We start from the raw sequence: 576716 nt of genomic DNA on the forward strand, positions 1-576716 counted from the left end.
GATAGATAGATAGATTTTATGAAATCTCTTCTCTTTTTTCATGATTGCACCTCACAACAGTACGGTAGAATGAATGTAAAACTGCCCTTTCTGTGCCAATTCTCTGCCTAATCTCATGCTCCATTGTCCCCTCACTTGTGAACAAGACCCTGAGGTAATTGAACGCCTAAAATTGGGGCAAGACCGCATTCCCGACCTAGAGTAGTAGGGATGGGAATCATTCAACAAATCACGATTCAATTTGATTCAGATTCTTGGGGTGATGATTCGATTCAGAATCGATTTTCGATTCAAAGAGCTCTGAGAAATAGTTATATTACTTAAAAATGTTTATGTTTAAGAAAATGCAGCTTTACAATGTTAATCAAGTGATTCTAGATGTAAATTTACTTATCTGCTTTGCTCGTTCGGAGTTGGCTGGCAGTTTAGCGAAGCGCTGGTCAGTAGTCGGCAGATAACGCTGCTCTCCTCTTTTAGCTCCAGGTGATGGCGTAGCATGTGGGCTTGGGGATTTGAAGTGTTTCCGAAGTACTTGACTTTCATTTTGCCGATTTTGCACACTGCATACGTGATGTCAAGCTCCTTCTTACGCAGCAAATAATAAAATCCAAAATGCGCCTAAACTTCTTACGCAGCAAATAATAAAATCCAAAATGCGCCTAAACATTTGCCTTCAGCAAAGACGGTGCTGGCTGAATTAGCGTTTTGTCCGTCATGCTAAGCTACAGCCACTGAACTCTGAAGCTAACGAGTGTTTGAAGCACGCCGGAACACCCCCCCCCCCCCCCCCCCCCCCCCCTTCGCGGGGACGCTGTAGTACGGAAGCCGTTGCCTGACAAACAGTACACACAGCGAGTAAGCAAGAAAATGTTTAAAAATGCTTTTTAAAAATCGATTCTTGGACATTTTGGATCTATTCAGAATCATAATAAATAAGAATCGTGATTTGGACGTGAATCGATTTTTTTCCGACACCCCTATAGAGTAGGCAATCCACTGGTTTCCTGCTGAGAACCATGGACTCGGATTTAGAGGTGCTGATCCATATCCCAGCCACTTAACACTCAGCTGCAAACTGATTCAGTGAGTGTTGGAGGTCACAGGCCGATGAAGCCATCAGGACCACATCATCTGCAAAAAGCAGCGTTGAGACCCTGAGCTCATCAAACTGGAAACTTTCCTTCCCCTGACTACACCTCACTATCCTGTCCATGAATATCACAAACAGGACTGGTGATGAGGCAGAGGCAAACCCCCACCAGAAATCAGTCTTACTTATGGCCGAGCACCCGAACACAGCTCTCACTTTGTGAGAACAGAGATTGAATGGCCCTGAGAAGGGACCCCCTCACTCCATACTTCCACAGCACCTCCCAAAAGTATCTCCTGGGGTACCCGATCATACGCTTTCTCCAAGTCCACAAAACACATGTAGACTGGATGGCCATACTCCCAGGCACCCTCCAGGATCCTTACGAGAGTGAAGAGCTAGTCAGTTGCTTATGACCAGGACAGAACCGGCATTGTTCCTCTTCAATCATAGGTTCGACTATCGGCCGAACCCTCCTTTCCAGACTTTACCAGGGAGGCTGAGTAGTGTGATTCCCCTGTAATTGGTGCACACTCTCTGGTCCCCTTTATTAAATATGGGGACCACCACCCCAGTTTGTCACTCCTTGGGCACTGTTCCAGACCTCAACACAATGTTGAAGAGACGTCTCATCCATAGACAGTCCCTCCACACCCAGAGCCTTCAGCATTTCTGGACAAATCTCATCAACCCCCAGGGCATTGCCACTGTAGAGTTGTTTGATCACCTCATTGACTTCCACCAGGGAAATTAATGATATTACTCCATCAGCTTCCATCTCTGCCCCAACTATAGAGGGTGTTCCTGTCTGATGCAGGAGTGCCTCAAAGTGTTCCTTCCAGCGGCGGATTACATTCTCAGTTGAGGTCAACAGAGTCCCATCCTTACTGCAGTCAGCTTGGATCGTTCCCCGCTTTCCCCTCCTGAGGTGCCTCACAGTCCGCCAGAAGCACCTCAGTGCTGACCAAAAGTCCTTCTTCATGGTTGCTTTGAACTCCTCCCACAGCAGAGGCTGCTGTTGTTAGGAAGTAACTGATAGGAATTGTTGTTACTGCCCCCTGGAGGTTCGAGAATGTTATTAGAATGTTCACTTGTATGGAGGTCTCGACATGCTTCAGTAAAGCTTCGAGTCAACTTAATGTGTAGCCTGCTTCTGTTCCACTAATCATCAGTCTGCATGAGGTAACATAACATGGTGTCAGAAGTGTGTTAGAGATGGACCGTGACAATTCGGTCAACTTTTAAAAAGATTGTGAGGAGAAAGGAGCGCTGGGGCAGCGTGCGAACTAGCCTGAGAAGAACCAACCAGCCTGTTAGCGGTGGAGGAGAGGAGCAAACATGGAATGGCTACAGATTCCCCCGCCACCAAAATTTTATGTCTCGAAACCAGAAGAATGGCCAAAGTGGAGGAAAGAAAGATACAGGATAGCATCACGGCTTGATGAACAGCCGGAGGAGAACCAGGTAAATACTTTAATTTACACTATGGGAGAGGACATCAAGGATGTCATAATGTCCTTAGCTCTAACAGAGGAAGAGCAGGAAGATTATGCTGAGGTAATTAACCGACTTGAACGACACTTCGTAGTGAGAAGGAATGTGATATTCGAACGTGCAAAGTTCAACCAAAGACACCAAGAAAGCGGAGAGACAGTAGATAATTTTATCACTGCACTTTACTGTTTAGCAGAACACTGTGGCTATGGCGCCTTACATGATGAGATGATACGGGACAGACTCGTTGTGGGGCTGCGAGACAAAAAGCTATCCGAGCAACTTCAGATAGACGCTGAGCTAACGCTAGAAAGAGCAGTGACGCATGCTCTGCAACGTGAGCAAATCAAAAAAGAGCAGGAGCTCATGAAATCGAACTTCAAAGCTGAAAATGGTGCAAACATAGACAGTGTCCGGTTCTACCAGAAATCATACCCAAAAAACCAAGACAGGCCGCGCATGCAGTTTAAAAACAAAACCATTCCTCCAAAGCAACAGCTTGCAATGGAGAACAATGCATGCTACCGTTGCATGAGAGTACCTGCCCATAGCAAACAACAGTGTCCAGCGCGTTAAGAAAATTGCAGCAATTGTCACAAGAGAGGGCACTTCGCAAGGGTGTGCAAGAGCAGAGCAGTGAGTGAAATAGAAACCGTGCCTGACGATGCAACTAACGAAGAGGACACAGCATATTTGGGCTTAGTCAACTCAAAAAACTCAGAAAATGAATGGCTTATGGAAGTAAAAATCAATGATCATAGCACACAGCTAAAAACAGACACGGGAGCAGACGTCACAATCATTCTGGAAGCAGAGTACACCGCATATAAAGCCTTTCCACCATTACAGAGGGCTATCAAAGTGTTATATGGAGCAGGTATGAACCGTCTCTCAGTTAAGGGGAAATTCACCGCCACACTGACAGGTAGCCACCACAACAACATTAGCCTGCAAGATGTGTATGTTGTGTCAGGATTGAAGTCATGATTACTGGTGTAGTACTGGGACTTGTAGCCAGAATTGACGCCACGTTTTGCCCAAAAACTGTTACTGAACAGTTCCCACAGTTGTTCAGCGGTCTGGGAAGAATGGAGGGGGAATACAAAATTGAGCTCAAACCAGACGCGAAGCCATACTCCCTCTCAACACCAAGACGCATACCACTACCACTCATGTCTAAAGTCAAGAAAGAGTTGAAGTGCATGGAAGACCTAGGCGTCATTTCCAGAGTGGAACAACCTACTGACTGGTGTGCAGGTATGGTTCCAGTCCCGAAGGCGAACAATGAGGTCTGCATATGTGCAGACCTGACAAAGCTGAACCAGTCTGTGCAGAGAGAAAAACAGATGGTACCCTCGGTAGAACACAACCTTAGGTCAGGCTGCTGACCACGTTCATTACGCCATTCGGGCGGTACTGTTATAACCGTCTTTGTTTTGGCATTTCATCTGCACAAGAACACTATCAGCGCAGGATGTCTCTCATAGTGGAAGGCTTGGAGGGCATGGTATGTCAGATGGATGATGTTCTTGTGGATGGAGAGACACAGGAATGCCATGATGAACGCCTGTGGAAGGTGCTGAAGAGACTTGAGGAGAATGGGGTCACATTGAAAGCAGAAAAATGTGAGTCCTCCAGGGACTCAGTTAAATTCCTAGGCCAAATCATTGACGCTGAGGGAGTTCGAGAAGACCCAAACAAGGTTAAAGCTGTGACTGCCATGGAGGAGCCAAGAGATGTCAGTGGGGTGAGACGTTTCCTAGGTATGGCAAATCACCTTGGGAAATACAAACCTCAGTTAACAGCGAAGACACAGCCACTGCGAGATCTTCTGTGGGAGAGAAACACATGGACATGGGGACACGCCCAGCAGCAGGCCTTTGACAGCATTAAAAGTGAGTTGAGCACCACACCTGTTATGGCACTGTACAACACACAAGCACATACAGTCGTGTCTGCAGATTCATCCTCTTATGCACTGGGAGCAGTCCTATTACAGCAGCAAGAGGATGACACACTGAAGCCAGTGGCGTATGCTTCACGCGCCCTAAGCGACACAGAAAGAAGATATGCCCAGATCGAAAAGGAGGCGCTAGCTACGACATGGGCATGCGAACGCTTCTCCGACTTTCTGGAGGCATAGAGTTCCATATTGAAACCAGTTACAAACCACTTGTTCCCCTGTTGGGGTCGAAAGACTTAAACGAACTACCTCCAAGAATACAAAGACTACGCATGAGACTAATGCAATACAGATACACAATTTGTCATGTACCCGTGAAAAACATGGCCACGGCAGACGTCCTGTCGAGAGCACCTCAGAAAGAAATGAAAGACACCAAACTTGAGACAGAGTTGAACTTGTACGTCAACATGGTGATGGATAGCTTGCCTGCCACAGAGAAGAGGCTGCAGGAAATAAAAGAACATCAAGACAGAGACGAAATACTGAGACAGGTAAAGAAATACTGTCACGAAGGTTGGCCTCACAAGTTTGCACTGGATGGGAGATGCCACCAGTATGCGCCCTTCACTGGAGAGTTAACTGTGGAAAAAGGTCTGCTACTCGGAAATAAAAGACTGGTCATACCCAAAACACTGCAACATGAGATACTGGAGAAACTGCATGTGGGCCATCTCGGCATCGTGAAGTGTCGCGAGAGAGCCAGACATGCCGTCTGGTGGCCATGACTAAGCACTCAGCTCAAAAACCTTGTGGATTCGTGTGACACCTGTGCACGAGAGAGAAGCCACCACAAAGAGCCACTGATTCCCTCTGACTTCCCAGAGAGACCGTGGGAGGTCCTACGAACAGATCTGTTCAAGTGAAATAACCATCAGTACCTCTTAGTGGTTGACTATTTTTCCCCATTATGTGGAAGAGGCTAAACTGTCTAATACGAGGTCTGTGACAAGTGTCCGACCTTTTTATTTTATGCAAAAAATATATGGATTTGATTCATATGTTTTTACGTCAGCCAAGCTTGAACCTTCGTGCGCATGCGTGAGTTTTTTCACACCTGTCGGTTGCATCATTCACCTGTGGGCAGGCTTTGAGTGAGCACTGGTCCACCCCTCTCGTTGTTTTTTCATTGCGAGGAAATGGCGGAATGATTTGGGCTTTGTTCCATCAGAATTTTTTCAGAAACTGTTAGAGACAGGCAACTGGACACCATTCAGAAAATTCACATGGCTTTCGGTGAAAATTTTATGGGCTTCACAGAGATTATGAAGTGTTACTACCGCTTTAAGAATGGCCCACAATGGCGCACGACGCGCCGCACTCCGAGCTGCAGGCAGAAACCACCATTTAATTTCTAAACGGATGGCTGTGTCGATCCTGGACCTTCGTGTGCAATTTCTCTGGTTATCACAAGAGCTGGACATCAGCCATTTTCCGGCAGATTTCACTTTTAACAAGAGATTTTGTCATGGAAAGCCGCGTGGAGGCTTCGCACGTCACGACGGAGCCGCTGATGGAGCGAGACAAAGAACACCTCTGTTTTGGACATGCCCAGCTCTCCACAATTTCTCTCATACTCACTCGACTGGTAAGCCACTGAAAGCCGAGATAGGCATGTCCCAACTTGTCCTCTGACACTCCAAAACGGAGCCAGCCACAAACATTTGGAACGTGTGTAAATACTTAAAGGAGTTGATAAAATGTTCTTTCAGCTATTTCTGTATGACAATGTTGCTTTTTGTCCCACAAATGGACGAGTCAGCAGCGATGCAAGGATGTTACGTGCAGGTCGTTGGAACTTTAGTTATTGATCCGTTCACATATCGTCAACGTTCGTGCAAGACGTCGGACTTGGGAGGTTGGACGACAGTCAGACAGAACGGTGACGTTACAGAAACCATGAAAATGATGAGGAATCGTCAAGTCAGACAACAAAATGGAATACAGACAAACTGAGGTTGTCATCGAGATTTGTTCACATTTTTCAAAATCCTGACAAAGCGTCAGCTGCAGGAATGAAGCTGGACGACGGTTAAACGATGCTTCAGAAAGTTAAGGTAAACGCAGATTTCTTGTTTCATTTGGGCTTCGGTGTCCTTTGTTGGTGTCGTGTGACAGAGGGTTTAGTTGACTAAAATATTAGTGCATTATGAAACCGGGTCCTGCTGTACATTTCCACTTAATCAGTTCCATCAGTGCAATAACGTACTGCCATCAGGTCAAACTCACCACTCTGATACTTTAAATGTTAGAACAACACTCATTAAAATATTGTTAATTTGTTTTTTTTACAGACATGCAGTCGTTGTTGGTGATTAAAGAAGAAACTCTCCCTGAACACCAAGAATGGAATCTGAGTGTTGACCAGGAGTACATTAAAGAAGAAGAGAAGCTGTGGATAAGTCAGCAGGGAGAGCAGCTTCAGCAGCTGGAGGAGGCAGATCTCACCAAGTTTGGTTTCACTGCCGTCCCTGTGAAGAGTGAAAATGATGATGAAAAACCATCACAGCTTCATCAAAGCCCAAGTGATGAGAGCACAGAGGCTGAACCTGTAGCCAGAAGCTCATCTGCACACAGAACACTGACAGCAGAAGCTGATGGAGAGGACGATGGAGGACCACAACCAGCCAGCAACTCAGGTCCAAACAGTCATTTACAACCAGATACCAGTGGCAGGAGTTCAGACAGTTCTGGAACTGAGACTGGCGATAGTTATGACTGGAAACAGACCAGAGGACTTCAGTCAAGTTTTAACTGTCAAAAAAATATCAGTATTGTTAGTTCAAGCAGATGCAACATTGCTGATGCAGAATTTATGTATTCTCAAGCATCTGGACCCATGAACAGTTCAGAGCAATACAAGGGGAGGCAAGCAAGCGTGAAACCATTGAGCTGTTGTGATTGGAGTAAAACACAGAAACAGAAGACAATTCAGACAGGAAAGAAACCATTTAACTGTTCTAAATGTGGTCGCAGATTTGGGCAAAAGGGCGACCTTAACAGACACATGATCATTCACACAGGACACAAACAATTTGGCTGTTCTGAATGTGGTCGAAGATTTGGACAACGGTCCGACCTGAAAAGACACATGATAATTCACACAGGACACAAACAATTTGTGTGTTCTGAATGTGGTCAGAGATTTGGACAAAGGGGAGACCTGCAAAAACACATAATTCACACAGGACACAAACAATTTGTCTGTTCTGAATGTGGTCGCAGATTTGGACGAAAGGGCACCCTGAAAAGACACATGATAATTCACACAGGACACAAACAATTTGGCTGTTCTGAATGTGGTCGAATATTTGGACGAAAGGGCACCCTGAAAAGACACATGATAATTCACACAGGACACAAACAGTTTGGCTGTTCTGAATGTGGTCGAAGATTTGGAGAAAAGGGCACCCTGAAAAGACACTTGATAATTCACACAGGACACAAACAGTTTGGCTGTTCTGAATGTGGTCAAAGATTTGGACGAAAGGGCACCCTGAAAAGACACTTGATAACTCACACAGGACAAAAACAATTTGGCTGTTCTGAATGTGGTCGCAGATTTGGAGATAAGCGCTCCCTGAAAAGACACATGATAATTCACACAGGACAAAAACAATTTGGCTGTTCTGAATGTGGTCACAGATTTGGACACAAGGACAGCCTGAAACAACACATGATAATTCACTCAGGACACAAACAGTTTGTCTGTTCAGAATGTGGTCGCAGATTTGGACAAAAGGGCAACCTGAAAAGACACATGATAATTCACACAGGACAAAAACAATTTGGCTGTTCTGAATGTGGTCGCAGATTTGGAGATAAGCGCACCCTGGAAAGACACATGATAATTCACACAGGACAAAAACAATTTGGCTGTTCTGAATGTGGTTGCAAATTTGGAGATAAGCGCACCCTGAAAAGACACATGATAATTCACACAGGACAAAAACAGTTTGGCTGTTCTGAATGTGGTCACATATTTGGACACAAGGGCAACCTGAAAAAACACATGGTAATTCACACAGGACACAAACAATTTGTCTGTTCTGAATGTGGTTGCAGATTTGGACAAAAGGGCAACCTGAAAAGACACATGATAATTCATACAGGACAAAATCAATTTGTCTGTTCTGAATGTGGTTGCAGATTTGGAAAAAAGGGCACCCTGGAAAGACACATGATAATTCATACAGGTCCAAAAGACCAAGGAAACACAGCTTCCCAACAGGTACAGACCCATCTGCTGCCGAACGACAACATACAAATGGCTGACAGGAATCATAGCTGATGACATTTATGAACAGCTTGACACTGGTGGCCTTGGTGGAGGAGAAACCTCAGCATGGCTTGGATTGATTACAAAAAGTCATTTGACAGTGTGCCACACTCCTGGATCATGAGGTGCTTAGAGCTCTACAACATCAATGAGGAAATAAGCCTTAGTGAAAGCTTGTGCTGAACAAATTAGGAACAAAGACAAGAAAATACAAGCAAAACAGATAAACAAGCAATTTGCAAAAAAAAACCCAGACTAGTGTACAGGAAGTTGGCAAACGACACAATAGAAGTACAACAGCCACCTGAGAGAGAGGAAATTGAAAAATTTTGGAGACCACTCTCTGAAGACCCAAAACAACACCAAGAGGCTGAGTGGATTGAAAAAATAAGAGAAAAACAAAGACAAACAGCAAATGCCAGCAATTGTAATCACTGAAGAGGAGATCATAAAGAAAATAAGTGAATACAGTAACTTCAAGGCACCTGGCATCGACAAAATCCCAAATTTTTGGCTGAAAAGACTGACAGCATTACACCAACATTATGCTGAGGCTTGCACAAAAATATTGAATGGAGAAGAGGACACACCAGACTGGCTAACAACAGGGAACACAAGCCTAATTCCAAAGACCAAGAAAACACAGCTTCCCAACAAGTACAGACCCATCTGCTGCCTAACAACAGCGTACAAATGGCTGACAGGAATCATAGCTGATGGCTAGTTTGGAGCTGGTTAGCATAGCAGCTAAACAGATCAGAGTTAACTTTATTTCTGTTTTCTAAATGTATGAATTGTTTCTAATATAATAACTGCAGTGACTCGTGACCATAAAGTCAGCAGTCAAACGTGCTTTAAAGAAAACAGTCCTTGAATCGGAAAAATAGAAGGAAAACAATAACAAACAAACGAACAGAACACAAGGCCACAAAAAAGTCGCTGTATCAGTTATAAATTGAGATATACAAGAAAAAAAAAAAACCTTCCTTATAGAGAAGGCGTCAGCATTTTTCTTTTTTTTTTTTTTGTATTCAACACAATTGTTCGTTTTCGCTTCACACCTTTACATTTGTAACCTTTTGTGCATTTGCATACTGCACTGTATAATGCATTTACATAGCTGAACAAAAATTTGCCAGGGTTGAAAAAGTGAAGTAGAAAAAACAACGATCCAAAGGTTTCTCTTTAACCAATGAAAAAAAAGCCACCACAAGGAGGTCGCAGCTTTAATTATATACACCCGCACGTAACATACAACTCTGTGGATCACACGACCTCCCAAAAATAAAATGAAGAAAAAAAAAAAATCCACAAACACAATATCAGCCCATCCATAACAATTTGAGAGCACATATATATGTATGTGTGTGTGTGTGTGTGTGTGTGTTTGTAATGTAAGAATTAGATTACATAGCACTAATCCTGGAAAGAGGATTTTACAGGACTGATGGGAACATCAGCAAAACCGATTTATACATTTAAAGGATCACGTTGATCCTTTTTTTCATGAAGCAACCAATGAAATTGTTTCTCCATTAACCCTGTGTGTGTGTGTGTGTGTGTGTGTGTGTGTGTGTGTGTGTGTGTGTGTGTGTGTGTGTGTGTGTGTGTGTGTGTGTGTGTGTGTGTGTGTGTGTGTGTTCCTGAGAGAACACAGCAACAATGAAATCGTTTCTCCACATACTTTGTGTGTGTGTGCGCATGCATGTGCATGCGTGCGCGCGCGTGTGCCTAAGAACACTCAAATTGTGTTCATTCAAATCATCTCCAAAGGAAACAGCAAAATGGTTTCATTTCTGTTTTGATCACATTGATCCTTTTTTTTTTCATGAAGCAAACAATGAAATCGTTTCTCCACATAATCTGTGTTTGTGTGTGTGTGCGTGTGCCTGAGAACACTCAAATTGTGTTTCATTCAAATCATTTCCAAAAAGAACAGCAAAATGGTTTCATTTCTGTTTTGACCACATTGATCCATTTTTTTCACGAAGCAACAATGAAATTGTTTCTCCACATACCCTGTGTGTGTGTTTGTGTGTGTGTGCCTGAGAACACTCAAATTGTTTCATTTAAATCTTTCCAAAGAACAGCAAAATGGTTTCATTTCTGTTTTGATCACATTAATCCTTTTTTTCCCATGAAGGTCAAGGTCAGGTTTATTTATAAAGCACATTTACAAACAGTCAACACTGCCCCAAAGTGCTGTACAATAAAAGGATTTAAAATTATATTGTTAAATACAAGAACAAAATAAATCAACAAGACAGTAAAAGATGTGGCAGTGTTCAGCTCATCTTGTATTAAAAGCCAGTGCAAAAAGATATGTCTTTAAAAGAGTCTTAAGAGTCAACTGAAGGAGCCAGTCGGACATTCAATGGCAAAGAGTTCCAGAGCTTGGGCCCCGCAACAGCAAAGGCTCTGTCTCCCTTGGTCCTTAGCTTAGATCTGGGACAGACCAGTCCCAGAAAGCAAACAATGAAATTGTTTCTCCACATACTGTGTGTGTGTGTGTGTGTGTGTGTGTGTGTGTGTGTGTGTGTGTGTGTGTGTGTGTGTGTGTGTGTGTGTGTGTGTGTGTGTGTGTGTGTGTGTGTGTGTGTGAATACTCATATTGCTTTTTCATCCAAATAATTTCAACAGAGAACAGTTAAATGGTTTCATTTGTTTTTGTTTCTGTTTTTATAACCCTGTGTCCTTTGATCCATGTTTTTTCACAAAGCAAACAGTGAAATGTTTTCTCCATTAAATATATGTGTGTGTGTGTGTGTGTGTGTGTGTGTGTGTGTGTGTGTGTGTGTGTGTGTGCCTGAGAAGACTCAAATTGTTTCATTCAAATAATTTCCAAAAAGAACAGCAAAATGGTTTAATTTCTGTTTTGATCACATTGATCCATTTTTTCATGAAGCAAACAATGAAATTGTTTCTCCACATACTGTGTGTGCGTGTGTGTGTGTGTGCGCGTGTGTGTGTTTGTGCCTGAGAACACTCAAATTGTTTCATTCAAATCACTTCCAAAGAGAACAGCAACATGGTTTAATTTCTGTTTTGATCACACTGATCCATTTTTTTTCATAAAGCAAACAAACAAATTAACGATGTGTGTGTGTGAGTGAATACTCATATTGCTTTTTCATCCAAATAATTTCAACAGAGAACAGTTAAATGGTTTCATTTGTTTTTGTTTCTGTTTTTATAACCCTGCGTCCTTTGATCCATGTTTTTTCACAAAGCAAATAGTGAAATGTTTTCTCCATTAAATGTGTGTGTGTGTGTTTCATTCAAATTATTTCCAAAGAGAACAGCAAAATGGTTTCATTTCTGTTTTGATCACATTGATCCTTTTTTTCATGAAGCAACCAATGAAATGGTTTCTCCATTAACTGTGTGTGTGTGTGTGTGTGTGTGTGTGTGTGTGTGTGTGTGTGTGTGTGTGTGTGTGTGTGTGTGTGTGTGTGTGTGTGTGTGTGTGTGTGTGTGTGTGTGTGTGTGTGTACCTGAGAACACTCAAAATGTTTCATTCAAATCACTTCCAAAGAGAACAGCAAAATGGTTTCATTTCTGTTTTGATCACATTGATTTTTTTTCGTGAAGCAAATAGTGAAATGATTTCTCCACATACTGTGTGTGTGTGTATACATATATACGCAAATTGATGCAGTTTTTCCTGAACCAAACAATGAAATGGTTTCTAAATTAACTTTGTGAGAGAGACAGAGAATATGGAAATTGCCTTTTAATCCAAATAATTTCAAAAGAGAACAGCTAATGCTGCAAATTCAAATTGATGCAACTTTTCCATGAAGCAAACAATGAAATGGTTCCTTCAGAGTGCGCGGCCCGTCAGAGGCCTAAGCCACGACCATGGACATCAGTGGACACCAACAACTCATAGCTCGCCAGCCAGGACTGTGACTGGCTCGACGGAGATTGCCATCAGCCCGCAGCTCGTGGGAGACCCCAACCAGGACTTGTCTAAATCTGCAGAGTACCCCAATGAGAGTATTGATTAAGTCTGGGTCTGGGAGTACGTGGTCATTTAGTGAGGTGTTTTCACATTCAGCAGAGCAGTCAAACATGACTTATTTTCTCTGGCTTTCTGGGATGGTACACCCCATGGTGATGTAACCCACGGAAAAAAAAAGCAACATTTATTTTAAATGCCTCCGCCCTGCCTGGCGGGTTGTTCGTCAGCAGTTGTCTCATCACTCTCCCAGCTCTATCTCCGCACAAGGTTTCAGTGGTCATTTCCCACAAGTCTGAGCGAGACGCCTACATTCCACCGCACAGTGTCATTGCAGATCTCACTACTGTATCTTATCTGAACAGCGTGTGACCCATTCATCGGTTACAAAAACACCATCTAGTTTGAATTTCAACTTTGGTGAATCTCCATTGCCACTTGAATGGAAGAAGAGGGTCACAGAAAAGTTGAATGATATTTCAGAGGTCTTTTCCCATCATGACCTGGACTTTGGATGCACAATGGCTGTTAAACACCATATCCCACTTTATGACAATACACCATTCAAACAACGCGCCCGGCCAATCCATCCACAAGACATTGAAGCTGTCCTACGTCATTTTCGTGAGCTTCTGGAAGCTGGAGTAATAAGGGAAACGTCATCTCCCTTTACCTCTCCTGTTGTGGTGGTGAGAAAGAAAAATGGTGAAGTCCGACTGTGCATCGATTATCGCAAATTAAATCTCCAGACAATTAAAGATGCCTACCCGTTACCCAACTTGGAAGAATCATTTTCAGCTCTAACTGGTTCAAAGTGGTTTTCAGTACTTGACCTGAAGTCTGGCTATTACCAGATCCAGATGGAAGAGGAGGATAAGCCAAAGACCGCCTTTGTCACTCCCCTTGGCTTCTGGGAGTTTAACCTGATGCCCCAGGGTGTTATCAATGCATCAAGCACATTTCAGCGTTTGATGGAACGTTGTATGCGCGACCTCCATCTGAAGGAAGTACTGGTGTTCCTCGATGATTTAATATTTTTTTCTAAGACATTGGAGGAGCATGAGCAAAGGCTGCTGAGAGTCCTCAACCGCTTGAGAAAGTATGGGCTAAAGTTGTCCCCAGCGAAATGCTGTTTCTTTCAAACATCCGTTTGTTATTTGGGCCACATTGTCTCGGAAAAAGCAATGCAAACAGATCCAGAGAAAATAAACAATCAAAACCTGGCCAATTCCACAAACATTGAAGCAACTCCGATCATTCTTGGGATTTGCAGGAAATTATCGCTGTTTTATCAAGGACTATTCCATTATAGCTAAACCACTGAATGATCTGACTCGTGGTTATCCATCTGTTGGATTTGCACCCTGTTTTAAAGAAATGAGAGGCACACACACTGTAAAGAAACCAGTCAGAGAGAGACAAATATATTTTATGCTCTGCGCAGAGGAGGAGGATGGGCAGTAGCAGCTTGTAAGTGCTCAGCTCCAAAGCTCTCCTAAAATCCCCTCCTCTGGCTCGGCTTTTTATTTAGTTCACCAACATGAGAAAAAACAAACAAGGACAGTCAGGGAGAGGTTACATATGAGTCATGTCTGCATGAGGGAGATAGCAAAGCAAGGTGGCAGCTGAAACCTTCCATTCCTGCGACATGAGCCTTGTGGCTCGTCAAAGCAGGATGAGGCACTTATGCAAAATGAAAAATAGTTTGCTCAATCATGAAGAATGCAGGCAACAAGTCTTTCTTTTTAAAACCTCCTCTTCTCACAAAGAGGAAAAGTACACGTAGTCATAAAAGGAAATAAATGATAATATAAGCATGAACTATATAAAATCCTTGACATAATCCTCCCTGTTTATCATTTATTTACATAAGTTTGTCATGTCCAAAACACACTTCAATAGAAAATTTGTCCACTTTAACCATTTTCAGCTAAAGCTTCATAGGCTAAGTATGTGTTAACTCATCACGTCAACAGTTCAAGCTTGAACTGGAGTTGTGAGCTTTTCAATATCATCATAATTCTCAACACAGTCATTATAGTTTTCTCCACTAAGGTCTGACTGTTTCAATGCTTGATATTTTGGCATAGTTTGTTGGAAAGCCAGATTACATTGCACAAATATATTTGAAACCATTTTGCCAACCATTGTTTTGATACAAGGGATCACACAACACATGCGAAGTCCAATCAGAATTAGGACTACAATAACTGGTGTCATTATTTTCAATAGTAACTGCCACCATGGTCCTGAAGTCAACCAGGACCAGGGATTCCACCGGTTCACGGCTAGGGTGTCTTTATGCATTGCATCATGAAGTTTATTCAGCTCTTCCAATGCGTCCTGCACATCCACTGAATGAATGGAGTCTGGGATGAAAGTACAGCATGTTGTTTTCAGCAGAACACAAACTCCTCCCTGTGAACCAGTAAGCAAGTCTAAAACCATGCGATTTTGCATCACCATGGTACGTAAAGCATCTATTTCAGTATTTTGAGCTGCTACTATTTTCTTAGTTACATTCATGAACAGACCCAATCGATAATTCAGAGTTTCAATCATTAATGAATTTTTTACCACTCCTATCCAGGAGAACAGTGAATGTGCTATTTTATCTCCTACAGACCACAATTTTTGGTCCTTTGGTACATCCGAGCCCCACATGTGATCATGTGGCAACACATCTGGGTATATCGATCTCCTCCGTCTGGTGCTGCCATTCTTCTCTGTGGAGGTCCTTGGCACTACCACATATGTATGGTCAGTCACCTGGGTAGGTGCACACACACCACCCCAATTTGGTGGGAGACTCATGTACAGTCTGGAACCACAAAGCCAATAGATATCATCATACACCGGAGTACCATTTACAGGTGGTAGCAAAAACTTACTAACATAAGCACATAATTCATCCGTTCCACATGGACAGGAGCCTGTATGATTACATCCACGTCCAATGTGGTGAAGATAAGTACCATCCACATAATATGTTTTGGTTAGGCTTAAATCATTTGATAAAACATAAGTTTGAGTACACAGACATTTCTTAATTTTACCTACAGTTTTATTCCCTGTCCCGTAAAAGCAAATCGGGAATGGCCGTTGTGATGACAATTTAACGTGTGATGATATTTTTGCGTTTCCCTTCAGTCTAGTCAATGGAGCAGCACTTGGGCACGCTTGTACATCGTCTGTTGAAGTCCCTATCATAAAAGTGGTTGCACTGAGGCAAGTGGTGTTACGTCTTGTCAGATTTGCTGAGAACTGTTGCCCCCGAAATACAGTTTGATTATACATCCGTATGATAAGACATTCTGTCACCCTAGCAGGGTACGGTTTAGCCGTCAGAGCTGGGTGTGTTGAGGATATAGGCATATGTGAACAAACATAACAATTAGCAACATGTAATTCCATAGCCAATAAATGAACATATCTGTACCACATATTAGTATGGTATATATGAGGGTGTCCATCTGTCTCATTCACATTATGAATAAACCTCTTCTGACGTTGCTTCCATTGTTCTCTGGCTCAGTCCACAGTGAGCTTCAATTCTTGGGTCAACCACCAGGCCAGGAATCCGAGGAGCACGAAACACACTAAGGTCACAGCGCAACCGGCTGCCCTACCAACAGTCCGGCAGCGGCGGCACTGAGCACGCCGCTCCGGGGTCTGCTGTAGTTCAGTCATGATTGCTAGGATACAGTGCTGTTGACCAACCTCACCTAATAGTGCAAGGATCTCCCTGCTTCACTGGCGTTGAGACTCCCTTTGTAGCCAGACTTCCCCTTACACTGTGGAGGCAGCCAACACACGCTGTATCTTACAGTGACTTAGATGTATCCACATTGATCTCTCCGCTATCTTTACTGCAGTTGGTGTTGTTAACAGCACTTGGTATGGACCTTCCCAACGAGGACTGGACCAGTTCTTCCTCTTAATCACTCTGATGAACACCCAGTCTCCTGGTTGGACTACTGGAAGGCCGTCCTGTGGAAGATCAGAATTATCCGGCAGTAAATGTGTTTAAGTTATCTCTTTCTGTGTTAATGTCTTTTTCATAAAATCTGCTAATGTTTGTTCTTCATCTGCTGTTTTAGTATCCATATCAAAAACTGGTAGACGATATGGTCGTCCATGAAGTATCTCAAATGGTGTTAAACCTGATGGTGTTGGTGTTATTCTCATATACAATTTTACTAGGTCCAAACATTCAATCCAGGTTCGTTTTGTCTCTTCCATACATTTCCTTAGTCTTGTTTTTATTGTGCCATTTGTCATTTCCACTAATCCTGCACTTTGTGGGTGGTAAGCACAATGATGTTTTAACTTAATTTTCATGTGTTCTGCTACTCTTTGTACAACTTCATTTACAAAATGTGTTCCATTATCACTGTACAATGTCTCTGGTATTCCATAATATGGAATAATTGTCTTACACAGTGCTTTTGCTACTGTTAAAGCATCTGCTTTTTGTGATGGAACAATTTCTACCCATTTTGAAAAAGCATCAATTAATACTAAACAGTATTGATAAGGTCCACATCGATTTAGTTCAATAAAGTCCATATGAACAATTTGAAAAGGATACTGTGGTTTTGGGAATTGCCCTCTCCGGGGTCTTATATTTCCCTGTGGGTTGTGTTTCAATCAGGTAACACAAGCTTTACAAAAATTTTTTGAGTATAAATTAAATCCATAGGTAGTAAAGTGTTGGTCTACCATATATACCATCCCCCCTATCGACACGTGTTGATCCATGTGTCGCAATTGCAGCTGCTTTGAATAAGCTTTTGGGTAGGACGGGTTTGTTATGTACACAATAAAGTCTTTTGGGGTTTGGAGTTGCCCCATTTTTCAACCACAGATTTCGTTCCTGTGTTGTTGCTTGTTTTTGCATATCCAGTAAAAGGTCAGAGTCTATTAATGGTTCATTGTCTGTCTGAGCTGTGTAAATAGAAGAAGTGCCATATCGACCAGCTGCTGCTTCTTTTGCTATTTTGTCTGTGAGACAGTTTCCTCTGGAGACAAAATCTGTGCCTCTGGTGTGGGCTGCGCATTTACATAATGCCAGGTGTGATGGTAATGTCACTGCTTCTAGCAAATTTGTGAGTAAGCCTGCATGTGTCACTGGTTTCCCTGTAGAGGTTATCATACCTCTTTGTTGCCATTGTTTTGCAAAGAACCAAACTGTTGAAAATTCATATTGACTATCTGTATAGACTGTCAGTTTCTGTCCTTTAGCCAAGATACAAGCTCTGGTTAATGCAATGAGTTCTGCAGTTTGGGCTGATTTAAAATGATCGATCTGTTTTGCTTCAATAACAGTATTTGGTAATTGAACAACAGCATAGCCTGTTAATGTCTGTCCTTTCTGATCTTTGAAACATGAGCCATCCACAAAGTAATGTAGTCCATCTGTAAATGGTTCGTCTGTTAAGTCTGGTCGAGGTAATTGTTGTTTCTGTGTGTCTGCCAAACAATCATGCGGTTCACCGTCTGTCTCAGTAGGTAGGAGCGTGGCGGGATTCAAGGTGTTGCATCTTTCAATGGTAATGTGTGGCTGAGACAATAGCATTGCTGTATATGCTATCTGTCTAGCAGGCGATAAGAATGTCATCTTTGTTTGCAGGAGTAACACACTGACTGTGTGTGTTACTTTAACAGTCAATGGGTGGAACAAAACAACATCCGCTGTACTTTCCACTGCCATTGCTACTCCGCATACTGCTTGGACACAGGGAGGTAGGCCCTGTGCCACTGGATCCAAACGTTTGGAATAATAGCCAACTGGTTTATTTTTATTACCATGTTGTTGTAGCAAGACTGCACACATGAATCCCTGTTTTGTGTCCACCATGAGAGTGAATGGCTTGGCATAATTGGGCAGAGATAATACTGTGGAACTCACAAGTTCTTGTTTAAGAGCTGTAAAATGTTCTTCAGCTTCTTTATTCCACTGTATTTTGTCACTCATAGCCATTGGTATAGAGTGTATTAAATCCTGCAATTTCTGCACCTTCTCTACATAACATGGAATCCAGGCTCTGCAATAATTACAGATACCTAAGAAAGTCATCATTTCCTTTTTTGTTGACGGTTTAGGCGCTTTGAGAATAGCATGCTTTTGATCGTCTTGTATTCGTTTCCCCTCAGCTGATAGGACGTGGCCTAAATAAGTCACTTGTGGTTGCACAAACTGCAACTTTTGCTTTTTAATTTTACTTCCTGTTTCTGCCAAATGTTGCAAAAGCATCATAGTACATTTTGTACAGCTGTCTTTTGTCTTTCCTGCCACCAAAATGTCATCTACATACACCAAGATTTGTGAATCTTCTGGTGGAGTAAATGAAGATAAGCAACAATTTATTGCTTGTGTAAAAATGGACTGTCAGCAAAACCTTGAGGGAGTCTTGTATATGTATATCTTTTCCCTTTGAATGTAAAAGAAAACCAAAATTGAGAGTCTGGATGAACAGGTACTGAGAAAAATGCATTACTGATGTCTATGACAGAGAAGTACGTTTCCAGGACTTAATCTATTTAGCAGCGTATGTGGGTCTGGGACCAGAGGGGCACTAGTTTCTACTGCAGCATTTACTGCACGTAGGTCTTGTACCATTCACCAATTCTGATTGTCTGCTTTTTTCACAGGATATATTGGAGTGTTACAGGATGCATCTAAACATTCCCTGATGACTCCTGCTTCCAATAATTCTGCAATAACCGGTTCAATTCCTTTTTCTGCTTCAGGTTTTAACGGATATTGTTTGATCTGTGGTCTCCAATCAGATCGTGGCTTAATTTTGACTGGCGGAATATTTTTCAACAGTCCTACATCTGTGGGTGCATTCACCCAGAGATGAGGAGGCAGTTTGGCCAATAAAGTCTCATCTTCCTGTGTCAACAACACAGATGTTGTTAAATTTCAATCGTCCAGATCTACTTCATGTATCACCGGTGTCGTCCAAGCACTTACAAACATGTATTTCCGATACAAGCCTGTGGATGGACTGAAATCCCACACCGACACTGCATCTGCTTCGTGCCAATCAGTCGCTTCCTCAGCTATTTTAGCAATTCCTCCAAGGTCCTTCCAGGACTGAGTGTCTGCCCTTGTCAGTGAAATATGCGGCACAGCCTCAGGTTTTCCTCTGTACCATTTGTCTGCACTTTGGGTCAGCACTACACTACACACAGAGGTGGTTTTTCTGTCTGTGTATAGGTGTGCTACTGTCTGTAATTCTGATGGAATTTTCAGAAATCCTGCTCCATACCTTTCATCCTTTCGTGGAGTGAATAGCATAGTTATGTGTAGATCTTTTGGTGACATCATTACTACGTGTTCTCTGTTTTCACAGGTCATCAGACCTTCCTCCAATAATTGTTCAGTTTGTCTCAACTCCAACAGATCCAAAGAGTACTGCCAGGCCTGGGCCAAATTTGTATATACAGTAGCAGGCTGTCTCACAGCTCTCATACCACCTACTGTTGGTGTGACTCCTATAGATAAGGCAGTCATCAAATGTCATCCCAGTAAATTTACTGGACAATGGGGCAAATAAACCACAGAGACACAAGCAGTTTGGTCCGTTTCAGGATCTTCAAAATTGACAAACTTCAATATTTTCTCTGAATTCACCTGTCCATTTGCAGATTTTACCCAAATGACTTCTTTTGCAAATTTAGTTCCGGGAGGTCTGTCTGTTATCACTGTCCTACATGCTCCTGTGTCACAGAGAAAATCCATGTCCTGTCCATTTACCTTTAGAGTCACCACAGGTCTTTCTTTCAGGAGTGGTAATGACCATGCTCCATGAATATCCACTGTGATTGTTATCTGTTTTTCTGGTAACTCATCAATGCTGTCACATATTGGTGTGTTTGTTGTTACGTCCAGTTCAGTCACTCTGACTTTTTCTCCATTTTCACCTTCCTCTAGTCATTGTGACTGAGGAGGGGCTGATGGTCTCAACACTTTAGGCGGACCTTGGTGGGGACAGTCCCTTTGCCAATGGCCAAATTCTCCACACTTCCAACAGGTACTCTCCTGTGGACCTGATTTGGGACGACCACGCCCTCCACCTCGAAAACCTCCTCGACCACGGCCGCGTCCACGACCCCGGCCCCTAAAGCCTCCCATTTGATGGAAGATTTCAGAAAAATCTTCAGTCACAAAGACAGAAGTTTTGGGTTTTGTCTGTCCGGTCACTTTTGCTGCATGTCTTGCCCAATCCAGTATCTTAATCATATCATCTGAGTCAGTGGTCACATTGTGCTTTTTGATCCATGCACTAATTTCTGGCTTCAAACCATTCAGGAGGGCTTGTTTCAGCTGATTTTGATATGCTCCTGCTTGATCATCACTATGCGGTATACCGCTGTTTGCACAGAAAACTGTCCCTAAACGCTGATTATAATCATCCTCATCTGCCTTTTCTTTACACGCATTTATTTTACCATAGTCTGCTTTCTGTTTAAACTTGTTTTTAACTCTGGTCATTAAATTGGTTATTTGAGCCTGTAACGCCGCTGCCGGATCCTCCTCATTCCCATACGGCAGGACCATGCTGTTTGCAGCACGTCCTGTAAATGTCCCTCTCACGTGGGCCCAGTTTCGGCCCAGAGCCAATTGTAGGGCCTGTCCTACTTCATAGCCATTCAACCTATACGCTTTTATAATGTCCTCCATTCCTTTTACCCACTCTTCCACATCAGCCTGTGGGTCTGGTAGGCCAGACACGGCCTTTGCTGCCTCTTCTGGTGTCCACGGACGGAACACATGAAGGAATGGCGGCTGTCCTTGAGCTATATTTGGGTTTGGGACCTGAAAGAGAGAATACTGAGAGACCTTATGTCAAAAACTGATTTATGGCCCTGTCAGCCAATCAGAATCGACTACGTCACTAAGCCCCGCCCCCTCATGATGTCACAGCCCATCAGAATCGATTTTGTCACTATGCCCCGCCCCTAACCCCTCCCCTACTCCCGCCCCCTTATGACATCACAGCCAATCAGAATTGATTACGTCACTATGTCCCGCCCCCTAGCCATGCCCATAGCCCCTCCCCTAGTCCTGCCTCCAAACCCCGCCCCTGGCTCCTCCCCTAACCCTGCCCCCAAGCTCCACCCCTAACCCCGCCCCTAGCACCTCCCCTAACCCCGCCCCCAGCTCCGCCTCCAAGCACTACCTCCCCTCCCACCCAGGTCTAATATTTTAATGTCATTTTATTTCATGAATTAAAGAACGATTAAAAAAATACCTAGATCTTTTTTAATGTATTAAAGAATTAAATAATTCTGAAATAATTAAACATAAATCAGTGTCTAATATTTAATACCCCTTTAATATTTTTTTAATTCTTAAATTAAAGCGCATCCTTTTATGGTTTTAATGCCTCAATTAAAGAAGGATTTAAAAAATACCCGTATCTTTTACACAATTATGGGAGGTTTTCTTCAATTTAGTGATTAAACACGAATATTTTAATACCCCTTTAATATTTTTTAATTCTTAAATTAATGCATCTCCTTTTATGGTTTTTAATTCTTAAATTAAAGAAAGGTTAAAAATAACCGTCTCTCGGCTGTAACGGCTGTAAGTCTTTGCAGCAAGACGGTCAAATACCCACGCATAGAGCTCCTCGTTCACTGGGCTTGTTTGAAGATGGAAAAACAAAGCTTATTCTTAGTCACGATAGATGCAGTTTCTTTTAAGATATTACCCGGTCGATCAGGGACTGCGGGACACCCGCTGATCGGAGATGCCGCCCGAGGTGATGAAGACGGAAAAAACAGTTTCTTCCCCGTCACTCCCGGCAGGGTGGCTGGGTGTCAGGCCAGATGGTATTTTTAGAGCAAAAGGTGCCAGTAAGTGTTTTTCACAAAAACCTTGTTTGAAAAACAATTTACCCTTTTCAACAATATTATAGGAAAGAACACAGGCTGTATAAGGTTTAGAATATGTGCTTTATTACATTTATTAAAGTCACACACAGAGAAAAAAGCAATTGTTCATGTTTATTAAACACAGCATACGTGAAGGAAAACATTAAGAAAAAAGTATTTGGTCCACTTACATGAAGAAAAAAAGTATACGTTCATGTTTATTAAACACAGGATACGTTAAGAAAAAAGGTATTTGGTCCACTTACATGAAGAAAAAAGCATATACGTTCATGTTTATTAAAGGGTAACCATCAGGCTGTCGTGGTAAATTAGCTGATAGATGATTATTATGTCTCTAGCTGTGTATAATAAACTCAACTCCCCTATGGTGAGTCTGCTCAAAGCCACTTTTTTAAGGCAACAAGTTCGCATATTTTTTTTGTAAAGTCAACTTATTATATTTTACACATTTTGGGATTCAAACATCAAATCCTTATCTCAACACTTCACGGTAACGTTCACATGCCAGCAGCTTGGATGTTAAGTCCTAAATCTAAACATTTTCTTTGCTCACTTGTATTGCTGCAAGTTCCTGCTTTACCACCTCATTCTGACCAAGAAACATCTGAAGTGGGTCAAAAAATAACTGAAACTGTTCTTGAAAGCAGCTTTCTCCTGGTTAGTTTTTAATACACCCTGAAGACATCAAGATTCTCTGATCAGATTTCTTGGGAGACTTTCCAAAAGGGAGACATCTATTCTTTTAATATGAAAATCAGCCGTCAGCATTTTATGTCAAGTGTTCCCTGAAAATCACAGATAACTGAATGATGGAGAACTGAAGCAACAACTTTGAAGTTTCAAATAAAACAGGGTTCATCAGCATTTTCTGGTTTATCAGAATCTGAATCAGAACAGCTTTTAATGGCCAAGTATCCACAGAATACATGGAATTTGGTTTGAGCCGCACTCTCTCTGTACACTGTAAATGCATGCAAACATACAAACAAATTAAGTTAACCAGACTCAGTTTTCAAGCTGTAGCTTCAAGAAAATTAAGTTGACCTGAATATGATGAATGAACAAAACTATTTTGAGAATTAAGCCGTCACTTGCTGGATGCTCACAGTAAATACATTACTGTAATTTAATTTTTTCAGTACAGCAAAATAAACAAGTTACTGTAATCTAGATTTATTTTTTTCAGTACAGCAAAATAAACAAGTTACTGTAATCTAGATTTTAAGTGTATTTGAGTACTGCACACTCGCAATAATTAAGGTAATCAAATCTGCTTCAAGACAACATAAATTACTTTGTAAGGCAGCAAGTTTGCATTTTTAGTAAAGTCAACTTATTATATTTTACAGTGTAAGGCATGTAGAAATACCCTAAACAGCGAATAATCCGCAGTAAAAATTGTACGTGTTTTTAAAAAACGCTTGTAATTATGAACAAACTAGTTTAGCTAACAACTGCTACAGAAAGGTGAACATTTATTAAAATGAATCTGAAATACACGAGTTGACCAACATCAGGAGGGTAAGAGTTCTAATGTTAAAACTCACTGTTGTTACTCCGCTGTTTTATTTGTAAAAAGCTGCACCAGGCACTTGAAAATTGCACATTTCCGACCAATTCTGTCAAAAAACATTAACAGCCTGTGAGCCGACACACTGCTGTCAGTGTGACAAGAGGAAAGTGTGTCATGTAGAATCTGTGCATTTGTTCAGAGCGTATAATTATAAATCTCAAGTCGTTTTAACGTGGATAAAGATTTAAATGCGGTTGTTTTGCAGAAGTTCCACTGAAAACACACAGAAGCTGTAATTTTTACAATTCACACGCCGTATCTTTGATAGAAACAGTCGGTGGACATTTATTGAGAAATCTAACTGGCGGAGGGTTTTACGCTTTAAACGCTTATTTGGTTGTGAAAAGTTCCACAAAAACTTATACTTTTCGAGCTGATGCTGACTGTTTGCATAAATTTTTGGCTGAGTGGGGAAACGTCTGACATTATATAGCCAATATGTTTTTTTTCTTACTTTACGGACCTTTAAAAACTTTAGTCATATTACTAAATCATTGTTTTTCTTTTTTTCTTACCTCATGAAGGCGACTCTCTCTCCGGCTCCCCGTGTCGTCTAATAACCCTCTGGGCTTAATTTGTCTTCTTCTTCTCGTTAAACCAGAATAAACTTTTTATGCATCGCAATTATTCTCTCTCAAAAACATTCATTAATACCAGTCCAAAATATCCTCGAACCTCCGGGCATCTTGCAGGAGCGACGGTCACGTCTCGCCACAAACTGAAAGAAAAGATGCGACTTATTAAATATTTAGCCTACACTTTAAAAAAAACGTCATGATATGATTTTTTCTTCTTACCGTGTAACACGAGTCCGTCCCCGCGGCGCCCTGTTGACGGTTCGACAGACCTCCGTCGGTTATAACACACCAGCTCCGCGTTATTAACCTGTATTTTTAATATAAATGAGATTTCAGAGGGTTTACTATCTCTGCTGCTGTGTCTGGGGGAAAAACCTTGATTAAACAGCGTTAAATAAACTCCTAACAGAATATCCACAAACTGTAACACAGATCATACTTATTAATGAAATATTTACACTTTAAAAAGTTATGAGCTGATTTTCTTACGTCATAAAGGAGAGTCTGTCCCTGGCGCGTCGTGTCGTCTAAATGATCCTCTGGGGTTAATTTGTCAGGCCAATTTGTTCTGCTCCATCAGAATAAACTTTTCTCATAGTGGGGCTCTATATCTAACAAAAAACATCATTTAAAAAAATGTTTTTACCGCTGAGGATCTTTAAAAAAAAAAAACAGAAGCATTTCTATCAAAAGATTACTTAAATCACTTGCCGTGAAAGACTTACGCACTCTGAAGAAAAAGAAAACTTCATTCCGAGAGAATGAACGTCTGCTCCGGTCAGCGGCTGGAATGAAGGAAAAACACTGCAGCAGGAGGCGGGACAGAAAACTGGACCAGCCTCCAAAACAAGCTCATTACCCACAGGTATCAGGTTTTATGGTGGACCCAAAAAACACACGTAATCATCGATCAGGGGATTTAGCCTGACACCTCGGACCGAGGGACACAACAGGACCTCATAAAAATATTGCTTCAACCGGGATCTGTGACGCTGGTCCGGTTTGTCAAAAGAGGTGCGACCTTTTGCGCTAAACACCCCAAATACACACACACACACTTTTAAGACGCAAATATCCCCAGACCCGCGCGTGTAGTGGTCCCATATTATGAACAAAAGTGGATGGATAGCAAAGTCATGACGGATAATACAGAAATAGTGGACCTTTTAATAGTTGCACTAAAAGAATAAAACGCTACTCACAGGAGAATTAGTTTTCCCAGCTTCAGCCTGTCTTATTGCAGACATGTCAGAAACCACATGAACAAAACATCTACATATCTTTAACACCAAAGAGATTTAAATATATCCGTACATACATATGTATATACTCATATTTTTTCCCATTTCTATTTCCATGTTTCCTTTTTGTGAATATTTACAAATAAAATAAAGGTCACTGCGTGTATTAAATATATATCAGCGCCACCGGGGTGTTGTACCAAGATGTGCTGTCTTTATACACCGAAAATACTATCGCAAACGATGATTTGGTTTCTGATTTTGTGAAAAGATATCGTAATTGCCTTAAGAAAAGGGGCAATACCTCCTGTATCCAGCTACCAGGACCTTCACACACTTTTAAATGCTGTGACAGCTTGTGTTAACCTTTGAGAGAGAATACTGAGACCTTATGTTCAAAACTGATTTATGGCCCTGTCAGCCAATCAGAATCGACTACGTCACTAAGCCCCGCCCCTAATCCAGCCCCTTATGATGTCACAGCCAATCAGAATCGATTGTGTCACTATGTCCCGCCCTTAAGTCCCGCCCCTAACCCCTCCCCTAGCCCCGCCCCTGGCTCCTCTCCTAGCCCCGCTCCCAAGCTCCTCCCCTAATCCCGCCCCAAGCCCCATTTTATTTCATGAATTAAAGAACGATTAAAAAAATACCTAGATCTTTTTAATGTATTAAAGAATTAACTAATTCTGAAATAATTAAACATAAATCAGTGTCTAATATTTAATACCCCTTTAATATTTTTAATTCTTAAATTAAAGCGCGTCCTTTTATGGTTTTTAATGCCTCAATTAAAGAAGGAATAAAAAATACCGTATCTTATGCATAATTATGGGAGGTTTTCTTCAATTTAGTGATTAAACACGAATACTTTAATACGCCTTTAATATTTTTTAATTCTTAAATTAATGCGTCTCCTTTTCTGTTTTTTAATTCTTAAATTAAAGAAAGGTTAAAAATAACCGTCTCTCGGCTGTAACAGCTGTAAGTCTTTGCAGCAAGACGGTCAAATACCCACGCATAGAGCTCCTCACGGAAACATGACCCCACGGCTGTAATACCTGTTGCAGACGCTAACTGTGTGTTTCGGAGGTGTGTGTGTGTGTGCGTGTGTGTTTCGGAGGTGTGTGTGTGTACGTGTGTGTTTCGGAGGTGTGTGTGTGTGCGTGTGTGTTTCGGAGGTGTGTGTGTGTGTGCGCGTGTTTCGGAGGTGTGTGTGTGTGTGTGTGCGCGTGTTTCGGAGGTGTGTGTGTGTGTGTGTGCGCGTGTTTCGGAGGTGTGTGTGTGTGTGTGTGTGCGCGTGTTTCGGAGGTGTGTGTGTGTGTGTGCGCGTGTTTCGGAGGTGTGTGTGTGTGTGTGCGCGTGTGTTTCGGAGGTGTGCGTGTGTTTCGGAGGTGTGTGTGTGTGTGTGTGTGTGTGTGTGTGACCTGCGCAGCGGGGGTGTCACGCCGGATGGTCTTTCATAACATAGTAGAGAAGCTTGAATCTTTGGTTGAAGCTTGAATGTTTTATTACATCCGATTTCCTGATGACGGGGTCGTTCGCTGGGCTTGTTTGAAGATGGAAAAACAAAGCTTATTCTTAGTCACGGTAGATGCAGTTTCTTTTAAGATATTACCTGGTCGATCAGGGGCTGCGGGACACCCGCTGATCGGAGATGCCGCCCGAGGTGATGAAGCCGGAAAAAAACAAAGTTTCTTCTCAGTCACGTCCCCCTGTGGGAAGGAGTCAGCGCTCATTTCCACTACGACCGGTGAAGAGTGAAGGCGCCTGGACCCCGCGATGGGTATAAAATAGAATTAATTTGCAGTAAAAAAAAAAAAAAAAAAAATCCTGAAAAACCATGTTTAATTAAGTTTTCTCGTCTTCGATCAGATGCGAAAACCGCATCAGCTTTCAGGGTAAGTGATTTAAGTAATCTTTTTTGATAGAAATGAGTGTTTTTAAATGATGCACGCGGTCTGAAACTGTGTCTTTTTTTAGACAAAACCACGCAGACGCTCCAGAGTGCATTCGGACCCGGCCTCGGTAATATATTTGAAATATTACAGAATAGCTGCTTGCGAGGGTGCTGCTTTTTATTTATTTATTTATTTTAATTCTAGAAATCAAGTCAGAGCCCCCTGAAGAAGTTCGAAGGCTGGAAGCCCCGACTTCACCACGCAGATGTAAGTACACCGAAATTAAATCACGGTTAAAACTCTGGAATAACCCGATTTTTTTCTGTTACAGCCCGTGGAGAAGCGGGTCAGCGGCAGAGAACCGTAAAACGATTCACGGATTTACACGGTAAGGAGTCGGAGTTTATGTATGTATTTATTTTAAATATTTAATAACTACCGTTTTTCTCTTTTTTTCAGCACGCGGTGGAGGGAGACCGTCTATTTTCCACCGAGACGCAAGGCTCGAAGATATTCTGAGCTGGGATTAACCTCATCTCGCAACTTTTTTGAAAATGTGTATTCTGTTTTTTTTCTTATTCCGATGGAACGGGAGAATTCATTTTGAAGAGGAATATTAATTCATTTTGAAGAGGAATATTAATTCATTTTGAAGAAGTATATTAATTGATTTTCTTGAGGTAGATTCATCCTGGTACAGATTTTAAAAGATGGAAGGAGAGAATTCAGGTCGGGAAAATAACTTCGGACGTGTATTGGATTTAAACGCTTCAATAATCGACTCAGCGGGGAGCGCTCCTGGAACAGATGGTCCATTACCCGAGGCGTTAAATTTGCCGCCTCGAAATAATATCAAGTCCGGAGAGAGACTTTTAAGCCGTGTTCGTTTAACACCACTAAATGATGCTCTTATCAATTTGGCGGCTGAACAAGAATCGGAAGAAATTAACCCCTACATCATTTCTGCAATTAACACTATAAATTCGACGGTCCAGTCTGATACTGAAGAGCCCCCTGACCCCCCGCACACCCCGCCTCCAGACGAGTCCGGTCCCGTGGCGTTGAACCAGGTACGTCTGACTCCTCTAAATAACGCCGTAAACCTCCTTGCGTGTGAAGTTAATCCTCACGTCCAATCCGCGGTGGATGAATTAAATCAAACGCCTAACGACGCGCGCGTTTTTTCACCTTTAAGAAGTCCCTCCCCGCGCAATGCGCACGGGGAAGAGATTTTAAACGGAGCTCATTTAACCCCGATAAACGCAGTAATCTCTGTTTTGATGGAAGGCGGGGATGATGCACGACCAGGGTCCAGCCGACACTCTCCCATGACGGGCGGTGGGGCTGCTAACGTCATCAGGAGACCGGCTTTTAACAATATCAAAATCAGGCAGCCTCTAAATTTCCACCGCGTCGACGAAATTCCCGACTACGCGGAATTTTATCGTAACGTCATTGGGACTCTTCAGAACTCGGTCGAAAAGGCTTTAACACATGCCAGGGCCGGGGACTTTATCCAGATGGAGATTCGTGGGGACTCAGTCTACAACGAGGCCGCTTTGATCAGCTCATATAACGACGCGGGCGATGTGACAGGCTTCCAAAATCTGCTAGAACGATTGATACAATCGAATTCCAACGTTTTAGCCGACGAGACTGGAATTAGTGGTCCAAGTCATCCGCAACCAGAACGGCGGGGGGAAACGCAGAATAGATGACCTCCTCCATCACGAGGTTCTGAGGAAAAAATCCAAATGCCTTAATATCGTGTATAATCCTGACAACAGTTTATGTTTCGCGATAAACCTCGTTCAATTATTGAATCCTCATCTGACTACGCACGAGGCGGAGCAGCGCGGGCTGGCGTTACAAATTAGCGTCGGATTAACGGCTGCTACGCCGGTATCTTTAGAGCAGGTGGGAAAATTTGAAAATGTTCTGGGTTGTAAAATTGTGGTGTTTTTCAGAGCTGAAGGGGAGAGAAAGCTGACAAAATTCCAGACAGGAATACCGGCGCTGCAGAAAACTCTTCGTTTTTCTGTTTAATAATCATTTTTACGGAATCACCGATTTAAAGAGATTTTTGGGAGTGAAATATGTATGTGAGTTTTGCTTTGAGGGGTACAATAACTCCGCCTCCCATAATTGTCCGTCATATTGTAAAATTACGAGAAAAATAACCCGGTATTCTGCAGCGAATGTAACAAGAAGTGTCGCTCGCCCGCCTGTTACAGCCTGCATAAACAACCGAAGTATCGTCCTTCCGCCGCTAAGTTCGTTAATGTGTGTGATAACAGAAAAAAATGCCCTTGATGTAAACGCGAGTATTACATAGCGTTTTCTAAAAACAGCGCTCCGCACGTGTGTAAGCAGAAGAGGTGTCATATATGCGGCGAGGCTCTCCAGGAGCCGAGCGAGGGTCACCTCTGCTATATAACGTCGGTCAAAGCTGAAGAGATGCATTCAGACAAATACGTTTTTTATGACTTTGAAACGTATGTCGATAATAACGGGGAACACGTGCCGTTTTACGTCAGCGCTGTAACAAAGACGGGTGATTTTTGGAGAGCACGGGGGACAGACTGCGTAGCCCGCTTCTTTAAACATTTTAGAACGAGAAAATTCAAGGAATACGTGTTCATCGCTCACAACTCAAAAGCTTTTGACGGCTATCTGCTTCTAAAGTATTTAGTCCAGCAGGGTGTAACCCCCGCTGTGATTATGACCGGGAGTAAACTATTACTCATGACAGACGCCGCCTTTAAACAGAAATATATAGATTCGTTATCTTTCCTTACAATGCGCTTATCTCAGATGCCTAAAGCCCTGGGAATCCGGCTGAAAGACGAAATTGTCCGCAAAGGTTACTTTCCGCACCTGTTCAGTTCAGAAAAAAATCTGAACTATGTCGGGCCGTACCATGACTCTGCGGCTTACGGGGTCGCAAATATGTCAGAGGGAGAAAGAGAGGAATTTAACGCGTGGTACGTGAGCAAAAAAAACGCAATTTTAGATTTTAAAGCCGAGGCCGCTATGTATTGTGATAACGATACAAAAATCCTGGCTACAGCCTGCTCCAAATTTATATCTGAATTCATCGCTGAAACATGCGTGGATCCTTTTAGCTGCGTTACAATCGCCTCGGCGTGTATGAAAGTCTTCCAAACTAACTTTCTCGCTCCAAAACGCTGGCGATCCCCTCCGCCGACAATTATAGAACGAAGCATAAAAAATATTCGGACGTGGCCGTGCAGTGGTTAGAATGGGTTGCTGAGACGCAAAACATTATCATCGATCACGCTCTAAACAGGGGCGAGAAAAAAATAGGAGGTTATTATGTTGATGGGTATGCTCAGATTGACGGGCGGATAAAAGTGTGGGAGTTTCTCGGGTATTTTTACCGCGGGTGTGCAATGTGTTTTACACAGCACGAAATAAACCCTCTCACAAACACCTCATTTGGAGAGCTCCACGCAGCGTGTCAGAAAAAAATAGCCTTTCTGCGGGCTATGCCGGGCGTCACCCTCAGCGTAATTTGGGAACATCAGTGGCTTGAAATGAGGCTGAGGGATGAGAGTGTTCGCCGTTTCCTCAGCCGCAGGGGGTTACCGCCGCCCCTCGAACCTCGCAACGCTTTATACGGCGGTCGGACTTGCGCGTCCCGTCTGAGGTACACGGCTAAGCAAGATGAGAGGGTCTATTACGTCGACGTGACCTCGCTGTATCCTTACGTTAACGTAAATTTCACATATCCCACGGGGCATCCGGAAATTATCGAGAGAAATTTCTGAGACCCCAGGACTTATTTTGGGCTCATCAAAGCCGTCGTGGGGCTAAAATTCCCCGTCCTCCCACACAGAACTCCTCACGGTAAACTGGTGCTTACTCTGTGTCGCACCTGCGCTGATGAAAATAATCAAGCAGGAGCGTGCACACACAGTCAGCAGCAGAGAGCTCTGTCTGGGACTTGGACGACCCCGGAATTCCACAAAGCTCTGGATACAGGCTACGTTGTAGCTAAGATTTTTGAAGTCTGGCATTTTGAGGAAAAAAGTGATAAAATCTTTGAGGGTTACATAAACACCTTCTTAAAACACAAGCAGGAAGCCTCCGGTTTCCCTCCCGAATTTGATAAAGACCCCGAGAGCAGAGAAAAATATATCACGGACTACTGGCTGAATCAGAAGATTCGTTTAGACCCAGAAAAAATCAGTCACAATCCGGCAAAACGACAGATGGCTAAGATCTGCCTCAACTCCTTCTGGGGGAAATTCGCCCAGAGGTCAAATCTGACGCAGACGGCGCTCGTTAAAAACGCTGCCGATCTGTTCAGGTATCTGTTTTCTGAAGAGTACGAGGTCACATATCTAACATTCCTCAGCAGTCAAGAGGCTATGGTTCAATGGAGGTACGGCCTGCGGTACGTCAGCCGACCGGGTAAAGCCGTCAATATTTTCCCGCACGAGTGGCCCACAGTTTATTTACAGAAAGATAAACGGATATGAGCTCTCTTTTAAAAAGGAACGCCCCCACTCTTAAAGCGCTAATCAGAGCCGGGGCGAGAGAGCGTCACCACAGCCTGAAGACCTGCAGGCCGGAGCTTCTGAAAACTTTATCCGAGATCGTTTTGAATATATTAAAGGGGAATATCGCCTTGAGCGACTCTCAATTCCGTGCCTTGAAAAAACGAAAAAGAGTTTTACGTCTTCTGGCCGACAGAAAAACCAGTTACAAAAGGAAGCGGGGAGCGCTGATTCAGACGGGCGGCTTTCTCCTGCCTCTGCTCGCCGCGGCCCTGCCCGTTATAACGAGTCTAATAGTACCCAGAGGATAATGGCGTTCAAAGCGGCGCAAAAGATGTTTTTACTGACTCCTCAACAGATGCTTCAACTCGGACATACCGTTCCGCCGAGCGGAAATAACATCAGACAAACGGCGGAAAATGATTTAGACTCGCGAATGCGGGCCGTGCTGGAGGAACGTACTCACTCCCCTTATGAAAAAATGAAAACGTATGAGGCTCTGCTGCAGCGCTATTTAACCCTGATTAAACAGGGGGAACTCGAATCACTATTTTTTATGTGCGTTTTTTGTGAAAAAATGCTTCAGGTGTGTTGAGAACGCTCTCCCAATCATAACTTTAAAGTTTTACCGCGTTTGGACGTGTTTAAAAATTGTCACGGCTCGTGTTAATCTTTGATCCTAAACTTTTTTAATGTTTTTTTTTTTTTGCATGAAAATGGACCGGATGTGTTGAGAGCAGCCTCCCGATCATACCTTTAAAGTTTTACCGCATTTGGACGTGTTTAAAAATTGTCACGGCTCGTGTTAATCTTTGATCCTAAAATTTTTTTAATGTTTTTTTTTTTTGCATGAAAACGGACCGGATGTGTTGAGAGCGGCCTCCCGATCATACCTTTAAAGTTTTACCACATTTGGACGTGTTTAAAAATTGTCACGGCTCGTGTTAATCTTTGATCCTAAAATTTTTTAATGTTTTTTTTTTTTGCATGAAAACGGACCATGACTCAACACAATATGTCATATATGGTACCATCAGAGAATGATATAAAGTAAGTAACCCTTCTTGCGGCAGTAGGTCTTTGGCTTTATACAAAATGGCTATAGTTTTTGACAATTTTGATTTCACATAATTTATATGTGGTTTCCAGCTAAGTTTATTATCAATTATAACACCTAAAAATTTATTCTCTGTTACTAACTCAATTTCCTTATTGTTTATAGTTAAATTTTTACATTTGGGTGCCTGTTTATTTCCAAATATAATACATTTCGTTTTCCCAAGGTTGAGTGACAACTTATTAGCGTCAAACCAAACCTTAAATTTTTCCAGTTCTTTCTCCACTATGTCCAGAAGCTGTTCAAGATTTTCACCGCTACAGAACACAGTTGTATCATCCGCAAAAAGGACACATCTCAGTGAACTCGACACCCAACTTATATCATTTATATAGATTATCAACAACAAAGGACCCAGAACTGAGCCCTGCGGCACCCCACATGTGACATCCCTGAGTTCAGAATTTGTATTATTGAATTGAACATACTGAAATCTGCCTTGTAAATAACTAGCTATCCATTCATATGCCAGACCTCTGATTCCATATTTCTGCAGTTTAATTAATAGTATTCCATGGTTAATTGTGTCAAACGCTTTCTGTAAATCAAAAAAAAAAAAACAAAAAAAACAAAACACCTATTGTGTATTGTTTATTGTCAATTGCAGTTGCTATACTTTCCACAAAGTCCATCAAAGCATGTGATGTAGTTCGAGACCTTCTGAATCCATATTGTTCTTCACAAATGATGTTATGCTTCAGTAAATAATCATTTAATCTTTTAGCAAATATTTTTTCCAAAATTTTGGAAAATTGTGGCAGGAGTGATATAGGTCTATAATTAGAAAATGTGTGTTTGTCACCAGTTTTAAACAGAGGAATTACTTTGGCTATTTTCATTTGAGAAGGAAATTTACCAGTACTTAGTGACATATTGCAAATATAATTGAACGGTTTTACTATACAATCAATAACTTTTTTTAATAAAGCCATATCCAAATTATTAAAATCAGTCGATTTCTTACTTTTTGAACCATGAACCAGATCAAGTATTTCCCTTTCATGAGTACCACCAATGAACATTGAAACAGATTTGTTAAACGTTGAATTATTTACCCAGAAGTTATTAGTTGATGAGTCAATTTTACTGGCAAGATTTTTACCCACATTAACGAAGTATTCATTAAAGTGTTCAGCAATAGACTCGTCGTTATCAATCGTGATGTAGTTGTTACTCTGAAAAAATGAAGGATAATCTCAAGTTACTCTATTCTTTTTTACTATTTCATTTAATATGTTCCATGTGTTTTTGATGTTATTTCTATTTTTGAGAAGTAACTCATTATAATATATTTTTTTACTGAGTCTCATGATATTGATTAACTTATTCTTATATGTTTTATACTTACTTTCAGCTTCCTTAGTTCGTAGTTTTATGAAATGTTTATATAGTACGTTTTTCTTTTTACATGCCCTCTGAAGCCCCTTAGTTATCCATGGTTTGTTGCTATATTGATTTCTATATATTTTGTCAACAAATGGACAGTGTTTATTATACAAACTGGAAAAAATGGAGATGAAAGCATCATATGACCTGTCAACATCATCAACAAAAACATCTGACCAATTCTGACTTGATAAATCCTCCCTTAAATTATCAATTGTTTCAGGTGTTACTTTTCTACTCATGAATTTGATATTGCTTCGATACATACAACAACCCTCCAATGCAAAGACTGAGAAAACTGGCAAGTGATCATTGATATCACTGACCAGTAGTCCCCCACTAAGATTACCGGATATAACGTTAGTTAAAATATTGTCAATGAGAGTTGTTGAGTCCATAGTTATTCTGCTAGGATGAATGATGGTTGGAAACAGTCCTAAACAATACAAGGTGTTTATAAATGAAGTGATTTGTGGATGATTGTGAGGGTTTAAAAAAATCTATATTGAAATCTCCACAGACAAATAAATGCTTATTTATGTTGATTTTGTTGTACATTCCTAAGATAATGTCTTCAAAGGTGTCAATATTTGTCCCAGGAGCTCTGTAAATACAACTAACACCTATGTTTTTGGAGTTTATAGATGTAATTTCTATGGTAACACATTCCATGATGTTGTCCACTGTAAATGACGTGTTGTTAATGAGTTTACAGTTATAATCTGACCTTACAAACAATGCAACACCTCCGCCCCTTCTCGTCTGCCTATTAACCAGGAACAATTCATAACCATCAAGATATACCAGATCTTTATTATCCTCATTTAACCATGTTTCTGAAATTGCAATAACTGAAAAACGTTTTTTGGATGTTTTCAAACAATCACTAATAGTGGACAGATTACGAGAAAGACTTCTGCTGTTGAAATGTATAATTGAAAAATCTTCATCATTGATTTTATAATTTTTGAATTGTTCTTCTGTAAAATATTTGCACTGTCTCACAATATTCTCACTGAAAAAGGTATCAGGATCATTTTCAGATTTGAAGGGGTGGTTAGCAGAGTTATTATAATTAAATGTATCTAGACAGAGCTCCTGGGCAGAAATAAACGGATCATTATCCTTAGTCATTATGTCTCTCTTGTCTCCGGGTGTAGATGATGTGGATGAGTGGGTTGCTCCAGTCTGCATCATGGTGCTGTGATGTGTTTGAGTCCTCATACCTATTGTTCATATTTGTCCAGCTCCTCGATGTTCCTTATTGCCATAACTTTTGCTTGATGATCCGTTCAGTTTAATGAATATTTTACAGTTTGAAGTCCATGTGTGCTGGATTTTTCCCTGTTTCTTTAAGAAGCGTGCTTTCCTGGCGATGTCGGCATTCCGTTTGGTCAGATGTTCATTGATGAATACGTTTGTCCCTTTCAGTTTTCTTCCTTGTTTTAACAGTGTTTTGTGTTTTCTGTTGATGAATCTCATGATCACCGTCATTTCTCCGGGGCAGAGGGTGGCACGCTTCAATGTTATTTAAATCCATTTCTATACCTTTAGATAGGAGGAAATCAGCAACCTGTTTTTCCACAGAGCTGGCCTCCTGTTCACTGGGCTCCCCTCCGCTCTCATCTGTTACCGCCCGTGCGTACGACCGTGGTTTGATGTGAAGACCTGTGATGATGACGTCGTTGATTCTGGTGTACTGCTCCAATTCAGCCACTCTATTTTCCAGCTGCACCAGACGCCGGTCTTTCTCAGCGTTCTGGAGCCATAGTGCCTTCACCTCCTCCACCAGATCCATGATTGATTTCTGTTGCTGCTTCACAACAGAAATCTCCTCTGATAGAAAGTCCAGAGATTTTTTAATATCGTCACCTTCCTCCGCTGTCAGAACCTTCTTAGGCCCCATGGTCGGCTTATGGGCAGCTTGACGATCGCCGATGTTAACAGCCTGCGTTGTTTGTCACCGGGATGGATCTGCACTGCGCTGGTGCCGTGCGGCCTCGGCTGAGCTGGGCACAAGATGATGTTCCATTAATTCTTTCCTGAGCATGTTCCCAAATGTATCCAGGAATTTCAGAGCCAAGTTCTTCAGACCATGCAGTTCTAAGCCCATCTAATGTCGTTTCCTGAAGAAAGGTAATTATATTTGAGATATCTGCAATATGCCTCCTGAAATGCATAGGGTTACGCAAAATCTTCTCAAGTCCTGAGTCAGCTGGAGAAGCAGGAAATGTTGGACTTTGACTTTGAACAAAATGACGGACCCGAAAATATCTGAATAGGTCAGATTTTTGTAAGTGGAATTTGGCAGAGAGGTCCGTAAAATTGGCAAAAATGCCATCTATATAGAGGCGGTTACATGCATCCAAACCATTCCTCCTCCATAAAGTGAAGGTATGGTCTATTCTGGCAGCAGGGAAAAGGTGATTATTACAAATAGGGCTGTATATAGAAAAATCTTTTAGTTTGAAATGTTGTCTGAATTGTATCCATATCCTCAGAGTAGAAGATACCACAGGGTTAGAAGTGAATTTAGAGGGTGAGAGTGGTAAACCGGCAGTGAGCAAAGCAGAAAGTGAGGTAGAGGTACAGGAGTTTGCCTCAATCTTACACCAATCTAACTGAGGACTCTGGTACCAATATATAATTTTTTTTTGTATATTAGATGCCCAGTAGTAGTTTCTCATATTAGGTAGTGCCAGGCCACCCTTATCCCTAGGCCTTTGTAAAAACTCTCTTCGGATTCTAGCATTTTTATTTGCCCAAAGACAAGAGGAGATTAATTTATTTAAAGATTGGAAAAAAGACTTAGACAAAAATATTGGGAGACATTGAAACAAGTATAAGAAATAGGGTAAGACGTTCATTTTTATACAACTAACTACCTGGAAGAGATAAGTAAAGACCAGACCATCCCTTAAAATCAGCTTCCAATTTCAGCAAGAGGGGTTTAAAGTTCTTTTCATAGAGATCAGAGAGAGCACGGGTGATGTATATGCCTAAATATTTAAATCCAGACTTTGATATATAGAAAGAGAATGCATTGTCTGGTAGCTGAAGAGCCAAATTATTAACTGGAAAGCATTCACTCTTACAGAAGTTTAATTTGTAACCAGAGAAAAGCCCAAAGTCGTTAAGGACATTGACAATATTCGGAATACATGATAGTGGGTCAGAAATATACAGAAGTAAGTTGTCAGCATATAAAGAGATTTTATGTTCGGTTTTGAACCTACGAATACCAAAGATATTAGGGGTTGTCCTGAATTTGATTGATAAAGGTTCGATAGCTAATGCAAATAAAAGTGGACTAAGAGGGCAGCCCTGGTGTGTACCTCTTGAGAGAGAAAATAGTTGGGAAGATATCTTGTTTGTAATTACTGATGCTTTAGGAGATGTATATAATAAACATATCCAGGATATGAAGTTTGAGCCAAAACCAAATTTCTCCAGTACAGTAAATAAGTAACTGAATTCCACTCTGTCAAATGCTTTTTCCGCGTCCAGGGAGACAACAACTTCAGGAGTCTCCCTGGACGCAGGAGAGTAAATAACATTTAAAAGTTTACGGATATTTGTGAAGGACTGACGGCCCTTTATCAATCAATCAATCAATTTTATTTATATAGCTCCAAATCACAACAAACAGTTGCCCCAAGGCGCTTTATATTGTAAGGCAAGGCCATACAATAATTACGTAAAAACCCCAACGGTCAAAACGACCCCCTGTGAGCAAGCACTTGGCAACAGTGGGAAGGAAAAACTCCCTTTTAACAGGAAGAAACCTCCAGCAGAACCAGGCTCAGGGAGGGGCAGTCTTCTGCTGGGACTGGTTGGGGCTGAGGGAGAGAACCAGGAAAAAGACATGCTGTGGAGGGGAGCAGAGATCAATCACTAATGATTAAATGCAGAGTGGTGCATACAGAGCAAAAAGAGAAAGAAACACTCAGTGAAACCAGTTTGTTCCGTTGAGATGATATTGGTGGTAACATTCTCTAGTCTTGAAGCTAACAGTTTGGCTAAAATTTTAACATCAACGTTAAGCAAGGATATAGGTCGATATGACCCACAATCATTTGAGTCCTTGTCTGGCTTTAAAAGAAGTGAAATGGAAGCCTCTGTTAAAGTTTGTGGTAAATGGCTCTGACTGAAGGAGTGGTTAAACATTTCAAGTAGCAGGGGAGCGAGTTGAGGAGAAAACTTTTTATAAAACTCAACAGTATAGCCGTCCGGCCCAGGTAATTTGCCACTTTGCATTTTATGAATGGAGTCAACAATCTCCTGTAACTTTATGGTTTTTTCAAGGCTGTCTTTGGCCTCTGTGTCTACTTGTGGGATATCAATGTTGTCTAAGAAAGTCATCATATTTGATTTATCTTGTGGGGAAGAAGATGTGTATAGTTTGGAGTAAAAATCTCTAAAAGTGTTGTTTATCTCTATTGGGTCTACAGTCAAGGATTGTGATATGTTACGTATCTGAGGTATTAAGCGAGACGCAGATTTACACTTAAGCTGGTAGGCCAGAAGACGACCTGCTTTATCCCCATGTTCATAATAATGTTATTTTAACCAAAGCTGACGTTTTTCTGTTCTTTCTGTTGACAATAGGTCATATTGGGTTATCAGTGCAACCCTTTCTTTATATAACTCAGGTGTTGGGGTGGTAGAATATTGTTGGTCAATGTGTCTTATTGATTCCTGGAGTTTTTTCTTTTTGTTTTCTCTCCTTACTACGTGAAATAGAATAAGAAATAATCTTCCCTCTTATAACGACTTTAAGCATTTCCCATAATGTAGATGGGGATATGGAGTCAGACCTGTTAAAGTATATGAACTCATCTATTGCTTCACCAATGAAATCACAGAAGTGACTGTCTGATAGTAGGGATGTGTCTTATCTCCAGACTCTTGGCTGTGTGACATTTTGGGAAAATGAAATATCCAAGGAAACTGGCACATGATCAGATTCGACAATTGCAGTATAGTCAGTTTTCTTTATAAAAGGGAGAAGTGTCTTTTCAATGAGGAAAAAATCAATCCGACTATATGTGTGATGAACGTGTGAAAAGTAGGAAAATTCCTTTTTGTGAGGATTAAAAAACCTCCAAGGGTCAACACAGCCGGCTTTGTCAGCAAACTCACCAAGAGCAAGAGACATTTTAGAGCGTGCCAAAGTTCTAGGGCTGGAGCGGTCCATAGCTGGGTCCATAACCGTGTTAAAGTCACCAGATAGAATAGGACTGTCTGTTTAAGTTTGGGAAAAGAGAGGTGAGTTTATGTATAAAGCTAACATCATCCCAGTTTGGAGCATAAACACTTTCTAATATTACTGGAGTGCTGAATAGCAGCCCAGATACTATCACAAATCGCCCTTGGGGGTCTGAGATGGTTTGGGATGGTGTAAACAATATTTTTTTATGGATCAGGATGGCTGCCCCCCGTGCCTTATTATTGAAGTTAGAATGGAAGCTCTGTCCAATCCAGTTCTTCCTAAGCCTGATATTATTTCTGCGTTGAACCTCTTTAAATGAGAAAATATCTTGGCTCTCTTATTAGGCCCATTCATTCCTTTCACATTCCAGGTAATGAAACGTGTTGATGTTAGACCTACATCCGCCCTGACATTATTTATGTCATGCGACATATGACATGATTAGAAATGAAAAGCAGGTTGTGCACCCCAAGGCATCTGTCAGTAACAAACAAAAATATACTAAATAATATAAAAAAAAAAAGCAGCATAAAATCTCCGCTCAGTAGAAAAAAAAAACAATAACACTTTCATAGGGATGAACCCCCCTTTAACCCCAAACATAACATATCCTATGCCCGCCCCCGGAACATGGGCAGACTGCAGGCTCTCTTCTAACTCCTGGACATTCTGATACATCCTCTCCTTCTAAACTGTGAAGAGCCTATGACCATTTAGCAGTGATGGCTTATATTAGTTGAAACCATTTCCATGTTAAAATTTAAATGAAAAGCACACAGTTAAATATGCTGCTGATGGTCCTCCAGTCACTTCCGACACGCTCAATGAATAAACAAAAGGGAGCAGGAAAAAAAAAAAAATCCGACCACCATCAAACATTAGCAGAGCAGCAGCCAGCAGGTAGGCTATCAGTCGACCATTATCTCAAAGAGAGAGAGAGAGAAAAAAACAACACAGGTAAAGGCACTTACCAAGGGAAGGTGAGAAAAGAAAAAAAAAAAAAGGGGGGGGGGGGGGAATGATCCGTTAGACCAAAGTAGACGTTGACGAGAGTTCGAATTCACAAACATGTCAAAACGTCCTCCAAGCAGTGAGACGGTAAAATGGCTTCCTTCCATCCAGTATGCATAAACTGTCCAGGTCATATCAATCTTCTTTGCCAGCCACCTGTTGATCATAGTAACCCCGTGCTTCCTCCGGTGTGTTGAAATTGTAGGTCTTTCCCTTGTGGAAGACTTATAAGACAGCTGGATAGCGCAAGTGGAATTTTATACTCTTCTTGTAAAGTGCTTGTTTAATACCGTTAAACCCAGCGCGTTTCCTCGACAGGGCAGCACTATAATCTGGATATATTCTCAGTGTGACGCCCTGGTAGGTAATAGTGTTCTGCCTTGCCCATTGCAGTAATCATTCCTTCTCCTGGTGCCTTTGAAAACTCACCACAAAGGGACGTGGGGGGTGATCAGCATCGTTGGGTTTTCTGCCCACTCTGTACGCTTGCTCCAGCACTGGAGTAGAGCCAAACAGTGCATTGCCGCCGGTGATCTCCATAAACATGTTCGCCACGAAGTTAACAGTATTCTCAACACCCTCGCTGCCTTCTGGAACATTTATAATCCTCAAGTTATTGCGGCATGACCTGTTTTCTAAATCTTCGATACGGTCTGAGAGTGCCGCATTTTGGGCTTTCAGAGCTTCAACGGCAGATTTGGTTGCACATATCTTCTCAAAATTATCACCTGCAAGTGATTCTGCCAAAGTCAGCCGTTGCTGCACAGAGTCCACCGTTTCTGTCAAAGCATTCACTGAAGTTTGTAACGGCACAAGTGATTCTTGAATGAGGGTAGAGATGTCTTCTTTTAAACTTTCTCGCTGCTTGGTTAGTTCTTGCACCAGCTGTGTCATGGTTATTCCGTCGCTTTTGGAGGGGCTAGCGTCAGCGGCCATGATAGATAGCTTACTAGCAACGGTGTTTCCCCGTGGTCATCAAAGAAGTTTGTTTTTGTTTAGAGGTAGCCATTAGCTGTTCAAGGTCGTATAACATTGTAGCGTGCGTAAATTACACCAGTCCTATGGTAAAGGTATTAAATTTGGTCACATATGTTACTAGTTAAGTCGGAGCTCTTCACATGCTCTGCCTACTCCTTCATGACCCAAACCGGAAGTCCCGGTCTAAGAATATTTAAAAAAAAATGTATTTTTTGCCCATGACAAGGTGCTCTGATTGTTTATTCAGCTGTGTCTCCACAGCGAACATGTGTTAAGCTCTGAAATGTCACATATATACTCCATACAGTACCATTTAAAATGGTATATTACATATTTCAAGGTACTTCATTTTCTACACTATGGTGGCCAGAATCTGTACATGTTCCCACGCCACGAGCCCTTGTTATTAAGTTATATTATTATTTGCCAAAGGTTATTGGTGAAAATTCAGCTTAATTTACAGGGTGAAGCCCACCTCACACCCTCTGACTGCTGGGATAGGCTCCAGCCCCCCACCACTTCATTGGAATAAACAAGTCCCGAAAACAGATGGATGAAAGAATTTGAGAAATAAGGCAGCTAGCCTCAGCTGAGCAATTTTATTTACGCAGAATTTTCATTTTCAGCAACACAGATTCGTTAAAGTGTAGGTGACACCAAAAAATGTGCACAATCACTAAAAATGATGAAATGCTGATATTTAAAAAAAAATCCTGAACAATAAAAGTCGATTAAGTGTACGGGTGAAGGATAAACTACAGCTGTCTGAAGCCTGCACCCTATTTCAGCCGCGTTCAGCCCTCAGCCGTGGCCATATTGTTGCTCAACAGCACCTACTGATTCAAGCCCAAATCAATTGTAAACACAGCAGAGGTCGAGCTGTTTTCAGACAAATTTTTTTTTTCTAGTGTGGAGCTTTTTTAAGTCCAGTCTGGAGGATGATTTTTTTTTTTTTTTTTTTTTTTTTTTTTTTTTTTTTAAGTCGTCTGAAGGTGTTTCTGAAGCAGCTGTGGGGACAGAATTTACAGTTTACAGCCTTAATTATATGACGATAAACTTTGGAGGAAAACCTTCACCATTCTGTGTTCTGAACTCTGCCAATATCGTCACTGTTGTCAGACTGATTATAAAAAAAATAATAATAATAATCAAGGTGATTGCGGCATGGGTGGAGGTGATAAACTTTTTTTTCCTTAGAAACAATTTTAAATCTGAAAAATGTCAACTGAAAATATCAGCTGTTTTTAAAATAAATATTGCTTTCCTTCTTAAATTATTAAATATTAAAACCATTCACACAAGAAGTAAATATATAGTCTTACCTAGAGCCCAACCGATATGGATTTTTTGAGGCCGACGCCAATAACGATATTTGGATGGAAAAAATGCAGATAATCGATAAATTGGCTGATTTGCCGATAGATCAGCCGATATTATATATATATATATATATATATATTTTTTTTTTTTTAATGAATAAAATGTTCTTTTTTGGACCCTTAACAAAAAAGGTATGAGCTAAAAGCTGAAGCTTTGCCCTCATATTGATTAACTTTATAACAGAGAAGAATTTTCAAGTTCAAAAAATGCAATCAAGAATTAAACCTTTGTGAAATTAGCAAATACATATCCTTAAAAATACATATCCTTAAAAAGAGTTGTGAAATACATCTGATCTTGTACCTCTTGTTGCTGCAACTTAGATAATAGGGTATATTACAGGTAGAAAAACTTTTTCAGTTGCAGATAAGTAACACTAAGGAAATATTATTTTCACAAGACTCCTTTATTTTTCTATTCTGCAACTTTCAAGAACAAAAAACTTTCAAACAACCTTAGTGCAAACAGAGGTTGGTTTTAGTGCTGGTAGAACATTTTAACAATAAAACATGGATCCTGATACAACATGTGAGGAAACTATCATATAACAGTAAAATAAGATTCTTTTCACAAGACCCTGTAGTATGTTTGTGCAATTTTCAAGAACAGTAACAAAGAACTGGAAAAAACACCTCAACTCTACAAAAGTTATTAAACAAATCTTGAAACATTCGCCCTTCATTCTTGGTCCCTTTGGGTGGAAATCAAAAACCTATTTTTATACTCTGTTATGAGTAGTTTTTGTTTTATGTATCTATTAGATATTTGAATTTTTTTTTAATTTATTTTAATTTTTTATGTTGAACTGTTCTGTGTGAGGCACCTTGAGACGGCTTTTGTTGTAATTTGGCGCTTTATAAGCTGATCACATTGAAATTGAACAACATTTTATTGAGTATTAAAGTAAATAAATATGAAATTGGTTACTGGATCCTTAAACTCTGGACATAAACAGAAATAAAATCTGTTAGTTTTTGTCAAAAGCATTTCCTTTCAGACATTATTAGTGGCATGAATGTCTAGACGTCTCATTTTGGGAGGAAAAAAACATTTTAGTCAATTGTAGTTTATTGTCTGTATTGCAACGCTTGTAAGAGGTATCATTTTATTTAAAGCGGCGATTCGTTTTGAAGTTATTCATTCCGAGCGGACTCTCAGCAGAGAGCCGCGCAGCGTTTGAATCTGTGACAAAGGAACGGAGAACGATTTTCGTTTGTTGACTGCAACAAGACAAGAGTCCCAGTTAATGACTTTAATACACACAAAAATGACTCACGATATTTTAATGGCCTTGAGAGCGGTTAAGAAGCGGACTTACCGCTTCTGAAGAGCAGCGAATCAAAGAGCCACGAGCCATTGGATCGAAGCATTGCTTCAGTGATTCACGCTTCAAACTGGAGTCGCGCTGCAGAAACGGTTGATTACACGGTCCAAAATTATATCGTAACGGGCCATAACGCTTGCTTCAACCTCTTAGCAGTAAATGAATGATTTTCATGGTAGAAATAAGGTCTACACAACGTGGGCTTAATAAAAAGTGTGACCGACACAATGAAGCACATTTGACAAATTACTACATAAACTGAGTTAATCAAACTGAGTTGAACTGAAACGGGATAAATGTGGGGTGAATGTAATCGCAAAGTTATTACAAACAACATCCTTATAAACTTACTTGGATGCTTTTGTAAAGCCGATTAGTTCAGCGGGCGAGACGAACACATTTAAGCAGGGGTGTAAAGCAGCTCTCAGCTGAATGGAGTCAGTGCTCCATCTACTGGACAAACGGTGCAAGGACATTTTACATGGCCGACACAAACATTTCAGTAACTGTTCTGTTTATGAGAAATCTTCGGCGTTTTATCGGCAAAATTTCGGCCGATGGTGAGTACTTTGAAAACGGCTTATATCGGCCAGGCTCTAGTCTTACCTGTCCGTTTCAGTAAGATCACCTTTAAACTTATCCACCTTCACAAAACCACATCTGAAAAATAATTTAATTCCTTCTGTTCTGGTTGTAGAAAACTCATTTGTCAAACCGGACTTTGGTGCCAGGTTCCAGCACCATGTGTAATCAGTTACTGCGGTTGATCGATCCAGTCTGTGTTGTTAACAAGCCACTTTGCGCAAAGCCGCTCTGTTAACAAGCCGCTTTGTGTTGCAAGAAAAAGACTCGGAGCGCCTGGATCAGCGCTGATCAGAAAACAATAAAATAAATTGAAAATCTCAGTTTTGTCTCACTGTGGAGTGGAGAAGCCAGAGATTCCATGCAAGTGTCTACTTGTCAATTTAAGTGTTCCACCTGCCATTCTGCCGGCAAAAAGTAAGCGTTCTGACACCGAAAACATGGTGCAACTCCGACCCGAACCACATGGCTGTCAGTAGCCTGTAAAATTACATAAAGTGACAATTAAGATGATGGTTCCGGAGCTGACGCTGCTTACGCCTCCTTGTCCAATGTCGGCACGCTGGGAAGTTCCTGGTTTTCAGTTCAAAATCTGAATATTTATCTCTTCAAGAACTGCACACCAGGAAGGGATGACTTTCAAACTGTTGTTTAATTTTCGTCTTAAATATTCATGACTAGGGATGGGTACTGATAAGATTTTATCGATAGATGCTATTATCATTTCTGCTTATCTATCTGATTCCTTATCGATTCCCTTATCGATACCTCTTGTGAATTTTGTACTAAAAGTAGGCTTTACAGGTTTTCTATGTATTTCATTGAGTCTTAAAGTAAATAAATATGAAATTGGTCACTGTATCCTTGATCTCTGGACATAAAAAAAATAAACAAAACAGTGTTTCACTTTGAAGTAATTAATTCCGACTGGACTCTATCATTCTAACTTGACTCGACAGAGAGCAGCGCAGTGTTTGGAGCTGTGTGAACAGAATGGAGGACAATTCTCATTTCTTTCTCACAACAAGACAGGAGTCCCAGTTAGTAACTTTAATCTGCACAAAAGTGACTCACGATTGACATATTCAGGGATGAAAGTGGTGAAAAACAAAAAAAGCTGAAACCCAAAATTACCCCCAAACACCACCTGCATGAAAATGTATGAATTCTAGAAGCTCTGAAATGCAAAAAAAAAAACAAAAAAAAAAAACACAACAACTTTCCTTATTCAAATTCATTCCAGTAGTGTTCTGATCTTACTAGGATGTAGCAGTTTTCCAGCTTGGCAGATAGTTCTGGAGGAAATCACTGAAGAAATTAACACACTGAAAATATGGTTTGACCGAAACTGTCATTAAACTTAAATAAGACAGGGATGAAATGGAGGTGTAAGAGTCACTAGGTGTTCACAGGAAACACTTATTTATTTCTATATGTATGTCTGTATTTATTTATTTATGTTCATTGTTAGTTGGTTTGATATTTTCTGTTGTGTTTCTATTCAGGTTCTTTTTGTCTCTTTCTCTAAAATTGTATATAATAACTAATCATAAGATTATTAATATATAAACAAAAACTTTTTTTAAATATTACAATTTGTAATACATTTGACTCTTTTACGACAACACTTATTATACAGAAAACAAATGCACCCAAACGTGATGACAGCTGCAACTGCTTAATGCTAACTTTAACATTGGAAATGCCATAGACATGCTAACGCATTAGCATCGGTCCCGTTCTTAAGTTATAAAATACATCTATGAACTGTTTCAGAAGACCATAACAGGTCGGTTTAACATAAAAAGGCAAATAATACTCACCGACGTATGCTCTTTAGGGTTTTAGCAGGGGAAAATTAAGGTAAAGCGAAAGAAAAAAAATGAACAAATGAAGCAATAGATCGAAGCACTGCTTCAATCTGTGAACCACTGCTTCGATTGGTTCAAAGTTCAAAGCAAAGCCGCGCTGCAGAAATGTTGATTACGGACCCGCTGCAGAGAAATGAAATGCAGAGAAATGATCATTTTCCTGACAAACACCCCCAAAAACAATGGCCACTCTGAAGGACCGATAAGGGAATCGTTAAGCAAAAAGCTTATTGATGTCGGTGGATCGAATCATTTTTTAACGATACCCGAAAGGAACCGGTTCTCGATACCCATCCCTATTCATGACAACATGGCATTACATGTCACTTACACTTTAAGCCAAAGAAATATTAAATATCAGTTATTTGTGCAAGTATTGTACAAATAAATGTTAACTTTGTTCATAGATTTACATTTGTTCATGTTCCTTTTTTTCTAGAGGTAAAAAGTAAGTAAGACCCTTTGGCTGCTCCCTTGTTTGCACTCGGGGTCACCACAGCAAACCCAAGGTGGATCTGCATGTTTATTTGGCACAAGTTTTACACCGGATGCCCTTCCTGATGCCACTCCACATTACATGGATAAATGTGGCAGTGGCGGGGATTGAACTGGGAACCTTCCGTACTAAAATCACTTGGACACCACCCCTGCAGGCTTTTTCCCCACTTAAGTCCTTTTTTACAGTCTTCCCGAATGTCCGAGGGTTCTGCACGCGCCATACGGGCACAGTCAGTCGGGGTCGCGCGTCTCTGTGAACGCGCTTCCTTTTGTCCCTTTGAATAATATTCTTGCGATTAAAGGACTGTTTTCTTTAAAGCGCGTTTTGCTGCTGACTTTACGGCAACGAGCCACTGCAGTGAACACACTAGAAGCAGTTCATACATTTAGAAAACAGAAATAAAGTTAATTTTGATGTGTTTAGCTGCAATACTAACCAGCTCCAAACTAGCCCTGCTGCTAACGTCTATTAATGAGTCCTAAGCATCTATTGGCGTCCTTTGGCTCATGTACAAATAAAGTGTGTTACCTGCTGAAAAGCTCCGCTCCACGGACTCGGATAAATGAGGAGAATAAAAGATTAATTTGAAATGTTGGAGAAGAACAGAGAAGGTCAGCAAGCAGACTGTCACCTTCGTCCAAGCAGCACAGTGATTGGCTCAGACACATCAGCCAATCAGAACGTCGCGTCTTGGAGGAGTCCAACACAGTCAACATTTTTCTGTTGAAAAGATGAAAATACTCCAAAGTGTGTTTTTTGTCACCGTCTATTTGTAGACGTTGATTAAATGTTGGTCTTTCGACCATGTGTAACCCTGATGTTATATTTAGACTTTTGACTGACTGACCCCAGCTAACAGCGCATTGGGGCTGCCCAGATCGATGCCTGACCTAAATAACAAAACACAGATTTTTTTTTCTCAAAACTTTATTTCAACAAATGCAATAACAAACAGTAAACGAACAAAAAGCAAGGCCACAATAACGTTCTCAGTATCATCATGAGAAAGAGATAAAAAAAACACGCGGAGTGAGCCCCGCTGTGTCCCTCAGTGGTCGGTGGGTCTGTGTGAGTGAAAGCTGGAAGTCGCCCTGTGCTCCTCCCTGGACATTCATCCGGGAGCACTTCAGGGGGAAAATCCACACTTTGTGTTTGATTATAATGTGTTATCATCGGCTGAGCTCAGCTCACGTCTGTGCTGAGGGACTGGAAGTACGGAAGTATATACATAAAACTATTTAGAGACCTGATCTTTTCTCATAATTACGAGAAAAGATCTCGTAATTATGAGATATTTTCTCATAATTACGAGATCAAGATCTCTTAACTACGAGATCAGGATCTCATAATTATGAGATCAGTGGTCAAAAATGTTTTTAGCCTCTGAATGCAGTACGCTTCCGTAGTTTACAAGGCACTGGTAACTTAAAAGAAGAAAAGAAGAGAGAGACACACACACACACACACACACACACAGAAGAATATACATCTATATACAAACATTAGATGTCAGCAAAAAGTTGTAGATCTTCTATGGCTTCCATCAGAGATAGTGCATTTTTACATTCATCTGTTTAAGGGATTTTACAGTTATCCTGCATTTGTTTTTTAAAGACAGTGAAAATGGGCTTTACTTTCTTACATTTACATGTATGTATAAAATATTTTGCTAACAATAAGGTATTGTTCAGCACAATTCCTGTTTCAGTCTCTTGAAGAAATACCAAAAACAATATCATCCCATTTCAGATCACTTTGTAGCTGGATTCTTGAAGATAGCCAGTTCCACAAGTCATCCCAAAATGTCCTGGAATATATGCACTGGTAAAATAAATGTTCGGTTGTTTCAATGTCGTGATCACAGGATATACATTTGTTTTGTTCAATATTAAATCTTTTTCTAAGCAGTTTCCTGGATGGATAAATTTCAATTAAAAATTTTATGGTGTGTTTCTTCTGTTTTGGGACTAATGGGAAATTTTAGATATTTAGTTCTATTTTTTTTTTTTGTTTGTTTTTTTTTTCACCTTTAGAAAATTTTTGGATGATTGAGTTTCTATTTGGTTTTATGGGGAATAATTGATTATTTAGACATTTTCTGAGAGTTTTGTTGGGTATATTTGTTTCTAAAAAATTTTGTTCATAGATTTGCAGGTTTGGGAGGTTAGGAGCAGGCAGAATGTTCAGTTCCCTGCTCTCTATTAGGCGTTTGAGAGCTTGAGGGATTGCTTTGGAGATTTTTTTTAAATTCTGCCCTTCGACATGTAATATTGTGAAGGGTAGATTTTCTATTGCAAAGTACATATCTGTTGTTCCATATTGGGGATTGATGTGGAGTAAAATTGTGGTTGTACATAAGTTTCCAGCTTAACAGGACTTGTTTATGAAAGGATGATAGTTTAACTGGTAATTTATCAACATTAAAATCACATCTAAGGATGAATTCAATACCTCCCATTTTATCAAATAGGCCAGGGGTGGCCAAGTTCGGTCCTCAAGAGCCACCTTCCTGACACTCTTAGTTGTCTCCCTGCTCCAACACACCTGAATCCAATGAGACTCATTAGCAGACTTTTAATGAGCCTTTCATTGGATTCAGGTGCGTTGGAGCAGGGAGACAACTAAGAGTGTCAAGAATGTGGCTCTCGAGGACCGAACTTGGCCACCCCTGAAATAGGCCTTTGGAGAGGCAGAACCAAGTGCTATTTTTTTCAGTTACGAAAGATTTTAACCATTTTATTTTTAGTACAGTATTTAAACACTCAAAGTCAATGACTTGAAGTCCACATTCTTCATATTCTTTTATTGTTTCAGATTTTTTTAATATAGTGAACTTTGTTTTTCAAGACAAAGTTAAAGTTGAGCTTGTTTATGGCTTTTATTGATTTGTCCAGGATCGCCATACAGTAGGCTGGATAAATACATCTAGCTAGAAATTCCATTTTAGTTAAATGTTCTTCCAAAAACTGTTAGGTCTCGTTGTAGCCAAGAATTCAACTTAGATTTACACTGATTAATTTTTGGGTGTATATTTAATGAGTCACTTGCAGCTGTATCCTTAGTTAGGCTAATGCCCAGATATTTTACACAAGTTTTTATTGGAATATTATATGCTTCTAAAAGGTTACAATCGTGTATGGCCATAAGTTCACATTTATTACGATTAAGTGTCAAATCAGATGCTTCAGAGAAGAGGTCAATTAAGTTTAATACCACAGGAATTTGTTCTAAATTTTTGAGGAAGATAGTTGTGTGGTCAGCAAGTTGACTAATAACAAGCTGTTTACTAAAAATGTTCAGTTTATCTATACTTGAATTTTTAAGCATAATGGCCAGCATTTCAACTGCCATTATGAATAGGAATGGTGAAATATTGCATCCTTGTTTTACTCCTGTTTAAAGAGAAGCGTGGTGTGGTACCAGTTGGAAGTGTCACTGTACTAGTAGTATCTCTATAGAATGTTTCAATTACATTACTCATACTCATAAGTTGTGCTCAATACTCATTGAGCACAACTGTGGATGCTGTAGCTCCTATGAAAAAGAGAGCCTTAAATCAGAAGTGCCTGACTCCATGGTATAACCCACAAACTTGCAGCTTAAAGCAGATGACCCGTAAGCTGGAGAGGAAATGGCGTCTCACTCATTTAGAAGATCTTCATTTAGCCTGGAAAAAGAGTCTGTTGCTCTATAATAAAGCCCTCCGTAAAGCTAGGACATCTTACTACTCATCACTAATTGAAGAAAATAAGAACAACCCCAGGTTTCTTTTCAGCACTGTAGCCAGGCTGACAAAGAGTCAGAGCTCTATTGAGCCAAGTATTCCTTTAACTTTAACTAGTAATGACTTCATGACTTTCTTTGCTAATAAAATTTTAACTATTAGAGAAACAAAATTACTCATAACCATCCCAAAGACATATTGTTCTCTTTGGCTGCATTCAGTGATGCCGGTATTTGGTTAGACTCTTTCTCTCCGATTGTTCTGAGTTATTTTCATTAGTTACTTCATCCAAACCATCAACATGTCTATTAGACCCCATTCCTACCAGGCTGCTCAAGGAAGCCCTACCATTAATTAATGCTTCGGTCTTAAATATGATCAATCTATCTTTATTAGTTGGCTATGTACCACAGGCTTTTAAGGTGGCAGTAATTAAACCATTACTTAAAAAGCCATCACTTGACCCAGCTATCTTGGCTAATTATAGGCCAATCTCCAACCTTCCTTTTCTCTCAAAAATTCTTGAAAGGGTAGTTGTAAAACAGCTAACTGATCATCTGCAGGGGAATGGTCTATTTGAAGAGTTTCAGTCAGGTTTCAGAATTCATCATAGTACAGAAACAGCATTAGTGAAGGTTACAAATGATCTTCTTATGGCCTCAGTGGACTCATCTCTGTGCTTGTCCTGTTAGACCTCAGTGCAGCTTTTGATACTGTTGACCATAAAATTTTATTACAGAGATTAGAGCATGCCATAGGTATTAAAGCAGAGGTGGCCAAGTTCGGTCCTCGAGAGCCACCTTCCTGACACTCTTAGTTGTCTCCCTGCTCCAACACACCTGAATCCAATGAAAGGCTCATTAAAAGTCTGCTAACGAGTCTCATTGGATTCAGGTGTGTTGGAGCAGGGAGACAAGTAAGAGTGTCAGGAAGGTGGCTCTCGAGGACCGAACTTGGCCACCCCTGTATTAAAGGCACTGCACTGCAGTGGTTTGAATCATATTTATCTAATAGATTACAATTTGTTCATGTAAATGGGGAGTCTTCACAGACTAAGGTTAATTATGGAGTTCCACAAGGTTCTGTGCTAGGACCAATTTTATTCACTTTATACATGCTTCCCTTAGGCAGTATTATTAGAAAGCATTGCTTAAATTTTCATTGTTACGCAGATGATACCCAGCTTTATCTATCCATGAAGCCAGAGGACACACACCAATTAGTTAAACTGCAGGAATGTCTTTCAGACATAAAGACATGGATGACCTCTAATTTCTGTTGGGAAAGTGTAAGTACACGGACCCACAACAGGGGGCGCAAATGAACGGACAATGGAATAGGTCAAATAACAACACTTTACTGTTGCGAACGTGCACAACAAACACAACAGATTACACAATAGTTCAGAGGTCAAATTACAAGGTGTCGTGTGGGCAGGCTCGAAGATAGGAGACGCCTGTCCAAAGCAGAACCGGAACCACACGATTTCCTCCGCCACCAGACCCCGGGAATACTGGAGCCGCCAAGTCCCGAACTCCCAGGTGGCCACTGCCTCCGCGTGTCGGACCTGGTACTGCTGGCGAGGAACAAAAACACAATTAAACGTGGGTGCGTCTGCACCCAGCAATCTGCACGGCAGGGAAGCTACCTCCACCTCTCGTTGGAGAAAAAGTCTGTTATCACTCACAAAAATCACAAAAAGGGCTTTCTATCAAGCAGTCAGGCTGAGGATATTACCTTTCAGGTAGAACGATATCTCGGCAAAGAGGTGGAGATGACGTCTTGCTGATATACCGATGCAGATCAGATGAGTGGTGACAGCTGTCACAGGTGATGAGTGTCAGCTGTCACCCCGGCTGCTCCTGTGAGGCGGCAGCGCCCTCTGGTGCCTGGAGCCCGCACTCCAGGCAGGGTGCCCTCTGGTGGTGGTGGGCCAGCAGTACCTCCTCTTCAGCGGCCCACACAACAGGACCCCCCCCTCAACGGGCGCCTCCTGGCGCCCGACCAGGCTTGTCCGGGTGGCGGCGGTAGAAATCGGCCAGGAGGGCCGGGTCCAGAATGAAGCTCCTCTTCACCCAGGAGCGTTCTTCAGGTCCGTACCCCTCCCAGTCCACCAAATACTGGAAGCCCCGGCCCATCCTACGGACATCCAAAAGCCGGCGCACAGTCCAAGCCGGCTCGCCATCGATGATCCGGGCAGGAGGCGGTGCCGGACCCGGAGTACAGAGGGGTGAGGTGTGATGTGGTTTGATTCGGGACACGTGAAATACAGGATGGATCCGCAGTGAGGCCGGCAGCTGAAGCCTCACTGCGGCTGGACTGATGACCTTCTGGATTTTGAAGGGACCGATGTAACGGTCCTGTAACTTGGGGGAGTCCACTTTGAGGGGGATGTCCTTTGTCGACAACCACACCTCCTGCCCTGGCCGATACGCAGGGGCCGGGGTCCGCCGACGGTCTGCATGGGCCTTTGACCTCATCCGGGCCCTCAGCAAGGCAGAACGGGCGGCACGCCACACCCGACGGCACTTCCGTAGGTGGGCCTGGACCGAGGGCACACCGACCTCTCCCTCAACCACTGGAAACAAAGGCGGTTGGTACCCCAGACATACCTCGAAAGGGGAGAGGCCGGTGGCTGACGACACCTGGCTGTTATGGGCATACTCGATCCAGGCCAGATGGGTACTCCAGGCCGTCGGGTGCGCGGCTGTCACGCAACGCAGGGCCCGCTCCATCTCCTGATTGGCCCGTTCTGCTTGCCCGTTGGTCTGGGGATGGTACCCGGATGAGAGACTCACCGTGGCCCCCAGTTCCCGGCAGAAGCTCCTCCAGACGTGCGAGGAGAACTGGGGACCGCGATCTGAGACAATGTCTGTTGGGATCCCATGCAGCCGGACGACGTGGTGAACCAGGAGGTCCGCTGTCTCCTGGGCCGTCGGGAGCTTCGGGAGGGCCACGAAGTGGGCCGCCTTGGAGAATCGGTCCACTATCGTGGGACGGCGGGAGACCCGTGACAAAATCCAGGCCGATGTGGGACCAGGGGCGATGGGGCACGGGCAGCGGCTGGAGCAGACCCGAAGCCCTACGATGGTCAGCCTTGCCCCTGGCGCAGGTGGTGCAGGCCTGGATATAATCCCGGACGTCGGCCTCTAGGGACGCCCACCAGAAGCGCTGCCGGACAACTGCCACGGTTCTTCGCACCCCTGGATTACAGGAGAGCTTAGAGCCGTGACAGAAGTCCAGGACTGCAGCCCTAGCTTCTGGTGGGACGTAAAGTCTGTTCTTCGGCCCAGTTCCAGGGTCCGGGCTTCGTGCCAGGGCCTCCCGGACGGTTCTCTCTACGTCCCAGGTGAGGGTGGCCACGATAGTGGACTCCGGGATGATGGGTTCCGGTGGATCCGACAACTCCGTTTTGACTTCATCTTCATGTACCCGGGACAAGGCATCCGATCTCTGGTTCTTGGTCCCGGGACGGTAGGTGATCCGGAAGTCAAAACGGCCGAAGAACAGTGACCAGCGGGCTTGCCTGGGATTCAGCCGCTTGGCGGTCCTGATATACTCCAGGTTCCGGTGGTCAGTGAAAACCGTGAATGGCACGGACGTTCCCTCCAACAGATGTCTCCACTCTTCAAGAGCCTCTTTCACCGCAAGGAGTTCTCGATTGCCGACGTCATAGTTCCGTTCGGCCGGGGTCAACCTGCGGGAAAAATAGGCACACGGGTGAAGGACCTTATCGGTCTTCCCGCTCTGGGAAAGCACAGCTCCTATCCCTGAGTCCGAGGCGTCCACTTCAACCACTAACTGGCGACTAGGATCGGGCTGCACCAGAACGGGTGCAGACGAGAAGCGCCGTTTCAACTCCTTGAACGCGGCATCGCAACGATCCGACCAGGTGAAGGGAACTTTTGGTGAGGTCAGGGCTGTCAGGGGGCTAACTACCTGACTGTAGCCCTTAATGAACCTCCTGTAGAAATTAGCAAAGCCGAGGAACTGTTGCAGCTTCCTACGGCTAGTGGGTTGGGGCCAGTCTCTCACCGCCGCAACCTTGGCCGGATCAGGGGCGACGGAGTTGGGGGAGATGATAAACCCCAGGAAGGACAAAGAGGTGCGGTGGAACTCACACTTCTCGCCCTTCACAAACAGCCGGTTCTCCAACAACCGCTGCAGGACCTGACGTACATGCCGGACATGAGTCTCAGGATCCGGAGAAAAGATGAGTATATCGTCTAGATATACGAAGACGAATCGGTGCAGGAAATCCCGCAAGACATCATTAACTAATGCTTGGAACGTCGCGGGGGCGTTTGTGAGGCCGAACGGCATGACCAGGTACTCAAAGTGACCTAATGGGGTGTTGAATGCCGTCTTCCATTCGTCTCCCTTCCGGATCCGAACCAGGTGATACGCATTTCTAAGATCCAGTTTAGTAAAGATTTTGGCTCCATGCAGGGGGGTGAACACGGAATCTAATAATGGCAACGGGTATTGGTTGCGAACCGTAATCTCATTCAGCCCCCTGTAATCAATACATGGACGAAGTCCGCCATCTTTCTTGCCCACAAAAAAGAAACCTGCCCCCATCGGGGAGGTGGAGTTCCGGATCAGCCCAGCAGCTAATGAGTCCCGGATGTAGGTCTCCATTGATTCGCGCTCAGGTCGTGAGAGGTTGTACAGCCTGCTGGACGGGAACTCAGCGCCTGGAACCAAATCAATGGCACAATCGTACGGACGGTGCGGGGGAAGGGTGAGTGCCAGATCCTTGCTGAAGACGTCAGCAAGATCGTGGTACTCAACTGGCACTGCCGTCAGATTGGGCAGGACTTTGACCTCCTCCTTAGCCTGGGAACCGGGAGGAACCGAGGATCCTAAACACACCCGATGGCAGGTTTCGCTCCACTGAACCACCACCCCAGACGGCCAATCGATCCGGGGATTGTGTTTTAACATCCATGGGATGCCCAAAATCACGCGGGAGGTGGCAGGAGTTACAAAAAACTCAATCTCCTCCCGGTGGTTTCCAGACACCACCAGAGTTACTGGTGGTGTCTTGTGTGTGAGTAAAGGGAGGAGGGTGCCATCTAGTGCCCGCACCTGCAATGGCGTAGGAAGCGCCACCAGAGGGAGCCCTACCTCCTTTGCCCATCTGCTGTCTAGCAGATTCCCTTCTGACCCCGTGTCCACCAGTGCTCGGGCTTGAAGGGTTAAATCCCCGCTCAGGATTGTGACTGGGAGTCGTGTGGCAATTTGTGTGTGTCTCACTTGAATGTCTTGACCCCCCCTTAGCCCAGTCTCTAAGGGCGAGTGTTGACGTTTTGGCCGTTTGGGGCAGTCTCTCTGTGTGTGCTCTGTTGAGCTGCAGAGAAAACACTCTCCACGGATCAGCCTTCCCATTTTGGCCCTGTGCGTCTCCCTAACAACGTCAACAGGGGGAGCTGTTGCCCCACAAAGCGCTGCGGCTGTGGAGCGTGGGGAGGGCGGCCCCTTTTCGAACCCGGAAGGGAGAGGGGCGGCGCGTATCCGGTCACGTCCTTCGCCTCGCTCCCGACGGCGTTCCTCTAACCGATTGTCTAATCGTATAACGAGATCAATAAGCCCGTCTAAATCCCGCGGTTCGTCCTTAGCCACCAGGAGCTCCTTTAGGACCAACGACAGTCCGTTTACGAAGGCGGCGCGGAGGGCAGTGTTATTCCAGCCGGACCTCGCAGCCGCGATGCGGAAGTCGACTGCATAAGCAGCTGCGCTCCGGCGCCCCTGTCTCATTGACAGCAGCACGGCTGAAGCGGTCTCTCCTCTATTTGGGTGATCGAACACTGTTCTGAACTCCCTCACAAACCCATCATATGTCAGAAGGAGCCGTGAATTTTGCTCCCAAAGCGCTGTAGCCCAAGCGCGTGCCTTGCCGCGAAGCAGATTAATTACATAAGCTATCTTGCTAGAATCAGTCGCGTACATGACAGGACGTTGTGCGAAGACGAGCGAACACTGCATAAGGAAGTCCGCGCACGTCTCCACACAACCTCCGTACGGCTCTGGAGGGCTTATGTATGCTTCCGGGGAAGGTGGGAGGGGTCGTTGAACGACCAGTGGAACGTCACTGTTACGCACAGGGTCGACAGGAGGGAGAGCCGCAGCAGCGCCCTGAGGGCGCTCCTCCACCTGCGCGGCGAGAGCCTCCACCCTGCGGTTAAGAAGGACGTTCTGCTCGGTCATTAAATCCAACCGAGCCGTGAAAACGGTGAGGATCCGCTGCAACTCACCGATCATTCCTCCTGCGGGCGCCTGTGCACCCTGTTCTTCCATTGGCCGTTCAACAGCCGGTTGACGCCCCTCGGGATCCATGACGTTGGCCGAGATATCCTGTTGGGAAAGTGTAAGTACACGGACCCACAACAGGGGGCGCAAATGAACGGACAATGGAATAGGTCAAATAACAACACTTTACTGTTGCGAACGTGCACAACAAACACAACAGATTACACAATAGTTCAGAGGTCAAATTACAAGGTGTCGTGTGGGCAGGCTCGAAGATAGGAGACGCCTGTCCAAAGCAGAACCGGAACCACACGATTTCCTCCGCCACCAGACCCCGGGAATACTGGAGCCGCCAAGTCCCGAACTCCCAGGTGGCCACTGCCTCTGCGTGTCGGACCTGGTACTGCTGGCGAGGAAAAAAAAAAACAATTAAACGTGGGTGCGTCTGCACCCAGCAATCTGCACGGCAGGGAAGCTACCTCCACCTCTCGTTGGAGAAAAAGTCTGTTATCACTCACAAAAATCACAAAAAGGGCTTTCTATCAAGCAGTCAGGCTGAGGATATTACCTTTCAGGTAGAACGATATCTCGGCAAAGAGGTGGAGATGACGTCTTGCTGATATACCGATGCAGATCAGATGAGTGGTGACAGCTGTCACAGGTGATGAGTGTCAGCTGTCACCCCGGCTGCTCCTGTGAGGCGGCAGCGCCCTCTGGTGCCTGGAGCCCGCACTCCAGGCAGGGTGCCCTCTGGTGGTGGTGGGCCAGCAGTACCTCCTCTTCAGCGGCCCACACAACAATTTCTTGCTTTTAAATTCAGATAAAACTGAAGTTATTGTACTTGGCCCCACAAATCTTAGAAACATGGTGTCTAACCAGATCCTTACTCTGGATGGCATTACCCTGACCTCTAGTAATACTGTGAGAAATCTTGGAGTCATTTTTGATCAGGATATGTCCTTCAATGCGAATATTAAGCAAATATGTAAGACTGCTTTTTTACATTTGCACAATATCTGTAAAATTAGAAAGGTCTTGTCTCAGAGTGATGCTGAAAAACTAATTCATGCATTTATTTCCTCTAGGCTGGACTATTGTAATTCATTATTATCAGGTTGTCCTAAAAGTTCCCTGAAGAGCCTTCAGTTAATTCAAAATGCTGCAGCTAGAGTACTAACGGGGACTAGAAGGAGAGAGCATATTTCACCCATATTGGCTTCTCTTCATTGGCTTCCTGTTAATTCTAGAAAAGAATTTAAAATTCTTCTTCTTATAAGGTTTTGAATAATCAGGTCCCATCTTATCTTAGGGACCTCATAGTACCATATCACCCCAATAGAGCGCTTTGCTCTCAGACTGCAGGCTTACTTGTAGTTCCTAGGGTTTTTAAGAGTAGAATGGGAGGCAGAGCCTTCAGCTTTCAGGCTCCTCTCCTCTGGAACCAGCTCCCAATTCGGATCAGGGAGACAGACACCCTCTCTACTTTTAAGATTAGGCTTAAAACTTTCCTTTTTGCTAAAGCTTATAGTTAGGGCTGGATCAGGTGACCCTGAACCATCCCTTAGTTATGCTGCTATAGACGTAGACTGCTGGGGGGTTCCCATGATGCACTGTTTCTTTCTCTTTTTGCTCTGTATGCACCACTCTGCATTTAATCATTAGTGATTGATCTCTGCTCTCTTCCACAGCATGTCTTTTTCCTGATTCTCTCCCCTCAGCCCCAACCAGTCCCAGCAGAAGACTGCCCCTCCCTGAGCCTGGTTCTGCTGGAGGTTTCTTCCTGTTAAAAGGGAGTTTTTCCTTCCCACTGTTGCTATGTGCTGGTTGCTCATAGGGGGTCATTTTGACCGTTGGGGTTTTTCTGTAATTATTGTATGGCTTTTGCCTTGCAATATAAAGCGCCTTTGGGCAACTGTTGTTGTGATTTGGCGCTATATAAATAAAATTGATTTGATGAACTTGAAAAATCGCTTTATGGTCCCAAACAGTCCGGGCGGAACCGGAACAGAGTTTTGCATGATTGCTGAACTGAGAACGGGTTCACACAAAACCCAGCCGACCACTGTGTTTATGCCAAAGAGTCAAATGACGAGAAGATGGTCATAATCATATGGGTAGATGTCTTGATTATGGCAGCCAGCCATGAGAAGGTTTTGAGAGGTGAAAGAGATGCTTACAGGAAAGTTTAAAATGAGAGATCTAGGCAGACTCAAGCATTTCCTGGGTATCGATTTCAACCAATCAGATGGATGTGTAACAATGTCACAGGAAAAATACATTAACAAGGTGTTACAGCGTTTTAAGCTGGAAAACTGTCGAATCAGAGAAACACCATGTGATCAGAAGCTTGAATATACTGAGGATGCAGTAAAGATGAGTGATGTCAGAATGTACAGGGAGGCTGTCGGAAGCCTCATATACCTATCCACTTGTACCAGGCCAGACTTAAGCTTTGTGGTCAGCAGGTTGTCACAGTATTTTGCTGAGCCTACAGAGGAGCAGTGGGTTACTGTGAAACACGTACTAAGGTACCTCAAAGGCACTTCTGACAAAGGTTTATGCTTCAGAAGGAACAACAGTGATAAGCTCAGTGTCCAGGCCTACAGTAATGCTGACTGGACGTCTGTCAGCGATAGGCGCAGTTCCACAGGATACTGTGTAAGTCTCAGTAAAAACAGTTCACTCGTTTCATGGAAAACTAGGAAACAGCCTACGGTTGCACTCTCTACCTGTGAGGTGGAGTACATAGCACTGGCTTCTACCATACCAGAGTGTCTATACTTGGAGAACTTTCTTGAGGGGATAGATAACCATAAGTACACACAACCTATTGTGCATGAGGATAATCAGGGAACAATTGCTCTTGACAAAAACCCTGTTAACAGACAGAGAGCTAAGTATGGAGACATAAAGTACCATTTTATCAGGTCAACTGTAAAGGCCTGGTCCTCTGGCATTTAGGAAGTTTTGCGTATGGAATGCGCACAAAACTGGCTCATATTCGCTAAACATCTGCAATACCCGTGAAACATGCTTGTATGAGTTGGCCGACATCCGCACACGTCCGCAATTATCCGCAGAGGCACGTTTTTCTGTTGCCAGGATTTTTGAGCTGCACAAAATGTTTGTTGCGGATGACATCCGTCTTACATATTCAATACATACTGAAGCTATGCGCTGTATATCCGCTGATATCCACAACTGAAGGGGATTTGCGGCTTGGCAGCGGACTGGGACAGTGTGTAAAACGCATATATAGCGTGCCTATCATGTCCACATCACAGACAAAATACGTTGTAGTGACTGCATAGTGGCCACAGATAAAGCGTTTGGATTACATCTGCTTTGCAGCTGATTTACGGACAATTTGCGAATGCATAACAAACACGTCACGTAAACCCAAAGTACTATATGTGGCAGAAATCGACATACCTGCCAGTCAGTGCCAGTCCAGCTGTGGCGACGTACAGATGTAGGTATGGATCCCTAATGACGTAATAGCTGCTGCCATCCAACAACATACTTTAAGTCCCCAGCTGCAGAGAAGTCAGCCGTGGACCTCGGTTCTCTTACAGAATGTTTATTTAACTCCAACAAAAGGAAGAGTTGCTGTTACAGCCGCAACTCACGCTGAACTCTCTTTTCATGACACACTAAAAAAAAAAAACACCATCTCACAACCCCGAGTGCCTTCCCCCCTCCAGCTCCCCAAAATCATGAACAGTTAGCCCTTGCATGACAACATGAACATCAACACTATGATCATTACAATACCAATCAACTTGTCTAGCAGTTGCTCCACAGGCTGTGGTGTTGGTGTGAATAATGATGCCGAACGGCCCGAGTGCGCTTCCTTTATGATCGCAATGCAGATGCTGCGCACGCGCAACACGTGCACGAAGTATCCACAATACATCCGTAATACTGCCGTGATAATCACAATATGTCCGATCCATTTCCTCAATACATGCATTATACATCCATGATTGTTTATCATATATTCATTAAACATTATTAATATATCCGTAATTTATACTGGGACATTTGTCATTTTTGGCCAGTTTTGTTGCGGACAACAATGAACGCCCGTAATTTGTATACTCAATTCATGCAGAATTAATCCTCTCCCCAGTGGGACCGGGCCTTAAGTGAGGGAAGAGTAACCTTGGTTTACTGTCCTACCGATGACATGGTCGCTGATATAATGACCAAACCTGTAAATAAGTTCAAACTGAAGAAGTTCGAAGCTGCTGTTTTTGGAGTTTGAAATGTGTAAAACAGGGTCCACATTCACTCTCTTTATTATTTACTCTTATTTTGATTACAAGAATCTGTGAACAAGTGGGGGTGTTAAATATCACTGACAGCATACGGCCTCAGTTCTATGTAACATGTACTGTTCTGTGCCTACTGTTGAAGTATAGGGTTATGCTACTTCAGACAACTTTACTGATCCTAACAAGGGCAATTACGTTTACACTTCAATTACCTCAGACAAGATACAGCAATTAATCACAATTATTGTTTACCATAATAATGGCACACATCAAAATTAAAGACAACACATATACGAGGTCTGTTAGAAAAGTATCCGACCTTTTTATTTTTTTCAAAAACCATATGGATTTGAATCACGTGTGATTGCATCAGCCAAGCTTGAACCTTCATGCGCATGCGTGAGTTTTTTCATGCCTGTCGGTTGTGTCATTCGCCTGTGAGCAGGCTTTGTGTGAGCAGTGGTCCACCCCCTCGTCGGATTTTTATTGCGACTAAATGTCTGAACGATTTGGAGCTTTGCTGTATCAATTTTTTTCCAGAAACTGCGAGAGACCTCCAGGTGGACGCCATTCGGAAAATTCAGATGGCTTTGAGGGATGATTTTATGGGGATTACACAGATTAAGGAGTGATCCAGCCGGTTTAAAGACCGCCCACAGCATCTGAGAGAGCGCCGCGCTTCGAGCGCAGATCGACAGGCTGAATCAACCAGATCATTTCCAACGTGAAGGCTTTGTTGATCCAGGACGTCGTCTGACTTACACAAAAATGGCAGGAGACGTGGACATCAGTACTTTTTCGGCACATTCCACTGTTACAGGAGTTTTTTTTTTCATGGAAAGAAGCGGACGGATGCGCCACGGAGCCGTTCAGGGCGCGGCACAAAACCACCTCCGTGTTGGTCTCACAGGACGGATTTGAGATGGCTTTCAGGCGGCTTTCAGTGGTTTTTCAGTCGTGTGACTATCAGAAAAATTGTGGACATGCCAGAACATGTCCTGTGAGGCTTCATCACGGCGTTGCTTTGCGCCATGTGGCACCGACGCGCGGAATTGTCTGCTCCTCTTTCCATGACAAAAACTCCTGTAACAGTGGAATGTGCCGTTCATTTCCAAACTGGATGCTGTGTTTTATCCGGGACATCGTCTGACTAGCACAGGAATTGCGGAAGACATGGACATCAGCACTTTTTCAGCACAATGAGACAGACGTGCGGAGGAATTCTGCGCGTCGTCAAAGCGATCTGAATTTTCCGAATGGTGTCCACCTGGAGGTCCCTCACAGTTTAGGAAAAAATTGATGCAGCAAAGCTCCAAATCGTTTAGACATTTATTCGCAATAAAAATCCGACGAGAGGGGTGGACCACTGCTCACACAAAGCCTGCTCACAGGCGAATGACACAACCGACAGGCGTGAAAAAAACTCACGCATGCGCACAAAGGTTCAAGCTTGGCTGATGCAATCACACGTGATTCAAATCCATATGGTTTTTGAAAAAAATAAAAAGGTTGGATACTTTTCTAACAGACCTCGTACATTTGACATTGTTTATGTGTTCTAAACTTGAAGCAGTCCGTCATCCGAAATGAGGCAAAGTGAGTGAAGGCCACAGCAGGAGGGGCTATAGTGCCACGCTTTCCCCCCCTTTTTTTTTCTTCCTGAGAGCTGTGGTTACACTATAAGTCCTGCGCTGTATCTCACTAATAAATATGCCATGCTTGGCTGATTTCTCTCTCCATCGCCATTTTCACCCGAATGCAACGTGCTGCAAAGAAGAGTAACTCAACAGGGGGGAACTGATCATTATATATGGGGGGCCAAACCCCTCCACTTGTGAAAGTCCTCACAGCAAAGCGCAGAGGCGTGAGACGCCCACACCAAACAATATTATCAAATGAAAATAAAGATTAAAAGAATGAACAAACAGTCTGTATGTCAGTGAGAAAATGTTTAAAAAGGAAAAAAAAAAAAACACAAGCTGTCAAACATGTTGGGAGAAAAAGACTCAGATGAAGGAGAAATATGGAAAAATTAGACAGGTGTCAAGTGCACTATAATTAACTAAACATACATCTTGTGTTACGCCTTTAAATTATTTTATTGATTTGGAAATCACACAAAATCACATTACTTTGGAACTGGAAATGTCCACAACAAACAACAAAAACCAACAACTTTGGGTCCTCTTCGTTGACCATATGTTCCTCTTCTCATGAAACATTAAAAAAAAGAAATACACAGTTCAGTTTCATTCACTGTTTACAAATGACACAAGTGAAAGGCTCTGACTTCTTCATTGTCTTCACATGTCCACAGCACCAGTGACACCATCTGTGTCAGGAGTCACATTCCACCCAGTTTGAATGTCCTGTAGGATTCTCACAGAATGACAAATCACACACATCAAATTTTGTGGATTCTACTAGGAGTCGATGCAGAACATAGTTCCTGAAAGTCACAGCATGTGTCTTCTTCATCACACATGGACGACCACCTGCAAGGAGGACCTCAGCATTCTGCAAATGCATAAAACAATATTATTGCATACAATACTTCACAATTTTTTTTTAACTGTAATTAAAAAAAATTAAACTATTAGATTATTAAACAAACAAAATGCAACCTTTAGTCAGGTTATTAAATAATCATAACCATTTGCTCATTCTTTCTATGCAAATAATCTATCAGAACATATATTTTAAGTCACATGTATTGCTAAATCCAAAAATTATAAAAAACTAAACTAACTAAAACTTTCTTGGAACTCTAATAAGTTGAGCAGTCCTTCACAAAATCCTCTAAAATGTCATTAATTCTTCAGAAGCCATGTTCCTGGAGTAAGATGAAAAAAAATTTTCAACCATGAGGAATTTGTCAATCCTCGTTCAAGGATCTGGACATAATTCTGAGTCGAGTGAAGGATGGGATATATATTTTTTTCCAAACTATATATGTCCACAAAATGCACATATTTATTAATAAACACACCATCAGAACAAAAATGCCACAGCTGTTTGCATCATTCTGCCTTGAAGAGTTGTAATGGATTTCCTGCCATGGGATGGACTTTTTCTTCATGGTCTGGTCACACTCTTCTGTGAAATTGCCGAAAGCAGAAAAAAAAAAACATTTGACTGTTATGAATGTGATAAACAATTTGGAGAAAAGTGATGTTTGAACAGACAGATGAAAATTCATACAGGAGCATGAACCAGCACCAGTCTCATCCAACGGAAAAGTAACTGTCTTCTACGACAGAGATCTCAGCAGGAAGACATATGGAAGAAGGTGCAATCAAACCTGATATTGTCATCTGGAACAAGCAAGAGAAAACAGCCAAAATCATTGATGTGACAGTCCCCAATGACTACGGCCTGAATCAAGCTGAAAGGGGGGGAAGATCACAAAATATCAAGACCTGAAAAATGACCTACAAACAACATGGTCATTGAAAGACATCGATATCATCCCAGTTGTTGTTGGGCAACAGGCCTGATGGAGAAGAACCTCAAGAAATACCTTGAGGCAATCCCCGGTGACCCAAGTGCAAACGAGGTGCAGCTGTCTGCAATTAAGGGAACGATCACCATCTTGAAGAGAGCCCTCAGATACAATGCCAGCTATGGTTAGGGTAACTATAGATCCTAGGTGCAACTTTAGACCCCAGGTCTGGGGCCCACTACATTGAATTAAAAAGAAATCAAAGGCAAGTTCCTACTGGACACAAGCCTCGAGTGTCCTCGGTCCCACTGTGAAGGGGTTTGCCAGGAGAGATCTTGGTATGAGGATGTTTCAAAGAAAACGAACCCCAGCTAAAAACTCCACAAAGTGTTAGGGACCAGGGTGTGTGAAGAAAGCAATGGTGCAACTTCTGCCAGTGCTGCAGGGAGAAATCCACCAGTTCAGCTGGGTCATCCACCAGATAGTTCTGATCCTGGATCCCAGCAACAACACCATCAAAGGGCCAAAAGAATCCAGTGAATCTACATCATTGTAAATTGGTCCATTGGGGAGAAGAAAAAAATCTCTCGCTGCTTCACTTACTCAAACATGAGAAGTGGAGCAGGAGATCAAAGGCAGTATTTGAGGAGACGAAAGGTCACCATCTTGAAGAGAGCCCTCGGATACAATGTCAGTAATATTAAGGGTGCAACTTTAGACCCCGGGTCTGGGTCCCACCGCACTCTATTAGAAGGAAATTCAAGACAAATGAAAAACAAAAGAAAAAAATAAAATCTGATATTGTCATTTGGAACTAACGAGAAAACAGCCAAAATCACTGATGTAACATTCCCCAATGACTACGGCCTGAACCGAGCTGAAGGGGGAAAGATCACAAAATTGCAAGACCTTAAAAATGACCTACAAACAACACGGTCATTGAAAGAAATAGATATAATATCAGTTGTGGTGGGGGCAACAGAGCTTATGAAGAAGAACCTGAAGAAGTACCTCTCGGTAAACCCTGGTCAAAGTGCCCATGAGGTGCAGTTATCAGCAATTAAGGAAACGGTCACCATCTCTCAGAGAGTCCTCGGATACAATGGCAGCAATGTTTAGGGCAACTATAGACCCCGAGTCTGGGCCCTTTACATTCTGTTAAAAAGAATTTCAAGAGAAATTTAAAAAGAAAAAGTGTCCTTCAGTGTGTCAGAAGATTTGGACTAAAAGGTGGTGTGAAGGTGTGATGTGTTTGGATGTTCATGGTGTTTAACCTGTCAACAAGGTGTTGCAGTATCGAGGTGTGAGACGGCGTCTGTGTCAGGAGTCCTGCTGCATGCTGGGAAACGTTATGATTCTCTGAATGTTGAAATAGTAAAAAGCAATTTACTCTGCCAAGATAGAGTCCGGCCGGAATTAATAACTTCTAAATGAATTGCTGCTTTAAATAAAATGACACGTCTTTCCAAATGTTGTAATACAGACAATAAACTACAATCGACTTAAAACGTTTTTTTTTCCTCCCAGAATGACATGCAGTACAGTCAGCTGCAAGAGCTGAGCTCAGAGGTACGGAGTGACATTCATGCCAATATTGTTTGAAAGTAAATGCTTTTGACAAAAACTACAGATTTTTGTTCATTTCTATTTATGTCCAGAGATCAAAGATCCAACATGTAGAGTTTATTATGTCCAAAGTTTAAGGATCCAGTGACCAATTTCATATTTATTTACTTAAAGACTCAATAAAATGTTGTTGACATAGAAAACCTATAAAGCCTCAAGAGGTATTGATAAGGGAATCAGATCGATAAGCACAATCGATAATGGTATCAATCGATAAAATCTTAATACCCATCCCTATTGTTTATAAATGTAACTATTAAGTGATTTCAAACATTTTTTTAACATTTAAATTCTTTCTAAACATTTTAATTGTTGACATCATCATCATCATTATTATAATAGTATGAAAAATGTCTTCAAAAGTGGACCTTTAATCCACGTGTTGGGGGGCCACACCCCCTTTCCATCTGGATTTGTCCCTGAATTGGCATTTGAGCAGGAAGAATTGGAAACGTGTATTTATGAAGAAAGCATGACCAGATTGACAGGTAGGAAAGTTTTATCAGCGTTTCTTATGTTGTTCTCAGAAAAAGACTTTAGGTGCATTTGGGTGGAAAAAAAGAGCATTATTATTAGTTGGTGATGCATCGCGGGTCTTAAACTGTTTTAGCGACGACACACACAGCGCACAAGTTTTAAAGAAAAAAGTGTAAAAATGTCTTTGTAAAGCTCAGTGCAGATGTGCTGCCGTCACTGTGCTTACAGAGACAACTGTTTTTCAACTCGGAGCTCCTACACAAAACCGCAGATGGAAAAGCTCACAGCTCACTGAAAGAGGGAGAAGTGGGCAGTTCAGCTGAACCCCGACCTCTCCCTGTCCACAGGAGTTTTAATGCTAAGATCGACCCACAATGCAAAAATAACATGAATGCACAGTGATTTGGAGAAGTAATTTTAATCTGATTACTGATTTGGAAAGATAAACGTGAGATTACTTGTTAATGAAAAAAGCGTTCAGATTAGAGTCGACCTTTTCACGCTAACTTCACCTTACTAAGTAACGCGTTACCGGCATCACTGGTCATCACTGAACCTGAGCAAAAAGAGAGAAGCTGATGAACTTATGGTTATTTTTCTTATCCAGTCTCCTGTTCTTCATGTCGACTTGTATCTCTGTTTATCTGTGCAGTTGGAACATCAGTGGGTTCCTTCAGGATAAATTAAGTTTTCTGATTCTAACTGGTTATCAGGGTGCTGCGTTTTGAAGCTCAGTGTTTCTACAACAAACTGAAAACTTTGATAAATGATTTTATGTGCAGAGGTTTGTGTAACTGATTTAGAATCTTTGAGTGAAACCATGGTGTTGTTCTCACAGTCAGGGGCGGTCCTGCCGGTGCGGCATCGCGGGGGGTGGGCGGGGAGGGCACGAGCGTGCGGGGAAAAAAAAAAAAAAAAACGGGGTGGTGGTGGTGGTGGGGGGGTTGTCTTGACGGGGGAGTTTATGGTTACGTTACGGCAGAGCCACCCCCCCATCTCACCTCTCGCGTTAGGTGAGCAACGCTGCACAGTGCAGAGTTTGTGCAGGGCCCAGGTGCAGGGGGGAATCATTCAATGTTTGTACGAGGAGGTGGTCGAAACGGAGTAGGACATAATCATGGATAGGAAACGATCAAAGCCATCAGGTGCCCAATTTCGAAAGAAAAAGAAAGAAGAAGAGGAGAAACGAGCAAAGGAAAAAGGTATGTATTGATTTACGTATTCTCACAGCTTCACAGTGCTTTAAACAGTGTGGAAGCTGAACGTCCACAGAGTTCAATAGCGAAAGACTGCAGCGAAACGAGACGAGTCACTGGATAAATGCTGGGCTTTGTCCCGCCCATCGGATGCTCAGCGTGTCTGGGGGTCTATGGGGCAGTGGGCTGGCCTCGGCTGGCCCGAACGCTCAGCTTCTGCATGATGATTGGATGATCTGTCTGAGGCTGAAACCCTTTTTGATTGACAGCGAAATGAGCGAATCAGCGATCTTTTGGTGTAAACATCCGTGGGAGCATTTTTTAATTTTCATTCTGTTCTGTTGAACCGGCGACTTTCCTAGTCCTCTTAGCGGTATTTTCTTTGTTAAAAACGACTAGCGACAAATCGAGCTTCTATTTCTGGTGTTTTTTTTGTAGCTGCTTGTGTTTGGAGACTGACTTCTATCACTCTTTCTGAATTCTATCACAGTTTCTGTCCCTACCGAGCAGCAGGTGCTGCTGAGCTCCTCCACCATCACAAAGCGCTCACAGGCGGACACACTTCACACTAGCCTCGCGCCAGTCCCAGCTAGTGAGCTAGCTAGGTAGCAAGCTGCACATAATGGCAGACAATTTGAATGTTGTGGATCGGATTTTGGCGAAGCCATTTGATAGTCTTCCTTACGAAGAAGCCATGGCTGCTGTCATGGCATCAGCTCGCAATGGTTTACAGGCCAAAGTTAAAGCAACAGCCCCCAGGTCAATGTTTGTGCATTGCTATGCACACAGACTGAATCTGCTTCTGTCTCAGGGGGCTAAATGCTTATCTGAGTGCAGAATATTTTTTGCATCACTCTCTGGGTTTGCCACATTTTTCTCAAAATCCACAAAGGGGATGTCTTTTCTTGAGTCTGCAGGCTGCTCAAGGTTGCCCAGGATGGAATTTCACATCACGGATAGTGAGCACTGTGGCAAACAATTATGATGCCTCCTGCAAACTTTTGTATATAGACTGTTTTCCTCTTACTTCTTTTGCACTTGTTGTTATTTATGACAAATTATTGTGGTTTGCAATTTTTGCCTTTAAAGAGTGTTAACTTCTTCACTTGTTGCTTCCTGTTACTTATGATACACAATAGTGTTTGTTATTTCTTCTTATGTGTACAGTAACGGGTATAGAATTTACCTCTGTCGTTAGTTCATTTATTTATGATACATGATTGTGCTTTGCCATTTTTGCCACTTTAATGTATAGGGTTTTTTTTTTTTACATTTTTTTGTCACTTCATGGTATTCTGTAATATACAGATTAACCTTTTTGTTATTTATATGGTGTGACTTTAATGGAGGTTTAAGTCTTGTTCATTATGGTGAATGGTACTCTATGATAATGCAAAGTGCACTCTGTTGGTAAAACTGAATGACGTGCAATATTTTGACCAGCGGGTGGTGCTGTAGTGCAGTTGTGCTTTCTTAAATACCTGTACTGTACATAGTTGTAATGTGAAGTCACTGAGTCTTTTGTTTTTTTTATGTTCAAAAACTTTATTGAAGTAATTATTGTTTATTTTTGTGTTTGTTATTGCAGTAGTCATTAAAACCATAAATTTGTTCTTGAAAATAGCTGTTGTGAGTTAATTTGTGGGATTGTGGGTGTTCTGGACGAAGTTAGTGTTTTCATGGGGGGTGGGGAGGAGGTGGTGGCCACGTTAGTGTGAGCGCAGGGGGGGTACACGCAGGGGGTTTCGCCCGGGGAGTAAATCACTCTAGGACCGCCACTGCTCACAGTTCAGCAGTTTGGAGTCATGAGCTTCAGATTTTATGAATTGTGCGCATAGTTACATTTTTGTGTGTATAAAATGAGGAAAAACTGTAATCAATAGTATTAATTGATCGGCTTCATCAGTCCATCACCAAGCTGAACTGTCCATTTATCATCATAAGTCACAGTTTGCCACAAACCTGCTGTGGATCAGCAAACTTCAGGCTTGAAAACAGCATCCAGCACATTGACTAGTTTCTTCTCTTCTTTAAATCCACTTGTTTCTTCTTGCTGCTCTGCGATCTGTTTGTTTCTACCAACTCAAATATCTCGACTTCATTAGCAGCAGTTAGCCGCTGTTTCAACAACCTTCTCAGCTCTTCCACTTTTTCGCGCTAACTTCGCCTTTTCTTCTTCTTCCGGTTTACTGTTGACCTTTGTGCTTCTGGAGCTCTTCAAAAAACATATTCGAGGATCACAGAGTGAAGTTTGATCTGTTCACAGAAGAGTTTCCAGCATCTCCAGCTAACTAGCTTTAGCCTCTCGCACCTAAAGAAAGTTCTTCTTCATTGGATTTTTATTCTTCTACTGAGTTTTGATGGCTTACACATCAACACAGTGCATTACCGCCACCAACTGTTAGGATGTGAAGCATGAATGGATTCTGATGGTATACACATAATGAATGTTTATGAGTTCAATGGTACGAATATTTCATGAGGCGAAAGCTGGAACATACCGTTCAATGAGGCGAAATATTCGTACCATTGAAAGAATGTAAAAACATTCATTATTTGTTTTATATAATGGCTAAAATAGATCCTTGTCATTTTATATTTTATTAATTTAAAAATAACAGAAAAGGGACTTACATTTTGGTGTTCCACTGTGACACGTAGTCCAGTGATGCTGTGCACTGACTTCAGACTTTCATTTAAAAAAAAAGACTTTGTGTCATTCCTCAGTCCAGCCAAAAATCACATCAGTGTTAGCAGCTCTTCCTGCATCCAGAGGCTTACAGCGGAGTGGATTTTGTGTGTGTGTGTGTGTATCTTACAAGAATTAGCAGTGTCGGTTAGCTCAAATTACGTCTCAGGAGAGTCTGAATCCAATGCAACACAAATGGGATGAATTAATCAATGTCATGTGACATACAAAGCACCAATCAAATGACAATGTTTATTTCTAATGAAAATCCCAAAATCAGGATCTCAAAAAAGTAGAATATTATATAATAATATAGAAGTGTTGGCCAGCTGAAAAGTATGAACATGAAAAGTATGAACATGTCCAGCCCTCAATACGTAGTTGTGGCTCCTTTCGCCTAAAATACTGCAGCACTGCGGCGTGGCGTGGAGTCCATCAGTCTGTGGCACTGCTCAGGTGGTATGAGAGTCCAGGTTGCTCTGATAGTGGCCTTCAGCTCTTCTGCATTGTTGGGTCTGGTGTGTCCCATCTTCCTTTTCACAATACCCCATAGATTTTCTTTGGGGTTAAGGTCAGGAGAGTTTGCTGGCCAATTAACAGGGATACCATGGTCCTTAAACCAGGTACTGGTAACTTGGGCACTGTGTGCAGGTGCCAAGTCCTGTTGGAAAATGAAATCTGCATCTCCATAAAGATGGTCAGCAGCAGGAAGCATGAAGTGCTCTACAACTTCCTGGTAGATGGCTGTGTTGACCTTGGACCTCAGAAAACACAGTGGACACCAGCAGATGACATGGCCCCAAACCATCACTGACTGTGGAAACTTTACATTGGACCTCAAGCAACGTGGATTCTGTGCCTCTCCTCTGTTCCTCCAGACTCTGGGACCTTGATTTCCAAAGGAAATGCAAAATGTACTTTGATCAGGGGAACATAACTTTGGAGCACTCAGCAGCAGTCCAGAGTCCGTTTTGTCTTTAGCCCAGACAAGACATCAAGTCAGCAGTCTTCCCCATGATTGTGTAACCTACAGAACTAGACTGAGAGACCAGTTAAAGACCTTTGCAGGTGTTTGGAGTTAATTAGCTGATTAGAGTCTGACACCAGGTGTCTCTGACGGTGGCGCATGCTCGTTGTGGGGACATGGTCGGGTGCACGTCTTGTTTGTAGTTGTGTGTGTTCGTTTTGTTTGATTAAAGTTTGTGTTTTAAATATCGCGAATTAAGTGTAGATATTGGCAGTAACACAAGATGGGACAATCATCGCAGTGTTTCTTCTTGTAGTTTTAATTTTTTGCCTCTTGGACGACACGGTGCTGGTGACAGGGCTTTCCGAGGGTCTTCAATTTAAAATCACCTACAGCCGAGAGGCTCTGCTGAACATCAGGGAAGTGGTTCCCTCTCTCCCCCGAGATCAATCAATCAATCAATCAATTTTATTTATATAGCGCCAAATCACAAACAGTTGCCCCAAGGCGCTTTATATTGTAAGGCAAGGCCATACAATAATTACATAAGAACCCCAACGGTCAAAACGACCCCCTGTGAGCAAGCACTTGGCGACAGTGGGAAGGAAAAACTCCCTTTTAACAGGAAGAAACCTCCAGCAGAACCAGGCTCAGGGAGGGGCAGTCTTCTGCTGGGACTGGTTGGGGCTGAGGGAGAGAACCAGGAAAAAGACATGCTGTGGAGGGGAGCAGAGATCAATCACTAATGATTAAATGCAGAGTGGTGCATACAGAGCAAAAAGAGAAAGAAACAGTGCATCATGGGAACCCCCCAGCAGTCTAAGTCTATAGCAGCATAACTAAGGGATGGTTCAGGGTCACCTGATCCAGCCCTAACTATAAGCTTTACCAAAAAGGAAAGTTTTAAGCCTAATCTTAAAAGTAGAGAGGGTGTCTGGCTCCCTGATCCGAATTGGGAGCTGGTTCCACAGGAGAGGAGACTGAAAGCTGAAGGCTCTGCCTCCCATTCTACTCTTACAAACCCTAGGAACTACAAGTAAGCCTGCAGTCAGAGCGAAGCGCTCTATTGGGGTGATATGGTACTATGAGGTCCCTAAGATAAGATGGGACCTGATTATTCAAAACCTTATAAGTTAGAAGAAGAATTTTAAATTCTATTCTAGAATTAACAGGAAGCCAATGAAGAGGCCAATATGGGTGAGATATGCTCTCTCCTTCTAGTCCCCGTTAGTACTCTAGCTGCAGCATTTTGAATTAACTGAAGGCTTTTCAGGGAACTTTTAGGACAACCTGATAATAATGAATTACAATAGTCCAGTTTAATTACTGCCACCTTAAAAGCCTGTGGTACATAGCCAACTAATAAAGATAGATTGATCATATTTAAGATCAAAGCATTAAATAATGGTAGGGCTTCCTTGAGCAGCCTGGTAGGAATGGGGTCTAATAGACATGTTGATGGTTTGGATGAAGTAACTAATAAAAATAACTCAGACAGAACAATCGGAGAGAAAGAGTCTAACCAAATACCGGCATCACTGAAAGCAGCCAAAGATAACGATACGTCTTTGGGATGTTTATGAGTATTTTTTTCTCTAACAGTTAAAATTTTATTAGCAAAGAAAGTCATGAAGTCATTACCAATTGAAGTTAAAGGAATACTCGGCTCAATAGAGCTCTGACTGTTTGTCAGCCTGGCTATAGTGCTGAAAAGAAACCTGGGGTTGTTCTTATTTTCTTCAATTAGTGATGAGTAGTAAGACGTCCTAGCTTTACGGAGTAAATGTAAATGTTATTAAGAAATGATCAGACAGAAGGGAGTTTTCAGGGAATACTGCTAAGTCTTCAATTTCCATACCATAAGTCAGAACAAGATCTAAGATATGATTAAAGTGGTGGGTGGACTCATTTACATTTTGAGCAAAGCCAATTGAGCCTAATAATAGAGTAAATGCAGTGTTGAGGCCGTCATTCTCAGCATCTGTGTGGATGTTAAAATCGCCCACTATAATTATCTTATCTGAGCTAAGCACTAAGTCAGAAAGGTCTGAAAATTCACAGAGAAACTCACAGTAACGACCAGGTGGACGATAGATAATAACAAATAAAACTGGTTTTTGGGACTTCCAATTTGGATGGACAAGACTAATTAAAGCTCTGTCTGGGTTTTTAATTAATTAATAAGCTGGAATGGAAGATTGCTGCTAATCCTCCGCCACGGCCCGTGCTACGAGCATTCTGGCAGTTAGTGTGACTCAGGGGTGTTGACTCATTTAAACTAACATATTCATCCTGCTGTAACCAGGTTTCTGTAAGGCAGAATAAATCAATATGTTGATCAATTATTATATCATTTACTAACAGGGACTTAGAAGAGAGAGACCTAATGTTTAATAGACCACATTTAACTGTTTTAGTCTGTGGTGCAGTTGAAGGTGCTATATTATTTTTTCTTTTTGAATTTTTATGCTTAAATAGATTTTTGCTGGTTATTGGTGGTCTGGGAGCAGGCACCGTCTCTACGGGGATGGGGTAATGAGGGGATGGCAGGGGGAGAGAAGCTGCAGAGAGGTGTGTAAGACTACAACTCTGCTTCCTGGTCCCAACCCTGGATAGTCACGGTTTGGAGGATTTAAGAAAATTGGCCAGATTTCTAGAAATGAGAGCTGCTCCATCCAAAGTTGGATGGATGCCGTCTCTCCTAACAAGACCAGGTTTTCCCCAGAAGCTTTGCCAATTATCTATGAAGCCCACCTCATTTTTTGGACACCACTCAGACAGCCAGCAATTCAAGGAGAACATGCGGCTAAACATGTCACTCCCGGTCCGATTGGGGAGGGGCCCAGAGAAAACTACAGAGTCCGACATTGTTTTTGCAAAGTTACACACCGATTCAATGTTAATTTTAGTGACCTCCGATTGGCGTAACCGGGTGTCATTACTGCCGACGTGAATTACAATCTTACCAAATTTACGCTTAGCCTTAGCCAGCAGTTTCAAATTTCCTTCAATGTCGCCTGCTCTGGCCCCCGGAAGACAATTGACTATGGTTGCTGGTGTCGCGAACTTCACATTTCTCAAAACAGAGTCGCCAATAACCAGAGTTTGATCCTCGGCGGGTGTGTCGTCGAGTGGGGAAAAACGGTTAGAAATGTGAACGGGTTGGCTGTGTACACGGGGCTTCTGTTTAGAACTACGCTTCCTCCTCACAGTCACCCAGTCGGCCTGCTTTCCCGGCTGCTCGGGATCTGCTGGAAGGGAACTAACGGCGGCTAAGCTACCTTGGTCCGCACCGACTACAGGGGCCTGGCTAGCTGTAGAATTTTCCACGGTGCGGAGCCGAGTCTCCAATTCGCCCAGCCTGGCCTCCAAAGCTACGAATAAGCTACACTTATTACAAGTACCATTACTGCTAAAGGAGGCCGAGGAATAACTAAACATTTCACACCCAGAGCAGAAAAGTGCGGGAGAGACAGGAGAAGCCGCCATGCTAAATCGGCTAAGAGCTAGTAGCTACGCTAAGCTAGCGGATTCCTAAAAACACGCAAAGTGAATAATGTGTAAATAATTTAGAGGTGATTCAGCAGAAGGAGTGCTTTAGTTAAGGCACGTAAAGATTACACTGGGAAACAAATCGTAATCTAGATAACTAGATCAATCTAACTGCGCAGATTAAACAGCTAACAGATACAGAAAAACACCACTGTGCTCCGGAACAGGAAGTGATACAATACCGCAGTGAGAGCCAACCACCAGTAGAGGCAAGCAAGCTCTGAATGATACTATGATACAGCTAACACGATAATACAGCTACTGTGACACAGCTAACAAGATAATACAGCTACTATGATACAGCTAACAAGATAATACAGCTACTATGATACAGCTAACACGATAATACAGCTACTATAATACAGCTAACATGATAATACAGCCAGTATGATACAGCTAACATGATAGTACAGCCAACATGATAATACAGCTACGGCGATACAGCTAACATGATAATACAGCTACTGTAATACAGCTACCATGATAATACAGCAACTATGATGCAGCAACCATGATAATACAGCTACTGTGATACAGCTAACAATAATACAGCTACTGTGATACAGCTAACATGATGATACAGCTACTATGATACAGCTAACGATTATTCAGCTATTATGATTCAGCTAACATGATAATACAGCTTCTATGATACAGCTACCATGATAATACAGCTACTATGATACAGCTAACATAATAACAGAGCTACAATGATACAGCTAACATGATGATACAGCTACTTGGATACATCTATCAATCAATCAATCAATTTTTTTTTATATAATGCCAAATCACAACAAACAGTTGCCCCAAGGCGCTTTATATTGTAAGGTAAGGCCATCCAATAATTATGTAAAACCCCAACGGTCAAAACGACCCCCTGTGAGCAAGCACTTGGCTACAGTGGGAAGGAAAAACTCCCTTTAACAGGAAGAAACCTCCAGCAGAACCAGATCAGTCACTAATGATTAAATGCAGAGTGGTGCATACAGAGCAAAAAGAGAAAGAAACAGTGCATCATGGGAACCCCCCAGCAGTCTATGTCTATAGCAGGATAACTAAGGGATGGTTCAGGGTCACCTGATCCAGCGCTAACTATAAGCTTTAGCAAAAAGGAAAGTTTTAAGCCTAATCTTAAAAGTAGAGAGTAGATAATACTTCTACTATGATACAGCTAACATGATAATACATCCAGTATGATACAGCCAACATGATAATACAGCTACTATGATAATACAGCTACGGTGAAATAGCTAACATGATAATACAGATACTATGATACAGCTACCATGATAATACAGCTACTATGATGCAGCTACCATGATAATACAGCTACTGTGATACAGCTAACATGATAATACAGCTACTGTGATACAGCTACCATGATAATACAGCTACTATGATGCAGCTACCATGATAATACAGCTACTGTGATACAGCTACCATGATAATACAGCTACTATGATGCAGCTACCATGATAATACAGCTATTGTGAAACAGCTAACATGATAATACAGCTACTTGGATACATCTATCAATCAATCAATCAATTTTTTTTTATATAACGCCAAATCACAACAAACAGTTGCCCCAAGGCGCCTTATATTGTAAGGCAAGGCCATCCAATAATTATGTAAAACCCCAACGGTCAAAACGACCCCCTGTGAGCAAGCACTTGGCTACAGTGGGAAGGAAAAACTCCCTTTTAACAGGAAGAAACCTCCAGCAGAACCAGATCAGTCACTAATGATTAAATGCAGAGTGGTGCATACAGAGCAAAAAGAGAAAGAAACAGTGCATCATGGGAACCCCCCAGCAGTCTATGTCTATAGCAGCATAACTAAGGGATGGTTCAGGGTCACCTGATCCAGCGCTAACTATAAGCTTTAGCAAAAAGGAAAGTTTTAAGCCTAATCTTAAAAGTAGAGAGTAGATAATACTTCTACTATGATACAGCTAACATGATAATACATCCAGTATGATACAGCCAACATGATAATACAGCTACTATGATAATACAGCTACGGTGAAATAGCTAACATGATAATACAGATACTATGATACAGCTACCATGATAATACAGCTACTATGATGCAGCTACCATGATAATACAGCTACTGTGATACAGCTAACGATAATACAGCTACTATGATACAGCTAACAATAATTCAGCTACTGTGATACAGCTACCATGGTAATACAGCTTTTATGATACAGCTACCATGATAATACAGCTACTATGATACAGCTACCATGATAATACAGTTACAATGATACAGCTAACATGATAATACAGATACTATGATACAGCTACCATGATAATACAGCTACTGTGATAGAGCTACCATGGTAATACAGCTACTGTGATACAACTACCATGGTAATACAGCTACTATGATACAGCTAACATGATAATACAGCTACTATGATACACCTAACATGATGTTAATGCTACCATGATAATACAGCTACAATGATACAGCTAACATGATAATACAGCAACTGTGATACAGCTTCCATGATAATACAGCTACGGTGACACAGCTAACAAGATAATACAGCTACTATGATACAGCTAACAAGATAATACAGCTACTATGATACAGCTACCATGGTAATACAGCTACTATGTTACAGCTAACATGATAATACAGCTACTGTGATACAGCTAACAAGATAATACAGCTACTATGATACAGCTAACATGATGATACAGCTACTATGATACAGCTAACGATAATTCAGATACTATGATACAGCTACCATGATAATACAGCAACTATGATGCAGCAACCATGATAATACAGCTACTGTGATACAGCTAACAACAATACAGCTACTGTGATACAGCTAACATGAAAATACATCTACTATGATACAGCTAACATGATAATACAGCCAGTATGATACAGCTAACATGATAGTACAGCCAACATGATTATACAGCAAGGGCGATACAGCTACCATGATAATACAGCTAACGATAATACAGCTACTGTGATACAGCTACCATGATCATACAGCTACTATGATACAGCTACCATAATAATACAGCTACTGTGATACAGCTAATGATAATACAGCTACTGTAATACAGCTAACAGGATAATACAGCTACAATGATACAGCTAACATGATAATACAGCAACTGTGATACAGCTTCCATGATAATACAGCTACGGTGACACAGCTAACAAGATAATACAGCTACTATGATACAGCTAACAAGATAATACAGCTACTATGATACAGCTACCATGGTAATACAGCTACTATGTTACAGCTAACATGATAATACAGCTACTGTGATACAGCTAACAACAATACAGCTACTGTGATACAGCTAACATGAAAATACATCTACTATGATACAGCTAACATGATAATACAGCCAGTATGATACAGCTAACATGATAGTACAGCCAACATGATTATACAGCAAGGGCGATACAGCTACCATGATAATACAGCTAACGATAATACAGCTACTGTGATACAGCTACCATGATCATACAGCTACTATGATACAGCTACCATAATAATACAGCTACTGTGATACAGCTAATGATAATACAGCTACTGTAATACAGCTAACAGGATAATACAGCTACTATGATACAGCTAACGATAATTCAGATACTATGATACAGCTACCATGATAATACAGAAACTGTGATGCAGCAACCATGATAATATAGCTACTGTGATACAGCTAACAATAATAAAGCTACTGTGATACAGCTAACATGATAATACATCTACTATGATACAGCTAACATGATAATACAGCTAACATGATAATACAGCCAACATGATAATACAGCTACTGTGATACAGCTAATGATAATACATCTACTGTGATATAGCTAACAAGATAATACAGCTACTATGATACAGCTGACATGATGATTCAGCTACTATGATACAGCTAACGATAATTCAGATACTATGATACAGCTACCATGATAATACAGCTACTACTGGATGTGGTTGTGTTTTTATCTGTATTGTTTGTTTTCTCTTTTCTTGTAAGGCACCTAGCATGAGTCCAAGACAAATTTCCCTGAGGGGACAATAAAGTGTATTGTATCGTATCGTATCGTACTATGATACAGCTACCATGATAATACAGCTACCGTGATACAGCTAATGATAATACAGCTACTGTGATACAGCTAACAAGATAATACAGCTACTATGATACAGCTAATGATAATTCAGATACTATGATACAGCTACCATGATAATACAGAAACCATGATGCAGCAACCATGATAATACAGCTACTGTGATACAGCTAACAATAATAAAGCTACTGTGATACAGCTAACATGATAATACAGCCAACATGATAATACAGCTACTGTGATACAGCTACCATGGTATTACAGCTTTTATGATACAGCTACCATGATAATACAGCTACTATGATACAGCTACCATGATAATAGTTACAATGATACAGCTAACATGATAATACAGATACTATGAAACAGCTACCATGATAATACAGCTACTGTGATACAACTACCATGGTAATACAGCTACTATGATACAGCTAACATGATAATACAGCTACTATGATACACCTAACATGATGTTATAGCTACCATGATAATACAGCTACAATGATACAGCTAACATGATAATACAGCAACTGTGATACAGCTTCCATGATAATACAGCTACGGTGACACAGCTAACAAGATAATACAGCTACTATGATACAGCTAACAAGATAATACAGCTACTATGATACAGCTACCATGGTAATACAGCTACTATGTTACAGCTAACAAGATAATACAGCTACTATGATACAGCTAACATGATGATACAGCTACTATGATACAGCTAACGATAATTCAGATACTATGATACAGCTACCATGATAATACAGCAACTATGATGCAGCAACCATGATAATACAGCTACTGTGATACAGCTAACAACAATACAGCTACTGTGATACAGCTAACATGAAAATACATCTACTATGATACAGCTAACATGATAATACAGCCAGTATGATACAGCTAACATGATAGTACAGCCAACATGATTATACAGCAAGGGCGATACAGCTAACATGATAATACAGCTAACGATAATACAGCTACTGTGATACAGCTACCATGATCATACAGCTACTATGATACAGCTACCATGATAATACAGCTACTGTGATACAGCTAATGATAATACAGCTACTGTAATACAGCTAACAGGATAATACAGCTACTATGATACAGCTAACGATAATTCAGATACTATGATACAGCTACCATGATAATACAGAAACTGTGATGCAGCAACCATGATAATATAGCTACTGTGATACAGCTAACAATAATAAAGCTACTGTGATACAGCTAACATGATAATACATCTACTATGATACAGCTAACATGATAATACAGCTAACATGATAATACAGCCAACATGATAATACAGCTACTGTGATACAGCTAATGATAATACATCTACTGTGATATAGCTAACAAGATAATACAGCTACTATGATACAGCTGACATGATGATTCAGCTACTATGATACAGCTAACGATAATTCAGATACTATGATACAGCTACCATGATAATACAGCTACTACTGGATGTGGTTGTGTTTTTATCTGTATTGTTTGTTTTCTCTTTTCTTGTAAGGCACCTAGCATGAGTCCAAGACAAATTTCCCTGAGGGGACAATAAAGTGTATCGTATCGTATCGTATCGTACTATGATACAGCTACCATGATAATACAGCTACCGTGATACAGCTAATGATAATACAGCTACTGTGATACAGCTAACAAGATAATACAGCTACTATGATACAGCTAATGATAATTCAGATACTATGATACAGCTACCATGATAATACAGAAACCATGATGCAGCAACCATGATAATACAGCTACTGTGATACAGCTAACAATAATAAAGCTACTGTGATACAGCTAACATGATAATACAGCCAACATGATAATACAGCTACTGTGATACAGCTACCATGGTATTACAGCTTTTATGATACAGCTACCATGATAATACAGCTACTATGATACAGCTACCATGATAATACAGTTACAATGATACAGCTAACATGATAATACAGATACTATGATACAGCTACCATGATAATACAGCTACTGTGATAGAGCTACCATGGTAATACAGCTACTGTGATACAGCTACCATGATAATACAGCTACCGTGATACAGGTAATGATAATACAGCTACTGTGATACAGCTAACAAGATAATACAGCTAACGATAATACAGCTACTATGATACAGCTAACATGATAACACAGCTACTGTGATACAGCTAACGATAATACAGCTACTATGATACAGCTAACATGATAATACAGCAACTGTGATACAGCTACCATGATAATACAGCTACTGTGATACAGCTAACATGATAATACAGCTACTGTGATACAGCTAACATGATAGTACAGCTACTATGATACAGCTAACATGATGATACAGCTACTATGAAACAGATACCATGATAATACAGCTACAGTGATGCAGCTACCATGATAATACAGCTACTGTGATACAGCTAACGATAATACATCTACTGTGATACAGCTAACATGATAATACATCTACTATGATACAACTAAAATGATTATACAGCCAGTTTGATACCGCTAACATGATAGTACAGCTAACATAATTATACAGCTACTATGATACAGCTAACATGATAATACAGCTAACATGATAGTACAGCTAACATGATGATACAGCTACTGTGATACAGCTAACAAGATAATACAGCTACTTTGATACAGCTAACATGATGATACAGCTATTATGATACAGCTAACGATAATTCAGCTACTATGATACAGCTATCATGATAATACAGCTACTATGATGCAGCTACCATGATAATACAGCTACTGTGATACAGCTAACATGATAATAAATCTACTATGATACAGCTAACATGATAATACAGCCAGTATGATACAGCTAACATGATGATACAGCTACTATGATACAGCTAAAATAATAATACAGCTAACATGATAATACAACCAACATGATAATACAGATATTATGATAATACAGCTACTGTGATACAGCTACCATGATAATACAGCTACTATGATACAGCTACCATGACAGTACAGCTACTGTAATACAGCTAACATGATAATACAGCTACTATGATAATACAGCTACTGTGATACAGCTAACATGATAATACAGCTACTGTGATACAGCTAACATAGTAAGACAGCGACTTGGATACAGCTAACGATAATTCAGCTACTATGATACAGCTAACATGATTATACATCTACTATGATACAGCAAACATGATAATACAGCTACTGTGATACAGCTACCATGATCATACAGCTAATATGATACAGCTACTATGATAATACAGCTACTGTGATACAGCTAATGATAATACAGCTACTGTGATACAGCTAACAAGATAATACAGCTACTATGATACAGCTAACGATAATTCAGATACTCTGATACAGCTACCATGATAATACAGCAACTATGATGCAGTAACCATGATAATACAACTACTATGATACAGCTAACAATAATACAGCTACTGTGATACAGCTAACATGATAATACATCTACTATGATACAGCTAACATGATAATACAGCTAACATGATGATACAGCTACTGTGATACAGCTAACAAGATAATACAGCTACTTTGATACAGCTAACATGATGCTACAGCTACTATGATACAGCTAACGATAATTCAGCTACTATGATACAGCTACCATGATAATACAGCTACTATGATGCAGCTACCATGATAATACAGCTACTGTGATACTGCTAACATGCTAATAAATCTACTATGATACAGCTAACATGATAATACAGCCAGTATGATACAGCTAACATGATTGTGCAGCTAACATGATGATACAGCTACTATGATACAGCTAAAATAATAATACAGCTAACATGATAATGCAGCCAACATGATAATACAGCTACTATGATAATACAGCTACGGAGATACAGCTAACATGATAATACAGTTACTGTGATACAGCTACCATGATAATACAGCTACTATGATAATACAGCTACTATGTAATACAGCTACTATGATACAGCTACCATGATAATACAGCTACTGTGATACAGCTAACGATAATATAGCTACTGTGATACAGCTAACGATAATACAGCTACTATGATACAGTTAACACGATGTCACAGCTACTATGATACAGCTAACATGATAATACAGCTACTGTGATACAGCTAACATGATAATGTTAGCTCAGTGCTGCTTTTGATACTGCTGACCATAAAATTTTATTACAGAGATTAGAGCATGCCATAGGTATTAAAGGCACTGCGCTGTGGTGGTTTGAATCATATTTATCTAATAGATTACAATTTGTTCATGTAAATGGGGAATCTTCTTCACAGGCTAAGGTTAATTATGGAGTTCCACAAGGTTCTGTGCTAGGACCAATTTTATTCACTTTATACATGCTTCCCTTAGGCAGTATTATTAGAGGGCATTGCTTAAATTTTCATTGTTACGCAGATGATACCCAGCTTTATCTATCCATGAAGCCAGAGGACACACACCAGTTAGCTAAACTGCAGGATTGTCTTACAGACATAAAGACATGGATGACCTCTAATTTCCTGCTTTTAAATTCAGATAAAACTGAAGTTATTGTGCTTGGCCCCACAAATCTTAGAAACATGGTGTCTAAGCAGATCCTTACTCTGGATGGCATTACCCTGACCTCTAGTAATACTGTGAGAAATCTTGGAGTCATTTTTGATCAGGATATGTCATTCAATGCGCATATTAAACAAATATGTAGGACTACTTTTTTGCATTTACGCAATATCTCTAAATTTAGAAAGGTCTTGTCTCAGAGTGATGCTGAAAAACTAATTCATGCATTTATTTCCTCTAGGCTGGACTATTGTAATTCATTATTATCAGGTTGTCCTAAAAGTTCCCTAAAAAGCCTTCAGTTAATTCAAAATGCTGCAGCTAGAGTACTGACAGGGACTAGAAGGAGAGAGCATATCTCACCCATATTGGCCTCTCTTCATTGGCTTCCTGTTAATTCTAGAATAGAATTTAAAATTATTCTTCTTACTTATAAGGTTTTGAATAATCAGGTCCCATCTTAAGGACCTCGTAGTACCATATCACCCCAATAGAGCACTTCGCTCTCAGACAGCAGGCTTACTTGGATTTCCTAGGGTTTGTAAGAGTAGAATGGGAGGCAGAGCCTTCAGCTTTTAGGCTCCTCTCCTGTGGAACCAGCTCCCAATTCAGATCAGGGAGACAGACACCCTCTCTACTTTTAAGATTAGGCTTAAAACTTTCCTTTTTGGTAAAGCTTATAGTTAGGGCTGGATCAGGTGACCCTGAACCATCCCTTAGTTATGCTGCTATAGACGTAGACTGCTGGGGGGTTCCCATGATGCACTGAGTGTTTCTTTCACTTTTTGCTCTGTATGCACCACTCTGCATTTAATCATTAGTGATCGATCTCTGCTCCCCTCCACAGCATGTCTTTCTCCTGGTTCTCTCCCTCAGCCCCAACCAGTCCCAGCAGAAGACTGCCCCTCCCTGAGCCTGGTTCTGCTGGAGGTTTCTTCCTGTTAAAAGGGAGTTTTTCCTTCCCACTGTCGCCAAGTGCTTGCTCACAGGGGGTCGTTTTGACGGTTGGGGTTCTGAAAAACTGAGTGACTGTGCAAGAAGGAGAAGAGTAAGGAAAGCCACCAAGACACCCAGAGGAAGTTATAGGCTTCTCTATCTGATTGGAGAAATTGTGCACAGTGCATGTTTTTGTATTGTATTTTGTATCATCAGTTATACAGCTTCATGATGAAGGTACAGAGGAGGATTTTCTTTCACCAAAACATCAAATCTAGGCTTCATCTCAGATGGACCTTCTGGCAAACTGTAGCTGAACTTTCAGGTCTTTTTAAAAACAAAATCCCGGCTGCCTCAAGGCTTCTTCCTCCTGGATTTATATTAGATCAACAAGACATAAATATGACACACATATGTGAAATACATGACAGAACACTGTGGAAATGAAGACGTATAAAAGTGTCTTCAAACATGATATTGGAAACATTCTGAGAAATGGCATCAAGCACACGTTCAGTCCACTTTGTGAGGGGTTGAACAATCTGGGGAGAGACTCGGCTCAGCTCTTTTCTCTCTGTTGGATTTCAACAGGAAATACAGGATTTCAGTGATTTTGACTATAAAAAATGATCAAAACTCTTTTGTGCAGCCACATGGAAACTGCATTTAAAACATCCTCATGTGAAGCTCCTTGAAGAAGATCTGTTGTGGTGAAGGGGGAGGGGTCATAGTCAGAGAAACAGTGGGGGCTGTTGTTGTGAGCAGGCTGTAGTGGGGGCTGCAGATTGGACTCAAAGACAAAACTGTCTTCAGCAGGGATGGTTGGGGGGGTGTAGGTTTGGTCTCCCTTTTCTCCTCCTGCCTGGTGGCTCCATCCTCAGCATCCTTCTCTCTATACGTATACTCTGGGTCCCTCCTCTGCACATGTCCAGACCATCTCATTCTCACCTCTCTGACTCTGTCTCCAAACCGTCCCCCCTGAGTTGTCCCTCTGATGTGTTCATTCCTAATCCTGTCCATTCTCGTCATTCCCAAATAGAATCCCAACATCTTCAGCTCTGCCTCCTGTCTTTTTGTTGGTGCCACCGTCTCTCAGTGATACAACATAGCTGGTCTCACTGATGTCTTGGAAAAACAACGGGACACAATAATTTACACATTATTAAAACTGTATTTGCAGTATATTTTTAAATAAAGTCTAAGTTATCAGTAAAACTGTTGACCATCAGGGAAAAAAGATGTTGTTTGACCCCTGTATGGCAGCACCTTGACATCGGGGTGAATGTGAGGCATAATTGTAAAGCGATTTGAGCGTCTAATGCAGATGGAAAAGCGCTATATAAATGCAGTCCATTTACCATTTACCTATTTTTAAAATCATTTTTTTTTCTGCAGGATTTTGTTTGTAGATCAAGGATCTCCTGAGCACCAGTAGAAGAAAAGGATGTTGCCCCAAAGGATCCAACCGAGGGGACAAACAAGGACAAGGCACTAGATGTAGAATTAATGCTGTGGTTTTCTGAATTGAATTTAAATGAAGAAATGAGGTCGTCTCGGGTGGATTTTTGTCCCAGAATCACACCATGTAAACAGCTCCATCTGATTAGATTCGCCCAATCTGATCGAAATGACCGATTGACGGACGTACGTTGGCAGCACAGAATTGTTGTGTCCAGAGTCAGCAGAGCAAATTAAAAACCGCTGGGAAGCAACGAGCGCTTTGTACAAGGAGAAAGTTAAAACAGCAGAGCAGAAGCTGCGCAGCTCCAACCAGTGTTATGTGTCGGACGAAGCTCGGAGAACCGACCAGCGTTTGAAGGACCCAGTATGAAATAAGCAGAGCATGGTACAAAGGCTAACTGAATTTAATACATAACAGTGATAATATAACAACAAAAGGTGCGGCCTGGCGTGGTGCGCTCCCAGCAGCGCTAACGGTCCGGAGCCAGAAGTTGTTTCGGACCCAAGGACCCCGCCGACACCCCCCAGGTGGCCGCAACAACCGAGTCTGTGAAAGAAGGAACCATTATGTGAGTCCACACTCTACACACAGAACACTTAAAGGTGTACAAACAGCAAACACTTCCTGGCTTGATTACTGATCAGCTTCCCAACCTGCAGGCATGGAACATCCAGTTCACAAAACTCCACCGCAGTGGAAGCTGATACATGACTAACATACAGCTCAATACAATAAGGTGTGAGGGACACCACATTTACTGACTGTATAACTGTTAGTCACAAAATCTAACGTACCTCAGGAAGTGTGCTGACGAGCGTGAGACCTCACCCCCTCCTCTTTCACAGACTGTGCATCAAACCTGGACGTTCTCAGCATCCGCTGCTGATGAGATGGCTCCCAAGACGACGATCTCACCCGTCTGGTCACAAGGTCGAGTCTCTGGCAAATACACACTGTGCACTCCAGTCTTAAATGCCAACATGTTCCAATCCATCCAGATGCACCACAGCTGTGAGTCCTGACGAGTCGCAGGTGATCAGGGTGAGGTCCTGACAGCCTCAGCAACACAGCCACTCAGTCCCAAATGCACGCCACCTGGGAGGAAAACCAAAAGACAGAAACAAACCGGCAGCCAGGCCCCCCCAGCCATATAACAACCAGCTTCATTTATTATGAATTAATGGAGTAATAACTGGAGGTCGACTGCTCTCCAAGGACACTGGAGTACAAGTCAGTTTTGAATTGAATTGAATTATTTATTTCGACACACATGGTTGAATAAAAAATAAATACAATATTTACAAACACAAAACAAAACAACAATACAGCAAAACAGAAAACAAAATACAATAATCCAAAACTGACCAAAATCAAAACCCATGTGACCGAAAGGGGTAGGTAGAAGCATAACTTATCAAGACCCACCCCTTATTCCATGAAATCAATAAATACACTCACTAGTAATTAGATTCACGCACACACATGTATGCAAATATATATACATACACACACACACCTATGCAAACACATATATATACACACACACACACCCATACATAAATATACATACACACATATATATCTATACACACATATATAGACACACAAATACTTGTACAATACATATACCATCACATACGCTTCCCAGTCATGTTACAGGTCGTACCCACATATACCTAAGCATACATACTTACACACAAGCAAACATTACATACTTGACACAGTCACTTCACAACGATCCCACTACAATATTTTGAAACAATTACTTTTTTGCAGAGTTGCTTAAAACATGCCAGAGTACCACACGTTTTGATCTCAATAGGAGACTCATTCCACATCCTCACCCCTGTCACAGATACACAAAAACCTTTGACATTAGTGCAAATGAATGGTTTCTTAAATAATACACAGCCACAAAACTATACTCAAACCCTCATTTCGAACAGCCTCTGGACATGTCTCAGTAAGGCTTGGTTTTTTGCTTTAAACAAAATCTGTAGTGTAATGTACTCCACCATGTCTCTAAATTTTATTACGTTCAAAGAAATAAATAGGGAATGAGTTGGTTCACGAAAATGTTTATTGCAGATGATACGTATGGCTCGTTTTTGTAGAAGGAATATTTGATTAGTGTTTGATTTGTAAGTATTTCCCCACAACTCAATGCAATATGTCATGTATGGTGCTATTAATGAATAGTATAAAGTAAGTAACCCTTCCCCTGATAGTGTGTCTTTGGCTTTATACAAGATGGCGATAGATTTGTACATTTTTAATTTAATATAATTTATATGTACTTTCCAACTTAGTTTATTGTCAATTATAACACCAAGGAATTTATTCTCTGTTACTACCTCAATTTCTGTATTGTTTATAGTCAAATTTTTAAATTTAGGTAATTGTTTATTTCCAAATATAATATTTAGTTTTCCCAAAGTGGAGTGACAATTTATTAGCATCAAACCAAGCCTTGAACTTTCCCAATTCGTTCTCCACCATGTCCAGAAGCTGTTCGACATTATCACCACTGCAAAACACAGTTGTGTCATCAGCAAAAAGGACACACCTCAGTGATCTCGACACTCAGCTTATACGAGGTCTGTCAATAAAGTAACGGTCCTTTTTATTTTTTTCAAAAACTATATGGATTTCATTCATATGTTTTTACGTCAGACATGCTTGAACCCTCGTGCGCATGCGTGAGTTTTTCCACGCCTGTCGGTGACGTCATTCGCCTGTGAGCACTCCTTGTGGGAGGAGTCGTCCAGCCCCTCATCGGAATTCCTTTGTCTGAGAAGTTGCTGAGAGACTGGCGCTTTGTTTGATCAAAATTTTTTCTAAACCTGTGAGACACATCGAAGTGGACACGGTTCGAAAAATTAAGCTGGTTTTCAGTGAAAATTTTAACAGCTGATGAGAGATTTTGAGGTGACACTGTCGCTTTAAGGACTTCCCACAGTGCGAGACGTCGCTCAGCGCTCTCAGGCGCCGTCATCAGCCTGTTTCAAGCTGAAAACCTCCACATTTCAGGCTCTATTGATCCAGGACGTCGTGAGAGAACAGAGAAGTTTCAGAAGAAGTCGGTTTCAGCTTTTTATCCGGATATTCCACTGTTAAAGGAGATTTTTTTAATGAAAGACGTGCGGACGGGTCCGCGCGTCGGGACGCAGCCGACGCGGTGCGGCAGCACAGGAAAAACACCTCCGTGTTGATAACCATTTGTAAAATCCAGGCGGCTTTTGATGGCTTTCAGTGGAGTGAGTATATGAGAAATTGTTTAACAGGCAGGACATGTTCCAACTTGTCCTTAAGGCTTCCAACAGAGGTGTTTTTCCTGTGGCGGAGCGTCGCAGCGGCTGCGTCCCGACGCGCGGACCCGTCCGCACGTCTTTCATTAAAAAAATCTCCTTTAACAGTGGAATATCCGGATAAAATGCTGAAACCGACTTCTTCTGAAACTTCTCTGTTCTCTCACGACGTCCTGGATCAATAGAACCTGAAATGTGGAGGTTTTCAGCTTGAAACAGGCTGATGACGCTGCCTGAGAGCGCTGCGCGACATCTCGCACCATGAAAAGTCCTTAAAGCGACAGAATCACCTCAAAATCTCTCATCAGCTGTTAAAAGTTTCACTGAAAACCAGCTTAATTTTTCGAACCGTGTCCACTTCGATGTGCCTCACAGGTTTAGAAAAAATTTTGATCAAACAAAGCGCCAGTCTCTCAGCAACTTCTCAGACAAAGGAATTCCGACGAGGGGCTGGATGACTCCTCCCACAAGGAGTGCTCACAGGCGAATGACGTCACCGACAGGCGTGGAAAAACTCACGCATGCGCACGAGGGTTCAAGCATGTCTGACGTAAAAACATATGAATGAAATCCATATAGTTTTTGAAAAAAATAAAAAGGACCGTTACTTTGACAGCCCTCGTATAATTAATATATAAAAATAACAATGGACCCAATACTGATCCCTGCGGCACACCGCACGTAATTTCCCGGAATTCAGAATCGATATTGTTAAAGTGAACATACTGAAATCTGCCATGTAAATAACTATTAATCCAATCATATGCAAGACATCTGATTCCATATTGCTGCAATTTAGATAATAGTATTCCATGATTAACTGTATCAAATGCTCTTTAAATCGAAGAAAATGCTTACTGTGTATTGTTTATTATCAATTGCAGTCGCTATATTTTCCACCAAATCCATCACAGCAAGTGATGTACTCCGAGACTTTCTGAATCCATATTGTTCTTCGCAGAGTATATCGTATTTTGATAAATAGTCCTGCAGTCTCTTAGCAAAAATTTTTTCTAAAATTTTGGAAAATTGTGGCAAAAGTGAAATGGGTCTATAATTAGAAAAGGTGTGTTTATCGCCGGATTTAAACAGAGGTATTCCTTTGGCTATTTTCATTTGAGAGGGAAATGTACCAGTGCTCAGTCACAAATTGCAAATGTAATTGAAAGGTTTTACTACACAATCAATAATTTTTTTCAATAAAGCCATATCCAAACTGTTAAAATCAGTCGATTTCTTACTTTTGGAACCATGCACCAAATCAATTATTTCTCTCTCATCAGTGCCACCAATAAACATTGACATAGATTTATTAAATGATGTATTATTGACCCAGAAGTTGTTATTCGATGAGTCAATACTACTAGCAAGATTTTTCCCAACATTAACAAAATATTCATTAAAGTGGTTAGCAATAGACTTGTCATTAATCATATTGTTACTATTTAAATGAAAAAATGAAGCATAATCACTAACATTTTTACTCTTATTTCATTTATAATATTCCATGTGTTTTTGATGTTGTTTCTATTTATACCCAGTAACTCACTATAATATCTTAGAAAATCTCATAATATTAATTAATTTATTCTTATATATTTTGTATTTAGTTTCAGCTTCCTTTGTTCTTAATTTTATAAATTGTTTATACAAGTTTTCCACCGGAGGAAAGTTCACCCGAGACACTGGAAAGCCTGGAGGTAAGTCCTGATAAAATCAACAAGAACGTATCATTCCTCTTTTTTATACGAGACGTACTTTTAGCCAAATGTGTGTATTTAGTTCCAAGTTAATGTTGGTGATTCATGTCAAGTTATCCCATAATAAGTTTATTAGTGGAGTAAAGTGTATGAACACAGTCTGTCATGGAGTTCACCGACACTCTATCCTCGTTCACTTTAGTGCATCATGTTCAGTGGCGGTCCTAGAGTGATTTACTCCCCGGGCGAAACCCCCTGCGTGACCCCCCCCCGTGCACACTAACGTTGCCACCACCTCCGCCCCACCACCCATGAAAACACTAACTTCGTCCAGAACACCCACAATCCCACAAATTAACTCACAACAGCTATTTTCAAGAACAAATTTCCAGTTTTAATGACTACTGCAATAACAAACACAAAGAAATTGGCACAGTCTAATGTGTCATCATCCATGGACTTATCTGCAATGATCATCTCAAAAGTTTGCAGGAGGGCATCATAATTGTTTGCCACAGTGCTCACTATCCGTGATGTGAAATTCCATCCTGGGCAACCTTGAGCAGCCTGCAGACTCAAGAAAAGACATCCTCTTTGTGGATTTTGAGAAAAATGTGGCAAACCCAGAGAGTGATGCAAAAAATATTCTGCACTCAGATAAGCATTTAGCCCCCTGAGACAGAAGCAGATTCAGTCTGTGTGCATAGCAATGCACAAACATTGACCTGGGGGCTGTTGCTTTAACTTTGGCCTGTAAACCATTGCGAGCTGATGCCATGACAGCAGCCACGGCTTCTTTGTAAGGAAGACTATCAAATGGCTTCGCCAAAATCCGATCCACAACATTCAAATTGTCTGCCATTATGTGCAGCTTGCTACCTAGCTAGCTCGCTAGCTGGGACTGGCGCGAGGCTAGTGTGAAGTGTGTCCACCTGTGAGCGCTTTGTGACGGTGGAGGAGCTCAGCAGCACCTGCTGCTCGGTAGGGACAGAAACTGATAGAAGTCAGAAAGAGTGATAGAAGTCAGTCTCCAAACACAAGCAGCTACAAAAAAACCCACCAGAAATAGAAGCTCGATTTGTCGCTAGTCGTTTTTAACAAAGAAAATACCGCTAAGAGGACTAGGAAAGTCGCCGGTTCAACAGAACAATGAAAATGAAAAAATGCTCCCACGGGTGTTTACACCAAAAGATCGCTGATTCGCTCATTTCGCTGTCAATCAAAAAGGGATTCAGCCTCAGACAGATCATCCAATCATCATGCAGAAGCTGAGCGTCCGGGCCAGCCGAGGCCAGCCCACTGCCCCATAGACCCCCAGACACGCTGAGCGTCCAATGGGCGGGACAAAGCCCAGCATTTATCCAATGACTCGTCTCGTTTCACTGCAGTCTTTGCTTTACTACTGTTTATAGCACTGTGAAGCTGTGGGAATAAGTGAGAGGAAAGCTGCCATGGGACGGGAAGGTGGGGACGCCATTCTGCCGCAACGTAACATAACCACAACCCCCCCCACCCTGTTTTTTTTCCCCGAACGGTCGTGCCCCCCCCCGCGATGCCGCCCCTGGTGTAAAGGTGAAGTGAAAATCTCTTCAGTATCACCCTCCACCTCGACTCCAAAATCCCTAAAGTGTTTTCTTCTGTCACACAGACTGAGCCGAGGTTCACATGAACAGATTTCTCCTCTGGGGTCAGATGTGTAGAATTTATGAATCCTTTCAGCAGCCAGTCAAGGAGTGGCTCTGCAGGAACTGATTTGTAGTCGTACGTCTTCTCCCTCAGTGTTTTTCACACCCTAAAACAGAAAATGGTTGTTTTAAAAAATTCTTATGTCTAATGAGTAATTATATCCTAAAGAAAGTACAGGGTGTAGTGAATATGACTTTTTATTTCTCTTAAGAAAAGTTTGAAAGGTACCTTTGGCAGTTGATGAGCTCTGAAAAAGGTCTGAATGGCACAAAACATTGGAATCTTGGGCTTTTCCAGGCATTTTGCAACTGATGCTCCAAAATCTAAAAGCACACAACTTGTTTTAGTTGAGTAAATTAAGTAGGAAATGTAAAAAGACCTCACAAGGTTTATTTCATTTATTCATGAAACTGCTTTATTGACTTATTTTGAAATAGATCGTTTAAAATAAATTTTGTGAGATTTCATAGTGGGATCTAAAAGCCACAGAAAAAAAGCAATTTTTTTTCCCCATTTATATAGCGCCAAATCACAACAGTTACCTAGGTGCTTCACACAAGTAAAGTCAACCTTAATAACCCCCAGAGCAACAGTGGTAAGGGGAAAAACTCCGTCTGAGGAAGAAACCTCAAGCAGACCACACTCAAAGGGGTGACCCTCTGCTTGGGCCATGACACAGACATAAATTACAGAACAATTCACAAAACAAATATACAAGAAACAGTGTTGGTGCACAGGACAGGAGGAAAAATCAGAAACACCGCTGATTCAGCAAAAATGTTGTTCCCCTTTAAGACGCTCCTCGTTCCACCTCCACCATCGACTTCTGTCACCGCTGATGGTTTGACCTCTGACCTTACAGGTACAGCAGCAGACATCATGAACTGGTTCTAGTTAATAACCAGAGCTCACCAGGGTTTATTCTCCAACTATTTCCCTGCACTATGCAGGTGAGGAAAATAATGACAAACCCCAAATAAAATTCTTTACCAACGGCTGAAAAATTTATTGAATGACGTCTTGTTTTGGTAAAAAATTTTCTCTCATGCGACTTGGAAACCTGCTCAATTCTGGGTGTATTTCATGGTTTTCTTGACCAAAATTTGGTATTTTAGGCAAATTCAAAATTCTGCAATGAAGAGCAGAACTTTAATGAAACAAACAAAACCATCAGAATTAAAACTGATCACAAACTGGATCCAAAAAGGATTTAGGTGAATTTTATTGTTTTACAAACTATTTAATGACAACAAAAACTTGTGTGAGGAAGAATTATGAACAGTGTTAAGAAGAATCAAACTAAGTAATCTGAATCAAAATAAAAATCAAAGAGAAGAAACATTTTGCATAAATTTCTCCTCCAAAATTTATAATTTCATATTTGCACAAGGAAGAATTATGAACAGTGTTTAGATTAATCAAACAAAATCAACAGAATTAAAATCAGAAACAAAGAGAAAAAGTGTTTTGTTGAATCTCAATTCAACAAAACAATTCAAAATTTTAATATTTTGTGAGGAAGAACCGTGAACTGTGTTTTGATGAAGGAAACAAAAACATGATAATCAAAATCCTTCAGGAAGTGAAGACGTTTTTACCAAAAAAATAAATAAATAAATAAATAAAATAAAATAATTCCATATTTTCCCCAAAAAACAGATCTGGCATTGTATCCGAGGGCTCTCTTCAAGATGGTGTTCATTCCCTTAATCGCAGACAACTGCACCTCATGTGCTCTTGGGTGACCGGGGATTACCTCAAGGTATTTCTTCAGGTTCTTCTTCATCAGGCCTGTTGCTCCCACCACAACTGGGATGATATCGATGTCTTTCAATGACCATGTTGTTTGTAGGTCATTTTTCAGGTCTTGGTATTTCGTGATCTTTCCCCTTTCAGCTCAATTCAGGCCGTAGTCATTGGGGACTGTCACATCGATGATTTTGACTTTTTTCTCTTACTTGTTCCAGATGACAATATCAGGTTTGATTTCACCTCCTTCCATATGTCTTCCTGCTGGGATCTCTTTGTTGTAGAAGACAGTTACTTTTCCGTTGGATGAGACTGGTGCTGGTTCATGCTCCCAGACGTTTTCCTTGACTTCCATCTCCAGTTCCTTACATACTTTCCAGTGGAGATATTGACAGATCTTGTTGTGTCTGGATGTATAATGTTCGTCTACCATGAGGATCTGACATGCTGATGTTAGATGGTTGGGGGGCAGTGAATGGTTTGTTTTTTCAGGGGGCAGTGGATGGTTTGTTTTTTCGGGGATGTACTTTTTTTGAGGGCAATCATTTTTTGGTGGTGTAATGGGTTGCGTCAGAGGGCAGATGCCGTCTCTTATCATTTGCTCAACCTCCTGTTGCATCGTTTTTATTTCATTATCCGAGAAATGTTTTTGTTTGATTTTTGGGTTGTGAGATTCTTACAAGTGATGTCTTTCTTATTTGGGCAGTGGTGGTGGAATATTTTTTGCCATTCTTTGGATCTCTTTGTATGATTTTTGGTGTATTTTATTTTGGCATATTCCTTTGCCCACAACAGTATCCACTCTTCCTCCCTCTTCCACTGACTCCTTTTAAACTGGAGTTGCTTCCCTTTATCCATCAACTGATAGTCTTTTATCGCTTCCTTTTGGGCTTCTTCCTTTATTTTTTTATTTCCTCAGCCGTCAGATATTTTGCGATCTGTGAGGCGATCGATTCCAGTTTTGCGGTTGTGGTGGCTTCTTTCTTTTGTGTAGGTAAATCCGCTTCTTTTATGCGTTCCTCAAATACTGCCTTTTTCTTTCTGCCCCACTTCTCATGCCTTGAGTAAGTGAAGCACTGAAAGATCTTTTTTTCTCTTCAATGGTCCAATTAACTGTGGTGTAGTTTCGCTTGTTTCTTCTGGCCTATTGATGCTGTTGTTGTTGCTGGAGTTATATGTTTTTTCAGGTTGCCCTTTTGTCCAAATCTTCGACCACATTCAGAACAGTCAAATTGTTTGTTTCCTGTATGAATTGTCTTCTGTTTCTGTGTTTTACTCCAATCAGAACAGCTAAATAGTTTCATGCTTGCTTGCCTCCCCTTGTATGGCTCTGAGTAGGTCATGTTATCAGATCCTTGTACATGTTTAGAGCCTTTAAACTGTTTCTCATCAGTGTTGTTTCAGCTAACAATATTTGTATTTTTTCGACTGAAGTTCTCTGGTCTGTTTCCAGTCATCACTGTCATCAGTCTCAGTTTCAGAACTGTATGAACTCCTGCCACTGGTATCTGGTTGTAAATGACTGTTTGGACCTGAGTTGCTGGCTGGTTGTGGTCCTCCATCATCCTCTCCATCAGCTTCTGCTGTCAGTGTTCTGTGTACAGATGAGCTGCTGGCTACAGGCTCAGCCTCTGTGCTCTCATCACTTGGGCTTTGATGAAGCTGTGATGACTCTGGTTTTTCATCATCATTTTCACTCTTCACAGGGACGGCAGTGAAACCAAACTTGGTGAGATCTGCCTCCTCCAGCTGCTGAAGCTGCTCTCCCTGCTGACTTATCCACAACTTCTCTTCTTCTTTAATGTGCTCCTGGTCAACACTCAGATTCCATTCCTGGTGTTCAGGGAGAGTTTCTTCTTTAATCACCAACAACGGCTGCATGTCTGCAAAGAAACAAATTAAATTAACAGCCCCTTTTTTTGGCCCCTTGGTATTTCATGCATTTTAATTTATTTATTACATTTAAAATATAAAAAATAAAACCGGCTTCTCAATATAAAAATTTCAAAACCTATTTTACTTAAACTCAATTTCAAAGCAAATCTCTACAATTTGATATAAATTAATAAAAATATATAAAACCCAAGCTGATGGGTTGCATAATTCATGGGTCCCTTTGGTGTAATACCTGTAAATAATCAGTCTGATTGCCAGTTTTCTTCAAAAAGCCAGGGGATGGATACATGAACATTTCCAAGTCACTGAATGTTTCTTGGACTTTCAATTACGAGGAAATACAAACAGTATGGCACTCTATGGTAAATCTGTGTGGAGTAGACAGTACTCAAAAACTGAAACATTGCTGTTTTACCACACACACACACACACACACACACACACACACACACACACACACACACACACACACACACACACACACACACACACACACACACACACACACTGTTCAGAATAATAGTAGTGCTATGTGACTAAAAAGATTAATCCAGGTTTTGAGTATATTTCTTATTGTTACATGGGAAACAAGGTACCAGTAGATTCAGTAGATTCTCACAAATCCAACAAGACCAAGCATTCATGATATGCACACTCTTAAGGCTATGAAATTGGGCTATTAGTAAAAAAAAAAAACGTAGAAAAGGGGGTGTTCACAATAATAGTAGCATCTGTTGTTGACGCTACAAACAAAACTATTATGTTCAAACTGCTTTTTTAGCAATCCTGTGAATCACTAAACTAGTATTTAGTTGTATAACCACAGGTTTTCATGATTTCTTCACATCTGCGAGGCATTAATTTTGTTGGTTTGGAACCAAGATTTTGCTGGTTTACTAGTGTGCTTGGGGTCATTGTCTTGTTGAAACACCCATTTCAAGGGCATGTCCTCTTCAGCATAAGGCAACATGAGCTCTTCAAGTATTTTGACATATCCAAACTGATCCATGATACCTGGTATGCGATATATAGGCCCAACACCATAGTAGGAGAAACATGCCCATATCATGATGCTTGCACCACCATGCTTCACTGTCTTCACTGTGAACTGTGGCTTGAATTCAGAGTTTGGGGGTCGTCTCACAAACTGTCTGCGGCCCTTGGACCCAAAAACAACAATTTTACTCTCATCAGTCCACAAAATATTCCTCCATTTCTCTTTAGGGCAGTTGATGTGTTCTTTGGCAAATGGTAACCTCTTCTGCACATGTCTTATTTAACACAGGGACTTTGTGGAGGATTTTTGCAAAACAATTAGCTTCACACAGGCGTCTTCTAACTATCACAGCACTTACAGGTAACTCCAGACTGTCTTTGATCATCCTGGAGCTGATCAATGGGTGAGCCTTTGCCATTCTGGTTATTCTTCTATCCATTTTGATGGTTGTTTTCCGTTTTCTTCCACGTGTTTCTGATTTTTTTTGTCCACTTTAAAGCACTGGAGATCATTGTAGATGAACAGCCTATAATATTTTGCACCTACGTATAAGTTTTCCCCTCTCCAATCAACTTTTTAATCAAACTACGCTGTTCTTCTGAACAATGTCTTGAATGTCTCATTTTCCTCAGGCTTTCAAAGAGAAAAGCATGTTCAACAGGTGCTGGCTTCATCCTTAAATAGGGGACACCTGATTCACACCTGTTTGTTCCACAAAATTGCCGAACTCACTGACTGAATGCCACACTACTATTATTGTGAACACCCCCTTTTCTACTTTGTTTTTTTACTAATAGCCCAATTTCATAGCCTTAAGAGTGTGCATATCATGAATGCTTGGTCTTGTTGGATTTGTGAGAATCTACTGAATCTACTGGTATCTTGTTTCCCATGTAACAATAAGAAATATACTCAAAACCTGGATTAATCTTTTTAGTCACATAGCACTACTATTATTCTGAACACTACTGTAGCACTCCCACCTCTTTCAGAATCTAATACGACGCCAGACGGTCACTCAGAAATCCCCACACCTGACATTGGACAGCATTTTCCTCATCTAGCTCCTGTTGCAGATAAAATCCCACCATCTGAACCAGACACATCCATCTTCCTCTTATTGGGTCAAGATGTCCTGTGTGTACACAAGGTATGCAAACAGTACAATGGTCCCCACAACACACCGTATACCCAGCGGCTAGACTTGGGCTGGGTCATCATTGGCAAGGTGTGCTTTGGAGGGGTACACAAACAAACAAAAGTGAATGTTTACAAATGTACTAAATAATGGCCACACTTCCCTTCTCGAGCCTTGTCCTAACGTGATCCATGTAAAGGAGAAACTCAGTGCTCCCACACAGCTAACAATAGACCACACATTCTACGACATACAAACAGCTCCACTCAAACCAACAGACAACTTGGGGCTTAATGGATTCCAAAGAAATCCTGATGATCACTAAACAGCCTCATCTATTGGAGGACAAAATCTTTCTTGAGATAATGGACAGAGGTTCATATGGACAATGATAACCACTAGGTGGCGCCCCTACCATTCTGTACACCACGTCCTCGACTTCCAAACAACAAAGAACAGCCTCTGAAACACCTCACTGCTCTGCTACGAACACGACAAGACATGAGAGAAACAATTTACTGAATTTATGCAGAAAATCTTTCATAATGACCAGGCAGAAAAGGCACCGCCACTCAAACCAGGTGAAGAATGCTGGTACCTTCTAACATTTGAAGTGTTCCATCCCCAGAAGCTGGGCAAAATACGAGTTGTGTTTGAACTGCTTCATTCAACAGTATTTCCTGAAATGACATTCAACACACTGCTCAGGGTTCTACTGCTCTTTAGGCAAGAACAAATCTACAAATCATTTATAGAAATTATGGATGTATTAGGATTTCAGCAATACATTCAGGATTCAAGCACATTAGTGGAAATACCCTGGATTTGGTTCTCACACATGGTTTTGCTGTCACAAATATTAACATCATGCCTCTTGCATCAGTGGTCTCTGATCACTCACTTATTAGGTTTACAGTTTTGCTACCATGTTTAGTGGAACAACAACCTTATTCATCATTGCGGCGACACATTAACTCCTCCACTACAACTTGTGGATAGTTCAAACTCAGCGCTCAAAACTACACTCAACATGATTGCACCACCTTTATTAAAACCACACCCCCACCCAAAACAGTCACCTTGGTTCAATGATTACTTGCGTGACCTCAAGCATAAGGTTAGAGGTCTAGAACGAAAATGGCGTAATTCCAAATTAGAAGTACTCCACCTTGCGTGCAGCGATGCTATCTTATGCCGCGTTCACACGCCACAAATTCGCATGGGTCACCAGGCGACGGACGCGCCACCATCGCCCGGTGTGTCGCTCTGCTTGGGTGGACTTTCGCTGCGAAAATTCGCTCCAGTGTGTCATCAAATATGAGGAGCTTCCATTCCGCCCGGCGTCATCATGGCGGACCTTGATCACACGGAGCGAGTTGCTGTGCTCTATTTGTTGTGGAAAGCAGACAAACGTCGCCAGCGGCGCCGTCCCTGAGTTCACAACATCCTCATGAGATGTTCCTAATTCGGGAAGTTTCATCATTTGCTGCAGGAGCTGCGTATGATGGCCGCTTTCAGCGGTACTTCCGCCTCTCCAGCACCCAGTTTGAGGACCTCCTGTCCGCATTGGAGCCGCCATCCGCCTCCAGGACACCAATTACAGACGGTCTATCCCTGCCACAGAGCGGCTTTCCATCAGTCTTCGGTTAGTAAAAACAACCTGTCTACAATACAAATATACACCAATATATCCAAATTGTGTTATGTAAATATTCCACACTTAAATCAATAATCAAAGTCTGCCAAAATATAAAAATACACTGGGCAAACAGATGGCAACAGAGGCAAATTGTCATACGATTGCCATAAAGCAATAAATCATTCATAATGGGAATTTCCTGGTAAAATGTGGTTCGGATAATAACTACACTCAACAAAAATATAAACGCAACACTTTTGGTTTTGCTCCCATTTTGTATGAGATGAACTCAAAGATCTAAATCTTTTTCCACATACACAATATCACCATTTCTCTCAAATATTGTTCACAAACCAGTCTAAATCTGTGATAGTGAGCACTTCTCCTTTGCTGAGATAATCCATCCCACCTCACAGGTGTGCCATATCAAGATGCTGATTAGACACCATGATTAGTGCACAGGTGTGCCTTAGACTGCCCACAATAAAAGGCCACTCTGAAAGGTGCAGTTTTATCACACAGCACAATGCCACAGATGTCGCAAGATTTGAGGGAGCGTGCAATTGGCATGCTGACAGCAGGAATGTCAACCAGAGCTGTTGCTCGTGTATTGAATGTTCATGTCTCTACCATAAGCCGTCTCCAAAGTCGTTTCAGAGAATTTGGCAGTACATCCAACCAGCCTCACAACCGCAGACCACGTGTAACCACACCAGCCCAGGACCTCCACATCCAGCATGTTCACCTCCAAGATCGTCTGAGACCAGCCACTCGGACAGCTGCTGAAACAATCGGTTTGCAAAACCAAAGAATTTCTGCACAAACTGTCAGAAACCATCTCAGGGAAGCTCATCTGCATGCTCGTCGTCCTCATCGGGGTCCCGACCTGACTCCAGTTTGTCATCGTAACCGACTTGAGTGGGCAAATGCTCACATTCGCTGGCATTTGGCACGTTGGAGAGGTGTTTTCTTCACGGATGATGTGAAGGAGATGTGTTGCACTGCATGAGGCAAATGGTGGTCACACCAGATACTGATTGGTATCCCCCCCCCCCAATAAAACAAAACTGCACCTTTCAGAGTGGCCTTTTATTGTGGGCAGTCTAAGGCACACCTGTGTACTAATCATGGTGTCTAATCAGCATCTTGATATGGCACACCTGTGAGGTGGGATGGATTATCTCAGCAAAGGAGACGTGCTCACTATCACAGATTTAGACTGGTTTGTGAACAATATTTGAGGGAAATGGTGATACTGTGTATGTGGAAAAAGTTTTAGATCTTTGAGTTCATCTCATACAAAATGGGAGCAAAACCAAAAGTGTTGCGTTTATATTTTTGTTGAGTATATTTAGATAATAATATAGATTGTTATTAACAAAGATAGTGAATGCCACCCAGTAGCGCTATCTAGTGGCTTTCAGGCAGTGCCCCACAAGTAAATTGGTAAAAAATAATGAATATATAATGCATATATAGTGATGAATATATATTATAAAATTAATGACTGCTCAATATTGTTTTTGATACTTTATATATCTTTATATTAACCAAAAAACACTCCCTGCTTTTTTTGATGTTCTCTTATTATAAGCATGAATGATTTATTGCCTCCTTTTGACTAAATGTAGTTTTTAATGCTAAAATGAAATGAGTGTGTCGTGCCGGGATACAGTGGATACAAAAATAGTACAAAAGTTTAATTCAAAACAAGTCTTCGAGAACAGTTACTAGGGAACATGACAGTGTTGATAAGTCTGTACATACAATGGCAACAAGAATAAATAAGAAATTGGTTAATATATATATATCAAAAATATTTGTTTCATTTTATTTTCCTAATAAATAATAATTACCTTCTTAGTGTTAAACAGTGATTTTTTTTTTTGTTGTTTCATATTTGTGTGTTCTTGCTTATATGACAAGTAATGTAATACAAGTCACACATTGTATCAATCAATCAACTTTTTTCTTGTATAGCGCCAAATCACAACAAACAGTTGCCCCAAGGCGCTCCACATTGCAAGGCAAGGCCATACAATAATTATGAAACACAGTCTACGTCTAAAGCAACATAACCAAGGGATGGTCCAGGGTCACCCGATCCAGCCCTAACTATAAGCCTTAGCGAAAAGGAAAGTTTTAAGCCTAATCTTAAAAGTAGAGAGGGTATCTGTCTCCCTGATCTGAATTGGGAGCTGGTTCCACAGGAGAGGAGCTCCTGTGGAACCAGAATATATTGAATATATTTTACACTCTTGTTTGTTTTTGTTTGATTAGGTATCTGGCCACAGGGGACTCCTACCGAACTATCGCTGATAGTTTCCGGGTGGGAGTGTCTACAGTCAGTGTTACTGTCCCTCAGGTGGTGACTGCAATCTGGGACTGCCTCAGGGAGAGCTTCATGGCTGTGCCCACCACTGAAAACTGGTGGTGCATTGCGGAGGAGTTTACCAGCGGTGACAGTTTCCCCTGTGCTGCGGAGCTGTGGATGGAAAGCATGTCCAGATCCAAGCACCTCCCAACTCAGGATCCCTGTTCCACAACTACAAGGGGCATTTTTCTATTGTGCTCCTTGCTGTCACAGCCAATACTAAAACGTGACGTCAACAGGCTGCTGGCCACTGATTGGTCAAAGAATGTCATCACTGGACGAGTCAGGAGCGCACCATCTGAGACGAGAATCAAACCCGACATTTTTAAATACCTGCAGCGGTGTTATAGCGACAGTCTTTTTCTTTAGTTTCGTGTTGTTTTTTTTGTTTTTTTTACTCGCACAAAACCACACCGTGGTCTGTGGATGAGTTGCGCACATTACTGTGTTTGGTGGTGGATGAGAGAATATAGAGAGGTGTATGAAGTGAACCGAAATGAGAAAATGCTGAGAAAATGCACGTAAGATTCACTTCCCATTTCTACCTTCATTATTGTCCAGGTAAGAGAAAAAGGAGCCTGTTCCAGCAGGAGAATCTGTCCATCCTGAGTGATGTTGAGGCTGAAGCTGAACTGGTTTCAGTGTGATCATCACATCTGACTGATCCTCGAAGCTGCGTTTAATCAGGCATATCATGGTGTGCTGGGTGAGCTTGTGCACGTGATGCGTGACCGGAGCATGTGACCTGTTCCCCACCCCAGGACTATAGACATATGGAGCTTTTGTATAGTTTGTGTTGCAGATTTATTTATTTTTTTTGTATTTGCTCTTCTTTTAGTTGCAGTAAACAATTTGACTTGTGTGATTATATCATAATTTGTCATTTCAGGCTGAGTCAACAGTAAAAAAAAACAAACATTTTGTCATTGATGTTTTGGTGCAATGATGCTTCATTTCTAAGAATTTATAATTTGGGATTTGCCACTCCAGAAGACACCTTAACATAAACAAAAACAAAAAGGTTTAGTCACTTCAGTGATAGAGCACCATTACATCAAGGAATTCTGGCTATACAAGGTTTTGGGTTTAATGAGATGTAACATTTTAAACTATTATACTGTGGTGTATAATTCTGCTGGATGACTTACACCAAACCAGAAGTAATTTATTCAGATATTTTGAACAACCAGTTTTACTGTCTGTTTACTTCAATTTACATTTATGACCCCAATAAAATGTAAAACTTATTTTGCTACTGGATTATGCTTAAACAGCTTTTCAAACTGTTAAGCCTTTAAATCAATAAACCTTGGTAACTTATACAAATCAAATTGATGGTCCACAAAACTGTCAACATTTTTAGCAAAAAGTACAAAAATTTATGACGACAAAGGTGTCCCATTCTGTGTCATGAACCTTTGCAGCGGTGACTGAGAAAAACCATCTGAAACACACACAGCATACACATTTTAATTAGTGCTGTCGGGTTATTAAAAAATAATGTAATTGATTACAGGGTTTGTGATTAGTTAATCTAAATGAACATTTAATTCAGGTATATTAAAAAAAAAAACTGTGTTTGGGGCATTTAGTAATCAGGTAAAAAAGGATCTGGGTTATTTCTGTTACACATCAAGGATGTATTAAACAAGCTGTAAATTGATCTTACATCTGGAGAACTGTCTTATTTGGATGGGTTAAATGCAGACACATTTCATTGTATGTATGTGTACAATGACAATAAAAGGTTGTATTATATAGAATGTCTATAAAAACAGAATTGTGGGAGGTTGGAGGCTGATTCTTTCTGCGCAATATGAGTCCTTTAATAATTATCTTTCAGATTTAAATTTGTCCATTGAACATTAAAATTAGGAAGAAAAACAAATCAAATGATTAAATTAACAATAAGTTATCAAAGCAAGTTACTTTGGTATAAAAAGTACTGACACATCCAACACATTTGTTGCTCTCAGAAACAAGTCTATTTACCGACCAAGTCACTGACGTCAAAACAAAACAGAGCAAAGTGTGACTGAAGGCCTGATAAGTGCTGTAATTAACCTAAATTAACGCTTTATTTTGACAGCCACAATTTTAATACTTAATTGCGACAACCTGCAGTTATTACTTATTTTCGAGCTACTTAGGAAGCTAACAATTAGCTTTGCGTCATGCTTCGTTTCTAGCAGCTCGTATCTTCTCGTCTTCATATTGTTGTACGAATTTCTAAAGTCTCTTCACTTTTCAAGCATGTTTCGTCTCGCCGCCAGCAGCTTTCTCTTAAAAACTCAGAGCAGTAAACACACAGAGTCCGCCATTGTTGATGTTTGTGTCACGTATAAAACGACGTCACTGCAGTTTGCTCTGCTGACCCCGCCCACACAGAGGAGGTTCTGTTTGTGTGGAAAAAGACGCACTTGGAACCAAACAGAGTAGAGCCGAGTCGAGCCAAGTAGTGCTACTTCTGTGTCGTGGAAAAGGGCCTTAAACCATTAATACATATGTTCTAATCATCAGATACCCAACTGGAAAAATAATTTGGCCACAGGAGGAGATAGATACCACTGATGTCAAGACATGAAAACTCCTCTTATTGCACAGAGGTTTCTACTGTAATTCTAGCACTCTGAGGCTCTATGAGCAGCCGAAGGAGGGAAGACAAGGATTAGTGAGTGTCAGAGACACGATCCAAGATGAGACAAGGAGCATCCATGAATACACCAGAAAGGCGTCACCCCAAGACATGGGTTAAAGCAATAAATTTTCATCTGACTGAAATTTTTTCCTGGCAAAAATCAATGCCAGCAATTCCTTAAAATGTGGCGTGGTGGGGGCACACACTCTTTTTTCCTCAATAAATACAATAAACACATTATACAGTGTACAAATGTATTCTAATAGCCTCTAAGGAGAGAGAAAGAGACAAAGCATAAAAAGAATGCAAAACCTGAACATAAAGGAACATAAAAGGGTGGTGGGGGGATCTTGATTCTGGGGGGGTCTGGAGGGGCTTGCCCCAGAACATTTTTTAAAGAGCATGTCAAATTTTGTGCATTCTGGTGAATTTTAATGGGTATGAAGCCCTCTGAAACAAAAGTCACTTCAAACTGAAATAAAAACACAATATTGATTATGTGGGACTGGGGGATCTCCCCCCCAATTTTTTTTTAAAAGAGCACGTCAAATTTTGTGTATTCTGGTGAATTTTAATGGGTATGAAACCCTCTGAAACAAAAGTCACTCAAACTGTCAAGTAAAAACACAGTATTTATTATGGAGGTGCTCTTTAAAAGAGCAAGTCAAATTTTGCATGCGCACTGAGAAACCTGAAAACTGGCTTATTCACATTTAAACGGTAAATTGCTCTCACTCGTAAAACAAACGTAGCGCACCGCAAGTAAACTTCATCAAAGCCATTTAAAGATATCAATCGTGACTCACCTTTTTGTGGATTAAAGTCACTAACCAGGACTTTGGTGCGATCAATAAACGAGGCTGTCTGCTGTGTCCCACTGGAGTTTTTATTCGTTCCTCATTAACGTGGCTTTTCCAAGGGGCAGCCAACTCTCAGACCCGGACTGGATCATTAATATCTGACACGCCTTCAACTGAAGTTAAAGATAATGTCCTCCCTTATGTGAAACATGACTCCTTCCTTCAAATGCGCGCGGTGTTATCGGTGTCACGTCGGCTCACCGACAAGCTGAAGTTACGGCCCCTCGTGTAAAAAAGGAAAGAAAAAATTATATCCTTCATGTGTGGTTTTTGTGGAACTTCACTGATTAAGCGGTTTTCTTCCAAGTGACTCATTCTCTGCTGCTGCCATCGTCTGTTAGCAGCTGGGTGTCGGTCCTCCAGGCCGCAGGTCCGACTGATAAAAATCTGTCCACCCCGGACAGGGAGGAGAAGGACTGCGGCTCATGGCAACCAGTAAACAGAGCGGAGAGGAGTGAAAAGTCACACAGTCCCTTCCGCTGCAGTTCACGCTGACATTGCTGCTGCTTTGATTAGCGCAGAATGGAATATTGCTTTGACAGTGAGACTATCATATTTCGGCCCCAAAACATGTATGACACAACGTGTGCGCGTGTATGTGTGGTTAAATTTTCCAAATGACGGAAATCTGTCGTGGTGAGGGAGAACTTTAAGCCATGCCCCAAGATCAGCTGCTACAAGAGTGTCTTGACAGTTACAAGCTGAATGAAGTTCTTGGGTCTGTTTATATTCACAGCTGTTGTCAGTCTCAGTTCCTGAACTGTCTGAACTCCTGCCACTGTGGGAGTATGGAGTGGAGGGGGGGGGGGGGGGGTCCCTTCTTAGGTCCAACCCATCTTTGTACTCACAAAGCGACAGCTGTGTTCGGGTGCTCGGGAGGAAGTCGGACTCGTTTCCGGTGGGGGTTGGCCTCGCCAGGGCTGCGTCTTGTCACCAATCTTGTTTGTGATCTTCATGGACAGGATATCGAGAAGCAGTCGAAGGGGAGAGGAGGGTTTCCAGTTTGGTGGGCTCAGCGTCTATTCACTGCAGATGATGTGGTCCTGTTGGGTTCATCAGCCTGTTACCTCCAACACTCACTGGATTGGTTCAATAGTCGAGTGGGAACCGGCTGGGATGAGGATCAGCACCTCTAAATCTGAGGCCAAGGTTCTCAGTAGGAAACAGATGGATTGCCTACACCGGGTAGGGAATGCGGTCTTGCCCAAACTGAAGGAGTTCAAGTACCTCAGAGTCTTTTTCACGAGTGAGGGGACAACAGAGCATGAGACTGGCCGGTGAATCAGCACAGCAGGGGTGGTATTGCATTCACTCTATTGTACTGTTGTGAGGAAAAGGGAGCTGAGCCAAAAGGTGAAGCTCTCAATCTACTGGTCAATCTACATATCTACTCTCACCTATGGTCATGAGGGTTGGGTCAGGACTGAAATAACTAGATCGCAGCTGCAAGTGGTTGAAATGGGCTTCCTTAGGAAGGTGGCTGGTGTCTCCCTTAGAGATGAGGTGAGAAGCTCGGTGATCCGTGGGGAGCTCAGAGCAGAGCAGCTGCTCCTTTACATTGAAAGGAGCCAGCTGAGGTGGTTCGTAAATCTGGTGGAAAGGATGCCCCCTAGGAGCCGGGGGAAGACCCAGGACTAGGTGAAGAGATTTTATCTCCACACTGAGAATGCATCAGAATCCCCCAGTCAGAGGTGGTCAATGTGGCCCAGGAAAGATAAGTCTGGGGTCCCCTGCTAGAGCTGTTGCGCCCGTGATCCGATCCTGGATAAGCGGCTGAAGATGAGTGAGTGATCATCAACAACGCTTATGCTTAAAACTCTGGATTAATACTGAAGGATTTTGATGGAATATTTTTCCCTTTCAATGGACAGAATCTCTGTTCGACTGTCCTCCTCAGCTGAGCTCTGAGCTGCCATTTCAGAATGTTTCACAGCCTCGGGACGCTGAAGCAGCTGACTTTTCAGCACACATTTTCAGCAACAATTCAATTCATACTTTAGAAAATCTGTGCTTGGAGGCACAGACAATTTGAAATCGATAGCCGGGCGGAAATTTGCCGCAACCCGCAGCTAAGAACACTGCAGAAGAGAGCTCTCTGAAACAGCTCAGCTTCAGAAACCTCCCTCCTCCCCTCCTCATGATCGGAAGCAAACAAAGCAGACAGAAAACATCACAGATTGTATCGGTATTTACCGATAGTTGAATTACGCTGTATCAGAAGCTGATACAGATACTGGATCAGATCAGTCGCATTCTTTGGTATGCGTCACATTTGTGCATCAGGTACTGGATCGTAAATACAGACATGCCACGTTTTAAGGAAGTAGACTAGTCAAAGTATGGTCCAAGAATCTTAAAAAAAAAAAAAAAAAAAAAAAATGCATTTTTTGCCGATGACAAGGTGCTCTGAATGTTGATTCAGCTGTGTCTCCACACTGAGCATGTGTTATGCTCTGAAACTTCACAGGGTAATACTCCAGACAGTACCCTTTAAAATGGTATATTACATATTTCAAGGTACTTCATTTTCTACCCTATGGTGCCCAGAATCTGTCCATGTTCTCATGCCACAAGCCCTTGTTATTAAGTTATATTGTTATTTACCAAAGGTTATTAGTGAAATTTCAGCTTAATTTGAACTTTCGTTTTTAAATTTGTTTGGAAAAGTTTGAGAGCAGCACGGTGGCTCAGTGGTTAGCACTGTTGCAACACAGCAAGAAGGTCATGGGATCACATCCCACCTGGGACCTTTCTGTGTGGAGTTTGAATGTTCTCCCCATGTTTGTGTGAGTTCCCTCCAGGAGTTCGGGCTTCCTCCCACATTCAAAGACATGCAGGTGTGATGAATTGTCCATAGGTGTGAATGTGTCCGTCTGTCTGAGTGTGTGGTCCTGTGATAGACGGGTGTCCTGTCCAGGGTGAAGCCCACCTTACACCCTATGACTGCTGGTATCGCCTCCAGCCTCCCCACCGCTTCATTGGCTCAAGTGAGTCGCAAAAATGGATGGATGAAAGAATTTGAGAAATAAGGCAGCAAGCCTCAGCTGAGCAATTTCAATTACAAAGAATTTTCATTTTCAACAACACGGATTCATTAAAGTGGAGGTGACACCATCAAATGTGCACAAATAATCACTAAGAATGATGAAATGTTGATATTTAAAAAAATCCTAAACAATAAAAGTCGATAAGTGTGCAGGTGAAGGATAAACTACAGCTGTCTGAAGCCTGCACTCTATTTCAGCCCCGTTCAGCCCTCAGCCGTGGCCATATTGTTGCTACGTCATCACTAGAATGGCACCTGCTGATTCAAGCCCAAATCATTTGGCAACACAGCGGAGGTCGAGCTGTTTTCAGGCAATTTTTTTTTTTTAGCGTGGAGTTTTTTTTAAGTCCAGTCTGGAGGATGATTTTTTTTTTTTTTTTAAGTCCAGTCTGAAGGTGTTTCTGAAGCAGCTGTGGGGACACAGAATTTACGATTTAGAGCCTTATTTTGATGACGGTAAACTCTGGAGGAAAACCTTCACTATTCTGTGTTCTGAACTGTGCCAATATCGTAACTGTTGTCAGACTGATTCTAAAAAAATAAAAAAATAATTCAGCCGATTTCAGCATGGGTGGGGGTGATAAACTTTTTTCCCTGAGAAATAATTTTAAATCTGAAAAGTGTCAGAGCAACTGAAAATAGCTATTGTTAAAATAACTATTGTTTTCCTTCTTGAATACATTATTATTAAATATTAAAACCATTCACACAAGAAGTAAATATATAGTCTTACCTGTCCGTTTCAGTGAGATCACCTTTAAACTTATCCACCTTCACAAAACCACATCTGAAAAATAATTTAATTCCTTCTGTTCTGGTTGAAGAAAACTCCCATTTGTCAAACTGGACTTTGGTGCCAGGTTCCAGCACCATCTGTAATCAGTTATTGCAGCTGATCGATCCAGTCTGTGTTGTTAACAAGCCGCTTTGCGCAAAGCCGCTCTGTTACCAAGCTGCTTTGTGTTGCAAGAAAAAGACTCAGAGTGCCTGGATCATGGAACATTATCCCATGATCCAGAAAACAATTAAATAATCTGAAAATCTCAGTTTAGTCTCATTATGGAGTGGAGAAGCCAGGGACACCATGCGAGTGCGCACTCGTCAATATAAATGTTCCACCTGCCATTCTGCCGGCGAAAAGTAACCGTTCTTACACCGAAAATATGGTGCAACTCCGACCCGAACCACATGGCTGTCAGTCGCCTGTAAAAATCTATAAATTAATAGGACAATTAAGATAATGGTTCCGGAGCTGATGCTGCTTCCTCCTCCTTCTTGTCCAATGTCGGCACGCCGAGAAGTTCCTGGTTTTTCAGTGGCGCGCAGTTCAAAATCCAAATATTTATCTCTTCAAGAACGGAGCACCAGGAAAGGATGAATTTCAAACTGTTGTTTAATTTTAGTCTGAAATATTCATGAAAACATGCCATTGTGACACCTACACTTTAAGCCAAAGAAACATTAAATATCAGTTATTTGTGCAAGTGTTGTACAAATAAATCATCCATCCATAAATCATCATCCATCAAGACCAGGCACCTAAGTGGCTCTATTCTTCTTTTTTTAGATATACTTTAAAGGGGACAGAGAATCAAAATCATCTTTTTCATGTTTTTGGTGTTAGTTCAGTCTCCCCGCTATGGGGAAAACACACAAAGTGCCAGCAAGTTTCAGAACCTCTGTTTCAAGTAATTCTTCTTTTTTGAATTGCCGCCAGAAAATAGGCCAATTCGTGTTTGAGGGAAACACTGCGTCACATTTTCACCAATAGCCCCCCCACACACACACACCCCCACACCTACCCCCTTTCACACACGCCCCTTCGAAATTAATTATTCATAAGGTTGTGCCCACCCATTCCTACCACTGGAAGAGGAGCAATGGCGAGCTACAGGTGTGCTTTCCCAGGCTGTCATAGCGGACTACAATATTTTCATATTCTTCCCAAGGAAAGCAATGTACGCGATCACTGGCTTTTATTCATTTTTAGCCGCATCCCCAGGACATACAACGGCCGACTATTTCTTTGCTCTGCACATTTCACAGAGGACTGTTTCACCAACCTTGCACAATTTCAAGCTGGCTTCAGTCGGCATTTAATACTCAGTCGAGGGTCAGTTCTGACTTTGCAACAAAAATCAACCCCAGCAATCAGTACAGCCTGTGAATATCACATTTTCTTTTGTTTTAAATTTGTGTTGCGCTATATTCCTGTTGTTAGAATGGTACGTTAGCTCTGATTTGTTCCTCTAAAGGGAATGAGCTAACCCCTTAGCAGCTAGCTATTTGCATTATTATGCTGGCAGCAAGTAAGCCTGCAAAGGGCAGCTTGCTTATTTCAATGCATAACCTTTGGAAGTCACAGTAACCGAAGTAAAACAAAACAAATGAAGTTTCGCGGATTTTTTTAGTCCAATTTTGCTTTTTTGTTTTTTTTTACGTCCTCATCAAGCAGCCGGTCGTGGCGCCGTGAAGGGAGAGCACGCACATTGTGTTCTGCGTGTGTCTGTTTATAAGAACCTTCTCGCCCTGAAGAAAAAAAGAGCGCCAACAACTACCAGTGATGCCGGTAACGGCACTGAGCTTTACAAAGACATTTTTATGTTTTTTGTTTTTTTTCTCCGAGCCGCTCTGCATCTGCTGTCAAAAACAGCTAATCCTCAGTGCTTTCTTTTCAGTGAGAGCAAAGGCAGCCAATCAAACAACGGCAACCGATCAGTGCCAACACCTACGTGCATTTCATAATGAGGTTGCCAAATAAGCTCCGAAATGACGTCATTAAGGGCAAACGAAGCATTCTAAACCCAGCATAGTAACACAGCTGTTTCAGAGAGCCTTTCAGGAAGGTTCTGAGCCATTACAGACCCAACCAATTTTTTTGGGCTACATATCACATCACAGAACAAGGATTAATGCCCCATTCAACCTCTCTCTATCACCTTTAATATACAAAGGTGATAGAGAGAAAGGTCTACCTTAGATTTGGAATGTATAATAGAATATATAACTTACTGAATTTTCATGTTAACTTTGTTCATAGATTTACATTTGTTCATGTTGCTTTTTTCTCCAGAAGCAAAAAGTAAGTAAGACCCTTCGGCTGCTCCCTTGTTTGCACTCGGGGTCACCACAGCAAATCCAAGGTGGATCTGCATGTTGATTTGGCACAAGTTTTACACCGGATGCCCTTCCTGATGCAACTCCACATTACATGGATAAATGTGGCAGCGGTGGGAATTGAACCAGGAACCTTGCGTACTGAAACCACTTGGACACCACCCCTGCAGGCTTTTTCCCCATTTTTTTTTTCCGGGTTTTCCAGAATGACCGAGTGTTCTGCACGCGCCATACGGGCACAGTCTGGAAGGGGCGCGCGTCTCTGTGAACGCGCGTCCTTTTTGTCACTTTGAAAAATATTCTTCCGATTAAAGGACTGTTTTCTTTAAAGCTCGTTTTGCTGCCCACTTTACGACCACGAGCCACTGTAGTGAACATATTAGAAACAGTTCATACATTTAAAAAACAGACAAAGTTAACTCTGATCTGTTTAGCTGCTATGCTAACCAGCTCCAAACTAGCCCCGCTGCTAACGTCCTGCTAAACTCGTCTGTTAATGAGTGTAGCTTCCAGTCGAAATCAGTTAGCCCGGACTGATGGTTTAGGGGTTTTATTGATTTTTTTGCCGTTCTCAAACCAACGTAAGAGCTATGAAAAAGGGGCAAAGAAATAAAACAATACATTAGAACACAGACTACTTATGGGTTTTAACTTAATATTCTACTCTTTACTAAAGACATAACATGCTTATTTACAACATATTCCTCGATAAATTTACCGTACCTTGTAGCCACTTTCGACTGAAACTAAACTTTCTCTCCCCGTTTGAGCTCCATCACGTTTCTCCTTGCGTTTGCTCACCCTCCTCGTTTTTTACCTTGTGTCAAGTTACCCTCCGACACTGTCCTTTTCGATACACTTCCGGGTTGAAAGGAAGTACAAAAATAAAAGCACAATAAAACATCTAATGGAAATAAACTTTACCCTTGGGTCATCACAATGAGTCCTAAGCATCTATTAGCGTCCTTTGGCTCATGTACAAATAAAGTGTGTTACCTGCTGAAATGCTCCGCTCCACAGACTTGGACAAATGAGGATAATAAAAAATTAATTTGAAATGTTGGAGGAAAAACAGAGAACATCAGCGAGCAGACTGTCACCTCCGTCCAAGCAACACAGTGATTGGCTCAGACACATCAGCCAATCAGAATCTCGCTTGTTGGATGAGTCCAACACAGTCAACATTTTTCTGTTGAAAAGATTAAAATACTGCAAAGTGTGTTTTTTTTTCACCGTCTATTTGTAGATGTTGATTAAATGTTGGTCTTTTGACCATGTTTAACCCTGATGTTATTTTTAGACTCTTACTGACAGACCCCAGCTAACAGCGCATTGGGGCTGCCCAGATCGATGCCTGACCTATATTTTTCATCCCTGCACCTCAAAATATGTAAAAAAAAAAACGAGGTGCTCAACTAAACATTGTTTAGTTGAGCACCTTTCAATTGACATCTCACGTGTTGGAGCCATGATTCATGTCAGTCCACTTGGTACAACAGCTCTCCAAGGTGTGATCACTCCTTTTTAGATACAAACTAACGAGCAGATCTGATTTGATGCAGGTGTTAGTTTTGGGGATGAAAATTTACAGGGTGATTCCATAATTTATTCCTCAGAATTGAGTGAGTCCATATTTTTTTCCCTCTGCTTGGTCTAAAAAAGTAACTGTTACTGACTGCCACATTTTTTTTTCTTGATTTCTTATAGTGTTTCTTAAAGCCAGAAAGTTGCCATTTGAAATGACTTTAGTTTTGGGTCATGTCTGTGATCTGCTTTTTTTCTACAAAAATTAAACAACTGAATGAACATCCTCCGAGGCCAGTGATTCCATCATTTTTGCCAGGGGTTGTATGGTGCAACTCCGAACCGAATCACATGGCTGTCAGTTGCCTGTAAAAATCTATAAATTAATGGGACAATTAAGATAATGGTTCCAGAGCTGACACCACTCCCTCCTCCTTCTTGTCCAATGTCGGCATGCCGGGAAGTTCCTGGTTTTTCAGTGGCGCTCAGTCCAAAATCCAAATATTTATCTCTTCAAGAACGGAGCACCAGGAAAGGATGAATTTCAAACTGTTATTTAATTTTAGTCTTAAATATTCATGAAAACATGCCATTGTGACACCTACACATTAAGCCAAAGAAACATTAAATATCAGTTATTTGTGCAAGTGTTGTACAAATAAATCATCCATCCATAAATCATCATCCATCAAGAACAGGCACCTAAGTGGCTCTATTCTTCTTTTTTTAGATATCCTTTAATATACACTAGTAGAGTTCTACCTTAGATTTGGAATGTATAATAGAAGATATACCTTACTGAATTTTCATGGTAACTTTGTTCATAGATTTAAATTTGTTCACGTTGCTTTTAAACCGGTAGCAAAAGTAAGTAAGACCCTTCGGTTGCTCCCTTGTTTGCACTCAGGGTAGCCACAGCAAATCCAAGGTGGATCTGCATGTTGATTTGGCACAAGTTTTACACCGGATGCCCTTCCTGATGCAACTCCACATTACATGGATAAATGTGGCAGCGGTGGGAATTGAACCAGGAACCTTGCGTACTGAAACCACTTGGACACCACCCCTGCAGGCTTTTTCCCCACTATTTTTTTTCCGGGTTTTCCAGAATGACCGAGGGTTCTGCACGCGCAATACGGGCAGTCTGTCGGGGGCGCGCGTCTCTGTGAACGCGCGTCCTTTTTGTCCCTTTGAAAAATATTCTTCCGATTAAAGGACTGTTTCCTTTAAAGCTCGTTTTGCTGCCCACTTTATGACCACGAGCCACTGTAGTTAACATATTAAAACAGTTCATACATTTAAAAAACAAAGTTAGCTCTAATCTGTTTAGCTGCTATGTTAACCAGCTGCAAACTAGCCCTGCTGTTAACGTCCTGCTAAACTAATCTGTTAATGAGTCCTAAGCATCTATTAGCGTCCTTTGGCTGATGTACAAATAAAGTGTGTTACCTGCTGAAATGCTCCGCTGCACGGACTCGGACAAAAGAGGATAATAAAAGATTAATTTGAAATGTTGGAGGAAAAACAGAGAACATCAGCGAGCAGACTGTCACCTCCGTCCAAGCAGCAAAGTGATTGGCTCAGACACATCAGCCAATCAGAACGACGTGTCTTGGAGTAGTCCAACACAGTCAACATTTTTCTGTTGGAAAGATTAAAATACTCCAGAGTATTTTTTGTTTGTTTGTTTGTTTTTTGTTTGTTCTTTTCCCACCGGCTATTTGTAGACGTTGATTAAATGTTGGTATTTCGATCATGTTTAACCCTGGTGTTATTTTTAGACTCTTGACTGACTGACCCCAGCTAACAGCGCACCGGGGCTGCCCAGATCGATGCCTGACCTAAATAACAGAACACAGATACAACATCTAAAGTAAATTTACAAAACAACAGATTTGCACTGATCTAAAAAATGACCCAGCTGACTGGCAAAAAGCAGAAATCCGCCAAAAAGCGGATATTTTCATCCCTGCATCTCAAATATGTAAATAAACGTGGTGCTGCTCAACTAAACAATGTTTAAATGTTTGAAATGTTTAAAATAAAATTATTATTGGTATCAGTGGCGGTTTGTCAATAGGGGGCGCTAGGGCGCCAACCCCTCTGAAGTTTGACAGAGGAAAATCTACATAAACATATCAAAATTTATATTAAAAACAATGAAATAAGCATTTACTTTTTATTTATTTGTTTATTTGACAGGGACAATGCAGTCAACATAGATCGAGCAATATCTGTGACTGACGCGACGCACAAAGAGTTTACAGCTTCAACTAATTCACAACTCTTGTTACAAATTAGTAATTACATGATTCATAATTCTACAATTTACATAATTCATGATTCTAAAAGTTAATTAAATAATAACCTCATTCATCATTTTATTAGATCATCAACCCACCTTCTCAGGTGTAAATATTTCTTACATTTCCACACCTTCCAACACACATCCAGAATTTACAAAACTAACTGAATTTCTGTGGGTTAACACACTCACTCCTCCATTTAAACCTTCCTTTACCCACTTTTTTACTCACAATGCTCTGTCTGCACATGGGGGCAACATTGGTGACTTTTAAGCTAAAACTTGAGCCTGGAGATGAACATCATAAACTCAGATATATTCTTGAGCTCAGGCGGCAATGAGTTCCACAACTTTATGCTTTTAAAAGAAAAGGCAGACTGACTGAACAAATGAAGTCCAACACTGTGGAATGTTACCATAAAATGACAGCCTGTCAGAACCTGTCATTTAATTAAAGGGGTTTCACAATATATGGATTAATACGAGCAGAGTTTTGCACAGCGGCTCAAAGCTCACTCTGTGGTAGGAGACACAAACCCAAAATGGCACAAAAATTCAGCTGCAGTGGAGAAAAAGCCACAAACCGACGGTAGACGAACAGACATTATAAAGAGGAGTTTTTAAAACTCATTTTATTAACAAATTCTGCCATTACAAAGTCATCAAATTCAATCAGAAAGTAGCAAGTATACCAAACATGAAAATACAAGTAGGAACAGTGTAACAATGTTGTAACCACAAAAATAAAATGCAGTATAAAGAAAGAAAACAAAAGAAAAAAAACACACACAAAAAAAAAAGTCAGAGATTTAATCAAGAACAAACACAGACAAAGAGGAGTAGACACCACATTGGTTGCTGAGGCGCAAGAAATGTGTCCACCGTCTTGGACCAGTTTTCATAGTGATTCTATCACAAGGCACAGTGAAGGTTTGATTTTATAATCCTGGTGCAAATGAGACAATGCCAACCTCCTATATGTTGTGTGGGCCGCCCGAAGAGGAGGTACTGCTGGAAAAATTAGACAGGTGTCAAGTGCACAATAATGAACTAAACATACATCTTGTGTTACACCTTCAAATGTATTTTATTGTTTTGGAAATCACACATTTATCACATTACTTTGGAACTGGAAATGTCCACAATAAACAAAAACCAACAACTTTGGGTCCTCTTTGTTGACCATATGTTCCTCTTCTCATGAAACATTAAAAAAAAGAAATACACAGTTCAGTTTCATTCACTATTTACAAATGAGAAGTGAAAGGCTCTGAATTCTTCATTGTCTTCACATGTGCACTGCACCAGTGACACCATCTGTGTCAGGAGTCACATTCCACCCAGTTTGAATGTCCTGTAGGATTCTCACAGAATGACAAATCACACACATCAAATTTTCTGGATTCTACTAGGAGTCGATGCAGAACATAGTTCCTGAAAGTCGCAGCATGTGTCTGCTTCATCACACATGGACGACCACCTGCAAGGAGGACCTCAGCATTCTGAAAATGCATAAAAAAAAATAATATTGCATACAATACTTCACAATTTTTTGTAACTGTAATTTAAAAAAAAATACAACTATTAGTCAGATTATTAAACAATCAAACAAAATGCAACCTTTAGTCAGGTTATTAAATAATAATAATGTAATAAATAATAGTAATGGATTTCCTGCCATGGGATGGGCTTTTTCTTGATGGTCTGGTCACGTTCTTCTGTGAAATTGCCGAAAGAAGAAAAAAATATTTGACTGTTATGAATGTGATAAACGATTTGGAGAAAAGTGACGTTTGAACAGACAAATGAAAATTCATACAGGAGCACGAGCCAGCACCAGTCTCATCCAACGGAAAAGTAACTGTCTTCTACGACAAAGAGATCCCAGCAGGAAGACATATGGAAGAAGGTGCAATCAAACCTGATATTTTCATCTAGAACAAGCAAGAGAAAACAGCCAAAATCACTGATGTGACAGTCCCCAATGACTACGGCCTGAATTGACCTGAAAGGGGGAAGATCACGAAATACCAAGACCTGAAAAATGACCTACAAACAACATGATCATTGAAAGACATCGATATCATCCCAGTTGTTGTTGGGCAAAAGGCCTGATGGAGAAGAACCTGAAGAAATACATGCCTTAACTAAAGCACTCCCTCTGCTGAATCACCACTAAATTATTTACATATTATTCACTTTGCGTGTTTTTAGGAATCCGCTAGCTTAGCGCAGCTACTAGCTCTTAGCCGGTTTAGCATGGCAGCTTCTCCTGTCTCTCCCACACTTTTCTGCTCTGGGTGTGAAATGTTTAGTTATTCCTCGGCCTCCTTTAGCAGTAATGGTACTTGTAATAAGTGTAGCTTATTCGTAGCTTTGGAGGCCAGGCTGGGCGAATTGGAGACTCGGCTCCGCACCGTGGAAAATTCTACAGCTAGCCAGGCCCCTGTAGTCGGTGCGGACCAAGGTAGCTTAGCCGCCGTTAGTTTCCCTCTGGCAGATCCCGAGCAGCCGGGAAAGCAGGCCGAATGGGTGAATGTGAGGAGGAAGAGTAGTTCTAAACAGAGGCCCCGTGTACACCGCCAACCCATTCACATCTCTAACCGTTTTTCCCCACTCGACGACACACCCGCCGAGGATCAAACTCTGGTTATTGGCGACTCTGTTTTGAGAAATGTGAAGTTAGCGACACCAGCAACCATAGTCAATTGTCTTCCGGGGGCCAGAGCAGGCGACATTGAAGGAAATTTGAAACTGCTGGCTAAGGCTAAGCGTAAATTTGGTATGATTGTAATTCACGTCGGCAGTAATGACACCCGGTTACGCCAATCGGAGGTCACTAAAATTAACATTAAATCGGTGTGTAACTTTGCAAAAACAATGTCGGACTCTGTAGTTTTCTCTAGTTTTCTCTGGGCCCCTCCCCAATCGGACCGGGAGTGACATGTTTAGCCGCATGTTCTCCTTGAATTGCTGGCTGTCTGAGTGGTGTCCAAAAAATGAGGTGGGCTTCATAGATAATTGGCAAAGCTTCTGGGGAAAACCTGGTCTTGTTAGGAGAGACGGCATCCATCCCACTTTGGATGGAGCAGCTCTCGTTTCTAGAAATCTGGCCAATTTTCTTAAATCCTCCAAACCGTGACTATCCAGGGTTGGGACCAGGAAGCAGAGTTGTAGTCTTACACACCTCTCTGCAGCTTCTCTCCCCCTGCCATCCCCTCATTACCCAATCCCCGTAGAGACAGTGCCTGCTCCCAGACCACCAATAACCAGCAAAAATCTATTTAAGCATAAAAATTAAAAAAGAAAAAATAATATAGCATGCACCACAGACTAAAACAGTTAAATGTGGTCTATTAAACATTAGGTCTCTCTCTTCTAAGTCCCTGTTAGTAAATGATATAATAATTGATCAACATATTGATTTATTCTGCCTTACAGAAACCTGGTTACAGCAGGATGAATATGTTAGTTTAAATGAGTCAACTCCCCCGAGTCACACTAACTGCCAGAATGCTCGTAGCATGGGCCGAGGCGGAGGATTAGCAGCAATCTTCCATTCCAGCTTATTAATTAATCAAAAACCCAGACAGAGCTTTAATTCATTTGAAAGCTTGACTCTTAGTCTTGTCCATCCAAATTGGAAGTCCCAAAAACCAGTTTTATTTGTTATTATCTATCGTCCACCTGGTCGTTACTGTGAGTTTCTCTGTGAATTTTCAGACCTTTTGTCTGACTTAGTGCTTACCTCAGATAAGATAATTATAGTGGGCAATTTTAACATCCACACAGATGCTGAGAATGACAGCCTCAACACTGCATTTAATCTATTATTAGACTCAATTGGCTTTGCTCAAAATGTAAATGAGTCCACCCACCACTTTAATCATATCTTAGATCTTGTTCTGACTTATGGTATGGAAATTGAAGACTTAACAGTATTCCCTGAAAACTCCCTTCTGTCTGATCATTTCTTAATAACATTTACATTTACTCTGATGGACTACCCAGCAGTGGGGAATAAGTTTCATTACACTAGAAGTCTTTCAGAAAGCACTGTAACTAGGTTTAAGGATATGATTCCTTTTTTATGTTCTCTAATGCCATATACCAACACAGTGCAGAGTAGCTACCTAAACTCTGTAAGTGAGATAGAGTATCTCGTCAATAGTTTTACATCCTCATTGAAGACAACTTTGGATGCTGTAGCTCCTCTGAAAAAGAGAGCTTTAAATCAGAAGTGCCTGACTCCGTGGTATAACTCACAAACTCGCAGCTTAAAGCAGATAACCCGTATGTTGGAGAGGAAATGGCGTCTCACTAATTTAGAAGATCTTCACTTAGCCTGGAAAAAGAGTCTGTTGCTCTATAAAAAAGCCCTCCGTAAAGCTAGGACATCTTACTACTCATCACTAATTGAAGAAAATAAGAACAACCCCAGGTTTCTTTTCAGCACTGTAGCCAGGCTGACAAAGAGTCAGAGTTCTATTGAGCCGAGTATTCCCTTAACTTTAACTAGTAATGACTTCATAACTTTCTTTGCTAATAAAATTTTAACTATTAGAGAAAAAATTACTCATAACCATCCCAAAGACGTATCGTTATCTTTGGCTGCTTTCAGTGATGCCGGTATTTGGTTAGACTCTTTCTCTCAGATTGTTCTGTCTGAGTTATTTTCATTAGTTAATTCATCCAAACCATCAACATGTCTATTAGACCCCATTCCTACCAGGCTGCTCAAGGAAGCCCTACCATTATTTAATGCTTCGATCTTAAATATGATCAATCTATCTTTATTAGTTGGCTATGTACCACAGGCTTTTAAGGTGGCAGTAATTAAACCATTACTTAAAAAGCCATCACTTGACCCAGCTATCTTAGCTAATTATAGGCCAATCTCCAACCTTCCTTTTCTCTCAAAAATTCTTGAAAGGGTAGTTGTAAAACAGCTAACTGATCATCTGCAGAGGAATGGTCTATTTGAAGAGTTTCAGTCAGGTTTTAGAATTCATCATAGTACAGAAACAGCATTAGTGAAGGTTACAAATGATCTTCTTATGGCCTCAGACAGTGGACTCATCTCTGTGCTTGTTCTGTTAGACCTCAGTGCTGCTTTTGATACTGTTGACCATAAAATTTTATTACAGAGATTAGAGCATGCCATAGGTATTAAAGGCACTGCGCTGCGGTGGTTTGAATCATATTTATCTAATAGATTACAATTTGTTCATGTAAATGGGGAATCTTCTTCACAGACTAAGGTTAATTATGGAGTTCCACAAGGTTCTGTGCTAGGACCAATTTTATACACTTTATACATGCTTCCCTTAGGCAGTATTATTAGACAGAATTGCTTAAATTTTCATTGTTACGCAGATGATACCCAGCTTTATCTACCCATGAAGCCAGAGGACACACACGAATTAGCTAAACTGCAGGATTGTCTTACAGACATAAAGACATGGATGACCTCTAATTTCCTGCTTTTAAACTCAGATAAAACTGAAGTTATTGTACTTGGCCCCACAAATCTTAGAAACATGGTGTCTAACCAGATCCTTACTCTGGATGGCATTACCCTGACCTCTAGTAATACTGTGAGAAATCTTGGAGTCATTTTTGATCAGGATATGTCATTCAAAGCGCATATTAAACAAATATGTAGGACTGCTTTTTTGCATTTACGCAATATCTCTAAAATTAGAAAGGTCTTGTCTCAGAGTGATGCTGAAAAACTAATTCATGCATTTATTTCCTCTAGGCTGGACTATTGTAATTCATTATTATCAGGTTGTCCTAAAAGTTCCCTGAAAAGCCTTCAGTTAATTCAAAATGCTGCAGCTAGAGTACTAACAGGGACTAGAAGGAGAGAGCATATCTCACCCATATTGGCCTCTCTTCATTGGCTTCCTGTTAATTCTAGAATAGAATTTAAAATTCTTCTTCTTACTTATATTTTGAATAATCAGGTCCCATCTTATCTTAGGGACTTCATAGTACCATATCACCCCAATAGAGCGCTTCGCTCTCAGACTGCAGGCTTACTTGTAGTTCCTAGGGTTTGTAAGAGTAGAATGGGAGGCAGAGCCTTCAGCTTTCAGGCTCCTCTCCTGTGGAACCAGCTCCCAATTCAGATTAGGGAGACAGACACCCTCTCTACTTTTAAGATTAGGCTTAAAACTTTCCTTTTTGTTAAAGCTTATAGTTAGGGCTGGATCAGGTGACCCTGAACCATCCCTTAGTTATGCTGCTATAGACTTAGACTGCTGGGGGGGTTCCCATGATGCACTGAGTGTTTCTTTCTCTTTTTGCTCTGTATGCACCACTGTGCATTTAATCATTAGTGATTGATCTCTGCTCCCCTCCACAGCATGTCTTTTTCCTGGTTCTCTCCCTCAGCCCCAACCAGTCCCAGCAGAAGACTGCCCCTCCCTGAGCCTGGTTCTGCTGGAGGTTTCTTCCTGTTAAAAGGGAGTTTTTCCTTCCCACTGTCGCTGTTGTGAAAGTGTAGTGACACGGACCCACAACAGGGGGCGCAAATGAACGGTCAATAGATGAGCCAAAAAGTAACAATTTAATGTTGTGAAGGTGCACAACGAATACACAGACAATCTCAGAATCTGATAACAGTCAATCCACAAAGGTGACGTGTGGGCAGGATCGAGGATAGAAGACGTCTGTCCTGAGAAGAGCCGGAACCACACGATTTCCGCCGCCACCGAACCTGGTGAATACTGGAGCCGCCAAGTCCCGAATTCCCAGGTGATCACCATCCCCGACTGTCGGATCTGGTACTGCTGGCGAAGAACAAAGACCGTCAAGTGTGGGTGTGTGTACACCCCGTAACAACAACGGTGGGAATGCCAACTCCACCTTTAACACACACTCGTGCAGCGTCTGTTTAACCACTTATCTGACGAGACGAAGGACGAAACAGTCGTGACCCACGCCGGTCCTCTGGTTGACAGCTGCAACACAATAGCTCTGGAAATCACTGAATGCTGGCAGAGAATATTACCTCCATAGAAGTACGATATCTCGGCGATGAGGTGGAGATGACGTCTGGGTTTTATGGAGTGAGATGATGAAGAATGAGTGACAGCTGTCAGGAATTAATGAGTGACAGCTGTCACTCCCGGCTGTGTCCGTGGCGGCAGCGCCCTCTCATGCCTGAAGCCCGCATTTCAGGCAGGGCACCCTCTGGTGGTGGGCCAGCAGTACCTCCTCTTCTGGCGGCCCACACAACAGGACCCCCCCCCCAACGGGCGCCTCCTGGCGCCCGACCAGGCTTATCGGGGTGTCGACGGTAGAAATCGGCCAGGAGGGCCGGATCCAGGATGAAGCTCCTCTTCACCCAGGAGCGTTCTTCGGGTCCATACCCCTCCCAGTCCACCAAATACTGGAACCCCCGGCCCATTCGACGGACGTCCAGGAGCCAGCGCACTGTCCAAGCCGGCTCCCCGTCAATGATCCGGGCAGGAGGCGGCGCCGGACCGGGACCACAGAGGGGTGAGGTGTGGTGAGGGTTGATTCTGGACACATGAAAGACTGGGTGGATCCGCAGTGAAGCCAGGAGTTGGAGCTTCACTGCGGCAGGACTGAGGATTTTGAGGATTCTGTAATTTCCAATATACCTGTCCTTGAGTTTCGGGGAGTCCACCTTGAGGGGGATGTCCTTTGTGGACAGCCACACCTCCTGCCCGGGCTGGTAAGCAGGGGCCGGGGATCGCCGGCGGTCCGCATGGGTCTTCGCCCTCGTCCAGGCCTTTAACAAGGCAGAATGGGCGGAGCGCCACACCCGACGGCACTTCCGCAGGTGGGCCTGGACCGAGGGCACACCGACCTCTCCCTCCACCACGGGAAACAATGGGGGCTGATACCCCAAACACACCTCAAATGGGGAGAGGCCGGTGGGAGAGGACACCTGGCTGTTATGCGCATACTCGATCCAGGCCAGATGTTCACTCCAGGCCGTCGGGTGTGCGGACGTTACACAGCGCAGGGCTTGCTCCAATTCCTGATTGGCCCGTTCTGCCTGTCCATTGGTCTGCGGGTGATACCCGGACGAGAGGCTCACAGTGGCCCCCAGTTCCCGGCAGAAGCTCCTCCAGACGTGTGAGGAGAACTGGGGACCACGATCAGAGATGATACCAGTAGGTATCCCATGCAGACGGACGACGTGGTGGACCAGGAGGTCTGCTGTCTCCTGGGCTGTTGGGAGCTTCGGGAGGGCCACGAAGTGGGCCGCCTTGGAGAATCAGTCCACTATCATGAAGATGGTGGTGTTGCGCTGGGACGGCGGGAGGCCCTTGACGAAATCCAGGCCGATATGGGACCAGGGGCGATGAGGCACAGGAAGTGGCTGGAGAAGCCCTTGGGACCTCTTGTGGTCTGCCTTGCCCCTGGCACAGGTGGTGCAGGCCTGGATGTACTCCCAGACGTCGGCCTCCATAGATGCCCACCAGAAGCACTGCCCGACAACTGCCACGGTCCTTCGCGCCCCTGGATGACAGGAGAGCTTGCAACCGTGACAGAAGTCAAAGACTGCAGCTCTGGCCTCTGGTGGGACGTATAGACGATTCGTCGGACCAGTTCCGGGGTCCGGGGTCCGGGCTCCGTGCCAGGGCCTCCTGGACGGTCTTCTCCACGTCCCAGGTGAGGGTGGCCACGATAGTGGACTCCGGAATGATGGGCTCCGGTGGATCCGACAGCACCGTTTTGACTTCGTCTTCGTGTACCCGGGACAAGGCATCCGATCTCTGGTTCTTGGTCCTGGGGCGATAGGTGATCCGGAAGTCAAAACGTCCGAAGAACAGTGACCAGTGGGTTTGCCTAGGGTTCAGCCGCTTGGCGGTCCTGATATACTCCAGGTTCCGATGGTCAGTGAAAACCGTGAACGGCACAGACGCTTCCTCCAACAGGTGTCTCCACTCCTCAAGAGCCTCTTTCACCGCAAGGAGTTCTCGATTGCCGACGTCATAGTTCCGTTCAGCTGGGGTTAACCTGCGAGAAAAGTAGGCACACGGGTGAAGAACCTTATCGGTCTCTCCGCTCTGGGATAGCACGGCTCCTATCCCTGAGTCAGAGGCATCCACTTCAACCACAATCTGGCGGCTAGGGTCGGGCTGCACCAAAACTGGCGCAGTAGAGAACCGTCATTTCAACTCCTTGAACGCGGCTTCGCACCAATCCGACCAGGTGAAGGGGACTTTTGGAGAGGTCAGGGCTGTCAAGGGGCTAACTACCTGACTGTAGCCCTTAATGAACCTCCTATAGAAATTAGCGAAGCCGAGGAACTGTTGCAGCTTCCTATGGCTTGTTGGTTGGGGCCAATCTCTCACCGCCGCAACCTTGGCCGGATCAGGGGCGACGGAGTTAGAGGAGATGATAAACCCCAGGAAGGACAAAGACGTGCGGTGAAACTCGCACTTCTCACCCTTCACAAACAGTCGGTTCTCTAACAACCGCTGCAGGACCTGACGTACATGCTGGACATCGGTCTCAGGATCCGGAGAAAAGATGAGAATATCGTCCAGATATACGAAGACGAATCAGTGCAGGAAGTCCCGCAAGACGTCGTTAACCAAGGCTTGGAACGTCGCGGGGGCGTTGGTGAGGCCGAACGGCATGACCAGGTACTCAAAGTGACCTAACGGGGTGTTAAATGCCGTCTTCCATTCGTCTCCCTTCCGGATCCGAACCAGGTGATACGCATTTCTAAGATCCAGCTTAGTAAAGATTTTGGCTCCATGCAGGGGGGTGAACACGGAATCTAACAATGGCAACGGGTATCGGTTGCGAACCGTAATCTCATTCAGCCCCCTGTAATCAATGCATGGACGGAGTCCGCCATCTTTCTTGCCCACAAAAAAGAAACCTGCACCCATCGGGGAGGTGGAGTTCCGGATCAGCCCGGCAGCTAATGAGTCCCGGATGTAGGTCTCCATTGATTCGCGCTCAGGTCGTGAGAGGTTGTACAGCCTGCTGGACGGGAACTCAACGCCTGGAACCAAATCAATGGCACAATCGTACGGACGGTGCGGGGGAAGGGTGAGTGCCAGATCCTTGCTGAAGACGTCGGCAAGATCGTGGTACTCAACCAGCACCGCCGTCAGATTGGGAGGGGCTTTGACCTCCTCCTTAGCATGCAAACCGCGAGGAACCGAGGATCCTAAACACACCCGATGGCAGGTTTCGCTCCACTGAACCACTACCCCAGACGGCCAATCAATACGGGGATTGTGTTTCAACATCCAGGGGAAGCCCAAAATCACGCGGGAGGTAGAAGGAGTTACAAAGAACTCAATCTCCTCCCGATGGTTTCCAGACACCACCAGAGTTACTGGTTGTGTCTTGTGTGTGATTAAAGGGAGGAGGGTGCCATCTAGTGCCCGCACCTGCAATGGCGAAGGAAGCGCCACCAGAGGGAGCCCTACCTCCCTTACCCATCTTCTGTCTAGCAGATTCCCTTCTGACCCCGTGTCCACCAGTGCTGGGGCTTGAAGGGTTAAATCCCCGCTCAGGATTGTAACTGGGAGTCGTGTGGCAATCTGTGTGTGTCCCACGTGAATATTATGACCCCCCCTTAGCCCAGTCTCTAAGGGCGGTTGTTGTCGTTCTGGTCGTTTGGGGCAGTTTTTGTGTATGTGCTCCTTTGAGCTGCAGAGAAAACACTCCCCACGGACCAGCCTCCTCATTTTGGCCCTGTGCGTTTCCCTAACAACGTCAGCAGGGGGAGCTGTTGCCCCACGGAGTGCTGCGGCTGTGGAGTGTGGGGAGGGCGGCCCCTTTTCGAACCCGGAAGGGAGAGGGACGGCGCGTATCCAGCCACGTCCTTCGCCTCGCTCCCGACGGCGTTCTTCCAACCGATTGTATAACCGTATAACGAGATCGATAAGCCCATCTAAATCCCGCGGTTCTTCCTTAGCTACCAGATGCTCCTTCAGGACCGATGACAGTCCGTTTATGAAGGCGGCGCGGAGCGCAACGTTATTCCAGCCGGACCTCGCAGCCGCGATGCGGAAGTCGACTGCATATTCGGCTGCGCACCGGCGCCCCAGTCGCATTGACAGCAGCATTGTTGAAGCGGTCTCTCCTCTGTTAGGGTGATCAAACACTGTTCTGAACTCCCCCACAAACCCAGTGTATGCTGATAACAACCGTGAGTTCTGTTCCCAGAGCGCCGTAGCCCATGCGTGTGCCTTACCCCGAAGCAAATTAATAACATAAGCCACCTTGCTGGCGTCAGACGCATACATCACGGGTCGTTGTGCAAAGACGAGCGAACACTGCATCAGAAAGTCCGCGCACGTCTCCACAGAACCCCCGTACGGCTCAGGGGGACTTATGTATGCTTCAGGGGATGGTGGGGGGGTTTGTTGAACTACCAGTGGAATGTTAATACCCGGCACCGGGTCGGCAGGAGGAGGAGCCGCAGCAGCACTCTAATCGCGCGCTTCCACCTGTGCGGTGAGAGCCTCCATCCTGCGATTAAGGATGACGTTTTGCTCGGACATCAAATCCAGCCGAGCGGTAAAGGCGGTGAGGATTTGCTGCAACTCACTGAGCACGCCTCCTGCAGACGCCTGTGCACCCTGCTCTTCCATTGGCTGTCCAACAGATGGGTGACGCCCCTCGGGATCCATGATGCTGGCCGAGATATCCTGTTGTGAAAGTGTAGTGACACGGACCCACAACAGGGGGCGCAAATGAACGGTCAATAGATGAGCCAAAAAGTAACAATTTAATGTTGTGAAGGTGCACAACGAATACACAGACAATCTCAGAATCTGATAACAGTCAATCCACAAAGGTGACGTGTGGGCAGGATCGAGGATAGAAGACGTCTGTCCTGAGAAGAGCCGGAACCACATGATTTCCGCCGCCACCGAACCTGGTGAATACTGGAGCCGCCAAGTCCCGAATTCCCAGGTGATCACCGTCCCCGACTGTCGGATCTGGTACTGCTGGCGAAGAACAAAGACAGTCAAGTGTGGGTGTGTGTACACCCCGTAACAACAACGGTGGGAATGCCACCTCCACCTTTAACACACACTCGTGCAGCGTCTGTTTAACCACTTATCTGCCGAGACGAAGGACGAAACAGTCGTGACCCACGCCGGTCCTCTGGTTGACAGCTGCAACACAATAGCTCTGGAAATCACTGAATGCTGGCAGAGAATATTACCTCCATAGAAGTACGATATCTCGGCGATGAGGTGGAGATGACGTCTGGGTTTTATGGAGTGAGATGATGAAGAATGAGTGACAGCTGTCAGGAATTAATGAGTGACAGCTGTCACTCCCGGCTGTGTCCGTGGCGGCAGCGCCCTCTCGTGCCTGAAGCCCACACTTCAGGCAGGGCGCCCTCTGGTGGTGGGCCAGCAGTACCTCCTCTTCTGGCGGCCCACACAACAGTCGCCAAGTGCTTGCTCACAGGGGGTCGTTTTGACCATTCGGGTTTTTACGTAATTATTGTATGGCCTTGCCTTACAATATAAAGCGTCTTGGGGCAACTGTTTGTTGTGATTTGGCGCTATATAAATAAAATTGATTGATTGATTGAAATAACTTGAGGCAATCCCCGGTCACCCAAGCACACACGAGGTGCAGTTGTCTGCAATTAAGGGAACGATCACCATCTTGAAGAGAGCCCTCGGATACAATGCCAGCTATGGTTAGGATAACTATAGAGTCTAGGGTGCAACTTTAGACCCCAGGTCTGGGGCCACTGCATTCTATTAAAAAGAAATCAAAGCTAAATGAAAAAAACAAAGGCAAGTTCCTACTGGACACAAGCCTCGAGTGTCCTCTGTCCCACTTTTTAGTCGATTGTAGTTTATTGTCTGTATTACATCATTTGAAAAGACGTATCATTTTATTTAAAGCAGCAATTCATTTTGAAGTTATTAATTCCGACCGGACATTCAGAGAATCATAATGTTTCCCAGCGTGCAGCAGGACTCCTGACACAGACGCCGTCTCACACCTCGACTACTGCAACACCTTACTGACAGGTTAAACACCATGAACATCCAAACACATCACACCTTCACACCATCTTTTAGTCCAAATCTTCTGACACACTGAAGGACACTTTTTCTTTTTAAATTTCTCTTGAATTTCTTTTTAAGATAATGTAACGGGCCCAGACTCGGGGTCTATAGTTGCCCTAAACATTGCTGCCATTGTATCCGAGGGCTCTCTTCAAGATGGTGTTCGCTCCCTTAATTGCTGATAACGGCACCTCATGGGCACTTTGGTGACCAGGGTTTACCGAGAGGTACTTCTTCAGGTTCTTCTTCATAAGCTCTGTTTCTCCAACCACAACTGATATTATATCTATTTCTTTCAATGACCATGTTGTTCATAGGTCATTTTTTCAGGTCTTGCAATTTTGTGATCTTTCCCCTTTCAGCTCGATTCAGGCCGTAGTCATTGGGGAATGTTACATCAGTGATTTTGGTTGTTTTCTTGTTTGTTACACATGACAATATCAGATTTTATTTTTGTCTTTTGTTTTTCATTTGTCTTGAATTTCCTTCTAATAGAGTGCAGTGGGCCCCAGACCCGGGGTCTAAAGTTGCACCCTTAATATTACTGACATTGTATCCAACGGCTCTCTTCAAGATGGTGACCTGTCCTCTCCTCAAATACTGCCTTTGATCTCCTGCCCCACTTCTCATGTTTGAGTAAGTGCAGCAGTGAATGATCTTTTTCTTCTCCCTAATGGACCAGTTTACAATGGTGTAGATTCATTGGATTCTTTTGGCCCTTTGATGGAGTTGTTGCTGGGATCCAGGTTGCACCATTGCTTTCTTTACACACCTTGGTCCCGAGGCACTTTGTGGAGTTTTTAGCTGGGTTTGTTTTCTTTGAAACATCCTCATACCAAGATCTCTCCTGGCAAACCCCTTCACAGTGGGACAGAGGACACTCGAGGCTTGTGTCCAGTAGGAACTTGCCTTTGTTTTTTTCATTTAGCTTTGATTTCTTTTTAATAGAATGCAGTGGCCCCAGACCTGGGGTCTAAAGTTGCACCCTAGACTCTATAGCAGGGGTGGGTAACCTGTTCCAGAAAGAGCCATGAGGGTGCAGGTTTTCTTTGAAGCCATTGACTCCACCAGGTGATTTTACTGATTACTATAACTTTGAGCAGATGGAATCAGTTAATCAGTGAAATCACCTGGTGGAGTCAGTGGCTGCAAAGAAAACCTGCACCCTCATGGCTCTTTCTGGAACAGGTTGCCCACCCCTGCTCTATAGTTGTCCTAACCATAGCTGGCATTGTATCCGAGGGCTCTCTTCAAGATGGTGATCCTTCCCTTAATTGCAGACAACTGCACCTCGTGTGTGCTTGGGTGACCGGGGATTGCCTCAAGGTATTTCAATCAATCAATCAATTTCATTTATATAGCGCCAAATCACAACAAACAGTTGCCCCAAGGCGCTTTATATTGTAAGGCAAGGCCATACAATAATTACGTAAAAACCCCAACAGTCAAAACGACCCCCTGTGAGCAAGCAATTGGCGACAGTGGGAAGGAAAAACTCCCTTTTAACAGGAAGAAACCTCCAGCAGAACCAGGCTCAGGGAGGGGCAGTCTTCTGCTGGGACTGGTTGGGGCTGAGGGAGAGAACCAGGAAAAAGACATGCTGTGGAGGGGAGCAGAGATCAATCACTAATGATTAAATGCACAGTGGTGCATACAGAGCAAAAAGAGAAAGAAACACTCAGTGCATCATGGGAACCCCCCAGCAGTCTAAGTCTATAGCAGCATAACTAAGGGATGGTTCAGGGTCACCTGATCCAGCCCTAACTATAAGCTTTAGCAAAAAGGAAAGTTTTAAGCCTAATCTTAAAAGTAGAGAGGGTGTCTCTCTCCCTGATCTGAATTGGGAGCTGGTTCCACAGGAGAGGAGCCTGAAAGCTGAAGGCTATGCCTCCCATTCTACTCTTACAAACCCTAGGAACTACAAGTAAGCCTGCAGTCTGAGAGCGAAGCGCTCTATTGGGGTGATATGGTACTATGAGGTCCCTAAGATAAGATGGGACCTGACTATTCAAAACCTTATAAGTAAGAAGAAGAATTTTAAATTCTATTCTAGAATTAACAGGAAGCCAATGAAGAGAGGCCAATATGGGTGAGATATGCTCTCTCCTTCTAGTCCCCGTTAGTACTCTAGCTGCAGCATTTTGAATTAACTGAAGGCTTTTCAGGGAACTTTTAGGACAACCTGATAATAATGAATTACAATAGTCCAGCCTAGAGGAAATAAATGCATGAATTAGTTTTTCAGCATCACTCTGAGACAAGACCTTTCTAATTTTAGAGATATTGTGCAAATGCAAAAAAGCAGTCCTACATATTTGTTTAATATGCGCTTTGTGTTGTATGGCTGGGGGTGCCTGGCTGCCTTTTGTTTCTGTCTTCTGTTCTGTCTTTTGTTTTTCCTTCCAGGTGGCTTGCGTTTAGGACTGAGTGGATGTGTGGCTGAGTTATCAGGACCTCACCCTGATCACCTGAGGCTGGTCATGTGCAGCTCGTCAGGACTCACAGCTGTGGCGCATCTCTATGGATTGGGGCATGGTTGTATTTAAGGCTGGAGTACACAGTGTGTATTTGCCAGAGACTCGACCTTGTGACCAGACGGGTGAGATCGTCGTCTCAAGAGCCATCTCATCATCATGGATGCAGAGACTGTACCAGGTTTTGATGCCATGGTCTGTGAAAGAGGAGGGGGTGAGGTCTCACGCTCGTCAGCACACTTCCTGAGGTACAGTAGGTTTTGTGACTAACATTAGTACAGTCAGTAAATGTGGTGTCCCTCACACCTTATTATATTGAGCTGTTATGTTAGTCGTTTAATCAGCTTCCACTGCAGTGGATAATGTGAACTGGGTGTTTCATGCCTGCAGGGTGGGAAGCTGATTAGTGATTAAGCCAGGAAGTGTTTGCTGTTTATGTACACCTTTGAGTGGTCTCTCTGTGTGTGGAGTGTGGACTCACACGATGGTTTCTTCTTTCACAGACTTGGTTTGTCGCGGCCACCTGGGGGGTGTCGGCGGGGTCCTTGGGTCCGAACTGTTTCTGGCTCCGGACCGTTTGTGCTGCTGGGAGCGCACCGTAATTCCACCTCGCCAGACCGCGCACTCATTTGTTTGTAATTTAGCACATCACTGTTATGTTATTAAATTCTGTTATCCTTTGTACCATGCTCTTCTTAATTTATACTGGGTCTTACTTCAAACGCTGGTCGGTTCTCCGCCTGCGTCCGACACATAACACTTTGAATGACATATCCTGATCAAAAATGACTCCAAGGTCATCCATGTCTTTATGTCTGTAAGACAATCCTGCAGTTTAGCTAATTGGTGTGTGTCCTCTGGCTTCATGGATAGATAAAGCTGGGTATCATCTGCGTAACAATGAAAATTTAAGCAATGCTGTCTAATAATACTGCCTAAGGGAAGCATGTATAAAGTGAATAAAATTGGTCCTAGCACAGAACCTTGTGGAACTCCATAATTAACCTTAGTCTGTGAAGAAGATTCCCCATTTACATGAACAAATTGTAATCTATTAGATAAATATGATTCAAACCACCGCAGCGCAGTGCCTTTAATACCTATGGCATGCTCTAATCTCTGTAATAAAATTTTATGGTCAACAGTATCAAAAGCAGCACTGAGGTCTAACAGAACAAGCACAGAGATGAGTCCACTGTCTGAGGCCTTGTGCAAAACTCGGTGTACAACATAAAGTGCGTTTGTCTGGCGGAGTGAAGGACGGCGCGCTCTCCAGCGCCCAAAGGGATTGAAGCCCGGCGCTTCTGGACTCACATTCACCGCCAAACACCCCCCAGGTGGACACGACAAACTGACTCTGTGAAGGATAGAAGAGGTGAGGTAAGTCAACAGCTACAACTAATATCCTTCAAAGGCACACACTATCAGCAACACATTCAGGTCTGAATTTAAGCTTTATGTAAATGAGCAGCTTCTCACAACAGGTGGAGGATCATCAGTCCGCACGCCACGGCCGTGAGAAACGAGCTGCACAATTCTCATCAATGTTCAAATATACTGTGTAACAAAATACCAAATTACTATTAACACTTATTCAGACAATCAATCACCTCTGATGTGTGCTGACAGCATGTGTCCCTCACCCGTCCTCCTTCACAGGCATGATGTGTCACACCCAGGCGCAGTCCTCAGCATCTCACAAACGAACGTCACAAGGTCGAGTTCCCAGCAATTCTGCTTGAATCACTCATGGCTTAAATGCAGAACGCCATCTCATTATCTGCTTCAGCTGAAAGTCTTTAAATTTGCACGTGAGCATCATCCACAGGTGCTGCAAATCATGCTGATGAGGGTGAAGGACTCTTCTGCCAGCACCTTCTCCACAGACAAAAACCAGTTTGCATACCACCTGGAGAGCAAAGAAAAGAAAACCACACAAAAACATCCAGCCAAACCCCCCAACACACAACAAATAATAGATTAAATGCAGTGTTGAGGCTGTCATTCTCAGCATCTGTCTGGATGTTAAAATCACCCACTATAATTATCTTATCTGAGCTAAGCACTAAGTCAGACAAAAGGTCTGAAAATTCACAGAGAAACTCACAGTAACGACCAGGTGGACGATAGATAATAACAAATAAAACTGGTTTTTGGGACTTCCAATTTGGATGGACAAGACTAAGAGTCAAGCTTTCAAATGAATTAAAGCTCTGTCTGGGTTTTTGATTAATTAATAAGCTGGAATGGAAGATTGCTGCTAATCCTCTGCCTCGGCCCGTGCTACGAGCATTCTAGCAGTTAGTGTGACTCGGGGGAGTTGACTCATTTAAACTAACATATTCATCCTGCTGTAACCAGGTTTCTGTAAGGCAGAATAAATCAATATGTTGATCAATTATTATATCATTTACTAACAGGGACTTAGAAGAGAGAGACCTAATGTTTAATAGACCACATTTAACTGTTTTAGTCTGTGGTGCAGTTGAAGGTGCTATATTATTTTTTCTTTTTTAATTTTTATGCTTAAATAGATTTTTGCTGGTTATTGGTGGTCTGGGAGCAGGCACCGTCTCTACGGAGATGGGTTAATGAGGGTATGGCAAGGGGAGAGAAGCTGCAGAGAGGTGTGTAAGACTACAACTCTGCTTCCTGGTCCCAACCCTGGATAGTCACGGTTTGGAGGATTTAAGAAAATTGGCCAGATTTCTAGAAATGAGAGCTGCTCCATCCAAAGTGGGATGGATGCCATCTCTCCTAACAAGACCAGGTTTTCCCCAGAAGATTTGCCAATTATCTATGAAGCCCACCTCATTTTTTGGACACCACTCAGACAGACAGCAATTCAAGGAGAACATGCGGCTAAACATGTCACTCCCGGTCCGATTGGGGAGGGGCCCAGAGAAAACTAGAGAAAACTACAGAGTCCGACATTGTTTTTGCAAAGTTACACCGATTCAATGTTAATTTCAGTGACCTCCGATTGGCGTAACCGGGTGTCATTACTGCCAACGTGAATTACAATCTTACCAAATTTACACTTAGCCTTAGCCAGCAGTTTCAAATTTCCTTCAATGTCGCCTGCTCTGGCCCCCGGAAGACAATTGACTATGGTTGCTGGTGTCGCTAACTTCACATTTCTCAAAACAGAGTCGCCAATAACCAGAGTTTGATCCTCGGCGGGTGTGTCGTCGAGTGGGGAAAAACGGTTAGAGATGTGAACAGGTTGGCGGTGTACACGGGGCCTCTGTTTAGAACTACGCTTCCTCCTCACAGTCACCCAGTCGGCCTGCTTTCCCGGCTGCTCGGGATCTGCCAGAGGGAAACTAACGGCGGCTAAGCTACCTTGGTCCGCACCAACTACAGGGGCCTGGCTAGCTGTAGAATTTTCCACGGTGCGGAGCCGAGTCTCCAATTCGCCCAGCCTGGCCTCCAAAGCTACGAATAAGCTACACTTATTACAAGTACCATTACTGCTAAAGGAGGCCGAGGAATAACTAAACATTTCACACCCAGAGCAGAAAAGTGTGGGAGAGACAGGAGAAGCCGCCCTGCTAAACTGGCTAAGAGCTAGTAGCTGCGCTAAGCTAGCAGATTCCTAAAAACACACAAAGTGAATAATATGTAAATAATTTAGAGGTGATTCAGCAGAGGGAGTCCTTTAGTTAAGGCATGTATTTTTTCAGGTTCTTCTCCATCAGGCCTGTTGCCCAACAACAACTGGGATGATATCGATGTCTTTCAATGACCATGTTGTTTGTAGGTCATTTTTCAGGTCTTGGTATTTCGTGATCTTCCCCCTTTCAGGTCAATTCAGGCTGTAGTCATTGGGGACTGTCACATCAGTGATTTTGGCTGTTTTCTCTTGCTTGTTCTAGATGAAAATATCAGGTCTGATTGCACCTCCTTCCATATGTCTTCCTGCTGGGATCGCTTTGTCATAGAAGACAGTTACTTTTCCGTTGGATGAGACTGGTGCTGGCTCGTGCTCCTGTATGAATTTTCATCTGTCTGTTCAAACGTCACTTTTCTCCAAATCGTTTATCACATTCATAACAGTCAAATATTTTTTCTTCTTTCGGCAATTTCACAGAAGAACGTGACCAGACCATCAAGAAAAAGCCCATCCCATGGCAGGAAATCCATTACAACTCTTCAAGGCAGAATGATGCAAACAGCTGTGGCATTTTTGTTCTGATGGTGTGTTTATTAATAAACGTGTGCATTTTGTAGACATACATAGTTTGTACAAAAATATATATCCCATCCTTCACTCGACCATATCCTTGAAAGAGGATTGACAAATTCCTCATGGTTGAAAATTTATTTTATCTTGCACCAGGAAAATGGCTTGTGAATTAATAACATTTTAGAGGATTTTGTGAAGGACTGCTCAACTTATTAGAGTTCCAAGAAAGTTTAAGTTAAAACATCCATTTTATTTATTTATTTTTAATTTTTTTATATAATTTTTGGATTTAGCGATACATGTGACTTAAAATATATGTTCTGAGCAAATGGTTCCGATTGTTTAATAACTTGACTAATAGTTGCATTTTTTTAATGATTGTTTAATAATCTGATTAATAGTTGCATTTTTTATTATTGTTTAATAACCTGACTAATTGTTGCATTTTTTTTTATTATTGTTTAATAACCTGACTAAAGGTTGCATTTTGTTTGATTGTTTAATAACCTGACTAATAGTTGTATTTTTTTTTAAATTACAGTTACAAAACATTGTGAAGTATTGTATGCAATTATATTTTTTTATGCATTTGCAGAATGCTGAGGTCCTCCTTGCAGGTGGTCGTCCATGTGTGATGAAGCAGACACATGCTGCGACTTTCAGGAACTATGTTCTGCATCGACTCCTAGTAGAATCCAGAAAATTTGATGTGTGTGATTTGTCATTCTGTGAGAATCCTACAGGACATTCAAACTGGGTGGAATGTGACTCCTGACACAGATGGTGTCACTGGTGCAGTGCACATGTGAAGACAATGAAGAAGTCAGAGCCTTTCACTTCTCATTTGTAAATAGTGAATGAAACTGAACTGTGTATTTCATTTTAAAATGTTTCATGAGAAGAGGAACATATGGTCAACGAAGAGGACCCAAAGTTGTTGGTTTTTGTTTATTGTGGACATTTCCAGTTCCAAAGTAATGTGATAAATGTGTGATTTCCAAAACAATAAAATACATTTGAAGGTGTAACACAAGATGTATGTTTAGTTCATTATTGTGCACTTGACACCTGTCTAATTTTTCCATATTTCTCCTTCATCTGAGTCTTTCTCTCCAACAAGTATGACAGCTTGTTTTTTTTTTTTTGTCTTTATTAAATATTTTCAGACATACAGTCTTCTGTTTGTTCATTCTTTAATCTTTATTTTTGTTTGTTTGTTGCTGTGAGGTCTTTCAGAAGGGGAGGGGAACAGCCCTCAGATATTGGCTGTATTTGTTAATTTGGTGTAATTGTAAGGTTGCACCATTATTTATACCCCTGTGGTGTAAAGAAGAACACCATAGGGCATTATTCACACCACTGTGGTGTATATAGGAGGTTGGCATTGTCTCATTTGCACCAGGATTATAAAATCAAACCTTCACTGTGCCTTGTGATAGAATCACTATGAAAACTGGTCCAAGACGGTGGACACATTTCTTGCACCTCAGCAACCAATGTGGTGTCTACTCCTCTTTGTCTGTGTTTGTTCTTGATTAAATCTCTGACTTTTTTTGTGTGTGTGTTTTTTTCTCTTTTGTTTTCTTTCTTTATACTGCATTTTATTTTTGTGGTTACAACATTGTTACACTGTTCCTACTTGTATTTTCATGTTTGGTATACTTGCTACTTTCTGATTGAATTTGATGACTTTGTAATGGCAGAATTTGTTAATAAAATGAGTTTTAAAAACTCCTCTTTATAATGTCTGTTCGTCTACCGTCGGTTTGTGGCTTTTTCTCCACTGCAGCTGAATTTTTGTGCCATTTTGGGTTTGTGTCTCCTACCACAGAGTGAGCTTTGAGCCGCTGTGCAAAACTCTGCTCGTATTAATCCATATATTGTGAAACCCCTTTAATTAAATGACAGGTTCTGACAGGCTGTCATTTTATGGTAACATTCCACAGTGTTGGACTTCATTTGTTCAGTCAGTCTGCCTTTTCTTTTAAAAGCATAAAGTTGTGGAACTCATTGCCGCCTGAGCTCAAGAATATATCTGAGTTTATGATGTTCATCTCCAGGCTCAAGTTTTAGCTTAAAAGTCACCAATGTTGCCCCCATGTGCAGACAGAGCATTGTGAGTAAAAAAGTGGGTAAAGGAAGGTTTAAATGGAGGAGTGAGTGTGTTAACCCACAGAAATTCAGTTAGTTTTGTAAATTCTGGATGTGTGTTGGAAGGTGTGGAAATGTAAGAAATATTTACACCTGAGAAGGTGGGTTGATGATCTAATAAAATGATGAATGAGGTTATTATTTAATTAACTTTTAGAATCATGAATTATGTAAATTGTAGAATTATGAATCATGTAATTACTAATTTGTAACAAGAGTTGTGAATTAGTTGAAGCTGTAAACTCTTTGTGCGTCGCGTCAGTCGCAGATATTGCTCGATCTATGTTGACTGCATTGTCCCTGTCAAATAAACAAATAAATAAAAAGTAAATGCTTATTTCATTGTTTTTAATATAAATTTTGATATGTTTATGTAGATTTTCCTCTGTCAAACTTCAGAGGGGTTGGCGCCCTAGCGCCCCCTATTGACAAACCGCCACTGATACCAATAATAATTTTATTTTAAACATTTCAAACATTTAAACATTGTTTAGTTGAGCAGCACCACGTTTATTTACATATTTGAGATGCATGGATGAAAATATCCGCTTTTTGGCGGATTTCTGCTTTTTGCCAGTCAGCTGGGTCATTTTTTAGATCAGTGCAAATCTGTTGTTTTGTAAATTTACTTTAGATGTTGTATCTGTGTTCTGTTATTTAGGTCAGGCATCGATCTGGGCAGCCCCGGTGCGCTGTTAGCTGGGGTCAGTCAGTCAAGAGTCTAAAAATAACACCAGGGTTAAACATGATCGAAATACCAACATTTAATCAACGTCTACAAATAGCCGGTGGGAAAAGAACAAACAAACAAACAAAAAATACTCTGGAGTATTTTAATCTTTCCAACAGAAAAATGTTGACTGTGTTGGACTACTCCAAGACACGTCGTTCTGATTGGCTGATGTGTCTGAGCCAATCACTGTGCTGCTTGGACGGAGGTGACAGTCTGCTCGCTGATGTTCTCTGTTTTTCCTCCAACATTTCAAATTAATCTTTTATTATCCTCTTTTGTCCGAGTCCGTGGAGCGGAGCATTTCAGCAGGTAACACACTTTATTTGTACATCAGCCAAAGGACGCTAATAGATGCTTAGGACTCATTAACAGATTAGTTTAGCAGGACGTTAACAGCAGGGCTAGTTTGCAGCTGGTTAACATAGCAGCTAAACAGATTAGAGCTAACTTTGTTTTTTAAATGTATGAACTGTTTTAATATGTTAACTACAGTGGCTCGTGGTCATAAAGTGGGCAGCAAAACGAGCTTTAAAGGAAACGGTCCTTTAATCGGAAGAATATTTTTCAAAGGGACAAAAAGGACGCGCGTTCACAGAGACGCGCGCCCCCGACAGAATGTGCCCGTATTGCGCGTGCAGAACCCTCGGTCATTCTGGAAAACCCGGAAAAAAAAATAGTGGGGAAAAAGCCTGCAGTGGTGGTGTCCAAGTGGTTTCAGTACGCAAGGTTCCTGGTTCAATTCCCACCGCTGCCACATTTATCCATGTAATGTGGAGTTGCATCAGGGAGGGCATGCGGTGTAAAACTTGTGCCAAAACAACATGCAGATCCACCTTGGATTTGCTGTGGCTACCCTTTTGCTACCGGAGAAAAAGCAACATGAACAAATGTAAATCTATGAACAAAGTTAACATGAAAATTCAGTAAGGTATATCTTCTATTATACATTCCAAATCTAAGGTAGAACTCTACTAGTGTATATTAAAGTATATCTAAAAAAAGAAGAATAGAGCCACTTAGGTGCCTGTTCTTGATGGATGATTTATTTGTACAAAACTTGCACAAATAACTGATATTTAATGTTTCTTTGGCTTAATGTGTAGGTGTCACAATGGCATGTTTTCATGAATATTTAAGACTAAAATTAAATAACAGTTTGAAATTCATCCTTTCCTGGTGCTCCGTTCTTGAAGAGATAAATTTTTGGATTTTGGACTGAGCGCCACTGAAAAACCAGGAACTTCCCGGCATGCCGACATTGGACAAGAAGGAGGAGGGAGTGGCGTCAGCTCTGGAACCATTATCTTAATTGTCCCATTAATTTATAGATTTTTACAGGCAACTGACAGCCATGTGATTCGGTTCGGAGTTGCACCATACAACCCCTGGCAAAAATGATGGAATCACTGGCCTCGGAGGATGTTCATTCAGTTGTTTAATTTTTGTAGAAAAAAAGCAGATCACAGACATGACACAAAACTAAAGTCATTTCAAATGGCAACTTTCTGGCTTTAAGAAACACTATAAGAAATCAAGAAAAAAAAAATGTGGCAGTCAGTAACAGTTACTTTTTTAGACCAAGCAGAGGGAAAAAAATATGACTCACTCAATTCTGAGGAATAAATTATGGAATCACCCTGTAAATTTTCATCCCCAAAACTAACACCTGCATCAAATCAGATCTGCTTGTTAGTTTGTATCTAAAAAGGAGTGATCACACCTTGGAGAGCTGTTGCACCAAGTGGACTGACATGAATCATGGCTCCTCAATTGAAACAAAGGAGAGGTTTATCAAACTCTTAAGAGGGTAAATCATCACGCAATGTTGCAAAAGATGTTGGTTGTTCACAGTCAGCTGTGTCTAAACTCTGGACCAAATACAAACAACATGGGAAGGTTGTTAAAGGCAAACATACTGGTAGACCAAGGAAGACATCAAAGTGTCAAGACAGAAAACTTAAAGCAATATATCTCAAAAATCGAAAATGCACAACAAAACAAATGAGGAACGAATGGGAGGAAACTGGAGTCAACGTCTGTGACCGAACTGTAAGAAACCGCCTAAAGGAAATGGGATTTACATACAGAAAAGCTAAACGAAAGCCATCATTAACACCTAAACAGAAAAAAACAATGTTACAATGGGCTAAGGAAAAGCAATTGTGGACTGTGGATGACTGGATGAAAGTCATATTCAGTGATGAATCTCGAATCTGCATTGGGCAAGGTGATGATGCTGGAACTTTTGTTTGGTGCCGTTCCAATGAGATTTATAAAGATGACAGCCTGAAGAGAACATTTAAATTTCCATTGTCATTGATGATATGGGGCTGCATGTCAGGTAAAGGCACTGGGGAGATGGCTGTCATTACATCATCAATAAATGCACAAGTTTACGTTGATATTTTGGACACTTTTCTTATCCCATCAATGGATTGAAAGGATGTTTGGGGATGATGAAATCATTTTTCAAGATGATAATGCATCTTGCCATAGAGCAAAAACTGTGAAAAGATTCCTTGCAAAAAGACACATAGGGTCAATGTCATGGCCTGCAAATAGTCCGGATCTTAATCCAATTGAAAATCTTTGGTGGAAGTTGAAGATAATGGTCCATGACAAGGCTCCAACCTGCAAAGCTGATCTGGCAACAGCAATCAGAGAAAGTTGGAGCCAGATTGATGAAGAGTACTGTTTCACTCATTAAGTCCATGCCTCAGAGACTGCAAGCTGTTATAAAAGCCAGAGGTGGTGCATCAAAATACTAGTGATGTGTTGGAGCGTTCTTTTGTTTTTCATGATTCCATAATTTTTTCCTCAGAATTGAGTGATTCCGTTTTTTTTCTCCCTCTGCTTGGTCTAAAAAAGTAACTGTTACTGACTGCCACAATTTTTTTTTCCTGATTTCTTATATTGTTTATTAAAGCCAGAAAGTTGCCATTTGAAATGACTTTAGTTTGGTGTCATGTCTGTGATCTGCTTTTTTTTCTACAAAATTACCAACTGAATGAACATCTTCCGAGGCCGGTGATTCCATAATTTTTGCCAGGGGTTGTATTTTTATTGTCAGAACGGTTACTTTTCGCCAGCAGAATGGCAGGTGGAACACTTATATTGATGAGTGCGCACTCACGTGGAGTCCCTGGCTTCTCCACTCCACAATGAGACAAAACTGAGATTTTCAGATTATTTAATTGTTTCATGGCATAATGTTCCATGATCCAGCGCTGAGCCTGGCGCTCTGAGTCTTTTTCTTGCAACACAGAGCAGCTTGGTAACAGAGCAGCTTTGCGCAAAGCGGCTTGTTAACAACACAGACTGGATCGATCAGCCGCAATAACTGATTACAGATGGTGCTGGAACCTGGCACCAAAGTCCAGTTTGACAAAGGGGAGTTTTCTTCAACCAGAACAGAAGGAATTTAATTATTTTTCAGATGTGGTTTTGTGAAGGTGGATAAGTTTAAAGGTGATCTCACTGAAACGGGCAGGTAAGACTATATATTTACTTCTTGTGTGAATGGTTTTAATATTTAATAATAATGTATTCAAGAAAGAAAACAGTAGTTATTTTAACAATAGCTATTTTCAGTCGCTCTGACATTTTTCAGAATTAAAATTGTTTCTCAGGAAAAAAATAGTTTATCACCTCCACCCATGCCGAAATCACATTTACGGTATTTTTTTTTTTTTTTTATCATCAGTCTGACAACCGTGATGATATTGGCAGAGTTCAGAACACAGAATGGTGAAGGTTTTCCTCCAGAGTTTATCATCATCTAAATAAGGCTCAAGATTGTAAATGCTGTGTCCCCACAGCTGCTTCAGAAACACCTTCAGACTGGACTTAAAAAAAAAATCTTCCAGACTGGACTTAAAAAACAACTCCACGTAAAAAAAAAAAAATTGTCTGAAAACAGCTCGACCTCCACCGTGTTGCCAATTGATTTGGGCTTGAATCATAAGCAACAATATGGCCATGGCTGAGGGCTGAACGGGGCTGAAATAGGGTGCAGGCTTCACACAGCTGTAGATTATCCTACACCTGCACACTTATCGACTTTTATTGTTCAGGATTTTTTTAAATATCAACATTTCATCATTCTTAGTGATTATTTGGTGTCACCTACACTTTAATGAATCCGTGTTGCTGAAAATGAAAATTCTGTGTAAATGAAATTGCTCAGCTGAGGCTAGCTGCCTTATTTCTCAAATTCTTTCATCCATCCATTTTCGGGACTCGCTTGCCCCAATGAAGCGGTGTTCCACCTGCCACACTCTGACAGACGGACACATTCACACCTTCGAAAAAAGTAAACAAAAGTAAAGTTTAAAGTTTCCAATTCGTCACACCTGCATGTCTTTGGATGTGGGAGGAAGCCCAAACTCCTGGAGGGAATTCACGCAAACACGGGGAGAACATGCAAACTCCACACAGAAAGGTCCCAGGTGGGATGTGATCTCATGACCACCTTGCTGTGTGGCAACAGTGCTAACCACTGAGCCACCGTGCTGCTCTCAAACTTTTCCAAACAAATTTAAAAAGAAAAGTTCAAGTTAAGCTGAAATTTCACCAATAACCTTTGGTAAATAACAATATAACTTCATAACAAGGGCTTGTGGCATGAGAACATGGACAGATTCACCACAGGATAGAAAATGAAGTACGTTGAAATATGTAATGTAATATACCATTTTAAAGGGTACTGTCTTGAGTATTAACCTGTGAAGTTTCAGAGCTTAACACATGTTCAGTGTGGAAATACACTTGAATCAACAATCAGAGCACCTTGTCATGGGCAAAAAAAGCTTTTTTTTTAAGATTCTTGGACCATACTTTGACTAGTCTACTTCCTTTAAACTAATGCTCTTCCAACATCATGTCCGTATTTATGGTCCAGTACCTAATACACAAACTTGTGACGTACACCTTAAGGATGTGATCGATCCAGTTTCTATGTCAGCTTTCGATACCGACATAATTCAAGTATCAGAAAATACTTATACAACCTGTGATGTTTTCTGTCTGCTTTGTTTGCTGCCGAGCGTGAGGAGGGGAGGGGGGGGGTTACTGAAGCTGAGCTGTTTCAGAGAGCTCTCTTCTGAAGTATTCTTAACTGCGGGTAGCAGCAAATTTTTGCCCGGCTCTCTGGTTCAAATTGTCTGTGTCGCCGAACACAGATTTTCCAAAAAAATGAACTGAATTGTTGCTGAAAAGTCAGCTGCTTTAGCGTCCAGAGGCTGTGAAACATTACGAAATCGCACGTCAGAGCTCAGCTGAGGAGGACAGTCGAACAGAGATTCTGTCCATTGAAACGGAAAAAAATTCCATCAAAATCCTTCAGTATTAATCCAGAGGTTTTCGCATGAGCTTTGTTGATGATCACTCATCACTCACTCATCGTCAACCGCAACAGCTCCAGCAGGAGACCCCCGACTTTTGTTTCCCGGGCCACACTGATCACCTCTGACTGGGTATCCCGAGGCATTCTCGGGCCAGTGTCGAGATCAAATCTCTTCACCTAGTACTGGGTCTTCCCCGGGGTCTCCTCCCAGATGGACGTGCCTGGAACACCTCCCAAGGGGGCATCATTACCAGATGCCCGATCGACCTCAGCTGGCTCCTTTCAGCGTAAAGGAGCAGCGGCTCTACTCTGAGAGGATGACGGAGCTTCTTACCTCATCTCTAAGGGAGACACCAGCCACCTTCCTAAGGAAGCCCATTTTGACCAGTTGTATCCACAATCTAGTTCTTTTGGTCCTGACCCAACCCTCATGACCACAGGTGAGAGTAGGAACAAAGATTGACCAGTAGATTGATAGCTTCACCTTTCGGCTCAGCTCCCTTTTCGTCACAACAGTACGGTAGAGTGAATGCAATACCACCCCTGCTGTGCTGATTCACCGGCCAGTCTCATGCTCCATTATCTCCTCACTCATGAAAAAGACTTTGAGGTACTTGAACTCCTTCACTACCCGGTGTAGGCAATCCATCTGTTTCCTACTGAGAACCATGGCGTCAGATTTAGAGGTGCTGATCTTCATCCCAGCCGGTTCCCACTCAGCTGTGAACCGATGCAGTGAGTGTGGAAGGTTACAGGCTGATGAAGCCAACAGGACCACATCATCTGCAAAAAGCAGTGATGAGACCCTGAGGCCACCAAACTGGAAACCCTCCTCCTCCCGACTACGCCTTGATATCCTGTCCATAAAGATCACAAACAAGATTGGTGACAAGGCGCAACCCTGGCGGACGCCATCCCCCACCGGAAACGAGTCCGACTTACTCCCGAGCACCCGAACACAGCTGTCCCTTTGTGAGTACAGAGATTGGATGGCCCTGAGAAGCGACACCCCCCTCCATACTCCCGCAGCACCTCCCACAGTATCTCCCGGTGTACCTGATCAGACGCCTTCTCCAAGTCCACAGAACACATGTAGACTGGATGGGCATACTCCCAGGCACCCTCCAGGATCCTTGTGAGAGTGAAGAGCTTGTCGGTTGTTCCATGACCAGGACGGAACCCGCATTGTTGCTCTTTAATCAGAGGTTTGGCTATCGACCGAATCCTCCTTTCCAGTACTCTGGAGTCAACTTTACCAGGGAGGCTGAGTAGTGTGATGCCCCTGTAATTGGAACACACTCTTTAGTCCTCTTTTTTAAATATGGGGAACACCACCCCAGTTTGCCGCTCCTTAGGCACTGTCCCAGACCTCAGCACAGTGTTGAAGAGACGTGTCATCCAAGACAGTCCCTCCACACCCAAAGCCTTCAGCATTTTTGGACAGATCTCGTCAACCCCTGAGGCCATGCCACTGCAGAGTTGTTTGATTACCTCAGTGACTTCCATCAGGGAAATTGATGATAATCCTCCATCAGGTTCCAGCTCGGTCCCTACTATACATTGTCCTTGACATTCCTACTTGCTCCTGCCCCCTTCTCAACCGGGGCTCTCTCCATCCTCTCCCATCACCATCACTGCTGAGGATGTGAGAAGAGAATTTATTTCCCTGTGTTCAGGAAAGGCTGCGGGTCCTGATGGCCTCAGCCCCAGAGTGCTGAAGCGATGTGCTGTCCAGCTGCGTGGGATTTTCCAGCATATCTTATCATTTTCTATGCTATAGTTATGTGCAATATTCTCAAGCATCGTGTGCAATATATCTTCCAGTCATTTCACATAAATTTGTTGTAATTATTGTATATCAAAAAATATTGTTTCTAGTGCTGCAGCTATTTTTAAGTTTTTTTTATGTTGCTGGACTGGGTCCCTGCGTTATTTATATATATTTTTAGTCCCTCTTTCTCTGTGATTCAGCAGATGCATTTCAGCTGGAGGTTGAACATGCAAGCCTCAATGTCAGTTTATTATTTTATTTTACTAAAGTTACAGTGTTTGTGAAGCGTTGTGTGTTGCCCTAAAAAGTGACTCTGAGTAAAACAGAGAAGAAAGAGTGGACTTCTGCTGAGAGGATCTTCTTTCAAAAACTGTTTGTAAGTGTGGCTGTGAACAGAGCTGTAGCTGTGTGAGGGGCTCCCCTCAGACCGGGCAGAGAGACGGCCGCCAGGCGAATAGTCACTCCCCATGTAGAGCGGACCATGTGTACAGTGGTCCCTCGCTATAACGCAGTTCACCTTTCGCAGCCTCGCAGTTTCGCGAAGTTTTTTAGTCCAATTTTGCATGCTTTTTTTTTTTTTTACAGCGCATTGTGTTCTGCGTCCTCATCAAGCAGGCCGGTCGCGGCACCGCAAAGGGAGAGTAAGTGCATTGTGTTCTTCGTGTCTGTTTATAGGAATCTTCTCACCCAGAAGAAAAAAGAGCGCCAGCAACTACCCATAACTGTGTTCTTCAGTTAGAAAAAGACGCCTGCACCGAGGTGTGACTCAGTGGAAAAAGGCGCGACAGCGGCGCGACTCCAGGATGAAGAGGCGCGATCAGAGGAACTGTGAAATACTGGTCAGTCACTATTAATAATTTCTTATGTTTCCAACCTCGTAGGGTGATTGTTAAAATTAAATTTGTTAGTTCTAAAAGCCATCATAATTATTTATAGGAAAATGTTCTATTTTTATTTCTCAAAATAATGTTTGGGCGTGAAAACAGGTTGGTCTTATTTTTCTACTAAGGTTTGAACTTTGAGAGTGTTTACATACGAGAGAAAAGTGTGAAAATGTTGCCTGTTTGAGAAAAGTGTATAAAGTGTGTAGTGAGGGGTTTTACAGCCTTAAAACATCTATAATAATTGTAAAAAATAACACTGACTAGCTGCTTTGTGGATTTCGCTTATTGCGGGCTATTTTTAGAACGTAACTCCCACGATAAACGAGGGACCAATGTATTTTAAAAACAAACACTGCTTCGCTTTGCAGTATAGTGTATTTCAGATCATCAATGTGGACAGGACAAGGGACACCCCCCCCCCCACCCACCCCCCCCCCCCACCCCCCACACCGGTCTGGCATATGTACTACAATGTTAAACGAAGCTTCGAGGCACAGAATTTGCCTCGAGCATTTTTTGTAATCGAATTATTCGAGTTACTCGACGAATCGTTTCAGCCCTAATTGTTTCTTGTTTTTGTACTCTGGCAAAATAATTTCATTTGGTATAAATAAAGTTTATTTTATCTTAAATGCTGTGTTGAAATTTCTTTGCTTTGTTAAAAAAGCACTTGGGAACATTTTGGAAGAAAATGTTAAGTTTTATTGGGAGCTCATAAATTTGTCCTCATCTCTGTGGTTGTGTTTGAACAAACTCTTCATTGTGTTTGTTATAAATCATTTTAAATCACAAATGTGTTATCGACCCTACAAGGTTTGAGTGTTCACTCAAAACACATTTTTATTGTTTGGCTTGTACACCATTGTGTTGTTGTACATACACATGCAAATACACAAAGCTGGTGAAGTCCAAATACTTAGGAACCCAACTAGAGTTCCCAAGTTACCAAAGCTTTAATGAGCCAATGCACTCCAAAGTGTTTTCCAAAGTTTTTTTTTTTTTTTTTTTTAAACAAGTGTGTCTTAAGGTATAAAACACATTGGTGGTGGTGTTCTTTGCATATCAGACATTATTATTATTAATATTATCATCAGGTGGAATTGATGAATGGTAATGGTCCTGTCTCACTGGGTGTGACTGGTGGAGAGCAGTTGCAGACATGGATTAGCGACCCAACACATGAACAAGCGACAATGTCACCGTTGGTATCTCAATGAAGTGGCCACTCGCAGCTGAAACAGACACATTTGCACACAGTGTTCAGCTGTTATTATCCATGTGAACTGACTGTGTAACTTCCCCTGATTGTATCCAGTAAGGACAAGATAAAATCAGTTAAATAGTAAAATAATAATAAAAAAATAATAGTAATAATATTAATAAAGCCTACAGCACACTCACTGGCTTGCAGAATGATGTCCCTGTTGACTATATAATCCCCCGCTGATATGATCCCTTTGTTTTTGGCTGCGAGATCTTCACACACTGCTCATCCACGCGCTGGAACAGCATCTTCTCTGTTATGCAGCGAAGTCCCGCAGTGTTTCAGGGGTGTGCATCTTTTAATTTGATTTATGCGCCAATAACATTGTAAGTCCCTTTGGCTATTCTCTTGTCCCCCCCCCCCCCCCCCCCACCACTCGGTGGATCTGCACATTGACCTGGCAAAGATACATTCTCTGTCCTCCTGCGTTTTGGTTCTGATGGACAGATGTCATCACATTTCCATGGCACGGCATTTAAAGGAAGGATTTTCTCGGTTTACAGACACATGAATGCTGTTGGAGCTGGATTTGAGCAGAGTGCCATTTAATGAAAGCAAGTCATCGTATTTCCTCAGTGATTGTGTATCGTCCTCACAACAAGCACGTCAAAGAACTCCGATCACACATACTCAGAGGAAGGGAGAGAGACAGAGAGAGTTGGGGGGACAAGACAGAGAGAAAGAGAGAGCCCTCCAGATTTTAAAAAAGCTGGCAACAGCTCTGTCACTTCCAGAAGTGGATGTTCCTCTCTGATCATCTCTGCTATTTTGGTGTGCTTCCATGGCAGATTGTGTGTGGCCCATTACCCCCCCCCCCCTTTTTCTCTCATGAATGTCTTATGTGAGGAGTCTGAGCAGTGACATCAGTGACTCATATGAGAGAAAACTGGGAGGAGCCTTGTCACCTCACTAGAATACAAACACAACGCCCTGTGAGTTATGCGAGGGAGGAGCGCCACCCAGCAAAATCAAACAATTTGTCTCGCAGTTGGCTTTGGCAGGATGAGATCATATCCTAACTTTGATGAGGGGGGTTGGACCAGCTGTCTGTCTGGGTGGTTCTCATTCTGGACCTGAGAGTGTTCTGTGACCAGACAAATTGCAGCTCGCAGCAGACTGCGCTCAGCTGTGATTGTTCGTGGCACATCTGTACAGTTTTTTTTTTTTTTTTTTTACAAACAAGGTGACGATGATCAATCTTAAACAAGTATCAAGCATTTCTTCAACTGGACTGAACCTCTGAGTTGTGTGAAAGCATCATCTGGGTCCAGATCAAGAATGTAAAAAAAAAAAAAATCTAAACCAAGGAGGCTTGATGTGTTATTCCGCAGTATCCGTTCCATCAGTGCAGTAACTTCATGGTGACAGTGCTGCTGGTTTGTCTTCACTCTGACAAATGTTGTTCTTCATATTATTTGCTTCCTTGCAGACATGTTGCAGCAGTTGGTGATTAAAGAAGAAATCCTCCCTGAACAACAGGAGTTGAATCTGAGTGTCGACCAGAAGGATGTTAAACAGGAACAAGAGGAAGTCTGGACAAGTAACAAGGGACAGCAGCTTCACTGGCTGGACACTGAGAAGACTAAGTTCTGTTTTGCTCGTGTCCCTGTGAAGACTGAAAATGATGATGAAATACCACAGTCATCACAGGTTCTTCAAAACTCAGGTATGAATTGATCAAAACTCTGAAACATCTGTTAGTTGGAGCAGGTGTTCCACTGCTATGAAACTATTTAATTACTATGAATATGGAAAAGGAATTCTCCCGACCACATATAGGAAAAATCGACCCAGGATGCATTGCGTCAACATTTGAGGCCTCATGTACAAAGACTTGAGTGGATTTTCTACTGAAACATGGTGTACTCCAAAACCCAGAAACTGGCGTATTTACAGAAATATCCAGATGTATCAAAGTGTGTGAACGCATGAATTCAAGCACGTTCCCTTTTTACGCCCCTAAAAATGTGCAAATGTTTGTAAATTGGCCCTGGGAGCTGGGAATCCCCTGTTTGACAGATCAGTCAACATGAACACAGAAAAGAAAGTACACAGAGTGGAGCTACAGATGACACGCAGCGATAGTTTCTTTTGGTACGTCAAATGAAATAAATGTGAACTGGTAAAAAATGTTAGTGGGAGCGCGCGTGTGTGTGAGCTCAAAGCGGCGCACACACACTGAAGTATTAAAAAAAATAAGGTACGCCGACTGACAGTGTGACATTCACAACATTACACTTGTTTTAATACTGAACACAAGGAGACAATCAGGGGCCTGTTAACCCTCTGGGTTCTGAGGGTATTTTTTGGGCAGTTCACTCGCCTTGCATAAATGTTTTATTATTGCTGTTAAAAGCTCACTCTGCATCCCACAATCAAGTGGTATGTCTCTTTTTTTCAGGACATCCTGTACTTTGAAAATATATATTCTGTAGTGGTGTTTTATAAGTGTAATAAAGGTTTACAATCAGAAATAAAGGAAAAAATAAAGCAGAAAATAATTTTCACACACATTTATTCAAAACACACATCAAACTATAATCAACTATTTTGATACTTTATCTAAAAATGCTTATAATCGGGTGAACCCTGATGGAAATCTCTTTGTGGTGTGTCGGTGATGTATGTATGTGCAAAATAAAATAAAACCTGACTCCAGGTATGTTTTTGATGAGAATATAACATCATAACTTTGTTACAAGGAAGGTCAAACGTTGATGTTACGTGATAAAGGCCTTTTAATAATAACTCACTTAAAGAAATAATAGCAAAACTCACATGTAAGTAAAAAACAAAAAAAGATAATAGATTACTAAAATAATCATGAGTTGCAGCCCGAGTTTGTTTTACGAGTGAGCATTTTACCGATTAAATGTGAATACGCCAGTTTTGAGTTTCTCAGTGAGCATGAATTTTCAAAATGGGTGACAGTGTTACTTTATGCACAGCAGAACAACGTCCAATTGCTTCAGGCCCAAATTATGTATTTTATTGATTGTACAGCCAGCGACGAGAGGGGTGGACCAGTGCTCACTCAAAGCCTGCCCACAGGCGAATGACGCAACCGACAGGCGTGAAAAAACTCACGCATGCGCACGAAGGTTCAAGCTTGGCTGAGGCAATCGCACATGATTCAAATCCATGTAGTTTTAAAAAAATAAAATAAAAAGGTCGGATAGTTTTCTAACAGACCTCGTAAGTTTGATTTTAATTCGATTTTCCTTTTTCTTTATTTTTTTCCAAATTAAGTGCTTTACTCAAATTACACTCTTAATTCCAAATTCTGGCCTCACTGTTTCTTTGAAAGAAAACTTACATTTTGTACCCAACATATGTCCTTCTAAACATCTGTTAACTGTTATCAGTAATACACAACATGATTATCTTCTGGCATTTGCATATCATCATAGCAGGTTTGTTATGAGCACGTTATCGGTCTTTGGTAAAAAAAAAAAAAAAAATTTACACGACAAAGTGATCCTCTACCTTCTTGCTGTAAGGCGTCAGTGCTAACCACTAACCCACTGCGTCGCCCACTGTTCTAAATCATATAAATTTGTTTCTTTGCAGACATGCAGCAGTTGTTGCTGATTAAAGAAGAAATTCTCCCTGAACAGCAGGAGGGGAATCTGAGTGTTGACCAGGAGGACATTAAAGAGGAACAAGAGAATCTCTGCATCAGTCAGCAGGAGCAGCAGCTGGAGGAGGCCATCAGTAAGTTCACTTTCACTGCTGTCACTGTGAAGACTGAAAATGAGGAGGAACAAACCCAGTGATTTACTGGGTTTCTCATTGCAACTGTACAAACATTGTTTTAGACTTCAATGTGTGGAAACACCTTTAGATTTCTTTCCAATATATTTTTATGTCCATAAATTGTCTCTTGCACACCCCCTCACAGCTGTCTCAGCAGTTTTGGAGACCAGGTTCTAGAGTTTCAAAACACAGCCTTGAGAGTTATCAGAGGATTGTCGAAGCCAAAGTGATGAGAGTGCAGAGGCTGAGCCTGTAGCCAGCAGCTCATCTGTGCACAGACTTTATCAGACGTTGCTCCTCTTGTGGCCCCGCAGCCAGAACCACTCGAGCATCTGACCAAGATGACTGTGTCATACCACGTAGACGCTCCACCTTTGGCCAGATGGCCTTATCTGTCAAGGGTGGTCATTTTTAGAACACCATACCATCCACTGTTAGGGACTGTCCTATTTTAGTACTTTTAAAAAACTCCTCAAGGGATGGTTGATGTCCACCCAAACCTGCCATCATAGTAGAACCTTGGACATTGTGTAAAGGGCTGGGAGTGGGAATGTGATGCAATCTGTGTTATAGCAGCGTTGCTGAGTGCACTGCTGTTTATTCTGATTTTGTGTGTTCATGTTTTTATTATGAGTTTTTTTGTTTGTTTGTTTTATTATTTTAGTAATTTGCCTGTACCATCTGGCAGGGGGGCTGACAATGAAAATCAGCCCACGATTGCAATTGTGTACATTTACATTCTTATTTTTATTTCTTTTTAAAACAAAATGTTCATTAATGTACATTGTCCCTCTGACCAAATAAAATTAAACTGAGCACTGACAGCAGAAGCTGATGGAGAGTGTGCAAGAGACCAAGTGGAATGGAAGTAAGAGCAGGAGCGTCGGCGGTGGGTACAAGTTGTTGTAACATGGTGAGGACAGGAAGAGAAATGGTGTTGGGGTTATTTTAAAGGAAGAGTATGTTAAAAGTGTGTTGGAGGTTAAGCGAGTGTCTGACAGGGTGATGAGTATGAAGTTGTAAATTGAAGGGGTGATGATGAATATCATCAGTGCATATGCCCCACAGGTAGGTTGTGAGATGGAGAAAGATTTCTGGAGTGTGTTAGACGAGGTGGTGGAGCGTGTGCCCAAGCATGAAAGAATGGTGATAGGAGCGGACTTCAATGGGCATGTTGGTGAAGGGAACAGAGGTGATGAGGAAGTAATGGGTAGATATGGTATCAAGGATAGGAATGGGGAAGGACAGATGGTAGTTGATTTTGCAAAAAGTATGGAAATGGCTGTGGTGAATTCCTACTTTAAGAAAAGGGAGGAGCACAGGGTGACATATAAGAGTGGAGGAAGGTGCACACAGGTGGACTACATTCTTTATAGGAGATGCAAGCTAAAAGAAATCAGACTGTAAGGTGGTGGCAGGAGAGAGTGTCGTTAGACAGCATAGGATGGTTGTTTGTAGGATGACTTTAGAGGTAAAGAAGAAGAAGAGAGTGAGAGCTCAACAAAGGATCAGATGGTGGAAGCTGAAGGAGGAAGACTGTTGTGTGAAATTTAGCGAGCAGGTGAGAGAAGCACTAGTTGGAGAGGAAGCAGTTTTGGACAACTGGAAAAGTACTGCAGATATGGTGACGGAGACAGCTAGGACAGTACTGGGTATGACATCTGGACAGTGGAAGGAAGACAAGGAGACTTGCTGGTTGAATGACGAGGTCCAGGAAAGCATAAGGAGAAAGAGGTTAGTGAACACGTTTTGGGATAGTCGGAGAGATGAAGAAAGTAGACAGGAGTACAAGGAGATGCCGTGTAAGGCGAAAAGAGAAGTGGCAAAAGCGAAGGAAAAGGCATATTGTGAGCTGTACAAGACGTTGAACAGTAAGGAAGGAGAAAAGGACTTGTACCGATTGGCCAGACAAAGGGACAGAGCTGGAAAGGATGTGCAGCACGTTAAGCCCAGGTTACACATAGACTGTTTTGTCGGCAGGTAGTATGTAGACCGAAGTTCGCGGTAGTTCCGGCTGTTTTCGCGGTGGAAAGGGCAGAGCATTTCGCCGGCGTTTTGAGCGCCGTACTAGCCACAAATACGCGAATAAAACGCCGCTAAATCCGCCGAATAAAGCATAGCATCTGGCACACGTCAGGCAACAGGGGTTAATACCCAGTTCTATCCTTTACAATTGCAGGTTAAGATGCGCGTGAGAACAGCGGTGTTCTGCTGCCGCCGATAATGCCCTGTGTACCGCTGGATTTATCCAGGCAAATCCTGCGTTACTCCAGGAACCTTTGCATATAGGCACCGCACCCAGAGTATAATAGGCTGAAGCAGCTGTCACTGCAGGGGGAGGGAGCTCACCTCTCAGCCTTTTCTTCTCCTTCCTTTTCCCCTCCTCAACGTGTTGCTCGTCTCCACCACAGGCCTCTTCTCTGCTTCTGAACCAGACCTCTTGGTAAGTCCTTGCCGCTGCCAATTTTCTTTTAGGAGGCATATTGGAGCTTCTCTGCAAAAATATCTGGAGCTGGCCGCGAGTGAGAGGCCTGCATGCAGTGCGCTAGAGTTTTTATACTGACCGCCGCCTATCGGCCGTTTGGAACGCCGTTAACCGGGAGGTGGCGTTTAGAACGGTGTACTGTCCGCTAGCGCCGCCGTTTTGTGTGCCTCTGTCGCCGGTTAAAACTCCTTTGAGGACGCTGATGTGGGCTCTATCGCCGTTTTACACGCCGTTGGTTAGGGATACAACGCCGGCCGCCAGTTATGGCGGTGTAAACTGCGGCACTACAGGAAGGGGCAGGATGAAACGGCGATTAAAAAGTATCAAACGCCGTTGTTCGCATTGTCTCCGTCTTCACACAAATTCTCCGGGAGCGCTCCCGGAATTATTCGACATGTTGAATAATTTTTTCGACGATTCCCAGTAAAGCCGGAACTAAGCCACGTCCCTTAGTGCCAGCGTTGACAACGGCATTTGATCCTTAAGATGACCAAAAACTCTTCCGGGATGCTTCCGGGAGCTCTTACCGTCTATGTGTAAACGGGGCTTTAGGGTGGTAAAACATGCGCATGGTAATGTGCTGACAAATGAGGAGTGTGTGCTGAGAAGGTGGAGGGAATATTTTGAAGAGCTGATGAATAAAGAAAATGAGCGAGAGAAAAGGCTGGATGATGTGGTGAGAATAAATCAGGAAGTACAAGAGATTAGTAAGGAAGAAGTGAGGGCTGCTATGAGAGGATGAAGAGTGGAAAGGCAGTTGGTCCAGATGACATTCCAGTGGAGGCATGGAAATGTCTAGGAGAGATGGCAGTAGAGTTTCTAACCAGATTGTTTAATAAAATCTTAGAAAGTGAGAGGATGCCTGAGGAGTGGAGATGTAGTGTGCTGGTTCCTATTTTCAAGAACAAGGGTGTTGTGCAGAGCTGCAGTAACTACAGAGGCATAAAGTTGATCAGCCACAGCATGAAGTTATGGGAAAGAGTAGTAGAAGCTAGGTTTAGAAAACAGGTGAAGATCTGTGAGCAGCGACATGTTTCATGCCAAGAAAGAGCACTACAGATGCAATGTTTGCAACTCAGGTCCAAACAGTAATTTACAACCAGATACCAGTGGCAGGATTTCAGATGACAGCTGTGAATACAAACAGACCCAAGAACTTCATTCAGCTTGTAACTGTCAGACACTCTTGTAGCAGCTGATCTTGGGGTGACGCCTTTCTGGTGTATTCATAGATGCTCCTTGTCTCATCTTGGATCGTGTCTCTGACACTCACTAATCCTTGTCCTCCCTCCTTCGGCTGCTCATTGAGCCTCAGAGTGCTAGAATTTGAGTAGAAACCTCTGTGCATGAGGAGTTTTCATGTCTTGACATCACTGGTATCTATCTCCTCCTGTGGCCAAATTATTTTTTTTATCTGGGTATCTGATGATTGGTAGAACATATGTATTAATGGCTTAGTTCTTATTCCTACCATTGAGCTGATTTCTCAGCACCTGTCTGACCTTCTTGGAAGTATTTGGCTGTGACTAACTTTGCATCTTCATCATGGTTCTGATTGGCTTGTGGGATTCCTCGGTACTTGTTGCTGTCCTTTATGTCCACTATCTCTCTCTTCACTAACTCACTCACTCACTCATTCAGGAAGCCACACATCTGAGGACCCCACATTCATCACCAGAATGTAGGCTGTACCCCGCTCCACCTGTACCACGACAGGAGACACAGGCAGGCCAGACTACAAGCTCAAACAGGGCCGCACCACCAGAATACCACTCTGAACATGTGGCTGTAACAAACTTCATCACCTCACCTGGAATCCAACAAGCTTCTCTCCCATGAACCTTAACTTTACCTGCTCCTCAGCCAGCAATAGCAGTAGCTTCGTGACACCTTTGAAACGCCTGTGTGACACGCTCAGGGGCCTCGGACACCACCAGTAAGTCAAACAGGGCAACCCCATGCTGCCCAAACAGTTTCCCATAACACCTGTGGATGACATTCATCCCCAGGACCCTGGGAATCTGCAGAGACATACCAGGAGAATCCTTCACCAAGATGCCACATGCTGGCAGCAGGTTAGGCCTCAGGTCCGTGGTGGAGAGGAGTGAGGCAGCGGATTGATGCTCTGCGGACGTTACTGCTGCTTTGCTTTGAGGTTTATGGTCGCTGTGGATGTTTTGTCACCTTGATGATATGGCTGAGACTGGGTGACGCAAGGGTGCCCTCAGGTGTCTAGTTCACGAGATTTTGATGTTTTAGATGATGTGTAGACTCCTAATTTTATAGCTTCCATTTTTTTAAATGAAAAATATAAACCAGCACTAATAAATTCCACTTGTACTGATAACCACTCCTACTGCCTCTTTCTGCCAAGGACCTGTGCACTTGGATTTGAGTCTAGAGTTCCCTGGGCTAAACTCCCAGGGTGGTGTCAGAAGTTCTACCTATCATTAGCAACACTGTTGATTATTGGCACCATTTCCCCAGTCCACTTCACCACACACCCGAAACTTTTCCACCCTAATGCCGCGTTCACACCGGGTGTGAAAATTTCGCTGTGAGAATTCGCCCCAGTGCATCATCAAATAGGAGGAGCTTCCATTCCACTCACCGGCTCCGGTTGTCAATCAAGTTAACATGACGGACCTTGATCAACAGGAGCAAGTTGTTGTGGAAAGCTGACAAACGTCATGAGACGTTCTCAATTCGGGGAGTACCATTATTTGCTGCAGGAGCTGCATCTGGATGACGGCCGCTTTCAGCGGTCCTTCCACCTCTGCAGGACCCAGTTTGAGGACCTCCTGTCCCAATCACGCGGGCACATGTAAACAATAAAAAAAAAAAACAATCCGCTGCTTGCTGTGGGGCTGCTCCTCGCTCTTCCCCAAAAAACTCTGTCATAATTGTGTTTAGAAACCAGTCACCATTTGCTTTATTATACATCAATGTAGTTAATTATTAAAATAATCTTCACGGACGATTCGCTTGCACGCGCACGTAAGAAAAAAAAAAAAAAAACGCTCCCCTTGCTGTGGGGCTGCTGCTCGCTCTTCCCCCAAACTCTGTCATAATTGTGAAATAAAGGACAAAAGGGACATAAGTTCTGCTCCCAGGCTGCTACCAGAGACAGGACATGTTCACATCCAACTCAGTCAAACTCCAGACATCTCCACGTCACTACATATCCAGTCCCTGATTGGTCATCACGGCACGACAAGACGAAAAAGTTAAGATTTTTCAACTTGGGGAGGAGGGCAACACAACGTGACGCGATACAGTATCACGCCACAAACGCGGCGATCGCTCAAAATCGCTTCACTCGCATCCATCGTGTCGTGCTGCGTGGCTTGGCGCCACAATGCGTCCTTCCATAGGGATTTAATGGCAACCTGTCACTGCTGTTGCTCGCGTCGCTCCCGGTGTGAACGCGGCTTCAAGGTGAGGCCAAAATCAGAGAGGAAATCACTTCCACAGAAGCCAACTGCTGCTTTGTCCTGAAAAAAAAAAACCACAAACACAACTTAGCACAACAACTAGCAACAATTCTATTTTTAACAAAAAAGCAAAACAGAACACACCTTGTCTCAATTTGCATCACACTTCTGACACCAAAAAGTGCCAGAGCAGACAATACGAGGTCTGTTAGAAAAGTATCGGACCTTTTTATTTTTTGCAAAAACCTGATGGATTTGAATCACGTGTGCTTGCATGAGCAAACCTTGAACCTTCATGTGCATGCGTGAACTTTTTCACGCCTGTCGATTGCATCATTTTCTGGTAAGCAGCCTTTGTGTGGGACGTGTGCTGTGTGCTCACCGGATTTTAATTTCAAGGAAAAAGACGGAACGACTGGAGCAGCGCCGCATCAAATTTTGCCAGAAACTGGGCGACAGCCAGGTGGAAACCATTCGTATGATTCAGACGGCTTTCAGTGACTTTTTAGTCGTGTGACTATTCGAGAAATTGTGGAAGAGGTGGGCATGTCACAGCATGTCCTGTGAGACTTCAACACAAAGACGCTTTTGCGCCGCCGTCTGCAGCAGCATGAATTTCACAGCCACTCTTTTCATGGCCAAATCTTCTGTCACAGTGGAATGTACCGAAAAAGTGCTGATGTCCACCTCTTCCGCAATTTCTGGGACAGTCACACGACGGTCACATATCACCACAGTGTTCACTTTGGAAATGATCTGGTCATTTCAGCATGTTGATGGCCTACCGGAGCGTGGCGCGCTCTCCACCGTTGTGCGGACGTCTTTAAACCAGTTGTACTGCTCCTTAATCTGGGTGATGCCCATAGCATCGTCACCAAAAGCCGTCTGAATCATCCGAATGGTTTCCACCTGGCTGTCACGCAGTTTCTGGCAAAATTTGATGCGGCGCTGCTCCAGTCGTTCTGTCTTTTTCCTTGAAATGAAAATCCGTTGAACGCACAGCACACGTCCCACACAAAGGCTGCTTACCAGCAAATGATGCGCTCGACAGGCGTGAAAAAAGTCACGCAGGCTCATGCAAGCACATGTGATTCAAACCCATCAGGTTTTTGCAAAAAATAAAAAGGTCCGATACTTTTCTAACAGACCTCGTATTCAATGATTGAAACAGCCAAAACTCATGAGGGGAGTAATAAGTCGTACCTCTGAAAACACCCAGGGAATTCTCCATTCAAATTAACTCCAACTCAAGACAGACAGGTTCGTTCACAAATGAGAGACAGAAGTGGTTCCAAAATAGAAACGTTTATTAACAACCTATTTAAAAATCGCTAATTTCCTAAAGTATAGTTTAAAAAAAGAAACATATAAATTATCAAGGGAATGTTCACATCATGCTTAATTCCTTCAACAGCATGGGGGGGGGGGTACCTGCCCCCACAGGAGCAGGAACCACCGGCAAGGATGGCACAACAACAACTGGGTCTACCGGTGGACTCAGGCTGACTTACAACCTCTGCAGCGTCTACTTGAGGAGCAGGTTGGGTCACTACTTCTGCCAGAACAGAAGTAGACACTGGGTCCTCAGACCCCAACACCAACCACCCACCATCAAACAACCACTTGTCCTCTGGCTGCAACTGCTCTACAGGGGATGGAGAAGGCACCACAACCCCATCAAGGGAATCAAACCCTACCACAGCTTTCAACAGGCACAGATGAACCTGTTTGGCTCTGTTTGAATCATCCCTAGGGACGATGGTATGAACCATTCCCTCATCCTGTGGTGCCCTCAACACGCGATACATCACTGAGGATCACTGGTCCTGGGTCTTATGGCAGCCCCTACTCCAAAGTCTCACAACCAAACCAACTGGCCCTCCATCAAAGGAACAGCACGGCGACACTGATCATGATCTTTCTTGCGACGCTCTGCATCAGTCTTCAGCTGATCTCGAGCTCCATCAAAAGCCATCTTCAAGCGAGTCTGGTGCTCCTGGACCCATCCATGACAAAGCCAACTGGCTCCTATGCCATAAAAGCCACACAACTGCTGAATCAATACGGTCTCAAAACTCCATCCCTAATCAGAGTGCATCCAAGCTGCAACTACACATCTCAAAAACCATTCCGTAACCAAAACCTGAGCTCCTGTAGCGGCTCACTGATCATGAGTAGGGACTATCCACATGTATTTCATGTATTTACTGAAGACGTCAGTCACCACAAGAATGTCTTCTACTCCGCCATGGCTAGGCTTTAAAATGGTAAAATCAATGGCAAGAATCTCACTAGGCCGGGACGCCAATAGGTGTCCCATAGGGCCACGAGCTGCTGGTTGAGTCCCATTGGCCTCCTGGCACCTCTCACATGCCTGGTACCACTTTGACACCTCAACAAACATCCATGGCCAGTAACACCACTGATGCAAAAGCTCCAAGGTCTTCTCGACCCCTTCATGACCATGCCCTTGATGAAAGTCAGTCATCACTTCGGCTTTTAATGCCGCAGGCGACAACAACTGCAACATGGCCACAGCCCCATCCGGCGTGAAAACCTGATGACCCGTTCGTCTTGCTATATGAGGTGGTTGGTGTGACAGAGGAAGATACAGAGGACAGGGAGAGATGGAAACGATTGATCTGCTGTGGCGACCCCCTAACGGGAGCAGTGGAAAGAAGTCCTTTCTGGAATTATTTTATGTCACAAGGGTCCCTTTATTCATGATTAGCGTTCACCACAGCCATCTTTCATCTCTTCAGCATTCTACTAGCAATGAAAATAAATACCATTAATGATTCAGCAAGAACAAAAACAGTATATTAAATGACCCTGTTAACAACTACATGTAATTAATTATGAGCAGCTAAGCTTCTAGAGGCAGGGCTATGACATCATCGCCTTCTCTAAGTTCACAAAACACATGTAGACTGGATGGGCATACTCCCAGGCACCCTCCAGAATCCTGGAGGGTGCCTGTGTCCCTAACCCGCATTGTTCCTCTTCAATCAGAGGTTCGACTACCAGCTGAACCCTCCTTTCCAGCATCCTGGAGGAGACTTTTCCAGGAAGGCTGAGTAGCGTGATGCCCCTGGAATTGGTGCACCCTCTCTGGTCCCCTTTATTAAATATGGGGACCACCACCCCAGTTTGCCACTCCTTAGGCACTGTCCCAGACCTCAACACAATGTTGAAGAGACATCTCATCCATAGATAGTCCCTCCATACCCAAGGCCTTCAGCGTTTCTGGACAGATCTCATCAATCCCCAGGGCATTGCCACTGCAGAGTTGTTTGACTACCTCATTGACTTCCACCAGGGAAATTCCAGCTCTGCCCCTACTATAGATGGTGCTCCGGTCAGATGCAGGAGTTCCTCAGTGTTCCTTCCAGCGGCACATTACATCCTCAGTTGAGGTCAACAGAGTCCCATCCTTACTGTGGACAGCTTGGATGGTTCCCTGTTTTCCCCTCCTGAGGTGCCTCACATCCACCAGAAGCACCTTGGTTCTGACCAAAAGTCTTCCATGGTTGCTCTGAACTCCTTCCACATCAGAGGCTGTCAGCCTTTGGGCCTGTCGGTACCTTGCAACTGCCTCCGGAGCGCTCAGAGAGAACATATCCCGGAAGGACTCCTCCTTCACTTGGATGGCTTCCCTGACCACAGGTGTCCACCACGGTGTTCGAGGGTTGCCACCCCGTGAGGCACTGAAGACCTTCATGCCACAGCTCCCTGCTGCAGCTTCAGCAGTGGAAGGTTTGAACATTACCCATTCTGGTTCAATGCCCCCAACCTCCACAAGGATGCTAGAAAAGCTCTGTCAGACAGTGGGCTCCTCCAGACGTTCGCAGTTCACCCGCACTGTCCGTTTGGGCTTACCAGGTCTGTCCAAAGTTCTCCCCCACCCTCTGATCCAACTCACCACCAGATGGTGAACAGTTGACAGCTCTGCCCCTCTCTTCACCTGAATTTCCAGAACATGCAGCCTCAGAACAGATGAGACGATCACAAAATTGATCATTGATCTTCTGCCTAGAGTGCTCTGGTACCATGTACACTCATGAGCATCTTTATGGTCAAAAGATCCAGCGCAGTGCAGATCCATCCCGGTGACAAACAACGCAGGCTGTTAACATCGGCGATCGTCAAGCTGCCCATAAGCCGACCATGGGGCCTAAGAAGGTTCTGACAGCGGAGGAAGGTGACGATATTAAAAAATCTCTGGACTTTCTATCAGAGGAGATTTCTGTTGTGAAGCAGCAACAGAAATCAATCATGGATCTGGTGGAGGAGGTGAAGGCATTATGGCTCCAGAACGCCGAGAAAGACCGGCATCTGGTGCAGCTGGAAAATAGAGTGGCTGAATTGGAGCAGTACACCAGAATTAACGACGTCATCATCACAGGTCTTCATATCAAACCACGGTCCTACGCACGGGCGGTAACAGATGAGAGCGGAGGGGAGCCCAGTGAACAGGAGGTCAGCTCTGTGGAAAAACAGGTTGCTGATTTCCTCCTATCTAAAGGTATAGAAATGGATTTAAATAACATTGAAGCGTGCCACCCTCTGCCCTGGAGAAATGACGGTGATAAACGAACCGTCATCATGAGATTCATCAACAGAAAACACAAAACAGCACTGTTAAAACAAGGAAGAAAACTGAAAGGGACAAACGTATTCATCAATGAACATCTCACCAAACGGAATGCCGACATCGCCAGGAAAGCACGCTTCTTGAAGAAACGGGGAAAAATCCAGCACACATGGACTTCAAACTGTAAAATATTCATCAAACTGAACGGATCACCAGAACAAGCAAAAGTCATGGCAATAAGGAACATCGAGGAGCTGGACAAATATGAACAATAGTGTTTCTTAAAGCGAGGATCTGGACAAATATGACCAATAAGGTATGAGGACACAAACACATCACAACACCATGACACAGACCAGAGGAACCTATTCATCTACTACCTATTCATCTACATCTGGAGACAAGAAGGATATAACTCAAAGGATTGCTGATCATGGAAAAGTAGAACTGAGAACATTTAAATACACAGACCACAATGTACTGGACTTGGAGCACGATATAGACCCGGACAATAATTTCTTCTCAAATATCAATGACAGTTGTTGCTATTATACAGATGAACAGTTTAATCGGATCATTAGAACGGATAACAAATTATCAATAATCCATTTCAACAGCAGAAGTCTATATGCAAACTTTAACAACATTAAAGAATATTTAAGTCAGTTTAAAAAAATATTTAACGTAATTGCTATATCAGAAACATGGATCAATGAAGATAAAGGAATGGATTTTGAACTGGATGGATATGAATTTAATTGTGTAAACAGAAAAAATAAGAGTGGAGGAGGAGTGGCTGTGTATGTGGATAAGAACATGGATTATAAAATAGTAGACAATATGACAACTGTGATTGATAACTTATTAGAATGTATAACTATTGAAATATGTGAAGAAAAAAGCAAAAATGTATTAGTCAGCTGTATATATAGAGCACCAGGATCTAGTATTGAAACATTCACTGACTGTATGGGAAAAATGTTCTCAAAAACTAATCAAAAAACTGTGTTCATTTGTGGTGACTTAAATATTGATCTGCTCAATCCAAATAAGCATAAAATAACAGATGAATTTATCAGTATAATGTACAGTATGAGTTTATATCCAAAAATCACCAGGCCAAGCAGAATTACATCCCATAGTGCCACCTTAATTGATAATATATTCAGCAATGATATTGAGAATAACACTGTGAGTGGATTATTAATCAATGACATTAGTGATCATCTACCAGTTTTCATCGTTTATAATAGAAACCATCGGCGGAATCAGCCAGAGGAGAAAATAAAATACAGGCGAGTGCGGACAGAGGAAAACATGAACACACTAAAGAAGGATTTACAGGAGCAAAACTGGGAAAAGGTATACAGTGAAAGTGATGTTGATAGTGCATATGAAACTTTTTTACAAATATTTACATCATTATATGATAAAAATTGTCCAATTAAACAAGACTACAGAAAACAAAAAATCCAAGCTCGACCATGGATGACGAAAGGGTTACGAAATGCATGTAATAAGAAAAATACACTGTATAGAGAATTCATAAAACTAAAGACTAAAGAGGCAGAAAATAGATATAAGAAATACAAAAATAGATTAACTAATATTATATGGGTATGTAGGAAGGAATATTATAGTAACATATTATATAATAACAAAAACAATATTAAAGGAATATGGGATATATTAAATAGCATTATCAAAAATGGTAATAAAAAACAGAGTTACCCTCAGTATTTCATTGATAATAATGTCAAGAAGGAAAATAAGGATGAGGTAGTCAACGGTTTTAATAATTTTTTTGTAAATATTGGACCAAGCTTGGCAGAAAAAATTCCCGATTCCCAATCTGAGGATTGGGATAATAATCTTATAGAAAGAAATCCCTGTTCAATGTTCCTCACAGCAGTGGATGGAAATGAAATTATAGACATTGTGAATAATTGTAAATGTAAAACATCTACCGATTTAAATGAAATTGATATGGTGGTGGTAAAACAGGTCATTGAATGGATTGTAGAACCATTAACATACATCTGTAACTTATCATTTCAAACCGGTAAATTTCCCAATCAAATGAAAATAGCTAAGGTTGTGCCGCTGTATAAGACTGGGGATAGACACCACTTCACAAATTATAGACCTGTTTCTTTGCTTCCACAATTTTCCAAATTATTAGAAAAGTTATTCAATAATAGATTAGACAAATTCATAAATAAACATAAATTACTTACTGATAGTCAATATGGATTCAGAGCACATAGTTCAACATCACTTGCATTAATAGAATCAGTTGAGGAGATTACAAACGCCATAGACCACAAATTACATTCAGTTGGAATATTTATAGACCTTAAAAAGGCTTTTGATACAATTAATCATGACATATTAATCAATAAACTTGAACAGTATGGGATTAGGGGGTTGGTGTTGCAGTGGGTGAGAAGCTACTTAAGTAACAGAAAACAGTTTGTGAAGTTGGGGGAATATACATCATCATGCTTGGACAATGCTTGTGGCGTCCCACAGGGGTCAGTATTGGGTCCAAAACTGTTTCTAATTTATATAAATGATATTGTCAATGTTTCCAAAATATTAAAATTAGTATTATTTGCAGATGACACAAGCATTTTTTGTTCAGGGGGGGATTTGCAGGAGTTACTGAGGAGGATCAGTATAGAAATGGGAAAATTGAAAATATGGTTTGACAGAAACAAATTATCATTAAACTTAAGTAAAACAAAATACATGTTATTTGGCTATTGTAATACAGACATACAGGTTCAGTTACAAGTCGAGGGGGTAGATATTGAAAGGGTACATGAAAATAAGTTTCTGGGGGTGATAATAGATGATAAGATAAACTGGAAGACTCATCTAAAACATATACAAAGTAAACTGTCAAGAAGCATTTCAGTTCTAAACAAAGCGAAACATATTCTGGACCACAACTCACTCCGCATTCTTTACTGCTCACTGGTTTTACCATATTTACAGTACTGTGCAGAGGTATGGGGTAATACTTATAAAGGTACAACACAATCACTATCAGTAATGCAGAAAAGAGCTATAAGAATTATTCATAATACTGGCTATAGAGATCATACAAATCCACTATTTTTACAATCCAAATTCTTAAAATTCACAGACTTGGTTCATTTTCAAACAGTACAAATTGTGTATAAAGCAATAAACAATTTACTTCCAGCAAATATTAAAAATATGTTTTTTAACAGATCAGGGGATTACAGTCTGAGGGGGAAATTTAATTTAAAGCATCAGTGGGCACGAACAACATTAAAAGGTTTCTGTATTTCTGTCTGTGGGGTGAGGATGTGGAACAGATTGAGTGGGGCTCAAGCAATGTCCAAGCATGAACCAGTTCAAACAGCGGTACAAAAATATGTTTTTTTCTGGGTATAGGGAGGAGGAAGGGTAATGAGGGTTAGGGTGTTTTTGTTTTTTGCTTCGGCTTGTAAATATATAGTATTTTGTATGTAAGTAGGTATGTGTAGGTGTATATTTGTTTGTGTATATATATGTGTATATATGTATATGTGTATGTATGTTGATGTGTGTGTGTATATATATATATATATATATATATATATATATATATATATATATATATATATATATATAATATATTGATATATATATATATATATATAATATATTGATATAATATATTGATATCGGTTTAGGTGTGTAGGAATCTATGTGTATATGTGGCAAAGGGTATTACTGGTTGTGGGGAAGAAGGGGTAGGGATAAATAAGCTGATGCTTCACCCTACCCCTTTTCGGACATGTTGGGTACACAGTAGGAACTTTTTTGTTGTTGTCTTTACTGATCTATCTTGTAATTGTTGTTGTATCAAATGTTCAAAATAAACAGTTTTCATTCATTCATTCATTCATTCATTCAAACATTGTGTTTGTTATGGACAGTCCATGACAAGCACAGATGTCAATTCACAAACGACCGTTTGGGTTTAGATTGGGGAGGCCGTTCCTCCCAGTCACAGCTCTCCAGGTGTCTCTATCATTGCCTACATGTGTGTTGAAGTCCCCCAGCAGAACAATGGAGTACCCCACGGGAGCCCCATACAGGACTCCATTCAGGGACTCCAAGAAGGCCGAATACTCCAAACTGCTGTTCGGTGCATACGCACAAACAACATTCAGAGTTTTTCCTCAGCCACCCGAAGGTGCAGGGAGGCAACCTTTATATGTACTGTGGGGAAACGCCAACGTAGCGGTGCTCAGCAGGGGACTCGTGAGTATCCCCACATCTGCCCGGCACCTCACACCCTGGGCAACTCCAGAGAAGAATAAGGCCCACCCCCTATCAAGTAGAGTGGTTCCAGAGCCGAGGCTGTGCATGGAGGCGAGGCCCACCAGATGTAACTGGTATCACTGCACCTCCAATCTCCGGCTCCTTCCTCCACAGGGAGGTGACGTTCCACACCCCCAGAGCGAGCTCTTACCACCTGTGTCTGGTCCATGGAGGCCCTCGACTTTCACTACCACCCATGGGACAGCGTACCCAACACCAGCGGCTCCTCCTTTGGGTGGTGAGCCCACAGGGTGGACCAAATGTACTGTTAAACACAAATACTACATCATGTATTTTTTGTGTTGATTTTATATCTCTCTCAACTCATAAAGAAGTCATCCAAAGCATAATCTTGCTCTTTAAAAAAATAATAATTTTGATAAATCCATAAAATCTTTGGAGTTGAATATTTCTGATTGCAACTTCCATGTGTGAAAACACCTTAAACCTTTGTTTGTTTCAAATAATTTTTATGCACACCATCAAAACTTTTCTGTACAACAAAAAAATGGCAGCTATCATGTGCCACCACTTGAGGGAGCAGGAAGGAAGGAGAGCCTTGCTACGGGAGCGGGTGTACCGGGACCGGAATAATCCGTTGGAGATGTTTACATTCGCTGAGGTTCAACAGTGATACCGCTTCCATCTTCCGACAATTCTCTAAATCGTGGACATGACAGCTACAGCCATCAGCCATTATATGCGAAGGAACAATGTCCTGCCAACCCTTATTCAGATTTTGATTGTGCTGAAGTTTTCCATCTGTGGAACCTTTCAGCAGGTTATCGGTGACACCATCCACGTCTGCGAGTCGAACGTGTGCCGAATTGTAAGGGATGTCACTTCAGCACTTATCCTGCACATTGGGTGATCTGTCCAGCTACCTATTGAGGGACACTGTGATCTCCTCCCATCTTTTGGCAGCAAGGGCCGATGTTCCTTTGAAACACTCAAGAGCTCCCCTATGTTGCTCATACGCCTCCATTAAGGAGAGCTTTCTCTACTTTGGAGAAGGCAGGATCCTTTTTCCAGGAGTGCTTCTCCTCTGATGTGGTAAACTCAGCTATGGTTGTAGCAGACGACCAACCCAGAAGTAAACATAACTCTCATTCATTGGAGGCGTTTTGTGCCAGCGACACTCGTGAGGCTGCTTATGCCCATTAAAGTCATTGACTAACCTGAGATGGCTAATCTACAAGTTTAGCCATCTATGTGAAATGAGACAGCTAATGTTGGGCGATTAACCTTTTGGCGCAGTCACACGGGGATAACTGAACAAAGGGAAGAAAAGTCACAAATCATCCTGTACCTTTCCCATCACAGAAAAGCCTGCGAATCAAGAGTGCAAAAAGGAAGGAAACAAAACTGAAACGAACAAAAGATAAACGGAGCAAACATCGACCTTGACGCTTTAAACAAAATCAAAATTAAACATTCACAATGACGTGATTGACAGCGAGTATGAGACCAAGTGCAGCCAAAGTTGTACTCATGTCCACAGCACTTGCAGGTGTGGGATTTGGTTGTCTTGACAACAGGTGAGAGATGTTGTTTGTCTTCAGAACATCAACGTGTGAACACGCAGGCCAGCCATAAACATTTGGAACGTGTGTAAATACTTAAAGGAGTTAATAAAATGTTCTTACCACTATTGTTTCTGCTGGATGAAGGTTTAACGATGTCCCCGAAAGTTAAGGCAAGTCCAGATTTCTTGTTTCATTTGGGCTTCAGTGTCCTTCATTAGTGCCATGTGACCGAGGCTTTAGTCGACTAAGTAAGTTTAGGAGACTAAAAGATGAGACCGTTTTATGAAACCGGGTCCTGCTGGACATTTCCACTTAATCAGTTCCATCAGTGCAAAAACTTACTGTCATCAGGTCAAACTCACCACTCTGATACTTTATTTTAATGAGTTTTGTTCTAACATTTATTGTTAATTTGTTTCTTTGCAGACATGCAGCTGTTGTTGGTGATTAAAGAAGAAACTCTCCCTGAACTCCAGGAATGGAATCTGAGTGTTGACCAGGAGGACATTAAAGAAGAAGAGAAGCTGTGGATAAGTCAGCAGGGAGAGCAGCTTCAGCAGCTGGAGTTGGCAGATCTCACCACGTTTGGTTTCACTGCCGTCCCTGTGAAGAGTGAAAATGATGATGAAAAACCAGAGTCATCACAGCTTCATCAAAGCCAAAGTGATGAGAGCACAGAGGCTGAGCCTGTAGCCAGCACCTCATCTGTACACAGAACACTGACAACAGAAGCTGATGGAGAGGATGATGGAGAACCACAACCAGACAGCAACTCAGGCCCAAACAGTCATTTACAACCAGATACCAGTGGCAGGAGTTCAGACAGTTCTGAAACTCAAACTGACGATAGTTATGACTGGAAACAGACCAGTGGACTTTCCAGAGAACAGTCACGTTTTACCTGTCGAAAAAATATCAGTATTGTTAGTTCAAGCAAATGCAACATTACTGAGGCAGAATTGATGTATTCTCAAGCATCTGGACCCATGAACAATTCAGAGCAATGCAAGGTGAGGCAAGCAAGCGTGAAACCATTGAGCTGTTCTGATTGGAGTAAAACACAGAAACGGAAAACAATTCAGACAGGAAAGAAATCATTTGACTGTTCTGAATGTGGTCGAAGATTTGGACGAAAGAGCAACCTGAAAAGACACATGATCATTCACACAGGATACAAACACTTTGACTGTTCTGAATGTGGTCGCAGATTTGGACAAAAGGGCCATCTGAAAAGACACATGATAATTCATACAGGACAAAAACAATTTGTCTGTTCAGAATGTGATCAAAGATTTGGACAACAGGGTGAGCTGAAAAAACACATAATTCACACAGGACACAAACAGTTTGGCTGTTCTGAATGTGGTCAAAGATTTGGACAAAGGTGCAACCTGAACAAACGCATGATAATTCAGACAGGACACAAACAATTTGGCTGTTCTGAATGTGGTCGACGATTTGGACAAAGACGCGACCTGAACAGACACATGATAATTCACACAGGACACAAACAATTTGGCTGTTCTGAATGTGGTCAAAGATTTGGACAAAAGGGCACACTGTTAAGACACATGATAATTCACACAGGACAAAAACAATTTGTGTGTTCTGAATGTGGTCAAAGATTTGGACAAAAGGGCACGCTGACAAGGCACATGATAATTCACACAGGACAAAAACAGTTTGGCTGTTCTGAATGTGGTCGCAGATTTAGAGAAAAGGGCCACCTGAAGAGACACATGATAATTCATACAAGACATCGATATCATTCCAGTTGTGATGGGAGCAACAGGCCTGATGAAGAAGAACCTGAAGAAATACCTTGAGGCAATCCCCGGTCACCCAAGTGCACATGAGGTGCAGTTGTCTGCGATTAAGGGAACAATCACCATCTTGAAGAGAGCCCTCGGATACAATGCCAGATCTGGTTAGGATAACTATAGAGCCTAGGGTGCAACTTTAGACCCCAGGTTTGGGGCCCATTGCATTCTACTAAAAAGACATCAAAGATAAATGAAAAACCAAAAGACACAAACAATTTGGCTGTTCTGAATGTGGTCGAAGATTTGGACAAAAGACCACCCTGAAAAGACACAGTAATTCACACAGGACAAAATCAATTTGTCTGTTCTGAATGTGGTCGCAGATTTAGAGAAAAGGGCCACCTGAAACCAGATTGCATTTCAGAGCTTCGAGAATTTAAACATTTTCGTGCAGGTGGTGTTGGGGGGTAATTTTGGGTTACAGCTTTTTTTTTTGTTTTTCACCACTTTCATCCCTGAATATGTCAATTGTGAGTCACTTTTGTGCAGATTAAAGTCACTAACTGGGACTCCTGTCTTGTTGCGAGAAAGAAAGGAGAATCGTCCTCCGTTCTGTTCACACAGCTCCAAACGCTGCACGGCTCTCTGCCGAGTCAATTTAGAACGATAGAGTCTAATCGGAATTAATAACTTCAACGCAACACGCCGTTTAAATCAAATGCCACCTCTTTCCAAACATTGTAATACAAACAAACTGCAATCGATCAAAACGTTTTTCCTCCCAAAACGAGACGTCCTGCGCTGATGTGCAGCAGCCGGCTGAGTTCAGCTCAGAGGTACGGAGAGACATTCATGCCAAAATGTCTGAAAGGAGTCCAGCAGCTTAACTCCAGTATGTATAAGAATCGTTCAGTCTATGATAAAAGCATGATATGTGGTACACATATAGCCAAAGGCATATCGAAAAGATTTGGATATGGAGGCATCATGAATTTTTAACATGGCGCCCATGGCAGCTATTTTTTTAAAAATGCCCGCCGTTTTCTTATGAGTGATGGATATAATGTGACACTACACAGAATTCGATTAATTAATTACCATAAGTGCTTGCTAATGTGTTTTTTTGGATTAGACATTTTCATTAAAAATTCAAAATGGTCACCATTGTTTCCAGACTGGTTAGATATGGATAAACTCTGTCGAATTATACATTTTTCGTGATGCATAACTTGAATTAGCAAATGTAGAATTTCTGAGAAGCTTTGTTCTATCTCACAAGACATATATTAAGTAATGCCAAAATCTAGGGTCTATCACAAGGAAGACTATTCACACTCGCCTTCACAGAAGCAGAGGGCAGTACATTGTAACTGAGCTTTTTTGCACTTGCAATGCCCAACACAACCCCTCTTACATTTGCAAGAGACAAGTTCATAACTGGACTGGCCTGCATCTGGTAGGCATGTCCAGAAGGGTTCATAGTCTCCCTCAGATGTCTTTGACCAACCCCATTTGCATGGTGAAGGTAGTTCTAGTGTTGACACCAGCACTTGACCCCACACGTGACCTCCTTGGTATACTGCTCTCTTGACATGCTCTTCCAGGGCAACCTTGGTCGGAGGGATTGATTCTGCATTGTGCGTCTTGGCGAATAACTTCCTTCTTGCCGTATCTATTTCTGTGCATGTGCTGGTTCGGTCATAGAGTAGGATAACAAACCTCTCAATTGTGGCCATTACCTCTTGTGGTATCTCAGTTGGGGCTGAAGACAATTTCAACAGGGCATGCGTAAGCTCAGGAAACACAGTCCATACAGCCCACGCAGTCTTTTTCCCATGGCCAACAAAGCTTGACACAGTGTCGCAACCCGTCACTGCATGGAACAGTGGTAGCGCATGTGCTTTCTCAGGTCCTAGCCCTGCTGCAATTTCATGGGCTGCTAAGTATCAGAAACTCGTTCCAGTTCCGAAAGCCAACCAAAGCTTGTCTTCTGGTTATAGAGTCTGAGCCACTGCCACAGCTAGCACCACAACATCAGTATCTACTGTTTTAATCATGATCTTATGATGGCCATTTCTGGCTGCATGGGCTACATGTAATAACATGCGAATATCGGCTTCCTCGTGCGAACAAGGAGCAATCGAAGACCTATCTGGGAGTGGTGGCTTGCTAAGGACTTCTATGTCACTAGTGATAACAAGCTGTTTGTCCTCCTGCAGTAACGATGTGAGAAGAGCTTTTGAGAGAAAGGCAAACAATTCTGTCTTATTGCTGTCAACTCTGAGAAAGTTTGGCCAGTTCCTGGGAATGGCTGCGTCACCTACCATACGTCTCTGAATCCCAGTTCCAGTGTGTGGGCATGCAGCATCAGTCCCACGTATAATGGAACTGGTGTCTCCTGTGCAGTATTGTGTCGGACAAAAGCAGTTCTGTCTGGTGCCCACTTGTGCTTAACACTGTTGAATTTTAGCAACTGAGCAATTGTAAGTGCTGCAGGAGATGTTGCTTCTTCCATCTGGTCTTTGATACTGGGTCCCTCTAGTACCATGTTAACAAGGGTAAGCAACAGCTGTGGCACAGAGTCCTCTTGGCAGTGTTCAGGAAAACCATTAAATGGTTTTGCCTCACCAAACGTGACGGCGGACTATCTGTGCAGCACGTGCAATGTGCATAGCATCTTCATTGTTATCCTGCTCACAGGCTTTGACAAGAGCAGTGCCGATGTCATCTTCAAAGGCCATCAGGACATCTCTTCCCTTTGTGTAAGCTTGCATATCTGGGAACTCAGCAAGAAGTTTCTCTTTCAGCCGTGTAGAGTTATTTCTGCTCTCAACCTCAACTCCTAACTGTCCCATTCGTGACTTGTAGAGCTGGGAAATTTCCGCTAGTTTGAATACCGGTGCTGACCCATCATGTCTGGTCTCCTCGATGTAAAGCACCAACTCAGCAAAAACAACACCAGAGGTTGATGCTGCATGTCCCTTGCTATTACCTTCAAGACCTTCCAGGTTAACCTTTCTGGCACGATTATAGAGACCTGCTAGGCATCTGGAGTGATACTTAGCTTCAATTGCCACCATGTCCCCAGCACTAAGTCATCCAAGTAATTCTGTGTCTTGAAGCAGGGTTGCAGCAGCATGCACCTGATTGTCTACTTGAAATGATGCAGCCTTGTGAAGTCCTTCATTGCCAGCAGGCTGTCTGCAGAAGAAACAGATGTCCTGTCTCATTTCAGGATTCCGACTTGGTTGGGATCTTCTGAGTTTGGATTCTGACTGTTGATCAGGACTTTCACTGCATGCTTGCTTTTTTGCGCTTTTCAACATGGTTTCATTGTACTTCAGCCTGCATGTATGATGATATTGAGCTTTGTTCACAACCTGCTTCAATACCATGACCCTCATCCAGTCTTCCAATAGGAAATGTTGAAGGGAGCTGGCCAAGTTCATTGAACTGGATTAAATGCTCTGCAAGTGAAGTATATCCACTCCCCTTGTCTTCTCGCTTAGTCTGCAAAGGACATCTCAATGCCTCTGTTGTGTGCTCTTGGCAAATAATACAGAGCTTCCAGTCAGTCTTGGCTGCACAAGAAGTTGATGGTCCTTGACCATCAAAATTCACAAGTTGTAATTTCTTTGACATTTTCTCAACAAAAAAAAAATGTTTGCAGTAAAGGCCGAGGGTTTATCCTTTTACCACCGTTTACTACCAGGGACAACAATAACACATTTGTGTATGGGATACAACTAGGTTCGGACAAGAAAATTGCCCTACACCTAGCTCGATCGTTCATCCAATGCCATTCCATTCCTGTGCGATCTGTACACCATCCTGGTAACAATATGAAAGTCATATAAAGCCCCATTACCCTTGGCTCGGCTCTCCCGCGCTGGCTCATCCTGTCCATTCAGGTGCGGCTATCTAACTACATCTAAATTAATAAATTATTAAGTAGATGTGGAGTTAACATTAGATAGCATTTAGGAAACTAAATTACACTACCACTAAACTATCACCACAACCAGCACATTACAGAAAATATGGCATTATTAAGACTAGAGGAGTGTATTGAGCTGGCACTGAACCCCATGCTGAGTTTCACAGCAGTGGTGTCACCCGGGGTCCCCTGGCTGTGCTTTGACATCCACTCTATTACATTTCCATTCATTGAATGGTTCAGTTCTTGCAGATATGGGGATTTTTACTTTATTGTTCAACATTTTAATTCCAGTAAAATGTATAATAGCTCTATTTACATGCAATTATACATTTTATTGTGGGCCATATGGCTGCCATTTTGAGAGAAACAGTGGTCATGTTCAGTTGTGAGGTAGAAGGATGCTTCTGGCCAATTTTATGTTCAGAAATTGATTTCTGCATCATAAACAATGACTGATTTGACACCAAGATCATACATATCAGACCGTCATACAAGTGACGGCTGCCATCTTGGGAAATGGCGGCCATCTTCCCTGCACTGTTTCTTTCTCTTTTTGCTCTGTATGCACCACTCTGCATTTAATCATTAGTGATCGATCTCTGCTCCCCTCCACAGCATGTCTTTTTCCTGGTTCTCTCCCTCAGCCCCAACCAGTCCCAGCAGAAGACTGCCCCTCCCTGAGCCTGGTTCTGCTGGAGGTTTCTTCCTGTTAAAAGGGAGTTTTTCCTTCCCACTGTAGCCAAGTGCTTGCTCACAGGGGGTCGTTTTGACCGTTGGGGTTTTACATAATTATTGTATGGCTTTGCCTTACAATATAAAGTGCCTTGGGGCAACTGTTTGTTGTGATTTGGCGCTATATAAAAAAATTGATTGATTGATTGATTGATCTTGAATATGAAATGACAACTTTTCAATTATCCTATAGACATTTACCAAGTACAATATATGGTAAATATGTCTAAAATATCATATTATGTCCGTCACTCATAAGAAAACAGGCGTTGCTGGTGGCCATTTTGAAAAATGGCTGCCATGGGCGCCATATTGAAAATTCATAATGCCTCCATATCCAAATCTTTTCGGTATGCCTTTGGCTATATGTGTACCAAATTTCATGCTTTTATCACAAACTGAACGATTGTTTTGGTTATCTGCTGCACTAAAATGCTTTTAACAAAAACTACAGATTTTATTTTTATTTATATCCAGAGATCAAGGAGATCAAGTACACAGAAAATTCATAAGCGGTATCGATAAGGGAATCGATAAGGAATGGGATCGATAAGCGGAATTGATAATGGCATCGATATCGATAAAATCTTATCAATACCCTTCCCTACTAAAGACCAGTTACTGATAGACAAAGCTATCCTGGATTACTGCAAAAAAAGGCAGAGAAACCACAGCATGGCTTGGATTGATTACAAACAGGCATTTGACAGCGTGTCACACTCCTGGATCATGAGGTGCTTAGAACTCTACATCATCAGTGAGGAAATAAGAGCTTTGCTGAGAGCACAAATGAACAAGTGGAACACCACCATCACCCTAAAACACACAGAGGGACAAATAATAGACATATGAGTTCAGAGAGGGATATTCCAGAGAGACAGACTCTCACCACTTTTATTCTGCTTAATCATGGACCCACTCAGCAAGATCCTGAAGGAGTATGACATTGAGTACGTGTTAAAGATTTTATATATATATATATATATATATATATATATATATATATTTTTTTTATCACTGTTAAACATTTGTACCTTTGTCTTTGTTCTGTTATTGTGCTGTTATGCACCTGTCTTTTTCTGCTTTAAGACTTCTTCTGCATGACAACAGTGGGTGTGTGTTTCTTCCAATGTGCCTGTAGGCAGTCCAATCCAATGTTTCTGTATCCAAGCTTTTATATCCTTGTTGGATTGCTGGATCAGAGCGTTTTTCAATTGTTGTTCATACACTGGTGTTCCTGGCATTATGCCACTGTGGACCTTAAATACACTCTCAAATCTGCATCTAAACTCTGTCCATGGCTCTCCTTCTTTCTGAGCTGTCCTGGTAATTTCAGTATAATTTATTTTTGGTCCTAACACACCTTTTGCTCGTGTAATCATGGCTTCCACTCGTGTTTTCAAGACTGGATCATCATGTTGCACCGGTACGCCATCCCGGTCTACAGGATTCCAATCTCCGCGTACCTGACTCCATTTAGGGCCACATGCTTTCATCCATACCTGTTGGACCTCAGTTCCATCTAGGTGATACGACTTTCTAATGTTTCTATGTCTTGCATGAATCCCTCAATGTCAACATGAGGTGATGGTATCATGTCAACTGCTGCTTTGATATCATCAGCATTCCATGTTCGATATACGAGCATGGTTGGTCGATGTCCTGCTGTGCCTGCACGAGGATTTGGTACTTCTATCATAGGATAGGCACCGTCCTGGTCACTGTGTTCCTCCATGGGAGGAGCTGTAGGCACTTTTGTTTGACTGCGTGTTTGTGGCTTTTCTTGTTTTTCACTTTTTACCTTAGGTTTTACTGCCAAATCATACTGTGGTGGCGGTACGTCACCATCCTTTGGTAGAGGAGGATATAACTGTGTTGTTACCGACGATCCAGCCGACGGTGGTTGTTGAGGTTGTTCTGGTTCTCTGTGCTGAATTATCACATCTTCTTCTGCCATACCTACGCCTTTCTTTTTCCTTGCTTTCTCTAATCGTCGCTTCTCTGCTCCCTTCTGTCTGTTCTCTGCTTCCTCCTCCCAAAACGCCACTAAATCTGCCCCTATTTTCTGCTTCTTTTTCTTATCACCTTTATGTTCCTCTTCTAACCTTTCCTTCAACTTCTGAATACTAGTCAGGTTCAGTCGTCCGTCAAAGTCATGTTTATTTATCCAGGTCTCCAATTTCTTAGTTGCTTTTGGATTTTTTGCTTCCATAAATTTCCAGTCGTCAGTTGATAAATTCCTCTTATTTTTAGACGTCTTACCCCTCATTTTTATTATCCCTTGTTATAATTTGGACTTCAGACGGGGGCACACCTAGGGTGTTCTAAATCTCAAGTTTTCACTTTCTTTGGACGTGACAATTAATTTGCCGTCGTGTGGTTGATTCCTTTCACCTCCCCGTAGGAAGCGGAATCACTTGCCTTTGCTTCCACACACGGTTGTCACTAACGTTGTCCAAAGTATTACACTCTCACACTTTTATTCTCAAAAACCGGTATTACTTCGTATTTAAAACAGAGGAGTCCGTACCCTCCTTCCGGAATTTCACTACGTGCGTCCCTCGCAACCTTAGAGGAGTCCGCCCTCCTCGCGGAGTTTAACTGCTTTACATTAACAGACGATTCCACGCCATCGTTTACGGAGTTTAACTGTTTATGTGATCACACTTTTATCCCCTACCGGTATGCGTATATAAACAGAGGAGTCCGCACCCTCCTTCGGAATTTAACTACGTGCGTTCCTCGCCATCGTAGAGGAGTCCGACCTCCTTACAGAGTTTAACTGTGTTTCATTAACAGACGATTCTGTATCATCGCTTGCGTAATTTAACTGTTTATGTGATCTGATCACCACTCACTCAGTACTGTTACAAAGAAATTTTACTCACTGACTCGACTTCCTGTCTGTCTTCTTCGGGAAAATCTCGTCAACCAGACGATGCCACCGGCGGTCGACAATTGCAGACACGATCAATCGATCGGACCTTGGCCAAGGATTTACGTCTGGACTATATGTCATGACTTCTTCAGGTGTCATGGGCATGGCTTTAACTGGTAACAATAATGATATAAATGCACAATAACCTGACACATTTCTTGGCAGTCTGTCAAAAATTCTGTTATCGCCACACCACCACCATACGTCACTCCTACTGACAGGTTTGAATGTGGGAGTACTATGGACCACATCCTTACACCAGGCAGTGTGGTTTAAGCTACCCAAAGTCTTACTTGTCCCTGTCAAGTTTACACATGTATGGTTAGCATGCCCAACTTTGCTTGAAAATAAAGGTTTAATCTTAGTCAATTTGGTCAATGGATAGATCTTGTCCCACTTAGAACAATTGTTGTTTGCTGCAATGTATGTCTGTGTCATTACAGTCAGCAGACAGTCTTTGGGTAATGCTGCCGGTATTACCTGTAATATAGGTCTGGGTCCCATACATACAACACAGTCCTTCTTTGCAGCTAGTCCTGCTTGTTCTGCCATTAAAAGCCAATTGTTATTTTGTCCACTAATTCCTGTAGTTACTAGGAACCAGTCATCTGCCTTCATGTCTTTTGTGCCTTGTATGGACACCCCCTTTGCTTGTATGGACACCCCCTTTGACGTACTTAATTCTGTCAATATTGGTTGCTGTACTCTATCTGTTTCACAGAGGAAAAAATGGAAATACGGATCTTTTCCTGGTTTGTATACCCAAAGGAGGAACAACCAACAGTCTCCCTTTATATCAGGTGGGAATATGGTTCCTTTTTCTGTGGTATTCACCACTATAAACAGGTTATCATCTGTTTGATACATTTTAAGAATTTGACTCTGGTACTTAGCCCACTCGGTTTGTGCCCATCCTGGTGTCCATCTACTCCATTCATCGGCTACCAACGTTTCCCATCTCTTACCTAGCTGATCATTGGTCATATACCATGAGAAACTATTTCCGTAATTAGTCCCTCTGTCACCATCCCATGTTCCATGGGTAAGAGCACTATATGGTACAGAGATGACCACAGAAGCATTTCTAGGAATGCAGGCTTGTACACCAAATCGGTACGCATTGTTCCTATCACACCTATGTACTGTGGCATTTGTTATCGGACTGGGGTCTTCGTTACTTCTTTTTGGTCTTTGCAATCTGCGGATGTGATCCTTATTATCATGTCCCGTGCTTATGGCTTTTAATAATAAGCCCAATCCGAAAAAGAAAAGTAGCATAACAAGGACTGTCCATGGGGTCCAGGAACCCTCGTTCTTTTTGTTTTTTTTTCTTTCGCCATTTCTGCACACTACAGCACACCTGTGTTCAGAACAGTGGCTTCTTAATGTCTTCTGCTAGCTTTCGTGTCTAGCCTGGATCTTAACACCAAGCTCACACACTATTACTAGTCTTATCCTACTGTTCTTACTGTTTGTCTGTGTCTGCAGAAATGACTTTCTTACAGTGAGTTAAATGAATCCATGTACTTCTTTCCCCAATTTTCAAAGCTGTGGGTGTTGTGAGTAGTACTTGATGGGGCCCTTCCCATTTAGGTGAATGCCAGTGTTTTCTCTTGATGCTTCTTATCAACACCCAGTCTCCAGGTACCACTTTAGGGTCATCCTGTGGAGAAATGGGATCATCAGTGTTTGAAACTCTCCCTCGTTGTCTTTCTAACATCTTCCTCATGTAATCTGCCAATTTGGCTTCCTCAGGTACATCCCAAATTTGCCCATAATATGGCAATCAGTATTTTCTGCCAAACAATGTTTCATACGGTGTCAACCCCATGGTACTAGTTATGTTTATATACATTTTTACCAAATCTACACAATGTGTCCATGGTCTGCCTGTTTCCTCCATTGTCTTTCTAAGTCTGTTTTTTACTGTCCCATTCATCCTTTCCACTAATCCGGCACTTTGTGGATGATAAGCACAATGATTTTTGAGATTAATCTGTAGCGCTTCTCCTACGTATTGCACTATTGTATTAACAAAATGCGCTCCATTATCTGAATAGACTGTTTCTGGTATTCCAAATCGTGGAATGATGTCTTTGCACAATGCTTTAGCCACTGTAAGTGCATCTGCATGTTTTGTGGGGAACAATTCTACCCATTTTGAGAACGCATCAATTATGACTAAACAAAATTCTTTTCCTTCATGTTTACTCAGCTGTATATAATCCATATGAATCACTTGAAAGGGATATTGTGGTGTTGGAAATTTGCCTCTTTGGGGTCTCAAATTGCCTTGTGAGTTGTGTTTTGCACATGTCATGCATGCTCTACAATGCTGTTTTGCATATGCATCGAACCCATATTGCCAAAAAATATGTTTAAATGGGCAGCTATTATGAGCCATGGCGTGACGCATGTCTCATCAGGGGGTATGATATCGCAATTGCAATCTATTTTTTGTCTTTATGGGTTCGATGCATATGCAAAACAGCATTGTAGAGCATGCATGACGTGCAAAACACAACTCACAAGGCAATTTGAGACCCCAAAGAGGCAAATTTCCAACACCACAATATCCCTTTCAAGTGATTCATATGGATTATATACAGCTGAGTAAACATGAAGGAAAAGAATTTTGTTTAGTCATAATTGATGCGTTCTCAAAATGGGTAGAATTGTTCCCCACAAAACATGCAGATGCACTTACAGTGGCTAAAGCATTGTGCAAAGACATCATTCCACGATTTGGAATACCAGAAACAGTCTATTCAGATAATGGAGCGCATTTTGTTAATACAATAGTGCAATACGTAGGAGAAGCGCTACAGATTAATCTCAAAAATCATTGTGCTTATCATCCACAAAGTGCCGGATTAGTGGAAAGGATGAATGGAACAGTAAAAAACAGACTTAGAAAGACAATGGAGGAAACAGGCAGACCATGGACACATTGTGTAGATTTGGTAAAAATGTATATAAACATAACTAGTACCATGGGGTTGACACCGTATGAAACATTGTTTGGCAGAAAATACCGATTGCCATATTATGGGCAAATTTGGGATGTACCTGAGGAAGCCAATTTGGCAGATTACATGAGGAAGATGTTAGAAAGACAACGAGGGAGAGTTTCAAACACTGATGATCCCATTTCTCCACAGGATGACCCTAAAGTGGTACCTGGAGACTGGGTGTTGATAAGAAGCATCAAGAGAAAACACTGGCATTCACCTAAATGGGAAGGGCCCCATCAAGTACTACTCACAACACCCACAGCCTTGAAAATTGGGGAAAGAAGTACATGGATTCATTTAACTCACTGTAAGAAAGTCATTTCTGCAGACACAGACAAACAGTAAGAACAGTAGGATAAGACTAGTAATAGTGTGTGAGCTTGGTGTTAAGATCCAGGCTAGACACGAAAGCTAGCAGAAGACATTAAGAAACCACTGTTCTGAACATAGGTGTGCTGTAGTGTGCAGAAATGGCGAAAGAAAAAACCCCAAAAAGAACGAGGGTTCCTGGACCCCATGGACAGTCCTTGTTATGCTACTTTTCTTTTTCGGATTGGGCTTATTATTAAAAGCCATAAGCACGGGACATGATAATAAGGATCACATCTGCAGATTGCAGAGACCAAAAAGAAGTAACGAAGACCCCAGTCCGATAACAAATGCCACAGTACATAGGTGTGATAGGAACAATGCGTACCGATTTGGTGTACAAGCCTGCATTCCTAGAAATGCTTCTGTGGTCATCTCTGTACCATATAGTGCTCTTACCCATGGAACATGGGATGGTGACAGAGGGACTAATTACGGAAATAGTTTCTCATGGTATATGACCAATGATCAGCTAGATAAGAGATGGGAAACGTTGGTAGCCGATGAATGGAGTAGATGGACACCAGGATGGGCACAAACCGAGTGGGCTAAGTACCAGAGTCAAATTCTTAAAATGTATCAAACAGATAAGCTGTTTATAGTGGTGAATACCACAGAAAAATGAACCATATTCCCACCTGATATAAAGGGAGACTGTTGGTTGTTCCTCCTTTGGGTATACAAACCAGGAAAAGATCCTCTGTGAAACAGATAGAGTACAGCAACCAATATTGACAGAATTAAGTACGTCAAAGGGGGTGTCCATACAAGCAAAGGAGGTGTCCATACAAGCAAAGGGGGTGTCCATACAAGGCACAAAAGACATGAAGGCAGATGACTGGTTCCTAGTAACTACAGGAATTAGTGGACAAAATAACAATTGGCTTTTAATGGCAGAACAAGCAGGACTAGCTGCAAAGAAGGACTGTGTTGTATGTATGGGACCCAGACCTATATTACAGGTAATACCGGCAGCATTACCCAAAGACTGTCTGCTGACTGTAATGACACAGACATACATTGCAGCAAACAACAATTGTTCTAAGTGGGACAAGATCTATCCATTGACCAAATTGATTAAGATTAAACCTTTATTTTCAAGCAAAGTTGGGCATGCTAACCATACATGTGTAAACTTGACAGGGACAAGTAAGACCTTGGGTAGCTTAAACCACACTGCCTGGTGTAAGGATGTGGTCCATAGTACTCCCACATTCAAACCTGTCAGTAGGAGTGACGTATGGTGGTGGTGTGGCGATAACAGAATCTTTGACAGACTGCCAAGAAATGTGTCAGGTTATTGTGCATTTATATCATTATTGTTACCAGTTAAAGCCATGCCCATGACACCTGAAGAAGTCATGACATATACAGCCTCTCTCATTCCTGAAGACTGGCAGAAAGGCATAGTCAGACATAGAGTAAAACGAGATTGGAAAGGAGTGGGAGATCCAACATATATTGATGCGATAGGAGTCCCCAGAGGAGTGCCTGACGAGTATAAACTGGCTGATCAAATAGCAGCTGGATTCGAATCCTCCATCTGTTGGTGGTGTTCAATTAATAAGAACGTGGACAGAATAAACTCCATCCACTACAATGTACAGAAATTAGGAAATTGGACTGAGGAAGGGTTTAAGGCTGTCCATTCGCAGTTAGAAGCCACGTCCCTTATGGCCTTCCAGAACCGTATTGCTCTGGATATGTTGTTGGCAGAGAAAGGAGGTGTTTGTGCCATGTTCGGAGAACAATGCTGCACATTCATTCCCAACAACACAGCTGCAGATGGCAGCCTCACTCAAGCCATCGACGGGCTGAGGACGTTGAACAGGAAGATGAAAGAGCACAGTGGAGTAAACACCGAAGGCTGGGATTGGTGGCTGGAAGGGATGGGAAAATGGAGGTCTTTGATTTCTTCACTATTAGTGTCTATAGCAGTATTTGCTGCGATTCTAACATTGTGTGGATGTTGTTGTATTCCATGTCTTCGAGGCCTTGTAAATAGAATGATAACCACAGTAATAGGTCCAGGACCAGGAGGGGGACCAGCTTCATATCCACTCCTGGGGCAAAACGACGACGAAGAGGAAGAGGGCTCTCATGACCTGTACCCAGACCAATGGAAGTATGATGACCCAGACACCGATGATGATGACAATGATGACATAACCTCTGGGGTGTAAGCCTGTAGAACATACCATGATGAACCTCTTAGTGAAAATCTCAAAAGAAGTGCTAAGCTAGGTGATGCCTACTATATGTTTAACAAGCGATAACAGGAGGGAAATGTTAAAGATTTTATATATATATATATATTTTTATCACTGTTAAACATTTGTACCTTTGTCTTTGTTCTGTTATTGTGCTGTTATGCACCTGTCTTAAAAGTAACCCTGAGAATGTACTTGTTATTCAACTTTGTTTTAGCATGCTGGGGTCAGTCTGAACTGGGAGTAAAGAACTGGAGGTTGTTTTGACCGTTGTGAATTTATGGCCTTGTATATGTGATGCTTAGTATAAAGAACAGGACACTCTAGGCAGATGCAGAACAGATAAGTGCAAGAAACGAACGGGATGTGCTGACCTTCGACGATAAGATTAAAGGAAAGAAACTGTTTTTCCTTACAGCTGCACTTATTGACGTATGTGTTTATGTCACGGGAAGAAACTTGTCTTGCGTTGTCCCCCCCACCCTTAGGACAAGTTTTATGATGTGGTTAGGGCTTCTCCAATAAAAGAGCAGGAGCGCAGGCCAGACTTTAGTGTAGCTTTGGTGTACAGCCTGACTGCACTCCTCGCGAGCAAAAATTGACATTCTGTCTCACTGGTGTTTCTTGACTCTTGTTTGTCTTATCAAGGTTTTAAGAATGTTTGGAGGCGAAAATACCCAACAGTACGACTTAAGTAGAGGCAGAGGAAGGAAAAAAAAAATTAAAAGGGAACCATTTGCTGTTCATGGATGATTTAAAAATCTTTGCTGACTCAGATCAGGGACTCAGTCGGCTCGTGGTAGCAGTCCATAAGTTCTCCAAAGACGTTGGTATGGAATTTGGACTGGATAAATGCTCAAAATGCACATTGAAAAAAAGGTAAAAAGAGAAAAACAGAAAACATACAGTTGGATGAAGGGAGCTACATTTAAGATTTGGCTGAAGACTCCACATACAAATACTTGGGAATTGAAGAAAATGCTACAATAGATCATAAGAAAATGAGAGTGAGAGTAACACAAGAATATCTAAACCGTTTAAAAAGGGAGGTGATGGTCTAGTGGTTAAGCGTTGGGCTTCAGACCAGTGGATCCTCAGTTCAAGACCCAGCCAGAATGGAAAGTCACTAAGGGCCCTTGGGCAAGGTCCCAGTGTGTAGTGAGCACCTTGCATGGCAGCACCCTGACATTGGTGTGCTTGTGAATGGGTGAATGTGACACATCATTGTAAAGTACTTTGAGCGTCTGATACAGATTGAAAAGTGTTATATAAATGCAGTCTATTTAACATTTATCTGCAAATCAAAGTTGACGCCATAAAACAAGATCACAGCCATAAACCAGTTTGCAATACCAGTGGTGACCTTTGGGTTTGGCAAAGTAGACTGGTCACAGCGTGGACACGAAAAGCAGGAAGATGCTCACCCTCCACAAGGTTACATACAGAAATCAGTGCATGGACAGAATATATCTCCCTCACAGAGAAGGAGGTCTGGGTCTCACTGAAATCAACCAGCCTACAGAGCATCTATAATAAGTATTGGACAATACTTAAAGAGCTCTGAATAAGAAGTCATGAAAAAGGGAGGACAACATCACAAGAACACCTTATCCGAGCAAACGTCCATCATCAAACTGGCAAAAAACTTGACTGAAGACCTCCTAGAAGAGAGGAAAGCAACAATCTGACACCTGCAACAAAACTTGCAAGACAGACCAGAGAACAAAACAACAAAAGAGAAGGAAAACATCAAGTGGACAGATGGAAACAACACAAAAGTGCTGGATGATTCCAAGAAGAACTGGAAAAGGAAAACATTGAAAAACTTGGATCAATGCAGTGGGTTAAAAATGGAGAACTTGGTTTTGATGGAGAAAGAATTGTGATTGGAGCACAAGATCAGGGACTTCTAACAAATGGCTTTAAAAAAATGTCAGGGATCTCACAAAATGATAAATGCTGATTCTGTCACACAGCTGTTGAGAGTGTAAACCATCTAACATCAGCATGTCAGATCCTTATGGCAGACGGACATTATACATCCAGACACAACAAGATCTGTCAATATCTCCACTGGAAAGTATGTAAGGAACTAGAGATGGAAGTCAAGGAAAACGTCTGGGAGCATGAACCAGCACCAGTCTCATCCAACGGAAAAGTAACTGTCTTCTACGACAAAGAGATCCCAGCAGGAAGACATATGGAAGGAGGTGCAATCAAACCTGATATTGTCATCTGGAACAAGCAAGAGAAAACAGCCAAAATCATCCATGTGACAGTCCCCAATGACTACGGCCTGAATCGAGCTGAAAGGGGAAAGATCACGAAATACCAAGACCTGAAAAATGACCTACGAACAACATGATCATTGAAAGACATCGATATCATCCCAGTTGTTGTTGGCAACAGGCCTGATGAAGAAGAAGAACCTGAAGAAATACCTTGAGGTAATCCCCAGTCACCCAAGAGCACATGAGGTGCAGTTGTCTGCAGTTAAGCGAACAATCACCATCTTGAAGAGAGCCCTCGGATGCAGTGCCAGCTGTGGTTGGGTCCAACTACAGACCCCGGTTCTGGGGCTCGTTACATTCTATTAAAAAGAAATACAAGAGTAAAAACAATAAGGTGGCTTTCAGTGTGGCAGAAGATTTGGACTAAAAGGTGGTGTGAAGTGTTAAATGGACTGTATTTACAGAGCGCTTTTTGGTCTGCAACAAATGCTCAAAGTGCTTTACAATTATGCCTCACATTCACCCATTCACACAAACACTGATGTCAGGGTGCTGCAGTGCAAGGTGCTCACTACACACCAGGAGCAACTAGGGATTAAAGACCTTGCCCAAGGGCCCTTAATGATTTTCTGGTCAGACTGGGATTTGAACCAAGGATCCTCTGGTCTCGAGTCCAACGCTTCACCACTAGACCATCACCTCCTGTGTTTGGATGGTCATGGTGTTTAACCTGTCAGCAAGGTGTTGCTGTCTTTGAGGTGTGAGATGGCGTCTGTGTCAGGGGTCCTGCTGCATGCTGGGATAGTTTGATTCTGTGTGATGAAATTAAAATTTTGGGGAAAATATGGATTTTTTTTTTTTTTGTTAAAAACTTCTTCACTTCTTGATGGATTTTGATTATCATGTTTTTGTTTCCTTCATCAAAGGAAATGGTTCTTCCTCACAAAATATTAAAGTTTTGAATTGTTTTTGAAAATGTAGATTTTTTTTTTCATCGTGAAAACAGTGAAATTCACAAACACTTTTCTGTTTCTGATTTTAATTCTGTTGATTTTGTTAGATTGATCTAAACACTGTTCATAATTCTTCCTTGTGGAAATATGAAATTATAAATTTTTGGGTTGAAATTTCTGCAAAATGTTTCTTCTCATTGATTTTTATTTTGATTCAGATTATTTAGTTTGATTCTTCTAAACACTGTAAACAATTCTTCCATTTCAATTCTTCCTTGTCATTAAATTCTGTTTGGAAAACAATAAAATTCACCTAAATGCTTTTTGGATCTAGTTTGTGATCAATTTTAATTCTGATGGTTTTGTTTGTTTCACTAAAGTTCTGCTCTTCAATGCAGAATTTTGAATTTGGGTAAAATACCAAACTTTGGTAATGAAAACCATATGAAAAACGCCCAGAATTTGGCAATCTTCCAAGTCACATGCAAGAAGAAAAATGTTACAAAAATGACAGTATTCAAGAAATGTTTCAGCCGTTGGTAAAGAATTTTATTTGGGATATCTCACAATTTTCTTTCCTGCATAGTGCAGGGAAATAGTGGGAGAATAAACCCAGATGAGCTCTGGTTATTAACTAGAAACGGTTCATGATGTCCGCTGCTATACCTGTAAGGTCAGAGGTCAAACCATCAGCGGTAACAGCTAAATCGAGCTGAAAGGGGAAAGATCATGAAATTACAAGACCTTAAAAATGACCTCGAAATAATATTGTCATTAAACAAAACAGATATAATACCAGTTGTGGTGGGGCAACAGGGCTTATGAAGAAGAACCTGAAGAAGTACCTCACGGTAAACCCTGGTCACCAAAGTGCTCATGAGGTGAACGGTCACCTTCTTGAAGAGAGCCCTCAGAAACAATGGCAGCAATGTTTAGGGTAACCATAGACCCCGAGTCTGGGGCTCGTTCAGTGGTGGGCACAGCTAACCAAAAAGTTAGCTTTGATAACAGATAATCAGCTAACTGAAAAGCAGTGGTGGGCATCGGAAGTTACAGATAACCGATAAATTCCAGTATTGTCTCCAGTACACCTACAACTATTAACAAGCTGATTTTAAGTTTAACACCACAATCACTTCTGAAAGCATCAAAGGTGACCACAGACCCAAACAATGAGTCAACACTTCTATCTTTGAGTATCCTGCCCCCTGCTGGAGGTTCCAGTTTACTACATGGCTTCCAGCAAAAACGCAGCTGAGAAGAGCCACAAAGCTCAACTCTACTCAATCACAACACTACCGTCAGGCAGAGGTCTTGGAAAATAAAGCAATGCTGAGTTATGGTTTGGTGTATAAATAAAATGAATACTGATAGAATAACTCCATTAATGTCATTTCTGTCATTTGTGCAAAGTTAAGATATAACATATATCTTTTAATGTTGAATAATGCACTAATTCTGAAGCTTTGTAATAAACAGACAGATGGCATTCTGGGTAAAATGTGCCTCCGCTAACGCTGATTGGTTATGTAAACCAACACGATAATATGAGGTGATGGTGTTTACAGATAAATGTGCTTTTGTAAAATATGCCATTTTTTTATTTGTTAAAAAAAAGGCATTTGTACGGAGCCCACCTGGGAACATGGTGGTTAATTTTTTTTTTTTTTTGGCCCACATTATTGTGTTCCCTCACAATATTATTGCGTTCTCTCGCTCATGCCTGTCAGAGCACACAGTGAGTGGAATCAGGTGGTGGGAGACTGAACGCATATGTGCGCGCACAGCAGACAGCAACAGGATTCACGACAGATGAGGGAGTAAGTTGCTCCACCTTCCACAGCTTTAAGACTCCTCATGAAATAGAGTTTATTTATACAACAGTGGTATTAAGTAGCAACACCTGTTATTGTGCCTTATGAAGGTTTGTTTTCTTTTTGTTTACCGTCCTCTCATGAATCCTGTTGCTGTGTGTGCGTGTACATGTGCCTTCAGTCTCCCCCTGCACCTGATTCCACTCACTGTGAGCTCTGATAGGCATGAGCTTTAATATATTAGGTTCTTGCAAAAACTATTGCGTGGGAACGCAATAATAATGCAAGGGAACACAAAAGTATTGCGAAGGAACGCAATAATCTGGGCCAAAAAAAAAAAATTAAACACCATGTCCCCAGGTGGGCTCCGTACATTTGCAAAAAAAAAGTCAAGTTGTAATTAAATAACCGTCTGATATAATCAGTGTCAAAATAAATAGAACACTTTCATCTGGTGTCCAGACACTGGCCAGTGGATGGCAGTAGAGACCGTGAAAACTTGCCAAAACAAAATTCCAGATAATCTGTGTCTGCGACGTTTACGAAGCGTACAAACACAATAACGTGTATAAACCCAGAGAATATATTCCCAAGTTTTAGGCACAATATACAGAGTTTAATGCTGTTGTCCGTGTGGAGCCTGATCAGAGTGTCTCAAATGCATTTCTTCTGTCGTGAATGTACTGAGGGTACCCATAATGCACCTCTCGACACAGAATGTCCACACTAAAACCTTCAAAATTAGTGCATTACTTAACTAAAACATATATCTGATATTTTCACTTTATAAAACTTCAGACGTGACGTTAATTTAAATAACTTGTCCAAAATTAGTTTGGCTAAAATTCTAACCATAAGTTAAAACTGTATGCCTCTGGATGACTTGGGGGATATTGCCAGCGTATCAGTATGGGATCAAAAGAAATGAGTTTCTTTTTCTTTTCTGTGACCAGTTCTCTTTTGCCTGCAGAGGATAGAGTGGTTTCTTCTGGAACCAGCTTTCCTCTGTTTGCAGAGAATAGAACTGCGCATCTACTACAAAACAGGTAACTACTCAACTGATTTTAGACTTAATAAATGTTTGCAACTGTTAAGTAGAGGTGGGCGATACCGGGAAATTTGGTATTGATCTGATACCAAGTAAATACAGGCCCAGTATCACTGATACGATACTTTTTCATATTTAGGCTTCATCGATCCAAAGGATCTAAAAGATCTAGGATAGAATTTCACTAAACATTGTAAGTGACAACAAAACACTTTATCACAATCAACATTTTGTTTAAAAAAAATCACTCAACACAACTTAATTTTACCTCAGGAGATTTTGTTTTAACACACCACAACAAATACTGTAAACACTTTCAAACCTGTTCTTTTTTTTTCAAGTCGAACAATACAAGAAAATAATACAAAGAAGGAATTTCCTCCCTTCAGTGCACTTCTGGCTTTAAACAAAATAAAAACAATAAGTGAAAATTAAAGAAAGTATAAATAAAGAAAGAATATGCTGTCCTCCTGTTGAGAACAAAGTTTTAGAGGTTTTTATTTAAGAACAGTATCATGTTCACAGTGTCACATGTTGACTTGAGGAGAGCGTTGAGTGGGCGGGCCAGGCTGAGCCTACCTGCATGGCTGTTGGCTGGCGCCGCTGAACCACGTGATGGCGCAACAACAAAAGACCAGAGGGGGGAGGGTGCGCTGCTCCGTGTTGTGTGACACAGCGCAGCGCTGCTCTTACAGACAGAGAGTAGACTTTGATGAATCTGCGTGCGCAACAGTCAGTGCGGGCGGAAGAGAAAAAAAAGGTTGAGTATAGATCTTTTTACATGAGGATCATTTAATATCAATAACAGCGTTGGTATCGATATTAGACTCGATCCGCCCACCTCTACTGTTAAGCTTTGTTTACCACGTCTGCAAAAATATATTATCGGTCTAAAAATTATTGGACCAAAACTTATCAGAAGACAACTGGTCTGATGATGGGTTTCAAAGTTATCTGAAAAGCTAATCTGATAATAAAAACATTATCTTCGATAATTAGCGGTTAGCAGATTAGCGTAACTGTGCCCACCACTGGGCCCGTTACATTCTACTAAAAAGAAATCCAAGAGAAAATTAAAAACACAAAGTGTCCTTCAGTGTGTCAGAAGATTTGGACTAAAAGGTGGTGTGAAGGTGTGATGTGTTTGCATGTTCATGGTGTTTAACCTGTCAGTAAGGTGATGCAGTAGTCGAGGTGTGAGATGGCGTCTGTGTCAGGAGTCCTGCTGCATGCTGGGAAACTTTCTGATTCTCTGAATGTTGTCTGAATGTTGAAATAGTAAATTTTGAGTAAGATACGAGGTCTGTTAGAAAAGTAACAGAGCTTTTTATTTTTTGCAAAAACTATATGGATTTGAATCGTGTGATTGCATCAGCCAAGCTTGAACCTTCATGCGCATGCGTGAGTTTTTTCACGCCTGTCGGTTGCGTCATTCGCCTCTGAGCACGCCTTGTGGGAGGAGTGGTCCAGCCCCCTCGTCGGATTTTCATTGTCAGGAAATTGGCTGATCGACTGCCGCTTTACTGCATCAAACTTTTTTCAGAAACTGTGAGAGACAGCCAGGTGGAAACCATTTGGAAAATTCAGATGGTTTTCGTTGAAGATCTTATGGGGATCACAGAGATTAAGGACAATTACAACTGGATTAAACACGGCCCACAGCGGCGGATGGCGCGCTGCGCACCGAGCCGTGATCGACAGGCTCAGAAGACCAGATCATTTCCAAAGTTAATGCTTTGTTGATCCGGGACGTCGTCTGACTACCAGAGAAATGGCAAGACAGCTGGACATAGCACTTTTTCAGACGAAGATTCAGACGGCTTTCGGTGGCTTTTCAGTCGTGTGACTATCCGAGAAATTGTGTACGGGCTGGACATGCCACAACATGTCCTGTGAGGCTTCATCACTGCGTTGCTTTTTGTTCTGTGCTCTGTGCCTCCGTCCCAACGCGCAAATTCCTCCGCACGTCTTTTCATGCCGAAAAAGTGCTGATGTCAAACTCTTCTGCCATTTCTGTGGTAGTCAAACGACGTCCCGGATCAACAAAGTGTTTACTTTGGAAATGAATGGCACATTCCACTGTTACAGGAGTTTTTTGTCATGAAAAGACGTGCGGAGGAATTCATGCATCGGGACAGAGGTGCAGGGCACAGAACAAAAAGCAACGCCGTGATGAAGCCTCACAGGACATGTTGTGACATGTCCAGCTCATCCACAATTTCTCGGATAGTCACACGACTGAAAAGCCACCAAAAGCCGTCTGAATCTTCCGAATGGTGCAAGAGCTGGGCATGTTAGGGCTTGTCCTGTGAGACCAACACAGAGGTGCTTTCGTCCCGCGCCATGAGCGGCTCCGTGGTGAATTTCTCCGCTCCTCTTTCCATTACAAAACTCCTGTAACAGTGGAATGTGCCGAAAAAGTGCTATGTCCAGCTGTCTTGTCATTTCTCTGGTAGTCAGACGACGTCCCAGATCAACAAAGCGTTCACGTTGGAAATGATCTGGTCGTTTCAGCCTGTCGATCGCTGCTCGGTGCGAAACTGTGTGTTTCGGAGGTGTGTGTGTGTGTGTTTCGGAGGTGTGTGTGCGTGTGCGTGTGTTTCGGAGGTGTGTGTGTGCGTGCGTGTGTTTCGGAGGTGTGCGTGTGTTTCGGAGGTGTGTGTGTGTGTGTGTGTGTGTGTGTGTGTGACCTGCGCAGCGGGGGTGTCACGCCGGATGGTCTTTTATAACATAGTAGAGAAGCTTGAATCTTTGGTTGAAGCTTGAATGTTTTATTACATTCAATTTCCTGATGACGGGGTCGTTTGCTGGGCTTGTTTGAAGACGGAAAAACAAAACTTATTCTACGGGTCTTTTTACAAGGTGTCTGGCCTGGAGGGACGTGATCGAAGTCCGAAAAAACTTGGCCCCTCTTTCTACTTAAAAAAAAAACCAAACAAACAAACAAACAACAAAAAAAAAAACTGCCGTAGCTCCTCCCCCGCATGCACAGGGATTTCTATAAAAAAAACCAGCGGACCACATCTCATTTAAGCATCGGACGACGAACCAGCATGACCTCCTCAACCTCCCCCATCGCATCGGCCGATGACATCGCTTGTGACTGCGCGCTCGCCTGTGGAAGAGACCCGCCATCCCCGGGGCAGGCCTGGATGAGATCCGCCCAGCCGGTCGTGAACCAGGACCGGCGCCAGAAGGCTTCACGGGTACGAGAACCCGTGGGGAGTTCAGCTCAAATCGGTCTGGGGTGAGATCCATCCTTCTCACGCGCTTTCCAGCCCGGGAGGCGTGGGCTCTCTTTCCGCTGTCACGGAGGCTGTGAGTCCGGGGGAGGTACAAGACCTCGAGCGGGCTGAGAAATACGCCACATCTTACGCATCAGACCGGCCAGACGGGTTCCTGTCAGAGGAATTCCTGAAAACGGTGAAAGTCGGCGTGGTCCACTTACTTTTGGCTGTGATCAAAAGTTACAGACAAAAACTCTGTTACGGGTGTGAGATCGATCACCCCAGCCAGCGCCAGCACGAGTGCCTGGACCCGTTAAATGAATATTTCTTTACCGGACATTTTGAGAGATTAATGGTGAGACTCTGGAGACCGACCTTCATTCCGGCTGTGGTAAAACTCCTAGCCCAGCGCTTCCTCAACCCATCGGCGGCGAGGGTCCAGGGGGCGGTAGAAAACATCCTCACTGAGCTGAAATACACTGATAATTTTGAAGCAAAGATCAACGAACTGTACACATGTTTCGGTGAAGACGCCGATCTCGACCTGGAGGGGATGGTAGCCGTCTATAACCCAGACGACTGAAGAAAAAAAACCTGCATTTTTTTTTTAATATCATTATATTGTTTACAGTCATGGGTAATTGTGTGATGAGTCTCTTTCAAAGCCTGCGGGAAGTTTATATTATACGTGGACTCTCGTATAAGCTGGAGCGGGCAGTCATTCGCAGGCTGGAGACCCCAGACACCCCGCCTTCATGCGTTATGGAGAGGGTCTTCGACGTTATCAGACGTCGTCCCGGGCCCGAAGTCTGGAAGTCGTACCAGGACGTGGTGTCTTTATACACCGAAAATACTATCGCGAACAATGATTTGGTTTCTGATTTTGTGAAAAGATATCGTTATTGCCTTAAGAAAAGCTGCAATACCTCCTGTAACCAGCTAGCAGGGTCTTTGCATGAATTTAAATATTGTCACGGCTTGTGTTAACCGGCGTTCCTATTATTTTATGTTTTTCTGTGTGAAAATGTAACCCCCGTCTTAGAACACTCTCCCGATCATACCTTTAAAGTTTTATCGTGTTTGCATGCTTTAAACCCCCGTTATTAAGCGTAGAAAGAAGCGTTGACCTTTGACCTTTGATTTTTTTATGTGTTTTTTCGCCTGAAAACGGGATGGATGTGTGAGAGCGGCCTCCCGATCATACCTTTAAAGTTTTATCGCGTTTGGATAATTTAAAACGTCGTTATTAAGCGTAGAAACAAATGTTGACCTTTGACCTTTGATTTTTTTATGTGTGTTTTTTTCGCCTGAAAACGGGATGGATGTGTAAGAGCGGCCTCCCAATCATACCTTTAAAGTTTTATCGCGTTTGCAGCCTTTAAACCCCCGTTATTAAGCGTAGAAAGAAGCTTTGACCTTTGATTTTTTTATGTTTTTTTTTGTGAAAAATGTTCCGGATGTGTAGAAAATGCACCCCCGATCATACCTTTAATGCTGTTCGTTTTTTGCATCGTTGTTATTAAGTAGAGAAGTGTTGAAAGTTGTTTTTTAAACCATATGCCGAATAAAAGTGATGAAGGCCGGAGATGAGTTTCAGTCGGTGTTTTATTAGTAACAATATACAAAAACGTGTCTGACTGCGATGTATTTTAAAGAATCTTCATCATAATATCCAGTCAGTTTTTAATTCGATACCCTCCTTTTATGGTGAGAAACCTTCCCAGCGTTGGAAGTCTTTTTTTTTCTTAAGTTTCTTCCTGGCCGGCGAATCGGTTAAAAAAAGGGTTTCATCCGGCGAGCTGCTCCGTCCTTTTTTAAGCTTTTGAAACTGCTCGCGGGCTTGCGGGTTTCATACGCACGCCACCGGAATGTTCCGCTCCTGTAAAATATTGAGGAACTTCAACCAGCCTGTAGGGGGGCTCGATTTCTTGAACGAGGATCCGAGATGTTTCATAAGATCTATGGCGTGAGACCCCCTCACGACTTTCCCCTTGTAAATAAATTTCCTCATAATATATTCAGCGTTTCTACGCTCTCTGGAGGGGATATTCTTCAGGACCTCTGTCACAGTCTCATCCAGCTCCTCCTCCTCCTCCTCCACCCCCTCCTCCTCAGGTTGCTTAGCGACGCGAGTCTCTTGCGGGGGTGAAACGCGTGATTCGAGTTCCCCCTGTTTAATCAGGGTTAAATAGCGCTGCAGCAGAGCCTCATACGTTTTAATTTTTTCATAAGGGGAGTGAGTACGTTCCTCCAGCACGGCCCGCATTCGAAAATTCTTACAACTTCAGGATGATCCGTTGCTTGAAAGATGAGATCATCCAAAATAACCAGATGGCTCTGACCTTCAGGGAAAAGGCTGTCGTCCAGAAATGAGTCAGGGAGTCCTCTTACAAATTTAATATTTTTATTCTTCAGTTCAGAATACAGAGGTTGTTCAGATGTATACAGCCATACAATGTTGTCAGGCACATATCTCATAGCGTGGCTACAATTTTCCAGCAATGTTTTCACAAACACAGTCTTTCCCGAACCACTCGGTCCAACGATGAGACAGGAGAATGGGAGCTGAAGTCTGGGGTCAAACTCCACCGTTTTTCCCGAGTGAGACATGTTTCAAAATCCGAACGGCTCGGTTTCACCGTCCTTTAAAAGACGCTGCTTGTCATACACCACCCTGAAGGATTTTTGAAATGACACGTTTGTCAAACTGAAACTGCTTTTATGACGTTTAATTCCCTGCTGCGGTGTTTTGATAGATGCAGCGAGGGCGGGGTCTTTTATATAACCCTCGACCAGATCTTTGACACTGTCAAAGTTTATTTTCTGACAGCTCTCGTGGGTTTGAGTGATCCCCTTCACACGCATGACCGTTTTACCTCATGCAGTTTTATATGCGTAACTTTTAGGCCCCGCTGCTGCAAACTCTGTGATGACGTCACCGTTCAACTCGTCGGTGAGCTGCCCCAGATAATTACCGGTAGGCAGCGGGGTTTCACCCCGCCTACAAACGTAAATCAGGCTATCGGTATCATAATACAGAATCCTGTCAGGATTTGCCACAGCCTCCATAAAACCATACAAGGTCAAACGCGCGTACGCCGTTGTAAACGCTGCGATGAAAATATTGACGGCTTTACCCGGTTGGCTGACGTGCCGCGGGCCGTACCTCCATTGAACCATAGCCGCCTGACTGCTGAGGAATGTTAGATATGTGACCTCGTACTCTTCAGAAAACAGATACCTGAACAGATCGTCAGCGTTTTTAACGAACGCGGTCTGCGTCAGATTTGCCCTCTGGGTGAATTTCCCCCAGAAGGAGTTGAGGCAGATCTTAGCCATCTGTCGTTTTGCCGGATTGTGACTGATTTTTTCTGGGTCTAAACGAATCTTCTGATTCAGCCAGTAGTCCGTGATATATTTTTCTCTGCTCTCGGGGTCTTTATCAAATTCGGGAGGGAAACCGGAGGCTTCCTGCTTGTGTTTTAAGAAGGTGTTTATGTAACCCTGAAAGATTTTATCACTTTTTTCCTCAAAATGCCAGACTTCAAAAATCTTAGCTACAACGTAGCCTGTATCCAGAGCTTTGTGGAATTCCGGGGTCGTCCAAGTCCCAGACAGAGCTCTCTGCTGCTGACTGTGTGTGCACGCTCCTGCTTGATTATTTTCATCAGCGCAGGTGCGACACAGAGTAAACACCAGTTTACCGTGAGGAGTTCTGTGTGGGAGGACGGGGAATTTTACCCCCCGGGGCGGATACACGACGGCTTTGATGAGCCCGAAATATACTCAACAAAAATATAAACGCAACACTTTTGGTTTTGCTCCCATTTTGTATGAGATGAACTCAAAGATCTAAAACTTTTTCCACATACACAATATCACCATTTCCCTCAAATATTGTTCACAAACCAGTCTAAATCTGTGATAGTGAGCACTTCTCCTTTGCTGAGATAATCCATCCCACCTCACAGGTGTGCCATACCAAGATGCTGATTAGACACCATGATTAGTGCACAGGTGTGCCTTAGACTGCCCACAATAAAAGGCCACTCTGAAAGGTGCAGTTTTCTCACACAGCACAATGCCACAGATGTAGCAAGATTTGAGGGAGCGTGCAATTGGCATGCAGACAGTAGGAATGTCAACCAGAGCTGTTGCTCGTGTATTGAATGTTCATTTCTCTACCATAAGCCGTCTCCAAAGGCGTTTCAGAGAATTTGGCAGTACATCCAACCAGCCTCACAACCGCAGACCACGTGTAACCATACCAGCCCAGGACCTCCACATCCAGCATGTTCACCTCTAAGATCGTCTGAGACCAGCCACTCGGACAGCTGCTAAAACAATTGGTTTGCATAACCAAAGAATTTCTGCACAAACTGTCAGAAACCGTCTCAGGGAAGCTCATCTGCATGTTCGTCGTCCTCATCGGGGTCTCGACCTGACTCCAGTTCGTCGTCGTAACCGACTTGAGTGGGCAAATGCTCACATTCGCTGGTGTTTGGCACGTTGGAAAGGTGTTCTCTTCAACTCTATGCGAAGGAGATGTGTTGCAGTGCATGAGGCAAATGGTGGTCACACCAGATACTGACTGGTATCCCCCCCCAATAAAACAAAACTGTTGTGTGTTGGGGGGGGCGTGGCTGGATGTTTTGGTGTTCTTTTCTTTTCTTTGCTCTCCAGGTGGCATGAGGGCTGATTTGTCTGTGAAGAAGGTGCTGGCTGAAGAGTCTTCACCCTCATCAACATCATGGAAAGCACCTGTGCTTGGTGCTCACGTGCAACCTGGACGACTTGCAGCTGAAGCAGATAATTGGATGGCGTTCTGCATTTAAGTCATGTGTGATTCAAGCAGAACTGCCGGGAACTCGACCTTGTGACGTTCGTTTGTGAGACGCTGAGGACCGCGCCTGGGTTTGACACATCGAGCCCGTGAAGCAGGGAGGGGTGAGGACACATGCTGTCAGCACACACGAAAGGTAATTAAGTGTTTAGGTACTTGTTGATAGTAACTTGGTGTTTTGTTACACAGTATACTGGAATTGTAAAGAGAATTGCGCAGTTTGCTTCTCACTGCTGTGGCGTGAAGGATAAGTGATCCTCCACTTGTTGTGAGAAGCTGCTCATTTGCATAAAGTAAAAAAAAAGGACACTGACCTGAGTGTGTTGCTGGCAGCGTGTGTTTATTGGAAGATATAGTTGTATCTGTTGACTTACCTCACCGTCTCTTTGCTTCACAGAGAATCAGTTTGTCGTGTCCACCTGGGGGGTGTTTGGCGGTGGTAGGAAGTCCAGGAGCGCCGGCTTTAATCCTTGCGGGCGCTGGAGAGCGAGCCGCGGATCACTCCACCAGAGGGACGTTGTTTTTTATGTTTTTACACTTTTAAACACAGGTGTATAATAAATAGTTTTTGTTTGGAACCGCTTTCTGGTTATTTTTAGCGCTGGGTCCTGTCTGACGCAGGTTCGCTCCTCAATCCGCGTCGACACATAACAGAAGTTCCCGGCCATTCCATAATGGACCCAGCGGCAGAGGCGGTTCCTTTTGCCGAAAAGATTCAAGAACACTTGGAGAAAATATGGGAGCAATTACAGCACCTCGCAAATCAAATTAAACAAACAGACGCCCGTGTTACGGAGCTTGCAGCTCAAGCCGTTCCGCTTCCTGCAGCGCCAGCTGCGGCATCATCGATACCAAGGCAGATAACTCCGTCACCCAAAGATTCGGTGTTTGAACCGATCATTTGTCATCCGGAGCCTTATGCGGGAGACGTCGAAGCTTGTGCTTCGTTTCTGATGCAATGTTCTCTGGTTTTTGCTCAGCGACCGGCTTCCTTCTCTTCTGATGGAAGTCGTGTTTCGTATGTGACAAATTTGCTCCGAGGTGACGCCTTAGCTTGGGTCACAGCGTTGTGGAGTAACAACTCGCCATTGTTAGGGTCCTTTAAGGATTTCTCCCGGGAGTTCCGACTGGTTTTTGACCATTCGGTGAAAACGAATACCGTTGCTCAACGGTTGCTGAATCTCAGGCAGGGGAGGCGGAGTGCGGCGGAGTATTCCGTGGACTTCCGGATTTTTTCTGCTCAATCAGGTTGGAATGCCGCAGCATTACGGGGCGTGTTTGTAGACGGGTTAAATGAGTCATTAAAAGACGAGCTGGCGGTCCGTGATGAGCCAAACGATTTAGACGAGCTAATATCGTTGGTGATTCGTCTAGATGATCGGATGAAGGAGCGTGGACGCGAGAGAGGACGCCCATCAGAGCGTTTTTTTTGTCTCGGGGCTTTCCCCGACACAAAGCTGGGCCGCCTCTTCTTCGCCCCACTGAGGCTCCTCCGACGGGACCTCCGGCTCCTCCTATTGACGAGCCCATGCAGCTCGGACGAGACGAGATTCCTGTATTGCCCCGACACGTAAGCGTCAAGAGAAATAACGGTGACGTAACTCCAAGTGTTCTTGGACAGGCAACAGAACCCACATAACAAAAATTAAAAAAAAAAAAAAAAAAATTTCTAGCACACGTAAATGTTTGGTTTCTTTAATCAGGGGTTATACTTGTTTGGGGAGGTAGGGGCGTATCTGGTGGAGTGATAGGCGGTCAGAAGCCCGCCTGGGCTCACTTAACTGTCAATTGTGTATGTGTTTTTAGGTATTTTCTGTTTGGGTTGTTGGGTCGTTTTGTTTTGTTGTTTTTATTTCTCTACATTCCTAACCCCAACCTCACTTGCCCTTAGACCGCTTGTCTTGTGGGTTGTGGGGTGGTGCAGGTTGGTCACGCTGAGCATTCTCAGAAGACCTCTGCACCTAGGGGGGGGGGTGTTAGAGGCGTTCTTTTTGGTTTGGTTAGGGCCCGGTTCCACTCCAGCCTCGGTGAGCCTTTGGACCGATTGTCATGGGTGTTGCCGGGGTGTGGTGCAGCGGAGACATGCCTCAGTCGGAGGGGTGGGCCGATCTGTTGGTGTTTGCCATTTCGGTAATTCCACCCCTCCCGAGTGGCTGGGGTATGGTCGAGTTGGGGCACCGGACGTATTTCCGGTTCTCCGCTGCGCTTTGGGGTTGGAGCTGGGTTAGTTTTTACCTGTTCCCTTCTCCGGCTTACTATTTTGAGCCGTTTGCCAAAATAGAGCCGCCAAAGGGCTCTGGGAGGGACCTGGGGTCTTTCGGGGTGCCGGGGAGGGCAACGGGGTTTATGGTCGTTTTATATCCCCCCGGGGTTGTTTTTGGTTGTCCTCCGGGGGTTGGTTTTTGGTTTTATTTTGTTTCCTTCCGGGTTCCGCCTCCAGGGTTGATGGGACGGTCCTCTGGGGGGGGAATTGGCTTGGGACCGGCCGGCCAAGTGTGACCGGATCTGGGGTTCCGGGGTTGTGGGGAGGGTGCCTCCTGGGGTTGATGATACGGTCCCCTGGGGGGCACCGTTTCACTCCATGTATACCTGGGGACCTTTGTGGGATCACGGTTTTGGCTGTTCCTCCTGGAACTGGCAATGAAGGCCTTCTGAGGGGGGGTTGGGCTCTGCAGGTCATTCTGGGGGGGTTGTTTGTTATTTTTCTTTTATGCATCTACGTTTGTACTGTGTTGTGGGACTGTGTTGGGTTTTTGTGTTTTGGAGTCTTTCTTTTCCTCCCGGGGTTTGATGGGACGGTCCCCTGGGGAGGTTTTGGGTGGGTTTTATGTTTTTTTTGTGTGAGTGGACTTGTTCTGGGGAATGTTTTGGGGCTTTTGTTGATTCCAGCCGGCCTTCCAGCTGCGGTGCCTGTCTTGCCGTCTGCTTCCTGACGTGGACCCCGGAGGGAGGGGCTGTTCTTGGGCCTGGTCTGTTCGGTCGCCAGGAGGCTTCCCGTTGATCGGGGGGTACTGTTGTGTGTTGGGGGGGGCGTGGCTGGATGTTTTGGTGTTCTTTTCTTTTCTTTGCTCTCCAGGTGGCATGAGGGCTGATTTGTCTGTGAAGAAGGTGCTGGCTGAAGAGTCTTCACCCTCATCAACATCATGGAAAGCACCTGTGCTTGGTGCTCACGTGCAACCTGGACGACTTGCAGCTGAAGCAGATAATTGGATGGCGTTCTGCATTTAAGTCATGTGTGATTCAAGCAGAACTGCCGGGAACTCGACCTTGTGACGTTCGTTTGTGAGACGCTGAGGACCGCGCCTGGGTTTGACACATTGAGCCCGTGAAGCAGGGAGGGGTGAGGACACATGCTGTCAGCACACACGAAAGGTAATTAAGTGTTTAGGTACTTGTTGATAGTAACTTGGTGTTTTGTTACACAGTATACTGGAATTGTAAAGAGAATTGCGCAGTTTGCTTCTCACTGCTGTGGCGTGAAGGATAAGTGATCCTCCACTTGTTGTGAGAAGCTGCTCATTTGCATAAAGTAAAAAAAAAAGGACACTGACCTGAGTGTGTTGCTGGCAGCGTGTGTTTATTGGAAGATATAGTTGTATCTGTTGACTTACCTCACCGTCTCTTTGCTTCACAGAGAATCAGTTTGTCGTGTCCACCTGGGGGGTGTTTGGCGGTGGTAGGAAGTCCAGGAGCGCCGGCTTTAATCCTTGCGGGCGCTGGAGAGCGAGCCGCGGATCACTCCACCAGAGGGACGTTGTTTTTTATGTTTTTACACTTTTAAACACAGGTGTATAATAAATAGTTTTTGTTTGGAACCGCTTTCTGGTTATTTTTAGCGCTGGGTCCTGTCTGACGCAGGTTCGCTCCTCAATCCGCGTCGACACATAACAAAAACTGCACCTTTCAGAGTGGCCTTTTATTGTGGGCAGTCTAAGGCACACCTTTGCACTAATCATGGTGTCTAATCAGCATCTTGATATGGCACACCTGTGAGGTGGGATGGATTATCTCAGCAAAGGAGAAGTGCTCACTATCACAGATTTAGACTGGTTTGTGAACAATATTTGAGGGAAATGGTGATATTGTGTATGTGGAAAAAGTTTTAGATCTTTCAGTTCATCTCATACAAAATGGGAGCAAAACCAAAAGTGTTGCGTTTATATTTTTGTTGAGTGTAAGTCCTGGGGTCTCAGAAATTTCTCTCGATAATTTCCGGATGCCCCGTGGGATATGTGAAATTTACGTTAACGTAAGGATACAGCGAGGTCACGTCGACGTAATACCTCAGACGGGACGCGCAAGTCCGACCGCCGTATAAAGCTTCACGAGGTTCGAGGGGCGGCGGTAACCCCCTGCGGCTGAGGAAACGGCGAACGCTCTCATCCCTCAGCCTCATTTCAAGCCACTGATGTTCCCAAATTACGCTGAGGGTGACGCCCGGCATAGCCCGCAGAAAGGCTATTTTTTTCTGACACGCTGCGTGGAGCTCTCCAAATGAGGTGTTTGTGAGAGGGTTTATTTCATGCTGTGTAAAACATGTTGCACACCCGCGGTAAAAACACCTGAGAAACTCCCACACTTTTATCCGCCCGTCAATCTGAGCATACCCATCAACATAATAACCTCCTATTTTTTTCTCGCCCCTGTTTAGAGCGTGATCGATGATAATGTTTTGCGTCTCAGCAACCCATTCTAACCACTGCACGGCCACGTCCGAATATTTTTTATGCTTCGTTCTATAATTGTCGGCGGAGGGGATCGCCAGCATTTTTGGAGCGAGAAAGTTAGTTTGGAAGACTTTCATACACGCCGAGGCGATTGTAACGCAGGTAAAAGGATCCACGCGTGTTTCAGCGATGAATTCAGACATAAATTTAGAGCAGGCTGCAGCCAGGATTTTTGTATTGTTATCACAATACATAACGGCCTCGGCTTTAAAATCGAAAATTGCGTTTTTTTTGCTCACGTACCACGCGTTAAATTCCTCTCTTTCTCCCTCTGACATATTTGCGACCCCTTAAGCTGCAGAGTCAGGGTACGGTCCGACATAGTTCAGATTTTTTTCTGAACTGAACAGGTGCGGAAAGTAACCTTTGCGGACGATTTCGTCTTTCAGCCGGATTCCCAGGGCTTTAGGCATCTGAGATAAGCGCATTGTAAGGAAAGATAACGAATCTATATATTTCTGTTTAGGCGGCGTCTGTCATGAGTAATAGTTTACTCCCGGTCATAATCACAGCGGGGGTTACACCCTGCTGGACTAAATACTTTAGAAGCAGATAGCCGTCAAAACCTTTTGAGTTGTGAGCGATGAACACGTATTCTTTGAATTTTCTCGTTCTAAAATGTTTAAAGAAGCGGGCTACGCAGTCTGTCCCCCATGCGCTCCAAAAATCACCCGTCTTTGTTACAGCGCTGACGTAAAATGGTACGTGTTCCCCGTTATTATCGACATACGTTTCAAAGTCCTAAAAAATGTATTTGTCTGAATGCGTCTCTTCAGCTTTGACCGGCGTCATATAGCAGAGGTGACCCTCGCTCGGCTCCTGGAGAGCCTCGCCGCATATATGACACCTCTTCTGCTTACACACGTGCGGAGCGCTGTTTTTAGAAAATGCTATGTAATACTCGCGTTTACATCGAGGGCATTTTTTTCTGTTATCACACACATTAACGAACTTACCGGCGGAAGGACGATACTTCGGCTGTTTATGCAGGCTGTAACAGGCGGGCGAGTGACACTTCTTGTTACATTCGCTGCAGAATACCGGGTTATTTTTCTCGTAACACTGCGTGGATTCACAAATTTTACAATATGATGGACAATTATGGGAGGCGGGGTTATTGTACCCCTCAAAGCAAAACTCACATACATATTTCACTCCCAAAAATCTCTTTAAATCGGTGATTCCGTAAAAATGATTATTAAACAGAAAAACGAAAAGAGTTTTCTGCAGCGCCGGTATTCCTGTCTGGAATTTTGTCAGCTTTCTCTCCCATTCAGCTCTGAAAAACACCACAATTTTACAACCCAGAACGTTTTCAAATTTTCCCACCTGCTCTAAAGATACCGGCGTAGCAGCCGTTAATCTGACGCTAATTTGTAATGCCAGCCCGCGCTGCTCCGCCTTGTGCGTAGTCAGATGAGGATTCAATAATTGAACGAGGTTTATCGCAAAACATAAACTGTTGTCAGCATTATACACGATATTAAGGCATTTGGATTTTTTCCTCAGAACCTCGTGATGGAGGAGGTCATCTATTCTGCGTTTTCCCGCGCCGTTCTGGTTGCGGATGACTTGGACCACTAATTCCAGAGACTCATCGGATAAAACGTTGGAATTCGATTGTATCAATCATTCTAGCAGATTTTGGAAGCCCGTCACATCGCCCGCGTCGTTATATGAGCTGATCAAAGTGGCCTCGTTGTAGACTGAGTCCCCATGAATCTCCATTTGTATAAAGTCCCCGGCCCTGGCGTGTGTTAAAGCCTTTTCGACCGAGTTCTGAAGAGTCCCTACGACGTTACGATAAAATTCCACATAGTCGGGAATTTCGTCGACGCGCTGGAAATTTAGAGGCTGCCTGATTTCGATATTGTTAAAAGCCGGCCTCCTGATGACGTTAGCAGCCCCACCGCCCGTCATGGGAGAGTGTCGGCTGGACCCCGGTCGTGCATCATCCCCGCCTTCCATCAAAACAGAGATTACCGCGTTTATCGGGGTTAAACGAGCTCCGTTTAAAATATCTTCCCCGTGCGCATTGCGCGGGGAGGGACTTCTTAAAGGTGAAAAAACGTGCGTGTCGTTAGGCATTTGATTTAATTCATCCACCGCGGATTGGACGTGAGGATTAACTTCACACGCGAGGAGGTTTACGGCGTTATTTAGAGGAGTCAGACGTACCTGGTTCAACGCCGCGGGACCGGACTTGTCTGGAGGCGGGGTGTGCGGGGGGTCAGGGGGCTCTTCAGTATCAGAATGGACCATCGAATTTATAGCGTTAATCGCAGAAATGATGTAGGGGTTAATTTCTTCCAATTCTCGTTCAGCCGCCAAATTGTTAAGAGCATCAGTTAGAGGTGTTAAACGAACACGGGTTAAAAGTCTCTCTCCGGACTCGATGTTATTTCGAGGTGGTGAATTAAATGCCTCGGGTAATGGACCATCTGTTCCAGGAGCGCTCCCCGCTGAGTCAATTATTGAAGCGTTTAAATCCAATACACGTCCGAAGTTATTTTCCCGACCTGAATTCTCTCCTTCCATCTTTTAAAATCTGTACCAGGATGAATCTACCTCAAGAAAATCAATTAATATACCTCTTCAAAATCAATTAATATACCTCTTCAAAATGAATTCTCCCGTTCCATCGGAATAAGAAAAAAAAACAGAATACACATTTTCAAAAAAGTTGCGAGATGAGATTAATCCAACTCAGAATATCTTCGAGCCTTGCGACTCGGTGGAAAATAGACGGTCTCCCTCCACCGCGTGCTGAAAAAAAAGAGAAAAACGTTAGTTATTAAATATTTAAAATAAATAAATACAGAAACTCCGACTCCTTACAGTGTAAATCCGTGGATCGTTTTACGGTTCTCTGCCGCTGACCCGCTTCTCCACGGGCTGTAACAGAAAAAAGCGGGTTATTCCAGAGTTTTAACCGTGATTTAATTTCGGTGTACTTACATCTGCGTGGTGAAGTCGGGGCTTCCAGCCTTAGAACTTTTTCAGGGGGCTCTGACTTGATTTCTAGAATTAAAATAAATAAATAAATAAAAAGCAGCACCCTCGCAAGCAGCTATTCTGTAATATTTCAAATATATTACAGAGGCCGGGTTCGAACGCACTCTGGAGCGTCTGCATGGTTTTGTTTTGTTTCAGACGGCGTGCATCATTTAAAAACACTCATTTCTATCAAAAACGATTACTTAAATCACTTACCCTGAAAGCTGATGCGGTTTTCGCAATCTGCTCGAAGACGAGAAAACTTAATTAAACAACATGATTTTTCAGGATTTTTTTTTTTTTAATTCTATTTTATACCCATCGCGGGGTCCAGGCGCCTTCACTCTTCACCGGTCGTAGTGGAAATGAGTGCTGACTCCTTCCCACAGGGGGACGTGACTGAGAAGAAACTTTGTTTTTTTCCGGCTTCATCACCTCGGGCGGCATCTCCGATCAGCGGGTGTCCCGCACCCCCTGATCGGCCGGGTAATATCTTAAAAGAAACTGCATCTACCGTGAATAAGAATAAGCTTTGTTTTTCCGTCTTCAAACAAGCCCAGCGAACGACCCCATTATCAGGAAATCAGATGAAATAAAACATTCAAGCTTCAACCAAAGATTCAAGCTTCTCTACTATGTTATGAAAGACCATCCGGTGTGACACTCCCACTGCGCAGGTCACGCACACACACACACACACACACACACACACACACACACACACACACACACACACACACACACACACACACACACACACACAACCTCCGAAACACACGCACACCTCCGAAACACATGCACGCACACACACACACACACACACACACACACACACACACACACACACACACACACACACACACACACCTCCGAAACACACGCACACGCACACACACCTCCGAAACACACACACACACACACCTCCGAAACACACAGTTAGCGTCTGCAACAGGTATTACAGCCGTGGGGTCATGTTTCCGTGAGGAGCTCTATGCGTGGGTATTTGACCGTCTTGCTGCAAAGACTGACAGCCGAGAGACGGTTATTTTGAACCCTTCTTTAATTTAAGAATTAAAAAACAGAAAAGGAGACGCATTAATTTAAGAATTAAAAAATATTAAAGGCGTATTAAAATATTTGTGTTTAATCACTAAATTGAAGAAAACCTCCCATAATTATGCATAAGATACGGTATTTTTTATTCCTTCTTTAATTGAGGCATTAAAAACCATAAAAGGACGCGCTTTAATTTAAGAATTAAAAATATTAAAGGGGTATTAAATATTAGACACTGATTTATGTTTAATTATTTCAGAATTAGCTAATTCTTTAATACATTAAAAAGATCTAGGTATTTTTTTAATCGTTCTTTAATTCATGAAATAAAATGACATTAAAATATTAGACCCGGGTGGGAGGGGAGGTAGGGCTTGGAGGCGGCGCTTGGGGCGGGGTTAGGGGCGGGGCTTAGGGGCGGGACACAGTGACGTAACCGATTCTGATTGGCTGTGATGTCATAAGGGGCGGGATTAGGGGCGGGGCTTAGTGACGTAGTTGTTAAAGATTTTATATATATATATATTTTTTTATCACTGTTAAACATTTGTACCTTTGTCTTTGTTCTGTTATTGTGCTGTTATGCACCTGTCTTAAAAGTAACCCTGAGAATGTACTTGTTATTCAACTTTGTTTTAGCATGCTGGGGTCAGTCTGAACTGGGAGTAAAGAACTGGAGGTTGTTTTGACCGTTGTGAATTTATGGCCTTGTATATGTGATGCTTAGTATAAAGAACAGGACACTCCAGGCAGATGCAGAACAGATGATAAGTGCAACAGACGAACGGGATGTGCTGACCTCCATTGATAAGATTAAAGAAACTGTTTTTCCACGCAGATGCACTTATTGACGTATGTGTTTATGTTACGGGAAGAAACTTGTCTTGCGTTGTTCCCCCCACCCTTAGGACAAGTTTTATGATGTGGTTAGGGCTTCTCCAATAAAAAGAGCAGGAGCGCAGGCCAGACTTTAGTGTAGCTTTGGTGTACAGCCTGACTGCACTCCTCGCGAGATAAATTTGACTTTCTGTCTCACTGGTGGTTCTTGACTCTGTTTGTCTTGTTAAAGGTTTTAAGAATGTTTGGAGGAGAAAATACCCAACATTGACTGGGGGCTCAGTCCGGGATCTCAACAATACCGGCGGTGTCCGGCGGGGGTCGCCAAGTCCAGACGTAAATCCTTGGCCAAGGTCCGATCGATTGATCGTGTCTGCAATTGTCGACTGCCGGTGGCATCGTCTGGTTGACGAGATTTTCCCGAAGAAGACAGACAGGAAGTCGAGTCAGTGAGTAGAATTTCTTTGTAACAGTACTGAGTGAGTGGTGATCAGATCACATAAACAGTTAAATTCCGCAAGTGATGATACAGAATCGTCTGTTAATGAAACACAGTTAAACTCTGTAAGGAGGTCGGACTCCTCTACGATGGCGAGGAACGCACGTAGTTAAATTCCGAAGGAGGGTGCGGACTCCTCTGTTTATATACGCGTACCGGTAGGGAATAAAAGTGTGATCACATAAACAGTTACACTCCGTAAACGATGGCGTGGAATCGTCTGTTAATGTAAAGCAGTTAAACTCCACGAGGAGGGCGGACTCCTCTACGGTTAGCGAAGGACGCACGTAGTTAAATTCCGGAAGGAGGGTACGGACTCCTCTGTTTTAAATACGAAGTAATACCGGTTTTTGAGAATAAAAGTGTGAGAGTGTAATACTTTGGACAACGTAAGTGACAACCGTGTGTGTGGAAGCAAAGGCAAGTGATTCCGCTTCCTACGGGGAGGTGAAAGGAATCAACCACACGACGGCAAATTAATTGGCCCGTCCAAAGAAAGTGAAAACTTCAGATTTAGAACACCCTAGGTGTGCCCCCGTCTGAAGCCCAAATTATAACAAGGGATAATAAAAATGGGGGGTAAGACGTCTAAAAATAAGGGAAATTTATCAACTGACGACTGGAAATTTATGGAAGCAAAAAATCCAAAAGCAACTAAGAAATTGGAGACCTGGATAAATAAACATGACTTTGACGGACGACTGAACCTGACTAGTATTCAGAAGTTGAAGGAAAGGTTAGAAGAGGAACATAAAGGTGATAAGAAAAAGAAGCAGAAAATAGGGGCAGATTTAGTGGCGTTTTGGGAGGAGGAAGCAGAGAACAGACAGAAGGGAGCAGAGAAGCGACGATTAGAGAAAGCAAGGAAAAAGAAAGGCGTAGATAAGGCAGAAGAAGATGTGATAATTCAGCACAGAGAACCAGAACAACCTCAACAACCACCGTCGGCTGGATCGTCGGTAACAACACAGTTATATCCTCCTCTACCAAAGGATGGTGACGTACCGCCACCACAGTATGATTTGGCAGTAAAACCTAAGGTAAAAAGTGAAAAACAAGAAAAGCCACAAACACGCAGTCAAGCAAAAGTGCCTACAGCTCCTCCCATGGAGGAACACAGTGACCAGGACGGTGCCTATCCTATGATAGAAGTACCAAATCCTCGTGCAGGAACAGCAGGACATCGACTAACCATGCTCGTATATCGAACATGGAATGCTGATGATATCAAAGCAGCAGTTGACATGATACCATCACCTCATGTTGACATTGAGGGATTCATGCAAGACATAGAAAACATTAGAAAGTCGTATCACCTAGATGGAACTGAGGTCCAACAGGTATGGATGAAAGCATGTGGCCCTAAATGGAGTCAGGTACGCGGAGATTGGAATCCTGTAGACCGGGATGGCGTACCGGTGCAACATGATGACCCAGTCTTGAAAACACGAGTGGAAGCCATGATTACACGAGCAAAAGGTGTGTTAGGACCAAAAATAAATTATACTGAAGTTACCAGGACAGCTCAGAAAGAAGGAGAGCCATGGACAGAGTTTAGATGCAGATTTGAGAGTGTATTTAAGGTCCACAGTGGCATAATGCCAGGAACACCAGTGTATGAACAACAATTGAAAAACGCTCTGATCCAGCAATCCAACAAGGATATAAAAGCTTGGATACAGAAACATTGGATTGGACTGCCTACAGGCACATTGGAAGAAACACACACCCACTGTTGTCATGCAGAAGAAGTCTTAAAGCAGAAAAAGACAGGTAACAGCGACAAAGGAGTGTATGTAGCACAAGGAGATGATGAAATATATTACCAACAGGGTAACGTAAGACAGCAGAAGAAGTGGAAACGCCCCCAAAAGCCATGGCAAAATAGACAAGGTGGACAGCCACAACGTCAAGGACCATGGCAACCGCAACAGCAGCGCAGACAGGGAGGGCCACCACGTGGTCCCCTGATTTGTTGGAACTGTGGAAGAGAGCGACACATGTCTAGAAATTGTTCGAATCCACCTGCTGATGGCGCAGCAGGAAGAATTCCACAACGGAATAATCCTCCACAACCACAGTATCCACAATGACTAGATTCCATAATCCATGGCACCACTTCAGACAACGAATCTGAGTGCGATATGGATTTATGTGCCTTACTGGGAAATCCAGTACCAAAACCGGAAGTGACTTTGTTAGTAAATGGACAACCAGTGGTATTTCTTTGTGACACAGGAGCATGTAGAACCACATGTAATAACAACATACCTGTCCATAAACTAAGCAACGAAACCTTCAGGGTTCGCTCTGCAAATGGACAAACATCAGACGTCCCTATTACTAAACCCATAACCTTGGAAGATCCCTTTGGAATGGCGTGTACAATGCCATTGTTGAACATGCCACAGTGTCCCGTAAATCTGCTAGGACGAGACGGATTGACTGCATTGGGCTTGTCCATAATTGTGGAACAAGGGAAATTAGTTGTTAAGCGCACAGGTGGTCTTAACATGGTGAGAGAAGAAAGCGATGACCCCACATTCCACTATTACTATACATTTGACATTTCAGAAGAAGATGCTGCAGGATGAGGTAAAGATGTCGTTTTGCAAGCAACAGCCCTACTGAAACATCCTGAACAAAAGATGTCACCACCTGACCTGCATGTCACAATGTGGCATAAAGATCCTCCAGGTCCGGATGGTGACTATGAAAACAAATTGAAAAATGTTTCACCTGTGAAGCTGACAATGACAGATTTGATTCATGATGGCAACTCAACAGCTGTCATAACAGTGACAGGTGCCACTGAAGACGTTTTAAAATTGAGATTCACAGGTATGCCATTACATGTGTCACTTTGTAAACCATATTTGACAGAATGGCAAGATTTGGGACTGATAGTCATAACAGCTTTGTCAGCCACTGATTGGAGCAAAGTTGGACCACGAACGGAGTTCAGTCCATCAACTAAATTGTATAAAGTCCCAGTTAATGTCTCATTAGTGCTGACAGCCGGAACACATATTGATGTGTCCACTTCACAATCCTGAGTGTTTCAGTTGAGTCCTGAAGAAGATGATCTTCTTTCTTCAGTGCCATCAGGATTGTGGACAACAGGTCCTTCAGACGTAGGACTGATTAAAAATGCACAACCTGTAGTTATAAGACCAAAAACAGAATACAGACCATGTGTAAGACAGTATCCATTGAAACCTGATGCAATTGAAGGAATCAGGCCAGTAATAGAGGATTTGTTAACAGCAGGAGTAATAGTGCCATGTCCAGATTCACCATGTAACACACCCATATTTCCTGTAAAAAAGGCTCCGCCCTCAGTGGGGTGGAGAATGATTCAAGATCTGCAGGCAGTAAATGCTGCTGTGATTAAAAGAGCACCATGTGTTCCAGATCCACACACCTTGTTAAATTCGCTGAGACCAAATTCTAATAGTTTCTCAGTAATTGACATAAGTAATGCATTTTTCTCTGTGCCAGTACACCCAGATAGTCAATTCTGGTTTGCTTTTACCCTTAAAGGACAACGATATACATTCACCAGATTACCGCAGGGTTACGCAGAAAGTCCAACTATTTATTCTCAAGTCATGTCAGCATGTTTAGCCAATTTCATTCCACCGGCAGATAGCCAACTATTAGTGTATGTTGATGACATTTTGATTGCCTCTGACACACGAGAAAACTGCATAACTGACACAGTAGCATTATTATGTTTCTTATTTAATAATGGCCACAAAGTGAGTAAAAACAAAGTTCAGTTGTGTAGGGATAAAGTAAAATATTTAGGACATGAATTATCAGCCACAGGGCACACGATCCTGTCTGACAGGAAGGAAGCAATTTTACATGCTCTGAAACCACAAACTAAAAAACAGATGATGTCATTTCTTGGACTGACTAATTACTGCAGGGCATGGATTCCCTGCTATGCAGAATTGACTAGTCCACTTTCTGATTTGATGTACAAAGATGATATTTCAATGTCAACCGTGTTGGAATGGAACAAAGAAGCTGAGGAAGCTTTTGTAAAAGTAAAACAAACGTTAGTGTCATCTACAGTTTTGACACTACCAGATTATAGTAAACCATTTACTCAAACAGTGGATTGTAAAAATAATTTCATGACAAGTGTCTTAGTACAGTCACATGGTACAAAATTACGACCAGTGGCTTACTATTCTTCCAAATTGGATACAGTAGCAAGTGCATTGCCTCACTGCGTGCGAGCTGTAATTGCAGCCTCTATGGCTGTTCAAAGTAGCAGTAATGTTGTTCTATTCCATCAGCTGACATTGAAAGTTCCACATGCAGTTTCTGCACTCCTGTTGCAGACAAACATGAGCTTTTTGTCCCCAGCAAGACATCTTTCGTGCATGTCCTTGCTATTATCACAACCACACCTTATGGTATAGCGCTGTACAACATTGAATCCATCCACATTGATACCTTTACCTGAGGATGGTGAGCCGCACAATTGTCTTGATGTAGCAACAGTCTGTACGAAAGCACGCCCAGACCTCCAGGACACACCCATCCCAAACAGTACAATTGTGTATGTGGATGGTTCTTCCAATAAAAATGCTTATGGACAAACACAATCTGGATATGCTGTTGTCACAAATTCAGAAGTATTGGATTCTGCTTCATTGCCATCGTCATTTTCAGCACAAGCAGCTGAATTAGTTGCTTTAACTGCAGCTTGCTATCTGTTTAAAGGTACGGCTGTAACAATTTATACAGACAGCCAGTACGCTTTCAGCACAGTGCATGTGTTTGCAAAACTGTGGGAAGAGCGTGGAATGGTGACATCATCTGGAAAGCCGGTGACTCATGCCACTCTCCTAACTGCACTACTGAAAGCTGTGAAATTGCCTAAACAAATTGCTATATGCAAATGTGCGGCTCACACCAAAGGCTCTGATATAGTTTCACAAGGAAATGATTTTGCTGACAGAGCTGCGAAGGCGGCAGCAGCAGCAGCTTCTTCTATTTTTGTTGTACAGGAAACCACTCCAGATTTGCACTTAGGTCACATACTGCTTGCTGAGATGCAACAGCAGGCACCTGAGAAAGAAAGGCAGATGTGGTTACACAAAGGAGCTACATTCGCAAATGATTTGTACTTATGACCACAAAAGAAACCCATATTGCCAAAAAATATGTTTAAATGGGCAGCTATTATGAGCCATGACGCATGTCTCATCAGGGGGTATGATATCGCAATTGCAATCTATTTTTTGTCTTTATGGGTTCGATGCATATGCAAAACAGCATTGTAGAGCATGCATGACATGTGCAAAACACAACTCACAAGGCAATTTGAGACCCCAAAGAGGCAAATTTCCAACACCACAATATCCCTTTCAAGTGATTCATATGGATTATATACAGCTGAGTAAACATGAAGGAAAAGAATTTTGTTTAGTCATAATTGATGCGTTCTCAAAATGGGTAGAATTGTTCCCCACAAAACATGCAGATGCACTTACAGTGGCTAAAGCATTGTGCAAAGACATCATTCCACGATTTGGAATACCAGAAACAGTCTATTCAGATAATGGAGCGCATTTTGTTAATACAATAGTGCAATACGTAGGAGAAGCGCTACAGATTAATCTCAAAAATCATTGTGCTTATCATCCACAAAGTGCCGGATTAGTGGAAAGGATGAATGGAACAGTAAAAAACAGACTTAGAAAGACAATGGAGGAAACAGGCAGACCATGGACACATTGTGTAGATTTGGTAAAAATGTATATAAACATAACTAGTACCATGGGGTTGACACCGTATGAAACATTGTTTGGCAGAAAATACCGATTGCCATATTATGGGCAAATTTGGGATGTACCTGAGGAAGCCAATTTGGCAGATTACATGAGGAAGATGTTAGAAAGACAACGAGGGAGAGTTTCAAACACTGATGATCCCATTTCTCCACAGGATGACCCTAAAGTGGTACCTGGAGACTGGGTGTTGATAAGAAGCATCAAGAGAAAACACTGGCATTCACCTAAATGGGAAGGGCCCCATCAAGTACTACTCACAACACCCACAGCCTTGAAAATTGGGGAAAGATGTACATGGATTCATTTAACTCACTGTAAGAAAGTCATTTCTGCAGACACAGACAAACAGTAAGAACAGTAGGACAAGACTAGTAATAGTGTGTGAGCTTGGTGTTAAGATCCAGGTTAGACACGAAAGCTAGCAGAAGACATTAAGAAGCCACTGTTCTGAACATAGGTGTGCTGTAGTGTGCAGAAATGGCGAAAGAAAAAAACAAAAAGAACGAGGGTTCCTGGACCCCATGGACAGTCCTTGTTATGCTACTTTTCTTTTTCAGATTGGGCTTATTATTAAAAGCCATAAGCACGGGACATGATAATAAGGATCACATCCGCAGATTGCAGAGACCAAAAAGAAGTAATGAAGACCCCAGTCCGATAACAAATGCCACAGTACATAGGTGTGATAGGAACAATGCATACCGATTTGGTGTACAAGCCTGCATTCCTAGAAATGCTTCTGTGGTCATCTCTGTACCATATAGTGCTCTTACCCATGGAACATGGGATGGTGACAGAGGGACTAATTACGGAAATAGTTTCTCATGGTATATGACCAATGATCAGCTAGATAAGAGATGGGAAACGTTGGTAGCCGATGAATGGAGTAGATGGACACCAGGATGGGCACAAACCGAGTGGGCTAAGTACCAGAGTCAAATTCTTAAAATGTATCAAACAGATGATAAGCTGTTTATAGTGGTGAATACCACAGAAAAAGGAACCATATTCCCACCTGATATAAAGGGAGACTGTTGGTTGTTCCTCCTTTGGGTATACAAACCAGGAAAAGATCCGTATTTCCATTTTTTCCTCTGTGAAACAGATAGAGTACAGCAACCAATATTGACAGAATTAAGTACGTCAAAGGGGGTGTCCATACAAGCAAAGGGGGTGTCCATACAAGGCACAAAAGACATGAAGGCAGATGACTGGTTCCTAGTAACTACAGGAATTAGTGGACAAAATAACAATTGGCTTTTAATGGCAGAACAAGCAGGACTAGCTGCAAAGAAGGACTGTGTTGTATGTATGGGACCCAGACCTATATTACAGGTAATACCGGCAGCATTACCCAAAGACTGTCTGCTGACTGTAATGACACAGACATACATTGCAGCAAACAACAATTGTTCTAAGTGGGACAAGATCTATCCATTGACCAAATTGACTAAGATTAAACCTTTATTTTCAAGCAAAGTTGGGCATGCTAACCATACATGTGTAAACTTGACAGGGACAAGTAAGACCTTGGGTAGCTTAAGCCACACTGCCTGGTGTAAGGATGTGGTCCATAGTACTCCCACATTCAAACCTGTCAGTAGGAGTGACGTATGGTGGTGGTGTGGTGATAACAGAATCTTTGACAGACTGCCAAGAAATGTGTCAGGTTATTGTGCATTTATATCATTATTGTTACCAGTTAAAGCCATGCCCATGACACCTGAAGAAGTCATGACATATACAGCCTCTCTCATTCCTGAAGACTGGCAGAAAGGCATAGTCAGACATAGAGTAAAACGAGATTGGAAAGGAGTGGGAGATCCAACATATATTGATGCGATAGGAGTCCCCAGAGGAGTGCCTGACGAGTATAAACTGGCTGATCAAATAGCAGCTGGATTCGAATCCTCCATCTGTTGGTGGTGTTCAATTAATAAGAACGTGGACAGAATAAACTCCATCCACTACAATGTACAGAAATTAGGAAATTGGACTGAGGAAGGATTTAAGGCTGTCCATTCACAGTTAGAAGCCACGTCCCTTATGGCCTTCCAGAACCTTATTGCTCTGGATATGTTGTTGGCAGAGAAAGGAGGTGTTTGTGCCATGTTCGGAGAACAATGCTGCACATTCATTCCCAACAACACAGCTGCAGATGGCAGCCTCACTCAAGCCATCGACGGGCTGAGGACGTTGAACAGGAAGATGAAAGAGCACAGTGGAGTAAACACCGAAGGCTGGGATTGGTGGCTGGAAGGGATGGGAAAATGGAGGTCTTTGATTTCTTCACTATTAGTGTCTATAGCAGTATTTGCTGCGATTCTAACATTGTGTGGATGTTGTTGTATTCCATGTCTTCGAGGCCTTGTAAATAGAATGATAACCACAGCAATAGGTCCAGGACCAGGTGGGGGACCAGCTTCATATCCACTCCTGGGGCAAAACGACGACGAAGAGGAAGAGGGCTCTCATGACCTGTACCCAGACCAATGGAAGTATGATGACCCAGACACCGATGATGATGACAATGATGACATAACCTCTGGGGTGTAAGCCTGTAGAACATACCATGATGAACCTCTTAGTGAAAATCTCAAAAGAAGTGCTAAGCTAGGTGATGCCTACTATATGTTTAACAAGTGATAACAGGAGGGAAATGTTAAAGATTTTATATATATATATATATATATATATATATATATATATATATATATATTTATCACTGTTAAACATTTGTACCTTTGTCTTTGTTCTGTTATTGTGCTGTTATGCACCTGTCTTAAAAGTAACCCTGAGAATGTACTTGTTATTCAACTTTGTTTTAGCATGCTGGGGTCAGTCTGAACTGGGAGTAAAGAACTGGAGGTTGTTTTGACCGTTGTGAATTTATGGCCTTGTATATGTGATGCTTAGTATAAAGAACAGGACACTCTAGGCAGATGCAGAACAGATGATAAGTGCAACAAACGAACGGGATGTGCTGACCTCCATTGATAAGATTAAAGAAACTGTTTTTCCACGCAGATGCACTTATTGACGTATGTGTTTATGTTACGGGAAGAAACTTGTCTTGCGTTGTTCCCCCCACCCTTAGGACAAGTTTTATGATGTGGTTAGGGCTTCTCCAATAAAAAGAGCAGGAGCGCAGGCCAGACTTTAGTGTAGCTTTGGTGTACAGCCTGACTGCACTCCTCGCGAGATAAATTTGACTTTCTGTCTCACTGGTGGTTCTTGACTCTGTTTGTCTTGTTAAAGGTTTTAAGAATGTTTGGAGGAGAAAATACCCAACAGTAGTCGATTCTGATTGGCTGCCAGGGCCATAAATCAGTTTTGAACATAAGGTCTCTCAGTATTCTCTCTGATTAGATTAGATTTTTGTTTGGTTTAGATTAGATTAAATGATTAAACTTGATTAAAGTTTATTCGCGATATGTATGTGAATGAAGAAATATGTGAAGAAGCTAACACAGATTTTTCATTTTTGTTTTGTTTTTTAATTTAATTTTTATTGTAAAGCAACATAAAATTTACACTTCCACGACAATATTATTATTTTTTTTTACCAAACCAAAAGAACATGTGTGCGGGTGGCGGGGGAGCCATAATACAGCAACATCTTTACAACATCCACATAAATAGTTACATCCATGGGCACTCATTTTCAAAGTAGCAGTTTTCAGAGAAAATCAGATCTCACCGGTTTAACATATTCCGTCCACTTCGACCAGATCCTATAGAAAGCGTCTCTCTGCACTTTGAGAGAGAAAGACAGTTTTTCCATTGTGTAAATTTCATGCACAATGTTTATCCAGTCCTCAATTGTTGTTGGTTCAGATTTGAGACATCTCCTCGTTAGAGCCTTTTTACTTGCTGCCAGTAAAATATACAACAGTTTCTTGTCTTTAGAGTCCAGTTTATCTGCTGTTATGTTACTCAAGTACAAGGTTTCAAAATTAAATGGAAAAACAAGTGCAAACACATTCTGTATATGTTCATGGATCCTAATCCAATACTGATGAATGACTCGACAGTCCCAGAAAATGTGGAAATGGTTGGCTCCACCCCCCCCACACACACATCTCCAACAAATATCACCCATTTGTTGTGTGGGCCGCTGAAGAGGAGGTACTGCTGGCCCACCACCACCAGAGGGCGCCCTGCCTGGAGTGCGGGCTCCAGGCACCAGAGGGCGCTGCCGCCGACGAAGGCTGCCAGGGTGACAGCTGTCACCCATTACTGGACACAGCTGACTGCACTCAGGACGGAGGTATATCAGCAGGACAGCGTCTCCACCTCAGTGCCGAGATATCGCCTTGAGATTAAGGTAACCTTCTCTGCAAGCTCATATTGAAGACTCCGATAAACCTTTTCAGGACAGCTGACTACAGAAAGCTACTTGCTTGGATAAGTACTCACCTTTCCTGCTTCATTGTAACAAGAGGTGGAGGCGGCTTCTCCCCTCTCTGTCTACTGGGTGCTGTCGCACCCATACCTGTGTGTTTGTGCTCTTTCCCGCCAGCAGTACCGGATCCGACGAGCGGAGGCAGTGGCCACCTGGGAATTCGGGACTTGGCGGTTCCAGTACTTCTGGGGTTCGGTGGCAGAGGAAATCTGGGTGGTTCCGGTTCGACTAGGACGGACGCCTCCTACCTTCGAGCCTGCCCACACGACACCAGCAGATTTCGGCTTCAAACTCCAAATTATTAATTGTTGTATTGGTTGTGCTCTTTTCACAACAGTAAAACTTGTTATTCACCTTTCTCCATTGTCCGTTCATTGCGCCCCCTGTTGTGGGTCCGTGTACCTACACTTTCACAACAGGATATCTCGGCCAGCGTCATGGACCCCGAGGGGCGTCAACCGGCTGTTGAACGGCCAATGGAAGACCAAGGCGCGGCGGAGGCTTCGGGAGGGGTAATCGGTGAGTTGCAGCGGATCCTCACCGCTTTCACCTCTCGGATCGATTTAATGACCGAGCAACACGTTCTCCTAAACCGCAGGGTAGAGGCTCTCGCCGCACAAGTGGAGGCGCGCCCTCCGGGCGCCGCTGCGGCTCTCCCTCCCGAGGACCCTGCGCGTGAAAGTAACGTTCCACTGGTCGTTCAACGGTCCCTTCCTCCGTCCCCAGAAGCATACATAAGCCCTCCAGAACCGTACGACGGCTGTGTGGAGACGTGCGCGGACTTCCTTATGCAATGTTCGCTCGTCTTCGCTCAGCGTCCCGTGATGTACGCAGCTGATGCTAGCAGGGTAGCTTATGTGATAACTCTGCTTCGCGGGGAGGCACGCGCTTGGGCTACAGCGCTCTGGGAGCAGAACTCACGGCTCCTTCAGTCATACGCCGGGTTTGTACGGGAGCTCAGAACGGTGTTCGATCATCCCAACAGAGGAGAGTCCGCTTCAACCGCATTACTGTCCATACGACAGGGACGTCGGAGCGCAGCTGCCTATGCAGTCGCCTTCCGCATCGCGGCAGCGAGATCCGGCTGGAATAGCACTGCCCTCCGCGCTGCCTTTGTAAATGGATTGTCTCTGGTCCTAAAAGAGCACCTGGTGGCTAAAGACGAACCGCGGGATTTAGATGGGCTCATTGATCTGGTCATACGGCTTGACAACCGGTTAGAAGAACGCCGCCGGGAACGAGGCGAAGGGCGTGGCCAGGCACGCGTCGTCCCTCTCCCTTCCGGGTCCGATCGAGCTCCGCCCTCCCCACGCTCCTCTGTTCCTGCGCTCCGTGGGGTCACAGCTCCCCCTACTGACGAAGCTAGGGACACGAGTAGGGCAACATTTAGGGCACCAGATGCACAAAGGAGATGGACCCACGGAGCGTGTCTTGTTTGTGGTTCAATAGAGCACCATGTGAGAGACTGCCCCGAGCGGTCAAACGCCAAACGCCCGCCCTTAGAGACTGGGCCAGGGGTGGGCCAAAACATTCACGTGGGACATACCCACATTGCTACACGACTCCCAGTCACGATCCTGTTTGAGGATTCAACCCTGAAGGCCCCAGCACTGGTGGACACGGGCTCTGAGGGGAATCTGCTAGACAGTAGATGGGCCAGGGAGATAGGGCTCCCTCTGGTGGCTCTTACCTCGCCTGTGCAGGTTCGAGCACTAGATGGCTCCCTACTCCCACCAATCACACACAAGACACCTCCAGTAACTCTGGTGGTCATGCCGTTCGGTCTCACTAATGCTCCCGCGACCTTCCAAGCGTTGGTAAACGATGTCTTGCGGGACTTCCTGCACCGGTTCGTCTTCGTATATCTAGACGATATACTCATCTTTTCTCCGGATCCTGAGACCCATGTCAAGCATGTACGTCAGGTCCTACAGCGGTTGTTGGAGAACCGTCTGTTCGTGAAGGGCGAGAAGTGTGAGTTCCACCGCACTTCTTTGTCCTTCCTGGGGTTTATCATCTCCTCTAACTCCGTCGCCCCGGACCCGGCCAAGGTTGCGGCGGTGAGAGACTGGCCCCAACCCACAAGCCGTAGGAAGCTGCAACAGTTCCTCGGCTTTGCTAATTTCTACAGGAGGTTCATCAAGGGCTACAGTCAGGTAGTTAGCCCCCTGACAGCCCTGACCTCTCCAAAAGTTCCCTTCACCTGGTCGGACCGGTGCGAGGCCGCGTTCAAGGAGTTGAAACGGCGCTTCTCGTCTGCACCAGTTCTGGTGCAGCCCGATCCTAGCCGCCAGTTAGTGGTTGAAGTGGATGCCTCGGACTCAGGGATAGGAGCGGTGCTCTCCCAGAGCGGGAAGACCGATAAGGTCCTTCACCCGTGTGCCTATTTTTCCCGCAGGTTGACCCCCGCTAAACGGAACTATGACGTCGGCAATCGGGAACTCCTTGCTGTGAAAGAGGCCCTCGAAGAGTGGAGACATCTGTTGGAGGGAACAGCCGTGCCATTCACGGTTTTCACTGACCATCGGAACCTGGAGTACATCAGGACCGCTAAGCGTCTGAACCCCAGGCAAGCCCGCTGGTCATTGTTCTTTGGCCGTTTTGACTTCCGGATTACCTACCGCCCCGGGACCAAGAACCAGAGATCGGATGCATTGTCCCGGGTGCACGAAGATGAGGTCAAAACGGAACCGTCGGATCCCCCGGATCCCATCATCCCGGAGTCCGCTATCGTGGCCGCCCTCACCTGGGACGTGGAGAAGACCGTCCGGGAGGCCCTGACCCGTGTCCCGGACCCCGGAAACGGACCAAAGAACAAACTATACGTCCCACCAGAGGCCAGGGCCGCAGTCCTAGACTTCTGTCACGGTTCTAAGCTCTCCTGTCACCCAGGGGTGCGAAGGACCGTGGCAGTCGTCCGGCAACGCTTCTGGTGGGCATCCCTGGAGACCGACGTCCGGGACTACGTCCAGGCTTGTACCACCTGCGCCAGGGGCAAGGCCAATCACCAGAAGACCTCAGGGCAGCTACAGCCACTGCCCGTGCCTCATCGCCCCTGGTCCCACATCGGCCTGGACTTCGTCACGGGTCTCCCGCCGTCCCAGGGAAACACCGTCGTCTTCACGATAGTGGACCGTTTCTCCAAGGCGGCCCACTTCGTGGCCCTCCCGAAGCTCCCTACGGCCCAGGAGACAGCGGACCTCCTGGTCCACCACGTCGTCCGTCTGCATGGCATACCATCAGACATCGTCTCCGATCGCGGTCCCCAGTTCACCTCACATGTCTGGAGGAGCTTCTGCCGGGAACTGGGGGCCTCGGTCAGCCTTTCGTCCGGGTACCACCCCCAGACCAACGGGCAAGCAGAGCGGGCCAACCAAGAATTGGAGCAGACACTACGCTGTGTGACAGCCGCGCACCCGACGGCCTGGAGTACCCACCTGGCCTGGATCGAGTACGCCCACAACAGCCAAGTGTCATCAGCCACCGGCCTCTCCCCGTTTGAGGTGTGCTTGGGGTATCAGCCCCCCTTGTTTCCGGTGGTCGAGGGAGAGGTCGGTGTGCCCTCGGTCCAGGCCCACCTACGGAAGTGCCGTCGGGTGTGGCGTGCTGCCCGCTCTGCTTTGTTGAAGGCCCGGACGAGGGCGAAGAAACATGCAGACCGGCGGCGGGCCCCGGCCCCCACGTATCGTCCTGGGCAGGAAGTGTGGTTGTCCACCAAGGACATTCCCCTTCAAGTGGACTCCCCCAAGCTCCAAGAACGATACATCGGTCCCTTCAAGGTCCTCAAAGTCATCAATCCCGCCGCAGTGAGGCTTCAGCTTCCGGCCTCACTGCGGATTCACCCAGTGTTTCACGTCTCCCGGATAAAACCCCATCACACCTCACCCCTCTGCACCCCGGGTCCGGCACCACCTCCTGCCCGGATCATCGACGGGGAACCGGCTTGGACCGTGCGCCGGCTCCTCGATGTCCGTCGAATGGGCCGGGGTTTTCAGTACCTGGTGGACTGGGAGGGGTACGGCCCCGAGGAGCGCTCCTGGGTGAAGAAGGGCTTCATCCTGGACCCGGCCCTCCTGGCCGACTTCTACCGACGCCATCCGGACAAGCCCGGTCGTGCGCCCGGAGGCGCCCGTTGAGGGGGGGGTCCTGTTGTGTGGGCCGCTGAAGAGGAGGTACTGCTGGCCCACCACCACCAGAGGGCGCCCTGCCTGGAGTGCGGGCTCCAGGCACCAGAGGGCGCTGCCGCTGACGAAGGCTGCCAGGGTGACAGCTGTCACCCATTACTGGACACAGCTGACTGCACTCAGGACGGAGGTATATCAGCAGGACAGCGTCTCCACCTCAGTGCCGAGATATCGCCTTGAGATTAAGGTAACCTTCTCTGCAAGCTCATATTGAAGACTCTGATAAACCTTTTCAGGACAGCTGACTACAGAAAGCTACTTGCTTGGATAAGTACTCACCTTTCCTGCTTCATTGTAACAAGAGGTGGAGGCGGCTTCTCCCCTCTCTGTCTACTGGGTGCTGTCGCACCCATACCTGTGTGTTTGTGCTCTTTCCCGCCAGCAGTACCGGATCCGACGAGCGGAGGCAGTGGCCACCTGGGAATTCGGGACTTGGCGGTTCCAGTACTTCTGGGGTTCGGTGGCAGAGGAAATCTGGGTGGTTCCGGTTCGACTAGGACGGACGCCTCCTACCTTCGAGCCTGCCCACACGACACCAGCAGATTTCGGCTTCAAACTCCAAATTATTAATTGTTGTATTGGTTGTGCTCTTTTCACAACAGTAAAACTTGTTATTCACCTTTCTCCATTGTCCGTTCATTGCGCCCCCTGTTGTGGGTCCGTGTACCTACACTTTCACAACACCATTCCTCGATATCTCTTCTGTGCAGGGGTGACAAAAAATCTCGACATTTTTCCAGCAAAATTCACGCCATACACTGGACCCAGTCGTAACCCATTGTGTCTCACATATCTGTTCCCAACATTCTTCTGTGATTTTCAGATTACCTTCTTTTCCCACCTGTCTTTAACATAAAGTGTGTTGTCCCTTTTACACCGCAAGATGCTGTTGTATAGCTTGGATACAATTTTATGTTTTTGTGCCCCCATTTTAGTAGTTAATGATATAAATGTTTCCACAAATCCCAGGTCATTCAAATTTATTTTAAGGTCCTGATTAAAATAGTGCCTGATCTGAAGATACCTAAAGAAATCAACTGAGCCTAAACCATGTTTCCCTTGCAAGGTTTCAAATGAATTTAGCGCCCCCTTATAAACAAATGAATAGTAATCAGTCAGCCCTTTTAAAATGCAGCTTTTAAAGCGTCCATCTTTTTGATTTGGGGTAAAATCTGAGTCATATGCACACCATCTTAGTATTTTAGAAGCATTCTCCAGACCACAGATTTTAATTACTTCATTCCAAGCCGATATCATTACATGTGATATAGGTTCCTCTGTAATGCGGATTTTATTTTGCAATTTGATGTTGGCTAATAAAGCTTTGACTGGTATTCCTCCAACTGTAGTGCCCTCTACATCTTTCCATCCTGCGGTGTAAAACGGAGAACACAAACAAATTAATGGTCTTAACTGGGCCGCACAATAGTATTCACGCAAACATAGAACACCTCTACCTCCCCTATCCTTGTTGTCGGCTATCCTACGCTGGTCGGTTCTCCGGGCTGCGTCCGACACATAACAGTAGTCTTTGGCCAAACATCATGGACCCAGCGGTAGCAGAGATGGTAACGCGCCGGGAAGGCGGCTGCAGACGTTCAGAAGTTATCCAGATCAGTTGCGGGTGCTCTCCGCCCGGATGGTGCGTGTTTGAGAACCCATTACTGAATACTGATTTGTGCTCTCTTGCAGCCGTGTTTCCTGTGTTTGTGCCTTATCCGTGGGTCGTGGTGGAGTGTGACTGGCGACGGCTTCGCGTCACGCTCCGACCGGATAAGAGGTTTAAACGGGAGCTGCAAGAGTGTGTCTGTAATGGGTGAACGCGCACGGCGGAGCTCTGTGGCACGGGTCGCTGAGCTTCCCGTGTTACAGTTGTAGCCCCGTTTCCCCGGATGAAGATAACTACTGCGTCTGTTGTGACAGCTCCGGCGTTATTTAGTTGAAACACATTTTGGTTGTGTGTTTACACGTAGCTGCGCACAAAGGAAAGGCAGCATGAGTTTGTTTTCTCTGTCGCCAAAGGGGTTTTTATTTTTAGCACTCTGGCTCCCTCTTTTGGTGACTGAGTCACATTACCGTTAAGCTCTTAAGTTGGAACAGGTGTGTTCCATTTGTTTGAGCTTGACGGGGGGGGGGGGGGGGGGGGGGTGGTGGTGGTGGTGTTAGTGTTTTTTATTTTCAAGCTTAAGTTTGGGTTGTGTTTTTCTTTTCTCCTCTTCCCGGGGTTTGATGGGACAGTCCCCTGGGGAGGGGGGGGGGGGGGGGTGGTTTGGTTGTTTATGTTTGTCTTTTTTGTTTTATGACTAATCAGACTGTGAACATGGTTGGACAAAGGCTGACCGCACAGGTTCAAGAACTCCTGGCCACACCTGTGCTAATTGACTGACAGAAACAAAGGCAAAGATGCAGCCAGAGGAGAAGACATCAACCGTTCTGTTAAATGAAGATTCTGTTGGAAGATGAATGCAGATACGGTTTCCAGCCATGGTCCCTGGAGGGGGGTGTTTCTCCTGGGCCAGGTTTGTGTGGTCGCCGGGAGGCTTCCCGTGAGGGTGGGGTGCTGTTGTGGCTGGCGTGCCTGGCTGGCTTTTGTTTGTCTTCTGTTTCTGTCTTTTGGTTTTCCTTCCAGGTGGTGCGCATTTGGGACTGAGTGGCTGTGTGGCTGAGTTACCAGGACCTCACCCTGATCACCTGAGGCTGATCAGGTGCGGCTCGTCAGGACTCACAGCTGTGGTGCATCTACACGGATTGGAACATGGTGGCATTTAAGTCTGGAGTACACAGTGTGTATTTGCCAGAGACTCGACCTTGTGGCCAGACGGGTGAGATCGTCGTCTCGAGAGCCATCTCATCATCAGTGGATGCAGAGAACGTCCAGGTTTGATGCATGGTCTGTGAAAGAGGAGAGGGTGAGGTCTCACGCTCGTCAGCACACTTCCTGAGGTACGTTGGGTTTTGTGACTAACATCTGTACAGTCAGTAAATGTGGTGTCCCTCACACCTTATTATATTGAGCTGTTATGTTAGTCGTTTTAATCAGCTTCCACTGCAGTGAGTTTGTGAACAGGGTGTTCCATGCCTGCAGGGTGGGAAGCTGATTAGTAATTAAGCCAGGAAGTGTTTGCTGTTTGTACACCTTTGAGCGGTCTCTCTGTGTGTGGAGTGTGGACTCACATGATGATTTCTTCATTCACAGACTCGGTTTGTCGCGGCCACCTGGGGGGTGTCGGCGGGGTCCTTGGGTCCGAACTGGTTCTGGCTCCAGACCGTTAGTGCTGCTGGGAGCGCACCGTAATCCACCACGCCAGACCGCGCACTCTTTTGTTATATTTATCACATCACTGTTATGTTTATTAAACTCTGTTATCCTTTGTACCGTGCTCTGCTTATTTTATACTGGGTCCTTCAAACGCTGGTCGGTTCTCCGGGCTGCGTCCGACACATAACAATCCTTCTTTAATTGCAAAGTTTTGTATTTGACTCTGGCCTTTTCCCCTTTCCAAATATATTTTGCCAACATTTTATCCCACTCTGCAAATTGTTTTTTAGGTATTAGAACTGGTAAACATTGGAACAGATAGAGCATTCAGGGAAGAATATTTAATCTAATTGACTCAATCCTAGAGTGTAGATCCAAGAAAGGTATGGTGTTCCACCTTTGCATATCAGACTTTAGTGATATATTCACAGGACCATAGTTAGCCTCAAACATTTTATCTAAGTCTCGGTGCAATGCCACCCCTAGGTATTTGACACTGACCGCATCCCACTTCCATCTATAATTTTCCTTGATTGCTTCTGGTGGGACATAATTTAGAGATAGTGCCTGTGTTTTACTTACGTTAACCTTGTACCCCGATAATGAACCATATTCTACTAATAAATTAATGATCTTTGGAACAACCTGTGTGGGGTGGGATAAAGTCAGTAACAAATCATCCGCAAAAAGTGCCAACTTCTGCTCCCCTCCCAATGTCCTCACTCCCATTATATCTGTTCTCTGCCTGATCCACTGGCTCAATGGTTCGATAAACAAGGCGAAGAGGAGGGGTGAGATACCACACCCCTGACGAGTCCCGCGCTGTAGTATGAATGAATCAGTGAGGTCTCCATTAATTTTTATTCTGGCTGTTGGTTTGTTGTATAAACTTGAAATAACATCAATTACAGATTTATTGAAACCAAATTTTCCAAGCACCTTATATAAAAAGGACCACCTCACCGAGTCAAATGCTTTTTCCGCATCTAAGCTTAATATCAAGGTCTCCAGTTTTTGCTCATGAACCTCCCTCATTATGTGTAGAACCCTCCTAATGTTGTCCTGAGTTTGTCTATGTTTAATGAAACCCGTCTGATCGTTGTGTATTAACCCTGGTAGAATAGTTTCTAGTCTCCTTGACATGATAGAGGTGAACAGCTTATAATCTATGTTTAAAACACTAATTGGTTGATAATTATTACATTGTAATCTATCCTTCCCTTCTTTTGGTATTATCGAGATTGTTGCTTCCTTCCATGAAGCCAGAACTATCTTCTTTTCCATCACCCAATTAAAAGTTTTCAGTAACGTAGGAACCAAATAATCCTGCATTATTTTGTACCATTCTGGGCCAAATCCATCGGCCCCCGCCATTTTCCCTCCCTTTAGTCTTTTGATTGCTGAGATAGTTTCTTCTTTAGTTATTGTGGACAGTAGTTTTTTATTTTGTTCCTCCGTCACTGTTGGCAAATGAAGTCCAGACAAAAAGGCGTTGACATCCTGTTCGTTGTCTACCTGAGGCTGAGAGTATAGTTTTTCATAGTACTCCTGAAAACATTGTTTTATTCTTCCCTGTTCAGTTTCTGTTTGGTCATTAGAGGGGTTCTTTATTTTGTGGATAGTCCTCTCTGCCTGCTGTTTCCTAAGCTTATAAGAGAGAAGTTTTAGTGATTTCCCCCCTACCTCATAATATTGTTGTGTAATAAATAGAAGTTTCTTTTGTATATCAGTATTATTTAAATCCTCTATTTCTTTTTTCACCTTCATTAACTCAGATTTAACATTATCACTCAGAGACCTCGAATGTTGGTGTTGCAGATCTAACAGCTTGTCTTCTAATTGCTGGAGTTTTTGCAGATTTGCTTTTTTCAGATGAGAAGTGATACTAATTATCTTCCCTCTAACAACTGCTTTCAATGCGTCCCAAAGTATCCCAGGTGACACTTCTTCATTATGTTCTAGATACTCCCCTATTTCTTTTCCCAAACACTCTTTAATATTTGAATAATTTAAAATATTAGTATTCAACCTCCACAAAGTAGACTTATCCTTCCTGTTCAAGCAAATGTCAGCATAAACTGGGTTGTGGTCTGAGATTGTACAGGGACCTATTTCACACGTCTGTAACCTAAAGAGATCATTTTTGAACATGAGAATATAGTCCAACCTTGAATAGACTTTGTGTGCGTAAGAGTAATGAGTATATTCTCTATCCACTTGATGACAGTCTCTCCACACATCAACAAATCCTAATTCGTCCATAAGATGTACCATTCGTTTTCCAATATTCCTGGTGTCACCTTTTCCATTTGATGACTCCAATTTGGCATTTAAAGTAATATTAAAGTCTCCTCCACATATTAAAGTTCCCTGACTCCTTGTTGTTAAAGTTAAGATCTGCTTATACACGGACCAATCACTGCCTGGGGGAATATACACGTTTAAAAGACTTATCACCGTACCCTCAATCTTACCTGTTATCATTATGTATCTGCCTTCTTTATCTTTGTATTCAGAAATATGTTCATATATTAGAGCGCCAGACACCAAGATAGCCACACCTCTTCGCCTCCCCGAACTGTGAGAAGAATAGAAAACATGTTTAAAAGCAACCTTATTCAGTTTTGCATGTTCGCTATCGGATAGATGTGTTTCCTGCATCAAAACAATTTGGGCTTTATCTCTTTTAAATTTAGAAAGGTCTCTCCACCTTTTCACCGGATTATGTAAACCGTTAATGTTTATTGACACCAATCTTACTGATCTGTTACTCATCTAAGTCATAGTCTAGATATAACATGTTTAATAGGCACCCTGCACACCCTTGTAAACACTGAACATAGAACATGTGAACAAATAACAGTAAAAAAACAAAAAAACAAAAATTAACTGAGGTAGTCTTGACTTCCAAGGTTGGGGTCCAGGGAGTGGACCCTGCTTAGCTTCAAAAGGCAATCTCCCCATCAGTCGGTGAAGCCCTTAGTAGCTGAGGCTCAGCTGGGAAAAGTGCCCTCAAAAACCCTTACTTATCTATATATAACACACCATAAAACCATATGGTTATTTTCAAACAACAAAAACAATGTGGGTAAACCTCAATTTCCAGAAGGTGAAGGCGAGGTCCTCTTGAAGGCTCTGAGTTTCTCCTTGTAGCCAGGATCCCGTTTCCTGTTTGCTGTTCTGCATTCTGCTCCTCTGACTCTCCTCCAGGTCACCTGCTTCAGTTGCTCCATTGCTGTTTCTGGTGATTTGACAACCTTCACTGCATAGCCTCTACTGGACATATCTGCAGTAGCTTCTTCCACTGTGTTGTAGATTTTAGTTTCATAAGTGTAGTTCACCCTCAGCCTGGCAGGAAAGAGAGTCTGGAAAGGGATCTTCTGCTCCTTCAAAATCTTACGCACCTCTGCATAGTCTCTTCGTTTCTTGAGGATGAGGGGGGGATAGTCATGATCCAAATTTATTTGTTTACCATCCCAGGTAAATCCTCTTATTTTGCCATGCCTTACGGAGCACAAATTCTTTGGTCTTAAAGCTGAGGAATTTCACAACAACAGAGCGTGGAGGTGCGTCTTCTGGTGGTGGTGGGGCCAGAGAGCGATGTGCTCGTTCTATGCGTATGTCTGCCTCCTCCTGGGACAGCTCCAGACCCTCACGCAGCAGCTTCTCCACAAAGTCACTCATTGTTGGAAAGTCCTTCTCTGCCATCTCGGTTACACCATAAATACGCACATTCTCTCTCCTTGTGCGGCTCTCCAAGTCTATTAACTTATCCTCCAACTTCATTTGTAACTTTATCATCTCCGTAATGGCGTCCTCCGCGTTTTGAACCCGCTCCTCCGTCTTCTCTATCCTCCCCTCAGCCTCATCCAGTCTCACGCTCATCTTGGCTATTTCGTCTTTGATCTCTTATTTCTTGTAATACCACGTCTAATTCAGCCATATCTAACTCCTCTTATTTTGCCGTAGCAGTCCTCCCGTATGTAGCTTTGCGTGGAAAGTTAGCATTAGCCAAGTAGCTAGCGTTTTGTTTTTTCAGTCCCGCTTCAAATTCCCACTTTGTCGTCTTTTCGTAGCTTTGGTTTTAGTGTATTTCTCTTACCCCCTTACCCACATCTAGGCACAGTTTTTTCGTCATATCGACGGGGTAAAGTTTTTAATCCCTTGGGTTAATTTGGGAGCTCGTTCACAGCGCTGCCATCCTGATGACGTACACACCGGAAGTCAGATTTTTCATTTTGAAACATTTATTATAAGGTAAACTATATGTACACTGTACAAGAGGTCAGGCATATTTACATTTAGTTTTCAATATCATCAGATACATAACATTGGACACTTAAAAAAACTACTAAATGTGGAGTCTTCAATCATTATCACCATCACGATCAGTCTTCAACAACATGAAACATCAGATATATAACATTAGGAAGTTTACTACATAATACATATCACAGTCTTCAGTCATCAATAACAATCAGAGTGTCTCACTCAACCAGTTCACAACTGACATCTAGTAAGCAAGGGAGTCTTTGATCATAATCACCATCATAATACAGTCTTCAGTCACCATCAATACAGTGTCTCACTCAACCAGTTCACAACCTAAGCATCACTTCTTCACACACCTAACCTCCTTTCAGTTGCACTTGACAAACATAAGTGCTTGGAAGACAGAGTCACTGAGGCGACACCTCTCAGGCCTGAAGATCTTCCCCACCACTGAGAAAACCCTCTCCACTGGAGCTGATGTGGCAGGGATGCACAAGTATCTCTGGGCTACCTTGGCCAGGTGTGGATACCTGCCCTCATTGACCTTCCACTAGGAGAGTGGATCCTTGTCCATGCACAACAGGGGTTCATGCAAGTAGTCGATGACTTCTTGGTGGGCTGGGAGACATCAGGGGAGGTGGGCTGGGCCTCTTCTGTTGAGTTTGCTGATAGATAGGTGGAAAGATGGTATTGTCTTCAACTGAGATGTGTTTACATGGTAATTGTGCTGTCACCCTGTTTTGAGAAACCTGCAAGGGTTGGCTTTGTTGTGTGAAGGGACTGAGATGCGACAAGTTGGCTTGAATTGAGCTGACAACGTACCAACTTGTATATAGAAGGCACTTTTGTAAGATTGTGAATTTTAATCAAATTTTAATCCAAAAATTTGGATTAAATGGAAAAAACAGATTAGATTACATAATCTAATCGTAATCTAATCCAAAATTTGGATTACGATTAAATTGACTTCAACTCTGTAAGGCAAATCAAATTCTTTTATTTCAATATTTAAAAATGATTTACTGGTCCGCAATTGAAGGAAAATCCCGACAAACATGGCAGTATATTGTGTTGTCCTCTTCCTTGTGCCCCAGCCACGGATAATCCTGTGTCCAGCTACTCACAAACTTCCTCTCTCTTCCTTTCTCTTCATACCTCTTCTTTGAAGCTTCTACACTTTCAGGGGTTGATGCTTTGCATGTGACTGGCGCTTTCCCTGATATCTGGCCCGGTTTTGGAGGTTTTAGAAAAGACATTCTGTTCAATATATTCTTCAAAAGGTGTATTAATCAATGCGATGTTCGTTACCTAATGTTTCCTGTCACAGCATCTTGCAAGAAGATGCTACGAACTAGAGGGTGACACGGGAGTCACACTCCCACAGAAAAATTCCTGTCCCATCCCAATCCCGGGCCAGATTAAAAAAAAATTGCAGCATCCAAGTTGCCTGAATGCTCAAGGATAATAGCCTCCACCTGAAAAGACAAAATCAGAAACAAAGGTAAGTTTTATGGGAAGTATAAAAAAAAAAAAAAAAAAAAATGGAATTAATTAATGTAATAAGTAATATTTGAACTTACACTTCTGACTGGTTTCGGCCGATGATGAACTACCCTACCTATGAATTTCATGGACGCCATTATGAAGCGTTGCCTGTCTGACCAGTTGTTGTCGTCATCATGTCCGTCCCCTGACTTCCCTTTGTCCTTCCTGATGACTTTGGGTGGTTTAAGAGTGTCTGTGACACCAACACTAATCAGATGTTTAGCTGCAAGTAGAGACAACTTAAAATACTGTAAGTAAAAAGGAGTTAATTTTTTTGTTTTTAAAGTCTAAATATTATAGAATATATTTTTGGGGCTTAAATCATGTCAGACAAAGTGAAAATACAAAAGGATCAACTTGTTATATTATTCTCACCACTCTTGTTCATAACTTTGGCCTGGGCCTCGTAAAGTCCCTGTTTGACATCATGTTTTTGATAACCAGCCTTCTTTGTGTTCCAAACCTCTTCTGTTCCCTCAAGCCACTCAAACATGACTTTTTCTCCTCCTTCAGACAGCATGAAGTCTTGTCTGGGGCCCTCGGCTTCTTGGCAGTGGCTTTGGCTGCCTTCAGACTGGGAGACCTTGATGAAATGCAAATATAAAAACCAGTAAAAAAAAACAAAAAAGAGTCATCATAAATGACATTACAGATATTCGTCAGTGTTGCCACAGTTACTTTGAAAAAATAATCCACTTACTGATTACTCCTTGAAAAAGTAACTCAGTTACTTTTCTGATTACTCATATTTAGAAGTAACTAAGTCAGATTACTCGTTACTGTCAGCAGCTGCCGACGACACCCCTCTGCCTCCTCAACATGAAAACCAAAATCAAATCAGTTTTATTTATATAGCGCCAAATCACAACAAACAGTTGCCCCAAGGCACTTTATATTGTAAGGCAAGGCCATACAATAATTACAGAAAAACCCCAACGGTCAAAACGACCCCCTGTGAGCAAGCACTTGGCAACAGTGGAAAGGAAAAACTCCCTTTTAACAGGAAGAAACCTCCAGCAGAACCAGGCTCAGGGAGGGGCAGTCTTCCGACGGAGCACTTTTATCAGCTAACTTTCATTAGCGTTGGCAGGCTAACTAGCTTGCTAATGCTTTCGTTTTTATTTTTTTTAATTTTTATTTTATTTTAGCACCGTTGTCGTGCATTGCCTGTGCTGCTTCATGGCCTGTTTGGATTGGGGCACTCCTTCTGCTGAATCACCTCTGGATTATTTGCACATTATTCACTTTGTGTGTTTTTGGGAATCCGCTAGCTTAGCGTAGCTACTAGCTCTTAGCCGATTAGCATGGCGGCTTCTCCTGTCTCTCCCGCACTTTTCTGCTCTGGGTGTGAAATGTTTAGTTATTCCTCGGCCTCCTTTAGCAGTAACGGTACTTGTAATAAGTGCAGCTTATTCGTAGCTTTGGAGGCCAGGCTGGGCGAATTGGAGACTCGGCTCCGCACCGTGGAAAATTCTACAGCTAGCCAGGCCCCTGTAGTCGGTGCGGACCAAGGTAGCTTAGCCGCCGTTAGTTCCCCCCTGGCAGATCCCGGGCAGTCGGGAAAGCAGGCTGACTGGGTGACTGTGAGGAGGAAGCGTAGCCCTAAACAGAAGCCCTGTGTACACCGTCAACCCGTTCACATCTCTAACCGTTTTTCCCCACTCGACGACACACCCGCCGAGGATCAAACTCTGGTTATTGGCGACTCTGTTTTGAGAAATGTGAAGTTAGCGACACCAGCAACCATTGTCAATTGTCTTCCGGGGGCCAGAGCAGGCGACATTGAAGGAAATTTGAAATTGCTGGCTAAGGCTAAGCGTAAATTTGGTAAGATTGTAATTCACGTCGGCAGTAATGACACTCGGTTACGCCAATCAGAGGTCACTAAAATTAACATTAAATCGGTGTGCAACTTTGCAAAAACAATGTCGGACTCTGTTGTTTTCTCTGGGCCCCTCCCCAATCAGACCGGGAGTGACATGTTTAGCCGCATGTTCTCCTTGAATTGCTGGCTGTCTGAGTGGTGTCCAAAAAATGAGGTGGGCTTCATTGATAATTGGCAAAGCTTCTGGGGAAAACCTGGTCTTGTTAGGAGAGACGGCATCCATCCCACTTTAGAGGGAGCAGCTCTCATTTCTAGAAATCTGGCCAATTTTTTTTTGGATCCTCCAAACTGTGACTATCCAGGGTTGGGACCAGGAGGCAGAGCTGTGGTCTTATACACCTCTCTGCAGCTTCTCTCCCCCTGCCATCCCCTCATTACCCCATCCCCGTAGAGACGGTGCCTGCTCCCAGACCACCAATAACCAGTAAAAATCTATTTAAGCATAAAAATTCAAAAAGAAAAAATAATATAGCACCTTCAACTGCACCACAGACTAAAACAGTTAAATGTGGTCTATTAAACATTAGGTCTCTTTCTTCTAAGTCCCTGTTGGTAAATGATATAATAATTGATCAACATATTGATTTATTCTGCCTAACAGAAACTTGGTTACAGCAGGATGAATATGTTAGTTTAAATGAGTCAACACCCCCAAGTCACACTAACTGTCAGAATGCTCGTAGCACGGGCCGAGGCGGAGGATTAGCAGCAATCTTTCATTCCAGCTTATTAATTAATCAAAAACCTAGACAGAGCTTTAATTCATTTGAAAGCTTGTCTCTTAGTCTTGTCCATCCAAATTGGAAGTCCCAAAAAACAGTTTTATTTGTTATTATCTATCGTCCACCTGGTCGTTACTGTGAGTTTCTCTGTGAATTTTCAGACCTTTTGTCTGACTTAGTGCTTAGCTCAGATAAGATAATTATAGTGGGCGATTTTAACATCCACACAGATGCTGAGAATGACAGCCTCAACACTGCATTTAATCTATTATTAGACTCTATCGGCTTTGCTCAAAAAGTAAATGAGTCCACCCACCACTTTAATCATATTTTAGATCTTGTTCTGACTTATGGTATGGAAATAGAAGACTTAACAGTATTCCCTGAAAACTCCCTTCTGTCTGATCATTTTTTAATAACATTTACATTTACCCTGATGGACTACCCTGCAGTGGGGAATAAGTTTCATTACACTAGAAGTCTTTCAGAAAGCGCTGTAACTAGGTTTAAGGATATGATTCCTTCTTTATGTTCTCTAATGTCATATACCAACACAGAGCAGAGTAGCTACCTAAACTCTGTAAGGGAGCTAGAGTATCTCGTCAATAGTTTTACATCCTCATTGAAGACAACTTTGGATGCTGTAGCTCCTCTGAAAAAGAGAGCTTTAAATCAGAAGTGTCTGACTCCGTGGTATAACTCACAAACTCGTAGCTTAAAGCAGATAACCCGTAAGTTGGAGAGGAAATGGCGTCTCAGTAATTTAGAAGATCTTCACTTAGCCTGGAAAAAGAGTTTGTTGCTCTATAAGAAAGCCCTCCGTAAAGCTAGGACATCTTTCTACTCATCACTAATTGAAGAAAATAAGAACAACCCCAGGTTTCTTTTCAGCACTGTAGCCAGGCTGACAAAGAGTCAGAGCTCTATTGAGCTGAGTATTCCATTAACTTTAACTAGTGATGACTTCATGACTTTCTTTGCTAACAAAATTTTGACTATTAGAGAAAAAATTACTCATAACCATCCCAAAGATGTATCGTTATCTTTGGCTGCTTTCAGTGATGCCGGTATTTGGTTAGACGCTTTCTCTCCGATTGTTCTGTCTGAGTTATTTTCATTAGTTACTTCATCCAAACCATCAACATGCTTATTAGACCCCATTCCTGCCAGGCTGCTCAAGGAAGTCCTACCATTATTTAATGCTTCAATCTTAAATATGATCAATCTATCTTTGTTAGTTGGTTATGTACCACAGGCCTTTAAGGTGGCAGTAATTAAACCATTACTTAAAAAGCCATCACTTGACCCAGCTATCTTAGCTAATTATAGGCCAATCTCCAACCTTCCTTTTCTCTCAAAGATTCTTGAGAGGGTAGTTGTAAAACAGCTAACTGATCACCTGCAGAGGAATGGTCTATTTGAAGAGTTTCAGTCAGGTTTTAGAATTCATCATAGTACAGAAACAGCATTAGTGAAGGTTACAAATGATCTTCTTATGGCTTCGGACAGTGGACTTATCTCTGTGCTTGTTCTGTTGGACCTCAGTGCTGCTTTTGATACTGTTGACCATAAAATTTTATTACAGAGATTAGAGCATGTCATAGGTATTAAAGGCACTGCGCTGCGGTGGTTTGAATCATATTTGTCTAATAGATTACAGTTTGTTCATGTAAATGGGGAATCTTCTTCACAGACTAAAGTTAATTATGGAGTTCCACAAGGTTCTGTGCTAGGACCAATTTTATTCACTTTATACATGCTTCCCTTGGGCAGTATTATTAGACGGTATTGCTTAAATTTTCATTGCTATGCAGATGATACCCAGCTTTATCTATCCATGAAGCCAGAGGATACACACCAATTAGCTAAACTGCAGGATTGTCTTACAGACATAAAGACATGGATGACCTCTAATTTCCTGCTTTTAAACTCAGATAAAACTGAAGTTATTGTACTTGGCCCCACAAATCTTAGAAGCATGGTGTCTTACCAGATCGTTACTCTGGATGGCATTTCCCTGATCTCTAGTAATACTGTGAGAAATCTTGGAGTTATTTTTGATCAGGATATGTCATTCAAAGCGCATATTAAACAAATATGTAGGACTGCCTTTTTGCATTTACGCAATATCTCTAAAATCAGAAAGGTCTTGTCTCAGAGTGATGCTGAAAAACTAATTCATGCATTTATTTCCTCTAGGCTGGACTATTGTAATTCATTATTATCAGGTTGTCCTAAAAGTTCCCTAAAAAGCCTTCAGTTGGTTCAGAATGCTGCAGCTAGAGTACTGACGGGGACTAGCAGGAGCGAACATATCTCACCCGTGTTGGCCTCTCTTCATTGGCTTCCTGTTAATTCTAGAATAGAATTTAAAATTCTTCTTCTTACTTATAAGGTTTTGAATAATCAGGTCCCATCTTATCTTAGGGACCTCGTAGTACCATATTACCCCATTAGAGCGCTTCGCTCTCAGACTGCGGGCTTGCTTGTAGTTCCTAGGGTTTGTAAGAGTAGAATGGGAGGCAGAGCCTTCAGCTTTCAGGCTCCTCTCCTGTGGAACCAGCTCCCAATTCAGATCAGGGAGACAGATACCCTCTCTACTTTTAAGATTAGACTTAAAACTTTCCTTTTCGCTAAGGCTTATAGTTAGGGCTGGATCGGGTGACCCTGGACCATCCCTTGGTTATGTTGCTTTAGACGTAGACTGTGGGGGGGTTCCCATGATGCACTGTTTCTTTCTTTTTTTGCTCCGTGTGCATCACTCTGCATTTAATCATTAGTGATCGATCTCTGCCCCCCTTCTCGGCATGTCTTTCTCCTGGTTCTTTCCCTCAGCCCCAACCAGTCTCAGCAGAAGACTGCCCCTCCCTGAGCCTGGTTCTGCTGGAGGTTTCTTCCTGTTAAAAGGGAGTTTTTCCTTCCCACTGTGGCCAAGTGCTTGCTCATAGGGGGTCGTTTTGACCGTTGGGGTTTTTCATGGTTATTGTATGGCCTTGCCTTGCAGTGTGGAGCGCCTTGGGGCAACTGTTTGTTGTGATTTGGTGCTATATAAGAAAAAAGTTGATTGATTGATTGATTCTGCTGGGACTGGTTGGGGCTGAGGGAGAGAACCAGGAAAAAGACATGCTGTGGAGGGGAGCAGAGATCGATCACTAATGATTAAATGCAGAGTGGTGCATACAGAGCAAAAAGAGAAAGAAACACTCAGTGCATCATGGGAACCCCCCAGCAGTCTAAATCTATAGCAGCATAACTAAGGGATGGTTCAGGGTCACCTGATCCAGCCCTAATTATAAGCTTTAGCAAAAAGGAAAGTTTTAAGCCTAATCTTAAAAGTAGAGAGGGTGTCTGTCTCCCTGATCTGAATTGGGAGCTGGTTCCACAGGAGAGGAGCCTGAAAGCTGAAGGCTCTGCCTCCCATTCTACTCTTACAAACCCTAGGAACTACAAGTAAGCCTGCAGTCTGAGAGCGAAGCGCTCTATTGGGGTGATATGGTACTAAGAGGTCCCTAAGATAAGATGGGACCTGATTATTCAAAACCTTATAAGTAAGAAGAAGAATTTTAAATTCTATTCTAGAATTAACAGGAAGCCAATGAAGAGAGGCCAATATGGGTGAGATATGCTCTCTCCTTCTAGTCCCCGTCAGTACTCTAGCTGCAGCATTTTGAATTAACTGAAGGCTTTTCAGGGAACGTTTAGGACAATCTGATAATAATGAATTACAATAGTCCAGCCTAGAGGAAATAAATGCATGAATTAGTTTTTCAGCATCACTCTGAGACAAGACCTTTCTAATTTTAGAGATATTGCGCAAATGTAAAAAAGCAGTCCTACATATTTGCTTAATATGCGCATTGAAGGACATATCCTGATCAAAAATGACTCCAAGATTTCTCACAGTATTATTAGAGGTCAGGGTAATGCCATCCAGAGTAAGGATCTGGTTAGACACCATGTTTATAAGATTTGTGGGGCCAAGTACAATAACTTCAGTTTTATCTGAATTTAAAAGCAGGAAATTAGAGGTATAAGCTATGTATTTTGCCAGTACTCACTTTATAGTCACGCTTTCTTGACTTCAATGAACATAAACACTTGCTTTATTAAAAAAAAAAAAAAAGACATCTTTCTCTGCCTCATATTTAACTGTTGACAGCACTGTAACTGTCAAACTTGCAATTTCTAATCTTTATTGTTTAAAAATGTAACTATTCTTTAACATTTTTCTAACATTTATATTCTCTCTAAATATTTTGTTGAAATTATTGTTGTTATAAGTAGTATTAATAGTAAAAAAAAAAGTGGACCTTAATTCTCGTGGTGTTGTGGGAGGCAGTGTCCCTACATTCACCCCCCCCCCCCCATGTCATGTCATCCTCAGAAAGACTTTAGGTGCATTTCACTGGAAAAGGTTAACACATTGCAGATCAGCTGTTTTTGTGAAGACACACAGAGCAGCTCAGCGTCAAATAAAGGGGAGGGGAACGTAAAAATAAGCTCAGTGCAGGTGTGCTGCCGTGACCGGCATCACTGCTTGTCAGGACAAGTACAGACACTCCACAACAACTCAGAATGTGAAGACAAACAAATCTCGCACCTTCAAGTACTGTGGAAATGAGGAAAAGGCTGGCTGCGACTTTATGGCTGCCGTTGGTCACGTGATTGAAAGCGTTGAGGTCAAGGTTAGTTTTGGTTTCATTTCATTCCTTGTTGCGCTCTTGATTTGCAGATTTTTCCGTGATGGGAAAGGTGCAGGATGTTTCGTCCACCTTTTCTGGAGGACTTGAATTTTTATCCTTCATTCAGCCATCGCGGTGTGACCGGGGCATTACATACCTGTTATAACCAGCTGATTAGAGAGAGAGATGATATTAATGTCCATAAGATGTTGATAAAATAAGATGTTTGAACTGACAGTCAGTGATCATTAGTTACTTTCAACAGCTGCCACACACCCCCTTTCCAGCTGGATTTGTCCCTGGATTGGCATCTGAGCAGGAAGAATTGGTAACTTGTATTTATGGCGAAAGCACAAACAGATTGACAAGTAGGAAAGTTTTATCAGTGTTCCTTATGTCGTCCTCAGAAAGAGACTTCAGGTGCATTTGGATGGAAAAAAGAGTATTAGCATTATTTGATGATGCGCCGTGGGTCTTCAGCTGTTTTTAGTAACGACACACACACAGCGCACAAGTTTTAAAGAAAAAGTTGAAAAATGTCTTTGTAAAGCTCAGTGCAGATGTGCTGCTGTCACTACACTTTCAGAGACAACTGTTTTTTCAACTCGGAGCTGCTACACAAAACCGCAGATGGAAACGCTCGCAGCTTGCTGAAAGAGTGTGAAGTTGGCAGTTCAGCTGAACTCCGACCTTTCCCTGTCCACAGGAGTTTTGATGCTAAGATCGACTCACAATGCAAAAATAACATGAATGTACAGTGACTTGGAGAAGTAATTTTAATCTGATTACTGATTTGGAAAGATTAACGTGTTAGATTACTTGTTAATGGAAAAAAGTGGTCAGATTAGAGTCGACCTTTTCACGCTAACTTCGCCTTACTAAGTAACGTGTTACTGGCATCACTGGTCAGGACGGGTATCTGGTGTAAAACCTGTGCCAAATCATCATGCAGATACATATCATATCTGCTGTGGTGAACCTGAGCAAAAAGAGAGAAGCTGATGAACTTATGATGGTTATTTTTCTTATCCAGTCTCCTGTTCTTCATGTCAACTTGTATCTCTGTTTATCTGTGCAGTTGGAACATCAGTGGTTTCCTTCAGGATAAATTAAGTTTTCTGATTCTAACTGGTTATCAGGGTGCTGCGTTTTGAAGCTCAGTGTTTCTGTTTTGTACAATTTATAGTAATTTAGGTGGGTAGATAGTTGCTGGTCTAGAGAACCTCTCAAACTCAGGACTTTGTCATATCACGTGGCTCAATTACTGAGTTACATTTTACTTACATAGAAGTCAAAAAATATAAACTCTCATAACACAATAAAAGACTGTTTCTAGCTGAACAAAATACTTATCAATATATATATCAGTTTGATCACTTGGTTGGAACGGTGCAGCCTATTTGCTTTAATTAATAAATATTAAATAAAAACAAAATCGGATTGCAAACATGAAACAAGTTTGATATGCGTTATTTGACAGATATTTCTATTTCTGAAATAGATTTAAACTCTCATGACATACACTACATGTTTAAAAATTACCTCTACTGCACCACGGTGAAGGTCTTTGTAAAAAAAAAAATAATTGCAAAAAATAAAGGAGACGCAGGAATCTAAATACAATTGACATATATTTGGCAATAGAAAGATATGATTTTCATTGAGCTAAGATGACAATCTTTAGAGATTTTTTTACACAGAGCAATATTTTTTCACGCATTCAACTTCTGATATGGCTGGCTGTCTACTTTGTGACATAAGCACACTGTTTTTAACAATAGATAAAAATTGATTATGTTGTGTATTAACATATTAAATTATATGAAATATCAAATTTTTACCATGAATAATTTGGAGTAGACAGGTATTAGAAGTTCAGCTTTAGGCTCCAATGTCTATATTTTGTTGTGATTTTCAGCTTTGCTTGTTTGTCATTTGGAAATGATTTTCTTAGACAAATTGTAATGTACACTCAACAAAAATATAAACACAACACTTTTGGTTTTGCTCCCATTTTGTATGAGATGAACTCAAAGATCTAAAACTTTTTCCACATACACACTATCACCATTTCCCTCAAATATTGTTGACAAACCAGTCTAAATCTGTGATAGTGAGCACTTCTCCTTTGCTGAGATAATCCATCCCACCTCACAGGTGTGCCATATCAAGATGCTGATTAGACACCATGATTAGACACCAGACATGTTACCTGACTGCCTCTACTGGTGGTTGGCTCTCACTGCGGTATTGTATCACTTCCTGTTCCGGAGCACAGCGGTGTTTTTCTGTATCTGTTAGCTGTTTAATCTGCGCAGTTAGATTGATCTAGTTATCTAGATTACGATTTGTTTCCCAGTGTAATCTTTACGTGCCTTAACTAAAGCACTCCTTCTGCTGAATCACCTCTAAATTATTTACACATTATTCACTTTGCGTGTTTTTAGGAATCCGCTAGCTTAGCGTAGCTACTAGCTCTTAGCCGATTTAGCATGGCGGCTTCTCCTGTCTCTCCCGCACTTTTCTGCTCTGGGTGTGAAATGTTTAGTTATTCCTCGGCCTCCTTTAGCAGTAACGGTACTTGTAATAAGTGTAGCTTATTTGTAGCTTTGGAGGCCAGGCTGGGCGAATTGGAGACTCGGCTCCGCACCGTGGAAAATTCTACAGCTAGCCAGGCCCCTGTAGTCGGTGCGGACCAAGGTAGCTTAGCCGCCGTTAGTTACCCCCTGGCAGATCCCGAGCAGCCGGGAAAGCAGGCTGACTGGGTGACTGTGAGGAGGAAGCGTAGCCCTAAACAGAAGCCCTGTGTACACCGCCAACCCGTTCACATCTCTAACCGTTTTTTCCCCACTCGACGACACACCCGCCGAGGATCAAACTCTGGTTATTGGCGACTCTGTTTTGCGAAATGTGAAGTTAGCGACACCAGCAACCATAGTCAATTGTCTTCCGGGGGCCAGAGCAGGCGACATTGAAGGAAATTTGAAACTGCTGGCTAAGGCTAAGCGTAAATTTGGTAAGATTGTAATTCACGTCGGCAGTAATGACACCCGGTTACGCCAATCGGAGGTCAGTAAAATTAACATTAAATCGGTGTGTAACTTTGCAAAAACAATGTCGGACTCTGTAGTTTTCTCTGGGCCCCTCCCCAATCAGACCGGGAGTGACATGTTTAGCCGCATGTTCTCCTTGAATTGCTGGCTGTCTGAGTGGTGTCCAAAAAATGAGGTGGGCTTCATAGATAATTGGCAAAGCTTCTGGGGAAAACCTGGTCTTGTTAGGAGAGACGGCATCCATCCCACTTTGGATGGAGCAGCTCTCATTTCTAGAAATCTGGCCAATTTTCTTAAATCCTCCAAACCGTGACTATCCAGGGTTGGGACCAGGAAGCAGAGTTGTAGTCTTACACACCTCTCTGCAGCTTCTCTCCCCCTGCCATCCCCTCATTACCCCATCCCCGTAGAGACGGTGCCTGCTCCCAGACTACCAATAACCAGCAAAAATCTATTTAAGCATAAAAATTCAAAAAGAAAAAATATAGCACCTTCAACTGCACCACAGACTAAAACAGTTAAATGTGGTCTATTAAACATTAGGTCTCTCTCTTCTAAGTCCCTGTTGGTAAATGATATAATAATTGATCAACATATTGATTTATTCTGCCTTACAGAAACCTGGTTACAGCAGGATGAATATGTTAGTTTAAATGAATCAACACCCCCGAGTCACACTAACTGTCAGAATGCTCGTAGCACGGGCCGAGGCGGAGGATTAGCAGCAATCTTCCATTCCAGCTTATTAATTAATCAAAAACCCAGACAGAGCTTTAATTCATTTGAAAGCTTGACTCTTAGTCTTGTCCATCCAAATTGGAAGTCCCAAAAACCAGTTTTATTTGTTTATCTATCGTCCACCTGGTCGTTACTGTGAGTTTCTCTGTGAATTTTGGCCTTGCCTTACAATATAAAGCGCCTTGGGGCAACTGTTTGTTGTGATTTGGCGCTATATAAAAAAATTGATTGATTGATTGATTGTGAAGGTGGATAAGTTTAAAGGTGATCTCACTGAAATGGACAGGTAAGACTATATAATTACTTCTCGTGTGAATGGTTTTAATATTTATTAATAATGATGTGTTCCAGAAGGAAAACAATATTTATTGTCGTTTTTCAGATTTGAAATTGTTTCTAAGGAAAAAAAAAAAAGTTTATCACCTTCGCCCATGCCGAAATCTCCAGCATTATTTATTTATTTACTTATTTTATAATCAGTCTGACAACAGTGACCATATTGGCAGAGTTCAGAACACAGAATGGTGAAGTTTTTCCTTCAAACTTTATTGTCATCTAAATAAGTCTCTAAACCATAAATTCTGTGTCCCACAGCTGCTTCAGAAACACCTTCAGACTGGATTTAAAAAAAAAAAGTTCCACACTAGAAAAAAAAATAGTTTGAAAACAGCTCGACTAATGCTGTGTTTACAATTTATTTGGGCTTGAATCAGCAGGTGCCGTTCTGGTGATGACGTAGCAATAATATGGCCACGGCTGAGGGCTGAAATAGAGTGCAGGCTTCAGACAGCTGTAGTTTGTCTTTCACCTGCGCACATATCATCGTCTTTTATTGTTCAGGATTTTTTAAAATATCAACATTTCATCATTTTAGTGATTATTTGTCCACATTTTTTGGTATCAACTACACTTTAAAGAATCCGTGTTGCTGAAAATGAAAATTCTGTGTAAATGAAATTGCTCAGCTGAGGCTAGCTGCCTTATTTCTCAAATTCTTTCATCCATTCATGTTCGGGACTTGTTTATTCCACTGAAGTGATGTGGAGGCTGGAGCCTATCCCAGCAGTCATAGTGTGTGAGGTGGGCTTCACCCTGGACAGGACAGCTGTCTATCACAGGACCACACACTCTGACAGACGGACACATTCACACCTACGAGTACAGACAATTTAAAGTTTACAATTCATCACACCTGCATGTCTTTGAATGTGGGAGGAAGCCCAAACTCTTGGAGGGAACTCACACAAACATGGGGAGAACATGCAAACTCCACACAGAAAGGTCCCGGGTGGGATGCGATCCCATGACCTTCTTGTGTGGTAACAGTGCTAACCACTGAGCCACTGTGCTGCTCTAACTTTTCCAAACAAATTTAAAAATGAACATTCATGTTAAGCTGAAATTTCACCAATAACCTTTGGTAAATAACAATATAACTTAATAACAAGGGCTCGTGGCGTGAGAACATGTACAGATTTTGTCCACCACAGGATAGAAAATGAAGTACCTTGAAATATGTAATATACCATTTTAAAGGGTACTGTCTGAAGTATTAACATGTGAAGTTTCAGAGCTTAACACATGTTCAGTGTAGAGACACAACTGAAGAAACAATCAGAGCACCTTGTCATGGGCAAAAATTGCATTTTTTAAGTTTCTTGGACCATACTTTGACTAGTCTACTTCCTTAAAACTAATACTTTTCCAGTGGCATGTCCGTATTTACGGTCCAGTACTTGATACACAAACTTGAGGTACACCAAAGAATGCTACTGAGCCAATCCAATATCTGTATCAGCTTCCAATACCAACGTAATTCAAGTATCGAAAAATACCGATACAACCTACAACATTTTCTGTCTGCTTTGTTTGCTGTCGAGCGTGAGGAGGGGAGGGGGAGGTTTCTGAAGCTGAGCTGTTTGAGAGAGCTCTCTTCCGCAGTGTTCTTAGCCGTGGGTAGCGGCAAATTTCTGGCCAGCTCTCGGGTTCAAATTGTCTGTGCCTTCGAGCACGGATTTTCCAAAAAATGAACTGAATTGTTGCTGAAAATGTGTGCTGAAAAGTCAGCTGCTTCAGTGTCCTGAGGCTGTGAAACACTATGAAATGCAGCTCAGAGCTCAGTAGGGTTAGGTATCGAGAACTGGTTCTTTTCGGGTGTCATTAAGAAATGATTCGATCCACGGATATCAATAATCTTTTTGCTTAACGACTCCCTTATTGGTCCTTCAGAGCGGCCGTTGTTTTTCAGGGTGTTTGTCAGGAAAATGATCATTCCTCTACTTTGGTTACAGACCCTGCAGTGGCTCTGTAATCAACCCTTTCTGCAGCGCGACTCCACTTTGAAGCGTGAACCAATGAAGCACTGGTGCTTCATTTCATTGGAACAGCTCCAAACACTGCGTGGCTCTCTGCCGAGACAGAGTCCGGTCAGAATTAATAACAAAGTCAATCGCCGCTTTAAATAAAATGACACCTCTTTCCAAACGTTGTAATCCAGACAATGAACTACAATCCACTAAAACGTTTTTTTTCCTCCCAAAATGAGTCGTCCTGCATTCTTCATGAATTACATCCTGACGTGCAGCACAGCCAGCTGCAAGAGGTCACCTCAGATGTATGGAAAGACATTCATGCCAATAATGTCTGACATGAAATGTTTTTGACAAAAAATACAGATTTTGTTTTTTTCTATTTATGCCCAGAGATCAAGGATCCACCAGAGTTTAAGGATCCAGTGACCAATTTCATATTTATTTACTTTTAAGACTCAATAAAATGTTGTTGACGTAGAAAACCTGTCAAGCCTTTTTTTTAGTACACAGAAAATTCACAAGCGGTATCGATAAGGGAGTCAATAAGGAATTGGATCGATAAACGGAATTGATAATGGTTTCGATATTGATAAAATCTTATCAATACCCATCCCTAGAGCTCAGCTGAAGACAGTCGAACACAGATTCAGTCCATTGAAAGGGAAAAAATTTCCATCAAAATCCTTCAGTGTTAATCCAGAGTTTTTGCGTGAGCGTTGTTGATGATCACTCATCTTCAACCGCTTATCGGGTCACTGGCGCAACAGCTCCAGCAGGGGACCCCAGACTTCTCTTTCCCGAGCCACATTGACCCCATCTGACTGGGGGATTCCGAGGCATTCTCAGGCCAGTGTGGAGACACTGGCCTGAGAATGCCTCGGGATCCCCCAGTCAGAGAGAAAATCTCTCCACACTGGGTCTTTCCTGGGGTCTCCTCCCAGATGGACGTGCTTGGAACACCTCCCTAGGGAGGTGCCCAGGGAGCATCCTTACCAGATGTCCAAACCACCTCAGCTGGCTCCTTTCAACGTAAAGGAGCAGCTGCTCTACTCCGAGTTCCCCACGGATGACCAAGCTTCTCACCTCATCTCTAAAGCCTCTTTCACACCGGGGGTGCTCCTGGTTGCTCCCAGTTGCGCCGTGCGTCATCATGACGATGCCGCTTGGAAGCAACTCAGTGCCGAGACGATGCAGCTTGGCGCCACAACAGCGCGAGGGGTGCGAAGGAGGAAGCAAGTCGGTCCTGAAAAATTAAACCTGTTTAATTTTTTTGGCATTCTGTGCTCGACGCAGAAAGGAAGTGGTTTCAGCGCAAGTCGGGCAAAGAGGTGTTACCCGGCAGCCAATTTATGATTCCTGCTGTGTTCCATTGTTCCCGCAGTATAAATCACGCAGGATTGTTTTTATACCGTGTTCTTAAAGCAGTAAAAATTACAGGCTGAAAAAAAAGACCACAGAAAACAATATGCAGACTGATTGTCAGAAATATCCAGTAAAAAGTCAGGACATCTCTAGTCCACTCATGGATGTTCGTTCACGCGCGCACATGTGAACAATTAAAAGAAAAAAAAGAAATCTGGCTGCAGGCATTAGTTCCTTGTTCTCTGCTCAAACTCTCACATCACAGTTAAAAAAAAAAGGACATACGTCCTGAGACAGGACATGTCAACATCAAGTAGAACTCCAGACATCTCCGCATTTGCTTGACGGTACATGCACGCGCATCTCGCGGTCAAGGGAGGAAAGATAAACTATAACAGAACTCAGAGTGCAGCCCTGCAGCTCAGCACAACAGCAAGAAGAAGAGAAGTCAGAGTGCACAGTCTGTGTGCAGCCAAACTGTGCACTCTGACTTCTCTGTGCAGAGAACCTGCAGGCTGCATTCTCACCTCCTCTGCCCCCTGCTGTGCGCACCTGATGCAGAAATTCCTGCATCGTCATGACACCACAGGAAGCAACTGGGAGCAGCCCCGGTGTGAAAGGAGCTTAAGGCAGACACCAGCCACCTTCCTAAGGAAGCCCATTTTCACCACTTGTATCCGTGATCTAGTTATTTTGGTCCTGACCCAACCCATATGACCATAGGTGAGAGTAGGAATGAAGATTGACCAGTAGATCAAAAGCTTCACCTTTTGGCTCAGCTCCCTTTTCATCACAACAGTACGGTAGAGTGAATGCAATACCACCCCTGCTGTGCCGATTCACCGGCCAGTCTCATGCTCCATTGTCTCCTCACTCGTGAAAAAGACCTTGAGGTACTTGAACTCCTTCACTTGGGGTAAGACTGCATTCCCTACCCTGTGTAGGCAATCAGTCTGTTTCCTACGGAGAACCATGGCCTCGCATTTAGAGGTGCTGATCCTCATCCCAGCCGGTTCCCACTCAGCTGTGAACCAATCCAGTGAGTGTTGGAGGTTACAGGCTGATGAAGCCAACAGGACCACATCGTCTGCAAAAAGCAGTGATGCGGCCCTGAGCCCACCAAACTGGACACCCTCCTCCCCCCGACAACACCTCTATATCCTGTCCATGAAAATCAAAAACAAGCTTGGTGACATGGCGCAGCTCTGGCGGAAGCCAACCCCCACCGGAAATGAGTCTGACTTACTCCCAAGCTCCCGAACACAGTTCTCACTTTGTGAGTACAGAGAAGGGATCCCCTCACTCCATACTCCCGCAGCACCTCCCACAGTATCTCCCGGTGTACCTGATCAGATGCCTTCTCCAAGTCCACAGAACTCATGTAGACTGGATGGGCATACTCCCAGGCACCCTCCAGGATCCTTGTGAGTGAAGAGCTTGTCAGTTGTTCCACAACTAGGATGGAACCCTCATTGTTCCTCTTCAGTCAGAGGTTCGACTATCGGCCGAACCCTTCATTCCAGCACTCTGGAGTAGACTTGACTAGGGAGGCTGAGTCGTGTGATGCCTCTGTAATTGGCACACACTCTCTGGTCCCCTTTTTTAAATATAGGGACCACCACCCCAGTTTGGCACTGTGCCACACCTCAGCACAATGTTGAAGAGACGTGTCATCCAGGACGGTCTTGCCACACCCAGAGCCTTCAGCATTTTTGGACAGATCTCATCAACCACCAAGGCCTTGCCACTGCAGAGTTGTTTTGATTACCTCAGTGACTTCCACCAGGGATATTGATGATAATCCTCCATCAGCTTCCAGCTCGGCCCCTACTATACATTGTCCTTGACATCCCTACTTGCTCCTGCCCCCTTCTCAACCGGGGCTCTCTCCATCCTCTCCCATCACCATCACTGCTGAGGATGCTGAGGTGACGATGAGTCGTAGCTGCTACAAAAAAAAAAAAAAACGCGGATGAAAAGCTCACAGCTCACTTTACTTCATAAAAAAAAAAATAAATAAATAAAAAATCTGCAGGCCAGTAGGCCATCAGGCCAGAGGGCAAATGCCCGGTGTGCAATGCTATCAGTCCAGCGGTGCCTCAGAGGGCGCCCACAGTATGTGAGGCTGCAAGATATTATGTCTGACACCATCATGAACAGCACAGGGGCACGACAGGGGACTGTTCTGTCTCCCTTCCTGTTCTCACTCTACACCTCAGAATTCAGGTTCTGGTCTCAATCCTGCTACCTGCAGATGTTTTTGCATGACTCTACCATTGTGGGCTGCATCGGCAGTGACCAGGAGGCTGAGTACAGGGGTGTGGTGGACAGGTTTGTGGAGTGGTGTGGACTCGACCACCTGCAGCTCAATGTATCTAAGATGACTGAGCTTGTGGTGGACTTCAGAAGATGAAAGACTTGTCCAAACCCACTTACCATTAATGGAGTAATCCAATAAAAAGTACTTTTGCATTTTTAAACATCATCAATAGTCCAGGGTCTCCCTACTCAGCAGTGGCACAGTGTCGCTGCGGCAAAGTCTTGACATTTTGCTGAAATGGCGATGAGCTGTGTCTTTCTGTTTTGTTTTATCAACCATTTAAAAAATTTTTTAATTAATTTTTTTAAAATGTTGGTGGACTGGGTCCCTGCGTGATTTTTTTTTTTTTTAATTCCTCTTTCTTTACGATTCAGCAGATGTATTTCAGCTGGAGGTTGAACATGCAAGCCTCAACGTCAGTTTTTTATTTTATTTTATTTAAGTTACAGTGTTTGTGAAGCGTTGTGTGTTGGCCAAAAAAGCGAAAATTTAAAATCGAAACACTCAGTGTGACTGAGCAAAACACAGAAGAAAGAGTGGACTTGTGCTGACAGGATCTTCTTTCAGAAACTTTGTCAGTGTGGCTGTGAACAGAGCTGTAGCTGTGTAAGGGGCTCCGCTCACACCGGGCAGAGAGACGGCCGCCGGGCGAGTAGTCACTCCCCATGTAGAGCGGACCGTGTGTATTTTAAAAACAGACAAACACACTGCTTTACTTTGCAGTAGGTCTATTTCTGTCAGGGACTGAGGTGGCGAGGCACAGCGGGCGGATGGACACAAATGCATGACTCAGATGTGGGTTAAGAAAAAGGCTTTATCCAAAAAACAGGTTCAGGTTGATACACAGGGTCACAAACAGGCAGGCGGCAGTACAGACAATCTTGAGGCGGCGGCATGGTCAGTGACAAGCGGAGTTCCAGCACGAGCAAACAGGTGTATGAGAGGAGGCAAAAACGTAGTCAAAAACAAGCAGGGTTCAGGCACAGAGAAGCAGGTTAACAGGCTCAGGCAAAAACGTGGTCAAGGACAAGCAGAGGTCGAGAACGGCAATAACAGAGACTATGGCAGGGTACAGGTGGCTTGGAACGAGGCAGAATGCACAATGAACTAGCAGTGAGCTGTGGAAGACAAGGGGTTTAAAAGCAGAGGATAATCAGGGTGTGATGAGGTGCAGGAAAGAAGGCGTGGCTGAGTGAGACACGAGTGGAGTGACAGGTGGGCGTGTCAGACAAAAGCAGGAAAAAGAGGAATATGACAGTGACAGAACAAATGTTAAACAATTAGGAAATAATGATACCTAGAATACAAATGTGGGAAACCGAATAAACAAAGGCAGAAACAGAACAGAAAATTAAAGGCTGGATCTAAACTAGATGAGAACTCAACATGTGGCAGGAGAGTACAGAAAACCCTGATTTACAAATGTGCTCAAGACAGTGACTGAATAACCAGAAAGTAAAGGATGAAGACTAAACTAGAACAGAACTCAATAAGTGGCTGAAGTGTAACAGATAATCCTCAAAACCTAATGTGATAACACAGTATGACTAAATAAAAAGCAGAGACTAAACTAGAACAGAACTTAACATGGCTGAAGTGTAACAGATCATAAAACCAAGACCAAAGTGGAAGAAACAGAAAATAAACATTCAGAGCTAAACAGAAGGACCAGGACAGGGAAATGGACGGAGACTGGGGGACAAAACCAGATTCTGGACAGGTCCAGGGCTAAAACCTGACAATTTCAGATTATCAATGTGGACTCTCTTTCTCTTAAAAGGCTATTTTTTACTCTGTGTGTCGCGTTGGGAAGGTGTAGCTATCGTTGCTAATTTGATTAGCTCTTATGCTCTAGTCTTCTTCTGTTTTCTTTTTTTTCTGGGGACGTTACAGTGCCACACACTGGCCTGGCATATGTACTACAAGGTTAAACAAAGTTTTGAGGCACAGAATTTGCCTCAAACATTTTTTTGTAATCAAATTATTCAAGTTATTCGATGAATCGTTTCAGCCCTAATTGTTTCCTGTTTTTGTACTCTGGCAAAATAATTTAATTCAGGATCAATAAAGTTGATTTTATCTTAAATGCTGTTGAAATTTCCTTGTTTTGTTAAAAAAGCACTTGGGGAAAATTTTGTAAGAAATTGTTAAATTTAATGGGAGCTAATAAATTTGTCCTCATCTCTATGGTTGTGTTTGAAAAACTGTGCATGGTGTTTGTTATAAATCATTTTAAATCACAAATGTGTTATCGACCCTACAAGGTTTGAGTGTTCACTCAAAACACATTTTTTAGTGTTTGACTTGTATGCCATTGTGTTGTTGTCCATCCATATGCAAATACACATGATGTAGTTGACCAGACAAAGTGCAGCTCGCAGCAGACTGCACTCAGCTGTGATTGTTTGTGGCACATTTGTACTTTTTTTTTTACAAATAAGGTGATGATGATCAAACTTTAACAAGTATCAAGCATTTCTTCAACTGGACTGAACCTCTGAGTTCTGTGAAAGCATCATCTGGGTCCAGATCAAGAATGTGAAAAAAAAAATCTGAACCAAGGAGGCTTGATGTGTTATTCCACAGTATCAGTTCCATCAGTACAGTAACTTCATGGTGACAGTGCTGCTGGTTTGTCTTCACTCTGACAAATGTTGTTCTTCATATCATTTGCTTCCTTGCAGACATGTTGCAGCAGTTGGTGATTAAAGAAGAAATGCTCCCTGAACAGCAGGAGTTGAATCTGAGTGTCAACCAGAATGACGTTAAACAGGAACAAGAGGAAGTCTGGACAAGTAACGAGGGACAGCAGCTTCACTGGCTGGACACTGAGAAAACCAAGTTCCGTTTTGCTCGTGTCCCTGTGAAGACTGAAAATGATGATGAAATACCACAGTCATCACAGGTTCTTCAAAACTCAGGTATGAATTGATCAAAACTCTGAAACATCTGTTAGTTGGAGCAGGTGTTCCACTGCTATGAAACTATTTAATTACTCTGAATATGGAAAACGAATTCTCCCGACCACATACAGGAAAAAATTGACCCAGGATGCATTGCGTCAACATTTGAGGCCTCATGTACAAAGACGTGTGGATTTTCTACTGAAACATGTGCACTCCAAAACCCAGAAAGTGGCATAATTATAAAAATATCCAGATGTATCAAAGTCTGCATATGCATGAATTCAAGCACATTTTCACACCCCTAAAAATGTGCAAATGCATGTAAATTGGCCCTGGGAGCTGGGAATCCCCTGTCCGTCAGATCAGTCAACATGAACACAGAAATGAAAGTACACAGAGTGGAGCTACAGATGACACGCAGGGATAGTTTATTTTTGTACGATGTCAAATGAAATAAACGTGAACCGGTAAAAAAAACGTGTGTGTGTGTGAGATGCCCCTCTGAGCTCAGAGCAGCACACACACACTCAAGTATTAAAAAATGAGGTACGCCGACTGACAGTGTGACATTCACAAGATTACATTTGTTTATTGACAAATACTGAACACAGGGAGACAATCGGGGGGCTGTTAAGAAGCTCAGCAGCTCTAGTTTCACCATCAAGAAAAAGACATGAATAATAAAAGCATATTTGAATGCCCACATGCCCAAATGTGCCTGCACAGGTTTTCATTCAGACTAATTACACAAATAGACTATTTCTTCTTTACTTCTTTAATTTTTTTATATAGCGCCAAATCACAACAAACAGTTGCCCCAAGGCGCTTTATATTGTAAGGCAAGGCCATACAATAATTATGTAAAACCCCAACGGTCAAAACGACCCCCTGTGAGCAAGCACTTGGCTACAGTGGGAAGGAAAAACTCCCTTTTAACAGGAAGAAACCTCCAGCAGAACCAGGCTCAGGGAGGGGCAGTCTTATTTCCTCACTAAACATCCCCCTGTTGTGCACCATGCCAGCTTCTAGCCTATTCCCAACCCAACGCATTTGTGCATAAAGTATGATTTGAACATTGATGGAATGAAAAAGTTTCCTTTCAACAAAAACAAATTCATCGTGTGGTGCTGCATTTATAGCAATATGTGGGCAGTCAATAGCTCAGTTTACTTGAGGGAAACCGTCTCTCGCTGCAAATTGTGCTTTAAATGTTTAATTTGGATGATTGTGTCAATTCAGCTTCAGTTTATTTAATTTATATGGCGCCAAATAACAACAAAGTTACCTCAAGGCACTTCACACAAGTAAGGTCTAACCTTACCAACCCCTAGAGCAAGAACACAGGTGACAGTGGTAAGGAAAAACTCCCTCTGGTGATAATGAGGAAGAAACCTCAAGCAGACCAGACTCAAAGGTTTAACCCTCTGCTTGGGCCATGCTACTGACACATTTTACAATACCAGTATACAGGAAATTTGGAATTCCATGCTGGTGCACAGGATGGGAGGCCTGCAGAAGAAGACACCCCTCCCATCTCTGGATGGAGCCGCAGCAGAAAGACAACAAATACAGTATAATTTGTCAGCATTTAGTAACAAGAAAAACAAGAATTAATATTAAGGTGATCGCTGCTCTGTTAACTAATAAAATGAATTTTAAAGGGTAGGAAGTATAGTAACATACTCTGCCAGTATGCTAGCCGTACGAAAGGGAAAATAAGTGCGTCTTCAGTCTGGACTTGAAAGTCTCTACAGAATCTGTTTGATTGCAGCAGGGAGATTATTCCACAAAGCAGGTGCACGATAAGAGAAAGCTCTGTGAACTGTACGTTTTATTCACCCTAGGGACACAAAGTAGTCCTGCACCCTGAGAACGCAAAGCCCGGGCTGGTACATAGGGCATGGGTTAAAGTTCTCCGTCACCATGACAGATTTCCATCATTTGGAAAATTTAACCACACATGCGCGCACACGTGGTGTCATGCGCCGAAATATGATATGCTCACTGTCAAAGCAACATCCCATTCTGAGATAATCAAAGTAGCAGCAATGTTATCGTGGATGGCGCTGCACCGCAGAGGAAGGGGCTGTGAATTTTCACTCCTCTCCACTCTGTTTGCTGCTTGCCATGAGCCATGGTTCTTCTCTTCCCTGTCTTCGTGGGAACATTGGTAGACCTTCTACAAGTAGAGCAGGGTGTGGATTTGATTTGAACCAGTGAAGCACTGCTTCGTTGATTCTTTGTTTTATTTTGCTTTATCTTAATTTTTTCCCCCCTGAAACCCTAAAGAGAATATGTCTGAGTAAGTATTTACCATTTTTATGTTAAACCGATCTGTTATGGTCTTCTGAAACAGTTGATAGATGTATTTTAAAACTTAAAAACGTGACCGATGCGAACATGTTAGCATGTCTGTGGCATTTTCAATGTTAAAGTTAGCATTAAGCTGTTTGCATCTCAACACGTTTGTGTGCATTTGTTTTCTGGACAATAATTAATGGCTCAGCATTTGTTGTAAAAGAGTCAAATGTCTTTATTTTTATTTACATATTAATAACAATAATAATAGCAAGAACAACAATAGTAATAATAACTAATTATGCTACAATACAATTTTACAGAAACAGACAAAAAGAACCTGATGAAACAAAACAACAGAAAAGATAAAACCAACTAACAGTGAACATAAATAAATAAATATAGAAATAAGTAACTGTTTCTTGTGAACACCTAGTGACTGTTAAACCTCCACTTCATCCCTGTTTTATTTAATTTTAATGACACTTTGTTTCGGTCAAACCACATCTCAGCTGTGGTTTTACACAAGAAAAAAATAAAATGCAGTAAACTGCACATTTGTGTCTTTGTTCATGGAAATATATCATTAAAGATCACATATCACACTTTAGTCAGGCCTTTAAAATACTTCTGTGGACTCTTGCTGTAATATGTTGTCAGTGGTTGAGATAGTTTCTGTCGACATCTAAAAATGCTCATAATCGGGTGAAACCTGAGGGAAATCTCTTTGTGGTGTGTCGGTGACGTATGTACGAGGTCTGTTAGAAAAGAATCCGACCTTTTTATTTTTTGCAAAAACTATATGGATTTGAATCATGTGTGATTGCATCAGCCAAGCTTGAACCTTCGTGCGCATGCGTGAGTTTTTTCACGCCTGTCGGTTGCATCATTCGCCTGTGAGCACGCCTTGTGGGAGGAGTAGTCCAGCCTCCTCGGCGGATTTTCATTGTCAGGAAATTAGCTGATTGACTGCCGCTTTACTGCATCAAAATGTTTTCAGAAACTGTGAGACAGCCAGGTGGAAACCATTTGGAAAATTCAGATGGCTTTTGGTGAAGATTTTATGGGGATCACACAGATTAAGGAGCATTACAACTGGATTAAAGACGGCCCACAGCGGTGGAGGGCGCGCCGCGCTCCGAGCGGTGATCGACAGGCTGGAACGACCAGATCATTTCCAAAGTGAATGCTTTGTTGATCCGGGACGTCGTGTGACTACCAGAGAAATGGCAAGACAGCTTGACATAGCACTTTTTCGGCACATTACACTGTTACAGGAATTTTTGTCATGAAAAGACGTGCGGAGGAATTCGCGCGTCGGGATGGAGCCGTTAATGGCGCAGGACAAAAAACAACGCCGTGATGAAGACTCACAGGACATGTTGTGGCATGTCCTGCTCGTCCACAATTTCTCGGATAGTCACATGACTGAAAAGCCACCAAAAGAAGTCTGAATCTTCCGAATGGTGCAAGAGCTGGGCATGTTAGGACATGTCCTGTGAGACCAACACGGAGGTGCTTTTGTCTCGCGCCATTAGCGGCTCCGTAGCGAATTCCTCACGTCTTTTCATGACAAAAACTCCTGTAACAGTGGAATGTGCCGAAAAAAATGCTATGTCCAGCTCTCTTTCAAGATTCAAGAGAATTTTATTGTCATATGCACAAAGGAACATGTTCCCTGCACTATGAAATGTCTACTGCATTTAACCCATCCTAATTGCCAGTTAGGAGCAGAAGTTGCCTTTAGGCGCCCGGGGACCAGATCCAGATGTCTATCCCTGCCTTATGGTCAACAGCAGGGCTGAGCAAACCAAGACCGGCCTCATGACGACAGACGACACACACATAACACACCACACACATAAGCCGGCCCGGTACATGAACACACATAAAAAGCACACACGGTAAAATTTGGGAAGGAAAAACCTTCATAGCTGCTGCATTGAATCATGCAGCAGCAATGAAGGAAAAAAACCCATCAGCACAATGATCACACACAATAACAGGATGAGAGACGATGACCGAGATTTGTAAGAGTCCAGTTATCAGACAGAACACTCCGGCGGCAGCCTTTTGGCGCCATCAGCGGCCTTGTTCGTCCAATCTGGATGGGGGAGGGGCCCAGCCCTGAACAGTCCACTGTCCACAGTCAACGTCACAGCTGGAGAAGCTGAGGCGGGGGAAGACCAGGGATTGAGGCGTAAGTGTTGTTCTTCTCCAGGAGGTTTTTATCACAGCGGCCTTGAAGTGCAGCTGTGTTTTGGGAAGCCGAATGAAAATCCAGATTAGCAGACGCCTGAAAGATTCCACAGTCTGAGACAGAGTGGCTTTCAATACATCTGAATTAGGAGAGGAGATGTGGTCATTACTGACGATCAATGCGGTTTTACAGCGCAGCCATTCTTCCAGAGATGGTATCCAACACGCGGTTAACACCCGCCAACTGAGCTGACACTGCCCTTCCAATCGAATCAATCATGTGGGGCAGCCTGGATGGGCCAATTATTGCCGCTTCCACTTTTTTAATTTTCCGGTAAACCAGCGCTATGCCCGCACCACACAGCAGGAACCCGGTCACCACCGTGCCAAATATATACACATCTTCGACATCCTCCACAGACAGCGTGTAAAGGCACATGACCTGCCATTTCCTCCAACTGTCCATCACGTAACCCATCACATGTGTCCCGGCAGGACAGGTCGGGTCCTCCGCTCCCGAGTGTCTTGTAGAAAAAATAGTGTCAATTGCGTTCAGAGACCACTTTAACAGATCCATTTTTGCTGTTTCCACAAGAGCAAAGCTGGCAGCCTCACAGACAACACGCCACAGACGCAGGAAAGATAAGGAGGGAGGGAGAAGAGAAAAATGCGACCGTCTCTGCCGAGAGCAAGAAGGCAAAAAAAGGTAATGTTGCCATTTCTGTGGTAGTCACACGACATCCCAGATCAACAAAGCGTTCACTTTGGAAATGATCTGGTCGTTTCAGCCTGTCGATCGCCGCTCGGAGCGCGGCGCGCCCTCCGCCGCTGTGGGCCGTCTTTAATCCAGTTGTAATGCTCCTTAATCTGTGTGATCCCCATAAGATCTTCACGAAAGCCATCTGAATTTTCCAAATATCTCAGCAGGTACAGTAAGGAAAACTTGCATGTCAGGTGATCTCTGGGATCAAGGGTTGAGAAATGGCAGATGATTAAGTCGGCATGTTTTTAGTCTTTCCTCCACTTGGTCTCTTTCATTGTGTGTTTCTTTCTACAAACATGTCTGAAGGCCAGCAGTTGAGGGACATGTTGAAACTACAGATAACACCTGCTGATGAAGGAATGATCACAGACCAGGAACAAGAAATGAGTCATTTAAAAGAAGAGAACACCACCACGCGTCTGTCTCAATGTGCCGAAAAAGTGCTGATGTCCATGTCTTCTGCAATTCCTGTGCTAGTCAGAGAACGTCCCGGATCAACACAGCGTCCAGTTTGGAAATGAATGGCACATTCCACTGTTACAGGAGTTTTTGTGATGGAAAGAGGAGAGGAGGAATTTTGCGAGTCGCGGTGGTGCCGCATGGCACAAAGCAACGCCGTGAAGAAGCCTCACAGGACATGTTCTGGCATGTCCAGGCTCATCCACAATTTCTGTTAGTCACACGACTGAAAACCCACCAACAGCCATCTCAAAGCCGTCCTGTGAGACCAGCACGGAGGTGGTTTTGTGCCGCGCCATGAGTGGCACGGTGGCGCATCATCCGCTTTTCTTTCCATGAAAAAACTCCTGTAATAGTGGAATGTGCTGAAAAAGTACTGATGTCCACGTCTCCTGCCATTTTTGTGTAAGTCAGACGACGTCCCGGATCAACAAAGCCTTCATGTTGGAAATGATCTGGTTGTTTCAGCGGGGTTTGAGCCTGTAGATTGGCGCTCGGACCGCGGCGTGCTCTCAGCAGCTGTGGGCGGTCTTTAAACCGGCTGGAGCACTCCTTAATCTGTGTAATCCCCATAAAATTGTCCCTCAAAGCCATTTGAATTTTCCGAATGGTTACCACCTGGCTGTCTCACAGTTTCTGAAAAAATTTTGATGCAGTAAAGCGGCAGTCGATCAGCCAATTTCCTGACAGTGAAAATCTGTCGAGGAGGCTGGACCACTCCCCCCACAAGGCGTGCTCACAGGCGAATGATGCAACCGACAGGCGTGAAAAAACTCACGCATGCACATGAAGGTTCAAGCTTGGCTGATGCAATCACACATGATTCAAAACCATATAGTTTTTGCAAAAAATAAAAAGGTCGGATTCTTTTCTAACAGACCTCGTATGTGCAAAATAAAATAAAACACTACTCCAGGTATGTTTTTGACGAGAATATAACATCATAACATTGTTACAAGCTCAAACATTGATGTTGCGTGATAAAGGCCTTTTAATAATAACTCACTTAAAGAAATAATGGCAAAACTCACATGTAAGTAAAAAAACAAAAACAAAACAAAAAAAACCAATTAATCGAAAAAGTAATCTACCGATTAATCGACTACTAAAATAATCATTAGTTGCAGCCCTACTTTGTTTTACAAGTGAGAGCATTTCACCGATTAAAAGTGAAGCCAATTTTGATTTTCTCAGTGCGCATGCATTTTTAAAAGGAGTGACTGTGTTACTTTGTGCACAGCAGAACAACATTGTCAATTACTTTAGGCCCTAATTTGGTATTTTATTGACTGTACAGCCAGTGACACAGCACGCTTTTGATGCATTTACCAGATGAGGACCGATCAAAATATGACAGAAGACAAGGAAATTTTACTTGACAGTTTGAAGTGAGTTTTCTTTGTTTCAGAGGGCTTCATACCAATTAAAATTCACCAGAATATACAAAATTTAACTTGCTCTTTTAAAAATGTTCTGGGGGAGCACCCCCAGACTCCCCAGAATCAAGACTACATGCCACCTCCCACCACCCTTTTATGTTCAGGTTTTGCATTCTTTTTATGCTTTGTCTCTCTCTCCTTATAGGCTATTTAGAATAGATTTGTATACTGTATAATGTGTTTATTGTATTTACTGAGGAAAAAGAGAATGTGTGCCCCCCACTACGCCACATTTTAGGGAATTGCTGGCATTGATTTTTGCCAGGAAAAAATTTCAGTCAGATGAAAATTTATTGCTTTATCCCATGACATAGTGTTTAAGTAGGTCAGTTACAGTGAGGAAAATAAGTATTTGAACACCCTGTGATTTTGCAAGTTCTCCCACTTAGAAATCATGGAGGGGTCTGAAATTTTTAACTTAGGTGCATGTCCACTGTGAGAGACGTAATCTAAAAACAAAATCCAGAAATCACAATGTATGATTTTTTTTTTTAATAATTTATTTGTGTTGCTGCTGCAAATAAGTATTTGAACACCTGTGAAAATCAATGTTAATATTTGATACAGATTTTCTATTGAGTTCAGGTCTGGAGACTGGCTAGGCCACTCCAGGACCTTGAAATGCTTCTTACGGAGCCCCTCCTTAGTTGCCCTGGCTGTGTGTTTGGGGTCATTGTCATGCTGGAAGACCCAGCCGTGACCCATCTTCAATGGTCTTACTGAGGGAAGGAGGTTGTTTGCCAAAATCTCACAATACATGACCCCATCCATCCTCCCTTCAATACGGTGCAGTCATCCTGTCCCCTTTGCAGAAGAGCACCCCCAGAGTATGATGTTTCCACCCCCATGCTTCACGGTTGGGATGGTTTTCTTGGGGTTGTTCCATCATCTAAACATGGTAACTGGAGTTGATTCCAAAAAGCTCTATTTTGGTCTCATCTGACCACATGACCTTCTCCCATGCCTCCTCTGGATCATCCAGATGGTCACTGGTGAACTTCAAACGGGCCTGGACATGTGCTGGCTTGAGCAGGGAGACCTTGCTGCCCTGCAGGATTTTAAACCATGACAGCATCATGTTACTAATGTAATCTTTGTGACTGTGGTCCCAGCTCTCTTCAGGTCATTGACCAGGTCCTCCTGTGTAGTTCTGAGCTTTCTCAGAATCATCCTTACCCCACAAAGTGAGATCTTGCATGGAATCCCAGACTGAGGGAGATTGACAGTCATCTTGTGTTTCTTCCACTTTCTAATAAATAATCATAACAGTTGTTGTCTTCTACCAAGCTGCTTGCCTGTTGTCCTGTAGTCCATCCCAGCCTTGTGCAGGTCTACAGTTTTGTCCGTGGTGTCCTTAGACAGCTCTTTGGTCTTGGCTATGGTGGACAGGTTGGAGTGTGATTGAGTGTGTGAACAGGTGTCTTTTATACAGGTAACAACTTCAAACAGGTGCAATTAATACAGGTAAAGAGTGCAGAATAAGAGGGCTTCTTAAAGAAAAATTAACAGGTCTGTGAGAGACAGAATTCTTGCTGGTTGGTAGGTGTTAAATTACTTATTTGCAGCAGTAACATACAAATAAATTATTAAAACATCATACATTGTGATTTCCTGATTTTTTTTTTTTTTTTTGATTATGTCTCTCACAGTGGACACGCACCTAAGATGAAAATTTCAGACCCCTCCATGATTTCTAAGTGGGAGAACTTGCAAAATTGCAGGTTGTTCAAATACTTATTTTCCTCACTGTACATCTCATTAAACCCTAAACCTCGTATAGCCAGAACTCCTTGATGTAATGGTGCTCTATCACTGGAGTGACTAAACCTTTTTGTTTTTGTTAAATACCATTTGGTAAAGTCTCAGTTTAGACATGATTATTTCAGCATCTTTGTAAGGTGTTTTATGGAGCGGCAAATCCCAAATTAAAAATTCTTAGAACTGAACTATCATTGCACCAAAACATCAATGACAAAATGTCTTTTACTGTTAACTCAGCCTGAAATGACAAATTATGATACAATCACATAAGTCAGTTTGTTTACTGCAACTAAAAGAAGAGCAAATACAAAAAAATAACCAAACAAAAAAAATCTGTGCAACACAAACTATACAAACGTTCCATGTGTCTATAGTCCTGGAGTGGGGCACAGGTCACACGCCCTGGTCATGCATCACATGCACAAGCTCGCCCAACACTCCATCATATGCCTGATTAAACGCAGCTTCCACCTCCGTTGCTTCCTCGAGGATCAGTCAGATGTGTTGATCACACTGAACCCAGTTCAGCTTCAGCCTCAACATCACTCAGGATGGACAGATTCTCCTGCTGGAACAGGCTCCTTTTTCTCTTGCCTGGACAATAATGAAGGTAGAAATGAGAAGTGATTATCAAAAACAAGTTTAAAAGATATATATTATACAAATAATGAATGTTTGAGTTCAATGGTACGAATATTTCATGAGGTGAAAGCTGGAACAAACCATTCAACGAGGCGAATGCCAACCACATTATCATTACTGTCTTCTTCACAGACCACCTTCTGAGGAGTGTCTTTTCCGAGTGGGACCTGAGGTGAGGGCGTGGCTACACAACACAATGCTGGACATATGATGACGATACACGAAAGACGAAGCAGCATCAGTTCGCTCAATCAAATCATTGTGTCATTGTTCCCTGCACGCGTGCACAACCGGCTTGGTCGACTGTGAACGTCCTCAGTGCAGCAAAAAAAAAAATCATGTCAGAAATGAGTCCAGCTTTGCTTCTTTCTTCCTGTTAATAGGCTCCACACAGCACAGTGGACTTGTGTGTGTATCTTAAAAGAATTAGCTGCGTCAGTGAGCTCAATCAAATTATGTCATGGGAGAGTCTTCCCCCACGCAAGCGCACCCACGCAACCTGGTCAGCGCTTGTCCGTGTGTGCTACCAAAGAAAAGACTGCGCGTCCTCAGTGCAGCGAAAAAAAAAATCATGTCAGAAATGAGTCCAGTTTTTCTTTCTTCCTGCCAACAGCCTCCACACAGCACAGTAGATTTATGTGTGTGCATGCACAAGGCCGTGCACGCACCCATGTGCGTACGTGATCACGTGTGCGCACAAGGATGTGCGTGCATGTGTGTGTGCATGCGCAGAGTGCAATGGTACCAAACATATGGAACCAAATTTGCACTCTAAGTGGAACTAAGCTGCACTCTAAATGCAATGCAACACAAATGGGATGAATTAATCCATGTCATGTGACATACAAATAGTGTGTGTGTATGTATGTATATATATATATATATATATATATATATATATATATATATATATATATATATATATATATATATATATATATATATATATATATATATATAAAATAATCCATCCATACATCCATTTTCTTCCGCTTTATCCAGAGTCGGGTCACGAGGGCAGCAGCTCAAGCAAAGCCGCCCAGACCTTCCACTCCACACACACCTCCCCCAGCTCCTCCCGGGGAACCGCAAGGCGTTCGCAAGCCAGCCGAGAGACGTAGTCCCTCTGGCGTGTCCTGGGTCTTCCCCGGGGCCTCCTCCCGATGGGACATGCCCGGAACACCTCTCCAGCGAGGCTTCCAGAGGGCATCCGGAAAAGATGCCTGAGTAGTGCAGCAGATAAGTGAATATTTACTAAGGGATCCTTCAAATGGTGATGCAAGCACCAAATTTGGCACACATACTCCTTAGACATCCATCCATTTTCTTCCGCTTTATCTGGAGTCGGGTCGTGGGGGCAGCAGCTCAAGCAAAGCCGCCCAGACCTCCTGATCCACACACACCTCCCCCAGCTCCTCCAGGGGAACCCCAAGGCATTCCCAAGCCAGCCGAGAGATGTAGTCCCTCCAGCGTGTCCTAGGTCTTCTCCGGGGCCTCCTCCCAGTGGGATGTGCCCAGAACACCTCTCCAGCGAGGCATCCAGGGGGCATCCGGAAAAGATGCCTGAGCCACCTCAACTAACTCCTTTTGACTTGGAGGAGCAGCGGCTCGACTCTGAGCTCCTCCAGAGTGACTGAGCTCCTCACCCTATCTCTAAGGGAGCGCCCAGCCACCCTGCGGAGGAAACTCATCTCGGCTGCTTGGACTCGCGATCTCGTTCTTTCGGTCATGAGCCAAATCTCATAACCATAGGTGAGGATCGGAACGTAGATCGATCGGTAAATCGAGAGCTTTGCCCCCCTACTCAGCTCTCTCTTCACCACGACGGTCCGATACAGCGACCGCATCATTGCAGATGCTGCACCGATCCGTCTATCTATCTCACGCTCCATCCGTCCCTCACTCGTGAACAAGACACCGAGATACTTAAACTCCTCCACTTGAGGCAAGGACACTGCACCGACCTGAAGAGGGCAAAGCACCTTTTTCCGGTCGAGAACCATGGCCTAGGATTTGGAGGTGCTTATCTTCATCCCGGACGCTTCACACTCGGCTGCAAACCTCCCCAGTGCACGCTGAAGGTCCTGATTTGACGAAGCCAACAGAACCACATCGTCTGCAAACAGCAGAGATGAGATTCTGTGGTTCCCAAACCAGACCCCCTCTACACCCTGGCTGCACCAAGAAATTCTGTCCATAAAGATAATGAACAGAACCGGTGACAAAGGGTAGCCCTGGCGGAGGCCAACGTGCACTGGAAACAGGTTTGGCTTACTACCGGCAATGCGAACCAAGCTCCTGCTGTGGTCGTACAGGGACCGGATAGCCCTTAGCAAAGGACCCCGGACCCCGTACTCCTGGAGCACTCCCCACAGGGTGCCCCGAGGGACGTGGTCAAATGCCTTCTCCATATCCACAAAGCACATGTGGACTGGTTGGAGGAACTCCCATGAACCCTCGAGCACCCATCCATCCATCCATCTCATGAGCATGTAGAGTGGGTCCAGTGTACCGTGACCAGGACGAAAACCACACTGCTCCTCCTGAATCAGAGGTTTGACTATCGGTCGAATTCTCCTCTCCAGTACTCTGGAATAGACCTTACCGAGGAGGCTGAGGAGTGTGATCCCCCTGTAGTTGGAACACACCCTCCGGTCCCCCTTAAACAGAGGGACCACCACCCAGGTCTGCCAATCCAGAGGCACTGGCCCCAACCGCCATGCGATGGTGCAGAGACATGTCAGCCTAGACAGTCCCACAACATCCACAGATTTAAGGTACTCAGGACAGATTTCATCCACCCCAGGAGCCTTGCCACCGAGGAGCTTTCTAACCACCTTGGTGACTTCATCCTGGGTAATGGATGAGTCTGCCTCTGAGTCCACAGTCTCTGCTTCCTCTTCAGAAGACGTGACGATGGGATTGAGGAGATCCTCAAAGTATTCCTTCCACCGCCGGACAACATCCCCAGTCAGGGTTAATAGCTCCCCAACCGCACTGTAGACAGTGCTGGTGGAGAGCTGCTTCCGCCTCCTGAGGCGTCGGACAGTGTGCCAGAATTTCTTTGAGGCCGACCAGTAGTCCTTCTCCATGGCCTCCCCAAACTCCTCCCAGACCTGAGTTTTTGCCTCTGCGACCGCACGGGCTGCGGCACGCTTGGCCTGCCTGTACCTGTCAGCTGCCTCCGGGGTCCCACCTACCAACAAAGACAAGTAGGACTCCTTCTTCAGCTTGACAGCATCCCTTACTTCCGGCGTCCACCACCGGGTTCGGGGATTGCCGCCGCGACAGGCACCAGAGATCTTGCGACCACAGCTACAAGCCACCGCATCGACAATGGAGGTGGAGAACATGGTCCACTCGGACTCCATGTCTCCAACCTCCCCCGGGATCTCGGAGAAGCTCTACCGGAGGTGGGAGTTGAAGAGCTCGCTGACATAGGGTTCCGCCAGTCGTTCCCAGCAGACCCTCATGATACGTTTGGGCCTGCCAGGTCTGACTGGCTTCCTCCCCTCCCAGCGTATCCAACTCACCACCAGGTGGTGATCAGTCGACAGCTCGGCCCCTCTCTTCACTCGAGTGTCTGAGACATGTGGCCGAAGGTCAGATGATATGACTACAAAGTCGATCATCGACCTCCGGCTCAGGGTGTCCTGGTGCCGTGTGCACTTATGGACACCTTTGTGCTCGAACATGGTGTTCGTGATGGACAAACTGTGACTAGCACAGAAGTCCAACAACTGAACACCACTCGGGTTCAGATCGCAGAGGCCGTGCTTCCCGATCACCCCCCTCCAGGTCTCACTGTCGCCGTCCACATGGTCATTGAAATCCCCCAGGAGAACAATGGAGTCCCCAGTTGGCGCGCTATCTTGTACCCCTCCCAGGGACTCCAAGAAGGTCGGGTGGCAGTCGGTATCTCTCAACCTCCCGCACAAGCTCAGGCTCCTTCCCCCCCAGTGAGGTGACATTCCATGTCCCAACAGCCAGGGGCTGTGAGCTTGAACCGGGCCGCCAGGCCACCCGCCCTCGACCGCCACCCAATCCTCTCTGCACCTGACCCCCATGGCCCCCTCTGCAGGTGGTGAACCCACAGGAGGGCGGGCCCACGTCGCTCTTTCTGGCTGAACCTGGCCGGGCCCCATGGGCTAAGGCCCGACCACCAGGCGCTTGCACACGAGCCCCAACCCCAGGCCTGGCTCCAGGGTGGGGCCACGGTTCCGCCATACCGGGCGATGTCTCGGTCCTTGATTTTTTTTTTAGTGGTCATGGGAGCTTCTGAACTGCCCTTAGTCTGATCCGTCACCTAGGACCTGTTTGCCTTGGGAGACCCTACAAGGGGCACAAAGCCCCCGACAACATAGCTCCTAGAATCATCCGGGTACGCAAACTCCCCCACCACGATAAGGTTGCAGCTAGAGGGATATATATATATATATATATATATATATATATATATATATATATATATATATATATATACGAGGTCTGTCCATAAAGTATCGTACCTTTTTATTTTTTTCAAAAACTATATGGATTTCATTCATATGTTTTTCCAGCAGACATGCTTGAACCCTCGTGCGCATGCATGAGTTTTTCCATGCCTGTCAGTGACGTCATTCGCCTGTGAAAACGCCTTGTGGAAGGAGTGGTCCCGCCCCCTCGTCGGATTTTCATTGTCTGGAAATGGCGGAACGAAAAGGACTTTTTTTCCATCAGAATTTTTGCAGAAGCTGTTAGAGACTGGCACCTAGAAACTATTCAAAAAATGTATCTGGCTTTCAGTGAAAATTTTACGGGCTTCACAGAGAATAAGGTGTTTAACTACAGGTTTAAGGACCCCTTTAATGACGGTCGGTGCGCCGCGCTGCGAGCTGCGACGATGCGGCACAAACCACTGGATCATTTCTAAGCTGATGGCTCTGTGGATACGAGACCGTCGTGTGCTCTTTCTCTGGTTATCACAAGACCTGGACATCAGCCATTTTCTGGCAGATTTCACTTTTAACAAGAGATTTTGTCATGGAAAGCCGCGCGGAGGCTTCACGCGTCACGATCAATTCGCTGATGAAGCGAGACAAAGGAACACCTCCGTTTCGGAGTGTTAGAGGACAAGTTGCGACATGTCTATCTCGGCTTTCAGTGCTTACCGGTCGAGTGAGTATAAAAGAACTTGTGGAGAGCTGGACATGTCCCAACTTGTCCTCTAACACTCCGAAACGGAGGTGTTCCTTTGTCTCGCTTCATCAGCGAATCGGTCGTGATGCGCGAAGCCTCCGCGCGGCTTTCCATGACAAAATCTCTTGTTAAAAGTGAAATCTCCCGGAAAATGGCTGATGTCCAGGTCTTGTGATAACCAGAGAAAGAGCACACGACGGTCTCGTATCCACAGAGCCATCAGCTTAGAAATGATCCAGTGGTTTGTGCCGCATTGTCGCAGCGCGGCGCACCGACCGTCATTAAAGGGGTCCTTAAACCTGTAGTTAAAGTCCTTATTCTCTGTGAAGCCCGTAAAATTTTCACTGAAAGCCAGATAAATTTTTTGAATGGTTTCTAGGTGCCAGTCTCTAACAGCTTCTGAAAAAATTCTGATGGAAAAAAAGTCCTTTTCATTCCGCCATTTCCAGACAATGAAAATCCGACGAGGGGGCGGGACCACTCCTTCCACAAGGCGTGCTCACAGGCGAATGATGTCACCGACAAGCGTGGAAAAACTCACGCATGCGCACGAGGGTTCAAGCACGTCTGACGTAAAAACATATGAATGAAATCCATAGTTTTTGAAAAAAATAAAAAGGTACGATACTTTATGGACAGACCTCGTGTGTGTGTGTGTGTGTGTGTGTGTGTGTATATATGTATATATATATGTATATATATATGTATATGTATATATATATATATATATATATACATATATATATATATATATATATATATATATATATATATATATATATATGTATATATATATCGTATTTGGGAAAGCTACGTGATCTAAGACATTTATTCTTACCAGTGATAACACGTTGCTGTGTGGTGCTGGACGTTGAAACTGGTGTTCGAACCCTCCTCGCTTGTGGAACTGGATTCTTTAACAAAAACACAAATGGTGACATGTCAAAAACAATCACAGTGATGGCACTAAATTAGTCAAATGTACATGTTTGTTGTCATGCTGACTTTAGGTGTTTTTCTGTCAGAAGTTAATACTTTAAAGCAGAACACGGAGTTAGCTAGCTCACTAGTTAGCAATGAGACAGAGATGTTACTTTAACACAAGTTTCGACGCAAAATCTTCTATTGTTAAAGTGTGCTTCCCACCAATGGGATAAGTAACGTTAAACGGTGCTTTCCAGACTACAGACAAAGTCAAAAAACACTTGCCATCCTTCGCTTCCTACAAAGCCGTGCCTGAGTTGCGGTCTTCCTGCCTCCCAGTGCTCGCAAACAGCGTTCCTGCGGTCGAACCTGTTGTGAAAGTGACGTGACACGGACCCACAACAGGGGGCGTTAATGAACAGACAATGGATAAGCCAAAAAGTAACAATTTAATGTTGTGAATCGCACAACAACGTACAGACAATAACAATATGGTGGACTGTCAATCATACACCAGGTGACGTGTGGGCAGGCTCGACGATAGAAGACGCCTGGAGAGAGAAGAGCTGGATCCCCACACAGCTTCCACCACCAACGGAGCTGAAGAACACCGGAGCCGCCAAGCCCTGCGCCCCAGGTGGCCGCTGTCTTCAGCAGTCAGACCCGGTACTGCTGGCAGAGAATAGAGACAATCCAGATGAGTGTGAGTTCGCACACTCAGTAATCCCACAGTCTGTATTAAGTAAAGGAGGGAAAACCTCCACCTCCAATCACACACACTCGTGCAGCTCCTGGTCAACCACTTATCTGATTGGGGTGTGAGGCGAAGCCGTCGCTGTCACACCAAACGCCAATCCTCCAGATAAGGCAACACTCCAGGAAAACGGCTGCAATAGAAGTTCAAGTTATTACACACACAGTGTTAGTCAGCAGAGAAATTACCTGAATGGTAGTTGATTTCTCGGCGGGGAGGTGGAGTTGCAGTCCGGCTTTTATGGAGGATGTGGTTGATGAGTGACAGCTGGTGTTGATGATGTGTTACAGCTGTCACTCCCAGTAGGTCCGACGTCTTCTCGTGCTTGGAGCCCGCACTCCAAGCAGGGCGCCATCTTGTGGTGGTGGGCCAGCAGTACCTCCTCTTCAGCGGCCCACACAACAGAACCATTTCCAATCCTTGCGGTTCGATCTACTCCGACCGTTGTGGTCCTGTAATCAATTTTGAGCTGTTCTTTGCGTTGTTGTAATGTCCGGTACCCGTGAGCGGCCAAAGACTGGGAGATTTTCTCATTTCAGATCGCTTCATCCACCTCTCTGTATTCTCTCCTCCTCCACCAAAACACAGAAACATCCGCAATCATCCACCGACCACGGTGTTGTTTTGTGTGAGTAAAAAAAAAACTCACCGTGAAACTAAAAAAAGGACTGTTGCCACTACGAGTATTTAAAAATTATGGGTTTGATTCTCGTCTTGGACGGCACGCTCATGACTCATCCAGTGACGACATTCTCTGTCCAATCAGTGGCCAGAAGCCTGTTGACGTCACATTTTAGTATCGGCTCGGCTCGCTTGGAACTGCTTCTGAGCAGGTCCCAAAAAAGCACCCGGTACCTGCTCTAACCCTAATGGAAAAGCAAAAAAAAAAAAAAAACGAGTAGAGTCGAGCCGAGTAGTGCAAAGTAGTGCTACTTTTGTGTAGTGGAAAAGGGCCTTTAGCTCTTCCTACATTGAGCTGGCTTCTCAGCACCTGTCTGACCATCTGGAAGTATTTGGCTGTGACTAACTTTGCGTCTTCATCATGGTTCTGATTGGCTTGTGATCCAGATCATGAGATCGTGTTGTTTTATATGATGTGTTGACGTCTAGTTTTATAGTTTACTTTTTTTTTTTTTTATAAGGAATATAAACTGGCACTAATAAATTACACTTGTACTGATAACCACTCCCACTGCCTCTTTCTGCAATGGACCTGTGCACTTGGATTTGAGTCTAGAGTTCCCTTGGCTAAACTTCCAGGGTGGTGTCAGAAGTTTGACTTAATATTACCAACACTGTTGATTATTTGCACGATTTCCCCAGTCTGCTTTGCCACACATCCAAAACTTTTCCACCCTAAAGGTGAGGCCAAAATCAGAGGGGAAATCACTCCCACAGAAGCCAACTGCTGCTTTGTCCTGAAAAAGAAAAAAAAACACAAATTAAACACTAACAACAATTCCACTTTTAACAAAAAAAAAAAAACAGAACACATCTCTTTCGTCTCAGTTTGCATCCCACTTCTGACACCAAAATGTGCCAGAGCAGACAATATTCAATGATTGAAACAGCCAAAACTCAGGAGAGTAGTAGTAAGTCGTACATCTGACAACACCCTGGGAGTTTCACCCAGGGAATTCTCCAATCAAATTCACTCCAAATCAAGACACACAGGTTCCTTCACAAATGAGAAACAGAATGGTTCCAAAATACAAAACAATGTATGAATAACCACCTATTTAAAAGTCACTCATTTCCTAAAATATCATTTAAAAAAAGAAAGATATAAATTATCAAGGGACTGTTCAGATCATGCTTCCTTCCAACAGCATTGGGGGGGGATACCTGCCCCCACAGGAGCAGGATCCACCAGCAAGGATGGCATAACAACAACTGGGTCTGAGGGTGGGCTCAGGTTGACTCACAACCTCTGCAACATCTACTTGAGGAGCAGGTTGGATCACTACTTCTGCTAGAACAGAAGTAGATACTGGGTCCTCAGACTCCAACACCAGCCACCTGCCATCATACAACCACTTGTTGTCTGGCTGCGACTGCTCTACAGGGGGTGGAGAAGGCACCACAGCCCCATCAAATGAATCAAACCCTACCACAGCTTTCAACAAAGGCAGATAAGCCTGTTTGGCTCTGGTTGAAACTTCCCTTGGGACAGTGGTATGAACCATTCCGTCATCCCGTGGTGCCCTCAACACGTGATACTTCACTGAGGACCACTGGTCCTGGATCTTATGGCAGTCCCATACGCTAAAGTCTCACAACCAAACCAACTGGCCCTCCATCAAAGGAACATCACAGATACAGTGATCATGATCTTTCTTGCGATGCTCTGCAGCAGTCTTCAGCTGATCTCAAGCTCCATCAAAAGCCATCTGCAAGTGGGTCTGGTGCTCTCGGACCCATCCATGACAAAGCCACAAACAGGCTCCTGAATTCGGCCCAACTGGAAGTCTCGGTTGCTGACCAAATATGAACAGGATAGGGGACTCCCCAGTTGCCTGATGCGGAGTTGTGTTATAAGCATACTGAACCTGGGACATACAGGAACCCCAATCACGCTTCTGAGACACAGGCAGTGTACGCAACAAATCACGAAGCGATCTATTAAAATGCTGACTTTGCCTATTCCCCAATGGAAGTTATGGTGTAGTACGGGACTTCTCTATGCCATAAAACCACACAACTGCTGAATCAATATGCTCTCAAAACTCCGTCCCTGAGTGTGTCCAAGCTGGAACTCCGTATCTCGAAAACCTTTCCGTAACAAAACTTGAGCTACCATAGCAGCTCGCTGATCATGAGTAGGCACTGTCTACATGTATTTACTGAAGACGTCAGTCAACACAAGAACGTCTTCTATTCTGCCATGGCTAGGCTCTAAAATGATCAAATCAATTGCAAGAATCTCACTAGGCCGGATGCCAATAGGTGTCCCATAGGGCCACGAGCTGCTGGTTGACTCACCTTGGCCAGCTGGCACCTGTCACATGCCTGGGACCACTTTGGCACCACTTTGCCACCTCAGCAAACATCCCTGGCCAGTAACACCACTGATGCAAAAGCTCCAAGGTCTTCTCGACCCCTTGATGACCATGTCCATCGGCTTTTAATGCAGCAGGCAACAACAACTGCAACACGGCCTCAGCACCATCCGGCCTGAACACCTGACAACCTGTTCATCCTGCTACATGAGGGAGGACATGCAGGTGGTTGGTGTGACAGAGGAAGATACCATTAAAATAAATAAATACCAGTTAGGTAAATAAATACCATTAATGATTCACCAAGAACAAAAGGAAGGTATATTAAATGCTCCTGTTAACAACCACGTCATTAATTATGTGCGGCTGAGTTTCTAGAGGCAGGGCTATGACATCATCAGCCCACATCAAAATGCAAATTCTGTGTTTAACTCATTTAAACTCATTCACTCTGTGACCTGTTTTCAAAAAGTAGAGACGCCAGTTCTTGTGCCTTGGGGCAACTGTTTGTTGTGATTTGGCGCTATATAAAAAAAAAAATTGATTGATTGATTGATTGATTGATTGTGGGCTTGGTGCTCGTAACTAGTGTGCGATGTGTATGAGGAAAAAATACACACGTGCAAGAAGGTTCCCTTCACTTCTCCACCAAATGGCACCTTGCATGCTGCATTTGTTTACATGGAACAAAACAAAGCCGGATACTTTTTGGATGCACTTCATATATATATATATATATAGATATATATATATCTATATATATATATATATATAGATAGATAGATTTTATGAAATCTCTTCTCTTTTTTCATGATTGCACCTCACAACAGTACGGTAGAATGAATGTAAAACTGCCCTTTCTGTGCCAATTCTCTGCCTAATCTCATGCTCCATTGTCCCCTCACTTGTGAACAAGACCCTGAGGTAATTGAACGCCTAAAATTGGGGCAAGACCGCATTCCCGACCTAGAGTAGTAGGGATGGGAATCATTCAACAAATCACGATTCAATTTGATTCAGATTCTTGGGGTGACGATTCGATTCAGAATCGATTTTCGATTCAAAGAGCTCTGAGAAATAGTTATATTACTTAAAAATGTTTATGTTTAAGAAAATGCAGCTTTACAATGTTAATCAAGTGATTCTAGATGTAAATTTACTTATCTGCATTGCTCGTTCGGAGTTGGCTGGCAGTTTAGCTAAGCGCTGGTCAGTAGTCGGCAGATAACGCTGCTCTCCTCTTTTAGCTCCAGGTGATGGCGTAGCATGTGGGCTTGGGGATTTGAAGTGTTTCCGAAGTACTTGACTTTCATTTTGCTGATTTTGCACACTGCATACGTCATGTCAAGCTCCTTCTTACGCAGCAAATAATAAAATCCAAAATGCGCCTAAACTTCTTACGCAGCAAATAATAAAATCCAAAATGCGCCTAAACATTTGCCTTCAGCAAAGACGGTGCTGGCTGAATTAGCGTTTTGTCAGTCATGCTAAGCTACAGCCACTGAACTCTGAAGCTAACGAGTGTTTGAAGCACGCCGGAACACCCCCCCCCCCCCCCCCCCCCCCCCCCGCGGGGACGCTGTAGTACGGAAGAAGAAATCATAAAAACGGTCACACAACACCACGAGGCCATAAGTGAACGGACCTCAATCACTAAACTGGCAAAAAACTTTGGCGGAGAACTTCTACAAGAGAGAAAAAGCAACAGTCTCACGCCTGCAACAAAACTTGCAAGACAGACCAGAGAACAATACTGCAAAAAAGAAGGAAAACATCGAGTGGAAAGATGGAAACAACACAAAAGAGCCGGACGTTTCCAAGAAGAACTCAAAAAGGAATACATCGACAAAGTTGGATCAATGCAGTGGCTAAAAAATGGAAAACTTGGTTTTGATGGAGAAAGAATTCTGATTGGAGCACAAGATCAGGGACTTCTAACTAATGGCTTCAAAAAAATGGCAGGGATCTCACAGAATGATAAATGCCGATTCTGTCATACAGCTGTTGAGAGTGTAAACCATCTAACATCAGCATGCCAGATCCTCATGGCAGATGGGCATTATACATCCAGACATAAGATCTGTCAATATCTCCACTGGAAGATCTGCAAGGAACTGGAGTTGGAAGTCAAAGAACATGTCTGGGAGCACGAGCCAACACCAGTCTCATCCAATGGAAAAATAACGATCTTCTACGACAAAGAGATCCCAGCAGGAAGACACATAGAAGGAGGTGCAATCAAACCTGATATTGTCATCTGGAACAAGCAAGAGAAAACAGCCAAAATCATTGATGTGACAGTCCCCAATGATTACGGCCTGAATCGAGCTGAAAGGGGAAAGATCTCAAAATACCAAGACCTAAAAAATGACCTAAGAACAACATGGTCATTGAAAGACATCGATATCATTCCAGTTGTGATAGGAGCAACAGGCCTGATGAAGAAGAACCTGAAGAAATACCTTGAGGCAATCCCCGGTCACCCAAGTGCACATGAGGTGCAGTTGTCTGCAGTTAAGGGAACGATCACCATCTTGAAGAGAGCCCTCGGATACAATGCCAGATCTGGTTAAGATAACTATAGAACCTAGGATGCAACTTTAGACCCCAGGTTTGGGGCCCATTGCATTCTACTAAAAAGACATCAAAGATAAATGGAAAAAACAAAAGACAAAATCAATTTGTCTGTTCTGAATGTGGTTGCAGATTTGGAAAAAAGGGCACCCTGGAAAGACACAGTCGGACATTCAATGGCAAAGAGTTCCAGAGCTTGGGCCCCGCAACAGCAAAGGCTCTGTCTCCCTTGGTCCTTAGCTTAGATCTGGGACAGACCAGTCCCAGAAAGCAAACAATGAAATTGTTTCTCCACATACTGTGTGTGCGTGTGTGTGTGTGTGCGCGTGTGTGTGTTTGTGCCTGAGAACACTCAAATTGTTTCATTCAAATCACTTCCAAAGAGAACAGCAACATGGTTTAATTTCTGTTTTGATCACACTGATCCATTTTTTTTCATAAAGCAAACAAACAAATTAACGATGTGTGTGTGTGAGTGAATACTCATATTGCTTTTTCATCCAAATAATTTCAACAGAGAACAGTTAAATGGTTTCATTTGTTTTTGTTTCTGTTTTTATAACCCTGCGTCCTTTGATCCATGTTTTTTCACAAAGCAAATAGTGAAATGTTTTCTCCATTAAATGTGTGTGTGTGTGTTTCATTCAAATTATTTCCAAAGAGAACAGCAAAATGGTTTCATTTCTGTTTTGATCACATTGATCCTTTTTTTCATGAAGCAACCAATGAAATGGTTTCTCCATTAACTGTGTGTGTGTGTGTGTGTGTGTGTGTGTGTGTGTGTGTGTGTGTGTGTGTGTGTGTGTGTGTGTGTGTGTGTGTGTGTGTGTGTGTGTGTACCTGAGAACACTCAAAATGTTTCATTCAAATCACTTCCAAAGAGAACAGCAAAATGGTTTCATTTCTGTTTTGATCACATTGATTTTTTTTCGTGAAGCAAATAGTGAAATGATTTCTCCACATACTGTGTGTGTGTGTATACATATATACGCAAATTGATGCAGTTTTTCCTGAACCAAACAATGAAATGGTTTCTAAATTAACTTTGTGAGAGAGACAGAGAATATGGAAATTGCCTTTTAATCCAAATAATTTCAAAAGAGAACAGCTAATGCTGCAAATTCAAATTGATGCAACTTTTCCATGAAGCAAACAATGAAATGGTTCCTTCAGAGTGCGCGGCCCGTCAGAGGCCTAAGCCACGACCATGGACATCAGTGGACACCAACAACTCATAGCTCGCCAGCCAGGACTGTGACTGGCTCGACGGAGATTGCCATCAGCCCGCAGCTCGTGGGAGACCCCAACCAGGACTTGTCTAAATCTGCAGAGTACCCCAATGAGAGTATTGATTAAGTCTGGGTCTGGGAGTACGTGGTCATTTAGTGAGGTGTTTTCACATTCAGCAGAGCAGTCAAACATGACTCTTATTTTCTCTGGCTTTCTGGGATGGTACACCCCATGGTGATGTAACCCACGGAAAAAAAAGCAACATTTATTTTAAATGCCTCCGCCCTGCCTGGCGGGTTGTTCGTCAGCAGTTGTCTCATCACTCTCCCAGCTCTATCTCCGCACAAGGTTTCAATGGTCATTTCCCACAAGTCTGAGCGAGACGCCTACATTCCACCGCACAGTGTCATTGCAGATCTCACTACTGTATCTTATCTGAACAGCGTGTGACCCATTCATCGGTTACAAAAACACCATCTAGTTTGAATTTCAACTTTGGTGAATCTCCATTGCCACTTGAATGGAAGAAGAGGGTCACAGAAAAGTTGAATGATATTTCAGAGGTCTTTTCCCATCATGACTTTGGATGCACAATGGCTGTTAAACACCATATCCCACTTTATGACAATACACCATTCAAACAACGCGCCCGGCCAATCCATCCACAAGACATTGAAGCTGTCCTACGTCATTTTCGTGAGCTTCTGGAAGCTGGAGTAATAAGGGAAACGTCATCTCCCTTTACCTCTCCTGTTGTGGTGGTGAGAAAGAAAAATGGTGAAGTCCGACTGTGCATCGATTATCGCAAATTAAATCTCCAGACAATTAAAGATGCCTACCCGTTACCCAACTTGGAAGAATCATTTTCAGCTCTAACTGGTTCAAAGTGGTTTTCAGTACTTGACCTGAAGTCTGGCTATTACCAGATCCAGATGGAAGAGGAGGATAAGCCAAAGACCGCCTTTGTCACTCCCCTTGGCTTCTGGGAGTTTAACCTGATGCCCCAGGGTGTTATCAATGCATCAAGCACATTTCAGCGTTTGATGGAACGTTGTATGCGCGACCTCCATCTGAAGGAAGTACTGGTGTTCCTCGATGATTTAATATTTTTTTCTAAGACATTGGAGGAGCATGAGCAAAGGCTGCTGAGAGTCCTCAACCGCTTGAGAAAGTATGGGCTAAAGTTGTCCCCAGCGAAATGCTGTTTCTTTCAAACATCCGTTTGTTATTTGGGCCACATTGTCTCGGAAAAAGCAATGCAAACAGATCCAGAGAAAATAAACAATCAAAACCTGGCCAATTCCACAAACATTGAAGCAACTCCGATCATTCTTGTGATTTGCAGGAAATTATCACTGTTTTATCAAGGACTATTCCATTATAGCTAAACCACTGAATGATCTGACTCGTGGTTATCCATCTGTTGGATTTGCACCCTGTTTTAAAGAAATGAGAGGCACACACACTGTAAAGAAACCAGTCAGAGAGAGACAAATATATTTTATGCTCTGCGCAGAGGAGGAGGATGGGCAGTAGCAGCTTGTAAGTGCTCAGCTCCAAAGCTCTCCTAAAATCCCCTCCTCTGGCTCGGCTTTTTATTTAGTTCACCAACATGAGAAAAAACAAACAAGGACAGTCAGGGAGAGGTTACACATGAGTCATGTCTGCATGAGGGAGATAGCAAAGCAAGGTGGCAGCTGAAACCTTCCATTCCTGCGACATGAGCCTTGTGGCTCGTCAAAGCAGGATGAGGCACTTATGCAAAATGAAAAATAGTTTGCTCAATCATGAAGAATGCAGGCAACAAGTCTTTCTTTTTAAAACCTCCTCTTCTCACAAAGAGGAAAAGTACACGTAGTCATAAAAGGAAATAAATGATAATATAAGCATGAACTATATAAAATCCTTGACATAATCCTCCCTGTTTATCATTTATTTACATAAGTTTGTCATGTCCAAAACACACTTCAATAGAAAATTTGTCCACTTTAACCATTTTCAGCTAAAGCTTCATAGGCTAAGTATGTGTTAACTCATCACGTCAACAGTTCAAGCTTGAACTGGAGTTGTGAGCTTTTCAATATCATCATAATTCTCAACACAGTCATTATAGTTTTCTCCACTAAGGTCTGACTGTTTCAATGCTTGATAATTTGGCATAGTTTGTTGGAAAGCCAGATTACATTGCACAAATATATTTGAAACCATTTTGCCAACCATTGTTTTGATACAAGGGATCACACAACACATGCGAAGTCCAATCAGAATTAGGACTACAATAACTGGTGTCATTATTTTCAATAGTAACTGCCACCATGGTCCTGAAGTCAACCAGGACCAGGGATCCCAGTAGCTCACGGCTAGGGTGTCTTTATGCATTGCATCATGAAGTTTATTCAGCTCTTCCAATGCGTCCTGCACATCCACTGAATGAATGGAGTCTGGGATGAAAGTACAGCATGTTGTGTTCAGCAGAACACAAACTCCTCCCTGTGAACCAGTAAGCAAGTCTAAAACTATGCGATTTTGCATCACCATGGTACGTAAAGCATCTATTTCAGTATTTTGAGCTGCTACTATTTTCTTAGTTACATTCATGAACAGACCCAATCGATAATTCAGAGTTTCAATCATTAATGAATTTTTTACCACTCCTATCCAGGAGAACAGTGAATGTGCTATTTTATCTCCTACAGACCACAATTTTTGGTCCTTTGGTACATCCGAGCCCCACATGTGATCATGTGGCAACACATCTGGGTATATCGATCTCCTCCGTCTGGTGCTGCCATTCTTCTCTGTGGAGGTCCTTGGCACTACCACATATGTATGGTCAGTCACCTGGGTAGGTGCACACACACCACCCCAATTTGGTGGGAGACTCATGTACATCCTGTATGCGCGACCTCCATCTGAAGGAAGTACTGGTGTTCCTCGATGATTTAATATTTTTTTCTAAGACATTGGAGGAGCATGAGCAAAGGCTGCTGAGAGTCCTCAACCGCTTGAGAAAGTATGGGCTGAAGTTGTCCCCAGCGAAATGCTGTTTCTTTCAAACATCCATTTGTTATTTGGGCCACATTGTCTCGGAAAAAGCAATGCAAACAGATCCAGAGAAAATAAACAATCAAAACCTGGCCAATTCCACAAACATTGAAGCAACTCCGATCATTCTTGTGATTTGCAGGAAATTATCACTGTTTTATCAAGGACTATTCCATTATAGCTAAACCATTGAATGATCTGACTCGTGGTTATCCATCTGTTGGATTTGCACCCTGTTTTAAAGAAATGAGAGGCACACACACTGTAAAGAAACCAGTCAGAGAGAGACAAATATATTATTTATGTTCTGCGTAGAGGAGGAGGATGGGCAGTAGCAGCTTGTAAGTGCTCAGCTCCAAAGCTCTCCTAAAATCCCCTCCTCTGGCTCGGCTTTTTATTTAGTTCACCAACATGAGAAAAAACAAACAAGGACAGTCAGGGAGAGGTTACACATGAGTCATGTCTGCATGAGGGAGATAGCAAAGCAAGGTGGCAGCTGAAACCTTCCATTCCTGCGACATGAGCCTTGTGGCTCGTCAAAGCAGGATGAGGCACTTATGCAAAATGAAAAATAGTTTGCTCAATCATGAAGAATGCAGGCAACAAGTCTTTCTTTTTAAAACCTCCTCTTCTCACAAAGAGGAAAAGTACACGTAGTCATAAAAGGAAATAAATGATAATATAAGCATGAACTATATAAAATCCTTGACATAATCCTCCCTGTTTATCATTTATTTACATAAGTTTGTCATGTCCAAAACACACTTCAATAGAAAATTTGTCCACTTTAACCATTTTCAGCTAAAGCTTCATAGGCTAAGTGTTATGTGTCGACGCGGATTGAGGAGCGAACCTGCGTCAGACAGGACCCAGCGCTAAAACTAACCAGAAAGCGGTTCCAAACAAAAACTATTTATTATACACCTGTGTTTAAAAGTGTAAAAACATAAAAAACAACGTCCCTCTGGTGGAGTGATTCGTGGCTCGCTCTCCAGCGCCCGCAAGGATTAAAGCCGGCGCTCCTGGACTTCCTACCACCGCCAAACACCCCCCAGGTGGACACGACAAACTGATTCTCTGTGAAGCAAAGAGACGGTGAGGTAAGTCAACAGATACAACTATATCTTCCAATAAACACACGCTGCCAGCAACACACTCAGGTCAGTGTCCTTTCTTTTACTTTATGCAAATGAGCAGCTTCTCACAACAAGTGGAGGATCACTTATCCTTCACGCCACAGCAGTGAGAAGCAAACTGCGCAATTCTCTTTACAATTCCAGTATACTGTGTAACAAAACACCAAGTTACTATCAACAAGTACCTAAACACTTAATTACCTTTCGTGTGTGCTGACAGCATGTGTCCTCACCCCTCCCTGCTTCACGGGCTCGATGTGTCAAACCCAGGCGCGGTCCTCAGCGTCTCACAAACGAACGTCACAAGGTCGAGTTCCCGGCAGTTCTGCTTGAATCACACATGACTTAAATGCAGAACGCCATCCAATTATCTGCTTCAGCTGCAAGTCGTCCAGGTTGCACGTGAGCACCAAGCACAGGTGCTTTCCATGATGTTGATGAGGGTGAAGACTCTTCAGCCAGCACCTTCTTCACAGACAAATCAGCCCCCATGCCACCTGGAGAGCAAAGAAAAGAAAAGAACACCAAAACATCCAGCCACGCCCCCCCCCAACACACAACACTAAGTATGTGTTAACTCATCACGTCAACAGTTCAAGCTTGAACTGGAGTTGTGAGCTTTTCAATATCATCATAATTCTCAACACAGTCATTATAGTTTTCTCCACTAAGGTCTGACTGTTTCAATGCTTGATATTTTGGCATAGTTTGTTGGAAAGCCAGATTACATTGCACAAATATATTTGAAACCATTTTGCCAACCATTGTTTTGATACAAGGGATCACACAACACATGCAAAGTCCAATCAGAATTAGGACTACAATAACTGGTGTCATTATTTTCAATAATAACTGCCACCATGGTCCTGAAGTCAAGCAGGACCAGGGATTCCACTGGCTCACGGCTAGGGTGTCTTTATGCATTGCATCATGAAGTTTATTCAGCTCTTCCAATGCGTCCTGCACATCCACTGAATGAATGGAGTCTGGGATGAAAGTACAGCATGTTGTTTTCAGCAGAACACAAACTCCTCCCTGTGAACCAGTAAGCAAGTCTAAAACCATGCGATTTTGCATCACCATGGTACGTAAAGCATCTATTTCAGTATTTTGAGCTGCTACTATTTTCTTAGTTACATTCATGAACAGACCCAATCGATAATTCAGAGTTTCAATCATTAATGAATTTTTTACCACTCCTATCCAGGAGAACAGTGAATGTGCTATTTTATCTCCTACAGACCACAATTTTTGGTCCTTTGGTACATCCGAGCCCCACATGTGATCATGTGGCAACACATCTGGGTATATCGATCTCCTCCGTCTGGTGCTGCCATTCTTCTCTGTGGAGGTCCTTGGCACTACCACATGTGTATGGTCAGTCACCTGGGTAGGTGCACACACACCACCCCAATTTGGTGGGAGACTCATGTACAGTCTGGAACCACAAAGCCAATAGATGTCATCATACACCGGAGTACCATTTATAGGTGGTAGCAAAAAATTACTAACATAAGCACATGATTCATCCGTTCCACATGGACAGGAGCCTGTATGATTACATCCACGTCCAATGTGGTGAAGATAAGTACCATCCACATAATATGTTTTGTTTAGGCTTAAATCATTTGATAAAACATAAGTTTGGGTACACAGACGTTTCCTAATTTTACCTACAGTTTTATTCCCTGTCCCGTAAAAGCAAATCGGGAATGGCCGTTGTGATGACAATTTAACGTGTGATGATATTTTTGCGTTTCCCTTCAGTCTAGTCAATGGAGCAGCACTTGGGCACGCTTGTACATTGTCTGTTGGAGTCCCTATCATAAAAGTGGTTGCACTGAGGCAAGTGGTATTACGTCTTATCAGATTTGCTGAGAACTGTTGTCCCCGAAATACAGTTTGATTATACATCCGTATGATAAGACATTCTGTCACCCTAGCAGGGTACGGTTTAGCCGTCAGAGCTGGGTGTGTTGAGGATATAGGCATATGTGAACAAACATAACAATTAGCAACATGTAATTCCATAGCCAATAAATGAACATATCTGTACCACATATTAGTATGGTATATATGAGGGTGTCCATCTGTCTCATTCACATTATGAATAAACCTCTTCTGACGTTGCTTCCATTGTTCTCTGGCTCAGTCCACAGTGAGCTTCAATTCTTGGGTCAACCACCAGGCCAGGAATCCGAGGAGCACGAAACACACTAAGGTCACAGCGCAACCGGCTGCCCTACCAACAGTCCGGCAGCGGCGGCGCTGAGCACGCCGCTCCGGGGTCTGCTGTAGTTCAGTCATGATTGCTAGGATACAGTGCTGTTGACCAACCTCACCTAATAGTGCAAGGATCTCCCTGCTTCACTGGCGTTGAGACAATCTATTGCTAATTAAATAGACTCCCTTTGTAGCCAGACTTCCCCTTACACTGTGGAGGCAGCCAACACACGCTGTATCTTACAGTGACTTAGATGTATCCACGTTGCTCTCTCTCTATCTTTACTGCAGTTGGTGTTGATAACAGCACCTGGTATGGACCTTCCCAACGAGGACTGGACCAGTTCTTCCTCTTAATCACTCTGATGAACACCCAGTCTCCTGGTTGGACTACTGGAAGGCCGTCCTGTGGAAGATCAGAATTATCCGGCAGTAAATGTGTTTGAGTTATCTCTTTCTGTGTTAATGTCTTTTTCATAAAATCTGCTAATGTTTGTTCTTCATCTGCTGTTTTAGTATCCATAACAAAAACTGGTAGACAATATGGTCGTCCATAAAGTATCTCAAATGATGTTAAACCTGATGGTGTTGGTGTTATTCTCATATACAATTTTACTAGGTCCAAACATTCAATCCAGGTTCGTTTTGTCTCTTCCATACATTTCCTTAGTCTTATTTTTATTGTGCCATTTGTCCTTTCCACTAATCCTGCACTTTGTGGGTGGTAAGCACAATGATGTTTTAACTTAATTTTCATGTGTTCTGCTACTCTTTGTACAACTTCATTTACAAAATGTGTTCCATTATCACTGTACAATGTCTCTGGTATTCCATAATACGGAATAATTGTCTTACACAGTGCTTTTGCTACTGTTAAAGCATCTGCTTTTTGTGATGGAACAATTTCTACCCATTTTGAAAAAGCATCAATTAATACTAAACAGTATTGATAAGGTCCACATCGATTTAGTTCTATAAAGTCCATATGAACAATTTGAAAAGGATACTGTGGTTTTGGGAATTGCCCTCTCCGGGGTCTTATATTTCCCTGTGGGTTGTGTTTCAATCAGGTAACACAAGCTTTACAAAAATTTTTTGAGTATAAATTAAATCCATAGGTAGTAAAGTGTTGGTCTACCATATATACCATCCCCCCTATCGACACATGTGTTGATCCATGTGTCGCAATTGCAGCTGCTTTGAATAAGCTTTTGGGTAGGACGGGTTTGTTATGTACACAATAAAGTCTTTTGGGGTTTGGAGTTGCCCCATTTTTCAACCACAGATTTCGTTCCTGTGTTGTTGCTTGTTTTTGCATATCCAGTAAAAGGTCAGAGTCTATTAATGGTTCATTGTCTGTCTGAGCTGTGTAAATAGAAGAAGTGCCATATCGACCAGCTGCTGCTTCTTTTGCTATTTTGTCTGTGAGACAGTTTCCTCTGGAGACAAAATCTGTGCCTCTGGTGTGGGCTGCGCATTTACATAATGCCAGGTGTGATGGTAATGTCACTGCTTCTAGCAAATTTGTGAGTAAGCCTGCATGTGTCACTGGTTTCCCTGTAGAGGTTATCATACCTCTTTGTTGCCATTGTTTTGCAAAGAACCAAACTGTTGAAAATTCATATTGACTATCTGTATAGACTGTCAGTTTCTGTCCTTTAGCCAAGATACAAGCTCTGGTTAATGCAATGAGTTCTGCAGCTTGGGCTGATTTAAAATGATCGATCTGTTTTGCTTCAATAACAGTATTTGGTAATTGAACAACAGCATAGCCTGTTAATGTCTGTCCTTTCTGATCTTTGAAACATGAGCCATCCACAAAGTAATGTAGTCCATCTGTAAATGGTTCGTCTATTAAGTCTGGTCGAGGTAATTGTTGTTTCTGTGTGTCTGCCAAACAATCATGCGGTTCACCGTCTGTCTCAGTAGGAGCGTGGCGGGATTCAAGGTGTTGCATCTTTCAATGGTAATATGTGGCTGAGACAATAGCATTGCTGTATATGCTATCTGTCTAGCAGGCGATAAGAATGTCATCTTTGTTTGCAGGAGTAACACACTGACTGTGTGTGTTACTTTAACAGTCAATGGGTGGAACAAAACAACGTCCGCTGTAATTTCCACTGCCATTGCTACTCCACATACTGCTTGGACACAGGGAGGTAGGCCCTGTGCCACTGGATCCAAACGTTTGGAATAATAGCCAACTGGTTTATTTTTATTACCATGTTGTTGTAGCAAGACTGCACACATAAATCCCTGTTTTGTGTCCACCATGAGAGTGAATGGCTTGGCATAATTGGGCAGAGATAATACTGTGGAACTCACAAGTTCTTGTTTAAGAGCTGTAAACTGTTCTTCAGCTTCTTTATTCCACTGTATTTTGTCACTCATAGCCATTGGTATAGAGTGTATTAAATCCTGCAATTTCTGCACCTTCTCTGCATAACATGGAATCCAGGCTCTGCAATAATTACAGATACCTAAGAAAGTCAATCAATCAATCAATTTTTTTATATAGCGCCAAATCACAACAAACAGTTGCCCCAAGGCGCTTTATATTGTAAGGCAAGGCCATACAATAATTATGTAAAACCCAAACGGTCAAAACGACCCCCTGTGAGCAAGCACTTGGCTACAGTGGGAAGGAAAAACTCCCTTTTAACAGGAAGAAATCTCCAGCAGAACCAGGCTCAGGGAGGGGCAGTCTTCTGCTGGGACTGGTTGGGGCTGAGGGAGAGAACCAGGAAAAAGTCATGCTGTGGAGGGGAGCAGAGATCGATCACTAATGATTAAATGCAGAGTGGTGCATACAGAGCAAAAAGAGAAAGAAACAGTGCATCATGGGAACCCCCCAGCAGTCTACGTCTATAGCAGCATAACTAAGGGATGGTTCAGGGTCACCTGATCCAGCCCTAACTATAAGCTTTAGCAAAAAGGAAAGTTTTAAGCCTAATCTTAAAAGTAGAGAGGGTGTCTGTCTCCCTGATCTGAATTGGGAGCTGGTTCCACAGGAGAGGAGCCTGAAAGCTGAAGGCTCTGCCTCCCATTCTACTCTTACAAACCCTAGGAACTACAAGTAAGCCTGCAGTCTGAGAGCGAATCGCTCTATTGGGGTGATATGGTACTACGAGGTCCCTAAGATAAGATGGGACCTGATTATTCAAAACCTTATAAGTAAGAAGAAGAATTTTAAATTCTATTCTAGAATTAACAGGAAGCCAATGAAGAGAGGCCAATATGGGTGAGATATGCTCTCTCCTTCTAGTCCCCGTCAGTACTCTAGCTGCAGCATTTTGAATTAACTGAAGGCTTTTTAGGGAACTTTTAGGACAACCTGATAATAATGAATTACAATAGTCCAGCCTAGAGGAAATAAATGCATGAATTAGTTTTTCAGCATCACTCTGAGACAAGACCTTTCTGATTTTAGAGATATTGCGTAAATGCAAAAAAGCAGTCCTACATATTTGTTTAATATGCGCTTTGAATGACATATCCTGATCAAAAATGACTCCAAGATTTCTCACAGTATTACTAGAGGTCAGGGTAATGCCATCCACAGTAAGGATCTGGTTAGACACCATGTTTCTAAGATTTGTGGGGCCAAGTACAATAACTTCAGTTTTATCTGAGTTTAAAAGCAGGAAATTAGAGGTCATCCATGTCTTTATGTCTGTAAGACAATCCTGCAGTTTAGCTAATTGGTGTGTGTCCTCTGGCTTCATGGATAGATAAAGCTGGGTATCATCTGCGTAACAATGAAAATTTAAGCAATACCGTCTAATAATACTGCCTAAGGGAAGCATGTATAAAGTGAATAAAATTGGTCCTAGCACAGAACCTTGTGGAACTCCATAATTAACTTTAGTCTGTGAAGAAGATTCCCCATTTACATGAACAAATTGTAATCTATTAGACAAATATGATTCAAACCACCGCAGCGCAGTGCCTTTAATACCTATGGCATGCTCTAATCTCTGTAATAAAATTTTATGGTCAACAGTATCAAAAGCAGCACTGAGGTCTAACAGAACAAGCACAGAGATGAGTCCACTGTCCGAGGCCATAAGAAGATCATTTGTAACCTTCACTAATGCTGTTTCTGTACTATGATGAATTCTAAAACCTGACTGAAACTCTTCAAATAGACCATTCCTCTGCAGATGATCAGTTAGCTGTTTTACAACTACCCTTTCAAGAATTTTTGAGAGAAAAGGAAGGTTGGAGATTGGCCTATAATTAGCTAAGATAGCTGGGTCAAGTGATGGCTTTTTAAGTAATGGTTTAATTACTGCCACCTTAAAAGCCTGTGGTACCAACTAACAAAGATAGATTGATCATATTTAAGATCGAAGCATTAAATAATGGTAGGGCTTCCTTGAGCAGCCTGGTAGGAATGGGGTCTAATAAACATGTTGATGGTTTGGATGAAGTAACTAATGAAAATAACTCAGACAGAACAATCGGAGAGAAAGAGTCTAACCAAATACCGGCATCACTGAAAGCAGCCAAAGATAACGATACGTCTTTGGGATGGTTATGAGTAATTTTTTCTCTAATAGTTAAAATTTTGTTAGCAAAGAAAGTCATGAAGTCATTACTAGTTAAAGTTAATGGAATACTCAGCTCAATAGAGCTCTGACTCTTTGTCAGCCTGGCTACAGTGCTGAAAAGAAACCTGGGGTTGTTCTTATTCTCTTCAATTAGTGATGAGTAGAAAGATGTCCTAGCTTTACGGAGGGCTTTTTTATAGAGCAACAGACTCTTTTTCCAGGCTAAGTGAAGATCTTCTAAGTTAGTGAGACGCCATTTCCTCTCCAACTTACGGGTTATCTGCTTTAAGCTACGAGTTTGTGAGTTATACCACGGAGTCAGGCACTTCTGATTTAAAGCTCTTTTTTAGAGGAGCTACAGCATCCAAAGTTGTCTTCAATGAGGATGTAAAACTATTGATGAGATACTCTATCTCACTTACAGAGTTTAGGTAGCTACTCTGCACTGTGTTGGTATATGGCATTAGAGAACATAAAGAAGGAATCATATCCTTAAACCTAGTTACATCGCTTTCTGAAAGACTTCTAGTGTAATGAAACTTATTCCCCACTGCTGGGTAGTCCATCAGAGTAAATGTAAATGTTATTAAGAAATGATCAGACAGAAGGGAGTTTTCAGGGAATACTGTTAAGTCTTCTATTTCCATACCATAAGTCAGAACAAGATCTAAGATATGATTAAAGTGGTGGGTGGACTCATTTACGTTTTGAGCAAAGCCAATAGAGTCTAATAATAGATTAAATGCAGTGTTGAGGCTGTCATTCTCAGCATCTGTGTGGATGTTAAAATCGCCCACTATAATTATCTTATCTGAGCTAAGCACTAAGTCAGACAAAAGGTCTGAAAATTCACAGAGAAACTCACAGTAACGACCAGGTGGACGATAGATAATAACAAATAAAACTGGTTTTTGGGACTTCCAATTTGGATGGACAAGACTAAGAGTCAAGCTTTCAAATGAATTAAAGCTCTGTCTGGGTTTTTGATTAATTAATAAGCTGGAATGGAAGATTGCTGCTAATCCTCCGCCTCGGCCCGTGCTACGAGCATTCTGACAGTTAGTGTGACTCGGGGGTGTTGACTCATTTAAACTAACATATTCATCCTGCTGTAACCAGGTTTCTGTAAGGCAGAATAAATCAATATGTTGATCAATTATTATATCATTTACCAACAGGGACTTAGAAGAGAGAGACCTAATGTTTAATAGACCACATTTAACTGTTTTAGTCTGTGGTGCAGTTGAAGGTGCTATATTATTTTTTCTTTTTGAATTTTTATGCTTAAATAGATTTTTGCTGGTTATTGGTAGTCTGGGAGCAGGCACCGTCTCTACGGGGATGGGGTAATGAGGGGATGGCAGGGGGAGAGAAGCTGCAGAGAGGTGTGTAAGACTACAACTCTGCTTCCTGGTCCCAACCCTGGATAGTCACGGTTTGGAGGATTTAAGAAAATTGGCCAGATTTCTAGAAATGAGAGCTGCTCCATCCAAAGTGGGATGGATGCCGTCTCTCCTAACAAGACCAGGTTTTCCCCAGAAGCTTTGCCAATTATCTATGAAGCCCACCTCATTTTTTGGACACCACTCAGACAGCCAGCAATTCAAGGAGAACATGCGGCTAAACATGTCACTCCCGGTCTGATTGGGGAGGGGCCCAGAGAAAACTACAGAGTCCGACATTGTTTTTGCAAAGTTACACACCGATTTAATGTTAATTTTAGTGACCTCCGATTGGCGTAACCGGGTGTCATTACTGCCGACGTGAATTACAATCTTACCAAATTTACGCTTAGCCTTAGCCAGCAGTTTCAAATTTCCTTCAATGTCGCCTGCTCTGGCCCCCGGAAGACAATTGACTATGGTTGCTGGTGTCGCTAACTTCACATTTCGCAAAACAGAGTCGCCAATAACCAGAGTTTGATCCTCGGCGGGTGTGTCGTCGAGTGGGGAAAAACGGTTAGAGATGTGAACGGGTTGGCGGTGTACACGGGGCTTCTGTTTAGGGCTACGCTTCCTCCTCACAGTCACCCAGTCAGCCTGCTTTCCCGGCTGCTCGGGATCTGCCAGGGGGTAACTAATGGCGGCTAAGCTACCTTGGTCCGCACCGACTACAGGGGCCTGGCTAGCTGTAGAATTTTCCACGGTGCGGAGCCGAGTCTCCAATTCGCCCAGCCTGGCCTCCAAAGCTACGAATAAGCTACACTTATTACAAGTACCATTACTGCTAAAGGAGGCCGAGGAATAACTAAACATTTCACACCCAGAGCAGAAAAGTGCGGGAGAGACAGGAGAAGCCGCCATGCTAAACCGGCTAAGAGCTAGTAGCTACGCTAAGCTAGCGGATTCCTAAAAACACGCAAAGTGAATAATGTGTAAATAATTTAGAGGTGATTCAGCAGAAGGAGTGCTTTAGTTAAGGCACGTAAAGATTACACTGGGAAACAAATCGTAATCTAGATAACTAGATCAATCTAACTGCGCAGATTAAACAGCTAACAGATACAGAAAAACACCGCTGTGCTCCGGAACAGGAAGTGATACAATACCGCAGTGAGAGCCAACCACCAGTAGAGGCAAAGCATCATCATTTCCTTTTTTGTTGACGGTTTAGGCGCTTTGAGAATAGCGTGCTTTCGATCGTCTTGTATTCGTTTCCCCTCAGCTGATAGGACGTGGCCTAAATAAGTCACTTGTGGTTGCACAAACTGCAACTTTTGCTTTTTAATTTTACTTCCTGTTTCTGCCAAATGTTGCAAAAGCATCATAGTACATTTTGTACAGCTGTCTTTTGTCTTTCCTGCCACCAAAATGTCATCTACATACAACAAGATTTGTGAATCTTCTGGTGGAGTAAATGAAGATAAGCAACAATTTATTGCTTGTGTAAAAATGGTCGGACTGTCAGCAAAACCTTGAGGGAGTCTTGTATATGTGTATCTTTTCCCTTTGAATGTAAAAGAAAACCAAAATTGAGAGTCTGGATGAACAGGTACTGAGAAAAATGCATTACTGATGTCTATGACAGAGAAGTACATGTTTCCAGGACTTAATCTATTTAGCAGCGTATGTGGGTCTGGGACCAGAGGGGCACTAGTTTCTACTGCAGCATTTACTGCACGTAGGTCTTGTACTATTCGCCAATTCTGATTGTCTGCTTTTTTCACAGGATATATTGGAGTGTTACAGGATGCATCTAAACATTCCCTGATGACTCCTGCTTCCAGTAATTCTGCAATAACCGGTTCAATTCCTTTTTCTGCTTCAGGTTTTAACGGATATTGTTTGATCTGTGGTCTCCAATCAGATCGTGGCTTAATTTTGACTGGCGGAATATTTTTCAACAGTCCTACATCTGTGGGTGCATTCACCCAGAGATGAGGAGGCAGTTTGGCCAATAAAGTCTCATCTTCCTGTGTCAACAACACAGATGTTGTTAAATTTCAATCGTCCAGATCTACTGCATGTATCACCGGTGTCGTCCAAGCACTTACAAACATGTATTTCCGATACAAGCCTGTGGATGGACTGAAATCCCACACCGACACTGCATCTGCTTCGTGCCAATCAGTCGCTTCCTCAGCTATTTTAGCAATTCCTCCAAGGTCCTTCCAGGACTGAGTGTCTGCCCTTGTCAGTGAAATATGCGGCACAGCCTCAGGTTTTCCTCTGTACCATTTGTCTGCACTTTGGGTCAGCACTACACTACACACAGAGGTGGTTTTTCTGTCTGTGTATAGGTGTGCTACTGTCTGTAATTCTGATGGAATTTTCAGAAATCCTGCTCCATACCTTTCATCCTTTCGTGGAGTGAATAGCATAGTTATGTGTAGATCTTTTGGTGACATCATTACTACGTGTTCTCTGTTTTCACAGGTCATCAGACCTTCCTCCAATAATTGTTCAGTTTGTCTCAACTCCAACAGATCCAAAGAGTACTGCCAGGCCTGGGCCAAATTTGTATATACAGTAGCAGGCTGTCTCACAGCTCTCATACCACCTACTGTTGGTGTGACTCCTATAGATAAGGCAGTCATCAAATGTCATCCCAGTAAATTTACTGGACAATGGGGCGAATAAACCACAGAGACACAAGCAGTTTGGTCCGTTTCAGGATCTTCAAAATTGACAAACTTCAATATTTTCTCTGAATTCACCTGTCCATTTGCAGATTTTACCCAAATGACTTATTTTGCAAATTTAGTTCCGGGAGGTCTGTCTGTTATCACAGTCCTACATGCTCCTGTGTCACAGAGAAAATCCATGTCCTGTCCATTTACCTTTAGAGTCACCACAGGTCTTTCTTTCAGGAGTGGTAATGACCATGCTCCATGAATATCCACTGTGATTGTTATCTGTTTTTCTGGTAACTCATTAATGTTGTCACTTATTGGTGTGTTTGTTGTTACGTCCAGTTCAGTCACTCTGACTTTTTCTCCATTTTCACCTTCCTCTAGTCATTGTGACTGAGGAGGGGCTGATGGTCTCACCACTTTAGGCGGACCTTGGTGGGGACAGTCCCTTTGCCAATGGCCAAATTCTCCACACTTCCAACAGGTACTCTCCTGTGGGACTGATTTGGGACGACCACGCCCTCCACCTCGAAAACCTCCTCGACCACGGCCGCGTCCACGACCCCGGCCCCTAAAGCCTCCCATTTGATGGAAGATTTCAGAAAAATCTTCAGTCACAAAGACAGAAGTTTTGGGTTTTGTCTGTCCGGTCACTTTTGCTGCATGTCTTGCCCAATCCAGTATCTTAATCATATCATCTGAGTCAGTGGTCACATTGTGCTTTTTGATCCATGCACTAATTTCTGGCTTCAAACCATTCAGGAGGGCTTGTTTCAGCTGATTTTGATATGCTCCTGCTTGATCATCACTATGCGGTATACCGCTGTTTGCACGGAAAACTGTCCCTAAACGCTGATTATAATCATCCTCATCTGCCTTTTCTTTACACGCATTTATTTTACCATAGTCTGCTTTCTGTTTAAACTTGTTTTTAACTCTGGTCATTAAATTGGTTATTTGAGCCTGTAACGCCGCTGCCGGATCCTCCTCATTCCCATACGGCAGGACCATGCTGTTTGCAGCACGTCCTGTAAATGTCCCTCTCACGTGGGCCCAGTTTCGGCCCAGAGCCAATTGTAGGGCCTGTCCTACTTCATAGCCATTCAACCTATACGCTTTTATAATGTCCTCCATTCCTTTTACCCACTCTTCCACATCAGCCTGTGGGTCTGGTAGGCCAGACACGGCCTTTGCTGCCTCTTCTGGTGTCCACGGACGGAACACATGAAGGAATGGCGGCTGTCCTTGAGCTATATTTGGGTTTGGGACCTGGAAGAGAGAATACTGAGAGACCTTATGTCAAAAACTGATTTATGGCCCTGTCAGCCAATCAGAATCGACTATGTCACTAAGCCCCGCCCCCTCATGATGTCACAGCCAATCAGAATCAATTTCATCACTATGCCCCGCCCCTAACCCCTCCCCTACTCCCGCCCCCTTATGACGTCACAGCCAATCAGAATTGATTACGTCACTATGTCCCGCCCCCTAGCCACGCCCATAGCCCCTCCCCTAATCCTGCCTCCAAACCCCGCCCCTGGCTCCTCTCCTAACCCTGCCCCCAAGCTCCACCCCTAACCCCGCCCCTAGCACCTCCCCTAACCCCGCCCCCAGCTCCGCCTCCAAGCACTACCTCCCCTCCCACCCAGGTCTAATATTTTAATGTCATTTTATTTCATGAATTAAAGAACGATTAAAAAAATACCTAGATCTTTTTTAATGTATTAAAGAATTAAATAATTCTGAAATAATTAAACATAAATCAGTGTCTAATATTTAATACCCCTTTAATATTTTTTTAATTCTTAAATTAAAGCGCATCCTTTTATGGTTTTAATGCCTCAATTAAAGAAGGATTAAAAAAATACCGTATCTTTTACACAATTATGGGAGGTTTTCTTCAATTTACTGATTAAACACGAATATTTTAATACCCCTTTAATATTTTTTTAATTCTTAAATTAAAGCACGTCCTTTTATGGTTTTTAATTCCTCAATTAAAGAAGGATTTAAAAAATACCCGTATCTTTTACACAATTATGGGAGGTTTTCTTCAATTTAGTGATTAAACACGAATATTTTAATACCCCTTTAATATTTTTTAATTCTTAAATTAATGCGTCTCCTTTTCTGTTTTTTAATTCTTAAATTAAAGAAAGGTTAAAAATAACCGTCTCTCGGCTGTAACGGCTGTAAGTCTTTGCAGCAAGACGGTCAAATACCCACGCATAGAGCTCCTCACGGAAACATGACCCCACGGCTGTAATACCTGTTGCAGACGCTAGCTGTGTGCGTGCGTGTGTGTTTGTGTGTGTGTGTGTGTGTGTGTGTGTGTGTGTGTGTGTGTGTGTGTGTGTGTGTGTGTGTGTGTGTGTGTGACCTGCGCAGTGGGGGTGTCACGCCGGATGGTCTTTTATAACATAGTAGAGAAGCTTGAATCTTTGGTTGAAGCTTGAATGTTTTATTACATCCGATTTCCTGATGACGGGGTTGTTCACTGGGCTTGTTTGAAGACGGAAAAACAAAGCTTATTCTTAGTCACGATAGATGCAGTTTCTTTTAAGATATTACCCGGTCGATCAGGGACTGCGGGACACCCGCTGATCGGAGATGCCGCCCGAGGTGATGAAGGTGGAAAAAACAAAGTTTCTTCTCCGTCACTCCCGGCAGGGTGGCTGGGTGTCAGGCCAGATGGTATTTTTAGAGCAAAAGGTGCCAGTAAGTGTTTTTCACAAAAACCTCGTTTGAAAAACAATTTACCCTTTTCAACAATATTATAGGAAAGAACACAGGCTGTAATAAGGTTAGAATATGTGCTTTATTACATTCATTAAAGTCACACACAGAGAAAAAAGCAATTGTTCATGTTTATTAAACACAGCATACGTGAATGAAAACATTAAGAAAAAAGTATTTGGTCCACTTACATGAAGAAAAAAAAGTATACGTTCATGTTTATTAAACACAACATACATGAAGGAAAACATTAAGAAAAAGTACTTGTTCCAGTTACCTGAAAAAAAAGCATATGTTCCTGGTAATTAAACACAAATTTGGTCCACTTACATGAAGAAAAAAGCATATGTTCATGTTTATTAAACACAGCATACGTTAAGAAAAAAGGTATTTGGTCCACTTACATGAAGAAAAAAGCATATACGTTCATGTTTATTAAACACAGCATACGTAAGAAAAAAGGTATTTGGTCCACTTACATGAAGAAAAAGCATATGTCATGTTTATTAAACACAGCATACGTTAAGAAAAAAGGTATTTGGTCCACTTACATGAAGAAAAAAGCATATGTTCATGTTTATTAAACACAGCATACGTTAAGAAAAAAGGTATTTGGTCCACTTACATGAAGAAAAAAGCATATACGTTCATGTTTATTAAACACAGCATACGTTAAGAAAAAAGGTATTTGGTCCACTTACATGAAGAAAAAAGCATATGTTCATGTTTATTAAACACAGCATACGTTAAGAAAAAAGGTATTTGGTCCACTTACATGAAGAAAAAAGCATATACGTCCATGTTTATTAAAGGGTAACCATCAGGCTGTCGTGGTAAATTAGCTGATAGATGATTATTATGTCTCTAGCTGTGTATAATAAACTCAAGTCTGCTCAAAGCCACTTTTTTAAGGCAACAAGTTTGCATATTTTTTTGTAAAGTCAACTTATTATATTTTACACATTTTGGGATTCAAACATCAAATCCTTATCTCAACACTTCACGGTAACGTTCACATGCCAGCAGCTTGGATGTTAAGTCCTAAATCTAAACATTTTCTTTGCTCACTTGTATTGCTGCAAGTTCCTGCTTTACCACCTCATTCTGACCAAGAAACATCTGAAGTGGGTCAAAAAATAACTGAAACTGTTCTTGAAAGCAGCTTTCTCCTGGTTAGTTTTTAATACACCCTGAAGACATCAAGATTCTCTGATCACATTTCTTGGGAGACTTTCCAAAAGGGAGACATCTATTGTTTTAATATGAAAATCAGCCGTCAGCATTTTATGTCAAGTGTTCCCTGAAAATCACAGATAACTGAATGATGGAGAACTGAAGCAACAACTTTGAAGTTTCAAATAAAACAGGGTTCATCAGCATTTTCTGGTTTATCAGAATCTGAATCAGAACAGCTTTTAATGGCCAAGTATCCACAGAATACATGGAATTTGACTTTGGTTTGAGCCGCACTCTCTCTGTACACTGTAAATGCATGCAAACATACAAACAAATTAAGTTAACCAGACTCAGTTTTCAAGCTGTAGCTTCAAGAAAATTAAGTTGACCTGAATATGATGAATGAACAAAACTATTTTGAGAATTAAGCCGTCACTTGCTGGATGCTCACAGTAAATACATTACTGTAATTTAATTTTTTCAGTACAGCAAAATAAACAAGTTACTGTAATCTAGATTTTAAGTGTATTTGAGTACTGCACACTCGCAATAATTAAGGTAATCAAATCTGCTTCAAGACAACATAAATTACTTTGTAAGGCAGCAAGTTTGCATTTTTAGTAAAGTCAGCTTATTATTTTTTACAGTGTAAGGCATGTAGAAATACCCTAAACAGCAAATAATCCGCAGTAAAAATTGTACAACGTGTTTTTAAAAACCGCTTGTAATTATGAACAAACTAGTTTAGCTAACAACTGCTACAGAAAGGTGAACATTTATTAAAATGAATCTGAAATACACGAGTTGACCAACATCAGGAGGGTAAGAGTTCTAATGTTAAAACTCACTGTTGTTACTCCGCTGTTTTATGATTTGTAAAAAGCTGCACCAGGCTCTTGAAAATTGCACATTTCCGACCAATTCTGTCAAAAAACATTAACAGCCTGTGAGCCGACACACTGCTGTCAGTGTGACAAGAGGAAAGTGTGTCATGTACGAGGTCTGTCAATAAAGTTACGGTCCTTTTTATTTTTTTCAAAAACTATATGGATTTCATTCATATGTTTTTACGTCAGACATGCTTGAACCCTCGTGCGCATGCGTGAGTTTTTCAATGCCTGTCGGTGACGTCATTCGCCTGTGAGCACGCCTTGTGGGAGGAGTCGTCCAGCCCCTCGTCGGAATTCCTTTGTCTGAGAAGTTGCTGAGAGACTGGCGCGTCGTTTGATCAAAATTTTTTCTAAACCTGTGAGACACATCGAAGTGGACACGGTTCGAAAAATTAAGCTGGTTTTCAGTGAAAATTTTAACGGCTGATGAGAGATTTTGAGGTGATTCTGTCGCTTTAAGGACTTTTCACGGTGCGAGACGTCGTGCAGCGCTCTCAGGTGGCGTCATCAGCCTGTTCAAGCTGAAAACCTCCACATTTCAGGCTCTATTGATCCAGGACGTCGTGAGAGAACAGAGAAGTTTCAGAAGAAGTCGGTTTCAGCATTTTATCCAGATATTCCACTGTTAAAGGAGATTTTTTTAATGAAAGACGTGCGGACGGGTCCGCGCGTCGAGACGCAGCCGCCGCGACGCTCCGCCACAGGAAAAACACCTCTGTTGAAAGCCTTAAGGACAAGTTGGAACATGTCCTGCCTGTTAAACAATTTCTCATATACTCACTCCACTGAAAGCCATCAAAAGCCGCCTGGATTTTACAAATGGTTATCAACACGGAGGTGTTTTTCCTGTGCCGCCGCACCGCGTCAGCTGCGTCCCGACGCGTGGATCCGTCCGCACGTCTTTCATTAAAAAAAATCTCCTTTAACAGTGGAATATCCAGATAAAATGCTGAAACCAACTTCTTCTGAAACTTCTCTGTTCTCTCACGACGTCCTGGATCAATAGAGCCTGAAATGTGGAGGTTTTCAGCTTGAACAGGCTGATGACGGCGCCTGAGAGCGCTGCACGACGTCTCGCACCGTGAAAAGTCCTTAAAGCGACAGAATCACCTCAAAATCTCTCATCAGCTGTTAAAATTTTCACTGAAAACCAGCTTAATTTTTCGAACCGTGTCCACTTCGATGTGTCTCACAGGTTTAGAAAAAATTTTGATCAAACAACGCGCCAGTTTCTCAGCAACTTCTCAGACAAAGGAATTCCGACGAGGGGCTGGACGACTCCTCCCACAAGGCGTGCTCACAGGCGAATGACGTCACCGACAGGCGTGGAAAAACTCACGCATGCGCACGAGGGTTCAAGCATGTCTGACGTAAAAACATATGAATGAAATCCATATAGTTTTTGAAAAAAATAAAAAGGACCGTTACTTTATTGACAGACCTCGTAGAATCTTTGCATTTGTTCAGAGCGTATAATTATAAATCTCAAGTCGTTTTAACGTGGATAAAGATTTAAATGCGGTTGTTTTGCAGAAGTTCCACTGAAAACACACAGAAGCTGTAATTTTTACAATTCACACGCCGTATCTTTGATAGAAACAGTCGGTGGTCATTTATTGAGAAATCTAACTGGCGGAGGGTTTTACGCTTTAAACGCTTATTTGGTTGTGAAAAGTTCCACAAAAACTTCTACTTTTCGAGCTGATGCTGACTGTTTGCATAAATTTTTGGCTGAGTGGGGAAACGTCTGACATTATATAGCCAATATGTTTTTTTTCTTACTTTACGGACCTTTAAAAACTTTAGTCATATTACTAAATCATTGTTTTTCTTTTTTTCTTACCTCATGAAGGCGACTCTCTCTCCGGCTCCCCGTGTCGTCTAATAACCCTCTGGGCTTCATTTGTCTTCTTCTTCTCGTTAAACCAGAATAAACTTTTTATGCATCGCAATTATTCTCTCTCAAAAACATTCATTAATACCAGTCCAAAATATCCTCGAACCTCCGGGCATCTTGCAGGAGCGACGGTCACGTCTCGCCACAAACTGAAAGAAAAGATGCGACTTATTAAATATTTAGCCTACACTTTAAAAAAAACGTCATGATGTGATTTTTTCTTCTTACCGTGTAACACGAGTCCGTCCCCGCGGCGCCCTGTTGACGGTTCGACAGACCTCCGTCGGTTATAACACACCAGCTCCGCGTTATTAACCTGTATTTTTAATATAAATGAGATTTCAGAGGGTTTACTATCTCTGCTGCTGTGTCTGGGGAAAAAACTTGATTAAACAGCGTTAAATAAACTCCTAACAGAATATCCACAAACTGTAACACAGACCATACTTATTAATGAAATATTTACACTTTAAAAAGTTATGAGCTGATTTTCTTACGTCATAAAGGAGAGTCTGTCCCTGGCGCGTCGTGTCGTCTAAATGATCCTCTGGGGTTAATTTGTCAGGCCAATTTGTTCTGCTCCATCAGAATAAACTTTTCTCATAGTGGGGCTCTATATCTAACAAAAAACATCATTTAAAAAATGTTTACCGCCGAGGATCTTTAAAAAAAAAAACAGAAGCATTTCTATCAAAAGATTACTTAAATCACTTGCCGTGAAAGACTTTCGCACTCTGAAGAAAAAGAAAACTTCATTCCGAGAGAATGAACGTCTGCTCCGGTCAGCGGCTGGAATGAAGGAAAAACACTGCAGCAGGAGGCGGGACAGAAAACTGGACCAGCCTCCAAAACAAGCTCATTACCCACAGGTATCAGGTTTTATGGTGGACCCAAAAAACACACGTAATCATCGATCAGGGGATTTAGCCTGACACCTCGGACCGAGGGACACAGCAGGACCTCATAAAAATATTGCTTCAAACGGGATCTGTGACGCTGGTCCGGTTTGTCAAAAGAGGTGCGACCTTTTGCGCTAAACACCCCAAATACACACACACACACTTTTAAGACGCAAATATCCCCAGACCCGCGCGTGTAGTGGTCCCATACTATGAACAAAAGTGGATGGATAGCAAAGTCATGACGGATAATACAGAAATAGTGGACCTTTTAATAGTTGCACTAAAAGAATAAAACGCTACTCACAGGAGAATTAGTTTTCCCAGCTTCAGCCTGTCTTATTGCAGACATGTCAGAAACCACATGAACAAAACATCTACATATCTTTAACACCAAAGAGATTTAAATATATCCGTACATACATATGTATATACTCATATTTTTTCCCATTTCTATTTCCATGTTTCCTTTTTGTGAATATTTACAAATAAAATAAAGGTCACTGCGTGTATTAAATATATATCAGCGCCACCGGGGTGTTGTACCAAGATGTGCTGTCTTTATACACCGAAAATACTATCGCAAACCATGATTTGGTTTCTGATTTTGTGAAAAGATATCGTAATTGCCTTAAGAAAAGGGGCAATACCTCCTGTATCCAGCTACCAGGACCTTCACACACTTTTAAATGCTGTGACAGCTTGTGTTAACCTTTGAGAGAGAATACTGAGAGACCTTATGTTCAAAACTGATTTATGGCCCTGTCAGCCAATCAGAATCGACTACGTCACTAAGCCCCGCCCCTAATCCAGCCCCTTATGATGTCACAGCCAATCAGAATCGATTGTGTCACTATGTCCCGCCCTTAAGTCCCGCCCCTAACCCCTCCCCTAACCCCGCCCCTGGCTCCTCCCCTAGTCCCGCCCCTGGCTCCTCTCCTAGCCCCGCTCCCAAGCTCCTCCCCTACCTCTCCTAGCCCCACCCCAAGCTCCTCCCCTAACCCCGCCCCAAGCGCCGCCTCCAAGCCCTACCTCCCCTCCCACCCGGGTCTAATATTTTAATGTCATTTTATTTCATGAATTAAAGAACGATTAAAAAAATACCTAGATCTTTTTAATGTATTAAAGAATTAACTAATTCTGAAATAATTAAACATAAATCAGTGTCTAATATTTAATACCCCTTTAATATTTTTAATTCTTAAATTAAAGCGCGTCCTTTTATGGTTTTTAATGCCTCAATTAAAGAAGGAATAAAAAATACCATATCTTATGCATAATTATGGGAGGTTTTCTTCAATTTAGTGATTAAACACGAATATTTTAATACGCCTTTAATATTTTTAATTCTTAAATGAATGCGTCTCCTTTTCTGTTTTTTAATTCTTAAATTAAAGAAAGGTTAAAAATAACCGTCTCTCGGCTGTAAGTCTTTGCAGCAAGACGGTCAAATACCCACGCATAGAGCTCCTCACGGAAACATGACCCCACGGCTGTAATACCTGTTGCAGACGCTAACTGTGTGTTTCGGAGGTGTGTGTGTGTGTGCGTGTGTTTCGGAGGTGTGTGTGTGTGTGTGTGTGCGCGTGTGCGTGTGTTTCGGAGGTGTGCGTGTGTTTCGGAGGTGTGTGTGTGTGTGTGTGTGTGTGTGTGTGACCTGCGCAGCGGGGGTGTCACGCCGGATGGTCTTTCATAACATAGTAGAGAAGCTTGAATCTTTGGTTGAAGCTTGAATGTTGATGACGGGGTCGTTCGCTGGGCTTGTTTGAAGACGGAAAAACAAAGCTTATTCTTAGTCACGATAGATGCAGTTTCTTTAAAGATATTACCCGGTCGATCAGGGGCTGCGGGACACCCGCTGATCGGAGATGCCGCCCGAGGTGATGAAGCCGGAAAAAAAACAAAGTTTCTTCTCAGTCACGTCCCCCTGTGGGAAGGAGTCAGCGCTCATTTCCACTACGACCGGTGAAGAGTGAAGGCGCCTGGACCCCGCGATGGGTATAAAATAGAATTAATTTGCGGTAAAAAAAAAAAAAAAATCCTGAAAAACCATGTTGTTTAATTAAGTTTTCTCGTCTTCGATCAGATGCGAAAACCGCATCAGCTTTCAGGGTAAGTGATTTAAGTAATCTTTTTTGATAGAAATGAGTGTTTTTAAATGATGCACGCGGTCTGAAACTGTGTCTTTTTTTAGACAAAACCACGCAGACAGTCCAGAGCGCGTTCGGACCCGGCCTCGGTAATATATTTGAAATATTACAGAATAGCTGCTTGCGAGGGTGCTGCTTTTTATTTATTTATTTATTTTAATTCTAGAAATCAAGTCAGAGCCCCCTGAAGAAGTTCGAAGGCTGGAAGCCCCGACTTCACCACGCAGATGTAAGTACACCGAAATTAAATCACGGTTAAAACTCTGGAATAACCCAATTTTTTTCTGTTACAGCCCGTGGAGAAGCGGGTCAGCGGCAGAGAACCGTAAAATGATTCACGGATTTACACGGTAAGGAGTCGGAGTTTATGTATGTATTTATTTTAAATATTTAATAACTAACGTTTTTCTCTTTTTTTCAGCACGCGGTGGAGGGAGACCGTCTATTTTCCACTGAGACGCAAGGCTCGAAGATATTCTGAGCTGGGATTAACCTCATCTCGCAACTTTTTTGAAAATGTGTATTCTGTTTTTTTTCTTACTCCGATGGAACGGGAGAATTCATTTCGAAGAGGAATATTAATTCATTTTGAAGAGGAATATTAATTCATTTTGAAGAGGTATATTAATTGATTTTCTTGAGGTAGATTCATCCTGGTACAGATTTTAAAAGATGGAAGGAGAGAATTCAGGTCGGGAAAATAACTTCGGAAGTGTATTGGATTTAAACGCTTCAATAATCGACTCAGTGGGGAGCGCTCCTGGAACAGATGGCCCATTACCCGAGGCGTTAAATTCGCCGCCTCAAAATAATATCAAGTCCGGAGAGAGACTTTTAAGCCGTGTTCGTTTAACACCGCTAAATGATGCTCTTAACAATTTGGCGGCTGAACGAGAATCGGAAGAAATTAACCCCTACATCATTTCTGCAATTAACGCTATAAATTCGACGGTCCAGTCTGATACTGAAGAGCCCCCTGACCCCCCGCACACCCCGCCTCCAGACGAGTCCGGTCCCGTGGCGTTGAACCAGGTACGTCTGACTCCTCTAAATAATGCCGTAAACCTCCTCGCGTGTGAAGGTAATCCTCACGTCCAATCCGCGGTGGATGAATTAAATCAAACGCCTAACGACGCGCGCGTTTTTTCACCTTTAAGAAGTCCCTCCCCGCGCAATGCCCCCGGAGAAGAGATTTTAAACGGAGCTCGTTTAACCCCGATAAACACGGTAATCTCTGTTTTGATGGAAGGCGGGGATGATGCACGACCAGGGTCCAGCCGACACTCTCCCATGACGGGCGGTGGGGCTGCTAACGTCATCAGGAGACCGGCTTTTAACAATATCGAAATCAGGCTGCCTCTAAATTTCCACCACGTCGACGAAATTCCCGACTACGCGGAATTTTATCGTAACGTCATTGGGACTCTTCAGAACTCGGTCGAAAAGGCTTTAACACACGCCAGGGCCGGGGACTTTATCCAGATGGAGATTCGTGGGGACTCAGTCTACAACGAGGCCGCTTTGATCAGCTCATATAACGACGCGGGCGATGTGACGGGCTTCCAAAATCTGCTAGAACGATTGATACAATCGAATTCCAACGTTTTAGCCGACAAGACTCTGGAATTAGTGGTCCAAGTCATCCGCAACCAGAACGGCGCGGGGAAACGCAGAATAGATGACCTCCTCCATCAAGAAGGTTCTGAGGAAAAAAATCCAAATGCCTTAATATCGTGTATAATCCTGACAACAGTTTATGTTTCACGATAAACCTTGTTCAATTATTGAATCCTCATCTGACTACGCACGAGGCGGAGCAGCGCGGGCTGGCATTACAAAATAGCGTCGGATTAACGGATGCTACGCCGGTATCTTTAGAGCAGGTGGGAAAATTTGAAAATGTTCTGGGTTGTAAAATTGTGGTGTTTTTCAGAGCTGAAGGGGAGAGAAAGCTGACAAAATTCCAGACAGGAATACCGGCGCTGCAGAAAACTCTTTTCGTTTTTCTGTTTAATAATCATTTTTACGGAATCACCGATTTAAAGAGATTTTTGGGAGTGAAATATGTATGTGAGTTTTGCTTTGAGGGGTACAATAACCCCGCCTCCCACAATTGTCCGTCATATTGTAAAATTTGTGAATCCACGCAGTGTTACGAGAAAAATAACCCGGTATTCTGCAGCGAATGTAACAAGAAGTGTCACTCGCCCGCCTGTTACAGCCTGCATAAACAACCGAAGTATCATCCTTCCGCCGGTAAGTTCGTTAATGTGTGTGATAACAGAAAAAAATGCCCTTGATGTAAATGCGAGTATTACATAGCGTTTTCTAAAAACAGCGCTCCGCACGTGTGTAAGCAGAAGAGGTGTCATATATGCGGCGAGGCTCTCCAGGAGCCGAGCGAGGGTCACCTCTGCTATATAACGCCGGTCAAAGCTGAAGAGACGCATTCAGACAAATATGTTTTTTATGACTTTGAAACGTATGTCGATAATAACGGGGAACACGTACCGTTTTACGTCAGCGCTGTAACAAAGACGGGTGATTTTTGGAGCGCATGGGGGACAGACTGCGTAGCCCGCTTCTTTAAACATTTTAGAACGAGAAAATTCAAAGAATACGTGTTCATCGCTCACAACTCAAAAGCTTTTGACGGCTATCTGCTTCTAAAGTATTTAGTCCAGCAGGGTGTAACCCCCGCTGTGATTATGACCGGGAGTAAACTATTACTCATGACAGACGCCGTCTTTAAACAGAAATATATAGATTCGTTATCTTTCCTTACAATGCGCTTATCTCAGATGCCTAAAGCCCTGGGAATCCGGCTGAAAGACGAAATTGTCCGCAAAGGTTACTTTCCGCACCTGTTCAGTTCAGAAAAAAATCTGAACTATGTCGGGCCGTACCATGACTCTGCAGCTTACGGGGTCACAAATATGTCAGAGGGAGAAAGAGAGGAATTTAACGCGTGGTACGTGAGCAAAAAAACCGCAATTTTCGATTTTAAAGCCGAGGCCACTATGTATTGTGATAACGATACAAAAATCCTGGCTACAGCCTGCTCCAAATTTATGTCTGAATTCATCGCTGAAACATGCGTGGATCCTTTTAGCTGCATGACAATCGCCTCGGCGTGTATGAAAGTCTTCCAAACTAACTTTCTCGCTCCAAAAACGCTGGCGATCCCCTCCGCCGACAATTATAGAACGAAGCATAAAAAATATTCGGACGTGGCTGTGCAGTGGTTAGAATGGGTTTCTGAGACGCAAAACATTATCATCGATCACGCTCAAAACAGGGGCGAGAAAAAAATAGGAGGTTATTATGTTGATGGGTATGCTCAGATTGACGGGCGGATAAAAGTGTGGGAGTTTCTCGGGTATTTTTACCGCGGGTGTGCAACGTGTTTTACACAGCACGAAATAAACCCTCTCACAAACACCTCATTTGGAGAGCTCCACGCAGCGTGTCAGAAAAAAATAGCCTTTCTGTGGGCTATGCCGCGCGTCACCCTCAGCGTAATTTGGGAACATCAGTGGCTTGAAATGAGGCTGAGGGATGAGAGTGTACGCCGTTTCCTCAGCCGCAGGGGGTTACCGCCACCCCTCGAACCTCGCGACGCTTTATACGGCGGTCGGACTTGCGCGTCCCGTCTGAGGTACACGGCTAAGCAAGATGAGAGGGTCTATTACGTTGACGTGACCTCGCTGTATCCTTACGTTAACATAAATTTCACATATCCCACGGGGCATCCGGAAATTATCGAGAGAAATTTCCGAGACCCCAGGACTTATTTCGGGCTCATCAAAGCCGTCGTGTAGCTGCCCCGGGGGCTAAAATTCCCCATCCTCCCACACAGAACTCCTCACGGTAAACTGGTGCTTACTCTGTGTTGCACCTGCGCTGATGAAAATAATCAAGCAGGAGCGTGCACACACAGTCAGCAGCAGAGAGCTCTGTCTGGGACTTGGACGACCCCGGAATTCCACAAAGCTCTGGATACAGGCTACGTTGTAGCTAAGATTTTGAAGTCTGGCATTTTGAGGAAAAAAGTGATAAAATCTTTGAGGGTTACATAAACACCTTCTTAAAACACAAGCAGGAAGCCTCCGGTTTCCCTCCCGAATTTGATAAAGACCCCGAGAGCAGAGAAAAATATATCACGGACTACTGGCTGAATCAGAAGATTCGTTTAGACCCAGAAAAAATCAGTCACAATCCGGCAAAACGACAGATGGCTAAGATCTGCCTCAACTCCTTCTGGGGGAAATTCGCCCACAGGTCAAATCTGACGCAGACGGCGCTCGTTAAAAACGCTGCCGATCTGTTCAGGTATCTGTTTTCTGAAGAGTACGAGGTCACATATCTAACATTCCTCAGCAGTCAAGAGGTTATGGTTCAATGGAGGTACGGCCTGCGGTACGTCAGCCGACCGGGTAAAGCCGTCAATATTTTCATCTCAGCGTTTACAACAGCGTATGCGCGTTTGACCTTGTACGGTTTTATGGAGGCTGTGGCAAATCCTGACAGCATTCTGTATTATGATACCGATAGCCTGATTTACGTTTGTAGGCGGGGTGAAACCCCGCTGCCTACCGGTAATTATCTGGGGCAGCTCACCGATGAGTTGAACGGCGACGTCATCACAGAGTTTGCAGCAGCGGGGCCTAAAAGTTACGCATATAAAACCGTACGAGGTAAAACGGTCATGCGTGTGAAGGGGATCACTCAAACCCACGAGAGCTGTCAGAAAATAAACTTTGACAGCGTCAAAGATCTGGTCGAGGGTTATATAAAAGACCCCGCCCTCGCTGCATCTATCAAAACACCGCAGCAGGGAATTAAACGTCATAAAAGCAGTTTCAGTTTGACAAACGTGTCATTTCAAAAATCCTTCAGGGTGGTGTATGACAAGCAGCGTCTTTTAAAGGACGGTGAAACCGAGCCGTTTGGATTTTGAAACATGTCTCACTCGGGAAATACGGTGGAGATTGACCCCAGACTTCAGCTCCCATTCTCCTGTCTCATCGTTGGACCGAGTGGTTCGGGAAAGACTGTGTTTGTGAAAACATTGCTGGAAAATTGTAGCCACGCTATGAGATATGTGCCTGACAACATTGTATGGCTGTATACGTCTGAACAACCTCTGTATTCTGAACTGAAGAATAAAAATATTAAATTTGTAAGAGGACTCCCTGACTCATTTCTGGACGACAGCCTTTTCCCTGAAGGTCAGAGCCATCTGGTTATTTTGGACGATCTCATCTTTCAAGCAACGGATCATCCTGAAGTTGTAAGAATTTTCACCCAGTACAGACATCACCGGAATATGAGCATCATCATGATCACACAGAACGTGTTTCATAAAGGGAAATACAGTCGAACCATCAGCTTGAATTGTAATTATATGGTGCTGTTTAAAAACCCCAGAGACAAGTTACAGATTAACATTCTGGCTCAGCAAATGTTTCCCGGCAGAAAACAATTTTTTTGGAGGCTCTTGATGATGCTACTAGCGTACCTTACGGGTATTTATTACTGGATTGCACGCAGGAGTGTCCAGATCAGTTCAGACTGAGATCGGGATTACTCCCGCACGAGTGGCCCACAGTTTATTTACAGAAAGATAAACGGATATGAGCTCTCTTTTAAAAAGGAACGCCCCCGCTCTTAAAGCGCTAATCAGAGCCGGGGCGAGAGAGCGTCACCACAGCCTGAAGACCTGCAGGCCGGTGCTTCTGAAAACTTCATCCGAGATCGCTTTGAATATATTAAAGGGGAATATCGCCTTGAGCGACTCTCAATTCCGTGCCTTGAAAAAACGAAAAAGAGTTTTACGTCTTCTGGCCAACAGAAAAACCAGTTACAAAAGGAAGTGGGGAGCGCTGATTCAGACGGGCGGCTTTCTCCTGCCTCTGCTCGCCGCTGCCCTGCCCGTTATAACGAGTCTAATAGTACCCAGAGGATAATGGCGCTCAAAGCGGCGCAAAAGATGTTTTTACTGACTCCTCAACAGATGCTTCAACTCGGACATACCGTTCCGCCGAGCGGAAATAACATCAGACAAACGGCGGAAAATGATTTAGACTCGCGAATGCGGGCTGTGCTGGAGGAACGTACTCACTCCCCTTATGAAAAAATTAAAAAGTATGAGGCTCTGCTGCAGCGCTATTTAACCCTGATCAAACAGGGGGAACTCGAATCACGCGTTTCACCCCCGCAAGAGACTCGCGTCGCTAAGCAACCTGAGGAGGAGGGGGTGGAGGAGGAGGAGGAGGAGGAGGTAGATGAGACTGTGACAGAGGTCCTGAAGAACATCCCCTCCAGAGAGCGTAGAAACGCTGAATATATTATGAGGAAATTGTCGGTGGGTGATACGCGCTGGAGTCCGTCGGGGGAATTTATTTACAAGGGGAAAGTCATGAGGGGGTCTCACGCCATAGATCTTATGAAACATCTCGGATCCTCGTTCAAGAAATCGAGCCCCCCTACAGGCTGGTTGAAGTTCCTCAATATTTTACAGGAGCGGAACATTCCGGTGGCGTGCGTATCAAACCCGCAAGCCCGCGAGCAGTTTCAGAAGCTTAAAAAAGAACGGAGCAGCTCGCCGGATGAAACCCTTCTTTTAACCGATTCGCCGGCCAGGAAGAAACTTAATCAATCAATCAATCAACTTTTTTCTTATATAGCGCCAAATCACAACAAACAGTTGCCCCAAGGCGCTCCACATTGCAAGGCAAGGCCATACAATAATTATGAAAAACCCCAACGGTCAAAACGACCCCCTATGAGCAAGCACTTGGCCACAGTGGGAAGGAAAAACTCCCTTTTAACAGGAAGAAACCTCCAGCAGAACCAGGCTCAGGGAGGGGCAGTCTTCTGCTGAGACTGGTTGGGGCTGAGGGAAAGAACCAGGAAAAAGAGATCGATCACTAATGATTAAATGCAGAGTGATGCATACGGAGCAAAAAGAGAAAGAAACAGTGCATCATGGGAACCCCCCACAGTCTACGTCTAAAGCAACATAACCAAGGGATGGTCCAGGGTCACCCGATCCAGCCCTAACTATAAGCCTTAGCGTAAAGGAAAGTTTTAAGCCTAATCTTAAAAGTAGAGAGGGTATCTGTCTCCCTGATCTGAATTGGGAGCTGGTTCCACAGGAGAGGAGCCTGAAAGCTGAAGGCTCTGCCTCCCATTCTACTCTTACAAACCCTAGGAACTACAAGTAAGCCCGCAGTCTGAGAGCGAAGCGCTCTAATGGGGTAATATGGTATTACGAGGTCCCTAAGATAAGATGGGACCTGATTATTCAAAACCTTATAAGTAAGAAGAAGAATTTTAAATTCTATTCTAGCATTAACAGGAAGCCAATGAAGGGAGGCCAACACGGGTGAGATATACTCTCTCCTGCTAGTCCCCGTCAGTACTCTAGCTGCAGCATTCTGAACCAACTGAAGGCTTTTTAGGGAACTTTTAGGACAACCTGATAATAATGAATTACAATAGTCCAGCCTAGAGGAAATAAATGCATGAATTAGTTTTTCAGCATCACTCTGAGACAAGACCTTTCTGATTTTAGAGATATTGCGTAAATGCAAAAAGGCAGTCCTACATATTTGTTTAATATGCGCTTTGAATGACATATCCTGATCAAAAATAACTCCAACATTTCTCACAGTATTACTAGAGATCAGGGAAATGCCATCCAGAGTAACGATCTGGTTAGACACCATGCTTCTAAGATTTGTGTGGCCAAGTACAATAACTTCAGTTTTATCTGAGTTTAAAAGCAGGAAATTAGAGGTCATCCATGTCTTTATGTCTGTAAGACAATCCTGCAGTTTAGCTAATTGGTGTGTATCCTCTGGCTTCATGGATAGATAAAGCTGGGTATCATCTGCGTAACAATGAAAATTTAAGCAATACCGTCTAATAATACTGCCCAAGGGAAGCATGTATAAAGTGAATAAAATTGGTCCTAGCACAGAACCTTGTGGAACTCCATAATTAACTTTAGTCTGTGAAGAAGATTCCCCATTTACATGAACAAACTGTAATCTATTAGACAAATATGATTCAAACCACCGCAGCGCAGTGCCTTTAATACCTATGGCATGCTCTAATCTCTGTAATAAAATTTTATGGTCAACAGTATCAAAAGCAGCACTGAGGTCCAACAGAACAAGCACAGAGATAAGTCCACTGTCCGAAGCCATAAGAATATCATTTGTAACCTTCACTAATGCTGTTTCTGTACTATGATGAATTCTAAAACCTGACTGAAACTCTTCAAATAGACCATTCCTCTGCAGGTGATCAGTTAGCTGTTTTACAACTACCCTCTCAAGAATCTTTGAGAGAAAAGGAAGGTTGGAGATTGGCCTATAATTAGCTAAGATAGCTGGGTCAAGTGATGGCTTTTTAAGTAATGGTTTAATTACTGCCACCTTAAAGGCCTGTGGTACATAACCAACTAACAAAGATAGATTGATCATATTTAAGATTGAAGCATTAAATAATGGTAGGACTTCCTTGAGCAGCCAAGAAGTTAAGAAAAAAAAAGACTTCCAACGCTGGGAAGGTTTCTCACCATAAAAGGAGGGTGTCGAATTAAAAACTGACTGGATATTATGATCAAGATTTTTTAAAATACATCGCAGTCAGACACGTTTTTGTATATTGTTACTTGCCAGCTTGCACTCGACCGAGACGGACGCATTTTTCTCTTCTCCCTCCCTCCTTACCTTTCCTGCTTTTGTGGCGTGTTGTCTGTGAGGCTGCAGCTTTGCTCTTCTGGAAACGACAAAAATGGATCTGTTAAAGTGGTCTCTGAACGCAATTGACACTATTTTTTCTACAAGATCTTCGGGAGCGGAGGACCCGACCTGTCCTGCTGGGACGCATGTGATGGGTTACGTGATGGACTCGTGGAGGAGATGGCAGGTCATGTGCCTTTACATGCTTTCTGTGGAGGACGTTGAAGATGTGTACATATTCGGCTTGGTGGTGACCGGCTTTCTGATGTGTGGAGCGGGCACTTGCTGGTTTACCGGAAAATCAAGAAAGTGGAAGCAGCTTTAATTGGTCGTTCCAAGCTGCCCGATATGATTGATTCGATTGGGAAGGCAGTGGCTGCGCAGTCGGCGGGGGTTAACCGCGTGTTGGAAGACATCTTGGGGAAGATTGCAGCCCTGGAAGCCCGCTATGACCGTCTGTGAAGACCACATTTCTACATTTCAGATGCATTAAGAGCCACTCTGTTCTCAGAACTGTGGAATCTTTCAGGCGTCTGTTAAGCTGGCTATTCATTTGGCTTCCTCAAATACAGCTGCACTTCAAGGTTGCTGTGATAAGATACCTCCTCAGAAGAACAACACTCTTATGCCTCGCTCCCTGGTCTTCCCCCCTCCTCTCAGCTTCTCCAGCTCTGACGTGAACTGTGGACTGTCCAGGACTTTCTCAGCCTGCGCAGGGCTGTTCCCTTCCCCCCCAGACTGTCGAACAAGGCCGTCGACGGCGCCGAAACTGGCTGCCTTCCGGAGTGTTCTGATAAACTGGTCCTTTCAAATCTCGGTTGTCGTCCTGTGTCCTTGTTTTGTCTCTGTGATTATTGTTTTTTGTGCTGATGGGATTTTTTTTTTTCCTCATTGCCGCTGTGTAATGCAGCGGCTATGAGGGTTTTTTTTCTTCTCCTTTTTCCTCGTGTTTTGCTTCATATATATGTTTTATGTACCGGGCCGGCCTATGTGTTGTGTGTTATGTGTGTTGTTTGTTATGGGTCGGTGTTGGTTTGCTCAGCCCTGCTGTTGACCAAGGCAGGGATGTACATCTGGAGCTGGTCCCCGGGCGCCTAATGGCGACCTCTGCTCCTACTGGCAAATAGGATGGGTTAAATGCAGTAGCCACATTTCATTGTGCAGGAAAGTTCTTCTGTTCTGTGCAAATTTCCTTGATCCTTGATCCCTTAATAAAACACTGACTGAAACTCATCTCCGGCCTTCATCACTTTTATTCGGCATATGGTTTAAAAAACAACTTTCAACACTTCTCTACTTAATAACAACGATGCAAAAAATGAACAACATTAAAGGTATGATCGGGGGGTGCGTTTTCTACACATCCGGAACATTTTTCACAAAAAAAACAAAAAAATCAAAGGTCAAAGCTTCTTTCTACGCTTAATAACGGGGGTTTAAAGGCTGCAAACGCGATAAAACTTTAAAAGTATGATCGGGAGAGCATTCTCAACACACCCGAAGCATTTTTTCACAAAAAACGCACATAAAAAATTCAAGGTCAAAGGTCAATGCTTCTTTCTGCGCTTAATAACGACGTTTTAAATTATCCAAACGCGATAAAACTTTAAAGGTATGATCGGGAGGCCGCTCTCACACATCCATCCCGTTTTCAGGTGAAAAAACACACATAAAAAAATCAGAGGTCAAAGGTCAACATTTCTTTCTACGCTTAATAACGGGGGTTTAAATTATGCAAATGCGATAAAACTTTAAAGGTATGATCGGGAGAGCGTTCTAAGACGGGGGTTACATTTTCACACGGAAAAACATAAAATAATAGGAACGCCGGTTAACACAAGCCGTGACAATATTTAAACTCATGCAAAGGCCCTGCTAGCTGGTTACAGGAGGTATTGCAGCTTTTCTTAAGGCAATAACGATATCTTTTCACAAAATCAGAAACCAAATCATCGTTCGCGATAGTATTTTCGGTGTATAAAGACACCACGTACGACTTCCCAGTGGCCCTGTTATACAGATAATACATGCAGTGTTGTCCACATACGTCCGATAACTCGTGCTGAAGCTGTTTGTTGTGATACAGAATGTTTTTAACATCTGGGAGATTCTCCAGATATCGCAGGATGCTTTTAGGGTAGTATTCAAAGTCCGGTCTGAGGCCGAACGAGTCAAAAAATGTGGCTCGACCATTTTTTTTCAACGGTGAGTGCTAACCAGTGTTCCCCTGGTAAATGTCTAGGGTGGGTGTTTACAATGAAATATACGGGAGGGTCCGGCTTGATTCGGAATAACTCGTCAGACGCAAAAACACCGGCGAACAGGTCTCCTATTAAGCCCCTCATAACAGCGTCCAATTCCAGGGTGTTCATCAGTAAAAATCCACAAGGACCTGTCGCTTGGAATTAATCTCCAGGAGAGAATCGTAACACGCGTACACTATCAGCGTGGTGGTATGCGGAGTCGCGACTCTGAATCTCATCTCAAGTCGCAGGGTCCCTGTGGAGACGGGGCTCAGAGCGCCGCTGTCCTCCTCCGGGTTTAAATTGAAGACGTACAGCGCATAGCCGAGCGCAAAATCCTCCCGGTCTATACAGAGAGGCAGGTCCTTGAGGTGTCGTCCAGTTGCCGTGTAGAGATTGTAAAATTCCCTGACAGAGAGTCCGTTGTTAAATTCAGGCTGGAAAGCTTTAGCCGGCAGCTGTCTCCCGTTTTGACTGAGTGCGAGGTACTCCAGGTCATAGTGTGCAAATTCAAACGGGGACAGATCTCTTCTCCCGCTGAATGCGTTGTGATTCACCATACCCAGAACCACATATTTGGGCATGGTTCCTAAAAACAGGTTCTCCTGGTTGCATATCCTGGAATGGCTGGGGATCACGTAAGTCTTAACGTTGATTCATGATAACGGGTACACGGCGTTCCCTTTCATGAGAGCTGCGGAGTGACCCAATCTCACTGCAGGGGATACGGTGACTTTCTTAACGAATAGGGACGCGCCCAGAATTTTCAGCTTGAAAGTGGAGGCCGCCAGCCCCATCAGGCAGAAAGCATCGCTGGCTCGAATTAATTTAACTCTTAGATCAACGTTATTCAGAAGAAGCCTCTCGCAGAAAAATATGTCCGCGTGCAGCGGACCCTGAACTTGAAATTCACGCGATTCGGCGCTAAAGCGCGCTCTGCTCACGAGGCCTTTATTCGGGCCCGCGTCCTCCACAGCGGTCGAATTGTGCTGACCCGGGGTGTCCTTGTAAAACAAACCGCCCGTGAACTGCGATTTCAATGAAGCGGGCAAAAAGTTCAGCAGCGTCTCAATCATCGCCCTGTACGGGTGCGTCGCGCTGGACTGGGAAATCAGCCAGTCACCCAGAGTCACGTCGACTTGCGAGAAAATCGTATTGAGAGGGTAATTTATTACGCCCACGCGGGCGTCATTAGCCAGGTCAGTCCCGTCGGCGTTTGTAATTTTCAATCGCAGATAAAGCAGCGTATTATTGAGGTCTAAATACCTCTCACCGTCTCCGGGGATAAAAAACTCGATAGGGCCCGTGTCCGTCAGGGCTGATAACGGGCTGACTTCAACGTATTGGCTTTGCTCGATGGACAGCTGGGTCCCGGGGACGGCGAATAAATCCAATTCGCTCATGGTGCATTCGGGGGAATTATTTCGCAAAAGAGACATTGTTTAAGAGAAAATATCCCTGGACAACCTCCTCTTCTTATGCTTCCTTCGAACTGTTCTGCTTTTTCCGGGGGTCTTTCGCTTTTTAACCGTTTTGACCCGTTTCCCCGGGGGGCGTTTCCGGGGCCTTCTTGAGAGCACCATGATCCTGGACCCCCGCTGCTGCTCGGGTTCCTGACTCCGTCCGGCCCTCTCAACAACGCGGCTCACTACGTCGGAAGCGATGCTTCGAGTGGCGTTTTTCAGGTGAGGTTTGGCGATCGTGTATCTTTGTTTAATCAGTGGCGACACAAATTTGAACAGTTTCGAAAATATGTTCCCGAGCCCGCGCCCATACATAACAGGAGCGCCGTGGAAGCCGTGAAGGCCGTTCCCGACTTGATTTTCATAGTAAGGCACAAATCTATAAATGTCGGCTTTGTGCGCTGCCCCGGCCATTTTTTTTTATCCCACCGGTTTAAAATGTAATGTCACAACCACTTTACCGTATCTGAAATTCACCGGTCGATCTTGATCGCTTTTGATTTCGATGCGTATCGTCTCAATATGTCTTTTGGAGACCGGGATGTAATAAGCGGGGTTGAATTTCTTTGTAATTATTTCCCCGAAACGACCTCCAATTTCGAACGCTCGGAGGAGAGGAGCAAAAGCGTCGCCCACCACCTGAGGCTGTACAACGTCTGTATAACAGAACAGGTGATACATGCCCGCTTTTATATCGGGGTAGCGGGGACAGCTCGTGACCCCGGGGCCACATCTCAGCCATTGATTAGGCTGTATCCCCAGCATGTACGCCGTCGGGGCTTCACAATATACCTGGCAGGTACCGTCTCCTTCCCACAGAAACGTTTTCTGGATATTGTCATATTTTAAAGTCAGCTTCGGATCTATAGTCTTAAAACGAGGGTTTATCCGCGCTGCAATAACCTCAAAGTTATCGTAATAACCCGTGTCAAAAAATTGCGAGTGAACGGCGGGTTTGTTCTTGGGCGGTAAGCCCGTAATTTTCTTCACCTGAAACGTACAGCAAGGCTTTTCCGGGATATTTAACCAGGTGTGCGGATAAGAAATTTCTGTCAGCGCCACATCCTAGTCACCCTCTAGATCCAGGTGTCGAGCCAAGTCCACCTGGTAGCATGAAATTGTGTTGTCCGGGAATACTTTTAGGCTGGCGTTTGAAGGCAGAGTCATATAAAATCCATGTTTCAGATCCCGATCCATTTCTCATATGTCGGTTGAAGATAGATGTTCTCATATTTATATGGCCATCAGCTGGTCCGCGGGAACCCAGGAGTTAAATTTCTCGGGCCAATTTTTCCATCTGACAAATACAAATTTCTTCCCCTTGGTAAAACGTTCACGAATAATTTCTTGAACCTGATACGGTCTGTCTTTTGCTATTTTAACCTTCTGCAATTCTGGTTCATAGAATGAACCTTCAATGATCTCGCCGTCATAATCTTTCAATTTATAAACGGGCGGCGTACGTTGTATACATTCTGACACCGTGAACATTTCATCCGTAAAACTTTGTTCATATTTTTTATCAAAAACTCCCCTGAGCTTGGAGACCCTGACTATATCTCCGACCTTATATTTAAACTTCGCAGGCCTCCTGCGTAGGGTGGATGCCCCGTACAAATTTTGAAACACTTGATCCACCTTTCGAGCATTAACCTCATTCGGCCTCATCTTAATGCTTTTATGATAACTCTCGTTATAAGCCGTGAGTAAAGACGGCAGGACGTCGATGTATCTTCGTGTGTTTTTAGCAGTAAAATATCTCCACATTCTCATCTTTAGCGTGCGATTAAACCTCTCGACAACCAAGGCTTTCAGATCACTGGCCGTGGCAAAATGTAGAATCCGGTGTTTTTTCATTAAATCCTTGAATGGTTTGTTAAAAAACTCTTTCCCAGCATCAGTCTGCAACTTCAGAGGCACCCCGCTCTGCTTTAAGAGTGAGGCAAAGGTCTGTGAGACTTCGCGCCCTTGCTTCGACTTCAGGGCTCTGGCATACGCTTTTTTTGAGAAGATATCGATAACGGTGAGCAGGTACTTGTACCCGTCGTTAAAATCTGATAACCCCTGCATGTCGCATAAATCTGCCTGAAATTGGTTAAGCGGGTTTGTGACAAATACTCTATTTCTTGGAAAATGCGTCCTGGCAGGTTTGTGTCATGTGTATGCATCTTCCCCCGACAGGAAATCTCTGATATGCTTCATACGAATTTTAGATCCGTGTTGATCGCGCAGAGCCCTGCGTAAACGCTCCGGTCCTCCAAAATCCCCGGATTTACCGGACTATAATATATATCCTTCATTAAACCCTCATCACCCATCTTTTAAGACAGATCTCTTCAGAATGATGAACCGGATAGTCCTTTTTCATTTTTATATGTTTTAGCGAACATAAATATTAGTCTTTTGTTTTAAATAGGAGCTCTTGGAAACGTTAAATTGAACTCTGATTCAGCACCGTGGAGAGCGCTCACAGAACAGCCTCAACCTTTTAATAAGACCGTGTTAAATTCATACGAGAACCTTTTTCCACCAAAACCTCGTTTGTATGACTCTGTCTTGCAATATGAAGCGCCTTGGGGCAACTGTTTGTTGTGGTTTGGCGCTATATAAATTTGATTTGTAAAACATTTCACCCTTTTTTTCAACAATATTATTGGAAAGAACACTGACCATCTAAGGTTTAGAATATGTGCTTTATTACATTCATTAAAGTCACACACAGAGAAAAAACAATTGTTCATGTTTATTAAACACAACATACGTGGAGGAAAAAAGCATACGTTCACGTACAAAACTGGAAAACTCTGAGTAATACATCTCCCCCGCATTTACGGTTTATTTCAGTATTCAGCTGTAAAAGTGTAGGAACAATCTCCCCTCTGGGCAGTTCCAGCTGTTTCACCCGGCACGCTATCACATCCACAAACAGAGTGTATAATGTAAGCAGATGCATCGTATTACACCGTGTAAAATCGTCGGTGGTCAAAACAGAGATTTTCAGTAATACGTTGTACAGAGATTTTTCAGATGAATGGAGAGCTGCGTTGTAGATATGATCTGTCCAGACTCCGGGCCCGGGGCGACGTCTGATAACGTCGAAGACCCTCTCCATAACGCATGAAGGCGGGGCGTCTGGGGTCTCCAGCCTGCGAATGACTGCCCGCTCCAGCTTATACGAGAGTCCACGTATAATATAAACTTCCCGCAGGCTTTGAAAGAGACTCATCACACAATTACCCATGACTGTAAACAATATAATGATATTTAAAAACAAAAAAAAAGCAGGTTTTTCTTCAGTCGTCTGGGTTATAGACGGCTACCATCCCCTCCAGGTCGAGATCTGCGTCTTCACCGAAACATGTGTACAGTTCGTTGATCTTTGCTTCAAAATTATCAGTGTATTTCAGCTCAGTGAGGATGTTTTCTACCACCCCCTGAACCCTCGCCGCCGATGGGTTGAGGAAGCGCTGGGCTAGGAGTTTTACCACAGCTGGGATGAAGGTCGGTCTCCAGAGTCTCACCATTAATCTCTCAAAATGTCCGGTAAAGAAATATTCATTTAACGGGTCCAGGCACTCGTGCTGGCGCTGGCTGGGGTGATCGATCTCACACCCGTAACAGAGTTTTTGTCTATAACTTTTGATCACAGCCAAAAGTAAGTGGGCCACGCCGACTTTCACCGTTTTCAGGAATTCCTCTGACAGGAACCCGTCTGGCCGGTCTGATGCATAAGATGTGGCGTATTTCTCAGCCCGCTCGAGGTCTTGTACCTCCCCCGGACTCGCGGCCTCCGTGACAGCGGGAAGAGAGCCCACGCCTCCCAGGCTGGAAAGCGCGTGAGAAGGATGGATCTCGCCCCAGACCGGTTCGAGCTGAACTCCCCACGGGCTCTCGTACCCGCCGCGGGTCCGTGAAGCCTTCTGGCGCCGGTCCTCGTTCACGACTGGCTCGGCGGATCTCATCCAGGCCTGCCCCGGGGATGGCGGGTCTCTTCCACAGGCGAGCGCGCAGTCACAAGCGATGTCATCAGCCAGTGCGATGGGGGAGGTTGAGGAGGTCATGCTGGTTCATCGTCCGATGCTTAAATGAGATGTGGTCCGCTGTTTTTTTTATAGAAATCCCCGTGCATGCGGGGGAGGAGCTACAGTAGAGTTTTTTTTGTTGTTGTTTGTTTGTTTGTTTGTTTTTTTAAGTAGAAAGAGGGGCCAAGTTTTTTCGGACTTCGATCACGTCCCTCCAGGCCAGACACCTTGTAAAAAGACCCGTAGAATAAGCTTTGTTTTTCCGTCTTCAAACAAGCCCAGCAAACGACCCCGTCATCAGGAAATTGGATGTAATAAAACATTCAAGCTTCAACCAAAGATTCAAGCTTCTCTACTATGTTATAAAAGACCATCCGGCGTGACACCCCCGCTGTGCAGGTCACACACACACACACACACACACACACACACACACACACACACACACACACACACATGCCTCCGAAACACACGCACACCTCCGAAACACACGCACACACACACACACACACACACACACACACGCACACAGTTAGCGTCTGCAACAGGTATTACAGCCGTGGGGTCATGTTTCCGTGAGGAGCTCTATGCGTGGGTATTTGACCGTCTTGCTGCAAAGACTGACAGCCGAGAGACGGTTATTTTTAACCTTTCTTTAATTTAATAATTAAAAAACAGAAAAGGAGACGCATTAATTTAAGAATTAAAAAATATTAAAGGCGTATTAAAATATTCGTGTTTAATCACTAAATTGAAGAAAACCTCCCATAATTATGCATAAGATACGGTATTTTTTATTCCTTGTTTAATTGAGGCATTAAAAACCATAAAAGGACGCGCTTTAATTTAAGAATTAAAAATATTAAAGGGGTATTAAATATTAGACACTGATTTATGTTTAATTATTTTAGAATTAGTTAATTCTTTAATTCATTAAAAAGATCTAGGTATTTTTTAATCGTTCTTTAATTCATGAAATAAAATGACATTAAAATATTAGACCCGGGTGGGAGGGGAGGTAGGGCTTGGAGGCGGCGCTTGCGGCGGGGTTAGGGGAGGAGCTTGGGGTGGAGCTAGGGGAGGTAGGGAAGGAGCTTGGGGCGGGGCTAGGGGAGGAGCCAGGGGCGTGACTAGGGGAGGAGCCAGGGGCGGGACTTGGAGGCGGGACTAGGGGAGGGGTTGGGGCGGGACTTAAGGGCGGGACATAGTGACGTAATCGATTCTGATTGGCTGTGACATCATAAGGGGCGGGATTAGGGGCGGGGATTAGTGACGTAGTCGATTCTGATTGGCTGACAGGGCCATAAATCAGTTTTGAACATAAGGTCTCTCAGTATTCTCTCTCCTTTGATCCTAATTTTTTTTTTCACGTGAAAATGTAACCCCCGTCTTAGGACAACCTCCCGATCATACCTTTTAAAGTTTTATCATGTTTGCACGCTTTAAAACATTGTTATTAAGTACAGAAAGAAGTGTTAATCTTTGATCCTAAATTTTTTTTCTGTTTTTTTTTTTTTTCACCTGAAAACGGGTTGGATGTGTGAGAGCGGCCTACCGATCATACCTTTAAAGTTTTATCGCGTTTGGATAATTTAAAACGTCGTTATTAAGCGCAGAAAGAAGCGTTGACCTTTGACCTTGAATTTTTTATGTGCGTTTTTTGTGAAAAAATGCTTTGGGTGTGTTGAGAATTCGTGTTAATCTAAAATTTTTTAATGTTTTTTTTTTTTGCATGAAAATGGACCGGATGTGTTGAGAGCAGCCTCCCGATCATACCTTTAAAGTTTTACCGCATTTGGACGTGTTTAAAAATTGTCACGGCTCGTGTTAATCTTTGATCCTAAAATTTTTTTAATGTTTTTTTTTTTGCATGAAAACGGACCGGATGTGTTGAGAGTGGCCTCCCGATCATACCTTTAAAGTTTTACCACATTTGGACGTGTTTAAAAATTGTCACGGCTCGTGTTAATCTTTGATCCTAAAATTTTTTAATGTTTTTTTTTGAATGAAAACGGACCGGATGTGTTGAGAGCGGCCTCCCGATCATACCTTTAAAGTTTTATCGCGTTTGCACGCATTTAAATATTGTCCCTCACATAAAACATGTTCAAGCTAAAATATCTAAAAGTATTTCTAGTACCCTCAACAAAGCAAAAATATTTATTGAATTACAAAGCTCTACATATTTTATATCATTCACTTGTTTCGCCATATCTGAATTACTGCGTGGAAGTTTGAGGCAACATTTACAAATCCTCACTTCGACCATTACCTTTATGATACCTTGTCAGTATTCATGACAGCCAATTAAGCAGTGTCTTTACTATAACCTTGATTAGCAATTTTAATGCGTATTCTTTATTCTATACAACATATAGCCTATTGAAATGATGTAGTTAACTAAGGTGCAGCAATACAAATTCTATGGAAAAGAAGAGACTTACATGATTAATTATAACATTTATTAAAATAAGGGCTTACTTTCATCAATCAGCAACTCCGTCACTACATAAACGGAAAGTTCACCCCTTAAAAGTCAAAATTTAAACACTGCTGACAAGACGAGCGGGAGTAGAGCGTTCTTAGTCACCTATATGAAATTCCACTCAAGATCCATCAGGTTCTTGAGCAGTGTGGCTACCTGGGGATTCACCGTGGTCGACTTTTTTTGAACAAGTCTACCCGTCCTTTTGGAAGTGGTCATGCCGCGGCAGGTCTTTGTCACCCTTTCAGGATTGATCCCAATGTATCACCTGAAAAAACGGTAGTCCGAGATCGGAGGTTGGACATAAATAAAATCTCCAATATAGAGCACGGCTGGGTAATAAAATCAGAACTATGTTTAACCAGATACATTGATGAGATGGCTATTGGTGCATTCCAAACATATGGACACACAGGATTGTTGATAAACAATCACTAGTAATTTGGACAGGATCTTCTGCATCTTCTTTGTCTTTCAGCCGTTCCCGTTAGGGGTTGCCACAGCAGATCAATCGTTTCCTTGTCACCCTGTCCTCTGTCACACCAACCACCCGCATGTCCTCCCTCAGCACATCCATGAACCTCCTCTCTGCCCTCCCTCGTTTCCTCCTGCCTGGTGGCTCCATCCTCAGCATCCTTCTCCCTATGGGTCCCTCCTCTGCACGTCCAAACCATCACAATCTCGCCTCTCTGACTCTGTCTCCAAACTGTCCCACCTGAGCCGTCCCTCTGATATGTTCATTCCTAATTTTGTCACTCCAAAAGAGGGTTGTTGTTTATAGAAGTGAACCTTCTATCGTTAATTTCATTTCAATTTATGTCATTACAGCACCACGAGAGAGTTGACCATACAATTTAATGTCAAAATGACTGCTGTGAATAGGTCAATTGGAGAAGAAGAGGCTTACTTTTGAATGAATTCAAGTGTGCTGGCAGCCTCCTCTTGGTACTGTAGTACACTGAAATTACAGCGTCACAGTTACACGCTCTGTCCCATCTGAAATATGAAATTAGAGTTATTTCAGAAAGCATCTTGAAAATATCTCTAATTGGGTTAACATTCATGCTTTGCTGGGATGACTATAACTTCGGCTCATCTGATGCAAATGCGCAAATTCACCAAATACCAAGCAGTGTTATTAGATCATGGGCAGGGTGAAGGTCTTCTCGATGTCAGCCTATGGAAGATGACTATAGGGTACAGAAAATATATACATGTTGTGAGAATATTATTCAATGCAATAAAAATTTCCAAAATTCCAAAATTCCAAATAAAGTTTTTATTCGGCACACAAATAGAAAAAAAATGAACAATTCCACAAACAAACACAGACAAAGCTAGTGAGTCCGAAAGGGTGTGGGCTGAAGCAAAGCTTATTAGCGCCCACCCCTGCTAGTACAAGTCCAACAATTATAATCAGTCATATTTACATAAATACAAATTCACTACTACATGTCGACACACAGACATACACATCAATATACTATTCACTTATAATTATATTTATATAGTACCAGATCACAAGAAAATCGAATCAAGGCACTTTACGCCAGTAAGGACTAACCTTACCAACCCCCAGAGCAAGCACTAGGCAACTGTGGTGAGGAAAAACTCCCTATAAGGAAGAAACCTCAAGCAGACCAGGCTCTTGGGGGTGACCCTCTGCTTGGGCTGTGCCATATATACCTATATACATACATATATACTTTACAAACATAAATATATACATACATATACACAGTCACTTATATACATATACACCTACCCATATCTATATATCTACATACGCATATACATACCCACACATTCAAATGTACAATAAGTCCCACTTATAAATTGAACATTCCATATAAATCAAATTATATTTGCTTCTTTATGATACTTAGACATAACGTTCTTTTTGAGTAGTTTCTTAAATCTTACTAAGGTACTACTCATTCTAACCTCTGTTGAACATTTGTTCCATTTCCTCACCCCAACCACAGACACACAAAAACCCTTTACATTTGTTCTTACTGGTGGTTTCATAAAAATTGCACAACCTCTTAAACTATATCTGGATTCCCTCAATCGGAACAGACTCTGGACATGTCTCGGTAAGGCTTGGTTTTTCGCTCGAAATAAAGTTTGAATTGTAATGTAATCGACCAAATCAATGAATTTTAATAAATTTAAAGACACAAATAGAGAATGAGTTGGTTCACGATATTGTTTATTGCAGATGATTCGTATGGCTCGTTTTTGCAAAAGGAATATTGGATTGGTATTTGATTTGTAAGTGTTTCCCCATGACTCAACACAATATGTCATATATGGTACCATCAGAGAATGATATAAAGTAAGTAACCCTTCTTCTTCTTTCTCTCAGTAGGTCTTTGGCTTTATACAGAATGGCTATAGTTTTTGACAATTTTGATTTCACATAATTTATATGTGGTTTCCAGCTAAGTTTATTATCAATTATAACACCTAAAAATTTATTCTCTGTTACTAACTCAATTTCCTTATTGTTTATAGTTAAATTTTTACATTTGGGTGCCTGTTTATTTCCAAATATAATACATTTAGTTTTCCCAAGGTTGAGTGACAACTTATTAGCGTCAAACCAAACCTTAAATTTTTCCAGTTCTTTCTCCACTATGTCCAGAAGCTGTTCAAGATTTTCACCGCTACAGAACACAGTTGTATCATCCGCAAAAAAGACACATCTCAGTGAACTCGACACCCAACTTATATAATTTATATAGATTATAAACAACAAAGGACCCAGCACTGAGCCCTGCGGCACCCCACATGTGACATCCCTGAGTTCAGAATTTGTATTATTGAATTGAACATACTGAAATCTGCCTTGTAAATAACTAGCTATCCATTCATATGCCAGACCTCTGATTCCATATTTCTGCAGTTTAATTAATATTATTCCATGGTTACTTGTGTCAAACGCTTTCTGTAAATAAAAAAAAACACCTATTGTGTATTGTTTATTGTCAATTGCAGTTGCTATACTTTCCACAAAGTCCATCAAAGCATGTGATGTAGTTCGAGACCTTCTGAATCCATATTGTTCTTCACAAATGATGTTATGCTTCAGTAAATAATCATTTAATCTTTTAGCAAATATTTTTCCAAAATTTTGGAAAATTGTGGCAGGAGTGATATAGGTCTATAATTAGAAAATGTGTGTTTGTCACCAGTTTTAAACAGAGGAATTACTTTGGCTATTTTCATTTGAGAAGGAAATTTACCAGTACTTAGTGACATATTGCAAATATAATTGAACGGTTTTACTATACAATCAATAACTTTTTTTAATAAAGCCATATCCAAATTATTAAAATCAGTCGATTTCTTACTTTTTGAACCATGAACCAGATCAAGTATTTCCCTTTCATGAGTACCACCAATGAACATTGAAACAGATTTGTTAAACGTTGAATTATTTACCCAGAAGTTATTAGTTGATGAGTCAATCTTACTGGCAAGATTTTTACCCACATTAACGAAGTATTCATTAAAGTGTTCAGCAATAGACTCGTCGTTATCAATCGTGATGTAGTTGTTACTCTGAAAAAATGAAGGATAATCTCAAGTTACTCTATTCTTTTTTACTATTTCATTTAATATGTTCCATGTGTTTTTGATGTTATTTCTATTCTTGAGAAGTAACTCATTATAATATATTTTTTTACTGAGTCTCATGATATTGATTAACTTATTCTTATATGTTTTATACTTACTTTCAGCTTCCTTAGTTTGTAGTTTTATGAATTGTTTATATAGTACGTTTTTCTTTTTACATGCCCTCTGAAGCCCCTTAGTTATCCATGGTTTGTTGCTATATTGATTTCTATATATTTTGTCAACAAATGGACAGTGTTTATTATACAAACTGGAAAAAATGGAAATGAAAGCATCATATGACCTGTCAACATCATCAACAAAAACATCTGACCAATTCTGACTTGATAAATCCTCCCTTAAATTATCAATTGTTTCAGGTGTTACTTTTCTACTCATGAATTTGATATTGCTTCGATACTTACAACAACCCTCCAATGCAAAGACTGAGAAAACTGGCAAGTGATCACTGATATCACTGACCAGTAGTCCCCCACTAAGATTACCGGATATAACATTAGTGTTGTGTGGGCCGCTGAAGAGGAGGTACTGCTGGCCCACCACCACCAGAGGGCGCCCTGCCTGGAGTGCGGGCTCCAGGCACCAGAGGGCGCTGCCGCCTCACAGGAGCAGCCGGGGTGACAGCTGTCACTTATCACCTACGACAGCTGTCACCAATCATCTGATCTGCAGCGGTATAACAGCAAGACGTCATCTCCACCTCTTTGCCGAGATATCGTTCTACCTGGAAGGTAACGTACTCAGCAGACTGTATTCTGTGACAGTAACTCTTTGCTACTTTTGTGTTGACTGACAGAGATTCTTCCAACGAGAGGTGGAGGTGTTTTTTCCACCTCACGGATTACTGGGTGCACACGCACCTGCATTTAACTGTTTTTGTTCCTCGCCAGCAGTACCAGATCCAACACGCGGAGGCAGTGGCCACCTGGGAGTTCGGGACTTGGCGGCTCCAGTATTCCCGGGGGTTCGGTGGCGGAGGAAATCGTGTGGTTCCGGTTCCACTTTTGACAGATGTCACCTATCTTCGAGCCTGCCCACATGACACCTTTTGTGAATTGACTTCTTTTCATTCTATTGTGATCCGTCGTGTTTGTTGTGCATTTTCACAACAGTAAAGTGTTGTATTTGACTTTCTCTATTGTCCGTTCATTTGCGCCCCCTGTTGTGGGTCCGTGTTCCTACACTTTCACAACAGTTAGTTAAAATATTGTCAATGAGAGTTGTTGAGTCCATAGTTATTCTGCTAGGATGAATGATGGTTGGAAACAGTCCTAAACAGTACAAGGTGTTTATAAATGAGGTAATTTGTGGATGATTGTGAGGGTTTAAAAAATCTATATTGAAATCTCCACAGACAAATAAATGCTTATTTCTGTTGATTTTGTTGTACATTCCTAAGATAATGTCTTCAAAGGTGTCAATATTTGTCCCAGGAGCTCTGTAAATGCAACTAACAACTATGTTTTTGGAGTTTATAGATGTAATTTCTATGGTAACACATTCCATGATGTTGTCCACTGTAAATGACATGTTGTTAATGAGTTTACAGTTATAATCTGACCTTACAAACAATGCAACGTCTCCGCCCCTTCTCGTCTGCCTATTAACCAGGAACAATTCATAACCATCAAGATATACCAGATCTTTATTATCTGGTTCTGCTGGAGGTTTCTTCCTGTTAAAAGGGAGTTTTTCCTTCCCACTGTGGCCAAGTGCTTGCTCATAGGGGGTCGTTTTGACCGTTGGGGTTTTTCATAATTATTGTATGGCCTTGCCTTACAATATGGAGCGCCTTGGGGCAACTGTTTGTTGTGATTTGGCGCTATATAAGAAAAAAGTTGATTGATTGATTGATTGATCCTCATTTAACCATGTTTCTGAAATTGCAATAACTGAAAAACGTTTTTTGGATGTTTTCAAACAATCACTAATAGTGGACAGATTACGAGAAAGACTTCTGCTTTTGAAATGTATAATTGAAAAATCTTCATCATTGATTTTATAATTTTTGAATTGTTCTTCTGTAAAATATTTGCACTGTCTCACAATATTCTCACTGAAAAAGGTATCAGGATCATTTTCAGATTCAAAGGGGTGGTTAGCAGAGTTATTATAATTAAATGTATCTAGACAGAGCTCCTGGGCAGAAATAAACGGATCATTATCCTTAGTCATTATGTCTCTCTTGTCTCCGGGTGTAGATGATGTGGATGAGTGGGTTGCTCCAGTCTGCATCATGGTGCTGTGTTGTGTTTGAGTCCTCATACCTATTGTTCATATTTGTCCAGCTCCTCGATGTTCCTTATTGCCATGACTTTTGCTTGTTCTGGTGATCCGTTCAGTTTGATGAATATTTTACAGTTTGAAGTCCATGTGTGCTGGATTTTTCCCTGTTTCTTCAAGAAGCGTGCTTTCCTGGCGATGTCGGCATTCCGTTTGGTGAGATGTTCACTGATGAATACGTTTGTCCCTTTCAGTTTTCTTCCTTGTTTTAACAGTGCTGTTTTGTGTTTTCTGTTGATGAATCTCATGATGACGGTTCGTTTATCACTGTTATTTCTCCGGGGCAGAGGGTGGCACGCTTCAATGTTATTTAAATCCATTTCTATACCTTTAGATAGGAGGAAATCAGCAACCTGTTTTTCCACAGAGCTGACCTCCTGTTCACTGGGCTCCCCTCCGCTCTCATCTGTTACCGCCCGTGCGTAGGACCGTGGTTTGATATGAAGACCTGTGATGATGACGTCGTTAATTCTGGTGTACTGCTCCAATTCAGCCACTCTATTTTCCAGCTGCACCAGATGCCGGTCTTTCTCAGCGTTCTGGAGCCATAGTGCCTTCACCTCCTCCACCAGATCCATGATTGATTTCTGTTGCTGCTTCACAACAGAAATCTCCTCTGATAGAAAGTCCAGAGATTTTTTAATATCGTCACCTTCCTCCGCTGTCAGAACCTTCTTAGGCCCCATGGTCGGCTTATGAGCAGCTTGTCGATCGCCGATGTTAACAGCCTGCGTTGTTTGTCACCGGGATAGATCTGCACTGCGCTGGTGCCGCGCGGCCTCGGTGTTTCCGTGCTGATGGATCCGCGGTGGCTGCACGAGGCCTCGGGGAAGCGGCACTCGTGACGCGCGGCTTTAATGACGCAGCGCGGCCTCAGTGAATTCACCACGTTGGGCCTCGGACGTTGTTGCTGTCCAGTCGCGGGGCTAAGTTGCCGGTTGAGGTGGTATTCCCACTGTCCGGGTTGGCAAACACCGGCGTGGCAGATGGCAACTACAAACACCACCTCTGAAAACTCAGGTACAAACTTTTTGCAGCTCGCTCTGACGACACGCAGCTCTCTAGTGACGACACGCGACTTCTGTGATGAAACTCTCAAATTTAAGAAAGAAGAGGAACAAACTTACGTCTGCAAGAAGGACAAGCCCATCCGTGGGCTCTCTGAAATAGACCATCAGCAGCCGGACCACATGGAGTGTCACCTTAGAATCCTGCGAGAACCATCTGAACATCTTTGTCGGCAGTTTTGCTCAAAAGTATTCCACAATAGCTCTTCATATTCTTCCACGGTGAGTTCCATTAGACGCAGCGCATGAAGGTTTGTGAGAAGCTCAAAACGAGAATAGGTGCCCCTCTTTTGGCTGAATTTTGACTTTTAAGGGGTGAACTTTCCGTTTATGTAGTGACGGAGTTGCTGATTGATGAAAGTAAGCCCTTATTTTAATAAATGTTATAATTAATCATGTAAGTCTCTTCTTTTCAATAGAATTTGTATTGCTGCCCCTTAGTTAACTACATCATTTCAATAGGCTATATGTTGTATAGAATAAAGAATACACATTAAAATTGCTAATCAAGGTTATAGTAAAGACACTGCTTAATTGGCTGTCATGAATACTGACAAGGTATCATAAAGGTAATGGTCGAAGTGAGGATTTGTAAATGTTGCCTCAAACTTCCACGCAGTAATTCAGATATGGTGAAACAAGTGAATGATATAAAATATGTAGAGCTTTGTAATTCAATAAATATTTTTGCTTTGTTGAGGGTACTAGAAATACTTTTAGATATTTTAGCTTGAACATGTTTTATGTGAGGGACAATATTTAAACGCGTGCATACGCGATAAAACTTTAAAGGTATGATCGGGAGGCCGCTCTCAACACACCCGAAGCATTTTTTCACAAACGCACATAAAAAATTCAAGGTCAAAGGTCAATGCTTCTTTCTGCGCTTAATAACGACGTTTTAAATTATCCAAACGCGATAAAACTTTAAAGGTATTATCGGAAGGCCGCTCTCACACATCCAACCCGTTTTCATGTGAAAAAAAAAACAGAAAAAAAATTTAGGATCAAAGATTAACACTTCTTTCTGTACTTAATAACAATGTTTTAAAGCATGCAAATGTGATAAAAGTTTAAAAGGTATGATCGGGAGGTTGTCCTAAGATGGGGGTTACATTTTCACGTGAAAAAAAAAAATTAGGATCAAAGGTTAACACAAGCTGTCACAGCATTTAAAAGTGTGTGAAGGTGCTGGTAGCTGGATACAGGAGGTATTGCCCCTTTTCTTAAGGCAATTATGATATCTTTTCACAAAATCAGAAACCAAATCATGGTTTGCGATAGTATTTTCGGTGTATAAAGACAGCACATCTTGGTACGACGCCCCGGTGGCGCTGATATATATTTAATACACGCAGTGAGCTTTATTTTATTTGTAAATATTCACAAAAAGGAAACATGGAAATAGAAATGGGAAAAAATATGAGTATATACATATGTATGTACGGATATATTTAAATCTCTTTGGTGTTAAAGATATGTAGATGTTTTGTTCATGTGGTTTCTGACATGTCTGGAATAAGACAGGCTGAAGCTGGGAAAACTAATTCTCCTGTGAGTAGCGTTTTATTCTTTTAGTGCAACTATTAAAAGGTCCACTATTTCTGTATTATCCGTCATTTTGCTATCCATCCACTTTTGTTCATAGTATGGGACCACTACACGCGCGGGTCTGGGGATATTTGCGTCTTAAAAGTGTGTGTGTGTGTGTATTTGGGGTGTTTAGCGCAAAAGGTCGCACCTCTTTTGACAAACCGGACCAGCGTCACAGATCCCGTTTGAAGCAATATTTTTATGAGGTCCTGCTGTGTCCCTCGGTCCGAGGTGTCAGGCTAAATCCCCTGATCGATGATTACGTGTGTTTTTTGGGTCCACCATAAAACCTGATACCTGTGGGTAATGAGCTTGTTTTGGAGGCTGGTCCAGTTTTCTGTCCCGCCTCCTGCTGCAGTGTTTTTCCTTCATTCCAGCCGCTGACCGGAGCAGACGTTCATTCTCTCGGAATGAAGTTTTCTTTTTCTTCAGAGTGCGAAAGTCTTTCACGGCAAGTGATTTAAGTAATCTTTTGATAGAAATGCTTCTGTTTTTTTTTTTTAAAGATCCTCGGCGGTAAAAACATTTTTTAAATGATGTTTTTTGTTAGATATAGAGCCCCACTATGAGAAAAGTTTATTCTGATGGAGCAGAAGAATTCGGCCTGACAAATTAACCCCAGAGGATCATTTAGACGACACGACAGGCCAGGGACAGACTCTCCTTTATGACGTAAGAAAATCAGCTCATAACTTTTTAAAGTGTAAATATTTCATTAATAAGTATGGTCTGTGTTACAGTTTGTGGATATTCTGTTAGGAGTTTATTTAACGCTGTTTAATCAAGTTTTTTCCCCAGACACAGCAGCAGAGATAGTAAACCCTCTGAAATCTCATTTATATTAAAAATACAGGTTAATAACGCGGAGCTGGTGTGTTCTAACCGACGGAGGTCTGTCGAACCGTCAACAGGGCGCCGCGGGGACGGACTCGTGTTACACGGTAAGAAGAAAAAATCACATCATGACGTTTTTTTTTAAAGTGTAGGCTAAATATTTAATAAGTCGCATCTTTTCTTTCAGTTTATGGCGAGACGTGACCGTCGCTCCTGCAAGATGCCCGGAGGTTCGAGGATATTTTGGACTGGTATTAATGAATGTTTTTGAGAGAGAATAATTGCGATGCATAAAAAGTTTATTCTGGTTTAACGAGAAGAAGAAGACAAATGAAGCCCAGAGGGTTATTAGACGACACGGGGAGCCGGAGAGAGAGTCGCCTTCATGAGGTAAGAAAAAAAGAAAAACAATGATTTAGTAATATGACTAAAGTTTTTAAAGGGCCATAAAGTAAGAAAAAAAACATATTGGCTATATAATGTCAGACGTTTCCCCACTCAGCCAAAAATTTATGCAAACAGTCAGCATCAGCTCGAAAAGTAGAAGTTTTTGTGGAACTTTTCACAACCAAATAAGCGTTTAAAGCGTAAAACCCTCCGCCAGTTAGATTTCTCAATAAATGACCACCGACTGTTTCTATCAAAGATACGGCGTGTGAATTGTAAAAATTACAGCTTCTGTGTGTTTTCAGTGGAACTTCTGCAAAACAACCGCATTTAAATCTTTATCCACGTTAAAACGACTTGAGATTTATAATTATACGCTCTGAACAAATGCACAGATTCTACATGACACACTTTCCTCTTGTCACACTGACAGCAGTGTGTCGGCTCACAGGCTGTTAATGTTTTTTGACAGAATTGGTCGGAAATGTGCAATTTTCAAGTGCCTGGTGCAGCTTTTTACAAATAAAACAGCGGAGTAACAACAGTGAGTTTTAACATTAGAACTCTTACCCTCCTGATGTTGGTCAACTCGTGTATTTCAGATTCATTTTAATAAATGTTCACCTTTCTGTAGCAGTTGTTAGCTAAACTAGTTTGTTCATAATTACAAGCGGTTTTTAAAAACACGTTGTACAATTTTTACTGCGGATTATTTGCTGTTTAGGGTATTTCTACATGCCTTACACTGTAAAATATAATAAGTTGACTTTACTAAAAATGCAAACTTGCTCCCTTACAAAGTAATTTATGTTGTCTTGAAGCAGATTTGATTACCTTAATTATTGCGAGTGTGCAGTACTCAAATACACTTAAAATCTAGATTACAGTAACTTGTTTATTTTGCTGTACTGAAAAAAATAAATTACAGTAATGTATTTACTGTGAGCATCCAGCAAGTGACGGCTTAATTCTCAAAATAGTTTTGTTCATTCATCATATTCAGGTCAACTTAATTTTCTTGAAGCTACAGCTTGAAAACTGAGTCTGGTTAACTTAATTCGTTTATATGTTAAGATGCATTTACAGTGTACAGAGAGAGTGCGGCTCAAACCAAAGTCAAATTCCATGTATTCTGTGGATACTTGGCCATTAAAAGCTGTTCTGATTCAGATTCTGATAAACCAGAAAATGCTGATGAACCCTGTTGTGAAAGTGTAGGAACACGGACCCACAACAGGGGGCGCAATGAACGGACAATGGAGGAAGATAAATAACAAGGTTTACTATTGTGAAACAAGCACAATAAGTACAACAATCACAATTTGGGGTCGAATTTGCTGGTGTCGTGTGGGCAGGCTCGAAGGTAGGAGACGCCCGTCTCAGTCGAACCGGAACCACCCCGATCTCCTCTGCCACCGAACCCTGGAAATACTGGAACCGCCAAGTCCCGAATTCCCAGGTGGCCACTGCCTCCGCTCGTCGGATCCGGTACTGCTGGCAGGAGAGAGCAACAACACACAGGTGTGATGCGACAGCACCCAGTAACGGAGAGGGGAGAAGCCGCCTCCACCTCTTGTCAATGCACAACAGGAAGGTGAGTACTTCTCCAAGCAATATAGCTTCTAGCAGTCAACAATCCTGAAAAGGTTTAACAAATGATTAGCTGGTTAATCAGAATAAGAATGCAGAGATACTACCTCAGTCTTAGGCGATATCTCGGCACTGAGGTGGAGACGCCGTCCTCCTGATATACCTTGGTGCCGAGTAGAAACAGCTGTGTCCAATAATGGGTGACAGCTGTCACCCTGGCTGCTCATCTCAGGTGGCGACGCCCTCTGGTGCCTGGAGCCCGCACTCCAGGCAGGGCGCCCTCTGGTGGTGGTGGGCCAGCAGTACCTCCTCTTCAGCGGCCCACACAACAGAACCCTGTTTTATTTGAAACTTCAAAGTTGTTGCTTCAGTTCTCCATCATTCAGTTATCTGTGATTTTCAGGGAACACTTGACATAAAATGCTGACGGCTGATTTTCATATTAAAACAATAGATGTCTCCCTTTTGGAAAGTCTCCCAAGAAATGTGATCAGAGAATCTTGATGTCTTCAGGGTGTATTAAAAACTAACCAGGAGAAAGCTGCTTTCAAGAACAGTTTCAGTTATTTTTTGACCCACTTCAGATGTTTCTTGGTCAGAATGAGGTGGTAAAGCAGGAACTTGCAGCAATACAAGTGAGCAAAGAAAATGTTTAGATTTAGGACTTAACATCCAAGCTGCTGGCATGTGATTGATCTAGTTATCTAGATTACGATTTGTTTCCCAGTGTAATCTTTACGTGCCTTAACTAAAGCACTCCTTCTGCTGAATCACCTCTAAATTATTTACACATTATTCACTTTGCGTGTTTTTAGGAATCCGCTAGCTTAGCGTAGCTACTAGCTCTTAGCCAATTTAGCATGGCGGCTTCTCCTGTCTCTCCCGCACTTTTCTGCTCTGGGTGTGAAATGTTTAGTTATTCCTCGGCCTCCTTTAGCAGTAACGGTACTTATAATAAGTGTAGCTTATTCGTAGCTTTGGAGGCCAGGCTGGGCGAATTGGAGACTCAGCTCCGCACCGTGGAAAATTCTACAGCTAGCCAGGCCCCTGTAGTCGGTGCGGACCAAGGTAGCTTAGCTGCCGTTAGTTTCCCTCTGGCAGATCCCAAGCAGCCGGGAAAGCAGGCTGACTGGGTGACTGTGAGGAGGAAGCGTAGCCCTAAACAGAAGCCCTGTGTACACCGCCAACCCGTTCACATCTCTAACCGTTTTTCCCCACTCGACGACACACCCGCCGAGGATCAAACTCTGGTTATTGGCGACTGTTTTGCAAAATGTGAAGTTAGCGACACCAGCAACCATAGTCAATTGTCTTCCGGGGGCCAGAGCAGGCGACATTGAAGGAAATTTGAAACTGCTGGCTAAGGCTAAGCGTAAATTTGGTAAGATTGTAATTCACGTCGGCAGTAATGACACCCGGTTACGCCAATCGGAGGTCACTAAAATTAACATTAAATCGGTGTGTAACTTTGCAAAAACAATGTCGGACTCTGTAGTTTTCTCTGGGCCCCTCCCCAATCGGACCGGGAGTGACATGTTTAGCCGCATGTTCTCCTTGAATTGCTGGCTGTCTGAGTGGTGTCCAAAAATGAGGTGGGCTTCATAGATAATTGGCAAAGCTTCTGGGGAAAACCTGGTCTTGTTAGGAGAGACGGCATCCATCCCACTTTGGATGGAGCAGCTCTCATTTCTAGAAATCTGGCCAATTTTCTTAAATCCTCCAAACCGTGACTATCCAGGGTTGGGACCAGGAAGCAGAGTTGTAGTCTTACACACCTCTCTGCAGCTTCTCTCCCCCTGCCATCCCCTCATTACCCCATCCCCGTAGAGACGGTGCCTGCTCCCAGACTACCAATAACCAGCAAAAATCTATTTAAGCATAAAAATTCAAAAAGAAAAAATAATATAGCACCTTCAACTGTACCACAGACTAAAACAGTTAAATGTGGTCTATTAAACATTAGGTCTCTCTCTTCTAAGTCCCTGTTGGTAAATGATATAATAATTGATCAACATATTGATTTATTCTGCCTTACAGAAACCTGGTTACAGCAGGATGAATATGTTAGTTTAAATGAGTCAACACCCCCGAGTCACACTAACTGTCAGAATGCTCGTAGCACGGGCCGGGGCGGAGGATTAGCAGCAATCTTCCATTCCAGCTTATTAATTAATCAAAAACCCAGACAGAGCTTTAATTCATTTGAAAGCTTGTCTCTTAGTCTTGTCCATCCAAATTGGAAGTCCCAAAAACCAGTTTTATTTGTTATTATCTATCATCCACCTGGTCGTTACTGTGAGTTTCTCTGTGAATTTTCAGACCTTTTGTCTGACTTAGTGCTTAGCTCAGATAAGATAATTATAGTGGGCGATTTTAACATCCACACAGATGCTGAGAATGACAGCCTCAACACTGCATTTAATCTATTATTAGACTCTATTGGCTTTGCTCAAAAAGTAAATGAGTCCACCCACCACTTTAATCATATCTTAGATCTTGTTCTGGCTTATGGTATGGAAATAGAAGACTTAACAGTATTCCCTGAAAACTCCCTTCTGTCTGATCATTTCTTAATAACATTTACATTTACTCTGATGGACTACCCAGCAGTGGGGAATAAGTTTCATTACACTAGAAGTCTTTCAGAAAGCGCTGTAACTAGGTTTAAGGATATGATTCCTTCTTTATGTTCTCTAATGCCATATACCAACACAGTGCAGAGTAGCTACCTAAACTCTGTAAGTGAGATAGAGTATCTCGTCAATAGTTTTACATCCTCATTGAAGACAACTTTGGATGCTGTAGCTCCTCTAAAAAAGAGAGTTTTAAATCAGAAGTGCCTGACTCCGTGGTATAACTCACAAACTCGTAGCTTAAAGCAGATAACCCGTAAGTTGGAGAGGAAATGGCGTCTCACTAACTTAGAAGATCTTCACTTAGCCTGGAAAAAGAGTCTGTTGCTCTATAAAAAAAACCCTCCGTAAAGCTAGGACATCTTTCTACTCATCACTAATTGAAGAAAATAAGAACAACCCCAGGTTTCTTTTCAGCACTGTAGCCAGGCTGACAAAGAGTCAGAGCTCTATTGAGCTGAGTATTCCATTAACTTTAACTAGTAATGACTTCATGACTTTCTTTGCTAACAAAATTTTAACTATTAGAGAAAAAATTACTCATAACCATCCCAAAGACGTATCGTTATCTTTGGCTGCTTTCAGTGATGCCGGTATTTGGTTAGACTCTTTCTCTCCGATTGTTCTGTCTGAGTTATTGTCATTAGTTACTTCATCCAAACCATCAACATGTTTATTAGACCCCATTCCTACCAGGCTGCTCAAGGAAGCCCTACCATTATTTAATGCTTCGATCTTAAATATGATCAATCTATCTTTGTTAGTTGGCTATGTACCACAGGCTTTTAAGGTGGCAGTAATTAAACCATTACTTAAAAAGCCATCACTTGACCCAGCTATCTTAGCTAATTATAGGCCAATCTCCAACCTTCCTTTTCTCTCAAAAATTCTTGAAAGGGTAGTTGTAAAACAGCTAACTGATCATCTGCAGAGGAATGGTCTATTTGAAGAGTTTCAGTCAGGTTTTAGAATTCATCATAGTACAGAAACAGCATTAGTGAAGGTTACAAATGATCTTCTTATGGCCTCGGACAGTGGACTCATCTCTGTGCTTGTTCTGTTAGACCTCAGTGCTGCTTTTGATACTGTTGACCATAAAATTTTATTACAGAGATTAGAGCATGCCATAGGTATTAAAGGCACTGCGCTGCGGTGGTTTGAATCATATTTGTCTAATAGATTACAATTTGTTCATGTAAATGGGGAATCTTCTTCACAGACTAAAGTTAATTATGGAGTTCCACAAGGTTCTGTGCTAGGACCAATTTTATTCACTTTATACATGCTTCCCTTAGGCAGTATTATTAGACGGTATTGCTTAAATTTTCATTGTTACGCAGATGATACCCAGCTTTATCTATCCATGAAGCCAGAGGACACACACCAATTAGCTAAACTGCAGGATTGTCTTACAGACATAAAGACATGGATGACCTCTAATTTCCTGATTTTAAACTCAGATAAAACTGAAGTTATTGTACTTGGCCCTACAAATCTTAGAAACATGGTGTCTAACCAGATCCTTACTCTGGATGGCATTACCCTGACCTCTAGTAATACTGTGAGAAATCTTGGAGTCATTTTTGATCAGGATATGTCATTCAAAGCGCATATTAAACAAATATGTAGGACTGCTTTTTTGCATTTACGCAATATCTCTAAAATCAGAAAGGTCTTGTCTCAGAGTGATGCTGAAAAACTAATTCATGCATTTATTTCCTCTAGGCTGGACTATTGTAATTCATTATTATCAGGTTGTCCTAAAAGTTCCCTAAAAAGCCTTCAGTTAATTCAAAATGCTGCAGCTAGAGTACTGACGGGGACTAGAAGGAGAGAGCATATCTCACCCATATTGGCCTCTCTTCATTGGCTTCCTGTTAATTCTAGAATAGAATTTAAAATTCTTCTTCTTACTTATAAGGTTTTGAATAATCAGGTCCCATCTTATCTTAGGGACCTCGTAGTACCATATCACCCCAATAGAGCGCTTTGCTCTCAGACTGCAGGCTTACTTGTAGTTCCTAGGGTTTGTAAGAGTAGAATGGGAGGCAGAGCCTTCAGCTTTCAGGCTCCTCTCCTGTGGAACCAGCTCCCAATTCAGATCAGGGAGACAGACACCCTCTCTACTTTTAAGATTAGGCTTAAAACTTTCCTTTTTGCTAAAGCTTATAGTTAGGGCTGGATCAGGTGACCCTGAACCATCCCTTAGTTATGCTGCTATAGACGTAGACTGCTGGGGGGTTCCCATGATGCACTGTTTCTTTCTCTTTTTGCTCTGTATGCACCACTCTGCATTTAATCATTAGTGATCGATCTCTGCTCCCCTCCACAGCATGTCTTTTTCCTGGTTCTCTCCCTCAGCCCCAACCAGTCCCAGCAGAAGACTGCCCCTCCCTGAGCCTGGTTCTGCTGGAGGTTTCTTCCTGTTAAAAGGGAGTTTTTCCTTCCCACTGAAGCCAAGTGCTTGCTCACAGGGGGTCGTTTTTGACCGTTGGGGTTTTACATAATTATTGTATGGCCTTGCCTTACAATATAAAGCGCCTTGGGGCAACTGTTTGTTGTGATTTGGCGCTATATAAAAAAATTGATTGATTGATTGATTGATTGAACGTTACCGTGAAGTGTTGAGATAAGGATTTGATGTTTGAATCCCAAAATGTGTAAAATATAATAAGTTGACTTTACAAAAAAAATATGCGAACTTGTTGCCTTAAAGTGGCTTTGAGCAGACTCGCCATAGGGGAGTTGAGTTTATTATACACAGCTAGAGACATAATAATCATCTATCAGCTAATTTACCACGACAGCCTGATGGTTACCCTTTAATAAACATGAACGTATATGCTTTTTTCTTCATGTAAGTGGACCAAATACCTTTTTTCTTAACGTATGCTGTGTTTAATAAACATGGACGTATACTTTTTTCCTTCATGTAAGTGGACCAAATTTGTGTTTAATAACCATGAACGTATACTTTTTTTCTTCATGTAAGTGGACCAAATACTTTTTTCTTAATGTTTTCCTTCACGTATGCTGTGTTTAATAAACATGAACAATTGCTTTTTTCTCTGTGTGTGACTTTAATGAATGTAATAAAGCACATATTCTAAACCTTATACAGCCTGTGTTCTTTCCTATAATATTGTTGAAAAGGGTAAATTGTTTTTCAAACGAGGTTTTTGTGAAAAACACTTACTGGCACCTTTTGCTCTAAAAATACCATCTGGCCTGACACCCAGCCACCCTGCCAGGAGTGACGGAGAAGAAACTTTGTTTTTTCCGCCTTCATCACCTCGGGCGGCATCTCCAATCAGCGGGTGTCCCGCAGTCCCTGATCGACCGGGTAATATCTTAAAAGAAACTGCATCTATCGTGACTAAGAATACGCTTTGTTTTTCCATCTTCAAACAAGCCCAGTGAACGAGGAGCTTTATGCGTGGGTATTTGACCGTCTTGCTGCAAAGACTTACAGCCGTTACAGCCGAGAGACGGTTATTTTTAACCCTTCTTTAATTTAAGAATTAAAAAACAGAAAAGGAGATGCATTAATTTAAGAATTAAAAAATATTAAAGGGGTATTAAAATATTCGTGTTTAATCAGTAAATTGAAGAAAACCTCCCATAATTGTGTAAAAGATACGGGTATTTTTTAAATCCTTCTTTAATTGAGGAATTAAAAACCATAAAAGGACGTGCTTTAATTTAAGAATTAAAAAAATATTAAAGGGGTATTAAAATATTCATGTTTAATCAGTAAATTGAAGAAAACCTCCCATAATTGTGTAAAAGATACGGGTATTTTTTTAATCCTTCTTTAATTGAGGCATTAAAACCATAAAAGGACGCGCTTTAATTTAAGAATTAAAAAAATATTAAAGGGGTATTAAATATTAGACACTGATTTATGTTTAATTATTTCAGAATTAGTTAATTCTTTAATAAATTAAAAAGATCTAGGTATTTTTTTAATCGTTCTTTAATTCATGAAATAAAATGACATTAAAATATTAGACCCGGGTGGGAGGGGAGGTAGGGCTTGGAGGCAGAGCTTGGGGCGGGGTTAGGGGAGGTGCTAGGGGCGGGGTTAGGGGTGGAGCTTGGGGGCAGGGTTAGGGGAGGAGCCAGGGGCGGAGCTTGGGGGTGGGGCTAGGGGAGGAGCCAGGGGCGGGGCTTGGAGGCGGGACTAGGGGAGGGACTAGGGGCGTGGCTAGGGGTGGGACATAGTGACGTAATCAATTCTGATTGGTTGTGATGTCATAAGGGGGCGGGAGTAGGGGAGAGGTTGGGGGCGGGGCTTACGGGCGGGACATAGTGACGTAATCGATTCTGATTGGCTGTGACATCATGATGGGGGCAGGGCTTAGTGACGTAGTCGATTCTGATTGGCTGACAGGGCCATAAATCAGTTTTTGACATAAGGTCTCTCAGTATTCTCTCTCCTGGATCATTGGAGCGATGAAACTGTGATCTGGGGATATATTGAATCTGTATTTTAGAGGTGGCTTAATCATAGCCCTGTCTCTCAAAATGTATTTTTCGGGCATTAGAATTTGTTGCCGCAGGCGGTCTACCCTCTGATTATCCAAAAATGGATTTGGATACAGTGAGCTTATTGGGTCATATGACGGACCTTCAGAACTCCCCTGGGGATAATTAGGGTCAAAAATCGGGTCCTTTACCAGTGGTGGAGCCACTGTTGGCACCGCTTGTCTTGCTGCAGCCTGATTTTGTGGCTGCGGGGGTGGGTTTACATCACGGCCTCTCACGGCCGTCTCATTATCTTCAGGTTTTACAAACATTACTTTCCCCTCTGATTTTCCTTTCTCGTCTTTTTTCCTCTTTATGGCCTCTACTCTCATCCGTGCTTCACTGAGCCATACTTTTGCACACTCTATTTCTCCTTCTTTTCTTGCTTTCCTGTTACCCTTTTTATTTGCTGCTGCTGCTGTAAGTTTTAACACCAAACCTTCACAATCTGGCACAACTAATTTACCTGAAAAGTTATATTTCTTTTTCCATTTAGTTATGTACTTTAGATTTTCCGGATTGCGTTTGTGCATGTATTTTTCATTGCCCTGAAATAGGGGCTTATTTTCTGTGCATGTGTTTCCCATGTTGGTCACCTATTCCCCTTCACTCTGCAAAGTTCAGGTCAAGCTTCTACCCTGTGGGGCGGACCTTCCTTGGAATCCCCCTCTTTGCAGACTCGTCTATGGTCACCAGCCCGATGGAGAATTCACTCCTCAGGACTTTCTTCACTGCTTCCGTTCGCTCGAGAAGATCTGTCGACGCCCCACGTTGGGCGCCAGGAAAAAACTGTTGGGTTTGCACCCTGTTTTAAAGAAATGAGAGGCACAGACACTGTAAAGAAACCAGTCAGAGAGAGACAAATATATTTTATGCTCTGCGCAGAGGAGGAGGATGGGCAGTAGCAGCTTGTAAGTGCTCAGCTCCAAAGCTCTCCTAAAATCCCCTCCTCTGGCTCGGCTTTTTATTTAGTTCACCAACATGAGAAAAAACAAACAAGGACAGTCAGGGAGAGGTTACACACGAGTCATGTCTGCAAGAGGGAGATAGTAAGGCAAGGTGGCAGCTGAAACCTTCCATTCCTGCAACACGAGCCTTGTGGCTCGTCAAAGCAGGATAAGGCACTTATGCAAAATGAAAAATAGTTTGCTCAATCATGAAGAATGCAGGCAACAAGTCTTTCTTTTTAAAACCTCCTCTTCTCACAAAGAGGAAAAGTACACATAGTCATAAAAGGAAATAAATGATAATATAAGCATGAACTATATAAAATAAATGATAATATAAGCATAAACTATATAAAATAAATAATAATATAAGCATGAACTATATAAAATAAATGATAATATAAGCATAAACTATATAAAATAAATGATAATATAAGCATGAACTATATAAAATCCTTGACACCATCTGTTCGCAAGTCAAAGAATCAAAAGCTTCACAAACCACCTACTTACAGTTTGAACCAACCATTTGGTGAAAGATGGAATCAAACTTGTCAAAATGCATTTGAAACGTTAATCGGAAAGCTTATCACTGCCCCAGTCCTTGGCTTTGCAGATCCCTCTAACCCATATATTCTCCACACGGACGCTAGTGTGACGGGACTTGGTGCTGCCTTGTATAAGGAGCAAGAAGGAAATTTGAGGGTTATAGCCTACGCCAGTCGTGGACTATCGCAGAGTGAGAGCCATTATCCAGCCCACAAGCTGGAATTTCTCACCCTTAAATGGAGCGTCACCGAGAAATTCCAGGATTATTTGTACGGAGCTGAGTGTACGGTAGTGACTGACAGCAATCCGCTGACATACATCCTCACAACCACTAAACTGGATGCAACTGGACATCGCTGGTTGGCTGCCTTATCCACATACTCCTTCAAGCTGCTTTATCGGGCTGGTAAACAGAACTATGATGCGGATGCTCTCTCAGCCCTCACCCATGTTCCTCCGATCAATCTTTACAAGACCATGAACTCATCCACCAGTTTGTTTCCCACCACACAGCTGATTCCACTGCTGTCTCACGAGAGATTGTAAGTGCCATCTGCCAGAGTCACCTTGTTCGGGCCATCCATCCAGATGACCAAGATCAAACAGGTCTCACTCTTGTTGAATCCCAGTCGATGACAGCTGGCACCATCCCCGACTATTTCTGTGCCAAAGACCTTCACCAGCTCCCACTCATTCCAGCACTTGACATCAAGGAGAAACAACTTGCCGAACCTTGCATTCAAGAGCTTATCCATCAGCTAGAAACAGGAGAGAAGATCCCGCCGACCGCAAGGGCTGAGCTACCAGAACTCCCACTCTTGCTGTGAGAATGGTCCAGGTTGGAGTTGGTGAATGGAGTTTTGTACCGGCGGAGACAAGACAATAACAATCTCTCATATCAACTCATCATCCCAAAAGAACTGCGACCATTGGTCTTGAAAAGCCTCCAAATCAAATCAAATCAAATCAGTTTTATTTATATAGCGCCAAATCACAACAAACAGTTGCCCCAAGGCGCTTTATATTGTAAGGCAAGGCCATACAATAATTACGGAAAAACCACAATGGTCAAAACGACCCCCTGTGAGCAAGCACTTGGAAACAGTGGGAATGAAAAACTCCCTTATAACAGGAAGAAACCTCCAGCAGAACCAGGCTCAGGGAGGGGCAGTCTTGTGCTGGAACTGGTTGGGGCTGAGGGAGAGAACCAGGAAAAAGACATGCTGTGGAAGAGAGCAGAGATCAGTCACTAATGATTAAATGCAGAGTGGTGCATACAGAGCAAAAAGAGAAAGAAACACTCAGTGCATCATGGGAACCCCCCAGCAGTCTAAGTCTATAGCAGCATAACTAAGGGATGGTTCAGGGTCACCTGATCCAGCCCTAACTATAAGCTTTAGCAAAAAGGAAAGTTTTAAGCCTAATCTTAAAAGTAGAGAGGGTGTCTGTCTCCCTGATCTGAATTGGGAGCTGGTTCCACAGGAGAGGAGCCTGAAAGCTGAAGGCTCTGCCTCCCATTCTACTCTTACAAACCCTAGGAACTACAAGTAAGCCTGCAGTCTGAGAGCGAAGCGCTCTATTGGGGTGATATGGTACTATGAGGTCCCTAAGATAAGATGGGACCTGATTATTCAAAACCTTATAAGTAAGAAGAAGAATTTTAAATTCTATTCTAGAATTAACAGGAAGCCAATGAAGAGAGGCCAATATGGGTGAGATATGCTCTCTCCTTCTAGTCCCTGTCAGTACTCTAGCTGCAACATTTTGAATTAACTGAAGGCTTTTCAGGGAACTTTTAGGACAACCAGATAATAATGGATTACAATAGTCCAGCCTAGAGGAAATAAATGCATGAATTAGTTTTTCAGCATCACTCTGAGACAAGACCTTTCTAATTTTAGAGATATTGCGCAAATGCAAAAAAGCAGTCCTACATATTTGTTTAATATGCGCATTGAATGACATATCCTGATCAAAAATGACTCCAAGATTTCTCACAGTATTACTAGAGGTCAGGGTAATGCCATCCAGAGTAAGGATCTGGTTAGACACCATGTTTCTAAGATTTGTGGGGCCAAGTACAATAACTTCAGTTTTATCTGACTTTAAAAGCAGGAAATTAGAGGTCATCCATGTCTTTATGTCTGTAAGACAATCCTGCAGTTTAGCTAATTGGTGTGTGTTCTCTGGCTTCATGGATAGATAAAGCTGGGTATCATCTGCGTAACAATGAAAATTTAAGCAATGCTGTCTAATAATACTGCCTAAGGGAGAAGACATGGCACATTAACATGGGCCATATGGGAATCAAATGTACACTTGATCTTGTCCATACAAGATTCTTTTGGCCCAAAATGGCAATGGATGTGGAGAGGAAGATTAAGACATGTGGCTGTTCGCCAAAAGGCTTTGCTGGAGAGAGCTGCACCACTTGTTACTATTAAAACATCATGACCACTTTAGCTCCTGTGTATGGATTTCCTCAGCCTTGAACCTGATTCCAGCAACACTCGAGACATCTTAGTCCTCACTGACCACTTTACAAAATTTGCCGTTGCCATACCCACACCCAATCAAAAAGCAAGAACTGTTGCAAAATGTCTGTGGGAAAACTACATCATCTACTATGGTATTCTGGAGCGGATCCATACCGACCAAGGACAAGATTTTGAGTCAAAATTAATCAAAGAACTTTGTGAAGTTGTAGGAATTCAGAAAAGTAGGACGACATCATATCATCCTCAAGGGAATCCAGTGGAGTGTTTCAATCGCACACTGCTGGCAATGTTGGGAACACTGGAACTGAAACAGAAGAGCAAATGGAAAGACCATGTAAAACTGCTGGTTCACGCATACAACTGTACTAGGAACGAGGTTACGGGATACCCCCCGTATGAACTAATGTTTGTTAGAACACCTCTGTTGCCTGTGGACATAGCTTTTAACCTTCCTGTGCATGAAGCCAGACAGAAAAGTCACTCTCAGTATGGCAAATCTCTGAAATCAAGATTGGAAGAAAGGTTCAGAATTGCTGCTAGCAATGCTGTGAAATTGGCTGACCGGAAAAAAGCTCATTTTGACAAACATGTGATACCATCTGCACTGGAACCAGGAGACCGTGTGTTGGTGTGAAACGTCTGCCTCCATGGGAAATACAAGTTGTCCAGTAAATGGGAAGAAGTGGTTTATATCGTTGTCCATTGAGCTGGAGATCTGCCACTTTATAAAGTGAAACCCTAAAGTGGTGATGGACCTACGTGGACTTTGCACCGTGACCTTCTCCTTCCATGTGACTTTTACAGACAGTAAAACGACTCGGCGAATTTGCGCGCACGTCTTTCGTTAAAAAATGTCCTTAAACAGTGGAATGTCCGCATAAAGTCCTCATGCCGGCCTCTTCTGAATCTTCTCTGTTTTCGCACGACGTCCTGGGTGAATTAAGCCTTAAATTAGGATGTTTTCAGGTCGAAACAGGCTGACAACGGCACCTGGAAGCGCTGCGCGACATCCCGCTCCGTGGGAAGTCCTTACAGCGACAGAAACACCCCATAATCTCTCATCAGCCGTTAAACTTTTCACCGAAAACCAGCTTAATTTCTCGAATAGTGTCCACTTGGATATTCCTCACAGGTCCAGAAAAATTTTTGATAAAGCAACACGCGCCGTCTCGAGCAGCGTGTGAAACAAAGGAATTCAGCCGAGAGGGCGGGACCACATCTCACTCAAGGCCTGCCCACAGGGAAATGACGTCACCGACACGCGTGAAAAAACTCACGCATGCGCACAAGGGTTCAAGCATGATTGGTGTAATCGCACGTCATTCAAATCCATATAGTTAAAAAAAAAATAAAAGTGTCTGTTTCTTATCTAATACACCTCATACATGTAGGCCAGGTCCTTTGGGTACCCTATGATGGCGAGCTGAGCCCGAACATGCAATAGCAACAACTTAAAGAACCTTTCCAACCCATCAGTGCGGTAGGAGGCTAGACAGCCTAACCTCTCCTCTTCTCATTTGCGTGGATTTTTATTGCACAACCTTGAAGACTGCGTTGAACTGTGCTGTGCATATGAATTATTACTTCTGCACAAAGTCTGTGCTTTGGACTCTTTCGATTTTGCACAAATTAAAACTGGTGCTTATGGACTTTTAGAAAAAATGCACTTTACTGTCGGAGTGGCAGATTTATTGGAAAATGCTGTGAACTTTATTTTGTATTGCTGTTGATTGATATTGTGTTGGAAAATATTTTGTAATCTACAAATGAATTATACGTAAAACCAGTGCACTTGGTAACTAAAGAACTGTGTGAAACCTGGGTAACAACATGTCTGAACTACTCAATGTTTGTGAGTGTAATATCTGCAGATTTGTAAATATTGTAAATATATTCTTGCACTTTCAATAATGAGGCAACAGCCACTAAAAAGAAGGTATTTGTCACTCTCTTTATTTCACTGCATTGCATCTCCCAGAGTCGAGTCTACAACTTCTGACACTGGCCTACCACTTCTACTAAATCCTTTCATCTCTTCCTTCTGTAGCATTATATAATCATATCTGCTAAAGTGATGTCAGGACTGGACGAGGGCAGGACACAAATGCAGGCTCGACAAAAGGAAATATACTTAAAGGGTGGTTTATTCAGGCTTGGGATCGATAACAGCAAGGCAGTCCATGTTGGGAAGGTGTCGTAACACGGACCCACAACAGGGGGCGCTAATGAACGGACAATGGATAAGGGAAGGAGTAACAATTTAATGTTGCACAAGAACACAACGTAAAATAAACAAAGGTACTGCCAATCACACACAAGAGGATTGCGGGCAGGCTCGAAGATAGGAGACCTCAGATGAACGAAGAGCCGGGACCCACACCGCTTCTACCACCAACGGCCTGAAGAACACCGAAGCCGCCAAGCCCCGAGTCCCCAGGTGGTCTCTGTCCTCCGTTGTCGGCCCTGGTACTGCTGGCAGAAAAAACAGAAGGTAGTGAGTGTGAATCCTCACACCCAGCAACCTTGATTATTGATTCTTGTGGAGGGAGAGCCTCCACCTCCAATCATACACACGTGCAGCTCCGAAAATCCAGTCAAGGAAATACCACCAGGAAAAAACAGCTGCAAAACAGATCAGATTATTATTTGACGGATAAGTCAGCAGAGAGATTACCTTGTATCGTAGGAGATTTCTCGGCGAGGAGGTGGAGTCGCCACCCGGCCTTTATGGTGATGGTGATGATGAGATGATGAGTGACAGCTGGTGTTGAGGATGATTGACGGCTGTCACTCCCAGTGGTTCTGGCGCCCTCTTGTGCTTGAAGCCCGCACTCCAAGCAGGGCGCCATCCGGTGGTGGTGAGCCAGCAGTACCTCCTCTTCAGCGGCCCACACAACAGTCCACGGAGCAAAAGTACTTGACAAGGATTAAGCTGAAGACGTGGTCCAAAGAACAAGCAAGGTCAAAACATGAGCAAACAGGTATGTCAGAGCAGAGGCAAAAAACAGGATCCAGAACACAAAACAGAGTCCAAAAACAAGGCTTGGCAAAACAAGAACGAAACAAGAGGCTGGTACGTGAGTGAATCAACGAACGAGCGGGGAAGAAGTGAACAGACGCAGGTTAAATAGGGACAGGTGTTAATCAGGAAATGAGGTGCACGTGGAGGAGGAAAGGCCTGGAAAGGGGGGCGTGGTCAGGTGACAGCTAAGCCAATGATGCAGAAGGGCGGTGACAAATGGGCAAGAGAATGACAGATGAAGGGGCGTGGCTGACTGAGAGGACAAAGTGCAGGTGCGGAACTAAGAGTGCAGTGATCCGGAAAAGACTGTGGAAACAATGAGAGACTGACAAGCAGGAGCAAGAGAAAGGTGATCAGATACAAACATGACAATAAGAGATAGTACAAAGAAAACCATGAACACCACCCTAACTTGATCAAAACTGAAAAGCATACAAGAACGTGATAAGTGAATCATGGGAAATAATACAATAAACCTACTTAGAACAGACAGAAGAACTACAAGAAAACAAAACTGAAAACCAAAACCAGAAATACCCAAATACTTAACAGAAGAGAGAACAGTAACATAAGCAAACAACCACTAAATGCTGAAACATAAAAACAGACTGAATAAACCAGAATGGAACTAAAACATAGCTGTAAAGTAACAAAGAAAGAAAGTGACAAAGCAATGAGAACATTGAATAAACGTGAAGAAAGAGGCAATAACAAAACAAGACTAAAACATAACTGAGGTGAAAAGTAACAAAGGCAGAAGGTGACAAAGCAAAAATCAGAACATGGAAAAAAAAAACCCACATGAAGAAAAAGGTAATTAACAAAACGAGGCTGATGCCAAAGGAACAGAACTAAATGAAGAAGGGCCATATGGGCTGAAGCCTGGAAATGGCCGGGACATGACAGTACCCCACCCCCAAGCGGGTGCCCCCGGGCACCCGCCCAGGAACCCAACACCGGGAGGGCGGCAGGGGGAACAGGACGGAGGGCAGAACGAGAGAGGAGAGCCACAAGAGGGCTGAAAAAAAAACAAAACCCCAGGGATGTCTGACAACAGACCCCAGCAAAACAGGCAGAGGAAACATGGAATAACAATACCCGGGCAGGCGGTCGAGGGACCCAAAACTGGGCATAGCCAAGGAAGGAAAGAGGCCCCCAGGCGGGCGACAATACGGCTCAACAAAGGGCCTGGGCACGTGACACACCCCCGGGTCGTGAGTTACCATGAGGTCAGGGGAGTGGACCCGTGGAGAAACGGGCGTGGAGACATCAGGAACTCGGCCTTGGGACAAACCGGCCCCTAGAGTGGTTCCCAAAGAACCATCGGGGCCAGGTTTAGGACGAATAGCTCCAAAGCAGTGGTGCACAGTAAACAACCTCCTCAGGAGGAGTCCCACCGTGCGTAGAAGCCACTGGGCAAAAGGGAGTAGAGCTAAGCCACAAGCAAAACAGAGGGCGTTCACATTCCAGGTACTGAAACACAAGACATTTAGGTGTATACACACTACCTTACAACAATGACAAAAACAAGACAGAAAAGAGCCCTCATACAGTAAATAAAAGTTCTTGAACAAAACCCCAAAAAAGCAAAAAATCCCCATAAACGAGCAAAAGTGCAGACAGAAAACAAACAAAACCAGACCAACACAAGTACCAACCAGAAAACCCTGTATTTGCTCAGGGTGCCGAATGTATTGCACGAGAAGGTTAATCAAAGTCTGTGGATAAATGGCATGGCCAGAAGTACTAGGAGACGTGAGAGAGAATTTTAACAGGCGTGAGAAGGAAAATGTTTCCATGAACCCACAACCGCCCCCTGGGGAGACCCCTAAGAACAAAATAATTTTACCCAACAGCCAGGTCATGATGCTCTGAAACTGAGTCAAGGTCAGACATGGTCCACCCCAGGAGGAGGCGTGGGGCTTTGAACCAACAAAGCACAGAGGTAAACAATGTGAGTACAAAATAGACCCGCAACAAATACAGTTCAAGCAAAATGTCACTAACCATCTCCAGGTTTGCGTCCTCGATCGTCATCTTCTGTGCCGACAGTGAAGCTGGAGCAGGATGAGGAGGCGCAGGAGGGGAAGGTTCCGACGGCATGCGTGCGAACGACGCACCGTCTGGCCTTGAGACTGGTTGTGGTGCGGCGTGCGCTGGAACAGGTGCTGGCGCGGTGCGCGCAAAGTCCAATGCAGCCGTGGGCGTGGAGTCTGGAGCAGTCGCTGGTGCCGCAGGTGCGGAGATTGCTCCAGTCGCTGGCGCATTGCGCATGGAGACCGGGCTGGCTGGAAGCGTCGCAGGTGCCGCTGGCGTGGAGACTGGAGCAGCCGCTGGTGCAGCTGGCGTGGAGTCTGGAGCAACCGCTGGAGTGATGCGCACAGAGACTGGTTCGGCGGGATGTGCCGCAGGTGCGAAGCGCACGGTCTTCGGTGGCACAGGCGCGCAGGGCTGTCGAGGAGCTGGAACAGGAGGAAGGCTGAGAACAGCCGTTGTCGTGGCCCGGAGACGTTGGGAAGTCGGGCATGAGGAGGCCGGCTCCGCTTCGGTCCGAAGGCTTGTCCGACCTTGTCCAAGGCTTGACAGATCCCACTATACTCCAACCTAAGTCTGTTTCAGCTGCATAGGGGTAATACTCATTGCCTGGTATTACCTTAGAGAGAAAACTGACCCACCTTTCGTCAAAAAAGTGACAGCTGCCAATCAAAATCGACTACGTCACTAAGCCCCGCCCCCTCTATGACATCACAGCCAATCAGAATTGATGACGTCACTATGTCCCGCCCCTAAGCCCCTCCCCTAGTCCCGCCTCCAAGCCCTGCCCCTTATGACATCACAGCCAATCATAATCAATGACGTCATTATGCCCCGCCCCTAAGCCCCGCCCCTAGTCCCGCCTCCGAGCCCCCGCCCCTTATGACGTCACATCCAATCAGAGTCGATGACGTCAGTATGTCCCGACCCTAAGCCCCGCCCCCGGCTCCTCCCCTAGTTCCGCCCCTGGCTCCTCCCCTAGCCCCACCCCCAAGCTCCTCCCCTAACCCCGGCCAAGCACCGCCTCCAAGCCATACCTCCCCTCCCACCCAGGGTCTAATATTTTAATGTCATTTTATTTCATGAATTAAAGAATGATTAAAAATACCTAGATCTTTTTAATGTATTAAAGAATTAACTAATTCTGAAATAATTAAACATAAATCACTGTCTATTATTTAATGCCCCTTTAATATTTTAATTCTTAAATTATTACGTTTCCTTTTCTGTTTTTTAATTCGTAAATTAAAGAAGGGGAACAAATAGCCGTCTCTCGGCTGTAAGTCTTTGCAGCAAGACGGTCAAATACCCACGCATAGAGCCGCTCGCGGAAACATGACCCCACGGCTGTAAAACCTGTTGCAGACGCTGTGTCTGTGTGAGTGCGTGTGTGTGTGTGTGTGTGTGTGTGTGTGTGTGTGTGTGTGTGTGTGTGTGTGTGGCGGGACACCCGCTGAGCGGAGATGCTGCCCCGAGGTGATGAACCCGAAGAACAATAAACAATGCTCCTTATCACTCACGCCAGATGATGTTTTCTTTTAAGATATTAGCCGATCGATCATGGGGCGCGGGACACCCGCTGAGCGGAGATGCTGCCCCGAGCCCGAACAATCAACAATGCTCCTTATCACTTACGTCCCTGGGAACGAGTCAGCGAGCATTTCCACTACGACCGGTGAAGAGTGAAGATGCCTGGACCCCCAGCTATGGGTATAAAATAGAATAAATTTGCGGAAAAAATCCTGGAAAACCATGTTGTTTAATTAAGTTTTCTTGTCTTTGAGCAGAGTGCGAAAACCGCATCAGCTTTCAGGGTAAGTGATTTAAGTAATCTGTTTTGATAGAAATGAGTGTTTTTAAATGATGCACGCCGTCTGAAACTGTCTTTTTTTTTTGTTTTTTTTTCTTTGTTTTTTTTAGACAAAACCACGCAGACGGTCCAGAGCGCGTTCGGACCCGTCCTCGGTAATATATTTGAAATAGTACAGAATATCCCCTTGCGAGGGTGATGCTTTGTATTCATTTATTTATGTTAATTCTAGAAATCAAGTCAGAGCCCCCTGAAGAAGTTCGAAGGCTGGAAGCCCCGACTTCACCACGCAGATGTAAGTACAGCGATCGAGATTAAATCACGATTAAAACTCTGGAATAACCCGATTTTTTCTGTCACAGCCCATGGAGAAGCGGGTCAGCGGGAGAGACCCGTAAAACGATCCGCGGATGTACACGGTAAGGAGTCGGAGTTTATGTATTTATTTATTTTAAATATTTAATAACTAACGATTTTCTCTTTTTTCAGCACGCGGTGGAGGGAGACCGTCTATTTTCCACCGAGACGCAAGGCTCGAAGATATTCTGAGCTGGGATTAACCTCATCACGCAACTTTCTTGAAAATGTGTAGTCTGTTTTTTATTTTTTTATTTTTTCTCTTATTCCGATGGAACGGGAGAATTCATTTGAAGAGGTATATTAACTGAATTTCTTGAGGTAGATTCTTCCTGCTACAGATTTTAAAAGATGGAAGGAGAGAATTCACATCGGGAAAATAACTTCGGACGTGTATTGGATTTAAACGCTTCAATAATCGACTCAGCAGGGAGCGCTCCTGGAGCAGATGGTCCATTACCCGAGGCGTTAAATTCACCGCCTCGAAATAACATCGAGTCCGGAGAGAGACTTTTAAGCCGTGTTCGTTTAACACCGTTAAATGAGGCTCTTAACAATTTAGCGGCTGAACGAGAATCGGAAGAAATTAACCCCTACATCATTTCTGCGATTAACGCTATAAATTCGACGGTCCAGTCTGATACTGAAGAGCCCCCTGACCCCCCGCACACCCCGCCTCCAGACGAGTCCGGTCCCGCGGCGTTGAACCAGGTACGCCTGACTCCGTTAAATAACGCCGTAAACCTCCTCGCGTGTGAAGTTAATCCTCACGTCCAATCCGCGGTGGATGAATTAAATCAAACGCCTAACGACGCTCGCGCTTTTTCACCTTTAAGAAGTCCCTCCCCGCGCAATGCGCGCGGAGAAGAGATTTTAAACAGAGCTCGTTTAACCCCGATAAACGCGGCGATCTCTGTTTTGATGGAAGACGGGGATGATGCACGACCGGGACCCAGCCGACACTCTCCCATGACGGGTGGTGGGGCTGCTAACGTCATCAGGAGACCTGCTTTTAACAATATCGAAATCAGGCTGCCTCTCAATTTCCAGCGCGCCGACGAAATTCCCGACTACGCGGAATTTTACCGTAACGTCGTAGGGGCTCTTCATAACTCTGTCGAAAAGGCTTTAACACACGCCAGGGCCGGGGACTTTATCCAAATGGAGATTCGTGGGGACTCAGTCTACAACGAGGCCGCTTTGATCAGCTCATATAACGACGCTGGCGATGTGACGGGCTTCCAAAATCTGTTAGAACGATTGATACAATCAAATTCCAACGTTTTAGCCGACGAGTCTCTGGAATTAGTGGTTCAAGTCATCCGCAACCAGAACGGCGCGGGGAAGCGCAGAATAGATGACCTCCTCCATCACGAGGTTCTGAGGAAAAAATCCAAATGCCTTAATATCGTGTATAATCCTGACAACAGTTTATGTTTCGCGATAAACCTCGTTCAGTTATTGAATCCTCATCTGAGTATGCACGAGGCGGAGCAGCGCGGGCTGGCGTTACAAAATAGCGTCGGATTAACGGAAGCTACGCCGGTATCTTTAGAGCAGGTGGGAAAATTTGAAAACGCTCTGGGTTGTAAAATTGTGGTGTTTTTCAGAGCCGAAGGGGAGAGAAAGCTGACAAAATTCCAGACAGGCATACCGGCGCTGCAGAAAACTCTTTTCATTTTTCTGTTTAATAATCATTTTTACGGAATCATCGATTTAAAGAGATTTTTGGGAGTGAAATATGTATGTAAGTTTTGCTTTGAGGGGTACAATAACCACGCCACCCATAATTGTCCGTCATATTGTAAAATTTGTGAATCCACGCAGTGTTACGAGAAAAATAACCCGGTATTCTGCAGCGAATGTAACAAGGAGTGTCGCTCTCCCACCTGTTACAGCCTGCATAAACAGCCGAAGTATCGTCCTTCCGCCGGTAAGTTCGTTAATGTGTGTGATAACAGAAAAAAATGCCCTCGATGTAAACGTGAGTATTACATAGCGTTTTCTAAAAACAGCGCTCCGCACGTGTGTAAGCAGAAGAGGTGTCATATATGCGGCGAGGCTCTCCAGGAGCCGAGCGAGGGTCACCTCTGCTATATGACCCCGCTCAAAGCTGAAGAGACGCATTCAGAGAAATATGTTTTTTATGATTTTGAAACGTATGTCGATAATAACGGGGAACACGTACCGTTTTACGTCAGCGCTGTAACAAAGACGGGTGATTTTTGGAGCGCATGGGGGACAGACTGCGTAGCCCGCTTCTTTAAACATTTTAGAACGAGAAAATTCAAAGAATACGTGTTCATCGCTCACAACTCAAAAGGTTTTGACGGCTATTTGCTTCTAAAGTATTTAGTCCAGCAGGGCGTAACCCCCGCTGTGATTATGACCGGGAGTAAACTATTACTCATGACAGACGCCGCCTTTAAACAGAAATATATAGATTCGTTATCTTTCCTTACAATGCGCTTATCTCAGATGCCTAAAGCCCTGGGGATCCGGCTGAAAGACGAAATCATCCGCAAAGGTTACTTTCCGCACCTGTTCAGTTCAGAAAAAAATCTGAACTATGTCGGTCCGTACCCTGACTCAGCGGCTTACGGGGTCGCAAATATGTCAGAGGGAGAAAGAGAGGAATTTAACGCATGGTACGTGCGGAAAAAAAAACGCAATTTTCGATTTTAAAGCCTAGGCCGTTATGTATTGTGATAACGACACAAAAATCTTGGCTGCAGCCTGCTCCAAATTTATGTCTGAATTCATCGCTGAAACACTCGTGGATCCTTTTACCTGCGTTACAATCGCCTCGGCGTGTATGAAAGTCTTCCAAACTAACTTTCTTGCTCCAAAAACGCTGGCGATCCCCTCCGCCGACAATTATAGAACGAGGCATAAAAAATATTCGGACGTGGCCGTGCAATGGTTAGAATGGGTTGCTGAGACGCAAAACATTATCATCGATCATGCTCTAAACAGGGGCGAGAAAAAAATAGGAGGTTATTATGTTGATGGGTATGCTCAGATTGACGGCCGGATAAAAGTGTGGGAGTTTCTCGGATGTTTTTACCACGGGTGTGCAAGGTGTTTTACACAGCATGAAATAAACCCTCTCACAAACACCTCATTTGGAGAGCTCCACGCAGCGTGTCAGAAAAAAAATAGCCTTTCTGCGGGCTATGCCGGGCGTCACCCTCAACGTAATTTGGGAGCATCAATGGCTTGAAATGAGGCTGAGGGATGAGAGCGTTCAGTGTTTCCTCGCCCGCAGGGGGTTACCGCCGCCCCTCGAACCTCGCGACGCTTTATACGGCGGTCGGACTTGCGCGGCCCGTCTGAGGTACACGGCTGAGCAAGATGAGACGGTCTATTACGTCGACGTGACCTCGCTGTATCCTTACGTTAACGTAAATTTCACATATCCCACGGGGCATCCGGAAATTATCGAGAGAAATTTCCGAGACCCCAGGACTTATTTCGGGCTCATCAAAGCCATCGTGTATCCGCCCCAGGGGCTAAAATTCCCCGTCCTCCCACACAGAACTCCTCACGGTAAACTGGTGTTTACTCTGTGTCGCACCTGCGCTGATGAAAATAATCAAGCTGCAGCGTGCACACACAGTCAGCAGCAGAGAGCTCTGTCTGGGACTTGGACGACCCCGGAATTCCACAAAGCTCTGGATACAGGCTATGCTGTAGCTAAGATTTTTGAAGTCTGGCATTTTGAGGAAAAAAGTGATAAAATCTTTGAGGGGTACATAAACACCTTCTTAAAACACAAGCAGGAAGCCTCTGGTTTCCCTCCCGAATTTGATAAAGACTCCGAGAGCAGAGAAAAATACATCACGGACTACTGGCTGAATCAGAAGATTCGTTTAGACCCAGAAAAAATCAGTCACAATCCGGCAAAACGACAGATGGCTAAGATCTGCCTCAACTCCTTCTGGGGGAAATTCGCCCAGAGGGCAAATCTGACGCAGACCGCGCTCGTTAAAAATGCTGACGATCTGTTCAGGTATCTGTTTTCTGAAGAGTACGAGGTCACATATCTAACATTCCTCAGCAGTCAGGCGGCTATGGTTCAATGGAGGTACGGCCCGCGGCACGTCAGCCGACCGGGTAAAACCGTCAATATTTTCATCGCGGCGTTTACAACGGCGTACGCGCGTTTGACCTTGTACGGTTTTATGGAGGCTGTGGCAAATCCTGACAGGATTCTGTATTATGATACCGATAGCCTGATTTACGTTTGTAGGCGGGGTGAAACCCCGCTGCCTACCGGTAATTATCTGGGGCAGCTCACCGACGAGTTGAACGGCGACGTCATCACAGAGTTTGCAGCGGCGGGACCTAAAAGTTACGCATATAAAACCGCACGAGGTAAAACGGTCATGCGTGTGAAGGGGATCACTCAAACCCACGAAAGCTGTCAGAAAATAAACTTTGACAGCGTCAAAGATCTGGTCGAGGGTTATATAAAAGATCCCGCCCTCGCTGCATCTATCATAACGCCGCAGCAGGGAATTAAACGTCATAAAAGCAGTTTCAGTTTGACAAACGTGTCATTTCAAAAATCCTTCAGGGTGGTGTATGACAAGCGGCGTCTTTTAAAGGACGGGGAAACCGAACCGTTCGGATTTTGAAACATGTCTCACTCTGGAAATACGGTGGAGATTGACCCCAGACTTCAGCTCCCATTCTCCTGTCTCATCGTTGGACCGAGTGGTTCGGGAAAGACTGTGTTTGTGAAAACATTGCTGGAAAATTGTAGCCACGCTATGAGATATGTGCCTGACAACATTGTATGGCTGTATACGTCTGAACAACCTCTGTATTCTGAACTGAAGAATAAAAATATTAAATTTGTAAGAGGACTCCCTGACTCATTTCTGGACGACAGCCTTTTCCCTGAAGGTCAGAGCCATCTGGTTATTTTGGACGATCTCATCTTTCAAGCAACGGATCATCCTGAAGTTGTAAGAATTTTCACCCAGTACAGACATCACCGGAATATGAGCGTCATCATGATCACACAGAACGTGTTTCATAAAGGGAAATACAGTCGAACCATCAGTTTGAATTGTAATTATATGGTGCTGTTTAAAAATCCCAGAGACAAGTTACAGATGAACATTCTGGCTCAGCAAATGTTTCCCGGCAGAAAACAATTTTTTTTGGAGGCACTTGATGATGCTACGAGCGTACCTTACGGGTATTTATTACTGGATTGCACGCAGGAGTGTCCAGATCAGTTCAGACTGAGATCGGGATTACTCCCGCACGAGTGGCCCACAGTTTATTTACAGAAAGATAAACGGATATGAGCTCTCTTTTAAAAAGGAATGCCCCCGCTCTTAAAGCGCTAATCAGAGCCGGGGCGAGGGAGCGTCACTACAGCCTGAAGACCTGCAGGCCGGCCGTTCGGATTTTGAAACATGTCTCACTCTGGAAATACGGTGGAGATTGACCCCAGACTTCAGCTCCCATTCTCCTGTCTCATCGTTGGACCGAGTGGTTCGGGAAAGACTGTGTTTGTGAAAACATTGCTGGAAAATTGTAGCCACGCTATGAGATATGTGCCTGACAACATTGTATGGCTGTATACGTCTGAACAACCTCTGTATTCTGAACTGAAGAATAAAAATATTAAATTTGTAAGAGGACTCCCTGACTCATTTCTGGACGACAGCCTTTTCCCTGAAGGTCAGAGCCATCTGGTTATTTTGGACGATCTCATCTTTCAAGCAACGGATCATCCTGAAGTTGTAAGAATTTTCACCCAGTACAGACATCACCGGAATATGAGCGTCATCATGATCACACAGAACGTGTTTCATAAAGGGAAATACAGTCGAACCATCAGTTTGAATTGTAATTATATGGTGCTGTTTAAAAATCCCAGAGACAAGTTACAGATGAACATTCTGGCTCAGCAAATGTTTCCCGGCAGAAAACAATTTTTTTTGGAGGCACTTGATGATGCTACGAGCGTACCTTACGGGTATTTATTACTGGATTGCACGCAGGAGTGTCCAGATCAGTTCAGACTGAGATCGGGATTACTCCCGCACGAGTGGCCCACAGTTTATTTACAGAAAGATAAACGGATATGAGCTCTCTTTTAAAAAGGAACGCCCCCGCTCTTAAAGCGCTAATCAGAGCCGGGGCGAGGGAGCGTCACTACAGCCTGAAGACCTGCAGGCCGGAGCTTCTGAAAACTTTATCCGAGATCGCTTTGAATATATTAAAGGGGAATATCGCCTTGAGCGACTCTCAATTCCGGGCCTTGAAAAAACGAAAAAGAGTTTTACGTCTTCTGGCCGACAGAAAAACCAGTTATAAAAAGAAGCGGGGAGCGCTGATTCAGACGGGCGGCTTTCTCCTGCCTCTGCTCGCCGCGGCCCTGCCTGTTATAACGAGTCTAATAGTACCCAGAGGATAATGGCGTTCAAAGCGGCGCAAAAGATGTTTTTACTCACTCCACAGCAGATGCTTCAACTCGGTCATTCCGTTCCGCCGAGCGGAAATAACATCAGACAAACGGCGGAAAATGATTTAGACTCGCGAATGCGAGGTATACTGGAAGAACGTACTCACTCTCCTTATGAAAAAATTAAAAAGTATGAGGCTCTGCTGCAGCGCTATTTAACCCTGATCAAGCAGGGGGAACTCGAATCACGCGTTTCACCCCCGCAAGAGACTCGCGTCGCTAAGCAACCTGAGGAGGAGGGGGTGGAGGAGGAGGAGGAGGAGGATGAGACTGTCACAGAGGTCCTGAAGAATATCCCCTCCAGAGAGCGTAGAAACGCTGAATATATTATGAGGAAATTATCGAAGGGTGATACGCGCTGGAGTCCGTCGGGGGAATTTATTTACAAGGGGAAAGTCGTGAGGGGGTCTCACGCCATAGATCTTATGAAACATCTCGGATCCTCGTTCAAGAAATCGAGCCCTCCTACAGGCTGGGTGAAGTTCCTCAATATTTTACAGGAGCGGAACATCCCGGTGGCGTGCGTATCAAACCCGCAAGCCCGCGAGCAGCTTCAGAAGCTTAAAAAAGGCCGGAGCAGCTCGCCGGATGAATCCCTTCTTTTAACCGATTCGCCGGCTAGGAAGAAACTTAAGAAAAAAAAAGACTTCCAACGCTGGGAAGGTTTCTCACCATAAAAGGAGGGTATCGAATTAAAAACTGACTGGATATTATGATCAAGATTCTTTAAAATACATCGCAGTCAGTCACGTTTTTGTATATTGTTACTAATAAAACACCGACTGAAACTCATCTCCGGCCTTCATCACTTTTATTCGGTATACGGTTTAAAAAACAACTTTCAACACTTCTCTACTTAATAACAACGATGCAAAAACATTAAAGGTATGATCGGGGTGCATTTTCTACACATTCGGAACATTTTTCACAAAAAACATAAAAAAAAATCAAAGGTCAAAGCTTCTTTCTACGTTTAAAAACGGGGGTTTACATCATGCAAACGCGATAAAACTTAAAGGTATGATCGGAAGGCCGCTCTCACACATCCACCCCGTTTTCAGGCGAAAAAAAACATAAAAAAAATTTAGGATCAAAGATTAACACTTCTTTCTGTACTTAATAACAATGTTTTAAAGCGTGCAAACGCGATAAAACTTTAAAGGTATGTTCGGAAGGCCGCTCTCACACCATCCACCCCGTTTTCAGGCGAAAAAAAAACACATAAAAAAAAATCAAAGGTCAAAGGTCAAAGCTTCTTTCTACGTTTAAAAACGGGGGGTTTACATTATGCAAACGCGTTAAAACTTTAAAGGTATGTTCGGAAGGCCGCTCTCACACATCCACCCCGTTTTCCAGGCGAAAAAAAACACATACAAAAAATCAAAGGTCAAAGGTCAAAGCTTCTTTCTACGTTTAAAAACGGAGGCTTACATTATGCAAACGCGTTTAAAACTTTAAAGGTATGATCGGAAGGCCGCTCTCACACATCCACCCCGTTTTCAGGCGAAAAAAAACACATACAAAAAATCAAAGGTCAAAGGTCAAAGCTTCTTTCTACGTTTAAAAACGGAGGTTTACATTATGCAAACGCGTTAAAACTTTAAAGGTATGTTCGGAAGGCCGCTCTCACACATCCACCCCGTTTTCAGGCGAAAAAAAACACATACAAAAATCAAAGGTCAAAGGTCAAAGCTTCTTTCTACGTTTAAAAACGGAGGGCTTACATTATGCAAACGCGTTAAAACTTTAAAGGTATGATCGGGAGAGCGTTCTAACACGGGGGTTACATTTTCACGTGGAAAAACATAAAAAAAATAGGAACGCCGGTTAACACAAGCCGTGACAATATTTAAACTCATGCAGAGGCCCTGCTAGCTGGTTACAGGAGGTATTGCAGCTTTTCTTAAGGCAATAACAATATCTTTTCACAAAATCAGAAACCAAATCATCGTTCGCGATAGTATTTTCGGAGTATAAAGACACTACGTCCCGGTACGACTTCCCACTGGCTCTGTTATACAGATAATACACGCAGTGTTGTCCGCATACGTCGGATAACTCGTGCTGAAGCTGCTTGTTGTGATACAGAATGTTTTTAACATCTGGGAGATTCTCCAGATATTGCAGGATGCTTTTAGGGTAGTAATCAAAGTCAGGGCTGAGGCCGAACGAGTCAAAAAATGTGGCTCGACCATTTTTTTCAACGGTGAGCGCTAACCAGTGTTCTCCCGGTAAATGTCTAGGGTGGGTGTTTACAATGAAATATACGGGAGGGCCCGGCTTGATCCGGAATAACTCGTCAGACGCAAAAACACCGGCAAACAGGTCTCCTATTAAGCCCCTCATAACAGCGTCCAATTCCAGGGTGTTCATCAGTAAAAATCCACAAGGACCTGTCGCTTGGAATTAATCTCCAGGAGAGAATCATAACACGCGTACACTATCAGCGTGGTGGTATGCGGAGTCGCGACTCTGAATCTCATTTCAAGTCGCAGGGTGCCTGTGGAGACGGGGCTCAGAGCGCCGCTGTCCTCCTCCGGGTTTAAATTGAAGACGTACAGCGCGTAGCCGCGCGCAAAATCCTCCCGGTCTATACAGAGAGGCTGGTCTTTGAGGTGTCGTCCGGTCGCGGTGTAGAGATTGTAAAACTCCCTGACAGAGAGTTCGTTGTTAAATTCAGGCTGGAAAGCTTTAGCCGGCAGCTGTCTCCCGTTTTGACTGAGTGCGAGGTACTCCAGGTCATAGTGTGCAAATTCAAACGGGGACAGATCTCTTCTCCCACTGAATGCATTGTGATTCACCATACCCAGAACCACATATTTGGGCATGGTTCCTAAAAACAGGTTCTCCTGGTTGCATATCCTGGAATGGCTGGGGATCACGTAAGTCTTAACGTTGATTCGTGATAACGGGTACACGGCGTTCCCTTTCATGAGAGCCGCGGAGTGGCCCAATCTCACTGCAGGGGATACGGTGACTTTCTTAACGAATAGGGACGCGCCCAGAATTTTCAGCTTGAAAGTGGAGGCCGCCAGCCCCATCAGGCAGAAAGCATCGCTGGCTCGAATTAATTTAACTCTTAGATCAATGTTATTCAGAAGAAGCCTCTCGCAGAAAAATATGTCCGCGTGCAGCGGACCCTGAACTTGAAATTCACGCGATTCGGCGCTAAAGCGCGCTCTGCTCACGAGGCCTTTATTCGGGCCCGCGTCATCCACAGCGGTCGAATTGTGCTGACCCGGGGTGTCCTTGTAAAACAAACCGCCCGTGAACTGCGATTTCAATGAAGCGGGGGAAAAGTTCAGCAGCGTCTCAATCATTGCCCTGTACGGGTGCGTCGCGCTGGACTGGGAAATCAGCCGGTCACCCAGAGTCACGTCGACTTGTGAGAAAATCGTATTGAGAGGATAATTTATGACGCCCACGCGGGCGTCATTAGCCAGGTCAGTCCCGTCGGCGTTTGTAATTTTCATTCGCAGATAAAGCAGCGTATTATTGAGGTCTAAATACCTCTCACCGTCTCCGGGGATAAAAAACTCGATAGGGCCCATGTCCGTCAGGGCTGATAACGGGCTGACTTCAACGTATTGGCTTTGCTCGATGGACAGCTGGGTCCCGGGGACGGCGAATAAATCCAATTCGCTCATGGTGCATTCGGGGGAATTATTTCGCAAAAGAGACATTGTTTAAGAGAAAATATCCCCGGACAACCTCCTCTTCTTATGCTTCCTTCGAACTGTTCTGCTTTTTCCGGGGGTCTTTCGCTTTTTAACTGTTTTGACCCGTTTCCCCGGGGGGCGTTTCCGGGGCCTTCTTGAGAGCACCATGATTCCCGGACCCCCGCTGCTGCTCGGGCTCCTGACTCCGTCCGGCCCTCTCAACAACGCGGCTCACTACGTCGGAAGCGATGCTTCGGGCTGCGTTTTTCAGGTGAGGTTTGGCGATCGTGTATCCTTGTTTAATCAGCGGCGACACAAATTTGAACAGTTTCGAAAATATGTTCCCGAGCCCGCGCCCGTACATAACAGGAGCGCCGTGGAAGCCGTGAAGGCCATTCCCGACTTGATTTTCATAGTAAGGCACAAATCTATAAATGTCGGCTTTGTGCGCTGCCCCAGCCATTTTTTTTTATCCCGCCGGTTTAAAATGTAATGTCACAACCACTTTACCGTATCTGAAATCCACCGTTTGATCTTGATCGCTTTTGATTTCGATGCGTATTGTCTCAATATGTCTTTTGGAGACCGGGATGTAATAAGCGGGGTTGAATTTCTTTGTAATTATTTCCCCGAAATGACCTCCAATTTCGAACGCTCGGAGGAGAGGAGCAAAAGCGTCACCCACCGCCTGAGGCTGTACAACGTCTGTATAACAGAACAGGTGATACATCCCTGCTTTTATATCGGGGTAGCGGGGACAGCTCGTGACCTCGGGTCCGCATCTCAGCCATTGATTAGGGTGCATCCCCAGCATGTACGCCGTCGGGGCTTCAAAATATACCTGGCTGGTACCGTCTCCTTCCCACAGAAACTTTTGTGGATATCGTCATATTTTAAAGTCAGATTCGGATCTATAGTCTTCAAACAAGGGTTTATCAGCCCTGCAATAACCTCAAAGTTATCATAATATCCCGTGTCAAAATATCGCGAGTGAACGGCGAGTTTGTTCTTGCCCGTAATTTTCATCACCTGGAACGTACAGGAAGGCTTTTCCGGGATATTTAACCAGGTGTGCGGATAACAAATTTCCGTCAGCGCCACATCCCAGTCACCCTCTAGATCCAGGTGTCGAGCCAAGTCCACCTGGTAGCATGAAATTGTGTTGTCCGGGAATACTTTTAGGCTGGCGTTTGAAGGCAGAGTCATATAAAATCCGTGTTTCAGATCCCGATCCATTTCTCATATGTCGGTTGAAGATGGAAGTTCTCATATTTATACGGCCATCAGCTGGTCCGCGGGAACCCAGGAGTTAAATTTCTCGGGCCAATTTTTCCATCTGACAAATACAAATTTCTTTCCCTTGGTAAAACGTTCACGAATAATTTCTTGAACCTGATACGGTCTGTCTTTTGCTATTTTAACCTTCTGCAATTCCGGTTCATAGAATGAGCCTTCAATGATCTCACCGTCATAATCTTTCAATTTATAAACGGGCGGCGTACGTTGTATACATTCTGACACCGTGAACATTTCATCCGTAAAACTTTGTTCATATTTTTTATCAAAAACTCCCCTGAGCTTGGAGACCCTGACTATATCTCCGACCTTATATTTACACTTCACAGGCCTCCTGCGTAGGGTGGATGCCCCATACAAATTTTGAAACACTTGATCGACATTTCGATCATTAACCTCATTCGGCCTCATCTTAATGCTTTTATGATAACTCTCGTTATAAGCCGTGAGTAAAGACGGTAGGACGTCGATGTATCTTCTCGTGTTTTTAGCAGTAAAATATCTCCACATTCTCGTCTTTAGCGTGCGATTAAACCTCTCGACAACCGAGGCTTTCAGATCACTTGCGGTGGCAAAATGTAGAATCCGGTGTTTTTTCATTAAATCCTTGAACGGTTTGTTAAAAAACTCTTTCCCGGCATCAGTCTGCATCTTCAGAGGCACCCCGCTCTGCTTTAAGAGTGAGGCAAAGGCCTGTGAGACTTCACGCCCTTGCTTTGACTTCAGAGGTCTGGCATACGCTTTTTTTGAGAAGATATCGATAACGGTCAGCAGGTACTTGTACCCGTCGTTAAAATCTGATAACCCCTGCATGTCGCATAAATCCGCCTGAAATTGGTTAAGCGGGTTTGTGACAAATACTCTATTTCTTGGAAAATGCGTCCTGGCAGGTTTGTGTAATGTGTATGCATCTTCCCCCGACAGGAAATCTCTGATATGCTTCATACGAATTTTAGAGCTGTGTTGATCATGCAGAGCCCTGCGTAAACGCTCCGGCCCTCCAAAACTCCCCGGATTTACCGGACTATAATATACATCCTTCATTAAACCCTCATCACCCATCTTTTAAGACGGATCTCTTCAGAATGATGAACCGGATAGTCCTTTTGCATTTTTATATGTTTTAGCGACCATAAATATTAGTCTTTTGTTTTAAATTGAACTCTGATTCAGCACCACGGAGAGCGCTCACAGAGCAGCCTCGAGCTTTTAATAAGACCGTGTTAAAACCCCTCATTAATTCATACGAGCACCTTTTTTTCCACCAAAACCTCGTTTGTATGACTCTGTCTTGCAATATGAAGCGCCTTGAGGCAACTGTTTTGTTGTGGTTTTGGCACTATATAAATTTGATTTGTAAAACATTTCACCCTTTTTCAACAATATTATAGGAAAGAACACAGGCCGTATAAGGTTTAGAATATATGCTTTATTACATTCATTAAAGTCACGCACAGAGAAAAAAGCAATTGTTCATGTTTATTAAACACAACATGCGTGAAGGAAAAAAGTATACGTTTTAAATAGGAGCTCTTGGAAACGTTAAATTGAACTCTGATTCAGCACCGCGGATAGCTCTCACAGAGCAGCCTCGAGCTTTTAATGAGACCGTGTTAAAACCCCTCATTAATTCATACGAGCACCTTTTTTCCACCAAAACCTCGTTTGTATGACTCTGTCTTGCAATATGAAAAACATTTCACCCTTTTTCAACAATATTATAGGAAAGAACACAGGCTGTATAAGGTTTAGAATATGTGCTTTATTACATTCATTAAAGTCACACACAGAGAAAAAAGCAATTGTTCATGTTTATTAAACAAAGCATACGTGAAGGAAAAAAGCATACGTTCACGTACAAAACTGGAAAACTCTCAGTAATACATCTCCCCCGCATTTACGGTTTATTTCAGTATTCAGCTGTAAAAGTGTAGGAACAATCTCCCCTCTGGACACCCCCATCTGTTTCACCCGGCACGCTATCACATCCACAAACAGAGTGTATAATGTAAGCAGATGCATCGTATTACACCGTGTAAAATCGTCCGTGGTCAAAACAGAGATTTTCAGTAATACGTTGTACAGAGATTTTTCAGATGAATGGAGAGCCGCGCTGTAGATATGATCTGTCCAGACTCCGGGCCCGGGGCGACGTCTGATAACGTCGAAGACCCTCTCCAAAGCGCATAAAGGCGGGGCGTCTGGGATCTCCAGCCTGCGAATGACTACTCGCTCCAGCTTATACGAGAGTCCACGTATAATATAAACTTCCCGCAAGCTTTGAAAGAGAATCATCACACAATTACCCATGACTGTAAAACAATATAATGATATTTAAAAAAAAAAAAAAAAAAAAAAAAAAGCAGGTTTTTCTTCAGTCGTCTGGGTTATAGACGGCTACCATCCCCTCCAGGTCGAGATCTGCGTCTTCACCGAAACATGTGTACAGTTCGTTGATCTTTGCTTCAAAATTATCAGTGTATTTCAGCTCAGTGAGGATGTTTTCTACCACCCCCTGAACCCTCGCAGCCGATGGGTTGAGGAAGCGCTGGGCTAGGAGCTTTACCACAGCCGGAATGAAGGTCGGTCTCCAGAGTCTCACCATTAATCTCTCAAAATGTCCGGTAAAGAAATATTCATTTAACGGGTCCAGGCACTCGTGCTGGCGCTGGCTGGGGTGATCGATCTCACACCCGTAACAGAGTTTTTGTAACTTTTGATCACAGCCAAAAGTAAGTGTGCCACGCCGACTTTCACCGTTTTCAGGAATTCCTCTGACAGGAACCCGTCAGGCCGGTCAGATGCGAAAGATGTGGCGTATTTCTCAGCCGGCTCGAGGTCTTGTACCTCCCGCGGACTCGCGGCCTCCGTGACAGCGGGAAGAGACCCCACGCCTCCCGGGCTGGAGAGCGCGTGAGAAGGATGGATCTCGCCCCAGACCGCCTCGAGCTGAACTCCCCACGGGCTCTCGTACCCACCGCGGGTCCGTGAAGCCTGGCTCAGGGAGGGCTGGTCTCTTCCACAGTCGAGCGCGCAGTCACAAGCGATGTCGTCGGCCGCTGCAATGGGAGAGGTTGAGGAGCTCATGCTGGTTCGTCGTCCGATGCTTGAATGAGATGTGGTCCCCTGGTTTTTATAGAAATCCCCGTGCATGCGGGGAGGAGCTACGTCAGAGTTTTTTTATTTTTTTATTTTTTTTATTTTATTTTTTATTTATTTTTTTTAAGTAAAAAGAGGGGCCAAGTTTTTTCGGACTTCGATAACGTCCCTCCAGGCCAGGCACCTTGTAAAGAGGCCCGTAATCCTGTCGTTGCAGGTGTTGAACATCTCATGCCAGCTCTCAGCCGCAGCTGTGACGCTTCTGACGTGGCCGCTGGCACTAACCCGCTCCAACTTAATTTCACCCTCAGAGACAGTGTCAGGAGGTCCACGCTGAAATATCACCCTATAGCGAGGCCCCTGGGTGCTGAGCCAGGTGAGTTGGAAGCGTGTTTTCTTCTTTTCCGGCGTCCGATCTCCTGGAGGTTCAGGGTTGACCGTGTCGCGAATCATCGAGCCCGCCGCCGCGGAGAAGACACCCCAATCGGCGGATGTAAGTGCCACCCGTGGGGTTTCCTCGAGTGGCAGTCTCACCCTCGGCCAGAGTGAAGAAACTTACTTGGGCATAATACGGGTCGAACGTGTAAGTTAAACGTTCGTGCCCCTCCAGGCTGTACGTCAGATCTTCCTCCGGTATCGGCTGGCTCAGACGGCTGACGTACATTCTCGCTTTTTTTGGAGCAAGCGAGCCTTCTGTTGTCATGGTGATGTTAACCGGGGTCTCGCAGATGTAGCGGAGGATCAGAGTTCGTCTCGCCATGGTGAATGCTGTATGTCACTCTATCGTCGAAAGGGGATTTTTAAACCCTTCTTCGTCCGCGGGGCGTAATTCCTTACCTTTTGCTCTAAAAACACCGTTTGGCGTAAGTGATAAGGAGCATTGTTGATTGTTCGGGCTCGGGGCAGCATCTCCGCTCAGCGGGTGTCCCGCGCCCCATGATCGATCGGCTAATATCTTAAAAGAAAACATCATCTGGCGTGAGTGATAAGGAGCATTGTTTATTGTTCTTCGGGTTCATCACCTCGGGGCAGCATCTCCGCTCAGCGGGTGTCCCGCGCCCCATGATCGATCGGCTAATATCTTAAAAGAAAACATCATCTGGCGTGAGTGATAAGGAGCATTGTTTATTGTTCTTCGGGTTCATCACCTCGGGGCAGCATCTCCGCTCAGCGGGTGTCCCGCCACACACACACACACACACACACACACACACACACGCACACACACACGCACTCACACAGACACAGCGTCTGCAACAGGTTTTACAGCCGTGGGGTCATGTTTCCGCAAGCGGCTCTATGCGTGGGTATTTGACCGTCTTGCTGCAAAGACTTACAGCCGAGAGACGGCTATTTGTTCCCCTTCTTTAATTTACGAATTAAAAAACAGAAAAGGAAACGTAATAATTTAAGAATTCAAAATATTAAAGGGGCATTAAATAATAGACAGTGATTTATGTTTAATTATTTCAGAATTAGTTAATTCTTTAATACATTAAAAAGATCTAGGTATTTTTAATCATTCTTTAATTCATGAAATAAAATGACATTAAAATATTAGACCCTGGGTGGGAGGGGAGGTATGGCTTGGAGGCGGTGCTTGGCCGGGGTTAGGGGAGGAGCTTGGGGGTGGGGCTAGGGGAGGAGCCAGGGGCGGAACTAGGGGAGGAGCCGGGGGCGGGGCTTAGGGTCGGGACATACTGACGTCATCGACTCTGATTGGATGTGACGTCATAAGGGGCGGGGGCTCGGAGGCGGGACTAGGGGCGGGGCTTAGGGGGCGGGGCATAATGACGTCATTGATTATGATTGGCTGTGACATCATAAGGGGCGGGGCTTGGCGGCGGGACTAGGGGAGGGGCTTAGGGGCGGGACATAGTGACGTCATCAATTCTGATTGGCTGTGACGTCATAGAGGGGGCGGGGCTTAGTGACGTAGTCGATTTTGATTGGCAGCTGTCACTTTTTTGACGAAAGGTGGGTCAGTTTTCTCTCTTACCTTTCTTAGTTTTAGAGCTCTTGCACAATAGTAACCAATCAGAAGTGCTGCAGGGCAATCTAACAGTTCTTGCATCTCCTCAACAATACTTTGGAGATGTGCCCACCAATTGCAGTTTCACGAGTGGGAGCACTGTTTTGTTCAAGGGGGATGTACTCACGAGTGTATGTGGGTTGTAACTCAATGTACTCTTGTAAATGGTACCGTCTTACTTTAAGTCCATCCACTCTCTCACTCTGTACAATAGAGCCCCTGTCTGTAATTGTAGTCAGTTTTAACTTGACTGGTTCTGTAAATGCTTGAATTTTTTCACAAATATCTCAGACAATGAACGTATTTCTGCTTTGAGTGTCTAGCAGTGCGTAAACCAAGATTAAGTCCATTACCTTCTGCACAAGATAGCCACACTGGGACGATCATTGAAGTTTGATCGCTATTGTCCACTCTCACGTTGTTTGACACAACAGAAGCATTGTCCTCTGATGGTGGCATTTCAGGTTTGTCTACTTGTGGGCAGTCCTCATAAATGGAGTAGGATGGTTTTTCTGCAAACATTACAAGAGGCCTTTTGATGGCAATTTTTTGAGAAGTGACCAACTCTGAGGCAGCTAAAGCACGTTATTCTCAAAGACAATTTTTTTCCTCTCTTCAAGTGACATTTCAACAAATTTTGACATTTGTAGATAAAGTGACTTTGCTTACAACAGATACATTCACTTTGTCTTTTGTTCTGAGCAGCAGAAGGGATAGGTTTGAATCCCTTGTTGTTCTGAGTGCTTGTAGCGTTTGTATTTTTGTTCACTTTTGTTGAAGTTGTTAGAACACTAGCCTTAAGTCGCCTTTGTTCTTTATCTGGTTTGTCAAATGTCCGTAATGCAAACAGGGAGGAGACTGGGTTGCATGCTATACGTGCGTCTTCAGCAACAAAGTCAGCAAATTCAGCAAAACTTGGATATTCCTTCCCTTCATCCAGTGTTTTGTTCACGTCTATTCCCATGAGTTGTTGCCCAGTCCGGAAGTTTTAAGAGTATTTTTTTTTCCTCACAATCATCTAAGACCCTGAGACCCTGTACACTGGGCATAGTGTTTTTACATGAAATGAGGAAATCTCTAATCTCTCTCAATTTAAGCGACTCTTTTGACCCAATCTTAAGCTAACTGCTTAGTTTTCCTCTGAAAGCTCTCTGAACTACAAAGGGATGGCTGTAACATTTGTTTAAGGCACCCCAAGCCTGAACATAGCTTCCTCATCACTTCTGTAATATATCCCTTCTAATACACCAAGTGCTTCCCCACTTCTGTACTTCTTGAGATAGAAAAGCCGATGTGCTGAATCAACACAACTTGTCTCTATGAGAGCCTTGAAGCAAGTGCTCCACTCTGTGAACTTTAGTGGATCCCTGCTAAATACAGATAGTTCTGGGTCTGGAAGTCTAGTCATAGTGAGTGATTCCTTTAACGCTTGGACTCGAGAAACTTCACTGTCTTTTAACATTTTACAACCACTAGACTGTGGGACTGATGCACCTTGAGAATCTGATTATTGTTAAACTCAGAGTAAGTAGCTGAAGCTGGTTTCTGAGGAACTTGTTGGCGAGGGCTGCTGTAATGCTGTAATGGACGCTGACTTGAAGTGACTTTTATTTCACTATCTTTTCTTTCAGATTTATTTTTGATTCCTCTTCAGGATACATATTGTATTCTGCCAGTACTGCCTCAAGATCCCTTTGATTTTTTTTCCAGCATTTTTAGCCTTTCCTGCTGAGCAAGAATTTCTTGCCTCTGAACTGAGACTTCCATTTCTCTGTCTATTTCAGCTCATTTTGAAACTAAACGTGCAGCTGCTTCTGCTCTTTTTGCAGAAACATTAGTACTGTGCTCACGAACACTGTTAGAGAGAAAACTGACCCACCTTTCGTCAAAAAAGTGACAGCTGCCAATCAAAATCGACCACGTCACTAAGCCCCGCCCCCTCTATGACGTCACAGCCAATCAAAATCGACCACGTCACTAAGCCCCGCCCCCTCTATGACGTCACAGCCAATCAAAATCGATGACGTCACTATGTCCCGCCCCTAAGCCCCTCCCCTAGTCCCGCCTCCAAGCTCCGCCCCTTATGACATCACATCCAATCAGTCGATGATGTCAGTATGTCCCGCCCCTAAGCCCCGCCCCCAGCTCCTCCCCTAGTTCCGCCCCTGGCTCCTCCCCTAGCCCCACCCCCAAGCTCCTCCCCTAACCCCGGCCAAGCACCGCCTCCAAGCCATACCTCCCCTCCCACCCAGGGTCTAATATTTTAATGTCATTTTATTTCATGAATTAAAGAATGATTAAAAATACCTAGATCTTTTTAATGTATTAAAGAATTAACTAATTCTGAAATAATTAAACATAAATCACTGTCTATTATTTAATGCCCCTTTAATATTTTGAATTCTTAAATTATTACGTTTCCTTTTCTGTTTTTTAATTCGTAAATTAAAGAAGGGGAACAAATAGCCGTCTCTCGGCTGTAAGTCTTTGCAGCAAGACGGTCAAATACCCACGCATAGAGCCGCTCGCGGAAACATGACCCCACGGCTGTAAAACCTGTTGCAGACGCTGTGTCTGTGTGAGTGCGTGTGTGTGTGTGCGTGTGTGTGTGTGTGTGTGTGTGTGTGTGTGTGTGTGTGTGTGTGTGTGTGTGTGTGTGTGGCGGGACACCCGCTGAGCGGAGATGCTGCCCCGAGGTGATGAACCCGAAGAACAATAAACAATGCTCCTTATCACTCACGCCAGATGATGTTTTCTTTTAAGATATTAGCCGATCGATCATGGGGCGCGGGACACCCGCTGAGCGGAGATGCTGCCCCGAGCCCGAACAATCAACAATGCTCCTTATCACTTACGTCCCTGGGAACGAGTCAGCGAGCATTTCCACTACGACCGGTGAAGAGTGAAGATGCCTGGACCCCCAGCTATGGGTATAAAATAGAATAAATTTGCGGAAAAAATCCTGGAAAACCATGTTGTTTAATTAAGTTTTCTTGTCTTCGAGCAGAGTGCGAAAACCGCATCAGCTTTCAGGGTAAGTGATTTAAGTAATCTGTTTTGATAGAAATGAGTGTTTTTAAATGATGCACGCCATCTGAAACTGTCTTTTTTTTTTTTTTAGACAAAACCACGCAGACGGTCCAGAGCGCGTTCGGACCCGTCCTCGGTAATATATTTGAAATAGTACAGAATATCCGCTTGCAAGGGTGCTGCTTTGTATTCATTTATTTATGTTAATTCTAGAAATCAAGTCAGAGCCCCCTGAAGAAGTTCGAAGGCTGGAAGCCCCGACTTCACCACGCAGATGTAAGTACAGCGATCGAGATTAAATCACGATTAAAAACTCTGGAATAACCCGATTTTTTCTGTCACAGCCCATGGAGAAGCGGGTCAGCGGGAGAGACCCGTAAAACGATCCGCGGATGTACACGGTAAGGAGTCGGAGTTTATGTATTTATTTATTTATTTTAAATATTTAATAACTACCGTTTTTCTCTTTTTTTCAGCACGCGGTGGAGGGAGACCGTCTATTTTCCACCGACACGCAAGGCTCGAAGATATTCTGAGCTGGGATTAACCTCATCACGCAACTTTCTTGAAAATGTGTAGTCTGTTTTTATTTTTTTATTTTTTCTCTTATTCCGATGGAACGGGAGAATTCATTTGAAGAGGTATATTAACTGAATTTCTTGAGGTAGATTCTTCCTGCTACAGATTTTAAAAGATGGAAGGAGAGAATTCACATCGGGAAAATAACTTCGGACGTGTATTGGATTTAAACGCTTCAATAATCGACTCAGCAGGGAGCGCTCCTGGAGCAGATGGTCCATTACCCGAGGCGTTAAATTCACCGCCTCGAAATAACATCGAGTCCGGAGAGAGACTTTTAAGCCGTGTTCGTTTAACACCGTTAAATGAGGCTCTTAACAATTTAGCGGCTGAACGAGAATCGGAAGAAATTAACCCCTACATCATTTCTGTGATTAACGCTATAAATTCGACGGTCCAGTCTGATACTGAAGAGCCCCCTGACCCCCCGCACACCTCACCTCCAGACGAGTCCGGTCCCGCGGCGTTGAACCAGGTACGTCTGACTCCTCTAAATAACGCCGTAAACCTCCTCGCGTGTGAAGTTAATCCTCACGTCCAATCCGCGGTGGATGAATTAAATCAAACGCCTAACGACACTCGCGCTTTTTCACCTTTAAGAAGTCCCTCCCCGCGCAATGCGCGCAGAGAAGAGATTTTAAACGGAGCTCGTTTAACCCCGATAAACGCGGCGATCTCTGTTTTGATGGAAGACGGGGATGATGCACGACCGGGACCCAGCCGACACTCTCCCATGACGGGCGGTGGGGCTGCTAACGTCATCAGGAGACCTGCTTTTAACAATATCGAAATCAGGCTGCCTCTCAATTTCCAGCGCGCCGACGAAATTCCCGACTACGCGGAATTTTACCGTAACGTCGTAGGGGCTCTTCATAACTCAGTCGAAAAGGCTTTAACACACGCCAGGGCCGGGGACTTTATCCAAATGGAGATTCGTGGGGACTCAGTCTACAACGAGGCCGCTTTGATCAGCTCATATAACGACGCTGGCGATGTGACGGGCTTCCAAAATCTGTTAGAACGATTGATACAATCGAATTCCAACGTTTTATCCGACGAGTCTCTGGAATTAGTGGTTCAAGTCATCCGCAACCAGAACGGCGCGGGGAAGCGCAGAATAGATGACCTCCTCCATCACGAGGTTCTGAGGAAAAAATCCAAATGCCTTAATATCGTGTATAATCCTGACAACAGTTTATGTTTCGCGATAAACCTCGTTCAGTTATTGAATCCTCATCTGAGTACGCACGAGGCGGAGCAGCGCGGGCTGGCGTTACAAAATAGCGTCGGATTAACGGAAGCTACGCCGGTATCTTTAGAGCAGGTGGGAAAATTTGAAAACGCTCTGGGTTGTAAAATTGTGGTGTTTTTCAGAGCCGAAGGGGAGAGAAAGCTGACAAAATTCCAGACAGGAATACCGGCGCTGCAGAAAACTCTTTTCGTTTTTCTGTTTAATAATCATTTTTACGGAATCATCGATTTAAAAAGATTTTTGGGGGTGAAATATGTATGTAAGTTTTGCTTTGAGGGGTACAATAACCACGCCTCCCATAATTGTCCGTCATATTGTAAAATTTGTGAATCCACGCAGTGTTACGAGAAAAATAACCCTGTATTCTGCAGCGAATGTAACAAGGAGTGTCGCTCTCCCACCTGTTACAGCCTGCATAAACAGCCGAAGTATCGTCCTTCCGCCGGTAAGTTCGTTAATGTGTGTGATAACAGAAAAAAATGTTCTCGATGTAAACGCGAGTATTACATAGCGTTTTCTAAAAACAGCGCTCCGCACGTGTGTAAGCAGAAGAGGTGTCATATATGCGGCGAGGCTCTCCAGGAGCCGAGCGAGGGTCACCTCTGCTATATGACGCCGCTCAAAGCTGAAGAGACGCATTCAGACAAATATGTTTTTTATGATTTTGAAACGTATGTCGATAATAACGGGGAACACGTACCGTTTTACGTCAGAGCTGTAACAAAGACGGGTGATTTTTGGAGCACATGGGGGACAGACTGCGTAGCCCGCTTCTTTAAACATTTTAGAACGAGAAAATTCAAAGAATACGTGTTCATCGCTCACAACTCAAAAGGTTTTGACGGCTATCTGCTTCTAAAGTATTTAGTCCAGCAGGGCGTAACCCCCGCTGTGATTATGACCGGGAGTAAACTATTACTCATGACAGACGCCGCCTAAACAGAAATATATAGATTCGTTATCTTTTCTTACAATGCGCTTATCTCAGATGCCTAAAGTCCTGGGAATCCGGCTGAAAGACGAAATCGTCCGCAAAGGTTACTTTCCGCACCTGTTCAGTTCAGAAAAAAATCTGAACTATGTCGGTCTGTACCCGGAATCAGCGGCTTACGGGGTCGCAAATATGTCAGAGGGAGACAGAGAGGAATTTAACGCGTGGTACGTGCGGAAAAAAAACGCAATTTTCGATTTTAAAGCCGAGGCCGTTATGTATTGTGATAACGATACAAAAATCCTGGCTGCAGCCTGCTCCAAATTTATGTCTGAATTCATCGCTGAAACACTCGTGGATCCTTTTACCTGCGTTACAATCGCCTCGGCGTGTATGAAAGTCTTCCAAACTAACTTTCTTGCTCCAAAAACGCTGGCGATCCCCTCCGCCGACAATTATAGAACGAGGCATAAAAATATTCGGACGTGGCCGTGCAATGGTTAGAATGGGTTGCTGAGACGCAAAACATTATCATCGATCATGCTTTAAACAGGGGCGAGAAAAAAATAGGAGGTTATTATGTTGATGGGTATGCCCGGATTGACGGACGGATAAAAGTGTGGGAGTTTCTCGGGTGTTTTTACCACGGGTGTGCAAGGTGTTTTACACAGCACGAAATAAACCCTCTCACAAACACCTCATTTGGAGAGCTCCACGCCGCATGTCAGAAAAAAATAGCCTTTCTGCGGGCTATGCCGGGCGTCACCCTCAGCGTAATTTGGGAGCATCAGTGGCTTGAAATGAGGCTGAGGGATGAGAGCGTTCGGTGTTTCCTCGCCCGCAGGGGGTTACCGCCGCCCTTCGAACCTCGCGACGCTTTATACGGCGGTCGGACTTGCGCGGCCCGTCTGAGGTACACGGCTGAGCAAGATGAGACGGTCTATTACGTCGACGTGACCTCGCTGTATCCTTACGTTAACGTAAATTTCACATATCCCACGGGGCATCCGGAAATTATCGAGAGAAATTTCCGAGACCCCAGGACTTATTTCGGGCTCATCAAAGCCATCGTGTACCCACCCCGGGGGCTAAAATTCCCCGTCCTCCCACACAGAACTCCTCACGGTAAACTGGTGTTTACTCTGTGTCGCACCTGCGCTGATGAAAATAATCAAGCTGCAGCGTGCACACACAGTCAGCAGCAGAGAGCTCTGTCTGGGACTTGGACGACCCCGGAATTCCACAAAGCTCTGGATACAGGCTATGCTGTAAGATTTTTGAAGTCTGGCATTTTGAGGAAAAAAGTGATAAAATCTTTGAGGGGTACATAAACACCTTCTTAAAACACAAGCAGGAAGCCTCCGGTTTCCCTCCCGAATTTGATAAAGACCCCGAGAGCAGAGAAAAATACATCACGGACTACTGGCTGAATCAGAAGATTCGTTTAGACCCAGAAAAAATCAGTCACAATCCGGCAAAACGACAGATGGCTAAGATCTGCCTCAACTCCTTCTGGGGGGAAATTCGCCCAGAGGGCAAATCTGACGCAGACCGCGCTCGTTAAAAACGCTGATGATCTGTTCAGGTATCTGTTTTCTGAAGAGTACAAGGTCACATATCTAACATTCCTCAGCAGTCAGGCGGCTATGGTTCAATGGAGGTACGGCCCGCGGCACGTCAGCCGACCGGGTAAAACCGTCAATATTTTCATCGCGGCGTTTACAACGGCGTACGCGCGTTGACCTTGTACGGTTTTATGGAGGCTGTGGCAAATCCTGACAGGATTCTGTATTATGATACCGATAGCCTGATTTACGTTTGTAGGCGGGGTGAAACCCCGCTGCCTACCGGTAATTATCTGGGGCAGCTCACCGACGAGTTGAACGGCGACGTCATCACAGAGTTTGCAGCGGCGGGACCTAAAAGTTACGCATATAAAACCGCACGAGGTAAAACGGTCATGAGTGTGAAGGGGATCACTCAAACCCACGAAAGCTGTCAGAAAATAAACTTTGACAGCGTCAAAGATCTGGTCGAGGGTTATATAAAAGATCCCGCCCTCGCTGCATCTATCATAACGCCGCAGCAGGGAATTAAACGTCATAAAAGCAGTTTCAGTTTGACAAACGTGTCATTTCAAAATCCTTCAGGGTGGTGTATGACAAGCGGCGTCTTTTAAAGGACGGGGAAACCGAACCGTTCGGATTTTGAAACATGTCTCACTCTGGAAATACGGTGGAGATTGACCCCAGACTTCAGCTCCCATTCTCCTGTCTCATCGTTGGACCGAGTGGTTCGGGAAAGACTGTGTTTGTGAAAACATTGCTGAAAAATTGTAGCCACGCTATGAGATATGTGCCTGACAACATTGTATGGCTGTATACGTCTGAACAACCTCTGTATTCTGAACTGAAGAATAAAAATATTAAATTTGTAAGAGGACTCCCCCTTCCATCTTTTAAAATCTGTAGCAGGAAGAATCTACCTCAAGAAATTCAGTTAATATACCTCTTCAAATGAATTCTCCCGTTCCATCGGAATAAGAGAAAAAATAAAAAAATAAAAACAGACTACACATTTTCAAGAAAGTTGCGTGATGAGGTTAATCCCAGTTCAGAATATCTTCGAGCCTTGCGTGTCGGTGGAAAATAGACGGTCTCCCTCCACCGCGTGCTGAAAAAAGAGAAAATCGTTAGTTATTAAATATTTAAAATAAATAAATAAATACATAAACTCCGACTCCTTACCGTGTACATCCGCGGATCGTTTTACGGGTCTCTCCCGCTGACCCGCTTCTCCATGGGCTGTGACAGAAAAAATCGGGTTATTCCAGAGTTTTAATCGTGATTTAATCTCGATCGCTGTACTTACATCTGCGTGGTGAAGTCGGGGGTTCCAGCCTTCGAACTTCTTCAGGGGGCTCTGACTTGATTTCTAGAATTAACATAAATAAATGAATACAAAGCATCACCCTCGCAAGCGGATATTCTGTACTATTTCAAATATATTACCGAGGACGGGTCCGAACGCGCTCTGGACCGTCTGCGTGGTTTTGTCTAAAAAAAAAAAAAAAGACAGTTTCAGACGGCGTGCATCATTTAAAAACACTCATTTCTATCAAAACAGATTACTTAATCACTTACCCTGAAAGCTGATGCGGTTTTCGCACTCTGCTCGAAGACAAGAAAACTTAATTAAACAACATGGTTTTCCAGGATTTTTCCGCAAATTTATTCTATTTTATACCCATAGCTGGGGGTCCAGGCATCTTCACTCTTCACCGGTCGTAGTGGAAATGCTCGCTGACTCGTTCCCAGGGACGTAAGTGATAAGGAGCATTGTTGATTGTTCGGGCTCGGGGCAGCATCTCCGCTCAGCGGGTGTCCCGCGCCCCATGATCGATCGGCTAATATCTTAAAAGAAAACATCATCTGGCGTGAGTGATAAGGAGCATTGTTTATTGTTCTTCGGGTTCATCACCTCGGGGCAGCATCTCCGCTCAGCGGGTGTCCCGCCACACACACACACACACACACACGCACACACACACACGCACTCACACAGACACAGCATCTGCAACAGGTTTTACAGCCGTGGGGTCATGTTTCCGCGAGCGGCTCTATGCGTGGGTATTTGACCGTCTTGCTGCAAAGACTTACAGCCGAGAGACGGCTATTTGTTCCCCTTCTTTAATTTACGAATTAAAAAACAGAAAAGGAAACGTAATAATTTAAGAATTCAAAATATTAAAGGGGCATTAAATAATAGACAGTGATTATGTTTAATTATTTCAGAATTAGTTAATTCTTTAATACATTAAAAAGATCTAGGTATTTTTAATCATTCTTTAATTCATGAAATAAAATGACATTAAAATATTAGACCCTGGGTGGGAGGGGAGGTATGGCTTGGAGGCGGTGCTTGGCCGGGGTTAGGGGAGGAGCTTGGGGGTGGGGCTAGGGGAGGAGCCAGGGGCGGAACTAGGGGAGGAGCCGGGGGCGGGGCTAGGGGCGGGACATACTGACATCATCGACTCATTGGATTTGACGTCATAAGGGGCGGGGCTCAGAGGCGGGACTAGGGGCGGGGCTTAGGGGCGGGGCGTAATGACGTCATTGATTATGATTGGCTGTGACATCATAAGGGGCGGGGCTTGGAGGCGGGACTAGGGGAGGGGCTTAGGGGCGGGACATAGTGACGTCATCGATTTTGATTGGCTGTGACGTCATAGAGGGGGCGAGGCTTAGTGACATGGTCGATTTTGATTGGTTGTGACGTCATAGAGGGGGCGGGGCTTAGTGACATGGTCGATTTTGATTGGCAGCTGTCACTTTTTGACGAAAGGTGGTCAGTTTTCTCTCTCAGATTGAGTCCACCTGTGGAGTGTGTATGTTCTCTCCGTGTTTGCATGGGTTCCCTCTGGGTGATCCGGCTTCCTCCCACATCCAGACATGTAGGTTACGTAGATTGGAAACTTTAAATTGTTCGTAGGTGTTCGTGCGAATGTTAATGTGTGTGTCTGTCTATATATGGCCCTGCGATAGACTGGCGTCCTATCCAGGGTGCCCCCTGCCGCACGCCCTGTTACTGCTGGTATAGGCTCCACCCCCCAACAATCCCATCTTGGAGCCCCTAATTGGAGTAAGCGGTTGAAGACAAGTGAGTGATTTTCTTTCTTTTTTTTTCCTTTTTTTGGTATACGAGTAAAAGTCGCACTGGAGTATAGGTTGCAGGACCTCCCAAACTAGTTTAAAAAAAAAAAGAGACTTGTAATCTGGAAACTATGGAACAAGTTTGCAAAAAGCGAAGGTGCCCATTTAAATTTACAGGTGTGTACACCAATCTTCCGTCAGCTGATAGGAGTCTTTGAAGCCTCCACTTCCACAGCCTCTCCCACTCAAACCCCCACTGGCTTCTGATTGTGTTTCTCTCCTTCTGAAGCTCCAGCCCATTTTTCAGACATCTTGATTTCCTGTTGGCCTTTTGCTGTGATTGCAGTGTGTTGTGTAGGTGAAGTTGTCAGTGACGTGTGGGTGAGGCGGCACTAATGTGCTTGTGATGTGGGTGCGGTGGTTGGGGGGCCCTTGGAACCCTTCCTCAGTTTGGGTTTCTGTGAACCTCTTGCTGTCTAAAGTAAAGCCCAACATTTCCACAGCATTATTTGTATCAGTCCAGTAATAGGTACAATATGTAACACAATGCTGCTGGTCCGAGAAAATAATAATAGGGCTGCAATTAAGTTATGTTCGATGTAAAATCATCTTTTTTTGTAAAATGTATGAATTGCCAAGAAAGCACCAAAAAACATATCATCAGCTGTCACAAAATCAAACCAGTTCAGTTAAAAAATGTTGAATACAGATAAAAGGAAAGTAATTTTTGAGAAAGCATAGCAGTACAAAGTTGACAAATTTTCCTTAATAAATTAGCCACATCATTTTTTTTCTGTTTGTAGACAGTTAATTGCTGAATTGTTCCAGCTCTAAAGTCCATACTGCTTTATTTTCATGTTCTTTTATTTGCACTGCTGTTAAAACTCAGCCTTTCCTTCAGTCGTTTCGGAACAAAGCAATGAAAGTCCTCATCTTAACGTTCTAGAAAGATTATTGCTGCGTTAGTCTTACAAAGAGGTCGCCCAAAATTCAACCATTTGTTGCACAGACGTACATGAAGCACTAGCTAATAGTCTGACCCCATTGTGACTCACAGCCATGGTAAGGTTTGCTTTAGCCCACCAGGAAATGGTCAAATCCATTGTGCTCCACCTGAAACATGTAAATAATCAAAAGAAATCCTTTTAGGAAAGCAAACAGTTTATACCTACTGAACTGCTGGGAGGCTTAACCTGAAACAGATGGAGTGGTGAGTATGGAGTTTGCATTTACAGCAAAGAACAGCAGCAGCAAATTAGTTATGATTTCAGAGTAACCAGAGAACACACAAATGCATTTTGTTCAGTTTAAGTAGTGCAAAGTGTAGCTACTGAAATTATTTTAATTGTTTTGCAGGACACTTTTGGTTTCAAGCTGCAAAACTCCCATTGGTTATCTTTCCTCTACTAATCCTAATTTCTTCTTAATCCAAAGGAAATAAAGAATACAAAATTTGCCTGACAGATGGAGGTTTTTCTGCATGTTTGTGTGTGTGCGTGAGTAGTTTAGGGAGTAGATAATGATAATGATGTTCTCTCTCTTTGCGCCACACATATGAACAGAACATAGTCCTCTCTGTTGCAGACCATTTGAAACTGAGAGATGAAACATTTTCTTCAAGTCAAAACTTTAAACAGTCAAATGAGATCATAAACAGAAAAGGGTGAAAGAGAGGGCTAAACCTTTTCTACCCAGGAGAGGAAAGTAAGACACTGTGCTTTTCAGAAAATTCATGTGAAAGTGAGAGATGAAGGGAGGTGGAGGGTGTGAAACTAGTGTATGCTGCGCTAGTTTCACTCTGTGTGTGGAAAGGCAGAGGACAAAGGTTAAAAATGTTGTTTATGCTATATTTTTCTTGTGAAAAAACACTGAATCTCTATCAGCAGATGCTGACTTGGTGTTCTTACCTCACTGACCATGAAGTCAACGAAGTAGTGCACCACATACAAGATCAATTAATTGTTGCTTGTGTATTTGCTCAGCGGGTGGGTAAGGTTTATGTCTTAGTTTGTGGTGTGTTGGAGCAGCCACTACATGTATTATTTTGATGTGGTGCTCTATACATGACTTGAATTGAATTCATTGTCGATGTCAACAGCTTCCCGGAGCTGTATTAGAGGCAACGTTCATTCAGCGATTGCATGATTAAGTCACACATCTTTGCACTGTTCATTGATTCATTTAAATAGTTCCAGTTAGTACACCTTTAAAAGTGCAAAAGTTAAAAGGCTTAATTATCAGCACTAGATAATGTTTCAACCACCCACACACACACACATATACACATTTGTCGTCTGATCTGATTAATAATATACTGTTGCAAAGACATACACACACTCCTGTGCCTGCCTTGCAGCCCCATTCAGTTTCTCAGTTGGGCCGTGAAATTTCCCTAACTCTGTAAAAACTGCTGCATATTCAGTTCTGAAATTTTGGGTTCTGATAGATTCAGGCGAGGACCAGTCAACCTCCTATCTTTTACCATGTGGGCATGTTCCTACATGCACAATGACTGTAACATAAAATAAAGACATATAAACTTGACTTGTTGCTAATCGCAAGATCCTGGTGGCCTGGAAGATCACTGTTGATTGTGATATGTCATTTCTTTTTCCTGTGTTGCACAATCCAGTTGTAAACATCTATTAAAACCAAGATACAGTGATTTAACTATGTTGGACAGTTGAATAATATCAACATAAAAATGCAGTTTAAAATCAACACTGTAGTAATGACATCAGACATCAGTCTCTGGCCACATTCGCCAAGTGCCTTGAAGAATTATAGATCATTTATTAAAAAATACCAAGACTTTATTGATGTTCTGTTATAGAGAAATGATTGGCAAACATTTTGGTTTTGTTCCAGTGGAGCTTCTGTGCTGCCTCACTGCAACCTTGAAATGGCCAGATCTCGTGGTGGTACACCTTTTCGTTTCTTCACCAACATGGTTAGCATACTGAGCCAGTGGCAGCTGCTGTGGCAGCCCAGTGTCTTCCTTCCAATGGTGTTCGATGTCACACCTGTCGTGAGCATATTTGAAGCTGAGGATTACACTCAAGCATTCTCTTTGTGTTATGTTAGTTGTCTCAGTCTGCGTTCCGTGATGCCTCAATGAGCGAGACTTTTTATGTGCAGCGCATTGTGTGGCAGCACCCTGACATTGGGGTGAATGTGAGGCATTATTGTAAAGTGCTTTGAGCATCTGATGCAGATGGAAAAGCGCTATATAAATGCAGTCCATTAACCATTTCTCATGGAATAATTCTGGAGACTTGTGCAGAACTGTGGGGTCTACAGAAGTGCCCATTTTGTGAGTTCTAACTACAGATTTTGTGGTTTCCTTGAGGGTTCACTTGAAGTCTTGTAGACTCCTGTGTGCTCAGTGCTCAAGATTAAATATGCCAAGGATTCAAGATTCTCTCTCTCAAATCTACAAGGAATCTGGCTAGACCACTTGCAAACATGGACTGAAATAGGTGATGCCAATGAATTGTGGGAGTTTTTCTTTGTTCAGATAGTGAAAGTTGCTGAGGATTGTACTGCAGTTGCTAGTGTCCACAGGAGAAGGTGTTTCATATCTGAGGGCACTCTGAATGTCACTCTGAGGGGTCATGGAAGCTGTAAAACAGGCTATGATTGCCCTGATAGTAGATAGGGAGACATTTGTCAGAGGAATCTTAGATCAGGAGACTCATCTGTGGGCTACTGACTCCCCAGTTTGCTTACAGAGGAATCAAAACACTTTATTCCTCCAAACAAACCTGTACCATGTCCAACTGCAGGAGTGGTAGATGGCGGCTTGGCCCTGATAGGTACCGCTTTTGTACTGTCTCATTGGACTGATTACTTGAAGCTTTTCTATAAAGCTGAACCTCCAATTTGAATGTTTATCATTTCAGGTGCCAGAGTTCTTGTGACTGATTCTCCAGTCAACTGTAAACCAACTGGTGTTTGAAATGTACATGCATGCAAGGATTTTCATAACAGGATTCACTTCCAGTTACTTGCCATTCAGCAACCACAGCAGTCTGGTTTCACACCTAAGAAGGCAACCATCGACCACATCCTGCATTAGTTTATTTCATGTTTTGCCCAAAATACTGTGTGATGACCCAAGGGTAAAGTTTATTTCCATTAGATGTTTTATTGTGCTTTTATTTTTGTACTTCCTTTCAACCCGGAAGTGTATCAAAAAGGACAGTGTCGGAAGGTAACTTGACACAAGGTAAAAAACGAGGAGGGTGAGCAAACGCAAGGAGAAACGTGATGGAGCTCAAACGGGGAGAGAAAGTTTAGTTTCAGTCGAAAGTGGCTACAAGGTACGGTAAATTTATCGAGGAATATGTTGTAAATAAGCATGTTATGTCTTTAGTAAAGAGTAGAATATTAAGTTAAAAACCCATAAGTAGTCTGTGTTCTAATGTATTGTTTTATTTCTTTGCCCCTTTTTCATAGCTCTTACGTTGGTTTGAGAACGGCAAAAAATCAATAAAACCCTTAAACCATCAGTCCGGGCTAAACTGATTTCGACTGAAGCTACAGTAAGAGCTTGTAGCCGCTCGCCGCCATATTCCTCAACATGGTCTCGAGGTTCAACGGTGTGTACCCACGACGGACAGCAGGTGGCAGCAGTTGGTCGGAAAATTGAAAGGACAACGGAACGAACATCTGAATTAAACATGGAGAACTCACAGGACATTAACGGGCAGACCCCGTGTCCTACAAAGGGAATTGAGAATTTTAAAGTTGCTCTTCAAATGAAGTGAGAACACAGTGGAAGTCATGCAAGCAACAATTAAATGGCAAAGAAAATCTGGTGGCTCTTCAGAGAGTAGAGGCCAGGACATGCCTGATGTGCCACGCCGCTCTGAAAGAATAAAAACACCAAACTGAAAGGATGCTTGCTTATCAAAGGAAGAATTAAATAAAAACGAAAAAAGACTTTTGTACTTATATGAACAGTGGAAAATGGAAGCACGTGCAGCAAGGAAAAAATTAAAATCAGACCTAAGTGAAATAATTCTGTCATCACTCGCAGACATATTAGAAAAAGGGAAAGATGACATCATGAAACTGTACTCTGAAATAAGGAGCCACGTGGCACCACCAGCAGATTTACGGAGAAAAATTGACGCTTGTGAAGCAGTAACTCGTGACATTATGAAAATCATCTTTGAAAGATTATCTGGTGTTGATGGAGATTTTGATGGAGAAGATGTAAGAAGTAATCTACGTGAGCTTCTAGATCGTGACTATGCGCTCTCCATATATGGTTCTGCTGCAAATTCAAATAGCACCCACCATTCCTCATCTTCTCACCTTGCATCGAAACAGGCTGAGGCAGCCGCAGAGCTGGCAGTGAAGGAGGTCGAGTACAAGATCGCTCAAGAGGAAAGAAAGCAGAAGGAAGGATAAGGCTTTGGAAGAACACACAAGAAAGAAATGGAAATTCAAAGATCTGAGTTGGAGCGTCTGCAGGCTGAGGAAAGAGGTGGAAGCAGCCCGAGTCAGGCTTGAAGCTTACGACAGACAAATAATACAGGTGGGAAACGTCCAATCAGTCAGAAGTGAGCAAGTCATCCCCAACAGCGCATCTCAGCTGCCATCTAACACACCTACATCATCAGTAACCCCTAGTGCCGCTCAGCTTGCAAAGGCAGTTCAAGACAGCATAATGATGAACAGACTTCCTACACCAGAGCCGACGGTGTTCAATGGAGAGCCAATCCTCTTTATTGAATGGAAATCCTCCTTCATGTCACTGATTGATCAAAAGGGCATCTCAGCTGCAGACAAACTGTACTACCTTAAAAGGTATGTGAGCGGTCCAGCTCATAAATGCCTTGAAGGAATCTTCTTCAGAAATGATGAGGAAGCCTACCGAGATGCCTGGGAAAAGCTTAACCAGCGGTACGGCCAGACATTCGTTATTCAAAGAGCATTCAGAGAGAGGCTATCAGGTTGGCCAAAAATACAGTCTAAAGACGCTGAAGGGCTAAGACGCTTTTCAGATTTCACAAATGCGTGCATGCTTGCTATACCCCATGTAAAGGGCCTGGAAATATTAAACGACTGTGAAGAAAACCAAAGGCTCACACAGAAACTGCCAGACTGGTTCGCTGCCAGGTGGAATCGCCATGTTACAAAGGCCCTGATGGAAGGTAAAGAGTTTCCCCGCTTCAATGATTTTGCTGCATTTCTTTCAGAAGAAGCGGAAGTTGCCTGTAACCCAGTCACCTCTATTCATGCACTCCGTTCTCTGGAGACAACAGGCGACAAAGGCAATCCAAAAGACAATAAAAGAAACAAAGCCAGTGTATTCAATACAAAAACAACTGTACAAAGAGATGAACAATGTACTCATAAAACATGCACGGGATCTCCATGCATGTTGTGCCAAGACACACATCAACTCCACAAGTGCCCAAACCTCATGAAAATGCCTCTGAAAAATCGAAGGTCATTTGCCAATGACAATAAATTGTGCTATGGCTGTTTGAAACCAGGTCACGGTGTGAAGGACTGTAAATACCGTCTTACTTGTGACATATGTGCAAAAAGGCATCCAAGCTGCCTTCATGATGTAAATTACAGTAGTGATCTGAAAAGAGAAAGGCATATGAATATTGAAAGTGCAGCACAAATTGACACACCAGAGACAACAACCGCCATGTCACTTAACATCGCCAGAGAAGGACAATCTGTCAACACCTCAATGATAGTTCCAGTGTGGGTGTCATCAACTGCAAATCCTTGCAAGGAAAAGCTTGTCTGTGCACTACTGGACACACAAAGTGACACCGCCTTCATTGATCAGGATGTGAGCCATGAACTGCAAACCGATGTTTATCCAGTGAAACTAAAATTAACTACCATGATGGGAAAGAATACAGTTGTAAGCAGTGGAAAGGTGTGTGGTCTTCGTGTCAGGGGCTACAGCTCTGCAACAGTTATCCAGCTCCCTCCTGCAAACACAAAGGACTGTATTCCGGCAAACCGCAATCACATACCAACTCATGAAACAGCCAAACGCTGGAGTCATTTATCACCAATTATCAATGAAGTCCCACCACTCCTCAGTTGTGAAGTAGCTCTCTTGATTGGTTATAATTGTCCCTGAGCCTTAGCACCAAGACAAGTGATACTAGGCCAAAATGATGAGCTTTATGCTGTGCAGACAGATTTAGGATGGAGTATAGTTGGCAGCTCAGAACCTTGCCTTGAGACTGATATGACAAGCAGCCTCTGTCACCGTGTCACTGTAAAAGAGATCCCTTCAGTAACTCCCATGGATGCAATTCGTGCATTGGAAAGTGACTTCAAAGAGGTCAGCAAAATGACCGAACAGTGTCACAAGAGGATCTCATCTTCCTCGACAAACTCAAAAAGGGCATAAGGAAGACTGAACAAGGTCATTATAGAATGCCACTCCCCTTTAAGGAAAGACCACAGATGCCTGATAACAGACAGCTCGCAGAGGTCCGACTTAACCAACATCAAGAGGAAATTTGCCCGAAGACGAGAACATACAAGGAAGATTATGTCAAGTACATGAATGACATCATTCAAAGAGGTGATGCTGAGGAAGCTCAAGATGATGCATTTCCTGGTGAAACGTGGTATATATACCACATCATGGCATTTATCACCCAAAGAAACCTGATAAGCTGCGTGTGGTTTTTGACTGTTCAGCCAAGCAATAAAGGAACCAGTCTCAATGAGCAACTCCTGACTGGACCAGACATGATCAACAATATGACAGGTGTTCTTCTACGCTTCCGGCAGCATCCAATAGCTCTAATGTGCGACATAGAGAAAATGTTTCACCAGTTTCAAGTCCCAAGAGAATGGTCGCAACTACCTCCGCTTCTTGTGGTGGAAAATGGAGATACAAGCACACAGCCACAAGCGTACAGGATGACAGTACATCGTTTGGCGCCGTCTCCTCCCCAGGGTTGCAAATTATGGGCTTAAACACCTAGCCAATGAGAACAGTCTTGCGTTCCCACTAGGTTCTCAAGTTCATAGCCAGAGACTTTTATGTGGATGATGGAGTAACAAGTGCAAAGACCGTAGAAGATGGTATAAACGGCTGGCACAAGAGGCTCGTGAAATTTGTGCAAAGGGGGGTCTGCGGCTACACAAGTTTGTATCGAACAGCGATGCACTCTAAACAGCATACCAGCATCAGCCATGCACAAGGACATCAAACAAAGGAACTCTTGCTTTTCTCCTGACTGAAACAAGAGAGCGCACTGGGTATTCCCCTTAGGAGCATAGAAAGAGACTGCTTCACATTCAACTTTGATGCCACAGAGAGACAACTCCTCCTACACGGCGTGGGATGGTTGTCACTGTAGCATCCTATATACGATCCTTTGGATATTTGTCGCCCCCATACCTTCTCAATGGCAAAAAATCCTGCAGGAGATGTGTCGTCAAGGTACTGGATGGTATGACCCACTGCGCTGCAACATCTAAGGCCACGGTGGGAGTGTTGGAGAAAAGATCTCATCAAACTAGAGAAATTGCAGATAGCTAGATGTTATGTGCCTGATGGCTTTGGAGAAGTGGTGAAAAGGGAACTGTATCATTTCTCAGATGCAAGCACCACTGGATACGGACAATGTTCATATCTAAGACTGATAAACAATGACAGAGATGTTCACTGTGCTTTTGTCATGGGAAAGGCTCGTGTCTCTCCCACAAAGGTCACCACCATCCCAAGGTTGGAACTCACTGCAGCAGCAGTCTCAGTCACAGTGAGTAGCCTGCTCAGAGAAGAACTACTGTATGATATTGTGGAAGAGTTCTTTTGGACAGATTCAAAGGTCATCCTAGGATACATAAATAACGAAGCAAGACGCTTCCACACCTTTGTTGCGAATAGAGTACAGAAGATTCGCAATAGTACAATCCCACAACAGTGGTTTTATGTTCCCACCTGTGAAAACTCTGCAGACAAGGCATCCAGGGGAACAACAATGGATGAACTACTGTCATCTGACTGGTTCACAGGTCCTAAATTCCTGTGGGAAAGGGAAATACACCACCCCACAAAGGAGAGTATTGAACTTCCAATCGGAGATCCAGAAGTGAGGAAGGTGCAAATATTACACACACAAACAACCGAACATGTGAGTCTTGCTGATCGACTGGTAAAGTTTTCATCCTGGTCTCATGCCATCAGTGCTGTAGCACGTCTCAGACGCCGTCTGCTGAAGGATAAATCAAAGGCACACTCTACTGTAAGTGAACGACAAAAGGCAGAGCTTGTAATCATCAAAGCTCTCCAAAGACAAGCATATCGGGAAGAAATAAAGTTACTAAGCAAAGGTAGACCATTACCGAGTAACAACAAACTGCACCCTCTTGACATGTTTTTGGACAGAGATGCTGTGCTCAAGGTGGGAGGACGACTGCACCACTCATCCCTTTCAAGCTTTTTCAAACACCCAACTGTCATTCCTTGAGAACATCATGTCGCAAAACTGATAATTGCACATTGCCATGAAAGGGTTAATCATCAAGGCAAAGGTATGACAATGAATGAAATCCGATCCAGTGGCTACTGGATTCCCAGACTGGGTCAAGCAGTTGCACCCTATGTTCGCCAGTGTGTGTTTTGTCGTAGACTTAGGAGACCTGTGGAATGTCCGAAAATGAGTAATCTCCCATGGAAAGAATGGAACACCCTCCCACTCTTTACCTACTGCGCATGGATGTTTTTGGTCCATTTCTGATAAAACAAGGACGGAAAGAACACAAAAGATAGGGTCTCCTCTTCACATGTTTCGATTCTCGTGCCATTCATGTTGAAGTTGGATGATCTTACAACTGATGCATTTATCAATGGACTGCGATGCTTTATCGCATTACGGGGCTGGGCAACAGATTAAATGTGAACAACGGTACCAATTTTGTAGGGCCCAAAAAGAATTGAATGCAGCTCTACAGGAAGTTGATGCGAGAGCTAGTACTTTCCTCACAGAAAAGCAATGCGATTTTGTCTTCAATGCACCTCATGCAAAGCCATGCTGGTGGAGGTGTGGGAGCGACAGATAAGGACTGTGAAAATATTCTGAACTATACACTCAGCCTCTCGCCTAGTCGACTCAATGACACTTCCTTAAGGACCTTTTGTACGAGGCAGCAGCGATCGTAAACAGCCGCCCACTCACAACAGACAACCTCAACGATCCGAACAGTTTGGAACCACTGACTCCTAATCACCTCATCACCATGAAGGCTACCACCGCTTTACCCCCCCCAGGAAGGTTTGTTCGGGAGGACCTGTATGGACAAAAGAGATGGCGCCAAGTGCAGTATCTGGCAGAGCAGTTCTGGAGCCGTTGGAGGAAGGAGTACCTCCACAACATCATGGTCAGACAACGATGGCACAAGCCTAAGAGAAACATTCAAGTAGGTGATATAATAATGGACATGGACGAAACACAACCACGATCTATGTGGAGGCTCGGAAGAGTCTCAGAAACTGTAACAGACAAAGATGGGCTCGTAAGACGGGTGAAGGTATTGCTTGGAGATAAAAATCTGAGCAAAAGAGGTGAACGCGTGAGTAAGGTATCTGTGGTAGAACGCCCAGTTCACAAGTTGATTCTGCTATTAGAAGCTTGTTAGAGATAAAGTTCAATATAAAATGCAGGAAGGTTTATAAGTTCATAATTTTCTGTAAAATGGTCATTTCATGTAAGGAAATAATTTGTGTAAGTTAAAGTGTGTTAAAACACCAAATTATTTGGTGGGAGTGTGATGACCCAAGGATAAAGTTTATTTCCATTAGATGTTTTATTGTGCTTTTATTTTTGTACTTCCTTTCAACCCGGAAGTGTATCAAAAAGGACAGTGTCGGAAGGTAACGACACAAGGTAAAAAACGAGGAGGGTGAGCAAACGCAAGGAGAAACGTGATGGAGCTCAAACGGGGAGAGAAAGTTTAGTTTCAGTCGAAAGTGGCTACAAGGTACGGTAAATTTATCGAGGAATATGTTGTAAATAAGCATGTTATGTCTTTAGTAAAGAGTAGAATATTAAGTTAAAACCCATAAGTAGTCTGTGTTCTAATGTTTTATTTCTTTGCCCCTTTTTCATAGCTCTTACGTTGGTTTGAGAACGGCAAAAAATCAATAAAACCCTTAAACCATCGGTCCGGGCTAACTGATTTCGACTGGAAGCTACATACTGAGTAATTGAGTGACTAAGTGCAACCCCCTTGTGCACTGTACCCTACTTTGGACTCAGATTTTCATACTGTGTAAATAGGGTTACAGATTTGGACACTCCCCAAATATGCTGGTATAGTCCATATGCCATCGACAGACATAATAAGTCCCTCTATCTCCAAGGTGCTTAGGCCCAAACTGACCAACCCTAGCATGGTACAAACAAAACTACCTTAGAATATGATGAGCAATGATTTTGTACCTTTCTAAAATTAAATTGTCCACTGTTTTCACCTTAAGGTCCATTATGTACCTAATAGGGTACTTTTTGAAAAATACCTCTTGGGTGCATGAAATTGTACCCCTTTTTTACTGCCTGTAGTCCCAGTAAGAGGACTGATCACTATAGCAACAGTGACCTCATTTAGATGACCTTTTTGTTGAGGTCATGTGGTCCTCCAATGCAGACTTTTACCTGGAGCCTGACGAAGATTTTGCCATTCACAGCTTCTTGTTGAAAATGTTTTACTGTTATGCCTTTTAAACTGTCTTTATAACGTGTGTGTGTGTGTGTGTGTCTTAATCCAGATAAGTTTGACCAGTTCTGGGCTATGAACAGGAAATTGTATTTGGGGTGTTTAGCGCAAAAGGTCGCACCTCTTTTGACAAACCGGACCAGCGTCACAGGTCCCGTTTGAAGCAATATTTTTATGAGGTCCTGCTGTGTCCCTCGGTCCGAGGTGTCAGGCTAAATCCCCTGATCGATGATTACGTGTGTTTTTTGGGTCCACCATAAAACCTGATACCTGTGGGTAATGAGCTTGTTTTGGAGGCTGGTCCAGTTTTCTGTCCCGCCTCCTGCTGCAGTGTTTTTCCTTCATTCCAGCTGCTGACCGGAGCAGACGTTCATTCTCTCGGGATGAAGTTTTCTTTTTCTTCAGAGTGCGAAAGTCTTTCACGGCAAGTGATTTAAGTAATCTTTTGATAGAAATGCTTCTGTTTTTTGTTTTTTTTTTTAAAAAAAAGATCCTCGGCGGTAAACATTTTTAAATGATGTTTTTTTGTTAGATATAGAGCCCCACGGTGAGAAAAGTTTATTCTGATGGAGCAGAAGAATTCGGCCTGACAAATTAACCCCAGAGGATCATTACGACGCACCAGGGACAGACTCTCCTTTATGACGTAAGAAAATCAGCTCAAAACTTTTTAAAGTGTAAATATTTCATTAATAAGTATGATCCGTGTTACAGTTTGTGGATATTCTGTTAGGAGTTTATTTAACGCTGTTTAATCAAGTTTTTTCCCCAGACACAGCAGCAGAGATAGTAAACCCTCTGAAATCTCATTTATATTAAAAATACAGGTTAATAACGCGGAGCTGGTGTGTTCTAACCGACGGAGGTCTGTCGAACCGTCAACAGGGCGCCGCGGGGACGGACTCGTGTTACACGGTAAGAAGAAAAAATCATATCATATGACTTTTTTTTTTAAAGTGTAGGCTAAATATTTAATAAGTCGCATCTTTTCTTTCAGTTTGTGGCGAGATGCCCGGAGGTTCGAGGATATTTTGGACTGGTATTAATGAATGTTTTTGAGAGAGAATAATTGCGATGCATATTAGACGACACGGGGAGCCGGAGAGAGAGTCGCCTTCATGAGGTAAGAAAAAAAGAAAAACAATGATTTAGTAATATGACTAAAGTTTTTAAAGGTCCGTAAAGTAAGAAAAAAAACATATTGGCTATATAATGTCAGACGTTTCCCCACTCAGCCAAAAATTTATGCAAACAGCATCAGCTCGAAAAGTATAAGTTTTTGTGGAACTTTTCACAACCAAATAAGCGTTTAAAGCGTAAAACCCTCCGCCAGTTAGATTTCTCAATAAATGACCACCGACTGTTTCTATCAAAGATACGGCGTGTGAATTGTAAAAATTACAGCTTCTGTGTGTTTTCAGTGGAACTTCTGCAAAACAACCGCATTTAAATCTTTATCCACGTTAAAACGACTTGAGATTTATAATTATACGCTCTGAACAAATGCACAGATTCTACATGACACACTTTCCTCTTGTCACACTGACAGCAGTGTGTCGGCTCACAGGCTGTTAATATTTTTTGACAGAATTGGTCGGAAATGTGCAATTTTCAAGTGCTTGGTGCAGCTTTTTACAAATCATAAAACAGCGGAGTAACAACAGCGAGTTTTAACATTAGAACTCTTACCCTCCTGATGTTGGTCAACTTGTGTATTTCAGATTCATTTTAATAAATGTTCACCTTTCTGTAGCAGTTGTTAGCTAAACTAGTTTGTTCATAATTACAAGCGGTTTTTAAAAACACGTTGTACAATTTTTACTGCGGATTATTTGCTGTTTAGGGTATTTCTACATGCCTTACACTGTAAAAAATAATAAGTTGACTTTACTAAAAATGCAAACTTGCTCCCTTACAAAGTAATTTATGTTGTCTTGAAGCAGATTTGATTACCTTAATTATTGCGAGTGTGCAGTACTCAAATACACTTAAAATCTAGATTACAGTAACTTGTTTATTTTGCTGTACTGAAAAAATTAAATTACAGTAATGTATTTACTGTGAGCATCCAGCAAGTGACGGCTTAATTCTCAAAATAGTTTTGTTCATTCATCATATTCAGGTCAACTTAATTTTCTTGAAGCTACAGCTTGAAAACTGAGTCTGGTTAACTTAATTCGTTTGTATGTTTGCATGCATTTACAGTGTACAGAGAGAGTGCGGCTCAAACCAAAGTCAAATTCCATGTATTCTGTGGATACTTGGCCATTAAAGCTGTTCTGATTCAGATTCTGATAAACCAGAAAATGCTGATGAACCCTGTTTTATTTGAAACTTCAAAGTTGTTGCTTCAGTTCTCCGTCATTCAGTTATCTGTGATTTTCAGGGAACACTTAACATAAAATGCTGACGGCTGATTTTCATATTAAAACAATAGATGTCTCCCTTTTGGAAAGTCTCCCAAGAAATGTGATCAGAGAATCTTGATGTCTTCAGGGTGTATTAAAAACTAACCAGGAGAAAGCTGCTTTCAAGAACAGTTTCAGTTATTTTTTGACCCACTTCAGATGTTTCTTGGTCAGAATGAGGTGGTAAAGCAGGAACTTGCAGCAATACAAGTGAGCAAAGAAAATGTTTAGATTTAGGACTTAACATCCAAGCTGCTGGCATGTGAACGTTACCGTGAAGTGTTGAGATAAGGATTTGATGTTTGAATCCCAAAATGTGTAAAATATAATAAGTTGACTTTACAAAAAAATATGCAAACTTGTTGCCTTAAAAAAGTGGCTTTGAGCAGACTTGAGTTTATTATACACAGCTAGAGACATAATAATCATCTATCAGCTAATTTACCACGACAGCCTGATGGTTACCCTTTAATAAACATGGACGTATATGCTTTTTTCTTCATGTAAGTGGACCAAATTTGTGTTTAATAACCATGAACATATGCTTTTTTCTTCAGGTAACTGGAACAAGTACCTTTTTTCTTAATGTTTTCCTTCATGTATGTTGTGTTTAATAAACATGAACGTATACTTTTTTTCTTCATGTAAGTGGACCAAATACTTTTTTCTTAATGTTTTCCTTCACGTATGCTGTGTTTAATAAACATGAACAATTGCTTTTTTCTCTGTGTGTGACTTAATAAAGCACATATTCTAAACCTTATACAGCCTGTGTTCTTTCCTATAATATTGTTGAAAAGGGTAAATTGTTTTTCAAATGAGGTTTTTTGTGAAAAACACTTACTGGCACCTTTTGCTCTAAAAATACCATCTGGCCTGACACCCAGCCACCCTGCCGGGAGTGATGGAGAAGAAACTTTGTTTTTTTTCCGCCTTCATCACCTCGGGCAGCATCTCCGCTCAGCGGGTGTCCCGCGCCCCATGATCGATCGGCTAATATCTTAAAAGAAAACATCATCTGGTGTGAGTGATAAGGAGCATTGTTTATTGTTCTTCGGGTTCATCACCTCGGGGCAGCATCTCCGCTCAGCGGGTGTCCCGCCACACGCACACACACACACGCACTCACACAGACACAGCGTCTGCAACAGGTTTTACAGCCGTGGGGTCATGTTTCCGCGAGCGGCTCTATGCGTGGGTATTTGACCGTCTTGCTGCAAAGACTTACAGCCGAGAGACGGCTATTTGTTCCCCTTCTTTAATTTCCGAATTAAAAAACAGAAAAGGAAACGTAATAATTTAAGAATTCAAAATATTAAAGGGGCATTAAATAATAGACAGTGATTTATGTTTATTTCAGAATTAGTTAATTCTTTAATACATTAAAAAGATCTAGGTATTTTTAATCATTCTTTAATTCATGAAATAAAATGACATTAAAATATTAGACCCTGGGTGGGAGGGGAGGTATGGCTTGGAGGCGGTGCTTGGCCGGGGTTAGGGGAGGAGCTTGGGGGTGGGGCTAGGGGCGGAACTAGGGGAGGAGCCGGGGTCGGGACATACTGACGTCATCGACTCTGATTGGATGTGACGTCATAAGGGGCGGGGGCTTGGAGGCGGGACTAGGGGAGGGACTTAGGGGCGGGGCATAATGACATCATCGATTATGATTGGCTGTGATGTCATGAGGGGCGGGACTAGGGGAGGGGCGTAGGGGCGGAACATAGTGACATCATCAATTTTGATTGGCTGTGACGTCATAGAGGGGGCGGGGCTTAGTGACGTGGTCGATTTTGATTGGCAGCTGTCACTTTTTTGACGAAAGGTGGGTCAGTTTTCTCTCTACTGTTGTACTGACTCTTTTCAGCCCGTGATACTGTTGATACATATATTGACTTTGCATCCTCTCTTTACAGTAACTGAAGGAGTGATTCTTTTGCAGCTTGTGCATCAAAATCCTTGTCAATATCTGCATAACGTCTCTTCAAAAGTCTAATAATGTCAGTGGAAGCTGCATGCAACTGTCCATTTTTCTTCTTATGTCCTGTGATGGCACAGTTAGTGAACACAAAGCAGAATAGTTTTGTTTAAATCTGACTCACAAGTTTCAACCTTTGAATCATGTCACTTAGCACATATGTTGACATAAATCTTCTTTCTTTGTTTATTATGTCGTCTTTTTTAAGTTCTAACATTTACTCAGTCGGCCGTCTATCTCTTTCTGAACACCTAAGTTCTGTTTTAACTTCATTTGCAGGTTTAGGTTGCCCTCTTCTGTGTATTTCAAGATCTGCATAGATCTCCCCTTCAGTGTCATCTGTAACTGAATCTTCAAGTTCACTCTGTAGTTCAGCCACTAATTGAGCCTTTTCTGCTTCTAGAGCTTCAATTACTTCCTCTAACACACGACTGTCTGAAGTACTCTGATCCATCTCAAAAATATTTGTACAGTGAACCTAATGCAACACAGTATTTTGAGTAGCAAACAAAACCCGTAACAGCACAGGATAAACTTAAAACATTCAGAAAACACTTTACAGTACTATCAACTCTTCTCTCTTTTTTGTTTTGTATTTTGGTTAATATGACCAAACTCTGTAGGTACAGTCTGACCCGGTATATTTGAGGGAGCGTGCAATTGGCATGCTGACAGCAGGAATGTCAAAGAGCTGTTGCTCGTGTATTGAATGTTCATTTCTCTACCATAAGCCGTCTCCAAAGGCGTTTCAGAGAATTTGGCAGTACATCCAACCAGCCTCACAACCACAGACCACGTGTAACCACACCAGCCCAGGACCTCCACATCCAGCATGTTCACCTCCAAGATCGTCTGAGACCAGCCGCTTGGACAGCTGCTGAAACAATCGGTTTCCATAACCAAAGAATTTCTGCACAAACTGTCAGAAACCGTCTCAGGGAAGCTCATCTGCATGCTCGTCGTCCTCATCGGGGTCTCGACCTGACTCCAGTTCTTCGTCATAACCGACTTGAGTGGGCAAATGCTCACATTCGCTGGCGTTTGGCACATTGGAGAGGTGTTCTCTTCACGGGTGAATCCCGGTTCACACTGTCCAGGACAGATGGCAGACAGCGTGTGTGGCGTTGTGTGGGTGAGCGGTTTTCTGATGTTAATGTTGTGGATCGAGTGGCCCATGGTGGCGGTGGGGTTATGGTATGGGCAGGCGTCTGTTATGGACGAAGAACACAGGTGCATTTTATTGATGGCATTTTGAATGCACAGAGATACCGTGATGAGATCCTGAGGCCCATTGTTGTGCCACACATCCAAGAACATCACCTCATGTTGCAGCAGGATAATGCACTGCCCCATGTTGCAAGGATCTGTACACAATTCTTGGAAGCTGAAAATGTCCCAGTTCTTGCATGGCCGTCATACTCACCGGACATGTCACCCATTGAGCATGTTTGGGATGCTCTGGACCGGCGTATACGACAGCATGTACCAGTTCCTGCCAATATCCAGCAACTTCGCACAGCCATTGAAGAGGAGTGGACCAACATTCCACAGGTCACAATTGACAACCTGATCAACTCTATGCGAAGGAGATGTGTTGCACTGCATGAGGCAAATGGTGGTCACACCAGATACTGACTGGTATCCCCCCCCAATAAAACAAAACTGCACCTTTCAGAGTGGCCTTTTATTGTGGACAGTCTAAGGCACACCTGTGCACTAATCATGGTGTCTAATCAGCATCTTGATATGGCACACCTGTGAGGTGGGATGGATTATCTCAGCAAAGGAGAAGTGCTCACTATCACAGATTTAGACTGGTTTGTGAACAATATTTGAGGGAAATGGTGATATTGTGTATGTGGAAAAAGTTTTAGATCTTTGAGTTCATCTCATACAAAATGGGAGCAAAACCAAAAGTGTTGCGTTTATATTTTTGAGTGTATTTTCCAATAAGGCGTCTTCTGACCCCCACCATGAAAAACGATTGCGAAGACAAACAAAAATATACATATTTGGTGAAACTTGTACATAGTAAGTCCCTTCGGCTGCTCCCTTGTTTGCACTTGGGGTCGCCACAGCAAATCCAAGGTGGATCTGCATGTTGAATTGGCACAAGTTTTACGCCGGATGCCCTTCCTGACGCAACTCCACATTACATGGAGAAATGTGGCAGGGGTGGGATTTGAACCCGGAACCTTCTGAACTGAAACCAAGCACATTAACCACTTGGCCACCACCCCTGGTGAAACTTGTACGTATAATTAAATAAAACATCCACATTCAACAAAAATAATCTCTCATACCGTGTGCGCCCTCTACACCAACATATAGGAGTGGCTGAAATTATTTTCTTTAGTCAAAGTCTTCTTCTTCTTCTTCTTCTTCGTCTTCTTCTTCTTCTTCGTGTTTAATGGCGGTTGGTAACCAGCTTCTATGGAGCATTACCGCCACCAACTGGACTGCAGTGTTGATCAGGAGTCTAACATCCCCAAAACCAAAAAAAAACAAAAAAACAGCAGTCGACTCATACTCTGCGTAGTAATCCTGTATTCTTCAGATATTCAGTATTTGAAGCAGCTCCCACCTGACCCTAGCTGAAGCATGTTCTGTAAACTGACGACTACTTGTCTCCCCTGCAGCTGACTGGACAGTAGTTGTCGATGCTGTTGGTACTTTGGACACTGTAGAAGAACATGTTCCATAGTCTCCTGATTGTCACCACAGTCGCAGGTTCCATCAACATGTTTATTAATCTTAAACAGTGAGCTATTCAGTCCTGTGTGACCAAACCTCAGTCTTGAAAACACATCCTCCTCCCTTTTGTTTCTGTGCGTGCACCTTCCCCTGCCAACAGTACGGTGAATACCATAAAAGTGGCGCCCCGCGTGCCCTGCATCCCATAGATGCTGCCACTTGCTGATGCCTTTAGCTTTGATCAAACTCTTTAGTTCAGCTCTACTGTGTCTAATGTCAAGATCTATAGTGGACTTCCCTGCTGCTTGTTTGGCAAACGTATCAGCCAGCTCTTTCCCTCTAACCCCGATATGAGCTGGGACCCATATAAATGCTGTGACAGCTCCTGAGTTTGTGAGATTATTTGCAGAGGAAACTATGCCATATGCAAGATCTTGTCAAGTGTCAGACTGTATGTTTTTAATGCTGAGTAACGCCACACTGGAGTCTGATGCGGTGTGTAACTTTGCAAAAACAATGTAGGACTCTGTAGTTTTCTCTGGGCCCCTCCCCAGTCGGACAGGGAGTGACATGTTTAGCCGCATGTTCTCCTTGAAATGTTGGCTGTCTGAGTGGTGTCCAAAAAATGAGGTGGGCTTCATAGATAATTGGCAAAGCTTCTGGGGAAAACCTGGTCTTGTTAGGAGAGACGGCATCCATCCCACTTTGGATGGAGCAGCTCTCAGCTCTAGAAATCTGGCCAATTTTATTAAACCCTCCAAACCGTGACTATCCAGGGTTGGGACCAGGAAGCAGAGTTGTAGTCTTACACACCTCTCTGCAGTTTCTCTCCCCCTGCCATCCCCCCAATACCCCATCCCCGTATAGACAGTGCCTGCTCCCAGACACCAACAACCAGTAAAAATCTATTTAAGCATAAAAATTCAAAAAGAAAAAATAATATAGCACCTTCAACTGCACCACAGACTAAAACAGTTAAATATGGTTTATTAAACATTACATTTACTTTAATGGACTACCCAGCAGTGGCGAATAAGTTTCATTACCGTAGAAGTCTTTTGGAAAGCGCTGTAACTAGGTTTAAGGATATGATTCCTTCTTTATGTTCTCCAATGCCATATACCAACACAGTGCAGAGTAGCTACCTAAACTCTGTAAGTGAGATAGATGATCTCGTCAATAGTTTTACATCCTCATTGAGCACAACTTTGAATGCTGTAGCTCCTCTGAAAAACAGAGCCTTAAATCAGAAGTGCCTGACTCCGTGGTATAACTCACAAACTCGCAGCTTAAAGCAGATAACCCGTAAGTTGGAGAGGAAATGGTGTCTCACTAATTTAGAACATCTTCACTTAGCCTGGAAAAAGAGTCTGTTGCTCTATAAAAAAGCCCTCCTTAAAACTAGGACATCTTACTACTCATCACTAATTGAAGAAAATAAGAACAACCCCATGTTTCTTTTCAGCACTGTAGCCAGGCTGACAAAGAGTCAGAGCTCTATTGAGCCGAGTATTCCTTTTACTTTAACTACTAATGACTTCGACTTTCTTTGCTAATAAAATTTTAACTATTAGAGAAAAAATTACTCATAACCATCCCAAAGACGTATCGTTATCTTTGGCTGCTTTCAGTAATGCTGGTATTTGGTTAGACTCTTTCTCTCCGATTGTTCTGTCTGACTTATTTTCATTAGTTACTTCCTCCAAACCATCAACATGTCTATTAGACCCCATTCCTACCAGGCTGCTCAAGGAAGCCCTACCATTAATTAATGCTTTGATCTTAAATATGATCAATCTATCTTTATTAGTTGGCTATGTACCACAGGCTTTTAAGGTGGCAGTAATTAAACCATTACTTAAAAAGCCATCACTTGACCCAGCTATCTTTATTCACTTTATACATGCTTCCCTTAGGCAGTATTATTAGAAAGCATTGCTTAAATTTTCATTGTTACGCAGATGATACCCAGCTTTATCTATCCATGAAGCCAGAGGACACACACCAATTAGTTAAACTGCAGGATTGTCTTACAGACATAAAGACATGGATGACCTCTAATTTCCTGCTTTTAAATTCAAATAAAACTGAAGTTATTGTACTTTGTTGGGAAAGTGTAGGAACACGGACCCACAACAGGGGGCGCAAATGAACGGACAATGGAGTAAGTCAAAATAACAACGCTTTACTGTTGTGAATGTGCACAACGAATACAACCAATTACAGAATTGGACAAAAGTCAATACACAAAGGTGTCGTGTGGGCAGGCTCGAAGATAGGAGACGCCTCTCCAAGGTAAGACCGGAACCACACGGCTTCCTCCGCCACAGGTCCCCGGGTATACTGGAGCCGCCAAGTCCCGAACTCCCAGGTGGCCACTGCCTCCGCGTGTCGGACCTGATACTGCTGGCGAGGAAAAAAGAACAGTTAGATGGGGGCGCGTTTGCACCCAGAACTCCGAACGGCAGGAAAGGTACCTCCACCTCTCGTTGGAACAGTAACCAATAACTAGCTCAGTCAATACTGTGTACTCAGTAGGCTTTGATATGTTACCTCTCTGGTAGAAACGATATCTCGGCAATGAGGTGGAGATGCCGTCCTGCTGATATACCCCACGGATGATTGCCGTCAGCTGTCTCAGGTGATGGGTGACAGCTGTCACCGAGGCTGCTCCCGTGAGGCGGCGGCGCCCTCTGGTGCCTGGAGCCCGCACTCCAGGCAGGGCGCCCTCTGGTGGTGGCGGGCCAGCAGTACCTCCTCTTCAGTGGCCCACACAACAGGACCCCCCCCTCAACGGGCGCCGCCTGGCGCCCGACCGGGCTTGTCCGGGTGGCGACGGTCGGCCAGGAGGGCCGGGTCCAGGATGAAGCTCTTCTTCACCCAGGAGCGTTCTTCAGGGCCGTACCCCTCCCAGTCCACCAGATATTGAAAGCCCCGGCCCATCCGTCGGACGTCCAACAACCGGCGCACTGTCCAAGCCGGCTCGCCATCGATGATCCGGGCAGGAGGTGGCGCCGGACCGGGTGTACAGAGGGGCGAGGTGTGATGGGGCTTGATTTTTGACACATGGAATACTGGATGGATCCGCAGTGAGGCTGGAAGCTGAAGCCTCACTGCGGCGGGGTTGATGACCTTGAGAATTTTAAACGGACCTATGTACCTGTCTTGGAGTTTTGGGGAGGCCACTTGCAGTGGAATGTCCTTGGTGGACAACCACACTTCCTGCCCGGGGCGATACGTAGGGGCCGGGGTCCGCCGCCGGTCTGCATGGGTCTTCGCCCTCATCCGGGCCTTCAGCAAAGCAGAACGGGCGGCACGCCACACCCGACGGCACTTCCGCAGGTGGGCCTGGACCGAGGGCACACCGACCTCTCCCTCAACCACCGGGAACAACGGGGGCTGATACCCCAAACACACCTCAAAGGGGGAGAGGCCGGTGGCTGATGACACTTGACTGTTGTGGGCGTACTCGATCCAGGCCAGATGAGTACTCCAGGCCGCCGGGTGCGCGGCTGTCACACAACGCAGTGTTTGCTCTATTTCTTGATTGGCCCGCTCTGCTTGCCCGTTGGTCTGGGGGTGATACCCGGACGAGAGACTGACCGTGGCCCCCAGTTCCCGGCAAAAGCTCCTCCAGACATGCGAGGAGAACTGGGGACCGCGATCGGAGATGATGTCTGATGGTATCCCATGCAGGCGGACGACGTGGTGGACCAGGAGGTCCGCTGTCTCCTGGGCCGTTGGGAGCTTCGGGAGGGCCACGAAGTGGGCCGCCTTGGAGAATCGGTCCACTATCGTGAGGATCACGGTGTTTCCCTGGGACGGCGGGAGGCCCGTGACAAAATCCAGGCCGATGTGGGACCAGGGGCGATGAGGCACGGGCAGCGGCTGTAGCAGTCCCGGAGCCTTGCGATGGTCGGCCTTGCCCCTGGCACAGGTGGTGCAGGCCTGGATATAATCCCGGACGTCGGCCTCCAGGGACGCCCACCAGAAGCGCTGCCGGACAACTGCCACGGTTCTTCGCACCCCTGGGTGACAGGAGAGCTTGGAGCCGTGACAGAAGTCCAGGACTGCAGCCCTTGCCTCTGGTGGGACGTAAAGTCTGTTCTTTGGTCCAGCCCCGGGGTCCGGGCTTCGTGCCAGGGCCTCCCGGACGGTTCTCTCTACGTCCCAGGTGAGGGTGGCCACGATAGTGGACTCCGGGATGATGGGTTCCGGTGGATCCGACAACACCGCCTTGACCTCGTCTTCGTGTACCCGGGACAAGGCATCCGACTTCTGGTTCTTGGTCCCGGGCCGGTAGGTGATGCGGAAGTCAAAACGGCCGAAGAACAGTGACCAGCGGGCTTGCCTGGGATTCAGCCGCCTGGCGGTCCTGATATATTCCAGGTTCCGGTGGTCAGTGAAAACCGTGAATGGCACGGACGTTCCCTCCAACAGGTGTCTCCACTCTTCAAGACCCTCTTTCACCGCAAGGAGTTCTCGGTTGCCGACGTCATAGTTCCGTTCAGCCGGGTCAGCCTGCGGGAAAAATAGGCACACGGATGAAGGACCTTATCGGTCTTCCCACTCTGGGACAGCACAGCTCCTATCCCTGAGTCCGAGGCGTCCACTTCAACCACTAACTGCGACTAGGATCGGGCTGCACCAGAACGGGTGCAGACGAGAAGCGCCGTTTCAACTCCTTGAACACGGCATCGCAACGATCCGACCAGGTGAAGGGGACTTTTGGTGAGGTCAGGGCTGTCAGGGGGCTAACAACCTGGCTGTAGCCCTTAATGAACCTCCTGTAGAAATTTGCAAAGCCGAGGAACTGTTGCAGCTTCCTACGGCTTGTGGGTTGGGGCCAGTCTCTCACCGCTGCAACCTTGGCCGGATCAGGAGCGACGGAGTTGGGGGAGATGATGAACCCCAGGAAGGACAAAGAGGTGCGGTGGAACTCACACTTCTCGCCCTTAACAAACAGCCGGTTCTCCAATAACCGCTGCAGGACCTGACGTACATGTCGGACATGAGTCTCAGGATCCGGAGAAAAGATGAGTATGTCGTCTAGATATACGAAGACGAATCGGTGCAGGAAGTCCCGCAAGACATCATTAACCAATGCTTGGAACGTCGCGGGAGCATTTGTAAGACCGAACGGCATGACCAGGTACTCAAAATGACCCAACGGGGTGTTAAATGCCGTCTTCCACTCGTCTCCCTTCCGGATCCGAACCAGGTGATACGCATTCCTAAGATCAAGCTTGGTGAATATCTTGGCTCCATGCAGGGGCGTGAACACCGAATCCAACAAGGGTAAGGGGTATCGGTTACGAACCGTGATTTCGTTCAGCCCCCTGTAATCAATGCATGGACGTATTCCGCCATCCTTTTTCCCCACAAAAAAGAAACCCGCACCCATCGGGGAGGTGGAATTCCGGATCAACCCGGCAGCCAAAGAGTCCCGGATGTAGGTCTCCATTGATTCGCGTTCAGGTCGTGAGAGGTTGTACAGCCTGCTGGACGGGAACTCAACGCCTGGAACCAAATCAATGGCACAATCATACGGGCGGTGCGGGGGAAGGGTGAGTGCCAGATCCTTGCTGAACACCTCCGCAAGGTCATGGTACTGCACCGGCACCGTCCCTAGATTGGGCGGGGCTCTGACCTCCTCCCTGGCCTGGGAACCGGGAGGAACCGAGGAACCTAAACATACCCGATGGCAGGTCTCGCTCCACTGGACCACTACCCCGGACGGCCAATCGATCCGGGGATTGTGTTTCAACATCCAGGGAAAACCTAAAATCACACGGGAGGTGGCCGGAGTTACAAAAAACTCGATCTCCTCCCGGTGATTCCCCGACACCACCAGAGTTACTGGTGGTGTCTTGTGAGTGATTGGAGGGAGTAGGGAGCCATCTAGTGCCCGTACCTGCACAGGCGAGGTAAGTGCCACCAGAGAGAACCCTATCTCCCTGGCCCATTTGCTATCAAGCAAATTCCCTTCTGAGCCCGTGTCCACCAGTGCTGGGGCCTTCAGGGTTAAATCCTCATAAAGGATTGTAACTGGGAGACGTGTGGCGATGTGGGTGTGTCCCACGTGCACGTCTCGGCCCCCCCCTAGCCCAGTGTCTAGGGGCGGGCGTTGGTGTTTAACCGCTCGGGGCAGTCTCGTACCTGATGCTCAATCGAGCCACAAACAAAACACACTCCGCGGGCCAGCCTCCTCTGTGTGGCCGGTGCCCTAAATGTTGCCCTACTCGTGTCCATAGCTTCGTCAGCAGGGGGAGCTGTGATCGCACGGAGCGCAGGGGCCGTGGAGCGTGGGGAGGGCGGAACGCGGTTGGAACCGGAAGGGAGAGGGACGACGTGTGCCTGGCCACGCCCTTCGTCTCGTTCCCGACGGCGCTCATTTAACCGATTGTCTAATCGTATGACAAGATCGATAAGCCCATCCAAATCCCGCGGTTCGTCCTTAGCCACCAGGTGCTCCTTGAGGACCAATGACAGTCCGTTTACGAAGGCGGCGCGGAGGGCAGTGTTATTCCAGCCGGACCTCGCAGCCGCGATGCGGAAGTCGACTGCATAGGCAGCTGCGCTCCGGCGCCCCTGTCTCATTGACAGCAGCACGGCTGAAGCGGTCCCTCCTCTATTAGGGTGATCGAACACTGTTCTGAGCTCCCTCACAAACCCATCATATGTCAGAAGGAGCCGTGAACTTTGCTCCCAGAGCGCTGTAGCCCAAGCGCGTGCCTCACCACGAAGCAGATTTATCACATAAGCTACTTTGCTAGCGTCGGTCGCGTACATGACGGGACGCTGTGCGAAGACGAGCGAACACTGCATAAGGAAATCCGCGCACGTCTCCACACAGCCTCCGTACGGCTCCGGGGGGCTTATGTATGCTTCAGGGGATGGTGGGGGGGGGTCGTTGGACAACCAGTGGAACGTCGCTGTCACGCACAGGGTCTACGGGAGGGAGAGCCGCAGCGGCGCCCAGAGGGCGCGCTTCCACCTGCGCGGCGAGAGCCTCCACCCTGCGGTTCAGGAGGGCGTTCTGCTCGGCCATCAAGTCCAACCGAGTCGTGAAAGCGGTGAGGATCCGCTGCAACTCACCGATTACCCCTCCTGCGGACGCCTGTGCGCCTTGTTCTTCCATTGGCCGTTCAACAGCCGGTTGACGCCCCTCGGGATCCATGACGCTGGCCGAGATATCCTGTTGGGAAAGTGTAGGAACACGGACCCACAACAGGGGGCGCAAATGAACGGACAATGGAGTAAGTCAAAATAACAACGCTTTACTGTTGTGAATGTGCACAACGAATACAACCAATTACAGAATTGGACAAAAGTCAATACACAAAGGTGTCGTGTGGGCAGGCTCGAAGATAGGAGATGCCTCTCCAAGGTAAGACCGGAACCACACGGCTTCCTCCGCCACAGGTCCCCGGGTATACTGGAGCCGCCAAGTCCCGAACTCCCAGGTGGCCACTGCCTCCGCGTGTCGGACCTGGTACTGCTGGCGAGGGAAAAAGAACAGTTAGATGGGGGCGCGTTGCACCCAGAACTCCGAACGGCAGGAAAGGTACCTCCACCTCTCGTTGGAACAGTAACCAATAACTAGCTCAGTCAATACTGTGTACTCAGTAGGCTTTGATATGTTACCTCTCTGGTAGAAACGATATCTCGGCAATGAGGTGCCGTCCTGCTGATATACCCCACGGATGATTGCCGTCAGCTGTCTCAGGTGATGGGTGACAGCTGTCACCGAGGCTGCTCCCGTGAGGCGGCGGCGCCCTCTGGTGCCTGGAGCCCGCACTCCAGGCAGGGCGCCCTCTGGTGGTGGCGGGCCAGCAGTACCTCCTCTTCAGCGGCCCACACAACAGTACTTAGCCCCACAAATCTTAGAAACATGGTGTCTAACCAGATCCTTACTCTGGATGGCATTACCCTGACCTCTAGTAATACTGTGAGAAATCTTGGAGTCATTTTTGATCAGGATATGTCCTTCAGTGCGCATATTAAGCAAATATGTAGGACTGCTTTTTTGCATTTGCGCAATATCTCTAAAATTAGAAAGGTCTTGTCTCAGTGATGCTGAAAAACTAATTGCATCACTAACAAAATGCTGCAACTAGAGTACTAACGGGGACTAGAAGGAGAGAGCATATCTCACCCATATTGGCCTCTCTTCATTGGCTTCCTGTTAATTCTAGAATAGAATTTAAAATTCTTCTTCTTACTTATAAGGTTTTGAATAATCAGGTCCCATCTTATCTTAGGGACCTCATAGTACCATATCACCCCAATAGAGCGCTTCGCTCTCAGACTGCAGGCTTACTTGTAGTTCCTAGGGTTTGTAAGAGTAGAATGGGAGGCAGAGCCTTCAGCTTTCAGGCTCCTCTCCTGTGGAACCAGCTCCCAATTCAGATCAGGGAGACAGACACCCTCTCTACTTTTAAGATTAGGATTAAAACTTTCCTTTTTGCTAAAGCTTATAGTTAGGGCTGGATCAGGTGACCCTGAACCATCCCTTAGTTATGCTGCTATAGACTTAGACTGCTGGGGGGTTCCCATGATGCACTGAGTGTTTCTTTCTCTTTTTGCTCTGTATGCACCACTCTGCATTTAATCATTAGTGATTGATCTCTGCTCCCCTCCACAGCATGTCTTTTTCCTGATTCTCTCCCCTCAGCCCCAACCAGTCCCAGCAGAAGACTGCCCCTCCCTGAGCCTGGTTCTGCTGGAGTTTTCTTCCTGTTAAAAGGGAGTTTTTCCTTCCCACTGTCGCCAAGTGCTTGCTCACAGGGGGTCGTTTTGACCGTTGGGGTTTTTCTGTAACTATTGTATGGCTTTTGCCTTACAATATAAAGTGCCTTGGGGCGACTGTTTGTTGTGATTTGGCGCTATATAAATAAAATTGATTTGATTTGATTTGATTCTCCCCTCTCACCCCAGAATCACATACAAACTGGACTCTTATCCGAGTTACAGTTGGATAATGAGCACTCCCAGCAGTACTCTCCCTCAGGATGCCCCACTCACAATTATCAGCAACGTCTTTCGTTACTATAGTGAGGTCAACAACTGATTCAGTACCCCTTACTATATCCACCCTCGTACCTGTTCCATCATTCATACAGATGAGCTATTTGTCTTCAATAAACTCTTCTAAGGTTCTCCCATTACCATCATCCCTCTCTCCCCATAGTGTGCTGTGGGCATTAAAATCTCCACACCAGACAACCTTCCCTTGAACTCCCTTCCACATCTTCTCCAGCTGCCCCAACTCCAATCTCCTGCAGGGATTATAAAAGTTTATAATGGTCAGAATCCCTACGGTAAGCCACACCTCCACAGTAACAAATTCCAAGTCGACACCTTTCTCCACTTCCCTGTACTGAAGGCCGTCTTGTATGAAGGTGATCACCCTCCACCTTTACCCTCTTTCCTATCCAATCTCACAGCTGCGTATCCTTTAATTGTAAACTCCAGCTGTGGTATCAACCACGTTTCTTGAACACATATGACATCTGGGCGGACATTAAAACTCTCTGTATACTTTTTAAATTCCTGTTCATTTGCAGTTAGACTCCTCGCATTCCACTGCAACAAAATGAACACCATCAGGCTGAACCAATCCATGCATGAGATTGAGACTGCTGGACATCATCATGTAAAGTATCCCTCACTGTTTCCCAAGGAAACCTCTTATATCCAAGTACTTCTCAGCTGCCTTGACTATAATTTTAATTCTTTCAGTCCGGCTTGTAGTCTGCGCTGAACAGTTAATAACTTCCGCCATGAATAGCACAAATGCATTTTTATCCACCACCAGTGTTTGTTCAGTACATTTATCACAGGTTTTGCATTCAACAGCTTGTACCCCAGCTTTCGGCACCAGCACCGGTGCTGGCACCACCTTTGGTGCCAGCACCGGTGCTGGCACCACCTTTGGTGGACTGACCTGCCTCGCAGCCTCCGCATAAGATAGACCCTGAGTCAGTCAGACTCTACACTGACCTTTCAAGGATGAGAACATCTGGGTCAGTGTGTCGTGTCCACAAACATAACAAGAAAAAACTGGACTCACAATATGAAAAAGGGGTTTTTGTGTGTTCTGACAAAAACAGCTCTTCATATCTTGGCTTTTATCCAGACAGGAAGAGAACTCAGAAATAGGTTGATGAAGTTCATCACCACGTGTCGGACTGAGTGGGTTTGCTCCATCACCCCGGCTGCCTGCCTCCGTCTTCCCAGGGAAGATGCCTGAAGGCCGGCTTCTCCATGCGTGTCGGCCCGCTGTCGCAGTTTGATCGATATCTCACCAAGTCATCAAGCCTTCCTCAGTCGACGTCACTCTGAAAAGTAACTGAAAAAAAGCTTCTCCCAGCAGGGTGATGGGAGAATCGTTCTACTGCTGTTTTTTAAAGCTTTTTTGTGGTTCAGACGACGCAAATTCAAGATGGTGATCGCTGAACTTTTTTCAGGTTGTGGAAACAGTCAGAGTGTGACGTAGCAATCTCTGCACCCTTGCCGCTTCCGAAGCAAAGCGTGACATCACACGTCGGACGTGTTGGAAACACATCCGACAGATTGGAAAGCATTGACGGATTGGCCTGAAGTATTCAGTGTGAAATGCCCATAAGTCTTCAAATGTTCAGACACTATTTCACTCGGTTACACTCAACTGGGATCAAAACAAAACACTTTTTTTTTTTTTTTTTTTTTACAAATGTTCCTCTATTTTAGGAAATAGCATGTGTGACTTTTTTGCCAGACATTACAGTTTTTGCCAATTGCTTACACACATTTTGCAAAATTTGGCAAAAGAAGATAACACAATCAAGATAAGACACAACAGTTGTTGTAAAACTCCTCACAGCTCCGTCAAAATGAAACCCTAGAGTCAAAACCTAACAATCTCTTCTAAAAATGTCATTCTAGTAACAAAATGATACAAACATGCACCATTTGGAAACACTTTCAAATCAACAGCAACACACTTGTTGTGTGTTGGGGGGGTTTGGCTGGACAAGGTTGGGTTGTTTTGTGTTTATTTTCCTTCCCGGGTGATTTGGGCTGTTCTCTGAGGAAAATGTGCTGCAGAAGAGTCTCTTCTCTTCTGCAGCACTCCTCTGTTACGATGATTGGCTGCACCTGTTGCATTCTCATGCGGTTCTCTATCAGGACAATCCACAACACCTGTGATGTTCACGTGCAGATCTGAGGACTTCCAGCTGGTACCAATGTAGTGATGAAGAACTACATTTAAACCAGCAGTGAGTTGGATAAGATTGCCGGAGAATACGACCTTGTGACGGCCGTGTGGGGACGCTGAGGGCCGTTTCAGAGTCTGACATTGCGCCTGTGAAGGAGGACGAGGGTGAGAGGCAAACGTTGTCAGCACACAACAGAGGTGAATATTCTGAAAAGTTTATCCATGAATGTAAATTGGCGTTTATACGCAGCTATAAGTAATTATTGGTGGAAAGTGTTTGGTGTGCTCCTCACGGCAGTGGCGTGCGGATTAATGATCCTCTACTAGCTGTGAGCAGCAGCCTCTTTGAACTAAGTTTTGAAACCAGACCTAAACGTGTAGCTGATAAGTTGTGCCTCTAAACAATATTTCGTAGTAATAAGTGTTGAATAATCTCATCTCTGTTCCTCCTTCACAGAGTACAGTCTGGGAAAGTCACCTGTGGGTGGGTGGGGGGGGGGGGGGGTGGGGGGGGGGGGGGGGTGGGGGGGGGGGGGGGGGTGGGGGGGGGGTGGGTGGGCGAACTCCTGAGTCCTGAACGTTCGGACTCCGACTGTTGAGACGCTGAGAGAGCGCGCCGCCTTTTCACCATCACCAAACTTTAATTAATTAGTAGTTTATGTATAGCACAAAGGGGAGAAAATAAATGTGTTTTCTTGTTTGGAACTGCTTCTGATTATTTCATGCTGGGTTCAGTCAGATACTGGACCACCTCCTCACATCCGCGTCTTATCCATAACAACACTGATGTGTTTACACAAACACTGAAGTCATATATTTTTATTTACTTTTTCTCAACAAGAGCTGAAGATACAGGATTTAAAAACAAAAGTGTTATTTCCCTGTGTGTGTGTGTGTGTGTGTGGTGTGTGGTGTGGGGTGTGTGTGTGTGGTGTGTTTGTGTGGTGTGTGTGTGTGTGTGTGTGTGTGTGTGTTACAAACAAATGGAAAATTTGAAATTTCATACAAATCCCCAATGAACGCAGAACTGTCAAAACAATGAAAACAAGTGTTGACAGTACTGTAGTTTAGATACATGGTACAGTAACATCAGAATGATATTGCTCTGGACAGTACTATCCTCTGTGTGGTGGCTGAGGTTTGGGTGGATCCTTTGTCCACACTCTAAAAAAAATGAACAACTGTCTCAGTGAGAAAAAGTGACGAACAATTTGCATAGATTTTCTGAAGTTATTTGACTGTAACTTCACTACGTAACTTCATCACATGGTCCAACAAAGTTGCTTGAATTTCATCTGAAACATTTCTCCTTCTTGCTCTTCTTTGTCCATGTCCATGTGTCTCTCTTTGTCTTCCTTGTCCTCTTCCTCTTTCTCTGGGTCTTATCACCTCCATGATTGCAGATGTGACTAAATGTCTGACCTGAGCTCTATTTGTGGTGCCAAAGGTCAGACTGATTGGTGGTAAGTTTTCTGTGTTAGTGTTTTCAGATGTGTGCATAAGTATTTCCAATTACAAGATGTGTTTTGCATTTTTATTAAAAGATTTTTCCCAATCATATCGAGGTATTTTACCTTTGTGTTCAATGTCTAATGTAGGAAACTGTGTGTAATGTTCTTCAACATCTGTGTTGAAGAATTGCAAGCAAAGTGAAAGCAGAAAATGTTTTGTCACATTGTGTTTTAACTGTTGTTACAAAAGGTTTTTGATGTGACATTTTAGTCTAAGCATTTGCTTTTTGGGTGTAAGCAGTTGCATAAACTGTAAAAACATACACAATCCATCTAAAAAGCATGAAAATATTGCCTGAAGTTAATTTTCAAATCCCCCCCCCCCCCCCCCCCCCCGTGCTCAGTATAGAACATTTGACAGATACAGTATTGAAATAAACCAAAATTGAGCAAATATATGATGAAAATACATATTCCATCTTGAAAATGGAAGTGGTTGATGTCTATTTTACAAAAGTAGACCAGGAAGTACCATTGTGCCAACTTTGGTGTTTATATAACTTTGGCTTGCCTCTACTGGTGGTTGGCTCTCACTGCGGTATTGTATCACTTCCTGTTCCGGAGCACAGTGTGTTTTTCTGTATCTGTTAGCTGTTTAATCTGCGCAGTTAGATTGATCTAGTTAACTAGATAACGATTTGGTTTCACAGTGTAATCTTCACGTACCTTAACTAAAGCACTCCCTCTGCTGAATCACCTCTAAATTATTTACACATTATTCACTTTGTGTGTTTTTAGGAATCCGCTAGCTTAGCGCAGCTACTAGCTCTTAGCCGGTTTAGCACGGCGGCTTCTCCTGTCTCTCCCACACTTTTCTGCTCTGGGTGTGAAATGTTTAGTTATTCCTCGGCCTCCTTTAGCAGTAATGGTACTTGTAATAAGTGTAGCTTATTTGTAGCTTTGGAGGCCAGGCTGGGCGAATTGGAGACTCAGCTCCGCACCGTGGAAAATTCTACAGCTAGCCAGGCCCCTGTAGTCGGTGTAGACCAAGGTAGCTTAGCCGCCGTTAGTTCCCTTCCAGCAGATCCCGAGCAGCCGGGAAAGCAGGCTGACTGGGTGACTGTGAGGAGGAAGCGTAGCCCTAAACAGAAGCCCGGTGTACACCGCCAACCCGTTCACATTTCTAACCGTTTTTCCCCACTCGGCGACACACCCTCCGAGGATCAAACTCTGGTTATTGGCGACTCTGTTTTGAGAAATGTGAAGTTAGTGACACCAGCAACTATAGTCAATTGTCTTCCGGGGGCCAGAGCAGGCGACACTGAAGGAAATTTGAAACTGCTGGCTAAGGCTAAGCGTAAATTTGGTAAGATTGTAATTCACGTCGGCAGTAATGACACTGAGTGGTGTTCAAAAAAATGACGTGGGCTTCATAGATATTAGCAAAGCTTCTGGGGAAAACCTGGTCTTGTTAGGAGAGACGGCATCCATCCCACTTTGGATGGAGCAGCTCTCATTTCTAGAAATCCGGCCAATTTTCTTAAATCCTCCAAAACCGGGATTATCCAGGGTTGGGACCAGGAAGCAGAGTTGTAGTCACCTTCAACTTGCACCACAGACTAAAACAGTTAAATGTGGTCTATTAAACATTAGGTCTCTCTCTTCTAAGTCCCTGTTGGTAAATGATATAATAATTGATCAACGTATTGATTTATTCTGCCTAACACAAACCTGGTTACAGCAGGATGATATGTTAGTTTAAATGAGTCAACACCCCCGAGTCACACTAACTGTCAGAATGCTCGTAGCACGGGCCGAGGCGGAGGATTAGCAGCAATCTTCCATTCCAGCTTATTAATTAATCACAAACCCAGACAGAGCTTTAATTCATTTGAAAGCTTGACTCTTAGTCTTGTCCATCCAAATTGGAAGTCCCAAAAATCAGTTTTATTTGTTATTATCTATCGTCCACCTGGTCGTTACTGTGAGTTTCTCTGTGAATTTTCAGACCTTTTGTCTGACTTAGTGCTTAGCTCAGATAAGATATTATAGTGGGCGATTTTAACATCCACACAGATGCTGAGAATGACAGCCTCAACACTGCATTTAATCTATTATTAGACTCAATTGGCTTTGCTCAAAAGTAAATGAGTCCACCCACCACTTTAATCATATCTTAGATCTTGTTCTGACTTATGGTATGGAAATAGAAGACTTAACAGTATTCCCTGAAAACTCCCTTCTGTCTGATCATTTCTTAATAACATTTACATTTACCTCTGATGGACTACCCAGCAGTGGGGAATAAGTTTCATTACACTAGAAGTCTTTCAGAAAGCGCTGTAACTAGTTTAAGGATATGATTCCTTCTTTATGTTCTCTAATGCCATATACCAACACAGTGCAGAGTAGCTACCTAAACTCTGTAAGTGAGATAGAGTATCTCGTCAATAGTTTTACATCCTCATTGAAGACAACTTTGGATGCTGTAGGTCCTCTAAAAAAGAGAGCTTTAAAATCAGAAGTGCCTGACTCCGTGGTATAACTCACAAACTCGCAGCTTAAAGCAGATAACCCGTAAGTTGGAGAGGAAATGGCGTCTCACTAATTTAGAAGATCTTCACTTAGCCTGGAAAAAGAAGCCTTGAAGACACTTTTATGTCTTAATTTCCACAGTGTTCTGTAATGTATTTCACATATGTGTGTCATATTTAAGTTTATAGTTAAGTTTGTGAATTAAAGTTGCTCCACTTTCAGTAAAAAATGATGGAACTTGTTATGTGTCGGACAGCAGCTCGGAGAACCGACCAGCGTTTGAGATACCCAGTATGAAATAGCAGAGCACGGTACGAAAGTGCTAACTGAATTTAATACATAACAGTGATCATAATAATAATAATAAAAGGTGCGGTCTGCGTGGTGCGCTCCCAGCAGCGCTAATTGGTCCGTAGCCAGAAGCTGTTTCGGAACCCAGGACCCCGCCGACACCCCCCAGGTGGCCGCACAACCGAGTCTGTGAAAGATGACCATTAGTGAGTCCACACTCTACACACAGAACACTTAAAGTGTACAAACACAAACACTTCCTGCTTGATTACTGATCAGCTTCCAACCTGCAGGCATGGACATCTCGTTCACAAATCACACACCGCAGTGGAAGCTGATACTGACTAACATACAGCTCAATACATAGGTGTGAGGGACACCACATTTACTGACTGTAGACTGTTAGTCCACAAAATCCAACGTACCTCAGGAAGGTGTGCTGACGAGCGTGAGACCTCACCCTCTCCTCTTTCACAGACCGTGCATCAAACCTGGACATTCTCAGCGTCCGCTGCTGATGAGATGGCTCCCAAGACGACGATCTCACCCGTCTGGTCACAAGGTCGAGTCTCTGGCAAATGCACACTGTGCACTTCAGTCTTACATGCCAACATACTCAATCCCTCCAGATGCACCTCAGCTGTGAGTCCTGACGAGTCGCAGGTGATCAGGGTGAAGTCCTAACAGCCTCAGCAACACAGCCACTCAGTCCCAAATGCACGCCACCTGGGAGGAAACACAAAGGCAAACAAACCAGCAGCCAGGCCCCCCCCAGCCATACAACAGGAACTTATTGGTTGAAATAAAATGATGATAAATGGAATAGTTTTGACTGTGTTGGATGTTTGGTCTCTAAAGTAAAGGTCAAACAAGGTTGACGACCATTGGATTCTATAACAGGTGACATATGTTACCCTGTAACATGACAACTAAGCGTGACAGATAGTGCAAACTTATTAGAATCCTATCAACACAAACAATACTTTGCATCATTTTTTACTGAATTTTGGGCGACTTTAACTTTTGACGCCTGTACAAACTTAAATGGACCTTTGTCACCATTTTAAACTGTTTTTTACAGTTAAAATGGTAAAGGGCTCACGCTACCTGTGCAACCTGAGAGCAGAGTCTGTTTGTTTGTCTGTTTGGTCATTGTTTGCTTGTGTGGTTCTTTTGTCTTTCTGTTTTGAAGTTAATGTGGAAGTGCTTCTGACCATGAGGGGAGCTTAAAACAGACTTTTGTTGTACTTTGGTCCTTTTTAGGACAATTCGGTCTGGGACTGTACGATGGCGGTGGGAAGACTGCTAACACATTCTCCTACGGCCGCGAGCTCCTTCTCGCCCTTCAGCCACTAGCAGCAAGAGACTTTCTTTTGAATATTCCTCATTTTCTTCAGTGAAGTCAACAAGATGACTTAAAGGCTGTTGCATGCAGCATAGTGTCAAAAAAGCACCGAAAGAAGAGAGGGAGGAGAGGAGGCGTTCAGCGCAGAATGAGGAATACGGGCTCCGTGACAGACGCCGGCTCCCTCCGCTTCCATCCATCCTCCTCTCAAAGTGTACAGTCCATTCGGAATAAAATGGATTTATTAGAGGCTCACACCAGATGTAAACGCGACTTCAGAGACACATGTCTTTTGGCTTTTACTGAGACGTGGCTGGGAGATGCAGATCTCAACAAGGATCTTTACATCAGTGGCTTTGGGGAACCTGTTCGTATGGATCGCTCGCCTGTCATTACAAACGATCATGCGGTGGTGGAGTGTGCTTTTATATCAACAAAACTACTGCAATATGGTGGTATTCGGGAAAGAATATGCACCCCCGACATGGAGCTGTTGTCTATTTCACTCCGCCCCTTTTACTTGCCAGCGGGAGTTCCTTCAGCTCTTTTTCACCCTTGTTTACATTCATCCACGTGCTTATGTGATGTCAGCCACCCAGCTGATCGAGGAGGTGACAAACAGACTAATGCCCTTTCACACTGATGCTCCAAAATTGATTTTAGGTGATTTTAATCATTGCCAGGGTCATAAGATTTTAAAAAACATATGAACAATATGTTGCTTTGTAACTACTAAAGGGAATTCCACCACTGACTTGTGCTACGCTCAGTACCTGATGCCTTCAGAGCGTCACCTCTGCCTTCCTTTGGAGCATCCTACCATAAAAGTGTTCTTCTCTTACCAACCTACAAGCTTATTTGTAAGCGTCATGAGCAAACTGTTAAAACAGTGAAATGCTGGACAGAAAACAGCTTTGCCAGCTTACAGGCTTGTTTTGACTGCACTGACTGGGATGTTTTTTATAGTTCATGTCCTGATATACATGATCTGGCATTTACGGTTTCATCATATATGTCCTTTTGTGTGGACTCTGACTTTCCCAAGAAGGTCATTACTGTATTCCCAAGCAACAAACCTTGGGTTACTAAGGAAATGAAAAACGTTCTAAATAAAAAGAAATGTATTTTTTATACGGGGAATAGCCAGGAAAAGAAAGAAATCACAAGGGAGGTAAGATATGAGATAAGGAAAGATAAACTAAAGTATAAGGATAAAGTGGAACAGAAGTACAGCAGTGGTGATCTACGGGCAGCTTGGAGGGGAATAAAATCCATGTCCTTAGCCACTCAGAGGGACAGCTGTATTGACAGGGAATTTCTTAAAATTGAGGGAATCAAGGATTCCGACCTCCCTAATATGTTTAATGTTTTTTATTCTCGATTTGAAAAGCACAACTTTTCCAGAGACATCTCCCTGTTTAGAGAGTCTCTTAGTCCTGAGTCTGATGTTGTCATTGACCAGGAATGGGTCAAAAGTATTCTGAAGGGTATAAATATTAGCAAGGCCCTGATCCAGACAATATCTGTGGGCGCACACTACGACATTGTGCGGACCAGCTTAGTGGTGTACTCCAGCATATTTTTCAAATGTCTCTCAATTCTTACCAAATTCCGGTTAGCTGGAAATCATCTACAGTGATCCCAGTCCCAGAGACGACCAAACCGAAGCAACTTAGTGATTTTAGGCCTGTCGCTTTAACGTCATTAATAATGACATGTTTTGAGACAATTGTGAAGAATCTTATTCTGGAAACAGTGGATGGAGCCTTGGACACACTTCAGTTTTGCTTACCAGAGAGGGGAAGGGGTGGAGGATGCAAAGCTTTTATTCTCAACTCACCTGTATAAAACATCTGGAGAAGCCACAGGCACATGCCAGATTCTTGTTTGCAGACTTCTCGTCAGTATTCAATATGATGCAGCCGTATGTTTTAGTAAAAAGGCTGAGTGATAACTTCCACCTGCCTCACCAGCTTGTTTATATATATGGATTTTTAATTTTTTATCTGACCGTGAGCAGAGGGTCCTTTGTAATGGCTGCTTCTCAGACTCTGTCGTGTTGTCCACAGGCTCACAACAAGGGTGGCGTTCTTTCGCCCCTTCCTTTTTATTATGTATACAGACAGCTGTAGAGTTCTCAAGACAACAGTTATTTGGTTAAATTTTTGATGACACTGTACTGTTGCTCTCTTCTTCACGGTTCAGAATCAGACCACGGAGCTGTTTTATCATATTTATTTGTTTGGTGTGATAACATTTTGGATTAAGTGTGTGCAAAACTAAAGAAATGATCATTGACTTCAGACGTAACAGGGATGTGGCCAAGGAGAGGATCATACACTGTTATGTTTCGGACGCAGCCCGGAGAACCGACCCAGCGTTTGAAGGACCCAGTATAAAATAAGCAGAGCAACGGTACAAAGGATACAGAGTTTAATACAACATAACAGTGATGTGATACGAAAACAACAAAAGAGTGCGCGGTCTGGCGTGGTGGATTGCGGTGCGCTCCCAGCAGCGCTAACGGTCGGGAGCCAGAAAACTGTTTCGACCCAGGACCCCGCCGACCCCCCAGGTGGCCGCGACAAACCGAGTCTGAAAGAAGAAATCATTATGTGAGTCCACACTCAACACACAGAGAGAACACTCAAAGGTGCACAAACAGCAAACACTTCCTGGCTTAATTGCAAATCAGCTTCCCACCCTGCAGGCATGGAACACCCCGTTCACAAAACTCCACTGCAGTGGAAAGCTGATTTAAACGACTAACATACAGCTCAATATAATAAGGTGTGAGGGACCCACATTTACTGACTGTATAAATGTTAGTCACAAACCAAACGTACCTCAGGAAGTGTGCTGACGAGCGTGAGACCTCACCCCCCTCCTCTTTCACAGACCATGCATCAAACCTGGACGTTCTCTGCATCCACTGATGGGAGATGGCTCTAGAGACGACGATCTCACCCGTCTGGTCACAAGGTCGAGTCTCTGGCCAATACACACTGTGTACTCCAGTCTTAAATGCCACCATGTTCCAATCCGTGTAGATGCACCACAGCTGTGAGTCCTGACGAGCCGCAGGTGATCAGGGTGAGGTCCTGATATCTCAGCCACACAGCCACTCAGTCCCAAATGCGCACCACCTGGAAGGAAAACCAAAGACAGAAACAAAAGACAAACAAAAGCCAGCCAGGCACGCCAGCCACAACAATACACAATTAAAAAGTGGAACTTGTCACATCATGTAAGTATTTGGGGACTATTTTTGATGACAAGCTGAAGTTTGATGTAAACACAGATGCCATTGTGAAGCGACCTGCGATCCTTTGTCGTCTTTATCAGTCTTTTATTGAGAGTCTTTGTGTTTTTCATTTATCTGCTGGTTTCACAGCCTCTCAGTGAAAGACAGAAACAGCCTGAACAACATTGTTAAAATTTGTTCAAAGATTATCGGAGTGAAACAAAGAGACTTACACTCTTTTTGTAATCAACAGATCCTCTGAAAGGCTGAAATCATCTTGTCTATGTCAGGTCAGGTTCTTTTAGGAGAGTTTTCCCTGCTTCCTTTAGGATGCCGTTATGCACCCCCGGTGTGTAGAACCAACCGGTTTTTAAAGTCATTTATTACCTTCAGCGATTGGACTTTTAAATGCTCCATAGGTCTGCCATGTTTTTATTTATTTATTCTTGCTATTCATTTTAACTTCTTAAGTCTGTTTTATTTGTTTTTATTAGTTTTATTGTTGTTATATATTGTTATTGTATTTTATTTTTTTCTTAAACAGAATGCTCAAATGAAATTGTCCCTTGTGGGATTAATAAAGTTGCTGATTGATTGATTGATTGACCCCATAACTCCAGAGCATTCCGTCATCGATGGTCCAAGCTATACCTTTGTGGAATAGTTAGGATCAGACAAATAATGTGATGGAGCATTTTTAAGTTTTGACCTCTGTGTTATTCTTCATTGACCCCTATCTGACTACATCTACCACCCTGGGATGGTTATACATTTTGTGTTGGTCATGATACCATTTTGTGTAGGCCATGATACACTCAGGCTGGATTCTAAGTGTCGCTTGGTCACCTTCAGTGGTACCGAAAACCTGCTTGGTCCATGGACTAAAGTGGGAGTGGGTGTCTTTTTCTGCAACACTGATCTCGATGTAATACTGGATTGGCCAATATTTTTGAAGCAAACTGGCCACCATATTGCCACTCGCACGTTCGGCTCCTGAACAGTCTTTTCTGTTGATCTTCCCTTTAACAGGAAGAAACCTCCAGCAGAACCAGGCTCAGGGAGGGGCAGTCTTCTGCTGGGACTGGTTGGGGCTGAGGGAGAGAACCAGGAAAAAAGACATGCTGTGGAGGGGAGCAGAGATCAATCACTAATGATTAAATGCAGAGTGCTGCATACAGAGCAAAAAGAGAAAGAAACAGTGCATCATGGGAACCCCCAGCAGTCTAAGTCTATAGCAGCATAACTAAGGGATGGTTCAGGGTCACCTGATCCAGCCCTAACTATAAGCTTTAGCAAAAAGGAAAGTTTTAAGCCTAATCTTAAAAGTAGAGAGGGTGTCTGTCTCCCTGATCTGAATTGGGAGCTGGTTCCACAGGAGAGGAGCCTGAAAGCTGAAGGCTCTGCCTCCCATTCTACTCTTACAAACCCTAGGAACTACAAGTAAGCCTGCAGTCTGAGAGCGAAGCGCTCTATTGGGGTGATATGGTACTATGAGGTCCCTAAGATAAGATGGGACCTGATTATTCAAAACTTTATAAGTAAGAAGAAGAATTTTAAATTCTATTCTAGAATTAACAGGAAGCCAATGAAGAGAGGCCAATATGGGTGAGATATGCTCTCTCCTTCTAGTCCCCGTCAGTACTCTAGCTGCAGCATTTTGAATTAACTGAAGGCTTTTCAGGGAACTTTTAGGACAACCTGATAATAATGAATTACAATAGTCCAGCCTAGAGGAAATAAATGCATGAATTAGTTTTTCAGCATCACTCTGAGACAAGACCTTTCTGATTTTAGAGATATTGCGTAAATGCAAAAAAGCAGTCTTACATATTTGTTTAATATGCGCTTTGAATGACATATCCTGATCAAAAATGGACAAAAACGAAGAGTCTGTCTGTGAAGTAAATTGTGAAATCATTCATTTGCACCACACCTGTTTGTGTTGAACGACGTAACTGGAAAGATACATTAGGTAAAATCATTCACCTTCTCCGGAAGGTTGAAGTAATGATACTTTCTAGCTAAACTGTTGACCAAACAGTAAAAGGGAAAAATAAATCATCTGTTTAGGACTCCCTAGGAGTCACCCCCACAGACGACCAAAATGGAGAATACACAATTGTGTTGCTGTTGTTGCGCAAAAAATGATTCACTTGAAGGTGATGTCAAATTTATGATAAAATGCGATCCAGAAGGACAGAAATATGTGGAAAAATGGAAGAAAAAACATGACTTCAAGGGCAAACTGATTGAGTCGGAGTGTGAGACACTGGTAGACAAAATAGCCGCGGAAGCAGCAAGAAAGAAGGAGGGAGTGAGAAAAGACCGAAAATTGACGGAATTGAAAAGCGCAAAGAAGTGGCTAGAACAGGCTAATAAGCGACAGGATGCAATTAAAAACAAAGGACTTAAAAGACAAACACAAACATTATTTGTAAGACCAGAAGACAACGAGACTGTGGTGAAACCAAGACAACCACAACAATTACCTCAAGTCCTCCCACCGCCGCCGGACCTGCCTGATCAACAGGATCAGGCTGGGGAGGAGACGCCAAACGCCATTGCCCCAGGAAGGCCCTTCAAAAAAACACGCGAGCCCAAGTGAAAAAAGAGACAAAAGCAGAAAGTGAAAATATGTATCATGGGCATGGTAGGGTCCCAGAACAAGGCCGACCAGGTTATACAGAATACATATCACCACCGGGCCCGAATTCAAATTTGTATCCATCATTAAATGACATGTACCCCATGGTTCAAGTACAAAATCCCCATGGGACAGCAGGAAATCCATTCACATATGTCTTTCGTCCTTGGACAAAAGACGAAGCCCATAAGTCTACCAGTTCCCTCATTGACCCAAGCGTCGATCTGGACTAATGGATCGCTCAATTCAATGATCTGGTGCAAAGCTACCGATTAAATGGAAGGGGAAGCCCTTCAATGTGCTCTTGGACGGAATTGGGTGCATGTCCGAGGTACATACACAGGCTGCAATGCTCAGGGTGCTGTATGTCCATATACTGACGACATGGTTGAGTCACTGAAGGCTCAATTTGATGCAGTCATGATCAACATGAAGACAAAATTCAAGCCAAAAGCAAATTATGAAAAAATAACTGCAGCAAAACAGAAATCCGATGAGGACGTAGATGATTTTCTAGTCCGATTAGAAAAAGTGTTCAGAGTCCACAGTGGCATTCCACACTCAGATGATGCGGACGGACCATATCAGAATCAATTGAAGCAAGTTCTGATACGAAATTTTAGTCCCGCCATTAGCTCCTACATCACTAAACATTGTGTGGAAATGGACTCAAAGAATGTTTAAGGAATTATGGATTGGGCTCGACATGCTGAAAAATTGCAGAAAAGCAAAAAACAAAAGACACTCCCACAGTTACTGTATTCTACAGCAAGGATGATATGTCCCTCAAATCAAACAGTAACAGTGAGATCTACTTCCAAGGTGGTTTTCCCACCGGACGTGGACGTGGCCATTTTCGCGGTCGCGGTGGCCACCAAATGCGAGGCCGGGGTAGATCAGCACCACCCCCGGATACTTCAAGGACATACAAACCAAATGATGTGTGTTACAATTGTGGAGAACCAGGACACTGGGCACGGGATTGTCCCAAACCATCAAGACTGGACAAACATGGTCCCGCACGCCCATCAGCGCCGCCATTTTCACAATGACTAGGACAACCCGTTGAGGCTCCAGTAGTTCACCAAAGTGGTGCATATACAAACACGCATGACCCTCCACTTTGACTTTAAATGGCATAAGCATGGAGTTCCTGTGTGACACAGGGGCATGCTGCACAGTTGTCAATTCAATGCCTCATAAAGGAACATATTCTGACAAAACCATCTAGGTAAAATCTGCTGATGGGTTAGTGAATGAGAAGAAATTCTAAAACCTGTGCACATCGTGGACCTAATAAACACATCAGGAGCTGTTCAAGACCAGTAGTTTATGCTCCCACATGCCCCAACCAATTTGTTGGGAAGAGATGTGATGCATGCCTCAAAATTGGGAGTAGCCAACATCTGACGCATGAAGGGGTCCACTGACCCCTCACATGTGCTTGCAACATCACCTGTAACCCTGCATTATTCCTCTGGATCTATCTGATCAGAACAAAAGAACTGGTTAGTAATAAAGCAGAAACCCATGTGACTGAGGAGACGCCACATGATTCAATGCTTGCTGCAAAACTTACACATCAACCATGAACTCACCAAATCGGATGACCATCATAGGACACAGATTTCATTAATATGACACCAAAGGACCCAAAATAGTCATTGATTCTACACCGAACCGTACACCACAGCTGTGTGTGTGGTTGATTTATCTCCTGAAGCCCAAATGTTATTTCGGGGTCACTATCCTCCACACATTCATTATGCAAACCTCCTGGGCTGAATGGCAAGACCTAGGATTGATAGTCTGAACCTGCAGTTAGCCACAGACTGGAAGACCGTATGTCCCCAGTGGGACTACAGTCCGGCTACTGGCTTCTATAGACAACTCCTAAACACAGCAATTTCAGGTTCACCCAGTCGTACATGAGACTGAATCTAACAAACTTGACTTAACCCTTCATCTCTTTTCCTCTCCGAATCAGAGGAAAAAGCATTGCTCTCGCAAGTACCCCCACAACTCTGGGTGTATTCTCCTACAGATTAGGACTTCTTGACTGCATTGATCCTGTTCAAATCACACCAAAATCTCAATGGAGACCCTGTATTAAACAGTATCCATTGAAACCGGAAGCTGAGGCAGGAATTAGGCCTGTGATTGAAGAACTATTGCAAGCTGGAGTGATACTGGAATGTCCTGATTCTCCATGTAACACTCCTATTTTCCCGGTGAAAAAAGCAGACGGGGTGAATTTGCGAATGGTACAGGACCTGAGGGCAGTAAATGCAGCAGTGGAAAACCGAGCCCCATTGGTTCCGGATCAACATACACTGCTGAATTCTTTACGCCCTGATAACACATTCTTTTCTGTGATTGACATAAGTAATGCTTTCTTCTCTGTTCCAATACACAAAGACAGTCAATTTTGGTTTGCATTCACCTTCCAGGGGAAAAAAGTACACCTACACATGCCTTCCACAGGGATATGCTGACAGCCCCACTGTTTTCATTCAGGCTATCACTTGTTGTTTGTCATCCTTTGATCCACCGCCTGGCTCACAGATCCTTGTCTACGTTGACGACATTCTGATCACAGGGAAAACACACATCGCATGTGAACAAGCTACTCTTTCACTTTTGCAACATTTGGCCAAAACAGGGAATAAGATCAAACAATCAAAACTGCAGTTTGTCTCACCACAAGTGAACTATGTGGGTCACACGTTGTCTTCAGAGGGAAAACGGTTGCAAGACACACGCAAACATGCCATAAAACAGGCTCCCAAACCATTAACGAAGAAACAAATGATGTCTTTTTTGGGTTTATGTAATTATTGCTGTTCATGGATTCCGTGCTACGCTGAAAAAACCCAACTCCTACAAGATCTGATTTACTCACCCCCCATGGCAATGACTGATACTATTATTTGGACCTCGGAAGCTGAAGCCCCAATTTGACCATTTGAAATGAGAACTAAATGATTCCACCGTTCTCTCTCTGCCAGACTATGCTAATCCTTTCACCCTTATGGTGGATTCTTTAAATGGTTTTATGTCTGCCGTTTTGCTACAACCACATGGAGGCAAGTATAAACCTGTAGGCTATTATTCAAAGTGGCCAGACCCAGTAGCACAGGCTTTACCCCCCCCCTGTGTGCAAGCCGTTTGTGCAGCAGCCATGGCAGTAACAGCAACTGCAGACATTGTTCTATTTCATCCACTAATCTTGAAAGTGCCACATGTGGTTAGCGTTCTGCTACTGCAATCTAAATTAACCTTTTTGAGCCCAGCCAGACAAATAAGTTACACAGCCACTTTGCTTTCACAACCCCATATTACCATTGAAAGATGTTCCACTCTAAACCCAGCCAGCCTGTTACCTACAGCCGGCAGTGGTAAGCCACATGATTGTGTGGCTGAAACCACTCAGTTGCAACTTCCCCGTCCAGATCTGACTGATGTCCCACTACTAAATGGGGACACATATTTTGTTGACGGTTCCTGTTCCAAAGATCACAAAGGGGTAACGAAAACTGGCTATGCTGTGGTTAAACTGCCTGATCACATCGTTGAAGCGTGCCAGCTGTTGTCACACATGTCTGCACAAGCTGCGGAATTGAATTGCACTCACGAGAGCATGTACTCTCGCACAAGGACAACCTGTTACCATATACACGGATAGTCAGTACGCTTTCTCTACTGTTCACTTTTTCGCTAAACAGTGGGAACGCCGTGGCATGGTTACCTCCACGGGTAAGCCTGTCACACATGCTAAACTTCTTACTGACCTACTGCATACCATCACTCTCCCCTCCGCTCTTGCTCTGTGCAAATGTGCAGCACACACTAAAGGTACTGATTATGTTTCCAACGGCAACCATTTAGCCGATACTGTCGCCAAAACAGCCGCTTCTGGTCAATATGGTGCATCAGATGTCTATACATGTTCCACGACTCCTGCTCCCTTCATTGACCTCGATGTACTCAAATCTCGTCAACATGCTGCATCACACAATGAAAAGCATTCATGGTTACTCAAAGGAGCCAACCTTTGTGATAACTTATACATTTATCAGGACAAACCAATTGTACCTAAATCCTTGTTTGATACTGCCGCCATGGTGACATTATGAACATTATGTGGTTCACGGAACTTGACGGTGGCTTCAGACCATTGGTCTTTAAGAATATGTACTACTGGTTCGTGTAAATAAATCATTCCACATCTTCCACCCCATTTGAGAGGTAGGTGAACGTAAACGTTGGTCCCGCATTGCCAATAGTAATCAGTGAGGACTCTAGTGCCCTTCTGGGTTGGCGCTATGGCTGCACAGTAACAGCGCTTAACATAAGGGGCCTGGATGGTGTTACACCAGAAACGGTCTGCGTCCCTGACGAGGCTAGCCTTGTTCCATTGGGTCTTATCTTGTTTACAGGTTTTATTTCTGTTGCATTTGTTTTTTTGCTGTTCGATTTACATAATCACAGAAGGTGTAAGTAAAATTGCAGGAGTGAGGTGGAAACCACCCAAGTGGGTTTGAGCCATTCCCAATTACGCAATAATCAAAGCTATGATAAGGCGTTAAATCAGTCATCAGTAGGGGGTCCTGCACCTGGGGCCATGATAACATAGGAGGTAAACCGGAACCGGTACAGTTATTTCCCACCAAGGGAGAAGCAGTGGTTTTGTTCAGAGGTACAGAATAATTTCCCGGGTAGGTTGACATCAAACAATCAGTATTAACTCGAGACATTGGAGTAGCATGTAGACCATTATGTGTGGTGGAAACAGGCATGTGTGTACAGACATAACAGTTGGTATGGTTCACTAGATGTGAAGTGTAATTCACGTTGCGCCACCACATGTTGGCATGGTAAGGGTGTTGTGGTTCGTTGGGGTGGTCGATGTATCGTTTTTCTCTTCGGGTGAGAGGTTGAGCAGGGGTTGATTCATCGAGAGCAGTTTCAGACGGGGGAGGTCGTTCCCACGTCTGCCACAGTAGGTATCCCAGTAGACAGAAACATGCTAAGATCACAACACACCAGACTGTCTGCCAGACTCACCCACAGCCATGGCACCTGGCATGTGGGTTTGGCGTATTCTGCGGATCAGCCATTGGTGCTAGGCCACAGCGTCACCTATAAGCCACTCTAAGTGAGTAAGGATCTCCCTGCTTCACTGACGTTGAGACGAAACACCACTATACGGTGAATCCCCTTGTAGTCAAACTTCCCCTTTACTTGTTTGTGGTTATAGGCACACGCTGCAGCTTACAGTGACTTAGATGTATCCATGACGGTCTTCAGCGATCTTCACGGCTGTCGGTGTGGTCAGCAATACTTGGAACGGGCCTTCCCACCGTGGGCTGGACCAGTTTTTTCCTTTTTATGACCTTGATGAACACGTAGTCTCCTGGCTTCACTGTTTTGATATCCTGTGGAGACAGAGAATCAGTCGGCAGTAACTGTGCTTTAATACATCCTTTTCCTGAAGTATCTTTTTCATAAAATCTGCTAAGGTCAATTCGTCATCTGCCTTTTGTAAATCTGATCCAAAAGAGTGGGAGGCGATAAGGTCTACCATGCAAAATCTCAAAAGGTGACGGCCATTGTGGCATGGGTGTGATGTGCATATATAATTTTACCAGGTCCAGACATTCAGGCCAGGGTCGTCTTGTTTTGGCCATGGTTTTCCTGAGCCTGGACTTGATAGTCCCATTAGCTCATTCCACGAGTCCTGCACTTTGTGGGTGATATGCACAATGATGTTTTAACTGAATGCCCAATGTTTGTGTCAGGTGTTGTATCACGGTGTTGACAAAATGCGCGCCGTTGTCACTAAATCTTTTCTGGTATTCCATATGCAGGAATGATTATTTTGCACAATGTCTTTGCAACTGTTATGGCATCTGCATGTTTTGCAGGAACAATCTCGACCCATTTGGAGAAAGTGTCAATCAAAACCAGACAAAATTTATATGGACCACTCTGATTCAATTCGATAAAGTCCATGTGTATCATCTGGAATGGGTACTGGGGTAAAGGAAAACGGCCTCGTTTAGGTCTCAGGTTTCCCTGTGGGTTGTTTTTGATACAAATCAGGCAATTTCTGCAGTATGTTTGCGCATACACATTAAAACCAAAAGTTGAAAAAACGCGATTTACTTGTGATAATGAAAATAAATAAATACATATAGAAATAAATAAGTGTTTCCTGTGAACACCCAGTAACTCTTACACCTCCACTTCATCCCTGTTTTATTTAAGTTTAATGACAATTTGTTTCAGTCAAACCATATTTTCAATTTGTTGATTTCTTCAGTGATTTCCTCCAGAACTATCTGCCAAACTGGAAAACTGCTGCATCCTACTAAGAGCAGAATACTACTGGAATGAATTTGAATAAGGAAAGTTGGGGTTTTTTCTCACTAAATGGATGCTGCACTCACTGCAGTTTATTGTCTGGAATAGTCCCAGATTGCATTTCAGAGCTTCTATAATTCAAACATTTTTGTGCAGGTGGTGTTGGAGAGTAATTTTAGGTTTCAGCTTTTTTTTCACCACTTTCATCCCTGAATATGTCAATTGTGAGTCACTTTTGTGCGGATTAAAGTCACTAACTGGGACTCCTGTCTTGTTGTGAGAAAGAAACGAGAATCGTCCTCCGTTCTGTTCACAAAGCTCCAAACGTTGCGCGGCTCTTTGCCGAGTCAATTTAGAATGATAGAGTCCAGTCGGAATTAATAACTTCAAAGCAAAACAACGTTTAAATCAAATGACAACCTCTTTACAAACGTAATACAAACAACTGCAATCGATCAAAACGTTTTTCCTCCCAAAACGAGACGTCCTGCGCTGACGTGCAGCAGCCGGCTGAGTTCAGCTCAGAGTACGGAGAGACATTCATGCCAAAATGTCTGAAAGGAATGCTTTAACAAAAACTACAGATTTGTTTATTTTTATTTATGTCCAGAGATCAATGATCCAGTGACCAATTTAAAATTTTGTTGACACAGAAAACCTGTAACGCCTACTTTTAGTAGACAGAAAATTCATAAGAGGTATCGATAAGGGAATCAATAAGGAATGGCATCGATATCGATAAAAATCTTATCAATACCCATCCCTACTAAAGACCAGTTACTGATAGACAAACTATCCTGGAGGACTGCAAAAAAAAAAAAAAAAAAAAAGGAGGAGAAACCTCAGCATGGCTTGGATTGATTACAAAAAGGCATTTGACAGCGTGTCACACTCCTGGATCATGAGGTGCTTAGAACTCTACATCAGAGGAAATAAGAGCTTTCCTGAGAGCACAAATGAACAAGTGGAACACCACCATCACCCTGAACCACACAGAGGGACAAATAATAATCCCAGACATATGAGTTCAGAGAGGAATATTCCAGAGAGACAGACTCTCACCACTTTTATTCTGTTTAATCATAGACCCACTCAGGAAGATCCTGAAGGAGCATGACATCGAGTATGACTTAAGTAGAGACAGAGGAAGGAAACATTTTATAAAATGTGAACCATTTGCTGTTCATGGATGACTTAAAAATCTTTGCTGACTCAGATCAGAGACTCAGTCGGCTTGTGGTAACAGTCCATAAGTTCTCCAAAGACGTTGGTATGAAATTTGGACTGGATAAATGCTCAAAGTGCACAATGAAAAAAGATAAAAAGTGAACAACATAAAACATACAGTTGGATGAAGGGAGCTACATTGAAGATATGGGAAATGAAGAAAATACGACAAAAGATCACAAAAAAATGGGAGTGAGAGTCAAACAAGAATACATAAACCGCTTAAAAAGGGAGGTGATGGTCTAGTGGTTAAGCGTTGGGCTTCAGACCAGTGGATCCTCTGTTCAAGACCCAGCCAGAATGGAAAGTCAGTAAGGGCCCTTGGGCAAGGTCCCAGTGTGACATTGGTGTGCTTGTGAATGGGTGAATGTGACACATCATTGTAAAGTACTTTAGCGTCCGATGCAGATTGAAAAGTGTTATATAAACGCAGTCCATTTAGCATTTATCTGCAAATCAAAGTTGACACCATAAAACAAGATTACAGCCATAAACCAGTTTGCAATACCAGTGGTGACCTTTGGGTTTGGCAAAGTAGACTGGCCACAGCGTGGACACGAAAACCAGGAAGATGCTCACCCTCCACAAGGTTACATACAGAAATCAGTGCATGGACAGAATATATCTCCCTCACAGAGAAGGAGGTCTGGGTCTCACTGAAATCAACCAGCCAACAGAGCGTCTGTAATAAGTATTGGACAATACTTAAAGAGCTCTGAAGAAGTACTCATGAAAAAGGGAGGACAACATCACAAGAAGACCTTATCCGAGCAAACGTCCGTCATCAAACTGGCAAAAAACTTGGCCGAAGACCTCATGGAAGAGAGAGAAAGCAACAATCTGACACCTGCAACAAAACTTGCAAGACAGACCAGAGAACAAAACAGCAAAGAGAATGAAAACATCAAGTGGACAGATGGAAACAAGACAAAAGGGCTGGATGATACCAAGAAGAACTGGAAAAGGACACCCAACAGCACGAGGTGCAGTTGTCTGCAGTTAAAGGAACAATCACCATCTTGAAGAGAGCCCTCGGATGCAGTGCCAGCTGTGGTTGGGTCCAACTACAGACCCCGGTTCTGGGGCTCGTTACATTCTATTAAAAAGAAATACAAGAGTAAAAACAATAAGGTGGCTTTCAGTGTGGCAGAAGATTTGGACTAAAAGGTGGTGTTAAGTGTTAAATGGACTCCATTTACAGAGCGCTTTTTGGTCTGCAACAGACGCTCAAAGTGCTTTACAATTATGCCTCACATTCACACAAACACTGATGTCAGGGTGCTGCAGTGCAAGGTGCTCACTACACACCAGGAGCAAACTAGGGATTAAAGACCTTGCCCAAAGGCCCTTGTGATTTTCCGGTCAGGCTGGGATTTGAACAGGAATCCTCTGGTCTCAAGTCCAACGCTTAACCACTAGACCATCACCTCCTGTGTTTGGATGTTCATGGGTGTTTAACCTGTCAGCAAGGTGTTGCTGTCTTTGAGGTGTGAGATGGCGTCTGTGTCAGGAGTCCTGCTGCATGCTGGGATACTTTGATTCTGTGTGATGAAATTTTAAATTTTGGGGAAAATATGGATTTTTTTTTTTTTTTTTTTTTTGGTTAAAACTTCAACTTCTTGATGGATTTTTGATATCATGTTTTTGTTTCCTTCATGAAGGAAATGGTTCTTCATGGTTCTTCCTCACAAAATGTTAAAGTTTTGATTGTTTTTGAAAATGTAGATTTTTTTTTCATTGTGAAAACAGCGAAATTCACAAACACTTTTCTCTTTCAGTTTCTGATTTTAATTCTGTTGATTTTGTTAGATTGATCGAAACACTGTTCATAATTCTTTCTTGTGGAATATGAAATTATAAATTTTAGGGGGAGAAATTTATGCAAAATGTTTCTTCTCTTTGATTTTGATTTTGATTCAGATTATTTAGTTTGATTCTTCTAAACCAGTGGTGTCCAAACTGTTCCAGAAAGGGCAGAGAGGGTGCAGGTTTTCTTTGTAGCCACTGACTTCAGCAGGTGATTTCACTGATTAACATCCTTTTGAACAGGTGGGATGAGTTCATCAGTGAAATCACCTGCTGAAGTCAGTGGCTACAAAGAAAACCTGAACCCTCTCGGTCCTTTCTGGAATAGTTTGGACACCACTGTTCTAAACACTGTAAACAATTCTTCCTCACAAAATTTTGAATTTTTGTTGTCATTAAATTCTGTTTGGAAAACTTTAAAATTCACCTAAATGTTTTTTGGATCCAGTTTGTGATAAATTTTAGTTCTGATGGTTTTGTTTGTTTCATTACAGTTCTGCTCTTCACTGCAGAAATTTGAATTTGGGCAAAATACCAAATGAAAACCATCAAATATGCCCAGAATTTGGCAGTTTTCCAAGTCGCATGCAAGAAAAAAAATGTTACGAAAATGACAGTATTCAAGAAATGTTTCAGCCGTTGGTAAAGAATTTTATTTGGGATATCTCATAATTTTCTTTCCTGCATAGTGCAGGGAAATAGTGGGAGAATAAACCCAGATGAGCTCTGGTTATTAACTAGAACCGGTTCATGATGTCCGCTGCTATACCTGTAAGGTCAGAGGTCAAACTATCAGCGGTAACAGCTAAATCGAGCTGAAAGGGGAAAGATCATGAAATTACAAGACCTTAATAAAAATGACCTCGAAATAATATGGTCATTAAACGAAATAGATATAATACCAGTTGTGGTGGGGCAACAGGGCTTATGAAGAAGAACCTGAAGAAGTACCTCACGGTAAACCCTGGTCACCAAAGTGCTCATGAGGTGAACGGTCACCTTCTTGAAGAGAGCCCTCAGATACAATGGCAGCAATGTTTAGGGTAACCATAGACCCCGAGTCTGGGGCTCGTTCAGTGGTGGGCACAGCTAACCAAAAAGTTAGCTTCGATAACAGATAATCAGCTAACTGAAAGGCAGTGGTGGGCATCGGAAGTTACAGATAACCGATAAATTCCAGTATTGTCTCCAGTACACCTACAACTACTAACAAGCTGATTTTAAGTTTAACACCACGGTCGCTTCTGAAAGCATCAAAGGTGACCACAGACCCAAACAATGAGTCAACACTTCTATCTTTGAGTATCCTGCCCCCTGCTGGAGGTTCCAGTTTACTACATGGCTTCCAGCACAAACGCAGCTGAGAAGAGCCACAAAGCTCAACTCTACTCAATCACAACACTACCGTCAGGCAGAGGTCTTGGAAAATAAAGCAATGCTGAGTTATGGTTTGGTGTATAAATAAAATGAATACTGATAGAATAACTCCATTAATGTCATTTCTGTCATTTGTGCAAAGTTAAGATATAACATATATCTTTTAATGTTGAATAATGCACTAATTCTGAAGCTTTGTAATAAACACAGACAGGTGGCATTCTGGGTAAAATGTGCCTCCGCTAACACTGATTGGTTATGTAAACCAACACGATAATATGAGGTGATGGTGTTTACAGATAAATGTGCTTTTGTAAAATATGCCACTTTTTTATTTGTAAAAAAAAAAAGGCATTTGTACGGAGCCCACCTGGGAACATGATGGTTAATTTTTTGGGGGGCCCAGATTATTGTGTTCCCTCGCAATATTATTGCGTTCTCTCGCTCATGCCTGTCAGATCACACAGTGAGTGGAATCAGGTGGGGGGAGACTGAACGCCATATGTGCGCGCACAGCAGACAGCAACAGGATTCATGACAGAGAGGGAGTAAGTTGCTCCACCTTCCACAGCTTTAAGACTCCTTATGAAGTATAGTTTATTTATACAATGTGGTATTAGCAACACTGTTACTGTGCCTTATGAAGGTTTGTTTTCTTTGTGTTTTCCGTCCTCTCGTGAATCCTGTTGCGGTCTGCTGTGTGTGTGCACACGCACATACGAGGGCTGTCAATAAAGTAGCGGGTCCTTTTATTTTTTTCAAAAAACTATATGGATTTCATTCATATGTTTTTACGTCAGACATGCTTGAACCCTCGTGCGCATGCGTGAGTTTTTCCACGCCTGTCGGTGACGTCATTCGCCTGTGAGCACTCCTTGTGGGAGGAGTCGTCCAGCCCCTCGTCGGAATTCCTTTGTCTGAGAAGTTGCAGAGAGACTGGCGCGTTGTTTGATCAAAATTTTTTCTAAACCTGTGAGACACATCAAAGTGGACACGGTTTGAAAAATTAAGCTGGTTTTCAGTGAAAATTTTAACGGCTGTGAGAGATTTTGAGGTGATACTGTCGCCTTTAAGGACTTCCCACGGTGCGAGACGTCATGCAGCGCTCTCAGCCGCCGTCGTCAGCCTGTTTCAAGCTGAAAACCTCCACATTCAGGCTTCTATTGATCCAGGACGTTGTGAGAGAACAGAGAAGTTTCAGAAGAAGTCGGTTTCAGTATTTTATCCGGATATTCCACTGTTAAAGGAGATTTTTTTAATGAAAGACGTGCGGACTGGTCCGCGCGTCGGCTCGCAGCCGCCGCGACGCTCCGCCACAGGAAAAACACCTCCGTTGGAAGCCTTAAGGACAAGTTGGAACATGTCCTGCTGTTAAACAATTTCTCATATACTCACTCCACTGAAAGCCATCAAAAGCCACCTGGATTGTTGTATGGCTGGGGGGGCCTGGCTGCTGGTTTGTTTGCCTTTTGTGTTTCCTCCCAGGTGGCGTGCATTTGGGACTGAGTGGCTGTGTTGCTGAGGCTGTTAGGACTTCACCCTGATCACCTGCGACTCGTCAGGACTCACAGCTGAGGTGCATCTGGAGGGATTGGAGTATGTTGGCATTTAAGATTGAAGTGCACAGTGTGCATTTGCCAGAGACTCGACCTTGTGACCAGACGGGTGAGATCGTCGTCTTGGGAGCCATCTCATCAGCAGCGGACGCTGAGAATGTCCAGGTTTGATGCACGGTCTGTGAAAGAGGAGAGGGTGAGGTCTCACGCTCGTCAGCACACTTCCTGAGGTACGTTGGATTTTGTGACTAACAGTTATACAGTCAGTAAATGTGGTGTCCCTCACACCTTATTGTATTGAGCTGTATGTTAGTCCTGTATCAGCTCCACTGCGGTGGTGATTTGTGAACGGGATGTTCCATGCCTGCAGGTTGGAAGCTGATCAGTAATCAAGCCAGGAAGTGTTTGCTGTTTGTACACCTTTAAGTGTTCTGTGTGTAGAGTGTGGACTCACATAATGGTTCCTTCTTTCACAGACTCGGTTGTTGCGGCCACCTGGGGGGGTGTCGGCGGGGTCCTTGGGTCCGAAACAGCTTCTGGCTCCGGACCATTAGCGCTGCTGGGAGCGCACCACGCCAGACCGCACCTTTTATTATTATTATGATCACTGTTATGTATTAAATTCAGTTAGCCTTTGTACCGTGCTCTGCTTATTTCATACTGGGTCCTTCCAAACGCTGGTCGGTTCTCCGAGCTGCGTCCGACACATAACATGGATTTTACAAATGGTTTATCAACACGGAGGTGTTTTTCCTGTGCCGCCGCACCCGTCCGCATGTCTTTCATTAAAAAAATCTCCTTTAACAGTGGGAATATCCGGATAAAATGCTGAAACCGACTTCTTCTGAAATTTCTCTGTTCTCTCACGACGTCCTGGATCAATAGAGCCTGAAATGTGGAGGTTTTCAGCTTGAACAGGCTGACGACGGCGCCTGGGACCGCTGAGCGACGTCTCGCACCGTGGGAAGTCCTTAAAGCGACAGAATCACCTCAAAATCTCTCATCAGCCGTTAAAATTTTCACTGAAAACCAGCTTAATTTTTCGAACCGTGTCTACTTCGATGTGTCTCACATGTTTAGAAAAAATTTTGATCAAACAACGCGCCAGTCTCTCAGCAACTTCTCAAACAAAGGAAATTCCCGACGAGGGGCTGGACGGACTCCTCCCACAAGGAGTGCTCACAGGCGAGATGACATCACCGACAGGCGTGGAAAAACTCACGCATGCGCACGAGGGTCAAGCATGTCTGAACGTAAAAACATATGAATGAAATCCATATAGTTTTGAAAAAAATAAAAGGACCGCTACTTATTGACAGCCCTCCTATGCCTTCAGTCTCCCCCCACCTGATTCCACTCACTGTGAGCTCTGGGGTATTATATTATCATATTAAAGCATGAGCTTTAATATGATATTAGGTTATTGTGAGGGAACGCAAAAGTATTGCGAAGGAACACAATAATCTGGGCCAAAAAAAAATTAACCACCATGTCCCCAAGCGGGCTCCGTACATCTGCAAAAAAAAAAAAAAAAAAAAAAAGTCAAGTTGTAATTAACTAACCATCTGATATAACCAGTGTCAAAATAAATAGAACACTTTCATCTCCTGGCATCCAGACGCTGGCCAATAGATGGCAGTAGAGACTGTGAAAAGTTGCCAAAACAAAATTCCAGATAATCTGTGTCTGTGACGTTTACAATGCGTACAAACACAATAACAACATGTATAGAACCCAGAGAATATATTCGCAAGTTTTAGGCACAATATACAGAGTTTAATGTTGTTGTCCATGTGCAGCTCTTATCAAGAGTGTCTCAAAAGCATTTCTTTTTTCTCGTGAATGTACTGAGGGTACCCATAATGCATGTCTTGACACAGAAAGTCCACACTAAAACCCTCAAAATTAGTACATTACTTTAAAACTAAAACATAAGAGGTCTATTAGATAATAAACCGACCCTTTTATTTATTTTTTTTAACTATATGGATTTGAATGACGTGCGATTACACCAATCATGCTTGAACCCTCGTGTGCATGCGTGAGTTTTTCACGCGTGTCGGTGACGTCATTTCCCTGTGGGCAGGGCCTTGAGTGAGATGTGGTCCCGCCCTCATCGGCCTGAATTCCTTTGTTTCACACGCTGCTCGAGGACGACGCGCGTTGCTTTATCAAAATTTTTCTGGACCTGTGAGGAATATCCGAGTGGACACTATGCAAGAAATTAAGCTGGTTTTCGGTGAAAAGTTTAACGGCTGATGAGAGATTATGGGGGGTTTGTCGGTGTAAGGACTTCCCACAGAGAAGGACGTCGTGCCGCGCTTCCAGGCACCGTCGTCGGCCTGTTTTGACCTGAAACATCCTAATTTAAGGCTTAATTCACCCAGGATGTCGTGAGAGAACAGAGAAGATTCAGAAGAGGCCGGCATGAGGACTTTATGCGGACATTCCACTGTTTAAGGACATTTTTTTAATGAAAGACGTGCGCGCAAATTCGCCGAGTCGTTTCCCCGTGACGACTCGGTGAATCTGTGTGGCACCGCGATCAGGAAAAACACCTCCGTGTTGAAAACCATTTGTAAAATTCAGGCGGCTTTTTGATGGCTTTCAACAAGTGAGTAACTGAGAAATTGTTTAACAGCTTTGGGCATGTTCCAACTTGCCCGTTAAGGTTTTCCAACGGAGGTGTTTTTCCTGTCGCGACCCCCCCGCGTCGGGTCCGGCCCGACATGCGACTCTGCCCGCACGTTCTTTCATTACAAAATGTCCGTTAACAATGGAATGTCCGAATAAACTCCTCATGCCGACTTCTTCTGAAAGTTCTCGGTTCGCTGACGACTTACTGGGTCAACAGAGCCTGAAATGTGGACGCTTTCAACTTGAAACGGTGAGACGCTGCCGCCTCAAAGCGCAGATCACCGTCAGGCGCCGTGGGCCGTCTTTACGGCGACACTACCAGACCAAAATGTTATGTGTCGACGCGGGGTTGAGGAGCGGACCTGCGTCTGACGGAACCCAGCGCTAAAATAACCAGAAAGTCGGTTTCCAATAACAAAAACAATTTATTGTTTCAACCCTCTGGTGCATAATAAAGTGTAGAAACTAAAACTGCGTCATTTTGGTGGAGTGAAGGCTGGCACGCTCTCCAACGCCCAAAAGGATCGAAGCCCGGCGCTTCTGGACTCACTGTTACAGCCAAACACCCCCCAGGTGGACACGACAAACCGACTCTCTGTGAAGGATAGAAGAGGTGAGGTAAGTCAGCAGTTACAACTAATATCCTTCAAAAGACACACACTATCAGCAACACATTCAGGTCTGTATTTTAAGCTTTATGCAAATGAGGCAGCTTCTCACAACAGTGTGGAGGATCCCTTATCCGCACGCCACAGCAGTGAGAAGCAAGCTGCACAATTCTCATCACAATTCAACTATACTGCGTAACAAAATACCAAGTTACTATCAACAAGTAGTCAAACAATTAATCACCTCTGATGTGTGCTGACAGCATGTGTCCCTCACCCTTCCTGCTCACAGGCTCGATGTGTCAAACCCAGGCGCGGTCCTCAGCGTCTCACAAACGAACATCACAAGGTCGAGTTCCCGGCAATTCTGCTTGAATCACACATGGCTTAAATGCAGAACGCCATCTAATAATCTGCTTCAGCTGAAAGTCTTTAAGGTTGCATGTGAGCACCATCCACAGGTGCTGCACATGATGTTGATGAGGGTGTGAGCACCATCCACAGGTGCTGCACATGATGTTGATGAGGGTGTGAGCACCATCCACAGGTGCTGCACATGATGTTGATGAGGGTGAAGGACTCTTCAGTCAGCACCTTTTCCACAGACAAATCAGTTTCCATGCCGCCTGGAGAGCAAAGAAAAGAAAAGAACACCAAAATGTCCAGCCACACCCCCCAACACACAACAGTACCCCCCCTTTAAGGGGAAGCCTCCCGGCGACCGAACAGACCAGGCCCGAGAACAGCACCTCCCGCCGGAGTCCTCGTCAGGAAGCAGACAGCACAACGCTCCCAAGGTCCACCACAGACAGCAGGACAGGGCACCGCAGCTGGAAGGCCGGCTGGCATCAACAAAAAACCCCAAAACAGTCCCCAGAATAATCCAACACACAAGAAAAAACATAAAACCCACCCAAAACCTCCCCAGGGGACCGTCCCATCTAACCCCGGAAGAAAAAAAAAACTCCCAAACGCAAAAACTCAACACAGCCCCACAAACACAATACAAACATAAATGCATAAAAGAAAAATAACAAACAACCCCCCCCCAGAACGACCTGCAGAGCCCAACCCCCCCCCCCCCAGAAGGCCTTTACCGCCGGTTCTAGGAGTAATAGCCAGAACCGGAATCCCACAAAGGTCCCCGGGTATACATGGAGCAAACGGCGCCCCCCCAGAGGACCGTACCATCAAACCCCAGGAGGCACCCTCCCCACAACCTCGGAACCCCAGACCTGGCCACACCTGGCTAGTTGGCCCCACAAGTCAATTTCCCCCCCAGAGGACCGTCCCATCAACCCTGGAGGTGGAACCCGGAAGGAAACAAAACAAAATCAAAATCCAACCCCCGGAGGACTACCAGAAACAACCCCGGGGGCAAATAAAACAACCGTAAACCCTGTTACCTTCCCCGGCACCCCAAAAGACCCCAGGTCCCCCCCAGAGCCCTTCGGCGGCTCAGTTTTGGCGAACGGCTCAAAACATTAAGCCGGGGAAGGGAACAGGAAAAACTAACCCAGCCCCAACCCCAAGGCGCAGCGGAAAACCGGAAATACCCCAACTCGACCATACCCCAGCCTCTCGGGAGGGGTGGAACTACCGAAATGGCGAACGGCAACAGATCGGCCCACCCCTCCGACTGAGGTATGTTCCCGCTGCACCACACCCCGGCAACACCAATGACGAACGGTACAAAGGCTCACCGAGGCTGGAGTGGAACCGGGCCCTAACCAAACCAAGAAAAACGCCCCTAACACACCCCCCCCCCCCCCCCCAGGTGCAGAGGTCTTCTGAGAACGCTCAGCGTGACCAACCTGCACCACCCCACAACCCACAAGACGAACAGTCTTGGGGCAAGTGAGGTTGGGGTTAGGGATGTAGGGAAATAAAAAACAACAAAATAAAACGACCCAAAAACCCAAACAGAAAATACCTAAAAACGCATAAAAAATAACAATCAAGTGAGCCCAGACGGGCTTCTAACCGCCTAACATTCACTCCACCAGACACGCCTCTGACTCCCCAAACAAATTATAACCCCTATTCAAAGAAAACAAAACATTAACCCATACAAGTTTTTTTTTTGTGTGTGTGTGTGTGTGTGCGTGTGTGTGTTATTTTGCCTGTCCCAGAACATTGCATCAAAAATGAAGCACAGGCTTCAACGTCTCCCGCATAAGGCTCCGGACGACAAACAATCAGTTCGGACGCCGAATCTCTGGGAGACGGAGTTATCTGCACCAGTATCGATGGTGCCGCAGCTGGAGCAGCAGGAAGCAGAACGGCTTGCGCTGCAGGCTCCGCAACACGGGCGTCCGCTGGCCCAATTTGGCTTAGGAGATGCGGCAATTGCTCCCATATTTTCTCCAAGTGTTCTTGAACTTTTTCGGCGAAAGGAACCGCCTCTGCCGCTGGGTCCATTATGGAATGGCCGGGAACTACTGTTATGTGTCGACACGGGTTGAGGAGCGGACCTGCGTCTGACGGAACCCAGCGCTAAAATAACCAGAAAGCGGTTCCAATAACAAAAACAATTTATTTGTTTCACCCTCTGGTGCATAATAAAGTGTAGAAACTAAAACTGCGTCATTTTGGTGGAGTGAAGGCTGGCACGCTCTCCAGCGCCCAAAAGGATCGAAGCCCGGTGCTTCTGGACTGACTGTTACAGCCAAACACCCCCCAGGTGGACACGACAAACCGACTCTCTGTGAAGGATAGAAGAGGTGAGGTAAGTCAGCAGTTACAACTAATATCCTTCAAAAGACACACACCATCAGCAACACATTCAGGTCTGTATTTAAAGCTTTATGCAAATGAGCAGCTTCTCACAACAGGTGGAGGATCACTTATCCGCACGCCACAGCAGTGAGAAGCAAACTGCACAATTCTCATCTCAAATTCAAGTATACTGCGTAACAAAATACCAAGTTACTATCAACAAGTAGTCAAACAATTAAGCACCTCTGATGTGTGCTGACAGCATGTGTCCCTCACCCTTCCTGCTCACAGGCTCAATGTGTCAAACCCAGGCGCGGTCCTCAGCGTCTCACAAACGAACATCACAAGGTCGAGTTCCCGGCAATTCTGCTTGAATCACACATGGCTTAAATGCAGAAGGCCATCTAATTATCTGCTTCAGCTGAAAGTCTTTAAGGTTGCATGTGAGCACCATCCACAGGTGCTGCACATGATGTTGATGAGGGTGTGAGCACCATCCACAGGTGCTGCACATGATGTTGATGAGGGTGAAGGACTCTTCAGTCAGCACCTTTTCCACAGACAAATCAGTTTCCATGCCGCCTGGAGAGCAAAGAAAAGAAAAGAACACCAAAATGTCCAGCCACACCCCCAAACACACAACACAAAATCTCTCATCAGCCGTTAAAATTTTTACCGAAAACCAGCTGAATTTATCGAATGGTGTCCACTCAGTTGTGCCTTACAGTTTTGAAAAAAATTTTGATCAAACAAAGCAGCAGTCTCTGAGCCATTCCTAAACAATGAAAAAATTGACGAGAGGGTGGGCCACTCCTCACTCAAAGACTGCCCACAGGCGAATGACGTAACCGACAGGCGTGAAAAAACTCTCGCATGCCCACGAGGGTTCAAGCTTGTCTGATGTAATCACACGTGATTGAAATCCATATGGTTTTTGAAAAAAATAATAAGGTCGGATACTTTTCTAATAGACCTCGTACATCTGATATTTTCACTTTATAAAACTTCAGACGTGACGTTAATTTAAATAACTTGTCCAAAATTAGTTTGGTTAAAATTCTAACCATAAGTTAAAACTATGGTATCTAACTATGGGATCAAAAGAAATGAGTTTCTTTTTCTTTTCTGTGACCAGTTCTCCTTCGCCTGCAGAGGAGATAGAGTGGTTTCTTCTGGAACCAGCTTTCTTCTATTTGCAGAGAATAGAACTGCGCATCGACTACAAAACATTTAACAGGTAACTACTCAACTGATTTTAGACTTAATAAATGTTTGCAACTGTTAAGTAGAGGTGGGTGATACCGGGAAATTTGGTATTGATCTGATACCAAGTAAATACAGGCCCAGTATCCCCGATACTGATACTTTTTCATATTTAAGCTTCATAGATCCAAAGGATCTAAAAGATCTAGGATAGAATTTCGCTAAACATTGTACGTGACAACAAAACACTTTATCACAATCAACATTTTTGTTTAAAAAAATATCACTCAACACAACTTAAAACAAAATCTCCTGAGATAGAGGGCTGACAAACCACAATACAACAAAACTAACACACCACAACAATACGTAAACAGTTCAAACTTATTCTGTTTTTCAAGTCGAACATACAATAAAATAATACAAAAAAAAAAAGGAATTTCTTCCCTTCAGTGCACTTCGCTACGTTGTTTCTTAAAGAGTGTAAAAAAAAAACAGAACTTAAAGCAAATTAAAACAATCTTCTGAGGTTAGAGAGCTGACAAACGACAATAGAGAAAAACGAACACACCACAACAAATACTGTAAACAGTTTCAAACTTTTTCTTTTTTTCAAGTCGAACAATACAAGAAAATAATACAAAGAATAAGGAATTTCCTCCTTCAGTGCACTTCTGGCTTTAAACAACATAAAAACAATAAATGAAAATTAAAGAAAGTATAAATAAAGAAAGAATATACTGTCCTCCTGTTGAGAACAAAGTTTTAGAGGTTTTTATTTAAGAACAGTATCATGTTCACAGTGTCACATGTTGACTTGAGGAGAGCGTTGAGTGGGCGGGCCAGGCTGAGCCTACCTGCATGGCTGTTGGCTGGCGCCGCTGAACCACATGACGCGCAACAACAAAAGACCAGAGGGGGGAGGGTGCGCTGCTCTGTGTTGTGTGACACAGCGCAGCGCTGCTCTTACAGACAGAGAGTAGACTTTGATGAATCTGCTTGTGCAACAGTCAGTGCGGGCGGAAGAGAAAAAAAAGCTTGAGTATAGATCTTTTTACATGAGGATCGTTCAATATCAATACCAGCATTGGTATCGATATTAGGCTCGATCCGCCCACCTCTACTGTTAAGCTTTGTTTACCACGTCTGCAAAAATATATTATCGGTCTAAAATTATAGGACCAAAACTTATCAGAAGATAATTGGTCCGATGATGGGTTTCAAAGTTATCTGAAAAGCTAATCCAATAATAAAAACATTATCTTACCAGCCTATTATCTTCTTCACTTATTCATGGATTTTTTTTTTCTTTTTCTGTTCACAATTATTCTTCACACTGTTTGAAAAATAATACAATTCACCCAAAATGCTTTTTTTCTAGTTTTTGATGAATTTTAATTCTGATGGTTTTGTTTGATTCATAAAAGCTCTGTTCTTCATGCAGAATTTTGACATTTGAATTTGGGTAAAAATAACAACTTTAGAAAAAAACAGGAAAGGTCAGGACATTACGAGTTTTGTCAGCACGCCAAGTGAGATACTATCAAATTCTGTAAATCTAGATAATATGTTGTGAAAGTGTAGTGACACGGACCCACAACAGGGGCGCAAATGAACGGTCAATAGATGAGCCAAAAATTAACAATTTAATGTTGTGAAGGAGCACAACGAACATACAGACAATCTCAGAATATGATTACAGTCAATCCACAAAGGTGACGTGTGGGCAGGCTCGAGGATAGAAGACGTCTGTCCTGAGAAAGCCGGAACCACACGATTTCCGCCGCCACCGACCTGGTGAATACTGGAGCCGCCAAGTCCCGAATTCCCAGGTGATCACCGTCCCCGACTGTCGGATCCGGTACTGCTGGCGAGAACAAAGACAGTCAAGTGTGGGTGTGTGTACACCCCGTAACAACAACGGTGGGAATGCCACCTCCACCTCTCACTCAATATCTTGCTGAGTACCGCAGTGATTCCTCAGGGGAAAAGAGTGCCGTCCAGCACTCTCTCAGCTTCCACCGACAGAGGTACCGGTACTCCTGCAAACACTCACAATATACAAATTATATTGTACCACACAAACGGCTGAGGATATTACCTCCAATGAAGTACGATATCTCGGCAACGAGGTGGAGATGACGTCTGGTCTTTATGGAGTGAGATTATGTTGAGTAGATGGGTGACAGCTGTCAAGAGATAATGAGTGACAGCTGTCACCCCCCGGCTGTGTCCGTGGCGGCAGCGCCCTCTCGTGCCTGAAGCCCGCACTTCAGGCAGGGCGCCCACTGGTGGTGGGCCAGCAGTACCTCCTCTTCTGGCGGCCCACACACAACAGGACCCCCCCCTCAACGGGCGCCTCCTGGTGCCCGACCAGGCTTGTTCGGTTGAAGGTGGTAGAAGTCGGCCAGGAGGGGCCGGATCCAGGATGAAGCTCCTCTTCACCCAGGAGGCGTTCTTCGGGTCCATACCCCTCCAGTCCACCAGTAATGAACCCCCGGCCCATCCGACTGACGTCCAGGAGCCGGCGCACCGTCCAAGCCGGCTCCCCGTCGATGATCCGACCGTCAGGAGGCAGCGCCGGTCCGGGAGCACAGAGGGGTGAGGTGTGTGGTGAGGCTTGATTCGGACACGTGAAAAACCGATGGATCCCGCAGTGAAGCCGGGAGTTGGAGCTTCACTGCGGCAGGACTGAGGACTTTGAGGATCTTGAATGGTCCGATATATCTGTCCTGAAGTTTCGGGGAGTCCACCTGGAGGGGGATGTCCTTTGTGGAAAGCCACACCTCCTGCCCGGGCTGGTAAGCAGGGGCCGGGGATCGCCGGCGGTCCTGCATGGGTCTTTGCCTTGTCCGGGCCTTCAACAAGGCAGAACGGGCGGAGCGCCACACCCGATGGCACTTCCGCAGGTGGGCCTGGACCGAGGGCACACCGACCTCTCCCTCCACCACGGGAAACAACGGGGGCTGATACCCCAAACACACCTCAAATGGGGAGAGGCCGGTGGCAGAGGACACCTGGCTGTTATGCGCATACTCGATCCAGGCCAGATGTTTACTCCAGGCCATCGGTGTGCGGACGTCACACAGCGTAGAGCTTGCTCCAATTCCTGATTGGCCCGTTCTGCCTGTCCATTGGTCTGCGGATGATACCCGGACGAGAGGCTCACAGTAGCCCCCAGTTCCCGGCAGAAGCTCCTCCAGACTGTGAGGAGAACTGGGGACCATGGTCTGAGACGATGTCGGTGGGTATCCCATGCAGACGGACGACGTGGTGGACCAGGAGGTCTGCTGTCTCCTGGCTGTGTGGAGCTTCGGGAGGGCCACGAAGTGGGCCGCCTTGGAGAATCGGTCCACTATCGTGAAAATGGTGGTGTTGCCCTGGGACGGCAGGAGCCCGTGACGAAATCCAGGCCAATGTGGGACCAGGGGCGATGAGGCACAGGTAACGGCTGGAGAAGTCCTTGGGACCTTTTATGGTCTGCCTTGCCCCTGGCACAGGTGGTGCAGGCCTGGATGTACTCCCAGACGTCGGCCTCCATAGACGCCCACCAGAAGCGCTGCCGGACAACTGCCACGGTCCTTCGCACCCCTGGATGACAGGAGAGCTTGGAACCATGACAGAAGTCCAAGACTGCAGCTCTGGCCTCTGGGGACGTACACCGGTTCTTCGGACCTGTTCCTGGGTCCGGGCTCCGTGCCAGGGCCTCCGGACGATCTTCTCCACATCCCAGGTGAGGGTGGCCACGATAGTGGACTCAGGCAGGATGGGCTCCGGTGGATCCGACAGTGCAGTTTTGACCTCCTCTTTGTGTACCCGGGGACAAGGCATCCGACCTCTGGTTCTTGGTCCCGGGGCGATAGGTGATCCGGAAGTCAAAACGCCCGAAGAACAGTGACCAGCGGGCTTGCCTGGGGTTCAGCCGCTTGGCGGTCCTGATATTACTCCAGGTTCCGATGGTCAGTGAAAAACCGTGAACGGCACAGATGCTCCCTCCAACAGGTGTCTCCACTCCTCAAGAGCCTCTTTCACCGCAAGGAGTTCTCGATTGCCAACGTCATAGTTCCGTTCAGCCGGGGTCACCCTGCGTGAAAAGTAGGCACACGGGTGAAGAACCTTATCGGTCTCTCCGCTCTGGGATAGCACGGCTCCTATCCCTGAGTCAGAGGCATCCACTTCAACCACGAACTGGCGGCTGGGTCGGGCTGCACAAAACTGGCGCAGTAGAGAACCGTCGTTTCAACTCCTTGAACGTGGCTTCGCACCGATCCGACCAGGTGAAGGGGACTTTTGGAGAGGTCAGGGCTGTCAGGGGGCTAACTACCTGACTGTAGCCCTTAATGAACCTCCTATAGAAATTAGCGAAGCCGAGGAACTGTTGCAGCTTCTACGGCTTGTTGGTTGGGGCCAATCTCTCACCGCCGCAACCTTGGCGGATCAGGGGCAACGGAGATAGAGGAGGATGATAAACCCCAGGAGGACAAAGACGTGCGGTGAAACTCGCACTTCTCGCCCTTCACAAACAGTCGGTTCTCTAAACAACCACTGCAGGACCTGACGTACATGCTGGACATGGGTCTCAGGATCGCGAGAGAAAAGATGAGAATATCGTCCAGATATACGAGAATCGGTGCAGGAAGTCCCACAAGACGTCGTTAACCAAGGCTTGGAACGTCGCGGGGGCGTTGGTGAGTGCCGAACGGCATGACCAGGTACTCAAAGTGACCTAACGGGGTGTTAAATGCGTCTTCCATTCGTCCCTTCCGGATCCGACCAGGTGATACGCATTTCTAAGATCCAGCTTAGTAAAGATTTTGGCTCCATGCAGGGGGGTGAACACGGAATCCAACAATGGCAACGGGTATCGGTTGTGACCGAATCTCATTCAGCCCCTGTAATCAATGCATGGACGGAGTATCCGCCATCTTCTTGCCCACAAAAAAGAAACTGCCCCCATCGGGGAGGTGGAGTTCTGGATCAGCCCGGCAGCTAATGAGTCCCGGATGTAGGTCTCCATTGATTCGCGCTCAGGGTCGTGAGAGGTTGTACAGCCTGCTGGACGGGAACTCAGCGCCTGGAACCAATCAATGGCACAATCGTACGGACGGTGCGGGGGAAGGGTGAGTGCCAGATCCTTGCTGAAGACGTCAGCAGATCGTGGTACTCCAACCAGCACTGCCGTCAGATTGGGCGGGACTTTGACTCCTCCTTAGCCTGTAAACCGGGAGGAACCGAGGATCCAACACACACCGATGGCAGGTTTCGCTCCACTGAACCTCCACCCCAGACGGCCAATCAATCCGGGATTGTGCTTCAACATCCAAGGGAAGCCCAAAATCACGCGGGAGGTAGAAGGAGTTACAAAAAACTCAATATCCTCCCCGATGGTTTCCAGACACCACCAGAGTTACTGGTGTGTCTTGTGTGATTAAAGGGAGGAGGGTGCCATCTAGTGCCCGCACCTGCAATGGCGAAGGAAGACCACCAGAGGGAACCCTACCTCCCTTGCCCATCTGCTGTCTAGCAAATTCCCTTCTGACCCGTGTCCACCAGTGCGGGGGCTGAAGGGTTAAATCCCCGTCAGGATTGTAACTGGGAGTCGTGAGGCAATCTGTGTGTGTCCCACGTGAATGTTTGGACCCCCTTAGCCCAGTCTCTGAGGGCGTTGTTGTTGTGGCCGTTTGGGGCAGTTTTTCTGTGTGCTCCTTAGAGCTGAGAGAAAACACTCCCTGCGGACCAGCCTCCTCATTTGGCCCTGTGCGTTTCCCTAAAACGCCAGCAGGGGGAGCTGTGCCCCACGGAGCGCTGCGGCTGTGGAGCGTGGGGAGGGCGGCCCACCTTTTCGAACCCGGAAGGGAGAGGGCGGCGCGTATCCGGCCAGTCCTTCGCTCGCTCACGACGGCGTCTCCAACCGATTGTCTAACGTATAACGAGATCGATAAGCCCATCTAAAATCCGCGGTTCCTCGTAGCAACCAGATGCTCCTTCAGGACCAATGACAGTCGTTTATGAAGGCGGCGCGGAGCGCAACGTTATTCCAGCCGGACCTCGCAGCCGCGACGCGGAAGTCGGACTGAATATTCGGCTGCGCACACGGCGCCCCTGTCGCATTGACAGCAGCATTGTTGAAGCGGTCTCTCCTCTGTAGGGTGATCACACACTGTTCTGAACTCCCACAAACACAGTGTATGCTGATAACAACCGTGAGTTCTGTTCCCAGAGCACCATAGCCCAGGCGCGTGCCTTACCCCGAAGCAGAGCAATCACATCGTATTTTACTAGCATCTGACGCGTACATGACGGGGATGTGTGTGCGAAGACGATGCGAACACTGCATGAGAAAGTCCGCGCACATCTCCACACAACCTCCGTACGGCTCAGGAGGGCTTTGTATGCTTCAGGGGATGGTGGGAGGGGTTGTTGAACACACTGGAACGTTCATATCCTGCACAGGGTCGGCAGGAGGAGGAGCTGCAGCAGCCCTGAGCGCTCGCCACCACCTGCGCAGACAGAGCCTCCACCCTGCGGTTCAGGAGATGTTTTGCTCGGTCATTTGATCCACCGAGCCGTAAGGCGGTGAGAATGTGCTGCAGCTCACCAATCACGCCTCCTGCAGACGCCTGCGCTCCCTGCTCTCCCATTGGTCGTTCAACATGGGTGACGCCCCTCGGAGTCCATGACGCTGGCCGAGATATCCTGTTGTGAAAGTGTAGTGACACGGACCCACAACAGGGCGCAAATAACGTCAATAGATGAGCCAAAAATTAACAATTTATGTTGTGAAGGAGCAAAACGAACATACAGATCAATCAGAATATATTACAGTCATCAATCAATCAACTTTTTTTTTATATAGCGCCAAATCACAACAAACAGTTGCCCCAAGGCGCTTTATATTGTAAGGCAAGGCCATACAACAATATGAAAACCCCAACGGTCAAAACGACCCCCTGTGAGCAAGCACTTGGCAACAGTGGGAAGGAAAAACTCCCTCTTAACAGGAAGAAACCTCCAGCAGAACCAGGCTCAGGGAGGGGCAGTCTTCTGCTGAGACTGGTTGGGGCTGAGGGAAAGAACCAGGAAAAAGACATGCTGTGGAGGGGGGCAGAGATCGATCACTAATGATTAAATGCGGAGTGATGCATACAGAGCAAAAAGAGAAGAAACAGTGCATCATGGGAACCCCCCCACAGTCTACGTCTAAAGCAGCATAACAAGGGATAGTCCAGGGTCACCCGATCCAGCCCTAACTATAAGCCTTAGCGAAAAGGAAAGTTTTAAGCCTAATCTTAAAGTAGAGAGGGTATCTGTCTCCCTGATCTGAATTGGGAGCTGGTTCCACAGGAGAGGAGCCTGAAAGCTGAAGGCTCTGCCTCCCATTCTACTCTTACAAACCCTAGGAACTACAAGTAAGCCTGCAGTCTGAGAGCGAAGCGCTCTATTAGGGTGATATGGTACTACGAGGTCCCTAAGATAAGATGGGACCTGATTATTCAAAACCTTATAAGTAAGAAGAAGAATTTTAAATTCTATTCTAGAATTAACAGGAAGCCAATGAAGAGAGGCCAACACGGGTGAGATATGCTCTCTCCTGCTAGTCCCCGTCAGTACTCTAGCTGCAGCATTTTGAATTAACTGAAGGCTTTTTAGGGAACTTTTAGGACAACCTGATAATAAGAATTACAATAGTCCAGCCTAGAGGAAATAAATGCATGAATTAGTTTTTCAGCATCACTCTGAGACAAGACCTTTCTGATTTAGAGATATTGCGTAAATGCAAAAAGGCAGTCCTACATATTTGTTTAATATGCGCTTTGAATGACATATCCTGATCAAAAATGACTCCAAGATTTCTCACAGTATTACTAGAGGTCAGGGAAATGCCATCCAGAGTAAAGATCTGGTTAGACACCATGCTTCTAAGATTTGTGGGGCCAAGTACAATAACTTCAGTTTTATCTGAGTTTAAAAGCAGGAAATTAGAGGTCATCCATGTCTTTATGTCTGTAAGACAATCCTGCAGTTTAGCTAATTGGTGTGTGTCCTCTGGCTTCATGGATAGATAAAGCTGGGTATCATCTGCGTAACAATGAAAATTTAAGCAATACCGTCTAATAATACTGCCTAAGGGAAGCATGTATAAAGTGAATAAAATTGGTCCTAGCACAGAACCTTGTGGAACTCCATAATTAACTTTAGTCTGTGAAGAAGATTCCCCATTTACATGAACAAACTGTAATCTATTAGACAAATATGATTCAAACCACCGCAGCGCAGTGCCTTTAATACCTATGACATGCTCTAATCTCTGTAATAAAATTTATGGTCAACAGTATCAAAAGCAGCACTGAGGTCCAACAGAACAAGCACAGAGATAGTCCACTGTCCGAAGCCATAAGAAGATCATTTGTAACCTTCACTAATGCTGTTTCTGTACTATGATGAATTCTAAAACCTGACTGAACCTCTTCAAATAGACCATTCCTCTGCAGGTGATCAGTTAGCTGTTTTACAACTACCCTCTCAAGAATCTTTGAGAGAAAAGGAAGGTTGGAGATTGGCCTATAATTAGCTAAAATAGCTGGGTCAAGAGATGGCTTTTTAAGTAATGGTTTAATTACTGCCACCTTAAAAGCCTGTGGTACATAGCCAACTAACAAAGATAAGTTGATCATATTTAAGATTGAAGCATTAATAATGGTAGGACTTCCTTGAGCAGCCTGGCAGGAATGGGGTCTAATAAACATGTTGATGGTTTGGATGAAGTAACTAATGAAATAACTCAGACAGAACAATCGAGAGAAAAGAGTCTAACCAATACCGGCATCACTGAAAGCAGCCAAAGATAACGATACATCTTTGGGATGGTTATGAGTAATTTTTTCTCTAATAGTCAAAATTTTGTTAGCAAAGAAAGTCATGAAGTCATTACTAGTTAAAGTTAATGGAATACTCAGCTCAATAGAGCTCTGACTCTTTGTCAGCCTGGCTACAGTGCTGAAAAGAACCTGGGGTTGTTCTTATTTTCTTCAATTAGTGATGAGTAGAAAGATGTCCTAGCTTTACGGAGGGCTTTTTTATAGAGCAACAAACTCTTTTTCCAGGCTAAGTGAAGATCTTCTAAATTAGTGAGACGCCATTTCCTCTCCAACTTACGGGTTATCTGCTTTAAGCTACGAGTTTGTGAGTTATACCACGGAGTCAGACACTTCTGATTTAAAGCTCTCTTTTTCAGAGGAGCTACAGCATCCAAAGTGTCTTCAATGAGGATGTAAAACTATTGACGAGATACTCTAACTCCCTTACAGAGTTTAGGTAGCTACTCTGCTCTGTGTTGGTATATGACAATAGAGAACATAAAGAAGGAATCATATCCTTAAACCTAGTTACAGCGCTTTCTGAAAGACTTCTAGTGTAATGAAACTTATTCCCCACTGCAGGGTAGTCCATCAGGGTAAATGTAAATGTTATTAAAAATGATCAGACAGAAGGGAGTTTTCAGGGAATACTGTTAAGTCTTCTATTTCCATACCATAAGTCAAACAAGATCTAAGATATGATTAAAGTGGTGGGTGGACTCATTTACTTTTTGAGCAAAGCCAATAGAGTCTAATAATAGATTAAATGCAGTGTTGAGGCTGTCATTCTCAGCATCTGTGTGGATGTTAAAATCGCCCACTATAAGTATCTTATCTGAGCTAAGCACTAAGTCAGACAGAAGGTCTGAAAATTCACAGAGAAACTCACAGTAACGACCAGGTGGACGATAGATAATAACAAATAAACTGGTTTTTTGGGACTTCCAATTTGGATGGAAAAGACTAAGAGACAAGCTTTCAAATGAATTAAAGCTCTGTCTAGGTTTTTGATTAATTAATAAGCTGGAATGGAAGATTGCTGCTAATCCTCCGCCCCGGCCCGTACTACGAGCATTCTGACAGTTAGTGTGACTCGGGGGTGTTGACTCATTTAAACTAACATATTCATCCTGCTGTAACCAGGTTTCTGTTAGGCAGAATAAATCAATACGTTGATCAATTATTATATCATTTACCAACAGGGACTTAGAAGAGAGAGACCTAATGTTTAATAGACCACATTTAACTGTTTTAGTCTGTGGTGCAGTTGAAGGTGCTATATTATTTTTTCTTTTGAATTTTTTTTGCTTAAATAGATTTTGCTGGTTATTGGTGGTCTGGAAGCAGGCACCGTCTCTACGGGGATGGGGTAATGAGGGGATGGCAGGGGGAGAGAAGCCTGCAGAGAGGTGTATAAGACCACAGCTCTGCCTCCTGGTCCCAACGCTAGACAGTCACAGTTTGGAGGATCCAAGAAAATTGGCAGATTTCTAGAATGAGAGCTGCTCCATCTAAAGTGGGATGGATGCCGTCTCTCCTAACAAGACCAGGTTTTCCCCAGAAGCTTTGCCAATTATCAATGAAGCCCACCTCATTTTTTGGACACCACTCAGACAGCCAGCAATTCAAGGAGAACATGCGGCTAAACATGTCACTCCCGGTCTGATTGGGGGGGCCCAGAGGAAAACAACAGAGTCCGACATTGTTTTTGCAAAGTTACACACCGATCTTAATGTTAATTTTAGTGACCTCCGATTGGCGTAACCGAGTGTCATTACTGCCGACGTGAATTACAATCTTACCAAATTTACGCTTAGCCTTAGCCAGCAATTTCAAATTTCCTTCATGTCGGCCCCTCCCCTGCTCTGGCCCCCGGAAGACAATTGACAATGGTTGTTGGTGTCGCTAACTTCACATTTCTCAAAACAGAGTCGCCAATAACCAGAGTTTGATCCTCGGCGAGTGTGTCGTCGAGTGGGGAAAAACGGTTAGAGATGTGCACGGGTTGACGGTGTACACGGGGCTTCTGTTTAGGGCTACGCTTCCTCCTCACAGTCACCCAGTCGGCCTGCTTTCCCGACTGCCCGGGATCCGCCAGGGGGGAACTAACGGTGGCTAAGCCACCTTGGTCCGCACCGACTACAGGGGCCTGGTTAGCTGTAGAATTTTCCACGGTGCGGAAGCCGAGTCTCCAATTCGCCCAGCCTGGCCTCCAAAGCTACGAATAAGCTGCACTTATTACAGTACCGTTACTGCTAAAGGATGCGAGGAACAGCTAAACATTTCACAACCAGAGCAGAGAAAGTAGCGTGAGAAGAGCAGGAGAAGCCGCCATGCTAAATCGGCCTAAAAGCTAGTAGCTACGCAACCTAGTGGATTCCTAAAAACACGCAAAGTGAATAATGTGTAAATAATTTAGAGGTGATTCAGCATAGGAGTGCTTTAGTTAAGGCACCAGACAGGCCATGAAGCAGCACAAGTAACGCACCGGCAACAGCGAAAAGCACGACACGGTTTGCAAAAATAAATAAAAATCCACTAGACAGGCTGTGGAGCAGCAAGGTAACGCACGACAACAGTGGTAGAAAATAAAATAAAAATCCACTAGACAGGCTGCGGAGCAGCACAGGTAACGCACGACAACGGTGGTAAAAAAAAAAAAAAAAAAAAAAATAAATCTGCTGATGGGTTAGTGAATGAAGAAGAAATTCTAAAACCTGTGCACATCGTGGACCTAATACACATCAGGAGTGTTCAAACCAGTAGTTTATGCTCCCACATGCCCAACCAATTTGTTGGGAAGAGATTTGATGCAATGCCTCAAAATTGGAGTAGCCAACATCTGACGGCATGAAGGTGGTCCACATGACCCCTCCACATGTGCTTGCAACATCACCTGTAACCCTGCATTATTCTCTGGATCTATCTGATCAGAACAAAAGAACTGGTTAGTAAATAAAGCAGAAACCCATGTGACTGAGGAGACGCCACATGATTCAATGCTTGCTGCAAACTTACACATCACCATGAACTTCACCAAATCGGATGACCCATCATATGACACAGATTTCATTAATATGACACCAGGACCACAAAATATTCATTGATTCTACACCGACCGTAACACCACAGCTGTGTGTGTGGTTGATTTATCTCCTGAAGCCCAAATGTTATTTCGGGGTCACTATCCTCCACACATTTCATTATGCAAACCTCCTGGGGCTGAATGGCAAGACCTAGGATTGATAGTCTGAACCTGCAGTTAGCCACAGACTGGAAGACCGTATGTCCCCAGTGGGACTACAGTCCGGCTACTGGCTTCTATAGACAACTCCTAAACACAGCAATTTCAGTTCACCCAGTCGTACATGAGACTGAATCTAACAAAACTTGACTTAACCCTTCATCTCTTTTCCTCTCCGAATCAGAGGAAAAAGCATTGCTCTCGCAAGTACCCCCACAACTCTGGGTGTATTCTCCTACAGATGTAGGACTTCTTGACTGCATTGATCCTGTTCAAATCACACCAAAATCTCAATGGAGACCCTGTATTAAACAGTATCCATTGAAACCGGAAGCTGAGGCAGGAATTAGGCCTGTGATTGAAGAACTATTGCAAGCTGGAGTGATACTGGAATGTCCTGATTCTCCATGTAACACTCCTATTTTCCCGGTGAAAAAAGCAGACGGGGTGAATTTGCGAATGGTACAGGACCTGAGGGCAGTAAATGCAGCAGTGGAAAACCGAGCCCCATTGGTTCCGGATCAACATACACTGCTGAATTCTTTACGCCCTGATAACACATTCTTTTCTGTGATTGACATAAGTAATGCTTTCTTCTCTGTTCCAATACACAAAGACAGTCAATTTTGGTTTGCATTCACCTTCCAGGGAAAAAAGTACACCTGCACATGCCTTCCACAGGGATATGCTGACAGCCCCACTGTTTTCATTCAGGCTATCACTTGTTGTTTGTCATCCTTTGATCCACCGCCTGGCTCACAGATCCTTGTCTACGTTGACGACATTCTGATCACAGGGAAAACACACATCGCATGTGAACAAGCTACTCTTTCACTTTTGCAACATTTGGCCAAAACAGGGAATAAGATCAAACAATCAAAACTGCAGTTTGTCTCACCACAAGTGAACTATGTGGGTCACACGTTGTCTTCAGAGGGAAAACGGTTGCAAGACACACGCAAACATGCCATAAAACAGGCTCCCAAACCATTAACGAAGAAACAAATGATGTCTTTTTTGGGTTTATGTAATTATTGCTGTTCATGGATTCCGTGCTACGCTGAAAAAACCCAACTCCTACAAGATCTGATTTACTCACCCCCATGGCAATGACTGATACTATTATTTGGACCTCGGAAGCTGAAGCCCAATTTGACATTTGAAATGAGAACTAATGATTCCACCGTTCTCTCTCTGCCAGACTATGCTAACCTTTCACCCTTATGGTGGATTCTTTAAATGGTTTTATGTCTGCCGTTTTGCTACAACCACATGGAGGCAAATAAACCTGTAGGCTATTATTCAAAGTGGCCAGACCCAGTAGCACAGGCTTTACCCCCCCCTGTGTGCAAGCCGTTTGTGCAGCAGCCATGGCAGTAACAGCAACTGCAGACATTGTTCTATTTCATCCACTAATCTTGAAAGTGCCACATGTGGTTAGCGTTCTGCTACTGCAATCTAAATTAACCTTTTTGAGCCCAGCCAGACAAATAAGTTACACAGCCACTTTGCTTTCACAACCCCATATTACCATTGAAAGATGTTCCACTCTAAACCCAGCCAGCCTGTTACCTACAGCCGGCAGTGGTAAGCCACATGATTGTGTGGCTGAAACCACTCAGTTGCAACTTCCCCGTCCAGATCTGACTGATGTCCCACTACTAAATGGGGACACATATTTTGTTGACGGTTCCTGTTCCAAAGATCACAAAGGGGTAACGAAAACTGGCTATGCTGTGGTTAAACTGCCTGATCACATCGTTGAAGCGTGCCAGCTGTTGTCACACATGTCTGCACAAGCTGCTGAATTGATTGCACTCACGAGAGCATGTACTCTCGCACAAGGACAACCTGTTACCATATACACGGATAGTCAGTACGCTTTCTCTACTGTTCACTTTTTCGCTAAACAGTGGGAACGCCGTGGCATGGTTACCTCCACGGGTAAGCCTGTCACACATGCTAAACTTCTTACTGACCTACTGCATACCATCACTCTCCCCTCCGCTCTTGCTCTGTGCAAATGTGCAGCACACACTAAAGGTACTGATTATGTTTCCAACGGCAACCATTTAGCCGATACTGTCGCCAAAACAGCCGCTTCTGGTCAATATGGTGCATCAGATGTCTATACATGTTCCACGACTCCTGCTCCCTTCATTGACCTCGATGTACTCAAATCTCGTCAACATGCTGCATCACACAATGAAAAGCATTCATGGTTACTCAAAGGAGCCAACCTTTGTGAACTTTACATTTATCAGGACAAACCAATTGTACCTAAATCCTTGTTTGATACTGCCGCCATGGTGACATTATGAACATTATGTGGTTCACGGAACTTGACGGTGGCTCAGACCATTGGTCTTTAAGAATATGTACTACTGGTTCGTGTAAATAAATTCATTCCACATCTTCCACCCCATTTGAGAGGTAGGTGAACGTAAACGTTGGTCCCGCATTGCCAATAGTAATCAGTGAGGACTCTAGTGCCCTTCTGGGTTGGCGCTATGGCTGCACAGTACAGCGCTTAACATAAGGGGCCTGGATGGTGTTACACCAGAAACGGTCTGCGTCCCTGACGAGGCTAGCCTTGTTCCATTGGGTCTATCTTGTTTACAGGTTTTATTTCTGTTGCATTTGTTTTTTTGCTGTTCGATTTACATAATCACAGAAGGTTGTAAGTAAAATTGCAGGAGTGAGGTGGAAACCACCCAAGTGGGTTTGAGCCATTCCAATTACGCAATAATCAAAGCTATGATAAGGCGTTTAAATCAGTCATCAGTAGGGGGTCCTGCACCTGGGGCCATGATAACATAGGAGGTAAACCGGAACCGGTTACAGTTATTTCCCACCATGGGAGAAGCAGTGGTTTTGTTCAGAGGTACGAATAATTTCCCGGGTAGGTTGACATCAAACAATCAGTATTAACTCGAGACATTGGGAGAGTAGCATGTAGACCATTATGTGTGGTGGAAACAGCATGTGTGTACAGACATAACAGTTGGTATGGTTCACTAGATGTGAAGTGTAATTCACGTTGCGCCACCACATGTTGGCATGGTAAGGTGTTGTGGTTCGTTGGGGTGGTCGATGTATCGTTTTTCTCTTCGGGTGAGAGGTTGAGCAGGGGGTTGATTCATCGAGAGCAGTTTCAGACGGGGGAGGTCGTTCCCACGTCTGCCACAGTAGGTATCCCAGTAGACAGAAACATGCTAAGATCACAACACACCAGACTGTCTGCCAGACTCACCCACAGCCATGGCACCTGGCATGTGGGTTTGGCGTATTCTGCGGATCAGCCATTGGTGCTAGGCCACAGCGTCACCTATAAGCCACTCTAAGTGAGTAAGGATCTCCCTGCTTCACTGACGTTGAGACGAAACACCACTATACGGTGAATCCCCCTTGTAGTCAACTTCCCCTTTACTTGTTTGTGGTTATAGGCACACGCTGCAGCTTACAGTGACTTAGATGTATCCATGACGGTCTTTCAGCGATCTTCACGGCTGTCGGTGTGGTCAGCAATACTTGGAACGGGCCTTCCCACCGTGGGCTGGACCAGTTTTTCCTTTTTATGACCTTGATGAACACGTAGTCTCCTGGCTTCACTGTTTTGATATCCTGTGGAGACAGAGAATCAGTCGGCAGTAACTGTGCTTTTAATACATCCTTTTCCTGAAGTATCTTTTTCATAAAATCTGCTAAGGTCAATTCGTCATCTGCCTTTTGTAAATCTGATCCAAAGAGTGGGAGGCGATAAGGTCTACCATGCAAAATCTCAAAAGGTGACGGCCATTGTGGCATGGGTGTGATGTGCATATATAATTTTACCAGGTCCAGACATTCAGGCCAGGGTCGTCTTGTTTTGGCCATGGTTTTCCTGAGCCTGGACTTGATAGTCCCATTAGCTCATTCCACGAGTCCTGCACTTTGTGGGTGATATGCACAATGATGTTTTAACTGAATGCCCCAATGTTGTGTCAGGTGTTGTATCACGGTGTTGACAAATGCGCGCCGTTGTCACTAAATCTTTTCTGGTATTCCATATGCAGGAATGATTATTTTGCACAATGTCTTTGCAACTGTTATGGCATCTGCATGTTTTGCAGGAACAATCTCGACCCATTTGGAGAAAGTGTCAATCAAAACCAGACAAAATTTATATGGACCACTCTGATTCAATTCGATAAAGTCCATGTGTATCATCTGGAATGGGTACTGGGGTAAAGGAAAACGGCCTCGTTTAGGTCTCAGGTTTCCCTGTGGGTTGTTTTTGATACAAATCAGGCAATTTCTGCAGTATGTTTGCGCATACACATTAAACCAAAAGTTGAAAAAACGCGATTTACTTGTGATAATGAAAATAAATAAATACATATAGAAATAATAAGTGTTTCCCTGTGAACACCCAGTAACTCTTACACCTCCACTTCATCCCTGTTTTATTTAAGTTTAATGACAATTTGTTTCAGTCAAACCATATTTTCAATTTGTTGATTTCTTCAGTGATTTCCTCCAGAACTATCTGCCAAACTGGAAAACTGCTGCATCCTACTAAGAGCAGAATACTACTGGAATGAATTTGAATAAGGAAAGTTGGGGTTTTTTCTCACTAAATGGATGCTGCACTCACTGCAGTTTATTGTCTGGAATAGTCCCAGATTGCATTTCAGAGCTTCTATAATTCAACATTTTTGTGCAGGTGGTGTTGGAGAGTAATTTTAGGTTTCAGCTTTTTTTTTCACCACTTTCATCCCTGAATATGTCAATTGTGAGTCACTTTTGTGCGGATTAAAGTCACTAACTGGGACTCCTGTCTTGTTGTGAGAAAGAAACGAGAATCGTCCTCCGTTCTGTTCACAAAGCTCCAAACGTTGCGCGGCTCTTTGCCGAGTCAATTTAGAATGATAGAGTCCAGTCGGAATTAATAACTTCAAAGCAAAACAACGTTTAAATCAAATGACACCTCTTTACAAACGTAATACAAACAAACTGCAATCGATCAAAACGTTTTTTCCTCCCAAAACGAGCGTCCTGCGCTGACGTGCAGCAGCCGGCTGAGTTCAGCTCAGAGGTACGGAGAGACATTCATGCCAAAATGTCTGAAAGGAAATGCTTTTAACAAAAACTACAGATTTTGTTTATTTTTATTTATGTCCAGAGATCAATGATCCAGTGACCAATTTAAAATTTTGTTGACACAGAAAACCTGTAACGCCTACTTTTAGTAGACAGAAAATTCATAAGAGGTATCGATAAGGGAATCAATAAGGAATGGCATCGATATCGATAAAAATCTTATCAATACCCATCCCTACTAAAGACCAGTTACTGATAGACAAACTATCCTGGAGGACTGCAAAAAAAAAAAAAAAAAAAGGAGGAGAAACCTCAGCATGGCTTGGATTGATTACAAAAAGGCATTTGACAGCGTGTCACACTCCTGGATCATGAGGTGCTTAGAACTCTACATCAGAGGAAATAAGAGCTTTCCTGAGAGCACAAATGAACAAGTGGAACACCACCATCACCCTGAACCACACAGAGGGACAAATAATAATCCCCAGACATATGAGTTCAGAGAGGAATATTCCAGAGAGACAGACTCTCACCACTTTATTCTGTTTAATCATAGACCCACTCAGGAAGATCCTGAAGGAGCATGACATCGAGTATGACTTAAGTAGAGACAGAGGAAGGAAACCTTTTATAAAATGTGAAACCATTTGCTGTTCATGGATGACTTAAAAATCTTTGCTGACTCAGATCAGAGACTCAGTCGGCTTGTGGTAACAGTCCATAAGTTCTCCAAAGACGTTGGTATGAAATTTGGACTGGATAAATGCTCAAAGTGCACAATGAAAAAAGATAAAAAGTGAACAACATAAAACATACAGTTGGATGAAGGGAGCTACATTGAAGATATGGGAAATGAAGAAAATACGACAAAAGATCACAAAAAAATGGGAGTGAGAGTCAAACAAGAATACATAAACCGCTTAAAAAGGGAGGTGATGGTCTAGTGGTTAAGCGTTGGGCTTCAGACCAGTGGATCCTCTGTTCAAGACCCAGCCAGAATGGAAAGTCAGTAAGGGCCCCTTGGGCAAGGTCCCAGTGTGACATTGTGTGCTTGTGAATGGGTGAATGTGACACATCATTGTAAAGTACTTTAGCGTCCGATGCAGATTGAAAAGTGTTATATAAACGCAGTCCATTTAGCATTTATCTGCAAATCAAAGTTGACACCATAAAACAAGATTACAGCCATAAACCAGTTTGCAATACCAGTGGTGACCTTTGGGTTTGGCAAAGTAGACTGGCCACAGCGTGGACACGAAAACCAGGAAGATGCTCACCCTCCACAAGGTTACATACAGAAATCAGTGCATGGACAGAATATATCTCCCTCACAGAGAAGGAGGTCTGGGTCTCACTGAAATCAACCAGCCAACAGAGCGTCTGTAATAAGTATTGGACAATACTTAAAGAGCTCTGAAGAAGTACTCATGAAAAAGGGAGGACAACATCACAAGAACACCTTATCCGAGCAAACGTCCGTCATCAAACTGGCAAAAAACTTGGCCGAAGACCTCATGGAAGAGAGAGAAAGCAACAATCTGACACCTGCAACAAAACTTGCAAGACAGACCAGAGAACAAAACAGCAAAAGAGAATGAAAACATCAAGTGGACAGATGGAAACAAGACAAAAGGGCTGGATGATACCAAGAAGAACTGGAAAAGGACACCCAACAGCACGAGGTGCAGTTGTCTGCAGTTAAAGGAACAATCACCATCTTGAAGAGAGTCCTCGGATGCAGTGCCAGCTGTGGTTGGGTCCAACTACAGACCCCGGTTCTGGGGCTCGTTACATTCTATTAAAAAGAAATACAAGAGTAAAAACAATAAGGTGGCTTTCAGTGTGGCAGAAGATTTGGACTAAAAGGTGGTGTTAAGTGTTAAATGGACTGCATTTACAGAGCGCTTTTTGGTCTGCAACAGACGCTCAAAGTGCTTTACAATTATGCCTCACATTCACACAAACACTGATGTCAGGGTGCTGCAGTGCAAGGTGCTCACTACACACCAGGAGCAACTAGGGATTAAAGACCTTGCCCAAAGGCCCTTTGTGATTTTCCGGTCAGGCTGGGATTTGAACCAGGAATCCTCTGGTCTCAAGTCCAACGCTTAACCACTAGACCATCACCTCCTGTGTTTGGATGTTCATGGTGTTTAACCTGTCAGCAAGGTGTTGCTGTCTTTGAGGTGTGAGATGGCGTCTGTGTCAGGAGTCCTGCTGCATGCTGGGATACTTTGATTCTGTGTGATGAAATTTTAAATTTTGGGGAAAATATGGATTTTTTTTTTTTTTTTTTTTTTTTTTGGTTAAAAACTTCACTTCTTGATGGATTTTTGATATCATGTTTTTGTTTCCTTCATGAAAGGAAATGGTTCTTCATGGTTCTTCCTCACAAAATGTTAAAGTTTTGAATTGTTTTTGAAAATGTAGATTTTTTTTTCATTGTGAAAACAGCGAAATTCACAAACACTTTTTCTCTTTCAGTTTCTGATTTTAATTCTGTTGATTTTGTTAGATTGATCGAAACACTGTTCATAATTCTTTCTTGTGGAAATATGAAATTATAAATTTTAGGGGGAGAAATTTATGCAAAATGTTTCTTCTCTTTGATTTTGATTTTGATTCAGATTATTTAGTTTGATTCTTCTAAACCAGTGGTGTCCAAACTGTTCCAGAAAGGGCAGAGAGGGTGCAGGTTTTCTTTGTAGCCACTGACTTCAGCAGGTGATTTCACTGATTAACATCCTTTTGAACAGGTGGGATGAGTCATCAGTGAAATCACCTGCTGAAGTCAGTGGCTACAAAGAAAACCTGAACCCTCTCGGTCCTTTCTGGAATAGTTTGGACACCACTGTTCTAAACACTGTAAACAATTCTTCCTCACAAAATTTTGAATTTTTGTTGTCATTAAATTCTGTTTGGAAAACTTTAAAATTCACCTAAATGTTTTTTGGATCCAGTTTGTGATAAATTTTAGTTCTGATGGTTTTGTTTGTTTCATTACAGTTCTGCTCTTCACTGCAGAAATTTGAATTGGGCAAAATACCAAATGAAAACCATCAAATATGCCCAGAATTTGGCAGTTTTCCCAAGTCGCATGCAAGAAAAAAAATGTTACGAAAATGACAGTATTCAAGAAATGTTTCAGCCGTTGGTAAAGAATTTTATTTGGGATATCTCATAATTTTCTTTCCTGCATAGTGCAGGGAAATAGGTGGGAGAATAAACCAGATGAGCTCTGGTTATTAACTAGAACCGGTTCATGATGTCCGCTGCTATACCTGTAAGGTCAGAGGTCAAACTATCAGCGGTAACAGCTAAATCGAGCTGAAAGGGGAAAGATCATGAAATTACAAGACCTTAATAAAAATGACCTCGAAATAATATGGTCATTAAACGAAATAGATATAATACCAGTTGTGGTGGGGCAACAGGGCTTATGAAGAAGAACCTGAAGAAGTACCTCACGGTAAACCCTGGTCACCAAAGTGCTCATGAGGTGAACGGTCACCTTCTTGAAGAGAGCCCTCAGATACAATGGCAGCAATGTTTAGGGTAACCATAGACCCCGAGTCTGGGGCTCGTTCAGTGGTGGGCACAGCTAACCAAAAAGTTAGCTTCGATAACAGATAATCAGCTAACTGAAAGGCAGTGGTGGGCATCGGAAGTTACAGATAACCGATAAATTCCAGTATTGTCTCCAGTACACCTACAACTACTAACAAGCTGATTTTAAGTTTAACACCACGGTCGCTTCTGAAAGCATCAAAGGTGACCACAGACCCAAACAATGAGTCAACACTTCTATCTTTGAGTATCCTGCCCCCTGCTGGAGGTTCCAGTTTACTACATGGCTTCCAGCACAAACGCAGCTGAGAAGAGCCACAAAGCTCAACTCTACTCAATCACAACACTACCGTCAGGCAGAGGTCTTGGAAAATAAAGCAATGCTGAGTTATGGTTTGGTGTATAAATAAAATGAATACTGATAGAATAACTCCATAATGTCATTCTGTCATTTGTGCAAAGTTAAGATATAACATATATCTTTTAATGTTGAATAATGCACTAATTCTGAAGCTTTGTAATAAACACAGACAGGTGGCATTCTGGGTAAAATGTGCCTCCGCTAACACTGATTGGTTATGTAAACCAACACGATAATATGAGGTGATGGTGTTTACAGATAAATGTGCTTTTGTAAAATATGCCACTTTTTTATTTGTAAAAAAAAAAAAGGCATTTGTACGGAGCCCACCTGGGAACATGATGGTTAATTTTTTGGGGGGGCCCAGATTATTGTGTTCCCTCGCAATATTATTGCGTTCTCTCGCTCATGCCTGTCAGATCACACAGTGAGTGGAATCAGGTGGGGGGGAGACTGAACGCATATGTGCGCGCACAGCAGACAGCAACAGGATTCATGACAGATGAGGGAGTAAGTTGCTCCACCTTCCACAGCTTTAAGACTCCTTATGAAGTATAGTTTATTTATACAATGGTGGTATTAGCAACACCTGTTACTGTGCCTTATGAAGGTTTGTTTTCTTTGTGTTTTCCGTCCTCTCGTGAATCCTGTTGCGGTCTGCTGTGTGTGTGCACACGCACATACGAGGGCTGTCAATAAAGTAGCGGTCCTTTTTATTTTTTTCAAAAACTATATGGATTTCATTCATATGTTTTTACGTCAGACATGCTTGAACCCTCGTGCGCATGCGTGAGTTTTTCCACGCCTGTCGGTGACGTCATTCGCCTGTGAGCACTCCTTGTGGGAGGAGTCGTCCAGCCCCTCGTCGGAAATTCCTTGTCTGAGAAGTTGCAGAGAGACTGGCGCGTTGTTTGATCAAAATTTTTTCTAAACCTGTGAGACACATCAAAGTGGACACGGTTTGAAAAATTAAGCTGGTTTTCAGTGAAAATTTTAACGGCTGATGAGAGATTTTGAGGTGATACTGTCGCTTTAAGGACTTCCCACGGTGCGAGACGTCATGCAGCGCTCTCAGCCGCCGTCGTCAGCCTGTTTCAAGCTGAAAACCTCCACATTTCAGGCTCTATTGATCCAGGACGTTGTGAGAGAACAGAGAAGTTTCAGAAGAAGTCGGTTTCAGTATTTTATCCGGATATTCCACTGTTAAAGGAGATTTTTTTAATGAAAGACGTGCGGACTGGTCCGCGCGTCGGGCTCGCAGCCGACGCGCGCTCCGCCACAGGAAAAACACCTCCGTTGGAAGCCTTAAGGACAAGTTGGAACATGTCCTGCTGTTAAACAATTTCTCATATACTCACTCCACTGAAAGCCATCAAAAGCCACCTGGATTGTTGTATGGCTGGGGGGGCCTGGCTGCTGGTTTGTTTGCCTTTTGTGTTTCCTCCCAGGTGGCGTGCATTGGGACTGAGTGGCTGTGTTGCTGAGGCTGTTAGGACTTCACCCTGATCACCTGCGACTCGTCAGGACTCACAGCTGAGGTGCATCTGGAGGGATTGGAGTATGTTGGCATTTAAGATTGAAGTGCACAGTGTGCATTTGCCAGAGACTCGACCTTGTGACCAGACGGGTGAGATCGTCGTCTTGGGAGCCATCTCATCAGCAGCGGACGCTGAGAATGTCCAGGTTTGATGCACGGTCTGTGAAAGAGGAGAGGGTGAGGTCTCACGCTCGTCAGCACACTTCCTGAGGTACGTTGGATTTTGTGACTAACAGTTATACAGTCAGTAAATGTGGTGTCCCTCACACCTTATTGTATTGAGCTGTATGTTAGTCATGTATCAGCTTCCACTGCGGTGGTGATTTGTGAACGGGATGTTCCATGCCTGCAGGTTGGAAGCTGATCAGTAATCAAGCCAGGAAGTGTTTGCTGTTTGTACACCTTTAAGTGTTCTGTGTGTAGAGTGTGGACTCACATAATGGTTCCTTCTTTCACAGACTCGGTTGTTGCGGCCACCTGGGGGGGTGTCGGCGGGGTCCTTGGGTCCGAAACAGCTTCTGGCTCCGGACCATTAGCGCTGCTGGGAGCGCACCACGCCAGACCGCACCTTTTATTATTATTATGATCACTGTTATGTATTAAATTCAGTTAGCCTTTGTACCGTGCTCTGCTTATTTCATACTGGGTCCTTCAAACGCTGGTCGGTTCTCCGAGCTGCGTCCGACACATAACATGGATTTTACAAATGGTTATCAACACGGAGGTGTTTTTCCTGTGCCGCCGCACCCGTCCGCATGTCTTTCATTAAAAAAATCTCCTTTAACAGTGGAATATCCGGATAAAATGCTGAAACCGACTTCTTCTGAAATTTCTCTGTTCTCTCACGACGTCCTGGATCAATAGAGCCTGAAATGTGGAGGTTTTCAGCTTGAACAGGCTGACGACGGCGCCTGGGACCGCTGAGCGACGTCTCGCACCGTGGGAAGTCCTTAAAGCGACAGAATCACCTCAAAATCTCTCATCAGCCGTTAAAATTTTCACTGAAAACCAGCTTAATTTTTCGAACCGTGTCTACTTCGATGTGTCTCACATGTTTAGAAAAAATTTTGATCAAACAACGCGCCAGTCTCTCAGCAACTTCTCAAACAAAGGAATTCCGACGAGGGGCTGGACGACTCCTCCCACAAGGAGTGCTCACAGGCGAATGACATCACCGACAGGCGTGGAAAAAACTCACGCATGCGCACGAGGGTTCAAGCATGTCTGACGTAAAAACATATGAATGAAATCCATATAGTTTTTGAAAAAAATAAAAAGGACCGCTACTTTATTGACAGCCCTCCTATGCCTTCAGTCTCCCCCCACCTGATTCCACTCACTGTGAGCTCTGGGGTATTATATTATCATATTAAAGCATGAGCTTTAATATGATATTAGGTTATTGTGAGGGAACGCAAAAGTATTGCGAAGGAACACAATAATCTGGGCCAAAAAAAAATTAACCACCATGTCCCCAAGCGGGCTCCGTACATCTGCAAAAAAAAAAAAAAAAAAAAGTCAAGTTGTAATTAACTAACCATCTGATATAACCAGTGTCAAAATAAATAGAACACTTTCATCTCCTGGCATCCAGACGCTGGCCAATAGATGGCAGTAGAGACTGTGAAAAGTTGCCAAAACAAAATTCCAGATAATCTGTGTCTGTGACGTTTACAATGCGTACAAACACAATAACAACATGTATAAACCCAGAGAATATATTCGCAAGTTTTAGGCACAATATACAGAGTTTAATGTTGTTGTCCATGTGCAGCCTGATCAGAGTGTCTCAAAAGCATTTCTTTTCTCGTGAATGTACTGAGGGTACCCATAATGCATGTCTTGACACAGAAAGTCCACACTAAAACCCTCAAAATTAGTACATTACTTTAAAACTAAAACATAAGAGGTCTATTAGATAATAAACCGACCCTTTTATTTATTTTTTTTAACTATATGGATTTGAATGACGTGCGATTACACCAATCATGCTTGAACCCTCGTGTGCATGCGTGAGTTTTTCACGCGTGTCGGTGACGTCATTTCCCTGTGGGCAGGCCTTGAGTGAGATGTGGTCCCGCCCTCTCGGCTGAATTCCTTTGTTTCACACGCTGCTCGAGACGACGCGCGTTGCTTTATCAAAATTTTTTCTGGACCTGTGAGGAATATCCGAGTGGACACTATTCAAGAAATTAAGCTGGTTTTCGGTGAAAAGTTTAACGGCTGATGAGAGATTATGGGGTGTTTGTCGGTGTAAGGACTTCCCACAGAGAAGGACGTCGTGCAGCGCTTCCAGGCACCGTCGTCGGCCTGTTTTGACCTGAAAACATCCTAATTTAAGGCTTAATTCACCCAGGATGTCGTGAGAGAACAGAGAAGATTCAGAAGAGGCCGGCATGAGGACTTTATGCGGACATTCCACTGTTTAAGGACATTTTTTTAATGAAAGACGTGCGCGCAAATTCGCCGAGTCGTTTCCGTGACGACTCGGTGAATCTGTGTGCACCGCGACAGGAAAAACACCTCCGTGTTGAAAACCATTTGTAAAATTCAGGCGGCTTTTGATGGCTTTCAACAAGTGAGTAACTGAGAAATTGTTTAACAGCTTGGGCATGTTCCAACTTGCCCGTTAAGGTTTCCAACGGAGGTGTTTTTCCTGTCGCGACCCCCCGCGGTCGGGTCCGGCCCGACATGCGACTCTGCCCGCACGTTCTTTCATTACAAAATGTCCGTTAACAATGGAATGTCCGAATAAACTCCTCATGCCGACTTCTTCTGAAAGTTCTCGGTTCGCTGACGACTTACTGGGTCAACAGAGCCTGAAATGTGGACGCTTTCAACTTGAAACGGTGAGACGCTGCCGCCTCAAAGCGCAGATCACCGTCAGGCGCCGTGGGCCGTCTTTACGGCGACACTACCAGACCAAAATGTTATGTGTCGACGCGGGTTGAGGAGCGGACCTGCGTCTGACGGAACCCAGCGCTAAAATAACCAGAAAGCGGTTCCAATAACAAAAACAATTTATTTGTTTCACCCTCTGGTGCATAATAAAGTGTAGAAACTAAAACTGCGTCATTTTGGTGGAGTGAAGGCTGGCACGCTCTCCAACGCCCAAAAGGATCGAAGCCCGGCGCTTCTGGACTCACTGTTACAGCCAAACACCCCCCAGGTGGACACGACAAACCGACTCTCTGTGAAGGATAGAAGAGGTGAGGTAAGTCAGCAGTTACAACTAATATCCTTCAAAAGACACACACTATCAGCAACACATTCAGGTCTGTATTTTAAGCTTTATGCAAATGAGCAGCTTCTCACAACAGGTGGAGGATCACTTATCCGCACGCCACAGCAGTGAGAAGCAAGCTGCACAATTCTCATCACAATTCAAATATACTGCGTAACAAAATACCAAGTTACTATCAACAAGTAGTCAAACAATTAATCACCTCTGATGTGTGCTGACAGCATGTGTCCCTCACCCTTCCTGCTCACAGGCTCGATGTGTCAAACCCAGGCGCGGTCCTCAGCGTCTCACAAACGAACATCACAAGGTCGAGTTCCCGGCAATTCTGCTTGAATCACACATGGCTTAAATGCAGAACGCCATCTAATAATCTGCTTCAGCTGAAAGTCTTTAAGGTTGCATGTGAGCACCATCCACAGGTGCTGCACATGATGTTGATGAGGGTGTGAGCACCATCCACAGGTGCTGCACATGATGTTGATGAGGGTGTGAGCACCATCCACAGGTGCTGCACATGATGTTGATGAGGGTGAAGGACTCTTCAGTCAGCACCTTTTCCACAGACAAATCAGTTTCCATGCCGCTGGAGAGCAAAGAAAGAAAAGAACACCAAAATGTCCAGCCACACCCCCCAACACACAACGTACCCCCCTTTAAGGGGAAGCCTCCCGGCGACCGAACAGACCAGGCCCGAGAACAGCACCTCCCGCCGGAGTCCTCGTCAGGAAGCAGACAGCACAACGCTCCAAGGTCCACCACAGACAGCAGGACAGGGCACCGCAGCTGGAAGGCCGGCTGGCATCAACAAAAACCCCCAAACAGTCCCCAGAATAATCCACACACAAGAAAAAACATAAAACCCACCCAAAACCTCCCCAGGGGACCGTCCCATCTAACCCCGGGAAGAAAAAAAAAACTCCCAAACGCAAAAACTCAACACAGCCCCACAAACACAATACAAACATAAATGCATAAAAGAAAAATAACAAACAACCCCCCCCCAGAACGACCTGCAGAGCCCACCCCCCCCCCCCAGAAGGCCTTTACCGCCGGTTCTAGGAGTAATAGCCAGAACCGGAATCCCACAAAGGTCCCCGGGTATACATGGAGCAAACGGCGCCCCCCCAGAGGACCGTACCATCAAACCCAGGAGGCACCCTCCCACAACCTCGGAACCCAACGACCTGGCCACACCTGGCTAGTTGGCCCCACAAGTCATTTCCCCCCAGAGGACGTCCATCAACCTGGAGGTGGAACCGGAAGGAAACAAACAAAATCAAATCCAACCCCCGGAGGACTACAGAAACAACCCCGGGGCAAATAAAAACAACCGTAAACCCTGTTACCCTTCCCGGCACCCCAAAAGACCCCAGTCCCCCCCAGAGCCCTTCGCGGCTCAGTTTTGGCGAACGGCTCAAAACATTAGCCGTGGAAGGGAACAGGAAAACTAAACCCAGCCCCAACCCCAAGGCGCAGCGGAAACCGGAAATACCCAAACTCGACCATACCCAGCCTCTCGGGAGGGGTGAACTACCGAAATGGCGAACGGCAACAGATCGGCCCACCCCTCCGACTTAGGTATGTTCCCGCTGCACCACACCCCGGCAACACCAATGACGAAACGTACAAAGGCTCACCGAGGCTGGAGTGGAACCGGCCCTAACCAACTCAAGAAAAACGCCCCTAACACACCCCACCCCCCCCCCCCCCAGGTGCAGAGGTCTTCTGAGAACGCTCAGCGTGACCAACCTGCACCACCCCACAACCCACAAGACGAACAGTTTGGGGCAAGTGAGGTTGGGGTTAGGGATGTAGGGAAATAAAAAACAACAAAATAAAACGACCCCAAAAACCCAAACAGAAAATACCTAAAAAACGCATAAAAAATAACAATCAAGTGAGCCCAGACGGGCTTCTACAACCGCCTAACATTCACCTCCACCGACACGCCTCTGACTCCCCAAACAAATTATAACCCCTATTCAAGAAAACAAAACATTAACCCATACAAGTTTTTTTTTGTGTGGTGTGTGTGTGTGTGCGTGTGTGTGTTATTTTTGCCTGTCCCAGAACATTGCATCAAAAATGAAGCACAAGGCTTCAACGTCTCCCGCATAAGGCTCCGGACGACAAACAATCAGTTCGGACGCCGAATCTCTGGGAGACGGAGTTATCTGCACCATTATACGATGGTGCCGCAGCTGGAGCAGCAGGAAGCAGAACGGCTTGCGCTGCAGGCTCCAGCAACACGGGCGTCCGCTGGCCCAATTTGGCTTAGGAGATGCGGCAATTGCTCCCATATTTCTCCAAGTGTTCTGAACTTTTTCGGCGAAAGGAACCGCCTCTGCCGCTGGGTCCATTATGGAATGGCCGGGAACTACTGTTATGTGTCGACACGGTTGAGGAGCGGACCTGCGTCTGACGGAACCCAGCGCTAAAATAACCAGAAAGCGTTCCCAATAAACAAAAACAATTTATTGGTTTCACCCTCTGGTGCATAATAAAGTGTAGAAACTAAAAACTGCGTCATTTTGGTGGAGTGAAGGCTGGCACGCTCTCCAGCGCCCAAAAGTGATCGAAGCCCGGTGCTTCTGGACTGACTGTTACAGCCAACACCCCCCCAGGTGGACACGACAAACCGACTCTCTGTGAAGGATAGAAGAGGTGAGGTAAGTCCAGCAGTTACAACTAATATCCTTCAAAAGACACACACCATCAGCAACACATTCAGGGTCTGTATTTAAAGCTTATTGCAAATGAGCAGCTTTCTCACACAGGTGGAGGATTCACTTATCCGCACGCCACAGCAGTGAGAAGCAAACTGCAACAATTCTCATCTCAAATTCAAGTATACTGCGTAACAAATACCAAGTTACTATCAACAAGTAGTCAAACAATTAAGCACCTCTGATGTGTGCTGACAGCATGTGTCCCTCACCCTTCCTGCTCACAGGCTCAATGTGGTCAAACCCAGGCGCGGTCCTCAGCGTCTCACAAACGAACATCACAAGGTCGAGTTCCCGGCAATTCTGCTTGAATCACACATGGCTTAAATGCAGAAGGCCATCTAATTATCTGCTTCAGCTGAAAGTCTTTAAGGTTGCATGTGAGCACCATCCACAGTTGCTGCACATGATGTTGATGAGGGTGTGAGCACCATCCACAGGTGCTGCACATGATGTTGATGAGGGTGAAGGACTCTTCAGTCAGCACCTTTTCCACAGACAAATCAGTTCCATGCCGCCTGGAGAGCAAAGAAAAGAAAAGAACACCAAAATGTCCAGCCACACCCCCAAACACACAAACAAAATCTCTCATCAGCCGTTAAAATTTTTACCGAAAACCAGCTGAATTTATTCGAATGGTGTCCACTCAGTTGTGCCTTACAGTTTTGAAAAAATTTTGATCAAACAAAGCAGCAGTCTCTGAGCCATTCCTAAACAATGAAAAAATTGACGAGAGGGTGGGCCACTCCTCACTCAAAGACTGCCCACAGGCGAATGACGTACCGACAGGCGTGAAAAAAACTCTCGCATGCCCACGAGGGTTCAAGCTTGTCTGATGTAATCACACGTGATTGAAATCCATATGGTTTTTGAAAAAAATAATAAGTCGGATACTTTTCTAATAGACCTCGTACATCTGATATTTTCACTTTATAAAACTTCAGACGTGACGTTAATTTAAATAACTTGTCCAAAATTAGTTTGGTTAAAATTCTAACCATAGTTAAAACTATGGTATCTAACTATGGGATCAAAAGAAATGAGTTTCTTTTTTTCTTTCTGTGACCAGTTCTCCTTCGCCTGCAGAGGAGATAGAGTGTTTCTTCTGGAACCAGCTTTCTTCTATTTGCAGAGAATAGAACTGCGCATCGACTACAAAACATTTAACAGGTAACTACTCAACTGATTTTAGACTTAATAAATGTTTGCAACTGTTAAGTAGAGGTGGGTGATACCGGGAAATTTGGTATTGATCTGATACCAAGTAAATACAGGCCCAGTATCCCCGATACTGATACTTTTTCATATTTAAGCTTCATAGATCCAAAGGATCTAAAAGATCTAGGATAGAATTTCGCTAAACATTGTACGTGACAACAAAACACTTTATCACAATCAACATTTTTGTTTAAAAAAATATCACTCAACACAACTTAAAACAAAATCTCCTGAGATAGAGGGCTGACAAACCACAATACAACAAAACTAACACACCACAACAAATACTGTAAACAGTTTCAAACTTATTCTGTTTTTCAAGTCGAACAATACAATAAAATAATACAAAAAAAAAAGGAATTTCTTCCCTTCAGTGCACTTCGCTACGTTGTTTCTTAAGAGTGTAAAAAAAACAGAACTTAAAGCAAATTAAAACAATCTTCTGAGGTTAGAGAGCTGACAAACGACAATAGAGAAAAACGAACACACCACAACAAATACTGTAAACAGTTTCAAACTTTTCTTTTTTTTTCAAGTCGAACAATACAAGAAAATAATACAAAGAATAAGGAATTTCCTCCCTTCAGTGCACTTCTGGCTTTAAACAACATAAAAACAATAAATGAAAATTAAAGAAAGTATAAATAAAGAAAGAATATACTGTCCTCCTGTTGAGAACAAAGTTTTAGAGGTTTTTATTTAAGAACAGTATCATGTTCACAGTGTCACATGTTGACTTGAGGAGAGCGTTGAGTGGGCGGGCCAGGCTGAGCCTACCTGCATGGCTGTTGGCTGGCGCCGCTGAACCACATGACGCGCAACAACAAAAGACCAGAGGGGGGAGGGTGCGCTGCTCTGTGTTGGTGGACACAGCGCAGCGCTGCTCTTACAGACAGAGAGTAGACTTTGATGAATCTGCTTGTGCAACGTCAGTGCGGGCGGAAGAGAAAAAAAAGCTTGAGTATAGATCTTTTACATGAGGATCGTTCAATATCAATACCAGCATTGGTATCGATATTAGGCTCGATCCGCCCACCTCTACGGTTAAGCTTTGTTACCACGTCTGCAAAAATATATTATCGGTCTAAAAAATTATAGGACCAAACTTATCAAAAGATAATTGGTCCGATGATGGTTTCAAAGTTATCTGAAAAGCTAATCCAATAATAAAAACTTATCTTACCAGCCTATTATCTTCTTCACTTATTCATGGATTTTTTTTTTCTTTTCTGTTCACAATTATTCTTCACACTGTTTGAAAAATAATACAATTCACCCAAAATGCTTTTTTTCTAGTTTTTGATGAATTTTAATTCTGATGGTTTTGTTTGATTCATAAAAGCTCTGTTCTTCATGCAGAATTTTGACATTTGAATTTGGGTAAAATAACAACTTAGAAAAAAACAGGAAAGGTCAGGACATTACGAGTTTTGTCAGCACGCAAAGTGAGATACTATCAAATTCTGTAAATCTAGATAATATGTTGTGAAGTGTAGTGACACGGACCCACAACAGGGGGCGCAAATGAACGGTCAATAGATGAGCCAAAAATTACAATTTAATGTTGTGAAGGAGCACAACGACATACAGACAATCTCAGAATATGATTACAGTCAATCCACAAAGGTGACGTGTGGGCAGGCTCGAGGATAGAAGAACGTCTGTCCCTGAGAAAAAGCCGGAACCACACGATTTCCCGCCGCCACCGAACCTGGTGAATACTGGAGCCGCCAAGTCCCGAATTCCCAGGTGATCACCGTCCCGACTGTCGGATCCGGTACTGCTGGCGAGAACAAAGACAGTCAGTGTGGGTGTGTGTACACCCCCGTAACAACAACGGTGGGAATGCCACCTCCACCTCTCACTCAATATCTTGCTGAGTACCGCAGTGATTCCTCAGGGGAAAAGAGTGCCGTCCAGCACTCTCTCAGCTTCCACCGACAGAGGTACCGGTACTCCTGCAAACACTCACAATATACAAATTATATTGTACCACACAAACGGCTGAGGATATTACCTCCAATGAAGTACGATATCTCGGCAACGAGGTGGAGATGACGTCTGGTCTTATGGAGTGAGATGATGTTGAGTAGATGGGTGACAGCTGTCAAGAGATAATGAGTGACAGCTGTCACCCCCGGCTGTGTCCGTGGGCGGCAGCGCCCTCTCGTGCCTGAAGCCCGCACTTCAGGCAGGGCGCCCACTGGTGGTGGGCCAGCAGTACCTCCTCTTCTGGCGGCCCACACACAACAGGACCCCCCCCTCAACGGGCGCCTCCTGGTGCCCGACCAGGCTTGTTCGGGTGAAGGTGGTAGAAGTCGGCCAGGAGGGCCGGATCCAGGATGAAGCTCCTCTTCACCCAGGAGCGTTCTTCGGGTCCATACCCCTCCCAGTCCACCAAGTAATGGAACCCCCGGCCCATCCGACGGACGTCCAGGAGCCGGCGCACCGTCCAAGCCGGCTCCCCGTCGATGATCCGAGCAGGAGGCAGCGCCGGTCCGGGAGCACAGAGGGGTGAGGTGTGGTGAGGCTTGATTCGTGACACGTGAAAAACCGGATGGATCCGCAGTGAAGCCGGGAGTTGGAGCTTCACTGCGGCAGGACTGAGGACTTTGAGGATCTTGAATGGTCCGATATATCTGTCCTGAAGTTTCGGGGAGTCCACCTGGAGGGGGATGTCCTTTGTGGAAAGCCACACCTCCTGCCCGGGCTGGTAAGCAGGGGCCGGGGATCGCCGGCGGTCTGCATGGGTCTTTGCCTTGTCCGGGCCTTCAACAAGGCAGAACGGGCGGAGCGCCACACCCGATGGCACTTCCGCAGGTGGGCCTGGACCGAGGGCACACCGACCTCTCCCTCCACCACGGGAAACAACGGGGGCTGATACCCCAAACACACCTCAAATGGGGAGAGGCCGGTGGCAGAGGACACCTGGCTGTTATGCGCATACTCGATCCAGGCCAGATGTTTACTCCAGGCCATCGGGTGTGCGGACGTCACACAGCGTAGAGCTTGCTCCAATTCCTGATTGGCCCGTTCTGCCTGTCCATTGGTCTGCGGATGATACCCGGACGAGAGGCTCACAGTAGCCCCCAGTTCCCGGCAGAAGCTCCTCCAGACGTGTGAGGAGAACTGGGGACCATGGTCTGAGACGATGTCGGTGGGTATCCCATGCAGACGGACGACGTGGTGGACCAGGAGGTCTGCTGTCTCCTGGGCTGTTGGGAGCTTCGGGAGGGCCACGAAGTGGGCCGCCTTGGAGAATCGGTCCACTATCGTGAAAATGGTGGTGTTGCCCTGGGACGGCAGGAGGCCCGTGACGAAATCCAGGCCAATGTGGGACCAGGGGCGATGAGGCACAGGTAACGGCTGGAGAAGTCCTTGGGACCTTTTATGGTCTGCCTTGCCCCTGGCACAGGTGGTGCAGGCCTGGATGTACTCCCAGACGTCGGCCTCCATAGACGCCCACCAGAAGCGCTGCCGGACAACTGCCACGGTCCTTCGCACCCCTGGATGACAGGAGAGCTTGGAACCATGACAGAAGTCCAAGACTGCAGCTCTGGCCTCTGGTGGGACGTACAACCGGTTCTTCGGACCTGTTCCTGGGTCCGGGCTCCGTGCCAGGGCCTCCCGGACGATCTTCTCCACATCCCAGGTGAGGGTGGCCACGATAGTGGACTCAGGCAGGATGGGCTCCGGTGGATCCGACAGTGCAGTTTTGACCTCCTCTTTGTGTACCCGGGGACAAGGCATCCGACCTCTGGTTCTTGGTCCCGGGGCGATAGGTGATCCGGAAGTCAAAACGCCCGAAGAACAGTGACCAGCGGGCTTGCCTGGGGTTCAGCCGCTTGGCGGTCCTGATATACTCCAGGTTCCGATGGTCAGTGAAAACCGTGAACGGCACAGATGCTCCCTCCAACAGGTGTCTCCACTCCTCAAGAGCCTCTTTCACCGCAAGGAGTTCTCGATTGCCAACGTCATAGTTCCGTTCAGCCGGGGTCACCCTGCGTGAAAAGTAGGCACACGGGTGAAGAACCTTATCGGTCTCTCCGCTCTGGGATAGCACGGCTCCTATCCCTGAGTCAGAGGCATCCACTTCAACCACGAACTGGCGGCTAGGGTCGGGCTGCACCAAAACTGGCGCAGTAGAGAACCGTCGTTTCAACTCCTTGAACGTGGCTTCGCACCGATCCGACCAGGTGAAGGGGACTTTTGGAGAGGTCAGGGCTGTCAGGGGCTAACTACCTGACTGTAGCCCTTAATGAACCTCCTATAGAAATTAGCGAAGCCGAGGAACTGTTGCAGCTTCCTACGGCTTGTTGGTTGGGGCCAATCTCTCACCGCCGCAACCTTGGCCGGATCAGGGGCAACGGAGATAGAGGAGATGATAAACCCCAGGAAGGACAAAGACGTGCGGTGAAACTCGCACTTCTCGCCCTTCACAAACAGTCGGTTCTCTAACAACCACTGCAGGACCTGACGTACATGCTGGACATGGGTCTCAGGATCCGGAGAAAAGATGAGAATATCGTCCAGATATACGAAGATGAATCGGTGCAGGAAGTCCCACAAGACGTCGTTAACCAAGGCTTGGAACGTCGCGGGGGCGTTGGTGAGGCCGAACGGCATGACCAGGTACTCAAAGTGACCTAACGGGGTGTTAAATGCCGTCTTCCATTCGTCTCCCTTCCGGATCCGAACCAGGTGATACGCATTTCTAAGATCCAGCTTAGTAAAGATTTTGGCTCCATGCAGGGGGGTGAACACGGAATCCAACAATGGCAACGGGTATCGGTTGTGAACCGTAATCTCATTCAGCCCCCTGTAATCAATGCATGGACGGAGTCCGCCATCTTTCTTGCCCACAAAAAAGAAACCTGCCCCCATCGGGGAGGTGGAGTTCTGGATCAGCCCGGCAGCTAATGAGTCCCGGATGTAGGTCTCCATTGATTCGCGCTCAGGTCGTGAGAGGTTGTACAGCCTGCTGGACGGGAACTCAGCGCCTGGAACCAAATCAATGGCACAATCGTACGGACGGTGCGGGGGAAGGGTGAGTGCCAGATCCTTGCTGAAGACGTCAGCAAGATCGTGGTACTCAACCAGCACTGCCGTCAGATTGGGCGGGACTTTGACCTCCTCCTTAGCCTGTAAACCGGGAGGAACCGAGGATCCTAAACACACCCGATGGCAGGTTTCGCTCCACTGAACCTCCACCCCAGACGGCCAATCAATCCGGGGATTGTGCTTCAACATCCAAGGGAAGCCCAAAATCACGCGGGAGGTAGAAGGAGTTACAAAAAACTCAATCTCCTCCCGATGGTTTCCAGACACCACCAGAGTTACTGGTTGTGTCTTGTGTGTGATTAAAGGGAGGAGGGTGCCATCTAGTGCCCGCACCTGCAATGGCGAAGGAAGCACCACCAGAGGGAACCCTACCTCCCTTGCCCATCTGCTGTCTAGCAAATTCCCTTCTGACCCCGTGTCCACCAGTGCTGGGGCTTGAAGGGTTAAATCCCCGCTCAGGATTGTAACTGGGAGTCGTGAGGCAATCTGTGTGTGTCCCACGTGAATGTTTGGACCCCCCCTTAGCCCAGTCTCTGAGGGCGGTTGTTGTTGTGGCCGTTTGGGGCAGTTTTTCTGTGTGCTCCTTAGAGCTGCAGAGAAAACACTCCCTGCGGACCAGCCTCCTCATTTTGGCCCTGTGCGTTTCCCTAACAACGCCAGCAGGGGGAGCTGTTGCCCCACGGAGCGCTGCGGCTGTGGAGCGTGGGGAGGGCGGCCCCTTTTCGAACCCGGAAGGGAGAGGGGCGGCGCGTATCCGGCCACGTCCTTCGCCTCGCTCCCGACGGCGTTCCTCCAACCGATTGTCTAACCGTATAACGAGATCGATAAGCCCATCTAAATCCCGCGGTTCCTCCTTAGCAACCAGATGCTCCTTCAGGACCAATGACAGTCCGTTTATGAAGGCGGCGCGGAGCGCAACGTTATTCCAGCCGGACCTCGCAGCCGCGACGCGGAAGTCGACTGCATATTCGGCTGCGCACCGGCGCCCCTGTCGCATTGACAGCAGCATTGTTGAAGCGGTCTCTCCTCTGTTAGGGTGATCAAACACTGTTCTGAACTCCCCCACAAACCCAGTGTATGCTGATAACAACCGTGAGTTCTGTTCCCAGAGCACCATAGCCCAGGCGCGTGCCTTACCCCGAAGCAGAGCAATCACATAAGCTATTTTACTAGCATCTGACGCGTACATGACGGGATGTTGTGCGAAGACGAGCGAACACTGCATGAGAAAGTCCGCGCACATCTCCACACAACCTCCGTACGGCTCAGGAGGGCTTATGTATGCTTCAGGGGATGGTGGGAGGGGTTGTTGAACCACCACTGGAACGTTCATATCCTGCACAGGGTCGGCAGGAGGAGGAGCTGCAGCAGCGCCCTGAGCGCTCGCCACCACCTGCGCAGACAGAGCCTCCACCCTGCGGTTCAGGAGGATGTTTTGCTCGGTCATTTGATCCAACCGAGCCGTAAAGGCGGTGAGAATGTGCTGCAGCTCACCAATCACGCCTCCTGCAGACGCCTGCGCTCCCTGCTCTCCCATTGGTCGTTCAACAGCCGGGTGACGCCCCTCGGAGTCCATGACGCTGGCCGAGATATCCTGTTGTGAAAGTGTAGTGACACGGACCCACAACAGGGGGCGCAAATGAACAGTCAATAGATGAGCCAAAAATTAACAATTTAATGTTGTGAAGGAGCACAACGAACATACAGACAATCTCAGAATATGATTACAGTCAATCAACTCAATCAACTTTTTTTTTATATAGCGCCAAATCACAACAAACAGTTGCCCCAAGGCGCTTTATATTGTAAGGCAAGGCCATACAACAATCATGAAAAACCCCAACGGTCAAAACGACCCCCTGTGAGCAAGCACTTGGCAACAGTGGGAAGGAAAAACTCCCTCTTAACAGGAAGAAACCTCCAGCAGAACCAGGCTCAGGGAGGGGCAGTCTTCTGCTGAGACTGGTTGGGGCTGAGGGAAAGAACCAGGAAAAAGACATGCTGTGGAGGGGGGCAGAGATCGATCACTAATGATTAAATGCGGAGTGATGCATACAGAGCAAAAAGAGAAAGAAACAGTGCATCATGGGAACCCCCCCACAGTCTACGTCTAAAGCAGCATAACCAAGGGATAGTCCAGGGTCACCCGATCCAGCCCTAACTATAAGCCTTAGCGAAAAGGAAAGTTTTAAGCCTAATCTTAAAAGTAGAGAGGGTATCTGTCTCCCTGATCTGAATTGGGAGCTGGTTCCACAGGAGAGGAGCCTGAAAGCTGAAGGCTCTGCCTCCCATTCTACTCTTACAAACCCTAGGAACTACAAGTAAGCCTGCAGTCTGAGAGCGAAGCGCTCTATTAGGGTGATATGGTACTACGAGGTCCCTGAGATAAGATGGGACCTGATTATTCAAAACCTTATAAGTAAGAAGAAGAATTTTAAATTCTATTCTAGAATTAACAGGAAGCCAATGAAGAGAGGCCAACACGGGTGAGATATGCTCTCTCCTGCTAGTCCCCGTCAGTACTCTAGCTGCAGCATTTTGAATTAACTGAAGGCTTTTTAGGGAACTTTTAGGACAACCTGATAATAAAGAATTACAATAGTCCAGCCTAGAGGAAATAAATGCATGAATTAGTTTTTCAGCATCACTCTGAGACAAGACCTTTCTGATTTTAGAGATATTGCGTAAATGCAAAAAGGCAGTCCTACATATTTGTTTAATATGCGCTTTGAATGACATATCCTGATCAAAAATGACTCCAAGATTTCTCACAGTATTACTAGAGGTCAGGGAAATGCCATCCAGAGTAAAGATCTGGTTAGACACCATGCTTCTAAAATTTGTGGGGCCAAGTACAATAACTTCAGTTTTATCTGAGTTTAAAAGCAGGAAATTAGAGGTCATCCATGTCTTTATGTCTGTAAGACAATCCTGCAGTTTAGCTAATTGGTGTGTGTCCTCTGGCTTCATGGATAGATAAAGCTGGGTATCATCTGCGTAACAATGAAAATTTAAGCAATACCGTCTAATAATACTGCCTAAGGGAAGCATGTATAAAGTGAATAAAATTGGTCCTAGCACAGAACCTTGTGGAACTCCATAATTAACTTTAGTCTGTGAAGAAGATTCCCCATTTACATGAACAAACTGTAATCTATTAGACAAATATGATTCAAACCACCGCAGCGCAGTGCCTTTAATACCTATGACATGCTCTAATCTCTGTAATAAAATTTTATGGTCAACAGTATCAAAAGCAGCACTGAGGTCCAACAGAACAAGCACAGAGATAAGTCCACTGTCCGAAGCCATAAGAAGATAATTTGTAACCTTCACTAATGCTGTTTCTGTACTATGATGAATTCTAAAACCTGACTGAACCTCTTCAAATAGACCATTCCTCTGCAGGTGATCAGTTAGCTGTTTTACAACTACCCTCTCAAGAATCTTTGAGAGAAAAGGAAGGTTGGAGATTGGCCTATAATTAGCTAAAATAGCTGGGTCAAGTGATGGCTTTTTAAGTAATGGTTTAATTACTGCCACCTTAAAAGCCTGTGGTACATAGCCAACTAACAAAGATAAGTTGATCATATTTAAGATTGAAGCATTAAATAATGGTAGGACTTCCTTGAGCAGCCTGGCAGGAATGGGGTCTAATAAACATGTTGATGGTTTGGATGAAGTAACTAATGAAATAACTCAGACAGAACAATCGGAGAGAAACAGTCTAACCAAATACCGGCATCACTGAAAGCAGCCAAAGATAACGATACATCTTTGGGATGGTTATGAGTAATTTTTTCTCTAATAGTCAAAATTTTGTTAGCAAAGAAAGTCATGAAGTCATTACTAGTTAAAGTTAATGGAATACTCAGCTCAATAGAGCTCTGACTCTTTGTCAGCCTGGCTACAGTGCTGAAAAGAAACCTGGGGTTGTTCTTATTTTCTTCAATTAGTGATGAGTAGAAAGATGTCCTAGCTTTACGGAGGGCTTTTTTATAGAGCAACAAACTCTTTTTCCAGGCTAAGTGAAGATCTTCTAAATTAGTGAGACGCCATTTCCTCTCCAACTTACGGGTTATCTGCTTTAAGCTACGAGTTTGTGAGTTATACCACGGAGTCAGACACTTCTGATTTAAAGCTCTCTTTTTCAGAGGAGCTACAGCATCCAAAGTTGTCTTCAATGAGGATGTAAAACTATTGACGAGATACTCTAACTCCCTTACAGAGTTTAGGTAGCTACTCTGCTCTGTGTTGGTATATGACAATAGAGAACATAAAGAAGGAATCATATCCTTAAACCTAGTTACAGCGCTTTCTGAAAGACTTCTAGTGTAATGAAACTTATTCCCCACTGCAGGGTAGTACATCAGGGTAAATGTAAATGTTATTAAAAAATGATCAGACAGAAGGGAGTTTTCAGGGAATACTGTTAAGTCTTCTATTTCCATACCATAAGTCAAAACAAGATCTAAGATATGATTAAAGTGGTGGGTAGACTCATTTACTTTTTGAGCAAAGCCAATAGAGTCTAATAATAGATTAAATGCAGTGTTGAGGCTGTCATTCTCAGCATCTGTGTGGATGTTAAAATCGCCCACTATAAGTATCTTATCTGAGCTAAGCACTAAGTCAGACAGAAGGTCTGAAAATTCACAGAGAAACTCACAGTAACGACCAGGTGGACGATAGATAATAACAAATAAAATTGGTTTTTGGGACTTCCAATTTGGATGGAAAAGACTAAGAGACAAGCTTTCAAATGAATTAAAGCTCTGTCTAGGTTTTTGATTAATTAATAAGCTGGAATGGAAGATTGCTGCTAATCCTCCGCCCCGGCCCGTACTACGAGCATTCTGACAGTTAGTGTGACTCGGGGGTGTTGACTCATTTAAACTAACATATTCATCCTGCTGTAACCAGGTTTCTGTTAGGCAGAATAAATCAATACGTTGATCAATTATTATATCATTTACCAACAGGGACTTAGAAGAGAGTGACCTAATGTTTAATAGACCACATTTAACTGTTTTAGTCTGTGGTGCAGTTGAAGGTGCTATATTATTTTTTCTTTTGAATTTTTTTGCTTAAATAGATTTTTGCTGGTTATTGGTGGTCTGGAAGCAGGCACCGTCTCTACGGGGATGGGGTAATGAGGGGATGGCAGGGGGAGAGAAGCTGCAGAGAGGTGTATAAGACCACAGCTCTGCCTCCTGGTCCCAACGCTAGACAGTCACAGTTTGGAGGATCCAAGAAAATTGGCCAGATTTCTAGAAATGAGAGCTGCTCCATCTAAAGTGGGATGGATGCCGTCTCTCCTAACAAGACCAGGTTTTCCCCAGAAGCTTTGCCAATTATCAATGAAGCCCACCTCATTTTTTGGACACCACTCAGACAGCCAGCAATTCAAGGAGAACATGCGGCTAAACATGTCACTCCCGGTCTGATTGGGGAGGGGCCCAGAGAAAACAACAGAGTCCGACATTGTTTTTGCAAAGTTACACACCGATTTAATGTTAATTTTAGTGACCTCCGATTGGCGTAACCGAGTGTCATTACTGCCGACGTGAATTACAATCTTACCAATTTTACGCTTAGCCTTAGCCAGCAATTTCAAATTTCCTTCAGTGTCGCCTGCTCTGGCCCCCGGAAGACAATTGACAATGGTTGCTGGTGTCGCTAACTTCACATTTCTCAAAACAGAGTCGCCAATAACCAGAGTTGATCCTCGGCGAGTGTATCGTCGAGTGGGGAAAAACGGTTAGAGATGTGCACGGGTTGACGGTGTACACGGGGCTTCTGTTTAGGGCTACGCTTCCTCCTCACAGTCACCCAGTCGGCCTGCTTTCCCGACTGCCCGGGATCCGCCAGGGGGGAACTAACGGTGGCTAAGCCACCTTGGTCCGCACCGACTACAGGGGCCTGGTTAGCTGTAGAATTTTCCACGGTGCGGAGCCGAGTCTCCAATTCGCCCAGCCTGGCCTCCAAAGCTACGAATAAGCTGCACTTATTACAAGTACCGTTACTGCTAAAGGAGGCCGAGGAACAGCTAAACATTTCACAACCAGAGCAGAAAAGTGCGGGAGAGACAGGAGAAGCCGCCATGCTAAATCGGCTAAAAGCTAGTAGCTACGCAACCTAGTGGATTCCTAAAAACACGCAAAGTGAATAATGTGTAAATAATTTGGAGGTGATTCAGCAGAAGGAGTGCTTTAGTTAAGGCACCAGACAGGCCATGAAGCAGCACAAGTAACGCACGGCAACAGCGAACGCACGACAACGGTGCAAAAATAAAATAAAAATCCACTAGACAGGCTGTGGAGCAGCACAGGTAACGCACGACAACAGTGGTAGAAAATAAAATAAAAATCCACTAGACAGGCTGCGGAGCAGCACAGGTAACGCACGACAACGGTGGTAAAAAAAAAAAAAAAAAAAAAAATAAAAATCCACTAGACAGGCCGTGGAACAGCACAGGTAATGCACGACAACGGTGGTAAAAAATAAAATAAAAATCCACTAGACAGGCTGTGGAGCAGCACAGGTAACGCACGACAATGGCGGCAAAAAATAAAATAAAAATCCACTAGACAGGCTGCGGAGCAGCACAGGCAACGCACGACAACGGTGGCAAAAAACAATAAAAATCCACTAGACAGGCTGTGGAGCAGCACAGGTAACGCACGACAACAGTGGTAGAAAATAAAATAAAAATCCACTAGACAGGCTGCGGAGCAGCACAGGTAACGCACGACAACGGTGGTAAAAAAAAAAAAAAAAAAAAAAAATAAAAATCCACTAGACAGGCCGTGGAACAGCACAGGTAATGCACGACAACGGTGGTAAAAAATAAAATAAAAATCCACTAGACAGGCTGTGGAGCAGCACAGGTAACGCACGACAATGGCGGCAAAAAATAAAATAAAAATCCACTAGACAGGCTGCGGAGCAGCACAGGCAACGCACGACAACGGTGGCAAAAAACAATAAAAATCCACTAGACAGGCTGTGGAGCAGCACAGGTAACGCACGACAACGGTGGTAAAAAATAAAATAAAAATCCACTAGACAGGCTGTGGAGCAGCACAGGTAACGCACGACAATGGTGGTAAAAAATAAAATAAAAATCCACTAGACAGGCTGTGGAGCAGCACAGGTAACGCACGACAACGGTGGCAAAAAACAATAAAATCCACTAGACAGGCTGTGGAGCAGCACAGGTAACGCACGACAACGGTGGTAAAAAATAAAATAAAAATCCACTAGACAGGCTGTGGAGCAGCACAGGTAACGCACGACAATGGTGGTAAAAAATAAAATAAAAATCCACTAGACAGGCTGTGGAGCAGCACAGGTAACGCACGACAATGGCGGCAAAAAATAAAATAAAAATCCACTAGACAGGCTGCGGAGCAGCACAGGCAACGCACGACAACGGTGGCAAAAAACAATAAAAATCCACTAGACAGGCTGTGGAGCAGCACAGGTAACGCACGACAACGGTGGTAAAAATAAAATAAAAATCCACTAGACAGGCTGTGGAGCAGCACAGGTAACGCACGACAACGGCGGCAAAAAATAAAATAAAAATCCACTAGACAGGCTGTGGAGCAGCACAGGTAACGCACGACAACGGTGGCAAAAAACAATAAAAATCCACTAGACAGGCTGTGGAGCAGCACAGGTAACGCACGACAACGGTGGTAAAAAATAAAATAAAAATCCACTAGACAGGCTGTGGAGCAGCACAGGTAACGCACGACAATGGTGGTAAAAAATAAAATAAAAATCCACTAGACAGGCTGTGGAGCAGCACAGGTAACGCACGACAATGGCGGCAAAAAATAAAATAAAAATCCACTAGACAGGCTGCGGAGCAGCACAGGCAACGCACGACAACGGTGGCAAAAAACAATAAAAATCCACTAGACAGGCTGTGGAGCAGCACAGGTAACGCACGACAACGGTGGTAAAAAATAAAATAAAAATCCACTAGACAGGCTGTGGAGCAGCACAGGTAACGCACGACAATGGTGGTAAAAAATAAAATAAAAATCCACTAGACAGGCTGTGGAGCAGCACAGGTAACGCACGACAACGGTGGCAAAAAACAATAAAAATCCACTAGACAGGCTGTGGAGCAGCACAGGTAACGCACGACAACGGTGGTAAAAAATAAAATAAAAATCCACTAGACAGGCTGTGGAGCAGCACAGGTAACGCACGACAATGGTGGTAAAAAATAAAATAAAAATCCACTAGACAGGCTGTGGAGCAGCACAGGTAACGCACGACAACGGCGGCAAAAAATAAAATAAAAATCCACTAGACAGGCTGCGGAGCAGCACAGGTAACGCACGACAACGGCGGCAAAAAATAAAATAAAAATCCACTAGACAGGCTGCGGAGCAGCACAGGCAACGCACGACAACGGTGGCAAAAAACAATAAAAATCCACTAGACAGGCTGCGGAGCAGCACAGGTAACGCACGACAACGGTGGTAAAAAATAAAATAAAAATCCACTAGACAGGCTGCGGAGCAGCACAGGTAACGCACGACAACGGTGGTAAAAAATAAAATAAAAATCCACTAGACAGGCTGCGGAGCAGCACAGGTAACGCACGACAACGGTGGTAAAAAATAAAATAAAAATCCACTAGACAGGCTGCGGAGCAGCACAGGTAACGCACGACAACGGTGGTAAAAAATAAAATAAAAATCCACTAGACAGGCTGTGGAGCAGCACAGGTAACGCACGACAACACAGTCAATCCACAAAGGTGACATGTGGGCAGGCTCGAGGATAGAAGACGTCTGTCCTGAGAAAAGCCGGAACCACACGATTTCCGCCGCCACCGAACCTGGTGAATACTGGAGCCACCAAGTCCCGAATTCCCAGGTGATCACCGTCCCCGACTGTCGGATCTGGTACTGCTGGCGAAAACAAAGACAGTCAAGTGTGGGTGTGTGTACACCCCATAACAACAACGGTGGGAATGCCACCTCCACCTCTCACTCAATATCTTGCTGAGTACCGCAGTGATTCCTCAGGGGAAAAGAGTGCCGTCCAGCACTCTCTCAGCTTCCACCGACAGAGGTACCGGTACTTCTGCAAACACTCACAATATACAAATTATATTGTACCACACAAACGGCTGAGGATATTACCTCCAATGAAGTACGATATCTCGGCAACGAGGTGGAGATGACGTCTGGTCTTTATGGAGTGAGATGATGTTGAGTAGATGGGTGACAGCTGTCAAGAGATAATGAGTGACAGCTGTCACCCCCGGCTGTGTCCGTGGCGGCAGCGCCCTCTCGTGCCTGAAGCCCGCACTTCAGGCAGGGCGCCCACTGGTGGTGGGCCAGCAGTACCTCCTCTTCTGGTGGCCCACACACAACATAATACCTCAGTAGTGGTGCCCACCTCAATAGCAGGTTGTAGTTGCTGGGTTAAGGCTTGCCGGGATATGTTTAACCGGATGTCTTCTATTTTCTTCCCAAAGTAATCCAGGAAATCTTGTGCTGTAAAAGGAGAGCGAACTACAGGTGGTTGTCCATGCAAAAGTGTTGCCACCGAGTCGAACAAGAACTTTGAGTTATGCTTGTTTTTGTTGATCAAATCAGAGTAGTAAGTCCGCTTTGTAGCCAATAATGCATGCTTATAGTCTAAGATAGCATCACGCCACACAAGGTGAAATACTTCTAATTTTGAACAACGCCATTTCCGTTCTGGACCTCTTGCTTTATGCTTGAGGTCACGCAGATAATCATTGAACAAGGTGACTGTGATTTGGGGGAGCGCAATCATGTCGAGTGTAGTTTTGAGCACTGAGTTTAAACTATCCACAAGTCTGTCTACTGACTGGGTATTTGTCAGATGTGAGGCTAAGACATCAGGCAGTCTAGCGTCGAGTTCAGTCTTAGTTGAGGAGTTGATGCATCACCGTAATGATATATAAGGTTGTTGTTCCACTAAACACGGCAGGTTTGACTATCGGCCGAACCCTCCTTTCCAGCACTCTGGAGTAGACTTTACTTGGGAGGCTGAGTAGTGTGATGCCCCTGTAATTGGCACACACACTCTAGTCCCTTTTTTTAAATATGGGGACCACCACCCCAGTTTGCCACTCGTCAGGCACTGTCCCAGACCTCAGCGCATTGTTGATTAGACGTGTCATCCAAGACAGTCCCTCCACACCTAGGGCTGTCACGATTAGGAATTTCTGGAGATGATTAATTGTCAGACAAATAATTGTGATTGACGAATATGTTGTCTATTTTTTTCCCTTTTTTCCCCTTCTTTATATTCTACTATCGTAGTACAAGGCTACACAACTCTGGAAGAACGTTTGGCTTCTGTGAGTGGAGAAACTGGGAATAGTGCAACATCTTTATTTTTATCTTCATTTTACATACAGTTCCAACTTTTTCTGATTTGTGGTTGTTTCTGTTTCATTTCTGAAATTGTTTCTCCTCATCAGTCACGTTTTGTGCTTAAACACTACATTAAGCTCAAGACTGAACAAATAAAAGCCTTTGGAAAATAACAGCTGTTAAAGTTCAGAGTTCTCACCTGCTTTTTGTGATCTGTGCGTCTGAACGTCACCACAGCTTCTCCACGTCAGGTTTTTTTTTTTTTTTTGCTCGGTTGATTCATATATTCTCATTTTTTAAATATGTTTTTAAAGATATTTGACCGTTTATTTCATCTCATGATCTCATAAATTCAGTGTACGAAGCGCACATGGTGTGAACAGGATGGTAACGGCAGAATCACACAGGGAGAGAAAGTTCAGAGAGAAGTAAAAGCAGCTCCACAGTTTGGTTTTGTTTTTTTAACATGTTCACTCGGGTTAAAATCCTCTCTCTGCTCCGCGCTCGCTGTGCACTGATGGTTCAGCAGCGTGTCGTGCCTCCATTCAGGAATCTCCCTCACCCACCCCCTCCCTCGCAGTCTGCAGCCTGTTGACTCCACGCACACACACACACACAGACACACACACACACCGACAGCTCCGCATTTTAGACGGCTTTTGAAGAAGACGGCCACTGTTTTAATCGGCCGTCTTATCCAAACGGCAGGACGGATCGCTCCTCAGCCTCCGTGTTATTGTCCTGCCTTAAGACGATCGCGAAACAGAGTGAGTGAGGCTGCAACACAATGTTGTCAGATTCTGAGTCGTTTTATGCTTTGTGGATAAAATAAATAATTCACAGTAATCGTGAATATGAAAAATAATTGCGATTGGCGAATATTGTCATAATTGTGACAGCCCTATCCATACCCAGAGCCTTCTGCATTTTTGGAAAGATCTCATCAACCCCAAGCCTTGCCACTGCGGAGTTGTTTGATTACCTCAGTGACTGCCACCAGGGAAATTGATGATAATCCTCCATCAGCTTCCAGCTCTGCCCCGACTATACATTGTCCTTGACAGCCCCACTTGCTCCTGCCCAGACACCCTGGCCCTGCTGCTCCCTTCTCAACCAGGGCTCTCTCCATCCTCTCTGATCACCATCACTGCTGAGGATGTGAGAAGAGAATTTAGTTACCTGTGTTCAGAAAAGGCTGCGGGTCCTGATGGCCTCAGTCCCAGAGTGCTGAAGGGATGTGCTGTCCAGCTGTGGGATTTTCCAGCACATCTTCAACTTGAGCCTGAGTGGTGGAAAACCTCATGCCTGGTTCTTGTGACCAAGAAGAAGAAACCCAACAGACTTTGTGACTACAGACCTGTGGACCTGACATCACATGTTCTGCACAGTCACTGAATCATCACTGGACCCCCTGCAGTTTGCGTACCAGCCCAACAGGGGAGTGGAGGATGCTATCATCTCCATGCTGCACAGAGCTTATTCTCACCTGGAGGAAGCAGGCAGCACTGTGAGAGTCATGTTCTTTGACTTCTCTAATGTGTTCAAAACCATCCGACCTGACCTGCTCAGCGATGAGCTACGTGACATGAAGGTGGAGCCTCCACTGGTTGCCTGGGTCACCACCTACCTCAAAGGGTGCCCACAGTATATGAGGCTTCAAGATATTATGTCTGACACAATCATGAGCAGCACAGGGGCACAACAGGGGACGGTTCTGTCTCCCTTCCTGTTCCCACTCTACACCTTAGAATTCAGGTTCTGGTGTCAGTCCTGCTACCTGCAGATGTTTTTACATGACTCTCCCTTTGTGGGCTGCATCGGCAGTGACCAGGAGGCAGAGGACAGGTGTGGAGTGGTGTGGACTTGACCACCTGCTGCTTAACGTATCTAAGATAATTGAGCTTGTGGTGGACTTCAGAAGATGAAAGACTTGTCCAAACCCAGTTACCATTAATGGAACAAAGGTGGCTATTGTGGACTACTACAAGTACCCGAGTGTCCACATAGACAACATCTGGACTGGAATGTAAATGCAAAGGTGATGATGTCCAAATACTTAGGAACCCAACTAGAGTTCCCAGGTTACCAAAGCTTTAATGAGCAAATGCACTACAAAGTGTTTTCCAAAGTTGTTTTTTTTTTAAATACAAGTGTCTTAAGGTATAAACACATTGGTGATATTGTACTTTGTATATCAGACATTATTGTTATTATTATCATCATCAGGTGGAATTGATGAATGGTAATGGTCCTATCTCACTGGGTGTGACTGGTGGTGAGCAGTTGGAGACACGAATTAGCGACCAAACACGTGAACGAGCGACAATGTCACCGTTGGTATCTCAACAAGTGGCCACTCGCAGCTGAAACAATGACACGTTTGCACACAGTGTTCAGCTGTTATTATCCATGTGAACAGACTGTGTAAATTCCCCTGAGTGTATCCAGTAAGGACAAGATAAAATCAATTAAATAGTAAAATACTAATGAATTTAAAAATAGTAATAATATTAATAAAGCCTACAGCACGGTCACTGGCTTGCAGAATGATGTCCCAGCTGGATATACAGTAGTGTTCCGAATAATAGTAGTGCTATGTGACTAAAAAGATTAATCCAGGTTTTGAGTATATTTCTTATTGTTACATGGGAAACAAGGTACCAGTAGATTCAGTAGATTCTCACAAATCCAACAAGACCAAGCATTCATGATATGCACACTCTTAAGGCTATGAAATTGGGCTATTAGTAATAAAAAAAAAAAAAAAGTAGAAAAGGGGGTGTTCACAATAATAGTAGTGTGACATTCGGTCAGAGAGTTCATCAATTTTGCTTGGTCTTGTTGGATTTGTGAGAATCTATTGGTACCTTTTTTCCCATGTAACAATAAGAAATATACTAAAAACCTGGATTAATCTTTTTAGTCACATATCACTACTATTATTCTGAACACTACTGTATAATCCCCCGCTTATATGATCCTTTTGTCTTTGGCTGTTAGATCTGCACACAGCGCTCATCCACGAGTTTGAACAGCATCTTCTCTGTTATGCAGCGATGTCTCTCATCGCTTCAGGGGTGTGCGTCCTTTAATTTGATTTATGCGCCAATAACATTGTAAGTCCCTTTGGCTGTTCCCTTGTTTGTTTTTGTTGTTGTTTTTCCTCCCACTCGGTGTCTCCTCAGCAGATCCATGGTGGACCTGCACATTGATCTGACAAAGATACATTCTCCGTCCTCCTGCGTTTTGGCTCCAATGGACAGATGTCATCACATTTCCATGGCAAGGCATGTAGCAGAAGGATTTTCTCGATTTACAGCCACACATGAATGCTGTTGGAGCTGGATTTGAGCAGAGTGCCATTTAAATGAAAGCAAGTCATCGTATTTCCTAACTGATTGTGTATCGTCCTCACAACGAGCACGTCAAAGAACTACCATCACACATACTCAGAGGAAGGGAGAGGGACAGAGCGAGAGAGAGAGTTAGGGGGACAACACAGAGAGGAAGAGAGAGAGCCCTCAAGATTAAAAGCAACAATTAAAAACAACACTGTGCTCTCCGCTCCTGCAGTATTCTGCTCTGAAATAAAAAAATTAAATGCATAAGTCCAGGAAGTTTGAACAGGAGTCCTGGTGTCTGTTGCAACCACGGCCAGGCTGGCAACAGCTCCGTCACTTCCAGAAGTGGCTGTTCCTCTCCGATCATCTCTGCTATTATGGTGTGCTTCCATGGCAGCTTATGTGTGTGGCCCATCACCCCCCCCCCCCCAATCTCTCATGAATGTCTTATGTGAGGAGTCTGAGCAGTGACACAGTGAACGATCTGAGAGAAAAATGGAAGGAGCCTTGTCGCCTCACTAGAATACAAACACAACGCCCTGTGAGTTATGCGAGGGAGGAGCACCACTCAGCAAAATCAAGCAATTTCTCTTGCAATTGCCTTTTGCAAGATGCTGCAGCCCAGTGAGATCAGATCCTTATGTTGATGAGGGGGTTGGACCAGCTGTCTGTCTGGGTGGTTCTCATTCAGGACCTGAGTGTTCTGTGATGTAGTTGACCAGACAAAGTGCAGCTCGCAGCAGACTGCGCTCAGCTGTGATTGTTTGTGGCACATTTGTCTAATTTTTTTTACCAACAAGGTGATGATGATCAAACTTAAACAAGTATCAAGCATTTCTTCAACTGGACTGACCCTCTGAGTTGTGTGAAAGCATCATCTGGGTCCAGATCAAAAAAAAAAAATCTGAACCAAGGAGGCTTGATGTGTTATTCCACAGTATCAGTTCCATCAGTGCAGTAACTTCATGGTGACAGTGCTGCTGGTTTGTCTTCACTCTGACAAATGTTGTTCTTCATATTATTTGCTTCCTTGCAGACATGTTGCAGCAGTTGGTGATTAAAGAAGAAATGCTCCCTGAACAGCAGGAGTTGAATCTGAGTGTCGACCAGAAGGACGTTAAACAGGAACAAGAGGAAGTCTGGACAAGTAACAAGGGACAGCAGCTTCACTGGCTGGACACTGAGAAGACCAAGTTCCGTTTTGCTTGTGTCCCTGTGAAGACTGAAAATGATGATGAAATACCACAGTCATCACAGCAGGGGTGGGCAACCTGTTCCAGAAAGAGCCATGAGGGTGCAGGTTTTCTTTGCAGCCACTGATTCCACCAGGTGATTTCACTGATTAACTGATTCCATCTGCTCAAAGTGATATTAATCAGTAAAATCACCTGGTGGAATCAGTGGCTGCAAAGAAAACCTGCACCCTCATGGCTCTTTCTGGAACAGGTTGCCTACCCCTGCATCACAGGTTCTTCAAAACTCAGGTATGAATTGATCAAAACTCTGTGAAACATCTGTTAGTTGGAGCAGGTGTTCCACTGCTATGAAACTGTTTAATTACTCTGAATATGGAAACGGAATTCTCCCGACCACATATAGCAAAAAATCGACCCAGGATGCATCGCGTCAACATTTGAGGTCTCATGTACAAAGACTTGTATGGATTTTCTACTGAAACATGGTGCACTCCAAAACCCAGAAACTGGCATAATCATAAAAATACCAAGATGTATCAAAGTGTGCGTACAGATGAATTCAAGCACATTCCCTTTTCACACCCCTAAAAATGTGCAAAAGCATGTAAATTGGTCCTGGGAGCTGGGAATCCCCTGTCCATCAGATCAGTCAACATGAACACAGAAAAGAAAGTACACAGAGTGGAGCTACAGATGACACGCAGGGATAGTTTCTTTTTGTATGATGTCAAATGAAATAAACGTGAACCAGTAAAAAGTTAATGGGAGCGTGTGTGTGTGTGTGTGTGTGTGTGTGTGTGTGTGTGTGTGTGTGTGTGTGTGTGTGTGTGTGTGTGTGTGTGTGTGTGTGTGTGTGTGTGTGTGCGCGCGCGTGTGTGTCTGTGTGTGTGTGTGTGTGGCCGCTATGAGCTCAGAGCAGCACACACACTGAAGTATTAAAAGAATGGGGTACACCAACTGACAGTGGGACATTCACAAAATTACATTTGTTTATTGACAAATACTGAACGCAGGGAGACTTATTCATGTCCAGAGTTTAAGGATCCAGTGACCAATTTTATATTTATTTACTTTAAGACTCAATAAAATGTTGTTGACGTAGAAAACCTGCAAAGCCTACTTTTAGTACACAGAAAATTCACAAGCAGTATCGACAAATAAGTATTTTTCAGAATTGATTTTAAACAATCTTGGCAAGCCTCGTATTCTTTTAAAACAGTTGATTCTGTTTTTAATTCCAGTCCATCCACTTTACTGGAAATCACAAGTGAAACGTGAAAAAATTTCTCCACTTTTTTATTGATATAATATATCGAAAAAGAGAGCCTTAAATCAGAAGTGCCTGACTCCGTGGTATAACCCACAAATTCGCAGCTTAAAGCAGATAACCCATAAGCTGGAAAGGAAATGGCATCTCACTAATTTAGAAGATCTTCACTTAGCCTGGAAAAAGAGTCTGTTGCTCTATAAAAAAAAGCCCTCCGTAAAGCTAGGACATCTTACTACTTATCACTAATTGAAGAAAATAAGAACAACCCCAGGTTTCTTTTCAGAACTGTAGCCAGGCTGACAAAGAGTCAGAGCTCTATTGAGCCGAGTATTCCTTTAACGTTAACTAGTAATGACTTCATGACTTTCTTTGCAAATAAAATTTTAACTATTAGAGAAAAAATTATTCATAACCATCCCAAAGACATATCGTTATCTTTGGCTGCTTTCAGTGATGCCGGTATTTGGTTAGACTCTTTCTCTCCGATTGTTCTGTCTGAGTTATTTTCATTAGTTACTTCCTCCAAACCATCAACATGTCTATTAGACCCCATTCCTACCAGGCTGCTCAAGGAAGCCCTACCATTAGTTAATGCTTCGATCTTAAATATGATCAATCTATCTTTATTAGTTGGCTATGTACCACAGGCTTTTAAGGTGGCAGTAATTAAACCATTACTTAAAAAGCCATCACTTGACCCAGCTATCTTAGCTAATTATAGGCCAATCTCCAACCTTCCTTTCCTTTCAAAAAATTCTTGAGAGGGTAGTTGTAAAACAGCTAACTGATCATCTGCAGAGGAATGGTCTATTTGAAGAGTTTCAGTCAGGTTTCAGAATTCATCATAGTACAGAAACAGCATTAATGAAGGTTACAAATGATCTTCTTATGGCCTCAGACAGTGGACTCATCTCTGTGCTTGTCCTGTTAGACCTCAGTGCAGCTTTTGATACTGTTGACCATAAAATTTTATTACAGAGATTAGAGCATGCCATAGGTATTAAAGGCACTGCGCTGCGGTGGTTTGAATCGTATTTATCCAATAGATTACAATTTGTTCATGTAAATGGGGAGTCTTCTTCACAGACTAAGGTTAATTATGGCGTTCCACAAGGTTCTGTGCTAGGACCAATTTTATTCACTTTATACATGCTTCCCTTAGGCAGTATTATTAGAAAGCATTGCTTAAATTTTCATTGTTACGCAGATGATACACAGCTTTATCTATCCATGAAGCCAGAGGACACACACCAATTAGTTAAACTGCAGGAATGTCTTTCAGACATAAAGACATGGATGACCTCTAATTTCCTGCTTTTAAATTCAGATAAAACTGAAGTTATTGTACTTGGCCCCACAAATCTTAGAAACATGGTGTCTAACCAGATCCTTACTCTGGATGGCATTACCCTGACCTCCAGTAATACTGTGAGAAATCTTGGAGTCATTTTGATCAGGATATGTCCTTCAATGCGCATATTAAGCAAATATGTAGGACTGCTTTTTTGCATTCGCGCAATATCTCTAAAATTAGAAAGGTCTTGTCTCAGAGTGATGCTGAAAAGCTAATTCATGCATTTATTTCTTCTAGGCTGGACTATTGTAATTCATTATTATCAGGTTGTCCTAAAAGTTCCCTGAAAAGCCTTCAGTTAATTCAAAATGCTGCAGCTAGAGTGCTGACAGGGACTAGAAGGAGAGAGTATATTTCACCCATATTGGCCTCTCTTCATTGACTTCCTGTTAATTCTAGAATAGAATTTAAAAAATTCTTCTTCTTACTTATAAGGTTTTGAATAATCAGGTCCCATCTTATCTTAGGGACCTCATAGTACCATATCACCCCAATAGAGCGCTTCGCTCTCAGCCTGCAGGCTGACTGTGCAGACAGGAATAGTTAGGAATCTAAAACCCTCTTCCTGTCCCACTGACCCAGTCCTCCCCTCTCTTTTTTAAGGAGGTCTGGGACACCATTGGCTCTTTTGTCAGATAAATTATTAATAGTAGTCTATCTTGTGCCTAGTAGTCTATCTTGTGGAATTGTGCCTTTTTTTTGTAAAAAAAAAAAAAAGCTATTGTGGAGCCACTGATCAAAAAACCGGGTTGGGATCCCACGGCTTTTTCAAATTATCGACCTATCTCTAAGTTACCACTTGTGTCGAAAATTTTAGAGAAATGCGTCTTTGCACAGTTGCAGCCTTTTTTAGATACAAACGGCACATTGGATCCATTTCAATCAGGGTACAAAGCATTTCACAGCACTGAGTCTGTACTTTTAAAGGTTTTTAATGATCTCCTTTTAACATCTGATTCTGGCAGTTCAGCCATTTTAGTGCTTTTAGACCTCACTGCAGCTTTTGACACAGTTGACCACGCAATTCTTTTAGACCGCCTGAGACACTGTGTGGGTGTCAGGGGGACTGTTCTGGTGTGGTTTAGGTCGTACCCGTCGGAGAGGTCATTCTCCGTCAGACTGGGGGACTCCACCTCGTCTTCAGCCCCTCTTCATTGTGGAGTCCCCCAGGGTTCTATTCTGGGACCCATCCTCTTTGCTCTTTATCTCCTCCCACTCAGAGAGACAAACATGGCATGGCCTACCATTTTTATGCTGATGATTGTCAAATCTACATGCCTATTGCTAAAAACAGCCTTTGCCCCCTGACACCCCTACTCGACTGTCTGTGTGATGTCAGGGCTTGGTTGTCACAGAATTTTTTGAAACTTAATGAGCGCAAGACAGAGGTTATGTTGTTTGGAAGTGCCCTCGTTGACTTGGGACCTCTTAAGGATTTTGTACGTCCCAAGGTCACCAGCCTTGGCATCACGATAGACAGTGAATTTAAATTTGATAAACAAATCAATGGTGTTTTGAAATTGTGCATTTATCATCTTCGTCTTTTATCAACCCTTACCAAAAAATAGTACTGATAAGTATATAAAAAGTAAACTGGAAGTATACTTGAAACATACTTGCATGTACTACTTTTTGGTAAGGGAAAGGTAAAACCGTTTTTATCTTTCAACCTTTTTGAACAAGTTATGCACTCTTTTATTTCAAGTCGTTTGGACTAGTGTAACTCACTTTATTTCGTCATTAGCCAACAGGCTCTTTCCCGTTTACAGTTAGTCCAGAACGCTGTAGCGCGACTTTTAACAGGAGCCTGGAAGCGTGAGCACATAACCCCAATTCTTGCATCTTTGCACTGGCTTCCTATTAATTTTAGAATTGATTTTAAGATTTTATTGTTTGTTTTTAAAGCTTTGAATGGAAAAGCCCCTCAATACATCACTGACCTCCTACAGATTTACTCTCCGGCGCATGCTCTGAGGGCCATTTCCAGCTTGTGCTAACCAAGATGAGACTTAAAACCGGGGGGGCTTTCTCTGTGGCTGGCCCCAGACTTTGGAACACTCTGTCCCTCCATGTCCGAACAGCCCCCACAGTGGAGTGTTTTAAGTCTCGTCTGAAGACCCACTTTTATTCTCTGGTTTTTAACACTGCGTGAGTTGTGTGGTCCTCTGTTTTATTGGTTTTGTTTTTATTTTGTTAGATTTTATTGTATTGATTATTGATTTTGTATGCTGTATGTATTTATTTATTTATCTTGCACATTTTAGTTATTTTTATTGTTAATTTTCTTATTTTTAATTTATTTCTTGACTATTAGGGTTTTATCTATCGTGATTCTACTGTATGTGCAGCACTTTGGAACGTTTTTGTTGTTAAATGTGCTATATAAATAAAGTGGATTGGATTGGATAAAGGAATCGATAAGGAATCAGATCGATAAGTGGAATTGATAATGATATTGATATCGATAAAATCTTATCAATACCCATCCCTAGTTGTCCATGAATAAGTGTTGCCACCATGTCGAACAAGAACTTTGAGTTATGCTTGTTTTTGTTGATCAAATCAGAGTAATAGGTCCGCTTTATAGCCAGTCATGCACACTTATAGTCTAAGATAGCATCACGCCACGCAAGGTGGAATACTTCTAATTTTGTACTACACCATTTCGTTCTGGACCTCTAAACTTATGCTTGAGGTAACACAAGTAATCATTGAACAAGGTGACTGTGTTTTTTTGGGCGGGGGGGTGGGGGTGGTTTTAATAGCGCTGAGTTTAAACTATCCGCAAGACTGTCTACTGATTGGGTGTTTTCCAAACTTGAAGCTAAGATATCAGTCAGTCTAACTTTGAGTTTTCAGTTGTAGTTGAGGAGTTAATGTGTGGACGCAATGAAGAATAAGGTTATTGTTCCACTAAATATGGCAGCGAAACTGTAAACCTAATAAGTGAGTGATCAGAGACCACTGACGCAAGAGGCATGATGTTAATATTTGTGACAGGCAAAACCACGTGTGAGAACCAAATCCAGGGTATTTCCACTAATGTGCTTGAATCCTGAATGTATTGCTGAAATCCTAATACATCCATAATTTATATAAATGATTTGTCGATTTGTTATAGCCTAAAGAGCAGTAGAACCCTGAGCAGTGTGTTGAATGTCATTTCAGGAAATACTGTTGAATGAGGCAGTTCAGTCAAACACAACTCGTATTTTTCCCGGCTTCTGGGGATGGAACACTTCAAATGTTAGAAGGTACCAGCATTCTTCACCTGGTTTGAGTGGTGGTGCCTTTTCTGCCTGGTCATTATGAAAGATTTTCTGCATAAATTCAGAAAATTGTTTCTCTCATGTCTTGTCGTGTTCGTAGCAGAGCAGTGAGGTGTTTCAGAGGCTGTTCTTTGTTGTTGGGAAGTCGAGGACGTGGTGTACAGAATTTTTTTTTTTCAATATTTATTTCATTCATTTAAAAAAAAACAAAAGCAGAAATGAATATATTACAAGACATTGAATGAAAAGGAGCAGAGGGTAGAACAAGTCTTATATTTTCTGCCCCATTTTACAATACAATCTTTCAATTTTAAGCATCATTATTCAACATTATTTAACAGATTACATTTTTTGACTTTGTCACATACCACTGACTTATTTCATAATTTTAGCCATTATTTAAAAGATTACATTTTAAACAGGTTACATTTTAGACTTAAAACATTTTAGACATTATTAACAGATTACATTTTAGACTTTGTCACAACCCACTGACTTATTTCATAGTTTCATACTTAATACATCTACTTTAATACGTTTTTTAAATAATTTAAGCAACCTTGATTCTTTGATTTCTTTGTTGAGGTTGTGTTGTGAAAGTGTAGGAACACGGACCCACAACAGGGGGCGCAATGAACGGACAATGGAGAGAGTAAATAACAAGATTTACTACTGAAACAAGCACGAGTAATACAACAAACACAATTTGGGGTCGAATCCGCTGGTGTCGTGTGGGCAGGCTCGAAGGTAGGAGACGTCTGTCTCAGTCGAACCGGAACCACCCAGATCTCCTCTGCCACCGAACCCCGGAAATACTGGAACCGCCAAGTCCCGAATTCCCAGGTGGCCACTGCCTCCGCTCGTCGGATCCGGTACTGCTGGCAGGAGAGAGCAACAACACACAGGAGTGGATGAACGCACCCAGTAACAGAGAGGGGAGAAGCCGCCTCCACCTCTTGGCAAAGTATAGCAGGAAGGTGAGTACTTATCCAAAGAATGAGGTTTTCAGTAGTCACCAGTCCTGAAAAAGGTTTTAACAGTCTTAGCTGATGATGCAATGTATAACTGCAGAGAATACTACCTTGGTCTTAGGCGATATCTCGGCACTGAGGTGGAGACGCCGTCCTCCTGATATACCTCGGTGCTGAGTAGAACAGCTGTGTCTGGTGATGGGTGACAGCTGTCACCCAGGCTACTCCCATGATGCGGCAGCGCCCTCTGGTGCCTGGAGCCCGCACTCCAGGCAGGGCGCCCTCTGGTGGTGGTGGGCCAGCAGTACCTCCTCTTCAGCGGCCCACACAACAGGACCCCCCCCTCAACGGGCGCCTCCTGGCGCACGACCGGGCTTGTCCGGATGGCGTCGGTAGAAGTCGGCCAGGAGGGCCGGGTCCAGGATGAAGCCCTTCTTCACCCAGGAGCGCTCCTCGGGGCCGTACCCCTCCCAGTCCACCAGATACTGAAAACCCCGGCCCATCCGACGGACGTCAAGGAGCCGGCGGACAGTCCAAGCCGGTGCTCCGTCGATGATCCGGGCAGGAGGCGGCGCCGGACCCGGGGTGCAGAGGGGTGAGGTGTGAAGAGGCTTGATCCGGGAAACATGGAAGACTGGATGGATCCACAGTGAGGCCGGAAGCTGGAGCCTCACTGCGGCGGGGTTGATGACCTTGAGGATCTTATAAGGCCCGATGTACCGTTCTTGCAGTTTTGGAGAATCAACCTGTAGGGGAATGTCCTTCGTGGACAACCAGACCTCCTGCCCAGGACGATACTTGGGGGCCGGGGCTCGCCGACGGTCTGCATGTTTCTTCGCCCTCGTCCGGGCCTGCAACAAGGCAGAGCGGGCGGCCCGCCACACCCGACGGCACTTCCGTAGGTGGGCCTGGACCGAGGGCACACCGACCTCTCCCTCAACCACCGGAAACAAGGGGGGCTGATACCCCAAGCACACCTCAAACGGGGAGAGGCCGGTGGCTGATGACACTTGGCTGTTGTGGGCGTACTCGATCCAGGCCAGGTGGGTACTCCAGGCCGTCGGGTGCGCGGCTGTCACACAGCGAAGTGTCTGCTCCAGTTCTTGATTCGCCCGCTCTGCCTGCCCGTTGGTCTGGGGGTGGTACCCAGACGAGAGGCTGACCGTGGCCCCCAGTTCCCGGCAGAAGCTCCTCCAGACATGTGAGGTGAACTGGGGACCGCGATCGGAGACGATGCCTGATGGTATGCCATGCAGACGGACGACGTGGTGGACCAGGAGGTCCGCTGTCTCCTGGGCCGTAGGGAGCTTCGGGAGGGCCACGAAGTGGGCCGCCTTGGAGAAACGGTCCACTATCGTGAAGACGACGGTGTTTCCCTGGGACAGCGGGAGACCCGTGACGAAGTCCAGGCCGATGTGGGACCAGGGGCGATGAGGCATGGGCAATGGCTGTAGCTGCACTGAGGTCTTCCTATGGTCGGCCTTGCCCCTGGCGCAGGTGGTACAGGCCTGGACGTAGTCCCGGACGTCGGTCTCCAGGGATGCCCACCAGAAGCGTTGCCGGACGACTGCCACGGTCCTTTGCACCCCTGGGTGACAGGAGAGCTTAGAACCGTGACAGAAGTCCAGGACTGCAGCCCTAGCCTCTGGTGGGACGTATAGTCTGTTTTTTGGTCCGTTTCCGGGGTCCGGGACACGGGTCAGGGCCTCCCGGACGGTCTTCTCCACGTCCCAGGTGAGGGCGGCCACGATAGCGGACTCCGGGATGATGGGATCCGGGGGATCCGACGGTTCCGTTTTGACCTCATCTTCGTGCACCCGGGACAATGCATCCGATCTCTGATTCTTGGTCCCGGGACGGTAGGTAATCCGGAAGTCAAAACGGCCAAAGAACAGTGACCAGCGGGCTTGCCTGGGGTTCAGACGCTTGGCGGTTCTGATGTACTCCAGGTTCCGATGGTCAGTGAAAACCGTGAATGGCACGGCTGTTCCCTCCAACAGATGTCTCCACTCTTCAAGGGCCTCTTTCACAGCAAGGAGTTCCCGATTGCCGACGTCATAATTCCGTTCAGCGGGGGGTCAACCTGCGAGAAAAATAGGCACACGGGTGAAGGACCTTATCGGTCTTCCCGCTCTGGGAGAGCACCGCTCCTATCCCTGAGTCTGAGGCATCCACTTCAACCACTAACTGGCGGCTAGGATCGGGCTGCACCAGAACTGGTGCAGACGAGAAGCGCCGTTTCAACTCCTTGAACGCGGCCTCGCACCGGTCCGACCAGGTGAAGGGAACTTTTGGAGAGGTCAGGGCTGTCAGGGGGCTAACTACCTGACTGTAGCCCTTAATGAACCTCCTATAAAAATTAGCAAAACCGAGGAACTGTTGCAGCTTCCTACGGCTTGTAGGTTGGGGCCAATCTCTCACCGCCGCAACCTTGGCCGGGTCCGGGGCGACGGAGTTAGAGGAGATGATAAACCCCAGGAAGGACAAAGAAGTGCGGTGGAACTCACACTTCTCGCCCTTCACAAACAGGCGGTTCTCCAACAACCGCTGCAGGACCTGACGGACATGCCGGACATGAGTCTCAGGATCCGGGGAAAAGATGAGTATATCGTCCAGATACACGAAGACGAACCGGTGCAGGAAGTCCCGCAGGACATCGTTTACCAACGCTTGGAAGGTCGCGGGAGCGTTAGTGAGACCGAACGGCATGACCAGGTACTCAAAATGGCCCAACGGGGTGTTAAATGCCGTCTTCCATTCGTCTCCCTTCCGGATCCGAACCAAATGATACGCATTCCTAAGATCAAGTTTGGTGAAGATATTGGCTCCATGCAAGGGGGTGAACACCGAATCCAACAGGGGCAACGGGTATCGATTGCGAACCGTGATTTCGTTCAACCCCCTATAGTCAATGCATGGACGAAGACCGCCATCCTTTTTACCCACAAAAAAGAAACCAGCACCCATCGGAGAGGTGGAATTCCGGATCAACCCGGCAGCTAATGAGTCCCGGATGTAGGTCTCCATTGATTCACGCTCCGGCCGTGAGAGGTTGTACAGCCTACTGGACGGAAACTCACTGCCTGGAACCAAATCAATGGCACAATCGTACGGGCGGTGAGGAGGAAGCGTAAGAGCCAGATCCTTGCTGAACACATCAGCGAGGTCATGGTACTCCGCCGGCACCGCCTTCAGATTGGGCGGGACTCGGACCTCCTCCTTAGCTTGGGAGCCGGGAGGAACCGAGGAACCTAGACACTCCCGATGGCAGGTTTCGCTCCACTGAACCACTACCCCGGACGGCCAATCAATCCGGGGATTGTGCTTTAGCATCCATGGAAACCCTAAAACCACACGGGAGGTGGCCTGAGTCACGAAGAACTCGATCACCTCCCGGTGGTTACCTGACACCACCAGAGTTACTGGAGGTGTCTTATGTGTGATCGGTGGGAGTAGGGAGCCATCTAGCGCCCGAACCTGCACAGGCGAGGTAAGAGCCACCAGAGGGAGCCCTATCTCCCTGGCCCATCTACTGTCAAGCAGATTCCCCTCAGAGCCCGTGTCCACCAGTGCTGGGGCCTTCAGGGTTGAATCCTCATAAAGGATCGTGACTGGGAGTCGTGTAGCAATGTGGGTGTGTCCCACGTGAATGTTTTGGCCCACCCCTGGCCCAGTCTCTAGGGGCGGGCATTGGAGTTTAACCGCTCGGGGCAGTCGTTTGCCATATGCTCACTCGAGCCACAAACATAACAAGCTCCGTGGGCCCACCTCCTTTGTGCTCCAGGTGCCCTAAATGTTGCCCTGCTCGTGTCCATAGCTTCGTCAGCAGGGGGAGCCATAGGCGCACGGAGCGCAGGAACAGAGGAGCGTGGGGAGGGCGGAGCTCGATCGGACCCGGAAGGGAGAGGGACGACGCGTGCCTGGCCACGCCCTTCGCCTCGTTCCCGACGGCGTTCTTCTAACCGGTTGTCGAGTCGTATGACTAGATCGATGAGCCCATCTAAATCCCGCGGTTCGTCCTTGACCACCAGGTGCTCTTTTAGGACCAGAGACAGTCCGTTTACAAAGGCAGCGCGGAGGGCAGTGCTATTCCAGCCGGATCTCGCCGCCGCGATGCGGAAGGCGACTGCATAGGCAGCTGCGCTCCGACGTCCCTGTCGTATGGACAGTAGTGCGGTTGAAGCGGACTCTCCTCTGTTGGGATGATCGAACACCGTTCTGAGCTCCCGTACAAACCCATCGTATGTATGAAGGAGCCGTGAGTTCTGCTCCCAGAGCGCTGTAGCCCAAGCGCGTGCCTCCCCGCGAAGCAGATTTATCACATAAGCTACTTTGCTAGCATCAGTCGCGTACATCACGGGACGCTGAGCGAAGACGAGCGAACACTGCATAAGAAAGTCCGCACACGTCTCCACACAGCCTCCGTATGGTTCTGGAGGGCTTATGTATGCTTCTGGGGACGGAGGGAGGGACCGTTGAACGACCAGTGGAACGTTACTTTCGCACGCAGGGTCCTCGGGAGGGAGAGCCGCAGCGGCGCCCGAAGGGCGCGCCTCCACTTGTGCGGCGAGAGCCTCCACCCTGCGGTTTAGGAGAACGTGCTGCTCGGTCATTAAGTCGATCCGAGAGGTGAAAGCGGTGAGGATCCGCTGCAACTCACCGATTACCCCTCCCGAAGCCTCCGCCGCGCCTTGGTCTTCCATTGGCCGTTCAACAGCCGGTTGACGCCCCTCGGGATCCATGACGCTGGCCGAGATATCCTGTTGTGAAAGTGTAGGAACACAGACCCACAACAGGGGGCGCAATGAACGGACAATGGAGAGAGTAAATAACAAGATTTACTACTGAAACAAGCACGAGTAATACAACAAACACAATTTGGGGTCGAATCCGCTGGTGTCGTGTGGGCAGGCTCGAAGGTAGGAGACGTCTGTCTCAGTCGAACCGGAACCACCCAGATCTCCTCTGCCACCGAACCCCGGAAATACTGGAACCGCCAAGTCCCGAATTCCCAGGTGGCCACTGCCTCCGCTCGTCGGATCCGGTACTGCTGGCAGGAGAGAGCAACAACACACAGGAGTGGATGAACGCACCCAGTAACAGAGAGGGGAGAAGCCGCCTCCACCTCTTGGCAAAGTATAGCAGGAAGGTGAGTACTTATCCAAAGAATGAGGTTTTCAGTAGTCACCAGTCCTGAAAAAGGTTTTAACAGTTTTAGCTGATGATGCAATGTATAACTGCAGAGAATACTACCTTGGTCTTAGGCGATATCTCGGCACTGAGGTGGAGACGCCGTCCTCCTGATATACCTCGGTGCTGAGTAGAACAGCTGTGTCTGGTGATGGGTGACAGCTGTCACCCAGGCTACTCCCATGATGCGGCAGCGCCCTCTGGTGCCTGGAGCCCGCACTCCAGGCAGGGCGCCCTCTGGTGGTGGTGGGCCAGCAGTACCTCCTCTTCAGCGGCCCACACAACAGGTTGTTCCATAATTTTACTCCATTTACTGCAATACTCCGTTCCTTTACTTTGGTTCTGAATCTTGGTTTTTTAAAGACTTCTGTTCCTTTCAAATTATAACTACTTACTCTTTTTTCAAACATACTTTGAATGTTTATTGGTAAGGTATTTTTATTAGCTTGGTGCACTGTTTGTAATATTTTCAAATCAACTAAATCATGAAATTTAAGTACCTTATACTTAATGAATAATGGATTAGATGGATCTCTAAAACGACTATTACTAATCATTTTTAAAGCTCTTTTCTGCAGAATAAATAATGGTTGTGTATAAGTTTTACATGTTGATCCCCAGATTTCTACACAATAAGTTCGTCCTTGTACTTAGGGCCCTGTGTAATCTGGCATTCTTGTAAGCCATAGGGAAGCTTTTCTACAGTAGGGAGACCCCCCCCCCTTAGTGTGTTGAGCTAGGCTAAACCTGGTTACTGTCCCCCTTATTTAGCTTGCTGAACCTCCATTAAAATGTTCCCCAGTTCTTTGAGACGTTGGTTGTCTTATTAGATATTTTTTAAAAGTCTCTAGTTTTAACACATGGGTTAAAGCAATAAATTCTCACCCCGACTGAAATTTTTTCTTGCCAAAAATCAATGCCAGCAATTCCGTAAAATGTGGCGTAGTGGGGGCACAAACTTTTTTCCTCAATAAATACAATAAACACATTATACAGTATACAAATCTGATCTAAATGGCCTCTAAGGAGAGAGAGAGAGAGACAGAGCATAAAAAGAATGCAAAACCTGAACATAAATGTACATAAAAGGGTGGTGGGAGGTGGGGTGTAGTCTTGATTCTCACTTCAAACTGTGAACTAAAAACACAGTATTGATTATGGGGTGTCTGGGGAATCTCCCCCAAAACATTTTTAAAAGAGCAAGTCAAATGTTGTATATTCTGGTGAATTTTCATAGGTATGAAGCCCTCTGAAACATGTCACTTCAAACTGAAGTAAAAACACAGTATTGATTATGGGGGGTCTGGGGGTGCTCCTCCAGAAATTTTTTAAAAGAGCAAGTCAAATTTAGTATATTCTAGTGAATTTTAATGGGTATGAATCCCTCTAAAACAAAGAAAACTCACTTCAAACTGTCAAGTAAAAATTCTTTGTCTTCTGTAGTATTTTGATCGATTCTGTTCTGGTAAATGCGCCAAAAGGGTGCTGTGTCGCTATTTGTACAGTCAATAAAATACAAATAGGAGGGAAAACCTGCAAAACTGACAGGGTGTGTGTGTGTGTGTGTGTGTGTGTGTGTGTGTGTGTGTGTGTGTGTGTGTGTGTGTGTGTGTGTGTGTGTGTGTGTGTGTGTGTGTGTGTGTGTGTGTGTGTCTAATCCAATGTTATTTATATAGCGCCAAATCACAACAGTTGCCCCAAAGTGCTTCATACTGTAAGGCAAAAGCCATACAATAATTACAGAAAAACCCCAACGGTCAAACGACCCCCTGTGAGCAAGCACTTGGCGACAGTGGGAAGGAAAAACTCCCTTTTAACAGGAAGAAACCTCCAGCAGAACCAGGCTCAAGGAGGGGAAGTCTTCTGCTGGGACTGGTTGGGGCTGAGAGGAGAGAATCATTAAAAAGACATGCTGTGGAAGAGAGCAGAGATCAATCACCAATGATTAAATGCAGAATGGTGCATACAGAGCAAAAAGAGGTGACTAAAAAGAAACACTGGGTGCATCATGGGAACCCCCCAGCAGTCTAAGTCTATAGCAGCATAACTAAGGGATGGTTCAGGGTCACCTGATCCAGCCCTAACTATAAGCTTTAGCAAAAAGGAAAGTTTTAAGCCTAATCTTAAAAGTAGAGAGGATGTCTGTCTCCCTGATCTGAATTGGGAGTTGGTTCCACAGGAGAGGAGCCTGAAAGCTGAAGGCTCTGCCTCCCATTCTACTCTTACAAACCCTAGGAACTACAAGTAAGCCTGCAGTCTGAGAGTGAAGCGCTCTATTGGGGTGATATGTACTATGAGGTCCCTAAGATAAGATGGGACCTGATTATTTAAAACCTTATAAGTAAGAAGAAGAATTTTAAATTCTATTCTGGAATTAACAGGGAGCCAATGAAGAGAGGCCAATATGGGTGAGATATGCTCTCTCCTTCTAGTCCCCGTCAGTACTCAAGCTGCAGCATTTTGAATTAACTGAAGGCTTTTCAGGGAACTTTTAGGACAACCTGATAATAATGAATTACAGTAGTCCAGCCTAGAAGAAATCAATGCATGAATTAGCTTTTCAGCATCACTCTGAGACAAGACCTTTCTAATTTTAGAGATATTGCGCAAATGCAAAAAAGCAGTCCTACATATTTGCTTAATATGCGCATTGAAGGACATATCCTGATCAAAAATGACTCCAAGATTTCTCACAGTATTACTGGAGGTCAGGGTAATGCCATCCAGAGTAAGGATCTGGTTAGACACCATGTTTCTAAGATTTGTGGGGCCAAGTACAATAACTTCAGTTTTATCTGAATTTAAAAGCAGGAAATTAGAGGTCATCCATGTCTTTATGTCTGAAAGACAATCCTGCAGTTTAACTAATTGGTGTGTGTCCTCTGGCTTCATGGATAGATAAAGCTGGGTATCATCTGCGTAACAATGAAAATTTAAGCAATGCTTTCTAATAATACTGCCTAAGGGAAGCATGTATAAAGTGAATAAAATTGGTCCTAGCACAGAACCTTGTGGAACTCCATAATTAACCTTAGTCTGTGAAGAAGACTCCCCATTTACGTGAACAAATTCTAATCCATTAGATAAATATGATTCAAGCCACTGCAGCGCAGTGCCTTTAATACCTATGGCATGCTCTAATCTCTGTAATAAAATTTTATGGTCAACAGTATCAAAAGCTGCACTGAGGTCTAACAGGACAAGCACAGAGATGAGTCCACTGTCTGAGGCCATAAGAAGATCATTTGTAACCTTCACTAATGCTGTTTCTGTACTATGATGAATTCTGAAACCTGACTGAAACTCTTCAAATAGACCATTCCTCTGCAGATGATCAGTTAGCTGTTTTACAACTACCCTTTCAAGAATTTTTGAGATTAAAGGAAGGTTGGAGATTGGCCTATAATTAGCTAAGACAGCTGGGTCAAGTGATGGCTTTTTAAGTAATGGTTTAATTACTGCCACCTTAAAAGCCTGTGGTACATAGCCAACTAATAAAGATAGATTGATCATATTTAAGATCGAAGCATTAACTAATGGTAGGGCTTCCTTGAGCAGCCTGGTAGGAATGGGGTCTAATAGACATGTTTGTTGTGTGGGCCGCTGAAGAGGAGGTACTGCTGGCCCACCACCACCAGAGGGCGCCCTGCCTGGAGTGCGGGCTCCAGGCACCAGAGGGCGCCGCCGCCGTACGAGAGCAGTCAGGGTGACAGCTGTCACCCATTACTGGACACAGCTGACTCCACTCAGCCCGGGGGTATATCATCAGGATGGCGTCTCCACCTCAGTGCCGAGATATCGCCTTAAGACTGAGGTAACGTTCTCTGCATTCATATTCTGAATAACCAGCTAAAACTTGTTAAACCTTTTCAGGACTGCTGACTACTGATAGCTAAATTGCTTGGATAAGTACTCACCTTCCTGCTATACATTGACAAGAGGTGGAGGCGGCTCTTCCCCTCTCCGTTACTGGGTGCTGTCGCATCCACACCTGTGTGTTGTTGCTCTCTCCCGCCAGCAGTACCGGATCCGACGAGCGGAGGCAGTGGCCACCTGGGAATTCGGGACTTGGCGGTTCCAGTATTTCCAGGGTTCGGTGGCAGAGGAGATCTGGGTGGTTCCGGTTCGACTGAGACGGACGTCTCCTACCTTCGAGCCTGCCCACACGACACCAGCGGATTCGACCCCAAATTGTTAATTGTTGTATTCGTTGTGCTCGTTTCACAACAGTAAAACTTGTTATTCACCTTTCTCCATTGTCCGTTCATTACGCCCCCTGTTGTGGGTCCATGTACCTACACTTTCACAACAATGTTGATGGTTTGGAGGAAGTAACTAATGAAAATAACTCAGACAGAACAATCTGAGAGAAAGAGTCTAACCAAATACCGGCATCACTGAAGGCAGCCGAACATAAAGATATGTCTTTGGGATGGTTATGAATAATTTTTTCTCTAATATTTAAAATTTTATTTACAAAGTCATGAAGTTATTACTAGTTAAAGTTAAAGGAATACTCAGCTCAATAGAGCTCTGACTCTTTGTCAGCCTGGCTACAGTGCTGAAAAGAAACCTGGGGTTGTTCTTATTTTCTTCAATTAGTGATGAATAGTAAGATGTCCTAGCTTTATGCAGGGCTTTTTTATAGAGCAACAGACTCTTTTTCCAGGCTAAATGAAGATCTTCTAAATTAGTGAGATGCCATTTCCTCTCCAGCTTACGGGTTGTCTGCTTTAAGCTGCGAGTTTGTGAGTTATACCATGGAGTCAGGCACTTCTGATTTAAAGCTCTCTTTTTCAGAGGAGCTACAGCATCCAAAGTTGTGCTCAATGAGGATGTAAAGCTATTGACGAGATAATCTATCTCACTCACAGAGTTTAGGTAGCTACTCTGCACTGTGGTGGTATATGGCACTGGAGAACATAACAAAGAAGGAATCATATCCTTAAACCTAGTTACACTGCTTTCAGAAAGACTTCTACTGTAATGAAACTTATTCCCCACTGCTGGGTAGTCCATTAAAGTAAATGTAAATGTTATTAAGAAATGATCAGACAACAGGGGGTTTTCAGGGAATACTGTTAAGTCTTCAATTTCTATGCCATATGTCAGAACAAGATCTAAAGTGTGGTTAAAGTGGTGGGTGGGCTCATTTACATTTTGAGCGAAGCCAACTGAGTCTAATAATAGATTAATTGCAGTGTTGAGGCTGTCATTCTCAGCATCTATGTGGATGTTAAAATCACCCACTATTAAATGGTCTGAAAATTCACAGAGAAACTCACAGTAATGACCAGGTGGACAATAGATAATAACAAATAAAACTGGTTTTTGGGACTTCCAATTTGGATGGACAAGACTAAGAGTCAAGCTTTCAAATGAATTAAAGCTCTGTCTGGGTCTTTGATTAATTAATAAGCTGGAGTGGAAGATTGCTGCTAATCCTCCTCTTCGACCCGTGCTTCGAGCATTCTGGCAGTTAGTGTGACTCGGGGGTGTTGACTCATTTAAACTAACATAATCATCCTGCTGTAACCAGGTTTCTGTAAGGAAGAATAAATCAATGTGTTGATCAATTATTATATCATTTACTAACAGGGACCTAATGTTTAGTAGACCACATTTTACTGTTTTAGTCTGTGGTGCAGTTGAAGGTGCTATATTATTTTTTCTTTTTGAATTTTTATGCTTAAATAGATTTTTACTGGTTGTTGGTAGTCTGGGAGCAGGCACCGTCTCTACGGGGATGAGGTAATGAGGGAGATGGCAGGGGGAGAGAAGCTGCAGAGAGGTGTGTAAGACTACAACTCTGCTTCCTGGTCCCGACCCTGGATAGTCACGGTTTGGAGGGTTTAATAAAATTGGCCAGATTTCTAGAGATGAGAGCTGCTCCATCCAAAGCGGGATGGATGCCGTCTCTCCTAACAAGACCAGGTTTTCCCCAGAAACTTTGCCAACTGTCCGGAGCACAGCGGTGTTCTGCTGTATCTGTTATCTGTTTGAACTGAGCTGTTTGAGTTCTTTGAATTAACAGTCTTTTTCAAGACTTTTTTACTTTTTACTTTTTTTTTTTTTTTTTTTTTTTTTTTACTTTTTCACCGTGCTCCAACGCCTAAAGAAGACCTCTAACGGTCGAAACATCGCGACGGAGCACTTTTATCAGCTAACTTTCATCAGCGTTGGCAAGCTAACTAGCTTGCTAACGCTTTCGTTTTTATTTTTATTTTATTTTTTAGCACTGTTGTCGTGATGCTCCACAGCCTGTCTAGTGGATTTTTATTTTATTTTAGCGCTGTTGTCGTGCGTTACCTGTGCTGCTCCACAGCCTGTCCAGTGGATTTTTATTTTATTTTTTAGCACTGTTGTCGTGTGTTACCTGTGCTGCTCCACAGCCTGCCCAGTGGATTTTTATTTTATTTTTTAGCACTGCTGTCGTGTGTTACCTGTGCTGCTCCGCAGCCTGTCTAGTGGATTTTTATTTTGTTTTTTGCCACCGTTGTCGTGCGTTGCCTGTGCTGCTCCGCAGCCTGTCTAGTGGATTTTTATTTTATTTTTTGCCGCCGTTGTCGTGCGTTACCTGTGCTGCTCCACAGCCTGTCTAGTGGATTTTTATTTTATTTTTTACCACTGTTGTCGTGCGTTACCTGTGCTGTTCCACAGCCTGTCTAGTGGATTTTTATTTTTTTTATTTTATTTTATTTTTTTTTTTACCACCGTTGTCGTGCGGTACCTGTGCTGCTCCGCAGCCTGTCTAGTGGATTTTTATTTTATTTTTTACCACTGTTGTCGTGCGTTACCTGTGCTGCTCCACAGCCTGTCTAGTGGATTTTTATTTTATTTTTTACCACTGTTGTCGTGCGTTACCTGTGCTGCTCCACAGCCTGTCTAGTGGATTTTTATTTTGTTTTTTGCCACCGTTGTCGTGCGTTGCCTGTGCTGCTCCGCAGCCTGTCTAGTGGATTTTTATTTTATTTTTTGCCGCCGTTGTCGTGCGTTACCTGTGCTGCTCCACAGCCTGTCTAGTGGATTTTTATTTTGTTTTTTGCCACCGTTGTCGTGCGTTGCCTGTGCTGCTCCGCAGCCTGTCTAGTGGATTTTTATTTTATTTTTTGCCGCCGTTGTCGTGCGTTACCTGTGCTGCTCCACAGCCTGTCTAGTGGATTTTTATTTTATTTTAGCACTGTTGTCGTGCGTTACCTGTGCTGCTCCACAGCCTGTCTAGTGGATTTTTATTTTATTTTCTACCACTGTTGTCGTGCGTTACCTGTGCTGCTCCACAGCCTGTCTAGTGGATTTTTATTTTATTTTTGCACCGTTGTCGTGCGTTCGCTGTTGCCGTGCGTTACTTGTGCTGCTTCATGGCCTGTCTGGTGCCTTAACTAAAGCACTCCTTCTGCTGAATCACCTCTAAATTATTTACACATTATTCACTTTGCATGTTTTTAGGAATCCACTAGGTTGCGTAGCTACTAGCTTTTAGCCGATTTAGCATGGCGGCTTCTCCTGTCTCTCCCGCACTTTTCTGCTCTGGTTGTGAAATGTTTAGTTGTTCCTCGGCTTCCTTTAGCAGTAACGGTACTTGTAATATGTGCAGCTTATTCGTAGCTTTGGAGGCCAGGCTGGGCGAATTGGAGACTCGGCTCCGCACCGTGGAAAATTCTACAGCTAGCCAGGCCCCTGTAGTCAGTGCGGACCAAGGTGGCTTAGCCACCGTTAGTTCCCCCCTGGCGGATCCCGTGCAGTCGGGAAAGCAGGCCGACTGGGTGACTGTGAGGAGGAAGCGTAGCCCTAAACAGAAGCCCCGTGTACACCGTCAACCCGTGCACATCTCTAACCGTTTTTCCCCACTCGACGACACACTCGCCGAGGATCAAACTCTGGTTATTGGCGACTCTGTTTTGAGAAATGTGAAGTTAGCGACACCAGCAACCATTGTCAATTGTCTTCCGGGGGCCAGAGCAGGCGACATTGAAGGAAATTTGAAATTGCTGGCTAAGGCTAAGCGTAAATTTGGTAAGATTGTAATTCACGTCGGCAGTAATGACACTCGGTTACGCCAATCGGAGGTCACTAAAATTAACATTAAATCGGTGTGTAACTTTGCAAAAACAATGTCGGACTCTGTTGTTTTCTCTGGGCCCCTCCCCAATCAGACCGGGAGTGACATGTTTAGCCGCATGTTCTCCTTGAATTGCTGGCTGTCTGAGTGGTGTCCAAAAAATGAGGTGGGCTTCATTGATAATTGGCAAAGCTTCTGGGGAAAACCTGGTCTTGTTAGGAGAGACGGCATCCATCCCACTTTAGATGGAGCAGCTCTCATTTCTAGAAATCTGGCCAATTTTCTTGGATCCTCCAAACTGTGACTGTCTAGCGTTGGGACCAGGAGGCAGAGCTGTGGTCTTATACACCTTTCTGCAGCTTCTCTCCCCCTGCCATCCCCTCATTACCCCATCCCCGTAGAGACGGTGCCTGCTTCCAGACCACCAATAACCAACAAAAATCTATTTAAGCAAAAACATTCAAAAAGAAAAAATAATATAGCACCTTCAACTGCACCACAGACTAAAACAGTTAAATGTGGTCTATTAAACATTAGGTCTCTCTCTTCTAAGTCCCTGTTGGTAAATGATATAATAATTGATCAACGTATTGATTTATTCTGCCTAACAGAAACCTGGTTACAGCAGGATGAATATGTTAGTTTAAATGAGTCAACACCCCCGAGTCACACTAACTGTCAGTATGCTCGTAGTACGGGCCGGGGCGGAGGATTAGCAGCAATCTTCCATTCCAGCTTATTAATTAATCAAAAACCTAGACAGAGCTTTAATTCATTTGAAAGCTTGTCTCTTAGTCTTTTCCATCCAAATTGGAAGTCCCAAAAACCAGTTTTATTTGTTATTATCTATCGTCCACCTGGTCGTTACTGTGAGTTTCTCTGTGAATTTTCAGACCTTCTGTCTGACTTAGTGCTTAGCAGATAAGATACTTATAGTGGGCGATTTTAACATCCACACAGATGCTGAGAATGACAGCCTCAACACTGCATTTAATCTATTATTAGACTCTATTGGCTTTGCTCAAAAAGTAAATGAGTCCACCCACCACTTTAATCATATCTTAGATCTTGTTTTGACTTATGGTATGGAAATAGAAGACTTAACAGTATTCCCTGAAAACTCCCTTCTGTCTGATCATTTTTTAATAACATTTACATTTACCCTGATGGACTACCCAGCAGTGGGGAATAAGTTTCATTACACTAGAAGTCTTTCAGAAAGCGCTGTAACTAGGTTTAAGGATATGATTCCTTCTTTATGTTCTCTATTGTCATATACCAACACAGAGCAGAGTAGCTACCTAAACTCTGTAAGAGAGTTAGAGTATCTCGTCAATAGTTTTACATCCTCATTGAAGACAACTTTGGATGCTGTAGCTCCTCTGAAAAAGAGAGCTTTAAATCAGAAGTGTCTGACTCCGTGGTATAACTCACAAACTCGTAGCTTAAAGCAGATAACCCGTACGTTGGAGAGGAAATGGCGTCTCACTAATTTAGAAGATCTTCACTTAGCCTGGAAAAAGAGTTTGTTGCTCTATAAAAAAGCCCTCCGTAAAGCCAGGACATCTTTCTACTCATCACTAATTGAAGAAAATAAGAACAACCTCAGGTTTCTTTTCAGCACTGTAGCCAGGCTGACAAAGAGTCAGAGCTCTATTGAGCTGAGTATTCCATTAACTTTAACTAGTAATGACTTCATGACTTTCTTTGCTAACAAAATTTTGACTATTAGAGAAAAAATTACTCATAACCATCCCAAAGATGTATCGTTATCTTTGGCTGCTTTCAGTGATGCCGGTATTTGGTTAGACTCTTTCTCTCCGATTGTTCTGTCTGAGTTATTTTCATTAGTTACTTCATCCAAACCATCAACATGTTTATTAGACCCCATTCCTGCCAGGCTGCTTAAGGAAGTCCTACCATTATTTAATGCTTCAATCTTAAATATGATCAACTTATCTTTGTTAGTTGGCTATGTACCACAGGCTTTTAAGGTGGCAGTAATTAAACCATTACTTAAAAGCCATCACTTGACCCAGCTATTTTAGCTAATTATAGGCCAATCTCCAACCTTCCTTTTCTCTCAAAGATTCTTGAGAGGGTAGTTGTAAAACAGCTAACTGATCACCTGCAGAGGAATGGTCTATTTGAAGAGGTTCAGTCAGGTTTTAGAATTCATCATAGTACAGAAACAGCATTAGTGAAGGTTACAAATGATCTTCTTATGGCTTCGGACAGTGGACTTATCTCTGTGCTTGTTCTGTTGGACCTCAGTGCTGCTTTTGATACTGTTGACCATAAAATTTTATTACAGAGATTAGAGCATGTCATAGGTATTAAAGGCACTGCGCTGCGGTGGTTTGAATCATATTTGTCTAATAGATTACAGTTTGTTCATGTAAATGGGGAATCTTCTTCACAGACTAAAGTTAATTATGGAGTTCCACAAGGTTCTGTGCTAGGACCAATTTTATTCACTTTATACATGCTTCCCTTAGGCAGTATTATTAGACGGTATTGCTTAAATTTTCATTGTTACGCAGATGATACCCAGCTTTATCTATCCATGAAGCCAGAGGACACACACCAATTAGCTAAACTGCAGGATTGTCTTACAGACATAAAGACATGGATGACCTCTAATTTCCTGCTTTTAAACTCAGATAAAACTGAAGTTATTGTACTTGGCCCCACAAATCTTAGAAGCATGGTGTCTAACCAGATCTTTACTCTGGATGGCATTTCCCTGACCTCTAGTAATACTGTGAGAAATCTTGGAGTCATTTTTGATCAGGATATGTCATTCAAAGCGCATATTATACAAATATGTAGGACTGCCTTTTTGCATTTACGCAATATCTCTAAAATCAGAAAGGTCTTGTCTCAGAGTGATGCTGAAAAACTAATTCATGCATTTATTTCCTCTAGGCTGGACTATTGTAATTCTTTATTATCAGGTTGTCCTAAAAGTTCCCTAAAAAGCCTTCAGTTAATTCAAAATGCTGCAGCTAGAGTACTGACGGGGACTAGCAGGAGAGAGCATATCTCACCCGTGTTGGCCTCTCTTCATTGGCTTCCTGTTAATTCTAGAATAGAATTTAAAATTCTTCTTCTTACTTATAAGGTTTTGAATAATCAGGTCCCATCTTATCTTAGGGACCTCGTAGTACCATATCACCCTAATAGAGCGCTTCGCTCTCAGACTGCAGGCTTACTTGTAGTTCCTAGGGTTTGTAAGAGTAGAATGGGAGGCAGAGCCTTCAGCTTTCAGGCTCCTCTCCTGTGGAACCAGCTCCCAATTCAGATCAGGGAGACAGATACCCTCTCTACTTTTAAGATTAGGCTTAAAACTTTCCTTTTCGCTAAGGCTTATAGTTAGGGCTGGATCGGGTGACCCTGGACTATCCCTTGGTTATGCTGCTTTAGACGTAGACTGTGGGGGGGTTCCCATGATGCACTGTTTCTTTCTCTTTTTGCTCTGTATGCATCACTCCGCATTTAATCATTAGTGATCGATCTCTGCCCCCCTCCACAGCATGTCTTTTTCCTGGTTCTTTCCCTCAGCCCCAACCAGTCTCAGCAGAAGACTGCCCCTCCCTGAGCCTGGTTCTGCTGGAGGTTTCTTCCTGTTAAGAGGGAGTTTTTCCTTCCCACTGTTGCCAAGTGCTTGCTCACAGGGGGTCGTTTTGATTGTTGGGGTTTTTCATAGTTGTTGTATGGCCTTGCCTTACAATGTAAAGCGCCTGTTTGTTGTGATTTGGCGCTATATAAGAAAAAAGTTGAGTTGATTGATTGAATTATCTATGAAGCCCACCTCATTTTTTGGACACCACTCAGACAGCCAGCAATTCAAGGAGAACATGCCATTAAACATGTCACTCCCGGTCTGATTGGGGAGGGGCCCAGAGAAAACTTCAGTTTCTGACATTGTTTTTGCAAAGTTACACACCGATTCAATATTAATTTTAGTGACCTCCGATTGGCGTAACCGGGTGTCATTACTGCGGACGTGATGGTTGCTGGGGTCGCTAACTTCACATTTCTCAAAACAGAGTTGCCAATAACCAGAGTTTGTTCCTCGGCGGGTGTGTTTCCAAGTGGGGAAAAACGGTTAGAGATGTGAACGGGTTGGTGGTGTACAGGGGGCTTCTGTTTAGAACTACACTTCTTCCTCACAGTCACCCAGCCGGCCTGCTTTCCCGGCTGCTTGGGATATGCTGGGGGACAGCTAATGGCGGCTAAGCTACCTTGGTCCGCACCAACTACAGGGGCCTGGCTAGCTGTAGGATTTTCCAAGGTGCGGAGCCGAGTCTCCAATTCGCCCAGCCTGGCCTCCAAAGCTACGAATAAGCTACACTTATTACAAGTACCATTACTGCTAAAGGAGGCCGAGGAATAACTAAACATTTCACACCCAGAGCAGAAAAGTGCAGGAGAAACAGGAGAAGCCGCCATGCTAAACCGGCTAAGAGCTAATTGCTGTGCTACGCTAGTGGATTCCTAAAAACACACAAAGTGAAGAATGTGAAAATAATTTAGAGGTGATTCAGCAGAGGGAGTGCTTTAGTTAAGGCACGTGAAGATTACACTGTGAAATAAATTGTTATCTAGATCAATCTAACTACACAGATTAAACAGCTAACAGATACAGCAAAACACCGCTGTGCTCCGGAACAGGAAGTGATACAATACCGCAGTGAGAGCCAACCACCAGTAGAGGCCTGGTGTCCATACAATTATAGCAACTCTGAAGAAAAACTGAAGCAACAACAAGAACAACACTGTAAATAACACCTACTAGAGTGCTTTAATCGAGAGAGTGACGTCAACTCAGAACATTGCGCCATTTTTGTTCCAACTACGCTGAACGACTGAATGAACCTTTTATGTTTTCAGCATTTTTTTTAATCATTTGTCGTGGCTCGTCTTTAGTCTTCTCAGGATGTCGTCTTTTAGATAACACAAACTAATTGCAAGTGATATGCTAGAAAAGGACACAACACTTTAGAATAATTCAGCCTTAAGCAAGATAAAATGCACAGAGTTTTTAAGTTTATTTAAGCCTTTGACACAGAGCTTAGACAAACTGAGTCCTCTAGAGAGACTGAATATGACAACCGCGCTCGTCTATTTATTGGAGACCCGCGGGCATCGCTCCTCCTTCGACTTTTTATTTATTTCATTCCCAAGACATGGTTTTCTATTGGAAGCGTCCTCTAGTGAACCCTAAGCAGGTGTTAGGCCATTATTTCAATGTGACAAACGCTCCCATTAAAACGTGAAGGATTTACAACTGATTTTTTTAAAAGACCTTCAGCCACAGGTGCAGCTGACCTGAGGCCCCCCCGCACATGGCCTCAGCCACAGGTGCAGCTGGCCTGAGGCCCCTGCACGTGGCCTGCGGGAAAGCACCTAAAAGGCCTTGGAAAGCCCCTGACAGACTGAATGACTAATAGAGCCCTTTTTTTGGGTTGAACACCTGCTAGTTCAACCAGAGGACATACAGTTCGGATCAGGACACTTGATAGTTCATCATAGTTCAAATAAGGACCTAAAAATTCTTCTACAGTCCCTCCTCTGGGACTCAAAAGAGTCCCATTACATCAATTATACTCTTGGGTTGTTTACTGACAAGACATCCTCATTTGTGCATTGCAATAATAAAAAGATAAACACATCACTCGACTTACTGATAACTCTGGTGCGGATATGAATATCAGTGATACTTCACACGGTAAATATATTGAAGTGCAGGTGAACCTACATACTAAGGCACAAGGTGAGCAATTAGCTGGATTATATCAACGCAAGGTGACATTCAAACATTGAGTTTTGGTGTAATTCAAGGCACTTAAAATGGCCACATAAAACAAGTTACAGCAACTTCTTAATCATGGCAAAGTAAAGGCATTACATTGACATCAGTGCAACCAATCATCTTCTGGCATCTATTGTCTCACTCAACCAGAGGCTCCAACCCATTATACTTGGTTCTACATATTATTTTGTTAAAGAGTCACACATTTATTACTTAAATGCATCAAATAACCCCTACGTTACCACTATTTAGTCAACCAATCAAGAAACTATTCTAAGGTTAGCGCAGCTATGTCTAGTTAAATGATAAACACAATAAATGGTTTCCCTTCATGTCCGTCCTTAAGTCATTTGCCTTAGTCAATCATATAATGGTTTTCATTATAGGCCATTTCTCAACATTTTCCACTTTGTTTTTCTTCTTTTTCAGCTTGTTTTCTAATGCCCTTTTTGGCCAGACGCCAAATTTAGGCGATGCATGTCTCTTGAGGCATGCTATAATTTAAGAAAAAGGGGTCCCTATGGTGCATCTTTACTACTAAATCTACAAACACGCCGTGTAAGGGTCCCCTTTTTATAACTTTGCAATGTGATATCTATGTGTAAGCATTTAGCTTTATCTGTGTTACGCAGATGATGGTAAGGACAGACATTTACCCAACCTTCGTTACTAACATATATCCTTCTTTGTTTTTATTTACACTCAGATTTCTGAAACCAGTCTGTAATTCAAACTCAAGAACCAAGGTCATCGTCCGTTTTCAGTGCCATTACATCAGTCCGCGCTCCTCAGCATTTACTCAGCATCTGAAGTTTTGGGAGAAGTTGGGGAATATGGGGAGGTTGGCCTTTCAGGGGTAGTGGGGGAAGGATCAGGAATTCTGGCTTTCAGACAGTCGTGCAGTTCTCTGATGGATCTTTCCAGCTCCTTGTGCTGCTTGGCCAGGTTGTACAGGGCCCCCACAGAATTCTTGCCCACATTCAGGGTGGTGGTGGCCAGCCCTAGCTGTTCCCTTTCCATATGCTCCATCATGCTGGCTAGCATGTCCATACTAGACTGAAGACCACACAGTTGAGTATGGAGGCCCTCCTGAGCACAAGAGATGTTGGCATTGTCACGGTGTATCCTTAACAGGTATGCAGCTGTCTGACTCAGTTGTGGCATGATTTCCTCAAATAGCTCATGGGGAATGTGATTTGTGAGAGGCAGGAGCTGCTCCAAGGTTTTTGGAACAGACTCTTGTGGAAGACGAAGCTCTCGAACTAAGATTGCCATGTCCAGTGGGGTGACCATGACCAGATTAAGGTTGTGCAGTCCAGGGGACAGGAAGTACAAGGGGGAAGGCATTTCGTGTGTGGGGGGAGTATTGTTGATGTCGCACAGGCAAGTGGTTGGGACACTCTGGGCATTTAGCAGCCTGTACAAAGCTCCCCTCTGTCCTGGTGGGTGAGTTCGACTAAGGTCCACCCCTGCTGATCCTCCTCCAGAGGTACTGGGCTGATCAGAATATCTCTCCTGCCTTGGGGGTGGAAAGCTGGGGACAGGTCCTAGCAGTGAATTGGGTCTAGGATGCACTCGGGCAGTTGCTGCATATGGCCGACCTTGGCTGCCTCCCCTGGAGGGTATCGTTGCCACTGGCACATGTGACTGTCTCCATGGCATCTGCGGAAGGGGTGTGTTCCTGAGTCCAAAGGGTCCTTCAGGTGATGGTGGAGTCCTCGGGCCGACTCTTGCTGCAGGCAGATTCTGTGAAGCCGTCATCGCCAGGTGCTGGAACGATGAAGATCCTTCTGTTGCCAACTGGTTTAGCTGCTGGATGGATGGCGGCTGTGGCGACCAATCATGTCTCGACCATCCCTCCTGTATATCCTCTTCTCCAAACAGTTCTGAGAGTCCAATCAGACTTGATAGAGGCAGATCAGGCATAGGTCCCTGATCAGGGGAGTCTGGTCTCTCAGCCATACTCCTGTGTCCTAGTAATATACATATACGTTCATTATTACAGCTCCATGTCATTCTTTCAGATATTGTCTATCCTATCCCTCATTTTTGTGGGTGCATGTGTGTGAATGTAAATGTGCGTGCATGTCTTCTTCCTCGTCTACAATATCACCAAGCACGGTCCATCCCAGTCCTCCCTATCTGGGGTATACGCCACAATATTAGGGAGCTGGGGGCTGTCGGGGAGGATAATTGGTATTTCATCCATTTCCATATATTCTGGTTCTCTGTCTGTTTCGTTTGTGCTTTCTTCCAGGGCTCGGATGGCTAACAGTGAGAGCTGTCCTACTGTGGATGAAATCAATTTATTTACCAGAAATTTTATCAAGGGAATACCACAACATATTACCAGCAAGACCGCCACCCCTGTTAGTGCCAAGACTACACCTATCTGGTATAACCAGTCTTTCCATGATATCCACCCTCTCCTTAGAGTCCCAAACAGTGAAAACAGTGGGCCAATATTCATTCCATTCCCTACAATGTATCCAGAATCGTCAGTTTCATTTCTCCCTCCTATGGAGTTACTTAACAGTTCCTGTTGCATCTCTTCAAGTGTGATTAAGAGCTCTGTCAAATTTCCGTCTTCCCCTGTACGCATGGGAATAGCTGTGCAACATTCGGTGGCTTTGATCATAATACAAACTCCTTGTTCATCAGCCATCATCATCTCGATAGCTAATCTATTTTGCATTGTCATTAGCGAGGTGGCGTGCAGTTGTTCGGTTAAGGCTCCTACTGCTGCCAATGTCCAGTTCAGGTATCTTTGCTGATTATACCACAAGTAATTAATCCACTGCACCTCCTGGAACCTAGAACGGATTTTTGGAGTAACCCCGAACAGCGCCAATGCCCATCCCCATTTATCCGCGTCTTCATCTGCTTTAACTCTGCTACTGTCTATGGCTTCTAATTGTCGGGGTATCCCTTCTGGTATCCCGTTTCTTACTGTGATGTTGTAGTCTGTTTTAAACGTCATTATTCCTCTTTTCTTACAAAGTTTCTGTGGCATTGGTTGTATTGAATTTGGCATTTCAATTACTGTTATAGCTCCTGTGAGCATCACAGGAGCACAAAGGCCTTTCCAATTAGGGGACAGCAATGACAGGAGTTTCCTTCTTTGTCCGCATATCCAAAAGATGTCAGCTAAGGGTACCGTTCCCTTAGCTAAATTTGGAGTAGATACCCATGAAGCATGAGTGAGATTCAGTCCAATTACAGACCCCCCTGTGGCCGGTACTATTTGTTCACACTGTATGCCTGCTGCTGGCAGGGTGTGACAGACGGTAATGTTCCATGCTGTTTTGGCCGGTTTGTATTCTTGCTGCTTTTGCATACACTGTATGTGGTGTTTTGGCTGGGTCGTCCCTACCTGCCAATCGCTTATGTATTGTGCTACTAAGCCTTTAGCTATACAGAATGGGTGTATCATCCCTTTCTCTATTTTAATCATAGGTGGAACGGTTCCTTCTGTACTTAGGGGCACTGGACAAAGTTTACTGTCGGCAGCATATTTTTCATCACCTACTGCCATTTTCATAACACATTGTGTATAGCACTCTGCTTGGTCTGAGTTATGTTGGGGGCTCCTATAACAGTTGTTGATATCAGGTAGGGGTTTAGCCTGAGGTATCACACCTTTCCGGTGACAGGCTATGCAAGGTTTTTCACTGATCTGCCTAGCCGAAAATTTCAACCATTGGTAAAATAGATTTGTCTTCAACCCTTGTGTACGGGCTAGGTCTGTACTGGGATCCCATCTCCCTAAGTGACTGCTTGTTTCTAGGCTTCTAATTGTCCTCTTTTTCCTTGGTTTGATTTTTACCCATTTTGTGGCTTCATGTACTGTAACAGTTACGTCTTGCTTGGTTTCCCTGCATCCTCCTTTATCACAAATTACCTCTATGTTGAGTGTTCCCTCCTCTTCACATTTGATGCTAATGGCTTCGCCTAATATGTAATCCCCCAGCTTTCCCTGTATTCCTATGTTCTTGTAGGCTTTTGATTTAATGTATACCAAATGATATGTTTTTCCTGTGTTTAGAATGCCTTGTTTAGCTGCTATTGCGGCCATGGCCACAGCACAGTCCATTGTATGTTTTGGATGTCTATTTTCTCCCATACTGACCACCAGTAGTATTGTCAATCCCTTGAATAATTCCTTAATCATTGCTCTGATGACTGTTGAGATGTACTACTAGATGTGCTACTGATTGAGCCGTCACTAGATGAGCTGTCACTAGGGATGTGTGGTGTATCTGTGCTTTGTCTGGGTTGTACTTCCTGTGGTTCTTCTGTCGGTAAATCTACTAAGTTGCTGTCTGAGTCTGATGTCTCCTGTGGCCTGTCTATCTGTCGGTCTGTATTTCTGTCTGTCTGTTGGCCTGCGTCTCCAGTTGTTTCTGAGTCTGCATCTGAGTCTGTCACTGCTCTATCTGGCAGGGATCCACTACTCTCTGAAGCTGTGCGTCGTCTTTGTTCAATCAGTCTCTGTGAGCGCCTTGGCCAGTGTTCGCCTGGCTGCAGGGAGGCGTGGCCTTCCCTCGGTGCTTCTTCTGGCTGCAGGGAGGCGTGGCCGTCCCTCTGTGCTGCTGTAGGGTCTCTGGCTTCTCTTGCTTCCCCCCTTGGCCCGGCGGCTCTGCCAAGACGAGCTTGCCGAGGCCGCAGGGGCGCTGGGCCACCAACCCTACAGCAGAGGTTTAAATGAAACCAAGTGTCCTTACCGTCTACTTTGACTGCTGTACGTGAGGCAAGAATAACTTTGAAAGGACCTTCTCGGCGGGGCCTGTCCCACTTCTTTTTGAACACTTTGACGTAAACCAGATCACCAGGCTGGATGCTCTGATTTTTGAGTGGAATCTCTGCTTCTCTGTCTTCTGTAGCACCTTTGACCTGCAAAAAGATAGTTTTGTGTATTTGGGTTAACTGTCTCAGATAATTATGCCATTCGTCTTGTAGCTGCTCCAGCGATGGTCCTTCGTAGGGTCCTCTCAGGTATGGAATAGGCATCGGCCGACCTGTAAGAGCTTCAAATGGTGTCAAATGGGTTAGTCGGTTAGTTTGTGAGCGCATTGACAATAAAGCAAGCGGCAACGCATCCAGCCAGGTTAGTTTGCCATTGCTGTCTGCTATGATTTTTGCTAGTTTGTTCTTTAAAATGCCATTAGCCCGTTCCACCGCCCCATTTGATTGGGGGTGATAAACACACCCAAATTTCTGTTTGATACCCAATTGTTTGAATGTTTCTTGTGTAACCTTGGCTACAAAAGCCCTACCGTTGTCAGATGAGATAGTATCTGGAATGCCAAATCTTGGACAGACATCTCGGCACAAGAATTTGGCTACCGTTTTATGGTCTTGATTTGCAGAGGCTACTGCCTCAATCCATCGGCTGAATCTGCATATCACTACCAAAACATATCTCATTCGTTTAACTCAATTTTCAGCTCCCATGTCTATGAAATCCATCATAAGATGTCTGAATGGCCCATCAGGGACCGGAATGTGGGCTAAAGGGGCTGTGAATGATTTCCGGACATTGTACTGTGCACATACCTCACACTCATTCAACAAACGGTCCACTGTAGATGCCATATATGGTGACCACCAGACAGCTTTTAGTTTGTTCATAATTTGGACTCGCGAACAATGATCGGGTCCGTGGGCCCAAATGATTGCATGTCGTAATAAATTGGTGGGTAACACAAAATGTCCATGACTACTGCACCACAGCTTGTCTGCTGGCCCCTGACTGCGTGTCTCAATAGCGCCTCGTTTAACCCACATTCGTTTTTCTTCTCCACTGGCCCTACTTTGAGCCACTATCAGTGCGTCAAGTGAAACCAGTGGGGCACAATCTTGGATGGTTAGCAGGGGAAACATATTTTCTCCTTGTGCTCCTTTGCGAGCTGCGTCATCTGCTAGGTTGTTACCTTGAGCTATGATGTTATTATTCTTTTGATGACCTGCACATTTAATGATGGCTACCTCAGACGGTAATTGGAGAGCTTGTAACAGTTGGGAAATCGCTTCTCCATGAGTGACAGGGGTGCCATCTGCTCTCAGGAATCCCCTTTGTTTCCAAATGTTTGCATGTACATGACATACGCCATAAGCGTAGGCTGAGTCTGTGTAGATATTAACACGTTGATCTTTAGCTATCTGGCAAGCCATAGTTAAGGCTTTGATTTCTGCCAGTTGGGCTGAACAAGGCTGATCAATTCCTTGGGACTCCAGTAATTCAAAGGTTTCGCCATCCGTGTTTAGTTTAACAATCCCCATACCCGCATGCAATCCCGCGGCATCCCGAAAGCATGAGCCGTCCACGAACAGGGTTAGATCTGCATCTATGGAGTGATTATACAAATGTTCTCTGGCTCTCAAAAATTTCTTTGTCTCTGCCACACAGTTATGTGGAGTACCATCTAACGGTGTGGTCAATTTGGTGGCGGGATTCACCGTGTGACAACGTTGTATTGTTATTTCTGGGGCGGACAACACAACTTCATATCCAGTGCGTCTAGCTTGTGTTAAGACAAAACGTTGACTGGTTAGCAGGGCATGTAACTGATGCGATGTGTACAACGTTACTGCATGTCCCATGATTATGGATGATGCTTTTTGAAATGCAAAGGCAGCTGCTGCTAGACCCTGATAGCATGGTGGCAATCCTGTTTCAATGTTGTCAAGCTTTGTACTATAATAGGCCAATGGTTGTTTTCCTTCATTTGTTTCCTGCATTAGTACAGCACAAGCATATCCAGCTTTTTCAGTAACATACAAATGGAAAGGTTTCCCATAATCTGGGTTACCTAACGCGGGAGCAGATTGCATGTCTGTTTTTAGGGCCTCAAAAGCTCCCGTTGCCTCATCTGTCCAGACGAGGAGAGCTGCATTGCTTGTTTGCCCCACTGCTCTAATCATGGCATGCAAAGGTGCAGTTTTTATAGCATAATCACAAATCCACAGCCGACTGTACCCTGCCATCCCAAGGAATGAAAGCATCTGTCCCACTGTTTGGGGTTTGGGAGCCTTGATTATAGCCTCCACTTGGCTTGGGGCTATACATCGCGTGGTCCCACACAACTGTCTTCCCAAGTATTCTACTTGTTGTTTGCAGAACTGCAATTTGTCCTTACTTACTTTATGACCTCCATCTGCCAATGCATGCAATACAATTAATGAATCTTTTTCACACTGTTCTTGAGTCTCTGATGCAATAAGGAGATCATCCATATATTGCACCAATGTACTGGGTATGTCAAGGTGTTGTAAATCTTCAGCCAGGACTTTGTTAAAGATGGCTGGGGACAGGTTCAGTCCCTGAGGTAGCCGTGTATACGTTAGCTGTTGTCCCAGAAATGTGAATGCAAACAAATGTTGTGAGTCTGGGTGCACAGGCACACTGAAATAGGCTGAACACAGATCGATTACTGTGTACCATTTTGCTCCAGCAGGGATGCTTGATAGTATAGTATGCGGATCAGGTACTATAGGTGCATCCATTTCTATTATTGCATTGATAGGACGCAGATCATGTACCAGCCGATACTCTTTGGTATTGTTTTTAGGGATAGGGTAGATAGGAGTATTGCATGGGCTTGCAGTTTGTATTAAAACTCCAGCTGCCATTAGTCCCTTAATTACTGGTTTTATGCCTTCAATAGCCTGAGGTTTTAATGGATACTGCCTTTGGTGAGGCAGTTTTGCTCCCGGTTTTACTTTTATTTTTACTGGTAAGGCTGTTTTTACTAGTCCTACATCCATTTTGCTTTTGGACCACACCACTGGTGGTATTTGCTCTAACAATTTCTCTTGTTGGGCCAATAACACCATCTGTCCCTCTGGTCTAGGATTGAGCTCCACTTTTTGAGCTATAGCCTCATCATTTACTTTTAAATTAATTCGTATAAACTGCTGGTCTTTTGACAGATGTACTTGTGGACTTTCCATGTTTTGCCATTCTTCAACTTCTGAGGCTGTCTTTACCATTGGACCTAGGTCATGGGATTCGTACTTTTCTGAGACTAAAAGGGTCACATGAGGCGTGGCATTCGGCACTTGATACCATTGTTGTTCAGCTGAAGTTAGCTTGACAGAAGCTGCGGCCCCTTGGGGGCCTAAATAAATTTCTGTGGTGGTTATGTGAAACAGCCGTTGATTCATCAATGCATCCCAGCAGCATGCATAGTCAGTTTGTTCTTGTTTGGCATCGAACATCAGGGTGACATGTAAAGGTAAACTAGGTGTATATACTGCTTCATAGTGTTGTTCTGCCCAGGGCTTCCATTTTTCCCATTCCAGTTGAAGATTTGAATTTTCTGGTTGTAACTTCAGCCAGTATACCATGGGTTGCACAGGTCGGACCTTGTTTTCCATGTCCATAAGCACCATAATGTTGGCGAGTGCTTCGTCAGGAAAGTGTATTTGCAGTCCTTGATGGGTACACACTATCTGGGTTTGTAGCTTACATAAAATGTCTCTTCCCAGCAAATTCACAGGTGTATTTTGTGAGTATAACAGGGGTGCTTCAATTGTTTTTCCTGCAATCGTTACAGGAAGTGGGCGTGTAAAAGGTATTATTTGAGTCTTCCCAGAGAAGCCGATGGTCTTAATAACAGACCCAGAGAGGGGGAGATGAGCGCCCATTTTCCCTATGCAAGAGTATGTTGCCCCTGTATCCACCATGAAAGGGAAATCTCTGTTTTGTATATTAACGGTGACGGTTGGCTCTTCCTTAGGTATCATCGAAATAGCCAATGCCATCGTTTCCCCCTCTGTCTTCTCTAGGCCTCCCTATTGCCAATAGGCAGAGGGTCCAACCCAAGGTCGGGCCGGACAATTTCTCATTCGATGTCCAGGTTGTCCACAGCTCCAACACTCATTAGAGGGTTGATCCCCTATTGGGGGTGTTGGTCCCATAGGCGGTCCCGCTTGACTGTTCCTGGGAGCTGAGTTCTGGAATCTGCTTCCAAATGAAGGTTGGCGAGATCCTCTTCGCCACCCTCCTCTTTGACCTGGAAAGTTCCGTGACTCTCCTCTCCACCCATGACTGTAGGTGGGTCCATTTCCGGGTGTGCCAGTGCTATGGTAGTGATAGTGATGCTCCACTGGTGCTGAGACTTCTCCTGTAGGAGTGCTTCCTGCTGCTCCTTGGGGGCTCTGTGTGGCTGTTACCACAGGTGCCTGTATGGTGGCAGCAGTGTTTGCCGTAAGGCCCGTGCTTGCCGGCTCAGAAGGAACAGGGGTCATCATTGGTGCCTGGGTTTTTGTTTTTTCTTTCTTGACTTTGGTTAGCTCTCCCAACTGCATCTGCACCAATTTTTTCGTCAGGGATTTTGCTGCATCTTCTTCTTTTTGTTTTTCTTTCTTGTAGATTTCAAGATGGTGACAAATATGCTCAGAGTATAAAGCTCAATTCATTTTTGATAGTCCCACGACTCCATCTAGGGCTTTCTGAACCTCATCTGGTAGAGCCTTTTTTACAGTTATTTTAAACAGGATTTCAGTTGCTGGAGAATGGTTCCATGCATTTCCTGTTTCCTCCGCCCATCTTTTCTGGAATCGGTGCAGGAACGTCTTTGGGCACTCTTCAGGTGTCCACTCCTCATCATCCAATTTAGAGGGATCCAAGACCTCAGGGTACTTTCTTCTCAGTCCTTCCCACATGGAGTTTCTATAGCGATTAAAGGGGACTTCATCATGTTGATTAGTGCCCATCATTTGTGTTAGTCCAACCTTTCCTGCTAATTCTTCAGTGTCATGTTTTCCCATGACATGCATTAGCAAGGCTTTTATGTCACCTAAAGACAAGGTTACCCCTGCAGTGCCTTCTTCTAAGGCAGTTATCCATCTCCCAGCTCCTTGGGTGATGTCTGGCAGCCTGTTGGCCAGCCCCACCATGTCTGTCCAGCTCCATGGGGTATACACATGATGACCATTTCTAACCACCAATGGGCATATGAGGTCTTCGTCCTCCTCTTCTTCTGTGGGGGCTCCATACTGTCTTCCAGATCGAGTGCGACTGACTGGTTCCAGGCAGTCCATCCAGTTGGTTATATTCTGTTCTAAAGCCGCTATGTCTTTGGCTACACATTGTTGTCTTTGCCTGAGTCGGGCCTCTTTTGCACTCTCAATGATGATCTCACCAGAAATTTTTCGGGTGGGTGGCTCTATAATGTGATTCCCTTGATTGGGCGTCGATTGTTGTAATATTCTTCTTTCCTCTGCATCCCTATGTCTTTGTATTCTTTCCTTCGCTAGCCGAAGTTGCTCAGCTAGTTCTTCATTATCTCTTCTGGCCAGATCCAGTGTGTCACAGAAGCTCTTGTGCCACTCTTCGGAGCCTCTATAGCCTGTGAAGGTCCAGTCGGCTGACTTATGGTGGGAGGGGACGGTTTTCAGTGGACCTCGATGTACAGGCGGAGCCTTCAGGTCTCTCTCTTTATCCTTGTCTGCCTCCGTGTCACTGTTATTTGTGGCCCCCCCTGCTGGTCGTGGTGAGCGACCACTTACTTTCGGACTTGGAGACCTTGTATGATCCATTTGACAGACTGAGGACCTGTCTCCTTGTGGCTCTTGAGCTTTTAGTGTCAGTGTGAATTTGCCCTCCACATCCATGCCTTGGTCCTCTTCACGAGTTCCTAATACAAATTGTCCAGCTGTCCTTCCCATATCATGACGTTTATATGGGGATGGCTCTGCTTCCCAGCTCGGTGCACTGGCTTTAGTGTCTTTGGATCTTTCCTCTGTCATTTTTTCTCTTTTCTGCTGTAGCCTCTGTGCTTCCTGCTTGAACAAGGCCAAAACTTATTTTTCTCCAGTGCGTTTTTTGTTGTTATTTACGTTCTTCTGCTGATCTTTAATTTCTTTTTTCTGTATTTCTACCGCAACTGCTTCACACATCACCGGATCAAATGATCCCTCCAAAGGCCATTGCCTGCCCCCATGTGACCTTTTGTGCCACTTTTTCATACATTGGTTGGCCTTAATGCGTTTTCCTGGATATTTTCTTAGTACTAAGTCTAGCGGGGTACTTTCCCGACCTTGACCTTGAGAGTTACCCATGTAACCCTGACAAACACTATGTCAGATGTTTCTATGGTGTTCTGGTAGTCCCTCAGGGGCTGTCCTGATCCAGACCAATAACTTGCCGGCTGTAACACCTGTTTTGTATTTTAAACCCTTAAAAGGATTAAATTTCCAACTGTTATGCCCGTCTTCTTTTTCTTTAACTAAATACGAAAATTTACCTGTTTCCCACCGAACCTTCCTTGGGACCACAGTCAGAGTCAACCTAGGAAACAGTTCTTCACCTGGATCGGTTGGCAGTGTTATTAAATGATTTAATGGTATGCTAATTTCTTTATTAGGATCAGCACAAAGCAGCTCCAGCCACGGGGTTAAACCCTGATGCCACAGACGTCTTATCAGCAGCTTCCAATTAATTAGAGGGAATTGTTCTTTCTTTTGCTTCAGATTGATTACCTTAGTAATCTGCCATAATTTCTGATTGATCTCTTGTTCGTCCTGCCAATGTTCTGCTCCTACACTGTCAAAATAGGTCCTTTCCAGCCAAAAATGTGTCCTGATTCCCTGGGTTTCGATGTCTCCGTCAGTCAAGTAATGTTCTGGGAGTATTATTTCATCATCACTTAAGTCTCCCATCAATGACTGTCCCAAGCATTGATCAGTCTGTCAGCTTTTTCACTATAATCTAAGCTTTATCTCTTTTGATTTATAACCAATTTTATTTATTTAATCCTCTTACAACCCTAACACTTCCTAATGTCTTTGCTCCCGACTTTCTATTTTCCTTCTAATTTTTTAACTTTCTGCTTCTTGTCTTTTTCTGCTATGTTTGTTTATTAGTTTTCTTTCTTTGAAATAATATCTACCTTCTCTGTATGTACATAGCAGTCTTTTTTCCTGTCTTTTTCTTCACTGTCTCTGTTTCACACTTTCCTCTCTGCCTGTCATGCACCTCCCAAGTCCTTCTGTTGGGTCTAAACGCCTCCTCCTCGTACTCTTTCACATTAATCTTGTATGTCAGCCAGCCTGCAAGCACTCACAGCTTTGCCTGCAACTCTCCACTCTCCCACACACCAATCTTCAAAAGCTTTATACACAAAAATTATTAAAAACAACTTTCTATATATCTCTATCTAGACTTCTGCCACTTTTCACTCCGCGGCTTTAAACAACCTTTTTATTCACTTAACACCCATGTGTTCTGTTTAAGCATGTATCTCTTCTTCACGTTAGAAAGCTTCTCCGGCGCTGCCAGCAACTTCATATATTATTTTTTTACAAGCCCTCTTTGAGCGTACCATATTTCATTTACTTCTACGCCTTACCGCGCCTCGCGTGCGTATCCTGTGCTTAATATATTATTTTTCACCAGCTCCTCTCTGAGCATACAATATTTCATTTATTTCTACGCCTTACCGCGCCTCGCGTGCGTATCCTGTGCCTTTCTGCACTTTCTTCTACTTTTTTTTTCACTTACTGAGCTCCTCGTGAGCTTAATGTGCTTTTGCACTGAAAATACTCTCTTTTTCTTTTCTTATAAAAAACTCATAATACTGTGTACTTAATTACTTATTCTTCTCCCACGCCCCACAAGCGTGTATTTGGTGCCTTACTGCACTATTTTCTGCTTCATTAATTCTCATGTATTCTGCACTAACTCTTCATTCATTTTATTTTTTTTTTTTTTTATAGTTTTTTCTCTTTTCTTAAAAAATGACGTCCTTTATTGAGCTCTTTTACTTACTGTCAGCTGTGCTACTTTGCACTTTTCTCTTTAAATCTCTTTATCACGTACGGTATTTCTACTGCGCCCCCTCAGGCGCTTATCTTGTGCTTCCTCTGCACGTATTCTCTGTTAAACTCTTTTTCTCACTTATTTCACTTCAGTCTCTGTTAAACTCTTTAAATAACCTTGTATTACCTTGTATCTATTTGTCAGTATACTCCCCTAAATTAACCCCTACAGCGCATGCTATCAGCCGGCACATTAGTAACGAATTTCAACACCAATTATTCTCCAAGCATCCAGGTTAATTCTCCATGCACTCTTTTCCGCACCAGAGTTCATGAACATTCCTGACCTTTCACTCACACAGACATTCTTTTTCCCGGGAACACACACACCTTCTGAGCATTTTATCTACAAGGCCTGATAATTTTCAATCTTATCTTTTTTTAGTTTCTTATCAATTTTCTTAGTCCAGGTTCTTTTGGGTAAGAGGCAATTAAAAAATATCACCTGTCAACTTGGGCGGAAATCCCGACTCACTCCTCCAGATCGTGCAGAAGTTATAAAAGGTTTCTGCTTACCTTTTAGTCGTGATCACTGTTATTTATGGTCTGGAGGGATGAGCTGGACCGTCCCAGGCTGCCGGAATGCCCCTGGACCCTCCTGAAGCTAGCTCGCCAAGTTCTGTCGTGGCTCGTCTTTAGTCTTCTCAGGATGTCGTCTTTTAGATAACACAAACTAATTGCAAGTGATATGCTAGAAAAGGACACAACACTTTAGAATAATTCAGCCTTAAGCAAGATAAAATGCACAGAGTTTTTAAGTTTATTTAAGCCTTTGACACAGAGCTTAGACAAACTGAGTCCTCTAGAGAGACTGAATATGACAACCGCGCTCGTCTATTTATTGGAGACCCGCGGGCATCGCTCCTCCTTCGACTTTTTATTTATTTCATTCCCAAGACATGGTTTTCTATTGCAAGGGTCCTCTAGTGAACCCTAAGCAGGTGTTAGGCCATTATTTCAATGTGACAAACGCTCCCATTAAAACGTGAAGGATTTACAACTGATTTTTTTAAAAGACCTTCAGCCACAGGTGCAGCTGACCTGAGGCCCCCCCGCACATGGCCTCAGCCACAGGTGCAGCTGGCCTGAGGCCCCTGCACGTGGCCTGCGGGAAAGCACCTAAAAGGCCTTGGAAAGCCCCTGACAGACTGAATGACTAATAGAGCCCTTTTTTTGGGTTGAACACCTGCTAGTTCAACCAGAGGACATACAGTTCGGATCAGGACACTTGATAGTTCATCATAGTTCAAATAAGGACCTAAAAATTCTTCTACACATTTAACCACATAAAGCAACATATCCAGGTACAGGTGCTGTCAAAATAAATATAAAAATGGTCAAGATATCAAATTTACATAAATTTACAATTTATGCTGACTTATTTCATTAAATTAATTAATTTTAAAATTCTCTGTCTCTGGATTCTGATTTATTCTGGACTAATTTGGACCTCAACAAGCTTTTCTTTCTACAATCTTCACCTCCAAATCAAAGGTATAATTTCCTTTTTTTCCCCACTGTGCTGTAAAGTTGTGGACTTCTTTGATCCATTTTTAATCAGCGTGCGCACTGCAAAAACTATAAAAGTACGAAAGTGTGGCATGTTGCTCTGCCGTGGACCTTTAAAGTGATGATGGGAGGAGCTGACATGGCCTTGAAACCTCGGCACATGCACAGTGTGTGTGTGTGTGTGTGTGTGTGTGTGTGTGTGCGCGCGCGCGCGCGCATACATACACACACCACCTGGAGTGTGATTTGTGGTGGTGGTGTGCCGTGCGCTCCTGCGTGACTTTGGTGCAAGTTCTACACCCAAGGCTGTGCGTTTCAGTCGGTTCTTCCAGCTCAGTCTTGTGCTCTTCTTCGGTCTTGCTTGACGTTGTCGTGTTATTTAATTGTGCTTGTCTCTGGTTCAGGGCAGCAGTCTGGTATGTGTGTGTATGTCTCCTTGCTGTTTGGTTGGAGTGTGTGCTGACAGGCACGCGTCGTGGGCTCGGGGATCTCTCCTGTGGCAAGTCCGTTCATTGTCTCACTTGTTTTTACACGCTGTGCCATGGCTGCCGTTAAAATCTGTTTTAGAGCCTGGGTTGTTGTGGGACTTCGCTGTGAGTTCCTCTCCCCCCTCATCCTTACTCCACTTGATGAGCTGAAATGTTCAAAAAATCTTTCACACATAAATATCGTACTACGTGGTGCGATCTAATCGCCAACACAATATGTAGCTCGTCAAGTGGAGTAAAGAAGAAGTTAACAGAGCGAGTGGTGATGTCAGTGGATCACATCAGAGCGCAGCTCGTCTGAACGATGATAACAAGAAGTTAAATCTGTTATAAACATATTTAACAGCTGCATACAAGAAGGAAAGAACACACAACTGTTTTACCAAGCCATGACAATGACAGTTACCTTTTTAAACGGCTCAAAATGCTTTCTGCAGCTTGTTCGTCACGCACTAACAGTTGAAGCTGGAGCAGTCCTGTGTGATTCAGGAAGCGATTCCAGCCATTTTCAATAGCCAGTTTGCAGAGAAAATGATTAATCCGGCACAAAATAATTATTTTATATACACAGTGTCCAGCACAGAGTGCGTGGCAGCCAGTAGAACAAAGAACGGTGTCCAGCTGAGATCATAGCGGGTGGGATCATCACAATGACGTGCGTGCTACTGCGTGAATCAAAGACATGCTCGTGGACTTAAAAATGGTGGCGTAGAGAGAAGTCAGGTCTGGGAGTGCTGGTAAAGCTATTCATTAATATTTTCAACTAACCCTACTAAAGGCCACAGCTCCACTCATCTGGTGATAGATCTGTTTAAGATGAGCATTAACAGCTATTTTTTGAGACAAGAAGCGCGACCAAGGAAGAAAAACACAACCTCGGATACTACTGACGAACGGCAAGTAAGCATGGCTGAAGAGGGTGCTAATGAAGCTAATGTGGCAGAGCAGCATGTTAGTGCGGAACAGGGGACTGACGCTGGACTCCAGGCTGCGCTGCATGATGTGGTGCGTGAGGTACGTGAAGTGACAGTAAGTGTCACTAAAGTTGTTGATGAGAAACTCGCACCAGTATTAGAGCTATTAAAAAAACTCGGCGACACGTTGGACAGCCATGAAAAGAGGCTAACTGATACAGAGCAGAGGATTTTGGCACTGGAGGACGTAGTGGACCCAGCTAAAACCAAGGCTGAGGTTTTGGAAAAGACTGTGAACTTTTTGGCTGAGCGTGTGGATGAACTGGAGAACAGGGGACGCAGAATGAATGTCCGTATTCTGGGAGTGCCTGAGGATGTGGAAGTCACGGACCCGAAGCGCTTTTTCGAGCGCTGGCTCCCCGAAGTGCTGCAAATTAAAACGAAGAATGGACGTATCAAATTGGAGAGTGCACACTGCGTGCTCGGTCCGAAACCCTCACCTAAACAGAGACCAGTAGTTGCTCGTTTTCATAACTTCCAGGACAAACAACGTGTGATGGATGCTCCCAGGAACTCTCAAGGAAGAATCATGTGGTTAAACATGGAGATTCTGTGGTTATGTTTTTTCAGGATTTTTTGGTGGCTTTGGTCCGCAAACGGAAAGGATACAACACAGTGAAGAAGAGTCTCCAGGCTGTTGGTGCAGAATACAGGCTGATCTACCCGGCCAAACTGAAGGTGACGTACCGTGGTTCGAGCCAAGTGTTTAATAACCCCGCTGAGGCTGAGCGCTCAATGGAGCATGGAGGTGTTCTTGATGACGAGTGACCCTTAAACTGCTCAGCACAGCATAGAACATCTCAGACTATCATCTACTTGTTGTTACGGACTGGGTGCGGGATTGAAGCCAGACCCAGAGTTTGAACCAGACCCAAACGCAAGAAGCAGAGAAGGAGGGAATGAATAACTGATATTTAATTACACACAATTAAACAAAATAAAATATTGAGTCAAGCGGTCTGTAGAGTGGAGGACACGGCCTGCTCCAGGCGGTAGAACAGCTGGAAGCCACAGTGAGAATTGGACCAGGAGGGGAGCCGGCACCAGGTGGCCGCGACGGAGCTGAGTTTCTGAGGAGGAGGAGAAGCTGAGGTGAGTCCAAAACACTTTATAAGGCAGACATTTATTTTAAGAGTGTTCACAGTCAGATTTACACAGCCAAAACTTCCAGGCTGAGTTTTGGATCAAAAACTTCACTGGCAGGTGCAGAGCAGAGGAAGTTCCAGATGCAAGCTGCAGGTAGAAGCTGATCAAACAAATTGGCATAGCAGCTCAAACAGGGAGGCGCGAGGGAACGCCAAAGTTGCAGGCTCTATAACGAGAGATAGAGAACCTAGATTACCTCAGGAAGTGTGCTGTCTGATGGCTGAACAGTAGTCATCCTCAGCAAATCCTCCTCTTCACCAGAAACATGATCATCAAACACGAGTCGGCTTCAGCATCAATGTAACATCATCAAATGTCAAGTCTCTGGCAATCAACAACTGCATCACCAGGCTTTAAATGCAGCAGCTCCTGATCAGGTGGAAACGAGCTGCAACTGAGGTCTCCAGATGCTCAGCTCCGCTTGCGCACCACCTGGTGGGAAATAAAGAAAACAACAGCCAGCCAAACAGCCCAGTCCATGACACTTGTAAGTGAATCAGTAAAAGGCTGATGAGAACTTCTAATAAGAACGGAGCTGTACATCTGCAAATAACTATATAGAGAAAGACAGACACGCCCTCCAGCGGACCGGTGTTCACGGACTGATGTTTCTTTTTACCGCTAGAGGTCCTACTCGCTCGATTTCCTGTTGTGGGCTGGGGTGTTTGGCTGGCTTGGTTTTGTTTTCTGTTTCTCCCACCAGGTGGTATGCATTCAGGACTGAGTGGCTGAGCATTAGGACCTCACCCTGAACACCTGAGGCTTGTTTTCACATGCAGGTCATCAGGACTCACAGCTGTGGTGTATTTTGTCTTGATCAGAGATTGCTGCATTTAAACCTTGAATGCACAGTGTGTGATTGCTAGAGACTCGACCTTGTGAGCAAACGTGTGAGATCGACGTCAGGAGAACAATCTCACCATCACGGACGCAGAGACCGCTCCAGGTTTGACGCCACTGTCTGTGAAGGAGGATTGGGTGAGGTCTCACGCTCTTCAGCACACTTCCTGAGGTAATTTGGTTTTGGTGACTTTTATGAAGTAATGACAGTGGATTTGGTGTCCCTCACACCTTGTGTTATTGAGCTGTCACGTTATGCTAATTGTCTAATCAGCTTCTGCTGCAGTGGAGATTTGAACTTTTCCACCTCACCAGACCGCGGACTTTTTAGTTGTTTAGCACTTCACCCACTGTTATGTTTATTAAATTCTGTTATGTTTTGAACCGTGCTCTACTTATTTTATGCTGGGTCCTTTCAAATGCTGGGTCGGTGCTCCGACCGCGCCCGAAACATAACAGTAGTCTCTGGCCATTTAACAATGGACCAGCGGAAGCAGAGACGGTATTTTTGCCGGGAAGGCTGCAGCAGATGTTGGAGTCGATCCGGGATCAGTTGCGGGTGCTCTCCGCCCGGGTTGTGCGCGTTGGTGCGCGCATGGTGGAGTTTACAGCTTGGGTCGCGTCGCACCCCGCTGTTACGGCTGTAGCCCCGTCTCCTCCCGTGCAGCTGGCTCCGACGCCTGTTGTAGCAGCCCCGGTGGTATTTAGTTTGCACTTTAAGCTGTTTGGTATAACCTGCTGTCGTTTACAGCAGTGTGTATTGGTTTTTACTCTGTTACCACGGGGATTTTCTTATTTGGCACTTTGGCTCCCTCTGTTGGTGACAGTCACATTACCGTCTAGGTTCAAAGGATGGAAAATACGTTTTTCCATTCTTTGCACTTGACGATGTAGGCCAATGTTAGTTTTTTTTATTGGTCTATTATCTGTTTCTTGTTTTAGTGTGAGGTGTTTTTATCAGGGGTTAATTTGTTGTTTTTGTGGATTATAGCACTGTCAGTGGTCTGGTGGAGTTGAAATACAGGCTGTCTGGAGCATGGCATGGACCCAGGTGATTTTATGTTTGTCTGTTGGTCTTTCTTTTTTATTTCTTTTGGTTTCACCTCCCAGGGTTTGATGGGACGGTCCTCTGGGGGGTGATGGGGGGGTAATTGGGTTGTTTTTTCTTTTTTTTTTGTTTTTGTTGTTCCCTCTCTTCTCCTCTGGCTCCAGCCGTGTGAGCCGTACGTTGTCGGCGTTGCTGGAGTGGTGCAGTTTGGTTATGCTGGGCGTTTCCCAGGTAACCTCTGCACCCGGGGGGGGGGGGGGGGGGTTGGGGTATTTTTTTTATTTTCTTTACTTCCCTGTCTTCTCCTCTGGCCCCAGCCGTGTAAGCCGTATGTTGTCGGCGTTGCTGGAGTGGTGCAGTTTGGTTGTGCTGGGCGTTTCCCAAATAACCTCTGCATCCGGGAGGGGGGGGGTTCGGGGTGTTGTTTTTTTGTTGATTCCCTGTTCCACCTCCAGCTTCAGCGTGCCTTTGAGCCGTATGCCATCGGCGTAGCTGAGGTTTGGGGCAGTGGACTATACCCGCAGCTGGTGGCTGGTTTAAAAGTCGGAGGGGTGGTGCCGTCTTGTGCCGTACGCCATTACCGCTGTTCCACTCCTCCCGGTTGACTTTTGGGGTATAGTCGATTTGGTGTCCCTCACACCTTGTGTTATTGGGCTGTCACGTTATGTTAATTGTCTAATCAGCTTCTGCTGCAGTGGAGATTTGAACTGAATTGTTCCGTGCCTGCAGGGTGAGAAGCTGATGTATAGATTTAAGCCAGGAAGTGTTTGCTGATTGCGTGCACCTTTGAGTTGTGTCTCTCTGTGTGGAGTTGGACTCACCTCCATGTTTTCTTTCTTCACAGACTTGGTTTGTCGCGGCCACCTGGGGGGGTGTTGGTGGGGTCCCTGGGTCCGAACTGCTGTGGCTCCGGACCGTTTGCGCTGTTGAGAGCGCGCCGTGTTTCCACCTCACCAGACCGCGGACTTTTTAGTTGTTTAGCACTTCACCCACTGTTATGTTTATTAAATTCTGTTATCTTTTGAACCGTGCTCTGCTTATTTTATGCTAGGTCGGTGCTCCGACCGCGTCCGAAACATAACATTTCCTCTGTGTTCTGGAGGAGGACAGCGGTTTGTTCTATGGTTAACAGTGTGTACCCTGAGTACACCGTTTTCTGTTCTAAATGTTCAATCTGTGTCTTTTTGGCCCGGTGTTCATTATTGCAATGCTCCAAACTTTGATGACTGACTCATGCTTCACTATTCTGCACTTTAACTGGTTTTATGTCAGGGCTTAAATTGTGTACTTGGAATGTTAAGGGCTTACATACACCTATAAAGTGTAAAAAGGTTCTGAACTATCTTAAAAAGGAGGGGTGCAAGTAGTATTACTGCAGGAAACACATTTAAATGACAGTGAACACTTAAAACTTCAACAAGGGGGGGTTTAATCAGGTCTTTTTCTCAACTTTTACACCAAGGAGCCATGGTGTAGCTATTTTGATACAAAAAGATCTTCCTTTCAAATGTCTGGACTGTATAAAAGATAATTCAGGCTGTTATGTACTTTTAAAGGGAACTCTTTCTGGAGAAGAAATTTCAATATTGAACATCTACAATCCACCTGGTTACCCAACACATCTTCTATCCTCTGCATTTTCTGAAATAATTCATCTCGGCACTAAACATATTATTATAGGAGGTGATCTTAACTGCCATCTTAACCCTGTTATAGATAAATCTCCACCTGGTGGACCCTCACTTTCCTCACATGCCAAGATAGTTAATGCATTTTGTGAGGACATGGATTATGCAGACGCGTGGAGAGCTCAGCATCTTACTGAAAAAGAATATACATTTTTCTCAGGTGCTTCACACTCATCTTCAAGGATTGACTATTTTTTGCTCCCTAAATCTTCATTGTGCTCTGTTAGTTGCTCAATAGGCCCAATTATAATCTCTGACCACGCTGCTGTTTTTTTTTTTGCAGTATAAATTATCACACCAATTAACTCGAACCAGATATTGGAAATTTAACCCCCTTATGTTTTCAGATGAGAGGTTTTCCTCATACTTTAGGGACGACTTTAGGTTTTTCTATTCTACAAATTCTAGCTCTACTAATGACTCATCCTTTTTGTGGGAGACTTCAAAAGCCTTTTCTCGTGGTATTATTATATGCTGTGCTTCAACTAAAAGGAAAAGACAGGCTGAACAAAAACAAATTCTTGAATCCAAGTTAAGACATGCTGAAAGAGAATGTGGTGCGCGGCCTTCTTCAGAGAAAATTAAAGAGGTATCTACAATTCGATGTGCTTTAGACTCCCTCCTGACAATGGAAGCTTCAAATCAGATCAGATTCGCAAAACAAAAATTGTACGAAAGTGGTGACAAAGCAGGGAAATATTTGGCATAATTAACAAAAAAAAATCTGACTCTCAAACTATTGGCTCAGTTGTGGATAACCAAGGCAACCAATGTTTTGATGCCTTAAGCATCAATAATGCTTTTAAAAGCTTTTATGAACATTTATAGAAATCTGAACAACATCCTAACTCAGAAAATAAATGATTTCTTTTCCTCGCTGAACCTGCCTTGTCTGTCAGAAAAGCAGAAAACAGCTCTTGATTTCCCTGTTTCTAAAAAAAAATACTTCATGCCATTAAAAAGTTACAATCTGGTAAGTCCCCTGGTCCAGATGGACTTAGTGTGGAGTTTTATAAAGAATTTCATGATATATTAATTGATCCTCTGTTGAACATGCTGAATGACTCCCTAACTAAAGGCACATTACCACAGTCTCTTAGAGAAGCAAATGTTTCTTTGATTCTTAAAAAAGGCAAGATTCCTGAAGACTGTGCATCATATAGCCCCATCTCATTATTAAATGTCGATCAGAAAATTCTTTCTAAAATGTTAGTGGTCAGATTGGAGAAAGTATTACCCCTCTTAATTAAAGAGGACCAAACTGGATTCATAAAAGGTTGAAATTCTCATAACAACATGCGCCATATACTAAATATAATTCAATACTTCAACATCACTCTAAAAGCGGCCTTGTGCTTTCCCTAGATGCGGAGAAGGCATTTGTCCGCATAGAGTGGCCTTACTTATTTTACACACTAAATAAGTTTGGTCTGGGAACAATCTTTATAAACTGAATTAAAATCCTGTACAAAAGTCCTCTCTCAGCAGTACTCAAAAATGGATTGCACTCACCCTACTTTGCCATATTTAGAGGAACAAGGCAGGGTGCCCCTTGTCACCTCTGCTCCTTGCTCTTGCTCTAGAACCTTTGGCTGAGGCTGAGACAATGATAGCATTAGTGGTCTTTGAATTGCAGATAAGGAACATAAAATTACACTTTATGCTGATGATGTTTTGATTGTTATGACCAATCCAGAGACCTCTATTCCCTGCCTTATTGAGGCAATTAATGTTTTCAGTAGTTTTTTGGGCTACAAGATAAATTTTACCAAGTCTGAGGCTATGCCTCTGAGCCTTTTAAATTTGCAACAAGCTTCTGTGAGACCTTTTCCTTTCAAATGGTCGCCAGAGGGTTTTACTTACTTGGGAATACATGTAACCCCTAAATTTGAGCAGATGTACAAACCAAACTTTCCCCCTCTGTTCGACCGCATTCAGCTTGACCTGGAGAGATGGAATACACTTCCCATTTCCTGGATGGGCCGAACTGCATTACTAAAAATGAATGTTCTCCCCAGGTTACTCTACCCACTTTAAATGGTACCGGTAATGATGTCTCATAAGACATGTAAACAGTTATACATTTGGTTTAGTTCCTTTATTTGGTCTAAAAGAAAGGCACATCTCAAGATGGCCATGCTATGCCGTCCTTCAGTAGAGGGAGGATTAGATTTGCCAGAAATTAAAAATTACCTACTGAGCACGCATTTATGAATTATAGCTGACTGGGTGCATAATAAATCTAACTCATCATGGATGGACATAGAAAGTTCCATGTCTGAATGTCCGTTAGCAAACCTACTGTTTCTCAGAAAGATCCGATCCATAAGGCTCGCTTGCTCTAATCCGATTACTCTTTCTACAGTTACAGCATGGCGGACAGTAAGAAGCCTAGAAGGCTGCACAAACATAATGTCTATGTTCGCACCATTATGGAAGAATCCTGAGTTTGCACCTGGCATGGCAGATAACAGATTTTAAAATTGGTCCCATAAAGGTTTATCTAAAATGAAGGACTTTTTCGAGGGACATGTTTTATGTCTTTCAATCAGTTAAAAGGAAAATTTGATATTCCTTGGAAGGATTTTTATCAGTATCTCCAGGTGAGGGATTTTATTCGAAGGAATGTTGTGGATCCTGTGCAACAAGACATATCAGACACAGAAAGGCAAATCTTTTCAAACGAGTCACCTGGCTCCATTAGAATATTTTATAATATTCTTAAAAGGTACTCGACAGTTCACACCTCACATTTGAGGGAAGTGTGGGAAAAGGAACTTAACTGTGTCATTTCTGAGGATGACTGGAAGGATACTTGGAGCAATGCAAAAACTTTATGTGTCTGTAATAGAGTTAGAGCAACTCAACTCATGATTCTCCATAGAGCCCATATTTCTCCGTATCTTCGCCACAAATTCAAACCTGATTCTTCCCCGTTATGTTTAAAATGTAAAGTTGAAACTGGCACTCTTACTCATTGTTTTTGGTCGTGCTCAAAGGTACAACATTTCTGTCAGATGATCGGACAGGAACTGAACAAAATATTTTCAACCAATCTGAACTGCAACCCCTTGTTTTTACTGCTTGGGTTAAATGACCCTATTATTACTGACAAATTTCATAAGAAACTGTACTGAATGCTTACTTTTTGTGCCAGAAAGTGTTTGCTTATTAATTGGATTTCAGACCAGATTCCCAGTAAGACACATAAAAGTGTTTTCAGTTATGTTTCCTTGGACTATCTCACCTGCCGACTACACCACAAGGATTATGTCTTCCATTAAACTTTTCATAACATACATGGGACTGGAAATTTCATAAGTCGTTAAACAAGCATTTAACGCACCACAAGTCACGTGAAGAAGAAGAGTGAGGAAAGCCACCAAGACACCCAGAAGAAATTATAGGCTTCTCTATCTGATTGGAGAAATTGTGCACAGTAATGTTTTGTATTTTGTATCATCAGTTATACAGCTTCATGATGAAGGTACAGAGGAGGATTTTCTTTCACCAAAACATCAAATCTAGGCTTCATCTCAGATGGACCTTCTGGCAAACTGTAGCTGAACTTTCAGGTCTTTTTAAAAACAAAATCCCGGCTGCCTCAAGGCTTTTTCCTTGTGGATTTATATCAGATCAACAAGACATAAATATGACACACATATGTGAAATACATGACAGAACACTGGAAATGAAGACGTATAAAAGTGTCTTCAAACATGATATTGGAAACATTCTGAGAAATGGCATCAAGCACACGTTCAGTCCACTTTGTGAGGGGTTGAACAATCTGGGAGAGACTCGGCTCAGCTCTTTTCTCTCTGTTGGATTTCAACAGGAAATACAGGATTTCAGTGATTTTGACTATAAAAAATGATCAAAACTCTTTTGTGCAATTTAAATATTTAAATGGAACAGTTATTTAAGAGAATATAGTACACCTTTTTTTTCTCCCCCTCCCTTATCTCCCCATTTCCTCATTAATATAACAAACCTTCAGACTCCATTCTTGCTCCACATCCTAACAGTTGGTGGCGGTAATGCACTGTGTCGGTTCGTAAACCACCAAAAACTCAGTAGAAGAAGAAAAATCCAACGAAGAAGAACTGTTTCCTGTTGTCGTTCGAGGCTAAAGCTAGTTAGCTGGAGACGCTGGAAACTCTTCTCTGAACAGATCAAACTTCACTCTGTGATCCTTGAATATGTTTTTTGAAGAGCTCCAGAAGCACAAAGGTGACAGTAAACCGGAAGAAGAAGAAAAGGTGAAGTTAGCGCGAAAAGGTGGAAAAATGTAACTATGCGCACAATTCATAAAATCTGAAGCTCATGAATTAACATCATGACTACAAACTGCTGAACTGTGAGAACAACACCATGGTTTCACTCAAAGATTCTAAATCACAGTGATGCAAACCTCTGAACATAAAATTATTTATCAAAGTTTTTTCAGTTTGTTGTAGAAACACTGAGCTTCAAAACGCAGCACCCTGATAACCAGTTAGAATCAGAAAACTTAATTGATCCTGAAGGAAACCGCTGATGTTCCAACTGCACAGATAAACAGAGATACAAGTCGACATGAAGAACAGGAGACTGGATAAGAAAAATAACCATAAGTGCATTCATAAAGCGCCTTGGGGCAACTGTTTGTTGTGATTTGGCGCTATATAAATAAAATTGATTGAATTGATTGATTGATAAGTTCATCAGCTTCTCTCTTTTTGATCAGGTTCACCACAGCAGATGTGATATGTATCTGCATGTTGATTTGGCACAAGTTTTACACCAGATACCCGTCCTGACCAGTGATGCCGGTAACGCGTTACTTAGTAAGGTGAAGTTAGCGTGAAAAGGTCGACTCTAATCTGACCGCTTTTTTCATTAACAAGTAATCTCACACGTTAATCTTTTCAAATCAGTAATCAGATTAAAATTACTTCTACAAGTCACTGTGCATTCATGTTATTTTTGCATTGTGGGTCGATTGTAGCATCAAAACTCCTGTGGACAGGGAGAGGTCGGAGTTCAGCTGAACTGCCAACTTCACACTCTTTCAGTGAGCTTCGAGCTCTTCCATCTGTGGTTTTGTGTAGCAGCTCCAAGTTGAAAAAACAGTTGTCTCTGAAAGTGCAGAGCTACGGCAGCACATCTGCACTGAGCTTTACAGGACATTTTTACACTTTTTCTTTAAAAATTGTGTGCTCTGTGTGTGTCGTCACTAAAAAAAACGGCTGATCCGCGACATGTTAACCTTTTTCCAGTCAAATGCACCTAAAGTCTTTCTGAGGACAACGTGACATAAAAAATGTTGATAAAACTTTTTTACCTGGTCGACTTTTCTAAATGAACATTATCCATTCTTCATGCTCAAAAGCAGGAATGAATCCAGACAGAATGAGGTGGGGGGGTGGAGGTAGGGACACTACCTCCCACAACACCACTAGAATAAAGGTTCACTTCTTTTTTACTATTAATACTACTTATAATAACAGTAATTTCAACAATATATTTAGAGAGAATATAAATGTTAGAAAGTGTTAAAGAATTGTTACATTTATAAACAATGTAGGTTAGAAATTTCATGTTTTACAGTTACAGTGCTGTCAACAGTTAAATATGAGGCCAAGAAAGATGTCTTTTATTTTTTTTATAAAACAAGTGTTTATGTCCACTGAAGTCAAGAAAGGGTGACTATAAAGTGAGTACTGGCAAAATACATAGCTTATAGTTTTATGTTGAGGAGGCAGAGGGTTGTTGAACAACTGAAGATGTACATCAAGCAAGAATGGGAAAGAATTCCACTAACAAAGCTTCAACAATTAGTGTCCTCAGTTCCCAAACACTTACTGAGTGTTGTTAAAAGGAAAGGTGATGTAACACAGTGGTAAACATACCACTGTCTCAGCTTTTTTGAAACGTGTTGCAGACATCCATTTCAAAATGAGCAAATATTTGCACAAAAACAATAAAGTTTATCAGTTTGAACATTAAATATCTTGTCTTTGTGGTGTATTCAGTTGAATATATGTTGAAGAGGATTTGAAAATCATTGTATTCTGTTTTTATTTACATTTCATACAACGTCCCAACTTCATTGGAATTGGGGTTGTAGAAACGGGTGAATCTTAGGATCTAAATGTGATATACAGTTAAACTAAATATGTATTTCCATGTTTCTGGATATGAGAACTCATTTCTGATCAGTACAACACCCCCAGAGGTCAATATGGGGTCACCAACAAGCTGAAGCTCGTGGCTCCAAACACTGACCCTGGAGATTGACATGCTGCTCTTTGTGAGGTCATAGAGGCAGGCTGACTTTGAGTTGGATATACAAGTGCTGACTCTACTTCTGTCTTGGATGTTTGTTCTTGACCACACCCATGATGCCAGGTGGCTCTCAGTCCATGTGAAGGACACGATCCAACTGTCTGAGACTCATCCAGAGACACATTCAGAGTTTGTGTCTGGACGCTTTATCAATAAAAAGACCATCAGCAGCTTTTCTGCCGTTGAAACTGATCACTGCTGAACCCAAACACCATGAATTTATTTTTGATAAATGGATTTTTCGAACACGATGCAAAGGTCAAAGGTGAGCAGCCCCCACAGAGGATTGATTGATAACATTTTAATATGATGTCATAGAGCCGCATCAACGTCATGCAGGAGTGTTTTACAGAATGACCACAGAACACAGCTGACACATTATGGTGGGCGTGTCTGTCCATGCAGAGGAGGAGGAGCCAACAGCTGACTGACTGAAGCTGTCAGAAACCTGATCAGAGCAGCTGAACGTCAGTGTTGTAAATCTGGACACCCTGTTGTCCTCAGTTCATGTCCGTCTCTTCTGTCATGTTGATCTTCCAACATTTCTGCTGCCAAATTGTCTTCATGACAGAATTAGAAACGCCGCTGATTCAGCAAAAATGTTGTTCCCCTTTAAGACGCTCCTCGTTCCACCTCCACCATCAACTTCTGTCACCGCTGATGGTTTGACCTCTGACCTTACAGGTACAGCAGCAGACATCATGAACTGGTTCTAGTTAATAACCAGAGCTCACCAGGGTTTATTCTCCAACTATTTCCCTGCACTATGCAGGTGAGGAAAATGATGACAAACCCCAAATAAAATTCTTTACCAACGGCTGTAAATTTTCTAAGAGTCATTTTAGTGTTTACACTATTGTGTAAATAGACTTTTGAATGAAACCTGAAGTAGCAGCTGAAATGTTGACAGCAGACAGAAATTTACTAGAAATATTTTTTTCTGGAAGTTGAGGTTTTCCTCCAAGACTTTAATGACATGTAGACATTTTCTTAAATGCCATTTTGTTTTGGTGAATTTTTTTCTCCTTTGCAATTTGATAATATGCCCAACTTTGGGTGAATTTCATGGTTTTCGTGACCTAAAGTTGGTATTTTGTCCAAATGTTCTTGAATACCATCTTATTTCAAATCAGAAAACATGAAATTCAGGAATATGCTCAATTTTGGGTGAATTTCATGGTTTTCGTGACCAAGAGTTGATATTTTCCATCAAAGTCAAATGTCAAAATTCTGCATAAAGAACAGAGATTTGATGAATCAAACAAAACCAGCAGAATTAAAATTCATCAGAAACTAGAAAAAATAAGCATTTTGGGTGAATTGTATTATTTTTCAAACAACTTATCTCTTTCCAACAACATTTTGTTATGTGAGGACAAATTTCAATTCTGTGAAGAATAATTGTGAACAGAAAAAGAAAAAAAATCCATGAATAAGTGAAGAAAGAAAGAAACATTTTGGGTGAATTTCAGTCCCCCAGAAAGTCCATATCTTACTCAAAATTTACAATTTCAACATTCAGAGAATCATAAAGTTTCCCAGCATGCAGCAGGACTCCTGACACAGACGCCATCTCACACCTCGACGACTGCATCACCTTACTGACAGGTTAAACACCATGAACATCCAAACACATCACACCTTCACACAACCTTTTAGTCCAAATCTTCTGACACACTGAAGGACACTGTGTTTTTGAATTTCTCTTGGATTTCTTTTTAGTAGAATGTAACGGGCCCAGTGGTGGGCACAGTTACGCTAATCTGCTAACCGCTAATTATTGAAGATAATGTTTTTATTATGGGATTAGCTTTTCAGATAACTTTGAAAACTATCATCAGACCAATTATCTTCTGATAAGTTTTGGTCCAATAATTTTTAGATGGCTAACATTTTTGCAGACATGGTAAACAAAGCTTAACAGTTACAAACATTTATTAAGTCTAAAATCAGATGAGTAGTTACCTGTTAAATGTTTTGTCATAAATGCACAGTTCTATTCTCAGCAAACAGAGGAAAGCTGGTTCCAGAAGAAACTGCTCTATCCTCTGCAGGCAAAGGAGAACTGTTCACAGAAAAGAAATAAATTCATTTCTTTTGACCCCATACTGATACACTGGCAATATCACCCAAGTCATCCAGAGGCATACAGTTTTAACTTATGGTCAGAATTTTAACCAAACTAATTTCGGACAAGTTATTTAAATTAACGTCACATCTGAAGTTTTACAAAGTGAAATATAAAGTAATGCACTAATTTTTAAGGTTTTAGTGTGGACATTCTGTGTCAAGAGGTGCATTATGGGTACCCTTAGTACATTCATGACAGAAGAAATGCATTTGAGAGGCTCTGATCAGGCTCCACACGGACAACAGCATTAAACTTAAACTCTTATGAATATATTCTCTGGGTTTATACATGTTATTATGTTTGTACACATTGTAAATGTAGCAGACACAGATTATCTGGAATTTTATTTGGCAAGTTTTCAGTCTCTACTGCCATCTACTGGCCAGTAGTGTTCATGGCAGTATGAGCATCTGGACGCCAGGAGATGGAAGGGTTCTATTTGACATCGGTTATATCAGTTATTTAATTACAACTTGACTTTTTTTGCAAATGTATGGATGGTGGTTAATTTTTTTTTTTTTGGCCCAGATTATTGCGTTCTCTCGCATTATTATTGCGTTCCCACGCAATAGTTTTTGCAATAACCTCATATCATATTAAAGCTCATGCCTATCAGACCTCACAGTGAGTGGAATCAGGTGCGGGGGGAGACTGAAGGCACATGTGTGCGTGCACAGACAGCAACAGGATTCACGAGAGGACAGTAAAAAAAAAAGAAAACAAACCTTCATAAGGCACAATAACAGGTGTTGCTACTTACTACCACTGTTGTATAAATAAACTATATTTCATAAGGAGTCTTACAGCTGTGCAAGGTGGAGCAACTTACTCCCTCATGTCGTGAATCCTGTTGCTGTGTGTGTGTGTGTGTGTGTGTGTGTGTGTGTGTGTGTGTGTGTGTGTGTGTGTGTGTGTGTGTGTGTGCATATGTGTTCAGTCTCCCCCCACCTGATTCCACTCACTGTGCGCTCTGACAGGCATGAGCTTTAATATGATATGAGGTTATTGCGAGGGAACGCAATCATCTGGGCCAAAAAAATAAATAAAAAAATGTAACCACCATGTTCCCAGGTGGGCTCCCTACAAATGCCTTTTTTTAAACAAAAAAATGGCATATTTTACAAAAACACATTTATTTATGTACAACCCCTGGCAAAAAAAAAAGCAGATCACAGACATGACACAAAACTAAAGTCATTTCAAATGGCAACTTTCTGGCTTTAAGAAACACTATAAGAAATCAGGAAAAAAAAAATTGTGGCAGTCAGTAACGGTTACTTTTTTAGACCAAGCAGAGGAAAAAAATATGGAATCACCCTGTAAATTTTCATCCTCAAAACTAACACCTGCATCAAATCAGATCTGCTCGTTGACATTGACCCTACGCCATGACATTGACCCTATGTGTCTTTTTGCAAGGAATGTTTTCGCAGTTTTTGCTCTATGGCAAGATGCATTATCATCTTGAAAAATGATTTCATCATCCCCAAACATCCTTTCAATTGTCCAAAATATCAACGTAAACTTGTGCATTTATTGATGATGTAATGACAGCCATCTCCCCAGTGCCTTTACCTGACGTGCAGCCCCATATCATCAATGACTGTGGAAATTTACATGTTCTCTTCAGGCAGTCATCTTTGTAAATCTCATTGGAACGGCACCAAACAAAAGTTCCAGCATCATCACCTTGCCCAATGCAGATTCGAGATTCATCACTGAATATGACTTTCATCCAGTCATCCACAGTCCACGATTGCTTTTCCTTAGCCCATTGTAACCTTGTTTTTCTTCTGTTTAGGTGTTAATGATGGCTTTCGTTTAGCTTTTCTGTATGTAAATCCCATTTCCATTAGGCGGTTTCTTACAGTTCGGTCACAGATGTTGACTCCAGTTTCCTCCCATTCGTTCCTCATTTGTTTTGTTGTGCATTTTTCGATTTTTGAGACATATTGCTTTAAGTTTTCTGTCTTGACGCTTTGATGTCTTCCTTGGTCTACCAGTATGTTTGCCTTTAACAACCTTCTCATGTTGTTTGTATTTGGTCCAGAGTTTAGACACAGCTGACTGTGAACAACCAACATCTTTTGCAACATTGCATGATTTACTCTCTTAAGAGTTTGATAATCCCCTCCTTTGTTTCAATTGACATCTCTCGTGTTGGAGCCATGATTCATGTCAGTCCACTTGGTGCAACAGCTCTCCAAGGTGTGTTCACTCCTTTTTAGATGCAGACTAACAAGCAGATCTGATATGATGCAGGTGTTAGTTTGGGGGATGAAAATTTACAGGGTGATTCCATAGTTTTTTCCTCAGAATTGAGTGATTCCATATTTTTTTCCTCTGCTTGGTCTAAAAAAGTAACCGTTACTGACTGGCACAATCTTTTTTCTTGATTTCTTATAGTGTTTCTTAAAGCCAGAAAGTTGCCATTTGAAATGACTTTAGTTTTGTGTCATGTCTGTGATCTGTTTTTTTTCTACAAAATTAAACAACTGAATGAACATCCTCCGAGGCCAGTGATTCCATACTTTTTGCCAGGGGTTGTATACACCCAACACACACCTCACATTAACATGTTGGTTTTTACATAGAATGAATGAGTCAACCAATCAGTGTTTAATGGAGGCACATTTTACCCATAATCCCTTTCGTATCTATTTGTGTTTGTTACAAAACTTCAGAATTAGTGCAGTATTTAACATTAAAATATATACGCTATATTGTAACTTTGTACAAATGACAGAACTGACATTAATGGAGTTATTCTATTGGTATTAATTTTATTTTTAAATCCAAACCTTCAGTCAGCACTGCTTTATTTTCCAGGACCTCCGCCTTACAGCGAGGCTGTTATTGAATAGAGTTGAGCTTCACTGCTCCTCTCAACCACGTCTTTGCTGTAAGCTATGTGATAAACAGGAGCTTCCAGCAGGGGGCAGGATGCTCAAAGACAGAAGTGCTGACTTGTTTGGGTTTGTGGTCACCTTTCATGCTACCAGAAGTGATTGTGGTGTTAAAACTCAAAATCAGCTTGTTAGTAGTTGCAAGTGTAAAGGAGACAATACTGGAAGTTATCGGTTATCTGTAGCTTCTGAAAATTTTTTGGGTGGTTTATCGGTTTAGCTCTATAAAAGATAACTTTTCAATTAGTTGATTATGTTATCGAAGCTAACTTTTTGGTTAGCTGTGCCCACCACTGAATGAGCCCCAGACTCGGGGTCTATAGTTACCCTAAACATTGCTGCCATTGTATCCGAGGGCTCTCTTCAAGGTGACCGTTGTCTTAATTGCTGATAACGGCACCTCATGGGCACTTTGGTGACCAGGGTTTACCGTGAGGTACTTCTTCAGGTTCTTCTTCATAAGCCCTGTTGCCCCCACCAGAACTGGTATTACTCTATTTCGTTTAATGACCATATTATTTCAAGGTCATTTTTAAGGTCTTGTAATTTCGTGATCTTTCCCCTTTCAGCTCGATTCAGCTGTCACCGCTGAAGGTTTGACCTCTGACCTTACAGGTATAGCAGCGGACATCATGAACCGGTTCTAGTTAATAACCAGAGCTCACCTGGGTTTATTTCCCTGCACTATGCAGGTGAGGAAAATTATGAGATACCCCAAATAAAATTTAATGCCTGAAACATTTCTTGAATACTGTCGTTTTGGTAGCATTTTTTCTTGCATGCGACTTGGAAAACTGTCCAATTCTGGGCGTATTTCATGGTTTTCATGACCAAAATTTGGTATTTTGCCTAAATTATAAATTTTGCAATGAAGAGCAGAACTGTAATGAAACAAACAAAACCATCAGAATTAAAATTTATCACAAACTGGATCCAAAAAGCATTTAAGTGAATTTTATTGTTTTCCAAACAGAATTTAATGACAACAAAAAATCAAAATTTTGTGATGAAGAATTGTTTACAGTGTTTAGAAGAATCAAACTAAATAATCTGTATCAAAATAAAAATCAAAGATCAGAAACATTTTGCATAAATTTCTCCCCCCAAAATGTATAATTTCATATTTCCACAAGGAAGAATTATGAACAGTGTTTAGCTCAATCTAACAAAATCAACAGAATTAAAATCAGAAACTGGAGAAAAAGTGTTTGTGAATTTCGCTCTTTCCACGATGAAAAAAAATATCTACATCTACAAAAACAATTCAAAACTTTAATATTTTGTGAGGAAGAATTGTTTAGTGTTTAGAAGAATCAAACTAAATAATCTGTATCAAAATAAAAATCAAAGAGAAGAAACATTTTGCATAAATTTCTCCTCCAAAATTTATAATTTCATATTTCCACAAGGAAGAATTATGAACAGTGTTTAGATCAATCTAACAAAATCAACAGAATTAAAAGAGAAAAAGTGTTTGTGAATTTTGCTCTTTTCACGATGAAAAAAAAAATATCTACAGCTACAAAAACAATTCAAAACTAATATTTTGTGAGGAAGAACCATGAAGAACCATTTCCTTTGATGAAGGAAACAAAAACATGATAATCAAAATTCATCAAGAAGTGAAGAAGTTTTTTAACTAAAAAAAAAAAAAATCCATATTTTACCCAAAATTTAAAATTTCTTCACACAGAATCAAAGTATCCCAGCATGCAGCAGGACTCCTGACACAGACGCCATCTCACAACTCGAAGACAACAACACCTTGCTGACAGGTTAAACACCGTGAACATCTAAACACAGGAGGTGATGGTCTAGTGGTTAAGCGTTGGGCTTGAGACCAGAGGATTCCTGGTTCAAATCCCAGTCTGACCAGAAAATCACTAAGGGCCCTTGGGCAAGGTCCTTAATCCCTAGTTGCTCCTGGTGTGTAGTGAGCACCTTGCATTGCAGCACCCTGACATCAATGTTTGTGTGAATGTGAGGCATAATTGTAAAGCACTTTGAGCATCTGTTGCAGACCAAAAAGCGCTCTGTAAATGCAGTCCATTTAACACTTCACCTTTTAGTCCAAATCTTCTGCCACACTGAAACCCACCTTTTTTTCTCTTGGAGTTCTTTTCAATACAATGTAACGAGCCCCAGAACCGGGGTCTGTAGTTGGACCCAACCACAGCTGGCACTGCATCCGAGGGCTCTCTTCAAGATGGTGATCGTTCCTTTAATTGCAGACAACTGCACCTCGCGCTCTTGTGTGACCGGGGATTACCTCAAAGTATTTCTTCAGGTTCTTCTTCATCAGGGGTTTTACATAATTATTGTATGGCCTTACCTTACAATATAAAGCGCCTTGGGGCAACTGTTTGTTGTGATTTGGCGCTATATAAAAAAATTGATTGATTGATTGATTGATCAGGCCTGTTGCCCAACAACAACTGGGATGATATCGACGTCTTTCAATGACCATGTTGTTTGTAGGTCATTTTTCAGGTCTTGGTATTTCGTGATCTTTCCCCTTTCAGCTCGATTCAGGCCGTAGTCATTGGGGACTGTCACATGGATGATTTTGGCTGTTTTCTCTTGCTTGTTCCAGATGACAATATCAGGTTTGATTGCACCTCCTTCCATATGTCTTCCTGCTGGGATCTCTTTGTCGTAGAAGACAGTTACTTTTCCGTTGGATGAGACTGGTGCTGGTTCATGCTCCCAGATGTTTTCCTTGACTTCCATCTCCAGTTCCTTGCACACTTTCCAGTGGAGATATTGACAGATCTTGTTGTGTCTGGATGTATAATGTCCATCTTCCATAAGGATCTGACATGTTGATGTTAGATGGTTTACACTCAACAGCTGTATGACAGAATCGGCATTTATCATTTTTTGAGATCCCTGACATTTTTTTAAGGCCATTTGTTAGAAGTCCCTGATCTTGTGCTCCAATCAGAATTCTTTCTCAATCAAAACCAAATTCTCCATTTTTAACCCACTGCATTGATCCAAGTTTGTCAATGTTTTCCTTTTCCAGTTCTTCTTGGAATCATCCAAGAATGATGGAAACAGATGGAAACAACACAAAAGGGCTTTTTGTGTTGTTTCCATCTGTCCACTCGATGTTTTCATTCTCTTTTGCTGTTTTGTTCTCTGGTCTGTCTTGCAAGTTTTGTTGCAGGTGTCACATTGTTGCTTTCCTCTCTGTTCTAGGAGGTCTTCGGCCAAGTTTTCTGCCAGTTTGATGACAGACGTTTGCTCGGATAAGGTGTTCTTGTGATGTTGTCCTCCCTTTTTCATGAGTATTTATTCAGAGCTCTTTAAGTACTGTCCAATACTTATTATAGACGCTGTCGGCTGGTTGATTTCAGTGAGACCCAGACCTCCTTCTCTGTGAGGGAGATATATTCTGTCCATGCACTGATTTCTGTATGTAACCTTGTGGAGGGTGAGCATCTTCCTGGTTTTCGTGTCCACACTGTGGCCAGTCTACTTTGCCAAACCCAAAGGTCACCACTGGTATTGCAAACTGGTTTATGGCTGTGATCTTGTTTTATGTTGTCAACTTTAATTTGCAGATAAATGGAAAATGGAGTGCATTTATATAACACTTTTCAATCTGCATCAGACGCTAAAGTACTTTACAATGATGTGTCACATTCACCCATTCACAAGCACACCAATGTCACACTGGGACCTTGCCCAAGGGCCCTTAGTGACTTGCCATTCTGGCTGGGTCTTGAACAGAGGATCCACTGGTCTGAAGCCCAACGTTTAACCACTAGACCATCACCTCCCTTTTTAAGCGGTTTATGTATTCTTGTTTGACTCTCACTCCATTTTCTTATGATCTTTTGTCGTATTTTCTTCATTTCCCAAATCTTCAATGTAGCTCCAATCATCCAACTGTATGTTTTCTGTTGTTCACTTATCTTTTTTGATTGTGCACTTTGAGCATTTATCCAGTCCAAATTTCATACCAACGTCCTTGGAGAACTTACGGACTGCTACCATGAGCCGACTGAGTCCCTGATCTGAGTCAGCAAAGACTTATAAGTCAAAAACGTTTGATCGATTGCAGTTTGTTTGTATTACAACATCTGGAAAGAGGTGTCATTTGATTTAAACAGCATTTTGCTTTGAAATTATTGATTCAGACTGGACTCTATCATTCTAACTTGACTCGGCAGAGAGCCGGGCAGTGTTTGGAGCTGTGTGAACAGAACGGAGGACGATTCTCGTTTCTTTCTCACAACAAGACAGGAGTCCCAGTTAGTGACTTTAACTGGCACAAAAGTGACTCACGATTGACATATTCAGGGATGAAATTGGTGGAAAAAAAAGCTGAAACCTAAAATTACCCTCAACATCACCTGCATGAAAATGTTTCAATTCTAGAAGCTCTGAAATGCAATCTGGGACTATTCAAATATTATTATATTCATATTCATTCCAGTAGTATTCTGCTCTTACTAGGATGCAGCAGTTTTCTAGTTTGGCAGATAGTTCTGGAGGAAATCACTAAAGAAATTAACAAACTGAAAATATGGTTTGACCGAAACAAATTGTCATTAAACTTAAATAAAACAGGGATGAAGTGGAGGTGTAAGAGTCACTGGGTGTTCACAGGAAACAGTTATTTATTTCTATATGTATTTATTTATATTCATTGTTAGGTGGTTTTACCTTTTCTGTTTCTGTTCTTATCTTTTCTTTTTTGTCTCTTTCTCTGAAATTGTATTGTAGCATTATTAGTTATTGTTGTTGTTGCTTTTTATTAATATATGAATAAAAATAAATAAAAAAATACAATTTGACTCTTACGACAACGAACGCTGAGCCATTAATTATTACACAGAAAACATGCACACAAACGTGCTGAGATGCGAACAGCTTAATGCTAACTTTAACACTGAAAATGCCATAGACATGCTAACGCGTTAGCATCGGTCCCATTTTCAAGTTATAAAATACATCCATCAACTGTTTCAGAAGACCATAACAGGTCGGTTTAACATAAAAAAGGAAAATATTACTCACAGTCGTATGGTCTTTAAGATTTTAGCAGGGAAAATTTAAGATAAAGCGAAATAAAACAATGAATCAACAAAGCAGCAATCGAAGCACTGCTTCGATCGTCAAATCACTGCTTCGATTGGTTCAAGGTTCAAAGCAAAGCCGCGCTGCAGAAAAGTTGTTTACAGACCCTCTGCAGGGTTTGTAATCAATGTAGAGAAATTATGATTTTCCTGGCCACTCTGAAGGACCGATGAGGGAATCGTTAAGCAAAAAGGTTATTTATGTCGGTGGATCGAATAATTTCTTTACGATACCCGAAAGGAACCGGTTCTCGATACCCATCCCTCGTCTTCAGTTACTTATCTTTTCTGAAGCAACCTTTCTGTTCATCTTCCAGGTAGCCATCAGTGTCCAGATGTTCATAAATGGCATCAGCTATGATTCCTGTCAGCCATTTGTATGTTGTTGTTCGGCAGCAGATGAGTTTGGTTAGGTGTGTTTCCTTGGTCTTTTGGACCTGTATGAATTTTCATGTGTTTTTTCAGGTTGCCCTTTTCTCTAAATCTGCGACCGCATTCAGAACAGACAAATTGTTTGTGTCCTGTGTGAATTATCATGTGTCTTTTCAGGTTGCTCTTAGCTCCAAATCTGCGACCACATTCAGAACAGCCAAATTGTTTTTGTCCTGTGTGAATTATCATGTGTCTTTTCAGGGTGCGCTTATCTCCAAATCTGCGACCACATTCAGAACAGCCAAACTGTTTGTGTCCTGTGTGAATTGTGTGTTTTTGCAGGTCGCCCATTTGTCCAAATCTTTGACCACATTCAGAACACACAAATTGTTTTTGTGTTGTATGAATTATCATGTGCCTTTTCAGGTGGCTCTGATCTCCAAATCTGCGACCACATTCACAACAGCTAAATTGTTTTTGTCCTGTATGAATTATCATGTGTCTTTTCAGGGGGCCCCTTTCTCCAAATCTGCGACCACATTCAGAACAGCCAAATTGTTTGTGTCCTGTGTGAATTATGTGTATTTGCAGGTCGCCCTTTTGTCCAAATCTTTGACCACATTCAGAACACACAAATTGTTTTTGTACTGTGTGAATTATCATGTGTTTTTTCAGCTCGCCCTTTTTTCCAAATCTTTGGCCACATTTAGAACAGCCAAATTGTTTGTGTCCTGTGTGAATTATGTGTTTTTGCAGGTGGCCCTGTTGTCCAAATCTGCGACCACATTCAGAACAGCCAAATTGTTTTTGTCCTGTGTGAATTATCATGTGTCTTTTCAGGTTGCCCTTTTGTCCAAATCTGCGACCACATTCAGAACAGTCATATGGTTTCTTTCCTGTCTGAATTGTCTGTTTCTGTGTTTTATTCCAATCAGAACAGCTCAATGGTTTCACGCTTGCTTGCATCCCCTTGTATTGCTCTGAACTGTTCATGGGTCCAGATGCTTGAGAATACATAAATTCTGCCTCAGCAATGTTACATCTGCTTGAACTAACAATACTGATATTATTTCGACAGTTAAAACTTGACAGAAGTCCTATGGTCTGTTTCCAGTCATATCTATCGTCAGTCTGAGTTCCAGAACTGTCTGAACTCCTGCCACTGGTATCTGGTTGTAAATGACTGTTTGGACCTGAGTTGCTGTCTGGTTGTGGTCCGCCATTGTCCTCTCCATCAGCTTCTGCTGTCAGTGTTCTGTGTACAGATGAGCTGCTGGCTACAGGCTCAGCCTCTGTGCTCGCATCACTTGGGCTTTGATGAAGCTGTGATGACTCTGGTTTTTCATCATTTTCACTCTTCACAGGGACGGCAGTGAAACCAAACTTGGTGAGATCTGCCTCCTCCAGCTGCTGAAGCTGTTCTCCCTGCTGACTTATCCGCAGCTTCTCTTCTTCTTTAATGTCCTCCTGGTCAACACTCAGATTCCATTCCTGGTGTTCAGGGAGAGTTTCTTCTTTAATCACCAACAACGGCGGCATGTCTGCAAAGAAACAAATTGAGAATAAATGTTAGAACAACAGTCATTAAAATAAAGTATCAGAGTGGTGAGTCTGACCTGATGACAGTAAGTTTTTGCACTGATGGAACTGATTAAGTGGAAATGTACAGCAGGACCTGATTTCATAAAAGTCTCACCTTTTAGTCTTCTAAACTTACTTAGGCGACTAAAGCCTCGGTCACACGGCACTAATGAAGGACACCGAAATCCAAACGAAACAAGAAATCTGGACTTGCCTTAATTTTCGGGGACATCGTTTAACCGTCGTCCAGCAGAAACAATAGCGGTAAGAACATTTTATTAACTACTTTAAGTATTTACATACTTTCCAGATGTTTGTGGCTGGCCTGCGTGTTCACACATGTTGATGTTCTGAAGACAAACATCTCTCACCTGTTGTCAAGACAACCAAATCCCGCACCTGCAAGTGCTGTGGACATGAGTACAACTTTGGCTGCACTTGGTCTCATACTCGCTGTCAATCATTGTGAATGTTTAATTCTGATTTTGTTTAAAGCATCAAGGTCGATGTTTGCTCTGTTTATCTTTTGCTAGTTTCAGTTTTGTTTCCTTCCTTTCTGCACTCTTGATGCGCAGGCTTTTCTGTGACGGGAAAGGTACAGGATCATTTGTTCCCCTTTTCTCAACGATTTGTGACTTTTCTTCCCTTCATTCAGTTATCCCCATGTGACTGAGCCAAAAGGTTAGTCGCCCAACATTAGCTGTCTCATTTCACATAGACGGTTAAACTTGTAGATTAGCCATCTAATGTTAGTCGATTTTCATGGGCATAAGCGGCCTCACGAGTGTCGCTGGAACAAAACGCCTCCAATGAATGAGAGTTTTGTTTACTTCCGGGTTGGTCGTCTGCTACAACCATAGCTGAGTTTACCACATCAGAGGAGAAGCACTCCTGGAAAAAGGATCCTGCCTTCTCCAAAGTAAAGAAAGCTCTCCTTATTGGAGGCATATGAGCAACATAGGGGTGCTCTTGAGTGTTTCAAAGGAACATCGGCCCTAGCTGCCAAAAGACAGGCTTGGGAGGAGATTATGAATGGTTCCACAGGTGGAAAACTTCAGCAGAATCAAAATCTGAATAAGGGTGGGCAGGACATTGTTCCTTCTCATTTGATGGTTGATTGCTGGAGCTGTCATCTCCACGAAGAGAATTGCAGGTGGATGGAAGCGGTATCACTGTTGACCTTCGGCGTACGTAAACATCTCCAATGGATTATTCTGGTCCCGGTACACCCGATCCTGCAGCAAGACTCTCCTTCCTTCCTTCCTGCTCCCTCAAGTGGTGGTACATGATAGCTGCCATTTTTGAAGTAAGACACTGAAGTTTTGTGGACGAAAATAAGATTAGCCTCCTCTGTAGCAGGCTAAAATCTAATATTGCGTTTACACATAACGACGACAAGTCACAAATGCCACGAAGTACACATTCTTGGCCGCTGATCATGAATGTGATGATTCGGGGCAGAGGCGTCAGGTGTCCTCAGGAACTGCTGCAACCTGTTACCACAAGTTACGATTAATGGCACGTGTTGCTGGAGAATGATCAGGAACCATTACGCACGGTCAAGAATAGTGTTCCTCGTTCGCACTATTGCGCGTAACAACGCATCGTTAAGTTCTGTCATGTTGTGAACGAGGTGAATTGTCTCCACACACACACAAACACACACATATTCATCCAACCGAATTCAGATCGCTCCAGTTTTTCAGAAGAACTTTGTGACTGCATGCGTAGTTGGGCTCTGTGCCATGGAGTGGTGCAGAGAGGAGGAGACGGACAGAGTCAGATGTGTGACTTCATGCGGCTCTGGTCTCGCGCATTTTCCCAAACATCAGGCACATGGAGCAGGTGAACACCTGCAGGAGCGCTGAAGAGCACTGAAATGAGACTTTTAGCCGACTTGGTGTCAGCAATCAAACTGAATGCGGTGCAGCAGGGTTTAATTGTGCGCACGCTTCTTCCTCCGCCGGACTGGAGGAGGTGCAGAGATGTCTGGCTGCACGTGAGTCTCCTCTTGCTCCTCTGGTTCCTCTGGCTCAGACTTGTTCTCCCGCTCATCGGTTACAACAGCAGGTGGAACACCTGCAGGAGCATCCTGAGGAGCTTCAGCAGGAACTGTGGAACGACACTTGGCTGACTTTGCATCACTGTTCCTCTTCGGCATACTGCATCAAACTGAACGCTGTGGGGCAGAGTTTAATTATGCGCACGTGACAGAAAACTGATTCGTCGTGGCGCGCAGTGAAATGTGACGCCGCGTTAAAAGTCGTGTCAAAACTTGACAGTTTCTGTGTCACTTCGTAATAACGCGTGACAGTTTGGGCTCCAAGAACCATCACAGGAACCACTACGAACGTTGTCATGTTCTGTTAAGGATCACTACTCATCAAGATGGATCAATACGCTCAGTTGTGACCTCCACGGCGTGAGACGAAATGAGGGTGGTGTGTGACATTCGTGGAAGATTTTTTGACAGGCAAAAACATGCTCAACGAATATCACACACCAACACACACTATTAAGAAACATATTCAGATGCGGTAAGTCACGTTAAAAATGTCAGGAATGTCTCACGAATGACAGAAAAAGGACATTCGTAACGCGTCTCGCTGATGTGTAAACGCACCTTAAGCACTTTGCGTAATGACTAATGTTAAATGAATAGCTGAAAAATATATAAGCCAACTATTTTAATTAATATTTTAGAATGTTGCTGACCTCAAACACAATGCAAATTGAACTTCATTTCCACAGCACATTCTGCCATCTGATAAATGTGTTCAAAGAGCTTTACACTGATGTCTCATATGCACCTCTTCACACTCATGAAGTCGGAGCAATCTGGTGTTTAACAGCCATTGTACTTTTCAAATCTTACAGGGAAACAAGGATCCTCTGCTGTCAAACCCGTGGCTTTAAACACTTGACCTTGGTTTTCAAAATTACAGAGACTGTTGGGGGGGGGGGGGGGGGGGGAGTGCTACAGAAAAGCTTTGATGATGTGCATAAAAAATATTGGAAACAAACAAAGGTTTAAGGGTGTTTTCACACATGGAAGTTGCAATCAGAAATATTCAACTCCACAAAGATTTTATGGATTTATCAAAGTTATTTTTTTTAAAGAGCAAGATTCTGCTTTGGATGACTTCTTTATGAGTTGAGAGAGAAATAAAATCAACACAAAAAATACATGATGTAGTATTTGTGTTTAACAGTACATCTGGTCCACCCTGTGGGCTCACCACCTACAGGGGGAGCCGCTGGTGTTGTGTACGCTGTCCCATGGGTGGCAGTGAAAGTAGAGGGCCTCTGTGGACCAGACCCTGGTGGCAAGGGTTCGCTCTGGGGGTGTCGAACGTCACCTCCCTGTGGAGGAAGGAGCCGGAGATTGTGCAGGAGGTGGAGCAAAACCAGTTACATCTGGTGGGCCTCACCTCTACGCACAGCCTCAGCTCCTGAACCACTCTCCTTGATAGGGATTGGGCCTTATTCTTCACTGGAGTTGTCCAGGGTGTGAGGTGCCGGGCAGGTGTGGGGATACTCACAAGTCCCCTGCTGAGCACCGCTACGTTGGAGTTTACGACAGTACATGAAAAGATTGCCTCCCTGCGCCTTCGGGTGGCCGAGGAAAAACTCGGCATGTTGTTTGTGCGTACGCACTGAACAGCAGTTTGGAGTTTGTGGCCTTCTTGGACTCATGTATGGGGCTCCCGTGGGGTACTACATTGTTCTGCTGGGGGACTTCAACACACATGTGGGCAATGACAGAGACACCTGGAGAGCTGTGACTGGGAGGAACGGCCTCCCCAATCTAAACCCAAACGGTCGTTTGTGAATTGACATCTGTGCTCGTCATGGACTGCCCATAACAAACACAATGTTGAACATAAAGATGCTCATGAGTGTACATGGTACCAGAGCACTCTAGGCCGAAGATCAATGATCAATTTTGTGATCGTCTCATCTGTTCTGAGGCTGCATGTTCTGGACATTCAGGTGAAGAGAGGGGCAGAGCTGTCGACTATTCACCATCTGGTAGTGAGTTGGATCAGAGGGTGGGGGAGGACTTTGGACAGACCTGGTAAGCCCAAACGGATAGTGCGGGTGAACTGCAAACATCTGGAGGAGCCCACTGTCCGACAGAGCTTTTCTACCATCCCTGTGGAGGTTGGGGGCATTAAACCAGAATGGGCAATGTTCAAACCTTCCACTGCTGAAGCTGCAGCAGGGAGCTGTCACCTGAAGGCCTTAGATGCCTCAGGGGATGGCAACCCTCAAACACCATGGTGGACACCTGTGGTCAGGGAAGCCGTCCAAGTGAAGGAGGAGTCCTTCCGGGATATGTTCTCTCTGAGCGCTCCGGAGGCAGTTGCAAGGTACCAACAGGCCCAAAGGCTGACAGCCTTTGATGTGGAAGGACTTCAGAGCAACTCCAGGATCCTGGAGGGTACCTGGGAGTATGCCCATCCAGTCTATATGTGTTTTGTGAACTTAGAGAAGGTGATGATGTCATAGCCCTGCCTCTTGAAGCTCAGCTGCTCATAATTAATGACATGTAGTTGTTAACAGGGTAATTTAATATACTTTTTTGTTCTTACTGAATCATTTAGCGCCTTGGGGCAACTGTTTGTTGTGATTTGGCGCTATATAAAAAAATTGATTGATTGATTGATTGATTAATGGTATTTATTTTCATTGCTAGTAGAATGCTGAAGAGATGAAAGATGGCTGTGGTGAACGCTAATCATGAATAAAGGGACCCTTGTGACACATACAATAATTCTAGAAAGGACTTCTTTCGACTGCTCCCGTTAGGGGGACGCCACAGCAGATCAATCGTTTCCACCTCTCCCTGTCCTCTGTATCTTCCTCTGTCACACCAACCACCTCATATAGCAGGACGAACGGGTCCTCAGGTTTTCACGCCGGATGGGGCTGTGGCCATGTTGCAATTGTTGTCGCCTGCAGCATTAAAAGCCGAAGTGCTGACTGACTTTCATCAAGGGCATGGTCATGAAGGGGTCGAGAAGACCTTGGATCTTTTGCATCAGCGGTGTTTCTGGCCATGGATTTTTGTTGAGGTGTCAAAGTGGTACCAGGCGTGTGAGAGGTGCCAGGTGGCCAAGGGGACTCAACCAGCAGCTCGTGGCCCTATGGGACACCTAGGCGTCCCGGCCTAGTGAGATTCTTGCCATTGATTTTACCATTTTAAAGCCTAGCCATGGCGGAATAGAAGACATTCTTGTGGTGACTGACATCTTCAGTAAATACACGAAATACATGTGGACAGTCCCTACTCATGATCAGTGAGCCGCTACAGGAGCTCAGGTTTTGGTTACGGAATGGTTTTCGAGATATGGAGTTGCAGCTTGGATGCACTCTGATCAGGGACAGAGTTTTGAGACAGTATTGATTCAGCAGTTGTGTGGCTTTTATGGTATAGGAGCCAGTTGGCTTTGTCATGGATGGGTCCAGGAGCACCAGACTCGCTTGCAGATAGCTTTTGATGGAGCTCGCGATCAGCTGAAGACTGCTGCAGAGCGTTGCAAGAAAGATCGTCATCAGCATCGCCGTGATGTTCCTTTGATGCAGGGCCAGTTGGTTTGGCTGTGAGACTTTGTAGTACGGGGCTGCCATAAGACCCAGGAGCAGTGGTCCTCAGTGATGTATCGCGTGTTGAGGGCACCACAGGATGAGGAAATGGTTCATACCATCGTCCCTAGGGATGATTCAAACAGAGCCAAACAGGTTCATCTGTCTTTGTTGAAAGCTGTGGTAGGGTTTGATTCCCTTGATGGGGCTGTGGTGCCTTCTCCATCCCCTGTAGAGCAGTCGCAGCCAGAGGACAAGTGGTTGTTTGATGGTGGGTGGTTGGTGTTGGGGTCTGAGGACCCAGTGTCTACTTCTGTTCTGGCAGAAGCAGTGACACAACCTGCTCCTCAGGTAGACGTTGCAGAGGTTGTAAGTCAGCCTGAGCCCACCGGTAGACCTCGTTCTTGTTGTGCCATCCTTGCCGGTGGTTCCTGCTCCTGTGGGGGCAGGTACCCCCCCCCCCATGCTGTTTAAGGAATTAAGCATGATCTGAACAGCTGATAATTAGATGTCTAACACATCATCTAAAACAACACAATCACATGAACTGGACACCAGAGGGCGCCCTTGTGTTATCCAGTCCCAGCCATATCATCAAGTTGACAAAACATCCACAGTGACGATAAACCTCAGAGCAAAGCAGCAGTAACGTCCGGCAGAGCATCAATCCGCTGCCTCACTCCTCTCTCACGGACCTGAGGCCTAACCTGCTGCCAGCATGTGGCATCTTGGTGAAGGATTCTCCTGGTATGTCTCTGTAGATTCCCAGGGTCCTGGGGATGAAAGTCATCCACAGGTGTTATGGGAAACTGTTTGGGCAGCATGGGGTTGCCCTGTTTGACTTACTGGTGGTGTCCAAGGCCCCTGAGCGTGTCACACAGGCGTTTCAAAGGTCTCACGAAGCTAGTGCTATTGCTGGCTGAGGAGCAGGTAAAGTTAAGGTTCATGGGAGAGAAGCTTGTCGGATTCCAGGTGAGGTGATGAAGTTTGTTACAGCCACATGTTCAGAGCGGTATTCTGGTGGTGCGGCCCTGTTTGAGCTTGTAGAGTCTGGTCTGCCTGTGTCTCAAGTAGTGGTACAGGTGGAGCGGGGCACAGCCTACATTCTAGTGATGAATGTGGGGTCCTCAGATGTGTGGCTTCCTGAATGAGTGAGTGAGTGAAGAGAGAGATAGTGGACATAAAGGACAGCAACAAGTACCGAGGAATCCCACAAGCCAATCAGAACCATGATGAAGATGCAAAGTTAGTCACAGACAAATACTTCCAGAAGGTCAGACAGGTGCTGAGAAGCCAGCTCAATGGTAGGAATAAGATCTAAGCCAGTGATTCTCAACCGGGGTGCCGCGGCACCCTAGGGTGCCGTGATCGATCGTCAGGGGTGCCGTGGGTAGGGCTGTCACAATTATTACAATATTCGTCAATCGCGATTATTTTTCATATTCGCGATTACCGTGAATTATTTATTTTATCCACAAAGCCTAAAACGACTCAGAATCTGACGTCACTGTGCTGCAGCCTCGCTCTCGTCTTAAGGTGGGACAATAACAAGGAGGCTGACGGCCGATTAAAACAGTGCCGTCTCCTTCAAAAGCCATCTAAAATGCGGAGCTGTCAGTGTGTGTGTCTGTCTGTGCCTGTGGGTGCGCGCGCGCGGAGTTAACAGGCTGCAGACTGCAAGGGAGGGGGTGGGTGAGGGAGATTCCTGAATGCAGGCGCGTTCAGTGCGCAGCGAGCGCGGAGCAGAGAGAGGATTTTAACCCGAGTGAACATGTTAACAAACGTGAAGCTGCCTTTACTTCTCTCTGAACTTTCTTTAAAGGTGTGATTCTGCCGTTACCGTCCTGTTCACACCATGTGCGTGTCGTATGCTGAATTTATGAGATCATGAGATGAAATAAATGGTGAAATATCTTTAAAAACATATTTAAAAAATGAGAATATATGAATGAACTGAGCCACAAAAAAAAACAAAAAACAACAACAAAAAACCCTGACATGGAGAAGCTGTGGTGATGTTCAGATGCACAGATCACAAAAAGCAGGTGAGAACTTTAACAGCTGTTACTTTCCAAAGGTATTTATTTGTTCAATATTGGCTTAATGCAGTGTTTAAGCACAAAACGTGACTGATGAGGAGAAACAATTTCAGAAATGCAACAGAAACAACCACAATTCAGAAAAAGTTGGGACTGTATGTAAAATGAAGATAAAAATAAAAATGTTGCACCATTCCCAGTTTCTCCACTCACAGAAGCCAAACGTTCTTCCAGAGTTGTGTAATTATACTACAATAGTAGAATATAAAGAAGGGGAAAAAAAAGAAAAAAAAAATAGACAATATATTTGTCAATCGCAATTATTTGTCTGACAATTAATCGTCTCCAGAAATTCCTAATCGTGACAGCCCTACTTGAGATCAGAGCGCAAAATGCTTGAGGATTTTTGAAATGCGGTGTTTTTTGTATCGATTTTCTATTGCGATAATTGGGTTTTGCGCAAAACCAGAGGTAATAGAATTATATTATTATTTTGGTTGGTGGTGTGCCGCAGGATTTTGTAAATATAAAAAGGGTGCCGCGGCTCAAAAAAGGTTGAAAATCACTGATCTAAGCCGTTAATACATATGTTCTACCAATCATCAGATACCCAGCTGGAAAAATAATCTGGCCACAGGAGGAGATAGATACCATTGATGTCAAGACATGAAAACTCCTCATAATGCACAGAGGTTTCTACTCAAATTCTAGCACTCTGAGGCTCTATGAGCAGCCGAAGGAGGGAAGACAAGGATTCGTGAGTGTCAGAGACACGATCCAAGATGAGACAAGGAGCATCCATGAATACACCAGAAAGGCGTCACCCCAAGATCAACTGCTTCAAGAGTGTCTGACAGTGACAAGCTGAATGAAGTTCTCGGGTCTATTTGTATTCACAGCTGTTGTCAGTCTCAGTTCCTGAACTGTCTGAACTCCTGCCACTGGTATCTGGTTGTAAATGACTGTTTGGACCTGAGTTGCTGGCTGGTTGTGGTCCTCCATCATCCTCTCCATCAGCTTCTGCTGTCAGACTCAGTTTTATTTGATCAGAGGAACAATGTACATTAATGAACATTTTATTTTAAAAATAATTAAAAATTAAAATGTAAATGTACATAATTGCAGTCATAGGCTGATTTTCATTGACAGCCCCCCTACCAGATGGTACAGGCAAATTCCTAAAATAATAAAACAAAAAACACATAAAATCATAAAAAAAAACATAAAATCATATTAAACAGCAGTACACTCAGCAATGCTGCTATAACACAGATTGCATCACATTCCCATTTCCAGCCCTTTACACAATGTCCAAGGTTCTACTGACTATGATGGCAAGTTTGGGTGGACATCAACCATCCCTTCAGGTGTTTTTTAAAGTACTAAAAGTAAGACATTCCCTAACAGTGGATGGTATGGTGTTCTAAAAATGACCACCCTTGACAGATAAGGCCATCTGGCCAAAGGTGGTGCGTCTACGTGGTATGATACAGTCACCTTGGTCAGATGCTTGAGTGGTTCTGGCCGCGGGGCCACAAGAGGAGCAGCGTTTGATAAAGTCTGTGCACAGATGAGCTGCTGGCTACAGGCTCAGCCTCTGCACTCTCATCACTTTGACGATCCTCTGATAACTCTCAAGCCTGTGGTTTGAAACTCTAGAACCTGGTCTCCAAAACTGCTGAGACAGCTGTGAGGGGGTGTGCAAGAGACAATTTATGTACATAAAAATATATTGGACAAAAAAAATCTCAAGGTGTTTCCACACATTGAAGTCTGGAATAATGTTTATTCCATTGCAATAAGAAACCCAGTAAATCATTGGGTTTGTTCCTCCTCATTTTCAGTCTTCACAGTGACAGCAGTGAAAGTGAACTTACTGATGGCCTCCTCCAGCTGCTGCTGACTGATGCAGAGATTCTCTTGTTCCTCTTTAATGTCCTCCTGGTCAACACTCAGATTCCCCTCCTGCTGTTCAGGGAGAATTTCTTCTTTAATCAGCAACAACGGCTGCATGTCTGCAAAGAAACAAATTGAGAATAAATGTTAGAACAACAGTCATTAAAATAAAGTATCAGAGTGGTGAGTTTGACCTGATGACAGTAAGTTTTTGCACTGATGGAACTGATTAAGTGGAAATGTACAGCAGGACCCGATTTCATGAAACAGTCTCATCTTTTAGTCTTCTAAACTTAGTTGACTACTACAGTCTCGGTCACACGGCACTTACCAAGGACACCAAAGTCCAAAAGAAACAAGAAATCTGGACTTGCCTTAACTTTCGGGGACATCGTTTAACCGTCGTCCAGCAGAAACGATAGCGGTAAGAACATTTTATTAACTACTTTAAGTATTTACACACATTCCAAATGTTTGTGGCTGGTCTGCGTGTTCACACATGTTGATGTTCTGAAGACAAACAACATCTCTCACCTGTTGTCAAGACAACCAAATCCCACACCTGCAAGTGCTGTGGACATGAGTACAACTTTGGCTGCACTTGGTCTCATACTCGCTGTCAATCACATCATTGTGAATGTTTAATTTTGATTTTGTTTAAAGCATCAAGGTCGATGTTTGCTCTGTTTATCTTTTGCTAGTTTCAGTTTTGTTTCCTTCCTTTCTGCACTCTTGATGCGCAGGCTTTTCTGTGACGGGAAAGGTACAGGATCATTTGTTCCCCTTTTCTCAACGATTTGTGACTTTTCTTCCCTTCATTCAGTTATCCCCATGTGACTGAGCCAAAAGGTTAGTCGCCCAACATTAGCTGTCTCATTTCACATAGACGGTTAAACTTGTAGATTAGCCATCTAACGTTAGTCAATGATTTTCATGGGCATAAGCGGCCTCACGAGTGTCGCTGGAATAAAACGCCTCCAATGAATGAGTTTTGTTTACTTCTGGGTTGGTCGTCTGCTACAACCATAGCTGAGTTTACCACATCAGAGGAGAAGCACTCCTGGAAAAAGGATCCTGCCTTCTCCAAAGTAGAGAAAGCTCTCCTTTTGGAGGCATATGAGCAACATAGGGGTGCTCTCGAGTGTTTCAAAGGAACATCGGCCCTAGCTGCCAAAAGACAGGCTTGGGAGGAGATTACAGTGTTCCTCAGTAGGGAAGTGACATCCCTCAAAATTCGGCACACGGTCGACTTGTAGACGTGGATGGTGTCACCGATAACCTGCTGAATGGTTCCACAGGCGGAAAACTTCAGCAGAATCAAAATCTGAATAAGGGTGGGCAGGACATTGTTCCTTCTCATTTGATGGTTGATTGCTGGAGCTGTCATGTCCACGATGAAGAGAATTGCAGGCGGATGGAAGCGGTATCACTGTTGAACCTCGGCGTAAGTAAACATCTCCAATGGATTATTCTGGTCCCGGTACACCCGCTCCTGCAGCAAGACTCTCCTTTCTTCCTTCCTGCTCCCTCAAGTGGTGGTACATGATAGCTGCCATTTCTGAAGTAAGACACTGAAGTTTTGTTGACTAAAATAAGATTAGCCTCCTCTGTAGCAGGCTCAAATCTAACGCTGCGTTTACACATAACGACGAAGTCACGAATGCCACGAAGTACACATTCTTGGCCGCTGATCACGAATGTGATGATTCGGGGCAGAGGCGTCAGGTGTCCTCAGGAACTGCTGCAACCTGTTACCACAAGTTACGATTAATGGCACGTGTTGCTGGAGAATGATCAGGAACCATTACGCACAGTCAAGAATAGTGTTCCGCGTTGTTCGCGTTATTGCTAATGCATCGTTAAGTTCTGTCACGTTGTAAACGAGGTGAATTGTCTCCACACACACACACAAACACACACATATTCATCCAACCGAATTCAGATCGCTCCAGTTTTTCAGAACTTTGTAACTGCATGTGTAGTTGGGCTCTGTGCCATGGAGTGATGGAGAGAGGAGGAGGACAGAGCCAGATGTGTGGCTTCATGCGGCTCTGGTCTTGCGCGTTTTCCCAAACATCAGGCACATGCAGCAGGTGGAACACCTGCAGGAGCGCTGAAGAGCACTGAAATTAGACTTTTAGCCGACTTTGTGTCAGCAATCAAGCTGAATGCGGTGCAGCAGGATTTAATTGTGCACACGCTTCTTCCTCCGCCAGACTGGAGGAGGTGCAGAGATGTCTGGCTGCACGTGAGTCTCCTCTTGCTCCTCTGGCTCAGACTTGTAGTCCTGCTCATCGGTTACAGCAGCAGGTGGAACACCTGCAGGAGCGTCCTGAGGAGCTTCAGCAGGAACTGTGGAACGACACTTGGCTGACTTTGTGTCACTGTTCCTCTTCGGCATACTGCATCAAACTGAACGCTGTGGGGCAGAGTTTAATTATGTGCATGTCACAGAAAACTGATTCGTCGTGGCGCGCAGTGAAATGTGACGCCGCGTTAAAAGTCGTGTCAAAACTTGACAGTGTCCGTGTCACTTCGTAATAACGCGTGACAGTTTGGGCTCCAAGAACCATCACAGGAACCACTACGAACGTTGTCATGTTCTATTAAGGATCACTACTCATCAAGACGGATCAATACGCTCAGTTGTGACCTCCACGGTGTGAGACGACATGAGGGTGGTGTGTGACATTCATGGAAGATTGTTTGACAGGCAAAAACATGCTCCACGAATATCAAGAATATCACGCAACAACACGCACTATTAAGAAACCTATTCAGATGCGTTAAGTCACGTTAAAAATGTCAGGAATGTCTCACGAATGACAGAAAAAGGACATTGGTAACGCGTCTCGCTTATGTGTAAACACACCTTAAGCACTTTCTGCAATGACTAACGTTAAATGAATAGCTGACTGAGTTTAGTCAACAAAACAAAATTAGGCCGCTTCATAAAACTGGGCTAAGGAGGATTTGTTTTACATTTCACACATACTTTAGCTGGACTCTAACATCATGTCAAAACTCAACTATGACATGAACACATCAACAGTGACATTACAACTTAGTGAAAAATATATAAGCCAACTATTTTAATTAATATTTTAGAATGATGCTGACCTCAAACACAATGCGAATGAAACTTCATTTCCACAGCACATTCTGCCATCTGATAAACGTGTTCAAAGAGCTTTACAGTGATGTCTCACATGCACCTCTTCACACTCATGAAGTCGGAGCAATCTGGTGTTTAATAGCATTTGTACTTTTCAAATCTTACAGGGAAACAAGGATCCTCTGCTGTCAAACCCGTGGCTTTAAACTCTTGACCTTGGTTTTCAAAAATTATGTAGAATGTGGGGGGTGGGGGTGCTACAGAAAAGCTTTGATGATGTGCATAAAAAATATTGGAAACAAACAAAGGTTTAAGGGTGATTTCACATATGGAAGTTGCAATCAGAAATATTCAACTCCACAAAGATTTTATGGATTTATCAGATATTTTTTTAAAGAGCAAGATTCTGCTTTGGATGACTTCTTTATGAGTTGAGAGAGAAATAAAATCAACACAAAAAATACATGATGTAGTATTTGTGTTTAACAGTACAGTTGGTCCACCTTGTGGGCTCACCACCCACAGGGGGAGCCGCTGGTGTTGTGTACGCTGTCCCATGGGTGGCGGTGAAAGTAGAGGGCCTCTGTGGACCAGACCCAGGTGGCAAGGGTTCGCTCTGGGGGTGTCGAACGTCACCTCCCTGTGGAGGAAGGAGCCGGAGATTGTGCAGGAGGTGGAGCAAAACCAGTTACATCTGGTGGGCCTCAACTCTACGCACAGCCTCAGCTCCTGAACCACTCTCCTTGATAGGGATTGGGCCTTATTCTTCACTACAGTTGTCCAGGGTGTGAGGTGCCGGGCAACTGTGGGGATACTCACGAGTCCCCTGCTGAGCGCTGCTACGTTGGAGTTTACGACAGTACATGAAAAGGTTGCCTGCCTGCGCCTTCGGGTGGCCGGGGGAAACTCTGAATGTTGTTTGTGCGTATGCACCGAACAGCAGTTTGGAGTATTCGGCCTTCTTGGAGTCCCTGAATGGAGAGTCCTGTATGGGGCTCCCGTGGGGTACTACATTGTTCTCCTAGGTGACTTCAACACACATGTGGGCAATGACAGAGACACCTGGAGAGCTGTGACTGGGAGGAACGGCCTCCCCAATCTAAACCCGAACGGTCGTTTGTGAATTGACATCTGTGTTTGTCATGGACTGTCATGGACCAATTTTATTCACTTTATACATGTTTCCCTTAGGCAGTACTATTAGACAGCATTGCTTAAATTTTCATTGTTACGCAGATGATACCCAGCTTTATCTATCCATGAAGCCAGAGGACACACAGCAATTAGCTAAACTGCAGGATTGTCTTACAGACACAGAGACATGGATGACCTCTAATTTCCTGCTTTTAAACTCAGATAAAACTGAAGTTATTGCACTTGGCCCCACAAATCTTAGAAACATGGTGTCTAACCAGATCCTTACTCTGGATGGCATTACCCTGACATCTAGTAATACTGTGAGAAATCTTGGAGTCATTTTTGATCAGGATATGTCATTCAATGCGCATATTAAACAAATATGTAGAACTGCTTTTTTGCATTTGTGCAATATCTCTAAAATTAGAAAGGTCTTGTCTCAGAGTGATGCTGAAAAACTAATTCATGCATTTATTTCCTCTAGGCTGGACTATTGTAATTCATTATTATCAGGTTGTCCTAAAAGTTCCCTGAAAAGCCTTCAGTTAATTCAAAATGCTGCAGCTAGAGTACTGACAGGGACTAGGAGAGAGCATATCTCACCCATATTGGCCTCTCTTCATTGGCTTCCTGTTAATTCTAGAATAGAAATTAAAATTCTTCTTCTTACTTATAAGGTTTTGAATAATCAGGTCCCATCTTATCTTAGGGACCTCATAGTACCATATCACCCCAATAGAGTGCTTCGCTCTCAGACTGCAGGCTTACTTGTAGTTCCTAGGGTTTGTAAGAGTAGAATGGGAGGCAGAGCCTTTAGCTTTCAGGCTCCTCTCCTGTGGAACCAGCTCCCAATTCAGATCAGGGAGACAGACACCCTCTCTACTTTTAAGATTAGGCTTAAAACTTTCCTTTTTGCTAAAGCTTATAGTTAGGGCTGGATCAGGTGACCCTGAACCATCCCTTAGTTATGCTGCTATAGACGTAGACTGCTGGGGGGTTCCCATGATGCACTGTTTCTTTCTCTTTTTGCTCTGTATGCACCACTCTGCATTTAATCATTAGTGATCGATCTCTGCTCCCCTCCACAGCATGTCTTTTTCCTGGTTCTCTGCCTCAGCCCCAACCAGTCCCAGCAGGGGACTGCCCCTCCCTGGGCCTGGTTCTGCTGGAGGTTTCTTCCTGTTAAAAGGGAGTTTTTCCTTCCCACTGTGGCCAGGTGCTTGCTCACAGGGGGTCGTTTTGACCGTTGGGGTTTTACATAATTATTGTATGGCCTTGCCTTACAGTATAAAGCGCCTTGGGGCAACTGTTTGTTGTGATTTGGCGCTATATAAAAAAATTGATTGATTGAATTGATTGATTGATTGGTACACTTAACGGGACATCAGATATCACACCCTTCACCAGTTGCTTGTCAAAAACCACTGTACACTTCACTGTGGAACCGTTCAGTTTAGTAACTTTGGTCGCTTTCTGTTGCTGTTCCACATCCTTACACACTACCAACAGACACCCGTTCCGTAGTTTTTTAGCATACTTCACCTCCCCAATCTCCTTGTGTAACGCTCTCATAAGGTGTATCAGACTCCAATCCGCAAATGTGGCCCCTGCCGGCATCAACTGAACAAACACTTTGTACTCCTCACTCCTTTCCACCACACTAAACCTGTCGTCGTCACCACTGGCTCGACGTGTGTGGGGGTCGTTTTGACCGTTGGGGTTTTTCCGTAATTATTGTATGGCCTTGCCTTACAATATAAAGCGCCTTGGGGCAACAGTTTGTTGTGATTTGGCACTATATAAATAAAATTGATTTGATTTGACATTCAGGTGAAGAGAGGGGCAGAGCTGTCAACTGTTCACCATCTGGTGGTGAGTTGGATCAGAGGGTGGGGGAGGACTTTGGACAGACCTGGTAAGCCCAAACGGATAGTGCGGGTGAATTGCAAACATCTGGAGGAGCCCACTGTCTGACAGAGCTTTTCTAGCATCCCTGTGGAGGTTGGGGGCATTGAACCAGAATGGGCAATGTTCAAACCTTCCACTGCTGAAGCTGCAGCAGGGAGCTGTCGCCTGAAGGTCTTAGGTGCCTCAGGGGGTGGCAACCCTCCAACACCTGTGGTCAGGGAAGCCGTCCAAGTGAAGGAGGAGTCCCTCCGGGATATGTTATCTGTGAGGGCTCCGGAGGCAGTTGCAAGGTACCGACAGGCCCAAAGGCTGACAGCCTCTGATGTGGAAGGACTTCAGAGCAACCATAGAAGACGTTCGGTCGGCACCTAGGTGCTTCTGGGGGAATGTGAGGCACCTCAGGAGGGGAAAACAGGGAACCATCCAAGCTGTCCACAGTAAGGATGGGACTCTGTTGACCTCAACTGAGGATGTAATCTGCCGCTGGAAGGAACACTGAGGAACTCCTGCATAAGACCGGAGCACCCTCTATAGTAGGGGCAGAGCTGGAATTTCCCTGGTGGAAGTCAATGAGGGAGTCAAACAACTCTGCAGTAGCAATGCCCTGGGAGTTGATGAGATCTGTCCAGATATGCTGAAGGCCTATCTATGGATGAGATGTCTCTTCAACATTGTGTTGTGCCTAAGGAGTGGCAAAGTGGGGTGGTGGTCCCCATATTTAATAAAGGAGACCAGAGAGGGTGCACCAATTCCAGGGGCATCACACTACTCAGCCTTCCTGGTAAAGTCTCCTCCAGGATGCTGGAAAAGAGGGTTCAGCTGGTAGTCGAACTTCTAACTGAACGGAACAATGCAGGTTAGGGACCCAGGCATACTCCAGGATCCTGGAGGGTGCCTGGGAGTATGCCCATCCAGTCTATGTGTGTTTTGTGAACTTAGAGAAGGCGATGATGTCATAGCCCTGCCTCTTGAAGCTCAGCTGCTCATAATTAATGACATGTAGTTGTTAACAGGGTCATTTAATATACTTTTTTTGTTCTTGCTGAATCATTAATGGTATTTATTTTCATTGCTAGTAGAATGCTGAAGAGATGAAAGATGGCTGTGGTGAATGCTAATCATGAATAAAGGGACCCTTGTGACACATACAATAATTCTAGAAAGGACTACTTTCGACTGCTCCCGTTAGGGGGACGCCACAGCAGATCAATCGTTTCCACCTCTCCCTGTCCTCTGTATCTTCCTCTGTCACACCAACCACCTCATATAACAGGACGAACGGGTCATCAGGTTTTCACGCCGGATGGGGCTGTGGCCATGTTGCAGTTGTTGTCGCCTGCGGCATTAAAAGCCGAAGTGCTGACTGACTTTCATCAAGGGCATGGTCAACAAGGGGTCGAGAAGACCTTGGAGCTTTTGCATCAGCGGTGTTTCTGGCCATGGATTTTTGTTGAGGTGTCAAAGTGGTACCAGGTGTGTGAGAGGTGCCAGGTAGCCAAGGGGCCTAAACCAGCAGCTCGTGGCCCTATGGGACACCTTGGCGTCCCGGCCTAGTGAGATTCTTGCCATTGATTTTACCATTTTAAAGCCTCGCCATGGCGGAATAGAAGACGTTCTTGTGGTGACTGACGTCTTCTGTAAATACACGAAATAAATGCGGACAGTCCCTACTCATGATCAGCGAGCCGCTACAGGAGCTCAGGTTTTGGCTTGGATGCACTCTGATCAGGGACGGAGTTTTGAGACCGTATTGATTCAGCAGTTGTGTGGCTTTTATGGCATAGGAGCCAGCTGGCTTTGTCATGGATGGGTCCAGGAACACCAGACTCGCTTGCAGATAGCTTTTGATGGAGCTCGCAATCAGCTGAAGACTGCTGCAGAGCGTTGCAAGAAAGATCGTCATCAGCATCGCCGTGATGTTCCTTTGATGCAGGGCCAGTTGGTTTGGCTGTGAGACTTTGGAGTACGGGGCTGCCATAAGACCCAGGAGCAGTGGTCCTCAGTGATGTATCGCGTGTTGAGGGCACCACAGGATGAGGGAATGGTTCATACAATCGTCCCTAGGGATGATTCAAAAAGAGCCAAACAGGTTCATCTGTCTTTGTTGAAAGCTGTGGTAGGGTTTGATTCCCTTGATGGGGCTGTGGTGCCTTCTCCATTCCGTGTAGAGCAGTCGCAGCCAGAGGACAAGTGGTTGTTTGATGGTGGGCGGTTGGTGTTGGGGTCTGAGGACCCAGTGTCTACTTCTGTTCTGGCAGAAGCAGTGACACAAGCTGCTCCTCAGGTAGACGTTACAGAGGCTGTAAGTCAGCCTGAGCCCACCGGTAGACCCCATTCTTGTTGTGCCATCCTTGCCGGTGGTTCCTGCTCCTGTGGGGGGAGGTACCCCCCCCCCATGCTGTTTAAGGAATTAAGCATGATCTGAACAGCTGATAATTTATATGTTTCATTTTTTAAAACTATATTGTAGGAAATGTGATTTTTAAATAGGTTATTAATACATTCTTTTGTATTTTGGAACCACTTCTGTCTCTCATTTGTGAACGAACCTCTGTGTCTTGAGTTGGAGTGAATTTGATAGGAGAATTCCCTGGGTGAAACCCAGGCTGTTGTCAGCAGTACAACTTATTACTCCCCTCATGAGTTTTGGCTGTTTAAATCATTGAATATTGTCTGCTCTGGCACATTTTGGTGTCAGACGTGGGATGCAAATTGAGACGAGGTGTGTTTTTTTATGTTAAAAGTAGAATTGTTGTTAGTGTTTAATTTGTGTTTTTTTTTTCAGGCCAAAGCACCAGTTGGCTTAGTGGAAGTGATTTCCTCTCTGATTTTGGCCTCACCTTCAGGGTGGAAAGGTTCGGGTGTGCGGTGAAGCGGACTGGGGAAATCGTGCAAATAATCAACAGTGTTGGTAATGATAGGTCAAACTTCTGACACCACCCTGGGAGTTTAGCCCAGGGAACTCAACACTCAAATCCAAGTGCACAGGTCGTTGGCAGAAAAAGGCAGTAGAAGCGGTTATCAGTACAAGTGTAATTTATTAGTGCTAGTTTATATTTTTTAATTTAAAAAATGGTAACTATAAAATTAGATGTCTAACACATCATCTAAAACAACACAATCACATGAACTGGACACCAGAGGGCGCCCTTGTGTTATCCAGTCCCAGCCATATCATCAAGTTGACAAAACATCCACAGTGACGATAAACCTCAGAGCAAAGCGGCAGTAATGTCCAGCAGAGCATCAATCCGCTGCCTCACTCCTCTTCACCACGGACCTGAGGCCTAACCTGCTGCCAGCATGTGGCATCTTGGTGAAGTATTCTCCTGGTATGTCTCTGCAGTTTCCCAGGGTCCTGGGGATGAAAGTCATCCACAGGTGTTATGGGAAACTGTTTGGGCAGCATGGGGTTGCCCTGTTTGGCTTACTGGTGGTGTCCAAGGCCCCTGAGCGTGTCACACAGGCGTTTCAAAGGTCTCACGAAGCGAGTGCTATTGCTGGCTGAGGAGCAGGTAAAGTTAAGGTTCATGGGAGAGAAGCTTGTCGGATTCCAGGTGAGGTGATGAAGTTTGTTACAGCCACATGTTCAGAGCGGTATTCTCGTGGTGCGGCCCTGTTTGAGTTTGTAGAGTCTGGTCTGCCTGTGTCTCAAGTAGTGGTACAGGTGGAGCGGGGTACAGCCTACATTCTGGTGATGAATGTGGGGTCCTCAGATGTGTGGCTTCCTGAGTGAGTGAGTGAAGAGAGAGATAGTGGACATAAAGGACAGCAACAAGTACTGAGGAATCCCACAAGCCAATCAGAACCATGATGAAGATGCAAAGTTAGTCACAGCCAAATACTTCCAGAAGGTCAGACAGGTGCTGAGAAGCCAGTTCAATGGTAGGAATAAGATCTAAGCCATTAATACATATGTTCTACCAATCATCAGATACCCAGATGGAAAAATAATTTGGAGGAGGAGATAGATACCACTGATGTCAAGACATGAAAACTCCTCATAATGCACAAAGGTTTCTGCTCAAATTCTAGCACTCTGAGGCTCTATGAGCAGCCGAAGGAGGGAGGACAAGGATTAGTGAGTGTCAGAGACACGATCCAAGATGAGACAAGGAGCATCTATGAATACACCAGAAAGGCGTCACCCCAAAATCAGCTGCTTCAAGAGTGTCTGACAGTTACAAGCTGAATGAAGTTCTCGGGTCTGTTTGTATTCACAGCTGTTGTCAGTCTCAGTTCCTGAACTGTCTGAACTCCTGCCACTGGTATCTGGTTGTAAATGACTGTTTGGACCCGAGTTGCTGGCTGGTTGTGGTCCTCCATCGTCCTCTCCATCAGCTTCTGCTGTCAGATTCAGTTTTATTTGATCAGAGGAACAATGTACATTAATGAACATTTTATTTTAAAAATAATTAAAAATAAAAATGTAAATGTACATAATTGCAGTCATAGGCTGATTTTCATTGTCAGCCCCCCTACCAGATGGTACAGGCAAATTCCTAAAATAATAAAACAAAAAACACATAATAAAATCATAAAAAAAAACAAAGTCATATTAAACGGCAGTACACTCAGCAACGCTGCTATAACACAGATTGCATCACATTCCCATTCCCAGCCCTTTACACAATGTCCAAGGTTCTACTGACTATGATGGCAAGTTTGGGTGGACATCAACCATCCCTTCAGGTGTTTTTTAAAGTACTAAAAGTAGGACATTCCCTAACAGTGGATGGTATGGTGTTCTAAAAATGACCACCCTTGACAGATAAGGCCATCTGGCCAAAGGTGGTGCGTCTATGTGGTATGATACAGTCACCTTGGTCAGATGCTCGAGTGGTTCTGGCCGCGGGGCCACAAGAGGAGCAGCGTTTGATAAAGTCTGTGCACAGATGAGCTGCTGGCTACAGGCTCAGCCTCTGCACTCTCATCACTTTGATGATCCTCTGATAACTCTCAAGGCTGTGGTTTGAAACTCTAGAACCTGGTCTCCAAACCTGCTGAGACAGCTGTGAGGGGGTGTGCAAGAGACAATTTATGTACATAAAAATATATTGAACAAAAAAAAATCTAAAGGTGTTTCCACACATTGAAGTCTGGAACAATGTTTGTATGGTTGCAATGAGAAACCCAGTAAATCATTGGGTTTGTTCCTCCTCATTTTCAGTCTTCACAGTGACAGCAGTGAAAGTGAACTTACTGATGGCCTCCTCCAGCTGCTGCTCCTGCTGACTGATGCAGAGATTCTCTTGTTCCTCTTTAATGTCCTCCTGGTCAACACTCAGATTCCCCTCCTGCTGTTCAGGGAGAATTTCTTCTTTATTCAGCAACAACTGCTGCATGTCTGCAAAGAAACAAATTGATATGATTTAGAACAGTGGGCGACGCAGTGGATTAGTGGTTAGCACTGACGCCTCACAGCAAGAAGGTTAGAGGATCACTTTGTTGTGTAATTTTTTACCAAAGGCCGATAACGTTCTAAAACTCCAAACTCCCATGGTGCATTGAACCACAGTGTCCATTGTTCACTGTTTGGTAAAATCACTAATTTCTCCAAAACTATTAGTCCTATCAATTTCCGGTTTCCACAGCATTCATTCTTGACCCAAAATACATGAGCACACCAAACCGCAAATGTCAACTCTCCCCAGGAACTCCACGATGAAAGCCATACACACACATGCAGACACGCACACAGAGGCCACTTGGATATTATAATATAGATAAGCTGGTATAGAAAATGGATAGATGGATAATTCAGAACATTTATCGGCATTCCCATTCACTGTGTGTGTGACTCGTGCACAAAAATGAGCAGGCATTATGTGAGAGTGAGTGTGTGTGTGTGTGTGTGTGTGTGTGTGTGTGTGTGTGTGGGGGGGGGGGGGGGGGGGTCCCCAAAACTAACATGTATCCTGAATTGCATGAAAATTGGGTGAATTGGTTTGGAATGACCGACAGCTCAAAAAAGACCTGGAATTGACAGAAAACTTTAAGCAAAATGAAAATTACTGTGGAGCCAAATAATTTTTCCCCCAGAGCTGAAAAAAAAAAAACTACAACCAAAGAGGTTATTATATAAGTACTAGAGTCCGCACTCCCAATGCTTCCTATTAAATGCGAACATCCCTTCATAGACAGCGACATGACGCCTCCTAACCGGGCAAAATATTGACAAAGTTCCCAGATGTTAATGCATTTTCAATTGGGATTCATGACTGAACAAACTCAGAAAGAAGTTTAAAATACATGTTAAAATGTCATTCTGACCTGGATATCGTGCCAGTCTAATTAATTAAAATTAAACCATGTCCGAAAGTATTAAACTTACTCTGACACCCACACATTCCCAAATATTAGTGTTCGTGAAAGTGACATGGATCTGTGCTGTTAAGCTGCTGAGCTGCTGCTGTGGCTGCGTTCAGGGCAGCTCCTAAAACCATAAAATACACATAATATTTTTACACAATTATCCTTTATTGACAGAGTTTCATTCATGAAGTCAGTGGTGTGTGTGTGTGTGTGTGTGTGTGTGTGTGTGTGTGTGTGTGTGTGTGTGTGTGTGTGTGTGTGTGTGTGTGTGTGTGTGAAGATTTAATGTTCTGTGTCCTCGGATGACACAGGAACAGGCAGGAAACATACACCTGTTTATCAACCAAATGTCACGGACAAAGTGACAACAACCACCAAAACCACTTATGGAAGGAAATGTCTCCCTTCTTCCTCAGTTTGTGGCTTTGCCAGGATGCGCAGCTTTCCGGCATATTCCACCTGTTTCTTGACAAGACTAATTGAACTTCTGTGGGCGCTACCTCCTGACTTGCCCAGAATTCTCAGAATCCTCATTGTTTAACTACAACACTGAACAGACTTATACAGAGTTTTTCTCAAGCCAAATTCAAACCGTTTTATTTTAGTCCCAGATCATTTTATTATACAGATATACTTTATTTTTATAGTGCTGAATGCTGCCACTTTTGTCCTCGTTGAATAGAGGCTGACCAAGTTACATCTGCTGCTGTCTAGTGGGCAAAGAATTCTGGGAAAAAGGTTGCCATACCCCGCTATATGCAATCACACACCTACAACACACAAGCCGTTAATTTATTGTCTTTTTAAGGAATGGTGTCATTCCGTGTGAAATCATCATATTTTCCAAAATCTTCCCGGGTCACCAACTCAGTTTTTTGTTTTGAGTATATTTCTTATTGTTACATGGGAAACAAGGTACCAGTAGATTCAGTAGATTCTCACAAATCCAACAAGATCAAGCATTCATGATATGCACACTCTTAAGGCTATGAAATTGGGCTATTAGTAAAAAAGAAAGTACAAAAGGGGGTGTTCACAATAATAGTAGTGTGGCATTCAGTCAGTGAGATCGTCAATTTTGTGGAACAAACAGGTGTGAATCAGGTGTCCCCTATTTAAGGATGAAGCCAGCACCTGTTGAACATGCTTTTCTCTTTGAAAGCCTGAGGAAAATGGGACGTTCAAGACACTGTTCTGAAGAACAGCGTAGTTTGATTAAAAAGTTGATTGGAGAGGGGAAAACTTATATGCAGGTACAAAGAATTACAGGCTGTTCATCTACAATGATCTCTAATGCTTTAAAATGGACCAAAAAAACAGAGACACATGGAATAAAATGGAAAACAACCATCAAAATGGATAGAAGAATAACCATTGATCAGCTCCAGGATGATCAAAGACAGTCTGGAGTTACCTGTAAGTGCTGTGACAGTTAGAAGACGCCTGTGTGAAGCTAATTTATTTGCAAGAATCCCCCGCAAAGCCCCTCTGTTAAATAAAAGACGTGTGCAGAAGAAGTTACAATTTGCCAAAGAACACATCAACTGGCCTAAAGAGAAATGGAGGAATATTTTGTGGACTGATGAGAGTAAAATTGTTCTTTTTGGGTCCAAGGGCCGCAGACAGTTTGTGAGACGACCCCCAAACTCTGAATTCAAGCCACAATTCACAGTGAAGCATGGTGGTGCAAGCATCATGATATGGGCATGTTTCTCCTACTATGGTGTTGGGCCTATATATCGCATACCAGGTATCATGGATCAGTTTGGATATGTCAAAATACTTGAAGAGGTCATGTTGCCTTATGCTGAAGAGGACATGCCCTTGAAATGGATGTTTCAACAAGACAATGACCTCAAGCACACTAGTAAACGAGCAAAATCTTGTTTCCAAACCAACAAAATTAATGCCTCACAGATGTGAAGAAATCATGAAAAACTGTGGTTATACAACTAAATACTAGTTTAGTGATTCACAGGATTGATAAAAAAGCAGTATGAACATAATAGTTTTGACTTTGTAGCATCAACAGCAGATGCTACTATTATTGTGAACACCCCTTTTCGACTGTTTTTTTTTTTCTAATAGCCCAATTTCATAGCCTTAAGAGTGTGCATATCGTGAACGCTTGGTCTTGTTGGTTTTGTGAGAATGTACTGGTACCTTGTTTCTCATGTAACATAAGAAATATACTCAAAACCTGGATTAATATACTATTATTCTGAACACGTCTGATAAACATGCAAAATATTTCTGCTTAATTCCAAGTAGTTTTTTTTAATCAGGGTACCCACAATCCTATTCTACACTCACAAACACATTTTGAGCTTTTTTAATTTTTAAAAGGCATTATCTCAGCTAAAAATGCAGATACAACTCTCAAATTTGGAATACACCCTATTTGGGCACCCCAGACACAGTAGTGAATTTCAAAAATGGGATACAGAGCTACTTTTTCATTCTCTAGCATCAAATTTTGACATACAGTTGGTATATCAATATGCTCTCCAAAAAAATTATGAAGTGGCTGAGCACTTGCCCATATGGTCAAATCATAAAGAGACTGGAGGCCTATTTTTGAAATTATACGATCATATTCGATTTTCAAGTTAATAATTCAAAAACCCTTTAAGTTATGACCACAATGTTTTACACAGATATAACTAGTACCCCAGATATGTGTATTCTACAATATGAAGATTATCCATTGAATACCTTCTTTATTACAGCTCTTTGAATTTTTGTATTTTTTGCGATAATGGACAAACTGCCATTTCTGTGATGCTATATACTAACTACATACTACCATCAGTGAACACTGTTGCTGCTGGGCTCATATTTTTGGGGCAATTACTTTATAGTTTATTCAACAGTTTCAAATACATGAAAAATAATTATTATTTCAATAAATGAATGGTTATTAACTTACAACATGAGCTAAGCATTTTGTTTTTGAAATGCAAAAATTTGTAAGCAATCTGAATTTTGAAATTTATCGAACACTCATCATGGATGCTTAATCCTTTCACTAAGACCTCTTCAAACTACATAGATAAAAAACATAAAATACTCGTACTACTTACGGCAATCGGCTGCACTGGTCAAAATCATATCTACTAAATAATCTCTTTCTTCAATTTGATCGCTTTGTCTAACAGGTGCCTGCAGAATGCTAAGAAAAGATTTTTGTTCTGATACAGATCAAGCTACATTAAAACACGTTCAATGATTGGTTATCACATCGAGCTAGACCAATGAAAAATCGTGTTATTAAACAAAGAACAGGGTATATTTCGCGGCTCTTATTAAGCAAAGAACCAGTATATTTGCCAACGTTAAACATCATCCGCGGACCATCCCCTCAAATTCTGTCATAATTGTGCTATAAAACAGTCACCATTTGTTTTATTATACATCTGTGTAATTAATAAAATTATCTTTACGGATGATTCGTTCGC

At 43.7% G+C, this 576716-nt stretch overlaps 1 protein-coding gene across 1 annotated transcript; it reads left to right on the plus strand.

The window, feature by feature from the left end:
* The first annotated feature begins 150305 nt into the window (after positions 1 to 150305).
* LOC117531544 (putative uncharacterized protein DDB_G0271606) lies at positions 150306 to 486716 on the plus strand. The gene is made up of 4 exons (XM_034194664.1): positions 150306 to 150695; positions 251600 to 251836; positions 486244 to 486422; positions 486654 to 486716. Exons 1-4 carry the CDS (start codon positions 150461 to 150463, stop codon positions 486714 to 486716), a joined length of 714 nt encoding a protein of 237 aa, XP_034050555.1. The 5' UTR covers positions 150306 to 150460.
* The last annotated feature ends 90000 nt before the right edge of the window (positions 486717 to 576716 follow it).

The sequence above is a fragment of the Thalassophryne amazonica genome, chromosome 18 (assembly GCF_902500255.1).
Source record: "Thalassophryne amazonica chromosome 18, fThaAma1.1, whole genome shotgun sequence".
In the NCBI taxonomy this organism is placed as follows: Eukaryota; Metazoa; Chordata; class Actinopteri; order Batrachoidiformes; family Batrachoididae; genus Thalassophryne; species Thalassophryne amazonica.

Excerpts from the sequence above, each read along its gene's own strand:
- LOC117531544 (XM_034194664.1), top strand. The coding sequence starts at position 150,461 with ATGTTGCAGCAGTTGGTGATTAAAGAAGAAATCCTCCCTGAACAACAG. Across the intron at positions 150,696-251,599 it reads ACAGGTTCTTCAAAACTCAG|ACATGTTGCAGCAGTTGGTG; the intron begins GTATGAATTGAT and ends GCTTCCTTGCAG. Across the intron at positions 251,837-486,243 it reads ACAGGTTCTTCAAAACTCAG|ACATGTTGCAGCAGTTGGTG; the intron begins GTATGAATTGAT and ends GCTTCCTTGCAG.